This window comes from Xenopus tropicalis, chromosome 8 (genome assembly GCF_000004195.4).
Source record: "Xenopus tropicalis strain Nigerian chromosome 8, UCB_Xtro_10.0, whole genome shotgun sequence".
Lineage (NCBI taxonomy): Eukaryota > Metazoa > Chordata > Amphibia > Anura > Pipidae > Xenopus > Xenopus tropicalis.
This window is the reverse complement of record NC_030684.2, coordinates 108,637,907-109,214,622: the sequence shown is the minus strand read 5'-3', so window position 1 is coordinate 109,214,622 and position 576,716 is coordinate 108,637,907. Positions and strand designations below refer to the sequence as shown.

General features: G+C 39.2%; 6 protein-coding genes and 1 long non-coding RNA gene across 14 annotated transcripts; 4 read left to right on the top strand and 3 right to left on the bottom strand.

Annotated features, from left to right (window-relative positions):
* The first annotated feature begins 16,402 nt into the window (after positions 1–16,402).
* Positions 16,403–17,563, top strand: clec14a (C-type lectin domain family 14 member A). The gene has a single exon (XM_002935345.1). The coding sequence runs from the start codon at positions 16,403–16,405 to the stop codon at positions 17,561–17,563; it is 1,161 nt and encodes a 386-aa protein (XP_002935391.1).
* Positions 17,564–42,588: 25,025 nt separating this feature from the next.
* On the bottom strand, positions 42,589–45,212 carry sstr1 (somatostatin receptor 1). The gene has a single exon (XM_004917240.3). The coding sequence runs from the start codon at positions 44,639–44,641 to the stop codon at positions 43,532–43,534; it is 1,110 nt and encodes a 369-aa protein (XP_004917297.1). The 5' UTR covers positions 44,642–45,212; the 3' UTR covers positions 42,589–43,531.
* Positions 45,213–74,771: 29,559 nt separating this feature from the next.
* Positions 74,772–136,973, bottom strand: ttc6 (tetratricopeptide repeat domain 6). 4 transcript variants are annotated; one of them, XM_031891480.1, is made up of 33 exons: positions 136,840–136,973; positions 134,933–135,028; positions 133,346–134,443; positions 131,381–131,482; positions 130,667–130,834; positions 126,765–126,877; positions 115,356–115,565; positions 112,822–112,975; positions 110,988–111,092; positions 109,413–109,514; positions 106,536–106,616; positions 105,174–105,535; positions 104,348–104,825; positions 101,120–101,249; positions 100,232–100,407; positions 98,914–99,050; positions 97,643–97,812; positions 96,533–96,653; positions 95,029–95,179; positions 94,312–94,394; positions 93,716–93,792; positions 92,527–92,678; positions 91,678–91,812; positions 90,252–90,401; positions 88,988–89,128; positions 87,106–87,219; positions 86,072–86,191; positions 85,905–85,978; positions 85,481–85,691; positions 80,398–80,550; positions 78,047–78,217; positions 76,457–76,682; positions 74,772–75,713 (listed from the first exon to the last, which is right to left on the bottom strand). In XM_031891480.1, the coding sequence occupies exons 3-33, from the start codon at positions 134,426–134,428 to the stop codon at positions 75,580–75,582; spliced, it is 5,784 nt and encodes a 1,927-aa protein (XP_031747340.1). In that variant the 5' UTR covers positions 134,429–134,443; positions 134,933–135,028; positions 136,840–136,973; the 3' UTR covers positions 74,772–75,579. The 4 variants fall into 4 exon arrangements, with proteins under 4 accessions (XP_031747340.1, XP_031747341.1, XP_031747339.1 ...); XM_031891481.1 differs by having other exon boundaries at positions 134,933–135,025; XM_031891479.1 differs by lacking the exon at positions 134,933–135,028.
* A 10,094-nt stretch (positions 136,974–147,067) lies between these two features.
* Positions 147,068–151,773, top strand: LOC116407081. The gene is made up of 2 exons (XR_004220046.1): positions 147,068–147,404; positions 147,501–151,773. It is a non-coding gene; the product is annotated as an uncharacterized LOC116407081 (long non-coding RNA).
* Positions 151,774–153,201: 1,428 nt separating this feature from the next.
* foxa1 (forkhead box A1) lies at positions 153,202–157,367 on the top strand. Its single transcript, NM_204088.1, has 2 exons — positions 153,202–153,395; positions 156,015–157,367. The coding sequence occupies exons 1-2, from the start codon at positions 153,324–153,326 to the stop codon at positions 157,227–157,229; spliced, it is 1,287 nt and encodes a 428-aa protein (NP_989419.1). The 5' UTR covers positions 153,202–153,323; the 3' UTR covers positions 157,230–157,367.
* A 36,940-nt stretch (positions 157,368–194,307) lies between these two features.
* On the bottom strand, positions 194,308–370,739 carry mipol1 (mirror-image polydactyly 1). Of its 3 annotated transcripts, none has more exons than XM_031890865.1 (12): positions 370,474–370,737; positions 359,394–359,474; positions 332,869–333,039; positions 331,210–331,330; positions 319,942–320,047; positions 310,362–310,491; positions 308,103–308,136; positions 306,308–306,478; positions 273,070–273,168; positions 243,656–243,750; positions 216,169–216,399; positions 194,308–195,088 (listed from the first exon to the last, which is right to left on the bottom strand). In XM_031890865.1, exons 3-12 carry the CDS (start codon positions 333,027–333,029, stop codon positions 195,022–195,024), a joined length of 1,215 nt encoding a protein of 404 aa, XP_031746725.1. In that variant the 5' UTR covers positions 333,030–333,039; positions 359,394–359,474; positions 370,474–370,737; the 3' UTR covers positions 194,308–195,021. The 3 variants fall into 3 exon arrangements, with proteins under 3 accessions (XP_031746725.1, XP_002935382.1, XP_031746726.1); XM_002935336.5 differs by having other exon boundaries at positions 370,414–370,481; XM_031890866.1 differs by lacking the exon at positions 359,394–359,474 and having other exon boundaries at positions 370,474–370,739.
* A 106-nt stretch (positions 370,740–370,845) lies between these two features.
* slc25a21 (solute carrier family 25 (mitochondrial oxoadipate carrier), member 21) lies at positions 370,846–574,237 on the top strand. Of its 3 annotated transcripts, none has more exon segments than NM_001017069.2 (12): positions 370,882–370,950; positions 373,170–373,263; positions 385,641–385,802; positions 476,988–477,036; positions 503,272–503,355; positions 523,176–523,242; positions 528,416–528,475; positions 529,244–529,351; positions 533,090–533,254; positions 567,559–567,740; positions 569,470–569,522; positions 573,679–574,227. In NM_001017069.2, coding segments are annotated over 10 exon segments (900 nt in total). In that variant the 5' UTR covers positions 370,882–370,950; positions 373,170–373,263; positions 385,641–385,732; the 3' UTR covers positions 573,741–574,227.
* The last annotated feature ends 2,479 nt before the right edge of the window (positions 574,238–576,716 follow it).

The following is a 576,716-nucleotide window of genomic DNA, read 5'->3' as shown; positions in this document are numbered from 1 at the left end:
GGAAGGAAACAGCAATTTCTTGGCACTACTGAAAGGATTCACTATGCGTACAGAAATGGTTTAATGGGGGAAACATTTTCCTGGCCATACCTTTCTCTTGCCATACCTGTACATTTCCCTTCCTTTGTTTTTCTCTCCTATTCCACTTTGTGTCTTTTGCTCTATTTCTTTTCTTGTTCCTCCATGATTTTCTCTTTAACCCACCCCACCATGATTCTTTTCCTACATTTTCTTTCCTTCGTACTTCCATCCCTCTTCTTACTTTTTTCCCTATTTTGTCTTTTTTGTTTCCATATACAGTATATAAAAACCTGGCAAATTCTTATTCTATTTGCTTGTAATTTGTGTTATTTATTTTTTTATTTCCCAGTGGCAACATATATAGGTTGGGTGAGTATCAAGGGAATAAACACTGAATACAGATGACAGATGATGTTTATAGACAGGGAAAGTGAGGATAAAATGAGGAAAATGAGGATAAACAGCAAGGAAAGTTATTGGTTCTGAAAAAGGGCTGGGGAATGTACATGGGCATTGGTTACCCAACGGGTCTCTGGCAGAACCAGGGAATTTTATGTGGTTTGGGCCAAGATGTTTAGAAAAGAGCATGGGTACCAGGGAAAAACTGGCACTAATGGAAGGTGGTTTAGGTTGGTAGGAACCAGAGATCATGGTTTGTCAGGGAAAGAATTAATGACTTAACTAGGGATTTAACTAGGAGATGGGAATGAGTTGCTCTAAAAAGGACCATGAGCACTACAGAAGGGTGAGGTAGATATTGGTAGGATGGGACCAGGGATGAACACCAAGGAGATAAACATGGAAAATGAACACAAAACTGGTGACTGAATTTGAGGAGAGAATAAGGCCATGGAGAAAGCATAGGAAGGAGATGGTTTAGGAGAGAGAAATGCATCTCAGTGTAAACAAAGTTCATTCATAATGGGTTTCTGTTTATATGGGTACTGGTAATGGAATTATTTGCCTTGCAAGGACCAAACATGGAGGAGCTTCCCTGTCTGCCTGTTTCGCTCTAGAAATAACAATTACATTTTTTTTAAATTAAAACAATAGGCAAAAAGTATATTCAGCACAAGCCCTAATTATTGAATTCATGTTGATCAAAAAGGTATAGTGCCACTTCTTTTCATTTGGAAAATAATACAGATCAAAATTAAAATGGATATGTGCTCTTATTTGTTATTCTGAATGAAGCAATGATTAGCCAGGAACGCACTGCAAGCATTTAGCCCCATCATTTATACCGCAGTCATTTATTCCCATACACTAATACCTCACAAGCTGGTAAATGGATGTAAAGCCCTGGTTAGGCACGTTCTGTGAAACATCCTGGTAGTTCATTAGCAATGCGTGGTCTAGCGCGGCAGCCTCTGATGTTCAAACTATTCATATGCTAAATGTTATATGATGATTACATAGATTTTCTTATCCAGACAATTAAAACTGAACAAAGGCGAGTTCATATTTGTAGTTGTTACCAAATTAGAGATACGGGGCCCTTGATGGATGAGGATATAGTGCTCAGGAACAAATATTCATTATCCTTTCTGAAAGGTCACATAGACCTGTGAAAGGCTGAAAATGAATTTGGGAAGGAAGTTAACAGCGGCCGCATTTAATAGACCTTTTAAAATCATCTAACAAAGCCAGAAATAATAATTGCCGTAAGTTTTTGAATGTTTACTTACTCCTGTGCGCTGCGATCGCATCAGGACTGGGTATTGAAAGGGCCAATATAGTGCACTTTACTATTTATTTTATCTATATATGTTCACTAATATATATTTTTATTGCTTTTTTTACCATTTTTACTGGTTATGCTACATATGCTACGTTTTTCTTTTTTACATGGAGTCATTTGCAGATTACAAATATTGTATATCATTATACATATGATATTATTTAAAGGAAGGGCAACCAATGACTCAATTTCAACACAGAATCTTTATTAGCATTATTTACATAGCACCAACATATGCTGCAGTGTTTTTCAGAGATTATACATCATTCACATCAGCCACTGCTTAAGAAGCGCTTACAGTATAACAACCCTATCCATTTCACACATACTAAGTCCAGTTTTTATCAGGATCCAATTAGCCTTTCTAAGCTAGTAAAACAGAAGGATTATACTTTGAGCAGGGGTGTTTCGGACACTAATGCTGAGGCGACCTATGGAATACTGTCCCCCTCGCCCCTCTACACATAGGCGGAGGGTGGTTTTTATGCTTGGGGAGGATAAAGCTAATGTTGCATGCAGCAGTTTATTCACTATCAGAGAAAAAGCGGATTTGGGCCCCTACCATCCTGTTTATTTGGCACTGACAAAATTGTAATTTCGCCTGTCGCTGCACATACTGTACCAGTATCCAAACAGATAAAGAGTGTTATATGTTTTGGTTCACTGCAGATTTCTTGCAAAAGAAACCAAATTCATCTGCATTGAGCCTTAAGATTAACTCATTCACAAATGTGGACGTCTCTTGTTCCTTTATTTAATTAATATTCATTGGTTCTATGGTACTTATATGTTACAGTTGGCCATATCAAGGCAGGCACTACTTATTTTTAAGCTGTTTCACACATTTCTGCATTTTGATTAAAATTGCCTCACAACTAAGACCATTTGAATGCTTTAAAAGGGTAAATAAAGGTACATGTTTTACAATATACAATCAACACCATTAAGTATTACATCTTAAATATGCCACACATAAATGTAAACTAAGTTGTAAGGCAAAAGTCTTCACCTTCAGGGACGAATTTAGTTGTGTGCCCCTAGGCCACTCGTTCCCCCGGACCCCTGCTCACTTGCTCTCTCCTCCGGCCCCAGCCTGCTCGCTTCCTCTGTGCTCCCACCTGTTATGCACTCACTTCCCACATCTCCCTTATGGATTGGCTGCACAAATCTCATCCAGTCCCCAAAGCAGACGCAGCCAGCGGGCAGCATGCCACCCTTATATCCTTGCCGCCCTAAGCATAGCCTGCCCACAACTCTGGGCCTGTTCACTTTGTTCAATTCCTATGCAGACATTTAAGGGGACACTCGTTTGGGTTTAACTGAGCCCAAATCAGTAAAGATTTTTTTTTAAAGCCAGAAAGGTTTGGGGAGGCTCAGCCTCCATGCAACCATCCTTATGCTGATATACATTATATAGTACTTATCTCAGATTTCCAGTCTGCTGGCCCTGCCTTGCCTCCCTAGTTGCTACATTGCAGTCTTCTGGTGTATTAAAGGTATTAAATCAAGCAGTTTCTCTATATGAAGATTGGGGGGGTGTTGCCCTAACTACTTACCTAAATATGTCACAGGTTTGATTAATGTTGTTTTGCATTTGCTAAGGCTTTATCCAGAGGTTGTTTTATATTCTTGTTTGCTTAAATACAGTCCCTAGGTTCCCATAGCAATAATACAAACATTCCATTGTAGTTTATCTTTATTAAAACAATACAATCAGAGCAATAAAAAAAACAATAAAATCAATACGAAACAATTACAATTTAAAACATTTGGATTCCTGCAAGAGAAGAAAAGCCAAACCTGAAAAAATTACATTACAAAAAGCTTGCCCACTGCCTCAGCACATGTATGTATGTATAAATTTAGTGCTACAAGGATAGGCAGCGCTGTACAGTCTTATAATATACAAAATTACACAAGGGAGGACAAGTGTTATAATAAATACAATAAATAAGTATAAATACTGAGAGATTAATTGCCCTTTGGTATGAGACACAGTAGGAAGGAGGTCCCTGCCCCGTCAAATCCCCACATATTGTAGGGTAACAATCTGGATATTCATTCAACTAATTTGTTTAAGCAGAAAAACCTCCACATAGTTGTACCATTGCAGTTGGCTGGTCCTACAGTGGCTTACTGGTCAATGCTGCACTCCTTTAGTGATTTGACTAGGACACTAGGAGCCCATCATCATTTATCGCCAATAATGAATGAAGTTTCCTCCAGAAATGGTGAACACCTAATTTCAACTGGCTGGAAGAGAGCTAAAACATAACCCTTCATTTGTGTAATACATACAGTATATTGCTTTCTTTTCTTGTAATACATGCTCATTAAGTGGCTCTCATATCTGCAAATATTTAGCACTCATCATATTGCAGTTTGAAAATTGTATGTAGGTTGTGCTATTAGTTTTTGTTCTATAGAGTAGAACTTTATTTTGTTTTGGGGACATGGCATCTGGTTTCAGGCAGAGCACTGCAAGACGAAGAGGCATTTCAGCAAGGAATTATGGGCAGGCCTGGATTTGTGGGACAGCAACTGCAAACTAGTTCCGTTCCTCACCACCCCTTGCTTTCAGGATTAGTAGGAATAACGTTCCATCACTGGTATAAGTGTGTGTCTTAAATAGAAAGAGGGCAGAACTACAAGTCTATTGGTGGTTTGTGAGAGCCACAAGTGGAAACCATATTGAGGAAGATTAGCCAACATAAACCTAAGCTTAACCTGACCAGTTCACTGATGTAGTACTTAACCACCAGGTTATGACAGACCTTCTAGAGCAGTGCTGTCCAACTTCAGTGGTGCTGAGGGCCAGAATTTCTCATATATAGTGGAGGGCCACTAATGGAAGCCAGTTTTGACCACTTCCCCTTTTTAAACCACACGCACTTCAAACCACACCCATGTTATCACAAGACCATGCCCACATTAATGGTGGTAGCGCAGCAAAAACCCAAATGGTTGTTGCTCACTGCAGGGATATCAACCATCATTCATTTGTGAAAGAATTATATTATGTCATATTAAGACACACCCTTAAATCCATATGCCTCCACCTCCCCTGTGAATAGCACAGCAACCCCCAGCACATAATTACACACCTTAGGGACCATTTAATGGCTATTTCCAACTGCTAACAAACTCCACAACAAACCTCTTCCATTTTCACTTCCTACAGGCAGCATAGGGCAGGCAGAGTATGGTATACACAGGCAGCATAGGGCAGGCAGATTCCTGCCTGTGTGCCATACTCTGCCTGCCTATGCTGCCTGTGTGTGCCATACTCTGCCTGCCCTATGCTGCCTGTGTGTGCCATACTCTGCCTGCCCTATGCTGCCTGTTGTTGTGTATAGTGTAGATGTAGTATATTATTACAAATATACTGGATATTCCAATATTTACCACAACGAGGTAAAAGGAAACAACCACGGTTCTTTTCCAGAGATGAAGCTAATTTATTTCGATTATCCAGCCCAGAGACAGCAAATGATACAGAGTTCCATTAAATATGCCCACAGGATCTGTTCTATAGGGATCAGCCTTCAGGACTTCTCCCTAACCTTACTTCTGAAAAATCAGCAATCCAGCTCCCTGGTTATACTGTTTCTATCTCATTGACCAAAATGGGGAATGGTTCTGATTGGCTCACAACAAGTTTAAACGTGTATCTTAATCTCATTGTTTTAGTTGAACCAACTAATTTCTTTAGATGTTTCTTTACCAATAACAACTGTATAAACAATTCCACTTTGAAATACAAAAGACCCCTTCTACAGATTGTTTCTCGGGGTATCCTGCTGTTAGATCACCTTGAACATTAGCATATAAGTTAGGAATAATAGAAGCATCCTGTATAGACCTAACTTATTTTGCATTTGATTATAAGTGATTCTTTGAAGTAGGTAAAACTAGTATCTGGGTCATAAAATTACAGATAAACGTCTACTACTTGACTTGGAGTCTCTGATAATACTTTGAAGTAGTCAGGAACTACCAAGAATGTGTAAATTAATTATACAGCCCTTGTATTCAAATCCTGTGTGCAATATGTCTACCCCTAACACCTTTGTTTATCCCCATACATATTGCTACACCTGTGTGTTCTATATTCTGCCTGCCCTATGCTGCTGTGTGTGTCATACTCTGCCTGCCCTATGCTGCCTGTGTGTGCCATACTCTGCCTGCCCTATGCTGCCTGTGTGTGCCATACTCTGCCTGCCCTATGCTGCCTGTGTGTGCCATACTCTGTCTGCCCTATGCTGCCTGTGTGTGCCATACTCTGCCTGCCCTATGCTACCTGTGTGTGCCATACTCTGCCTGCCCTATGCTGCCTGTGTGTGCCATACACAGTACATACAGTGACACAATGCTGGCACAGCTCCTACAGTCTGTCTGAGGTGTGAAGAGGTGAACAATGTGGGTGATTACAGCCTGAGGTGTGAACAATACAGTGGATGAACAATGCAGAGATTAGGTAGTGGGAACAGTACAGGGGATTACATGTTAAAACAATACAGGGGAATTACAGCCTGAATTGGAGGTGTGAACCATGCAGGGGGCAGTTAATCTCAATACTGATACCATTTAAAGCTTACACAAAGGTAAGCGATCAAAACAGCCAGACACGTGGGGGGCCACAGAGGGGGGTCGCGGGCCGCCAGTTGGACAGCACTGTTCTAGAGTATTAGACGGTCTCACATTGGGCCCCAGTCAAGAACAATTCCCATTAACCATTTTATTTCTCCACCATAGGTCTATAAAATGTAGCAATGTCTGTATAATGCTTTCTTCTAAATTTGCCCTACTTACTCTCTTCTTTGACACAAAGCAAGTTCTGATCTTGAAGTGATTATAGATGCTGCAGTACCAGTGAAACAGATCATTCTCTTTGCAGAGAAGGGATAATGTACATCTCATGTGGAAAGATTAGAAAAGTTAAAAAAAGGAATGTAACAGAAATATTACAGCAGTGTGAAGGCAGTGTGTAAAGCATGGTGAGAATAATAGCTACTAAGTACCATAACCAGAATGCTTTTGTTGTAAGGGTATTACGCATGTTACTGCTGTAGGCAGGTACCTCCCTTGCCTCTCACACCAAAATGGACTGTACAGTTCTAGGGCTTCAGTAAGTCTCTGCAGTAAAGATGTTTACTGTATTTCATTGTACATCCCTGACCTCTTGCTTTTTGTTCACAGTGGTGTTTAAATTATATCTTTTTAATGACTTGAAATAACAATACAAGGATGTGTCTAGGGCTGCACTGTAATTGTGATCTGGAACGTGGATTGTGTAAGTTTCCACATTTCCAGCTTTTTAACATATGAGTCATGGAAGCCGGGAAGGAAGTATCAGCGTGGCTCAGTACAGGACTGGATAAAGCCTCCACAGCACAAACTTTAATCTGGCATTAGCTGAGCTGTTGAAGTCGCTATACACACCGATATTATCTTACAAAATTTCATTTTGTACAATAATTGGTAACTGTATGGCTGGAGACGAGGTGACCAATGTCAGCCTTGGATATTGGTTGTCTTGTTGATCAGGCTGGTTGGAAAATTTTAATCAGGTGCCTTTGAAGGCGCCTAAGCACTGGCAAACGTTTAGTACTGAATCACCACATAGGGGTAGAATGCTTTTGTTTCTACTATATCTGATGATTCAGCTCTAAATGTCAGTGTAGTCTACAAACAATCTTTCCTGCATCCATTGGACTATTGGTTGAATCTCTGGTTTGTATGTTCTCTTCATGCCTGTGTGGGTTTCCTCCCACACTCAAAAAAATATTTCTCTAAACTTACTCGACTCCAGTATGTGTTTATTAGGAATGTGTTGGAGACATTAGATTGTAGGCAGGTACTCATGTAAATGATGACTAATTGCTGTAGTAATAAAAAAAGAAGACGACACCAGGGGAGTCCCCCAGCATTATAGGGCCCGGAAAAACATTATATAGTTAGACAATGGGTGTAACATTGTGATTAATGGCATAAGCATCAGCATTAATAGTCCCCGGACCCATAGCTTAGGCATATAGGCATGAGGAACAAGCTCTCTCTAGTTTGGGGTCAATGTACTTGTACAATGTGATTGATTAGATACGTTTCTGTTGAGAAAATAAGATATTATGGTGGGACGAATGGTGAAATCTATTATAGATGCTATTGTACAGAATCCATAATACAGTGTGGCTTTGGATAAGAAGTGTAATATATTAATCTACTCTGGGGCAAATATGGCCTTCCTATTATTAACCTTGTTCCTTATAATAACATTGGCATCAAGCATCATTTTTAACAGCCAGGCCTGTAAAATTCCAGTCCAGCTGTCCCACTTGTTTAATAGTTTTTTTAAGACATAGAAGCATAGCTGTATAAGTTCACGTGGCACTAAGATTACTAGTATTATAGAAATCTAGATTCTCTTTTCTCATTTTTAGGAAAATGCATAAAATATCAGCTTATATTGTATACTGATCTATCATCCTGCTTAGCTCATATATACCATGTATTTGAAATTAATTACCATTGTGTTTTTATTATTATAGCTGACATTTCAGTCCTTGAATGGCCTGTGATTTCTATTTGTTTCAGTTTCAATATGAGCAGATAATGGTACTACCAGAGATTCATGTCTGACCTCAGCAGAGTAATAGCACTGTATTGCCATGAATGCATTTACGCAGGCTTCCACCTATTCAAGTGCAAATGAAAAGAGCCGGCAGCTAAATAAATATACTTTCCCTTTTGTGGTGCAGAGCTGTTTTCATTAATATTTGTTTTCTGTCAGCCCTCTGGCACGTGATTTATGCCCCTAATCAGCCCAATCTGAACGTTGCTTGTAGTTTCCCTGGAAATGATCCAACCCAGGAGAGACATTGGCAACCAGTTGAAAGGGATTTTTAATTATTGTCTACAGAATTAACACCAGGCAAAATTGTTAGTCCACTATGCAGGAAAGCAGAGGCACCCAGGACATCATAAGCAAAAATACACATAAAAGTAACATGGGGGGGGGGGCATTTCTCAACATTCCCATTTTAGTGGTTTTAGAAACCACAAATAAACTAATTTTCTCTAAAACCACAAATGCCAAGTGATTTATGAAAACAGCCTTTTAAAAAAGGCATGAATGAAAAAACATGAAACAAATGCTAACAACGCAAATTTTTGATTTTGTTGCACAAATGAAAAAGTATAAAACCCTGAAACCTCTAAAACCACAAAGCAAAGAAAGGTTAGCCAACTGAAAAAGGACAGCTGCCATTGGCTTCTACCTGACTTCGACAGCTTTTACTGTAGATGATGTATTTTTACTTTTGAATTTGTCACAGTTTTGCCACATAATAAATGGAGAAAAAAAAAATCACTATTTTCCACAAAAAGTTCTTAAGAAATTACAAATTGTGAAGAAAAGCACAACCTTTAGTTTCCATAAGGAAAAAAAATACAATTCCCATTTACAGCTTATGTTGATGCCGAATACTGCTTCTAAAGCACTAGGTGCAAAAATGGGTGTAGAATTGCCCCCATTAACATGCCATACACAGATTGTTTGCTTTAAGTTATGCTGTGTCCAGTTCTAGATGGGTTTCATGAATATCCAATCAGACAGATATTTAAAGGAACAGTAACACTAAAAAATGAAAGAGCTTTAAAGTAATAAAAATATAATGCACTGTTGCCCTGCACTGGTAAAACTGGTGTGTTTGCTACAGTAACACTACTATAATTTATATAATAAGCTGCTGTGTAGCCATGGGGGCAGCCATTCAAGCTGGAAAAAAGGAGAAAAGGCACAGGGTACATAGCAGATAACAGATAAGTTCTGTAGAAAACAATAGTGTTTTATCTGTTATCTGCTATGTGCCTGTGCCTTTTCTCCTTTGAATGGCTGCCTCCATGGCTACATAGCAGCTTATTTATATAAATTATAGTAGACTTTCTGAAGTAAACACACAACTTTTACCAGTGCAGGGCAGCAGCACATTATATTTTAGTTACTTTTATACACTTTCATTTTTTGGTGTTACTGTTCCTTTAAAGACACAAGACAGAAAGGCTCATTTACATCTGCAAGTGCGGTGAGCAAAGTGCAATTTCAAGTGCAGTCGCCATGTTTTTCCTCATAATGCAGTGTTTTATACCAGAATTCCAGCATTGTGGTGGTCACAAGGTGGAGTTGTACCAAAATGTGTCAAAATGACCACAATTGTGATTGCACTTTCTTGCAAATTGGACACACCGGTACTGAATAGTTTTGAAGTCAGTTTGGCGTCATTTACAGTATTTGGCATATGAATGATATATACACACTATACTTAAGATGCAGTTGTCCTGCACTAGCAATGATAACATTTTGACCAGGTGTAGATTCATTAAAAAGTTGCCACCAAAAAAACACTTATAGACTCCAATGTATTGTGGACAGAAAAATTTACAGCAAAAAAAAAAGTCATCCATAGACTCCAATTTGTTTCATGTGGAATTAGTCACCATTGAAAATCACTGCAATAAAGTCGCTGTAAAACAACGCCCACTGACTTCAATGTATTTTGCAACTGACTACGGGAAAGATTGTACAAACTCAACTGCTTTTATTTGATGGGATAGCAATAATATGAGGAGGGACAGTAAAAACTAGTGATGGGCGAAATGTTTTGCCAGGCATGGATTCGCCGCATCCAAAAATTTTGTTGCAACAAAAAAAATAGCCGCGCGACAAAAGAATAGCTGTCCGCCAATATTCGCTCATCAGTAGTAAAAACCCTTCTATGGCTTCTTTTATTTTATCTCTTAACCACTGATCCATTTTAAAGAAGATTATGGATATGTTTTATTTGAAAATGCACAAGAATGAATGCATTTATGATAAATGAATTTTTCATCAGGGAGACACATATAACACAAGTTTTAGTTAAAGTTCTATGTTACATTTTATTTTCATTATATTCTGCTGTAGTGGTTTTGGTTTATGAAACAGTTTGTTTTTTTCCAAAGTGTAAACAAGTTTGAGATTATAAAAGTCACACTTTTTCTTCTTTTCACTCAGCGCATTTAATGCGAAAGTGCGAAAGTTGCCTTTTTAATTATACATTGTAGGCTAAAATGTGAATATGTATAAGTAGAATAAGTACAAAAGAACCCTATGCAGAAGGCTTTTGTTTATTACAAAAGAAACAGCAGAGGTAGGGGTTGTTGGTGGCCCTATAAGATTGAAGGCCTGGTAGCAGGGCCGCTGCTGGCCAAATGGGTGCCCTAAGCAGAAATTCACTTTAGTGCCCCCTCCCCCAAATATTACGGACGTAAAAATAAAATAATAAAAAAAAAAACCACCTACTATAGGGGCCAAAATAGAACCAATTGCCCCCATAAACAGTACCCCCCATAAACAGTAGTCCCCACACAAAATGCCCCCAATTGCCTCATACACAGTACCCCCCATAAACAGTAGTCCCCACACAAAGTGCCCCCAATTGCCTCATACACAGTACCCCCCATAGACAGTAGACCCCACACACAGTGCCCCCATAGAAAGTACCCCCAATTGCCCCCATAAACAGTACCCTCCATAGACAGTAGCCCCCACACACAGTGCCCCCAATTGCCTCATACACAGTACCCCGCATAGACAGTATCCCCCATACACAGTGCCCCCAATTGCCCCCATAAACAGTACCCTCCATAGACAGTAGCCCCCACACACAGTGCCCCCAATTGCCTCATACACAGTACCCCGCATAGACAGTAGCCCCCATACACAGTGCCCCCACTTGCCCCCATAGAAAGTACCCCCAATTGCCCCCATAAACAGTACCCCCCATAGACAGTAGCCCCCACACAAAGTGCCCCCAATTGCCTCATACACAGTACCCCCCATAGACAGTAGCCCCGACACACAGTGCCCCCATACAAAGTACCCCCAATTGCCCCCATAAACAGTACCCCCAATTGCCTCATACACAGTACCCCCCATAGACAGTATCCCCCACACACAGTGCCCCCAATTGCCTCATACACAGTACCCCCCATAGACAGTAGCCCCCACACACAGTGCCCCCAATTGCCTCATACACAGTACCCCCCATAGACAGTAGCCCCCACACACAGTGCCCCCAATTGCCTCATACACAGTACCCCCCATAGACAGTAGCCCCCACACACAGTGCCCCCAATTGCCTCATACACAGTACCCCCCATAGACAGTAGCCCCCACACAAAGTGCCCCCAATTGCCTCATACACAGTACCCCCCATAGACAGTAGCCCCCACACACAGTGCCCCCATACGAAGTACCCCCAATTGCCCCCATAAACAGTGCCCCCATAAACAGTACCCCCAATTGCCTCATACACAGTACCCCCCATAGACAGTAGCCAGCCCCCAAGTGCCCCCAATTGCCCCCACAGAAAGTACCCCCAACAGACCAGTGATCGTCAGCCCCTCCTTCTCTCTTATGCCGCGGCAACAGGCACTACTATAAGGTTGCGCCTCGTCGCTGACGTGTGACGTCGTACGCACGGGCGCAACCTTATAAAAAGGCGTGTTGCCGCGGCATAAGAGAGAAGGAGCCGATGGCGAAGACTTGGTATGTTGTTGCGCAGAGTGCGCACTCTGCGTAGGGAGCGGCGGTACTCTTTGGGTGCCCCCCTGGGAGTTGGTGCCCTACGCAGAGTGCGTACTCTGCGTATAGGGAGCGGCGGTACTGCCTGGCAGGGTGTAATAGTTCATCCACCCATGGTTTAGGGGATAGGGGTACCCTAAAAATTTTTTTTGCAGTGCCAATAAAGTCTATTTATGCCACTGGAGGCCTTGTCATCATAATTATAAAAATGTTTGGTTTATAGACCTCTTAGGCCGGTCCAGGGCACACTGTAGGGGAATAGAAGGTAGAATGTAAATTAAGGGTTTGTGAAACAATTTAGATTTTTTTTTTTGTTCTTTCCTAAATGGTCACATGTTTCTCCACTTTATCATGCAGCAAATCCAGTAAATCATGTTCTGTATGTAAAACACAAATAATCCTGCACCTAAAATAATCTGTTACCAGAAGAGACAAGTTCAGAGTCCTGATTTATATAAAAATAGAAAGCAATAAGAAAGCAATTTCAGGATCAAGGTCAGTTTTGACAGATAATACCTTTTTTTGCAAACTTAAAGCATGATCTTCAAAAGTAGGCTACTATGGGCCAAGTCCACCGCATATTGAAGTTAGCACCCAATGATCGGCAATGGTGGAAACAATTTTCAGTAAAGGAGTGGAAGCAAAGGAATGTTTGTCTAATGGAGTTCATATGCCATCTGATCTTTAATGGATGTTTCACACACACACACACACACACACGCACACACACACTTATATTGATTTCTTCAACAATAAGGGTTGTTTGAAGACCTGATTCCCAAGTTGTACAGCACTTGGGTTGCTGAGCAGTGGCAATAGATCTTGGTGCATGTAGCCAAGCATTTTAGTCCCATTACAGCGTGCAAATTAATTAAATATATATACAACATCTATTGTGAATCTATTGCTTCCTAGCCATAATTTTCAAATGTGTATAATAATTGGGTTAGTCATGATTCATTTTCCCAAGCTTACTGTCAGAATTTAAATGTGCAAGTGCACCAGCACTAAAATGGATGCAAAACTGAGTGCACATAAGAGCGCAAGCACTGCATTGAGCCAGCCTTGTTCTTACTTGCCATAGAGCAGCCAGTAATTTTGTGACCCCAATGCTGCCTGCATTCACAACTACTGAATGACATGCAAGTTAGAAAATCAGTAGGCGGCGGAAGGGGGGACACCTACCATTCCCTACCCTTCCTAACCAACCCTAATGCATGCAGAGCTGCCAAATGCAGGAAATGCTGTATTCATGTGAGCAGGCAAATTTTATTACAGTAACAGGCATTGGTGCTAAGTGCAAAAAAAGGCAGCTTGCAGCCCTGTTTTTTGGACTTTGTCCCCTGCCTTCCACTTCTTCAATAACCTGTTGTGTCTGGTTTCCTGTGGATAATTAATAACTATTTAATAGCTATGCCTATAGTAGGAGGCAGAGGTGTCAGTTCAGAATATGCTCCTCTCCTATATTAGGCTGATACGTTTTTATTTTTAAGGCTGATACATTTTTTAGTTATTCGGCTGATAAGTTATTAGTTGTTTCACTAGTGCACTGTTAGCAATACATTGTTAAAAGAGCAGCTGTAAAGCAATTAATTGCTTTTGAACTGAGCTGCTCCTCATTGTAATAATCGTGTGCATCTGCTTTTATCCATAGAATCTTGTATGGCTGGTCTTTTCTCACAGCAGGTACAGAACAACAGGATCTCTGCTAAGCCAATTAGTTTGCCTCACTGAGCTCTTAACATGAGCAGAGCTTTCTAAAAAGTCAGTCATTACTATTTCTAAGGTCGCCAATGTACCCTACTAGTACCAAGCCAGATTAGCTAAATTCTCCACAGGGGTGGGGGGCGAGAGAGCGAAGAGTATGTTTCCTGAGAACTCACTAAGGGGACCAAAAAAGTTCAATTTGCCCTCAGAGAAAAACGCCAGCTTTCATGCAGAAGCCACTCATGAAAAAAAGACAGAAATAGAAGGTAGAAAATAAGTAACCATGGTTACTTACATATAAAGTAAGAAAGAAATGTCATTTGTTGTCCTTGGCATACAAAGCCTATTTTTTGCTTTTGTAAAACCATGCAGCCCTTTTAAATCCTTTACATACATTAGGGGAAATTCATATTATGTCAATGCCATCTTAGGGAGAAAAATAGGTTAAGTAAAACATTACACCGGCAGGATGGAAAAGCATAGCTAATCACTCTCAAACCATCATAAACCTGAAGAAAAGGTGCAAAGTGCAAGCAGGAGGTGAAAATGCCATGTTTTTGCCAAAAGTGCATGGTTTCCTAATGGAAGGAAGCGGCATATGAAAGGCTCGAGTATTTAGGTCCCTAGAAAAGTAGGCTTATTAGATCACTTTGAAATTCAGGGACATGTCGAGGAAATCCTGCTAGATGGGCTGTGATGATTACAATTTATTATAAATACAAACTGATGCGCCCCACCAGCATATGTGGTCCTAAATTTTCAAATAATCTGGTAACTTTACCTAGAATTGCAATTGTGCCTGCCATGCAAGGGGTGGCCAGAATATGGATGGCATTTTAGATGCCTTTTACCTGAGCACCATAAAGCAAACCCCACAGCCTTCATTTTGGAATAGCATAATTCACATAATTAAAATCCAGAAACAGGGATAAATGCGTTGTCAGCTGAGTGGTGTAAATGTTGCCCTTGCTGTAATTTGAAGTGATCATAATAGGTAGCAATGGGGTTGTTTTTAGGTGTGCTGACATATGTAGAAATGTGCTGCTAATATATATATATATAGATTGGCAGCTCAAATTTTACAATTCTCTAAAAAAAATTCTAGTACAATGTTATTAATGTGTCTCTCAAACAGTGTGAAGGCTCAGATCCATGAAACTGACCTCAGCAACTCTAACTGTTGGTGGAATATTCATTGTCCATTGAGGTGTAAGTTGCACAGCAAGCCAGGTGTGCCCCTAAGGCGATTCCTTATGTTTTATTGTAAAATGAGCAGAAGTTTGCTCAAAGCATAAAGAAGGGGTAAGGTGAAGGGCGCGTAGGGACATAGAATAAACAAAGACCTACAGCCAGAGAGTGTATCAGAGAGACAACAAGCTATAATAAAGATAGATGAAGGATAGACACAGGGTAATGGGCAATGCTTCGGAATAAAGGAAAGACACCAAGAAAATAATGAAGCTTTAATCGTAGAAAAGGGGATAAAGCAAAGAAAGGAAAGGTGATGATACAACTGCAAAATAGTGATGGGTGAAATGTTTCGCCAGGCATGGATTTGCTGCAAATTTCGCCAATTTCGCATTTCGCCATTGCCGTGCGCCCAAAAACCTTCGCAAAAATAATAAGAATAGTCGTGGGTGTCAAAAGAATAGTTGCGCGTCCAAATATTGGCGCGAGAAAAGTCGCTGGTGTGAAAAGAATAGTCGCGGGTCCAAGAATAGTTGTGGGCGTCGAAAGAATAGTCACGCATCAAAAATTGTCACAAGAATAGTCGTGGGCATCAAAAGAGTAGTCGCGCATTAGAAGAATAGTCACGGATGGAAATTTTTTTTTTGCCACGTGACATTTTCACCGTTTCGCGAATCTTTTGAAAGATTTGCGAATTTTCGGCAAAGCCAAACGGGACAGATCACTCATCACTACTGCAAACTTTATTTTAATTTGAATTCAATTTAAGTGTAATATTTATATTTGGGTGTTAAACAAAAATCTACCCTAATTTAAGGCATTGCTTTATTTATTTTCCAAGCATCAGGAAGGTCTCCAAAAAGTAGTCTGTGCCATTTATAAATGCCATGGAATTTGGATAACCAAGTCCATTGTATACTCGCCATCCCACACCCTGTAGGATTTAGTTACCTCATATTTCCTGTTTCTCAGAGCTGTGCTCTCAGGCCGGGTTATCATATCCTCACAAACTTCCGAATGCTGTGGATGTTGGTCATGCTTCAGTGTTAGTATGCGCCTGAGAAATGAAAGGTATGCGGTCTGCCTTTTTACTGCTTGTGGGGTGTCTGTGCATGGCACCCATGTTTCTCAAAGAAGATATCCACTGCTTTCACTCTGGCAATTGCTATAGGATCCTCACCAAGCAGCAGAAGTTTCAGGATGCAATCTCTTCATGTGGATCTAAAGGGATACTGGCTTCTATGAAGGATAAACAAGAAGAATGGGAAATTTTGCAACTCCTGAGTCCTTCTAATGGCATTCAAGATACATATTTCTTCTGGATTGGTCTTTCCAAGCCTACAGGGGAATGTGTAGTAGAACAAAAGATACTCAAGGGCTTTGTCTGGCTTTCAGGAGGAGAGAACTCATCTCTGGAGCACTGGGAAAGCATGCCTAAAAAGTCATGCACTAGTAAACGTTGTGTTGCTTTAAAGGTCGGGAATCACAGCTTGGTTTGGAAGGACTATCCTTGTAAAAAAACCTTTGCCTCGGTCTGTCGTTCCAAGGTTTCCTGGAAGGTTTCTTCTAAAGATCTAGCAGAACCCTTAAAAATGCTTCCCCCTTTCATTGACAAGGATGCACCTGATATATATTCAGAGGAGACAACAATTATTATACACTGCGGGGGATGTAAAGGCAATGTGTCTCTGGCATGTAAAGCTGAAAAGTCTCACTTTTTATGCACAAATTCTCAATGCTCTTGTGCTGGGCTGAATGGTAATAGAAGAGGGACAGAAAAATGTAGGGAAAGGAATGGGGTCAGTTGCTTGGAAGAGTGCTTGAACCCTGCCTATGTGCCCCCTCCTTGCACCCTGCCACCTTTTACATCTAACACTGTGATATATAACAGAAGTAAAAGTCCAGATATACAAGTAACTGCATGCCCTTGCCTAGATGGAGGCAGCCCGTGTCAGGGCAAATGTACATTTAATATCTCTTTTTCCCCAGTAAATGTGACATTTACAACTACTACATTGCCTGCCCAATCTAATGCCACAGGTCCATTGGTTGATGATGAAACTTTGTTTGAAAGATTAATTATTCCTTTGATCCTGGGCCTGGTGGCCTTAGGAATACTGGCAATGCTTTTGTGGGGTGGGATCCAAATGTGTGTAAGAAAAAAGAAACCACCAAGGAAAAAATCAATAGTCCCCATGGAACCCAAGGGCAGTGAAACTGACTCCACAGACCATTCATCGAGCGAAGATGAAGACACACAGGACAAGGCAGAAGTACCATGACTCTGAGTCTGAAAGAGAGACTGAATGCTTGTAAGTTTAAACATTTCTACTGAGGAAGAAGTTGGCTTTGGATACAAGCCTACAATAGAACTCATGTGACTACACCTGTAAAAAGAGATGGTCAAAAACTCTTACTAGAATGAAGGCAAAGTCAAAAGTCATGTTCAGGAAGCAATAATTGGTAGAGAAATGTATATATGTGTGTGTTCCCAGTATCTAATTCTGCTCCTTACCTACATTTCCTATGTATAGATACAATTTGGGATCGTTTCTACTGCGTATGGCATTTTATCCCCAAGTGTTTGGTGTCTAACTTAATGGAAACAAATTCAGACTATGAATGTTTAGTGATTACTTGCAATGGTTTCCATTAGCAAGTTTCTCCTATTTCTGTGCCCAAGTACCCCATTGCATGATTTATTGCTGTAGGCATGTATTGAAGGGACAACAATTCAAAGAAACTACCAAAAAATGTATACCAAAAAATGAAAGTGTATCAAAGTAATTAATATATTATGTACTATTGACCTGCACTGGTAAAAGTTGTGTGTATGCTTCATACTATAGTTTATACCTGTATAAGCAAAGCTGCTGTGTAGCCATGGGGGCAGCCATTCAAATTGAAAAAAGGAGATAAGACACAGATTACATAGCAGATAACAGGTAAGCAGTGTAGATTCCCATTGTATTCTATAGAGTGTATCTGTTATCTGCTATTTAACCTGTCTTTTGTCTCCTTTTTTCTAGCTTAAGGGCTCTGGTACACGGGGAGATTAGTCGCCCGCGGCAAAACTCCCTGCTCGCGGGCGACTAATCTCCCCGAGTTGCCTTCCCTCTGCCATCCCACCAGCGAACATGTAAGTCGCCGGCGGGATGGCAGACACGGCGGCGCGATTTTGCGCAAATCGCCGAAAAAGACTCGCGAGTCTTTTTCGGCGATTTCCCGAAATCGCTCCGCCGCGTCTGCCATCCCGCCGGCGACTTACATGTTCGCCGGTGGGATGGCAGAGGGAAGGCAACTCGGGGAGATTAGTCGCCCGCGAGCAGGGAGTTTTGCCGCGGGCGACTAATCTCCCCGTGTACCAGAGCCCTAAATGGCTGCCCCCGTGGCTACACTGCAGCTTTATGTATATAAACTATAGTAGGGTTTATAAAGAAAACACACAACTTTTATCAGTGCATGGCAACAGTACGTTATATTTTGATTACTTTTAAACATTTTCATTTTTTGGTGTTACTGTTGCTTTAACAAAGAGTCAAGCAACCTGTGCTGATCCCAGTTAGGCAGAACTACAGCTAATACCAAGTAGAGGATGGGTTCTGGGAGATGTAGTTTGGTAACACATGAAGTGCCTATGCCTTTGGTTATTCTAAAGGGGCACTTCACAACATATTATAGCTCCCAACATGAATTTTCAAACTTTCGTTAGGTTATTTTGAATACCATTTACCATAGATAGTATTAAGTTCAGTCTGTAAAGGACCCGTTAAAGCTCTGGCACAAACATTTTTCCAATATTTAGCATTAAGGCACATGACTTCTTCACTGCCAACTAGGTACAGCTTCATAAAAAATGTTATGCCCCAGATCTCCTCACTCACCATCTATGTGGGGTGATATAGTGTCTCCCTTAATATAATGTACCATTTTGAATCTGTGCATTAAACCTACATTACAGGGCAGCACATTACACAGCCACTGCCCATGGGGCAGAATTGAATAGGTGGAGGAGCCTGATTCAGAAGTAGGGTTATTACCTTTTGTGGCAAAGAACACCCTGTCTAAAATGGCTTCCCTATTAATAACATTGCCATCAAGAGGTATTTTTAACAGCCAAATGGCAACCCTACCCATAAGGTAAGTCAGGGGGAGACTGGCAACTTTTTGTAGGGTAGCTGTACCTTGGGATCTGTACAGCAGCTTGACCCAAAAGTATGCTGATAATTGTATTATTAGTGTAGAATGTTATAATGTGTTATTAGTAAGGCAAGGTAAATGGTTTGTACTACATTAGACAGTCAAAATGTAAAGTATAATACTTTGATATGAAACCTGACAAAGAAGGTGTGAAGGCAATGCAGTTGAATAGAAACATCAAAAATAAATGTTTTAAATGCAAATTCATCTCCTAATTTAAATTCTCTGTAATAGGGAACTGAATTGTCTTTATATCCCAAAACTTGCCTGCTTTGTGTACATTCATGAGGGTTATTAGTGGTGTAGTTCAGCAGCAGCTAACATCAGTAGCATTAGGAACCCTGTACTAAAGGAAGAATATATATGTCAGGCTGCCAAAACATGCATTTAGCCACTATCTAATAATAATAATAATAATAATAATAATGGGATTTGTGCCCCACCCTGGTTTTGTTTGAGTTGAAAATAAACATAGGATTGTGCAAGGACAACAGATTATAAGATCAGCCCCAGAGTTTGTTATGTTATACCAACAAGAACAGTGTTGGGTGCAAGAACCCCCATCTTGTTTATCCTGAGATGAGCCACAGCTACAAGCAATATGGATCCGTTAGGCCAGGCACAGACAACTGGTGGCTCTTCAGACATTGATGACAACTTCATGACCAACTGCCTGAAGAGCTGCAAGTTGCTCATCGCTCCCATAACCTCTTCTATATGTTTTTCCTGTACAGAAACCTCACAGTTATTTAAGGCAATGTGTGTATTGTATGTGTGGGGACCATTACTCAAAAATGAATATAGAAAAGATGTCAGCTGACCCTATGGTATTAGGAAGTTTATGATTCAGTCCTAGACTTTTTTCAAACCACTTCACTCTATTCATGTTAAATGAGAATATAAAATAAGGGTTTAAAAATGACTGGAGTGCATCACTATCGCCCTAACTTTGTTTGTGCGTATGTCTATTGTGACATTCTGACTGCCTGTGTAATTGGTGGGGGAATTAGCAATGGTAGGCAGGCATGCAGAGGATCAGGAGCATAAGAGACAGGCACACCACTTGTGACATCATGTTTTTCTCTCAAAAACATTAGTTTATTTAGGGCAAACTCCTCCCAACATAACATAACAGTTCACAGTTCATCAGCACACAGTTCATCAAACATGTTTATTATTTGTCCCTGCTTCAGGGCTCTTGCCTTCCAGGGTAACTCTCACACACTGGAACCTTTTTCCAGGGCTTCTCACCATCCCCAATGGCTTTCACACATCCACGGTGACTCCCACACTTATGAACACTCTGGGCTACTTACTCAGCCCTGCTGTCTCTCCCCTCCTGGGATACCAGCTCACCAGCTTCTCACCAAGCCTCAACGTTTCGGCACTCATACATGTGGTCACAGCTCCCTCTGCTCCTTGCAGTGGCAGGCAGCACCCCCAGCCCCGTGGGAGTTCCTAGGGCTTACCCCTGTGCCCCGCTCGGAGAGTGAACCCTACTCTGTGAGTCAACACCAACCCCAACACTCAACTCATCTCTAAACCCACTACTGTGTGTAGGGGTTTACCAAAAATGGGCCCTTAGGACAGGAACCCCTAGGACAGGCCACAGGGTGGTGCTGGGAAACAGGGACACTGGGATGACTGGGTTGTCAATAGTTAATGGGGTGTATACCTGCAGTTCGGGATTTGGCCACAGGGTGGTGCATAGGCCCATATAAGGGGATGCAGCCATGTGCTGGGGGCCAGACATTTTAGCCCAGGGGCTGCTCAGGTAGTGTGCTCCCCTGGCACAGTTTAGATAGAAGTTCTATAATAGGTCGCTCTAGGAGTGACATGTAGGACAACAGGAGTTTAGCATGGGCGGACATTGCCCCTCCAGGAGTGTAAGCGAGGTTAAGACCTCCCGGCATTACATCAGCCGGAGTGCAGGGCCATAAGTGGTTAGGTAGGTGGACACGGTCACCGCTAGCCCAGGAGGCTGTATCTGAGGGGACTTAGGCGTGAGTACCGGGGTGGGCTGCCTGTGGTGATGCTGCCTAGCGCGAGTACCGGGAAGGGCCCCAAGAGGGGGTGCCTTCTGGCGTGAGTACCGGGGAGATCACCTAGAAGGAGACACTTGGCGTGAGTACCGTGAGTTGCCCAACAGGAGAAAGCTCTCAATGAGTAGTAAGGAGGTAAAGCCCTGCATTGCTGTGTATCAATAACATGTACCACTCCTGGAGAGGTCCTGCCCTAATAAACTGGCTCAACTGATTCATTCTACTAAGTGTGTATTAGACTGTTTCCTGCACAAGGATCACCTACCTGCCGGTAAGCTACTACCCCAGGGAGGGGCAAGGTACTGGGGGCTGTGTGTGGATCCAAGGCAGAGGTAGTAGTGACTGTTAAGTTCCCAGGGGGTGGATTACAGTTCCACAAGACCATCCCTGGGTGGAGGCACGCCTTTAAGGGAGAAATCCTTATTAACCCCCATAGTAAGCGGGGGCTCAGGACTCCTGTAGCGCCAAGAATAAGTAATCAGCAGGTAGCAGCACAGAAAATACCAAAAGTGGGCTACATTTGGAGGCACTGCTGAGATCGGTTGGAGAACCGTTTAGAAGAAAGGGCCCTAAAGGAATTGAGGCCTAGCGTAACTACAGTACCCTATTTCCGACCAGGCTAGATTTGGGCAACCCCTGATCCGCATCCCAAGAGGGGAGTTGGCGCGAAAGAGGAGCAAGGGAAGGCTCCTGGCCAATAGGATTGCAGAGAGTTGGCGCCAAGAGGGCCTAGGAAGACTCGCAAGAAAGAGGCGGGCCAGGGGGTGGCGTGTAGTTGACGTGTAAAGTGACCGCCCCGTGAGGGACTGCGGCCAATAAGAGACAATTGAAAGTGCGCCAAGAGCTGAGCAGGGGCGTGACCATGAGCGTCAACGTCATGGCAGCCATCTTGGGAAATTCCCAGACAGCATCTAGTGAGAGACGCGTGTGGGACTGGCTGCTACACTACTTCCCAGCTATGTCTGCTAAGAGTGCAAGTGGTAGCGCGGGCCTAGAGTCCCTACCTGAACCGCAGTTTGCCTATGATGAGGGTTTCCGGTACGTGTGGCTGGGCCTGTTTGCTGAAAAGATCACTCCACAGGGTGACCCAACCATGGTACCGCTGTGTGGGGAATGCGGAGCAGAGGCATACCTAGCCCTCCACCGGCCCAAGGGGCGATGCGCGCAGTGCGGCTACCAATGCTGGCGTGGCCCACTGAGGGATGAAGTGATGAGCACAGGGCATGGAGTCATCATGGCTCTGATGGCAAAACTGAACGCGGGTAAACTGGCGGCCGCGCAACAGAGAGTGGCGGCGGAGTGTGTCAGTGCCCAAGAGGCGGCTATCCCAGCACTAGAGGAGCAGCCTGAGGAGGCGGCAGCACCTGCGCCACAGGTTGGCGAATGCTGCGCCATTTATGAAACCGTGAGTGGGGAGCCCCAGGGGGTGACGGTCCAGGGAGAGAGCCCAGGGGAGGTTTCAGCACCTATATCTCCCGCATCTTCCCTAGAGAAACCCGCGCTGCCCATAGAGGGGGTCCCACTACAAAGCAATCCCCAAGGGGAGAGTGACTGTGCTAAAGAGGTGGCCGAGGCTGCCATGCTCCCATACATGGAGGTGAGGGCTGAAGAGATATCAGCGCCCCCTTCATACAGCCAGGTCCTGAGGGAGGGAAGCCTTGCTGAGGCAAGAGCCCCTGGGTCTGCCACAAGTAGTACTCCTACTGGGGAGGAAGACTTGAGGGAAGCTGAGGAGGATGAGTACAGTCCTGCCTTGTTCAAACTACCTGATCTCTTCTATGCACCTAGAAAGATTCCCAAGGAGGAAGAGAAAGAGTTCTGGGTGCTGCCAGGGAAGGCAGATCCAGACATTTTCTGTAGAGTGTCACGCATACAGAGAGTGATAAATTACAAGATTTTTAGACTGTGGGGGTATTTTATGCCTTACGCACCAATATGGGTGTATGAAAAGATGGAAGAGATGCTGGATGAGTGGGTAGTGAATGAGATATCCACCAAGGAAAAGAGGGTTGGTCATGCCTTAACCCATCCTAATCAAAGCAAAAAGATGGCTGCGTGGAGGTTTGTCCGGGCCATAGAAAAAGAGTGGTGGTGGGGCCGCACAGTGCTGCGTCACACAGTCCACAGTTGTGGCAGGAAAAGTCCGGAGCCAAAACAGTTTTATTTGGAAGTGACTCTGCCAAATGGGAAGTCGGTAAGGAAACCTCATCCCAATTATTATGCTCCCTATGAGGACATAAAAATCCGGTTCAGTCAGATGGTGTGAGCAAGGCCCCGGAGAAAAGAGTTAGCCCCAGGAGGGGATTCTTCAGTTCAGGAGGCAGTACCAATGTTGGGTATCCTTCTCAAGGAGAGACTCACTTTCTCAAGGAGAGACTGTTGGTGGCTGAAGGAAGCCAAGACCGCAGCCAACCGGCTGGTTGGGAGTGAGGAGTCTGCAGTTTATCCCAGAGTGGGAAAGTTTTAAGTTAGCCCAGGAGGGCTCTTTGTGCTAAAAGTGCCACCGGCTGGTGGAGGAGAGCCCAAGGTGGGAGCACCTTGGGACCTGGACTCCCTCAAGGAGGAGGGGAGGGCCAGGAAAAGTTTGCCTTTATTTTCTTTGATGTAAAATAAAGAAATGTGTTTTGATTTTTGGGCATATAAATTGTCCTTTCTTTCCTTTTGAGTGTGAAATGTCTAAGGGACAGAGACTCTTATTGGGGACTTTCACAAAGACTTGGAGGGTGGGGATTTTGTTTTCTCTCACTTTTCCTTTCCAGTTCATCCATTGTACCCTGGCAGTCTCCTGGAGGAGCTGTGAAGCGTGATGTTAACAACATGGTAAATGTAATGTATTTGGTAGAATGTGTGTCAGCCAGGAGGTGACAATTTTCTTGTAGGGGGAGAATGTAGGGGTTTACCAAAAATGGGCCCTTAGGACAGGAACCCCTAGGACAGGCCACAGGGTGGTGCTGGGAAACAGGGACACTGGGATGACTGGGTTGTCAATAGTTAATGGGGTGTATACCTGCAGTTCGGGATTTGGCCACAGGGTGGTGCATAGGCCCATATAAGGGGATGCAGCCATGTGCTGGGGGCCAGACATTTTAGCCCAGGGGCTGCTCAGGTAGTGTGCTCCCCTGGCACAGTTTAGATAGAAGTTCTATAATAGGTCGCTCTAGGAGTGACATGTAGGACAACAGGAGTTTAGCATGGGCGGACATTGCCCCTCCAGGAGTGTAAGCGAGGTTAAGACCTCCCGGCATTACATCAGCCGGAGTGCAGGGCCATAAGTGGTTAGGTAGGTGGACACGGTCACCGCTAGCCCAGGAGGCTGTATCTGAGGGGACTTAGGCGTGAGTACCGGGGTGGGCTGCCTGTGGTGATGCTGCCTAGCGCGAGTACCGGGAAGGGCCCCAAGAGGGGGTGCCTTCTGGCGTGAGTACCGGGGAGATCACCTAGAAGGAGACACTTGGCGTGAGTACCGTGAGTTGCCCAACAGGAGAAAGCTCTCAATGAGTAGTAAGGAGGTAAAGCCCTGCATTGCTGTGTATCAATAACATGTACCACTCCTGGAGAGGTCCTGCCCTAATAAACTGGCTCAACTGATTCATTCTACTAAGTGTGTATTAGACTGTTTCCTGCACAAGGATCACCTACCTGCCGGTAAGCTACTACCCCAGGGAGGGGCAAGGTACTGGGGGCTGTGTGTGGATCCAAGGCAGAGGTAGTAGTGACTGTTAAGTTCCCAGGGGGTGGATTACAGTTCCACAAGACCATCCCTGGGTGGAGGCACGCCTTTAAGGGAGAAATCCTTATTAACCCCCATAGTAAGCGGGGGCTCAGGACTCCTGTAGCGCCAAGAATAAGTAATCAGCAGGTAGCAGCACAGAAAATACCAAAAGTGGGCTACATGTGTAATCCCACAGCCCTAATCAGGCAGCTACCTACAGCCGGCCAACTGAAAATGTTAACTGAAGTTCGGAATGGAATGTCTTTCTTACTCTCCCTCTATTTACTCCCAGAACTAACCTATCTGGCTTTTCCTAAGCCACTAACATGAATACAGCACTACTTGCTGCAAAACCAGACATTTACCCTGGTACTACGTGTATACCACCGGACAGTAATCTTATTTACTGTGTCTCTCACACCATATAATTCTAGATAAAGCTTAAAAAGCATTGGACACATAAATATACATAAATACAGACTGGCAATAAAATGTGTGAAATAAGTGGAATTTGCAATGTTTATTTTTCTAATGTATATCACAAATTTAGTGAAGACAGACCCACCTCACTATATTTGGAACACATTTGGTTACAGGGTACAGCATTATATAGTTGTGAAACTGATGCTTACATGCTGAGGTCTGATTAGCACCAAACCCTATTTGTTCTTAGGGTCCAGAAGAGTCAAATTTATTCAGTTAAGGCTAAATATTGCTGTAAATTACAAAACCTGCAGAGGCTCATGTCAACATGAAAGAGAATCCCAGGAAGATCAATGTTCATCACTCACTGCCAAGACTTCATTCAAAGAATTCAGGATCAATTCATCATTCATTTGGTTTTTATTAATGGATCACTAGGGAGAGCTTATAAGAATCATGTCATACAATTGTATTCTCATTCAATACATGTTACTGGAACATTTGGACTGCTGTGGAAAGGAGAAAAATACAATGGCAATTTGCAAGTGGAGGCAGTAACACCTTTCTAACATGAAATAGGTTAATAATCGGGTTATGTAATAAAAAGCACTAAGTTTGCCCTTAGTCTAGGGTTTGTCTCAGCCTCTCAGTTGGGCTGATATAGTTGCTTAAGTAAAAGTTCACATTACAGTAGCCTAAATCAGTTATTAACTGAAGCAAATGTTTGTGTGGTTGCTAGGGTTACTGCACTGTGTGACCTTCAGGTAAATAAGTCCCATGTTACAGCACAATACAAATTTCTTGCAACATTAAGAACCGCAGCATCCCGGCCCCTGACCAATTACCATAGTGCAGCAGCACTAATAAAAGAACTGCTCGCACTGTTTATTCCATTCTAAAAGTTAAAATTCAGTGACACAAGATCTGTTTCTCTGCTACTCACAATATATGTTTGAAGAATAAAACATCTAAAAAGAATGACCATCTTGCCAAACATTAATCTGATGCATTCAGTAGAAATATTATTCCGGCAGAGGAGCAAGAGATCAACACATAATATTAGCTAATGTTCCCCGACACTAGAGTTGCCGTCTGATCTTTACTCGATGCCGCCGACAGAAAGGAAGGGCAGGATTTATTCCAAAACAGGCAGTAACCGTCCCAAACAAGGAACCATGGGGTTTATGTAAGGAAGAATATAAAGTCCTGATATTAAACTGTTATTTATGGCTTTTCTGCCTCTAACCACTTATCCACAATTAATATACATTTTCACCATTCTCTGTAACATAGAATTCTTATAGATCCCTATGTATATTAATAATAATTGATTTAAAGCTTAGGAAGGTAAGTAAAGATAAAGGAATACTACAGCCATATATTGTTGGATGGTAATGTAAGTAGAAAGAGGGCAACTGAATCTTGAATTCTGTTTTGGGTTAGACTGGAAGTGGCAGATAAACCTATATACGCAGGGTACACTGCGTATACTGCTTATACTAGACCACTAGACCACCTTTTCTAGACCATACCCATTCATTTTGCATGAAACAAACTTTCTATTATATCTCCCCTTTAAACAAATCAGGTGGGAATCCTATCCACTTACCATGTTTACAAATTATTTAATTTGGGTAATATGAATGTGATCGTGGAGCAGCAGTTCCATGCAGCATTTAATTGTGAGAGATGCAGTTGGGTTTGCCTCTTGGAATATAAATTGCAGACTCTAAGGGGGGAACTGGCAGCACTGAATGTGGTTGCAAATGTAGGGGACACGTTATATGAAGATGTAGTGGGCATAGAAAGGAAAAATAAGTGGGAATTAGTCACATGATTGGGCAGTAAATATTAGAGGTTATACTTTTTTTTAGGGGCAACAGAAAAGGAGGAGGGGTGTGTGAGTTTGTTAAGCAGGATTTAAAGCCAATATAAAGGAGGAGGTGATAATGGTAAATGAGGGTGTTGAAGTCTTATTGGTTAAGCTTCTCACAGATAGTAAAGAATCCAGAAGATTAATGGTAGGCGTTTGCTATAGACCCCCTAATATAAGTGAAGAGGAGGAGGCCCAGCTCCTGTTGCAAATAGATAAGGCTGCAAGTTTGGGGCAAGTAGTAATAATAATGGTAGATTTTAATTACCCTGATATTGACTGGAGCAATAGTACTGCTAGGACAGTAAATGGGAACAAGTTGATAAACCTGTTGCACGACAACTTTATGTCACAGGTTGTTGAGGAGCCAACCAGAAACCATGCTGTGCTAGATCTAGTGATCTTTAATGACCCAGAACGTATAGCAAATGTTTAAGTGGTTGAACCCCTGGGTAATAGTGACCATAATGTTATACGGTTTAATGTTTGCAAAATACAAATATATATTGGAGCAACAAAGACCCTTAATTTCAGAAAAGCAAACTTTAACTCCTTAAGGGTTGTCCTTCAGAGCATAGATTGGGACATTATGTTACCTGCTTAAAACACAGGAATGGTTGATGTTTAAAATCATATTAAATAATTTCTGTTCTCAATTTATTCCATTAAGAAGTGAATGTAGAGGTGTTAAGAACAACCCTATGTGGCTTAATTCAGAAGTAAAGAAGTTAATAGGGAAAAAAGAAAAGCAGAAGCTGCATTTAGGGAACATAAACACTATAACAAGTGTTGTAACAAGGCAAAGATAGAAATGAGGAGCGCATTGCAGCAGAGGCTAAGATTAACCCCAAAAAGTTTTTTAAGTACATTAATGGAAAAAAGATGCAGGTTGAGAGTGTGGCTCCATTGAATTATGGTAATAAAAGCCTGTAACGGGGTTAAAAAAAAAATTATGTAGTGGAGAATGCCATTATGAGCAGTAATCAGCATGGCTTTGTGAAGGGCAGGTTGTGTCAGATCAATCTGATTGCTTTTTATGATGCGGTTAGTAAGCTGGACAGTGGGGATGCAGTAGGTGTAATCTATTAGGATTTTTCCAAAGCATTTGATACCGTTCCCCACAAATGACTGATTTCTAAACTAAGGTCTATTGGTCTCTGAGTTTTCTATCCATATGCAAACAACTTCACTAACACACAGGATGGGCCTTTGCTATGTGGAAGCACATATACAGATAGTAAAGTTAATGAACTGGCAGGTTAAATGCAGAGCAAGTAAAAATAAGGTTGCCCCACTGTTTAGAGTATCTTGGGTAGTAACAAAGTCCTTAGGGAGAACAAAGCTAAGCCTGATACTCGTGTCACTACTGCAATCCCTCCACAAAGGCAGCAGAGCCTGTAAAGGAGAATACTCCCCACTATCTCTCCTAGTTGAAGCAAATAAGCTGCTTTTACTAGCTACTTCCGATCTGAATCACTTTCCTAGAAAGTGCTATAACATATATCTATCCTGCACTAGCTAATCCATGTTCACTTCTCTAGAGATTATGACTTTTTCTAGGCTGAAAACTTCTGGGCCATGTGGATCCCAGGCTTCATAGGTCACATCCACACAGATGAACTGATGAACTGTGTGAGTGATTATGTGAATACCATCTGATGTGAGAAAGTATCTGAAGCATTTACTGATTTGAGATCTTCTACCATATTGGTAAGCACCCATCAAATGAAATTGTGTATCATCTGCTCAATTAAAGAACCACCGGCACCCAATTTATTGGAAATATCTGAATTGTGGCCGGATACAGTGTGGTAGCCTTCCTCCAGAAGTAAAGAGTAAAATACTTGAGAGAAGAATTGCATGTAACACATGCCCTACCAGGAGTTGAGCTCAATCCATTTAGGATTATTGGGATCCAAAGTAGCCCATGTCCAAAAACCTGTTACACATCAGTGTGTATGGATTTACGTGTAGAAAGTGGCAAGTTACTGATAACAAGCAACTATTACTGAAATTAAAGGAACAGTAAAACTAAAAAATGAAAGAGCTTTAAAGTAATATCAATATAATGCACTGTTGCCCTGCACTGGCAAAACTGGTGTGTTTGCTACAGTAACTCTACTATAGTTTATATAAATAAGCTGCTGTGTAGCCACGGGGGCAGCCATTCAAGCTGGAAAAAAGGAGAAAAGGCACAGGTTACATAGCAGATAACAGATAAGTTCTGTAGAATACAATGGTGTTTTATCTGTTATCTGCTATGTGCCTGTGCCTTTTCTCCTTTGAATGGCTGCCTCCATGGCTACATAGCAGCTTATTTATATAAATTATAGTAGACTTTCTGAAGTAAACACACAACTTTTACCAGTGCAGGGCAGCAGCACATTATATTTTAGTTACTTTTATACACTTTCATTTTTTGGTGTTACTGTTCCTTTAATCATTGATTAAAACAATTCTTTAAAGATGTCTAAATCTTGGCATCACACATAGAAGTCAATTCAGCAGTGAGCTTCTTTAGTTACTGTGAAGTGTGTGCAGTTGTCCTGCCCTTTACTGTGCAGCAAAAGAAATTATTCATACAGTGAGAATGAAATCATCATGCTCTTTTATGCTCATGCAAGATTAACAAGCCCGGCAGGCAACTGCATTCATCCCTTTAATCTCAGTTTTACAGGTAAGAAAGTGAATCTAAATGGAAATTAACAGAACGTGTTTCACGCATTTATTTTCACCAGAGGTACGTGTTGCCTTTGCTAAAAAATGTTGGCACCACATTATGCGCAGTTCATTTTTTGAGGCTTCAAGCTTTACTTTCCCCCCTTGAGGCCCCATATTTTGTGTTTGTGTACATAGCGGGGGTGGGAAGGCAGAGGTTACAGTGGCAGGTGTGCTTATATGTTTGGTGGGCCCCTGGGGAGTGACTCTTTGGTGGGCCCCAGGTACCCCAGGACATTGCCACCGTATAATAAACTGACCACTCAGGATGGGACTGGATGAAGCAGAAATACTCCTTATAGCTCTTTAGCTATCATCATTACTAGCAACTCATAGTAACTGACAGTTGAGAGGACATCAACTGAGACATACCACTATTTTCTAACAAGGACAGGGATTGCCTGCAAAAGAAAAAGAGGGATCTGGAAACTTGGCACCAGGCTATCTAAGCTAAGGGGAAATGAATGGGAAGCAGAGATATGTTGCAGACAGTTATTGATTTACACTCTCCTTGCCATTTACAGGAAACATGGATTCTGTTGGAAGGAGAGACTAATGCTTATTGTGCCTTATAACTTGGCTTTTCTGTCACAGTTGGTTATAGATTGTGTAATTTACAACAATAATGTTGCAATCTGATAAACTGGAAAGGCTACGGGCGACAGTAAGTAAGTGACATTCACTGACCGAGCAGCCCTGTTGTAACACCACTCTAGTGATATTTCTATCAGTGGCGCCTTATTTTCCCCTTTAAATGGCTTCTTCCAGAATATGTTTGAGTTTAGGATGAACCAAGGGCATGTCTGCTGTGTATGGGTATAACTGGTGTGTGGCCTACATCTTTAAGACTGACAAGTTGGGAGGTATAGTTATTGCTTATCTGGGTTCAGTTTGTTGCAATTAAGAAAAGAATGCAATGCTATGCTATAAGTGGCTACACTAGAAATCTGCACCTATGATAGTAATTGCACCCCTTTTTTACTATTTTACATGGTAACTTACTAAGTATGATATGTTAGTCAAATTGACACTTTTCTATATACAGCTGGAAATTCTAAGGAATGGATTTGATCCAGGAACAAGTTGGATTTTGGAAGTGGGAAGGAATTCTTGACAGACGCATCGTTGGGACTTGCTCCACCCCTTGCCAATCTAACACTATCTATCCCTCCAATCTCAGAAGAAATACACGGACACCAGATTTGGATGAAAAGGGGCCGCAGAACATTTATTAACAACTGAAGTTTAATTTAAAACATACAATAAACAAATAGCATAACGTAAACATATATAAACATATCAAACATAATATGAAAATATAATAAACATATCATGAACATATGATAACTTAAACGTTTGTATAACAAACAACCGCAACAAGCCAATAACTGCGCAACGCCACTAGCGCTGCCAGCTGCCATCCTAGCCCGGGACCACCTACTCCTCAACAAACTCACTTCCTGACACACCTCCTTACCCCTGAGGTGCCAGGCGTGCCAACCACCAATAACCATGCCACCATTGGTTCCCGGACTCAACCACTACGCCAGCCAAATATAAAACCAACTCACCTGTTTTGGGGAGGGAGGGTGGGCGTTCTCCTGTACTGCCTAAAATGGAACAGAGAGCGGGAAAGCACAGACCCACCTTTTATATCCCTTACTCACAGCCATTCAAACCCACCAATCCCCAAACTAGCTGGGAGTGGTGTGCAACCCCCCCCTTCGCTGTCATGCCTCTGCCACCCTACGCCCTACTACGGGTCACCGGTCACTTTCTTCTTGTAAGGTAATTGGGGTCGGCTTCTGATGGAGCCAAAGGTGCACAGTACAGGATGTTAGAATGCGAGGGATCCCTGGAATTAATACCTGCTTACAAGAAAGTGGTACTTCCAGGGTTCCCTTAGTGTTTTGCACAAAAACAAACAACTGCACCTACTAAATAATATGCTATTGGTTATTTCAATGCATACGCATAGGTGCACCAGAGGTGATTCCATATGTGACTAGGGAAAAAAATAGTGCTAGAATTTGTGGTGATTTGCAATTTATTGGTAAATTGTGGTGCACATTATTTTCTAGATGCTGTGGAGTTTTGGATGAAATAGATACAAAAAACATGCCAATTTATATGCAGTTTTACATGCACTTTGCATGTGATTGAATAAATATGCCCTTCAAAATGACAAAAGATGACACAAGAAATAGACCGCACATATACAGTAGTTCTGGAGAGGATCAAACCCTTATCTGCCAACATTGTGAATATACACACACCACAAAAGTGAATGGATATGTTTAGACCTACAGAATGATCCCCTGACCCACTTGCTACGACATCCAGTTCAAGGGGTCGGGAGAAGAACACAAAAAATATTAAACTGCATATTTACAGCAACAAGAAGTCTGATAGCTTCGCACTGGAAAGACCCTCTACCCCCCTCTCTTCAAGATCTAGCAAATAAAATTGAACAAGTAAGAAGTATGGAATATTTGACAGCCCTATCTCAAGGTACATCATTAAGAGGAAGATTGGTTCATGAGAAGTGCTTATTATGCTGAACTGCAGGACCATGAATAATAGAAATGATGGGAATTCACCCTATATCTGCATCCCCCTGGGTTGGCTTCAACATTTCTGATGAAGGGTGACAGTTGATAAACCCCAAGGGAAAACCAAGGGAAAGGTTTCGAGGAGAGGTAGCGAAAGGGGACTACGTATATACTATTTCTAGGAGATAATACCACGGTGCATTCTAAATATACAACCAAATCTGTATCACATATTGTTACTATTTTTTTTTTTTCAAATGGTGCGATAATTTTGGTTCTTCGTTTCTTACTTTCTGGATGCATTTGCTTTTACGTGCATGAAGGCACATTTGTGTTTTAAATGTGAAAAGAAATAAAATACAGTTGTTGAAAAAAAAATGTGAATGGATGACTTGTAAAGCACATAGAGGCAGAATATCAGCTGATGATTTCCATTCAGTGGTTGATACAACAATAGGAACAGTTCAGCTTCTTTTGTAATAGCACTCAACATGATTCCCAGTGGTGGACAAAGATAAGGAACAATTCAATAGCATTTTATCATTTATTAACTGAATAAGAAATACGGAAATATACACATAAATGTAGGTGGGAGGGCAGAAACATCAGACGATTCTCAGGAGATGATATTGCGAGCCTATCATATCTATTATGAAAAAGCTAAATGAAATAATGGCATGATGGGCCCAGATGCCAAAATTGACTTTTCAGCTAGCAGTGCATTTTAAATAAACACCATTTTCTATTTCATAAGTCCTGAGAGTGCGGTCTCACTTTATCAGTATATACATTATTTTCTGTTTCTGCACCCAGACATTTTAGCTTCATTTTATGAGTGTTGGCTCATGTCCAGTTTATATATATATATATATATATATATATTAAACAAAATGGAGTCTGCCGGCACTCACGAAACCGATGGTTAACGTTGCCTGGGTGCAAAGTTCAGAAAGAAATGTGCAAGGAAAAAATCACGGAAGTCGCACACACAGGACTTATACAAAACAAAAAATTCTTTTTTTATTGCCAGAGGAGTGAACTAACGTTTCGGCTGTTACACCAGCCTTTGACTTTGACAAACTTTGACAAAGGCTGGTGTAACAGCCGAAACGTTAGTTCACTCCTCTGGCAATAAAAAAATAATTTTTTGTTTTGTATAAGTCCTGTGTGTGCGACTTCCGTGATTTTTTCCTTATATATATATATATATATATATATATATAAAACAGTCCACACGACAGTACCACTCTCCAAAATCCGCTGCTCTGCAGCTGCCCCTGTGCACGGGATATCATATAAATATCATATAAGTTTCAAAAAGGCTCTTGTGTATTATAATTGCATGTACTGGTTATAATACACAAGAGACTTTTTGAAACACAAAGACCCTTGGTGCTGGCTGCTTTATTTTGATATATATATATATATATATATTTTTTTTTTTTTTTATTTTTTTTTTTTTTTTTTTTTTTTTTTTTTACCAAGCATTCAAGTTTATGATTCTGGAATGATGTTCCACCAGTAACAGATATGTATATACCTGTACAGGTATATATACATACACATACACATACTTTGTAAATCCAGATGCAGTCAATTATGTGATTCATTCTGCTTTCTGTGAATTGTATATACAATTTATATATTTATTGCAAGTTAAAGGCTTAAGTTGTGGCTGTCAATGCCCCAGCAACCCCCAGATATCCACTGTGTAGACAGCTTACCCTTGAGTCACATTTAAATGTAAAAAAAAATTGGAGAGCAACACAAGCATTTAAAAAGGTCTGGTGGTGTAAAATATGGGCTGTGACTGGCAATATGGTAGCCCCTATGTGAACTGTCAGACTACAGGAGGCTCTGCTTGGCAGTACTCATGGTTTTGATGCAAATAAAGCTTGCCTTCAAGCCGGGAATTGAAAAATAAGCACCTGTTTTGATGCACCTGGAAGCAACACTGAAGGGGTTGGTGAGCAACAAGTTGCTTGCGAGCCACTGGTTGGGGATCATTTCTATATTAGATAATAACTGGGTGTGATATTGGTATAGCAGAGACTAACCGACATATGTTTGTGTATTTAGTAACAGTTTTTTCATAGGCAGCTGTAGCTGTATTTGAGGCCCCAGATGCAGTGTTTTCCATTGAAACTATTTTGCTTTTTTCTGCTCCTAAAAGAAATTGAATCTGTATTAATTTTCCCTGCTACCTGAAATACTAATGGCAAGTGCTTCTGCTTTTTTCTCATCTGTAGACCTGTATAATTACTATGCCTACACATACTGTATGTACTGTAGGTACACAGAGAACACAGGAAGAATTGGAAAGGTTTCCAAGTACTTAATATGTGTATTGCAGTGTACCTCAGGAATTTAAGAACTGGGGCATAAGATTGGAACCTTTTCCTCCCAAATAATATCCCCTGTAGTTGTGTTACGTATAGTGCAACACATTCTCATGATTTATATTCAGACACATGGGTTTATGTTCTTTTCATGTAGGCAGTTCAGTCCAACCCTAGACAGATTACATGTTTTGCCATGACGTAAAATTGTATACTGGCGTATTTTAATAGTGAAAGAAGTCCTTTATAATGATTAATATATTGGAAGCCAAATAACAAAACAATGCAATGTTTCTGTCAGTGTCCTGTAATATATTATGCCTATATTTACTGAGCACTATTACTTGCAGACACAAGATAGATCCATGTATCAGTAAGGTGATCTGTGTGTGTATGTTTTAATGATCTTTTACAAGCTTTTTTCTAATATTTTTTCCAGTTCCTTAATAGTATATTTGTCAGTTTTCATTGTTATAATAATTCATATTTTCTGCTTTCCTGCAATGGCCAAAGCATTTGCAGTTGACTTGTTGGTCAAAAATCCTCTTCTTTGGCTTCCAAATTGGCAGCAGACTGGCAGTGAATAATATTTTATTGTACAGGCATGGGATCTTTTTTTCTGGAAACCTGTTATCCAGAAAGCTTCAAATTACAGGAATGCCATCTCCCATAGTAAGTTAAAAAAAAAAATACTTTTTCTTTGTCACAATAAAACAGTAGCTTGTACATGATGGCACCTAAGCAGCAAAAAAACATAAGTGACAGAACAGTCCTATTGGGTTTACAAAGTAAGGAAAATGAGAGAACAAGTTTCTAATACTTTAAAAAAAATGTGCACAATTATTGCAACCATAACTGTGTAGATTGGCCTTTCACCAACAAAAGTAGTCACATCTTAGAACCCACCAGAATAAGCACACGCAAACAATACAATATGGCACTAACTCTATTACTCCATCAAAAACTGAGCAACATCAAAGAGAGCCTATTTCATTATATTACAACCATTTTAATTACTATTGCTGGTGGTTCTTGCTTTACATGACATTGTCCTGTCACCGTATGTCACAGTATGGGAGTTTATCAATATGGCAAAATACTCCATCATTGCAGCATGTCATTTACACCACAGGGTGTCTTTGGTATATTTTCACAATTTGACTTTAGCAATATGATTCTATTTTTGCAATAATAAAATATCTGCACAGGGGGTGCATTTTTATCAAACAATTTAGTGTCCTGGAGTTTATTATATTTATATGTACAGTTCCACAGAAAGGGAGTGAGAGACACACAAAATGGACTGGCAGGAACCTGAATCTTTTAGTACACTAAAATACATAAAGCAGAATAACATGAATTTGTAGACTCAGTATGAGAAATAGATGGATATGATATTGACAATTCCTAATTCCTAGTATTATACAACTGTGTGGAGTATAGATGACTGAAATTAGTCAAAAGGTTCGGATTTACACCGAAATTCCACAATTATCTTAAAGTGATACTGACACTAAAAAACGACTCCTCAAAATATGAATGTACATAAAAAGTTACCTATAGGTCGTGTTGATTGATTTTCGCTGAGAGATTTGCTTTTGTAAGTAATTGTCACCTGAAGTTCCTAAACCTGACTGTTTTGCCAACCTGACTGTCCCTCCTCAGCCTGTCAGTTATAGCTTCTAATGCTAACGGTCTCCTGCTGGACAAATATGGCCGCCCCCTTATAGGGGAACATGGGGGATCAGACAGGTAATATAAAAGCATTGGGCAAATACTTTTATGGCAAAAATGAAGGTCATGCAAAGACAATGTTATGATAGATGTAAAAAAAGGTTTCATTTCTGGTGTCAGTATCTCTTTAAAGCCCCTGCAACATTTTTATGTGAAAAAACATGGTGACAAAATGCCTGGAAAAAGTTGCCACGAAAAGAAACCCAACAAAAAACTCAAGACTGAAAAAACACCATTGCCACTGATTCAGTTTCATTAATTTTTAGGTGAAACTGGATAGATTTGCTCATCGCTAGTTAAGAGTTAAGTGTAAAGCTTTATTGGCTATAAAGAACACAGGTGGTTTTAGGGCCAATTTCATTTTTTGAGTATGTGTATAAGTAGAAGTAATTAGGGATAAATATTACTCCAACCTATTCTTAAATACTGACCCTTTTCACCATTTGGCATATCCTAGTTCCTGCTGTCCTAATGCTGATCATCTCTTTCTGCATTTCATGTATCCCAACTGTCACTGACTTCTGTGACGTTGGGACACATGCTTTTATATATGTTATCTTTCCTTAGCTGATTTTATCAGGTTTGTGCAATAATGAGCCTTTCTATCTTTAGCCCAGAAGCACTACCATTTGACAGACCTATCAATAATACAACATTGCCTCTCTTCAGCAGGTGTGGCTGTTTAGCTGGCATAGATGGCTGGAAGACAAGCAGTTATCTTTAATAGATGCAACTCTGTCCATGCCACTAGTAGAAACAGCACAAGCTTTGCAGGGTGTAGAATATCTGTGTTTGTTGGGCTTGCTAGGCTCAGCTGTATAGCCTAACACTCTGAATTTCTAAATAGAATGCTAGCCAGGGCCGGATTTCTGTTTTGGGCGCCCCGAGGCCGCCCCTGTCGGTCGCCCCCTCCCCACCCATGCGCATGCGCGAAAGCGCCCCCAGTGCGCATGCGCGAAAGCGCGGCCCCCAGTGCGCATGCGCAAAAGCGCGCCCCCCGTGCGCATGCATGAAAGCGACCCCATCAGTGCGCATGCGTTCCTTAAAACGCCCATACGGAGCAGTGGGGAGAGGTCCCGACTGCTCCGTATGGGAGCCAAATTTAAATTTTTTTTTGCGGCGGGGCGGCATGCCTCCCCTAAACTTCTGCCGCCCTAGGCCCGGGCCTTTGTGGCCTCTCCACAAATCCGGGCCTGATGCTAGCTTAATATGGAACTTCAGTGGTGCATCAAGGTAAAGGCATGCAGTGCCCAAGTTATTATTGTAGCTAACTCACAATGTGCATTTGTTTATCTGTGGCACCAGAAGGAGGCAGAATTATTAGGGTTGTGTAACTAAATGTAATAAAAGGGCTCATTTTCATCCGCAATAGCATTTGTGGTCCTTGCATTTTCCCAGCAGTCAGTTGCATATAAAGCCACTTTTATTAAAAGGTACTTCTGCACAATGACGTCTAGTTATTCCTATGGGATTTTTAGAAGCTTATTTATAAAATGGTGAACTCTAATTTTCACCCATTGATAACTATGCTTTTAAAAATCCCATAGGAATGACTAGAAAGTAGGTGAATTTTACTGTGGTGATCTTTAAGCTCACATTTTTATAAATCTGCCCATACGTGTCCTGCATGAAGGGGTAAAGTGGTAACCCTACGCCTGGGTAGGAACTTGGTCCCCTGTATCTTTCTCTGAATCCTAGTTAGGTGAGTGGGGGATCCCGAGGTTCTTCTTTGCTTTAATAGAGTGTATCAATGTACATGAGCTGGACTCTGTTATAACTGCTATAACTGAATTTATTTTCATCTTACGTGCACTATGTTTCTTTTTTAAGGAGATCAAACCTAGCCCATAGGCATTCAGCTCAGCTTCAGCAACAGAATTATAGGCAACATTACTTCCAGTACACTGAAAGTAAGTAGCTATATTTCCTCCGAATGCGTCACTCAGAGATGCTTGCAGCAAGCAGTTTTTTGTGGTACAGGGAATTATAGCCTCTTGTTTAGCTAATGCGCTGAAAGCAACAACTGGCAGGAAAATGCTTTTCCTTGTTCAAATAATAAAGAAAATATACAGTGTTATATAACATACCTTAAATGCTGCGTGGCACTTACTTATATGGAATAATGAAAATGAAGCTTTTCTCTGTTATATTTTCCAGTTCTATCAGCTGAAAACTCTGACATTGCTGATCTGGTGGTTCTGTGTTTGCTTAGAAATATAGAATGTTGTTTTCTACCAGAAGACCCGAAAGTTAGTAAAGCGGGCCAGGAACATAAAGGGACACCACCATTTATATTTATATTTTTATTGTCATTTTATAATAATAAGATCTCAAAAGACATGTTTTGCCAAATAAAAGGTTACTTTGATAAATAATTCATCAATTCTTCAAAGACTCCTTATCTGTTGAATTAAAAACCATTACTGCATGTCCCACCCAGTATTGACCTTTTTGGAAATAGATGGCTTTGATGGTTTCATTCAATTTCTGCTCCCATGTATGTATTCATATCAGTCATCCTGAAAGTAATACAAGATCAGAGAGCAGGAATACGGTTATAGTAAGAAAATTGGACTCACCTGGCAGTTTAAGCTGGGGCCCAATTGGAAAGGGATTTGACAGGGAAACAAAACCACAAATTAGGCCAGTCTGCTGCTCTGCAGTTATTATAAGACAACTCCCAACACCCCATACTGACAGCTGGAGGGCTGCAAGTTGAACATCCCAACCTAACGCAATTACTTCACAGTATATTATATTAACTATAGTTCTATCTAGCTTTCTGTTCAAATGAGCCCCAGTGCAAATGCCTTTCTCCCCACCCTAAAGCTAACTCTGAGGATCACTGCCATTTATTCTAACTACAGTTAGTAGATAGCTTTCTATTTAACTTGTATAGGTCTGCAGGTATGGCAGCCAAATGGTGCTATGTATCTTGCATTACAAACATCCCCCTTGACCTTCATGTCTCTGACGTGTATTGATTAATTATATGTCCAGACAACCTGATGCAATCATATGCACACTGAGAGACCCACAGATGCACCATGGCTTGGCAGTAGCCACCAAACCATATTAGTGCATATTGTATTAAAGAGAAAATATACCCACCTTTTTTGAAATTAGCTCATTTAGTTAGGCTTATATAAAAAAGGGTTTTACAATCTAAATGTCAAAAAATAAATATATTTTTAACACAGAATGTACATGTTTCCACAGATTAAAAGTCATTATAACCAAACCATTTACCAGTATCCCTTAGGCTCCCTCACCTTGTCTCATTGTAAAGTGAGGGTGGTGCACAGATTCTCTGGCAAGCAAAGGAACTTCAAGTCCCAGAATCCATCACTTCTGCTAAGGCTTTTTGCTAGGGTTGCCACCTGGATGGTAAGATCCCTCCCAAAGCAAGAGCTGGTATTAAAATTTTACCAGTAATGTCAAAAGTGAAAGAGACATGGTAATCATCTAGCATCAGATGAGAAAGATTAACTTAAAAGCAGATTGCCATTTGGGCATGAGAGGCCAAACTGTGCACATGTTAAAGGAGAAGGAAAGTCAATTTGGCATTTTACTGCCAATAGATTAGTGCCACCTAGAACAATATATTTATTCTGCAGAAACCATTACCATACCTTATTTAACAGCTTTAGAAGATTTCTCCCTTTGCTTAAGATAGTAACTGCCATTTTAAGTGGCTTCCTACTTGCAGTCTAGCCGGTATAGCTGAGATCACACATTCCTAAGGGGGGGGGGAGGGATTTCTTAGCATTCTGGTGGGAGAGGGGAGCAGAAGAGGGGAGAGAGGAGAGAACTGCGCAGACTCTGGCCACAGGAAGTAAGGATGTTTCTGAGAGAGGAAGTCAGACACTGGAACATCATGTTTACAAAAAAAGAGACAAGAAATCATGTGTTTTTTTTGATAGAGGACTCAGTGCAGCATTACTGTAAGTGCTTATGGCTGTATTTACATAGACCTTTCAGGGGGCCAGGCTTAGGTAACTGTTCCAAACCATATTATTACATTAAAAATCACAAAAAGGCTGCATATGTTTTAATTGATGTACAGGTATATTGCATAATTGCTTGAAATTATATTTGCTCTTCACATAGCTTAGGTTTTGCTTGGGTGGAGTTCCCCTTTAATCCCAAAGGAATAAATTAGTGTGTGGCCACCTTAGAGTGAAATATACAGTAGTAGTATATGTGTGTTTTAAAGTTAAATGACCTAATAAAGGAGTACATTTACTATCAGGACTTACAAATAACCACACAAAAGAGAAATGAGGGACATGTTATATTAAAACTTTGAAAGAGGACAGCATAGAACTTCAGCAAAAGACAAAATACAGACACCAGACATGAGAGAAACACGTTGGCTATAAAGCAGTTTTCTACTTTGCAGCATATCCAAACAGATGGCGACAGTGACATACCATGAAAATCATTAGGAAAGCAAATGCTGAGAGAATGTACTTAGTCAGGACATAATGTTCATCACACCATGAACCAAAATTTATTTTTTTGGAAAATGTCCGTACAAAGATAAAATATAATTGTGCACGATAGTAGCATAGAGGACAATTCTCCTGAATATCTTAGAAGGTAGTTGGTTTTGGATTCCCCCTCCAGCTTTGTGATCTGGGTTTGGCCTCCACACTCAGATCATGTTCTCCGTCACTCGAATAAAAATGAACCATGAAATTAAAAAGGCTCTAAACCCTCCGACAATGAACTTATTTACAGGTTGCACTGGGCAAAGCTAGTAGGGTGACCAGAGCTATGACAAGGGGTGTATCAGGACACACCTAATAGTTTATGATAAAGCATAAAGCAAGCTGGATAATTATGAAAAAGTGATTGTTCTGCCTTGTGGATTAAACCTAAAAAAAAATTAAAGCAACAGGAGCATTCTCTGCCTGGTGTTTAGAAAAATTCCTGCTTTCTCTGCTCAGTGTTCCATGTAAAATATGGGGATTTAAGGACGTGAGAAGCACAAAGGTCCCAGTTAAAAGTCAGGTCACATCCTGATAGCCAGCTCATTCTGATAAGGAACTATCAAACAAGATTCCATGCTCCCACAAACACTGCTAATTCAACAGGTCAATCTTCAGCTCTTGCTGAACTATGACTTATGTTATGAGAACTTTCATTAAGCTCCAGACAGTCTCAGTAACTTTCCTGTCGCTGCTTTAGATTTATTAGACAAGACAGAGAAAAGCAATGTTTTATAAATACAGGTATCGGACCCCTTATCCGGAAACCCATTATCCAGAAAGCTCCGAATTACGGAAAGCCCATCTCCCATAGACTCCATTATAATCAAATAATTCAGAATTGTAAAACTGATTTCCTTTTTCTATGTAGAAATAAAACAATGCCTTGGAATTGATCCCAACTAAGATATAAATAATCCTTATTGGATGCAAAACAATCCTATTGGGTTTAATTAATGTTTTATTGATTTTTTAGTAGACTTAAGGTGTTGAGATCCAAATTACGGAAAGACCCCTTATCCGGAATACCCTTGGTCCCGAGCATTCTGGATAATGGGTCCTATACCTGTACTAGGTTCATCATTATCCCTGTTCATCTTTCCTCAAAAAGAAACAGTACATTAACAGTTATATAAACATATCAATTAATACTCTGCACCTTGAAAGTGACCCATATCCCAAATGCATTGTCAGTGAATGAACTAAAACAGAGAACACAGGTTGGGAACATAAAAGAAATATATTCATTTTATTCAGAGTATCCTCTGCAACATATAAAAAGCATATAATAAATGGGAATATAACTCAACTCCTAACCCCAAAATTATATTGCTGGGAGAACATGAACAGCAATTTGATCCACTGACAACATTTACCTTTAATTATACTACACATAGCATCTCAAGACACTGAATGCTGAGAGAGAACTGTGTGCATGTTTTACATGCACTGGGCAAATGAGTGGTGAGACCTGTACAAACACCCGATAAAGGTGTCGCTCTGTACAGACATAATACATAATGTCAATATAATTTCCCTATGGTACTTATGGTATGGTATTTACAAATGGGGTTTTGCCTAAAAAAAGTGGTCAAATTTATACAGTCATTCCTCATCATTAAATACAGCACAACAGTGATTGCCCATAGCCTCCAGGTGGGCACTAGAGATATGTGTACATCTTTTATTGAGTATTCGCAAATGTTAGTATACTAATCACGCACATTGTTAAGGGACTTTACTGTCTTTATAACAGAATTGTAGATGGAAATTAAGTAGCCAGGGAAAAGTTTGCCCCATTCTTGTAACTCACAACAAACGTTGTTTTCATTATATTCTAAAAGCATTTAGATCCCCATACAGTATATAGCCAGACATGAGACATATTGGCTTGTGTAAGGAACCAAAAATTAATTTCTGCCTGCTTATTATTTAATAACGTCTCAGGCAAAGCAATTCAAATCAGGCATTTTGTTGGCCATTGGTGCAGGTTAGTCGCTAACTGACTCTGTACTGCTGTGTGTAGGCCTTTAAAGGCTAGTTGGACATTACTGTTATTGGTTACTGTATTGAGGGAAACTTTGCCCTTGTTACTACATCATTACCAATGCATTGTGTTCTACTTAAAAGAAGATGGCAGTCCTTATGTGCACAGGTCAATGAATTAATGAGTTCTAGATGTACAAGTACCATTGCTATATATACCACCTGTGGTCAACATGCCATTCTGCAGCTCCTCGGCACTATATGCTCTACTTTTCAAAGCAGTAGCATAATAATCCACGGGTTCCTCGTTGGCATTCTCCATCCAGCTGAGGCAGAGTACCTTTTGGAAAGATCGTTTAAAATTGTCTGAGAGAAATCCATACAGGAATGGGTTGGCACAACTATTTGCATAACCAAGTGCAACTGAAAGCTGGCTAACTGTAGTGTCACCTTTCCTTGCAAAAACTCCCACTAGCTGAACCACGTAAAATGGCATCCAGCATACTACAAAAACAGTCACCACTACAGTCACCATAAGTGTGAGTTTACGTTCAGATCGACGCCTCTGTTGCCAACCAGCCTTAAGGGCTACTACTCTCATCTTTGTGATGATAAGGATGTAGCAAAGACAAATAGCAGCCATTGGTAGGAGGAAGCCCATCAAAAAAGTGTACAGGACAAATACAACAACCCAGCGTTGTGATGGTTCCGGCATTAACACATTACAAGCCACAGTGCCATCGCTGTTAGGTGCAGTGCTGGAGAAGACTACAATGGGAAGAATAATAAGGATTGAAAAGAGCCATACTCCAAGATTGACCATCTTGGCTACACTTGGCCGTCTGTATCGGGCAGCACTGATAGGATGTACCACAGCTACATAGCGATCCAAACTAAGCACAGCAAGGCAATAGACACTAGTAAACATATTCATAGCATCCAAGCTGAGGACCAGCCTACAGAGCAGAGAGCCAAACGGCCAGTGACGAAGAAGGGTAGAAGTCACCAAGAAAGGGACACTCAGCATAAGGAGTTCATCAGCAATTGCAAGGTTCAGAATGTAGATATTGGTGGCAGTTTTCATTTTGGCATAGCGCAGGATAACATAGATCACTACAGAATTGCCACATAATCCTACGATACACACTAAGGAGTATACAAAAGAGATAAAGATAGCAATTCCAGGCGAATCTGCAGAAGTGCCATTGAGAGTGTTATTACCCCAGATAAATTCTGGAGTATTGTCAAGCGATCCCATTACATTTGTGGAAGTATTATTTGGTAGCATGTTGTATCTTTAGTTTCGGAATAGTTTAGCGAACTAATTTGTCATCTTCCCAGCCCTGGAGCTCACAGCTGCTCACATCAGTTGCCAGTATAACGCTGGGAGTCATTGCTGCACAGCATCAGTAGATTAAAACTTACATCTGTTGTTGCTCCTTCCAACAGTGATGCTCGGTGGGACTTTAAATGTGTCATTTGTCTTATCTTTTCCTTGTATGAGAAAGTCAGCTAAGAATGGCTCCAGGTCATGTATTCTGCAGGACTGACCTAGTCATTATGTTGCTGAGTTACAAGCAAGACTCCAAATTCTTGCTCCATTTGAAAAAAAGAGAAAATGTGAGACAGGCAACTGTGTAGCTCTGCCAGAAGCACACAAGCCTCATTTCATCCCTCAGTAGCCTTGATGCTGCAGGTTTCAGTGCCGTCAGTCCCTGGGTAATAGGAGGAGGAGGAGGAGTTGTGCTTGTCAGTGATTCACAGATCTGAAAAGAAGAACCAGAAGCTGTTATTAAAGGATAAGGAAAGCTCCAAAAGCATTGCTGTGGCTCCAATGTCTGCAGACGAAGACGAGCCAGTATCAGTATGATGCTGAAGTAGAGAAGAACTGGGAGGTCCTACTCCTTGTGAGTTGGGAGGGGAAGATACTCCTCGCTCAATATGTTGCTCCATCCCCTTGGGACTCTAAATTTGTGTGTCTTTACTTTTCATGCTTTGTATTCATCCCAGTTCTTTCACTAGGAAAGACTTTATAGTGTATTACAGGCCTACCTTACAGCAAAAAGATTTGGGATGCTCACGCATTTGTTTTCTATTAGTACTCTCATCTGTCTCTTGCTGTGCTATCAGCTGGTTTTTATCTGATGTTCCCTCTCTTTTCTGTGGGATGTTTTTTTTTTCTCATTAACATTTCCATTTATTGATGTCATTGAGTTTGAACTGGGGTGAGTTGGAATCCTGACGCAATAATGTGTGTAATGTACACTGCACCTGGAGTGAGAGATATGAGCTATTGATATCTGACGTAGAGGAGACCTTACGGGTCACTAGGACAATTTGTGGTCTTAAAATTAACCCATTAGTCAGGGTTAGTTTTAGAATAGGACAGAAAGAACATTTGTCCTGGGCTGCCAGCATTGGAGGGGCCCTTTTTGGATGGAAGAAGAAAGATACAAGTACAAAAAAAATTATTAGATATCTTCAATATATAAGTATATATAACATATAATATGATATAAAAATATAATATTTTCACCACAGCTGCTGTTGGGTACAAATAAAGACATTGTTGAATGGAGTGGGCTTGTACAATGGACAAGATATACATAGATTTTTAGTGGCCTTATTAACTTACGCAAGTGCAGTGTGCAAAGTGTAATGTCGGATGTTACTATATTTTTACCCACAATTCAGCATTTCCCCCCAATCCAGCGTTATTGCTGACTAACAAGACTATAGTTACATTTCTGAGTTTTCATACCATGAATATTCATTCTAACATATAGCTTGCACAGAATGTTGCTCCCTACTGAGATGGTTTATGTGTTTCCAACTTTATAGTTCCCTTTACCACAAAAACAATTGTTCTAGCCATCTGTGTTGTGTTGGCCCACAGACGTTTTATGTAGTAAATAACTATGAGCACAGTCTCTGAGTAACATCCTAAGGAGATAATCCATTCAAGGCATTTTAAGATGTAATATCATTTTACCATCTAGTGGAAAGAGGAATTAAATTTAAAAAAAAGTCCAATACTGGATCCTTATCTCCCTTATGACTTGGGGCTGACTGACAGATAATTTTGGAAAGCAGAAACCTTATTCGACCTTATTACTTAATGTCCTACAAGTAGAATGTTAATATTAAACTGCTAGTGCTTAGAGACATTGTAGGGGACTTGCCTGCTGACTGTTTGTAGCATTGCTAGGAATAAGTTTGTAACGTGTATTAATTAGAATGCAGTGCTTGCCTCTTGTCAGGCACACAAAATATTCAGAAATTATAAATTTACATCTCATTTAGTCCCATTATTGTTACAGAACTGCAAATTAAATGTGCTTGATTATGAAAAGGCAGCTTGACTTGTAATTTCCATGTTTCTCTGATTTTTGAGAATTTAGCGTGCCTGTAGGACGCAAGGTGGCAGTGTGTCAGCAGATGGAGCATTACCTTCTCTCTTACCTGATAGTAAAGCTTTTAGCTGCAAGAAGATTATGCTGGCTTTTGTGTGTGTGCTACATTCCAAGATGATTGAAAGCTGCATGCCTTCCCTACTTAACCTAGAACTTAATGTAAGGAAGCTGAAGGCTTGGATAGGCTTTTTGTCCTCAACCAAAAGTATTTAGTGATTTTATTTTGCAAAATCTTTTTGTACTTAGGTTTCTACATTTCTCTCAATCTCTAAGCACTCACAAATATTGGATTTTAGTGAAGGATAATTTAATTAGGGGCTAAACCAATACTATGTATTTAATAAAATTCAGACCAGTAAATAGGTATCTTTGTCAATAAATTTGGGGTAGAAAGGTAATCTTATGACAACTACTGAGTTCAGAAGAATTATAACAGAGGTTTTTAATACATTTTTGCGCTCGAATGATAACTGTATGATTATGAATGCAGCACAATCTGCTAGGAGAGCTTTTGTATTATTATTATTATTAACATTTATTTATAAAGCGCCAACATATTCTGCAGCGCTGTACAATAAGTGGATGGTGCAATTCTCCTTGTTTTTTCCAACAATGTCTAATTCTTTCCCAAAGTCATTCCCAAAGTCATTACAGGGGCCTGCCATATTGTCCCAGGCACAAGTTGATGGGATATGCCAGAACAGTCACTAATTACCTTGTACCTTAGGCGGAAGTTGCAGCTAACATAGGGATTGCGGTGTCAATAACAATATTAGTATGCATTTCGCTTAGTGCAAGTCTGCGGCTGCTATTGACAGAACCCACTATGGAAATAGTGATGTGCAAGTCGAGGACAGTCGCCCCACCCTAACCCCTCCACACCCAAGGGGATTGAAAAAAGAGAAATATATCTGTATTCCATGTAATGGTTGAATGGCATAGACAAAACTGGGTTATGTAGAAAAAACTATACATGAAATCAGCAAGAAAACCTTTTTTGTTGCTTTTTAAAGACTCCCCGAAGAATAACATGGGAATTGCTGAGATGTTGCTGAAGAGCTTTTCAGAGAGTCTGTCAGGCAGGCTAAGTTGCTGGAACAAATGCAGGCTCTCGCCAACAGTTACAAGCATGACTGACGTGCACAGTCACATCTATTAGATTATTCTATAGGGGAGAACTGCTTTGTTGGGTATTTCCAATGTCACCTTCTTCAGTATTTTAAAACTGGGACCAAGGATGCCAAAATTGCCTGTTCTGTACCCCGTCATAAAACAAATCTGAGTAAAGCATTTATTACATTTGACATGTGCTGCTGCTGATAAAGCACAAGTGGTTGACAGCCTGATGTTTCATTTTAACCACTGTGATCAAAGCCCCCTCCCCCACAGGCAGCAGCTTGCCTTTCATGGCAACTAGAAATGCTCTATGACACATTTGTGCCAGTGGCACCAGTCTCATTTGAGATCAGCTCTGTGAGCCATGGGTCTGAGTGCCACTAGGTCTGCTCAAAACACTCCCTACTCCCTCAGTAATGCAATTCCTCATAACATTACTCTAAAGCTTCTCAGCTTCAACGTATGGCCTCTTGTTCCCATATCTCCTTCTGAAATATTTCCTTCAAAGATAAATAATTCATTCAAAGAGAGAAAAGAAGTTCAGAATAAACTCCACCCTTTTGTAAGCCTTAGCCATTGAGATAAAGAACACCTCATTATACCGAGGGCTTATCTGTGGACTGGAAATTAGTTTTATGAGTTTCTCTTCTGCTTGGTAAAACAGGGCTAAAGTGAAATTGGTTTAATTTTCTTGTTAAGTGCAAGAAATGTAAAAAATCATAGATATTTCTGTAACAACTGGCAAAAAAAAGGATGTTCAGCACAATAAATATCTGTCTTCCTTAAGAGACTGCTGGAGCGCAAACTCATTTACATTCAGTGTGCAATGCAAGATCCAACAGGTCAATGGCTGGCCTAATATACAGCGTCTCCTTGCACTCAGTGCCTTAATCACAGTAATATCTGTAATGAGAGCACGGGTGTTGGGCAACAATTATTGGCACTAGAGGAGCAGGTGTGCACCTAGTGGTTGTATCTATTTTAGTAAATAAGATTCAAAGTAATTTAAATCATGGCTGCTAGTGAAAGTAGTGCTTCTAATGTCTGAACGACACTGATCAGTGTGTGGGAGACAAGATGCTGCTCTCCATACTGGTGTGCGGAGTCACAACCCTCTAAAGAAATGAAAGTAAATGAAAGTAAATCTGCCCAGAATACTATAACCTCCAGAATAACGCAACTCTCGCAACATTTTAGCATTGTAAATAGCAACTCTCCAACAAAATCTCTGGTCTGGTGTCTGTTATTTCTAGGTTCAGTTAAAATATGGCTTGGGTCAACATCCATGCCTACTTATGCCATATAAAATGAAATAACAACTAGCAGTCAGATTATTGAGCAAAAGAGTAGAATGCTTGGCTTTAATTAGTACATTTTGCCTATTTATATCTCCCAGGAAAGAACTACAGCAAACTGAGAATAAAGAGATACAAATGCGAGTTCAGATAAAATCTTGTTTGTAATGGATTTCAAACAAATGTATATGATTGCTTTTGTATGAGCTGTTATATATTGCTAATGATTGTTAGTGCTATGCATTAGTAGAGTTATCAGAGAACAAACACTGGGACATTTAACCTTTTATTAAGCAAAGAATGCCATCTGGGAAAGTCATCACGTTTAGCAGACACATGCATTGAGTGGCATTTATATAATCTGACTGATCTTGTTCTTATTGCACGGGTGACAATCATTTTTTGTCTGAGGCTGAATGTAGGGATGCATTTTATTAACAACATCAGTAAATGGTGCCCTCAATGGACTTATTTCTTCTGCTGTTTGTTAGCTTGCTCAGGTTTAAATGTTCTGTTTCATATTCCCCAGGCTTTCTTTGCAGAACAGAATGGGGGCAGCTGGGAGCTGAGCAAACAAAGAGCTTAGATATCTTATCATTGTGCTATGAGATCTGTGTTGTTCTGTGCTGCTAATGACTTCCTATCTCTGCTACTGTTATTATTTGCTTTCTAATGTACAATTTGTGCCAGTAGCTGCAGCCATGTCTATGTACTGTAGTGTAGAATCCTTTCTATATCCATATAGTGTAATTCATTTTGTTTTTAAGGGTAACTAAAAGTTGAACATGTGTTTTTTATGACTGTGAGGCTGTGCTTTTAGGATTATGGCACATGGGGCATTTTGACTGTTGCTGCCCTTTGACAGAGAGCATCTCAAATCAAAATGCCCCAAAAAGTATACAGAGCTTAAGTAGGTGTGTTGGCACCAAGTTCTCCATGTCCCTTATTAGAAGCGCTGATAGGCGGCCAGAAGCTTTTGACAGTGACTGTTGATGTCTGATGGAGGGCAACAATGGTAAAAACACCCCGTGTTCCTTTGCCCTTAGGCTGATAGCCCATGGGGAGATTAGTCCATTAGCTACCATGGGCGACTAATCTCCCTGAATGTGTATCCACCGGCAATAAAGTAACTCACTGGTGGGAAGGCATACGCGTTGCTTCATTAACCAAAGGCAACTAATCTCCCTGTTGGTCATCACCCTTAGCCACATTATGAAGGTTGCCTGAGAAAAGGTGCATGGATTGACCTGGGGGGGGGGTTAAGTGGGCTGATCAGAACAAATTGCTGATATACCGTATATTCTCGAGTATAAGCCGATCCGAATATAAGCCGAGGTACCTAATTTTACCTAAGAAAACTGGAAAAACTTATTGACTCGAGTATAAGCCTAGGGTGGGAAATGCAGCAGCTACTGCTAAGTTTTAATAATCAAAATAAATACCAATAAAATTACATTAATTGAGGCATCAGTGGGGTATATGTTTTTCAATATTTATTTCAAAGAAAAACAGTAAACTAGCTCTGTAAGCGGAGAAGAGGGTCAACAAAAACAATATGAGTACTACCCCACGCTCATTGCACATTGGCAAACTGGCAGCAGACCCAGTCACGTAACGGGGAATAAGTATTGCTTGGGCCAGGGCACTGGAGGGTCTGGTTGCAGGTGGCCTAATTTGCACACAAAGGAGAGAGGGTGCTAGTCTAGAGGGACCCATGGCACCCGACTCAAGTATAAGCTGAGGGTGACTTTTTCAGCACATTTTGGGTGCTAAAAAACTAGGCTTATACTCGAGTATATACAGTAATTTAAAATTCTGGAATATAATAACCCACTAGTATAAATTCCCCCCAGCGCTGTTGAAAAGTTTCATGTTTTTGTGTGTTAAGTATAAACCATTTGAAATATGTAGTTTAATTGTGGCACTGTCCCAGTGTAAGTTGAAGAAATTCACTGCTGTGTTTTACAATAGGGGCCAGGAATAGCGAAGACAAAAACAAAAATATATAAATATATATAATGTCATGTATAAATATTTGAACGTTCCATGGGGATATGGTATTCTGCTCTGCAAATAATGATTTATTAATCAGTCCTGCATTTTGATCTGCCACATACTGTGAGGATCGTAAGGGGGGCATGCATGTTTGTATGTTAATGATCAGATTTTAATATTTAAAAAGACTGACCTGCTGTATTAGGTACTCTTCATTGGCATTTTATGACCTTTATGTTGACTTTTCTTTTACAGTACATAGAGTACTATATATAAATATGTGTGAATATATGTATGTATTTATATAGCACCACAAAGTGTAAATACGCAAATGGGGATATAATTGTAAATTAAATAATGGTAAGGAACACCTTAGTAAAAACAACAAATATTAAAGAGCAATATAGTGGGGTTCATTTCTTAACATTGGGCAAATTTGCCCATGGGCAGTAACCTATGGCTACCAATCAAATTGTTGCATTCATTGTTTTACATGCAGCTGGCTGAAAAAAGCCAATCATTGATTGGTTGCTATGGGTTACTGCCCATGGGCAAATTTGCCCGGTGTTGATAAATGAGCCCCAGTGTTTTTTGCTATTTTTTGGTGGGTTTTTTCATTTTTGTTTTGTAAGGAAGGTGCAGCAGTTTTCTCTTATTATAAATACTTAAGTGCTTGTTCTTTCAATACACAGTTGAGATGAGTTTCCTGCCCCAAAGAGCTTACAATCTATTAGAAAGAGAGGTGAGACAGATATAATAGGAAGTACATGAGAAAAGCAAGTGTATGGTTCAAGGATTTGTTGCTGTAGAGACTAACAGAGAATAAAAATTGCTAGTTTAGTGAATGAGTATGCACTATTTTGTTCTGCAGCAGTTGTTATATAGGCATTAATTCTCTTATCCTGAATGTATAGGACCCGAGGCTTACCAGATAAAGCACTGTTTTACTAATGAATGTTGATTTATGCAGTTTAGTTGAATCACATAAAAATTAACGTGCTTCCATAACAGTAAATACTGAAAGAATTAGTTGTTTAAATGGGACCATGGGAAATGGGAAAACTTTGTGGATAATAGATCCCATACCCGATCAGCAATTTTTAATTGGGCCAGTACCACTGCTTGATGGCCACTTAGGATTTCATATCACCTGTGCCAAAAGGCACCAACCCTTTCTTAATATTAATGTGTCACTAGTTGGTAGTGCTGCCATGCAGGACAGTATCTTTAAAGCATATATAGCAGATGCTGGCTACAGTAGGACCAGTCACTGGTTGCTATGTAGTTTTTTTTCTTTGTTGTTAAGCAGCTGGTTAAATAATGTGCTGAAATAAATTGATTAATAATGTTACTTCTGCTGCAGGAAAAGCTCTGTTTACTCAACTATTCAAGGAAAATAATGGCCCTGTAGTTGCTAAAATTTAAATAGCAATGACGTACGGAAACAAAACAATAAATGCAATTTGATATAATTTCTCACTGCTTCATTTTGTCCAGTTTCTTGTTAAAATGTCTATGCATGTTTTTAAAAAATAAAAATTTACATATATAATGAAAAAAATGTCCATCAAGTCCATCAAGTTCAACCCCTCCAAGTGAACCCAGCACATATAAACCTATCCTGAAATAACTATACGCTCACCAGACCAAGGACTGACCCCTGCGGTACTCCACTAACAACACTGGTCCAATTAGATGTTCCATTTACCACCACTCTATGTAATCTATCCTTCAGCCAGTTCTCTAGCTAAGTACAAATATTATGTTCCAGGCCAATATTCCTCAATTTTACCATTAACGTTTTGTGCAGTACTGTATCAAATGCTTAAGCAAAGTCCAAGTAGATGACATCAACTGCCATTCCAACATCAAGGTTCCTGCTCACCTTCTCATAAAAGGAAATTAAATTAGTCTGGCAAGATCTGTTATGCATAAAACCAAGCTGGCACAAACGTATGGTATTGTGACTTGAAATTTAATTACCCCTTCCAAAAGCTTTCCTACTACTGATGTCAGACTAACAGGCCTATAGTTTGCAGTCTGATAACAGGATCTCTTTTTGAATAATGTAACAGCAATTCACCAGTCTCTCGGCACCATGCCAGACCTTAATGAATCCTGAAAAATTAAGTGAAGAGGTTTAGTAATCACATCTCATTTAATACCCTGGGATGAATCCCATCTGGTTGTGGACCTTTGTTTACCTGTTCAAGTCTTTTTTGAATTTGTTCCAGAGTGACCCACGCATCAGTAGTTACTGTATATTAGTAGAACTGGGTCTATTAAAAGGGAAGCCTTCATTAGCTGGCTCCTCATCTCTGTAGACAGATAAAATATAAGAGTGTGTGCATTTGCTTCTGCTCATTCTGGTCACGTTCTTCTGATTATTCCATCACTGCCCATCATGTTGCCTCATTGATAAACTTCTTTTTCACTCTTTCTGGTCTTAAAAGAACAGAAATACTATACAGTGGTGTGAAAAACTATTTGCCCCCTTCCTGATTTCTTATTCTTTTGCATGTTTGTCACACTTAAATGTTTCTGCTCATCAAAAACCGTTAACTATTAGTCAAAGATAACATAATTGAACACAAAATGCGGTTTTTAAATGAAGGTTTACTTTATTAAGGGAGAAAAAAAACTCCAAATCTACATGGCCCTGTGTGAAAAAGTGATTGCCCCCCTTGTTAAAAATAACTTAACTGTGGTTTATCACACCTGAGTTCAATTTCTGTAGTCACCCCCAGGCCTGATTACTGCCACACCTGTTTCAATCAAGAAATCACTTAAATAGGAGCTACCTGACACAGAGAAGTAGACCAAAAGCACCTCAAAAGCTAGACATCATGCCAAGATCCAAAGAAATTCAGGAACAAATGAGAACAAAAGTAATTGAGATCTATCAGTCTGGTAAAGGTTATAAAGCCATTTCTAAAGCTTTGGGACTCCAGCGAACCACAGTGAGAGCCATTATCCACAAATGGCAAAAACATGGAACAGTGGTGAACCTTCCCAGGAGTGGCCGGCCGACCAAAATTACCCCAAGAGCGCAGAGACAACTCATCCGAGAGGCCACAAAAGATCTAAAGAACTGCAGGCCTCACTTGCCTCAATTAAGGTCAGTGTTCACGACTCCACCATAAGAAAGAGACTGGGCAAAAATGGCCTGCATGGCAGATTTCCAAGGTGCAAACCACTTTTAAGCAAAAAGAACATTATGGCTCGTCTCAATTTTGCTAAAAAACATCTCAATGATTGCCAAGACTTTTGGGAAAATACCTTGTGGACCGACGAGACAAAAGTTTAACTTTTTGGAAGGTGCGTGTCCCGTTACATCTGGCGTAAAAGTAACACAGCATTTCAGAAAAAGAACATCATACCAACAGTAAAATATGGTGGTGGTAGTGTGATGGTCTGGGGTTGTTTTGCTGCTTCAGGACCTGGAAGGCTTGCTGTGATAGATGGAACCATGAATTCTACGGTCTACCAAAAAATCCTGAAGGAGAATGTCCGGCCATCTGTTCGTCAACTCAAGCTGAAGCGATCTTGGGTGCTGCAGCAGGACAATGACCCAAAACACACCAGCAAATCCACCTCTGAATGGCTGAAGAAAAACAAAATGAAGACTTTGGAGTGGCCTAGTCAAAGTCCTGACCTGAATCCTATTGAGATGTTGTGGCATGACCTTAAAAAGGCGATTCATGCTAGAAAACCCTCAAATAAAGCTGAATTACAACAATTCTGCAAAGATGAGTCGGCCAAAATTCCTCCAGAGCGCTGTAAAAGACTCGTTGCAAGTTATCGCAAACACTTGATTGCAGTTATTGCTGCTAAGGGTGGCCCAGCCAGTTATTAGGTTCAGGGGGCAATTACTTTTTCACACAGGGCCATGTAGGTTTGGATTTTTTTTCTCCCTAAATAATAAAAACCCTCATTTAAAAACTGCATTTTGTGTTTACTTGTGTTATCTTTGACTAATAGTTAAATGTGTTTGATGATCAGAAACATTTTGTGTGACAAACATGCAAAAGAATAAGAAATCAGGAAGGGGGCAAATAGTTTTTCACACCACTGTATATGTTTTAATCTAAATCTAAAATCAAATCCTGGGCCAAGGTGATTATTTTTAGAGTTTTATTCATAAATACCAGCATAAAATCTCTTTTCAGGCTGAATGGTGAATTTATAATAGGGAGATCAGTCAATATTCTCTGCTTCCCTTCACGTTCCGTGCTTGGTCAGCCTGACGTCCTGTTTAAACATACTGTCTAACATTACATTGCCCATTTACATTGCAGACATTTACAGTACGGGAAGGTGTGTGTAGATCAATCACTCCCTCAGAGTAACAAGGGTTTGAGTGTATTGAATTCAGACACAAGATTTATGGCTTAACAGAAAATATGGCCGACTGCTGTATTTGGAATCCATGATAAAGTCTGGAGATAAATTCTATGCTGGTATTTATGAATAAAACAATGAACATTTTATGAAAATAATAACCATGATGCAAGCATTAGACACATGATTACCTTCCTGAATTTTCATTTGCTCACCCCTCACATATGTAGCTATTTTGTCCCCAAAGCCCTTTACCATTATCTTGATGTTTTTACTGCTGTCCAAACTGAGAGGAATGATCATGTTGCATAAGACAAATCTAAGACTTATCTAGCCCACTCAGCTAAATTGCTGCCATCTATTTCAAGATTAGATAGCATATGAGAGAAAATCAATTCTCTATCACAGAAATCAATCTTAAATTTTTCTCTTTCGAAGTGTCCTGTAAAGGACCGGAATCTATTTCTGACAAATAGGAATTAAATCATCTGGCCACAGAAGCTATAGACATGTTGCACTTAAGGGATATACTGTACAGTAGTTGAAGCCACAGTTTGGGGCCACATCGCTGCTTATTGTTTAGAATTAGAGAAAGTAGGGACCTTTTTATTTTGTGAATGACTTCTAAACACCCCCATGTGCCATTACATTAAAGATAACAGCTTTATACTGCAAAGAACATTGTGTCCATAATGACGTTAAAGCAAGAGTGAAGCAGAGGAAGAAATTGAATTTTTAATTGATATGAACATGGGTATGTTGAGGAAATTACCAGCGTTATGACTTCATTGGGTTCTTCAGTTAGACGTGATGCAATATCATTAATATATCTCTATTTCCCCTAATTCAGTATGCCTACACATGAGATGGTAATTATATATATATATATATATATATATATCAATCCAAATGGTGTCCACACTCCAAGGCTCAATATTCTGCAGGGTGCTAGCCAAAATTATGTCTGTATAGAAAATAATCATCTGTGGCCAGCACACCCTTCAATGTTTCATCAAAGATTTTTTATTGTAGATATATTGTTAAAACCAACGTTTCGGTCCTTATTAGGACCTTTCTCAAGCATCCTTGAGTCCAAATATCGGCACTCACCAAAATAGTAGCCAATGTCCGGGTGCTAACCATAAATTCATATACAGTCTCTAAGAAAGCACTCACGGAAGATATGAAAATAGAATAATTTATTAACCAAAAAAGTCTACGCGTTTCGATCCATATAGGATCCTGATGGTCGATCCTATATGGATCGAAACGCATAGACTTTTTTGGTTAATAAATTATTCTATTTTTATATCTTCCGTGAGTGCTTTCTTAGAGACTGTATATATATATATATATATATATATATATATCATACTATGTCAACCTTGCTTTATACTGTTTTGTCAGAAAGCAAATTAATTCCACACAACTGAATGCTGTTACCCACCTCTTACCTTTCTTATTACACCCTACTATACATAGGCCTCCATCTTCATCATGCTATACTTAGGGGTGGAAGCAAACACATTGCAGCCAGGGCAACACTCAATTTGGAGGGCAGTTTTTATGTTATTTGAGGTGGAAGATGGGCCTAAACAGTTGTTTCAAACTTGGGCCCTTTAAAGTTTTTTTTTAATCCTTGATATTTTCAAAGCATTCTATTTCACAGCAATGTAATTGCACCTTTAATTCTTTTCTCCATTCAGCGACCTGTCTGTGGGACTCGGCAATATCCTAGGCACCATACTTTCCAGACACTCCTAAAACAGCTCTTGCAGTACTCATAACTCTGTTTACTTAATGTTCCCGGCACTACCGCTTCTTGCTATTCTATTATGTGCTTAAATTGATACCTACTGTTTCTGTTTGTTGAGCCTATCGTTAATGCATTTGCCACAGTGATTATTTATATTTACTATGTATTATATTTGTGTAAATGGTTGCACACCCTGTGGTGTGTATAAATAAACTCATACATCCTCCAGACAAAACCCTGCTTAAAAATATCCATGTACTTGCAGAGCTCATTCAGTCAATGTGACAGAAAAGCAGAAACACTTAAGCAGAGCTGTTATTTGGCATCTGAATTCTGAGAATCAGACCTGGCAGTGGCTGGTGTAAATTGAACACAGTTTATAAAAAAAAAAAAAAAGACTATTGATGTGTGAGGTTAGGAAAGGAAACAAAATTAAACAAATTATAAAGGCCAGTTAAATGAAGATGATTTTGGGTACGTTTAGATTTGGGCAAATGTTTACTTTCACATTCGACCTCTAGTTTCTTGTTCATCTAATTATGCATATTGTTGCATTCGTCTTTGATGTCCTCAAAATGAATTTACTGCTGGTAATTATCGTTTGCAATTGGAAACAGGGTGTTTAACAGAGCAAATGAGTCAGGCGATTAGTCAGCCCTACAGTTGCGCAAGTGACAGTTACATGCCTGTCCTTTTGCTGAAAATAAGCAAAAAAACAAAGAAACTGAAATTAGTTCATTTGTAGCCAAGGCCTTTAATTATTTATATTTTATCAATCAATATCTTAAAGGAATACTGTCATGGGTAAAGATGTTTTTTCAAAATTTTGAAAGGTCACATGGGGCTAGCCATATTCTTCATTTGCCAGGGTGCCTTAACCAAGTGACTTGTGCTCTGATAAACTTCAGTCACACTTTACTGCAGAGCTGCAAGTTGAAGTGAAATAATAGGTTAGCTGAAAGCAGTTCTAATGTGTAGCGCTGGCTCCTTCTGAAAGCTCAGACTCAGGCACAATGCTGTGAGATGGCGCCTACACACCAATATTACAGCTAATAAAAATACATTTGTTGGTTCAAGAATAAAATTATAAAAAATGGTAATTATAAAATTATTTGCTATGTAATCAGTGTAATTTAGAAATAAACAGTATACCATAAAAATCATAACATTCTCCCTTTAAAGGACAAGGAAAGGCTAAGTCACTTAGGGGTGCCAAAATGTTAGGCACCCCCAGGTGACTTTAATCTCTTACCTTGTAACCCGGGCTGGTGCCCCTGTTAGGAGAAAACAGCACCAGCCCCGGGGTACCTGTAGCGAACGCTTCCTACTTCTGCCTTCGCTTTTGGAAGGACTAAGGACAGGCGCATGCGCAGTAGAGTGAAAAGGCGACTTCTCTGTTAAAGTTCAGCTTCTCACTTTACTGCGCATGCGCGCGACAGAAGATGGAAGGCGGAAGCGCTGCAGGTACCCCGGGCTGGTGCTGTTCTCTCCATACAGGGGCACCAGCCCGGGGTAAAAGGTAGGCGATTTAAGTCACTTGGGGGTGCCTAACATTTTGGCACCCCCAAGTGACTTTGCCTTCCCTTCTCCTTTAAAAGTCTACTCCTATGTTTTTTTATACTGTACCCCTCCCTGTGGTGAATTTAAATGTGTCTAAAAGGTACACCAACCTGGATGCCTAAATCCACATGTCTAGCCAACTCCATACCCAGCAGTGATGCTCCAGACAATGAGAACTGATGTTAGACCATGGGATAAGTAGACAATAAATGGACATCTGTGCCGTTGGTCAGGGGACAGAGAGTTAAGACATTAGGGGTTATTTACGTTAAAGAACGCAGTGTGCAAAGTGGAAACAAAGGCCACACAATCATTTGTTTACACTTCGCACACTATAGAAGAAGCAGGGCTCTAGACTGCTAAAGATCTAGGAAATATATTGGGCCAAGTGGGGAGCTAACTCATGTGTACTTTTAATTAATGAAAAAAGTCTTATTCCCGGTGTTTGGGTGGGAGGCAAAAATGATTTTGCTATACAGGTTTCTAAAGTGGAGTCATTTTACACTACGCCACACCTTGAAACAAGGTATCACTCTTTTAGGATGACTGGCTTACTTGTGATCTTTTTTTGATTTTCAGCAAACCACAACCACAAAGAATGCAAACATTTCATTTGCTGATAATATGACAACACTAAGAGACCACCAAGTAAGGCCCCACTGCATAGTGCCATAAATATTAATTTAGGTTACCATCTATTGACTAAGATGGACATAGCTTACAAATTTTCATGAACCCACTGTATGACCCCTTACACATTTGTAGATGGGACACTAATGTGGTTCCTTACTTCACTCGCAGAGGTTGGGCTCACCTGAAACCTTTAGAGCACTTGGATTGTCATTGCTAGTGTACAATAAGGGTTTATGCAGCTTTATTTCTCTGCAAGCTCCTGGCTCTCCTTTCTCAGGCCTGAAATCTAGGCTGCAGACCCAGATACAATGCTCCTATATTATTTGAGCCACACTGTGCAACAGCTCCCAAAACATCTTTGCATTATGTAAGAATTGAATAAATTGCAGTCCTTAACAATTGTATACATCAGATAACTATCCCTCTTCTTAAGATTAAAACTGAACAGCAACAAGAGTTGCTTGTATTTAGCCTTGAATAAGTAAAAAATGCATGCATGTCACAGTCAATATTAGCATCATAGTTGTCTCTGTATGATAGTGTCCATGCTGCTATTAAATCTATGCCATTGTACCTTGTAAATCCTTAGCAAGCTAAGTATGCTTTTGTCATTGCTGCTTCTTCCAGATGTGCCCCACTAGAGTCAGACATCTTTTCGATTCACAGGGGTCTTTTTTCAAGCAAAGAGATGTTTGCTATATAGGCTGGAGCTAGGGAGGCAGGTTCCAAATGCTTTGCACTTACTTGTTTCTAAGCAAAATCTGGCAGAGCAGGCAGTTGTGGGTACATTGCAGAACATCTCTACTCCCAGTTTGACATATTTGCAATATAGTTTGTTTTTAGACCAATCGGAGAACAATATCCTCAAGCCTTGGTAGCTATAATATTGGGAACCAGATCTACTTAGCATTAAATACATGATCCTAAATGATATATTAACTCAGGGGTCATATAAGTATTGTTGCATCAGTAGTTTTAAGCATACTTTGTATCTTTTGGTTAATTTAGTGTTATTTTGGCAGTTACCTTTGTAAACTAACTCTACTCATTTATGGCGCATCTATAGAATGGCTTTCTATAAGTGATGATAGCTTCAATCAATGAGACAACATTGGAACAAGAGGCGGCAGCCGCTACCAATTAAGGAAAACTATTACCCAGCTCCGCTGTTATAAAGCTATTTTCACTGCTCAAAAGTATGAATTACAGACTGCAATGTAAGCGCAAGCACTGAATAAATGAGATAATGAGATAATGATGTTGGCATTTAAAATGAAAGAAAACTCCATTTGATTTTGTACATAAGCATAAGGTTAAAAAAGATCACGGAACATGAAATGTGTGGAACTTGGGTATTAACACGATTTAATGATTTCCATGGCATTTCCATTGTGTGGCCACAACAAGTCTGGGAAGAGAGTCGGCTGCGAATGATGCACACAAAGCAAGGGAAGGGATCAGCATGACTCACTGACAGCCACAGACACTGCACTGCGGCACATTTAGCAGCCGGAGGTAACGGCAGCTGATATTTTGCATATTAATAGACATTACAGCCAAAAAGACATCAAGTCGTTTAACCCAAACTGGTAATGTTTGCATAGCTATGAATAAATTAAGGCCAGCCTACATTACAGGGAGTAACTATGACTGCCCAGAGCTTATAGATCAGCCCCTGGTATATAATCTGCCCATTGCAAGTTGGCACTACTTGCCCTCACCTCTCCTTTTAAAACACACTGGGAATGAAAGAAGCACAATCCCTAAACTCCAGACAAATAGTGATTCCATTCCATTTTTGATGACAGTCAAATTGCATTTGAGATAGAAGTCTGGTAATTACACAATCCATTACATTCTTGGCTCTCTGGTAAATAAAAAAACGCGTGCAACTGTGCACAATTTCAGTAACCAATGGCAACCAAACTACCTCAATCAGTCCAGTGCCCATAAGCTAAAGCTGCCTATTCATTGGCTGGGAAAACTTTCAAGCAAATTGTTGATTGATTTCATGACATGTGTAGCATGCCAAATTAGACTAATTTGATCATTCAGTTCTTGGAACCACGACAAGTCTGTTGCCGTTAACCACAGGGGCACATAATGAAAACAAGCATCTGATTGGCTGCTCTGGGTTACTGTAAAATTGTATCAGTGTTTTTGAGTTTTCCTCAAATGGTCCAGAACAGATACTCAGTTCTGTCACTACTAATGTCCTTTCAAACTGGCGGATTAGACCAATGGATGTTACCGAAGTATTGTTCTTCTGGTCATGCAGCTGGCATTTAAAAACACCAGAAAATTCCAATCTAATGTCTCCAAAGTGCAAATGTATATCAGGAAAAGTACTCACATTTCTGCTTAAGGGATAGTCTTAACACATTTCTTTGTATGTTTTGGGATATATAAAGTGTTTTTTTTCCTTTTCTAAGCACCAAGCAAGAAGCAGAGTCAAATAAATGTGTTTGGATGGTGTGATCAGAAGATTGCACCTACAGATTAATGCAGCTACAATGATCATTAGGAGCACAGCACGAGAAGGAAAAATATTCTCTGAGGCTCTGAACTGCCTCTGTAATTTCCATAAGTGAAATTAGCACTTTCCTTGGCACAGCTTTTTAGCACCTCCATCCCAGGTACTACGTAACTGTTCTCCTTCACAGATTGCATCAGCTCATTATTTGTGAGGCTGAAAAATAAAACAGTTGACAATGTTATGTACAATCTCAGTCTATAATGTTTTGGCCTCTAATGGTTTTGACTGCAGCAAAACCTTGACACAAATGTAAAATTACACCATTAAGCTGTCAAGGTCATGTAGAAGTGTAGAAGTCAGTGGGAGTTGCCCTAGGCAATTTGTAATTATGTTTAATTATCATTTTGCATTTTAATTTGTTTGTGCTTTTTATATTTGGATTTTTTAATAAATGACTAGACATTCAGGGTTTTAAATCACAATGTTGATAAATGGGCCTCCCTGGTCACGAAAGTGCTTCTTCAGCTATAGTTTATGAGACACTGATGGCGAAACTCTACACAAAGCTTTCATAAATAAGAAGTAGTGGAAAAAAAACTGCAAACAAAACACATGGTTCAGGAAAAGATGTAAAGCAAGAGAAATGGGGGGGAGGGATAAATCAGAGATGGGCCTGGGTACTGATCTACAATGGCTTATCAGACTTGGATTTCTGACAAATCCCCTTTTTAGAACAATCCTAGTTTATATTGCTGTTGTCACTCTGTCTCTTGCCAATAAAGTAATTTCTTAAAGGAACAGTAACACCAAACAAGGAAAGAGCTTTAAAGTAATAAAAATATAATGCACTGTTGCCCTGCACTGGTAAAACTGGTGTGTTTGCTACAGTAACACTACTATAATTTATATAATAAGCTGCTGTGTAGCCACGGGGGCAGCCATTCAAGCTGGAAAAAAGGAGAAAAGGCACAGGTTACATAGCAGATAACAGATAAGCTCTGTAGAATACAATAGTGTTTTATCTGTTATCTGCTATGTGCCTGTGCCTTTTCTCCTTTGAATGGCTGCCCCCATGGCTACATAGCAGCTTACTTATATAAATTATAGCAGACTTTCTGAAGTAAACACACAACTTTTACCAGTGCAGGGCAGCAGCACATTATATTTTAGTTACTTTTATACACTTTCATTTTTTGGTGTTACTGTTCCTTTAATGTGTTACTTGACATTGTCAGGGGACTTGTCATCCTCTTTGTATTACAGTTCACAATGGGTTGTGGGTTGATCCTGCAATCACAGCTTTCTTCCTTCAGTGGGACAGTAGTGTTGTGGGGAAAACTAAAACCCAAACAATGTAGGTCTATATACAAATATATTGTATTAACAAGCTCATATGTAAAACCCTGCTTCATCTAAATAATCCATTTTCATAAAAATATGCTTTTTTAGTAGTATGTGCCATTGGGTAATTCTAAATAGAAAATTGCCCCCTGGTATCATACAATTCATGATGCTTACAAGCAAACCATGGCGCACATACATGTTAGGCCCCATCAGCCAACGAATGAACAGAGTTCTGCCTTTTGCTCCCACACTACTTCCTGTTACAGTTAGAGCTGCATTATTTCTGGTCATGTGATCTCTGAGAGAGCACACAGCCCATCACTAAATGGTGACTCAAGGGAAAAGATGTAAAAGGGCAATATTTACTGATATATATATTTCAGTTTGGCAAGATAATTTTATAGGTCACTTAACATATTATTAACTATCTGTTGGTTAAGTATTCATTCTGGGGGTATAGTTTTTCTTTAAAGCACAAATTGCTTTTCCAAAAGCACATTTAATCAGTCATGGATATATGCAATATATAATGTCCTGAAATCACATAAGGACGTGATGTACACCCCTCAGCATCAGTGCTTACCTATTCAATGATGTATATAGCCGGAGCGCATATATAAACAAACGAAAAATATATACAGTAGTGCAACAACGTATGTGCAGGGAAAACCCTTATCACCAATCAAAAATAAGAAATATATGTGCTCATTAAGTTTACACTCACACCAAAGTGCAGTGCTGCTTACCAGATAGCAATGTTGTTGGAGCAAACAGATATAATGTGTTCAATTGCAGCATGTAGCTAGATGAACAAATGTTGCATACTTGATGTAACTCGCGACTGTATCCACGTGTAGAATCAGTCTCATGAATCTTATTGCAGTATGTGGCTGTATCCTCAGTGAGGCACAAAAAGAAGAACAGCAACTGGTGCAATATTATTTATTATAAGATCAATAACAAAAGAATAAAACTTACAAATTGCAATGTAACTCAGGATCTTAAAAAGCCAAACGCGTTTCGTGTACTTGGCGGTACACTTCCTCAGGAGCAAGGATCAAAAAACGTTTTGATCCTTGCTCCTGAGGAAGTGTACCGCCAAGTACACGATCCTGAGTTACATTGCAATTTCGTTTGTTTATATATGCGCTCCGGCTATATACATCATTGAATTCGTTTTTGGACCCAGCCAAAGGGGTTGATCTAAAGCGGAGCTGCAGAAAAGAAACGTTATACACACTTGATTTGATACACGATCTACACACGATTGGAGATCACATCACATCTAGAGCGCTGAGGACTTTTTGGTATTGTATATACCCCACTACAGAATCAGTGCTTACCTGTTGGCCAATGCTATCATCAAGAAGTTGCATTCAAACTAGCCCGTGGCTACCACGGAAAAAATCAATATATAAAAGAGCAATTTGGTTATATGGAAGGCCCAAATTGTTATTATGACACCATGGTAACATTATCAGTTCAGTGCTCAGAACTGCCAAGAGAGGTCTAAAAGAGATAAAAAAGGGATCAGCTTGGCTTGCACACCAGCCTGCATTTACGGAAACATTCCCAGTACATCAGAGGAAACCCATCCAGTAACTCGGAGCCCACAGCAATGCTCTTTGCAATTGCCATTTGATGACATGCCCCAGTCTAGTTCTACTGCTGGCAGTTCTTCACGCACTTAACTGCAGAAAAGATGTGACCACGAACTGCAGAACAAGAAGTAAGTAGCACACATGACATTCGGCAAAGCAACACAATTATCAAACTAAAAAGCAATAAGAACTCCTGGTGTATAAACAGGCCTTCAGAAGTAAATGTCATCAGCTGATTAAAATGATAGGGCTAGAACATGACAAAAGAGATCCTCTGCACTCACCCATAATCAATGCCCTCCCCTTTAGGGCTCTGGCACACAGGGAGATTAGTTGCCCGCGAACAGGGAGTTTTGTCGCGGGCGACTAATCTCCCCATGTGCCAGAGCCCTTAAACAAAACTGGGATTGTTTGTCCATATACTGCAATATATTTAAGATGGCCAACTACATCAAAGTCGTCCCCAGTCTGGCCAGTCCTACACTTACGTTCATCTGGTTCATTAAGCATTCTACTGCTTTATTATACATTATTCATAGGGACTGAGTTTTACCTGCAACTTGCTTGCTTTGAAGGTTAAAACTCCCGAATGATTGCCCTTTTTATTGCCACCACTGGGATCCCCTGACTGTAGCTGGGAAGGATGGGAGCTACAACATGGAGATGCATGTGAATTTTGTGCTTGTATCAGTATGCCTGTAACTTTTCCTACCTGTCGATAGGTTTGTGTGTGTCAGCATGTATTTGCATTGCCCATGTTAGTTCATTTAAGTGTGTATGTTTACGTGGTCAGACCCAGATTTAAGGAAATGCCACAAAGGCTTGGCCTAAGACAGTAAATTGTTAGGGGTGGCATGCTGCATTAAAGGAGAAGGAAAGGTAAAAACCAAGTAAGCTTTATCAGAAAGGTCTATGTAAATACAGCCATAAGCACTTACAGTAATGCTGCACTGAGTCGTCTATCAAAAGAAAAACATGATTTCTTGTTTCTTTTTTTGTAAACATGATGTTTCAGTGTCTGACTTCCTCTCTCAGAAACATCCTTAATTCCCGGGGCCAGAGTCTGCGCAGTTCTCTCCTCTCTCCCATATCCTGCTCCCTCCCCCCTTAGGAATGTGTGATCTGAGCTATAATGGCTAGACTGCAGGAAGGAAGCTTCTTAAAATGGCAGCTGCTATCTTAAGCAAACGGAGAAAGCTTCTAAAGCTGTTTACTCAGGTATGGTAATGGTTTCTGCAGAATAAATATATTGTTCTAGGTGGCACTAATGTGGCAAATGCCAAAATGACTTTCCTTCTCCTTAAAGTTTACACTCCCTTTTATATAGGTTTGTTATCATAGAACATGCAAGGCGTTGTTACAGTAGTACATGTAGTCAGAACCAGCAGCCCTGGTAATAGATGGATACTGTATATAGAAATTACATTTACAAACTACTTTAAAATGTATTAAAAAAAATTGCAGCCAAATCTCACCCTAACTGGACTGACTGTAATTCAAGCTGGACTCCCAGGACTGTGTATGAGCAGAAATAGCATTCTGCCCAAATGTTACACTAACTAGTCTGGATACCTTTAGTATCACTTCAGAACAAATAAATCTTTTGGTTATGAGCCTCTTGCTATATGCTGCTCCCACACTTAACTCCTTACTTTTCAGAGCCCCAAAGGTGCCTTTTTTGCAGATATGGCTCAGACCCCTTCTCCTCACCCACATAACAGTATGCTTCTAATTACCGGCTAAAGGTAAAGCACATTGGGCCCGATTCACTAAAGTCCGAAATAAGGAGTGCTATTTATAGCATGCGTTAAAAATCTTATCACTTCTTATTTTTTGCTCGATTCACTAAAAGGACACTTGTCATAATTAAGAAGCGATGTTCTTGGCGTTATTTATCTTGCGACGACATATTTTCAAGCAATATATTACGCAGCGCACAACATATTACGCAGCATGTTGCTTGAAAATATGTCGTCGCAAGATAAATAACGCCAAGAACATCGCTTCTTAATTATGACAAGTGTCCTTTTAGTGAATCGAGCAAAAAATAAGAAGTGATAAGATTTTTAAAGCATGCTATAAATAGCACTCCTTATTTCGGACTTTAGTGAATCGGGCCCATTGAGTCCTGGAAACACAATCTGCCATTGGGCAGGTCTTGGAGTCATTTTATATCATTAAAAGTGTAATTGTTTCCTCTAGCCAAACACATGGCCTAATCATGATATGGTGTAAGTGGGCACTGAAACTGAATCAAGCAAACACCGAATCTTCCTACTGGATACATTTCCACTTACTGGGTTCTATATTTACTGCTGGCATTTTATTTGTGTGCAAATCGTAGGGATTTCATAGTGCCCAACTGATAACTGCAAGAACAATGTTTTATACTGGCTTTAAATGCACTTAGGCTGACTTTTGTAATATCTAAGAAAAACATTTGCAGGCCAACTGATACCCTATGACATACATTTTCATTTTACATTTACAAATCTGATGCAAATATACCACAGTTAGAATGGTCACATTGCTCAGAAGCAGAGGGGAATATAAAGTATATAGACTATTGATTATATTACTGCAAAGGATACATAATGCACATACCAAACCAAGGACAAATAGAAGTATGGGATCTGTTATCCAGAAACCCCATTATCCAGACAGCTCCAAATTATGGAAAGGCCATCCCCCACAGACTCCATTTTAATAAAATAATTCAGATTTTTAAAAATGATTTCCTTTTTCTCTGTAATAATAAAACAGTACCTTGTACTTGATCCCAAGTAAGAAATAATGAATCCGTATTGAATGCAAAGTAATCCTGTTGGGTTTAATTCATCTTTTAATGATTTTTTTTAATAGACTTAAGGTATGAAGATTTAATTTCCAGAAATAACCTGGGTCTCGAGCATTCTGGATAACAGGTCCTATACCTGTATTTAAAGCTGAAATGTGTACTCATCATCCTATGTACATTCAGAGAGGAAAGCTTTCAGTCTCACAGAGATATAAAAAGATAGATATAAGCCGCTCAGAAGTACCTAGCAAAGCAGTAAGAATAATTACTGTTACGAGTGCAAATGTTATGCAAATGTATTGATCTTTTTTCAACTAGATTGAGAATTTGCTACTAATTACATGTAATCATTTGCATTAAGTGTCATTTCAGCCCTCCCCTGACGCATCCACTGAAGCAAAATCAATCGTCTTATGGAGTAGACTGTAATCGCTTATTTGACCATCCTGTCTAGGAAATTAATTTGTATGCAGCACTGGTTTAGACCCAAATAATGTATATTAACTCAGGGACAGGAAGGGTGTTTCTGTGCTTCCTATGCTTCTCCACTCCTTTAACATAACTAATTAAAAAAGTTTGCGCTTTTTTCTGGTTTCACATATATTGTATCTATGTAAATGTTTGTTGAAAAAAACAACAGTCCACTTATTTCTGGAAAGGGATTACTTTCATATACAATTGAATGGTTAATAGTATAATGCACAACTCACCAGCACACCATAGCCCATAGCACACAAAAAGTGCATCTACCGCACAGCATAAGGGATCTACACCCTCTGTATAGTACACTAAAGAAAGAATTACTGGCACAACAGGACAAATACTAGTCCTCCAAAAACTGAAAGCACTGTACTGGGACAAGTATTCTGCCCCTTCCTCCAACTTGGGACTTGGCTGAGTGGGGTTTGTGGCTTCTAGCCCCAAGCACTCACATTCAGAGAGGTTTAGCTGTATGAGTTACCTATGGAACATAAAATACAGGCAGTGTGCTTGTTTTGCAGCAGCCAAAGTAACAGCCATTCAAATTTATATGCACTCTTTTAATTTTGGGGTCTCAACAAAGTATTCAGAAGAGTCATATTTGTGATGTGTTTATCTTAGTACCCAGGCCCGGATTTGTGGAGAGGCCACAAAGGCCCGGGCCTAGGGCGGCAGAAGTTTAGGGGCGGCATGCCGCCCCGCCACGAGAAAATTTTTAAATTTGGCTCCCATACAGAGCAGTCGGGACCTCTCAACCTCTGCTCCATATGGGAGTTTAAAGGAGCGTTCGCACATGCGCACTGGGGAGAGGGCGCATTCGCGCATGCGCACGGGGGGGACACCCACAGGGGCGGCCTTGGGGCGCCTCAGAGAGAAATCCGGCCCTGTTAGTACCCAGGCATATGTGGGAGATAAGATGCAGTCAAATAGAAGATTTGATCTAATATAGAATTTTCATACAAATGACTGTATTTAGCAAAGCTTTGCAGTTTGCTAGTGAAATAGTTTTATTTAACCATCTGAAATTGTTGTAACAAGTACGTTGGTCATAGCATCAAGCTGCTGAAGCCTTGGAGCACTGAAATCCTTGGTTAAGTTCTGTCAAGGGCATTATCTGTTTTGGTTTGTTAGTTGTGAGTTTCCTGAGGGTACTCGGCATTGTTACACAATGGAAAAACCAGCATTTGAACAAATTCTACCTGTTACTGCCATTTAAGTCTGTGGCGGGCAGCATTAACTCCGACAGGCATTTCTCTGCCGGTGGAAATATCAGTGGTGAAACTTTTAACAAATCTAAATTCCCTGTGATTAGCCACATTTTGTGTCTCCACAATTCCTAGTAGAAATTCCTAATTTTGCCAAATACTTAATATAGACATTCCACCCACTCTGTAATGGACCACTTGTATGCTTTATTACCTTTCTCAGCATTTGTACTTTCCAATAACAGGCCCAATGGAATATTTCATTTTTTTAAGAATGCATTCCAGAGACCATACCTGCTACTTCCGTCACTACTGACTGTGTAGTGCAACTGGGCGAGCAGGGCAATCAGGGGAATCAGAAGAGAAAGTGGAATCAGTGCAGTGGCTAATTTGGCCAAAGTGAGTATATGTAATAAAAACTCTCAGTAAACCTATAAAAACCCCAGGAAACCAAAAATCTCTTATTCTGCTCACATTACAACTATGGCAAACGTATGTATATTTTTAAAAATCAAATAATAAATAGAAGTAAAAATAAGTTAATTTGCTTTTATTACATAAAGAAGAATTTTGCCAAAGTCCTGAAATAAGAAGACAGGCAGACAAGTTTCCAGCAAACACTTATACAATTAAGACAGCGAGGAATTGAGCACCCAATTAAATAAGAAACCTGTTGAATAAAACCAAGCAGTTAAGTATATCCACTTCAAAGTGGGCTTGAGTAGTGGACTTAAGTATAGTAGGTGCTATTGATATGATATTCAGTACCAGTTCCCATTATGGGGCAGCTGTGACTTGCTAGAGTTATAACTCTGTCTGTGATCCACGTGAATTTCAGTACATTTGTCTTTGACAATCACAGTCTATCCTTCTGCATATCAGATCTTTCAGCTGATCTTTAAATATTTTTACGTACAGGGTTTTGTGGATACCTTAGCTGACCCTATTGATACGCATTCAAGCACTGGGGCAAGGCTTACAGTGGTAGAAGAAACCAAAAAACCTTTAGGTATTGTATATGAATCAGTACTATAGTACTTAGTCTTATACCTAACTGCCAAACTGTGTAACAAACAATTTCTTTGTTACTCTGTATTAATAAAACAGTACTTTGTACTTGAGTGTAATTAAGCTTCATGAAAGCATATTGGTGGCAAAATAAATGTATTTGGTTTATTTAGTGTTTAAATGCTTATCTGAGATAGTAAGTATAGCAGCAGAGGTATTCCATATTGTAGCATAATAGTCTCTATAGAGGAACTGCTAATAACAGGAATAGTAGGAAGAAATGGTACCTTTAGCACAATAGTGGATTAATGTAATTAAAGTTGTAATGTATATAGGGATGTTTTTCAGGAGAATTAAATAAAAATCACTTTTTTACAGTACATTTTGTTTTCCAAAATAAAAATCAATTTTTAATGTTATAATGCAGAAGCTACGGTAGAGCCTAAAAAAAGACATAGATGTTTTTGGCCTATCCGCAACTTGTTCTGATGGGCGAACAAGGTAAGACCACTCACTTGTTTGATATTGTGTGATATTAAGTGAAGAATTTTCTAAAAATCACCAGGAATAGCGATGAGCTTTTAATCCACTTAGCCTTAATTATGTATTTAAACATATTTTAATTCAGAAACACCTGGACGTGCCTCCATCTGTGTATCTTACTCAATGTGCAGAGATGAAGCTTTCAGAAGCTTATATAGAGAATAAAGGTATAATTCAAAATTAAATCCTAAACAAAATTAATCTGAAAGAAATAGTGGAGTAACCCACAATAAACCAATATTGCTAAAGATACAGATGAAGATTCTGACCATGAAGAGGTCATAATGGAGGAAAAAGCAAAAGTATCTAGCAAATCAAAAGAATCAGTTACTATTACTGACCCAGCTCATGTAACTCCAAGCCCTGGAGCAATATTAATTATGGTGAAAGAAGCCAAGACACAACTAGGTATAGTACTGCATTAGTAGAATCAATGATCTCTGATGTCACTCATGGCAGTATTATGGGTAATGTGTCTCATATTACATATGTAATGTGCCACTTTGAGCCCCAATAGTTTGCTTTGCAATTGCTTTGGCAAATGAGCCTTTTTATCTCCACTCTCTAGTTGATTTTATTGCTTTCATATATACTAAATATATATCCAGCTGATTTATAACTACTGCCTGCTGTAATAGTCTTGCTAGCTATATTTCTATTTTCTAATGACAAAGCTAATGCATTATTATATTTCAAATTAATTTTACAGAATATATTCCAGAAGCTGCTTCCTTAACTGTTAGCTGTATAGTGCCAGTGGATGAGCAGGAACATCATAAGAAAAAGAGACATCAGCTGCTAATTTGACCAAAGTAAGTACATTAAAAAATAAAAAACACATATATTAATTTAAGACAAATTAAGACTGGAGCCCAGAAATCAGTCTAGGAAAATGTCCTATGATGGTGAGCAGTGGGAATAAGAGTACTTGTATAACTGAGAGTTTGCTACAAATACTCCAGATCAATAGCACCAAGCAGTGCAAATTCAAAAGACCAGCTAAATGGGCCTGGCTGACATATGGGATGTGCTGTGCATTTGCTATTACCTTTTGCTATCATTATTGCTCTCTACCAAATCATCTTCATGGGCATTCCAGACACTTCTCTTTGTTAATCACTATCTGCCATACTGTATATTCAATCATTTAGCCTATCTTTATTTATCTTTATAGGGTCTAAAGGTGGCCATACACGAGCAGATCCGCTCGCTTGGCGATGTCTCCAAGCGAGCGGATCTTCCCCCGATATCCCCACCTACGGGTGGGCGATATCGGGGAGCATTTAGGTAAAAAAAATAATAATCCGATCGTTTGGCCCTGGGGCCAGACGATCGGATTATGTGGGCGGCAATGGGGCAGTCGGATCGGGGACCGCATCAACGAGCCGATGCGGTCCCCGATCCGACCAGATTTTCTAACCTGGCCGATCGAGATCTGGCCAATTTCAGGCCAGATATCGGTCGGCCAGGCCGATCTGCTCTCCCCATACACAGGCCGATTAGCTGCCGAATCGGTCCAAGGGACCGATATCGGCAGCTATAGTCGGCCCGTGTATGGCCACCTTAAGCGATCCCATCAAAATTGATCCAAGTCCTGGAGTCATAATAGTCTTAATAGTGGCTCAAAAAGCCAAGGCAGCTTATGGTACAGTATTTGAAAATGTATGGGTTTGTGTTGTGCTTTGCTGCTCTACAGTGGTTAGGCAAACTATGTAACTACATACTTGAATATACCTTAAGCAGAGATGTGTAAATGCTGTGGGAATACCATTACTTATAAAAGCTAATAAAAACATCAGGCTTCACATGGAATACTTTCCATGTAGAACAATTGTTATCTGCTGTAAGATAGGTCCTTTTTAAAGGAAAAAAAACAATACTCATATTTGCAGAAAGCAAAGATTATACTCTGTTAATATATATTTTGTTTTTATGTTTGCAGATGGGGCTAAATCACCTGTATCGGCCAAAGCTTCGGAGTCTGTAAATATTCCATCATTGCAGACTCAGAATGAGCCAGAGGAATTAGATGCAACAGGCAGTAGAATGTCTCAGTAATACAGTCTGAGCTTCTGCCTGAAGTGTTAAACACAGTAAAAGAAAGTGCAGAAGCCTCAGCAATACGTATGGTTTTTATCTCTACAGAGTTCCAGGCTCAGCTTATTTGAAGAGAAGACACCTTCTGGTACAGTATTAGTATTAGATCAGCTGCCAGTATATAAGAGACTTCCTCCATACCAGTGACAGTGATACATCAATCGCAGCAATATTACAGACCACTGCACAGGTAACTGTGTGTGTGTACAGGCACATAGATTCGTGTATGTTGGATTCACAGACACCTCTCTATGTCTCTCAGTCAGAGCTGTCCTATAGACTGACTAGCCAGGCTTTCGAGCTTCTTGATTGGCCAGCTGAGTCTAATCAGGCCCACCTGGTCAGTCTGTAGCACTCTAATGCCACATGTAGCGTATGGAACGTATTTTCGGTAAGCCAAAAAGCCCCTACCTGTACCTGCACCCGAATGAATGAAGTACACTCGGGTGCAGGCACATGTAGCCGATATCTGCTGAAAATATGAAGTCTCGCATTTTTTGGTGGATATTGGCTACATGTGCCTGCACCCGAGCGTATTCCCTTCATTCAGGTGCAGACACAAGGTAGGCTGAGCGGGGCGTATTCTTGGCAAGCGTTTGTCAATGAGTGACATCTGATTGGCAGTTAGTGGCCCACTTTTTCTAACTAGGAACTGCAGTTACCCAATGACTAACTGCAAAGTTTAGGGACCCTAGGATTAATGGAACAGCAGCAGTTAAAATTTAAACCAATAAAAGTCAATAGGTGAATTGTGAAAATGGTGAAAAATTTGCAATATGCCTGTGCCTTTTTTTTTTTTTTACACAAATGCACCTTTTTTGAAAAGTTTTTTTGTGAAAAACAATTTGCCAATGGCAAAATGCGGAATTTCACTGCAAAAAATTTGCTCATCACTAGTGTTAATGTGATGTCAAATTGTGAGTTTTAGTTTAAATACTAATTACTTTATTTCAGTGTTTACCTGGAGAAAAGTATCTTAAAAATGGGGAGGGGGAAGCCCCTTTCTGGTGGGTTTAGTCTGTACTTTCCAGAGGGAACATAATGTGTTTGCATGATATTGCTTCAGTGACTACTGCACATGCAATCACAGCAATGCCATTTGTTTCTCCCCCCCCCCCATAAATTTTCTGAACCCTCCATAGAATTGTTCTGCTCATGTGTGACAAACCGCCCTTTAGTCCATGGTGTCACAAAAAGTTCCCTAAGTCCCATACATTGTTAAACCCATAATGAATTGCTTGTTACTTGACTTTATGCATTTCATATATTTATAGTTGAAACAACTTTTAGTATAAATGTTTCTGCAAATAAGGTAGTTACAGCTAGAGGCCAACCAAAAGGCATTCAAAAAAATACTGATAAAATCTACCACATCTACCACATAATGGTACAGGTATGGGACCTAAGAATTTCCGGATAAGGGGTCTTTCTGTAATTTGGATCTCCTACCTTTAGTCTACTGAAAAAATTATTTAAACAGTAATTAAACCAAATAGGATTGTTTTGGCTCCAATAAGGATTAATTATATCTTAGTTGGGATCGAGTACAAGGTTTTATTACTACAGAGAAAAAGGAAATCATTTTTAAAAATGTGAATTATTTGATTAAAATGGAGTCTATGGGAGATGACCTTTCCGTAATTCAGAACTTTCTGGATAATGGGTTTCCGCATAAAGGGTCCGATACCTGTATGAGCTAGAAACTGCAAGCAAAAAAGGAAATTAGCAATTTGAAAATGAAAATTTGAACAAGAAAAATGACTTGCAAATGTATTTATTCTCAAACTCAAAAAAGTTTGTTCAAAATGGGGTAAAGCAATCAAACTGTTAATGTTACATGTTTATTTGTTAATGTGCAGCGATCATGTATTATGATACCTTAACTGCAATGTCATTTCTCCTTCTCATTGGCTCCAATTCATTTGGCAGAATTTTGCTGTTTTGTGAATTTTCCCGCTGTTTCTCCTTCCCCAAACACTGCCCAGGAGCACTGCTGACATAGGGTAAGTTGAGAAACTCGCCTCAGGCAGCAGCGCCCCCAAAGTTACCAGGGGCAGCAAAAAGACCAATTTCCATTTTATTAAAACAGAAATTCACCTCTGCTACTGCAGAGAGCATAACTTTAAAGGCATCGCAGGAGCCACCAAAGGGGCCAGGCCCCTGACAATGCCTTTTATGCCATGTTACATGTCCTGTGAGAAATGATGGCAGCCCAGCAGAGACTGTCTGGCCTTATGATGGGCCACAGATTCAGTAGATACAACAGAGGCTACAGCATGTTAGGAGCCAGTACATTTTATGTCATGCTGTATCTTCAAACTGATAATCATATGGCACACATTTAGTACATATAAAATGTTTGATGAGAACCTCAGTTAGTGAGCTTAGGCTTTTGCATTTTATATGTTGTAACAGTTATGTTACTGGGGGGGTTGCCCGGTAAGTGAATTCTGAAGTCACTGGTTATCTAGCAGGGTGCGGAATGCAAAATCATTTTGGATACAGCTTGTGATGGTGGGCCTGAATTCCTCTGTTAGTGTGAAGCATGGGTTCTCTCAGAGAAGTATTACTGAGCAGACTGTCCTAGCAGGGTAATAGCATGCTCATAGTCCTCTATTGCTTCTTTGGTTAATCCAAGTTTTCCTCTGATATCAGCCCTCAGTTTATAGATGAGCGGGTCATCAGGTTGCAAATTTAGAGCTAAGAGATAAAAAAGGGGAAACAGTTAGCTTTGGGCTACCAGTAGTGAAACAAGTCATTGAAAATAAAAGGCTCCATATTAGGTGTATCCTTAGGAAAACTAAACTAAGTTTCTTGCACCTGCTTGCATAGGTTCTAGTTTTGCTAGTGCATGTACAGTAAGTATATTAAGCATTTGTTTAATGGCCAATTGGGGGTCAATTCCCCCCTCTGTGTTTGAGAACACTGCTGAAACAAGCCACCTTGTTATTGTTCAAGGCCTATCCAGGACTAAATGAACAGTGTCAGGCTGGGGTGTCAAGGGTCCACAGGGGATTACCACCTCGGGGGCTCCCCGACCCAACCGTGAATTTGTCCGCTGGCAACAGCCCCACCACCACCACCACCGTATGCTCACTGTGCATCGCATACCTTTTATCTCCAAAAGTTCCTTCTGGGGATTGGGACTGTGTTGGAGGTGCCCACCAGGGTTTTTCCCAGTGTCCCATGGGCCCAGTTCAACCCTGTACATGAATGCTATATACACATAAAATCTGCCCACAGTTTGAGAACTGATATTGTGAGGATTTTCTGCATCATATAACTGCGTTTAGCAAAGCCAACCTATGTGCAGTGATTTGAATCCTAGCTATGCAAGCTTTAGTAGGCACTACCAATAGATTTTTACCCCAACAATAAAACTGAAAAGTGCCCAAAATAATTTGATTAAATTCCACCTTGTAGAGTAAGTGTAAGAGGCCCACCTTGTGAAATGTCGCTCTCTGCCCACTGGTATTGCTGTAAAGTGTTATACAGGCTGGCACGGTTGAAGTAAGCGGCAGAGGAAACAGGACAGAGACTAAGGACAAGCTGGAAGTCGTGCAATGCGGCTTGCGCATCTTGCAACAGCATATTTGTAATGCCCCTGTTCAGAACTGCTGACTCATTCGCAGGGTCAAGTGCCACAGCTCTTGTGTAGTATTCTTTGGCCTGTTGAAAAACAAAATACATATTTTTATGTGTTCCTTTTAAAAGAAATATGGATTACCAAAACAAATACTGAAATTACTTTATAGGGAATGGTGATGTGATAAGATAACATTGTCTCCAAATAGAGTTCTAGTGTTTAAAAAGTTTTCCTTTGATTCAGAGGTTCCTCTTTGATTTATGCCATTTTTACTGGATACACGCAGTGTGGCAGGATCAAAGACCCTGTGGCAAGGCAAGTAATTAAATGAACATCATCCCAATTATTTAATATTATGTCTGTTCTCCCTAATTAAGTTCCAAACATTATCAATTTCAAAATCAGAATATTTGACCACTCCCCTAATGACCTGCTCAGGCCACCCATACTATGTCCCATCGTTCCAGGTGGCCACACCCCCTTTCCACTGCGGAAAGCTAATATGGCACACATCTGAGATGCAGTTAAGTAGGATTCCTTGTGCATAATAACCAATACGAGTATCATAGCTCTCAGCTGTTCCTGTTTAGGTTAGACAGTCCAGGATAACAAGAAATAAAGGTAACAGAGAGTGGGTAGGGACTAAAACAAATCAGGAATGTGGTAATGGAAGTATGACCAAGTGGATGAGGAAAAGTCATAAATTCTTATTTTTTACATTATTATTAAAAGTACATGGGTACATCTAGAAGCTGAGGGACTAGAGGCCATTATTTGTGAGTACATGCCATAAGGGTAGGGATGTTTGAGCCTGAGTTGGTATACAAGTAAACATGAACACCATCTAGACCCTTAAAAACACATAAAGGCTCATTAACATCCTCACGTGCAGTCAGCAAAGTGCAATCACCATGTATTTTACCACAATTCCTGCGTCCTCGCTGTCACAAAGGAATGGTCTCTTGATGCAACTGTGCTGTGATTACCACAATTGCATCTAATTCGCCAAAATGGATGCAACTGGGCATACGTATTGTTGCAAATGGGGCACAATTCCACTGAATATTTTTAAAGTCTGCCTGCCTTTATTTTCACTTTTTGCTGACATAATTTCCTCTGTTTCAGCGTGCAAGTGTTCGCCCCATTTCTTTTGGCTCAGCCCAACTGCAGCAATCAACAAAGGGCGCTGATGGAGTGGGAGTCGCTCCAGGGTTCCCCAGTGTTAATGGGGCAACACCTGATTCAGAACAGAAGGCAGGAGGGGCTGAACAGCACTGAGCCCAATTATAGGGAGGAGCAAGGAGCGCATTTTGAAGTAAATACCATTAATAAAAGTAGTTTTACGCACAACTGCCTGTGGGGAAATTGCAGGGTCCAGAACTGCACTTGCAAATATAAATGAGTCCTATAGTTATTAACAAAATAAGGTTTCTGAGAATTAATTTACCTGTGTGAACTGCCGATTATGGAGATACAAGTTTGCTGCATTGAAATAAGCCAGTGAATAGTCTTGGTCTGCTGTGATTGCTGCCTGGTAATCTCTCATTGCATTGGGTAACTTCCCCATGAACTGATGAATCACTCCACGGTTTGTGAGCAGTTGTGCTGAACCACAAAGCTGTGAATAAAATAGAGACTGAAAGGATCAGCACCATTTCTGTTTGGATATTCTTACAACTGCAACTTCAGCCGAACTTGCCTTGGCACCTGTACCCAACATGCACTGCAGAATGGCATAGCAAGGGAAGAGACAGTAGGAGATAAAAAAGTAGGAAATACAAATACTCCTTACACTAATACGAATGATTTCATGTCTTAAACGTGAGTGCATCTTGATTGTGCCTGTGTGTATGTACAATGGAAAGTATGTGCATTAGCAGTGTTTGTGTTTCCTGTTTTCCACATGAACTCCTATATATTTATAAATCGCTTAAACACTTCCATAAGTCCAGAGACAGGCCTTAACTGATTGAGCACCCTGGCCAACTCGCCACAGTAACCCCCCCCCCACATGAGCACATGCGTGCCTGTAGAAGCGCACATGTGCAGTGACTTCGCAGGGGAATGCCGCACATTGCCAAGCGGCGGGGACAAGGGATCGCAGACTAGAGGTAGGCAGAAGAGGAACCTGCCCCCCCATCATTGCACCTTAGGCAGGTGCCTTTTCTACAAACACAAGCAAACAAGAAGTGCGGGCTCTGCAGCCCTTTATTTTTGCTTGTGTTTATAGATTTTATTGGATTTGACCTTCCATTTGAAGTGGCAGCACCTCTGGTTAATTACTACATTCCAGGACTTTTATACATTATCTGCTGAAGGACACTGTCCACGAGCCTGGAACTAATGAACTATGGGACCTGTATATACAATACCATGAGCATTTAAAGTTTTTTTTTTCCTCTCTACCTGTTTTTGAGTGCCCCCATTTGTTATAGGTGCCTCTTCTGCCTACCTCTAGTTCTGGCCCTGCATAAGTTCTATGTACAACAAATCTTTGCAATCATTTCCTTTAGAAAGGGGCTGCTGTAAGATGCCATAGAAAGTCGCTATTTAGTGGGCCGGTGGGGGGCTGTTTGGGTCTCTGTTCACTTGAAATGGCAGGGCCTATTTTGATACCAGTCCAGGCCTGATTGCAGGGCCTAATTGGCAATCTCAGTGCACACATGCTTAGCCCTGGTATTGCTCATTGTATTCTAATACCTCTAATTAGCTTTTATTACTTAATATGAAATTATAAGAGAAGGGTGATTTCCTTTTTGTCCTCTTGTTTTTTCAAATAACAGGCTGCCAATTAGTGTAATCCAATGCGGTATTAGTGCATATAAATATTTGATAGCTACCAATAAAGATTTGTTATTGGAATGATCAGAGCGGGTGGAATATTTCAGGCCAATTATACAGGAAATTGTATCTGAAGGGAGAGGAGGCAAATACGCAATTAAAGTGAGAACTACTGACTGATCACTCATAGGTTGGAAAAACAGATGGGTTTATATGCTGAAATCCACAAGAAATACTGTTTATGGTTTCATGCGCCAACCACTGCAAGAAATACTTTGGATCAATCATCCCTTTCTTTTGAAATATTTGCTCAAATCTGGTTTGGTTAAAAATAGCACTTACTGTAGAGGTGTGCGTTCCTTTACTCACAGGCAGTGGCTTCAGTATGGTTTTAATAATTTGTACATTTCTATTGCAGTTTGTATTAGGATATAGCAAGTTTGTGTCTATGGCCCAAGATGTTTAAGGTCATCCAGCACATAATAATAAATATCTGACACCCCCCTGCCCTGCAGGATTTAATTCCCATGTTGGACAATCGTGTTTGTCACAGCGTATTAAGAACAATTTGTTTTTATGTGCCTCTTGAACGTCATCCAGTAATGTATTCTAATCCAGAGCATCATTCTGATTTATTATAGTCTGATGCCTCTTTCTGTATTTTAGGTCAGTTTATACATGTGCTCACACCAACAGCAGTATGTGTATAACAGGCAGTACGTGTATATACAGGGAAGGAAGAAGCACAGAAGATATAAACGATACCTTTTTTTACATGCAGAGATATTGAATACTTGGTATATTGTGTATGTTTTAATTGTTTTTTTTTCTTACACAATGTTGCTCTTGGCCTCAGCTCTGTGCAATAACTGACTAAATGAAAAGATTATTTCTAATTTACACTGGATTTGCTTTGCAGTGACATTGGCCTAATAACAATATAACTTTTGTACTGAAAAAGCCAACACTAAATGCATGTTTATGAAAGGATGACCACATTACCAGTGTCAGTATTACCTTTAAAGCAGCATTCATATCTTGAAGAGCAGCAAAGGTGTCTCCTATTTGCAGGCTGACAATGGCTCGGCCCTCAAATCCCAATATGCTTTGTGGATCAATATCAAGGGCTACTGTGAAATGATTCCAAGCTTGCTGAAAAAGCCCCTGAGCCTACACAGGGCAAACAGAAAGAAAGAAAGCAGTTGCTAAGCACAGGTCTTCTGAGCATTTAACTGATGTACTGAATACTGGTAATATTATCACTGTGTTTGTTGGACACTTATTCATGATTAGTCAGGGTGAAACCACAGAACTGATATTTTAGGTGACCAAATTAAGAATTGGTTGCTTCTCCCTGATTAGAAAAGGAGTTAGCAGAATCACCTGTGATAACCAGACAAAAACAGGAAGATGGGATTTCCAGTGATGGGTTGTGCCTACCTGGGGTGATTCCAACCTTAATGACCAAAGCAAAGTGCTATCACTTTTACCCTAATCATGACAGAGGAGGTAAATGAGCTCTGGTACCACCATTTTGCTGACATTTTAGAAAGACAAATCTCCTTGTACCACACCCTAGGCATACTGATACATTGTGTATTTATAATTAACTCATTTATCACAACATCAAGCCTGGTACATTTTAGAAAGACATACCTCCTTGTACCACACCCTAGGCATACTGAAGTATGATGCCCTTTCTCTGCTACTGGAGAAAACCTGTACTGGGCATGTGCTGAGCCGCTAGTAGGGATGGTCTGCAAGGTGCACACATCCTAGCTCCACCAGTGGCTTTATCCATGAGAAGTCTATATTATGGCCTTCAAGTTCTAGCTTCTTGGCAGCAGATTAAAATATGAGGGTAGGAGAAGGGGAACCCAATGATAGATGGGCAAGCTTTGGCTTCCAGATGTTGCATAATTAAAACAGCACCCCTACATCACTCAAGCCAATGAAATAATTCTGGTAGTTGCAGTTCCAAGCAAAATTCTGTTGCTGGTGTATATTTCTAAACTTTCTGTCAGAAGTGCTTATTCGGGGTCAGGAATGTAGATATTTACATGAGCCTTCCAGTTCAGAACCAAGTGGCATGTTCTTTGTCCTGTATTGGTTTGGGTCACCTGGATCAATGTAGCTATGGTTCTTAGTGAAGCAGTTTGAGCTATGGAAGGCTAGATTGTGGGCCTCAAAAGTGTCTAACAAATCACAATGTTAGCATTATATTGAATAGGGAACCTGACAGAGAGAGAAGGCACGGATAAGTCAAAATACTATACTACCCAAATGATAACTCCCCCCCTGAAAATGGGATCTCTTGTTAGAACTTAACCCCTTGAGATGAATCCATATTGCAAAACAATTATGAGTGGATTAATAACAATCAGACATGTACGTGGGTTCTGAGCAAAACATAGTCAGAACACCAGAACAAAGACATCACTGGGTTTTTATAGACTTTGTGACATGGTAGCATACAACATAATTATGTATGAGTATGGGTGTTACCAATTCGAACAAAAAACTGTTCTTATGCCAGAAAAAAGTGGAACAGCCGTCAAGGCCAAACCAAGGCTAGCTTGTAAACAGCATCCCTCCAAGTCAGGGGCACGGTACCTGCAACTGAACTCTAAACAATAACACAGTAAATAGGTGATAAGACCCGCTTCAGAGCTTCCATCAGTACCGGAATGAAGGGTAATATGAATTGCTTCACAATATCCTTCATGGACCACCGAAAGGGGGGCATAGGAAATTTGCCTACACAGAATTTATTCTTTATCAATATTAATATATGTTTTTACTGCCAAAGAAAAGAATTTAGAAGATATTTGGGGAGAAACTTTATTTGTTCTCCTAGATAAGAAGTAGAAGTAAATTAGGCTGAGATTTGGAGGCAAAAACTTATTTTATGGGGTAGATATTCTTGGACCTGATATGCCAGTGTTTTCCTACACCTTGTAACAAACCTTGGGGGCTGACCAAAGAGAAGGGCTCCAAGGCATAGGAGCTGTGCACCTTTTCTGGTGTTTTATTTTGGGGTTGGGGCATATTGACTGCAGGGCCATATATATATATGAGAGGTTATATTTGCTAAGGGCACCAACCATAACCCACACCAGGCAGCTCTAGGCTGGTGTTAAATACAAGGGCCCCCCTTCGGCTGTTTACTCATGGCTCTAAATCTGCCATGCAAAAGTTGTGATAGGATGTAAAATAAGCAACAGCAGGGGCTTGATTGACAGCATCTTAGTGGCTATTTGTTATTGGGTTTTTAATAAATGAACACCCTCATTTTTAGAACAAGAAATAAAGCAGCAGGTTATCCATTATAACATAATGCTTCAATGCCTGTGTTCCTAGGATAAAAGTGAGCATTCCAAGCAGACAAATGGCCCCTATCACACGTCACTGTTAGTTTGTTTCCAGAATTTATCACAGTAACTGTTCCGAAGGGTAATGAAATCTCTCAAGCAAAATATCATTTTAATGATGTGGAAATATTAAGCTGTTCAGTGGAAAATACCCAAGAGCTACTGAATGTTACATGATGAAAATGTCTGACTAACAATGTGCTGCATTTTATCTGGGTAATGTCATTTGTTGATAAAGAAGGTCTTATTCATGAACAATTATCAGACAATAAGTGAACTGATATAACTATAAAGGGGAGCGCACAAGCACGGGACAACAGTGCACAATCAGTGCCTGTAGATGTGTGGAACCATTTTGATGTGTAGTGTGATGGCAGCTGTCAAATGGAAAGTCTCAATAGCAAGATATGAGCTGGCTGAGGATGTGCAGAGGTGGCATTTTCAAGCCGTCTGATTTTATGGTAAATCTTAAAGGGATTCTGTCATGATTTTTATGGTATACTTTTTATTTCTAAGTTACACTGTTTACATAGCAAATAATTCACTCTACCATTTAAAATGTTATTCTTGAATCAACAAATGTATTCAGTTTAGCCATCTCAGTACATTGTGCCTGAGTCTGAGCTTTCAGAAGGAGCCAGCGCTACACATTAGAACTGCTTTCATGTAACCTATTGTTTCTCCTACTCCCATGTAACTGAAGGAGTCTCAAGCCAGACTTGGATTTCTTTCTATTGAGTACTATTCTGATATCTACTCGGAGCTGCTATCTTGCTCCCTTCCCACTGTTCTGTTGATTGGCTGCTGGGAGGGGGGTGATATCACTCCAACTTGCAGCTCAGCAGTAAAGTGTGACTAAAGTTCATCATAGCACAAGTCACATGACTGTAGCACCCTGGGAAATGAAGAATATGGCTATCCCCATGTGAAATTTCAAAATTAAAAAATCTGCCTGTGTTTTTGAAAAATGGTTATTAATGCAGGATTCTGATGGAGAAGCTCTGTTAACTGATGTGTTTTGAAAATAAAGTGTACCCATAATAGTATTCCTTTAAGGTGGCCATCTGACCGTGTATGGGACCCTCCAATGGCCCTACCTGGCAAAAAATCTGGCAGATGTCTATTGTGCAGGTTTGATTTTCCTGTCGGATTAAAGGACCCCACCCCCATTGTTGTGATAGAATTGTTTGGCCGTAAGGTCACTTTAGGTCGGTATATTAAGGAAAGGTCCACTTGTTTGGCCACCATTAAGTGGTTATTTCTAGTTTTGCATTTTTAAATTGGCTTGTTCAGCTTCTGTAATTTAGTACTGTGCAAATTCCAACCTTTGTATGCAAGAAATTACAGATAAACATGGTTTTGAGCTATTATATGTCAGTCTAGATTACATAATTTTGCTTTGATACCAGTTGACAACATGCTACATAAGCAATCTTGAAGGCAATAAATATAATTCACTTCAATCGTGAAATTAGAATATGATCATTAAAACAAAGGACCACACTGGACTCAGTGATATAACATATGTTGTAGTGTTTCTGCAGATATAAATATATATTTATGCATAGACTTAGTTTAAACATAAACATATTGTATTGTATTATATGAGTATTTTATTATTGTACAGAAAGTATGTCCAACTGGTAGCTAAACTAAAACTCCCATAATCCTAAACTACACTATTCTCTAATGAAATGTTTCATGACTGGCATCTAATACTTAATCATAAAATAATCTTAAATTACAATAGTTCTGTAGCACAGTGGATTGTTTATCCTTGTGACTTGTAACTGTTTGCCAATCTAGTATAAACACTTATTAATCACACTAATGTTATTGTTAAGCCTCAGATTTAGCTTTATTTATAATGAGTGCTAATATGAACTCAGTGCCAATGGTGCTTTCGCCCAATGCATTCAGGGGATGGAGGCTCCATTTAGAACCCTCCCACAGAAACAGAAAATTTCATTAATCATTCAAAATGATTAATGAAACTGTTATGTTAAGAGAACCATGAACTGATTTAAGTTCAGTATCCTATCTAGATACATTTGAATCTAATGCTAAAATTCTTGACACAATGGCGTTGCGCCTATTGATGTTGAGGTGGAAAGGGAACCCTGAAGCTACTGGCCAGGTAGTAGCTCCGGGGTTCCCCTGCACCAATAGGTGCAGCATCTTCGAGACAGAAGGCAGTAAGGACCGAGTGGCCTTGAGCACAACTATATTGAAGTGCAAAGAGCACATTTTCGAAAATACTTTTAATAAATGGTTTTTTTTGTGCAAATGACTGTGGGGAAAATTGAAGTTGTTAAAGACCCCTAATATTTGGTATAGTGGACCTTTAAAAGCTGTTTCCAGTGTAATTAATAACATGTATCAATTACACTAACCTAAGAAATTGTTCTTAGGTTAGTGTAATTGATACATGCTATTAATAAGTAACTGTGTAAATTAGGCATGTCTAGGTGATATATTTCTAGCTGTTCTTTAAAACTGCCAATTCCTTCTATGGCCAAAAATAAATTGTTGAAACTCATTCACATCTAAGGTGGACATCACTCACCTTACTATTATTAAAGGCTACCGAAATGCACTGGTCTAATGGAATAGATGTCCTGCTTGGAAAATAATTTGTTATCTGTAACATTTATATGGGCTTGTGTGGGTTATTATTCTCGAATTTGACAAAACAGCTCTATATCTCTGTAAGAAGAGGAAATACTTACTTGCAGAGTATACCCCAAGCAGATCCGGGCAGCCACGCAGCTGGGACTTAGATGAAGTGCCCTCAAAAAATCACGTTTAGCTTGTGCAGTACCACGTTGATGCCCATATTCTATATAGGCATTTCCACGGCCAATGCATGCCTCAGCAGACAAAGGAGTTATGTTCAACGCTTGATTAAATGCTTGCACAGCCTCTTCATATTGCTGTAGCCTAATAAAAGGGTAATGTAAATAAAAACATATGTTTTATAGTTCAAAGTTACCTTGGCAGCCCTGACCTAAAAAGACACACCAAAATGACAGTCCTCCAGTTCCCCAAGGATGCCGAGAAATATAGGTCATAAGACCTCAAAAGCCGTAAGCCTGACATGTTCTAAAGCAAAAGGAAAGTGATGCTGTCGCATTTTTCTGGTGTGACACTCACCTTTGATGGCAGTTTCCAATCACCAGATGAATCTTTATATCTCCTGGAGTCCTTAAAGCCACACATTTAAAATCCTTTACAAGAAGGAATCCAAACAGTTAGGTTATTATTAGCAACATCTTATCACCAAAAAATTGTTGTCTAAACTTCTGTGTACACATAGATACCTCAAGAGCATTAGCAAAATCCTGAAGTTCTAGGTAAAGTAACCCACGGTTTACAAGAACTTTGGAATCAACTTCCTTCCATCCACCAAGAAGCAGTACGATGCTATAGTCTTTAAGGGCCTAATTTATAAGATAAAACTGAAGTTAAACAAAGTATTATTTTAGGATAATCTCTTAAAGAGATACTGACACCAGAAAATAAACCTTTTTATCATCTATCATAACTTTGTACTCGCATGCTATTTATAATTTTGTCATAAAACTATTTGCCGGTGCTGTTACATTCCAAATCTGATCCCCCATGTCCCTCTATAAGGGGGCGGCCATATTTGTGTAGCAGGAGTCCATTAGCATTAGAAGCTATAACTGACAGGCTGAGAAGGGACAGTCAGGTTGGTAAAACAGTCAGGTTTAGGAATTATTTACAAAAGCTGCTCTATCAGTAAAACATGATCAACATGACCCATAGGTAACTCTTAATGTACATATATATTTAAGAGTCGTTTTTTTAGTGTCAGTATGACATTGAGAGGGTTTTAGAATGTTCACAAACTGCAATACAATAAAATGTCTATAAATGGTAATCAGCTTACAAACAATTTGCTTTCATATGTAAAATAGCAACTTAGAAAAGTTTTTAAAGATGCCTGGGAAAATCATGTCTACAGTGTAATAACTTTTATTAAAGAAGGAGGAGTAGGATGAGGAGGAGGAGGATGAGGACATTTAATATTAAGAAAACTAAATACTATTGTTTTACCAGACAAATATACTTATTCTGGATTTGTTAAAGGATAAAGAGTAAACGTCTACCCAAGTGTAGTGTTTCTCCTCTCTCACTGGTCACTTCTCTTGCATTTATAATGAGATTTTTGGTCAGTAGAATGCTCAGTGGTGAATTTTCTTGCATCAATAAATACATTTTTAGACAACTTTTATAGCAAAACTAAGGGGCGCAGTGGGGCAGTTTTATGAACCCCTTCAATGTTTACAACAACCTTTGCTCTTATAAGGACCATAAATAATTTCTCTACCTCATCATACATCTTAGTCTGATGATGGCACACTCCTCTGTTGTAATACACTAGTGAGCAGGTTGGATCCAACGTTGCCGCTTTACTGAAATCTTGAACTGCCAATTTGTACGCCTGCAGCAAACATTAAAATAAAATGAACATTCTAATTAACTAGAATTGTATTTTATCCCCTGATAAAATATGCATCAAATCCCTTTTTGAAACTACAGAACAAATTTACCAGTAGTACACTTGCTCATGCTGCAGTGCCAGTTCCATAGATTTTATTTTACCCATTCTTGTTCAATAAATGCAGGACCAAAATTGCCTGGCAACTCTTGGTTCGGTTTGCACACATCTAACAGGCACTGAAAGGGTTAAACGTAGCAAATAACCACACCTCCACCTGCTGCCTCCAACCACCTTGCTGATTCCACCCACCAACGGAAACCTGTGCCCAAAGTGCATACACCTGCTGCCTGACGGACCACTGGCATTTCTCCTGGTCTGAGTGGCCATGTCCAAATGAACTGCCAGGACTTAAGATACTGGGTTTGCGACTATAAGAGTGTATAGGAATGTTTGTGAGATGAAAGTGTTCCAATTCCAACTGTTTGCCACAGAAAAACATGGAGTTAAGGGAGAACAGTATTATTTCAGAACAGGTAACATACATAAATTCACCAAAAAAGTTCTGCAATCCAAAGGCTTTATTGTTAAAAACACATAGAAAAATACAGGCAACGTTCTAGAGCTTCACACTCCTTTCTCAAGCCATAAACATTGCAATGCATAGCTTTTTAAAACATTTTTTTAAGCACTTGATTGCATCTCTTCAGTTTCTGGTTATAGAGGTTGCGCCCACCTTTGAGAAGAGGGGCAACAGACTTCTGTATTTGCACAAACGGGAGAAATTTTGGATACACACTTTACAAACACCTGAATCTAGGGGCATAAAGCATGAGTATAATCTAATGGGAATTGTTTAAGGAGGTTCTGGTATTTCGGATGTTAAGGGCTCTGGCACACGGGGAGATTAGTCGCCCGCGATAAATCTCCCTGTTCGCGGGCGTCTAATCTCCCCGAAATCCAATCCCACCGACGAAAATGAAATGAAATCGTGGAAGTTGCCTTGAGAGGAAACGTCCGCGATGCGCTGCGTATGCCATGGGATGGCATTTCGGGGAGATTAGTCGCCCGCGAACAGGGAGATTTGTTGCGGGCAACTAATCTCCCCGTGTGCCAGAGCCCTAACTGGAGAATGTAGAGCAGTAATCTTTAATTGTGTGCTTTATTAAAAAATCTTTATATAAAGGGGTTAAGGTTGTGTATTCGATTAAGGGATGGGAGATGGGGTGGAACAAGATTCTTAATAAAGTGTGGCTATGTATTGCAATGTTTATGGCTTGAGAAAAGAGTTTTAAACTCTATGGGGCAGATTTATCAAGATGCGAGTTCAGAGTTTAATACATAAAAACTCACCCACATTCTATTCATTCCTATGGGGTTTTTAGAAGTGTATTTATCAAAAAGTGAATTCTAACTTTCACCCAGTGATAAATATACTTCTTAAAATCCCATAGGAATGAATAGAACATGGGTGAGTTTTTATGTATTAAGCTCTGAACTCACATCTTGATAAATCTGCCCATATATATATATATATATATATATATATATATATATATATATATATATATATATATACACATATACACAAGAAGGTAGGCACACACATAACTTGATTTCTTTGCCTGGATGCAGTTGAGGAAATGTTCACATGTCATCAGCGCAAGGATTCCGCACTCCACAGGGCTTATATTAGTTATAAAGAAAATTTTGGGGGAGATGTTTCAGCCCCTCTATATATACATACAATCAGGCTGAGTATCCTCCTCACCTTTATGTAGTATTTCAATGCCCCCCGGTAGAGGTAGGCTCTCACACTGTGTGGCTGGACCTTGATTGCAGCATTGCAGTTCATGATAGCTTTAGAGTATCTCTTCCTGAATCCATAGAAAGTGGCACGACACAATAAGGCCTACAGTAAAAGGTGCATCATTATGCTGGAAGAATACTTTGTGGCACTTAGCAGGCAGGAGCAGTCTGAAGCCAGCAACACAAAGCATAGATATAAGGTGGGAAGATATAAAATGGCACATGTAAGGGCAGCTCAGCCGATATGGCACCTGGTGTAGAAATGATTAAAGCTGTTTTCTACGGTGCATTAGCAAGAAGACGTGGAATTGAAATCTGCACACATTTTAAGGTAGATATGTTAGCATTCCCAGCACAGTAACATGTTCATAAGTATATGCTGTCCTGTTATTGTAAACACCGTTATTTCATAAATCTGCACAAAATGCTGACATTTGTGAATAAAACTGCTGTTTGAATTCTCCTCATAAGATCTTCTGGGCTACACAGATATTTTAGTCAAGCTAAAGCTGTGCTGTAACTACAAAAGGGTGAATCACTGTGCTATTTAGGTCAAGGGAACTCATTAATATGTCAAGTTATAAATCCTTTTACCATGGAATGATGTGGCAGGTTTGTATACCAGCTTCGGCACAATCTGAACAAATACATGCAAGATCACACCATTTAGTATGTGTATGGAATACATTTAAACAGGTCAGCAGTAGCATAGAATGGAGTGGGATATTATTGCTAAATAAAATACACGTACCTCCATATTTCTTTCTCTCGTCTTTACACATTAAGGTTTATTTATATCAGTATATTAGCTAAGTTACAAACATGCACAAGTGAAGTAACTCCAATCAGATACATGCTGATTAAACTCAAGGTGGCCATACACTGAAAGATCCACTCATTTGACAAGGCTGCCAAATGAGCAAATCTTTCCCCGATATTCACACCTCGATGTGGGTGATATCAGGTAGATTCAATCGTTTGGCCCTTGGGCCAAAGATCAAATCATAATTGCTGCTATGCCGGCCATCGTATCGAGGACAACATCAATTTGCAGATCCAGTCCTTAATTCAATGGGAAATTTTACCCAATCCATATGTGCCCAATGTTTGGCCAGATATCAGTTGGTTAGGCCTATCAGAGGGCCCCATACACAGCTGATAAGCTGCTTACTCTGATCTGTCAACAGCTTTATTGACCCGTGTATAGTGCACACTGCCCACCTTACCTGGAAGTAGTTAGGGTTGATTTCCAGTGCTTTGTTGAAATCATCCAAACATTTTGCTTGCTGGAGATGCATGCGACAAAGCCCACGCTGATAATATGCTTCATGAAATCTCGAGCGAACTTTAATGGCAGAGGTAAGAGCTTCAAGAGCCTGAAAGGTATTATATGAATATGATGCAGGAACCAAAGTGCAGAATGAGTAAGGATCTACAACATGGAATTTTAAGAGAAATATATCCTATTTGTAAGAGAAATAGTTTCTATGTTTTACCTCATAAACACAATGAAAAGTACAGTACAGTTCTGAAAAAATGTTATTCTTTTCATATTTGCTTTAGTGCTGACGAACAGAAGCTTCTATATTGATTCCCTCAACTAAGGTATTATCCATAGACAATGGGGCGATTCATTAAAGTCCAAATTACGAGTGCGCTTTGCGAAAATTCGCATTAAATCCGATTTTTGATGTGCGTTAAGTTTGCGAAAAGTCGTGTCGTGTTTGTACGAAAATATTGTGGTACAATCTGAAAGTTATGAAATTTTCGTATCCGAGCAATCATAAACGGTGTGAAAATCTTTCTGACTTTGAACCTTCAGTGCATGATTTTGGAAGCCTCCCATAGGACTCAATGGCACTCTGACCATGGAAAGTCACGATACCGAAGCTTGAATGAATCTGAAAATTTTGTACTCGTTGCAACAAATACAATATATCACAGTAAATACGCAAGGGTTGTAAACTTTAGAAAAAATACGAATCTTTTGTAATCGGACCTGTCGTACTTTTATGAATGCGCCCCTATGTGTGATCACAGACAATGCCTCACTATGCCCCTGTAAATAAATTAATCCGCATTTCTGTAGGCAGTTGAGTTTAAATCTGGTGCCATGTAACCAATAGCCAGAAATGCAGGACTCCAAGGATATATGATATATAAGATAAAGAACAAATGTGCAAGGCTGGTGCTTGTGGAACAGCCTGGATGTTTTCCTGCAATGTAACAGCATAAAAATAACAGCCAATTTACAAATTTACGGAAGCTTATGAATTTGTTGTTTATTCACCACACTAGAATACAGACCATTCCACATGGAACCACTACACCAGTGATCCCCAAACTTTTATATACCTGTGATCTTTGGAGAGCAACACAAGCATGAAAAAAGTGGTGCCAATGAGAGCTATAATGGTCTATTTGATAGGCGCTATGGTGACTGGAGCCTACAGAAGGCTCTGTCTGGCAATTACACTGGGTTTTTATGCAATCAAAACTTGCCTCCTAACAAGAAATTTAAAAATAAGCACCTGCTTTAAGCAACATCCAAAGGGTTGGCGAACAACGTGTTGCTCACAAGCCACTGGTTGGGGATCACTGCACTACACCCTTACCAGCCTGGTAGCCAAGATATGAAGTTGAGGAGCTCACCTTTTGGAAATCAAACTGTTCCATGTAACACAGACCCAAGTTAAAAAGGATTTCTGCTTTGTTTGAGGGTGATAAAATTAGATCATTTGATGATTTAAACATATCCAGGGCATCCCTGAAGGTTTTCACTGCATCCTGTCACATAAGGAAAACAAGAAGGCAAACATCTGCTCTTTAAAACACTAATAAGGAATTCTCAACAGATATCTTACTTATACTGACACCCCAACAGTTATCGATGAGAAAATAAATGGCAACTGTTCTCTTGCCTGTAAAAGTCTACACAATGTTGTAATAAGCAATGGACACCTTTATGGTGTCATCTGCTGTTTTAAAGGCAGCATAATACAAATGTTTCCTAACCTGGGATATTCCACCTTAAACCACCATTAAATATGTAGGTGTCCTGTTATTGTAAAGGAAAGAAAAGCTTATTGTAAGGGGATGCAAAGCTCAGACAGGCCTTAATATTATAAATCGGTTTACATTAATAAAGAGAATCAATTTGGGGCTGCTTTAGCCACCCTTTATATTTTTAATGGATAGATAGCTATTCTGAACCAAATATGCAGGCATATGCACACAGGTGGGATGTTCCATGAATGCACTCAGTGGCAAAATATGTGATATATCAGGATATTATCAGAAAGGCCCTTCTTGGCTGCATTTAGGATGGGATGAAAAGAATGGGTTGTTTGCATAGTTTTTGCTAGAGCCCACTATAGGATGTACAGCTATAGCAAGAGAAGCACAGGCTATAATAGATGGCACTTACAAATCACAGTACAAAAGACATCTGGAGCTACAACACAAAACATTGATATTGAATATTCTACACTTGTACTTTACCTTGCTGTTATTGGCCTTCATTTGTATTTTTCCCAGTAGGATCACCAAGGCTGGGGCTGGTTTGGCTTGGATAGCAGATACTAGGCACTCAATGGCATTGCTATATTGCTGGCGGAAGGATTGGACCAAAGCTTGTTGAGCTGCCGAGGAACCTGAAGACCAGGCAAAATAGTGAAGTTGTCAGTAACAAATAGGGGCTCATTTAAAATAGGGATCAGAAGGGAACTTCACAGCTCTATTTTCATCTGTATAGGCCTTTTAGGAGCATATTTTCAATGGTTTAACTCCTATTAACTCAATGGTTTATGCTCTTATTAATCCTATACAAGTGAACAGAGAGCTGTAAAATTTCCTTCGGTTAGATTGTGGAATGCTCATTGATAAATATACCCTTTAAATACAATAAAGAAACATGAACTGTACCAAACCATCTGAGGTTAAGGTCACTTAAGTTTTGACAGCTAAACTCTTTGAGGCTTTCTAGCTGCCAAACAACTGCAATTAATAACCAATTCCCATGGACTGTACATGTATGAGCATTATTATGAATGGCATTGGACACTTTATTCTTATCTACATATTGCTTGAATTTTCCAGATTGTATATTATAAAATCATCAAAAGTTTTTCATAACTTTCATTCCAGGGATTGGCACCAAAAGCAGGACCAGTAAGGAAAAGAAGTAGCAAGTTACAACTGCTGTGTGCTATGTGAATGTAGTTTAATTGTCAGGGCAGCAGCTCTGTACATGCAATGCCATAAAGGAATGCAACTTAGGTTAGGTTTCCAAATGAAAGCAGCACACATTCAAGGTATGTATCCCATTTATATATAGCGCAATGTACCTTGCTTAGATATGAATCTACAGAGCAACTAGGTATTATATTTTACTACTGTATTAGCGTGACTAGTTCTTAGCAACGGCAATTTAAGTATATAGCTTTCAATGAGGGGAGAGTCTTCTCAACCAAAACTATTTTCTCTACTTCCCTGGCTCTAAATATGCTGATCAGGAAACCATGCATTGGTGAAAAGTTAAATCTGAGTGTGAAAGTTAAATCTGAATAGGCTGTGCTTTAAAAATCAGTAGGTGAGGTTCAGTCCATGGAAATAAATCAGAATTTGTTCTGCATGCATACAAATGAGGGGAGGGTTTCCTTAACCAAAATGCAGTTTTGTAATTTTTAACCTTGAGTCATCTCAGCAGCATAGTTGATGCAGAAGCTGGCCAAGCTGTATTTCTTCATTTCATACAGATACTGACCCCTGCAGGACATAAAAAAATAAATTCACAGTGTGTTGGATCTTGAAACCATAAGGAGTAATTTGCCCCTGCCATAGGGCAGGTTATCTTTACAGAGCCCCACTGTAGAATACACCCACAGCATCTCCCTAACTTGCACATCATGTTAAAGACACAGAGAGGTGGGCACCTTGGGTTACCTCAGAACCGCTCCTTATGAATATAGCACTGCTGAACACAGGCAGAATTGTTTTCATGGGGGCCTAAACAGGTCCTTGTGCACCGTTTCGGAGCACAGAAATCTGAGATTATTATACTCTACAAGTACATTATAATATTATAACATAATATTATCCCTTAGTTAGCTGTGACTACAATCTACAGAGCATGTCTGTCATTATTAATGCCTCCATTTGTTTTCATAAAGCTAATATAGTATATAGCACCAGGTAAATGTGTATTATGGACAAGTGCATAAGCTCATATTATAGTCTGGTATCACTGTGCCACTGCCCATGCCTGTGCTGTTTATAACAACTTACCTAATGAGGTAGGGCTGCGGCGAGTCAGGGTGCAAGTGAATGGCCCGTGTTATATCTTTCATTGCGTTGTTCAAATCGTTTATCTGGGGAACACAATATTAAGCACCAATGAAAGTAACTCATTATAAATGGTAACAGCAGACACACATAAACAAATACAGTATATATACAAATGAAGATATATATATATATATATATATATATATATATGAATATATATATACAGTCCCAGCAGAGGTAGCACACCACATACAGAGGAATAAATGCCTGGGTGCTAATGCAAAAAATACAAATACAGGTGCAGTAGAGGCCAGCACTCACAGGACTTCAAAATAACATCATCAGAAAAAATAAAGGTTTTACAAAAGGTATTTCAGCATGGTTTTTTATTGGGACAATAAAAAACCATGCTGAAATACTTTTTGTAAAACCTTTATTTTTTCTGATGATGTTATTTTGAAGTCCTGTGAGTGCTGGCCTCTACTGCACCTGAATATATATATATATATATATATATATATATATATATATATATATATATATATATATATATATACTCTATATATATATATATATATATATACTCTATATATATATATATATATATATATATATATATATATATATATATATATATATATATATATATATATAAAGGACTAAAGGAATACAAATGAAAAAGAAAATCAGAGCACTCAGGCAATAACAGATATGTACCTGTTGGAAGGCTTGAGCCCTACACAGATAGGCTTTTATATAAACCGGATCAACATTAAGTGCAGCAGTAAAGTGCCGGATAGCTTGAGCATAATCTTTTCGATTCAGTAGCGAGATCAATCCAAGGTTCATGTGCGCCAAGACAACAGTCCTACAGGATGGGAAGAGGCAGAATGTATGTGAAATGCAATGTTAAAAATGAGGCTGACAGCACATAAAGTGTATATGTGATGCCGTGTTAAAGCAAACCTGTACATACATGCAATGAAAGATAATCTGAATAAAGAACAAGCCCATAACAAAAACAAATTGATAGACAGGAGATTTTACTAAGAACCTAATGAACAGACTTGCTCACTCTCCTCTATGAAAGACAGGATATATTCTTTCAAGTGTATGTTTTTGAAAGGTAATCTTTTTCATGTTAAATACACAGCTATTCTGCAGAAAAGCAGGCCACACTTCCAAGTGGTTGTAGCTCCCTTACACCCACACTTTAAAGGACATTTAAGTTAAATTCAATGGGGTGTGCCTAACATTGTGGCAGTAAAATACATAGCAACATATATACAGTACCTGTAGAATGCTGAAATAGATTGCCATATTTTTTCCTCTTGCTGCTGCTCCTTTTCAGAGAAAACAGCACTGGTTAGTGGTAAAACTGCTGGGTTCCTGGGTAAACTCTACTGAGCATGGCCAGTAGAATCTTCACTAGGGACACTTAGGATGCCAGGAAAAGGCTAAGAAAAATGCTAGTGCAGTGATCAGACAGTTTTTCCCACGGGTCAGTTTTTTCTCCAGACAGGAGCACCAGCCCAGGGGGAAAAATGTAGAGATTTATTTCATGCAAAACTGGCTTTACATGTCCTTTACTCGTGGTTTTGTGCCTTTAAAATGTGTCTTTGCGATCTCTTTTGTATAAAAAAAAACTCACAGCCGGAAAGGATGAGTCTACTGGATCAATTAGGGTTGCCACCAGGTTGGGGTGGACAGTGATGTCACTTGGAGGCTGGGAAATAGGCGGGCTAGGTAGGGGAATGGGCAAATGGGGCAGAGGAATAGGCAGGAAAATAGGTGGGCAGGTAGGGATAATGATTTTATATGGAAATCAATTATAAGATTTCGACCTTTATATCTACATCACCCTCTTCCCTTTACATCTCCATCTCCCATTTGGGTCTCATAGCAGCACTGATGGTTATGGAGTGTAAAGTGTTGTGTATTAGATATGTAAAAGAGGGTACGTTTGGAAGATGAGGCAAAAAGAGTAGGTAAGATTTGCAGGCTGGTATCTGGCACATATATCGAACATATAGCGAAGATGACAGTTAAGAAAGGTCATTGAAGACACAAGTATGGCGACTGGCCAGGAAGCTGAATCACTAGAAATGTACACTTATTGGAGGAATATGTCAGTGCAAAGGGTAGCTGATTGGTAAAGTAAAATAATACATCAGACCAACACAGAAAGGCAAATGGATTTATGCTCTTTTTTGTTGCATACCTATCCAGAGCAAGAACGCGTTCAAAGTCACATATAGCCTCGGCCCATAAGCCCATGTCTATATACAGAATCCCACGGTACAAGAATGCATTCAGGTTTTCAGAGCTGTCACAGAGAAGCACTGGAACAGAATGCAAACAAGAAAAATGTCCTCCAGTCAGATGTTAAACAAAGAGTGTAATCACATAACAACCTTTATTTTATAATCCACTTTCAAAATAGTGTGCTGTTTGCTGTCACATAAGAATTTGTTTTCTATGCTTTTATACAGCTAATGGCTTTATTTGCTCTAAATATTTGCTAAAATATTCTTACCCCCTACCCCCCAGCCACCAGTGCTATAACTATAAATGATCCTTTTAGCTCAAGGTTTACTGATCTTGACGTATGGGCTTATCAGTCTGCCTCAATGATTTTAAGTACATATGCAGAGTCACAATCCCAAAACAAGACAAAGCTGCTGCCATTTTTTATTAGAGAGGATGTAGAGGCTGTGATATAAGTATCCTGGAATACATACAGGCCATTATAAAAGGCTGTGCATAAAATGAAATAATATTAGTAATGGGTAATTTCATGATGAAGGTATGCCTGTTACTGGATTAAAAGGGGTGGTTCCTGTTAAGATAACTTTTAGTATGTTAGAGAATGTGCTATTTCTAGCATCTTTGCAATTGGTCTTTGTTATTCATGTGTTATAGTGTTTTAATTATTTGCCTTCTTCGTCTACATTTTTCCAGCTCTCAAATGAGGGTCACTGACCCCGCTAGCCAAAAAAACGATTGCTCTGTAAGGCTACAATTTTATTTTTATTTTTACGTTTTATTCCTAACCTTTCTATCTAGTCCCTCATGTATTCATACTCCAGTCTCATTCACACCGCTGCCTGGTTGCTAAGTTAAGCAAGACTCTAGCAACCAGATAGCTGCTAAAATTCCAAACTGGAGAGCTGGTAAACAAAAAGTAAAATTAATGAAAAACTACAAAAAATAAAAAATGACCAACTAATTGTCTCAGAATATCAATGTCTACATCATACTAAAAGATAATACAATAGATATTACTAAAAGATAATACAAAATTAAAGAGAAGCCTGTGATTCTCAATTACCAGAGATGCTAAAATCCTGCACAGCCTGCCAGGGAAGGCATTTACGCAGCAAACACCCTCGGTAATAGAAAGCCATCCAGTTGCTGGGGTTCAGATGAATGGCAGCTGAAAAATCCTCTGCTGCTTCTGTATAATTGGCCAGTTGGGTGTGTGCCCTTCCACGGAAAATTCTGCTCAGGGCAAAAAGATAAAGTATTATATACTAGAAAACATCCCAGCATCTATTTGTACAATTTAATTTTACAACAGGGGGATACTTATACAAAGATATCGCTCTTCAGTGCCCACTCGAATAGCCCTTACTTGTACACGGGGCTGTAAAGCATTAAGGGCCCCAAGAGCAGGAAGGAAGGCCAAAGCCCCAGTCTGAACTAAAAATAAATGATGACAATCAGAAATGGCCAAACTGCAGCTGTTGTCAAACTATAACTCACAGGATCCACCAATAGGCAGATACTATTATTCAATAGCTGGAAGGCTGCAGGTTGGACATCTCTGGTTTTTATACTGTAAGCATCCATCATTGCACAGTATATATATCGTTTGTAGTTTTTGCTTTTTTTTGTCCTAGGAGGACCTCTAGTGCTGGGTGCTCAGAGTAAATGCCCTCTTGTCCCTACCATATAACCAGCTCTGCATGCAGACATCAGACAAAGAAAGCTATTTGTTGATTACAGGATATTCATGCCTCTTTTTCCGTAATTTTTTCTTTATAAAATCTGTAATTACTAATGTTACAATATTTGCTTCATACTAATTGGTTTGTATGTAAAATGGGCATGTATTTCTAAAAGAAAAATGCTTGCATGCCAATTCATTGTTACTTTAATCCCGGGTTATATAACAGATAGAGATCTACATTCATTCTCTTATTATCGGACCGGTTGTTACTGTGTAGGATCCATTGATTCAGCTAATAAATGTAAATACAAGACACAGCCAGTTTGGATTTTTCATTTTGGTATCCAGATTCAGTTAGGAAACATCTCTACCACTGTAGCCTTTTATTTATACCTCCTTCCCTTAGTATACACCCAGTGCTGTTGTGGCTTAGCAAGTTTTCTGGAATACTAAGCAGATAACAGCAATATATTTCAATAGGGTTTTAGTTACCCATGTCCATTTTATATCTCATCTGCAATCTGTGATGTGCTTCTTTGGTTTGTTTTCTACCCCACCCCAGCGTTTATACATGGGAATATTTCATATTAATTTTACCCAACAACATACCATATCCATGAGCCCAATGGTCAAACTAATTTATGTCCTACCTGGCCTCAACATTATTGATATCCTGTTTGATGAGCGCAGTAAAATCTTGCACAGCAATATTCCAGTTGCAGTTCTCAAAGCAATACATTCCATGCTTTTGCAGGGCGTCGACACGACTTTGACTGAGTTGAAAGCACTACATGAAAGAGATGAATTATCACTGTCACATACGGTATTCAGTACCATGTGCATAGCTCCCACCATTTCTAAATGGAAAATGAGTATGCTTTAGGCCAGGGATCCCCAAACTTCCTAGACCACATCCAGAAAAGACCAAAATCTACCTGAAATCCCACCTTCTTCTTGGGTAGGCCCCATCACTTTTCCACCCTAGCAACTGAAGATTAAACAGAGTGCTTACAAAATGTTTAATTAAAGGCGTAATAAAAATGAAAGCTAGATACAAAATGGTCTTTAAAGAATAAGTAAACCTTTTTTTTCTATCAGTAAAATTACTCTAAACAGTCTCCAGAATTACCTACCTTTGTCCCAGCATTCTCTCTGACCTGGTTCCTCAGTTAGAAGTTAATCGTTTTTCTTTGCTTCCTTGTGCAGAGTGAAGTCCCGCCCCCTCTTCCTGTTTAGTTCTCTCTTCAATTCGACTACCTGTAGTCGACCTCGAGAGCCTTCTGGGCATGCCTGGAGGCAGCAGGAGCCAGGGTTTTTTTTTTTATGAGAGACCTGAACAGGAAGTGGGGGCGGGGCTTCACTCTGCACAAGGAAGCAAAGAAAAACAATTAACTTCTAATTGAGGAACCAGGTCAGAGAGAATGCTGGGACAAAGGTAGGTAATTCTAGGTTGAAAAAAAAATTACAAAAAATTACTGGGGTGCGATACTATTAGGCACTGCCAGTGATTCTAGTTGCCTACTACCTAACCTGGGCTCAGGGTTTTGGGTACTTTCTACTGATTGACACGTCCCCCAAATTCTTCTGCTTTCCCAGGCATTCCCTAAGTTGCCTTGGGTGAGTACAAATGCAATACAGAACTTCTGCACAGATTTCAGTACTGCCCATGCACCCAGCTTCAAATGTAGCAGAGGATGCCTGGAAACCACATAGAAAATAGTGGCTGAGAGCTCTGCTGGTACATTTTTTTACCCTAGCAGGGTAGCAATTAAAATCATTCAGAGGTGCCAAACAAATTGGCACCCCTTCCAGTGATTTCACCTTTAGTTTACCTTTAACTAATTGTACTATATCTTTAACTAGTAGTATTTTAACCATTTAGTGTTAACATACTTTTAAGATCAGTACAGTATCTGATATTCATGTATGGCTAAAATGCACTATTTGTACTATTGTAAAACTTTGTACCTTTGCATAGTCATCCATTGCAATTTTATATTCATCCTGGGCCTCGTACATCTGCGCTCGGCGGAAGTAGATTTCATCATCATCAGGGCGGCATTTGAGAGCCTGCGTGTAGCTCAGAATGGACATAGTATAATCCCCCTCTTGCTTATAAATTTCTGCTTTGGACAGGTAAGCATCTACAAAATTAACAAAACCATACAACCTGATGCTTTAAGATACTGAGAATATGCATCCAAGAACCAGAAAAACTCCAGGTGGGCCCAGGTGTCAGTGGGCCCTCCTGTTCACCCAGCCATTTGCCCTGTATCCCTATACCATAAATATTCTCCATTATTTATATGAGAACAAAAAGAAAAAATGGAGGGAAGGATAATATGTATGTTGTACATATTGTAAAGTGTTTTTACTGTGTTTACTGTTGTAAAGTAGAATTGAGAATAGAGAAACTGAATAAAGAGAGAGGGAAAAACTGTAGGAGAGTGGGCAGCTTTTCTGGTGGTTCCCTTGCACCCCAGTCCAACACTGGCATTTTCTTGTACATCATTCCTGGGACTCTTTTCTTTGTCTAGTCAGGTACAAAAGTACAGCAACAGATCACATCCCTAATAATATAAAGAGGTACCCAAGATATATAATAAGCACACTTATCCATGTACTCCCTTATTTACTAAGGGAAGTTTATGCAAGTTTTACTTTTTAAGCAGGGTGGGTTTAAGAGGAAGCTCTTACATGCTGTACATATGTAATATATGTATCATCTCTTACATCTCTATGCTCACTGCTTGTGGGACCATCTGTAAGCAATTACATGACTAACTACATGGATAGGGAATGCCCTTCACAAACTGCCAGGTGCCACTGATCCCAAAACATTATTACAAATGTTACCTGTGTACAATTTGTTCAGTTTTATAATCATATTCAGATCTTCCAATGCTGCCGTTGTCTTTCCTTGCAAACAGAAAATTAAATGGCGGTTCCAATAAGCATCCAGTAACTGTGGCTCCAGATTTATAGCCTGCAAAAGGGTAGATGAGGAGAGATGGCAACATTTCTAGTTATTCACAGGCCTACATTAATTACTATTTTATTAAATACATTAATAACTCACAGGCTCACATTAATGACTGCTGTATTGAATATGTTGAAGTTCTTGTGAGTGAATGAATTTAGTAAATCAATAGGATGCAATCATCACAACTTTAGGAGCACCTCAACTGCAGGGCAACATAAGGTAAAGTGCAATCGCTCAGTCAATAAACATGCAAGGGTTACAACAATACTTACAAGAAGGAGTTTCATTTCCTCACATAAAAAATGTATTTCTACTCAGCTTTCCAGTATACAGACATTAACATTTTCACAATGTGACTGCAATCAAAATCAGTGTTTCTTTATCCGTTTCTGTTTTCTGGTTCTGACTCCTGAAAGCAATGTTGCAGTCAGGCCAGAACTAGGGGTAAGCAGAAGGGACACGTGCCTAGGGCGCAACAGTGGGTAGTACTAGTCCAGTACCTCTTCCATTGCCTGACCCCAGTGCTGGCCCTTGTCCCCCACCCTGCCCACTGACAATTTTACATTCCCCACCAGTTGTGTTGCATACGTGTGCTCATTCATTTGCACAATCGCATGGATGGGAGGCTTGGGGACTAAGTTGCCGGCTTGGTTGCCTAGGCTGCCCGGAAGGCTTGACCCGGGACTGGTAGCATAATTCAGTTCTTTTACAGTCTGTTAATTAGCTGCCCCTGCTACATTGTTTCAGGAATCAGAAACAGGATTACAATAATATAAGCTGGTAGACCTACTACTTTTACAATGATTTCACAGCCACTGAAAAATAGGAATATAAAAAAAATTTAAATCATATTAGATTATAAATTAAATTGTATTATGTATACTGGAAAATTTCTTAGAACTGCATTTTCTTTTATTGTGCAAAATTATTTTTGGGTGCAGTATATCTTTAATTTAGACCACATACATACACTATATATATATCTTGAGAAAGGTCCTAATATGTGACCAAAACATTGATTTTTGTACATTAAAGAACCCTTTTGTTTTTTCATCAAGTCCTGTGAGTGATGAGTCTTCTGTTTCCTACATTTTCCAATTTCCTACCCGGCACCCAGGCATTTTACAACTTTGTGGAGAGTGCTCTCCCTCTACTATGTTATATATATATATATATATATATATATATATATATAAACTTGGAGGCAATGACAGCACGCACAGGAATTTTCACAAGGAGATAAAATATAATGTTAGGAATTCAGGTTTATATAGTCCAACTTTTACACAGGGACAGTTAGGAAAGTTCCAGTTAGGAAATAAAACGCTGGACTATATAAACCTGAATTCCTCACATTACCGTATATTTTATCTCCTTGTGAAAATTCTTGTGTGTGCTGTCACTGCCACCAAGTTTGTCTACTACGAAATTGCACTGGCACCTAGGTATTATCTTGTTCTAATGGAGTGTTGCTTATCTGCTATCTAGAGAAAGAGAGAAGGAGAAAGAGTAAGAGTATATATATATATTCTCGATATACTCTATATACTGCTCTACACTTAGCCAATCTAATGTGCTTATTAAAATGTACTTTGGAAATCCTCTTGTGAGTGTATTGCCAGGCTCTCAGATGCTCATGGCTACTTTCTGCTGTGTAGAGGCTCTACATTATTAATTTTAGAAGGTTGTTTTTATCCTGTCCATATAATCAAAGAGATAAAACCTAAGAGAAAACTACTATACTATGTCTGTCTTTTTCAGAAATGAAAAAAAAAGTCTGCTACTCAATAGATGGGGCTATAAAGAACCATGTTATTGGTTCCATCCATTATAGCTCTTTCTTTATTGTACTAGAATTAATTAGAGAAAAATTAGTAATAATTGATTTTCTGTGCACAGTGGATGTTAAATGGCCATCTAGGGAGCAATGTGTTTCAACTATTCTGGGTCCTTAATGAGCAGTAAAGTACAGATTATGTTCTAATTGGACAAGTCAAGTGTTTATATCTGATAGAGGAGGAGCAATACTGAAGGAATAGTTGAATGTAAAACTAAGAATACAAGCAAAAGTAATGGTCTTCTGGCTGGGCTGAGGACTAGAATAATTCCAAAACAGCACTATATGTTTGACAGACAGAGGTGCAAGAAAAGGACAATTTCACAAACTGCATGAAACCATTAATCCTGACAAACATATACAGGTATGGGATCCCTTATCCGGAAATCCGTTATCCAGAAAGCTCCAAATTACGGAAAGCCCATCTCCCATAGACTCCATTTTAATCAAATAATTTAGAATTTTAAAACTGATTTCCTTTTTCTCTGTAGTAATAAAACAGTACCTTGTAATTGATCCCAACTAAGATATAAATAAGATATAAATAATCCTTACTGAATGCAAAACAATCCTATTGGGTTTAATTAATTATTATTTTTAGTAGACTTAAGGTATGGAGATCCAAATTACAGAAAGACCCCTTATCCGTAATACCCTTGGTCCCGAGTATTCTGGATAACGGGTCCTATACTTGTATAGGCAAACATAGATAAAAGCACAAAGGAACAATATAAATGATGTATAATCTCTGTAAACCACTGAAGAATATGTTGGTATAAATAAAATGTTACTAATAATAATAAGACATTTTCTATTCTGTAACATGTGTTAGATATTCTCAGTGGATACATTAGAGATGTCCAAAGTGTTGTCTTCAAGCTGTTGTTGCAGGTCTAAAGTCTAAATGTCTTCTAAAGTCTAAATGTCAGTTCTAAATGTTAATTGGTTCCCCTATTCTCCTACTCACTCACCCTTTATCCCAGGCAATGCAAAAAAAATTGGGCTTTTGTTGAAAAGAACAATGTATGGTTGCTTTATATTTGATTATAACAGGTCATTTTAATGTAATGAAAGTCATTTCAACATAATTGTTCTGCACTGATTAATAAGAGATAGTATAAACCTAAGATATTTATTAAAACAAAAGGAAGAAGGTCAACACTGGTCTTTTATTCACATGTTGAAGACATGCCCTTTTAATTTGGTGGTCATAAAAGAAAATATGGTACCATATTTTTTCTGGAATAACATGTTCTTCTCTTACCAGATTTAGATCTTGAATCGCCAAACTTAGCTTTCCCAACTTTCTGTTCAGCGCACCTCTTCTGCAACAATGAAATGCGCAGGGCTTTTCTTTTTCATCTATGAGAACAGTCAGCCGAGCTATCTCACCCTCAAGATCTTCCACTGATGCTCCTGGGTCCTCAATAAGAACAGGTTGTACGGAATCTTGCAGCCAGAGAATGCCTTCCTTAGTTGCCCCCTCAGTTATTTCCTTAAGACTATAAGGCTGCTCTTGCTCATTATCAGATGACGCTCGGCTCGGTGGGAATACTTCATCAAACCATGTGTTCCAAATGTCTCGTACCCATTCACGAACTACTTGCTTATCACGTATCCCTCCATATTTTCTGACAAATGAGGAAAAGTCCAGCTTTGGTGGAAGGCTGGAGCTCCGTGAATAGCGCTTTTCTTTATAACTGTATGAAAGACTGGCTGGTATTAGTGTGAGAGATTCCGATCTACGAGAGAGAGAGGCACAACAGTAAGTATTCTTTAGACACATTGATATGGAAAAATAGTCATAGACAGGTGCAATGTGCACGCATACTGTTAAGCAGATAAATGCATAAAGTCCTTGTGTGACCGGAATTCTGGACAATTTGTTTTCACTTTCTTATCAAATGCGATTGCTTATAAGTGCACTCTTTTTTTTAAATGGCAGCTGCCTGGACACACATCTACATTTATGGGGCCAAGTAAATGACATTTGATTGGGTGACTAAACGTTTGGTGTATTCAAATTCCTGTACCATTCCCTGCAATAAAAGCACATTGATGCGAGTACAGGCAATGCTGCAGTAACTAACCTTTCCAGAGCTTGTGGGGGCTGGCTTAACTCATCATACACACATTGCAACTTCACTTTATCTAGTAATTTCTTCTTTTTTCTTGATCGCTTTTTCTTGAGAGAAGTAATATATGATAACTGTGTTTCCTCAGGGGCTGTTGTGGCATCCAGGCGCACAAGCCCAGCAAGGGCAACATCAGCACCATGACTAACAGCAAAATTGGAACTGGGCTTTGGATCATCTTTGGTAACCGCTATCGGCATGAAAGACTGATGTCTCCACATTTCCAGCTCTTTCATGCTTGTCCTGAAATCAGATGCCAGGTGAAAGGTGGATTCTGTGTGGTCAGATATATCTGGTGCAGATGTTGAAAGAGAAGTCTGAAAAAAATCATAATTCTTAAATTATTTGTTTTTTTTAAAAAAAAAACTGTTAGTAGGATATGAAAAGAATATGTGCTTGTGTGCTGGTGCCTGGTCTCTGCTTCTCTTTGTACAACTATACAACAGCATCCACTTTCTCACTTTATTACTTCCCTCTTGCTGCTGACCATTCTATACTAATTTTAGAGGTTGATGTATGCAGTGCATTCAAACCCACCAGAGATATTAATCAGAATTGTTCTGATCATTCCAAACAGTAGATTCAGGTGCCTCAATATTGCCTTATTGCTTTGTTGCAAGCCATGCAAGATTTTTTACTTGGTATATATATTCCTAGATAAAGCTAAGCCTCAAAAGGCAAATCTACTGTCTGTTTGGAATGGACAGAATATTGAATCTGCTGTGTGAATACAGGTGAGTTCATAGTGACACTGATCACCAGCCCCAGACTGGCAATCTGGTGATTCTGGCAAATACCAGAGGAGCTGCTGTAAGATGCCACAGACAGTGACTATTTATTGGGCCTGGTTGGGGCTGTTTGGGCCTTTGTGTAATTCAAATGCCAGGACCTATTTTGGATCCCAGTCCAGGCATGCTGGTCGCATTTGGGACACTGCTGGAATCCAAAACTGAGCATAACAACATGGTGTTTAAGTCAAGCTGTACCTTACTCTTAATTGGAACAACACAGCACAGGAAAAAGCTAGCATTTTATGGCTGTGCACTTTGCCACGTAGTTAATATTTTAGACAGAGAAGCCCACTGGCTGTTCACCAACAGCTGAACTGCAGAATCAACCTTCTGTCAGTCACTGAACTGAATCAATGTAATGGCACCAACTTTTAACACAGTTTGCTATTCTTGAAAGATGCTGCTGCTGAGACAGCAGTCAAGCATACAGTGAGCCTATACTAACCCATTTTCACATTTAGGTATCGGTTTCAGTGAATTTTCCCAATAAGAACAGGAATGGCTTGACACAAAGATTTACACATACCTGCAATGATCCACTGACTGTAAAGACTAATGAGACACTGATGTTCGGTAAGGAATTGGCCCTTGAAAACAATACTCTGTCCTGAAAATACCAAAACAAGCAAAAGATATAATGTAGTTGCACAAAGAATTAAGTCAGTTACATAGGACGCATTTGCCTTCTGGCATAAGAGCTAGCTGCGTGCCTTACTGCCCTAGTGGGCACAAATGTCAAGTGCATTTGTATTTGCAATTGCAACTCAGTTTTTGTATATCCCTTTCTGTTTTGTGGGTCTGCCTCTTTAAACACAGGAGTCAGTTATTCTCCACATCTGTAGTTGACTTGCAACATTGTTTTAGGAGCCTGAGCCAGCAGTGCAGAGAATGTAAGCAGCCAGACAGATACTGCTTTTAATAGCAATTGCATTTACAAATAACTTTAAAACCACTTAACATTTGTAATTAATGCATACCGCCCAACTGTCCCGCTTTCTGCGGGACAGTCCCGGTTTTGGCAGCGCGTCCCGCTGTCCCGGATAGTTCCATAAATGTCCCGCATTTCCGTAATGCGGGACATTCATGGAACTATCCCAACAGCGGGACGCGCTGGCTGCACGTTACTCCTCCTCTTCAGCGTCTCCTCTATATGCAGCTCCTTCGGCGGAGCCAGGCCTTTTATAAGGTTGCGCCCGTGCGTATGACGTCATACGCAGGCACGGGCGCAACCTTATAAAAGGCCTGGCTCCGCCGAACAAGGAGCCGCATATAGAGGAGACGCTGAAGAGGAGGAGTAACGTGCAGCCAGCAGCATGTATGGAGGCACTGTATGGAGGCACTGTATGGGGGGGGGGGCTACTCTGTATGGGGGCACCTGTGTATGGGGGGGGGCTACTCTGTATGGGGGGCACATGTGTATGGGGGGGGGCTACTCTGTATGGGGGCTACTGTGTATGGGGGGGGGCTACTCTGTATGGGGGGCACATGTGTATGGGGGGGCTACTCTGTATGGGGGCTACTGTATATGGGGGGGGATACTTTGTATGGGGGGCACCTGTGTATGGGGGGGATACTCTGTATGGGGGGCACCTGTGTATGGGGGGGATACTCTGTATGGGGGGGATACTCTGTATGGGGGGGCACCTGTGTATGGGGGGGGATACTCTGTATGGGGGCTACTGTGTATGGGGGGGGGATACTCTGTATGGGGGGCACCTGTGTATGGGGGGATACTCTGTATGGGGGGGCACCTGTGTATGGGGGGATACTCTGTATGGGGGCTACTCTGTATGGGGGCTACTGTGTATGGGGGGGATACTCTGTATGGGGGGCACCTGTGTATGGGGGGGATACTCTGTATGGGGGGGCACCTGTGTATGGGGGCTACTCTGTATGGGGGCTACTGTGTATGGGGGGGGATACTCTGTATGGGGGGCACCTGTGTATGGGGGGGATACTCTGTATGGGGGGGCACCTGTGTATGGGGGGGGATACTCTGTATGGGGGGCACCTGTGTATGGGGGGGGATACTCTGTATGGGGGGGATACTCTGTATGGGGGGGGATACTCTGTATGGGGGGGCACCTGTGTATGGGGGGGCTACTGTGTATGGGGGGCACCTGTGTATGGCGGGGCTAATGTGTGGGGGGGCACCTGTGTATGGGGGGGGGCAAAACTGGTACATAGTTATAACTCACGTATAACTTAGGTAGTACAGTATGAGGGTATAGCACATTTGCGTCTGATCCCGCCATTTCATCTATATAAAAGGAGTATTTTTTTTTTTTTTAAAAGGGTGTGGTAATTGGGGCGTGGTCAAAAAAAATTGCCGCGCTGCGCGCACGCCAAATCTTTTTGTCCCTCTTTTCATTTTTCGAATGTTGGGAGGTATGTTAATGTATAATGGAAAGTTGCTTAGAATTACATTTTCTTTCACTATGCATTTATAAAAACGCATATAAACACAATGTATGCAATGTATACGAAGATGGAAAGTTTTGTTTTCTAAATACTATACAATTTGTGCGGTGTAAATACATTAATTAGTAAAACAAGCTTATTGTAATTGTTAATATGTTTGTTCTTATAGTAGAGCTAGATGGATTCTCACCTGTGTGCGCGTGTGTTACCTGCTAAAATAAGCTAATCACAGGCAGTTTAAGCAGTGTTTCTGAACAGTTACCACCACCATTAAGTTATCAGAAGATGAGTAGCCAGTGTATATATTTGTTAAAGGGGATCTCAAACACAACTTGAGCTTTTTGAAATGTAAATGTAATTTCAAGCAACTTTGCAATAAACATCAATTAAAAAATATGCAGACTATGTAATATGGTTTGGAACAGTTACCTAACAGCCTGGCCCCTGTTGTTCTGCAGATCTAGCTGACTACTTTGAGACTCAAAACAAATGTAACAGTAGTTGGCTGTCCTCAGCCTGCCTTCAGCCTGCGTACTCCAAACCCCACAATTCCCTGCACATGTGACTTCAAATTAAAGGAATATCACAATGCAATGCATTGTAGGTTACAGAGTTCCTGCCTACTGTCTTTAAGCTGTGGATGTTACAATTTGTAACATGAATATTTTAGTCCCTTTCTCCTTGCCAGGATTTCAAATGATGCTGAAAGAGAATAACTGTTTTGCAGCTGGATTTCAGCATATAAAAATGGTATTTATTCATACATTTTGAAGGAACAGGTAAGGTTAATATGTATATTAGGGGTTTCTGTGTTAGTTTGGAAGCTGGAGCTCCCCTTTAATAGTTACAGTTTTCTTTAACCAGTATACTATAATTTCCCAACATATCCTCTCCAAAGAGAAGGTTCCCTGCAGATAGAGTTCATATTCCCATATTCCCAAGATATAGTATATAAGTTAGTTATACAGAGTTATTATTATACCCGGTGATCTTTGTCTTCTTGCTCATCATCAGAAACTGAGGATTCCCTTTGTTGTTGCACTGAGGAGAACTCTTCCATTCTATGCAGCTCCTCCACGCAGCTCTAAGACAGAGGAAACATGCTGATCAGGTTTTGAACACATGGCTTTGTATTAACTTCACAAAGTTTCTGTTGATTCCAATGGGTCTATACATCTATATTTCAAATGAATGATGGCTTATGAAACACACCAGCCTCTAGCACATTTTAGATATCAATTTATTTAGGTGTCAGGAGGTGAGTACCACGCCAGTGAAAACATTTACCTATACTAAACAAGCTTTAATTATTTCACGCATATATAAGCTCCAAGTATAACAAACAATCTTGACACTGTGGGGCAGATTCATTAAAGTGCAAATTACGAGTACGATGTGCAACAATTCGCATCAAATATGAAAATTTCTAACATGCGTTAAGTTTGCGAAAAGTTGCATTGTGTTTGTATGAAAATATCGCGGTACAATTCGAAAGTTTTCGTATCCGAACAATCATAAATGGAGCGAAAACCTTTCTGACTTTGATGCATGATTTTGGAAGCCTCCCATAGGACTCAATGGCACTCTGCAGCTCCAACCTGGCCAAAGGAAAGTCACAATACCGAAGCTTGAATGAATTCCAAAACTTTCGTACTTGTTGCGACAAATAAGATTTTGTCGCACAAATTGTCGCAAAGTACAAAGAAGTCACGGAAATTAACGAAAAAAACACAGAAAATATGCACAGTTCTAAAACTTAGAAAAAATACGATTTTTTTTGTATTCATTTATGATGAATGTGCCCCTGTGTGTTCATTATAGAATATTGTAATGGATATTTAACAGGATAATAAAGACCACTAAATTCTGAAGAAGGTTTTTAAGTTGGGAGCATGTAGCCATAGATTAGGATTACAGGATTTATAATATCTTACCATAAATAAAGAAGCCTAACATGGTTTTGCTGTACAACTCGGAACATTTCAAAGTAAAATAAACATGTTATTATACAAGTACATTGATTATGTTATGTTTTATTCCTGCTTGTTACAAATGACCAATGACTTAAAACATTAATGATTTTCTTTAAAGCATATAACACAGGTGACATCATGTGGACAATATCAGCACTGCATGCTCATGTGTGGAATAAACAAGCTACTAAGTATTTTTATAGTTCAAAAGAAAATAGGTTTTAGTATCAGAACCACAAAAAAACTGCCACAAAGAGTATAAGGCTTATTAAATCAATTAATCTGTAGAGTAAATTGAAAGTTACCTAAAAATCCTGGTTTTGTTATTTTGTGTATTTTACCAGTGGCTAATGCAGCATTGGCTGCTGTCATTATGTAAGAATCACCTGACTTGTTTGTCACCTGATTTTAAAGCACACCTAACAAGTCAATCTGGCCTCAGGTTTTGGGGAACAATGCCCTAACCTTTTTCCCCAAGATTAGCACTAAATTGCTGCTTTGGGTTACTGCAGTGGTGCCACCTTCATAAAACATGGGTGTTTTATTTTCTCTATTAGCAATGTTCGTGGGTTTTCATCATTTACCTCATACTTTGAAAACAGTTTGTTTTGAATCAGTGACAGTGGTGCTGAAAATTTTGGGGGAGCTGGAGCCCAGAACATCCTTTGGGTTTCAGAGTGCAGCTGTGCCTGCAAATAAAAAATAAGTACAAGATAGATTTCTTCAAAAAAATTCAAAATTCAGTTGTACAGGCTGAATAGATATGACTACAACTCCCTGTAGGGCCCTGCTGTGAGATCGCTCCCATACAGCCATTCACCCAGGACCATGGGGCACATTTACTAACCCACGAACGGGCCGAATGCGTCCGATTGCGTTTTTTTCGTAATGATCGGTAATTTTGCGATTTTTTTCGGCGTCTTTACGATTTTTGCGTAAAAACGCGAGTTTTTCGGCGTCTTTATGATTTTTGTGTAAAAACGCGAGTTTTTCAGCGTCTTTACGATTTTTGCGTAAAAACGCGAGTTTTTCGTATCCATTACGAAAGTTGCGCAAAGTCGCGATTTTTTCATAGCGTTAAAACTTGCGCGAAACGTCACGCCTTTTAAGTTTTAACGCTACTAAAAAGGCGAGACTTTGCGCGCAAGTGTTAACGCTACGAAAAAATCGCGACTTTGCGCAACTTTCGTAATGGCTACGAAAAACTCGCGTTTTTACGCAAAAATCGTAAAGACGCTGAAAAACTCGCGTTTTTACGCAAAAATCGTAAAGACGCCGAAAAACTCGCGTTTTTACGCAAAAATCGTAAACACGCCGAAAAACTCGCGTTTTTACGCAAAAATCGTAAAGACGCCGAAAAAGTCGCAAAATGTTCGTTTCCAATCTGAATTTTTCCAATTCAGATTCGAAATCGTGTCTTAGTAAATGAGCCCCCAAGTGTTGAAATGTCTATTGGCACAACCTGCAGTGGGAACCCTGGAATTACCACTATGTTCAGTGTGGCAGGAGCTCTAGGATTCCCCAGTGTCAATAGTTGCACTCGCACTATGCTGAAATGCAGGAGCATGTTTGAATATAAGTACCTTTAATGAACTGCATCTATATATGCACCCAATCATGTTAATATTAGTGTGACCACATTTGCACTTGTTAGCTACCTGCAACCCATTCCAAGCTCAGGCTGTCTTACACATTCCCAACCTGAGCTGTTTTAAAAATAAAGTGGGTAATGCAATAAAAGTATGATGACTGAACCAAGTCAAGTAACCCATAGCAATCAAATGTTTGCTTTAAACAGGTGATCAGAAAATGCTTCCTCTTTAGTGGATTTTATCTTACTAGTCCTGGTGTTAACCTAGTTAGTAGGCTTCAATACCCCTTTCCACTTTAGATGACAGAGAGATGATGGAAGGTGCAGATGCTAAGCAAGTAAAATGACTAAAGTTCCAAATCAAAATATATTTGGTATCCTAATAAATATTTCATACAGAAGCAATGGCCCTGTCATGTAGATTGCAAATTGAATGTGATCTTAAAATAACAGTAACACCAAAATAAAATGAAAGTGTATAAAGGTAACTAGAATATAATGCACTGCACTAGTAAAACTGTTGTGTTTATATTAATAAGCTGCTGTGTAGCCATGATGGCAGCTATTGAAGTTGAAATAGGGATAAATGGCACAGATTACATAGCAGAAACCAGCTCTGTAAGACACCATTGTATACTACAGAGCTTATCTGTAACCTGTGCCTTTTCTCCTTTTTTTCCAGCTTGAATGGTTACCTCTATTTTACCCTTTGGTACTCTACAAATTAATAGTTTTTATTAAATATCAATTTCAGAATACTGAATTTGACAGTGAGGTGCAACAAAATATATAATTTAATGGAAGAAAATAAACTCTTAGCTTTGTACCTGTTGCCCAACAAGCATCATTCGAGGTCCTTCTACATAATATTCTGCTATTTTCTGCCATTCCTCTAGGCTACGAGAACTGTGAGGCGGGTGTGTGATAAGACTGTCCTTCTGGTCTTGGGGGACTGACGCTGGAATTCCATGTTGCAGAATTCTGTAGCGACACCAAAGACATTCTACATAAAAGGCTGCGTTAGGAAAATGTAATATAGGTATGGGATCTGTTATCCAGAGAGTTTCAAATTACGGGAAGACTCCATTATAACCAAATGATTCAAAATTTTACAAATGATTTCTTTATTCTCTATAATGATAAAACAGTACCTTGTACTTGATCCCAAGTAAGATATAATTAATCCTTATTGGAGAAAAAACAATCCTGTTGGGTTTATCTAATGTTTAAATTTGTTAAGATTTATACCATCCCATAGATGGTACAACTTGCAAACTCCTGGACACTGGGCCTTATTTATCAACACTGGGAAAATTTGCACATGGCAGTAACCCACAGCCACCAATCAGTGATTAGATTTTTTTTAGATAGCTGCAGGTATAACAATGAATACAACTATTTGATTTGTTGGCATGGGTTACTGCTCATGGTCAAGTTTACACAGTGTTTATAAATGACCTCCACTGTGCAATGCCTTATAATGGCTTTAAGATTCCTACGCACAATATAATGATGGCATTGGAACTATCCTCCCTTATACACCATGCCCTAAATCTAACTCCAATTACTTCCTCACAGTGTTCTAAGGTCACTGGAGAGTGTGTCAGCACCCTCTGTACTATGCCAAAGATTACACTCTACACAGCATTCTCTGTGTTAAACCTCCTCTATACTATTTCCAAGACTACACTCTGCACAATGTGCTTTGGTCATGGCATAAGTCCTTTTAAAGCATGCATAAGACTGATAAATAAATAAAATCTTTGGGAGAATGTACCCGCCCTTCTAGATAATATCACCAATACCTCAATTGCACAGATATAAAAGTTAGGATTTGCTCTTAAAAACCACGCTGGGTGTATGGATCCTTACTGAAATGTTTAAAAACAAATCATAGCATACAATTAGAAGTGGTTTATAAGGTATCAGCCATTTATATTTATACAATTCTATGCCAGGTGTTCCTAAAATGGAGATGTGCAAAATTGTATTACATGAAGGTGAAAAACACTTAACTCCTGTTGTTTTGCATACAAAGGCAGCACAACTCTGGGTGACAGTTTGTGGTGTCCCCATTCTAAGTGTGCTTTGCATATAATAATTAGAAACCTGCTCTACACTAGGGATCTCCAAGAAGTGCAAAATGTGCTTAATACACACAATGGGTTTGAAGCAAAGTGATTTACTGCAAAGAATGCTTGCTGATTATCCCATAGGTGTTAAAATATAGTAAGGCTGCCCCTCTTTTGGTTTGGAAGATACTTGGAGTTCTATGTGGGATTAAATGGTTGGCGAAAGTAAACACATATCACTCACTTGAATAGTGACATGTGTGGGCCAGCTGCCTGAAGACTTATGGCAGTTCTTGACACAATGGGAATTGAGCATCCCCTGCACGTGCTTTCTGTGAGGGGCTCTTTGTGTGTGCAGGAGGGGCTGTTATGGATAAGTGCTTTCTTAAGAGAGGCCACATTCCTACAGGAGAGATAATCAGTGTTCAACTAATTACACCTGTCTTCAGCACTGCCTGATGGCACATTTGCTTTAGAGGCCTTTGATGGGTTTTATTCCTTTGCTACTAAAGAGTTGGGAATGACTGTGCGTCTATTGTAAGTCTGGCACTTCAAAAAAATGCAACAGAAATATTCAGTGTTAGAAAATAATGGGGGGTCCAATTTTAAACTAAGTTTGCTATCAAAACATTTTTGTATAAGATTTTACAATATTCTCTGTCTCTCTGAAGAGAAAAATGATGCATTTCCCCACAATTCAGCATTCTCCACACTAGAATTCGAGCCTGGGGGAAACTGTGCCAAAAACAGTTGTGGCCGATGCATGCTGCTGCACTACAGCTTGGGTGCAACTGTGCTGAGATTTTAGTGGCTGTAACTTCCACTTTACCTGCGCTTAGTGCCAAACGGTGATTTGGAAACCCTGGAGATACGGACTGGTTTGGAGATGGCAGTAGCTTCAGGGTTCTATAGGAACAGAAGCACTTGATGCAGAACAGAAGGCAGTAAGAAGGCTGTGGTATCAAGCACCAGTATATGGAAGTGCAAAAATTGCATGTTGATGATAATACCTTTAATGAATATGGTTTTATGTGCAACTGACTGTGGTGATTTTTGCAGGCATGCAAATTATAAATGACTCCTTATATACAACATACATATCCATGCAACCAGATCTTACAAAAATCAGCCTATGTGTGGTGACCCATAGGGACTATAATTTGCTTTTACTAAACGTACAGCAAAATGGTTGCGTTGCTTTATACCATGTTTCCAATACTGTTTCACAGCACATGACCATTTAATAAACACTATCTTATTTTACTTATTAGCAAACCTAATATCATTACCCCATTGTTTTCTGGATGTGTGAAAGATTGTGAGCATCAGCGGAACAGTCCTCTGTTGGTGTGCTGGGCAAGCCTTGGTTCACACTGAAGCTATTATGGCCTTTCCTGCCCACTGTGTGATGCACACGCAGAGCCATCTTAAGGGAACTCGGTAAAACATAGCTAGGTGACACTGTGCAGAAGTGATGGATTGTTTGATGTCCATTCTCCCTATAATGCAAAACAAAAAGAGATTGGATGTTTTTGTTAAATAATAAACTTATTGTGATATAAAAAGTATAAGTGCAGCAGGCTACTTTCCAGTGCCATATAAATAAGCCCTTGAACAACAAGCAGGGATCCCAGTTGCTGCTGCCAGTGTGTAACAATGCTAGTGAATTTCAGTACAGGTATTTTTTGTTATCCCCCATGTAGGTAGAAGTGACAGTCCCCAATTTCTACTGGATGCTGGCCAGACTGGATGGAAACAGTATTACAGCAGTATGAAGGAACTTATTCGTGGAAACTATCCAATGACATTAGCAGAGGCTTCCCAGGGGCTCACCTCCTGGAATGACTATAGTCCAAACATTAGGCTAAACCAACCCTTTTTATAGAGTAGGTAACAAATCAACCAAACCAGTTATACCACAGTCACACAGACTGACCTTTGTCACCCTAGGAAATCTGTACAAAAATGATCTTTGTACAATTCATGCACCGTTAAAATAATAATAAAGGAGGCCAACTGACAATATAGTGCTTCCCCCATGTGCCTTTTGATCGCAATGCAATGAAAAGGCTATTGCCTATAGCAGCTGCCGTACCTTGCTGTGTGCAGCCATATCTTGGATCAGAATGCAAATTCAGGGCCTGCATATATACATATGTCCTGAGGGGACAAACTAGGACAGGACTGATATGCTGGCTCCTAATTCAAATGTGTACACTATGACATGGCTTCACAGTAAGGAATTGCAGTTGGAAGTGCCCTTTGCTTTGGAAAGTTAATGATTTGGGGTAAGGCTAAAATGGGCGCAATAATATACTTTCATGACACATTTCTAAAAGGCATGGGGTGTCACCTTCCTCAAGGAGCAAGGGGAGCACAAACTATAACTGTTCTTTAACATTTCCAAAACATGTTAAGGTGACAATACACGGGCTGAAAAAAGCTGCTAATGGTCCGAGTCTGCAGCTTATGAGCCCCTCAGACAGGCCTACCCAACTGATTTCTGGCTGTATCCCATCAATGTGATCTGGGGAAAGATCCATTCATTTAAGTTGCTATTGTCTCTCAGATGGCTTGCTTTAACCGGTTGTGAATTGTGGTAATTGATTGTATGCAGAATGAAACACTCAGGCACAGGAACTAATGGTCACAGGAGTTCCAGGTTAGTAGAAAATTAAAATGGTACAGGATGAGATAACCCAAATGAGTGAATCGGATACCATTTCAGGAGTGGACACTACCCTATTGGAACAGTTACAAGACAGGGTACGCCAATATGAGTAACAGGTAAAAAGGATTAAGAAGGAGAAGTTTCAATGTGATAAGAGTGACTATGATAACTTTATGGTGCATATCTGGCAGGTATGTGATTTTCAGCCAAGTTCCCCACATTATGGATATGGTGACATATATATTGAAACCAGCAATATCAGTTCATTTTACAGATAAGGATGTTACTGCTTGTACCTCAAGTGGAAACTGTGATCTTTCCTCAGCCATTGTGGATCTTAAAGGAGAAGGAAAGGCCAAAATGTTAGGCACCCCCAAGTGACTTGAATCGCATACCTTTTACCCCGGGCTGGTGCCCCTGTTCAGAGAGAACAGCACCAGCCCCGGGGTACCTGCAGCGCTTCCTCCTTCCTGTATCGCTCGCACGCGCATGCGCAGTAGAGTGAAAAGCCGATCTTTAACAGAGAAGTCGGCTTTTCACTCTACTGCGCATGCGCCTATTGTGTTAGTCGCAGCGAAACGAAGTCGGAAGGAGGAAGCACATCGCTCCAGGTACCCCGGGCTGGTGCTGTTTTCTCCTAACAGGGGCACCAGCCCTGGGTAAAAGGTAAGCGATTAAAGTCACTTGGGGTTGCTTAACATTTTAGCACCCCCAAGTGACTTAGTCTTTCCTTCTCCTTTAAGACTGTTAACTTTAAATAGATATTATGCTAAAATTAAAAATAACAATATGAATGTTGTAGCAGATACATCTACTAGTTTCTAGAACAGGATACAATACCATCTTTTACATGATAGCCCTTTAAGGGCATCAACTTCAGGGGCAAGTGAAGTCATGGATATACTGGATGTCCGGTATGTAAGTACAATAAATGTGTTAAAAGATCTAAAATGGGAGTCCCTGGTTGATGATGACAATTGTACTAGGGTAAAACCTAAAAAATGCAAGGGGTGGGGCGGTGGTGGTTCTTGATGTGAAGATGTATGAAAATTAAGTCTTGAGACAGTTACAGGATGAGGAGACATACATTGCATTGCAATTAGACCCCATAAATCAGATCTAAAAGAACTGAGGGATTTACTTATGGCGGGGTATAAAAAAAGGGGTTATCACAGTTATAGCAAATGGTGTAGAGATCTTACCCTTGGTAAAGGTGGGTCTGGGTGCTCATGCTGAAAAATGCTGACAGGCACTCCGGTTTTCCACAAATGAACAAAAATGTCAAAAGCAGCTGATAGTAAATAAAAAAGTTTTAAAGTTTATTTAATCCATAAATAAAAAAAAAAAAGAAGCCTTATACGTTTCGTACCTAAAGGGTACTTAATCATAGGCTAAGTAGCCTATGATTAAGTACCCTTTAGGTACGAAAACCGAAGTGCTTGTCAGCATTTTTTCCTATTTTATAAAAAAAAGGGGATTTAATAAGAGCTTCAATTTGTTGACTGTTCTAGTCCAGGTATCCCCATTTTTCATATTCTTTGGAGAATATTAAGAGGTGCTACATTACAGGAATTGGGGCCCTAAATGAGGGTTTGTCCCAAGGTTATTAATACCACTAGTGGAGAGGCTACCTACTTATCTGAGGGATATCACCATGTGCTTTAAGAAATTAAAGAATGTACAATGGAAAGCATTTTATAGGTGGTTTTCAAAGGATGTGAAAGCTCTGTATTCCAACACAGACCATAATTTGGGTTTTGCAAGCTATTGAGTTTTGGGTTAGGAGTAATGGATTCTTCCCTGATGTACAAAGTGAATTTATCCTACAGTCTGTTTTTGTTTTGTACTCTATTTTTGTTTTGATGGTAGTTTCTGTCTCCAGAGATGTGGCATCACAATGGGTGATTCCTTTGCTCCTACCTATGCCATTCTATTTGTGCGGTGGTGGGAGAGGCTGTGTCTTTGGAGATAGTAACTTATTTATATCTAAGCTGATCAAATTTTATAGATACATTGATGACTGTATAAGGATATGGGAGGGTGAAGGTAGCTCACTCAAAGCCTTAGTGGATTATTGCAGGGCATGGATTTCTTTTGAAACCCATCCTATGGTTATATTGTTTCTTGACATTGTTTTCTTTTGTTTGTGAGAGATGATATAGACTACTCTTTACTGTAAGGCAATTACATGAAATACCTCACTACATGCTGATAGTGGTCATCCCAGTTCTTAAATGAGGGGCATCCAAGTGGGGCAGTTCTTGTTGGTACGGTGGATCTGCTCCACTTGGGATGCCTTTTTAACTGCAAGCCATGGAATGGTGAAACAGGTTCACAAAGCGCGGTTATGATATGTGTGATTTTAAGAATGCCTATGAAAAGTGATAGGCAGGTGTCATTGTGTCATAAGAATACCAACATGTTTCGCAACAGTTGTCCTAAACAAAAGTGCACTCTACCACTTTCAGTGGGGGTGCCTATACTATCAAGTGTAGTGTATGTAAATACTGGGGGGTGCTGTTACAGGACCTAGTTTCTGGACCAGACACACTCGCTTGTTTTCCGTAGAGGGCAGACTATTACGTTATGGGTGTCGAGGAGGCTGTGTTTCGAAATGACAACAAGAATACATCAGCGTGGTTAAGATACAATGGTACTTACCATTGTGGCAGAAGTAGATGTAAGGCTTATTCAGTAAAACATGTTTGCAGGACCTTCACCATCACATTTACGGGCAAGACTTACACCATCAACAGTATTTCAATTGTCTGTCTAAAGGAGTGGTATATGCGACCACATGTGAATGTAGTGCTCATATATGTAAGCAAGACTGCTCATTGTGCCAGCGTGAGGTTTCTGGAGCATCTATCGGCCATTGAACAAAATGATTATAGACTGGCTATAGCTAAGCATGTAGGGGATAAACATAGTAATAGGGCCACTGTTACATTTCAAATTATTGACAATTTAGAATATAATGAGAAATGGCGATGCAGAGAAAAGGCTTTTAGAGAGGGATTTATTACCCCAAGACAATAGATATAAGTGGGGGAATGAACTGTGAATGGGAGATTTCAAGTTATTCATGATTAAGGACTTTTGTGATTTTTTTCTATAAACAATTTTATTATTATGATTTGTATATTTACATATATATTTTTATGTATATGTAAGCATATATTTTAGAAATAGCATACTACTATGTGTGCTCTCTTTGGTTTACTTTGTATAGGCATATGGGAGGGTGAAGATGGCTCACTCGAGGCTTCTCTGGATAGAGACAGGAGGGGTTAATGTTTTTATGGGAGGGATTTGTTTGGGTTTAAACTTCTGTTGTATTTCATAACCATATTGCTTTTGGCAAAGTGGCTGGTAGCTACGAAATGCGTCAAGCAAGTGGTTAATAGGAAAAGCCTATGAGAGCTCCACGTTTTTAAAGCGATTAATAAGAACTTTCTTTTAAAAGATACCCACCCAGCTGATGCTCCATGCTATGTACTACGAATTTGCTTTAAAGGGGTGATTTTTATGGTTTACTTTTTATTTCTAAATTACATTGTTTACATAACAAATAATTCACTCCACCATTTAAAATGTTATTCTTGAACCTACAAATGTATTTTTTTAGCTGTAATATTGGTGTGTAGGTGCCATCTCAGTGCATTGTGCCTGAGTTTGAGCTTTCAGAAGGAGCCAGCACTACACATTAGAACTGCTGTCAGGTAACCTATTGTTTCTCCTACTCCCATGTAACTGGAGGAGTCTCAAGCTGGACTTGGATTCCTTACTATTGAGTGCTTTTCTGATATCTACTGGGAGCTGCTATTTTGCTACCTTCCCATTGTTCTGCTGATCAGCTGCTGGGAGGGGGGTGATATCACTCCAATTTGCAGCTGAGCAGTAAAAAGTTACTGACTTATAATCTCTTTAGAATTAGTCAAAAGGCTGCTTAGTGTAGTATTCCTAGGGGTGTGGTGTTATGTCTCTTTGAGCATTGAAAGCTGAATAGGGCCATACATGGACTCCCTAAGTTTACTCATAGCATGTACAGAGAAATACCCTATACTTTGCACAATTCAGCAGAAAATATGACTTTTTGGGGCCTAATGGTAAATATACGTGTTTCAGTGAGGTTTACTTTTGTATTTCTGTATATTTCATGTACTTGCCATTAAATAGAAAACTGCATTAGAAGGCAGGTGAAAAATTATAGAAAAGTACAGTAAATGAGTTTTTGGCAATAAAATATGGACTTACAGTGTTAATTATTCAAGTATGTGTCTTTTTACTCAATTTTACTCAAAATTAACACCTACTACAGGCAGGCGAAAAATGATAGAAAAGTACAGTAAATGAGTTTTTGCAATAAAATATGGACTTATAGTGTTATTTATTCAAGTATGTGTCTTTTTACTCAATTTTACTAAAGTCTTGGCATGTATGGAATTTCGCTACTAATATACAGTACTATAGCGGTAAAAATGTATTCGCCAAAATATACAGTACTATAGCGGTGAATATTTTGTCACGCAAAACACATTACTATGTATATTTTGGCGGGGTTTTTTTTTCGCGATTTTGTAATCTTGCGACTTGCGGACATTTTGTGGCGATTTTTTAATCTAGTGACATGTGCGACTTGGGGCCATTTTGTGTCAATGAGCCTGCAGCCACCAAACTGAGAGGACATGCCTGGGGTTTCGGACTTGCTACCAGGGGAGAGGCGCTATATTATCAGCGTGCTCCTGCGTGCAGGATATGACCACCCACCGCCGGGGGACTTAGGGGTCCACGAGAGGAAGAGGGCAATCCTGGCCGAGCTAAGAGATGGTTTGCTCGCCGGGTTTGCCCTTGATGTGGACCCCCGCCAGCTCCGGCGTCTGTGGTCCGACCTTAAGCGCAGGAGCCCAGAACTGGTCGCTGAAATTAGAGAAGGTAATTATTGTACTTTATTATGCTTTTACATTATACGTTCAGTAAAAGATTTAGCAAGTAATTTGAACTAACGGTACAAATGTAAGAAATGTCAGGGATGATGAAAGTAACATAGTAAGTTGGGTTGAAAAAAGACATACGTCCATCTCGTTCAACCATAATGCCAGTGAGGAACTGAAATGTTGCTCACAATAAACCTCTGAATATTATTTCACATTTTTGTGACTCCTTGTCAAAATCCTGTGTGTGCTGTCACCCCATGCCTGTCTAGATTTTGTTTTGCCACAGGCACCCAGGTATTATTGTTCCTTATGGTGTGCAGCTTCCCAGCACTTCGTATTGTATATATATATATTTTCAAATACATATGCATAAATAAGTTTAAAGCAGGGGGGAAGCAGCAGGGAGCGGCTCATAGTGTGAGTCATTTGGGGAAGGGCCACAAATGTTTTAGGGGGCCCTGGCTAACAATGTCTGTGTGTCCTTTGTATTGATGTGAGGGTTCACAGGGGGAGGGGCCATTGGGGGCGTGGGAGGAGGGGGGCCCAAAAAATGTTGTTGTGAGGGGCCCCGTTATTTATGATGGTGTATGAATGTATATATATATAATATATTACACAAAATAACATCTTGCAATACTATTTCACAGAACTTCAGCTGGCGCCTCCTCCCCAGGCCCAACCCCAGGCCCTCCAGCCTCTACTGGCCCAGCAGGCTCTACTGGCCCCAGCGGCCCTACCTGCGGCCCCCGAGGCCCATCCACCGGCCCCCGAGGCCCAACAATTGGCCCCAGAGGCCCCAGGACCCAGCCAGGCCCCAGAGGCCCCAGGACCCAGCCAGGCCCCAGAGGCCCCAGGACCCAGCCAGGCCCCAGGACCCAGCCAGGCCCCAGATGCCCCAGGACCCAGCCAGGCCCCAGACGCCCCAGGACCCAGCCAGGCCCCAGAGGCCCCAGGACCCAGCCAGGCCCCAGAGGCCCCAGGACCCAGCCAGGCCCCAGAGGCCCCAGGACCCAGCCAGGCCCCAGACTCTGACGAGGCCGAGGAGGCCATGGAGGCCCCAGACACCCCCCCCTTTACTCCTCCCCCAGTTTGAGCCCACTTTCCCCGGCCCTTGGGTTCCCCCCCCAGCCCCCCGGATGCCAGCCACCAGGTTCTCCTGCCGAGGAAGGCCCACAACATCGGTCCATGCAGGAGGACCTAGACAATGTGAGGGCTGAGCTGGCCCAGCTCCAGGGGGAAGTTGCTGAACTCAGGAGGGACTTTTAGGAACTCAAGGGCAGCAAGCCCTAAGTTTTCCCCCCCACCTTTTTTATTTTAAGTAAAAGTTTTTAGTTTTATACTTTTCAACTGAGTAATGTGTCATTATTTATCCTTCATTGATATGGTATTCTATACTTTCATGTAGTTTCCCCTACACTCTTACATTTATCAGTAACAGCATCAATATGCTATATGGGTTAAATGTTTGCAAATATTCTGCCAACAATTTTGCCTTTAGCCCATTTTGCTGAATAGTAAAACTTGCGTTAATTAGTACGTAGCGTATTTTCTGGCGAGTGTGATAACTGCCAATCCAATGTTTTGTTGCCAGAATAATTGCAATATTATATTTGTCCCCGTTTAATAAAGTGCCCATAACATATTTGCCATTTATTCTGTGTCTAAAATCTCTAACTTAATTTAAACCACTTTAGCAAACGGACCCCTAAGTATTTGGCTAAATATTCTTAAATGCCCCCCCCCCATTTTATTATTTCTAGCACTTCTTTTTTTTCTTACTTAGATTTTTATAATTTTTTGGGGGGTTTTTTGCAAATAAACTTTTATACAGCACCTCTCTAGCACTCTGTGCTCTCCCAGGGCAAAATGTCGCCATTTTTATGCTGCCGATTGTCGCGTATTTCATGCGATAGGTTTGTCGCGACAATTAGCGCATACGATAAATAGCCTGCATGCGAAAAATACAGCGCACGCTATTTACCGCATTGAAATACCGCGCGTAAAAAGGCGCGAGTATGCTTATAGTGAATTGTGCGATAAATCGCCAAAATTAAGACGCAGTAAAATTTATAGCGCACGCTATCAATAGCGCACATTTTATCGCACTTTAGTGAATCAGGCCCACAATCTCTTATATTAATTTAATATTAATTAATATTATTAATTTAATTGAAGGTAGAAAAAACATAGTATTGTATCTGTAAAGGCGACAAGCCTTTCGTATGTGAACACGACTATTGGAAAACATAGGAGTGTTTTTTAGCTGACATTTCAGTAAATCAAACCTACATTCTCTCCTGACTTTAGTCACTGAGGTCATCACATTGACCACTAAGAGATAAACCAGTTTGTGGAAAAATCAACTAAGCTATAAAACTCAATGGCTGAATAGGGTTTACAGCTGTAAAGCATTCCACAAATGTCTGCCGTTTTTTACTGGCCTACAAATCATGTACCTGACCTTTAGAGAGATGTCACCCTTGTCACCTTGCTCCTTTCTTTCAATGAAATTGCATGAAAACTTCAGAATTTAACATGACCAACCTGACAGCTGCCTCGGGAACTTTCCTCACTGGCAAACATTCCCAGGGGTCTATCAGCAGAAAAGAGTTGTTTTTGGCATGTTGCAGGTAAAAAGGTGCATGTTTTTATAGACTCACGTCTCCTTACTGCAGCTATTTATCATTCTTTGTGCTGGAAGACAGGAGAGTGTGGAGCACTGTGTGTGGCCGTTTTACCTGCCTAATGCATGGCAGAAACATGTTCTTTTGTGAGAGTGAGGGGAAAAGTAGAAAATGTCAGTTTGTTTCGGTGCCATTGATAATCTGACAGTAACTATTTATTGAGGGGAGGGGGCTGCTTTTGTCTCTAACTGCTATTTGTATTAATACATAATCTGGCTTAACTGAAGGTGGTTTAGGGGCTGCAGATAAGTAAGGACATGCAAAAGGTCAACAAAATGCCAAGGTACCTCATTAGAAAATGATGTGTGCTGAACAAGAAGATGTTCTACAGTCACCTAATATAAGCCTTACGCAATAATAACACACAGCTTTAGGCAAAGCACCAAGGAACACGGACTAAAAGTGACCGTTCATTAAAAAAACAAGTTTGCCAAACCAGTGTATCTTTCCCCAATATGCCCACCTTGAGATGGACGATATTGGATTGATATGATTGTCTGGCCCTAGAGCCACTGACAGAACACAGGCCGTCAGGACAAAGACTCCATTAACACGCCAATGTGCTCCCCACCCAACAGGATTTTTAAACCTGCCCGATTAACATCTGGCCAATTTACAGCCACATATCAGATGGGTAGGCTCTTCTGAGGGTCTGATACATTGGCAGATAAACTGGCGACTCAGACAATCTTCAGTTTTTATCAGCCATTGTATGGTCACTTTAACTTGTGGGCAACCACTCTACATACTTTATGCCAGGGCTGTGGAGTCAGAGTCGAGGAGTCGGAGGCAATTTTGAGTACCTGGAGTCGGAGTCGGAGTCGGCAAAAAATGAACCGACTCCGACTCCGACTCCTACTAAATTTAAATGGGAATAAAAAAAAAAAAATAAAGCAAGTTTAAATGTCCCAATTCACAAACAGTCATAATTAATTACTTCTCTGCTATAAGAATAAAGCCCAATGCACGCAGTGCATAAACGAACACGTTAAGTGACCATGAAGCATGCTTTTCATTCACTGTATGAATCTATAAAATACATTAGCATATTAAAAACAGAGGAGTCGGAGTCGTGGAGTCCGAAGTATCAGAAAATGAGGAGTCGGAGTCGGAGAATTTATCTACTGACTCCACAGCCCTGTTTTATGCAGCAGATAATAGTGCACAAGTTTCTGGGTGGTTCCCTTCCTTAGATCAGCTGTGAGCTTAGTTGAGTTGAGTTAGGCTAATGCCAGACGAGGCGTAGGGCGGATATTTTCGGCAAGTGGAAAAGCGATTGCTGAAAATACCGCCCTACGCCTCCTACATGTACCTGCACCCGAATGAATGGAATACGCTCGGGTGCAGGCACATGTAGCCGAAATACACATAAAAACGCGAGACTTCTAAACTCTCGCATTTTTATGCGTTTTTCCACTACATGTGCCTGCACCCCAGCGTATTCTATTCATTCGGGTGTAGGCACAAGTACGCCTTGTCCTGACATCAGGTGTAAAAAAGAGTTGGGGAACCACACAAGCATGAAAAAGTTGCCAAACAAGGACTGCAATTGGCTATTTGGATGCCCCATGTGAACAGCTGGCCTGCAGTATGCTTTGCTTGGAGTAAAATTGTGTATCTAAGCTTCCAAAACTTGGCTCCAAGTCAGAAATGTAAAAACCTACTTTAAGGTCCCTGGGAGAAACATCAAAGGGGGTTGCTCACAAGCCACTAGTTGGGGATCACTGATCTAAGGTGAGTAAAGTGCTGGATAACATGCATATTAAATTTAGACAAAACATCATTATTCCAAGCTATCTTAATTTTTGTAAGGCTGTGGTAGCTTCCAAATGTCAGGTAAATTAATATTGTGACTACCTATCTATATATATATATATCAGTCCTTGTAGTGTCTGCACGCCAAAGCTTAATACTTTTGCGGGGTGCACAGCCAAAATCCTTGACAAATGTCGGATTCTTTTTAACAATTTGTCTTGAATAAACTTTTGACAATTTTTAAGGGTGTGTCGGGCACGGAATATTTATTGCTATATATATATATAGTACATAGAAAGCACTCATGGCATAAGTATCAATAAAGCAAGTCCTTTATTCAGGCACAACGTCATTGACATTGTGTTTGAATAAAGGATTTGCTTTATTGATACTTATGCCGTGAGTGCTTTCTATGGACTGCATGTGATTTGTGGGTCAGCACCCGGCCTTTATTTTTTGGACTGGTTGGGAAACTATATATATATATATATATATATACACACATGTATATATGGATAATAAATATAATTAAATCTGGGAAACCATGAACAAAATACTTTAAGATACATTATCCAGGCCAGTAGCACAAGGGATGGGCATTCAAATATGTAGTAAATGGACTGGTGATGCTTAGCTGTTTGTGATAATTACTTGCTTCTTGGCTCCCAGGTGGCGAGGAACGATGGAGGAGGAATCTTTGGCGGCTCCCGTCTCGTCACTGGCGCTGCACTTCCTTTCACATGAATGATGTCTGAAAAGGTTACCTGAAGAGAAAAAAAACACAAAATACAAGACAAATGTTTCAGGAGTCAAAAAGAGAAAACAAGAGTTTTCCAAATCAGTAAAAACACAAACAGCTGTCCTGTCAACACCTGGTGATTTCTAACCTCAACCCCTCCTTAAAAACACAGCCAGGCAGTCGCCACTGATCACAAAAGCCCTTAGACCCTTAGCCCCAGCTTAACAAATACTCAAGTGAACATTTTGTGATACAATGGGATGGGGATAGTTCCTGCTGGATAAGATAAGATCCATATACTAATGGTCAGCAGGAGAGCTAGGTTTCACTTGGAAAGAGTGCACTGAACTGCCCAATCAACTCTATGTACCATAGGATTTTTGTGAGGACACTTAAACACAAAAAATGTGGTGCAGATGTGTTCATATACATAACAATTTGTTTAGTTAATTGCAGAGGGGAAATTAGACCTCTGGGTTTTTGACTAACCTATCTCCCAATATCCTCATTGAGTTACTAGTAAAAGCTATGCAAATCTGCACTAACACTTACTACTGATGGTACTGAATGCGTACTTCAAGTTTGAAATGTAAAGCTTACTACATGCTTTTCCTCATCAAAGAATTAAAGTGGGCAAAGATAAGTAGCAATCATCCCTCAAGAGAAGACAACATCTCTTTAAAGGTGTATAGTCATAACTTGGTTTTATTTTTACTTACTAAAGTGCTATTTCCAGAAGTTATTGCAAGAGAGATTGAACTGATTGTAACTAGATTCACTTGCAAAGCAATGTTTGCTACAACACGGTCAAACTATTAGAAAGCAAACTGTACTTTAGACAACTAAACATCTGTATGGTTGCTCCTAGGATAGTCTGAAAACATATAAGTACATAAACCTGTTTACCCCTGAACTAAGGGATACACCTAAGGGCCGTGACAGATTCCCCGACATGCCATCCCACCAGCTAGAATGTAAATCACCGATGGGATGGCATATGCGTCTGTCACGGCCCTAATAGTAGTCTAAAGGGTTTGATTTGAAGATCAGCAATAAAGTACAGTCTGGGTGGGAAGATAATCATGAAATTATTCTCTGTAACTGTTTATATCCTTTGTGTACAGCTTGATTGCTGTGTACAATTTCTTTGCCAAACCTAATAGAACAGAAGGATTTATTACATTAAATGTAGAATTATGTACTTACCGTTAAAGCCTTTTCTTTACAGTTGTAAGGGGGACACGGGGACCATGGGGTAAAGGGCCCCTCCCATCAGGAGGCAGGACACTGATGACATTCCTACTCTCCCTTTATCCCCTGCCACCTCCAATGATGCCAGTTTGTAACAAAGAAACAGACTTTAAACTTAAGAACAATCTCTCAACATAACTGAAAACACAAAGAGAACAAGGGTTCAGTGAGGGAATCCCTGTGTCTGCTAACGAATGGAGAGAAAAGGCTTTAACAGTAATTACAGAAATCTCCTTTTCTCTCACGTCTAGGAGGACACAGGGACCATGGGGAGGTACCAAAGCCACCCCTTTACAGGGAGATAAGAACTCTGATGACTTAGGAAATCATTGTCTGAAGAACCTTCAGGCCAAAGCCAGCCTCTGCAGACAGGTAAGTATTAAAGTGGTAAAATTTTGTGACAGTATATAAAGAGGATTGTGTGGCTGCTCTGCACACTTGCTCAGCTGTAGCTGCATTTCTGTGAGCCCAAGAAGCTTCAACAGCCCTAGTGGCGTAAGCTCTGAGTTTTATCGGTATCTTCCACACCAGATAGGAAAGTCTCACTGTCTCCTCCAGGGGCGGGCTAAACTGACCGGGCGCCCTAGGCAACCTGGTCGGCCACCTCGCCCCTGCACCTGCATGCGCAGATGGAACACGCGGGGAGGGGGGCAGCGATGTGCGATAAGAAGCAACGCGAAACAGATCGCAGACTAGGGGTAGGCAGGAGAGGCTCCTGCCTGGCGCCCCCCAGTCTTTGCACCCTAGGCAGCTGCCTCTTCTGCCTACCCCTAGTTCCAGCCCTGGTCTCCCCGATCCAGCTAGCGATTGTGGTTTTTTTGACTAGAAGACCCTTACGTGCCCCTGTAAGCAAAGGCCCTGGACGGAATGCCCCTGTAATTTTGCCCCCCATCCAATGAGGCTAGCATCCGTTGTAACTATCAGCCACAATGTTTTCAACAGGTCCAACCAGCTGGGTGTTAGCCACCAGTTTTGAGAGCTCTGGGTTTCTGGGTGTTATTCTCTGCTGTAGGGACGTCTGGTTCCATAGTTTCAGAATCACTGTCTGCAGGGGGTGGAGGTGAAGCACAGCTAATGGGACTGCTTCTACAGTAGACACCATCAGTCCCAACACCCTCATGCATGCCTGAACTGTTGGGTGCGCTGACGGATGGATTTCTGGATCTTGAGTTGCCTTTCTTGTGGAAGAAACACCTTCTGCAGTGCTTGTGTTGAACTGTAAGCCCAGAAATGGCATGACTTGGCTGAGAGATAGGGAAGACTTGCAGATGCTGATTGACCACCCAAACATCTGAAGGCTTTGGATAGACAACTGTATGTTCTGCTCTGCCAGAGTCTTGAATTTGATGCAGGAGCATGCTCTTGCCCCCAGTAGCCTGTAAAATGATCTTGTTCAACTCACCTCCCAACAATTTGGCTCCATGGATGTTGATGGATGTCAAGGAGTTTTTGGAGCTAAGGTCAGCAAACCAAAGCTTTAACCACAGCACTCTGCGCATGGCAACAGAAAGTGCAGAGGCCCATGCAATCACTCTTGCTGCATCAAAAGAGGTGTCTTTCAGAACTGGTTGGCTTCCTGGTTTTAAGAGGATAGTTAGATTTAAGAAGCTAGTTTCTGTGCGGCATGTAATAGGGAGCTGGACCACGTTTTAACTGCCCAACTGACATGGGTGGAGGCTAGTATGGGCCACAGTGCAGAGCAAGTTGAGAGGAAGTTGGCTTTTAGGAGACTTTCCAACCTCTTATCTGTTGGGTCCTTAAAGGCTAAAGCATCAGGGACTGGGAGTGCAGTGGCCTTGGACAGGCGGGATACCAGGGCATCAACTGCTGAAGGCGCTCCACTTGTGCATGGAGTCCTTGGGAAAGGGGTCCCCTTGCCTTCTGCCATGGTGAGAGAGTGTTCAGTGATACTGGCAAGTCCCTGCTGGTTTAAGGGAATGTAAAAGGTGAGGTTGTCAGGGAGAAGAAGAGCCAAAGCTTGTGTCAGAGAGAGTTGCACTGACTTCCCCTTCCAATTCGCAAGGAAGGGGCTTGGGCATCACTTCTGGCACATGGCAGAAAAGACAGCACACCAAGAAAAAGAGGCCTGTACACTGAGCATGCAGCAGATAGGATATGGGGAGGGAAATCAACCCCAGCCCCTATGAGTATAGTCTAGGAAATCCTGCGTTGGGGGCTTGCCTGCATCAAACAGAACGGGTCTGACGAGGCCTCACCCCGAGTGTCAGTACTACCTAGAGGCCGGTCCAATCTCCTGTACGAAGAACATGGAAAAACTGGCCCCCTTTGGAGGTGGCAGGAGATAAAGGGAGAGTAGGAGGGTCCTCAGCTCTGATGTCATTAGTGTCCTACCTCACAGTACCTGTGTCCCCCTAGACGTGAGAGAAATTAATCTGTGATTTAGCCAGACATCTTGTTACATTTATGTTAACTATGGCTGTAGGATGGCCACCTGTCCGGTTTTGCAATGGCAGCTTGGTTTTTCTTGGTGCTGTTCAATTTAACAGTTTAACACTGACTGTCCGACAATACACCCATCTCTGATGTCCACTATAGACAATACCTGTGCTGGTAACTTAAGGGTATGTATGGCTGTTTGTTCAGTCATGACTTCTTCTGACAAATGTGGCTTGAACTCCTTTTCTGCCAGAGTGGATGTTTCAGTGTGTAATTCTATCTCATTTTTCATTGATGCAGGGGATCGGATCCTTTCCAAACATAAATCAGAACTCTACAAAACAACACCACAACATAATTAAAAAATAAACATATAAAAATTTTAAAACCCAACTTTAGCATGTCAGCAGAATTATAATTCCAGCATCCTGAATTAAGTTCTGTAGTTATCCATGCTGAATAAATAAGCTTTAAGAAAAGGGAAACCAAGTTACAAATTGGACCTCAGTGTTACTGCTGGGCTATGGCTTAACTAATCATGCTCTAATTTTGGAAGCAATTCATACATTTTTATAAAAAAAAACTTGCACCCTCTCTTTTGCATTCCCTTCCAACAATAATAGTATGATAGCTTTGCACAAGCTTTCTAATCTTAGTCCCTTATGCTAACAGCACACAAGGATTTTGATGCAATCTGGCAGAAAATCTGCCTGTCGCTGCTCCCAATGCTACTGAATATAAAGCATTTGACTGGACACACAGAGAGAGGTGATTATGACATTTTGGTACCAAGTTACAAGAGCTTGAGCTCCAAGCTACTAATTGTAATAAAATTATCACATCAGGGTCTACCAGCTCACAATGTCACCACTAATGATACCTGGTCAGCAGGTTGGTGGGCAGACGGAGTTTCCTTATCAGCCAGCACCGGTTGATCAGTTTCCTGTATTTGAACCTCTTGTCTCTCTTTAATGAGTTCCTGCTGGTGACAGAACATTATTTTATGATATGGTTATAGAGAAACATTGGAATTAAAGGTGTTACATTTAAATTAATGTTATTGTACAAATAACTGTTATTTATTAATGATAATAACAATAACAACAAAAATGGTAGTGTGTTGGGGGCATCTTTAATGGAGAAGGATCTAGGGGTTTTTGTAGATCACAAGTTGTCTAATTCCAGGCAGTGTCATTCTGTGGCTACTACAGCAAATAAAGTGCTGTCTTGTATAAAAAAGGGCATTGACTCAAGGGATGAGAACATATTTTTGCCGCTTTATAGGTCCCTGGTAAGGCCTCACCTTGAGTATGCAGTGCAGTTTTGGGCTCCAGTCCTTAAGAAGGATATTAATGAGCTGGAGAGAGTGCAGAGACGTGCAACTAAACTGGTAAAGGGGATGGAAGATTTAAGCTATGAGGTTAGACTGTCGAGGTTGGGGTTGTTTTCTCTGGAAAAGAGGCGCTTGCGAGGGGACATGATTACTCTGTACAAGTACATTAGAGGGGATTATAGGCAGTTGGGGGATGTTCTTTTTTCCCATAAAAACAATCAACGCACCAGAGGTCACCCCTATAGATTAGAGGAACAGAGCTTCCATTTGAAGCAGCGTAGGTGGTTTTTCACGGTGAGGGCAGTGAGGCTGTGGAATGCCCTTCCTAGTGATGTGGTAATGGCAGACTCTGTTAATGCCTTTAAGAGGGGCCTGGATGAGTTTTTGAACAAGCAGAATATCCAAGGCTATTGTGATACTAATATCTACAGTTAGTATTACTGGTTGTATATATATAGTTTATGTATGTGAGTGTATAGATTGGTTAGTATAGGTTGTGTGCTGGGTTTACTCGGATGGGTTGAACTTGATGGACAATGGTCTTTTTTCAACCCTATGTAACTATGTAACTATGTAACTATGTAACAGTGAGTGACAGAAGTTTACACAGTTCTGTAATAATCTATGAAATAAAGCAGTTTTGGAAAAAACTGTTATCCTTTACTTCTGAAAAAAAAAATCCAAATATATTCTTAAAATCACGAATGGAGATTGTGATAACAGTATTCCTTTAAAATGCCACTGTAGCTCCATGTAGCAGGGGGAAGCTGTGGTTGTCAATGCAGCTACAGGGATGGATCTGCTTAGAATGGATCCACTTATCTTTCCCTGCAGGTTTCAGTCAGGTGGAGAGAAGTGGATCTGCAAACACTCCATTTGACCTGGGTCTTAGGCTAATGTCACGCAGACTACTTCTCAGCCTGCAGAAAAAACACAGGCCAAGAATCAACCATCTTCTTTGCCTGCACCCGGAGTGCACACTCAGGCAGGCACACTCAGCAGATATCAGCTCTGAAATGTGAACGCTTGCCTTTCCTTGTCGATATACACTGTGTGTGTCTGCAACAGGGCCAATGCAATGGTTCTGAGTGCAGGCAAAGTAGAAGGCTGATGCAAACTTAGGGGCTGATTTTTGGTCTGCATATTTCCTCAGGCCGAGAAACAGCCCATGTGGCGGCGCAAGTGGAAAAGTATATGAATGCTTGTGTTGATTTCTTCTGTTTCAATAAAGGGCTGAATTTTATTACAAAATACAATCAGGTCTGTAGATGAAAACGGTTTCCATTGTTTGGGAGAGATAACACTTCTATCTCCCACCTGCTCACCACCGATCACTGTGCTTGTTTAAGTTCATTGTAAGTGCTATCTGCTGCTGTTCACTAGTGTGCATCAATCTGACTGCATGACAACCATGAATTCGCATAGGATGATATTAACTACTGTAAACAGATGCATTAAAATATGTGTATCCATAGGGCCTTATTTAAAAGAGTAACTGCATAAATTACTTACCCCATAAGTGATGTCATAGTTTAAACCTACACTTTCCATTAACCGCTTTATCATTACATCTGAGGCACTAGGAGCGTAGGCAAAAGGAGACCGTAGAGAGGAAATAATTTCATCCACTGTTCTAACTGTGGGTGCTTTCAAAGAAGTAGAAATCTTTGACTCTGCTTTTTCTGAAGTATACTCTGTCTGTCCTTGTTCATCCCTTTTACCTTGTCCTTGGGTAAATGCTGCAGATGTAACAGGAGAAAGTTCTGTGAAAGGCATTGAGGGAGAAACTGGAGCAAAGGTAGAATTCTGTTTCTTTTTAGATACTTTCTTCCTCTTCTTTCTTCTATTTTCATTGTCACTACTGTCATCTGAATCCGAGTCTGAAGAGCTTCCACTAACAGTGCTGTCTGTAGTTGATGTAGAACATGATACTGCATCCTCATCCTTCTTATTATTTTTAGAGGACGAATGTTTTATTAGTTTTCTAACATTGATCTCCTTCTTTTGGGAAGTTTTTTTCTTTGCTGAAACAGCTGGTTTAGATGACACCTGAGAGATATATGTACGGGGTTTAGACGGAGGTTCTGGACGTGGAAACACCAAAACAGATTTTGTTGTTCCTAGCATTGATGCAATGGCTGGCCTCTTGGCACTGTTGTCCATTTCTGAGGATTTTGGCAGAATAAATTCATTCTGAGGCTCTTCATGTTGTGCAAAATCTTGCAGGATATCCTGATGAGGTTGATGTGGCAGGTTTGTTAATGGTTTAAGTTTCATATGTAGAGTTTTCTTTTTGTACTCAGAATTATTAGCTTCCTGAAGTCTACCATTCCCACACATGGACTGCACACATGGCTTGTAGGGCTTACTTGCAGTTTCAGATGTTGGACTGCTTAGACAATCAAACGATCCAGAATGGGGAGGAGGTGACTGTTCAGTAAAGGATAATGGCAAGTTACTCGCAGGACCAGATTCCACTGTGGTGTGTCTCATATCCTTCTGGGAGCGTTTTAGCAATTTTTCCAGCTCCTTTTTGATTCTGAACTCCTCGGCATAATTGAGTCTAAAATGCAAATGACCTCTGCTTTCTGACATCTTCTCTGTCACTGCCTGTATAATGAATTAACAAGCGCATTAGCTTTTTCCCCACCAGCACCGCTTTTCATTTTCAGAAGCGTGACTCGGTATTTGGAAATAATCTACTAGTGGATGCTTCTTAAATATGCAATTTAATGCACTGTTAAATCTAATTTCCTTGCAGTTACTGCTTATCATCTTGCTGAGAATCACCCTGATGGGATAATCCTGTTCATCCTACATTAATGCCAGTCACAGGTTTCTCAATTTAGCAGGTCAATCTTATTTCACTGTTTGTGAATTATTTCTAATAGCTTTATTCCGTAGAAGGAAGCTGGTTTTTATATGCTTACATCAGTATGAGGGTACTTTCAGTATACCCATAAACTAAATTCAGTTGGAATTTAGAATTCCAAGGACTGTTCATTCACACAAGCCTATTTATCTAGGGTCAGCACACCACCAAACACAATCAAATAAAATACATTAAAAAATGTTTTATATATATATATACATCCGTACCTTGAGGGGCTGCTACACCTCCTCCTAAAGTGTTTGCAAATAGGAATCATTTGAGCATTCCACTTCTTTTTGCCAGTCTGACTAAATTCAAATCTGCTGAAAAAGGTCCAATATCATATTAGAAAGGATCTTAGAAGTTAGTATGGAATACGTTATCCGGAAACCCGTTATCCAGAAAAGTAAATGATGTCAATATTTAAAAAAGTCTGTATTTCAAGGTCAGGGTCTATAATGTACTTGCCATGGAACCTAAAGCCACCCTCTGATTTAACTCTGGATTCTAGTACTGTGCATAGTTCTATGCACCAGTTATAATTAAGGGTTTACAGGAAATATTATATGTTTTTGCCAGTCCTACATTTCTCCCTTATCCATACAAATGGCCACTGCATGCAATGGCTGAGGAGATTTTGTTCAGCTGAGGGTTATCAGTAAGTCTCCAGAAGAAGACAAAATACATAATTTACTTACTAAACCACATTATGTGCAAAGTACAATTTTGGATGCAATCGTCATGTTTTTAACCCACAACATAGCATTTTTCCCCATAATTTCAGCATAAATGCAGTGGCAACGGCGTAATGCACCTGGCACCATTGCAGCCGAAGAATCAAAATTGACCAAGTAGAGTTTGCACTTCAACAGGAATTGGACTCATTGCTCAATTTTTTAGCCAAGTTGGTGTAATTTCCAGGCTGAAGCTTTGTTCCTATTTTTTGGATCTCTACAATTGTATTTGGTTGCAGCACAGAGCAACAACTAGGAGCTAAAGCGTTTTGTTTTTCAAAAGTATTTTATACAAAGTTCACCAACAATTTTTATTTTTCAATTTTTTGGCCACAAATGTATGTTTTGGTTATAACCACCAGTGTGGTGGCGGGGTGGCCCTGAAGATTTTTTGGCATGGGGCCTCGTGATTTCTTATGGCAGCCCTGCTTGCCCCAGCAAAAACCCTCTAAGGCTGATGCCACACGTGGCGTTTTTACGCTGCGTATTTTCTCAGCCTAAAAACGCCACACAAGCCACACAGCCCCTGACTATGGCGTTTTTCAGCCTAGTACTGGTGACGTAGCAAATCCTGTTTCCCATGGTGCTAATAGTGCGAAATAGTAAAAAACGCTGCTTATTTCTGCTAGGTCTGGAAGCTGCCTTTGTGTATACATAGGAATAGGTTGCTGTGCAAATAACGGCGTATTTCGGCAAACGCTTGAAAAATCCGCGGTAAGGCGTTTTCTAGCGTATTTACGAATTGTGTGGTTTCCTTCGAGTCTTTTCAAGTTATTTCTATGGATGATTATATTGTGCGTTTTTCAGCCACCTAGAGAATTAGAAAATACGCAGCGTAAAAACGCCACGTGTGGCATCAGCCTTACCCACCAGCCAGCCGCAGCACACCCTGCTTCCTTACTATCATTCAAACCACTGCCTGGTTGCTAGGGTAAATTGTACTCTAGCAACCAGATAGCTGCTGGAGCCTGCAAATGCAGGAGACCTGCTGAACAAAAACTAAGTAATTGAAAAGCAACACAAAAAACTGAAGCTCATTTGCAAAGTGTAAAAGAATAAATGTACATTTAAAGGTAAACCACCAGTTTAAACTTTTATTTCCAGCAACTACAGACAGAAGAACCGTGTCATCGTCTAGATACCTGGTGTAATGCGCATTATGGGATTACGAATGACATGAACTTGAATCTCTTCAACATCTCTTGGGTAAATGTGTAAGCATGTAACGTATATATATTAGGTATACTAGCGTGAGGTGACTGGGTGCAGCACAGCGTTGCTGGATACGGGAATCTTTGTGAATGTAGGTACCCTCTGAGGGGCGAGAAGGAGCTGCACCTGACTGCAAAGATTTCAAAAGCTAGACCGCCACCCCGAAATACTTCCCAACACCCACCTACCTCTCCAGCATAACTGCGGTCTCCGTCTATAGCGATACTCAAAGCGCAGCCATGCCGTTGCCTAGCAACAGCGCAGACGCCATGTTGGCCCAAACTCCATCACCTAGAGACAAGAGAACAGCACTTTAACAAGGACACGCCCCTCTTATCTCCGGACATCCGAAGCACAAAGTGAGTGAGCCGAGTCCCGCCCGCGTTACCAACGCAACAGAAAGCGCTTTCTCAAACAAGCTGTTGTTCTTGTTAGCTGAACTTAAACTTGTGTCAGGGTTAGTTGTGCATTCCCCATGTTCAGTAAACAGTTTCATTTTTCATAAGCAATAGCAGTTTTACCTCCGGTGAAACGCCTCTACTTTACCAGTCTCAGTAGCAAGGTAGCTTTCCGGAACTGCAGGGGTGCCACATACCAAGGTAGAGCTGGAGTGGGCCGCCAAAACAATGCAATATGGAGGGCCCCCTTACAAAAATTGGACATAGAACAAAAAACGTAATATAGACCAATGTTATATAGACCTATGGTGGAAATAGGGATGGCTAAAGGACGCTGTCTTTGCCTGGGGCCCACCAGGAAATCTTAAGGTACTATGCCAAGCCAGTCTGTGTGAAGAATATCAAACCTGCAGAGGTATGAAAATCATAAAGAGCTGGAAAATGGAAGGCCTATTAGCCATAGAGTCCATTAAGGATCAAATAGTTGCAATTCTTCACCTTTAAAGGTCCCCATACACTGGCTGATAGTAGCTGCCAATATCGGTCCCTTGGGGGCCTTAAGGCAGGGGTGGCCCAGACGTTGATCGCAGTCCACCAGACGATCCCCCATGGATTTCTGGTGCACCGCGAGGAAGCCGGGGGATGCTGAAGTCATTGGTCGATCGCTGATGGAAAAGTCTGGCCACCCTTGCTTTAAGGACTAAATTCTGTGGAACAGATTTTGTGGGTCAAATTTTATCAGAACTTGTCATACATCACCATGCAGCAGCACAGGATTTCGTAGGATCCTTCAAAATCTGATCTCCATAGCAGTGTCGACTTGCATCCCCCACCATGTGTGTACTGGCACATGTGCACACAAATGGCGGCAGGGTTACCGGGGCTGTAGTGGGGGAAAGGGTCGAGAACCAGTGGCAGGTGAAAGAAGATGTACCTGCCTGGCGCCCGCCAACTGTTGCACCCTAGGCAGGTGCCTCTTCTGCCTACCCCTAGTTCTGGCCTTGCTCCATAGGCTGTAATGTAAAGTCAGGTCAGATAAAGTTGCATGGTGTGTTTGGTTCCTGCATTTACATCTGACAGGCATTGTATTTGAATGAGAAAGTCAGTCAGACACCATCAGATTTTATCTCATCAGATGAAGGTGCAGTGTTCCCTTCTGACAGATATGTTGTGTCGAATGGCAAATTTTTAATGTAGTTTACACATAAGATTTTATCATTAGTTACATGACATTTTGATCCATGCAACTGCATCCGACTTGTAGGATGTGTTTTTTTGATCCAACACCATTCTACAAAATCTGTGGAGTTTAGCTCTAAGGGCTCTGGCACATGGGGAGATTAGTCGCCCGTGACAAATCTCCCTGTTTGCGGGCGATTAATCTCCCCGAAAATGTAAATCTCCGGTGGGATGGCATACGCGGCGCCGCGATTTCCCCGAAATCGCAGAAGTTGCCTTGAGAGGAAGCTGAAATCGCTGCGCCACGTATGCCATTCCACCGGCGATTTACATTTTCACTGGTGGGATGGCATTTCGGAGAGATTCGGAGTAGACCTCACTGTGGGCCCCTGTTCCTCTGTGAAATCACCTGTGGGTTCAGGTTCCATTTAAAGTTTGGGCCCATGGGCTTGAGTGGTGCAAGATTCCTTGGGACTGGTATGGTTTGAAGTTTTTGTGACCCACCCATCACTAGTGAGAAACCTTTTTTATTTTAAATGGGAAAATGTTGTCTTATGTTTTAGTCAAAATTTCTGTAAAGTTCTTGCAGCAACAATTACCTGAAGCTCCCATAAAATAAACAACAAAGCAAGAATGCCATATTTCCTTGCTTGTTGGCTTTATAGTGTTTTATGCATGTCCCTAGTAAAATGATGCTTTCAATAAAACGTCTCTCGTCAGTAATTAAACAGATGTTCAGTATAACTAAAGAACCTTTCAGCCTTATCAGATCTTGTCTGGTGGGGACCTGGCCATGAACCTACAGCTATTAAAAACAACTGTGATTTGTAATTGTTAAATGAGCCTTTTCTTAACCCAATTGTTACCTTGAACAGTAAATAAAACTGATCTCTAACTAGAAAGATAACAGGGAAAGCAAATAAATGGATAAGGGTATTCATTTGGAGTTTTTATGTAGCCCTAATTTTTGTTATCAATCTCTCTGAGAGATTTCATACCAGAATCTCATGTTATTTAGTACATCAATATTACCAAATCAAGCTTTTCTTACTATCGTTAAGGCTATTGTCACATTAGCAAGCAAGCTTTTTGTAGCTGTAAACTTTATCTGAAAAAGTAGCAACCAAACAAAACCCACAAACGACTGCTTTCTAAGCTAAGGTCTATTGGTCTTAGTGAAGTCGTTTGCACATGGATAGAAAACTGGCTACAGGATCGGGTACAGAGGGTGGTTGTTAATGGTACATTCTCTACTTGGAATAAGGTCCTCAGTGGGGTCCCTCAGGGTTCTGTACTGGGTCCACTTTTGTTTAATTTGTTCATAAATGACTTAGGGGAGGGTATAATGAGTAATGTATCAGTGTTTGCAGATGACACAAAACTCTGCAGACCAGTCAATTCTATCCAGGATGTGACATCCCTGCAGCAGGATCTTGACCAACTGGCAATCTGGGCAGCTAAGTGGCAGATGAGATTTAATGTGGATAAATGTAAGGTCATGCACCTGGGATGTAAAAATATGCAAGCCCCGTATACCCTTAATGGGACTGCACTAGGCAAATCCATAATGGAGAAGGACCTTGGAGTCCTTGTAGATAATAAACTTGGCTGTAGCAAGCAATGCCAGGCAGCAGCTGCAAGGGCAAACAAGGTTTTGAGCTGTATTAAAAGGGGTATAGATTCACGGGAGGAGGGGGTTATTCTTCCCCTTTACAGAGCGCTGGTAAGGCCCCATCTAGAATATGCTGTTCAGTTTTGGTCTCCAGTGCTCAAACGGGACATTATTGAGTTAGAGAGGGTCCAGAGAAGGGCAACTAAGCTGGTAAAGGGTATGGAAAGTCTCAGTTATGAAGAAAGACTGGCCAAGTTGGGTCTGTTTACACTGGAGAAGAGGCGCTTAAGAGGTGACATGATAACTATGTATAAATATATAAGGGGATCATATAATAACCTCTCTAATGTTTTATTTACCAGTAGGTCCTTCCAACGGACACGAGGGCACCCACTCCGTTTAGAAGAAGGGAGGTTCCATTTAAATATTCGGAAAGGATTTTTTACAGTGAGAGCTGTGAAGTTGTGGAATTCCCTCCCCGAATCAGTCGTGCTGGCTGATACATTATATAGCTTTAAAGGAACAGTAACACCAAAAAATGAAAGTGTATAAAAGTAATAAGAATAAAATATACTGCTGCCCTGCACTGGTACAACCAGTGTGTTTGCCCCAGAAATTTATATAAACAAAGCTGCTGTTTAGCCATGGGGGCAGCCATTCAAAGGAGAAAAGGCACAGGCACATAGGAGATAACAGATAAAACACTATTGTATTCTAGAGGTCATCTGTTATCTGCTATGTAACCTGTGCCTTTTCTCCTTTTTTCCAACTGTAATGGCTGCCCCCGGGGCTACACAGCAGCTTGTTTATATAAACTATAGTAGTATTACTGTAGCAAACACACAACTTTTACCAGTGCAGGGCAACAGTACATTATATTTTAATTGCTTTAAAAAACTTCTATTTTTTGGTGTTACTGTTCCTTTAAGAAGGGGCTGGATGGATTCTTAGCAAGTGAGGGAATACACGGTTATGGGAGATAGCTCTCAGTACAAGTGAGGGAATACAGGGTTTTGGGAGATAGCTCTTAGTACAAGTTGATCCAGGGACTGGTCCGATTGCCATCTTGGAGTCAGGAAGGAATTTTTTCCCCTCTGAGGCAAATTAGAGAGGTTTCAGATGGGGTTTTTTGCCTTCCTCTGGATCAACTTGTAGTTAGGCAGGTTAGGTATAGGCATTATGGTTGAACTTGATGGACGTATGTCTTTTTTCAACCCAACTTACTATGTTACTATGTTACTATGTTAAACCTGCAAAGTTGTCATCAACTTCAAAACAAATGTGGAGACCAAGGAACCCCTGCAGGACAGACAATTAAAAACATGACCATCCAGATTTTGAAGATACAGTTGTGAAGACACAGCTGCAGTGATTCAACTTGTCCACAAATGGAAGTTAATGGCAACAATTCCACAAGTTTTGATGCTGATATCTTTATAAAGAAAAGTCTGTGGCACAGTCCAGCTTTTCATTAAAAAACATGCAGTCCCAGATCACAGTACAATGATTTGGTAGATTGGTGGCACATAAATACTAGAACTGTTTGATGTAATGATTTGACTCTGAAAAGAGTCAGGGGCCTGACTGTGCAGTTTCTTTTTCTATACGCAAAACATATTATGGGTCATTTATTATTTGCAGGGCTGAGCTCCAAACTCAGATGCAGTCTACCATGTTTTTTGTACTTTGCAACCTGCCCTGCACCTAGAAGAATTTGGAAATAGGAATGCAGAGACCAGCATTCTCCCCTGATAAGTACATCACTATCTGCATTTGGCAGCACTGTATTCATCAGGATTGGTGGGGTAGAAATCCCATCCCCCGAATTGGTCTGAAGGACCCATATCTGCTTCTTAAATCTGCCTGTGTATGGCAACCTTAACTTGCATGTCAGTGGTACAGACCCCACTAAGGCCCTGTTATTATCACCAGTGCAATAGCAGGCAGTAAGGACAGGGCTGCTCAGGACTCACATTGACATATTATAACTGGAAAGTCAAGTAAATCCCATAAAAAAGTTATGGATGTTGTCCTACCAAAATTTTGGCACTGCTTACTTGTCTTCTGGGGACCCCAAAGTTTCTGATGGCAACCCTGTTTATATGTGTATTGCAAGATCACAATGGAACAGCCCGTGAGCAACTAACTTTCCTATGGGACACATAAGACAATAATTTGCTGTGAAGCAGGCAGTAACGGTACCACTCATCTATCAAGATTTGAATATTACAAAATACACTTCAACTGGATCAAACTTTTTTTTAAAAAATCTTTTTTTACTGTGTCTGTTTTTGGCTGCCCCTGAAGTATGTGTGTGCCAGGTTTTATCACTGATCTGTAAGTATGTAAATAGAGGGGTGTGGCTTTGCCAAGAATCACAGCAAACTGAATGTTTAAAATGGCCATACATGTACCAACAAAAATATAAGATTTTCAGTATGTATATAGTGTTCTGATATTCTTGACTTGTTCATTGATAAGGCATGTTTGAAAATAGAATCTGACAGTTCTCCACATCTGCCAGTTGATGGTGCATTGACAGATGAGTCAATGGTAAACCCTTTCATCCATTGATAAATATGCTTCTAAAAATCCCATAGGAATGAATAGAAAGTGGATGAGTTTTTTTTTTTTGTAGTAAGCTCTAATTTCACACAGCAAACTGAATGTAACGACATTCAAGTAGTGATATATTTTCTGAATGGAAAAATGGAGTGTTCATTTTAGTCAGTAAAAAGAATGTCTATTTGTCATATGAGATATAATTTAAGGAAACCAATTTGCCAAGGACTTCATGCCAGTCAGGGGGTTCACTTCCTATACCAGGGATGCTTTGTAGCTTTGCTTTAATTACAATAGCCTCTTCTAACAAGATACTGCGGGTTTTAGTTCAGAAATCTCTGTATGGTTGCCAGTATTCCTTTTTATATATACTCCTCTGACCCAAAGTATGTTCCTGCAAGTGCTGCATAGCTATTTTTTGTGAGTTCTCAGCAATATTTTTGTGAAATTGTGAAATCAGCAATATTTTACTTTATTACTGAAATATTCTCAGCACTGGGTAAAGGGGTAGTTCATTTTTAGATTGACTTTTAGTATGATGTTGATGGTGATATTCTAAGACAGTTTGCAGTTGGTCTTCATTATATATTCTTATTGTTTTTCCTATTACTTAGTCTTTTGTTCAGCTGCTCTTCATTCTGGAATTTCATCAGTTATTTGGTTGCTAATGACCAATTTACCCAAGCAACTAGACAGTTGTTTAAATGCAAGACCAGGAGATGAATAGGAGAGGGTCTAAACAAAAATATAATTAATAACAATTAACAATAAAATTGTATCCTAATTGAGCCATAGTGTTTTCCTGCAGCAATCAGTGACCTCTTTTTAAAAGCTGGTGGCTGAGGCAGAAGAAGAAAGAAATGAATATAAAACCTATAGAAAATAAAAAATGAAGACCAACTGAAACGTTGAATCTAAGAAGCCAATGTCCCATTTTGGCCCAATAAACTTTGGTGCAGTTACACAAGAGGAAGTTCAGCCCAAACATTCAATGCAGTTGAAGAGATCCACTTGGTATTGTATGAAAATTGTATGAAACACCTTTGCGCATGTGGATAACGTAAAAATTTGCTTTCAGTAAAAGTGAAAAAAAGCTAATTGATCATTGGTTGCTATTGGTGCCTGCACTCATGCAATTGAGCACTGATGGTAAAATGGCCCTATTATTTGCTAATAAAGACCGGGAGGATACAGTCCTGTCATAATAGTATTCATGGTAATATCACACAAAGTGGTAGGATCAGCAGTCCTCGGCTTTCATTGACTTAAGTGGGAACTGCTGTGAGCACTGCACTTCCAACCTGCACCTCCACACAATTCCCATAGAAGACAGTAGGAGCCATGAAAGGTAGCTAAAGGAATCCTGACATGATTTTTGGTATAGTTTTTATTACTATATTAAACTGTTCACATTGTAAATTATTCATTTTACCATTTAAAATGCATTTTTAGTTGTAATATTGGTGTGTAGGTGCCATCTCATGTGCATTGTGCCTGAGTCTGAGCTTTCAGAAGGAGCCAGCACTATACATTAGAACTGCTTTCAGCTAACCTATTGTTTCTCCTACTCCAGTGTAACTGGAGGAGTCATGACTTGGGTGAGCTGGACTTGGATTTTTACTATTGAGTGCTATTCTGATATCTACCACTAGGTAGGGCATGTGAGAATTTTTAGCAATATGGGTTTCAGGTAGTTGCTATCTTGCTACCATCCCAGCTAATCGGCTGCTGGGGGGGAAAACAGAGGGGGGTTATATCACACCAACTTTTAGTGCAGTAAAGAATGATCTAAAGGTCCCCATACACCTTCAGATCCGCTCGCTTGGCGACATCACCACCTATGGGTGGGCGATATCGGGAGAATCCAGGCTAAATACTCGAGTCAAAAAGATTGTATAGTCCCAGCGCCTCCTGCTGCTCAGCCATGATGTATAACGACGGTATAGGCAAAATCGGTCTGGGGACCACATCAACGAGCCGATGCGGTCCCCAATCCGACTAGATTTTTTAACCTGCCCGATCGATATCTGGCCAATTTCAGGCCAGATATCGGTCAGGCAGGCCTGTTGGTAGTGCCCATAAAGGCCCGATTTGCTGCCGAATTGGGACCTTAAGTGTATCAGAGCACAAGTCACATGGCTGAGAGCGCCTGGGAAATGAATATGTCAAAATTAAATTTAAAAAAATCTGTTTGTCCCTTTAAGGAGGATTCTTTAACAGAACAAAAAAGTCATTGGAGAATCCTCCCATGTTACATTAGCCTTAAGCTGGCCATACATGTACCAACAAAAATATAAGATTTTCAGTATGTATATAGTGTTCTGATATTCTTGACTTGTTCATTGATAAGGCATGTTTGAAAATAGAATCTGACAGTTCTCCACATCTGCCAGTTTATGGTGCATTGACAGATGAGTCAATGGTAAACTCTTTCATCCACTGATAAATATGCTTCTAAAAATTCCATAGGAACGAATAGAAAGTGGATGAGTTTTTTTTGTAACCCCAAGTATTTGGCCTGTGTGTTTCTGCCTTGAGGCTTGTCTGATAACTGTTTTAATGTAACAATTAACACTACTGACAAAACAGTTTCTCTGTCATTGTCTGTAAATCAGGGATGCACAACTTGCAGCCTTCCCATTGTGATTGAACTGCAGTGTCAAGCTGCCTTGGCTGCAGTGGGTTTCTGGGAGTTGTAGTCTAACTACACCAGAAAGGTCACAGCTTGCCCTTTACTACTGTGAGAGGGTCATATAAATGTTGTGTGGTGAAAGATGCCTATAAAAAAGTGTTTAAATCCAGCCTCTTTAGACATCGTGGCTGAGCAGCAGGAGGCGCTGGGACTATACAAGTTTTTTTGACTCGAGTATTTCTCCTGCCACAAAGAATCAACAAATCCTCAATGCCTTTGCAGCTGAAGTGAGAAAGGGGGGAACTGACAGCGATTTTGTAACCTTAGAGTCAGCAGTTGGTGTATGAGGGGCTGGGTTGGACTGGTTTGACCTAGAGTTTTTATAACTTTGGGGTGAGTGATCTGCTTATATTCCTGCCACTCAGTTAATTTTCTTTATTCATATCAGACCAGTGTATTCTGCAGTGCTTTACAGAGATTATATAGCATTTACATCAGTCCCTGTCCCAGTGGAATTTACAGTCTAAGGGTTTATTTAACCTGTTGTTGTTTTTGGCACGTGGGGGGAAGCATCGCCAGCCACATGTGCACAGTAGTGTTTAGCATTTATCTTTTTATCAGTCATCTAAATGTATGTGTGTGTCTATACCTGCCTTCTGTCCTTTCGGGTTATATGGCACATAGCATATTATCTGTTAGAATATTTCAGGCAGCAGAGAAGCGAAAGTAGTTTTTCTCAAAAAAGTGTCAGTTCTCTCACACATTATGAATGGGATGCAGTAGTAGCAGCACGTACTGTTTCTCTACCAGCTGGAACATGCTGCAAGAGAATCAACTTTGTCACAAATGCACTTAGCAAAAAAAAATGTGGTTTTTATGTTGATGGCCCATGGGGAGATTAAGGTGGTCATACACGTAGCAATTATGATCTTTCATTTCCCCCACTGACATTCAGGGCTAAATCATCAGATGTGGAGGTAAAAACAATAGGAATTCAACCTCCACCTGCCGATTCAGCCCTGAACGCAGATTTTGGGCCTTCAATGGCGCCCAAACAAAATCTGTTAACCTGGCTGATCAACAAGACGACTGATATCTGCAGCCTTTGCGATATCGTTCAATCCGCCATACACGCACCGAATATCATATGAAACAAGGTTTTGTATGATATCATCGGTCCGTGTATGGCTAGCTTTAGTTACCCTCAGTTAATCTCAACTACTGTGGGTGACTAATGTCCCCGAAATACCTTTCCACCGACAATAAAGTGAATAACCAGTGGGAAGGCATATGTGTTGCCTCATTTTCTGAATTTGTGCAGGAACTTTGCACAACTTCAAAAAAATGCCTTTCCACTGGTGATTCACTTTATTGCCAGTGGGAAGGTATTTCAGGGAGATTAGTAGTAGCAAAGATTAACTGCAGGTGACAAATCTCCCCATGGGCCATCACCAATAAATGTCCTACTATTTATTTTTTAGTTCTATCCAGAGTTTGTAATTTTTTTTCTTTGAAGCAGTGGCCCTGTTTTTATCACTGTATATTTGCTTATGTGCTCCAATGCCTGGAGGCAACTATTTAATGTGGTGCATAAATAACACCTAACCATTCTAGCTCTGGTACCACTGTTGTAAACTGAGCTTGAAATAATGCATTCATGACTTGACAGAATGTGATACAAAGTGAAAGTAATAACATTTTAAATGGGAATCCTGTGTTTTCCACAAATTATGCAGATTTATAATGGGTCCGACTGCCCGTGATTTTCTTGGAGAATCTTGTTGGCGATTACCACTGAACTCTTTAATGTATATATTCCCCTATGGGCATTTGGTGTTACTAGCTCCTTAAAGAAAGCTAAGTGAATGTTTATGTGCAACAAAGCACATACTACAGTTCTATGTTGTCTAATGTACCAAACTGAAAATGTTACAGCTATGCAATTTCCTAAAAACTTTTTTTTTGTCTCATTGCTGAAAGAGGGTTTGCAATACAAATAGTGTGTTTACAAAAACCGCCAAGGGATTTAAGCTCCTAGTGTTGGAAACAGCCAGAAAGTTAAGAATGTGTCCCTTTGCCACTGATGGGATTATGGTAGTAGCTAGCCAGGGGAACAAAATGATTGCATGCTTATAATCTAAAAATTAATTATCTTTATAATTGGTTCTATAGATGAACTGCAGTTTCCAGTGTGATATGGTTGCACTTCAGTCACGGGATGTAAATTGTATTTGAGACTCAGCTTTTTATTTTGGATATTGCCAAGAGAAAAATCTACAGCCAGCGCCAAAGGACTGCTCTGTCACTGCTTAGGTTTGCTCTCATAAACTTTGAAATACAACATTCACATTAGTTCCAGAAAACAGCAAAGTTAAGTGATGACTACTCTCAATGTCTAGCATTTAATAACCTCTAGGTTGTGCTGTTATTACATTTGGTTTTTTTTTTTTATTTTCTCCCATGCAGATCTCTTCACAGACGAGCAGATCAATGGTGAACATGGTCTTAAAGTGGCTGCAGGAAAGATCGCTCATACCCTCCACTAATGTTCAGAGCTGAATCGTCAGATATGGAGGTAGAAACAATTGGAATTCTACTCCTATCTGACTATTCAGCCTGAAATGCATGCCTTTGCATGCATTTATGTCCAGCCCGATCAACTGGACAACTGATATCCAAGGCTTTTGTGATATTGATGGCCTCGTCAATCCACCATACACGCACCAAATATTGGTGCGTTTATGGCCACCTTTACTCATTTTCTTAGTCTCAACCACTATTCCTTATGTGTACAGACACATTGGGAATCAGTTATCTCTTGTTTTGGTGTAAGGTGGCTGGTACTGCTATGTATATAGCCTTAAATATGCTGATGAAGACTCATGTAGTCAGTTCTGCATAGAGCATCAGTTGTGCCCCTACATTAAAAGAGCAGTTTAAAAACAATAGAAAAGAACATGGCATCACCAGTGTTTGCCAGCTTAACGTTTTACCAAGTATCATTGGGACTATTCAGCCTGCAGGGTTCACAAGGAATAGTTTCAGCAGGCTGTAGGCATGCATCAGTAGGAGGCAACCCCAAAATTTGCAGCTTTGTCCCTGTGTTTATATTGTACAAGAAAATTGTCTTTCTAGCCCCAGCTGGCCATACACGTTCCAATAAAACTGTATTTTTAGACCCTTTGTGGGCTCATAATTATCGTCCCGATTATTTATGTACCATGTCAATCGGCCAGGTTCGAAAAATTTGTGTCAGATAACGATAAAATCTGCGCATGTATTGTATATCAGACGATACCCTTGGGAGACCTACAGTGGAAGTCACTTTAGTACGATTGGTGTCTGCCAACTATTTCATGTTCAGAACATCCTCAGATTTGTATTTTTAGGGCTTTATCCTACAATTTCAGTCTGAATGTTAGTTTCAGATTGTTGCATTTAAACGTACAACGGATATCTGAATGTTCATGGGAAGAAGACTGAAATCTGAATGTGTATGGCCACCTTTACTCTGTATTGCTTCCTACTTTGTGAGATCCCTACTCCTGTTTAGATGCATGGATGGTGCATTTTTTTCACAGGGGAAAGAAAAAAATCTCATAAATATTTTCTTGCAAATGCTCCTGATTACAGGTAAAGTTGTATGAAGGATATCCTATGATGACTTAGATAACTGTGCCACTGGTATCTCTCTGAAAATGTAGCGGGTTACAAAGTGCTGCATGTTGGTATACAAAAGCCATACTAAGCAACCTAAAGGCAGACGTTACTAAGCATTCCTTCCTAAACACAGAGACCTGCTAAGCCTCCAACATATCAATACATGATCCCCAAATAAACATGTTTAGCATTCTCAAATGATGCAAAAGAATCACAGTTATTGAGCATTACTTGCCAAACAGGGGCAGAAACTGTGTCTTCCCTGTGCAAATATATTTCTTTCAGAGCATTTCTTCTAGCATATTGGAGAGTTACCAGACATTCTCTGTCCAAATGCACATGAATATCTGAGCATTTCTAACAAGACAGAGGGAATTTACTAATTCTTCTTACTCAGATACAAAAGGGTTACTAAGCATTCCTTATGCAAATGCATGGGAGTTACTAAGCATTCCTTTGCAAACACACAGTAGATCCCTAGCCTCCCCTGAGCAAATAAATGAGACTTACTATGTATAGTTTCCCTAATAAAGGAATGTTACTGCGCATTCCCTGCCTGAAAGTTCCTAAGACAGTGGTAGACAGGTGTTTAATAGTCATTTTCTCCCATACTTATGTTTATGCTTGTCACAAAGGAATTCATGTTCCTTGTAGACAAAAAAGCACATTCTCTGCATTTTTTAATGCATCTATAATATCCCTTCACCCACCCAACCATACATGAAAATACATTAATTCATAAAGACAGGGGCATGGTGCTTCTGTTTAAATCTTTGTAACTTCTCTACACAAACTCTTCCCAATCCCCTGTGCTGCTAAGTCTTTCTTTCTATATATAGTGCAAAACCAGGTGTCTTACTAAAACTTTCTTCAAAATATCTGTACAAAGCTACTAAGTATTAATTTCCAAAGTTTTTACAGAACTAGGATTGTTACTAAGTATTTATTCCCAGATTCTGTACAGAACCAGTGTTACTAAGTATTTGTTGCCAAATTCTGTACAGAGCTAGGAGATTTACTAGGTAGGCATTCCCAAATTCTGTACAGTCAGGAGTGCTAATAAGTATTTTGTTGCTAAATTCTTTAGAAAACATGGAGAAGTAATATATCCCACATTCTGTGCAGTGCAGTGAGTTACTAGGTATTCCCAAATACTGTGCAGAGGCATGTGAGTTACTAGCTATTCCTTCTCAAATATGTACAGAGTAGTTACAGGCTTCCCTTCTGATATGGGGTGGGGTTACTAAATATTCCTTCCCATACACTGTAAAGGGGAGTTACTAAATATTGTTTTAAATATATTGTACTTGAATGTATCAAGTATTCCTACCCATATAAAGGGAGCTGCTAAAATTATTTCTGGAATATTGTACAGAGGAGTTACCAAGCTTTCCTTCCCAAATGCTGTACATACTGTAATTTTTATTTCCAAATCCAGGGGAGTTACTAAATACTCTTTCCAAAATATTGTGCAGAGATATTTTTAAATAATGTGCAGGGAATGTTTCTACACATTTTTCAAAGTCAGATGCTATTTCTACTGCAGGGAATTTAGTAACTTACCTAAATGCAGGAATTCATCAAGTATCCCTTTCCTACTGTAATTCAGCCCAGTCAGTTACTATCCCTTTCCAAATATAGACAAGATACTCATCCTCTTCTGTCCAGATACAGAACAATTTACTATTAGTAATGGATAATATCCCTTAACTCTTCCTACCAACTGGAGCAGAATGAGTGCCCCAACTCTTAACAAAGGTTTATATGAATTAATGATTTTTTCATTTTATAACCATAACCCAGGGACTTATAGCTGCTATAAAATACCCTAACTGCTTGAGTCCCATGCTCAAGTATAGTAATAATATCACATAATATACCTTTACTTCCACTGTGCCCTGGGAATTAGGATAAATTACTTTGCGCCTGGAGACACTGCACAAAAACTGCCGGGAGTATTTAGTATAAGTATATTGCACTAACTCTGCTTCCATTTTTGCCCCTTGGAAAGATCCTAGAGAATGGGTTAATGGTTGATAGTTTCCTTCCAGTTAATATTTAACTGCTGTTTTTATCGGCTCCTCTGATGTACAAATCCAAATGACTCTCGAGAAGTCTAACAAGATTCTTCTCTCTTCTAGGCAGGATATTCATAAATTACTGAGATGTAGGGAGTGCTGTGGAAACTGTAACATTACTACTATATATATATATATATATATACCTTCCTCATATGCTGTATTACTGCTATGTACAATACGCACATATGGAATGGCAAGGATTTGAGCAAACATGTGAAACCTATTTACAGCAGATCTTTGGACTAAATACACAAAGATCTACACTCGATAATGCTGTATACTGTTAGCTTTCTGTGCCTGGTGTATTGCCTGGTCAGTTTACCAAGCAATACGTTGTGCCTAGGACTGGCACTGTGCATGCTATTGTATGTACCTGTGCATATCGCCTGACTGGCACTGTGCATGTTATTGTATGTATGTACCTGTGCATATCGCCTGACTGGCAGAATGTATGTTGCTGTATGTATCACCTTGCTGTATTGTTAGCAGTGTGTATGTTGCTGTGTGTATTACCTGACTGGCAGAGTTTATGTTACTGTATATACCTATGTGTCTGTTCAAACCTAATTGGCAGTGTGTATGATACTGTATGTACTTATGTTTATCACCTGACTGGCAGCGTGTATGTTATTTTGTGTATCTAGTTGTCATTTTCCTGCGTATACATGTCAGTCTTTATTTCCTGGCAGTGTAAGGCATTAAAGAAAACGATACAGTTTATTTCGGTGTTTTTATTTATTTGTTTTTTTGGGGGGTTATTTAAACTGGGGAAATAACCTCAACTTGACTTTTAATTGTGTATTTTCAAATGTTGCATTTATACGTTCATGTAAATTTACAGTCTGTTTCCACATTTCAAAATCTACATTATATTAATGGCGATAGGTTTACATACAGCTAGCACGAATATATGTAGTTATTCTATATGCCTTATGTATCTAGATACATGTTTATATATGTTTTCTTTTTTTAAATAAAATATTTATGTTTTAAATGGATGGGGAGCATATGTCTGAACTTCTGTATCAGGATAGCAGACGTCTATTTTTTTTAACACTGTTGGATATAACAGTTAACAGTACAGATCATCTGATAATGACAATCAGAAGGTCCAGTAACGGCTGCACTGAGTAGGAAAAAACAACATTTGCATTTGCCGCTGGAGTTTACATAAGTAATGTTGCAATTAGTGTCTAAACATGCAAAGCTGCTAATATTGCTCCCAAGCTTCCCACAGGATCCAACCTGCGATCTGCCCACTATTTGCATACACTGCCATTCCAAAAACGGGGAACAGTTTGGGCTTTGCATGGAGACACAACTAGATTATATTATACTAATGCAGTGTGTGCCCTCTGCAGTGGTACGAACTTTGCAACAATCCAATGGCCATTAAACCAGGAATATCTGTAGTGTCTTTTACAGTATACCTATTCCATAAGTGTGTATCTTCTCTCTGTCTTTATATATAAACGTATATATGTATATATATTACACAAAAGCCACGAATACATTCTAAAAAATATGCTTGTAAACTCGTTCTAATGATGTCATCAGTTGTAACTGGTTATTAGTGATGTCAATTAAAAAATATATTGTATAATACACATATAAATATACATATAGTATAATATACGTATAAATAAATAAATAAATATATATATATATATATATATATACACACACACACACACACACACACTAATGCTTATTTTCCATTAGGGGTGATGTTATAATGTTACAATAAATTAATATTGCCTGGTGATGTGACGCTGTTTTATGTATTTATTTCAATTAAAACTTAAGATATACAAAAGTATAGTGGGGTTAAGCAAAAAAAAAAAAACCGTTAAGAAGCTGAATTCTTGTGTTTGACACCACTGTGTTTTCTTGCCAAATATTTGGGCATTAGCAGACACGCAGGTAGATTGTATATACGACTCCATTCGATTTGCCTTTCATTGTTTTGCTTTTTTCCCTTTTCTATCACAATTTGTGTGTCTTTTTACTTGGGAGCTATTGCGCCAGTACTTAGTGCAGGTTATTGGGTGCCTTTTGCGCTCAGACAGATACAGTTCCTAAGAAACCCTCCGGGCGGTAGCGTGGCCCGCAAAGTGCCAGCAGTTAATTGCCCCTGGGGCCGATGGGAGGGGGCTTGCAGTGCTGTGCTCCCATAGGTGCGCTCTCCGGGGAAGGGCAGGGCCAGAGGGCCACTTGTATACCTGGAGCCGCCCTGCCCGGCCAGGCTGTTGCAGTGGGTGCATGTGTGGGTACGAGGCAGGTGTAGCTGGGAGTTTGCTGCCAGTAGCGAATGGAGGGAAGGAGTTGAGGAGGGAGGGAAGAAGAGGAGGAGAGTGGGGGGAAGGAGGGAAGTCCCTTCCCAGCCGCCAGATCCACATCAGCTCTGCCCTGGCATTGCACCTCCCGCTAGCGCTCCGGGACTCTCCTACTGAGCTGGCAGCGCCCCCCGCACGGTGCTGCCTCTTCTCTCCCTGCCACTCGAACTACTCGCTGGCTGAATGTTTCTCTCGGGCACTTGCGATCCAGGATGTTAGGAATAGTTAAAATGGAAGGACATGAGACGACAGATTGGAGCAACTATTACCAGGACACCCAGGAGGTAAGAGAAGGAATCCCTGCGCTATTTCCAATGTGCGGCGAGTAGGGGTAGGGGCTGCTCACCAGCTGTTACCCATGTGGGAAGTAGTCACCCAAGCAGGAAAGCAGTTTGGGCTAGTGACAGAAGCAAACTTCTGTTGGGTTAGTGCACCCTAAGGCTGGGGAGAAAGTGAGAGGTAGAACCAGTTCCACAAGGTAAGAATAACAGAGAGCAATTGAAAGTTTGTCCCCTAGAGGGTTCTCCAAGTTCTCTTAGTAGTAGGTCGAACCGCTGGCCATTTCCGTGCCAGTCTCCACTCTGGCACTCTAGGGCAGTCTGGAATGGTAAGAAAAAGGGACATTTGTTGCTTATAAAAGGCAGGAATGTCAGGGCAGTCCTTTCAGCCTCACTATAAACACACAGCCCAAGTCAGATCTGCCCTAGAGGATATATTTTCTCTTGTCTATAAAAGAACTGAAATAAGTTCTATAAAACATTGAAAATTTCCTGAACCCTCTGTAACCTGTTGTTCGCTCGGAAGAGGCAGTAACGCACAGTCACAGCCCCAGTCTCCCTGTCACAATCACTCGCACTTCCTTCTTTTCTGCATGAAGTTACACCATGTAATCCAATTATATTCACATTGTGCTCCATGGCTCTCCTTATTGTCAGGGTACTTCTCCGTTTGGTTCTACTGATACCTGAGATGCCTCCATAATACTCTTAACATTACTCAGGCTGATCTGTCTGCCCTTAGATCCTTCAGCTGGAAATTGTAACTCACTCTGGATTCAGCCACGGGCACCGGGGATGTTAAATGGGATCTATGCCCAAAATAAAACATTAAGCGAACGAAAATCTCTTTTTCTAAGCAACTTTGCAATATACGTGATAGAATTGTAATGTTTTTTAAATAGCCAAATATATGTGTGTATATATATATATATATATATATATATTAATGAATGAATATTGGAAAGTTGCAAAAAATGTTAAAATCTTTTATTAGGCAACATTTGATTTTTTGTTTTACATGCCCATTAAACACATCCATCTTCTAAACACATACAGTATAAAGTGTGTATGTTTATAATATTTGCACACCACAGTATTTATATACCTCCCTTTCCTTCTATTTTATAGAATAATGTTTGAAAACAAATAATACATGCTTGCAAACTCCCTATAGGAATACACAATATTATCAAAGATACCATTCATCTTGCCAATTGGAGTTAATAAGCCAAGGGGTACATCAAGCCTCTGAGGCAGAGTACAATCTGAAACTTGAATAGCGTTCTTATCAAGTGGAATACAATGGGAAATTCTAGATCCAAATTAACACTGAATTGAACAATTGCTATTAAACTTGCACATCTGCAGTTAAAGTGTCCCATTGTATTCTACAGAATGCCAGAACAATGAGGCGCGATGGCATTCTATGGCATTATATGGAGATATGGATTGTTCCACAGAGCTGGGGAAATTGGATACACAAGGAAACATTAGCGTCCTGCTGGCGGCTTTGTACCTGAAATCATATTTAGAGCATAGTGAGAAGCCCAGGGCTGCATGGGAAAATACCTTTTACACTAATGCAGTAAATGCCAATTTAATATAAAATGCACAAGTAAGGCAAAGCCCTGTATGCGTATCTATTTCGGTTACATTTATTCTTCAGAATCAGTTAGGCGGTTTGGAAATATGCCATGGTGTAAATTGGTTACACAAATAAGAATCCCATTTTATTTAGTTACCTTCAGTTTTGCCTTTTATAGAGTTTTATATCCTAATACAGAGGGTACCTCTCCTGAAAATGAACAAATTGTATTTTAGGAACAAGTGAAGCCCACTCCCCGAGAGTTACACGTTACCCAGTGCTTGTTAATGGCAACATGACACGGCTAATTAACTTGCCTTTTAAATATAGCTGCCCTATAGAATCAGTGCACTGCCATGAACCCGAACTAAATGCTTCCCAAATCACCCGAACCCCTGTCTGTATGTAAAGATCTCTATATAAATATAACGTGGGGCAGGATCTTTATAGAACTATCGTACGTACTTACTGTGCCTGCACTTTTACCCATTATCAGAATTTCATGTAAGCCAGAGTGGGGAAAGAAGAGGGTAAAATAGTCACAAATAAACTGACATGATTTGCTCGGCCGAGAGGAATTATGAATGAATTCGCAGCACTTTGGTTCAATAGTCATTTTCCTGGGAAGATACCCGGAGAAGGGCGTACAGAGGGGGGAAGAGGTTACTCAGTATAAACGGGGGCACCATTTGTATAACAGAAGCCTAATATCCGGAGAAGGCAGCTTTTATCCTAAGAGTGCAATCACTGCGCCACAATATAGACATTGGCTTAGATATTTATCATAGGAGGCGCAGTGCTTCCCAGGCTCAGGCTAATGCACTAAACACGTTAGCCCCATGAGACTTGGCCCAGACTCGGGATGGCACATGGTGAGGGCAATTCCAGCCCAGTATCAGGGGGTGCGCTAGGTCGGGGATACGCTACAGGAGCTGGGTATGGGGTTTAGCTGGGGGCCACTATAATCCTCTGTTTATTGATTGTTTGCTCTCCTCTCAGCTGGGGTCAGGCCCTGACTCTTTGTACTTTTCTGCTTGCAGGCCTATTCCTCAGTTCCGGTCAGCAACATGACCCAGGGGCTGGCATCCATGAATACCTACATGACTATGAACCCCATGAGCTCCAGCAGCAACATGACAGCAGGCTCCTTCAATATGTCCTATGCCAACTCAGGCTTGGGAGCGGGACTGAGCCCTAGTGGCATGTCTGGCATGGGAGCGGGATCCGCCAGTGCTATGAACGGTATGGGCTCTGGGGTGTCCTCCATGGGCACCGCTCTGAGCCCCTCCAGTATGAACGCAATGTCAGCGCAACAAGCCTCCATTAACAGCTTGTCCTATTCCGGCATGAACCCAGGAATGAGCCCCATGGCATACGGGCCATCCAACATGAACAGGACAAGGGACACGAAAACATTCCGGAGAAGTTACCCCCATGCCAAACCCCCTTACTCCTACATCTCACTGATCACCATGGCCATCCAACAGGCCCCCAGCAAAATGCTGACTCTCAGTGAGATCTATCAATGGATCATGGACCTTTTTCTATACTACAGACAGAACCAGCAGCGCTGGCAGAACTCCATCAGGCACTCCCTGTCCTTTAATGACTGCTTTGTTAAGGTGGCCAGGTCCCCAGACAAGCCAGGCAAAGGCTCTTACTGGACCTTGCACCCCGATTCCGGGAACATGTTTGAGAATGGCTGCTATCTTCGTAGGCAAAAGCGATTTAAGTGCGAGAAACAACAAGGGGGGAAAGGCAGCCAAGATGGCAGGAAAGATGTTTCTGGCCCTTCGTCCCCTTTGCACCGGGTACATGGCAAATCCAGCCAGATGGACAGCAGCTCCTCCATGTCCAACCCTTCCAGCAGCCCTCAGTCCTTGGAACACAATGGTTCTAATGGGGAGATGAAACCACAAGTAGCAGCTGGTCCTTCTCCCCTCTCTTCCCACCAGAACCACTCTACTCACTCCTTGGCCCATGAAACCCATATACACCTTAAGGGAGACCCCCATTATTCCTTCAACCATCCATTTTCCATCAACAACTTAATGTCATCTTCGGAGCAACAGCACAAACTGGACTTCAAAGCCTATGAGCAGGCTCTTCAGCAGTATTCCTCCTATAGTGGGGGACTCCCAGGGATGCCTTTGGGTAGCCCATCTATGGCTGGGAGAGGGAGCATTGAACCTTCCGCTCTGGAACCCACTTACTACCAAGGGGTGTATTCCAGGCCTGTGCTAAACACTTCCTAGGACCAGTAACATTCTCCTGGAAAATGTGGTGGGCTTTGCTTTCTTCAGATCGGGACTGTTACCTAAATAGTGTATCGATATAAAAAAGGGATTATACATATGTTATTTTAAACAGGAAAAGTGAAAACGTAAAAAAAACAAACATAAAAAAAAAAAACAATGGGCAAAAAATATTAACTACAGGTTTTGGGATGTAATATAAACCACGAGGTCAACTGAGCTGCAGTGGGATGTATTTAAACTGTTTTATCCTGTATATATTGCTAAATGTCTTATCATTTCCCCAAGGCACGTTTACAAGTGAGTTTTCTTGCAGTAAAACCAGACAGACAAAAAATGAAGAAATTCACAATATTTTTGCGTCATTAGACATATATAAATATATATATATGTGTGTGTGTTGAGTTCCAAGATTGTGAAGGACAATTGTGCTGTGAAACATTTCTTCCCTGTCTTCAAACGAAAAGTTTTCCCTTTGGTGACAGGGAGAGAATCCCCTCTCACTTACATTTATACAACTTTGTTACCGAACTTTTTTTTTTAGTTTAATTTTGTTTTTATAATTTTCATTTTTTTGGTGGGTCGGCAATGGTGGAGCAATTTTTAAGGCGGCTAAATAGATTAAGGGCCAAACAAGCGCCTACTCTGTTTTGCAGCAATAAAATCTGCATTATCCTATTTAGCTTTTTTTCTTTATGACAGAATAGTGTTAAGTGAGAAACATAGGTCATTTCAAAATCAAAGGTCGGATGAATGTCTGCTGGGGTCACACCCTAACTGGCTATTTCCCCTGTAGATTTAGGGGATACCCCTCAGGGATAAGCTAGGAAAAGGGTCTTTATGTGTTTTTATCTATTTTCTTTCTCTCATTTTTTTTCAACTGTATTTTGTTTCTCAAGTATCCGTAATTTATTGCATGGTTTCTACCCGGTTTGGTATCCGTGAAATTGTTTGGAAAATAATGGCTCAATAAATAACATAAATTGTTCGACTTAAGTTTTAATTTCTTAAATGTAATTAAAATATTTTGATTTTCAAAAAGTAAAAAACAGAAGTAATAAAAAAAATACACAAATGAAGTTTTGAGTGTTTTTGTGCAAAATATATTTTCAGTTCTGAGTAAAAAAAACTTTTGTTTTTTATTTTTCTAACATACACATATATATATCTATTTATTTAGGCTACTTGTATAGCGCTGTATTTTTCCAGTACATCATTAGTATAGAAAAGGGAACGAATAATGTAATAAAACACACAGTTATATTATCGATTAAGTGCCACCTGTTCATACACGTAAGAGGAATCCAAACTGTATAGATTTATGCGTACATGCACAGAGCATATATTTATATACAAACTTTTTTTAAAATCTTTATAACAGATACAGTAGAGAGGAAATTTCTGTATATAAGAAATATATAAATATATATATACTTAAACAACTGATACTGTAGTTACTGGCATGATGTCCTGGAATAAATGTTGCATGGTGCTGTTATTATAGCTACTAACCAAAGCCCAAAGCTTTCTCAGGAGACACCAGGGCATCCCTTGAGATCAGCAAAGAGGGGGTTGCACAAAGGGGGGGCTACTGGCAGTTAGTCACAAGGCTACTGGCAGTTATAGAGAGCTAAGCCAGGTATTCTTGTTATTGCCACTTTACAGCCAAACAGGAGATTTTAACCCCCTTGAAGCAAATTGGAGTTGGATCTACATGATATTTTCGTTTCTATGACAAACCCTAAAGTTAAATAGAAATTGTGTTAGCAAAGGGATCTTTCACGTCAAGGATATGTCTCTTGCTCAGACTACAAATTATACGCCAAATAGAAATCGCATTGTCTGTGGAAAACTTCATCTGTCTGTCCAATTAACTCTCTCTCTCTTTCAGTTACCTGTTAATATCCATCTATCTATCCATCATCTATCTATCTATCTATCTATCTATCATCTATCTATCTATCTATCTATCTATCTATCTATCTATCTATCTATCTATATCATCTATCATCTATCTATCTATCTATCTAATAATAATATATCTATATCTTTCTCCGTTCTCCCTTATTTATATCTCAGATGCTTATTTCTATAATTTGCAAATCTATTTAGATAATTCCTGATAATTTTTGAGTGTTAGTGCAATATTCCATTTTCTGCCTTTGATATATGCATATGTTTGAGTGAATATTTATTAAACTAAACAAATAACACGCTGATTCGTTAGGTGGCGGTGGGAAGAGCAGTGCTGGGATGCCAAAGGGTTGCACAGCCCGTACTGATGGGCGCAGATTTTCGTTAGTAGAGATAAAAACGAAACACGTCGGGCACATTTGTCATATTCGTCAGAGAAAGTGCAATTTATTACAGCCAGGGCTGTCCAACTGGAGGCCCGCGGGCCGAATATGGCAAAGGGTTTTGATTTTCTCCCGAAATCTCCGCTACCAACCGATTGAATTGAGAATCGCCTTTTACCGCTTGATAAAGAGTCACAGAGTGGGAGGCAAGGTTGGCATCACAGTGCTTTTTAAATATCATGGGGTATTCGTGTATATAAGCAAATATATACATCTGCCCCTGTATATGGGTACAATGTATGTCAAAAGTGGCTGTTGGTATCTAATTACCAGATGCGCAATGAGGTTCTGCTTTGTTTGCGCTTCTTAGCGCCAGGGCTTTGCATTGGGTGCGCTGTGTGAATTCTCTGATATGTGCGCCTGGAGGACTTCTGTGCGTTTGCTGAATTGCTCTATTTTGTTTGCGCATTTCATGTATTCCGGAATCCTTTTTTTGCCTTTGTACATTCGGCCTTTGAGGAGGCAGAGCGACTCCTGGGACTCCTTCACTAACACAAGGCACCCTTTCCCATGTGCAGTTACATGTAACAATCACTTAGTGATTAGCTTTTATCTTTATGCTGCAGGTAAATACTGAAAGCAATCCTCTGATTGGTTGCTATGGGTTACTGCACTGTGGCAAATTTTCCAACTGTTAGGAATGTACTCCCTGTGAGCAATTACTGATTTGGTGGTTGTACCCACTACATGCCATGGGGGCAAATTTATTAACACAGGAGAAAAATATCCAACTTGTTTCCATTTCCCTGCAAATAACATTTCCTGCTATTTACAATTATTAGCATATAATCTTATTGGCCACAAACATTCCCACTGCCATAGGCACCTGTTAAATTTAATTTTTCTGTGCCCCAAAGACATTTTTTTTTAGCAATTTTTGGAATCAATACAGTTTTGGGAAACTTGGAGTGTGCAGGAAGTAGCAGGGAAAAAAAATACATTGCAAAATATCTGCCAATTACACTTTGTATAGGAAAAAACAATTTGATTTCATTTAGAACAGAAGTAAAGTAAGTGAAGCTGCCCTTGTGTATTTGGCCGTGCATTATGCGCTCCCAGTGTTATCCCCCTGCAGTGGCTTATTTTATTGTGTGTGTGCACGGTTATGCGTGGGTGTGCAGGCTGCCTCCGTTGGCGTGTGTTTGCTCTGCAATATTTGTGCTATGCATGCCTGGGTGCAGGGTTGTTATGGTGAGGATCCTGTTATTATGCAGCACTAAGCTCTGGGCTACTGTGTGCGCCCAATAATATATTCCTGTCCTCTCAGCAAAGTCCTGAGGGAATCCCACTGAGTTTCATTTACTTGGTGAGTCTTACCCGTCTGCTTGATAGGCTTACACTACTGGGATTTATTTCTATCCCAGGTCTCTCCCTGAAATGCTCTGTATCTTTATTGACTGAGCATGGCACACTATCATTGTATTATTATTATGGGTAATTATAGGGAAATATACCCTGTGATTTGGGGTTAATCGCTTTTTCTTATACTTTATTCAGTACATCCTATTGGCTGAGGTCATTTTACACTGAGAAATGTACAGTAGGACACCACTAAACACAATGGGAGAATGTAATTTAATTTTGGATCTAAACGGAAAAAAGGTGTAAGTATAAAATCTGTAAAAACAAAAAAAAAACACAAATACAAGAGTATTGTAGAAATGATACCTATATTGGCTAACAATAAAAATGATGAAGGGGCCTTAGAGCTCCGAAAGCTTGCAATGTATTTTTATTGTTAGCCAATATAGGTATCATTTCTACAATACTCTTGTATTTGTGTTTTTTTTAATTATTTTTGACACTGGCTAACACGGTACTACAGTTTTTGTTTTGTGAATATAAAATCTGTGAATGCATTGTTATTTATTTGAAGATTTGCGCTGTATTTATTAATATAAGTGAGAGCTGCCACCCCACTTACTTTTAGTGTCATCCGTGCCCTAATTTAAATGGGATCCCTCCCCATAAAAACTCTTTTTTTTGCAAAATGAAAGGAAAATTCTAAGCAACTTCATGGAAAATCTGATTTTGAAGTTGTTGTTGAACTCAGTATGTGTCTGGCTGTTTCTGTTCTCTGCACTTCTGGTTCTGACTCCGGAAAATTTTAAAAGAAACCAGCGTTGGAAGAGAACTGACTTCTGCTACACTGTTAGACAACCAGAGAACAGAAAATCTGCTTACGATAGCAATTCGATTTGGAAAGACCTTAAGAAACTTTAATTTTCATTGTTTCATTATGTTTATTGGGAAATAACATTTTATTTTCACAAGACAAACATTTAGTTTGTGGGTAAAATATCCATTACAGTACAGTATTCACTACAAAGGGTAGCTCTAGACCTGTACAGAATTTTTAGGAGTTCATCCTGGTTTAATAATGTCTCTAACAATCCAGTACAAATGAATAGAGAGTTTTTTTTTTTCCAGCCAGTGATTAATATTCTCATTAAGGGAAGCATCAGTCATACACTTTTATTGTTTGAAAAAAGTTTTACCCTCCTCATTTTGTGATTGCTATTTACATAGAGTTAAACTCCCAGCAATATACTTGCCCTGGCTACTGTTACATATCAGTTAGACTACACAGTCTGCTGTACCCGGGGAAGGAAACAGTTGCCTTTCCCTATTCGCTCACACACTCAGGGAGAGTTTACAGACATGAACTTTGCTCAGATAAATGTCCCAGCCCTCTCTTTCCCGCTCTCTTTGTTGCCGAGCTGTATTAATGCAGTTCCTTAAATTTTTTATCTGTAGAACTGCTAAGCGGGCAAGTGATTCTGTGCTGGGTGTCAGAATCCCGCCGTGGGACGTGCAGTGCATTGTGCTTACATGGATAATGCAGATAGGGTATAGGGAACTAGCAAGCACAAGCAGAGATAGAAAGAGGAACACTGTAGCCTACAGATTAATTATACTCACACACACACATTTATTTATATGTATATATATTATATATACCTGTATATAGCTATGCAGTAGGTCAGGCAGATTTATTATTTAGTCCCAGGTTAAAGAAAGCAAAGAATATGTAAAACCATGTTTTGTGCATATACTGCTGGCTCTAATGCTAAACCTGTCCTACATTTATGATATTATCTATAATTAGTATTCCCTATGACATGTGTTGTACATGTACATATGCATTGACACTTAGGGGGGGATTTATCAACGTTCAAATTTGATTTTTTTCCCACAAATCAAATATATTTGCACTACACCTCCCAATATTTGAATTATGGATGAATAACTTGAATGTAAAACTTTGTCATCTTAAAGCTGGAGTTTTCCTAGGCAAGATTCAAGCCATTTGTTTCAATTTGAGATTTTTTTGAGTCTTTTTTTGAGCTAGTAAACTCATAAATTCAAGTTATTCAAGTTGTTTTTTTTTTTTTACACAATTTTATTCAATCTAGTCATTCGTATTCAGATTTTTTCATTAATAAACATTGAGGTTTTTTTTAATTGTGAGTTTATTCAAAGTAGAAAAAAAACCCACAAACTCGAAAATTGATAAATAAGCCCAATAATATTCTTCAAGGCTGTCGAGAACAGAAAAGGGCTCATTTATAGCAAGGGGCACAGCATACAAAGCCTTTGCACATCTGCATCCCCTCATAAATTTGCAGGTAAACTAACAAAAGTTTAGCCCAACTGTGTAGAGCTTGTAACTTGCCCACAAAGTGGCCCAATAATTTCAGTTTAGGCTGCACCCTGTAGCAGCTCGTGCTGGCACTGCAAACAGGAGCAGAGACAGAGGGCCAGGTGTTCCGCTGCTTTGTATGTGGCACCCCCATACACCACTGAGTGCGACATAATATACAATACTTCCCTAACTTTATGAACTATCAGTTGACCAAATAACTTGTGAATGAGCCAGAAAATATTAAAATCATGATGTCATACAAAGTAGTCTGTGGCATGCTTGGGCAGACAGTAACCAAACAATAGCAAAATAACTTCAAGGCTGAGGGGTAACAAGTGCTCAACTGGCACTAGAGCACAGAAAAAAAAGCAGTTCACCCATTTATAAACAGGTGGGCCCATTCTATATATGACATGGTTTTGAGGTTATTCATAATGTATATGCAGTCCTGGTTGTAAAACCCCTATATTGGGTTCCATTCTAGAAGGGCTGCACTGATTGTAATTCACTTATTCACTGATACCTGGGGCTCCTGTTAGCAAATAAACGCAGGCACAAACAGGCGAGTGATCCTCTTCCGTCTTCTTTTTTGACGCCGGCTGCACATGCTCAGTAGAGTGAAATGTTGCACAAAAAAAGTAGACTTTTTGACTCTACTTTGCATGCATGGACCCTGGATCGAAGCAAAAGTAGAAGGAAGGAAGAGGATTGCTCGCCTGCATGTACCCCGGGCTGGTGCAGTTTTCTGATAACAGGAGCACCAGCCCGGGGTTTCAGGTAAGCAATCTCTTTTAAATGCTGGGGGTGACTAACATTTGGCACCCCTCAGTGATTTTAACTTTCCCCCTCTTTTAATCCTTGTCATTTCAGGGGCCACTGCCAGCTTTTCCATGGTTATCATTTCAGCTTCACCTCAGCTAATTTATAACTAACACAGGCTTAACAATAATTGAACAAACAAGGGTTACAGAATAGAGTGGGATCAGAGGACCCTGCTCACAAGAGCTTACAATTTAAAGGCATTGCACTGGGGTGTGCTTTGTGGCCTTAGCCCAAGTCAATCTGTAGATTCTGGCAAATGCCAGAGGGGCTACTCTAAGATGCCATAGACAGTCACTATTTATTGGGCTTTTGGGGGTTGTTTGGGCCTCTGGGTACTTGAAATGCCAGTCCAGACCTGTTTGTAGCTATCACACAGCTCTAATAACATTGCTTCAGACTGAGAGGGAATGCCCCAAGGAATACAACGTATGAGCACAGGCTATTTTGCTTGCCTGAAGTGTGGCATTCATCGATAACCATATTAAAAGCACCATACTTGACCAGGGCTGCGTTTTCTATGTCAAAAATACATCTGCAGAGACAAGCAATATAGCAGAACGAATATGAGTGACTGCATGTACACTCCTATCAATATACATATATGGAAAAATACAAAGATAAGAAATATACACTACACAAACTATGACTTTTTAAGGGAAAATATAGAAATCATAAACCCTAGAACAGGCGTGGACTAGCATTTCAAGTACACAGAGGCCCTAACAGCCCCCTTTAGGCCCACTATATAGTGACTGTTTATGGCATCTTACAGCAGCCCCTCTGGCATTTGCCAGAATCCACAGATTGCCAGTCCAGGCCTGCCCTAGAAAAATATAAAATCTTTTCATATCTCATACTGGGCTGAACCTCAGTTCCCACTGTTGCAGTATAACAGCAGTAGAGCTGTTCCCAAGGTAAGCCATAAAGCAAAATATTGATGGAGAATCCCTCATAGCTGATTTCTTTCCTGTCTCAATGTAGCTGTTGTGGTCACACATATGGCCGCCTTCCTCCATGACTCTTTCATCTTTATTCTTTCTCATGTGTCTTTATCTGTCTTTACATTTCTCCTTCTCTCTCAGTCCTTTCGTCATTCATTCAAGTTTTAACTTTGCTCTTTTCATGGACCAAAACAATTGTGTTATTGGAGATAATGTATTCAATCCCTTTAGAGTGCTGTAGCGGGGGAGTTGTATCTAGAGTGGCTTTTCCTTCAGACTTCAAATAGAAGGCCGAGAAGCAACGTTGCCCTGATAACTGCTTTTGATGTGAAGGGGATAGTTATTGTCCCACAAATTCTATCCTTGGGGATAAGAAAAGGGGGCTTGATCGGTAACATCAGGAGACTTTAATAAGCTGAGCAACCAGACAAGATTAGTGTCCCTTACAGCATTCCATGCATGTTGATAGCGAGACATATTTAACACGCGGTATGTTGTAAGAAATAGTAAGGTACAATAGCCCTGTTTTGTTCAGCTCTTCTTACAGTACAAATTTACACTCCAAATTTAGTCTAGAAAGTCTGATATAGGCTAAAAGAGAAAAAAAGAGTATTAAATGCACTCTCATTTTCCTATGGAAAAATAAGGGCTAGCTTAAAGGAAAGTATCTACCAAGGCAAGTCCACATCACAAACTGTTACTTCCTTAGCAACAACACTTAACTAAAGTTGGCCATACACAGAAGATAGGGTTGCCGACCTTTTATCTTTCTATCCTATTAATAACATTGGCATTAAGCATCATTTTTACAGGTCAGGTTGCAACCCTAAGTGAAGAGCTGCTGGTTTTACTAAGCCTTCAGACAAGCAAATAGTTACCCTCTTTGGCCATCAGGTCACACCTACCTGGAAACAACCACATTCACAGCTATAAGCAGGGCTTGGATAGGGGTTGGATTCCCCAGTCAGCCTGAATGATATTTAGCAATACCCTAACCAGTTATTGATTGAAGGAACCAAAGCTGCCCACTTAGAGTTGCCAAGTCAGCAAGCAGTATTTGCCTGTATATAGCCAGCTTTAGCCATTAAAAAAAGAACCATACTTAATTTTAACTATAAAATGAATACTTAATATTATTTCTACATAATCTAAATATGATAGCTTCTTCAGTGGGTATGGGCCCATATAATCACAATAATGTCTCATTTTCTTTGACCAGATAAGCAGAGATTTATTGTCACACCAACAATCTTTATTCTGCTTCTCACCCCTCTCCTCTTGGTTCACATACCTCTATCTTATCTTATTAAAAGGGTATTACACTGACCGTAATTTGCTTGCAGGGCTTTTCTTGCTGTAAACAAAAAAAAACTCTGCAAATATATATTTTTATTTGTTTGTAAAGTCACCTAAGCATTTTACCATTTTCCATAAAGATTTACCCAACAGAGAACAGGTTGACTTTATTACTCATGTTGTGCTCATACAAACAAACACAAGCTGCTGGTTCACTGTGTACGATAACCCAATGCCGGTATGTTTACTGAACAATTACAGAAAATAAATCATATAAATATACTTTTAAATAGAGTATAAAACTGGATAGCTAAAATCAATGTCAAAAAGAGCCTCAATAGAATGTAAATAATATGTGTGTGTGTGCCGTAATCACTGTATTTTTTACTGTATTACATTGTATCATTGTATAATGGATATAAGAATGTTAACAAATAACAACTCTTTTTTAAATAAAAATTGTGTTTTTATTGCCTGAATGGGGCAGGCTTTTATGTTCTGTAAATGAGCAGTCTGTGAGTACAGCAGCTTTTGTCTGCACTCGACTGCCATAGAATCCTTCAGGTCATGTTGCGACATTAAAGGAAAACTATACCCCCAGAATAAATACTTAACCAACAGATATTGGGTAAATATTGCCCTTTTACATGTTTTACATTGAGCCACCATTTTTAATGGGCTGTGTGCTCCCTCAGAGATCACATGACAGGAAATAATGCAGCTCTAACTGTAACAGGAAGTAGTGTGAGAGCAAGAGACAGAACTTTGTCCATTAATTGGATGATGTGCCCTTACATGTATGTGTGCACCATGAATCATATGATCCCATGGGGGTCGTCCTTATTACTCAAAACAGCAATTTTCTATTTAGGATTACCTAATGGCAAATATTAAAAGAAAAGTATATTTTTATGAAAATTGTTAATTTCGATGAAGCAGCCACCATTTAGGGGAACATTTACTAATCCACGAACGTCAGAAAAGCGTCCGAATGCGTTTTTTTCATAATGATCTGTATTTTGCAATTTTTTCGGAAATTGTCGCGACTTTTTCGTAGCCCTTACGACTTTTTCGTAGCGTTACGACTTGTAGCCATCGCGCCAAGTATGAAAGTTTCGGATTCATTCAAGCTTCGGTATCGTGACTTTCCTTGGGCCAGGTTGGAGCTGCAGAGTGCCATTGAGCCCTATGGGAGACTTTCCTTGGGCCGGGTTGGAGTTGCAGAGTGCCATTGAGCCCTATGGGAGACTTTCCTTGGGCCGGGTTGGAGCTGCAGAGTGCCATTGAGCCCTATGGGAGACTTTCCTTGGGCCGGGTTGGAGCTGCAGAGTGCCATTGAGCCCTATGGGTGACTTTCCTTGGGCCGGGTTGGAGCTGCAGAGTGCCATTGAGCCCTATGGGAGACTTTCCTTGGGCCGGGTTGGAGCTGCAGAGTGCCATTGAGTCCTATGGGAGACTTTCCTTGGGCCGGGTTGGAGCTGCAGAGTGCCATTGAGCCCTATGGGAGACTTTCCTTGGGCCAGGTTGGAGCTGCAGAGTGCCATTGAGCCCTATGGGAGACTTTCCTTGGGCCAGGTTGGAGCTGCAGAGTGCCATTGAGCCCTATGGGAGACTTTCCTTGGGCCGGGTTGGAGCTGCAGAGTGCCATTGAGCCCTATGGGAGACTTTCCTTGGGCCAGGTTGGAGCTGCCGAGTGCCATTGAGCCCTATGGGAGACTTTCCTTGGGCCAGGTTGGAGCTGCCGAGTGCCATTGAGCCCTATGGGAGACTTTCCTTGGGCAAGGTTGGAGCTGCCGAGTGCCATTGAGCCCTATGGGAGACTTTCCTTGGGCCAGGTTGGAGCTGCAGAGTGCCATTGAGCCCTATGGGAGACTTTCCTTGGGCCAGGTTGGAGCTGCAGAGTGCCATTGAGCCCTATGGGAGACTTTCCTTGAGCCAGGTTGGAGCTGCAGAGTGCCATTGAGCCCTATGGGAGACTTTCCTTGGGCCGGGTTGGAGCTGCAGAGTGCCATTGAGCCCTATGGGAGACTTTCCTTGGGCCAGGTTGGAGCTGCAGAGTGCCATTGAGCCCTATGGGAGACTTTCCTTGGGCCAGGTTGGAGCTACAGAGTGCCATTGAGCCCTATGGGAGACTTTCCTTGGGCCAGGTTGGAGCTGCAGAGTGCCATTGAGCCCTATGGGAGACTTTCCTTGGGCCAGGTTGGAGCTGCAGAGTGCCATTGAGCCCTATGGGAGACTTTCCTTGGGCCGGGTTGGAGCTGCAGAGTGCCATTGAGCCCTATGGGAGACTTTCCTTGGGCCAGGTTGGAGCTGCAGAGTGCCATTGAGCCCTATGGGAGACTTTCCTTGGGCCGGGTTGGAGCTGCAGAGTGCCATTGAGCCCTATGGGAGACTTTCCTTGGGCCGGGTTGGAGCTGCAGAGTGCCATTGAGCCCTATGGGAGACTTTCCTTGGGCCGGGTTGGAGCTGCAGAGTGCCATTGAGCCCTATGGGAGACTTTCCTTGGGCCGGGTTGGAGCTGCAGAGTGCCATTGAGCCCTATGGGAGACTTTCCTTGGGCCAGGTTGGAGCTGCAGAGTGCCATTGAGCCCTATGGGAGACTTTCCTTGGGCCGGGTTGGAGCTGCAGAGTGCCATTGAGCCCTATGGGAGACTTTCCTTGGGCCGGGTTGGAGCTGCAGAGTGCCATTGAGCCCTATGGGAGACTTTCCTTGGGCCAGGTTGGAGCTGCAGAGTGCCATTGAGCCCTATGGGAGACTTTCCTTGGGCCAGGTTGGAGCTGCAGAGTGCCATTGAGCCCTATGGGAGACTTTCCTTGGGCCAGGTTGGAGCTGCAGAGTGCCATTGAGCCCTATGGGAGACTTTCCTTGGGCCAGGTTGGAGCTGCAGAGTGCCATTGAGCCCTATGGGAGGCTTTCCTTGGGCCAGGTTGGAGCTGCAGAGTGCCATTGAGTCCTATGAGAGGTTTCCAAAATCATGCAAAGTCTGAAAGTTTTGCCCGCCGTTTACGAGCGCTCAATACGAAAAAGTTGCAACAAGATACGAGCAAATCGTAACGGCTACGAAAAAGTCACGACAATTCGCGCAAGTCGTAATGGTTACGAAAAAGTCGCGTCAATTTACGAAAGAGTCATAACGGCGAAGAAAAAAATCGCAAAAAATACGAAAAAGTCGCAAAATGTTCGTTTTCCAATCGGAATTTTTCCCATTCGGATTCGTGGGTTAGTAAATCAGCCCCTTAGTGATGGGCTGTGTGCTGCCCCAGAGATCACCTGACAGGAAATAATGCAGCTCTGAATGTAACAAGAAGTAGTGTGGGGGTAAAAGACAGAACTTCACCCATTCATTGGCTGATGGGGCCTAGCATGTATGTGTGCCTAGTTTTCCTTTTTTTCTTCAACTTTGTTTTTATTTTTGTTTTTCAAAAATTTCACCATAGAATATTTATGAATACAGATAGATGGAATCTAGATAGAACGAAAAAGAGGTAAGGAAGGGGGAGAATAGGTGAAAGGGTTAAGAATGGACAGAAATAAGGAGAAAAGTAGTGTTGAGGTAGAATTGGAGTAAATGTACAAACAGTAACCAACTGTTGCTATGGATAGAATTGTTTTTATAAAGTGACATATTGGCCAGTTTTGAAATGTATCCTGTTCTGATCAAAATTTTCTTTAATCAGGTCCCACGTAGCTAATTTGCTGATAAACTTAGGTGTAGACCTGATGCCCTTTTGTGCCCAGCACTTGTACCCTAGGGTTACCAAGCCTGGAGGAAACTCAGGGTTGTTGTGAATAGGAATGAGAATGCTTGGAGCACCTTTTATTTGAGGTTTCAATTGGCAGTGAGAGTATGATAAACATAGGGGGAGATTGTGGAGCAGGGGCTGTGTTTTCTATGTAGTCAAGGGAGATCTCTTACTCCTATGGGTTGAGGTAAGGTGTTTTTAATGTCCACCCATCTGTCTGTCAGTTCATTCGAGTTCCATTGTCCTAGTTATGCCATAAAGAGGTAGTTCGCCATTAGGGAAATGACACATAGCTTTGTCGCCCTTAGGAAAGCAGCACAAGGCAACTGGTGTAATTGCTGGTAAATGTGGAGAAAGAAGGCATTTTTTTCAGTGTTTATACCAGATCGCTGCATTGTTATTATTACTTTTTGTTACTTAACTTTTTGTTCAGTTTCTGTCCTATTCATCTTCCAGTCTCCCCTTCATAACACTGCTTGGTTGCTAGGTTAATTTGTACCCTAGCAACTAGAAAGCTACTGAAACTGCAAAGCTGCTAAACAAAAGGCTAGATAATTCAAAAATCACAACAAATAAGAAATGAAGTCAATTTGCAAATGATCTCAGAAAATCACTCTCTACATCATACTAACAATGAACTCATAGGTGAAAAACCCCTTTTAAAGGTGCAGCATTGGCAAAAACTGATCACATAACAGGAAATAATGCAGGTTCTAACTGTAAAAGTAAGAAATGTAGACATAAGTGACCTCTAATTACTGACTGATTTAACCTAGCATGTATGTGCTAGATTATGTATGTATGTGTATGTTTTTTTTATATGGGAATCTCCAATATTGCTTATTAATAGAAACATGTATTGTTTTACACATAGGCTGTTATATGTAATGTATGTTATAGTGATCTGCAATGCTAATGCTTATATTTTCCATTTAATATTTACAGCACCGAGGGGCAATTCCAATTCCACTTGCCCTCACCTCCTTGAAACTGTACCTCTTTGTTTATATTGTTAAAAGCAAGCATTTTCTTTTGAATTGGTGGTAAATTGAGTAGGTCTGGCTGAAGGTAATGCAGCAAACCCCAAGTTTTCCATTTTATTTATACGGTTATCTTTCAACGGCATGGATGGAGTAGACTTTTAATAGAAAAGCATACTGCTAACCATTGAGAGAGGGGAATTTGATCAGCCTTGGAAAGGGACTGTGCCTTTAAACGATCCCATGCCCTCCTCCCAGACATCTCAAAGATGATAATTTCAAGGTTACTCCATTCAAAGGTTTTCTTCTTTTAGCCTCTGAATAGCTCCAGTTTGTTTGATCCTTGTTTTATTGCCTTGTCTGAGAAGAGAATATCCCAGATAGTGACTTAGACTTGCTCCCCACCTCTTACAAAATGACTGAACAGCTTGCCTTTAATATCTTCTGGATTTAAGGAAAGACTCCCACACCCAGGGGAGACCACAGGCAATAGAAGGTGGAGATCAGGATGTATATTACTGTGGGCAAGACTGTGATCAATTGGACTAGACTAGAGAAAAGATAATGCCAGAAAATACATTTATTAGCAATAATTAGAATGACAGTTAGTGTACCGTCGCTATCTGCAGATAAACCGCCATCCAAAGATATAGAATAATCCTGTATTTCTATAATATATATATATATATACATAAACAGGGCCTGTAACATTCACAGAAACCATCATATATATGCACATACATATAAGCTGCAATATCTCTTGGAGTAGACCCTATTATTACTGTATTTATTTTTATTATAAAAGCTAATATTAGCTTTAATGAATAATCATACCCAGTGGCTTAAAGGCAAACAGTATTTTACTAGGTTGCTATGCAACGGTCCCTGTGTGACCTGAGGAAAGCCAAAGTAAAATCTATTTAATCTTTGACAATATTCTAATGGTGTCATGGCCTATATACATGATTCAAACGTATACCCAAGCCGACGCATGCAACACAAACACGGATGCTGCCTTCCGATTTACATAGTCAGATCTTTTATTTCTTGTAAATTGCTCATAGTGTTTTTATAATGGTCTTTACATGAAGATGAAGCTTTATTTGGTGTTACATATTACACATTTACAGCAACATTAAAAAAAAAAATGCAGAAATATAATTGTATTGGATGCTACAGAAAATTTATAAGGATTTTTCGCTTAACTAATATATATGGATGTTCTCATTACCCAGAGTGCTATTTTAGAAATAAGCCCCCTAAAAAAATTGTCTAGATGTCTGAATGTTCCCATAGATGGTATAACGTAATTGTTTTTCTTATGACTTATTGTTTAACTGAATTAGAGGGGGGGTGAACCAAAACACAGCTCCATACATTAGATATTAAGTTTATTTCTATACATATGTATAGCTTTATTATTGACTGTAGATGACAAATACGTATTAAAAAATATCTCAGCAATCAAACAAAAAGTAAAAGTCCCTATCCATGAATATGTAATAGAGGAACTATCCTCAGGCAGATGTGCTTCTGAATTAACCTACCTGATATCTTACATATAGGAAAACACCTATGCGCCATAAGGGCTATGACACATGGAGCTACTTGTAGCCTTGGCAGGGTTCTTGGCTTCAAAACACCAGAACCCTGCCATACACAATACTGAGAATTGTCTGTGCTACAACACAAATAGAGACAATTACCATTATTGTCAATTTTGTAGCTGGCTACAAGTAGCTCCATGTGTCATTGCTATATGTGGTAGAATTGTCACCCAGCCAGTATTTTATTAGCCTAACCGGTAAAAAAGCAGTCAAGGCTGGGGCAGATACTACAAATTTACCAGAAATATAATGCTCAATTGTACCTTGTTTTGGCCCGATCCCCCAAAAATCCATTCTGCAACACTAGTCAACAGTCAACTCCGTAACTCCGCCCCTCATGTCATTGACCCACCCGCCTACATCATTGACATGCCCACCCATGTCACTGTCATTGGGAAGAGAAGAAAGGGGGGACGGGATTGAGATGCTCTGGCTGAAATGCAAAATAGTTAAAATGTTTTTAACTAACATGCAGAAACAAATACATAGTATATAGTGGCAACCCACACCCATACAGCATAATTGTACCACAGGCAGCCTAACTCCCTTGGAATTAAACTGGATAGAAGGGCCAGCTGTTCCAAGCACTTGTTATGGCTGCAGCTTTCTACGAAGAAAGCAGCTATAAAAAATGCCTCACATCTCGAGGGTCCATGTGACAAAAAAGAAAAATTCTCACACACCCACGGCTAAAAATATAATAGAACAAGTATCAGAATAGGTAATACATATAAAAATAACAAGCAGTCTCTAAAACGGGTGCAGTTATGTCACTTTCTGCCCCTAAAGTGAATGTGGCCAGGTGTCCCAAGTTTTTGGTATTCTAGTACATTATGCACATGAAAACAATCCAAATACAACAATTTCTTAAATGCACTGAACCTTACAGATAATAATGTTTGAGAAATAGCTGAGGCTTAAATGGTAATGGCTAGAAAGATGATGTAATGAGGGCAAACAAACGTGTTCCAATGGTGATGATATATGAACAATAATAATAATTTACAGGTTATTCTGCATTTCATGTTAAGCGAGGAGAGTAAGATGAGAGGATGCCTAAGAGGAAAACAAAGGCAATGTCTCATTCCGATTACATGAGTTAGCCACATGTATAGCATTACTACTGACATTGTACTCCAAGAGAGAAGCACTACAGCAAATTCCAACAGGGCTAGAGGGCCTGGGGTTGTTCCTGGTACATCTCTAAATCTTCCAGTTCCAGTGGCTGGAACCTGGTGATATGGACCTTGTCCACCCTAAACAGCCCATTGGTGAGCAGAGGTGTCCATGCTATTGTGCGACACTCTAAAGCTGGCCATACATGCACTGATATTATCTTCCAAACGAGTATTCGTGCGTGTATAGCGGATTGATGAGGCGACCAATATTGTGAAAGTTTTGGCTATCAGCCGTCTTGTCGATCAGTGGAACAAATGATTTTGATTGGGCGCCATTGAAGGCGCCTGAGCAAAAGCAGCATTTGGGGCTGAATCTTTAAGATAGGGGTAGAATTCCTATTGTTTCTACCTCCATATCGGACGATTCAGCCCTGAACGTTAGTGGAGGGTATGAACCAGCTTTCCTGCTATCAGTGGTCGCAGGAAAGATCGTAATTGCTACGTGTATGGCCCCCTTAACAATGAAATATAGGCTTTGAGTAGTGATGAGCAAATTTTTTCGCCAGGCATGGATTTGCAGTGAATTTCCGCATTTCACCATTGCCAAATTGTTTAGCAAAACCTCTGTGAAAAATTTGCTGCGGAAAAATTTGGTGCCCATAAAAAATTTAGTTGCACGTCAAATTGGGTATGGTCACGTCAAAAAGGGGCGCGATCGCATGTTGGTTGCGTCAAAAACGGGGAAAAAAAGACAGGTGACAAAAAAAGACGCAGAGGACAAAAAAAAAATCACTTGACAAATGCGTTTTGCAAATTTCTTGCTGTTTCGCGAATTTCATGGCGAAGTGAAACGGGACAGATTCGGTCATCGCTAGCTTTTTGATTACAAGTCAGAGATAGCAGAGGAAGCAGTCACACAGACTTTAGTGTCTGTCTTTTTTGTAGTTCTTAATATGCCCATTTTGGTCTTTCATCCCAGGCTTTATGTTTCAAGGGGTTTTTGCCTATTGGGGAGCAGAATTTGTCAAACTGAGTGTTTTAAATAGTGTTTATTTGAAACACAGACTTGGAGGGCCCAGTCTACTGTGAAGTCATTCTAAGCAACTTTTCATTCGTTACCGATTGTCTTTATTTTTGAAGCTATTTGTAAGTAAAACTGAAATATCTGTCTGCCCCATTCTGTTCTCTGCCAAGTGGGTTTTTAATTTTTTAAACAATGTAGCAAAAGCCAGAAGATTCACAGACCTGTCAAGAAGCGTGCAAGACTGACTTGTGCTACGGTGTTTCAAGACACATAACCAGTCCAGTAAATATATAAATGGACGAAAACTGCTTTCAATACCATTTACATTTATAGATCATTTTAAAACCACTGAACTTTTTTTAATGAATATAAATTCCTTTCAATTACAGATTCTTTCACTGGCAACATTTTATTTTTGGGTTTACATCCCCTTTAAAGGGAAAATATAAATTTTTGACACATTCAGTTGGGATTATGAAAAAAAGATGTGCATAAACACTATCTGAACTGCCAGATATTAATGTCAATGAATATTTTACACAGACAAAGGAAACCATGATAATCTATCCCTGAATTGTACAAACCATTTCCCAACCCACTTTAGATTAACGGTATCATGCAATGCCTTACTAACTTTGTTCCATTGTGAAATTATGGATTCTGGAACTTGAAAGCTCCCTACTTTCCATAGTGGGTGGTGCAAAGATTTTCTTGAAAGCAGAGACACTTCAAATCCCAGGATCCATTACAATAGAACAAGACAGGGGAGGGGTTGCATGATGTCATGAGCCTAAAGGGGGTGGGGAATTGGTCCCTGCGAGCACAGAGACATCATCATAGTTTCCTTTCAGTCTGTAGAATCAGATATGTCTGTGTTTATAGGAATAATATTTATATTTATTTCTTCAGAGAGTGTTTATGTATCTTCTCTACATAATCCCAACTGAATGAGCTCATGTCAAAAAGTGGGGTATATTTTCCCTTTAATACGCACACATCTTGTAGGCTGAAGATTCTTTACACTGATAGAAAGGAAGATAAATCATATAACACGAGCTGTTTTTAGCAAACTGGATCAGCAACCATCCTTGTATATTGAGATTCTTTGTCAGAAAGCTGAGCCCGCTGATTAAAGAGGAGCAATCAATCAACCCTATTTACCTTTGCTGAAGACTAAAATAATGCATTTTGCCAATTCGTGACTGAAAGGACTTTTTAGAAAGTTCTAAGTTTCTCATTATTTTGTCATTATGATTGATTAGCGCTAAAAGTGACGTAGGACACAAGGTCCTCAGAAAAAAGGCATAGGTTTTAAACCTTTTGTGCAAATAATGTGGGGTGACTGGAAGGGGGTGTCAGTACTCCATGGCATTATATAGTTGCACAGAGTGGGCTTGGCATTGCAGAACACCATAGAAGAGGTGGCAGACCTTCAAGTAATTACAGTATATGTTACATTAATATTATGCATTTCCAGAATTAGATATACTTTATTGCATTGTTTTTCTTCTTGGTTAAAAGGGTGCCATAAGCACAGTGTTTTTATTATCTATGATAATAATCCATAATAATTCATTGATTAGGGGCCTCAGGGCAAATCAGAGTTTATATATGGGTATTTCTGCCTTAAAGGGACATGTTGGGAAATACGGGGCAGGCCCAGACTGGCAATCTGTAGATTCTGGCAAATGCCAGAGGGGCTGCTGTAAGATGCCATAGACACTCACTATTTACTGGGCTGGTGGGGGGGGCTGGTTGGGCCTCTGTGTACTTGGGATGCCAGGGCCTATTTTGACTCCCAGTCCAGACCTGATAAGGAGCATATAAAAACACATGCTGCAGGACTATGCAAAAAAACAAAGCTGCTTAAATTCAGCCAGTTGTCAATCATGTGTTGCTTCTAATTGCATTTCATTGTATCCTTACTGTCACAAACTGGGCCACACCTACCATATACAGGTATGGGATGCGTTTTCCAGAAACCCATTATCCAGAAAGTTCCAAATTACAGAAAGACCATCTGTCCATTATAAATAAATAATTCAAATTAGTAAAAGTGATTTCCTTTTTCTTCTTAATAATAAAACAGTACCTTGTACTTGATACCAACTAAGATATAATATAACTTTTATTGGAGGCAAATCCTATTGGGTTTATTAAATGTTTAAATTAATTTTTTTGCAGATTTATGGTATGGAGATTTTTGTAAAACCCTAGGTCCTCAGCATTCAGGATAACAGGTCCCATACCTGTATAACATAGTTTATAGTTGTGGTTCTGACAGTGCATGGTTATGGAGAACTGATGGTGACAAGAGTATTGAAATTCATCGCTGCAATTGGTCACTTTTCAAAAACAGTTGCCAATTATGACATTCATGTAGAAAAGGGTGGACCTGCACCCACACCAGTGTAGTAGTTTTATTGTGCCATACCAAATGGAAAACAATTACACACATCACTTTGTCAGGGAGGTGTGTAGGTTGGACACCCTTTTGCTACCTGAACTTCACTAACTGGGAGTGGCACCACCTGAAGGAAAACTTACCATATACATCAGATGTGCTCCCAAATACAGAATTTTGTACACATATGACGTTCCCTGTTTGTTTTCTGGAACAGTTCTGTTTTTGTTGTATTGATTGGGACAGAACCAGTGCTGCTGCATTAGGCTTTCCGCATGTTTCTTTCATAGTATCAGGGACACGGGAGGTAAAAAAATAGTGTATATATGCCATGGATATATATATATATATACAGCTTCTTGTATATTGAGCTTTGGAGCTACAGTATATTGAATCAGGAGCAACGTTTGCTCTAATATAATAACCTATAACAATTAGAAGGCTAACTGTTGATGGTTGCTATGGGTTACCGGCCTAAAGCAGAACATTTGTAGTCACTATCTAACTGCCTTTGCCCTCTCTCTGGCCATCTCAGATATACAAACTCTGTCAGAGTAGCCCATTGCCCAAAAAAATGTCAACTTATTCTTGGAATAGAAGTTGTAAATAAATATCCAGATATACAGAAGTATCTGGAGAAATTGCTCCAACTGTACATGCATTTTTTGCCCAGAGAGTCTTTAATCCTTTGAAAAACTCCCTGTTTAATTCTGGCAGGAGGGGAGGAAAGGAATCAAACAAACCCAAAGTTAAACATGGGGTGTGGGGAAGAGATAGGGCTGAAAGTGAGATTGTATGGAGGATTGGGAAGAATAGAAATGAGACAAGCAGATAGAGAACTGTCCCAAGGATCAGTGACAAGACAGACAGGGGAAGTGAATTAGCAAGAAAAGGCAAGAAAGATTTGGTGTCGTTATGGCAACTCCCTCGCATAGTCCTTTTCAGCCAGGCTGCAAGAACACGACTTTAATTAAAGTGCAGAACATGGGGGTTTTGTATTCCGCTCAAGCCATTCGGCTTAAAAAGGGTTAATCAGGATCTGAACTCCTTTGATGCTTCAAAAACAGATTTTGGGCACAATGTGGGGATTTCCACATGGAGAACAGCAGAAGTTACCTCTCAATCAGATGTACCATAAAATCATTAGCATGGATTCCTTGTCTAGGCAGCCGGAGCTCACATCCCATAAAGCACTAATAATTACTAATGATTAATTAATGACCATACAGAAGAAGCTGCCCTCTTGCCCATTCTACCCTTGAGGCTGCAAAAATGCAAATCCCTCAGCATACAAAAACTGCTGACTAAATATCTAGTTGGATAATGTTTGGTTATCATTCTATTATCATTGTAGACACACTACTGGTTTAATAGAATAGAGCAGAATCACGTAGAGAAGCAGTGGTGTTACTTGCAAGGGTTATACTTGCTCTATAATTCCCATGTTTTCATAAAATGTCACTCCATGGGACATCTGGGGTCAAAAACAAGCACCTGTAGGAGTTAAAATGCAAGCAGTCATATCAGGAATGCACCGAATCCATCATTACTTGCATTCTGCCGAATAGCAAATCCTCAGTGGTGCAACCACCAGGGGGATAAGGGTTGCAACTGCACCAGGGCCAGCCTTCACTCCCATGGGGCGCAATGGGAGGAATGAAAAGAGGCCTTGGAATTCTGTTTCTCCCAATATCAGTAGGGGTGATGGGGGGAGGTGTGGGGAAGGGGGTCCTGGTGTTACCTTACTAAAAATCCTCTACAAAAATCCTGCCAAATATTAAAATACCAAACCAAATGTGCACCCTACTTTGCATATTAACACCTGATAAATATAAAACATTACAAACGTAACATAACGCAGTGTTATTACTAGGGCTGCACCTACTCCAATCAATATAGATTTGTTTGCCATATAAGACCCCATGCCACAATAAAGAATACGGAGTGTCCCAGGTAGAGGCAGGCCCAGGGCCAGTGACTGGGAAGGCACCCACAGCTGCCCCATGTCAAAAAAAGGACGTAAAAGAACCAAAAGATCCCTTCATTTTGCTCCTTCTGCTGGTGTGACCTGGGTCAATTCCCCTTTCCCCCATTTAGTAAAATGGCTGCCAGTTGCATATGAATATCAGTGATACAACTTGCCTAATCTGTGGCCATGCCATGTTCAGTTTATTTCAGTACTATCTGTATTTTATAAAGTAAAGAGTTAAAGGTAAATGAATGGAGGCACAGCTAAATGAGCCATCAGAGCAATGTCTTGCTGTGACTGACAGCAGCTAGGAAGGAAGCCAGTCTGTGCCTGCAGGCCATGGTTATTATAGCAGCACAAATATAATGAACATACAACTATTTGCAGCCACCGAAAGAGAGCAGAGGAGGTGAGTAAATGCAGATTATACCCCTGGGAGGCAATATTTTGGCCAATTTTAACTACTGTATTATATATCAGTATTACTGACACCAAGGCAGACAGGCTAATTCATTCAATGCCTAGTTTTGAGTCCCTCACCTGTTTTATACACATTGGGCCAGATTTAATTGCATTAGAAAAACTTATCTGCTAATTTAATTCCAAATTTCCCTTATAGACTTCCATTGAGTTTTTACCATGAGATGTGGTTTTTTTTCTCATGGAATTCTACCAGTGCCTGAGAATCGAAGATGTTTCCCATAACAACCCACTATCTAACATAATAGTCAAAAGGGGGTAGAAGGGCTCATTTTCTAACATTGTTGCTGCAGTTAGTTTGGACGAGTCTTCTATAAGAAAATGAAACCATACATCAGATTTGCGGCTACTTGAACTGAACTTATGCAATTTAGTGAAATACAGGTATGGGATCCCTTATCCGGAAATCCCATAGGGTAGTTTTGCCTCCAGTAAGGATAAAGTACAATGTACTGTTTCATTATTACAGAGAAAGGAAGTTATTTAAAAAAAAAAATGAATTATTTGATTAAAATGGAGTCTATGGGAAATGGCCTTCCTGTAATTTGGAGCTTTCTGGACAATGGTTTAACAGATCCCATACCTATATTAACTATACCACAGACATACCGGCATCTATTTATCCAGGGAGAATGGTTCATTGCAGGTAGCCTCATAGAATTCATTAATGCTTTTTCTTTGCTATTTGAGTCTATTTTGAATGAGTAAATGAGTGAATAAGAAAAGCAATAGGGATTACTGCCTATAGTGCTTGATATACATGAGGTCTGGCCATCACAAAAGCTGCTCCTTTAACAGTATCTATATCTCCTGGAATCCATTTGTAAATTGTGTTTTATCTGCTGATGTTCTGGGCTCCCCTTTCTCCGTCCCTTCTCCCAAGCTGGGCCATTTCACTCTCACATATATTAGCCGCCTGCCTTTTCTTATCCTTGGACAAGCAGATGGAACAATATGCTAGGGAGGCCACAGCGGGATTAGCTGCAGGCAATTTAGTGCAGAGAAGGAGCAGTGGATTTTCCAGAGTAGGACACCCAGGTTGTTTTGTGTGTGGGGCAGTGACTGGGGGTGGAACGGACAAGCATGTCACTGGTAATCTGCCCTTTAAGGCTGCCTCTCGCCTGCTTCAACATCCATTCAGTTGGCAGAGCATCTATTACATCTAACAGCAGGAGGTACAAGATGAGAACCTCTCTGTGCCCTAAAACCGCTATGATCCTTCATTTCAGGCAATCACTTTTTTTGTCTTTTTACAAGATAGATCAACAAATGAGAAAGCAGATCTTAAAGTACTATAAAAGGCATTCTATGCTACATAGTCTTACATAGGCCATGTTATTACAGGATTCTGCAGCTTAGTATGATTAGAAGACAAGATGGCTGGCAAAGCTCTACCTTTCTACATGAAATAAGGCAGAACATACCGACACACACACACACACAGTGCTAAGGCAGACCATACAGACACACACACACAGTGCTAAGGCAGACCATACTGACACACACACAGTGCTAAGGCAGACCATACCGACACACACACACACAGTGCTAAGGCAGACCATACAGACACACACACACAGTGCTAAGGCAGACCATACTGACACACACACAGTGCTAAGGCAGACCATACCGACACACACACACAGTGCTAAGGCAGACCATACAGACACACACACAGTGCTAAGGCAGAACATACCGACACACACAGTGCTATGGCAGACCATACCGACACACACACACACAGTGCTAAGGCAGACCATACCGACACACACAGTGCTATGGCAGACCATACCGACACACACACACACAGTGCTAAGGCAGACCATACCGACACACACAGTGCTATGGCAGACCATACCGACACACACACACACAGTGCTAAGGCAGACCATACAGACACACACACACACACAGTGCTAAGGCAGACCAAACCGACACACACACAGTGCTAAGGCAGACCATACCGACACACACAGTGCTATGGCAGACCATACCGACACACACACACACAGTGCTAAGGCAGACCATACAGACACACACACACAGTGCTAAGGCAGACCATACAGACACACACACACAGTGCTAAGGCAGACCATACCGACACACACACAGTGCTAAGGCAGACCATACCGACACACACAGTGCTAAGGCAGACCATACAGACACACACACACAGTGCTAAGGCAGACCATACAGACACACACACACAGTGCTAAGGCAGACCATACCGACACACACAGTGCTAAGGCAGACCATACCGACACACACAGTGCTAAGGCAGACCATACCGACACACACACACAGTGCTAAGGCAGACCATACCGACACACAAACACCATCAGCTTTAGGCTGATGTCAGACGATGCGTAGGGCGGATATTTTCGGCAAGCGGAAAATCGCTTGCTGAAAATACCGCCCTACGCCTCCTACATGTGCCTGCACCCGAATGAATGGAATATGCTCGGGTGCAGGCACATGTAGCCGAAATACGCATAAAAATGCAAGACTTTCAAACTCTCGCGTTTTTATGCGTATCTCCGCTACATGTGCCTGCACCCGAGCGTATTTCATTCATTCGGGTGCAGGCACATGTAGGAGGCGTAGGGTGGAATTTTCGGAAAGCGTTTTTCCGCTTGCCAAAAATTAACCACCCTACTCCTCGTCTGGCATCACCTTTAAGCAAATGATAGAAAGCGCTGAATTTCCACTATGTTTTTTTTGGGTAAACGCAGGCTGAGAATAAACCCCTATGCTGGAATCTGTCTTTCCCTCTGCCTCTACTCAGAGCAATTGCGTCAGCAGATTTTGGCACCAAAATGCATAATTGGGCATTTCAGCACCAAAATCTGCTCCATGTACCTGCACCCATGCTAATGCAATGGCCCTGGGAGCAGACACAGAGGAAGGCTTGCGTTTATCTGCAGTCCGTGTATCAGCGGTGTCTGGCATTAGCCACAATCAGCTTTCAGATCAGCTTTTTGGGCACATCTAAATGTTGGTCATGGTGTAGGGGCTAATTCTCTAACCGCATTTATGTGCAGGCTAAAGGTCCCCATACACGGGCCGACTATAGCTGCCGATATCGGTCCCTTGGACCGATTCGACAGCTAATCGGCCCGTTTATGGGCAGAACAGAGCGGCCTGGCCGACCGATATCTGGCCTGAAATTGGCCAGATCTTGATCGACCAGGTTAGAAAATCCGGTCGGATCGGGGACCGCATCGGCTCGTTGATGCAGTCCCCGAACCGACTGCCCCATAACCACAAATGTAATCCGATCGTTTGGCCCCAGCACTTTGTGGGTGTAGCCTAAGGGGCAATTATTTACACAAGGGAGACATTTACACCAGACATTATTAATATAAAAAACACACTGTCTACAATATATGGAAAAAGTCATCACCAAATTCTCCAACAGACACAAATGCAGCTCCACTCACAGACATGCAGAAAGCAATAATCTGTGTACAAACTGAACTAGTTTTATTAACCCAAATTGAAACCAGGGAATCCACTTTGCAACCCAATAATTGGCTAAGAATCAGTTAAGCTCCCTTTCATTCAGTTTTCTATTGCAGGATCAATTTTCACCCACCCCAAACAGAAGGGGACCTTTGGTCCTGACCTAAAGGCTAACAATTCTTGTTCTCAGTTATACTTTTATGTCTTATGCTAAAATGCCAGTGGTCCCATTGCTCTACAGATAGCTCTTGTGGCTGATGAAACGGGCAGTATAGTAGCATGTCAATGTTTGCTTTAATATTGTACTTTACACACTGTGTGTGTTCTGATACACATTTTAGAGGGACAATGGATATAATTTGTGTGCTTTGCCTATTTATTCAGTATATATTTGCATATAAATGTAAAGGAAGAGTTGGCATCCTGAAGAAAATTGTACACTTACTGGATGTGACTAACAAACTGTATTTTTACTGGACCTATTTTTGGAGTAAAGCCCTAGAACACTGTCTGTTTTGATGGATATAAATGATAGGAAACGTCTCATTAGAAATTGACTCTACATTTACTGTGGCCAGGTTCAATGAGCAAAGCTTAGGAGCCGTAGTTTAGAATGAGAAGCTATAATCATACAAACAATAGTAATTCTAGTCAACAAAAACCATTGTGCGTCTGCAATAAAAACTAACGGCTTTTGCTGTGTGCCGTTTGTAGAAGTGCTCATAAAGCTCATAAATGGCAACTGGGGCCTTTAGCCTTACAGGTACCCACTTAGCAGGTTATAAACTCCACTCCAGTGCACACCTGTTGTCCCCACACCATAAAGCAATTGGCACTGGCAGTCACATTTGTGTTTTTCAGTTTGGGCCAACTGGATGAAAGAGACTGAAGATTTTCCAGCAGCAGTGAAAGAGCAACATGCAAGTGAAATGAAAAGTAGAGGTTGGTCAGTAGCTGACCTGTGGCACTCGTGAACATGTTGTCTGAGCTCGGTGTTCTTAGATCTCTGCCAGGACTGAGAGCCACAGAGCTCAGATTAAAGCCAAAGATGCCTACTTAATACAAAGGGTCAGGGAGATTCTGTCAGTGAAATAGGTCTTGTTAGCAGGATTTGTTCTCCTCTTGTTCAAGTTATATTTAGGATGGCACCCTACATGCTACTCATCTCTTGAATTAGGTGCAGAAGCAAGCACTTCCCGAGGTTAGAGAACTATTTGTATGCTGTATGGCTCTCTTGGATTTAAGCTTGTTCCAGCTCAAAGGATGAGTATAGGATTACACAGGTGAAGCAAGGAAAGTTCTGCCACCCACACTGCTTCACTCCCCTTCTGGTTCTCTCCCATGTGGCCAGTGTAGCACACACGCATGAGCCCATTCACTTACCTACATGCCGTGTGCAAAGTGCAATTTCCAGTTTTTTTTTTTCTCTTCCAAGAATTCCGGCATCATTGCAGACACAAGTGGTCATTCTCTTGGCGCAATTGTTCTGTGCCTACCACAGTGCGTCTGATTCGCCAAAATGGATGCAACTGCACATCTGCTTTGTCACAAATTGGGCACAGTTGCACCAAATATTTTCTAATTCTGCCTGGCATCATTTCTAGTGTTTGGTGTGTTAATAACGTCTGTGCCTGATTCTTTAGGTGCAAGTGTGCTGCACCTATTGACCCTGAGGGAACCATGGAGCTTCCAGTTGGTCAGGAGGTGGTGGTAGTTCCACGCGTACCCTGGATTAATAGCCGCAGCAGCACTGGATTTGGAACAGAAGGCAGGTGGAACTGAGTGGTGCTGAGTGCAACTATAGGGAAGTGCAAAGAGCACATTTTGACACAAGTACCTTAAAGGAACAGTAACACCAAAAAATGAAAGTGTATAAAAATAATTAATATATTATGTACTATTGCCCTGCACTGGTAAAAGTTGTGTGTTTGCTTCATAAACACTACTACAGTTTATATAAATACGCTGCTGTGTAGCCATGGGGGCAGCCATTGAAATTGAAAAAAGGAGAAAAGGCACAGGTTACTAAGCAGATAACAGATAAGTAGCATAGATTCCCATTGTATTCTACACAGTTATCTGTTATCTTCTTATGTAACCTGTGCCTTTTCTCCTTTTTTCAATTTAAATGGCTGCCTCCATGGCTACACAACAGCTATTTCTGTTAACTACAGTAGTCTTTCTGAAGCAAACACACAACTTTTACCAGTGCAGAGCAACAGTACATTATATTTTAATTATTTTAAAACATTTTTATTTTTTAGTGTTACTGTTCCTTTAAGTAAAATTGTTGTACTGCAGGGAAAAGTGCAAGTTGCTCACTGCGCTTGCAGTCGAAATGCAAGGGGAATGCATTAAATGCAAAAAATATTTCAAATATATTATAAAAAAAATAATATAAAATAATGTACTCTCTTACATAAATTATTTAGGGAATAATGTACTGCCTGTTGTAAAGTAGGAGGATAATTGCATCTTTGCATTCCGTAACCTGCATAAAAACACTATGGAAACAGCCTTATACCTTTGTATGGTCAAGGAATACCTAGCCTCTAATATCTTTATAATGCACAAGATCCATGCATATCTGGAAAATGATATTTTAATGAACCGTGCTTAGTGATGTCCATCATTTATAATCATGCTTAGTGATGTAATTTATGTCACATGACTCACTGAAATTTTTGTATAACAATAAAATACCCCTTGCTGTAAAATATATGGATATTAGAAATCATCTAATTGCCATCATTGCCTTTAGCCTCGTGCCTTTATATGGTCAGAGAACTCCTTGGTGACTTATAATACCCTTATACAAAATAGGAACAAGTATACATTTTTACATATACGTTATTCTATATTATCTGTTTAACTACAGGCCCACGGATGGATGTGACCCTCACAGAGATTTCTTTGGCCCCCAAACTGCTCAAAAACTCCACTGACGTCTTTGGATGGCCTTAACATTTCATTATAATCTGGACCCCAAATATGTTGTATACTCAATAATAAACCTACTATATGGGCAAAATTGCATAGTACTGTTCTGAACTTATAGAAATAACTTCACCTTTAGTAATTATACTTCCAAAACATAATAACACTATTATTGTAATATATAGGGAAAAAGTACCCTCTTATTGGAAAATATAAGGATATTAGAAGTCACAGAGGAGTTCCATGATTATATATTTAATACAGGTCATAGAACTCCTCGTTGACTTCTGGTATCCTAACAACTGGTTCAGTGAGTCACGTATCACAAATGACATCAACAAGCACTGATTATAACTGGTGACATCACTAAGCTCAGTTTATAAGTTTACACGATAAGGCTGGCTTTTTTGTATTGTATATAATAAGTACTCAAGCAGAGCCCTCACTGAAGTAATAGGTAACTAAGGCAGTTTGAAGCAATATATTTTAATCATTTCTTTCCTGATCCCAAAATGTCAGATTTATCTAATAATACTCATGTAATGACTTTATAATATTACTTTATTAAAATCCCTGTGTTTGTAAGCAGGGCAGGGATCATAGCAAGGCAGTCTGTTTTCCAGTCTGAGTTACAGTTTTTTTTGTAATTCCTGCAATAAAGTTGAATCAGTTGGTGGTTACAACACATTAGAAGCTGCTCACCTAAGCAGTAACGTTTTGGGAAAGGTACATTATACGGCCAAAATTGTGTGGACATCTGCCTGGAAAACTGATCCTGTAACCAAGGACATAAATATGAAACAGGTCCTCCCTTTGCTGCTATAAAAGACTCTACACTTATGGGAAGGCTTTTTCACTAGATGTCGGAACATTCTTGGTGGCATTTGCTTCTATTTAGGGCCTGCCCCAAACTGTTGCCACAAAACAAAAAGCTTGGATTCATCAAGAATGTCCTTGTATACTGTAGACTTATGGTTTGATTTTACTGGAACCAGAAGCCCTAGCCGAGACCATTAGCCGCCCCCCACCAAACTCTGCATTTGGCATTCAGGTATTCAGGCTCCGCCAGATGGTGAAGCACCATTCATTATTCCACAGTCAGATGACAGCAAAATTTACCCTATTCTAGCCAACATTTATTATTTGCATAGTGGTGTAACCTCTTGTGTGGCTGCTCTGGATGGATAGTCCTTGTATTGATGTTGCTTCGAGAGACAATTTGCTTTGGCCCAACTGTTCACCAATGAAGGAATCAGCTATAGGCTTAGTGGGGGCACATAGTCCCATCCATAAGGTTGTGAGGTCAAGTTTGCTTTAGGGTTCCAGGAAAGAAACCATTCTTGGGCATATAACGTACCTACAAATCAGAAACCTGTGGTCTGGCAAGGAATAAATGAGCTGTCAGGGACTCCTTATCTCTTTCTTCTACTCAATGGTTATTAGTAAAATCTAAGCTTTACTAATAATGTTACCTCCCACCTCTATGATCTACTTCTACAGGATAGATGAATAAATATGAATAAAAACACAGGTTTTGCGACCCGGGCGCAGTGACCCTTACATTCAAGGTAACTATTACATGATGTCAACGTACCCATTTCCCAGCATGCAGAACATACTTGTGTAACAAGCTTGCAGATGTGTGGCTCAGTGTATCCCCAGCAGTGCCTTTGTGTGTGTATCACTGATTGCACAGAGTAACCTGAGATGGGATTTTAGAAAGGTGCTATTAGTTCAAATGTGCAAGCTTCAACTTAACAAATGTTTAAAATATTTGAGCTTTTTACACAGTGCCAAAATAAACCAACTCTTTTCTAAAGACGATGTATTATGTTCGTCTCTGGCAGTAAATATCTTTTAGCCATCTCAAATATTTCTCTCTTAACCTGCACAAAACACATGTTTAATTGACACCGACCCATTCAACATTACCTACCTAGAAGAAAAATCGTATTTAAAAAAAAAAAAGCCATCTTGGGACTCCCAACTCTGGTTAGGGGTATACCTACTTTCAGTTCTATAGAGTCAAACATTGATCATGTGAGTAATACAGATCTTGCTCATTTAAGATTTATGTTTAATACTTTCCAACTTGGCCACATATATGGCCAACTAAATAACTCTGTTCGTTAGGCTGATGGCCAGAGTGAGCATATCCGAACGCAAGTGAATGGAGGGTATGGCTGCTCTCACTTACTGATAAAAAGTCCTGCTTGTACTGAAGACTGCAATGGGTAAATTGAGCTCAGGAGAGGAGGTTAGAAGGCGTGTTTAGTAATCTGAGATGAGAAATACTGAGCAGTCTCACTAGCCAACAGCCAAAGTAAATTCCTTAGGAAGGGGGCCGAGTGCTTTAGAGGAGGAGAAGAATTAGCAAATAAGGGGGCAGATATTTAAAGATTTCAAAGAGGCTGTTCACGGATTCATTTTTTTGTGGGGGGTTTACATGTCCATTAAATAATCTGCTTATCCAAGAAAAAAATAGATGTCATCACTACAGACTTGTGGTCCCTGTGAAAATATGGGTTGACTGATGGACCCATACATTCACGTAGGGGTAATCTGTTCCAGATACATGGACTGAACATTGGCCCAGTGAGTTTTAAAAAATAAGTACTTAGCTGACATGTTTGTACCATAAACACTTTTACAGAAGCTAAGGAACCACTCCAAAGGATAATGACATAGTTATACATTCATACCTTCATTAGTCAATATAGTACAAGAATGTTTTGTGGGCTATTAACGTTTTCTCTTGGGGAGCTTTTGTATTTTTATTATATTGTTACATAAAACATGGATTTGGAAACAGAAAATTAAGAATAAATCATAAAATCTTTATTCATAGTATTCTACTGGCAACAAACAAAGAAAAAAAGGAACTTTCCAAAACAGCTTATTTGCTCCATCTAATTCTAGGCGGAATAGGAATGGGTGCAAGAGACAGTTGGAATAACAGAATGTTGAACAAAACAGGATACATGTGAGAGGCCTGGTGCAAGTAAATGATTTCTAGACGTGGGTGAGGTGGAGTGTGGTAATACTCTTAGTCACAACAAAAGATCATAAAAGAGCAGGTTACCAAAATCTGACCTGCACATGACTAGTTTTAGAGTGGCATTAGTCTTGTTTATTGTCTGAGTTTATGACTCTCTTAGCATAAGTGGAAATCACACAACTAAAGAGCCATCACCTGATATTAACCTGGAGCACTGCTGTCCCCCCATCAGAAACCAGATGTTGATAGCACCAGAATGCGGAAGGTACAGGAAGAACAGGCTGCAGTTTCATATGTACCACATGGCCAATGATGAAAAGGTGATAAAGACAATTAGAGCAATATTAGAGCATTAGATCTTGAAATATGTGGCAGTGAACACTGGATAAAAGGAGACTCCACACAATGGGCAGGACATCGATAAAGATGCATTCCACTATCTATTAGTCAGGGATGTGAATGTGCTGTATATGTATTTAAGTGGGTCCTGGCCCATAATTCTAAACACAAACAAATGAAAGTTCCACACATTTTTAATTAGATGTACATTATTCTTAAAAGGTAAAACATCATACCAAACCATACAGCAAAGGTGTAACAGTGCTCCATGGCTCTCCTAATGTGTTTCTCACCATCAGAAGAGGTCCAAAATTCCCCATAGTTAACCAGTGGGCAAGTTGGCTGCTAATTTCTAGCGTTCTATGACATTATGAAATTATGAAAGAAATCAGTTAAGGTGGAAGAAATCAACCAGGGTGACATACTTATCTCTGGGAAAATGTGAGGATTTCAACATACAGTGCCAGCCCACAGGATAGGATAGCAGGGTGACCAAAAGCCATGCTGCAAACCCAATAGCACATACTACTAAAAAAGTATGTTCTTATGAAAATGGCTTATTTAGATGAAGCAGGTTTCTGTTGTATTCAATATATTTTTATTGAAACCTGCATTGTTCGGGGGTGTAGTTTTTCTTTATGTGTTCCACTGGAGTAAACTACTCACAGCATTTAGGGTGATTTTGGACAAAGCAGGTCGCTGGATTTGGTGCATCCTCACTAGGCAATGTTTCACAATTGATAAAATCATTTTTTCTACAGTGGCTTAACTTTTAATTATTGGAAGTCCTTTATCTTATATATCCTATGTCTTATATCTTTATCAGTATTGGAACATAGAGGTCGAAGCTTCGGCATATAAGCTGATACTAAGGGCCAGGATATTTGTGATTTTGAACTATTGGTTCAACATTTTGTAAACACGGGCCATAAAACAGAATGCTAAGTTAGGAATGGCTCGTTAATCTTGGGCCCAGAGACTAAAAATATCCATATCTTTGCTCTTCAGACCTATGGCAGTGAAGCATTTTTATGGCGTTAGACTAACAATCAGGTGCTCTCTCTCCATAGAAAGCCGACTCTGGCATACAGGTAATCTAGGTATCAAAAGGTTAAAGGGTTAAGGTCAGTACCTAAGTAGCCATAAATCTGCTTAAGTGGAGGTTTAGGAGAAGAGATAATAAAAAGGTCAGCACCTCCCACAACACAAGGACAATGAGCAACCTAAAAGGAGTTGTTTGCACACTTAAAATGAGAACTTTTGTTTTATTGGTGTAGGGAACCTGCTTGTATTGCACAAGGCACAAATGACTTTTCCCAGACCTAAAGCTCTAGTGATATTATTAATATTACTTGGGAAATAAGGATGGAAGGTGGAAAAAAGCACAAAGTTTCTGGTCCATGGAATGAATATATGATGCTTTTAAGAAGAATTTATGAAAGGGAGAAGAACAATAGGAAGATATTTATACTTCCCCCAATTTTATAGCGACATCCCATATTTTATTTACACAATTTTTAAGCAGGGAAAATTGTTTTCATAAATTGTCTATTTGTTTCCTAGAGGTGTTAACATTTGGTAAAACGTTTTAGCTACTTTTAAAAATAAGGTTTCTAACAAAAATCTTCTCATAAGATAAAACTACCAAAAGGTACCAGATTGTTGAATGGGGTTTGCTGGGACAACAGCAAGTGGAAGGTTGGGCAGGGGGTGGATAGGAGAGGGAGAGACAAAGTTGGCATAGGGATGTGAGGGAGAGAATGGAGCACAAGGGAGAAGTGGGGGAGGAGCATACAAAATGGAGGTGCAGGGGAAAATGGCAGAGAAAGGAGAAGGAGTTTAGCAGTGAATCTATAGGGATAGCAATGGAGCAGAGATGCAGGGAAATAAATAATTGCAGGGCATCAGTATTAAAAACAACAGGGTACTTTGGGCAAGGTATTAAAAGCAAAGAAGGTAGCAGTGAAGAAGAAGCATTATGGATGTCATGTAGGGCAGAGAGTGGCAGGACTATGGGAGTGGGCACCGATGAAGAGAGATGAATCAGAGGCAGAAGGTGCTAGAGGTAAAGTAGAAGGAATATGACAGCAGGGCAGAGTGGCAAGAAGAAACACTGAACCACTGACATGTATGGAAAGTGCAGGGTGGAGACAGAGCGTGGAAGCTCATGGCCCAAGGGGAAGAGCAGACTGGGGAAAATGTGACACAGAGATGTGGGAAGCTGGAGGAATGAGAGTGCAGCAGGCTTGGGGGAGAAGCAGGCGGGTGGGTGTTTGTATCATTTATTAAATGTTTTTGTATGTTCAGCATTAAATTCACCTTAAGCTACACTAGCATATTCCCTTCCAGCAACCACTGAAGTTGGAGTGTTTAAGCACTGGGCCCACAATCAAGCATGAGGACCCTTGTATCAACAGCAGTTGCTGTATGCTTTTTACCTGAGGTTATCAGAACAAGATGTGAAAAACCAGACATGCGGGACACAGATCCATTGATACAGCAGACATCATATAGACTGGGCTGAATTCAATGGACTTGGACCCCTACAATAGATCATTTCCCTCTATCTAGTACAATAGGGAAACAGAAGAGAGAACCCAAGGGTGTGAATATCTAGTTATGTTGCCCCATGGCAAGTTGAAATTCTGCAGCAATTCTAGTTACACCAGGGAGATATCACAGGCAGCTCATATATGTGGCAGTTTAGTAGGTAAGACCGATTTTGTTGGATACTGGCAAATTGCAATACTGTTTTGGGGATATACTCTAAAGACAAGGTTTGGGTAGCTATGGGAAAAGCTAGTATTGGTGCTGGCATGCATTGCCGATATCCCAATAGGCTCATTGAGATTTTCTGCCCATTATGTAAAACTGGCCATACACAAAATTGTGTTGGGGCTATTTGGTCATTTGCCACTAACCTTTATCACTAGGTAACCTTAGGTAACATATTGTTGTGTAACATCACTGAGTATTAGTTGGTCTGGAAAAACTGACAATGAGATCTAGCAATGAATGTGGTTAGTATCTGTAGCAGGTCATTGGCCACTGCGTGGGAATTGGCACCTGTATCGCCAGGTTTGTGACCATAAAATCATTACAACTGACAATGTGGCTATGGAAGCTGCACAGTGCTGGCTGGGTCATACATCCGACTCTCAGAAGTTCAAAATAGGCCCCAGCATTTTAAGTATGCAGAGGCCCAAATAGCCTCCCACAGGCCCAATAGTGACTGGCCATTGCATCTGAGAGCAGCCCCCCTGGCATTTGCCAGAATCTCCGGGCTTGAGTGAAAGCATAGAGCAGTAACATGCAGTAAGGTGCTTCTTACTTCAGCTCCATCACTAATACTGCATGAAAACAAGGCTGAAGGCAAGAGAGGCTGCAAGCATGGAAAACTGCCCATGTGAACATAGCCTTAGGGGTTTTTACAACAGCTGAAAATCATGGGAATAGCAGGATAAACACAATGTGTAAACATATATTTTCTCTTATTTGGTAAAATGTTTTCCTTAGTTTAGTAACATACTTCTAAAGTGTGATTTCTCATAGATTTCTATTTAGCACACACACACACACACAAATATAATACAACACAAAAGCCATGAATATATCCTTATAACCTGCTTAGTGATTTCACAAGATTTGAAACTTTTGCATTGAAAAAAAAATGTACCTGTGCTTTAGAAAAATCACATTCACATAGTTCAATGACAAGTACATGTAAATGTCATAGACATTTAAGGTCATTTCTAAAGTCTTCACCAGGTCCGGACTGGAATCTGGCATTTCAAGTACGCAGAGGCCCAAACAGCCTCCCCCGCCAACCCAATAAATAGTGACTGTCTATGGCATCTTACAGCAGCCCCTCTGGCATTTGCCCGGGGTCGGACTGGGGGGTGCAGGGCCCACACTGGGGCTTCTGCTTCAGGGGACCCTGCACCCCCCAATGGCACCCGCCACCTTCACCCCCCCCCCCGCAGAGGCTCCCAACACCCTCCATTCCCCTCCCCTGAGCGCTCCTAAAAGAAACGTACCTGCGGCGCGTCGGGGTAGGGAGGCGGCGGACCGTGGGAGCGCCCTGGGGGGGGAGGGTATTGCATCTGGGCCGCCGGGGCCCACTGGGTTTTTTCTCAGTACCCCGGCGGCCCAGTCTGACCCTGCATTTGCCAGAATCCACAGTCTGGGCCTGGTTCATATATTTTAAAACATATTTATATTTCTTATAATCTATCCATTGAGTCATAAACCTTAGCAAGCATTGTTTATAACTGATGACCTCACTAAGCTATGTGTATAAGCATATACTGGTATGGGATCTATTATCTGAAAACCCATTATTATCCGGAAAGTTCCAAAATACTAGAATTAGGGCTGTATTTCGATCTGATGCCTCCCCCCTTAACCATTGATTAATGCATATGCAGAAGCATCTGCTGTTCCAAGCAAGCAGCAAATTGCAGAGGTTCTGGTACCCCCCCAGCTCTGCCTCCAAATGAACTGACAAGCATCCGGGGGCATAAGAGGAGAGTTTTTCCCCACACAATTTAATAACCATATAGGCTCCCCAGGACTGCCCCCTAGAGCTGCACTCCTAAATATGGGCCCTTGTGTAGAGCCCTATCCAAGAAAAAAAATCTTATTTTTCTAAATGGTTTTAAAAAAAAAAGTGTGAACCACCAGGGGGATGGCATACAGTTTTCCAAAGTTGCCCAAAGTGGCCTCACAAGAAAGCTTTGGGCGAATAGAGAAAAGTGAAGTGACACATATTTTATCCCACCGGTGATGCACATACTTGCCAGTGGGAAGGCATTTCGGGGAGATTACATGCCTGCTATAGCAAAGAGTTATCACTGGTGACTAATCTCCCCATGTGCCACCAGCCTAATGGTAACTAAGTAAGCACCAGTCCATGGTGGGCTATGGCACACACAACAGAACCCTAATTATTTTAAAATATTTTTTTAATAGGCTTAAGAGCTCCAGGAACCAAAAATTTTAAATAATAGACCATATACCTATTTTTATTGATTATTCATGGGTTTTGTGTATTATAACTACATAAATGTGCTATGCCAACCTGCAACATCCTGGCCTCCCTACCCTGTGAATATAGCCCTACTACAACAGCAGCCAGTAATGACACTTATATAAAAGCTGCAAAATGAAAGAAAATAAATAAACATATCCCAATAATATATGAGATTGCTAAATTGTTGGTTGAAGCACAAGTACATAAATGGGCAGTGTGGTTAAGAAGATACAGGTCAGGGCAGGGCAGTGGCATTTAGCCACACTATGTATATAAAAAGGTCCCGTATGAAGTACACACCTTACGAGAGGAATGTTATGGCTCCGTTTATGGCCACGAACAATATATGGACATTACAAAAAAGAAAAAAGGCTCTGCAGATAACACTGATCCATCAGAGCACTGAGCAGCTCACATAGACGAGGGACACAGTGGGGGGAAAGGGAGTGGGCAAACAGTAGGGAGCTGTTAAGGTCAGACAAAGTTCTGTTTAACCCCTCTCTTTGTATTCCCACCAATTACAGCTCTGTCTCCACCTGGGCCCTCGATTGTTTCAAGTGGTGCTGTTTGCTTGTCTCACAGAGAGCGCAGTGTCTGGCCAACAGATGTACGGTGGTTCTCTCCTAGTCGCGAAGTTCAAACCACAGTCCGGACATTTCCGCCTCCAACTTTTTTCCTCAGTACTTCCACCAGTCGTTCCAATCTGTAACAGAAAGGAATTTGTTAGAAAACCTGTCAGGAATCTACAGGGATACACAGAAAAGGCTAAACCATTGCACGATGGTTTGTATCCCCATACAGATCACTCACACATCTAAAGGGGAGGACTATTTAAAACACATAAATGTACAACAATGTTTATTATATATTTATCAGGTAAAGCGAGGATCTAGAAATATACAACAGCAGAACCACTTCAGGCTAACGTCAGACCAGGCGTATGGCGTATATTTTCGGCAAGCTGAAAAATACTTTCCGAAAATACCGCCATACGCCTCCTACCTGTGCCTGCACCCGAATGAATAGAATACGCTTGGGTGCAGGCACATGTACAGTAGCCGATATCCACATAAAAACGTGAGACTTTGCATTCTCTCGCGTTTTTATGCGAATATCGGCTACATGTGCCTGCGCCCTAGCTGAAAATATACGCCATACACCTGGTCTGATATTAACCTTAGGGACTAAAGATTTCACTGGTTGATACAGGGCAGAGTTCCTACCAACAGTCCCTGACCATCCAACCACAACAGATTTAGGACAATACCACCTTCACCCTAATAAATACACATGCATGTAAAGATACATGGGTTGACTACAGCTGCCAACTCTGCCCCTTCAGACCAAGATGGCAGCTTACTGGCCTATGTGCAGGGCACAATATCCGTCCAGAAATCGTCCAGATCCCATTAATATTATTATTACTGAGTAATGATAAAGCACCCATAAATTCAGCAGCATTTTATGATGTAGAATAAATGAATTTATTCATTAAATGTACGCAAAAATGTAGGATTCTATACATTATGTACGGCTGGATCAGAAGGCAAGGGTAAGTAACCGAAGGGTGGAAGTCGAGCTGAAGTTACCGTTGGTACAACTTGTTAGATAATGACCATCCCAAGTCATTTGTCACCATGTGTGATTTCTGAGTAAACACTCCATTAGAGCTGCATAGAGTTACTGCCAAGCTGAGAAACATTGATTGGTAAAGGCATCAGCATTATTTATGGCACATTCAGATGACATCAGCATTAAGCAAGAATGTCCTAATGGCTCTCCATTAATATCATTCTTTCCAATACTGCTCTTGTAGCCAGGGTAGGGTGCGGCATGGCTTAAGGTAGAACTGTCACCTTGCAAATTCAGCAACAAGCACCCTGTCATTTTTCTTCTGGGTAACTGCACAGAGTAGGATTTGCCTAGGAGTCAGGGGACAAGTTTCCTTTGAAACCGGTTCCGGCACTTTCAGTTCAGCGTGGTTAATGAAGTTGCATATCGCCTGAAGGCCTGCAAGGGAAGAAGTCCGGGTTCCTGGGAGGATGTATCCTTAGCCAGTGGCAGAACGCAGTTATTCATTTGCACATGATACTGGCTGGTAAAGCACATTCCACATTCTAAGCAAATTCAGCTTCACAAACAAGTGCACTTACATACATGCATCATATGGCCCTTATAGCGGCATTATAGCGGCATTATAGCAGTCTGAGCCGAGAGGTTAGGGCACAGCATTTCTTTCCATTCTGTCTACACATAAAAGTTTCTTTCAGGCACAAGGCCTGTGTTTATTGGAGTCAGTTTGCTATCAGTGCTGCTGTGTTCCATAAACTTCTCTTGTCTAAGTATTGTACTCAGAGGCCCAAATTTAAAAAAGTGTCCATAAAATCAGCATATTAATTTATACATGTATACTGACTATTTTCATGGTTTTTATTATGCATCTGGTTTGCCCAGTTTTTGGTTCTAAAGCAGCCCAAACCTCAAGGCCCAACCTCCTCAGTAGCACCAGAACTCCCTATAGAAGTGAGAAACAACATAGTTCCTAAAGCACCCATTAGTGTGTAAGGCCACACATTCTGGGCATCTGTATTGCTGAAATACGGCATTTCTAAACAAAAGTGTCATCTCCAGGTTATGGGGTTGTGGGGATGGTACCAGATGGGTTTGAAAAACATTAAAAACCATGTCAATATTCCTGAACCCTTGCTACTATCATAAGTACGGTTGCCACCTTACCCCTTTAATACTGGACATATATTAAATGCACATACTGCATGTCTAGTTATCAATTCTTTTAGATGCATGCTGCATGGCGGCACATACATTAGCTCAGACTGCAGCATGCATCTAAATTAACTGCTAATTAGCCATGTGGATTCAATATGTGACCAGTATTAAGGGGCTTGTGTATGTGCAGCTTTGGCCCCTGCAATTTCCCAGCAGTCACTTACATGTGAAATCACGTTTATTAACTGTACTTGCTGAAAAATTGTACTTCATATAGTTGTGCCCAATGCAGCTCAGTCCTTCCTGCCTCTTGTTCTGATTTAGCACTGTTGCACCTACTGACACTGGGGAACCCTGGAACTATCACCTGACCAGGCGTTCGCTCCAGAGTTCCCTTTGCACCGGGTCAGGCACAGAGCCCCCCAGAAATAACCAGGTGGATTTTAGTACAATTGCATCTGATGGTGTAAAAATGTGAAAGCAGGTGAATCAGACCCAATTGCAGTAGGTGCAGCGCAAATTTACCAAGTGCTTCGCACCCCTTGTGTCTGCAATGTTGCTGGAATTCTGGGAAAAATTATGGATTGTGGGAGAAAATTGGCCATTTAGCTTGAAATTGCAGTTTACTCGCTGCACTTACAGACATACATGTGCCTTGCAGGATGTTAGATATGATCCAGGGATGAAGAGTTGGAAGTAAAGATCATTGGAAAGGAGGGCAGAGGGTGCCTAAGACAAGGCTTGAGCACGTCTGTATAAAGACCCAACCAGTTTAAGCCTAGCATATAGCATTAAGGTATACTGGACCCTGACCAGAACATATAACATAACATGTACAAGTGAGTGAGGTGTAATCTCTGGATATTCCAGCCTCCCCTCACTTCCATGAATGGTCACAAACAAATATTCTTGCCACTACAGGTACTGGAACTACATGCCAGGCTCAGCTCTTTAACCAAGACACTACACTGCACGGCTGACTAGTACTCAGTGGTGAGCTCTTTGCCCCATTACTGTAACTACATGCCAGGCTCAGCTGTTTAACCAAGATACTACACTGCACAGCTGACTGTACTCAGTGGTGAGCTCTTTGCCCCATTACTGAACAGCACTGGTAGGTAAAAGAATATTTTCTGCAGATGTACAGTGTCTTTCAAACAGGAATACATCCCGGTCTCACTTTAATATCACATATGATAAAAGAAAGTCCCCTTTAACGTGGCACTATTCCCTTAGGCGCCAATAGTCACCCAACCTCAAACCAATTTAGAGGAAAAACGTTGCAGCAGCCCCTGGCAGCGACAGTTAAGAACAAACATTAAGAAAAGTGCAAATGACATGCAAATAATATGGCACCCGAGGGTTGAGGAGAGCAGCAATAAAGCCATATTCATGTCATGGACCCTGAAGGAAAAGAGCAGTCATTAGTTTTGCCCAATAGGGAAGTGACATCTTTAACGTATAACGACTTCACTTCCATCAGTATTTACATGTATTTCTCTTATTCCTGTAACAGGTGCAATCACACAGAACCGGCCCTCGTGCAAATGAAGCCTTTGAAGTTCTGACATGCAACATTTCCATACACTTTCTGCTTTCTTTGCACATATCTTATAATGATCAGGAGACTGAGCTTTACCATGGGGAACACAGCTGGGAATAAGGGGCCATTGCAAAATGGAAAATGATTTACATTGGAAAGGTGGTATATATATATATATATATATATATATATATATATATATATATATATATATATATATAAAACGAGAAAGGAGACTGCCGGCACTCACGAAACAACACACTTTAGTTGCCTGGGTGCAGTGTTCGATCAGCATGTACAGAAGAAATCCAGAAGCCGCACTCACAGGTCTTAAGTTGAAAAACGAAATCTTTATTGCCAGGAGAGTGAACTAACGTTTCGGCTGTTACACCAGCCTTTGTCAAAGTTAAAACTACCAGTACAAACAGCCATAAATACAGTGAGTGGCGGGAAATTGAACAAGACGTGAAAAAAACCCTGTGTGTGACGTGTGCATTATTCGTGACGTGTGCCTTGACGTGACCAACCCACAACAAAAACATATAATCTTTAAACATTACTAAAAATACAGATAAAAATAAAGATATGGTACTGACAGCAATATTGTGTCAGTACCATATCTTTATTTTTATCTGTATTTTTAGTAATGTTTAAAGATTATATGTTTTTGTTGTGGGTTGGTCACGTCAAGGCACACGTCACGAATAATGCACACGTCACACACGGGGTTTTTTTCACGTCTTGTTCAATTTCCCGCCACTCACTGTATTTATGGCTGTTTGTACTGGTAGTTTTAACTTTGACAAAGGCTGGTGTAACAGCCGAAACGTTAGTTCACTCTCCTGGCAATAAAGATTTCGTTTTTCAACTTAAGACCTGTGAGTGCGGCTTCTGGATTTCTTATATATATATATATATATATATATATATATATATATATTGGGATTCTCCTTCTGGGTGATTTCATCACGATTATAAAAGGGGGGGGGGCATACTTTTTGTTTTTACAGCTTGCTGAACAGGCTCCTACATGAGAAAAGCTAACAACATATGGAAACGTATATAGGCTCAGCTTCTATTACTTACTAGTGTTTTTGTAATTGAAAACAAAGTCTTTATGTAATAAAAAAAAACACAAGGATCAGCAGGAGCAGGGCTGCCATTAGGGGTACTATATTCAGAAGCCCTGTAGCAGAGGGTGGCTCCAAAAGCTGTGATTTAAGGATCTCAAAGGGGGTTGAGCTTGTGGGCAGATTGTGAGAGGGGTTTTGGTATATTATATATTGGCATACAGAAGGCTCTGGTTGGCATTATACTTGGTTTTTATGCAATCAAATCTTGTCTCCTTACCAGAAATTCAAAAATAAGCACCTGCTCTGAGGCCCCTGGGAGCAACATCCAAGGGGTTGGAGAGCAACATGTTGCTTGGGAGCCACTGGTTGGGGATCACTGCTTTAGGAAATATCAGATGTGACATTTCTCCAGAGATAAAAAAAAAAAATACCACCCCTAACTTGTGCCATTGGCTTCAATGGCATCTGACTGCTGCTGGGCACAAGGAGGATTTTTTTTTGGTAAATGCCAATTTGCAGGTGGAGAAAGTGCCATGTCTAACATAGTCCTAGCATAGCCTGAGAAGCCAGCTGCTCCTACATAGCAGGGATTTCAATGCAAGGGATTTGGCATTAGTGAAATGCAGGACAGAATTGCTCAATTTTGAGATAGACGACCTTCAGTTTTAATCACTGATAACGATTATAACATTACCTTGGGAAAGAAGTGTCCATATATAGAAAAATGTGATCTCATACATGAATAATTAACTAAACAATAGTCTTAATGGCAGGGAGGAACACAGTCTGTAGTTGAAGTCCACACAAGCACACCACCAAAAGTTGTGTAAGTTTTCACAACTAAAGGATGGACAGATTTAAGCTGCTGGTTTGGGTCCTTCACACCACCTTGGCAGCTTACTTGCCCTCCTACGGGCTTACCTGACCAACATCTGGCTGAAAATCAGGCAGGTTGGATTTTCCAGTTTAAATTGAAGTCTGCATCTGCTTGTTGATGTGGCCCTCACCCTGATAGGCTGTATCCCGGTTGTTATGATCTGATCACCTTAGGTGGGCATATTGAGGAAATATCTGCTTGTTTGGTGCCCTGACTAAACAAGCAGATCTTAGAATGTATGGCCAATTTTATACTCGCTCTGACCAATCCTCTGCCCCATGCAATGCACAGACCTTTCCAGAACACAATATCTAAAGCAAGAAGAACAAAGATGTTGCGAATTGCAGGCAACGTATATTAAAATGACTTCCAATGGCCCAGAAACATGTATTGAATGGTAATTTATACCAGCACTGACAGACTACTCGGGGGCAGATTTAGCAAAAGTGGACTGGGAATCCTGTAGGATTTTCAGCCATTCGATCAAAATTGTCTGAAAATATTGGATTGGGCCAAGGCTGACGTGGCCAGTCTGCATGTGGATCACTTAGGATCCGTCTTAAAGGAACAGTAACACCAAAAAATAAAAGAGCTTTAAAGTAATAAAAATATAATGCACTGTTGCCCTGCACTGTTTAAACTGGTGTGTTTGCTACAGTAACAATACTATAATTTATATAATAAGCTGCTGTGTAGCCACGGGGGCAGCCATTCAAGCTGGAAAAAAGGAGAAAAGGCACAGGTTACATAGCAGATAACAGATAAGTTCTGTAGAATACAATAGTGTTTTATCTGTTATCTGCTATGTGCCTGTGCCTTTTCACCTTTGAATGGCTGCCCCCATACTGCACAACAGCTTATTTATATAAATTATAGTAGACTTTCTAAAGTAAACACACAACTTTTACCAGTGCAGGGCAGCAGCACATTATATTTTAGTTACTTTTATACACTTTCATTTTTTGGTGTTACTGTTCCTTTAAATCTCTGTCTGAAATGAATATTTATAAAACGGTCTGAGCTGAATCCCATAGAAGGCTATGGGCAGTGTTAAATTTTTTTTAATATTTAATTCAGTCAGTACTGACAGTAATCAATACCGATTGAATTAAAGGCCCACTTTTCTTGGTGATCAATCAGTTGATTCATCCTGAAACAATTTAACACAGACCTATATAGTTATTTGCAATATAAATCTTTTAATCATAATGGATCACTCAGAATTGATAAACCTGTAATAATTATAGATACATCTGCCACTAAATCTTGGTTCTGTCATGGGGGAGACTGTACAGTTATAGGACCCGTTATCCAGACTGCCAAGGGTATTACGGATAAGGGGTCTTTTTGTAATTTGGATCTCCATACCTTAAGTCTACTAAAAAATCAATTAAACAATTATTAAACCCAATAGGCATCCAGTAAGGATTAATTATATCTTAGTTGGGATCAATTACAAAGTACTATTTTATTTCTACAGAAAAAAAAGGAAATTAATTTTAAAATTCTGAATTATTTAAGTAAAATAGAGTCTATGGGAGATGGGCTTTCTGTAATTCAGAGCTTTCTGGATAATGGATTTCTGGATAACTGATCCCACACCTGTACTACATTAATGGTTTTATTTCAAAGTTGAGTCAAATAACATGTTTCAGTTTCGAACACTTGCAATAAAAACCATGGGGCTGTTTAAACTCTATAGCTGCTTTCATTCACGTAACACAAGCCCATTAATTGAGATATATACTGGCACATTATGGCCTTTATTAGAGTGCCATACGCTCAGGGCAAAAAGGGGCATTAGCCCAGGGCCCACCAGGATAGGGAGCCCACTAGCACACCTTTCACCTGGGATAACTTTTCACATAACATCAATTATACAATGTGATTATTTTAATGTATTTGTCCTTTTTCTTGTGGCGTCACCATGTTGTGATGTTTAAGCTCCCAGGGCTGCTGTTCCAGGGGGCACACCTGGGCATCATGTCTGCTTCAGTAAGTGCCATGTCTCACTAAAGGATAAGTAGAGCCCGTGTGTCTTCACCCCAAAGTGGCCCTGCATACACGTGCCATGTCTCACTAAAGGATAAGTAGAGCCAAAATGTCAAAGGGCTTTATGTGCATTTAAACATAAGTTATGTAATGCTGTATTTCTGGTTTAAAGAAAGATGGAAATTCTGCTCTTGAACCAGGGGTTGGCTTTATGCAGCCCAAGGTAATGTCTCCACCTTGCCTCATAGCTACAACAGCACCGGCTGCCATTTACGTTCCAGTAGGACTGTAGGGCCTTTATTTGCATAACAGATATCAGGTAAGAAGTTCAGAATACAATGCTTTGTAAGGGGATAAACAAGGATCTGATGCCATTCATGGCTCTCTACAGAACTATACGTTTGAAAACCTTTCCCAACAAATCTGTTGCTGCCCAGAAATGTGCTGGACAGATATAACATATATTGCCTTTAGGGCTATGCCAGATGAGGAAATTAGTTGCCCATAATAAGTCTCTTCTACCACCAATGACTAATCTCCTGAATATGTTTTCCCACCAGCAATAATGTAAATTGCCAATGGGAAAACATACGTGTCATGTCGGCTTTGCAAAGTTGCCTCGCAGAGCAACTTAGCCCATTGATAATGGGTGAAGTTGCAAGTAATGGGTGAAGTTGCAAGTAATGGGTGAAGTTGAAGGTAAAACTTAGTCCCTATGTTAAATGTATATTGAAGCAGTAGAATTCCTGCAGTTAAAATCAGTTAAAAGTGAGTGTAGGACTGGCCAGACCGGGGATGACTGACATAGTTGGCCAGCTTGAATATATTGTAATCCAGTGCTGTCCAACTTCTGCGGTACCGAGGGCCGGAATTTCTTGCGCATACATGGTGGAGGGCCGCTAATGGAAGCCAGTTTTGACCACTCCCCCTTTTAAACCACACCCACTTCAAACCACACCCATTTTATCACAATGGTCCTCACTGCAGGGATATCAACCATCATTCATATGCGAAATAATTATATTATGTCATATTAAGACACACCCTAAAATCCATATGACTTCTCCTCCCCTGTGTGTAGCACAGCAACCCCCAGCATTTAATTACAGACCTTAGGGACCATTTAATGGCTATTTCCAACTGCTAACAAACTCCCAGAACAAACCCCTGTCAGGTTCTCCTCCCACAGGCAGCATAGTGTAGAAAGAGTATGGCACACACAGGCAGCACTCTGCCTGGCCTACGCTACCTGTGTGTGCCATACTCTGCCTGCCCTATGACGCCTGTGTCTGCCATATGCTGCCTGTGTGTGCCATACCCTCCCTGCCCTATGCTGCCTATGTGCCATACTCTGCCTACCTTATGCTGTCTACACACAGGCAGCATAGGCCAGGCAGTACATACAATGTCTGAGGTGTGAACAGACGAACAATGTGGGTGATTACAGCCCAAGCCTGAGGTGTGAACACTGCAGGGGGTGAACAATGTATAGATTAAAAGGTGTGAACAGTACAGGGGATTACATATTTAAACAATACAGGGGGATTACAGGCTGAATCTGAGGTGAGAACCATGCGGGGGGGGGGGCAGTTAATCTCAGTACTGATACCATTTAAAGCTTACACAAGGGTAAAACATCAAAGCAGCCAGACAGGTGGGGGGCCACAAAGAGGGGGGTCGAGGGCCGCATGTTGTAATCTATAGACAAACAATCCCTTGGGAGGGCATTTCTTCATATGCACAAAATGTCTTAGGGTGAAGACATTCACTACTAAAATAGACATTGTTGATCGTTTATGGATAATTGCCCCTTTGGGTGTTTTAGCAGAGGCAATTCTCAGTATTTTCTTGAGTTTAGTAGCTGTGACAAGTAACTGCTACTAAGTAGATTTGTGTATCTTTGCCCATAATATCCTGCTTATATTGATAATGGGTAGGTGAAAAGGACCTCTTGTCTTTGTAAGCCCAACATCAATGCCAGGGAGAGGCAGCAGGGAAAACTGAAACTGTGAAACATTAAAAAAAATCTCTATATGTACCATGAACCTGAATCTATACATATACATGCTCATACAGAGTGTTGCAAAATGGTCCTTCTGATTAACAGGCCGTCTATCTAAGCCACATTACATTATATCCCAGTGGGCTAAATCTATAGTTTTTTGCTTGTCACCTCTTTCCTAATAAATTTATAAACAGAACCATAGTAGATTTCACAGGGGGACCCCTTGGCACTTAGTATTAGGGCTCTGGCACACTAATCTCCCCGTGTAACAGAGCCCTTACACGTACTAAGTTTATCATAATTGATATGCCACATAAATGATTGCTATGGCTAAAACACACGCAGATACAATTATCACTAAATGATCAGCACTGTCTGTTTTAGAAGCCACAACAAGTAGCTATGTGTGTCTTCACCCTTAAGTTACTTGAATGGAGACCTAGAGCTTAAGGGCCATGGTAGATGGGGAGATTAGTCGCCCTCAACAAATCTCCATTGTTGCGGGCAACTAATCTCCCTGATGCCATCCCACCAGCTTGAATGTAAATCGCCGGTGGGATGGCATATGCGGCGACGCAATTTCCCGACTTGCCTTGAGAGGAAACTTCTGCAATTTTGGGAAATCGTGTCGCCGCATATGCCATCCCACCGGCAAATTAAATTCAAGCTGGTGGGATCGCATATTGGGGAGATTAGTCACCTGCAACAAGGAAGAATTGTCCCTGGCGACCAATCTCCCCATCTACCACGGCCCTTAAGAAGAAAACAGAGTGGAACCTCTGGCAGCCATGGCCGTGTACCGATGCAGCACCAATACACACAGGGGGATCATGCTATGTAACAGCTTTATCTCCAATAATCACAGTAGGGCTAGAAATGCATTTATATTCCACCTTCACTAAACAAACACAATGGAACTCTAATCTATTATTTTAAATAACTGCCACTGTGCTTATAATTGTGCAACTGTTATGTATTCCAGTAAGGGGGATGGGAACCCAGAATTGGAATGTTGCTTATTGAAAGACACGGTAATTCTAATTTTCCAATATATAGTCATTGTGTATTCAAATGTGCATATAATCTCTTTGTCCCTTTTAGTGATGAGCGAATTTGTCGCGAAGCTGATGAAAAATACCATACAATTTTTTTGATCAGACCACAAATTTTTCCTCACTTGGCAATTTTTTTTCGCAGTGAATTTTTGTGGCTGTTTTGAGAAAAAATTGACAATGGCAAAATCCGGAATTTGGCAGCAAATTCCTGCCTGCCGAAAAACTTTGCTCATTACTAGTCCCTTTCTCCACTGCTGGTTCTGTCTTTTGAAACAATGTAGCCGTGCCTGATGGTCTTCAACCATCAACCACAGTTCCAATAATATCTTGGATGGCAGAAAGGTGCAGACAAGTCTGTATGCATTTTTGTGGCAAAATACCCTCCATGTGTCTGCACCCAGGCCGATGCAATGTCTCTAGGTGCAGACACACCATTGTACAGATCAGAGCAGAGGGGCAGTTTCTCAGCCTGAATCTGCCCCAGTGGCAGTAGCCTAATTCTAAGGGGTGCTCTACTTGCTTAGGGGTGCTCTACTTGCTTTGACATGTTTGCACAGTTGTTAATATGCAGGGGAATGGAAATGAGGGCTATGATGCAGAGGGTGCTTTACCTTTGGGATGCTGGTGATAATCCTAGCAATGGGGATCTCAGCAGATTATATTCCATAGCAGGAACGGTACACATGCAGCCTATGGTGCGTAATTATTGCTTAAATCCTGAGTACTTTTAAGCAATAATCTCAGATCCAGATATTGCCCCTTTCCCTTTTTAGTCCATAGGAAGCAACCAATATGTTATTTCCCCAGGGAAAGCAGTAGCACTCCCCCTCCATGTGACGCAGCCCTTAGAGCTATAACTGAAGTCTGAGGCCCCATCACATCACCCTCAAACTGGGAGATGAAGCAATAAGGTGAGATTACGTTTCAGGAACAGAAGTTGTGCAGAGATCACAGCACCTCAGACTGCCACCTCGGCTCTGCCAAGTTCTGGAGAGAATGAACACACTTTTCTCCTACAAGGAGATTAGTTCTTTTAAAGTCAACTTTGCTTAGAAAGGCCAAGCGGGTGCTACACATGTCCCTGCCTGCCCCAGCGCTGCATGAAAACAAATACACATGCCAAGTACATCATATCCAAGTGCAGGACCTTCACATAGATTGCATACTCTATCCAAAAATATGGCTTTTCTTTTTTTTGTTTTAAATGCTTTTTTAATCTCAGTTACGCTTCACTGCAAATTTCATCATTTTTCCCCTGTCTTCATACAGACTAATCCATATTTTCAACACCTATGAGTTTTCTGATAAATTCTTTTGTTTCATTTATCTAAGTCTAATAAGAGCGGTATTGTCATACTAAGGACAGGGGTTTCTTTGGTATCTGTTTCATCATATACACAAGTTGAACTGGAAAGAAAAAATGCTTTCTGCAGAAAGCCATGTTAAAGGGCAAATCAATCTGTCATATTTCATAAAGGATAAATATTACTAGTTTGTTATTCCACAAAATGCATAAAGTATAAGTTGTACTAGAAAAAAACAGTTACTACTGATATAGCAATTACTGGTCACATCTTTAAAAGCAAACATCTCATTGGGTCCTATCGATTGGGGCAAACAGTGCCTTTTATTACCTAAAAGATGATTAATCCTTTTCTACTATTTTATCCAATTCTAATATTTTAACTACTGATGGCTGGTTGAGTCATGAGAAAGTTTCAGCTAGGACATGTGAAAGTAAACAAAGGTCCAGGACCTGAGGGTAATTATCCCAGGGTATTAAAAAAAACCTCAGCTCTGTGAATGCCAAATCTCTTTATTGAAATTTTCAGTGTTCTTTAATGTCAAAGTCAAAAATGGATCAGTCTGAAAACTATAGACCTGTAAGTCTGACATCAATTGTAGGAAATCTTTCAGAGAGGGGAATAAAGGTGGCCATGCACCATAGAATTCCCTCCTGATATTCCCACCTAAATGGAACACAACCAGAGATACAACATAGGAGCTGTCAGCATTGGCTCATTGGTCCAATGAATCAGCAGCTTAAATCTTCCTATGTATGGCTACCTTAAGGAATACGATACTGGAGTCTTATGGTCTTATATGCAATAAACTTGCCAGATAAATTTAATTGCCTTCTATGAGGAGGTGAGCAGGAAGTTCAACTCCGGGATGGCAGTAGATGTGGACTTTTTTTTGACCCAAGGTATCTTATTGAACACTAGAATTTAATGGATTCCTTAAAGTTAGGATGATTTCCCTTATATTAATACACAGGCCCAACAAGGATAAAAACCTCTACATGGTGCTTTAAACTTAAGGATAAATGCCAGGTTATGCAGTGTATAGAAGGGCACAGAGGGAAGCTGCCCTACATATAACCACAATGCCTAGCTAAATAGCTCTCCAAAGTCACAGGACAGGTTTGGGCATATGCTGGTTAGTTGCCAAATTCTTACAGGAAGACATATAAGCTGTAAAAACGTCTGTGCCGATGTCTATCACTTAACCTACAGCGCTTAAAGGGACCCAAGCTAAATAAACAGCTACTTACAGGAGAAAGTGCAAATGTATGGGGCGGCCCTGTACTATATAATACTTCAACATTGTCATACTACTGTTTTATAACTGGCTGAGATAGATAGGGCCGGTGTGTACAGCATATGGAAGTCAGTTGCAGGATATGGATGTCATATACAGTAGAACTATTTGGACAGTGTCATAATTACATGTTTCATTTGGATTGAAAAAAGACCAAAGTCCATCAAGTTCAGCCCCTCAAAACAAACCCCAGTGCACATACAGACACACACTTATACAGGCCTATCTATTAACTCACATATATAAACTATATATACCAATACCTATACTAACTGTAGATCTTAAGATCCTAATACTCTTGGATAAGTGAGTGAGTATATAATAATATACAGTAAATAGTGCACTGTGTACTTTAAGGGCTACTATCACCTTCAACAATAAAATATTAATGTTACAGCATTAGCAGGAATAAAACATATACTATATTTTGATGCTTGTATCCCTTTAAAAGGTTTCATAAATGGTGTATATATGGTGTAGGACCTGTTATCCAGAATGCTCAAGACAGAGTTTTCTGGATAAGGGGTCTTCCTGGTAATTAAGTTTTAAAAAAAAACCCCAAAAAAACCCATTTAAACAGTATATAAAAACACAATAGGACAATAGGACTGTTCTGCATCCAATAAGGATTTACTATATCTTAGTTGGAATCAAGTACAAGGTACTAGTTTATCATTAAGAAAATCATATTATTATTATATGTATATATATATATGTATATATATATATATATATATATATATATTATATAAATATAGGTACATTTTTGTAAATGCTGCAAAATTGCATCATATAAGATTCAGTTTGTATTTTGCTTACAATTTCCCTTTAAGTGTGTGTGAAGACCCAGAACTTACCTATTTACAAATGTCCCAACAACAGACTCATTTCTATAATAGAAATCTGTATTTTATCATGGGTTTACCTTCGGAGTAAGCCAAACAGATCATAAGCCAAGTGGATCAGGGGTGACAGCTTAGACCCATGCTTACAGTTTGCTTATAAGTCATTTACAGCTGCACAGTTTGCACATTCCAACACAGCGCTATTGATTTAGCAGCAGCAAAATATACGGAGTACACTTAGGTAAACGGAGAGCAGGAGCCCGGCGGGATGTGATTGTTGTGGAATATTTCAGACATAAAGCAACTGTCTGGCAGAGGGAAAAGCTGTAAAGTCAAGACTAATATTTAGTAAGATGGAAAGCACAAACAAATTAGTTCTAGCTATCGCAGAGTGCGTCCAGAATTAAAAAAGCATATTTACACAGTATTTCTAGGTATACAGCAGGCTCTTGATAGCACACTGCTCACTTATGGTTCTAAAAAGCGAATATGTATTCATGAAAAGCACAATCATCGCGGGGTTAAAGGAGCAAATATTTTGAATGTGTTAGCTAAGCAAATGTGGTAATGTTGGGTTTTAAACATGTATTAAAGTGATTGGCAGCCGGGCGCATTCCTGCTGTTTCACCCCCTGGCAACCAGTGGACAGTTACTGGGTGTAGGCCATTGTGTTAGGCTAAATATGTTGTGCCTGTCTCGCAATAGTGCCGGTTGTGATGGTTCCCAAACTGAGAGTTCAAATGGAATTGTGACATCTCTGGCATGGCTGTATTGGTATATTATTTTTTTAAATACCCCTGCCCATTGCTAGACTGCAACTAAGTCTGATGGTGGAGCTGGGTGTTCCACTGTTGTAGGTGATCAACCAATGCAAAGACTTTCTGTGCATGCACCAATTACAGAGCTGTTAACTTCCGGAGAACAAAATGGCAACTCACACCAACTGATCACTGCCTGCGCATGCATACATAGGTTCTTTGAGGTCACTGAATGCTTCTGCGTATGCATCTAATTGTGGGTATCAGCTAGTAAAATAGGGGGAGTTGACAGGTATGCAACTGGGTAGGGGAGGGGGCAGATGTGGGGCTGTAAGTCAAGCACCAATGTCTGTTGGATGCACTGACTGGAAACTGACTGCAGTAAAGTTACATGCGACCAGTACAGCCCTTCTAGTTGATTTTCTGTAAGGGTCCCCTGATTTTGCTAAGGACCTGGTAACCTTAGAACTTGTCCATGGCAACACTCTTCATGGATGCCAGGCCTGAACTGGAATTCAAAATAAGCCCTGGAATTTCAAATACATAGGCCCAAACAGCCCCTAATAGCCTAATAAATGGTGACTGTCTATGGCATCTTACAGCAGCCCCGCTGGTATTCGCCAGAATCCAGTTTGCCAGTCCGGGCCTTGCGGATGCTGTACTACAGCAAAATTGTTACTGCGTGTGAGTCCTACAGGGTATGTATCAGGATTGTGAGTGAATATGTATATGTCACAACGTGTGTTTTATTATACATTTGTGTAATGTATGAAGACCACATACTTAAGGTGATGGGTGTAAGGGTATTTTGCACCAGGATGGATGAGCCTCTTGTTAAATCACAGGGTGCAGGGTGGGGTATATATTTTTCAATATTTATTTCAAAGAAAAACAGTAAACTAGCTCTGTAAGCGGAGAAGAGGGTCAACAAAAACAATATGAGTACTACCCCACACTCATTGCACATTGGCAAACTGGCAGCAGACCCGGTCCCGGAGGAGATGTAAGGGCAAATAAATATTGCTAGTGGGAGCCTAGGCCAGGGCACTGGAGGGTCTGGTTGCGGGGGGCCTAATTTGAACACAAAGGAGAGAGGGTGCTAGCCTGGAGGGACCCATGGCACCCTACTCGAGTATAAGCCGAGGGTGACTTTTTCCAGCACACTTTGGGTGCTGAAAACTAGGCTTATACTCGAGTATATACAGTAGATAGTAAGCTTTACAGGCCAATGAGTTTGTTGCGAAGAATGGAAATACAATGACAATTGGCAGTAGGTACATCAGTGGAACAATCAGATTTTTACCAGCAGATACAGTGTCCAGTTTATAAGCCCATAATTCCATAGATTTCCATGTGGGCTCTGAATCCATATCTTCAGGCAACACTGCAATTCACTCATTGTGGTGCTGGTGTCTGAATACATGGGTTATGCACTTCTATGATAAACTGGGTTGAGCTGGCTAGCCTGGACACAGGGGCCTTCAATCAATCAGATGGCCCATCCATTTTTTCATTGTTCATTTCCTGGTAACTTGAGTTCAGTTTTGTGACACTGCAGAACACCAGTACCCCTGACTGAACCAGGCGCCACCATACCCCACCTGCAGCTTTAGGAGACAGGTCAATGACCAGTGGATCCTTGCACTTCTGCACAGGGGCCCTAATCTGAATGTGCCCAACCCTGCATCTGTGAGTTCAGCTACTGCACCATGAAGCATCATTCTTTAATCAGGGACCTGTATTCTCACTGAACATGGGGCATTCTTTGTGCCCTGTAGACAGATAACAAACAAGTGTATACAAATCCTTTGATGATAGGAATGTGTTTGATTAATATATCTGTAACCCCCCCCCAAAAAAAATACTGTCCTTTTGTATATTTTTATCTTTCTTCTTTATTAAGAACATTGGCCTAATTTTTACCATCCAGGCCAATAAATTAGCAGCCAGGTGGACCCTACCTGTTCCTTTAAACACTGATAATCTGATGCTCGGGCACACACTATCCCCTATATACTAGGAAGCACAGAAGGTATCTACAGAAGCTGAAAAGGAGTGTTGTGCATTCTTTCCGTGCCACTAGAAGTCCTAGGCCCGAGATGGTGTTAACGGGTCATCTTCTCTCACATCCCTGTGCAACATTCCCAAGGTTTTGCAATGGCTTCCTCCAGTGTTTCTTCTCATGAATGACAAGGAGCAGCAGCATACTTGTCACAGCTGTGTTAGGAAAAGGTAACCAAGTCTTAACCTTCCTCCCCCTCCTGATGGGCCCTTGCCAAGCTGTATTCACTTCACACTGAGCTGACGTGTCTCTGACTTTGTACTGCTCTCTTCTGCTCCCCACAAGTGCGCCCAACAGATGTTCCTGTGTTTGTGCATCCTGAGCCTTACGGCCGGGGCTGCCTATATAAAAGGCAACAAGATTTTTTTTTTTTTTTTATGTATCTTCTTGTGATTGTGCGAGTTTAACAGTGGGTGGCCTTTTGTTTTACTGTGTGTGTTTTCAGCCCTGTGTAAGCTTTGGTCGCAGCCAGAGTGATTGGTGTGATGGGTAAAGCTAACGTATGATGGCTGCCTGGAAACAAACATTAAGCCATTATATAGCAGCAAAGTGATGGGCTGGGGATGTGAAAGGTCCCTCTATATTGCGCAGGGGGCTGCTGCAGTGAAAGATGTTTTTATGACATGGTTTAAACCCATCAGAATATGTGAACGGGAAGAATAGCAGCCATTCAGCTACAAAATGTATGGGATAGAGCTGGTTTACTTTAGACACGGGAGGCTCTTCCAATACAAGCACGTACAAGTATTGTCTAACAATAATACACAGAATACCCCCTGCCATATACTATTATGTACTTCCCTCCCATACACACTTTATGATGAAAGACCCTTACAGTAACCCAATGACATCACAAGCAGACTGCAATAAAACATTTTATTAAGCTGCAATGCATCAACCTACTTCATCTCCATCTTAAATAAATAGAGTCATTCTCCCTATAAAGACATGGCTAACCCTCTTGCAATGAAAAGAAAGCTTCTGCACTTACCGGCTAGTGACCCAGCTGCTGTTACTGTTGGGTGCTATCAACCTTCACAGCTAATACTGTGCAACATGTGCATAAAGGCAAGCACTCCAGATTCCAACAGGGGACCAAACCCTTCCATTAAAATAATTTATTGCCTAATAAAAATAAATTTAGGGGTGAAAAATGTGAATGCCGATCTAAATTAAATTCCAGTTCCCCAAAACATTCTTGTAACCTACACACCTGGTTCTCAAGCTACTCCCCATTTAATCCACTTGTGCTTCAGAAGACACTTATGGAACTTTACTAAATTATAGGACTAGTTATAGATCTCCATACAGTAAATATACAAATGAAGGTGCCTCTGCGGCACAATAATGCAGTCCATGTGCCATTTTATTTTGGTTCTTCTAGTTTTTTGCAGAACAGCATATGACTGATGTTCAAAGCAAGTGTTATTAAGAGAGAAGAAAGGAAACAGAGAGAGGCAGGTATTTTTACAGAAAATGCCATAACCCGACTGGCCTATAGCTCCCAGCATGCCCGCTGCCCTGATAACAATCGTTGCTCTTTGCTTGGAGAGGAAGTTAGTAGCACGATGGCTCCTTTTCTCTCTAACTATCCTGCCATCTGCTTAGCAATGCAGAAGAGATCCTTCAGATAAAGGGCTGTCATATATGTCAGATATGCAGCTTCCTCACACACAGGTTTGTTAAAGGAACGGCAGTGAAAAACAATATGTACAGTATACATACAAGTGGCTGCGTTTAAATGTCATATCCATGTACAGGAGGGAGACCAAATAGTGGAAACTCCCAATGAACATAGACTTGTAAGTCAACTAAACAAAAGTCCAGAATAAAAAGGATTCAACACCTTAATTTTACAATAATTTCCCTACATGCCCCTATAACTGTTATTATGCCATGGATGAACTCTGTCTGAAGTAACTGTTTCTCCTCTTTCCTGATGCAGTTTTGCCTTTGTTCAACTTGACACATTTAATATTTGCCTTCTTTGTGACTGACAGGCCAAGCAATCAAGTACAAAAACATTCAGTCTATTGTATCTATCTATCTAAATTCTACTGTGTTTCTGCAGACTAACTATAAGGACACTCCCACTGCTCAGTTATTACACAGATAAGGACTATAGAGAATTTATGGAGAAAAAAATCCCTTAAGCTCAGTTTGGCACAGAATGGAATCTACAATTCTCCAACATACAGCGCTACCATCAGGGGCAACTCCTGTCAGGCACTCCATGGCACAGGGGGGCCCCAAATGATGAAAGTGTGATTTGCTGGTCACAAAAAGGTGGGGCCTACAGGGAGTAAGGGAGTGTGGGCAATTATAGGTGGGATTTGAGAATAAGGAGGTTTGCTGCTGATGAATATGGACCGTCTGTGAGTTCTGTATTTTCCATTGGCTCCCCACTGTAGTTTTTGTCAGGTCCACTGCCAAGGAAGCCAAGGTGACTGGTGGGCTGGGCTACAAATTGGGCCCCCCCGGGGGGCCTTCCTAACGTAGTTGTGTAGGACCCATGGCAGCCCTGCCAGCAAGTATTGGATGTTGTAAGCCTCACAAAGACAATAGCAACAGAAATAACCATAAAAATGTATAGCCTGGAGTCACGAAAAGACAGCCTGGCCATCTAAGAACAATGTCTTACAATACATTATTGCTTGCATGATAGTTCCCCTTTAAGGAGGCTGTGTAATGTAGAATGTGAAATAGAATTCTGGATCATTCATTGCATTATGGCACTATGAGTCCAAATAATAGTAGCAATGTTCCAAGCAGACTGAAATTGTGAAGTTTAAAATCAGCTGGCTCTTTATTTAGTTTATAAATACTCTGATTGCTATTTTATATTTCCTATACATCTTCCCACAAGCTTAAGTTTTGTACAGGGCATTAACAAGGCTCTCTCAGTTTTGGCAAATGATATATCCCGATATTATCTTCTTGACTGTGAATGTCTCCATGCATTGGCTGCAATGGGATTCTGATGACAATGCCTTGCTGGGGATGCTCATAGAAGCGCATATTGTTGGCAGGGAGGTCTAAATCAGATTGGTCACCTGACTGAAAGTCTCTATATATGGCCACATTTAGGCCGGCATCACCTACCCCTTGGGAGGAATACATATGTGCCTGATCTATACACATTAGTGAGCTAAGGGACATGCATATTACGTACCTTTCAACATTGTTGTTCATGTGTGTGCTCCATCGTGCTAACAGTTTACACTAAAAATAAGATGCCTTCTGACAAAATTAAATTACACCTGTCCAAAACACTACTTTGGACATAACTAAAGGTGGCCATACACGCACCGATATTATCGTACGAAACCTCGTTTCGTACGATAATCGGTGCATGTATGGCATGTCAGCGAGCCGACCGATATCGCAGGAAGCTGCTGATATCGGTCGACTCGCCGATCGGCCAGGTTAGAAAATTTTGATCGGGCGCCATAGAAGGCGCCTGACCAAAATTCTCCCTTCAGAGCTGAATCGGCAGAAGGAGGTAGAAATCCTATTGTTTCTACCTCCTTACCTGCCGATTCAGCCCTGAATGGTGTGTGGCGGATCTGACGATGTTTCGTGCGACCGACGGTCGTACGAAACATCGTGAGATCGCCACGTGTATGGCCAGCTTTATGCTTAGGCGTTTACACAAAATTAGAATAATAGATCAAGGATGTTAAAGAATGCATGCAACAAAAGTAGTACTTGGGCCTTAGACTGTAAGCTCTTGAGAGCATGGCCCTTCCCTAATTTATACAACTGTGACTGTATATGTAAACAGTTATGATTTGTATCCCTTTGCTTTCTAAAGGGCTGCAGCAACAATGCAGCTATAATAATAATAATAATACATAGGCCTTTACTGTAAATATAGGGGTAAACACTCTTTGGCCTTGACGAAAACCAAACTAGTGGGTGGGCTGGTGACATCTTGGGCTGGGCCTAGGACACTGGTGGAGTAAAGCAGTGACAGCTAGGGGAGGTCTTGTATATGTCATGACATGGTATGTATTATGTATGGGGTATATGGGGTGGGGCTGTGACATCAAAGGTGTTTAGATTTTTCTTTGGGTATCACAATACTGAATCCCAGATAGACAGCTTAAAACCAAGCAGACCGTAGTAAAAGCAAACTGTTCGGTTTAAAACAGGGTAGGCGGCAATCCTATATGAGTATGCACCAATCAATACAATGACAGTAACTGTAGTCCTGTTTGTACAGAAAAGAAGGAGGACTCTTACTTGTGAATTCTATCCTCTGATTCCTGTTGGCAGGCAGTTGCCCTTCGCATTGACCCCTGCAGTTCTGCACACTGGTTCTGCGCTTGTTGCAACTGATGGCACAGCTCCTGGTTTTGCCGCTGGGTAATGCCAAGCGCCTCCTCTCTGTTTCTTAAGGCTTCTTCATAAAGGGATACAGCCTTGGAGAACTGCTCTTTCAAACTGGCTTCTTGGGACAAGGATTGGTGGAGGCTGTAGAAACAAAATGCTCAACATGTCAGATCTTAGCAGGTGCCATATTGTCTGCTACTAGCAGAGAAAAGCCCATCAACCCAAGCACTTAATTAACAGTTATTTATCAGATTCTATAATCAATTGATGATAAATCTGCCACCAGTGAGGTCCATGTTTGTTGGGATTCTTGCAATTTCATGGTAAAACATAATAGTTGTAAATATCAGGAGCCAAGGGAAAATCAGGCCACTGAAAATGTGTACTTTTCTTGCTCAAGCTTCATTGAAATGTTACCCAATGAAAGGCTTGGGGATTGCAACACAGTTCAGTGTCCATGTCTACTGGCTTAATAATAAACCTGTAGTAGGTCTACTGTTATGTAGTGGGTCACATTACTCTCACTGGGGGAATCTGACATACGTTGCAATTACAGCACTTAAAGCAGGATGCAACACCAAGCACCTCAGGGGCTGACTCACGTGCGTTTGCACAAATTTATGGCCCAGAAAACGGAGATATAAAACTTGCACATAACTGACTTCTTTACATTTCTATGTACAGAGTCAAAAGCAGTCTCATCATTTATAAAAGTCACAGCCTTGTAGCTATCGCAATCCTCAAGATGAGTTGTTTCTCACATACATATATTGATGCACGGGTCAGAGCTGCAATCAGGTTCTTTACATTTCCTTGGCGACTTCCATGGACAGTATACTCTACAATATTCTTGCTGACCTGTGCTTTCCAGAGGGGAATATCTATTAGCAAAATTTTATGGTTATTATTCTGTCAAATGAAAAGAAAGTTCATTTGCTTAGTTACCTTAACGTTGTGCCACCTTCTGTGGTCCTGGCTTGCAATGTTGCCAAGCCACATACCACTGGCCTCTAGGTTGCAGGCCCCATTTAGCTTCCTCCTGTCAGTGTTTAAATAAGCCTAATAGGGCCTAGGAGAGAACCTCACATCCTGGGCCCACCCTTACATTGACTGAATGTAGGCAGTGCTAAGTGCCTGATCCCCCCAGGAGATCCTTTCATACTCTGGCAGGCCTGTCCAACCCCGCTTACAGTAGTACTGATCAACAAAAGGGCTCTGGGAAGACAGTGAAAATAGTCTTAAGCAAAGCAGAATCTTCAAAAGTCATTAATACATTTATAGAAGGAAAAAACAATGCTAATATTAACCAACTCATTAGTTGTGATATGGGCCTAGAAATGTGGAATATGCCTCCAAAAATAGGAGAGCATTTCTCTTTAATATGGGAAGCCCATATTCTCTCTTCCAGTGCTGTGATTATAGCTCAGACTTCCCTGTCAATATCTCGACGATTTTCAGCCACACACTGGTCGGGCTGGCCTGTCGGGCTGGCACCACACATGCGCCAATATGCTGCAAACTTGGGTTTTGAAATCAGCAGCTCTTATCGGTCTGTGTATGGCCACCTTTCCTTTAAAAAGAGCCAGGAAAATCTCAACCCTGCAGACTAGTCATTTGATGGCTGATAAGCAAAGATAAGAAACAATATCATATGATTATAGTATCCCTTAATCTTTTCTTATCTCTCAAGCCAGTAAAAATATTATTTTTACTTACCCCCTTAACAGCACCACCCTTGAAGGGTTTCTGTAGTGTACAGGTAGGTGGGATATACATGACATGTATAATAATCACACTTCATGCAAGCTACAGTCACGGTTTCTACCATTAACTATAACAGGGAGCGCTCTCTAACAACTCCCACCATGGCTGTCCCAGAGAAGGGGCAGGTACCAAAAGCCACAAAGCGTTTTGGCCTAAAGGCCAGAATTATCAACAATGAAACTTGACTTTTAGCAGCAGTTCAGGTTTTTTTTTTGCAGCAGCATGAATCTTTTTCCCAATTTTTAACATTTTATTAAGCACAAAAAGCTTGAGTATAAAAATGTGCTGAAAGGCTTCATGTAGAAGTCTGTGGGAATTGCAATTTCAAAATTTAAGCTAGTTTTAAATTTGAGTTTTTAATTCAAAATATTGGCAGACTTATTGAAAAGGAGTAGTAGAATGTGTTTTTTCATATCTTTTTGAAATGCTGAAATCTATGCACATAGTAAGGAAGTGAGTAAGGAAGGGCCTGTTAGGGACATATTTATCATGGGTTGAGGCCAGAGATTAGTATTTGATGAGGATAATGGTAGTAAATCACCCTTTCCCATTCATTTATAAATGATTTGCTGATTTCACAACACAGTTTAATCTCCCCTTCTTATATTTACCAAAATATCAGTGAAATCAACGTGATTGGTATATTCTAATTTTGATATATACATAATTGTTTTTTTGAAAACTTGAATTCAAGTTTGTTTAGAAGGGATAAATCATAAATCAGACTGGCAGGTGCAAGCTAATAATGAAAAATGTCATTAAACAAAAAATACTTTCTTTTCAGCAAGCGCAGCAATTTTAAATGAATTATTTTTGTGCACGCATCTTTATACTTTTTGCATGCTGTTTTCACTTATAAACATTTGAGACAGTGGCACAAACCATTATATTGTATAAAGCACTAAATTCACTCCGAAAAGTGGCAAAAACACAAACAAAAAACCTCACACACCAGCATTTAAATTCTTATAGACCTCTACTCAACTTTTTTTTAAATTTTTGCCAAAAAAAAGTTTGAATAAGTGCCAGGATCAAAGTTGTTTATTTGTGGCAACACTGATATTGATTTTGTGCTTAAGTGCCACAGACCCTTTCAGTCTATACAGCATAGTGAGTCCATGGGTATACTGTATATTTGCTATAAAACCAACCCCTACTCACAAATAAGATCATGAAAGGTTAATTCTTGTCCCACCTTAGCAAAGAGCATTTCAGAATATTTCTTTCTCCAACATATCATTGATCAGTTGCTAACTGACCCTAGGACATGGAGTGGGCGTCCAGTATCTGATTACCTTATCACTAGATGGAGTAAACAAGACTGGAGATCACCCTTCTCCCAGTACAAAGTCCCCACACTAGCCAAAAACAAACCTCATTTTCAGCACCTTATAATAATCGTCACATTTCGTTTGCTGTGACCCTATGCAGAATGAATGCACAAAAATTCATTTTAAAGGGCTAATTCATAACTAGTGAAGAGTGAATCTGTTACAGTCTGCCCCAGGGTAAATACCAAGATGGATGGAGCATAAATGTAAGCACAAGCATGCAGGCAGACTTGCATGGGTGCTGTATGCAGCTTAGCTGCTCCAGGGAATGTGCACCCACTGAACTGAACAGGTGCTGCTTGCAGTGGAACAAATGGCAGAACTGAAGAAATAAGCATTTTAACTTGTATGGATGTGATTGCAATTGATCACTAACCTGCTGCACTCATAGTAGTAGACCTTCTGTCTTGAGTGGGTACTGGTTGCAAGTACAGCTATGGGATACATTATCTGGAAACCCGTTATTCAGAAAGCTCTAATTTGCAGGAAGGCCATCTCTCATAGACTCAAATAACTACAATTTTCAGATATGATTTATTTTTTCTGTAATAAAACAGTACCTTGTACTTGATCCCAACTAAGATATAATTAATCCTTATCGGAGGCAAAACTATCCTGTTGGGTTAATTTAATATTTATTTTTTAGGAGACTTAAGATATGAAGATCCATATTACTGGAGACCCCGTATCCAGAAATCCCCAGATCTTGAGCATAATGGGTAACAGGTCCCACCCTTGTATATATCTGCTCCAGTGGAAGTCCACTTACTACCTTGGAAGGGACCTATTGCAGCTGAGCACACATCTGCTCCAATGAAAGGAAAGACTCTCAGATGGTAACTGAGCACTTCTGCACTGCAAAGAGTCCACCTATTGGCTTGGATGAGATTGCAAGTGACTACTCATCTGCTCCAGTGAAGGAACACAAACTGCCTTGGAGGGGTCTAACTGCAGCTGGGTACACACCTGCTCCAATGAAATGACACCCTTTGAAGTACATGGGTGCTGATTGTAGCAGAGCACACATATGCGCCAGTGAAAGTACACCCACTGCCTTGGATGGATGCTGCTTGCAGCTGTGTAAATACCTGCTCTCTTGTCAGTACCTTTGACTTGATCTGAAGCTCACACAACTACAAATGGCCCCAAAACCTAGGGGAAACCTTAAAGAACTAATGATTGTTTACACAGTGATTTAGTGTACCAGTTTCATCAGAAAGTACAATTTTCTGGGTAAACTCACACAAAGCACAGATGAATGACAAAGACATTTTATTTTGAAATAATATGCATTTAATTGATTACTATTATGGAGAAAGGAAATATTCACAGAAAACAGTAGTTCTAACAATGTGCCACTATTTATCTGTGTGTCTGTGGATTAATTAGTTGCTCAGCTGAGAAATAGTGGCCAGTGTTCCCTCACTTTTATATAAGTTAATCAGAGACTCTGCATCTCTATGCAACCTGTGTCAGTTTTTTCCATACACATAAATTACCAAGTTCCAAGATGGATTAATACAAATATAGTCACAATGAACAAAAGCTCCCTTTTTGCTGCCTTCTCTCTTTACCACACTTTCCAATTGACTCTATACCCTACCAACCATGACCTAGAGAGCATCAATTTCTGGCCTGCTTCATGTTCTTCAAGTTAAATAACAAAAGGCCACAGCAAGCCACTGGCTGCTATGGGCAACTGCAATGGTGCTTTTTTAGTGTCACTGTATTTCTTAGTCTGTATATATACATAATAATGTATACTACCAAAAATGTTCAATATCTAGAACACAAAGTTTATGATAGATAGATAGATTTGTCTCTATGACTCAATTATAAACAAAGAACCTAGCTGTCAAGATATATGAATCAGGATGGCATTTAGCACAACATAGATGGCCTAGGAAAACAAATCTTAAAATGTACTGATGTATTTATAAAAAGAAAGACCAAAGTTGGCCAGGCTGACAATGAAGATTATTGTTAACTTTGAATTTTAGTGTTGGAGAAGACTTAACCAAACCTGACCTTCCATTTAAAAGAAAAACAGCTGTATCCATTCTGCCTTATTTAATACATATTTATTAAAACAAAAATATCTTGGCCATATTATAATTCACTGGAATGGACATTTATTCTTGGAAGAGTAAAGAAGGAAGCAGACAACAAGCAACAGAAATGATGGATTCAATTACATGACCCTTGGGATGGAATTCACTTTTTTAATGTTAACCACAGTGTCCCTTCTTTAGTACAGTACAACTAGGTTTATTTGGTCCATCCCTAGTTAACAAAAAATACTACAGGTTAAAATAGGAGCCAAGATGGACCATATAGTGCTTACTCCTATCCTGGGTCCACCTGGATGACGAGACGACCGATATCCGTCGCTTTGGCAATATTGGTTGTCTCGTCGATCTGCCATACACGCACCGAATATTTTACAAAACTAGGTTTCATACAATATTATCAGTGTCACACAGTGAGAATATGAGACAAGGCTTAGTAATTGTTGTGACAAGAAGAAAAACATTCTTCTTAAGGAAAACAATGCACTTTTTTCAAGTCGAGACTATGAGAAAGGCTGTCTATGAAGATTCTCATTCATCCAGGTCATGATATACAGTATCTAGTAGAATTAAGTCTAAAACAACTGGACTTTTCTGAGTTTTTCTTGAAAACGTTTCACCACTCATCCGAGTGGCTTCTTCAGTTCAAATGACTGGTAGGGAATTCCCCGGTATTTAAACTCTTGATGGTAGTAGAGTCACAGACATCCAATCACAATGGTTCCATTGAACTTGTTCAGTTAGGTGTTAGCTGAAACTGACAGGTGTAAGAAGGTATGATCCAATCACAATGGTACCAAGAGTCTCATTGATGAAGGTGTTAATCCTTCAAAGTACATGACTGGAAGTGTGAACTGTTGTGAAACTGCCGGGGTAAGGATGTCAACGCGCCATTGTATGTTGGTGACAAGCGGTGTCTCAGGCCCCCTCCTCTGTTCAGGGATGGTTTTTTTCCAGGTTGGCATAAATGGCCTCTTTCACACCTCTTTCAAACCATCTGTCCTCTCGGTCCAAAATATGCACGTTACTGTCCTCAAAAGAGTGACCTTTTTCTTTGAGGTGTAGATAGACCGCTGAGTCTTGTCCTGAGGAGTATGCCCGCCTATGTTGGGCCATTCTCTTACAGAGAGGTTGTTTTGTCTCCCCAATGTATAAGTCTGAGCACTCTTCACTACACTGGACAGCATAGACCACATTACTTTTCATGTGCTTGGGTGTTGGGTCTTTCGGGTGCACCAGCTTCTGTCTCAGGGTGTTGCTGGGTTTGAAAAACACAGGAATGCGATGTTTGTTGAAAATTCTCCTAAGTTTTTCTGATGTTCCAGCAACATATGGAATGACTATGTTGTTTCGCCTGCTGTGTTCCTCCCTTCTGTTTGTAGGTCTGGTCTTTCTGTTGGTCTTTGATTTGGTTTTGATGAAGGCCCAGTCTGGGTACCCACAAGTTTTCAGAGCTCCTTTTAGATGTTTATATTCTTTCTCCTTGGCCTCTGCATTGGATGCCACAGTTTCAGCCCGATGATGTAGAGTCCTAATTACACCCAGTTTATGTTCCAAAGGGTGGTGGGAATCAAACAGCAAGTACTGGTCTGTGTGGGTGGGTTTCCTGTATACTTCAATATCCAGGTCCCTCCCCTCTTTGATAACTATAGCACAGTCCAAAAAAGCCAGTTTGCTGTCTTTCACATCTTCCCTTGTGAACGTGATGTTTTTGTCCACCGAGTTTATGTGTTTGGTGAAGGCTGGAACCTCGCGTTCTTTAATTTTGACCCAGGTGTCATCCACATATCTGAACCAATGACTTGGTGTTGTTCCCTTGAAGGTGTCCAGGGCTTTCTTTTCCACTTCTTCCATGTAAAGGTTCGCTACAATTGGAGACACAGGCGAACCCATGGCACAGCCATGTTTTTGTCTATAGAAAACGTCCTTGTGCTTGAAGTAAGTGGTATTGAGACATAGGTCCAGTAAGGAACAAACTTGTTCTGGGGTCAGCTTTGTTCTGCTGCTGAGGGTGGTGTCTTGTTTCAGCCGTTTCCTCACTGTATCAATTGCCTCGGCAGTGGGTATGCATGTGACCAGCCAAAACGTCAGTTCTTTTTTGCTTTTTTTATTTTTGAAACACTGGGGGTGTGATATTTGGATCTTGTCTATTTGCATGATTATTTATTGCACCCAGATATCCCTCTCTCTCTCCTACTGCTGGTGCCTCTTTTTCAAGTAGAATGTGGAGTTTCCTCTCTTTGTGTATACAAGTGACGACCAGGGTGTGATTGGACAGTCTCTAAATTGGGTGTCCCTCATTGCTGAGTATTTGTGACACTGTAGCAGGAAATGGAACTCATCCTCCACTGGCTACTAGTCACATAGCTGGTATAGTCTGCTCTTCCTGGGCTTATAGGTCTGTTGGTGCTGTCCCAGTTCAATCTCCAAGCTGTGTTCACTTAGTCTGTACAGGTTCAGGTTCTGTAGCCTTCCAGATATAGGGCCAGTCTGTATTCTCTCCCCAGTGAGAGAATAGTTGGTCAGTTGGTGAGAATCCTGGGTGGGCAGGGTGCATGCCCTGAGTCTCATTGTTCAGCAAGGCCTTATGATGGTAGGCCATGGAACTGCTGTACAGTAAGTGTGCCCAGTATTAGAGTACCCTCTTCTGTATGGCAAACAGTAGTGGAAATCTGCCCAGCTCAGCCCGAGGAGGTACTCTGATGGACCTGGAGGAGGTACTTTTGGGCTAGATTCCCATTTGGATTGGCCTGGGTAGGTGATGGGACACCACACTTCACTACTGTAGAAGGGTTTATATACACAGTTTCAAGCTGCAATGGTCTGTGCAAGTATGAAGCACTGCTGTATTAGGCTATGGCATCATTCTTTGAAACAAGCAAAAACTCTATCCAAATCACAGATGAAGCAATATAAACAGGAGACAAATTACAGAGTAAGATGTGGATAAGAGAAGATAAATGATATTGTCACTCCCATGGTAGCTAAATGGAAGACTAGCCCATGTTTCGATTCTCATGATATGACTATGTGTGTGACCTGGGATAGTACCTTTAAATATAGTGTGCAGTCCCCTCTGCATAAGCTGTATGTGTAGCAACAGTAAGCAGGGTTATTACTATCCATGCACCCAGCAATTACAGGCAGTAATGTATTCAGTGACATTCTGCAGGAATATTACTTTCTAATATTGTGTGCTGTTCTGCCTGTGTGCATATTAATCTCCCCCGGTGCTGGACGCAGCTGCTTCTGACATTTCATGATGATGGGTAAACGGCATGTTTCATTTCAGCGCTCAGGTCAAACTTTCTCTGTTAGTCAAGGTAAATATCCGGAATAAAAAGAAATAAAAGCCTGTACCAAATAAGTTAGCATTTATCACTTACCAATGACCATGGGTAGCAGCTATTCTATTAAAACGTATCTGCATATTATGTATATACTCATATTGCCCATCAATGGCTCTCACAAGTGTACAAAGGGATTTATCTAAATAAATCTTGATTAAATGTTATAAAAAGCAGCACACAGGGAATATTTATAAAGATATGTCAAATATTTCACTCCAAAAAAGGTGTCAAATAAATTGCGCTTACTGAATTAACGTCACACATTGTAAACAAAAAGATATAATTAGAGTATTTACATATTTCGTTTTCTAGGCCAGATAAACACTGAATATTCAAACATTGTTTTACACAACTCTAGACCTGGGGTCCCAATGGAGCCACTGGGTCAAATTCAGATGGGAAGTGTACAATCCTGTGTTAGTTTTTATACAGCTCAATATCTTGTAGTAGACTATGGGTATTATTATCACCCCTTGTGACCTTAAGAAAGATAGATCTTTTCTATCGCGGGCGACTAACTGCTCCGAAATGCACAACAGGAGTCGTCGGTGGAGAGGCCTCTGCATCGCCTCTGCTTTGTAAAGTCACGTGAAGTTGCCTACAGGAGGATCTTGCTGTTTTGTGATGATAAACATACATTATTGATCCAGCGGATTACAATATTTGCCCATGCTTATTAAAGAGTCATATCTGAATACTGCACTGTAAATAAAAGACAACAGGAGAAATAAAAAAAAAAAATAAAGGATAAACTTGATAAACTCATTCTCTGTGGAATAATAAGCCAGTAAGTGCTAACGCCACATGGGGTGGATTTTCAGCCTGCAGATAAGCGCAGGCTGAGAATCTGCCCCTATGCTTAAAAACTCTGATTGTTGTGCCTCCACCTGGAGCCATTGTGTTGACTGGGGTGAAGGCACACAAAGTCACGAGACTGCTCACGTATGCAGCTTTGTGCCATATTCAACTTATTGTGCCTGCATCCAGTTTGATGCAATGGTCCAGTGTTTGCTGATGGTTTGAAAAATCTCTAGCTGGTAATCAAAATATCCTTTTAAATGAAAATAAAAAAAGAAATAATCTTCATGCATGGAGGGTGTTTCTTATTTTCAGTGTATTATTGGAACAAAGCTTCTAGTGGTGTAAATGTTTACCAGCAGCGGGTAGAAAGGGTCATAAAACTCCAAATTGCTGAATATGATTCTTTCTTTGAAATTGCTTTTATGATTAGCTCTTGCTCTAGTACATAGTGTGCACCCAATTTAATTACTCCCCATGGAAGTTCTCCAAATTCTCAAGAGGCAATTGCTCTGAAATTAAATGGCAAGGTTCTAGTAGAGCATCAAAAAAAAGTAGAACAACAAAAGCTGGAGGGTTGGCCCACCAACTTCTTTCTGTTGTGTACAGCTTGCTACTATTCATATGCATTCATACCATAGAGAGGACTAAGGCTGAACTACACCTTACAGCAGTGATCCCCAACCAGTGGCTCGTGAGCAACATGTTGCCCACCAACCTTTGATATAGAGGAGAGCACCATACAGCAGAATTCTGCTAAACGCTATTTATTTCAGACCATATCACAACATGTTGTGATATGGTCTCAAATAAATAGCGTTTAGCAGAATTCTGCTGTATGGTGCTCTCCTCTATATCAAAGGATCGTGTTTAAAGGCTCAGCGGTGTGCCTTGCGAGGATTGATGCATCTGGCCTGACCTAGGGGCTGTGCGTTGAATACCTATTTTGTTGCCCACCAACCCCTTGGATGTTGCTCTCAGTGCCCCCAAAACAGGTGCTTATTTTTCAATTCCTGACTTGGTGGCAAGTTTAGCATAAAAACAAGATTTACTACCAAAGTCTCCTGTGAGTGTGCACAGAGGCTGCCTAATAGCCAATCTTAGCCCTTATTTGGCACCTCCATGAACTTTTAAGATGCTTGTGTTGCTCTCCCAAGTCTTTTTACATTTGACTGTGGCTCACGAGTAAGAAAGGTTGGGGACCCCCATCTTACAGTCTTCCTAGCCCTTCCTACTTCTGTGCCCATCACAGTTCTGCTTGTCCAGTAGAACAAAATTACAGTAGAACCCATATTTTTTGTTTCTCAGGGGTCCTTAAAAATGGCGTAGAAGATGTAGAATAAAAAATATTAAATTAAGAAAACTGTTTAATCCGCTTTTTTTCAGATTCGGCAGAAGCCCAAATCCCTTGTAAGAGATTCGGTCAAATACCACACCGAATCCTAATAGCATATGCTAATATGAAAAATTTTCAACTTCCGTCTTTATGTAACAAAAAGTCACGTGATTTTTAGGACTCGGATTTGGTTCAGCCAGGAGTGTGCTGATGTGGCCCTCCAAATGGCTTTCATGGCCGCCAGGCTGCTGAGAGGCTCCATAGACTTCACTATATGACATTATTTTAATTTAAATTGGCCCCCACCATGCTGTATTACATAGAATTGGCCCTTTACATGTAATAGGTGACACAGCTTTTCCAAGGTGTTAGATGCACAGCTTACCATAATGAGAAATTAGCAGAGGGCACAGGAGGTGCAGATGAACTAGAATTCTGTATTTATAGGAGACCCCCTAGTGAAAGATATGCAGCCGATTAATATTTTAAAACATTTAATTTCCCTAAAAACAGCATACACACAGGACAAACAGGTATTAAGAAGATCTGGCCAAATTTTGGTTTAAAATGTAAGAAAAGAAATGTAAAATCTGAGATATTCATTAAAAATACATTGGAGTCAGCAGGACTGTAAGAAGATATGTAAAATGTGTGTATTTAAAATCAGACCGTGCAGGATTTTCAGAAGAAAGAAAAATTGCTGTTTATAGTTGGTCAACTTTGGCCAAGTCACTTGTAAATAGGAAATATAGGTTGGTTCCCAAGGATATTAATAAAAAATTGGTCCTTCCTTTGCTGCTATAACAGTCTTTGCTCAGTTGTTCAGTTCAGCTGAGGTCAGGGCTACTGAATACCTTCCCATCCTCTCCTTAATTCTTTATCACTAAAAATAAACAATATATATATGCGTGTGTGTGTGTGTTAGTATACTGTGTTATGATTGTTGGTGTGTATGTACACATATTTAACAGGACTGTAAATAGTTATATTGAGCTAGATTTTGCATCATGTTTGCTGCTTTTAGTCATCTATCACCTTCTGTGCCCTGGAAAGATTCTGTCACACGCTGCCTCAAGGTGCACACAGCCAGCCAGGCTTATGTGTAGGCCTCAGTTTTGCATCTCTTTGCTTAGAGATCTGGTTCAGGGATACAGAGTGGAAATCAATCCCAGATTGGATACTGATGGCCTGGTCACAGTGTCACACTGTGTTCTATCTAATTAAATGTAAACACTGTACTGGGTTTCAAAGTCCAGCTGTCTGACAGGGCTGCTAAACATGAGATCCTACGTGTGCTCCACCTCCTTTATCGCTCCCTCCCAACACTTCCTCTCACTTGCTCAATCAGTTCCTGGTTTTACTATCCGTTTGTCACTCTCCTTATAGTAAATATCTTTAATCATTCATAAATTTCCCTAACAATCATATCTTATACTCTCCCATACACTTCTCTTAGGATGAAGACACACAGAGCTACTAGTAGCAGCTACTTGTCACGGCTACTAAAATAGACAATGCTGATCATTTACTGATAACTGTTTCTATGTGTGTTTTAGCAGAGGCAATTTTTTAGTATTGTCTATAGCAGGGTATTTTCTGGCGTTTAATAGCTGTGACAAGTAGCTGCTACTAAGTAGCTCCATGTGTCTTCACCCTTATAAGTCCTAATTTGGAACTGATTTTAGAAGGTACCAACTCTCCCTAATATATTTACTATGCCATAGTCACTTCTCAAAAACTATTAACCCCACTGCTCCAACTGCACTTGAGATAACAGTCACTGGGAATTGACTGCTTCATAGCAAACATACTAGAGAACGATGGTGCCCATAGAAGCAGTGGGATATTAGTCTCTGGTAAGGGGCTGTGGCTGTGGGATAGCAGGTATAGTAGGGAGAGATGGTGCCTATAGTAGCAGTGGGATATTAGTCTCTGGGAAGGGGCTGTGGCTGTGGGATAGCAGGTATAGTAGGGAGAGATGGTGCCTATAGTAGCAGTGGGGGGATAATAGCTTCTGGTAAGGGGCTGTGGCTGTGGGATAGCAGGTATAGTAGGGAGAGATGGTGCCTATAGTAGCAGTGGGATATTAGTCTCTGGGAAGGGGCTGTGGCTGTGGGATAGCAGGTATAGTAGGGAGAGATGGTGCCTATAGTAGCAGTGGGGGGATAATAGCTTCTGGGATGGGACTGTGGCTGTGGGATAGCAGGTATAGTAGGGAGAGATGGTGCCTATAGTAGCAGTGGGATAATAGCCTCTGGGAAGGGACTGTGGCTGTGGGATAGCAGGTATAGTAGGGATAGATGGTGCCTATAGTAGCAGTGGGGTTAATAGCCTCTGGAAAGGAACAGGTAGACACCAGGTATAACAAGATTACCATAGTAAAATAGTATATGAATGTTACCCATTTAACCTGTGTATTATAACAACAGCAACAACAGCTAAAAAGCTATTAGATGGTCATTTTTGTTTTATATAAATATAGTCTCTTTTGCCCCTGACCTCCTTTTGCCCCAACCCTTTAGCAGCAAATATAACGCACTATCCTTTCAAGACCATTCATTCTTCATCTTTACAATCTACAATTTTGTTCTCAATTATCCCCTAGCCACCACATCTTTAGCTCCCTAATCCTGCCTAATTTAACTTTTTGTTTAATCCACTATTCAAATATTTATCCATCTATAGTCATGTCATCTCTCATTTCTTCTGTAGTTGTTTCCTATCATTCCTCTGAATGTCTGCCCTTTCTTATCTTATTTCAAGCCACTCTCAATCTTCCTTGCCAATACAATCAGCTCCATCATCCCAGTCCCCTGAAGGAAACTACAGCAATAACAGAATGTCAAGTGACTGCATCAAACCAGGCAAAATCAATATACTTTGGCATAACAATGTGTTTATATGTGCATTTGTTTATTATTACCTGGCCTGGAATAGGGCAAGATTGTCGCTCATATACAAAATTGTGCATGCATAGAGATGGACAGTGCAACCCCGACCCAACTACCTCCCCGGTGCATGATAAAGTAGATGGAGTATATAATTTTGATAAAAGGACAAGTAGAACAAGCACACCCACATACTGCTAATGCACCTTGTAGCCATGGTTTTCCTTTAAATGGCCAATAACTGAATACAAAAAGCTATTTTGTGACTCAGCTTATTCACAGATATGTGCACTTGATAAACCTTTGTTACAATTAGGGAAGGGCTTTACCTTTGTGTTGCTCACTTCCTGGTAAGAAAGTCTGCAATTTGTTACAGCACCAAACAGCAGGAAGTGAAAATGGCATATGTACTGCCTCCTGTATTATTTTCCTTGATATTTGCACACAATATATTCTCTGTGGATGGTCTGAGATACCCATGGGGGCACATTGTTTGGCACTGAAGTCCCTTACAACCCCCTGCTGATTTTCCTTTCCCACCTGCAATTTAGGTAAAGAGCAAGACAACAGACACATGGAGCCCGTGCAGCTTAATTTCAGGTCATCTTCAGGGGAGATGTAAGTTAAAAGGAATGTGCGCCCAGGCAGGTTACACATTAACTCACTCCCTCTCTGATACCTTATCAATGGCTCCACACTCAGAACCAAGCAGCACCCGCCCTACAGCTAAGACTTGGTAAATATTTAATGGCAGTAAAGGTGTTTTACCTGTTATCAAACTGATATGCTAAAGAACTTTTTTTTTTTTAAGTGGCCTTATCTTTCTTCTCTCCTTGTGCGCCTGTTACGAAAAGATTCCAACTGCAAATCTACCAACTGCTGCGGCTACCCAACTCAAAATTAAGCCAGTCACGTAAAAATGATACGGTGGCGGTATCTCATATCTCTATGTAAAACTGTGAGTAATGCAAATGCCAGCCGAAGTATTTTTACACAAAGAGATGTATGAAAGACTACATTTTGTATTTTGAAACATACTTAATAATGTAGTGGGTCTGCCCCTGAATATCAGATTGAGTGGATTCCAAGATGCCTTCATCTCAGGCTGTGTTGGCTACTTATTCCCCATGTGAGTGTGACTGAATCTGCTACCAAATGTTGCCTGTAATCAATGCCAGCAACTGCGGGCAAGAAACACCAATATGACTATCGAGATTCTCCCTGAAACCAGCAGTCAAAAACAAATGTCCTAAGACCAACCACAGTGTTCTCAGAGTTACTTTTGGATATATAAAACATAATTCAGGGTGGCAGGCCATGATGGGTCTCTGTAGATAAAGGCAAATGCCAGAGGGGCTGCTGCAAGATGCCATAAACAGTCACCATTTATTGTGTTTTTTGAGGGGCTGTTTGGGGCTCCATGTACTATCTTGAAATCCAGTCCAGACCTCTATGGCAGGACAATGACTAGCATGGTAACCAGGGGCACCCTCCCCTTCAACAGAAAATACCTAAGTGTGTAGGGGCATCATCCCCTAGGCCGCCTCAGGGTCCTGGTTGCCCCTGGTGGCAACCAAAGAGCACTAGATCCTCAGTTAGTCAGCTTTTGTCTGTGTAGGTCCAACATTGTAGGGTTTCCTAGGGATGTTCATGTGGTTTTGCCCAGCACAATCCAGACACATACAGTTTCTCCTAGTGAAACTGACCCTAGTGTTTTTGTGTATGTGTTTGGGAACTTACACTGTGGCCTCCACTGGGGCAGGGTCTGATGCAAATTATTAACTTGCCTGTACACTGTTGTGGAAGTTGTTGGCACTACATAAATAGAAAGTATTTATAATGACGGTAGCAGCACCACAAACAAGATGGAATATCGAAAACAATACTGTTTAATTGGTTGAAATGATGGATCAGACAATGTCACTTACCTAGAGTGGTTTAAAGTAAACCTGCAGTGGAATGATTTGTATGGGGAAGTTAAACGATCAATAAAAATTTCATCCGGAAAGATTAAATCCTTTCAGGAATCATTTATATAACATAAATATGTAACAGCCAACTATGTTTTCCCCCCAAAACATTTTATACAGTGTCTCTTTAAATAGATTTAAAAAAACACTTCTCTTTCTTCTTGAATTCATAGTCACAGAAACAAAAATAAAGACAGTGCCTACAAATACACCAATACCTTTAGTAACCATATTTTTAATACAATTAATGTATGTAATAATAATGATATCATTTGGGTCAAATGAGTTAAAACTGGATCCATGATGCATGAAAGTTTGGCATTAATGGTGGCAAGAATCAGATAAAATAGCACAGTATGGGACCCATTATCTAGAATGCTCGGGACCTGGGGTTTTTCGGATAAGAGATCTTTCCGTAAGGAATCTCCATACATTAGGTCTAAAAGATTATTCAAACATTACATAAACCCAATAGGACTGTTTTGCCAGCAATAAGGATTAATTATATCTTAGTTGGTATCAAGTACAATGTACTGTTTTATTATTACAGAGAAAAAGGAAATCATTTTTATAAATTATAATTATTTGCTTATAATGGAGTCTATAGGAGATGGCCTTCCCATAATTCTGAACTTTCTAGATAAGGGGTTTCTGGATAACGGATCCCATACCTGTACACGGAAAAGATGACAAACTAAAGCAAAATGTGACGATAATAGTGACAGAAAATTCAGTGAACCTTATGCACATATTGGGGCTCTCATCATATGGGGCAAAGCCTTCCCAATGGGTTGTACCTGCTGCTGAGAATAGCACAGTGTCTCCCTTGCAATGGCACATAGGCAAACAGACTCAGCACATCACCAATCTATCTATTATGCACTCTGTCACAGGTACAGGAAGCAGAGTCAGACTGACAGGAGACACAGCCAATAAGCATTAAGTCTGCTGCCAGTACTATGCGTGACATCATATAAGGAAGTAAAAAAAGCAACTGTAGTGTTTATAGGGGTCACTGACCCCCCTGTGCAGAAGAGAAGGATCAGCAGAGGGATGATTCTGGGGTGTAGATCTTCTTAGCTGCGCATATTTTGTTGACTATCTATATGACAAAGATTGCTCTATTAATGTGAACTGTTAGATTTATGAATGTACAAAGTTGAACAACCCCTATAAACTGTTCCTAAGCACAAGAAAGCCTGTGATGATTTCGCTAAGCAATTTTGCACCCAATTGTGTACATAGTATCAGGCATTTGAAATCGAGTCCTGTGCTGTTTTAATTTAGCAAATTGTTATTTTTCTTTGTATAAGCACCTAACTTGTTACATGGATACTTCATGAGGAGTTTCTCTGGGTAAAGTGGTAAAGACTGCAGCTACAAAGTAGATAAGTGCAGCTCTATAGAGGCTCATAGAATAGCAGGAAGCAGGTGTAGCAGTGACGTCTCTCCCCGCGCAGTGCCCTTTCTGACGTACAGCCCGAAACCACTCTCAAAAGCAGATTATAAACTTGCCTTTATCACGGAGTTGGGAAACCAACTGGTTAACCCTTTACAGAATGCACACTTGCAACATGCGGCTCAGAGTACTTCACTGGAAAAATGCTATGTTATAAAGAATGTGGCATTACTGGATTTTTTTGATGCCAACTATTCAAATGTTGAAAGTGTATTCCATTGAGAAAAGATTTCTATAGAATAGTGTTAAGGTGGCTTTCTCCTTCCAAATAACTGCACACTTTTTGTGGCTATGAATGAAAGAGATAAAACAAATATTCTATAGAATGGCAAGCTAAGCAGCACGTCCAGCTGCAAAATACATAGGTGAATGGTGCCATTGTCCCTGCTTGCCCACAAGGGCCAAGATAAGTTGTCATTACATTGTTTACCCTTTGCTGCTCTTTTGTCATTGGCAACAAATCTAAATACTAAATAAATGTACCCAGTGGTGCCAGATTGTGCCCTCAGCTCAATCTTTATAACCAGAAACCGCTGCCTTAACCATGGGGCTCATGAACTGTTTTGCACAAATACCGAAACCAGACATTGGTCACAACCACCATGGGGCTGTCTCTCCCACTCTCTCCAAGAATCATGTTAGGTTCCTTTAAATAAATTCAACTACCGGTATAACAAGGGCTGATCCAAAGACCGAAAATGGTTTAAATGACATAAATTCTATATATAATCCCCACCATGAAAACATAAAAGTGGAGAACGAAACATGATATGGAAAACATTTTCCCAGTACACGCTGACAATTACAATGAACACTATTACACTATATTTACACTGCTGCCTAGAATTCAAATCAACTTAATTTATTTTATTAAAATCTATGTAATTGTCCAAAAATACATTGGGTGATGCAGTATGCAAACTGCAGTTTCACATCAATCACCATTTTTTCCACACAATGCAGTGTTTATCCCAGAATTCTGGCATCATTGCAGACAAAACGGGCAATTCTCTTGACCCAATTGCACTGCTCCAAAATTGATGCAACTATGCATTCGCTTCATTCGGGCACAGTTATGCCAAATATATTTCTGCCTGGTGTAACTTCCGGTGCCAAGTGCAACTATATAGAAGTGGAAAGAGCACATTTTAATGAAAGTAACTCTTCATTATTTATATATACTGACTATGGGGAAAAGTGCAAGTTGCATGCTGCGCTTGCAGACATAAACGAGCCATAGAGAAAAGCTGCCCTGTTTTTGTATTTGCAGTAACAAACCCCCTTGTGCACCCAGCTCACACCTGGTATTCAATGCAGGCCAGTTGGATGTAAGTCGAGTCACCCCAGATTACCCATCACTAGATTGTCACCAAAAGACGGACAGAGTGGTATTAGGGGGTGATAATCAGAGACAGGGGTGACCCACAGCACGTTCCATTTATGTCAGTGTGAGGGAACCTAACACTGCCCGAAGCCTAGTGATCTTTATTAACTTAGATTTGACATATAAAAGGTAGAAACACAACAAGAATTGTCACAGATTGGTATTATCATGAACGACCCAAGACTATGGCATGTGTATAACTGTCAAGGAATAATTTACCTATTAACATTTTCTGGTGACAATCCTACATACGTCATATTGTCAACAAATCATAAAGATTTGTCACTATGACTTCCCAAACAAAAATATCAGGACACAGGCCACATATAAGAGCCGCCTAGGGCAGAGGACAAAATCGTTTTGCTGCAGACCCCAGCAGCTTCTAGTTATACTACTGTTTTCAGGATATGATTTCTGGTGTTAGGGCACATATCATTCAGTCCATGGTCTGCCACAATAATGAGCAGCACTGACCAACAGTGGAAAACCAAAGTAGAGATGTAGCATCTGTATAACAGACTACTAAAACAGGAGAAAGCTGGAGATATCCTTTGTAAATGCCTGAATATGAAGCATGTGCCATGCATTATAAATGGGGGGAAACCTGAATTCATGTTCAACAGCATCTGTGTATAATTTGCATTTGTTCACCCTAAAAGAAATTGCCCCATGAACCTTTTGTTTCCTGCCAAGACAAATGTCACATCCAAGTGCTGAGAGTGAGCAGTACAGAATATACATTATGATAAGCTAAGGAAGTGGCATTGTGCAATGCAGGGAGCAGGAACCGGACAAACCTGATCTCCGGGTTACAGTTATATAGCAAAAAAAAAGATATAGACACATTCACTGGGTCAAGAGTAATAAACAGATGTTAGTAAAATACTGTGCTTATTGCTGAACTCTTTCTGACCCGCCGCTATACATGAACCGCTTCTGACTTTCTGAAACCTGAACTTGTATCTGACGGGCACAAACAGTTGGATTTATATAGACTAGAATGTGGAGGCATGAACGTGTGTCACATCTATGAAACAGGATCACAAGCCTACATCAAGATTTGATTCATCGGGGCTGATCAGGAAATAAGTAGCTGAAATAATGCGTTATTCATATAACTAGGAACATTCAAAGTGTGCAACACTGAGAATAATCCACCTTTTCATTATAATCCTAACAGCCATATTATTATTACTACACTTCACCTCAATTGACCACCTCCATTTCAAGACTGCTCTAACTGTGTAACCATCATTCAGTGCCAGGATTAATAGCTCTCCAACTTTATACCCTTACGTTCCTGCAGAATTGTACAGGGGAAAACATGTACTGCAGTGTTTCTTAACCTATTCTTTAGGGCCCCAGCAGTATAGGGATCCATATTTTGGCCTCAACCCACAGGCTAAGAATTGGCTAAGAAGTTTTTCTGTATCTGTGTTAGCAGCTATGACAAAACTACAAAGGCCGTTCCTTATATGAAGAGGTCTGTTTAGGTTCCTTTTAGCTAGCCATGACCCCAGTGACATCAAATAAATAAAAATAAAGGTGGCCCTTTAATTTCCTAGATGATCACTATTAAGTTTAAAGATCAGATCAGTGATTCTAAACCAATGGCACACAAGCAACATAATGCTCATCAGCCCCTTTGGTATTGTTAAGTTTTACATTCCTGGTTTGGAGACTTATTTTGGAGATAAAAAGTAACAGGTTTACTCCAAACAGAGCTTCCTGCAGGCTGTCAATCTATATGGGGCTACCAAACAGCCAATCGCAGCCATTACTTGGCAACCCAATTATTCTTGTTTTGGCCCTGGGGCCAAACAATCGAATTATAATGATGGCATAGGCAAAGCCAGTCCTGGGAACCGCATCAACGAGCCGATGCGGTCCCCTGTCCGACTAGATTTTCTAACCTGCCCGATCGAGATCTGCCCGATTTCAGGCCAGATATCGGTCGGGCAGGCCCGTTGGGAGTGCCCATACACGGGCCGATTAGCTGCCGAATCAGTCTAAGGGACCTTAAGCTGTGGAGAAGTTGTTACAATTTGTAACATCAATGTTTTAGTAATTTTGCAGAAAGAGAAGACCTGTTCCACAGCTGGATTTCAGCATATAAAATGGTATTTATTCATACCTTTTGAAGGAACAGATTACAGTGATATTAGGGGTTTCTGTGTTGTGTGGGAATGAATTTTGGTTCAGAAGTCAGAGTTCCCCTTGAAATGATTTAAAAACAATTAATGTTTTGGTTGTGTTTAATTCCTGAATAAAGAAAGGCATTCTCATGGCTGTATTATGTTTCATTCTACTTCTGCAAAACAAGCATTAAAGCTCCTGATTATATTAATAAATACAAATTAGTTAACACATAAGCAGAATATTATGTACCTATATGCTTTATAAAGCATTTTGGGGAAAATACAGCAAAAGGAATCCCCAGAGGAGCTTACAATCTAAGGACCCTATATAATTCACACACACACACACACTATGGTTCATTTTATCAGGAACTAATGAACTATATTTTTGGAGTGTAAGAGGCAACCAGAGTAATTGGAGAAAAAAACAAACAGGCCCGCTGATACAAGCTTCTTGCATATAGGGCAACACTGCTAACCATTGCTTGCAATAATGTACTGTAGGTTTTAGCAAATCATAATGTAACATAACTGCAAATATGGAAATCTATTTCATGTCTGAGGAATTGAAAGTATAGTATAATCTCAGATTTTCTCAAATGAGTATGTAATTGTGCCTGCTTTTATTATTTTATTTTTAACATCAAGGTCTAGAACTTATCCATGATAGTGCTCTCCTATTACAGTCTATGGAAGGGATTTGCTGGCAACAACAGGTGAAATGGGGTACAGCAGATGACACAGCAAATTCTGAACTACAACTATTTTTTAGACAAACATCCTACTTGAATGGTACGGTCCTCAGCCAATTAAAAGAGAGAGTAAATATCATCTCCTCTATTTGCATATTAGGCACTCTGATATCAGAGATGGATTTAAAGATGCGTTTGTTCTATTCTTTTCCCAACTTCAGCTCAGCACTGATGAGTTTTAAAGGGAACATTTTACTAAGCTGTAAAATAAATTCTCTAAATTTCCTCTTAGATTACTACTAACTTATTATAATCGAAAAAATGCAGCACATTTGAAGACTTTACAAAACTCTTACTACATTGTATGTTTTTCCATTCATGGGCTGTGAGGTAGCCCCATATGTCATAATGTCAAATATAAGTTGGTCATTTGATTCTACCCCCAGATACTACAGAAGTTTGGCAGCTCTTGGACCACAAATGTCTGCTTGGGAGGTGGAAATTACAAATAAGATACATGGTATTGTGTAAAATGCACTTCTATATAAAATAAATTTCATACATTCAGCTTTTAAATAACTATTTTCAAAAGATTACTCCATCATTAATATCCTATGGAAGTGCATTTACCATATAGTGCTTTCCTTAGGGGCTGATTTACTAACCCACGAATCCGACCCGAATTGGAAAAGTTCCGACTTGAAAACGAATATTTTGCGACTTTTTCGTATGTTTTGCGATTTTTTCGGATTCTGTACGAATTTTTCGGATCCAATACGATTTTTGCGTAAAAACGCGAGTTTTTCGTATCCATTACGAAAGTTGCGTAAAAAGTTGCGCATTTTGCGTAGCGTTAAAACTTACGCGAAAAATGCGCAACTTTTCGCGTAAGTTTTAACGCTACGCAAAATGCGCAACTTTTTACGCAACTTTCGTAATGGATAGGAAAACTCGCGTTTTTACGCAAAAATCGTATTGGATCCGAAAAATTCGTAAAGAATCCGAAAAAATCGCAAAACATACGAAAAAATCGCAAAGTACCGATCATTACGAAAAAAACGCAATCGGACTCCATTCGACCCGTTCGTGGGTAAGTAAATCAGCCCCCTAGTGTATTGTATTCTTTTTATTAATTCGTATGGTCCTCTGGCCTCACACTACATCTTTCAAATCATGAAAACGTAACCTCTCTACAAGAAACATACTTAGAAGACAAAGCCATGGTACAATGTAGCTTCACGTCTTGGTGCAAATGATGGATCAAATGACTTCAAGCAAGACTTTACTCCTTTAGGGACCACCCTAGTATTGTACCTGAACTAGATCCGAGATGAAAGTAAGTAGTTAGTTTGCTGGCCACTTTCCTGTCACTAAGGAATCACAAGAAATATGAATAATATGAACTATGACTGCAGGCAAAGTCAACCGAACTTAGAAAGGGTTTACATACATTGTCAAAAAATTTTTATTAAGAGACTATTGATTTTAAATAAATGATGAGGTTAAAAATGTATTTGTTGCTAGTATAGCTAGTACAGCGCTAGAACAGCCTTTCAATGAATTCCGTAAGAAATTCGGCAAAACAGATCTGCAGTGTTCCTCTGGGGCAGCCAGTTTGTTTTCCTCTGCTTGTGTAAATGATGCTATCCTATTACATGTTGCTGTATAACTGAAAATAACATTTGTTTTTCAGAGAGATGTAAGTCACATCAACCTTGGAACAGGTTGTGGTTATCTAGATGGGACTACAATTCCTGGGATGCCCAGAGACGTCAACCAAGCCAAGGTCATGAGGTTGATAGTGATCCACTTTGGGCCTTTTTGTGACCTTGTTACCAGTTAGGACTAGGGCTGAAAAAATCCTGGACTGGATTGGCTGATGTTTCTGGATGTCGCCATGTTGTACCCAGAAGGCTTAAAGATAAGCTGCATCAAAAGCTGATCACTTATCTGACTAGATGAGTGAAATCAAATGGTCTCCATGCCTTTAAATAATTGTCAAGGCTCATTTAGTAGTTGCTAGAAGGGAAATACATGATATTTCGCTGGACATTTTCCTAAAGATTAGCTGAACTCGAGTCCTTATTCATTGGGTGCCCTACAGTCAAACTGACAGGAACAGTACAATTTGTAAAGCTAAATTACATAGGGTTAATCTATATGCCTGTAATTTGGGCTTTGTGTGTTGCCTTTACGGCAATGGCACACTGGTCAGTCTTAGCCATTTTTGCACATTGAGTTATTTCCTTACTAAAAACATGGCACAGAAACAGGCTTGCTAGAGCACAGACACCTGTCAGACAATCACGTGAAAATGCCCCCTGCCATCTTTAGGACAATGACAAACAAAAAGGCAGGAAATTCCCCTCCCAGGAAACTCCCAGTTGTGGGAGAATCTGTGAAATTAAAACACTCAAACTGTATCATCACACAAAAACACATACAATGGCATTTTGTGCAATTGTGTAATTTGCGTTTTACCAGTGGCAATTCTTAGCACCCACAACAGCGGGAAATTTTCTGGTGTATTTTCTGGTGTTGTGGAGGCAAAATGCCACATGTGTCGTTGCCATTCGAGAGCCATACATTGGTTTCTGAAAAGGGGTCAATGAAGAACAGTGTAGTACAAGCTTCTGCATTTTATTGTTTACTTCAGTGAAATAAGATAATGTCAGTAGATGTGTATTTAACAGATAAGAATGACAAATACAAGCAAATCAAGGAGTAATAAATCAGTCAGAAACAAGTTATTATGCAAACTGCCACAATTAGAACATTAGATATTACACCAGCTAAAGTGGCTATATACACTGTTTTTAAGAGTTGTTTCCTTTTCATATTTACCCAGAAGTAAGCATGTATAGCTTCATAGAATATTGCATCTCTGGTTATTTTTGGCCGCCCACAGCCAACTATAGCAAAGGTGATATTTCCCCTTAACTGTGCAACACACAGCACAAAAAGCATTCAGCACAGTACCAGGGCTGCCACTAGTTTCCTATGTTTTGATTCCCACATTTCTTTTGAGATGATTATGCTAACTACTAATGCTCTGGGTCAGACTGCACTTATACTCATGCATCAGGCACTACTAGCAGAAGAGCCATGAACAGCAACGTCCGTTAGTTATAATACAAAATATAACAACCGCCACTATTATTTAGGGCTTGTGCACACCTGTGTTCAGCAGGTGCGTTAGACCTGACTAGCTGAACTTTGGCCAGTCATTCTGACTAGTTACATTCTCTCACTGCCTCGTCATTTTTATGGTATTTACGTGGATCCATGCAACACCATAAAGTCTGACTTTGGGTCCGATTAAACATGCCAAACCAAGAATCATAATTCCTGTTATCTCTAGTGTGGAAATGTGATGAAAAATTATTTAGATGCAACAAATCAGATCTGATTTTATAGCAGGAAGTGTGTGTTCCTTCATAAACAGAATTCATGTTGTCATTTTACATTATTTGTGATCCCAACAATTTAGAATGCATTGCAATTGGTACTTTTTCCTGATAGTACATTAACATTTTTCTTATGTTCTCTATAAATCTTATTATTAGTGAAAAAAAATGTTTAAAATACTAACCAGATGCATACTTTGCCATGGTTCTGCCTGTAAATTGTCAATTCCAATTAGTTTGTACCTCATATAGTCACGCACAAATCGCTTACTGACACGTAAGTTCCCAGTGTGTGGAATCAAAATATATGACACTGTGTTGTTTTCATTTGGTGGTGGAAGCAATTGGCTTTTAAGCTTCACCCTTGCATAAGGCTCATTCAGAACATAAGATAATCTAAGCATTGTTGATTCACTGCAGGTGTTAAATGTTTTTAATTTCATTTTTTAATTTCACATTTCTAAACCATCCTATAGTCTTATTATTTGCTGGGCAGTCTAAGTTTCCATGTTTAAAAAGGGAGCGTTCATGAGATTTCTGATAACTAACATAGTTAAGTTCAACCCCTCCAACCGAACCCCAGCACACATATATACATATTTATCAACTATATATACACCAATATCTCTACTAACTGTAGATATTAGTATCACAATAGCCTTGGATATTCTGCTTGTTCAAGAACTCATCCAGGCCCCTCTTAAAGGCATTAACAGAATCTGCCATTACCACATCACTAGGAAGGGTATTCCCCAACCTCACTGCCCGCACCATGAAAACCCCCCCCTACGCTGCTTCAAATGGAAGCTCCGTTCCTCTAATCTAAAGGGGTGGGCCTTTGGTGTGCTGGTTGTTATTTATCGGTCTATAATCCACTCTAGTTTACTTGTAAAGAGTAATCACATCCCTTTTTTTCCTCCAGAGAACACAACCCCAACCTTAACAGTCTAACCTCATAGCTTAAATCTTCCATCCCCTTTACCAGTTTAGTTGCAGTCTCTGCACTCTCTCCAGCTCATTAATATCCTTCTTAAGAACTGGAGCCCAAAACTGCCCCCCATACTCAAGGTGAGGCCTTACCAGGGACCTATAAAGAGCCAAAATTATGTTTTCATCCCTTGAGTCAATTCCCTTTGTTATGCAACTTATTTTAACATATTTCTTTTCAGTGGTATAGTAGCCACAGAATGACACTGCCTGGAATTAGACAGCTTGTTATATACAAAATTCCCCAGATCCTTTTCAATTAAGGATCCCCCAAGACACTACCATTTAGTGTATAACTTGCATTTATATAATTTCTAACAAAGTGCATAATCTTGCACTTATCAACAATAAACCTCTGCCCAGCTTTTCAATTTTGTCAAATCAGATCCTGCATGGAACTTATAGTTTTGCACAATTCAGTATGATCAGCAAAGATAGAAACATTATTTTCAATGCCCACCTCCAGATCAATAATAAACAGTTTAAAAAGCAAAGGGCCAAGGATAAACCCCTGCAGTACTCCACTAACAACACTGGTTCAATTACCTTCTGTGAGGTACTTTAGCAAAGTCTAAGTAGATGACATCCACTGCCATCCTAGAGTCGAGGCTCCCGCTCACCTTCTCATAAGGTTCTCACTTTCGCAATTAAATTAGTCTGGCAAGGTGGTTACGCATAAAACCATGCTGGCACAACTCATAGTACTGTGATTTTCAATGTATTCAAGTATCCTGTCCCTTATCACCCCTTCCAAAAGCAGGTTAAAAGTGCAGGTTACAAAAATTTTGCCTAGTTTTCAACCAAATGTAGTCTTAGACAGTACAGCGGTTAAAATGTAAACAGTCTAGAGAAATGGCACAAATTCTCAATCAACACTAGTGTATATGCTGCAACTTCAGATTTGTTGGGGTATAACTAGGCACTGGGGGTATATGGCTAAGTGTCTCCCCCTTTTCCTGCCTATCAATACAAGTCCGCCCTTACATAATATGGCCCAACATTTTTATATTCATTTTTTTTCATTATTTTGCCACTTAAGATAATTGGCCAGGAACCAAGTACAGCTTGATCAAGTACAGCAAGCACAAGAGATATAGGATACACAGGCTGTAGAGTCCACTGCAATCAGAAATCCACAAATGTTTCCCAGCTGAGTTCCAGGAACATAAAAAGGCATACATCAGGGCCAAAATGGACTTGTTTCATCACAGTACAGGATGTTTTTCAAGTTACATTTATTTATATTAGTAATTAAATAAATCAGTAATTTTAATTTATTTTGAACATGAATATGTCTTATTGACTTTCAGTCTGGTTCACGGGAAGGACAATGTTATTTTCAGAATTACAGTTGATTATCTTTAAGTCCACCAAATGCCCACTGCAGAAATATAGGCAGGGAAATTCCTTTTTACAGGTGTGGTACAAACCTGGTGCTGTATTTAAGTGTGCCACACTAGGCACTCCTGACTGATGACTACCCTGCATCTCTGCTAATGAATTAAACTGAACAAATTATATAAACTGTACCATGCTTGTGCCTGCTGGTTGCAGAAATGTTCTGCAAGGCACCCCCTTCCTCAACCCCCCACCAAGTATAGAGAGCAAAAATAATTTCCCCTTCAGCAACACCACCCCCTGAAATTGCCACCCTAGGCACTGGGTAAGGGTTGCTTATATGGCAAAGACATCTCTTTTTAGAGTGGAATTAAATTTCCATCATCCTCTGATGTAGGTATAGCCAGCAAGTGAAATGTTACAGGCCTACTAGAAATTCCCATAGTGACAATGGGCAATGCTGAGGTATATCTGGCAAGCAAGTACCTGTAATACACTCGCAGGGTCTCCAGCTCTTCCTCAAGCTTTTTATAGTTTTCATTCACCTTATCTTTATCTTGCTGGAGAAAGGTCAGTGAAACCTGATAAAGCAAAGAGAAAAATATTAGTGCCAGGAGCAGGGCAAATTTCTAACATGTATTTGAGAATGTGGGAAAAATGGCATTAACCAAACCTTATGGAGAGCCACCCTACTGGCATAAAAGTACTAAAGTACTAAAAGTAACTACTTTTAAAATATGAATAATACAAAAACGGTGCCCACTGGATGAATAGTGAGGATCTGCAATCTTTTTATTACTTACGGTACTTTTGAAAAAAGCAAACACTCTTAATGATAAAAACAATTAATCTTCAAAAAAAGAAAAAAATATATATATATTTATGGACACTTCAATGATTGGAAATAGTAGCCACTCTGATTCTAGCCACTCTGAGAGACTGCTGGTGCTGGGGATAGTGACAGAATGATGGGTTAGCTCTGAAAAGTGCTGGCTACAAGTGACAATGCATATACAGCCCTCTGCATTTGCCCAGCTATCAATTAATTTCTGCTGCAGAAATGTTGCATGTTGTGTTAACTAGAGATGGATCTACCGCAACGTAAATCCACCCTATACTGCCTTCAAGTCTTTACAGCAATTGTTACAATGCATTACATAAGGAGTCTGTTTTTCTGAAAAAAGCAAAAAGTAATGACAAAATCAAATAAGACTTTGGAGGACCTTAATTTTGTCTTAACAAGAACAGCTCAAGAACTTACAACCTGCAAGTGGCCGTTGGATTGCCACAAGTTTTCTATTGGTTTGAGATGTAGACTGTTATCCAATAAACAATATTATTTTGGTCTTTAAGCACTCCATTGCTTTTGTGTTTTGTCCTTGGGATCATCGTCTAACAGAAAGTGACTATTTTTACTCATCCCAGGTATTTATTAAAATAGAAAATAATGACTTTGTTTTTGACTTATTCCTATTTAATTGTTTTCCTTTTCTAAATGTACCCTTTATTCCTACTGTGACTCTATAGATTTCACAGAAAGGAAGGGGGTAATTATTGTTACATAAGCACTGTTAAATAATAGTAATGCTGCAAAACAAAAATCCTCACATTTTTCTTGAAATGTAATGGCCATTTACAGTACTGTATCCGTGTTGAGCAGAAGTCTAGCTATGCTGTTGCTACTTACTAAGAAGGAATGCAACTGGTTGTACAGTACATAGCCCGACAGGCAATAATTATTAAGATGTATGTGGACTTTTAAAGGAAAATTTTAAACTGAACACTTTTCATTGATGTTGACTTATGTCTAATGCATGCAGGCATTTCTCAGAAAGAATAATCTGACTGAACCCTCCTTGGCTTAGTTATGGAAAATTGAAAATGTGTCTTATGATCTTTTCAATTAAGCCTTGCCATGCTGTACATGCTTCCTGGCTGCACTTTAACTTGTGCCAAGGTAGCAGACTGAAAGAGAAAAAAATCATATCCCGTTAAGCCCCAATAGCAAACATTCGCCATATGTCAAAATGAAGGTCCTCATCTGGGCAAGCTTCCAGGAAAGTGCCTTGTAACCTATCTTTTATGGTTCCTGGTGCATCTTGCGCAAGGGTCATGCTATAACGCTTCTGTCTTAGTTCCCCAGCTGCCACCTCACCTCTCAGACACCTGTTAGTCCCAAGCTGCCAATAAAATAAATAACTGTGCACAAACGACACCTAACAACACTGTGAGATGATGCAACTTAAGAGGGAAGGGTTGGGTTACCTGCCTCATTTACAGAGGAGCCAAAGGTATGGTGTTCTCACAGTGAGGTATCACTGAAGCAAAGGGTAATCACCTGTTCTTGGCAACTACAAGTCCATTAGGAAGTATGTACTTTGACTACATGGCTTTTTTACAAATGTCACTGTGATAACCCAACTTTCTTCAATTCTCTACTAATGTTGAATTAATGCATTAAATTAATCTCTGCCAAGATATATAGAGTTATACGATAATTATATGGTAACAGAGAATAATGTCAGGCTCAGTAGCATCTTAATTCTTAAGTCTTAGCTATCCAAGCCTTTCTCTTTATTTTCCCAATTTCTTTATTTATTTTTGTGCCTGACTATAGACATAAAGTTACCACAAACAAATATCAAAAATCAGTTTATACAAATACTGGTATCTTATATAATTATTATAAATATTTATATACCTTCAAACTACTAGTTGGTTGGCTGGCAGGGCCATCTTCTGCAAACTTTCAGTGCGTAAGCGGACTTCCTGTACACATTGCACCTATCCAGGTTATATCATATAATATGAGTTGCATTGGAACCAGTCTTTCATGAAGGTTGAAGAGGTATCATGGAGGAATCACCAAGGAATTGAGTCATGTGACAGAAATGACATCACAAAGCAACAATTACAACTGATGATATCACTGTATCACTGTTTATAAGGATATCATTTACAGGATATTCATCGATCTTGGGTATTTATATATATATATATATATATATATATATATATAGCTGTAGAGAAAGTCCGCACTCTCAGGTCTTAATGAAGTATAAGCCGAAACGTTAGATGTTGATTTGAATAAACACCTTATACTTCATCAAGACCTGAGAGTGCGGACTTTCTCTACAGCCATTTTCTTCATTCCTTTGGTACTGCACCCAGGCGGCTTTGGACTTACCGATACATGAGTGCCTGTCTATATGCATTATACTATATATATATTATATATGAAAAAAATCTCTTATAAAGTAGAAGCTGTTAAGGCCATAATTTGCATTTAATTTTCATTTGTACAAGTAATTGCTACATAAAATATTACACAGTGTGCAGAAGCATATAAAGGGCAATATTTCCTTTGTAGCTCAATGCTACCCAAGCTCGTGCCCCCCTCGTCTACTAAAAGCAATGCTTTTACTCATCATTCAGCTACACAAATATTCTGAATGGTAATTCAGAGCCAGGTTTATAGACTAATGAAGTGTCAGAAGAAGTCATACTGAAAACCTTCCCTGTTGGAATTGGGACAGTGAGTGCCTTCTTATAACAGAAGGAATTCACATGCTTCACGTTACCCTAATGGCAAATATTTTAACCCTCATGTAAGGAATTACAGAAGGAGACTTCTTTATATCCTTATGGCCAACTGTGCATCCAGAGTGTATGGTTTAATATCACACATAGCTGCTTCAATCTCCTTAGATGCCATCAGAGCAAGATAATGGATTCTAATAAATTGTAAGCTCTTTGGGCAGGGATCTCATCCCAACTATGTATTTTTTCACAATGTCTAAGTTATAATAACTATACACCTGTTTGTTTTTATGCCTTGTAAAGTACTGCATACATCTGTGGTGCTACATATATAAATGAATTTATTGCAATACAAGAAAAGGTGGCTTTCACTTAGTGGTGTAACTACCAGGGGGACCGGGAATGCAAATAAACCCTGACCCACCTCCCCCAATGGGACCCGATGGTGGTGGTAATTCAGCATAGATAGGTGGGGAACAGTGGCAGATGGCAGGTAGCTCCTGCACAGTGGCAAATGTTGGACAGGCCTGGTGGCGTCCCAATAGTTCCAGTATCCCTTTTACTGTATTTAATGTTTAGGAGTGAGCTTTTTGGCTTTTTTTTAGCCAACCTCACCCTAACCTCTCTCACCCTAGAGACATTAGGGTGAGGCTGGCTAAAAGGAGCCTGGTCACCCTTCAAGTCTTAGCCCTCAGACAACTTGGTGCCAATATTTTGCAATGGTGAGATATAATAAGGTTTAAACAGCTTTCTGATAGTTTGGATTTATGGCTCTAAATGGTACTAGTAAAAAGCTTTTTTATGGGTATAGTTCTCTACGGCTCAGAAATTTGCATATCTCCACCCATAAATCCTCAAGTGACAGTTACATTTCTTAGTAAGGCAATGCTTAGTGAGTAGCACTATGAGGTATGTGGATACCTTCTTATTTAAGAAGGCTCTCACTGGATTTGAAGGGGAACGCCACAAAAACACAACTTAAGCTTTTTGAAAAGTCAACATAATTTCACCCCGAAAGACTCCAGAACACTGTTATATGTATAGCTCACATCAGCTGGAGGGCCTGAAGTTTATTATTAATGCTAGAAGTTACTTGGTCCAAATGAAAAATACTTTTAGGGCCTACTGTTTCTATTGAATGTGTTTCAATCTGGGCTCCCACTAAGCTATGTAAATTCCCAGCCCCTTAAGCAGCTATTGGGTCGGCTGTCACTTCTCTTGCACCCCTAGCCAGAACGTGCACCTACGTAGCCAATAAGAACCGTGCAATGAACTTCCCTTTAGCAGGAATGAACAAGCACTCAGTGTTGTGACAGTGAGTAACATTTATCTATGAGTCACTAGGCTCCAAATGCCAGTTTCTTCAGCTCTGAAACCTACTGTAGGACTGTAACGCGTGTTTGGGAATTTGGAATTTCTTTGACTTCCTCATTGGAAACTGACGTCAATGCATTTAGAGTAGAGGAATAGAGGGTGTTTTCTTCTGATGGTGGAATGAAAGAAGCTATTTGCTGCATTAAAAATTGATGATATGAGATCCTTTTTTTTAATTCAGTAACTTTGAGATATGACAGCTAGAATTTTAATTTATTTACCTGTTTAATTTGAAAATCTTTATAGCTCACAAGTATAATGAGTAAAAACATTGCGATACAAAGCACTATATGGTAAGAAGTTATATTTTTAAAATAACTTTCTGCCTGATAACTATATGTTTATAAATCTAATGACCAAAAGCCCCCTGTACAGGTACAGGATCTGTTATCTGGAATGCTTGGGACCTGAGGCTTTCCAGATAAGAGATAATTATACCCTAGGTCTGCTAAAAAATCATTTAAACATTAAATAAACCCAGTAGGATTGTTCTGTCACTGATGTGGACTCATGCAACTTAGTTACCATCAAGTACAAGGTATTGTTTTATTAAAGAGAAATAGGAAATCATTTTTAAAAATGATTTCATAAAATTTCATTTAAATGGAGTCTATGGGAGATGGTCCTCCTGTAATTTGGAGACAATAGGATTTCTACCTCCTTCTGCCGATTCAGCTCTGAAGGGAGAATTTTGGTCAGGCGCCTTCTATGGCGCCCGATCAAAATTTTCAAACTTGTCCGATCGGCGAGTCGTCCGATATCGGCAGCTTCCTGCGATATCGGTCGACTCGCCGACATGCCATACACGCACCGATTATCGTACGAAACGAGGTTTCGTACGATAATATCGGTGCGTGTATGGCCACCTTTACTCTCCAGGCAATCTTTCCTTATCTGTTTATTTACTAATCTCTTATCACTTCATTTTACATAGTATTCTTTATTTATTTATTTTTTCTATGAGTAATGGCCATGGTATTGTCATACAAAGAAAATGGTTGGGTTGAGCAGGAGGTGCTATTGACACCTGGGCCCACTGAGAGTTTTCCTGGTATCCTAGTCCGACACTGTATGAAATCCTCCAGTTATACGACTGCAAAAAAACCATTACAGACTTAAAAGCATCAATATGAACTGTTTGCTGTAGCTGTTATGTAAGAAGGCCAGTGAATGTGGATTCTTTTGCTCGTTTAGATCTATATTATTGTTGCAAGTGGGTGAAGGCATAACTCTGGTTTAATGTTTAAACTATATGAAGTTGATAAGAGGTGATTTTTATTATTGTTCGATTTCATGACTGAGCTGATTGATTTTAAGAAGAAAAATGTAATATTTCAATGGTTTTTTGATGACAAGAGGATATTTTCCCATGCAATACAATATATATGTATAACTTTATTTATATAGTGTTACTAGAATAGGCATTAATTAACTTTACTTTACCTGGGTTGCCTACACTTTATTCCTGTAGATTCATTTTGTACCACATCTGTGGTCTTAATAAATAAAGGTAAGGGACCTGTAATCCAGAATGCTCAAGAGATGGAGATGCCCTACCAAACTGAAATATATATATATCTGGAATGGCCCTGAATTGGTTAACATTATTGTTTTTGTTCTGTACCCAATTCCTATTTTGCCAGCCAGCCAGCTGCCAACAAAGCACACAGTGCAGGGCACATGAACAGAGCTGACATCCCCCTGCGCTTGGCACTATGTGGCATGTAGCAATGCAGCAGGGCCTGGAATACTATTTTGCCTATCCCTGGGGCAGAATGTCCTCATATAAGCTCTTTGGTGACAATGAGTCAATGCACTCAACAGCAGTTGATAATTTTTTTTGAAACATGGGAAAAAATACATTTTACTAATACAGGTATAGGATTCATTATCTAGAAACCAGTTACCCAGAAAGCTCCAAATTATTTGGAGCCCATCTCCCATAGACTCCATTTTGATCAAGTAATTCACATTTGTAAAAACTATTTCCTTTTTCTTTGTACAGGTATCGGACCCCTTATCCGGAAACCCATTATTCAGAAAGTTCAGAATTATGGAAAGGCCATCTCCCATAGACTCCATTTTAATCAAATAATTCACTTTTTTAAAAATGATTTCCTTTTTCTCTGTAATAATAAAACAGTACCTTGTACTTGATCCCAACTAAGATATAATTATCCTTATTGGAGCCAAAACAATCTTACCAGGTTTAATTACTGTTTAAAATTTTTTTTTAGCAGGTAGGAGATCCAAATAACAGAAAGACTCCTTATCCGGAAAACCTCAGGTCCCAAGCATTCTGGATAATGGGTCCCATACCTGTAGTAATTGGGTCCCATACCTGTAGTAATACATTGTATTTGCTCCCAACTAAGATATAATGAATCTGTATTTAGAACAAAACAATCATATTGGGTCTTTTGAATTTATAATTTTTTGTAGCAGACAAAGGGGTTATGTAATAAAAGGCACTAAGTGTACCCAGATACAGTAACCCATAGCAACCAATCAGCAGGTAGAATTTACTGGTCAGCTGTTTGAAAACAAACATCTTATTGGTTGCTTTGGGTTAATGCTACTGGGTAACCTTAGTGCCTTTTATTACATATGAGGGAAAGTAGAGAGATTGAAATTAGGGAAAGACCCCTTATCTGAAAAACCACAAGCATTCTGGATAATAGATCCCATACAATATTCAGTTTGAAATATAAAACTAAGCTTTAGGGATCAGTTTGCCATTAAATTCTATCATAGCACAAGAAAGAAATGTTGAAATGTTAGCACTCCTTTATATTTGCAGAGAAAATACAATTTTAAAACTGTGCAAAGTCAATCAATAAGAGATCCTAAATAGCTATCTATTTTATATTCCAGGTAATATTGTGGTCGAGTCATTCTGAGGAAGCCGTTCAGGGCACCGCTGAAAAGTTTAATTCATTCCGCCTGTAAAGACGGCCTTTCATTCTGAGGCTTACTTAATAAAGAGCAGCCTGAACCGAGCAAATGAAAGGGAACTCTACATAGGATATAGGAATTAATTCATAAATAAGGGAATGGGGACTCCGTGCTAGGCAAATAGATTCAAATACAACACCTCTACAAAAACATATGGCCAGCTAATTACTGAGGGAGTGCAACAGGTATTCCAGATCCTGGTGTGGCTGATAATTTCAGGAGATTAGAATAGAGAATATTTTGGGCTTCTGAGCTTTTGAATTTACAGGTGTCTGGAATGCATTTTAATGTCAATACACTGTATATTTTTAAACAAAAAGGATTTTTTTCTCCTTAACATATGCATACCATGTTAACCTTTCAGATTAAATAAAGATGTTCTTTGAGCTTATACTGCTTAGTACACATATTAGAAAGGCAGCAAATTGTAGAAGCGTGTACTTAAATAAACTGCTAAAGTGCTATGTCTATATAAACAGGATGCAGGGGACACCGCTAAGAAAATATAAATGAGAATGTACAGTTTGTGAACTGGATAAGGCAGAGCTTTCCCCCTGTTTAACACTCCCGCTGCTCAACTGCTATTCCCAGAATCGACAGCTTGTGGCTCCAGGGGGATGGAGGAAATTGTACCTCAACTGCTGAAAGATGCTGGGAGCTGGCATTCAACAGCAGAGGGAGTTCCACAATAAACAATGAGGACTTTAATTAGATATACTGTAGAACAAACACGTTAACCCCCAGGGGCAACCAGCAGAGGGCTCCAGTCCAAGAATATTTTTCAGAATCAAGTGAATGGGACCCCAACTAACTGCTCTAACAGTGAAAGTATCACTTATACAGTAGCTTGGCATAACTGGACCTTACAGAGAAGCTTTGGCAAACAAATACAGACCTTCACATGTAGAACTGCCACAATCAAGCCTAACCATTGCCATAACTCTACTTAGCGATACTGTTTCAGTACCAGCAGGGTATGGTTAAAATTCAAGATCACTTTTTATGATTTTTTTTTTTATGATGAGTTTTACTGAAGTTTTTTTTTTTTTTTTTTTTTTAAACATTCACATTTTTATAACGGTGTGATGTTTACTGCAACCAAGGTTTTTTTTTTCCTTCCAATAATGCAAGTTTTAATGCAAGAGCAAGTTTTTCTTATTTGAAGTTTTTTTGTAAAGATGCTAGTAATCAAAAGAAAAAATGTGATTATGAGAAGAAACTCTATTGAGTTTATTTGCATTTTTTTCTGACAATTGAGTTTTGAAAATGAATATTTGAAAATGAATAAGTTGGCCTCCCAGTGTCAAGACAATGGCAGTGAAATGAAAAGGGAAAGTCTGCTTCCTCTAGCTGCCGCACTAAGAAATGTGGAAAACAAAGCATCAATGTGCAGGTGTGTGCTGCTTGCCAGAGAACCCACAATGCTCAGATAACTCCTATTCTCTGCTACAACAAGTAACAAGCACATACATAGAAAGTCAGTCTGGCCCCCCAGCAGAACTGCTGACACTGCAAAATAAAAGCTGAGCTTTACTTTCCCTGAGCTGCCAGCGCCCTGTACTCACCTGTCTTCTGTATGTCTTTCTTTGTATTCTAAGCTATTTGCTGGGGCCCCTCTAGCCATCCAAAGTTGACTGTAGCATTTTAAACACCTGGGTGCCCTTTAGAAAGGGCTCTCTACAAGGATGTTACAATTGTCCCTTACAGTAGTGACAGTGATATATTAACTGAATGGAAGAAAGGATTAATAAAGGCACAGCTCTCCAACATTTTTGCATCCCAGGCCATATCTATTGCCCTCAAGCTGTGGGGCATCCACATAAGCAGCTAGAGTGGGAGGTTAGGAGTGGCTGTGCATAAACAACAAGGAAGCTGGGCTGCAGGTTCGGGTTGATTTTTATGAATGATGTTGTGCATAGTTAGATCTATTCATGCCCAAATGAGTTCATTTAATGTACACAGATATATTACCTAACTGAGGTCACATTGTACCCAATGTGTTCCAAGTAAGAAAGAGAAGCTTCTTGTACCCTATGGTAAATCATATACACAGTTCCATTCTAGCCCTGAAGTGCTGCCTGTGGTGTATAGAATACAAAGTGTTGTTCCTGGCCCAGCTCCCTGGTTGGCTCGACATTGGCATATACAAACTCCTTGCTTGCAAATTAAAAAGACTGTTTTACACAGAAGAAATATACCTGTGTAGAGGAGAGTACTGATATATATAAATGGTTTCTGTACAATCTATGAGCAAACCTATGGGGTTACTTCTGCTGATACTATCCCCAAGATCTCTGGCTGTTTCTGAATGGCCACATAGCATGCACCTTAGAGGATTTCTTGCAAGGAAATTATAAAAAGAGGGCTATTGAAGGTTACTGGGAAGGCTGTAGCCAGCCAGTCAGATATAATGGAAGCTTATCTAAGCCTTTTACTATAAACCGAACCATTAACACCTTTATAGAAAAATAGGAGCAAAATAATTACACATTCAAGTGAATATTTCCAGCACAGAAGCACATAAGAAAATAAAATAAGAAGCTATAATGGCTCTACAAATACTGCCAAAAACTACAAGGCCAAAGAGTAGAGTAAGCTAGTACCAGAAAGTAGTCATGTGACTGTTAAAATTAAGCTGAAATGTTTAAAAGGAATTCTGTGTATAGAATAAAAGGTATAGGCAGGATACTTGTTATCCAGGAACCTCATAAACAACAGATCTGAAAATCAGAAAATCTTTTGAACCATTCCTATTTTTCCTTATAAAAATAAGACAAGTTTTAATGGTAAAAGATTTATGGAAATAGCACAACAGTAAAATTTCACATTGGACTCTCTGTTCTGTTGGACCCCTGAGTATCATCTGGATATGCTCTCACTCTATTTTATAACACCCGTGCATATAACTAACTATCCAATGACAATGTTTATTTAGCTTTAGCTCTAGGCTTTATAGGCGTAAATGAATAAGATCATTTTATGTCAAGTAACGTAGAACTACATTTAGGAAAATATTTGGTGGTAATATGATTTCCAATGGATAATTTTGCATGCTTTTTCAGTTCTTTAGACATGTGACACACAAACATGGTACCTTCACAGAAAGTGTGGTTTGGGTCTCTTTCTAAAATGGATTAGTAAGAGTGCGCGTGTGTGTGTATTTATAGGTATGAAATATTTTGCTATGGGATTATTGTTTCAGCCATTCCATCCCTGCTGGGATATTTGTCAGGAAAAGTGGGGATAGAAAGCTGAATAACAAACCACCAACACAATATTAAGGAGAAGTAAGCCTTTTTTTTTATAGGGAAGGAGAGGACCCTGCACAAGCCATTGCCTAAACTGCATTGAACAACTCCTAAAATGACCCCCACTCTGTTTCCTGTTCCCAAAATGAAGTGCTGAGCAGTGGAGCTGGTGGGGCAGCCCTATGGAGGTGATTGCCAAGCTGGGGCATGCACATGTAAAGCCAACCTGGATTTCAGTGCACATCTTCATGGTCTCAACAGGCCCAGACTGCCAATCTGTGGATTCTGGCAAATGCCAGAGGGGCTGCTATAAGATGCCATAGACAGTCACTATTTATTGGGCCTGTGAGGGTCTGTTTGGGTTTTCATGTACTTTGAATGCCAGTCTGAACCTGGTCGGCAACCACTGATGACAGCCTCTGACAGAATGTGATGCAGCCAAACATGTTGGCCTCCAACTTTGCTGTACATGGCGAGTAGGGGCCCTTTAAAGGGTCTGATGATGCAGCTGGGGAGGGTGGCTGAATGCAATAATTAAAGTATAATTGCCTGGGTATGCACTGGCATGCACACTCTATACCTCTGTGTTGGCATGAACACCCACACACACATGGAGATATGATAGCGGTAAAATTTGAGGCAATATCTAAAAATTCTGCGATTCATTTGTTTTTATAGGGTATTAAGTTCATTCTTCAAAGGCCAGATCGGTCCCTTCTGTGTAACAGGAGCTTGAGGCGTTTAAATTAAATCTACCATGTAGAACAAGACAAAACAAAAAAAAGCTTGTGTACATGACATACAAAGCTCTATCCTATCCGTCATGGATTTTAAATTGTAGTGTTGTATAGCCCACTGTTCAAGCCAATGCAAGTGACAGCTTTCATGTTTATTTGTGCAGCAAATTACTCACCTGCAACCGTGGCTGTTTGGAAGCACAAAATAAACCACTGAGGGTACCAAACATGGCAGCAATTGTGTTTTCTCAATGGAGTGGAATATAAGGATAGTAGAAAGCAAAAGATATAGAATGTTTCTAATAAAGCTAAGGAGTAATTCTAATATGTCTTGAAGAGCTGAAGACATCATACCCTGACCTAAATGCCCGAACAACATGGCGCATGGTAGACACAGGGTTATCAAACTTTTTTTTTTTTTTTACTAGAGAGCTACATTCAAATGTAAAATGAGTTGGGGAGCAACAAAAGCATTAAATATTTAATGGATGGGTGGCCAAATTATGGATGTGATTGACTATTTGGTAGCACTCTGACTGCCAGCCTCCAGGATGCTCTCTTTGACAATGCTCTTTATGCCTCCAAACCTGTCCCTGAGCCAGGAGAGCACTTCATTTGCTTAGAGGCCACCGGGAGCAATATCATAGGGTGTGATGAGAAACATGTCATTCATGTCGTTCTGCTGGTTGGGAATCACTAAGCAAGGGGTCCCCAACCTTTTTTTTACCTTTGAGCAACATTTAAATATAAAAAGATCGGAGAGCAGCACAAGGTTACTTGTTGGGGATCACTGACTTAGAGCATGACAAGAGTCACAGAACAGGTAAGTTGTTGTTATACACCAACCAATAGATTGCCAAGCCTCTTTTAAGTGAGGCCTATCCTTCCTAAACTTTCTTACACCTCATAAAAATTACAGAATTTAATTCAAGCAGTCCATATAGCTGCATCCTGCAGCTGACCAATAGCTGGGTGAAAGAGAGACTACTGTTTTGCAAGGGAAGCTGATGGAACACTAGGCAACTTAAGATGGCCATACACAGTAAGATCCACTTACTTGGCAAGGTTGCTAAACAAGTGGATCTTCTCCCAATATGGCCACCTATGGTGGGCGATATCGGGCTAATTCAGTTGTTTGGCCCGAGGGCCAAACGATCAAATTAAAATGGCGAGTATATGGGCCTCTGGACCGCATCAACAAGCCAATGTGGTCCCCAATCAAACCTGTCGGTTGGGTAGGCCCATCCAGGGTGCCCATACACGGCAGATAAACTGCTGAATCGGTCTGAAGAACCCAAATCGGCCCGTGTATGGCCACCTTTACAGCTAGTGGTATGCAATATGTGGGTGGGTGTGTGCATGTAATGTATGTTAAAATAATAACATGTACTCTATTTATGTTGTATTACTTTGTGGTGTAATACACAGCCTATACTTGTCAAAGTGTGATTATAAATGGAATAAATTTGAACATGTAACATTGGCAAATAACGAAGCCGGCAGCATACCAAGCCAGTGATCCATAAAGTTTTAGAATAAGTGGATGGGTGGCAGACTGACAAGGACTACCAGACAAGAGAAGGATTCATGACTGACCTTGTCCTAAAAGCCCAAAACAAAGAGGCAGACAAACAAACACACACAGCTTGACAAATTTCAGATTTCCCTGAGCAAACCAAGGAGCTAAGATATATAAACGAACACTTGAATATTGTAGGATGAAGTACAGTGGTGTGAAAAACTATTTGCCCCCTTCCTGATTTCTTATTCTTTTGCATGTTTGTCACACTTAAATGTTTCTGCTCATCAAAAACCGTTAACTATTAGTCAAAGATAACATAATTGAACACAAAATGCAGTTTTTAAATGAAGGTTTACGTTATTAAGGGAGAAAAAAAACTCCAAATCTACATGGCCCTGTGTGAAAAAGTGATTGCCCCCCTTGTTAAAAAATAACTTAACTGCGGTTTATCAATTTAAATTTTCAATTTCAATATCAATTTCTGTAGTCACCCCCAGGCCTGATTACTGCCACACCTGTTTCAATCAAGAAATCACTTAAATAGGAGCTACCTGACACAGAGAATTAGACCAAATGCACCTCAAAAGCTAGACATCATGCCAAGATCCAAAGAAATTCAGGAACAAATGAGAACAAAAGTAATTGAGATCTATCAGTCTGGTAAAGGTTATAAAGCCATTTCTAAAGCTTTGGGACTCCAGCGAACCACAGTGAGAGCCATTATCCACAAATGGCAAAAACATGGAACAGTGGTGAACCTTCCCAGGAGTGGCCGGCCGACCAAAATTACCCCAAGAGCGCAGAGACAACTCATCCGAGAGGCCACAAAAGACCCCAGGACAACATCTAAAGAACTGCAGGCCTCACTTGCCTCAATTAAGGTCAGTGTTCACGACTCCACCATAAGAAAGAGACTGGGCAAAAACGGCCTGCATGGCAGATTTCCAAGGCGCAAACCACTTTTAAGCAAAAAGAACATTAAGGCTCGTCTCGATTTTGCTAAAAAACATCTCAATGATTGCCAAGACTTTTGGGAAAATACCTTGTGGACCGACGAGACAAAAGTTGAACTTTTTGGAAGGTGCGTGTCCCGTTACATCTGGCGTAAAAGTAACACAGCATTTCAGAAAAACAACATCATACCAACAGTAAAATATGGTGGTGGTAGTGTGATGGTCTGGGGTTGTTTTGCTGCTTCAGGACCTGGAAGGCTTGCTGTGATAGATGGAACCATGAATTCTACTGTCTACCAAAAAATCCTGAAGGAGAATGTCCGGCCATCTGTTCGTCAACTCAAGCTGAAGCGATCTTGGGTGCTGCAGCAGGACAATGACCCAAAACAAACCAGCAAATCCACCTCTGAATGGCTGAAGAAAAACAAAATGAAGACTTTGGAGTGGCCTAGTCAAAGTCCTGACCTGAATCCTATTGAGATGTTGTGGCATGACCTTAAAACGGCGGTTCATGCTAGAAAACCCTCAAATAAAGCTGAATTACAACAATTCTGCAAAGATGAGTGGGCCAAAATTCCTCCAGAGCGCTGTAAAAGACTCGTTGCAAGTTATTGCAAACACTTGATTGCAGTTATTGCTGCTAAGGGTGGCCCAACCAGTTATTAGGTTCAGGGGGCAATTACTTTTTCACACAGGGCCATGTAGGTCTGGATTTTTTTTCTCCCTAAATAATAAAAACCCTCATTTAAAAACTGCATTTTGTGTTTACTTGTGTTATCTTTGACTAATAGTTAAATGTGTTTGATGATCAGAAACATTTTGTGTGACAAACATGCAAAAGAATAAGAAATCAGGAAGGGGGCAAATAGTTTTTCACACCACTGTATATTTCCCAAACTGTCTTTTCTCAGTGATGAATGCCTACAAACAGTCACAAAATGTGGCAACATCCTAACCTCCACATCAGGGGTGGAATGTGTCAATCTGCATAGTTAGTACTCAGTGGGGCTCATTTACTAATACAAGGCAAATCAGCTCCAATGCAGTAACAAATCAGAAATTAGCTTTGATTAGGCTCCTGCAGATACAATGATGACATAGCATTGTCTCCAGACTGGCAATCTGTGGATTCTGGGAAATGCCAGAGACGCTGCTGTAAGATGCCACAAACAGTCACTTTTTATTGGGCTGGTGGGGGATGTTTGGGCGTCTGTGTACTTGGAACGTAAGGGCCTGTTTTGAACTCTAGTACAGAGCTGATTGTCGCTATGGTTTCTATGGGTGTAAATATGACTAATAATAGGTTACTCCCAGGGCCCCTATAAAGGATATCAATATTCCTTATGAGGCAGGGATTACAGATACTATACTTCCACAAGTCATTTCACTGAGTGCTTTTCTCATTTTGTTTTAACATCCAATGTCTATAACGCTATTTGACATCCGTTGACCCAGCGCTGCAATTTCCTAACTTCAGCCTCCGTTTTCGTCCAGCAGCTTTTAACAATGGGAGAAAGGGCTTTCTTTAACAGGAAGACTTTATTGCAATGCAGTGATAGAGCACAGAACAATGGCACTGAGATTCCAATACACAGGACTCTGTATGGAGGGAGTTAAGACAGACAGCAATTGGGCTCTGTTTAATTAGCAGCTAAAAGAACAGATGTGTTGACTGTCCTTCTTACTAAGCAGCTGGCACAGAAGAACAATTGATGCATCCTAAAGCCCCTGCCCAGCTGCTGAGCTGTAATTACCTGCTGCACAAGGATGCCAGGTGATGCTACGATAGAGTCATAATACAGATTTTGGCTTACTGCACAAATGTTCTATAGCAAAAAGGTAGCCTCAACCAAGACAGTATGCAAGCCACTCAAAGCATAGTATATAAAAGAAGAAACTGCCTTGTCATTTACATTTTTATATCCTTAATATAGATGACTATATGCTTGCACCTGTTTAGAAAAATCTCGAGAGCAGCTGCCAGTTCTAATCATCCCCTGAAATGCTAAGTCCTTTATTTGCACCTCGATAATAGGTACCAAAGTTTTATGACATGGCATGGAATATACTGTGCAGAGATAAGTGTAGAAAATTCAAAGTAAAAATGATATTTAGAGCAACAGCAGGAGGTGTGTGGATCATAGGTAACATCTCAAGCAACTGGAAAACTCCAACTGGAACTTCTGCCAACTTTTTCCACAGTGAATGGGAATCATGCTTCCTACAGCCCTCGGCAGTTTAATGGAAAATATGCATTGGGCAGCAGCATTCTCGCAATACCTATGCACAATCTCATAATCTATCATGGAACACAATTCATAGCAGTTCCACAGAGGTTTTCCTGTCAAGAGACCACGGAGCAAAAAACTTGGTGTGACATTCCCTATATAGGACATTTCTAGCAGGAAACTGGCAGTTAAAAAGAAAATGTGGCATGGCTGGATATTCTCAAATTCTCACTTTAAATACTGATCCCATCCTAGCACGACCTGGCCATTCTCAAAAACAACCCCCAATCTACCCTAACCCCACCCTTTTGAGCTCAAAATGGGTCACGGAACACAGGTTTAAACCTATGAGAGCCACACGCACTGCCAAGCAAATTTTAAACATTTTTTGATGCCTTTAAAGTTAACCTAAAAGTTTCCTGGTGGGAAAATTAATGTTAACTAGCAAAACTAGTTTGTACATATGCCTGCCATTATGTTAGTCTACTTCTATGCCACAATATATAGGTTTTTATATAATTTTATAAAGATTACTGACTTGTTTAAATCTAAATCCCACAGGAGTAAAAAAACAAAAAACAAAAAAACAACAACAATTTTTACAGTAACACATCAGAAGAAGGGCACTTTAGGCAACAAGCCTGAAATGGTAAATTCCACAATATGCTCCAACAAACTTTTTACACATTTACACAAACTTTTTACACACACACAAAAAAAATCAAAATTAGTAAATATGTGTTTGCACACAAAAACAGCATCTTTTCTCCCAGTAGTTCTTAGGTACCAAGACAAATTGTTCTAAATAAAATTTTCAAATAATTCTAACGTTATGGAGATACCCCAAACTGAGTGGCATCTAGAGGCACCAAAATCAATTTAGTACATGTATTTGGTCTCAAAAGATTTTTCTCCTACTAAACCTTGACAACTTGAGACAAAATGTTTTCTAACTATAGGGTTGATTCACTAAAGTGCGTTAAAACGTGTGCTATTTATAGCATGCGTTAAAAATGTTATCGCGTCTTAACGCACGATTCACTAAAAGCATACTTGCGTTAATTTAGACACGATGCTGCTTGCGTTATTTAAGTTGCGAAGACTATTTGACGGAACGTGCGTTAATCAACACATCGTGCACAAATAGTCGCCGTGTGTGAAAAAACGCATGCCATATAAGCCATACTTGGCATTACTTTCGTAAAACTACTTAAAATTAACGCATGCGGTTGCGTGTAAATGACCGCATGCGATATGCGGCTTAACGCATGCGATAATACTTTAGCGAATTGCGTGGTTTTTTTTGCGTCAATTTTATGCAAACAAAACGTGCGATAAAACTTATCGACCTTTAGTGAATCAACCCTCATGAATGTACCGCACAGATAGGGCACCAAAATGTGGTTTCTAGGAAATAACCAAGGCATACAAAAGCACATTACAAAGTATAAGTATATACCCAATTGGATTGTTTTGCCACCAATATGGATTCATGCAGCTTAGTTACCATCAAGTACAGGGTACTGTTATATTATTACACAGATAAAGGATATTATCTTAAATAAATAATTATTTTCTTAATATATCCCCAGAGCAAATACGTAACCAATAGATAGTTTATATCACATTAAGTGATCTCTTATAGTTTCTTACCAAACTGAAAAATAAACATCAATAATTACTGCCCTTTTACATCTTTTCCACTGAGCCACCATTTTGTGAGGGCTGTGTGCTCCCTTTAGAGATCACCTGACAGGAAATAATGCAGCTCTAACTGTAACAGGAAGTAGTGTGGGAGCAAAAGACAGAACTTTTCCATTAATTGGCTGATGGGGCCTAGCATGTATGTGTGCCCTTGGTTTGTGCGCACCATTAGTCGTATGATCCCGGAGGAAGACCCTTAGTACTTAAAGGACAAGGCAACGCAAAATATAATTTTTTGCCTAATAAAAGAAAACAAAATTCTAAGCAGCTTTGCAATATACATTTATTACAAATTTGTAATGATTTTTGAGTTATTTGTATATATAATTGCTATTAGAAGCAGTGTCTGTCTGTCCTTTTCTATTCTCTACCCTGGTGGCTCTGACTGTTGAAACATTGTAACACGAGGCAGCAGACTGACAGACTTGTGTTGCTGGCACTTGCAACATTGTTTAAAAAGTAACAACCAGGAGTTCAGCGAATGCTGCTTTCAATAGCAATTGCATTTACAAATAATGTTTAAAGTGCTACACATTTTTAATTATTTCATATTGGAAAGTTGCTTAGAATTATGTTTTCTTTTATTATGCAAAAAATTATTTTTGGGGTTGACATGCCCTTTAAAATTACAGTTTTCTATTTAGAATTACCCAATGGCATATACTGCTAAAAAAGTATATTTTTAAGAAAATGGTTTATTTAGCTGAAGCAGGGTTTTACATATGAGCTCTTTTATACAACATATTTTTATAGAGACCTACATTGTTTGGGGGGTATAGTTTCCTTTAAAATGGACTATGAAAAATTGCCTTCCCATTTCTGGATAATGGGTTCTGGAAATGTTATCCTATGACGTATATACTCGAGTATAAGCCGATCCGAATATAAGCCGAGGTACTTAATTTTACCTAAGAAAACTGGAAAAACTTATTGACTTGAGTATAAGCCTAGGGTGGGAAATGCAGCGGCTACTGCTAAGTTTCAATAATCAAAATAAATACCAATAAAATAACATTAATTAAGGCATCAGTTGGGTATATGTTTTTCAATATTTATTTCAAAGAAAAACAGTAAACTAGCTCTGTAAGCGGAGAAGAGGGTCAACAAAAACAATATGAGTACTACCCCACGCTCATTGCACATTGGCAAACTGGCAGCAGACCCAGTCCCGGAGGGATGTAAGGGGGAATAAGTATTGCTAGTGGGAGCCTAGGCCAGGGCACTGGAGGGTCTGGTTGCGGGGGGCCTAATTTGCACACAAAGGAGAGAGGGTGCTAGTCTGGAGGGACCTTTGGCACCCGACTCGAGTATAAACCGACGGTGACTTTTTCCAGCACATTTTGGGTGCTGAAAAACTAGGCTTATACTCGAGTATATACAGTAATTGTATTCCATTCTGTAACCATTGTTTCTTAATTATTGTTAATCATTATTAATTTATTGATTACTAATTTATTATAACTTGCTGGAGTTGTATAAACAGATGATGATGATGATGAATAGGGTTACTACTAGGGATGGCCGAAATAATTTGGGCTGCAAAATAATGTGTGCAGCGACAATATCATTTGCTGGGCATCGCTTTTTCTTTGGCGCATGCGTTAGCTTTTGATAGGGTTTTTTTATGTGCACGTCAAAGCAATGATGCACGCAAATTTTTTCACCGTACTAATTATTTTGCCCATCTCTAGTTATAACAGTTAAACTGTTTAAATACATTTAAAAGAGACATATTGGATAAATGGGAAAAACCCTGATCTTGTAGATAATTATGAATAATATATGGTGCTGGTTTTGCTTTGGACTAAAAATTAATCCTATCTGTAAAAATGGCCTCTTAATTGGATATAGATCCTGTCTGTGTTTGAAATAAGGGGTTGGCTTGTCCCAATGGTTCCAGCCAGAAGTACAGTTGGAGGGTGAGAGCCAATCACAGCCTTGTGCTCACACAAGCAAAGACAGGCTTCAGTTCCCTATCAGGTCAGCCTAGCTGTTGATTGGTTCCAATCCTACAGTGCAGTGTGCTGAGAGCCGCTAGCTCCCCTGTACCCCTGCACATCCAGAGAATTCAGCCAGCAGGAAGTGGAACAGATGGGCAGGGCTAGTAGGGTTTTGGGGGAATTTTTTTGGGGGGGGGAATAAATCAGTCTGAAACACAACTTTTTTTAAGCACAATCCTTTTATATCTAGAGGAGTATAATTCACTAGTACATTCATAATTTTTATAGGATATGTCTCCTTTAAAACTGGAGATGTGGTGCTTACCAGTTGTGGGAAGTCAACTAAAGGAACAGTAAGAAGAGAGTCTTATGAGAAACATTTGCCCATGAACCCTGCTGGAAGAGCTTCAACAGCTTTATTGGAATTAAAAGCTGCCAGGTTATTATTTCCTATGTGATGCAATATATAAGTAATGATACTGGGTCACACTTGCTGCAATGAGAACAATCAGAAATGCTGCACTCCATACTAATTCGAAAGGTCAAGGCTTATAAGGCTTTTTATTAAAAGAAAACATTAGTAGGTTTTATGTTGTGTATCCTGCTAAATATGTATGTATGTGTATATAATATTTTTTCCACTGAATTTGAACTTCTTTATTTTGCAAAACAGACAGATCAGTCTCCCGTATTAGTGCTTAACCCACTGTTGGACTTGAAAGAAATCTGACAACACCAGATACATAAACAGCATTAACAACAGAGTGCACTGTACTGCTAATAAATACTGACAACTGGTGTTCACAGGATGTACATGAGATGAAAAGCTGATATAGGGATGTACAAGGAAACAAAAAGTCAAACAAAAATACCTTTGTTTTTCATAACACTGAACAATAAGTGCGAAACGGCAGGTAAACCCATAATCCTGCAGTGAATGCTTGGTACGTTAAAAAAAAAAAAAGTAACAACAAAAATTTGTACATGGTACTATTTACTGAAAGTGCTCTGAGTCCAACAGTACACAGCTATTTATAGTTAGAGGGAAATGCAGGGATACAATAGGGAAAATACTATGAGTATATGTAGATGATTTAGACTGAATTTATGCTATGTGTTTACAGGATAAGCAAAGTCATTTGGAAATCATAAAGAAGCATGCAAGGGAAGAGGGTTTGGTGGCTGCTATATCTAGCATTGTCACCTAAAAATAAAATAGCTTTTGCTGTATTTATTTCACCTTTTGTTTGAGCAAACAGCAGTAATACACTCTGTAGGGGAAACAAATACAGTAGCGTCAGTATAGTCAACGGGTTTTCTAGGTGGGAATTTTAGCGTGGAATTCCAATGTATTACAATGCATGTATTACTCACATCTGTGATTGGGTACGGATTGGTGTCACTGTGTATTAGCATTATAAGAAGCCACTGGCTTACTGGATGCATATTCTTCTATTGCTATAGTGGACACATTTGGGCTAGGGACACTGCTGAAGACTTTAATAGTGAAGACAATATCATAACTGCAGACAGACAAATCTATAGCTGAGACAAACTGTAAACTGAAATTTTTTTATTAAAATGTTTAAACAATGGCAGAACACACATTTGTTGTCTTCAGTTGTTCAGTGACCGATCACTGCAGTTTTAGACAAACCCTGAAATAAGTTAAAAAGGCAAAACCAGCCTTTACTTTTCTGGGAAGTCTACATGTTAAAGCATTGGTGGTGGAATTTGCTTCAAATTTGTCATGAGCGCTCTGGTGTGCTCTCTTTGGTGCCTTATCCAAGATGCTGCCGCCAATGGCCACAACGTCACATCAGCATCACATAACTATACCATTGCATATTGGTCTGCTTCTTCCTTGGTCCTGACGTTCAAGTTCAACCCTTCCAAGTGAACCCAGCACACACAAACCTATACTGACCCATCTATACACTGACATACATAAGCCATATATACCAATAGCCTTGGATATTCTGCTTGTTCAAGAACTCATCCAGGCCCCTCTTAAAGGCATTAACAGAGTCTGCCATTACCACATCACTAGGAAGGGCATTCCACAACCTCACTGCCCTCACCGTGAAAAACCCCCTACGCTGCTTCAAATGGAAGCTCCGTTCCTCTAATCTAAAGGGGTGGCCTCTGGTGCGCTGATTTATTTTTTTTTAATGGGGAAAAAAGAATATCCCCCATCTGCCTATAATCCCCTCTAATGTACTTGTACAGAGTAATCATGTCCCCTCGCAAGCACCTTTTTTCCAGAGAAAACCCCAACCCTCACAGTCTAACCTCATAGTTATTATCTACAAAAAAACCCCAGATCCTTCTCAATTAAGGATCCCCCAAAACACTACCATTTAGTGTATAACTTGCATTTATATTATTTCTACAAAAGTGCATAACTTTGCCCTTTTAAACATTGAATATTGAAGGGCCATTTGGGCCTTGACAGACAGACCATCAGGCCCAGCTCCAATGTTCCTCCTAATCCATTTTTGGTTATGTGCACCAAATTCATTTGTGCGCGCATTTTAAACTTTTTTAAACTCAGGCCATAATAAATACAAGATTTTTTGTTTTCAAAATTCTTTGTATGCACTACAATTTGTTGTGTGCGCGTGTACGAATGCACAGCTTAGAGGTGCCCAGGGTGGCACCGGACCTAAATACAGCACTGATGTAGAGGCACCAGTGAAGGAAATTGCTAAAACAGACAACTCCAATAGTTAGAAGAGTTGTACACATAGTTATGCTTATATAGATTAAGGGCTGAAAAATCAGAATATACTATTTTACATATACTAGATTCTCAGTAGATTTTACCCCATACTTAAGAACCATATTTATAAATATGAGCCAACGGCCCAAATCATAATAGCAACCTGCTGGACTTTTACTAAGGCCAGTACAAATTGGCAAACAAATTCTGGGAAAGAGTGAATTGTCTGGGCCCATAATCATGTATTTTCTAACCAAAGGAATGATTTATGTGCTTTCTGTTGGTGATGCAAGAAAAAAAAAAAACAGCCGGAGCCATCCTGGAATGTTTCATGTAGATCCTTTCTGCATAAAAATTCCCACACAGACGGCTGTGGGCTGTACGTTGTGCTGACAGCCATTGCCTTGCAGAAGTGATGCAGTTTCAAGCACTTCAACCCGCAGTTCGCGTCTACAACAAAACAAGAGCACGTAAAGCGGGCAACGCAGAGAGTAAATATTGATCAGTAAACACAGAAGAGGCTGGGTAACAGGAGCTGCTCACACCATGTTACCGGAGGCTTTTGTAATCAGCTTGGGAGTTTAGAAGGCTCAATGACAGACAGCCCTGAGCACACACCGTTTACAATATTAAAGGTTCACCCACGTTTGCAAGAAAAAAAAATACAGTTACGCTTTGCTGCCATGCTGGCCTGCAGTTTCCCACAGATGCAAAATATCAATCTGGAAATTATTAAAAACAAAACAAAAAAAAACAAGGTGCAGGGAGGCACTTTCTTCCAACTGTTTGTGAATGGGCTTTTAGGGATTCTAATCTAATTCTAATCACAGCCAGTCCTTAAATACAATTTTCTATAATCATCTAAAACTATATTTAAGGGTTAACTGTAGTTGTGATCTAAATCTTGTATTGTAAAGTTGATTGCTAGGCGATATGATGCTAATTTTACAAGGGTGCAAATACATATATGATGTACTAAGGCCATCATTTGGTTATAAATACTACATACATACAATGATGGTCTTGTGTTCCACTTACACTTATATGGTAGAATACAGCATCATGTGGGGGGGGGGAGGTTTGGTGCAATGTTAAAAGTGTTGTCAAGCTGCTCAATAAGGTCATATATGGCTTGGATGGGGATTGCCCAAAACATGTAGCCTTAATAACAATGCCTTGTGTGTAAAGAAATATGAGCTGCACTGATTTTATTTTCAACATGACTTCTGCTGGTGAAAAAAGTGCCTGGCCGTATTTGTATGTGCTTGTGTATTTATGTATGTGTATATACACAAACAGTCAAACAATACACACGTGCAAATAAGCAAACTACAAAATCATATCAATCCTACCAGATGTATCTTTATTTAGGAGGGTGCGAACAGCAGTGACTAATGCATTTGCTATGCAGAAGCAGTTGTAGGAAGAATGTGGCACTATAGGTATAGTAGGGTGAGATGTTAGGTTTACTGGCATCAAGCAAACTTGCCCTAGCACAGTTAACCATGGCCCCTTCATATCAGCTGGCTTTGATCTGTCGACTGCAGGTGGCAGTTAGTGTTTAAAGAAAATTATTGCAGTAGCCTTAGTATTTGTTATTGGTTTCACATACAGTATAGCCCAAAACTGGACATCACTTAATCCCCAAAACCTCAGATTCTGCTTAGATTGCCTGTACTCAGAAATCTGTCACTTGTTGCTGATATTCCTACAGACAGACAGACACATGAGAGATGGACTGCATATGTAACAAAATGAGGGCAGAATAAAAATTTAAAAAATGGTTTTATTATTACAGGATATCTTCAGACTCACCATTTAATAAATTTTTAAAGCTGGCAACTTTTCAAGTCAGCATTGAAACCATGAATGGCAAATTCATTATGAGACATCATTTAAACTGACACTGCAATTCAGATAAATATGTATGCAAATAAAATCACTTTTGTAAATAACCCCTCAGCTAAACGTGCAGGAAACAGCATTCAGGGCAAATATCCATTAATGACGAGGGTTTATTGTTAATACATGGTAGTGTTTGACAGGAGGTACCCACACATGCAATTAAATAATCCTGTAACTGACTTACTATACAAAAGAATACAGAATAAAAAACCTTTTGCTGAACTCATTTGCTGACAGCTGTACATTAAAGACTCAGAATCAGCAGAAAAGAAGATGGGGAGATACTGGGGGGCATATACCTTCCCTGCTAAAGGGCTGTAGTTGCCTTGGGCTGGTACAGAACCCCAAAACATAATGCACTACATTTAGTCTACTTCTTCAGCTAGGATTTAGTTCTCCTTTAAGTTACATGAATCATATTTGTCTGTAAGTTAACAGACATGCTAAAATACCTGCTTGCTAATTTAAGGATATAATAAACACAGCAGGTCATTCTGGGGGAAAAAAGTCAACCTACATGAATTACTTTTGAGTGACCCTTTCCCTCACACCCCCATAACAACCCAGTCTCCCACTCCCTGTAATTTGCACCCAAATTAATTTTAACCCCCACTATTGAAAAGGCCTTAATCACACCCAAATATCTCAGAAACAGGTAGCATTGGGCAGAGCTGAGAAAGTGACTGGTGGTGTGGGCAGTGGTACAAGAGGTTGGAGTAAAGACCCAAACTATATAACAGGCAGGTTGGTGTATCAGCACTGTATCCATACTGCCATGCAGTCTTCTTTCCATCAATTACCCAAGGGCTCAGAGACTACTACGTGACACACTTACTCAGGTGTAATTGTTGCAATCTGCACTGCATCATGGCCATTGCTTTGCATTACTTTTAATTGTTGCTTTTTTTATTAAATACCCCATATATTTTATTTAAACCATTCAACCACTGTGTCCATTTGGTATGCATGTGTGTTCATCACAGCCACACCAAAATTATCTGTAATGTAATCTGAGTAATTTGGACCACTTCCTTACCAGCCCACAGGTTTCAATGATGTGTAGGCCCTTCCACTCATTAGACTTAGATTCCCATACACTAACTTCTCTCACATCCCACCATGCTTAAACTCACAAACATGCTTTCTTTTACGCAGCGCTTCCTCCTCTCAGTTTCCATGCAGGAAGTGGCACACTAGCGCTGACTTTCCTGTGAATTCCTCCCGTTCTCTTTCAACACTGCTCCTTCTTATGCCAAACACTAGTACCTCTCACTAATAAATTCCCCAGCCCGCACTGTCTCTGCCAGCTCTTCTCCGTCTTTGGCTCTTTTTCGAGCTTTCCTTGCTGTCACCCCATATTTTAGGAGGAACATTAATAACAGTACTTTGTATTTATCCCTGTGTTACTCATTTTAATAATCAGGACAGCCTGTTAGGCCTTAATATAAGAAAGCGAAGACACACATTTTCAACAAGTAAAAAAAAAAAAAGAAAATTTAAATGAATTGCTAATTTCTAGTGCCTTTGAAATAACACTTGAAACATTACGGTTTTGTTTGCAAAACGACACATTCATCTTGTTCAGCCTTAAATATTTTCCTTAGCTTCCAAACAATTCAGAGAAAGCCAAAAATGAAGCATCTCATGCAGCAGCAGATTGGAACTAGCTTATTAACATGGGTGCTCATGTGTAACAACCAATCATATCATTGATTTTATTTTGTAATAGCAATAGACTATTTAAAAACAGAATGCTGTTGGCAACTACATTGTTAAGCTAATTTAGTGATAAAGTAACCCTTAGTGCAATTTGACCAATTATTGAATGTATTAATACCAGTAACCTTGTATTTTGTTCAGCTACAATATGTACAGTATATGGCATAGAAGTCGAAAAGACTCTTGTGGTCAATAAAAGGTTCAAAATTAGCTCCTGGTCTAATTACCTATAGAAACAGGAAGCACTTATTGGTCACTTACTGCCGCCCGTTCAAAAACAAACATCTTATTGGTTGCTATTGGCAATTGAACCTGGGCAAACATAGTGTCTATTATTACATATGTATTACTGTGTTTAAGGTGTCTGCCAATCAATCTGTTTTAGCCCAACCACCCAAAAATGTGTGTACTGGATATAACTTAAGGCTGCCTGAGGCCCACTTTAATCTCCTTTCTTATATGCATACTTTTCTAGTATATTATAGTCTACCATTAAATGGAAAGATTTAAGTATACATGAATACATATATACTGGCATTACAACTTAAATGTTAAGGTCATGGAGCATTTTGATAACCACCAAACTTCTCCAAATGCCACAGAAATCCATGTGAAGGGGATAAGGTTTTCAATAAAAAATTGTGCTTAACCAGAAGCCAATCCATGAAATGATCTTCCAAGTGCCCTCAGAGAAGGACATCCCAGATATCAGATGGGACTGAGGCTACTGGGATGCAACCCAGCTATGATTATGAGATAAATTAGTGTTTTGGTCCATGCCATGAAAGTCCAAGATTCATCACTAAAGCTAATTTTTAGACTGTGGGCATCAAAAAAAACTTGGAAGATCCCCATCCCATTGCATTTCAGTTGGGAAGCCTTGTTATATAGAAGCCCATTGAGATAAAGGCAAAAAAAATGTAAAGGCTACATGATATATTGGTAGGGGAGGTATTTCATTAATAAAAAAAAAGTCCCAATATAATTTTTTCAAGCAGTTGGCATAGAATTGTTTATGATGACCCAATCTTACAATCAGTCACATCATTGTATTCTATCACTTTCCCTATTTAATTCTCTTTCATCTATTTCAGTTTCCCAGCCCCAATCTACCCTGGCTGATTGCGAAAATGCAAAGCAAACACAGGTGTTTTTACTTCAGTCACGGACCAACACAACTCCTCCCGGACTGTACGTTAGTGCCCCACCCTGTGACCAGGCTAAGCCAAGTGCCCGAGAAGAAACGTCAAAAGCTTCCACTTCACGCACCAAATGAATTGCAGGTTGGAGGAATTTTCCACAGATCTTTTTGCGTGCATATATCTTCCCACAAAGAGGGATGGAAAGAAGGTAATTACTGAAGGTGGACCTCCACCTTTGTTACCTTCTCTGGCAACTGTTCCACTCGGTTCAAAATGTAAAAGTTACAGTCTATTGCAAAGCTATCATACTCTTAATCCTCCAGTTGTTGTTTGGGTCTACAAGTCTAGGGTATTCCATTATGTTTGAAAGCAGAAAGGCCACGTGTTGGTGTACAGATAAACTGCGGCCCTATTTATATGTTCTTGAAAAATCTAACATGCTTTATGAGTAAAGGTCCCCAATACACGGGCTGATTCTAGCTGCTGATATTGGTCCCTTAGACCGATTCGGCAGCTAATTGGCCCGTGTATGGGCACTACCGACGGGCCTACCCGACCAATATCTGGCCTGAAATCGGCCAGATATCGATCGGGCAGGTTAAAAAATCTAGTCGGATCGGGGACTGCATCGGCTCGTTGATGCGGTCCCTGGACCGACTTTACCTACACCCATCGTTATAATTTGATCGGATTCTCCCGATATTGCCCACCCGTAGGCGATGTTGCCAAGTGAGCGGATCTGATGGTGTATGGGCACCTTAAGAGATGAAAAGGAGGCATTATGGGATATAATGATTTCATATATTTGGATTTAGATGTACTTGATTTTTAATATTGTTTTAAATGGTATGCAGCCATACAAAGCATCCAGGTAAATGCATATTGCCCTATGTTATTTGTATGATGTATATAGCAAGATTAAGTAGCCATTTGGTGTTGTTAGGTCTTCACTCGCCAAATAAATACATTCTTCAATACAAACACAATAAAGAGACCTCAATTAGTAACAGTACTGATCATAGGGATCCATATGGATCACAAATGCTCCTGTACCATAAACATAATGAGGAAAACAAAATAATTTGGAATGCACAAAAAGGGTCAATCTAAGCCCTTGCTTTGCCCTGTGGCAAAAGTACAGCATTACCAGGTCTGCCATAGAAGCAGCATTAAGCTTGTGCATAGACAACTTCAATGTGACAGCGTCCCGTGTCCTATGGATTTCTAAAGGATAGAAATGACAGCTAAGCCTTATGGTAATTTGGTTAAAGAGGTGCATAGGAGCCAGAGTAAAATGTGCAATAAATGACATGAATGTGTCAGTATCACTAATAAGGAAGGACTGTTTTTTTTCTAAATATTCCCTCTCTTTATGACTCAGTCCAGCAATCCTTACAACGCAACACTACGACCAAGTTTAACTTTGCAAAGCAGATTGGCAAGGATGTCAACCACACTGGTCTAGGGGCAACACAGCCTTTCAATGGGCTGGAATAATGTTTGCATTGGAAATCCAGCATATGAAAGGACTGTAATGCCCCCAGTGTGTCATGAGTTGTGAGTAACATTGAACTAGTGTTAGTTTAGGATGAGATTATTTCAGAAAATAATATTCTTCTGACAATAATACAGACATCTTCCTATTAAATACATGAATGAGTCAGTATCAGTTTATCAGTGTCAGTTATTTTTTCTGGTGTAGGAATGTGCTACAGGGAGGCATTTGGGGTGGGGTATGGAGAGCAGACTGTTGCATTCATAAGTACCCCAATTAAACAACACTGAAAATGGCATTACTGATTCCACACATTACTAAATGGCTGGATTGGCACATAGTGAACTGATTTCAAACTCTTTCTCAACCAATGACAAAGTATTTGCTACTAGTCTACATGAAGAGAATATAGATGTCAACAATGACCTAACTGGCAGCTACACTGTCCCATATAAACATCTTTAAGGATCTTCCGAAGCTTCGGAAAGATAATATGCTTCCATAACTATGTATAAGACTTTGGATGTCAGTTTGGTACTTCAGTCAGAAGGGATGGTTTTAAAGGGAGACCATATCAAAAGTGAAATAGACCCATATATTTATTCAGAATTATAAGTGTATGTACTGCAAAAATATAATTCATGTACATCATCATTTCTAAGAAAGGGCTGTGCGAGGGACACAACAAAGGTGTAAGGCCCAGCATATGCATTTACCTTGGAAGAAGGTTCTATGCTCTTCTCTGCAGTTACAAAATCCATGGAGGTCTGTTTACTCTCTTGCAGCAGATGAAGCTCCTTCTCAAGCTGTTTGCACTAGGGATAGGAAATCATAACATGAATATTTGCTTTATTTTATATGTACATACTGAAAAGCATGAACCCCTTTTCCCACTTTCACAAATTTACAAATTACAGACAAAAACAAAAATAAATGAATAGATGACAAAACAAAAACTGACATAGGTCAGCCTATGAATTGCAATGTATTTAACAATCCCAGCAGCGCTCTTACCTCTGTTACCCAAACCAGTGAAATTAACTGAAAAGTAATCTGTTACACATTCATTTTCCCATTGTATCTGACAAACTGAACTATTGAGAAGTGGACATAAGTATTCCTTTTTTCTTGTCTTCCAAGAAACTGTAAATAGCACACTGAAGGACAGTTTTTTTTTAGCTAAAACTCTATTTGTTTGTGTAAAAAAATAAATAAAACACATTTTTGTGATTTATTAAGTCTAAAAAGAAAAAAACACTAATAAAGAACTCACCATCTAAAAGCTGTCGAGGTCATGTTGAAATCAACGGGAGCTGTCCTAGGCAAATTGTAACAATGCTTATTTAATTTGTGCTTTTAGAGGTTTTCAGTTTTGTGGGTTTTTTTTTTTTTGAAAGTTTGAAAGTCCATGAAGATTCATGGAAAAACATAAAAACCACAAAAAAAATTTGTGGTTGTTGCGTTCTTTTCGTTCTCCTTGCACATTTTAATTTGTTTGTGCTTTTTCAATTCGGATCTTTTAATAATTGACTAGACATTCGTGGTTTTAGTGGAAATGAGTTTAGTCGTGGTTTCAAAAAGCACGAAGAGAAGCAATCCATGTTGGTAGAAAAGATTAAAATGCACCAAGTGCCAAAGACTAGAGGTTTCAGACTTCAGTTCAATCCTCCCTTCGACTTTCAAAATTTGCTCGGGTCACCCTCCTATTAGCTTAACTAAATTGTGAAAGCGCGGATGGAAAGTGCTCTCAGCAATTTGTTGGCAAAGATTAAAAGGCATCATATGTACTATAGCCCATAGGTTTTCAAACATTTTCAAGACACCCTTTGACATCCTATATTTGCCCAGGGCCCCCTTTAGCTCTTAACTAAATTGTGAAAGTACAAGTGCATGGGTAATTTAGCCATAGTCCACAAAGATGCTGGACATCAAACAAGCATTCATCCCCAATCTCACCCTAAATTAGCCTCAAAACAAACACACATTCTCATCCAAAATAACTTTTATGCCAGGCTCCAAAAACTGTTCTGTGCCCCTAAATGGGGTCAGCCCCATGGCCTGGCCAAAGCCTTCCTAATAACAACCTTCAAACTGTGCTATAATCACTATAACATTAATCAGCAGCACATGGTCTAATTGTCAAGAACATATAACGGTATAATGTCATTGAGGTTTACATGTAATGGATATTATTAAGAGTCTCTTAATTATCAATAAACTTCATATTTTGAAGTAGTATATAGTTACCTAAATAAGATGCAGAGTCCAGTGACTAAACAAGAGCTAATTTACTGTACACGATTAATGCTACACTATTGTGTTATTGTTTTATTATTTCAATTGTATCTAATTTAAAACAAATATGTTAGACAAGCTAAACCAGAGCAAGAGGGGCAGAAAAATCAAATAAATATGTTTTTTTCCCACACAAAACATATCCTATTTTCTGTGCTGTTTGTCTTCGTTCATCCTGTGATTTGGGTAAAGCAAAAATATATATTATTTTGTTCTTTTCTGTTGTAAATTACTAATAGATCACTCTTTCATTTAACCCTTACTGGTTTAAATACTACTTTTGTTTACTTGTTTAAAATTAGATACTTAGTTCCATATAAATAAGCCCATTGTTTTCCCTATTCTGCAGTCTGTATCTCAGTTTAACAGAGATGGAGGAGTTTATCAGAATGTTCCAAATAAAAGCACTTCATAATTGTTTATTAAAAAAAAAAAAACACAGGAGAAATGTCGTTTTGAACAAGTCTTATTCATTGATATTATACTGAATGAAAGAGTACACGGTATATAACCCATAGGGTTGATAAGTTGCTAAATTATATTGCATATATACTCTTATTTCATTTCAATTTTCTATCCTTGTATTTCACGGAAACTTGGGATATTCTACCAGTTACAAGCCATTAACGTGTTCTGGCAGTTCTTGAGAAAAACAAACACAGAGCAGAGAGGAATGTATATTATATGAAGAGACCCAACCCACACTCTAGTAATAGAAAGCTGCAGTGCTTAGTATTATGCATGTGAAGTTTTGCTCAGTTTATTGGGAAGCAAGACCAATATGCTCTGCTGCACTCTTGTGTCCATGCACCTTGGTTGTAAGAGTTTGCTCAGACATGTACAGAAAAAACTGGTTAAATTTAAAAAAAAATAATAAAACCAATAAAATATCCTTTCATGTAGGCTACAAAACAGGACACACCAGTTCATAAAAGTGTAAATTTCACAGTAACATTATAAATGGAATGGAAAACATGTATTTTTGCTCACTTTATAAGGGAAGTGACATGGTGCTGCTGCCCAGTAGCGAATAAGCCTTTGGCTCACCAGAAGTAGAAAAAGAGAGCTTTAAGGAAGACAGAGATGGGACTGAGAACCATAGAGCGCACACCAGCAAGTCTTGGGTACGTTCTCCTATTAACATCCCAGTCAGGCATCACTGAGCGGAGCATCTGGGCTCCTTCCTCTAAACACTGCCAGACTTTGCTTTTCTTAACTAAAATAACCAAACTTCCTTGGCCACAGACATTCGGCTTCTTTCATCCTTAAGTTAGCCGTACGCTAGACACTGAGCTGCTTATGTTCAGCCATGCCAAAGATCCCGCTGTCACTGATTCCCAGTCAGCTCCAGTGCAAATACTACTTTTTTTTTTTTTAAGGACACGTGTTTTCATTGGTTGCTTTCCTTCTGTCCTTCTGCCCATAACCACATGTCAGGAGCAGGGCTTCCTTCTTAAAACAGGTTGATAAAAATAGTTATTGAAGCTGGTAGAAAAACTAAGTGTTAGCATAGAAAGGGAAAGTTTTGCCTCCATGGGCCCATAAAGGCAGGTTCGTTTCCTTACCCTGCACACCTAAAGAAAAACAAGCTTTAGACCCTTCTGAGCCTCACTTTTAAACACAATAAAAGTAGATTTTCCACTTGATCCCGCTGTACCATGGAGGAAGGTATAAACAATCCCAAACTTAGACCTGTTTACAGTTGAATGCACAGTGGGATTGCTGGCAGGCCCCAAGTACATTTATGATAATTTCGTTCTTCTGCCTCATGATTCCACAGCTGTCAGCAGCACAAGGGAGAGAGCTTGTTCCTGGAGTTTGTAGGCTGATACTGCAGACTCACAGAAGCAAATACAATGTCACACATGTTTAAAGGGCATATACAGCTTGTTCTGAGGGAGCTCAAGGCCCAGCTCTTACCGACTTATGCTGAGATTGTCCTTTTCGGTCACAAGGACAATTCTGTTTTTTCTGCACAATAACCACTCAACAAATAATATGAATAGCTCAATAATAATGCAGCAGACATGCAAATAATTAAAGGTTTTATGGAACCCTGCTGTTAAATTAAAGAATATCAAGAGATTTTTGTGACCAGTATTGCAGGAAAAGGGCTTGTAGGTCATGGAACTTCAAGGTGACTTGTGCCTTAATCCTGAATTTATATAGTTTGTGTGTGGGGGGGGTTAATTATTGGATGGTGGTGGAGATATGAGGAGCTTATAGATTGCCCCATTTATATACCTGGAAGGTGCACCTTCACTAACCTTACACAGGTCTGGGACCTGGGATTTTCCAGATAACAGGTCCTACTGTAATTTGGATCTCCATACTTTAACACTAGTAGAAAAAATAATTTAAACATTATTAAACTCAATAGGATTATTTGGCCACCAATAAGGATTAATTATATCTGAGTTTTGTTATTACAAAGAAAAGAAAATTAGACACATTTCCTTCTAATGAAGTATTTGGTAGATGACCTTTCTGTAATTCAGAACATTCTGGATAATGGGTTTCAGGATTTGGTGGCAGGCTGTCACTTTTCTTGCCAACAATGTAGCACATATGTAATTGGAAAGCATAAGATTAAAGGTAACCACAAACTTGGTCTAATTTTCTAATAGGTAGTAGACATTTTATTAGTCACTCAAACATCAGATATTAAAAAAACTAAGAAACTGTGGAATTGAAAGTGTGTGCAAGTATGATCAACAAAATGCTAAAATGCAGCAATACGCGCCTGAATGATGAGTAAGACAAATATAATGAAAATAAAGAGCACTCTGATCATGAGAACATCATGGGGGGAATTTTACAGTTGGACTGGCCTGCCAAAATGCCTCGGTTAGACCATGTCCTTGTGGGTCCCAGCCAAGTACAGTTCCTATTATCCCTTTCTTTTCGCCACCATAAAACATTATAACACCAAGAAAATGTAACACAATCTATATCTAATTGTTACATGACTATTCCCTTGGGGCTGATTTAACAATTCGGTGCTACATTTTTCTCTGATCGCATTTTTGGCTCAGTTGTGTTTACACCCCCACAAATGTGTTTAAAAAAAAAAATACAAGAGTCAGAAGAAAAAAAAATCAATCCTGACAAAAGCAAAAAAAAAACCCACCAAGATTTGCATCAAAAAACAAACATGAGTGTTAATAAATCAGCCCCACAGCATCAAGGTCTTTTGATAGTGGGTCCCAGTCGGACATGAGACTGCTGCTATGAACTCTTCTGCTACTTCAGAGGATGTAGAATGTAAAATGCAGCTGCTTATTACATTCCAATCTGTCGATGATATACAATATACAAGCTGGGGGCATTTATACAATTCTCCTACTGCATAGAATAAGTGCATGGAGACAAAAATGACCGCACTTCCTACAAGTAGACTTCACAGAAAATGCTTTTTTATGTCTCTGCGTCTACTCTTTTTAATGGTATAGCTCCCACTTAAGCTGGCCATACACGCACCGATAACATCATACAAACCCAGTCTTGCAGTATTTTGGGACATGTATTGTGGCCTGTCAATCCCAACCAATATTCTTGTGCTATGGATATCAGTTGGTCAAGTGCTTCATTTAGGAGATGTAGGAAAATCCAAATGAACAAATGATGAGGACATGAAGCTCCTTTTTCACTTCCTGCTCTTCAGATCATTTGGGCTGCTTTCCCAAAAAGAACAATGAAAATGTAATCATATTCTATGATATCTATATGACCGGCCCATGGTCCAAATAGTGACTGGCCAGTAAATGACCAAAAGTGCTCATACACTCACAAGTACAAAGAATGCAATATATGGTACTGAACAAATAAAACTAACAAGAATGAAAAGGTCTTGGTAGGTACTTATATACAACAGAAAAAAAAATAAAACAAATGAAAAATTAGTCAAAACTGTCACTGGGAGCCATATATTAGTATTTCCTATAAAATAGGCCTGCAAAACAAGGGCAACATTATTTAACTTGTTTGCCACTTGTCGGGGTCTCTCACTGAAGCAATAAATATGTGTTATAGGTCACTTTAGAAAAGTCCAATATCTTAATGGGGAATAAACTATGAAATGCCACTGCTTATCTGTGCTTAACAAACTACTAACATAGGGGAAGATCCTGTTGTGCTTTCCCTAATATTTTCATGCTCTTCCCTATATGTCTGGTCCAGCCCAAATGATGTCAAACCATGTCTCTTCAGCTGCCTACATGCTAGCTGCACGAGAAAGATCAGTCTGACAGAAAAAGACAAAGTGACTATAGCCCTACTGGGATACCGAAATAAAGCCTACAGGAATATACATCTATCTTACTATGAACATTAATATAATCAATATAAATATGTTTAAAATTCCTTTGAAAATAACTCCTTCTACCCCTTGCAGTTTAGCTATACATAAAAAAAAAATAAGTCATGTCATAAAACACAACAAAAAATAAAACAGACAGTACTGACAGAGAAATAATATTTAAGCCAAAATCAAGTGTGGCTTAGAATGAGATCTCTCACAGGCTTAAGAAAGATGCAGACATTTATATAGGTTACCTATACCAATCTATACCAATGTTTTTATATGTTTGCCATCATTCATAAAGAGATTGAAAAGAAGGACAAGGCAAGGATATGATATGAAGCTCTGGCACTGGAATTATAGGTTGATCCTGGAACTTAGTTGGTATAATGCAACGTGGGGTATGTGTAGGTTTGTTTCAGAATGGTTCAGTATCTGCTTAATAAAGTAGATTTAGTGCTTGATATAATGACATAGCTTTATATATAATAATATTAAGCACTAGTCCATACCTTTAGGTGTTTGAAAAGGCAGCAATCAGCTTCAGCTGTGTTATATGTGCAAATAATATTAATGCAGATGTAAATGGATTTATGCCCTACTTACATGTATTTTTCCATGGAGGGAAACACAATATGAGCATTTTTAATTTTTTTCTTTGTTAACCTTTTTGTTGTTTTCATGCTTCTTACTTCTGTTTGTAGACTGCACAACACTCAGTCAGCAATAACATATCTAACCTTGGTTACCTATTTCATTCTTTTACTTCTATTTTTCATGGAAAATGTTTTCTAAATCTCTGAATTGTTTCATGTAATCAAGTGTTCCACGTACAGTGGTATGATCTCTTACCCTGAAACCAGGTATCGAAAATCATAGAGCGCATCTTAAGCAAATAAATCAAATGTATTTTTTTCTGTAATAATAAAACAGCTTGTACTTGATGATAACCAAGCATCAAGCCATATTGGTGGCAAAACAATCCTATTTCATATTTAAATGTTTTTAAATATGGTGATCAAAATTATTTTAAAACCCCTTATCTTGAAAACCCTAGGTCCCGAACATTCTGGATACTCGACCCCATACCTGTACAAACATACACCTGTTCAGTCCATGATAAACTGTGATCAAATAGATTTAGAAAACATATATTCTGGGTCTAAAAGCTCTACAAACTTTAAATGTTTTTAATACAGATTTAGTACTTTGTAAAAAAAAAAAAAAAAAACACATGCAGAATTTGTGAATATGTTATAATATTATAATATGTTATAATAAAATAAATTTACTGACTTTTTAAACTTGAAATGGTTTTAAAAGCGGACATGGTCGTCTTTATCGATAATGACAGCAGCATACTGTAACCATACACCTGAAGATGAAGCTTGCTACATTCATTTGCTTCTAAATTCCCATTCATATCTGTCATCAGTGCCTGTCACTGTTTCTTCATAGGAACATTACCAAAACACCATAATAAAGCTTTGAATATGTGATGAGAGAAATGTGGGAAAGCAAACACGTAACTTAGACAAACAGTCCTTAATATCATATTCCCCTTGCAGCTACAAACATGTGATACTCCCATTTACATATTTAGGGCCCTTCACATCCCTATGGTCCACCAAAATACACCACCTTCACACTTCCATACGATTCACTTAAACATATAAAAGCCAGTCCTGGTTTATGAATTAGTTGAGTCCAATGGTAGGATGAGAGTAAATAATGGAACCTATAATTGTTGGCCGTAATTAAGATTTACCAGCTTTAGAAAGCATTACAGGATTAAAAAAAAGCATCACAGTATAATCCCCTATCAAGAATATGGACTGAAATGCATAAAAAGAGTCTCAGTTTAACATACAAAAGGTAATATACGGATACTGCAGAATATATTTACATATTTTATAATTTACTGTAAGCATTTACTTTAAGAATTGATTGATCTATGTAGCGCTAATTATAAAAAGTAAAGTATATTTTCTTTTGTAAACAAAAATCTTCCTTCTAGCTATAAAATCTTGAATATATTTTCCGCTGCTAATAAGCATTCATCAACAGGAATACTTAACGGAGTACAGGCATATAACCCATTATCCAGAATGCTTGGGACCAAGGGTATTCCGGATAAGGGGTCTTTCCATTATTTGGATTTTCATACCTTAAATCTACTAAAAATTCAATAAAACATTAATTAAACCAATAGGATTATTTTGCCTCCAATAAGGATTCATTATATCTTAGTTGGGATCAAATACAAGATACTGTTTTATTATTACAGAGAAAAAGGAAATCAGTTTTAAAAATCTATATTATTTAATTAAAATGGAGTCAATTGGAGACAGGCTTTCTGTAATTTGGAGCTTTCTGGATAACGGGTTTCCGGATAACGGATCCCATACCTGTACCACAATGACAAGGAAAGTTGATCCAACTCTGGGTACAAACTAGGTCTTTCAAAGTCAACAGCATCCGCACTCAGCCATTTCCTTCATTCCATATATTAAACATAACACAAGAGGCCATTTGAAAAACTTAAGCAACAAGAGTCACAGGGACATTTCTTGGTAACGGTACTCTCCTCCAAAGCAGTTCAAAATAAGCAACCAGGAGCAAAGGTATTTGTGTTGGCCTACATAAGTGTACTGGCACTGCCATGGGTTAAAAGACAAGATGCTCTGAGGGAAGGTAGCAGAGATGGCATGAATGGATGAACACTGTGAGCAAATCTGGCCAGGCGACTCATACTCCAATGCCGTGGTCGCTTGCTGGCCCGTGGAAAAATGTGTTTCTTGCTTTTCCTTCTGGAACAGAGGTCTCGTTGTGCTGAGACCGGCAGTGCTGCTGAGAGAAAAATGTCTCCCTTCGGATGCTGCAGACAAAGAATAACACTGCTCCCTCCAGACCAAACATAGAGCCTTTGGTGTCAGACAGAGCTGTGTGTTGTTCAGGGGTGATGTTTAGACACTCTTGGATGATGAGAGGAAACCGTCTCCTCGTTTCAAGGTATAAACATGACAGAATTAGCATTCTTAATTACCCAGTCTCTGCTCAGCAGCTGGACCAGGGGACCTTCAGCAGCACATTTCTATATAAGATATCTGAATATACCACTGATCTTTGCCACAATAGAACATTTCTCAATATGGATTCATGTAGTTCCCTGTAGATAAGTCTTATTGGTGGAGGGGGACATACAAAGGCAAAAAAAAGGCCAATCAGTAAAAACTATTAAATCAAGTAGAGTACATAAAACCAGATGGGAAGGGCAAGTCCACAAAGCAAAATAGAAATAATGCATCAATTAAAAAAAAAAGCACAGGCATGGGACCTATTATCAAGAATGCTCAAAGCCTTGAGTTTTCCGGATAAGGGATCTTTCCATAATTTGGATCTCCGTATTTTCAGTATACTAAAAAATAATCCAAAGATTCATTTAACCCAATAGGATTGTTTTGATTTTAGTTGGGATCAAGTACAAGGAAAAAGGAAATCATTTTTGAAATATTAGACTATGGGAGATAGGCTTCCAGTAATTCTGAACCTTCTGGATAACGGGTTTCCACATAACAGATGCCATACCTGTACTATGATTGAATTCTTTTGACTTTCATTATAAGCAGTGAAAATGTTTTTCAAGGTGAGGTTGTGATAGTAGATTCTACTGTGCATTGGGGTTCAGTTGGAAGGGTTGCACTCTTTTTTCAACCCAAATTAACTATGTACCTATGTAACTATGCTATAACTAACTTAAAATGCACTTTTTTTCAACAAAAGTGTGCATTGACCCTGTGAATACTAGGTTTGCTTTTTATTAAAGGAAAACTATACCCCCAAACAATGTAGGTCTCTATAAAAATATATTGCATAAACAAGTTCATACGTAAAACCCTGCTTCATCTAAACCATTTTCATATAATAGTAGTATGAGCTATTGGGTAATTCTAAACAGAATATTGCCATTTTAAGATTTAAGGGCCACGCTCTGGGATCATAGGACTCACAGTGCACACAAACAAGCCAAGGCACACATACATGCTAGGCCACATCAGCCAATGAATGGAGTTCTGTCTTTTGCTTCCACACCACTTCCTGTTACATTTAAAGCTGCATTACTTCCTGTCAGCTGATCTCTGTTAAGTATACATTCTGGGGGTATAGTTTGCCTTTAAGTGCTCTTGATTTCCTTGTGACTGATTAAAATTTTTTTTTTAAAAATTCCAGATCCAAGTTAGTAAGATAACTAATAATATTTACATGGATGCCTCCTTTATAGCTCAGAAGATCATTTGGTTGGGCTTATGTAATAAAAAATATATTTGTATTTATTTTTTACACTGACATCGACTGAGAGGAAACCATGCTAGTCTGCCTCTAACTGACAGGGGCCATTTCTAACACACACTTGGGCTGCAGGCCCGGATTTGTGGAGAGGCCACAAAGGCCCGAACCTAGGGCGGCAGAAGTTTAGGGGCGGCATGCCGCCCCGCCGCAAGAACATTTTTAAATTTTGCTCCCATACGGAGCAGTCGGGACCTCTCCCCACTGCTCCGTATGGGAGTTAAAAGGAGCATTTGCGCATGCGCACGGGGGACACCCACAGGGGCGGCCTCGGGGCGCACGGGATAGAAATCCGGCCCTGTTGGGCTGGCAGAGTCATTCAACCCCTCCCTTATCGTGTTTTATGTTAAATTGTTGGATTCTGGGATTCCCCTGCTTTCCATGATGGGCAGTACACAGCAGAAAGACTTCCCCCAGAATGCATCACTTTAACATGGTGTTTTAGAACTTCTGTTTAAGGGGGTTGGGAAATGGTTAGTGTGAGTCAGAGGCAAGACTGTTATGATTTCCCCTCAAACTAAGGAATCATGTATGTCTGTGTATATATTTATTCGTCAGTTGAGACAGTGTTTGTGCACCTTTTTACATGAGCTCAACTGAATGAGCTCATGTGAAAAAGGGTGGTATTTTCCCTTTAAACGGTATATTAGATTGCATAGCTTTCACTCACAAATAATGCCACCCATTTGCAGCTCTAAAAACTCACAGGCCTTTCTCTTCAGATTTATTTACTTGATGAGAAGACAGATGATCTTTTGGTTCTTCCCTAGGACTGCCTCAGCAGTCAGTACATAGATAGCAATGGGAAATGTGTGCGTTTTACTATGGCTGTCTATATAATATGGGCAAGGGCAAGCAATATTGCAGCTCTTGCTCTTATAAATAAATGAAAATATAAAAATAGAAGCTGCTTTGTGCACACCATAAAGGTGAGTAAATGCAATATCGTATAAAAGAAGGCTGCTGTGCCAGTGGAAGGAAAATATGGGGCAGAGCTTATTACAGGATGTTTTCTCAAGAGGAATTTCTCTCACAAATAAGTCAGCATTTGTAATGCTTCTCTCGGCGCCGACCCATTTAGGAAAAAGTGCAGGCTCTTGCAAACGCTAAATGTTTTCATATTCCGTTTATGTTTTTTTCTTTTTTTTGAGCCTTTAAATTTAGACTTTTAAATTTTGCGGTGATAACGATAATAAACATATTAACATATCTTTCTCCTTAGCCTAGCATGGAGATGGTGAATGTTCCACACCAGAAGCAGCTTGATGCTGAGGTAATACATTAAAGGGCCTAGCGGGAAGTCGTACGGTATCCTAAAACTGGCACATTATGACTTGGTAAATATTATGGCCAGGTGAGCAACAGACAGGAAGAAAGGGATTCAAATTGAATTTCCCCCTAAAATAAACTGCTTACAAGTCCTTTTTGAGACTTGGATTTCATGATATTTAATTTAGAATATATCATTTGGAAAGCTTGTCTTTGCAAAGCCTATTTCATGCTGCGTGTGTGCTCTCTTTATAATACCTGAATGATTACTCCATCCTCATTGGAGCAATATGGTGCCGTAAGGTCACATCAGGAGAATAACATTACCATGTGTCCATTAAGCCCACAAATGTAGATTTCCGTCTCTTAGGATATCATGTAGACAGTATACAGTTCAATTTATTTAAGCATTCATTTATCAATCTATCACTCACTTTATTTTGATGAAAGACCTACTATTTGACTAATTACATTAAGGGGTATATTTATCATGCTGTGTAAAAAGGGGAGTGAAGCGTTACCGGTCATGTTGCCCAGGGCAACCAATCAGCAATTAGATTTGAACAGTTAAAAAATCAAAGCAAAGCATCTAATTGGCTGCTATGAGCAACTTCACCAGTAATGTTTCACTCCACTTTATACACAGCATGATAAATATACCCCTTAATGTAAGAGAATCCTGGATGGACAGTTAGCAGTTACAGTCAAGTAAAAAAGTAAGTAAACATCATGGCAATTTCTGCGTTTTATTAACATTCATTAGTATTTATTTGATCATTTCAACAATACTCATACACAATTTACATTTTTTAGTCCATTGTGTAATTTAAATAAATATTAATGCAAAATCCGCATTTGGAAAAAGTAAGGAATATTTTTTTTCATCAGCTGAAATATCTAAAATTAGAATCAGGTGCAGCAGATCAGGTGCAAAACGAATCAAACATCATTAGTGAGGATTTTAAAGAAACCTATTTTGCGTAAACCTTGTGATATTAATGGGGCCATTTACTAACAGTCAGATTTTTATTTAGTTTGGATTTTTTTAGCTAAAAGTCGCTGAAAAAAGGTTGTGACTTTTCCAAGATTTACTATGCGACAAAACAGCAAAATTCCAAATCTTAACATATTTCATCTAAAACTTGTCAAGATCATGTAGAACTCAATGACAGGTGCCCCCTTACAATTGGAAAATCTTTCTTTGCTACAAATCCTAAGGTTTTTGGATTTTTGATGCTGGCTTTTGCACAACAAAACAAAAAAGTCACGGTTTTCGCAACTTTTCTGCAATTTTTTTCTGCATGTGCTTTTCCAGTTCAGGTTTTTTGTTAAACGTGGAAACAAGTTAATTCGAATTTTTTTAGTAAATCTTTAGTTTTAGTAAATCTGCCTCTAAGTTTGGTTTGCTTTTTGTGGTTGAAGTGTGTGGTTAACATGCCTAGACTAAAAGCGCACTCTGAGGCCTTAAGAAAGAAAGCTATAGGCCAGGCTGAATCAGCAAGTTCAGCCCTAAAGTAGAATGCAAGATGCTGAAAGAAGTACCCTCAGAATTTAATCACAGGGCTTACGAAAATGGCATGATTCTTCCATTACAATGAGGCAAATGAGAACAAATTAGATCAACATAGAAGGTGTGCCAGGTAGAAAATGATGCAGCTCAGAAAGAAAATCAGGGCAAAGTTTGCCCATACACATCTAGGCAAAGATCAGGACTTCTAGAACAATGTGCTCTGGATAGACAAGGCAAAGATATCAGTTATTTTGCCACAGTACTAAAAGACAGAATTTCAGCAGCAGAACCTATGGTTTAAAAAAGTTATGGTTTAGGAATGCTTTGCTGCATTTGGGTCTGAGTAGCTCACCATCATACAATCCATGATAAATTCTTTGTTGTAGTGGAGGATGTGTGAGGATCATGATTTGCGGAGGAATGGCTGAAAAAATTAAATAAAGGGTTCTAGAGTCAAAGCTAAAATCTAAATCCCATCAAGATGCAGTGAGGATATTCGAATTGGGCTGTGCATGCGAAATCCCTGTAAAAATTCTGCATGGAGGTAAAAAAAACAAATATAATATCAAGAATACTTACAGCAAATTGCGTTAGAATAAAGCTGTCACACTAGAAGTAAGAAAGAATGTCTAACCATTCTTACTCAGTGTTACAAGAAAGGGAACCCCAGCAAAGTTTAGCAACTGTTTCCCCTGCACTGAAACCAACCTTGTATAAACCTGAATAGTGAAACAGGGTATACACCACAATGCACACACCCCAGTTACAAGGTAATTGGGTTTACAATCATCAATTCTCTAAAAGAAAGTAAGAAAATCCAGTCCAAGAATAAAGCTCTGAAGACTGAGATATAACAGAGGGTGAAAGCCTAAAACCATCAATCACTGCGCTGTGGACTAAAGGCAAAGCTATTGTTGCGCACAACAAGTACATTTTTCAGAGAACATGATAAACTGCCAAAAGATTCTTTTACAGGGTAGAGATTTTTGTGTGGAGTGCACCGACACATCTAAGATGCAATAGATCTTGTCTCTGGCATGCTAGTATTAGTGCAGGAAAGATCAAAATGTGTTGGCTTTATAAAGGTATCACACAGGATCAACAGTTCCTAAGGAAATATTTAAACAGTACCTGACAGCAATAACAGGTAGGGTGACAAAAGGAGAGTTAAATAAATTAGTCTGTGCAACGGTCAAATGAGATGGAGCAAACAGAGTGATCAGGAAGGAAAGTTTAGGTTTGCGTGTGAATGGAAAGGGAACAGTGTTAGGAACATGAAAGGCAAAGTGTCCGTGCGCAGTAAGGTCTGATGGGCATTATTCTAGAAGCCATTATTACTGACTTAAGTAGAACCCTATGGAACACACATGTGATATGAGATATTTGCTCATGAACTCAGCCAAGAACTTTTCCCTTAACAACCTCCCGAAGTTATCAGTCTCTGGGATAATTGGGATCACTGCAGGTGAGCAATGATGCAGAGCCAACCCCCAAAAATCATTGGTCCTTCTGGAGCTTGTAGGTCAGCTAATCATTCCTTGTAATTTACATTTGGCCCAAATCTATCTTTTGCTAAACTAGATACCTACAGGCAGAACTACCCACCTGAACAAGATCACGCTTGGCCATTAGCCATTCAGGTAATCATTTTGCAGAATGCATGTGCTGACATGTCTGATGGAAATATGCACTATTCCATGGTCCTCTGTACAAACAGGCATTGCAAACAGTTCCTTGTAAATGTAGTTGGCAAAAATTGAAAGTTTGTGATCAATCTGTGCTTTACTGCAAATCCATAAAATAAGGAGACCCAGACATCACCATTGTGTGGTTTACTTTTGGTTAAAGGACATGTAAAGCCTACATTTTACTACAGTGTATAGATGTTGGGCACATCACCCCCACACAAATGGCATCATGTGTATTGCATATATCCCCCTCTGTTTGCCAGCAGCATCACATTTTCCTATAACAAATAGCAGCTTTTACCTGGTGGCCATTTTCCCTTTGACACATCATCAGTTACATTTAAATCTGCAAACAGCATACCTGCACAAAAAAACCCTATTTAGTGTACATTTTATCAAGTATGCAAGCTCACACGGGCAGAACTTACTTTGATAAAAAGTTCTGCTTGGATTGAGCACTGTTACACTGTTAAACTGAGCACAGGAGAGGAGGTTAGGAGAAAAAAATAGGAGCAGACATCTAGAGCAGAGTTTCTACGGGAACCAGCAATGCCACGTCTTCACTGGCTGTTAAACTGGTGGGTGTGTTTAGTAATCTGAGCTGGGAAGAACTGAGTATGCCCAGGAGCCAACAGCCAAAGTAAATTCCTAAGGGAGGGGGCAGAGTGGGTTACAGGAGGAGAAGGAAATCTAAGTGATTAAGAGGATGCTACAGCCTTACTACTAACCTTTAAACAACCAGTGTGGCAGGTATTGAAACATTTCAAATAGGCTGTTCACTGTCCTTTAAGCTACAGCACCAGATCCTGCTGCCTAGTGTTTCACTGCCAAGCAATATGCCATTTTATTTTAAATCTGAATAATGGGAAGTACCCATAGGGGAAGCTGGTTTCTGGAGAATCCTGGGCTTCGGTGATCTACTATCACATGCTTATCTACCTTTTGGCCACCCCCGCTTTAGCTGTATGTATCCATATATGGTTCTTTATAGAATAATGTTTTTGAGATTAGAAATATGGTAAGATTCTGTTAACAGAAACATATGATTCTTACAGTAAGCTACAATGTTGCTTGACGAGAAAACTTTCTAATGAAACGTAAAGGGAACATACTGTGTAAAAGAATGTGCCAGAGGAAAATACTCTGTTAAATATAGACGGATCATGCTTAAAAAAAAATGTTTTGTTCTAATTTATTAAAAATGTGTTCAACAACCTACTAGTTCTGCCCAACTGTTCCACGTTCTGCTGCCCCTTTCCCAGGCTGTGCTGGACAGCTGGCAGCTCTCAGCATTGTAGAATAGAAGCCAATCAGCAGCTGGGAGGACCTGATAGGGGACTAAAGCCTGCTTGTGTGACTGCAGGGCTGTGATTGTTTATCCCCTCCTACTGTGCTTCTGGCAGGGACAGACAATGCAGTGAAGCTTGAAAGGGGCAGGAGGGGGGGAAACTCCACTGACCCCCAATGAATTAAAAAACTTGAGGAAAATTCCACTGCCCCCAATAAACTGACTGACTTATTAGCACATTGATTATCACTTTAACTATTTATATGAATTGCTTATTATAGCATAATGTCAGCTGTTTATATTGGGATCTATGAACTGAATTATATGAGTGTCTTCTTCATGAACTTTGCAGCAGGGGAATAACTGGTTATTGGGCCCCACAGCAACATCATTGGCCCCCTTTGCTTATGCAATTTACGTAACATATGCAAAACCTTACATCACTTTCAAAGAAATTAAAACACTGATTCAGCACATTAATTATTTTTACTATTTTTATGAACTACTACTGAATAGTTAGTTATTGGGTCCCACAGCAAGTAACTTAAGCAATGAGAGCGCAGAGCAGGGGCAGAAAGGAGTTTAGGGTTTAAACTAAGGGCAAACTCTACTGCCCTCCCCCCCAATGAACTGACCATTAATTAGCACATTAATTAATGGAACTCTTGATATGCACTGCTTATTATAGAGTAACATCAGCTATTTATATATTTACACAGGGGGTGTGGACAAAATATTTATACTGCGTGCTTGTGTTAATGGGGGACCCATATAAATAACTTGTATGGGGCCCCAGAGTTTCTGATGGTGGCCCTGATTAAGCTATTAGGGTTGTGCTGCTTTCTACTGCCAGTTGTATTATACCACTTAAGATAAAGGCTGCATTGTCTTGTTGTTCCAATCATGAGGCAAACATAAATTTCAAAGTGAGGGACCGACTCTCTGCCTTTACTCATTAAGATCTTTGCAAACAGTTGTATCACAACAGCAAAAATCTATTACTCCAGTAAAATACTTCCACTATGATCAATCATGCCCTTTGCATCAGTGAGGCATTTATGAGGTTAAACATTTTTTTTGCTAAACCAAAACAATTCTGAATATTGCCTAGGTATTGTGTTTATTTGTTTAGTTCTCTATATGTACATAGTACTTACACAGAACAAATATACCTGAAGGTAGACATCGTTACAGACTAGGACAAACAGGACAGTTACCTACATATACTCTAGTAAACTGCTCTCATTGCATGGCAACATTTTAACACCACAACTTTTCTACTCATGTCAATAAAAAAAATTCTATGCTTTTGTGCATTCTGTACATGCCCCTTCCAACACTCTTGTTATCTAGCATTTAGCTTTGCTTCTTTCCTCAATATTCTAATATCTTATTGGTCTTCTACTTACACTTTCTGTCACTGCATCTGCATTTTATTCTAAAGCCTACTACTTTCTTATTATCTTTTCCATCAGGGGGGCAGTCTTATTCCCACTACTATTTACTGTGCATCAATTCTAGCCACTATAAACCACCACTGTTCCTGTAGTTTGGACAATAATTGCCCCGATTCACTTAACCATTCCCATTCATTCCAATACCACCCTCTTGAGGTAATGTAAAAGTCATTAATGGAAAAATATGGGCAATGCATATAATGTTTCCCTTATGAGAATTTAATATAGCTTTTCCAAACCTGCAAAACTATTTAACAACCCATCTGCCAAAAGACTGCCCATTTTAGTGCAGTGAATTTAAGAAAACTTTTTTTTGAAAGTTTTTCTTTAATTGCACCATGCGCATCAAAAATGAACTATTTAAATTATTAACCTACGAACTGCCCAATGAAGAACTTTACTTGGGATGCACCAAAAGGCAAAAATTCTGCCTTCTTTGGCACGTGACTTTGTTTAATTATCTCTTTAAATTTCTCTGTACTCACTTCAAGTTTTTTCTTCTTCTGGATTTACTACCCCACTACTATATTTCTGACCTCTTTTCTTCACTCAGAATGTTCAAATATTACTCCTACCTTTAGTTAACATGATACCTAAATCAGTTGTGTTTTCAATCTCCTAAAGGCATCCAAAGGAAACCCAATATATATAAATTGTGCATCTACAACCAAGCTATATGATCATGATTATCAGTATGCGTGTCCGTGGCTCCCTAAGCAGTTATCTGGTTGACAAAATGTCACCTCCAATTGTACAACAAGAAAACTGAACTAATTCTGCATATTTATGGAGTTACTGGCTTGTAGAAATTCTGGTGTATTATTCTGTAGCATGGCCACAAAGCTGGATGACCTAACTGCAATTCACTTGTGGACTGATTGGTTAGTAATGGTTTTAGAAGATGTGCCATGTGTGGATTTCTCTACTATCCATTTCATCATACACAAACAAGGACATTAACAGATAAACCCGCTCACTAACCTGCTCCAGCTCTGCCAGAAGCCAACACAATAATCTGCAAACATATTGCCTGTAAATTCTGTTCATTATGGTTGCATTACAGAAAAGACTTTTACTGGTGGCAGTTCCAGTGATATTTGTGTTGTCATCTGCCAAGATAAAAGTGACAGAGATAAATCTCCATGTGTCATAAGACAACCATAATTGATAACTAGAAAATGTTCACTGCAAGTGCTAAAATGAACATCTATATTTGAGCTGTTAAGACAACAGGTATTATACAAGACACCTCTGTTGTCTACACAGCGGTGTCCTGAAACAGATACCGAGAAAGGGCATACAAACAGGTTTCATTGGAGTACTTGCACAGTAAATTGATAAGCATTCCCTATTCTATTTCTACTGTACACTGCCAGGCCCTTCTTTCAGGCAGCCTTTTAAAAGCCTTCCATGGGATTTTCTTTAAATCCATTTATAAACAGAACTTAAGTCTAAATATTCTATGTTGACAGTTAACGAACAAAAGGACTTTATAGAAGGACGCAATGCTGCCCTGCCTTTTACTGAAATTCAGTGACATTAGATAAAAGGAGAACCTTTGGAAGTCAGAGTATGGGGTTTCTTGCCCACGCGAAAGGAGGGGAGGCTTGAAAGACGTAGCAGGAACATTGAAATTAAAATCAACTGGATGATTAAGTGGGAGGTTATATTTAGAAAAAAACACCGTCAGTGGGCAACAGGCCAAGAAAGTGTTAATTTTCAGATAAAAAAAAAGAGGACATGAATGTGCTTCTTATTTCAACCAGAGTAAAGAAAATGGAAGCTTTCTAAGCGCCCAGCACAATTTATTAGCTTCACTTTACTCTTTCAGGATTTGGTATAGACCTCAATGCAGAGATTGCCAAGACATTGCTACTTGTGGCGAGGGGACTTTTTTAATTGGTTGTTAAAAATGTTTACAAATTGAAATTGCTCCAAAATGAGCAAAAAAATAACATTAATGATGAATTGTTAATATTAGAAATTCAGTTACATTTTTATGGTTGCGGCTGATGAATCCCAGAGCTAAACTTTTATAAGTAATCTGTATTAGGAGCTGAAAGTATTAATACCTGGAAAGAAGCCAGTGAAAAACGTTTACCACGAAGCAGCTGGAAATCTGACAAATTCCCTTTGAAAGACCCAAAATGTACTCAATATGCTTTTGACAGAACGTTGACATCAGACAACAATATCCCAAATATTAAGATGGCTTTATCTTTATAATTCATTTTATTCTGTGATCAGTTAAAACAAAAGGTGTCTAACTGTGGAGGAACACCACTCTTGCAACAAAGGCTTTTGAAGTCTTTTTTAACGTTTTAGTTGGGGCAACAGGATGGACGGAATCAAATTCTCTGAACCTCCTGCACTTAATACTGATGAATGATTAGAACCCGCTCTGGTGTACAATGGGACAAGTCGCATGAACTTTACTGCACAAAAACAGGAATAGGAGGTTCCAAATACAGTACCCCTATACTAGTTGCAACTTTTAATTTAAAAGAAATCAAAATCCTTATTGAAAGAGATTTCCACTATTTTAGTAAGGGGGAAAAAATCTGTAGCTGTGGAGAAGCAAATGTGACAAATGGGGATATCTTTGAGCTAGAACCACAATGACCACAATGCTGTCCCTGCCTCACTTTGTATACACAAAACACACACTTGATGTGCCTGCCAGATGCATGTTTCGCTCTATTTTGGGAGCTTTAGCACAGGCTTTTCGTATTAAAGACAAACAAGGGAAGAGGGTTTTGATAATATGGTGTCAATAAATTATGTGGGTAGGAGTCTGTGAAATGGGGCAGTAATGTTGTTGTTGTTGTCCTAGCTTAATATATTTTTGTCACAGTGGGTTCTCCACAGCTACGATTTTTATCTCCCTTTATTGATAATCATTTTCACTATATTTAATTAAGCTATTGGTTACTTTAAATGGAATAATTCAAAGTTATGGTGGTGCAACCAGCACAGGGGTACAGTAATTTCAAACATGCCTGATACCCAAAACCCACCACTACCCACACTACATGGATAATGGTCAGAATTGTTGAGTCACCATACAAGTACTGAAAATTGTACAAACCAGCTTTACCATTACAGTATTGTGACTGGTCACATATTGATCCATGCTTAGTCCATTTCCATGTTTTCTACACACAAACACACAATGTATACTGTAGGCATTCAAACTTCAATTCTTTTATTGCAACCTCCATTTATTGTCAGGTTTTCTTATTTGTATAGAACTCTAGATCCACATAAGCTATGTGACAATAATGCTTCTTAGGTATACTACACTTATACACAAAATTAGTCTATTCTTGTCTATGTACTGATGGTATTAAACCTATTTTTGTACAGCAAACTGCATGTTTTTGATACAGGCAAGGATAACAAATAAACACTGAGTATGCCATAAGAACTTATCTGATTAGACTGTATCAAAGTATAAACATGATTTTAATCAACATAAAATTAAGCCATTTCTTTGAGAATAATCACAGGTATTTAATTACAGCTTTCCCGATGAAGAAAAATAAATGAAATTACATGTTTTCACTTCTCACCTAATTTCTATTAGAGATTAAATTGTTGGGAAACTCTCCCGGTATGGAACAGTCTTTATAACCATTTTCCTTGCCTGCTGATAACATTAAATATAGCTGAAAACAATGACACATAGAGAAGCTGATATTAAGAAAGAATGCAAGTAAATGTTTCACACAATCCAACATAATGGGTGTGTCAAGGAATTCACCTGTTCCGAATGACTAATATGTTGATCAGTTGTATTGAGTTGAGTCATATGGCTGTCATACCTCTATGGTGCTATATACCTACACTTAGGGGCCCATTTACTTACTCACGAACGGGCCGAATGCGTCCGATTGCGTTTTTTTCGTAATGATCGGTATTTTGCGATTTTTTCGGAAAATTATTGCGACTTTTTCGTTACCAATACAATTTTTGCGGAAAAACGCGAGTTTTTCGTAGCCATTCCGAAAGTTGCGATTTTTTCGTAGCGTTAAAACTTGCGCGAAAAGTTGCGCTTTTTTCATAGCGTTAAAACTTAAAAGGCGCGACGTTTTGCGAAAGTTTTAACACTACGAAAAAATCGCAACTTTTTGCGCAAGTTTTAACGCTACGAAAAAATCGCAACTTTCGGAATGGCTACGAAAAACTCGCGTTTTTTCGCGCAAATCGTATTGGTAACGAAAAAGTCGCGATAATTTCCGAAGAGTCGTAAAGGCGCCGAAAAAATCGCAAAAAATACGAAAAAGTCGCAAAATGTTCGTTTTCCAATCGGAATTTTTCCAATTCGGATTCGAATTCGTGGGTTAGTAAATCAGCCCCTTAGAAAACTTTTCAGCAGAAAATTGCAAAGACTATAGGGGTACTTTGCCATTGGCACAGGCACAAGAGCATTAAAAGCCCCATTATATCACCACTTAAGGGCAATGCACGTACCAGCTGTGTATGAACCAATGGTTTATGCAGTCTGTAGCACTGTACCAGATATAAAATACAGTGCAAGTTGCAGAGCATAGTAGTGCTGGCCACAAAGCAGCCCTGTACTATGCACAGGCATATGGTAGGTACCACAATCTCCTTTACCTTGTGGCCAATGGTGCACCCTAGCTTGTCTCTCTAAGGGTGAAGACACACAGAGCTACTAGTAGCAGCTACTTGTAGTGGCTACTAAAACAGACAATGCTGATAATTTACTGATAACAGTCTCAACATGTGTTTTAGTGGAGGCAATTCTCAGTATTGTCTATGGTGGGTATTTTTTGGTGGTTAGTAGCCATGAAAAAGTAGCTGCTACTAGTAGCTCCATGTGTCTTCATCCTAAGGGCGAAGACACACAGAGCTACTTAATAGCAGCCAGTGACACTTGTCACGGCTACTAAACACCAGAAAATAACCTGCCATAGACAATAATAAAAATTGCCTCTGCTAAAATACACACAGAGAGAGTTATCTGTAAATAATCAGCATTGTCTATTTTAGTAGGCGTGACAAGTAGCTGTTACTAGTAGCTCTGTGTGTTTTCACACCTAATGGCATGTAAGCTACATGGCATCCATGGTACAGCAACGTAATATAATGCCCACTCACTATGAAAGGTGGATGCATATGTTTTTGAATGATCATTAGGTCCCTCCTTACAGAGATATTAAAAATCAATATATACACAGGACAGCACACTGTTTATTAAATAGGTCAAGACTGGCAATCTGTGGATTCTGGCAAATGCCAGAGGGGCTGCTGGAAGATGCCATAGTCACTCACTATTAAGTGGGCAGGCGGGGGCTGTTTGTGCCTCTGTGTACTGGAAATGCCAGGGCCTATGTTGAATCCCAGTCTGGACTAGGTGCTAAAAAAAAACAATAAATAAAAATGATCTTTTATGAAAAACTGAGGTTTGCTGTAAAAGGGGTCTTTTCATAAAATGGGAATACCATGGCTTAAAACTATAGAAAAAAGAATTATTCTATCAGCATGGATTTATGTTGCACAGTTAACATCAAGTACAAGGTACAATTCTACCACAGACAAAAGTAAATCAGTCAAAAATGAATAATTGTTTACATAAAACACTATGGGAAAAAAAACTGTAACACTTCAGAGCTTACTATACAAAAGGTTTCCAGATAATAGACCCCAGTAGACCCTACAACTCATTGAGCGTAGACATTGGAGTGTGGAACTGTTCAATATTAATATTCCATATATTTCAGGTCCTATAATGTTGAAATTTATAGGCAGAAACTCAGGTGGTACAATGGATGAATACTTGACAGGGCCAGCGTGCTTTTCTGTTTTCTAGAACAGAAATTGTGGAAGACCATACTACTAAAGCTTCTGTTATAGAAGACCATAATACTAGAGCTCTGCTGCAATATGATATGGTCTGCAGAGGGCAATCAATTAGTAAGAATGTGGTAATGAATATATGGTATGCTAGTATTGGTTATACTGGTCTACTGTGATACTTTTGCATCTCAAGAAAAGTGCCATTGGATTCTGCAGTGTTCAGTTGATAACAAAGGATAGACCTATATAAACTAGCAAGACAAAGATAATCCAGCAGGAATGTAAATTGTAAGGTCAATCTTTTCTGCAAGATGATAATATTTGGCACTTAGATGAAAACACAATTAAATGATGTAAACGATGAGAGGTGTTGAAATCTGAATTTCCCAATACACAATAGCAGGCAACACAGAATGAACCTACAGCGCAGAAATGCTCTCACTATAGAGAGGAGGAGTATGTACATACATGGTTTAAGAATGGGGAAGAGGGGTGAGCAACCAAATGGGGATATGAAACTAGAGACAAAGAAATGCACACCTATCTCTTTCTCAGATTTCACCAGTTTTGTTTTTGAAAAGGTCATCAACCAGTATACAGGTATTATGCACCCAGATTCACAGGGCACAGTTAAAAATACCAATGATATTAAACAAGATTATTTTGCTTGCATAATTACCACATTTTGTGAGTAATGTAATGGTGTGGGGGGCAGTTAGAATGCTGAGGTGCCACTAACAGAACAACAAAATAAAAAGGCTAAATGAGACACAAAAAATAAATATTTATCTCAAAATCACATCTTCATAAAGAGGGAGGTTGAAAAATTGGAATAGAAAGTTACCAACAATTTACAAAGGAACTAAAGCCCCTATGCAACACTTGCCTCATTTGCGGTGTGATGAATAAGGCTGCTATACCTTTTCCCATGTAGCACAGGCATTTGCCAACTTAGAAAATGTCATTAAAAGGATGATTTTTATGGTGTACTTTTTATTTTTAAATTACACTGTTTACAAAGCAAATAATTCACTCTATCATTTAACATTTTATTCTTGATTCAACAAATGTATTTTTTAGTTGTAATATTGGTGTGTAGGCACCATCTCAGTGCATTGTGCCTGAGTCTGAGCTTTCAGAAGGAGCCAGTGCTACACATTAGAACTGCTTTCAGGTAACCTATTGTTTCTCCTAATCCCATGTAAATGGAGGAGTCCCAAGCCAGACTTGGATTTCTTACTATTGAGTACTATTCTGATATCTACTGGGAGCTGCTATCTTGCTCCATTCCCATTGTTCTGATGATCGGCTGCTGGGAGGGGGGTGATATCACTCCAACTTGCAGCTCAGCAGTAAAGTGTGACTGAAGTTTATCAGAGCACAGGTCACATAGCTGTGGCACTGTGGGAAATGAAGAATATGGCTATCCCCATGTGAAATTTAAAAATTGAATATAAAAAAAATCTGTTTGTGCTTTAAAAAAAAAAAAATAAAAAAAAATCAATGCAGGATTTTGCTGGAGAAGCTCAATTAACTGATGAATGTCTCATAGACTTTTAGGAGAATAATGAATTAGAACAGGTGTAACAATAGTTTTCCCTAGAATAAAGGGATACTATATTACTTCCCAGAGCAGTAACGGTACATAAAGTAAAAGATAGGAACAGCACACGCAAAGGGTGTGTAACTCTTTTATAAAGCCATGAATAATGAGAAAGAGCTCAATCCTCCCTCCTAACACATGGATTTTTTGTCACTATCAGTGACTTAATGAAAAATTTGCACACTCATTAACACTTTTTCAGTGTGTGCTGTCCCTATCTTTTGCTGTTTGTATGATTAATGCCTTACTAGTTTGGATAACAGTAACCCAAGTTTTAGGCATATATACATGGCACCTATTGTATGATTGTTGAAATACTTGAAATGTTGTTGAAATACTTTGCTGGAATATAAATTATGACATTGGTGCCACTTAATTCAAACTTGTTTTAAATCCCTTTTCAGTTGTGTATTAGAATGTGGTTTGACAGAGAGTAGCTAGTGTGACAGCAGCCGCTCTGTGCTGTTTTTCCCTGTACTGGCAAACCATACAGGGCTGTTCAGCTGGAGAAAGCCAGTTACTGCCTGGGGCTGTCAGAAGGTAGTTCCTGCACAGCAGGATGCAAAACCAGACACACTTCTGCCAAATCCGTTACTCTTTGCTAAATGCTGTGAATTTAACCAGCCTCGCACCAATGGATTTTAAACAAACAGCATTGGTAAAATGTTATTTTTCCTTCCTTCATAAAGACACGTGTGATCTTTAAATGTAAATTATACCTCCTCCTATGTAAGATATTTTATTTCAAGATGTCACCAAGCTTCCAAAATGGACAGGAATATTCCCATTAAAAAGCCCATAACGGTACATCCATTTTGATCTGTAAATTATAATAATTATGAATAATGATAATTGTTTTTTCCTTTTAGACCCTTACTATTTAATGTAAAATGATTATTCCACCAATGAGCGTGATGTACAAGACAAAGTAAATGCCCTATGTAGGGCTCTGCTGGTTGCTCTGTTTTCTTACAAACTGTTGCTTAGTGCAAGGGAATACCTCCACTGCTCTGTATAGTCTATGAGTGGTGGTTCCTGCTATGGCAGGGGTCCCCAACCTTTCTTACTCGTGATCCACAGTCAAATGTAAAAAGACTTGGAGAGCAACACAAGCATCATAAAAGTTCATGGAGGTGCCAAATAAGGGCTAAAATTGGCTATTAGACTAAGGCGTTGCACACAGTCACGTTCATTTAACAGTTGATATATGCTACAATTGTTTATTTTGAACTGTATAATGTTTAATTTTTAATGTTAATATTTTAAATAATTTTCCCCTTTTTTTTATTTCTGAAATAATTTAATGACTGTGTCGCTATTTTTGCAATTTAAATGATGGAAGGTGTGATTTAGAAGATAAAGCTATACACTCTTCAACACCTTTAATATATTTGTTGCCAGAAGGGTTTTTCTGCATGAATTTGGGCATTTTAGTGTTTTTCTACCAGTCTGCTACTTGGTCACCACTATTTTTATAAATAGGTAAAGATACTAGGTGGTTACCACCAATTGGCTAGATTCCATTTACATGAATGTGTCCAGATAAGTCTCTGGGTGCCAGTTTTATTGTTTGTTACTACCCAGGTCTACAAATAAAAGACAGATTAGCCTGACAGGCTCCCTCCTTAACTGCATCCTAAACATTAATTTATGAACCCATGAAATATTAACTCAATTGGTATAGGGTCATCAGTCATTCTGAGCAAAGTGGCCTCATAAAACATACAGATCATTGACCAGAGCTAGGGGGAATTACAACAACAAAAAAAGCCAGTCGTATGCAAAGGTGGAATACAAGGAGGGAGACACCAGTAAAACTCCATACCCTCGCCCAAGTTTCCTATGCACCGAAGGAACCAGGTGATATTTTAACCTTAAATGCGATGACCGAAGTTTTTTAATGTAAGTGCAATACGTTTAAAAATAGGCACAGGAACTGTTACATGTGTGTTTGTAGCACATCAAGAAATAGTTGTTTTACAACAGGTTTTATCGGCAAATAATTAACATTATTGCACAAGATTGGTTTTTTTCATTGTTGTTATCCCCCTAGCCCTGGGTGCTTGTCTGTGCTATTTCTGCAAGTTGAAGATCCAGACTGAGGAACTGTGGAAACTGATGAGCAAAAAATGGGACTTATTACAGGCAGTGTATTTCTCCATTTTAGGTTTATTTAATGGTCTGCCTCATAATCTGTAAAATTTTTAAATCTTGGACTTTATGGATTATTGCATTTTTTCAACTGAAATTAAACCACGTAACTATATTTAACTATATGCGTCTGCCAATGGCTGCAGATTCAGCGAGCCTAGAATTCAATTTTAGAATTCTGCAATATCAAAGTTCTTAAACTTTGCCAAGGATAAACAGAAAGAACTTTCCCTTTGAAAATTAACTGCAGTGGTTCCAGCATAAGAAACAGTCCAATTAAATAAAATGGGAAAGTCTTGGGAACCAAATGCAGAAGAAAGGCATTATACAATTTCTTTTGGTGCAAACTAACCCCTGCTAGGAAATCTGTACCCCCTCAAGAGCGATGCAGGAAATGAATGCATAATTGCACTCTGAAGTGGAAATCCTTCAGCCAGTTTGCCAAGACCTGCCCTTACGCATGATCTTCTCAGAATCCCGTTATATCACAGCAGTGATTACAAATATACACACACACTTTGGCAGAAGGAGACCTGGATTGAGCTTTTTCTTTCCCTTTCTAAGGACGAGTGTCAATATTTATCCGTCCTGTAGTAATTTGTTTTTTTATTCGTCTGAAAATATGTGCTCAGAAGGAGCATCAAATATTTGAGTTTATACCTCTGTATTTGTTGATACACTGACATGGTTTAGTTTGCATATTTGTATAGTCTTTGGCTATGACAGATCTCGGCTGAGCACTTCCAGTTTATCACTACCAGCAACAAGCCTTAATAAACAGGGATAAGTAGTTATTAGCACTTCTACAAGTTGAATTGTTAGAAAATGATTGTACAGTAGTTCAGTTCTTAAAGGAAACAATGTGTCAAAACAACATTTTCCAACCGAAACAATAAAAGATTTTAGGGCCCAATAATAGGAAAAATTATCATCAGGAATTGGGAAAGTCAGTAACTTTATCTTTACAGCCTTAGTGGGAACATTTGCCCCTCTAGATGCTGCAAAACTAAAATTCTTAGAATTCCACTAACTCCAATGCAATAAGTGGTTGATGGAATTTGTAGTGAGCTGTGCGCTTCTCCTACACACATCGGATAACTATTCAACAAACACTTAAGGTGCCCATACACCTTCAGATCTGTTAGCTTGGCGATGTCCCCAAGCGAGCGGATCTTTTCCCGATATCCCCCACCTACGGGTGGCCGATATCGGGAGAATCCAGGCTAATTCTAACGTTTGGGCCTGGGGCCCAAATTCTAACGATGGGTATAGGCAAAGATGGTCCCCGATCCGACTAGATTTTTTAACCTGCCTGATCGATATCTGGCCAATATCGGGCAGGCCCATCGGTAGTGCCCATACACAGACCGATTAGCTGCCGAATCGGTCTAAGGGACAGATATCGGCAGCTAGAATCAGCCCGTGTATGGGGACCTTAAGAAAGTACGGTACATGAGCAAAGTATAGAGTTCAACTTAATCCGACTAGATTTTTTAACCTGCCTGATTGACATCTGGCCAATTTCAGGGCAGATATTGGTCGGGCCGGCCCATTGGTAGTGCCCATACACGGACCGATTAGCTGCCCAATCGGTCTAAAGGACCAATATGGGCAGCTAGAATTGGCCCGTGTATGAGGACCTTTAGAAAGTACGATACATGAGCAAAGTATATAGGTCAACTTAATCTACTGCCAACTGCAGTCACAAGTAAAACTTGACATATACTTAAGGATCTGCTTGTTTGGCAAGATCACCAAACAGCCATATCTTTCTCTGATATGCCCACCTGGAGCTTGGCGATATCAGGTTCATCTGATCATTTAGTGCTTGGGCCAAAGACCAGATCATAATGCCTACCAATGCTGACCATCAGGAGGAGGCTGCATCACTATGCCAATGCGGTCCTCAAACATCTCTGACTCATAAGTAAGCAGTAAGCTGCCGACTCAGTTAAGAATGACCAAGCTGGCAGCTTTTAATAGCCCGTTTGTGGCCACCTTAGACATTCTGATAATATCCACATGCTGTCTTATCCTATTAACTTTTACAATACAACTACTAGACTCCAGAGGCGCCATATAGCCATAAAGCTAAATACTTTTACTCTTTTAATAGCTAATGTACTACTATTGGTTTATGTAATGTAAACCATTAGATGACATCCATTCAATGGCATTGAAATCCAATGGCACCTGAGGAAGGGGTTGTTCCCCGAAAGTTTGTGCCACATCTTTCTGCAATAAATTACAGTGGCTTGCAAAAGTATTCGGCCCCCTTGAACTTTTCCACATTTTGTCACATTACAGCCACAAACATGAATCAATTTTATTGGAATTCCACGTGAAAGACCAATACAAAGTGTTGTACACGTGAGAAGTGGAACGAAAATCATACATGATTCCAAACATTTTTTACAAATAAATAACTGCAAAGTGGGGTGTGCGTAATTATTCAGCCCCCTGAGTCAATACTTTGTAGAACCACCTTTTGCTACAATTACAGCTGCCAGTCTTTTAGGGTATGTCTCTACCAGCTTTGCACATCTACAGACTGAAATCCTTGCCCATTCTTTTTTGCAAAACAACTCCAGCTCAGTCAGATTAGATGGACAGCGTTTGTGAACAGCAGTTTTCAGATCTTGCCACAGATTCTCGATTGGATTTAGATCTGGACTTTGACTGGGCCATTCTTACACATGGATATGTTTTGTTTTAAACCATTCCATTGTTGCCCTGGCTTTATGTTTAGGGTCGTTGTCCTGCTGGAAGGTGAACCTCCGCCCCAGTCTCAAGTCTTTTGCAGACTCCAAGAGGTTTTCTTCCAAGATTGCCCTGTATTTGGCTCCATCCATCTTCCCATCAACTCTGACCAGCTTCCCTGTCCCTGCTGAAGAGAAGCACCCCCAGAGCATGATGCTGCCACCACCATATTTGACAGTGGGGATGGTGTGTTCAGAGTGATGTGCAGTGTTAGTTTTCCGCCACACATAGCGTTTTGCATTTTGGCCAAAAAGTTCCATTTTGGTCTCATCTGACCAGAGCACCTTCTTCCACATGTTTGCTGTGTCCCCCACATGGCTTGTGGCAAACTGCAAACGGGACTTCTTATAAAGGCCAACTTTGTGCAGTGCACGACTAATAGTTGTCCTATGGACAGATTCCCCCACCTGAGCTGTAGATCTCTGCAGCTCGTCCAGAGTCACCATGGGCCTCTTGGCTGCATTTCTGATCAGCGCTTTCCTTGTTCGGCCTGTGAGTTTAGGTGGATGGCCTTGTCTTGGTAGGTTTACAGTTGTGCCATACTCCTTCCATTTCTGAATGATCGCTTGAACAGTGCTCCGTGGGATGTTCAAGGCTTTGGAAATCTTTTTGTAGCCAAAGCCTGCTTTAAATTTCTCAATAACTTTATCCCTGACCTGTCTGGTGTGTTCTTTGGACTTCATGGTGTTGTTGCTCCCAATATTCTCTTAGACAACCTCTGAGGCTGTCACAGAGCAGCTGTATTTGTACCGACATTAGATTACACACAGGTGCACTCTATTTAGTCATTAGCACTCATCAGGCAATGGTCTATGGGCAACTGACTGCACTCAGACCAAAGGGGGCTGAATAATTACGCACACCCCACTTTGCAGTTATTTATTTGTAAAAAATGTTTGGAATCATGTATGATTTTCGTTCCACTTCTCACGTGTACACCACTTTGTATTGGTCTTTCACGTGGAATTCCAATAAAATTGATTCATGTTTGTGGCTGTAATGTGACAAAATGTGGAAAAGTTCAAGGGGGCCGAATACTTTTGCAAGCCACTGTAGTTAAAGGCATTTGCCGGCATATGTTAGTGTGCTTTTTAAGACAAGGCCATAATGCCTGAAGCTACAGGTGCCACTGTGTATGCTAGAAACCATTTTCAGCCTGAAAAAGCTCTTTATTGTACAAAAAGCACTCTAGAGTGAGTGTGCGGTGTGTATAGATTAGATAGCTTGTATATATATATATATATATACATACACACTATATAGTATATACTGTATATAGCATATATATAGAGAACAAAAGCATATGTGTAACAGCTGGTATAATAGAATGATTTGATTAAGTTATATTAAAAACACACTCAGTATATTTTATGAGCTACTGGGTGGATACCCATTACTGCAGGTGTGGGATGACGCTGGACGAAAACACGCCAAAAGGGGTGGGCATATCACAGTTCTTACAAAGACCCACAACTGCTAACTCTCACTTTCTTTCAGAGTGATACCCACATCTGTATTTTTACCGTAAATACCATACATATACTACGCATCATTATTATGCACTCACCAATTGACATTTCCACAATCAGAATAAAGTGCTTATTTTGAGAAGTCAGTTACATCTTATGTAAGGGGAAAAAAATATATTTCTCCTGTTAGTCTGCTACGCAAAAGTGGGCTTTTTACGACTTGCTACAGACCAGCTCGGTAATTCTGCCTCTTTTTGACGACATTCTACCTTATTTAAGCTGCTTTGCTACTGGAATTATGGAATTTGGCAGGGTTTACAGGAAGACAAGTGAATGTTTATACTGCGTTAGGAAGGGAAATCAGTTAGCTGCTAGCTGGCAACCTTTGACTACAAATTCTAAGGTTGCTTTGTACCTGCAAAAGCATCTGCAGCCTGAGAAAGCAACGAGGCACTGTGAGCCCCAGCGCATTCAACAGCACAGGAATACGAGATATTTTGGGAGACTGGCCCAAAAGACATTCTTTTAACCTCTTATTTACCTATGGATTTACAAATGACTTTTATAGTTTGGGGCCTAATATAAAAATGTGTCATGAAAAACAAACTTTAACAAAACCAGGAATTACAAAATAAACAGAAATTAATACACTGGGGCAATTTAGCAGATTAGCAAATTGTAATTTTACCAGACAGTGAAGATAGTTACCTCTCAGCAACACATTACCAGTCATTTGCTATTTTACAATTTCCTGTCCCTGCTGGAAAATAAATGTTTAAATCATTCATATTGCACCAGTGATAAATGAATTGAATGGATATCAATGTTTAGCACTGCTGCCTACATCATAGGAAGTGAACATTCTCAAAGAAGTCAAAAACATTCAATCCGACACCTTTCAGATTTAATAAATGCTCAGTTCTTTAAAAAAAATTATTTGGATAAAACCTAAAAACAGTGAACTGCCAGAAATCTTTCTGCATTCCCCTTTCAATCTTTCATTAATCTACCCCTGAAATAAATACATACCCCCATATGTAATAAAAGGCATTAAGTTACCCAGTAACAATAACCCATAACAACCAATAAGGTGTTTGCCTTTAAACAGCTGACTAGTAAATTCTACCTGCTGATTGGTTGCTATGAGTTACTGCTCCTTGGCAAATTTAATGCCTTTTATTACCTACCCCTATTGTGTTCCTAGCTTGTTCATACACAGTTTACAGGTGCCCATACACAGGCTGACCTTTCCCATTCATTTGGGCTGAGAACCCAAACATGTGGATCTTTAGGAAAGTAAGTTGAATGTGGGTTAGGGTTGCCACCTTTTTTGGATAAAAATACCAGCCTTCTTATATTTTTGCCTTTTTTCGCTATTAATAACATTGGCATCAAGCATCATTTTTACCAGTCAGATGGCAACCCTAAACGTGGGGCATTTCCAAATAAAAGTTTAGTTTGGACTGACCATAATCCAGTAGGACTGAGGAACAGCCTGTTGAATCTTCCCTCTCTCCCTCATGTGCCTAACTGCTTGATTAAATTCTCAGCATGTTTGCATGCTATAAAGCCTCCCTACTACCATGAAATGAAAAATTGCTCATGTACCCAAAAAGACAATTGACTGTATGGCTGTCTACACAAGTCAATATGTGCAGTGCTATGGTCAGAAAGTTGGCTTTATTTCCACCATGCTAACTGCCCATCAGGGCATATATGCTTTCTCAGTGGGGTTTGGCCTAACCTTTAGTGTATGTAGGGGCCTATTTATCATACTTTGAAAAAAAAACAAAAAAAAAAAAACAAATACACCAAAAAGAAGTGTATTAAGATGTATTAATTATCAGCAATCACGTAAAAGTAAGCAGCACACACAATTGCCTTAAGAGCACCACCTTTGTTCAACTACAATGGCATTAGAATTCAGGGGAAAAAAACATGGTGACTGCACTTGTGGATATAACTCCCCCATATATTTATGTCTGGTTCCTCACCTTAGCACGAGCAGCATCCCTTTCCTGGATGACGGCTCCCATTTCTTCAGCTGTGATATGTTCTCTTCTCTCTTGACTTTGTCGAATCCGCTCTAATATTAGTGCTCCATTTTCCTGAATGGCAGCACCCCCTTCTGCTTCTCCCAACTGGGCCAATAGCTGCTGCAGTGTCTGTAGGCCATACAAAATGAAATTGAGTGACTGGACGTGGGATAACCTGCAGAAAAGCTTTTGGAAAAAACCTAATTAACTTACATTTAAATCATTTATAGTACTTAGAATAATCAAGCTATAATTTAAGACAAAATATTAATCTAAGTATCTAAATATATATTTAAAAAAGTGTGTGCTGCCTCATTGCTTGTCTCAACTGAATCATTCTCCATAGACTTCAGAACAACATTGCCATCTAGTGGGCAGATTAGGCAATTTCTATGGCAGAAAGAACTCAATTGTGTATATTTGTGTGTGCATGAGTAAAGGTGCCCACAATAAGCTATCCTCACAATGTCTATTTCAGGGAAATCAAATGGAAGGTAGACAGGAAATAAACGATATGCATATTTAGAAATAGTGCTACATTTTTTAATGTAGCACCCGTGGACCAGAGCAACTGGTATTAACAGTACATATGTGTGTGTACAATTTATAAAACACTCTAAAGTATATTATGTGGAAGATACATTTAAAATGCATAAAAAAAAAAATAAAAATTTATATATATATATATGTTGTGGCTGAACAGGAAAGGGCAGTCAGACTTAAGGTGGATGCACAAAATAAGATCCTCCAAATGAGGGGATATTGGCCCAATTTGGGCACCAAAGCACTGGGCCAAGTCGAGCCTGGGCCAATGATTGGATAGTACAGAGGGCCTAAGAAGCCCTGTTGGATGAGGACTGCATCAACACACCAAAGTGGTCCTCTACTGATGGGTTTTTCAAACCTGCCAGATATTGGCTGGGCATGCAGGTCAGTGGGCCTCATACGCGTGCTAATAAGCTGCTGACCACATTAGCCCCACAGTGGTTCAAGATCTTCACTGCAAGATTTTGTAACATGAGCAGGACTGGACAAGTGACTAAGAACACTTAGCAAGGCAGAGAAAACCCCTCAAAGCAGCTTTAAAATGTTAATGTATGAAAACAGAACCGAAATCCTTCTGTTGGAACAGACACTAGTGAAGTATCTGGCCACTGAAATGAATGGTGTTCTTTGTGTGCTTTGCTGTCCAATATGCATCCCTGTTTTTAACACAGGCTATAACCAATTAAAATTGCGCTATGATTAAAAAGTTTTAACGACCACTTTTTAACATATATCTTCTAGTACCCAAAATAGCACACTGCTTTTACAGCAGCTCACTGCTTCCAGACTCCAGTCAAGAGGGAAGAGAGAGGAATGATTTGGCCCTACCCCTTATACATGAACTTTTTTCTCTTTAACCCCACCTTATAATAACACAATGCAACTATTTTGGAAAGCTATCAGACTTCATTTTCTGTATATAGTGCCACTTTGCAATAATAATACAACAAAGAGGGGTGAGTATCACATGAAAAACAAGGATAAAACAGGATGATCCTGCTCACAAGGTTTTGCAGTCTAAAAGCAATTATTTCAAATAAATCTTTTTAAATAAAGGACAAATGTGTTTAATAGGGATGTGCTCTTTATTTTGTACAATCTGATACATTGCTCAGGAAGTGCAAGCCATGCCCGTATAATGAAAAATGTAATAAAATAGTTTTTTAAAAAAGCCATTGAGGAAATGTTTCCTTGGAAGGAAGCTTACCATGTCGGTTTCTTCAGGGTTTAGATCTTCCAGCCTAGGAAGGAAAGTAGTGAGAGAAAGTGAGCGAGCGAGTTAAGGGAGTGGATAAATCACTAGTGGAGTGCTAAGTGCTTCTTCATTCAGAAGCAAAATGAATTCTCTTTCCAAATCTTTGGGAGCTGAAGTAATTTCCCTCTGAGTGTCTTCAGGGGACGCCCTGCACTCCTACAGCATTACGGAGCCAGCTGTTCTGCTGTATCTTTCAATAAAGCCGAGCTCATCTCTCCTCGGCTGCAGCCTGTTAACTTATTAATGTTTGCCGCAATATACAGCTACAGGGATCAGTTCTTCATATGTGCTGAAATGACAGCATAAATCAGGCGATTCACATGTTTTTATTGATCAATTCTTTTTAATTAGGGTTCCTGCTGCCTCATCTTTTACTGCTAAAATTAAAACCCCAGGATAAATATTTTACAATATTCTTTTATTGGGAGTAGCTAGCTTTCTACGACTTGTTGTTTTTCCATTAACCCTGATATGATTAGATGGGAGACAGCAGTTTAAAAATAAAATAAGCTATTTTGCCAACATGACAACCTCACCTTTAGGGTTTAGTAACACACTACCTCTCCTTTATCTTTTTACCTTTGTGAGGTTGAGCCAGTAAGGGCTATTCATTAACCAAGTGGAAATCCAAAGTTTGCACTTAGAGGGCTGCAGCGTCTAAAAATGTGGCACCACAAATAGAGGTGAAAATTAATAATTCTATTAAGAGAAAGCAATGTACGATGCAATTTTAATAGACAGGCAGGTAATGTGAAAGTTTCTAAAACAAAAGTTGGCACATTAATAAAGAGGCAGAATAAGGAAAGTCAGGGAGCTATGGTGGCAATATAAATTAAACAGAAAGCTCCTGTTTGGGTGCATAAACCTGTAATTAGAAAATGTAAATAGAGGTTCATGGTCTTTCTCTCACATTCTGATTAGTGATGTGCAAATCTGTCCTGTTTCACCAAAAACTTTGCAAAACAGCAAAAATGCTTTGAAGTCAATTGGCATTTCTTTGTGGATACCACTTAACTTCTTTTTTGCAGCCATTGGAGTCTATGGACATTTTTTTACAGCAAAACTTGGCATAAAATGTCACTCATCACTAATTTTTATACAACATCATAAGGTTGTCAGATAAAACTGGTCCAGGCAAAGAATCCATGTGGTTTAATTTTTTTTTTTTAATTAACTGTATGCCAATTTTCACTTAACTCCAATAATGCATTATTTTATACTAATAAATGTGTGTTTGATACTTATGATAGGTTAGCAATTTTATTTATTATGCCCACATTTAGGAGTTTAGTATACCAAAATTATGCCCACCCAACTGTTGAACTAAGGGCACCTACAGACCATTCTTTTGTGATTTCACTAGTGTATAATAATGGATCAGTACTATGCACTCAGGTCTAACAGACAGTAGTGGCAATTGGTATGAAGGCAATTAGTATGAAAATGCAGGTCTGGATAAGCCAGAGGCCTGTATACTGCAGGCAATGACAAAGGAATACTTAATAGATTCCCAAACCACTTATATCTACAAGTGATGTGGAGTTTATACATTTATCAGTTATTTTGGTGTTTCTCTTAGTTGAGGTAATAACATACATCCATTGTCTAATGTGAGTGAAATAAAAATATTACTAGGTACCTGTCTCACAAAGCAATCCTTTAATTTGATTTGGTTGTATTTTACAAGTCATTGTTCTTACCAGATACTTAATAAGATTTCATCAAACTTGGTGAAGCCTTAAATATTATGTAGTCTAATATAGCAACATTTTGCCCAGAGTGGAGACCTGCAGCGAGTCGGGTACCTGTGGAATACTCATGAAGGTTTTGGGTAGGAAGTCCCCAATTCACTAACCAGATGGGCAATTCGCAGGTACCCTACCTTGGTAGCTGGAAAAAATGTGGCTCTTAGCCTCACCTTCCACCCTCGATGATCAAGCAATTTTTTTCTCTCTTCTGCTGGTTGATCCACTGTGTTACTTCTGGTCCACAGTGAGTTTTTTGTGGGTTCCAGGTCAGATGGTTATTAAACCCACTGCAGGTGGGTAGCGGGGCCAGGGTCATCTGGTCTGGGTTGTTCAAGTGTCTACCTGTCTGGACCCACGAAGGACTCAAGTCCTCAAGTAGACTCAAGTAGAACCAATATAAAACTTTAGAAGGGACACTTTTAAAGAAATGTATACAGAATCTTTTAAAGGGAAGAAATCTCACTCTTTGAGGTACAATTGAAAATTCTGAACTCGTAGCAGAGCTTCATCCCGTTCCTCATTGGCCAATCGGAGTCGAGCCATTAGCGCCTCATCTCTCTCACGCTGTGCCCGGTACACCTCTTCTACCAGAACTGCAGAAGTAAAAAACGAGAGATGTGAATGATGAACAATCTCTGTAAGATATTGTGTGATACAGGTGCTAAAGGAAAGGAAAATTATATAAATAAGACATTAAGACAGCTGCAAAAGATTATAAATACATTGATTTACCTGATGGTGTCTGCTTGTGCCACTATTTACATTTTGCATTATACGTAGGATATATTTACTCAAAATTAAATACTGCTTTACAAAGTGACATTTCAATGAGCCAGAAAGCTAGAAAAAAATGTTGGTTTTGGGGTACATGGGAAGAAACGTCAACCCCCCCCTTTTTTTTAGTTACCCAAATCAGGTTTTTAGGATAACGGAGTAACAGTGATGGAAACTTTAAAATAAAAAAGAGTAAATAAATATTAACACTTTACCACCCCAGCTTACCAGTCCCTTACACCAATGGTGTTGGAACTGCTTAGCCTACTGCATACCGTCTACTGAGCAGTTAGGCAGCCAACTAATAAACAATAGGCATTTCTGTCAATGCAGAATGTTCAGCAAGGATTAAAGATCAACAGCAGCTTATGGGTATTACCTTGGACACGACTATGGAAAAATAGAAGATATCTCAGTCTAAACTGACCAACTGCTTTTTATTTTGGTCTTTCAATCACTGCTAATATAAATACAAGTCTTGTCAGGCTGAACTTCCACTTCACTACTACTATTACGTTACTACCATATGATCAAGGGCTCAAGCCAGTAAGTGCACACAAAAACATGCAACCAAACATAATCAAGCTAGTAAAACTAAGCACATACAACAACTTTAACTGGGATTTCTTTGCTTTTCATTGCTTAGCTATTTATTCCAATATTTGCTCAGTGAAGGTTCAGAGCATTCATATTACATGCACAAATATTATCACCCTCTGTGTAAGCTGGTTTGGGAACCCTCCCAATGCTGATGTAGAGGGGATGTTTACCAACATATTTGGATACTTCCATCTTTAAACAAGCTTATGAAATATCTAGGAATTCTTGAACAAATGAAACCAATGACCTTGCATTTATTTATTTTTGACAAATACACTAAATTAGCAGCCTGATTTTTATAATATGAACAAAGTAAATGCTACCAATAAAAAGAAATAAGGAAGTTATTTTAGGACTAATATAATGGAGGCAAAGTGGGGCTTCTTTTTTTAAAAAAACTGAAATGTTCCACTGAACACAAATGTTGATGATTATAACTCTGGATAGAAAATAACTCTGGGTGTGGGAAGGCATGAGTATATCAATGAGCAGATGGAAGGAGGAGGAGGAGGATATGGATTGCACTGATGTCGTGGGCAGGGTAGAACTGTGGACAGAATTTGGCCTGCCCATGACCCACTAAAAGAGTAATGTTCTGGCCCAAAATGGCCAGACTCCCATGTCATGCAGGTTTTGGTATGGTCCAAACAACACTGCCAAGAAGGTTAGGGAAAGAAGGTCTAAAAGAGGCTAATAGTTCCCCACTTTGCATTAAATACATTAAAATGTATGTATTGCATATTGAAGGACTTTTTGGCTCCTTTTAGTCTTCCCCGCGCTAACCACATTGGCTCTTCCATTTGGTTGCTCTCCAGTACCCCTTTTTCCAATATCTTGAGAGATGAGGACTAGGGTTGTCTGCAAGTTTTGATTAACTGTTCTGAATTGTAAGTCTGTATCTGTGCTAATAAACCAAACCATAATAAATTAAACCGCTTCACTCACAAAAGGGTTCAAAGCTTTCATTATAGATTTTAATACAGTGCTATGTGAATACCTTGTGATTAAGAAGGATTTCGCTTTACTGGTATGGGTTATCCAGGAACCTTCAAATTATGGGAAGGCCATCTCCCATAGACTCTGCTGAAGTTAAATAATTTACATTTTAAAAGTGATTTCCTTTTTTTCTGTAATAACAAGTGCATTGTACGTGATTCCCAACGAAAGGTCCCCATACACGGGCCGACTATAGCTGCCGATATCGGCCCCTTGGACCGATTCGGCAGCTAAGCGCCCCGTGTATGGGCAGAACAGAGCGGCCTGGCCGACCGATATCTGGCCTGAAATTGGCCAGATCTCGATCGGGCAGGTTAGAAAATCCAGTCGGATCGGGGACCGCATCCACTAACGGGCCGAAAGCGTCCGAACGCGTTTTTTTCGTAACGATCGGTATTTTTGTGACTTTTTCGGCGCCGTTACGACTTTATCGTATATTTTCCGCGATTTTCTCATCGCCGTCGCAAAAAAATCAGATTGTTTTTTCCGCTCAATACGAAAAAATCGCGATGGCAACGAAAAAGTTGCGCAAAATACGATAAAGTCATGACAGTAAATATGCCCCTTAGGGTATCTAGATCCAAATAATAACTGGTCCCACACCTGTAATATTTTCTCAAAACAAAGCCATCCCACACATAGTAACATAGTAAGTTGGGTTGAAAAAAGACATACGTCCATCAAGTTCAACCATAATGCCTATATATAACCTGCCTAACTACTAGTTGATCCAGAGGAAGGCAAAAAAACCCCATCTGAAGCCTCTCTAATTTGCCGCAGAGGGGAAAAAATTCCTTCCAGACTCCAAGATGGCAATCGGACCAGTCCCTGGATCAACTTGTACTAAGAGCTATCTCCCATAACCCTGTATTCCCTCACTTGCTAAGAATCCATCCAGCCCCTTCTTAAAGCTATATAATGTATCAGCCAGCACGACTGATTCGGGGAGGGAATTACACAACTTCACAGCTCTCACAGTAAAAAATCCTTTCCGAATATTTAAATGGAACCTCCCTTCTTCTAAACGGAGTGGGTGCCCTCGTGTCCATTGGAAGGACCTACTGGTAAATAAAACATTAGAAAGGTTATTATATGATCCCCTTATATATTTATACATAGTTATCATTTCACCTCTTAAGCGCCTCTTCTCCAGTGTAAACAGACCCAACTTGGCCAGTCTTTCTTCATAACGGAGACTTTCCATACCCTTTACCAGCTTAGTTGCCCTTCTCTGGACCCTCTCTAACTCAATAATGTCCCGTTTGAGCACCAAAACTGAACAGCATATTCTAGATGGGGCCTTACCAGTGCTCTGTAAAGGGGAAGAATAACCCCCTCCTCCCGTGAATCTATACCCCTTTTAATATAGCTCAAAACCTTGTTTGCCCTTGCAGCTGCTGCCTGGCATTGCTTGCTACAGCCAAGTTTATTATCTACAAGGACTCCAAGGTCCTTCTCCATTATGGATTTGCCTAGTGCAGTCCCATTAAGGGTAGGCTTGCATATTTTTACATCCCAGATGCATGACCTTACATTTATCCACATTAAATCTCATCTGCCACTTAGCTGCCCAGATTGCCAGTTGGTCAAGATCCTGCTGCAGGGATGTCACATCCTGGATAGAATTGACTGGTCTGCAGAGTTTTGTGTCATCTGCAAACACTGATACATCTCCCCTAAGTCATTTATGAACAAATTAAACAAAAGTGGACCCAGTACAGAACCCTGAGGGACCCCACTGAGAACCTTACTCCAAGTAGAGAATGTACCATTAACAACCACCCTCTGTACCCGATCCTGTAGCCAGTTTTCTATCCATGTGCAAACGACTTCACTAAGACCAATAGACCTTAGCTTAGAAAGCAGTCGTTTGTGGGGAACGGTATCAAATGCTTTGGCAAAATCCAAATAGATTATATCTACTGCATCCCTACTGTCCAGCTTCTTACTTACCTCATCATAAAAAGCAATTAAATTGGTCTGACATGACCTGTCCTTCATAAAGCCATGCTGATTACTGCTCATAATGGAGTTCTCCAGTACATAATTTTGAATGTGATCCCTTAACAAGCCTTCAAATAACTTGCCCACCACGGATGTCAAACTTACAGGCCTATAATTGCCAGGCTGAGATCTTACTCCCTTTTTAAATATGGGAATGACATTCGCCTTCTTCCAATCCCTAGGTACCATACCTGATGAAAGCGAGTCTGAGAATATCAGAAACAAGGGCCACTGTAATTCTGCCCCTAGCTCTCTCAGTACCCGAGGGTGTATTCCATCTGGCCCAGGTGCCTTGTTTACATTTATCGTGTGTAACCCTTTAAGCACCATATCCTGTGCCAACCACTGTGTAGTTGGAGCTGAGGCAACAGTGAAGCATACATACATGTTCATCATCCAAATCTTTAAAGGAGAACTAAACCCTAAAAATGAATATGGCTAGACATGCCATATTTTTCATATAATAAACTTATTAAACCAGCCTAAATGTTCAACATCTCTATGGTAGTAAAATACAGTCCTTTACAGTTGTCACAGGGGTTGACCACACTGGACACTTCTGTTAGAAATGTCTACAATACTCACATGCTCAGTGGACTCTGTTGAGAAGCTAAGCTTAGGGGTTGTCAGAAATTATCAAGCAAAGAAAATGTTTGTCTGCCATATAAGCTGATCCTAATGGGCTGCTGAATAAAGTCAGATGCTAACTGCACTGGTTTCAGAGCTACCATGCTCTGTTAATTACTAATCAGCCTTTCAATGTGACATTTATATCCTATATATTACAGTATATTGTGAGCGGGTCCCTAAACTCAGTAAGTGACAGAAGCACAGAGCATGTGCAGTGACACAGAGCATGTGCAGTGAATCAACAGAAAAGAAGATGGGGAGCTACCGGGGCATCTTTGGGGGCACAGATCTTCATTGCTAAAGGGCTGGGGTTGCCTTGGGCTGGTACAGAAGCACAAAACATAATTTACAACATTTCTAGCCTACGTCTTTATTTAAGCTTTAGTTCTTCTTTGGCAGAAAAATCTTATAGGCATAAAAATGTCATAGTTTTTAAAAAATTGTAAAAGTAAAAATTGTATGTAAATGGTTTTAGGGCACTTTAATTTCCTATGTTATCCACCTTTTAGTGTCCTGTCAAAAGTGCCATTTTCTCCAGAAGTCCAGAACCCCCCCCCCCCCCCCAAAAAAAAAAACTCAGCTGTTCTATCTGCTATTGACCATAATGGGAATCCACCCAATATTGTTGGTTCAGGATGGTGTACAAAAACACAGTCTGCATCATACTAAAGATTAACTACAGAATACAGAAGAGTATTGCTTGGTTGCATGAACCCCAGGCCGGTGCAGTTTTCTGCTAACAGGAGCACCGGCCAGGTAAGTGATTACAATCACTGGGCACACTGCAGTGACTGAGACTTTCCTTCTCCTTTAATTGGACCCTGATAAAATAGGTCCTACTGTGTTTGAATGTGGCAGGGACCTCAGGCTGCAAGATCCACTGGGGCAGGGATTGATGTGAATGACGTATAATCCGTTTAAATCGTTGAGCAAATGTGTCGGTATTATATAAATAATAGAATGCAAATAAATGTATGTCCTCCCTGTGCGCACAGTGCTGCATATCCTAGTAGTGATTTATAAATAACAATACACATACATACATCATGAAAATGGTAAGGAGATGCAAAGTAGGAGAGAGGTCCGCAAACAGTACCAAAGCCCATTTGACACACCTTTTATAAGGCATGCAGGAATAAAATAATATTGAACAGAGGAGTAACCAAATCTGAGCAAATCCTCTGCACTGAATATCTTTAAGTAGAAAGAAGATTTGTTCTAAAATGTGTTCATTTGAATATAAAATGTGTGCTCTGTGCACACAATATAGTACACCTTAATATATTTATTTAACGCAAAGAAACTAGTTGCCATCTAAAATCCGACATTTATTACATAAAAACTACCTCTGATCAATTATGTGTCTGTTCTTTGCAGTGAAAGTTGGGATCCTGGCAAATACCATGATTATATTCTCAAGAACCAGGAAACTGGCAGCCTCATAGACTAATTTCAAAACAAAAGTGACTGTCGCTTTCCTGCAGAATAGCTGCAACATTAGCACAAGGTGTTGTACAGTGAATAACAATAACACAAGCTTTGCAAGAACAACAAACTTAGAAAAGAAAAAGTATTAGGTACATAAGGTTTATATGTTGCAAGGTGTTAGCAATGAGTTGTGTAACTCTCTTGGATGAACTAGCTAGCTAACACCAACAATGCTGTATTGTGTGATGTGCAAAGGCAGATGCTGAAATTTTATTTTTAGACAGAGAATATATAGGATTCTTAGAAGAAGGTTCCTTTACTGGCAGCGCTTGTTCTTCTACTTAATAAAGATCACATCTTTTCATATGGACCACTGACTGGCTATTCTAAAATTACAAAAATGTAAAGCTCAATAATGAATAAGGCTTGAAATGTTTCACAGTATGTTTTTGGCTTCTGTATCAGCCCAAGCCACCACATTTCTATCGGTAATCACTTGTGGAGGGCTGTGTAAAGGACTTTGGGGGCTCTGGGGAAAACCACAGTTCAACAAGGTATTGAAGTAGCTGTGCACATACAGTAGGGCCACTGAAGGTGCAGAAAAGGATAGTGATGGAATGAGAAATACAGAGGGTGTTTGGTGTATGTTCCAAAGGGTCACTAAGGTTTACATAATATGCCATGGTCATTAATATTTAATAAGAGCACAAATGGTGGGGGCAGTGCAAGACTAGAAGACTATAAATCGCCAGTACCTAAAATGACGATACTACTTTAAATTGCTTATTGCTCCGAATTGCTATGAGACCCTTTTTCGGTTGATTTTTACAAAGAAAGCATTGTCATTTAAAACTACTGGAATCTCTGAAGGTAAAGACCACTGAGCGTGAAGTCACTGCGATTTCCCCATGGCACTGAATGTAACTGTGGGTGGGGAATATGACGCACTTTTTAAATATCGCAGCGACTAAATCTCCCCGTGGAACATTAGCCTTAAGAAACATTGTTTTATGCAATATTGTGTCATACAAAGCGGGATACAAATTTGGGTTGGGACATTATATGCTAATGTAAATAATGTACCATTTAATGCAAGAGTAACAGAATAAAATTTATTAGAAAACTACACAGAGCATTTTTTTCAATAGGTAAATACTGCCTTACATAATGTACTTATCTGTACTTGCCTATCAAAAAAACCCAGTGTATTTTATTTGTATACATGGTATAATGTAAGCGGCTCCCCAGTCACAGTATTATCATAGGGTTTATTAGCAACATTTACCCTATAGGACAAAGTTTATCTGGGCTATGTAGAAACAGATGCAGCCTCTCCCAAAGCAGGGGCTCACTTCACATGTGTTGTAGAGATAACAGAATTCAATATGAGAATCATTGTATTAAAGTATTATCAGTTATAATAGTGCTGGAAATTAGGCACATTACCTTATTACTGCACAGATGGCCAACGGGAAATCTACAAGATGTCATTCATCAATCTGCTCTTTTGCTTCTATTACTCTGCTGTACCTTTCCTTTGTTTTATGGATTCCCTGAGTCACCTTTGATCCCTATGGTTTTACTTGTCTTTATCATATATTTCAGTTTCTAGCTCATGAACAGCTCAAAGCTACTGAAAAGGTTATTTGACAAATGTTAACTTATATGCAGCTTACTTGCAAAGGATGAACTACAATATAAAATCTAAACTGTTTGGCCTTAGAGAACTAACCCCATCTTGAAAGCATTTAGTCTTTGCACAAGTCACCCTTCCACAACCAAACAAAACAGACTCCACTAAACTGACCTACTCCACTGTACCTAACTTGAAAAAGCAGAAATGCATAGTGAGGTTAGCATTCACCATCCGTGGCCAAACAGGAGCACAAAATTGTTCCTGGCCTCCATCGTGCATGCTTCTGATAGGGTGATGGCACATGGGGAGATTAGTCAACCACAATAATCTGCACTATGGCAGGCAACTTAACTCCCTGAAAAGCTTTCCCATGAGTGGTAATGGAAACTGCCGGTGGGAAACATACATAGATTTATCATGATAAGTCTCCTCATGTGCCATGGCCCATAGGCAATCGGTACCAAAAATCTAGGGACAGGAAGCAGTCTAGCAAAATATTGTCCAACCCTGCTGCATAGTTCTGATTTTTCTGGTCATGGGTCATCTGGCTGGGGACAGGGGTTTATGCAGAGGCCTTACACTTACTAGAGTTGAGTTCCCCTTCAGTAGAGACAAATGGAAAAAATTAACAATTGATCTGAATGACTGAACATTTATTGCAAAGTACTACTTTGTATAACATAATGCTGAGAACTTCAGCTCTTTAGCTTATACAGGAGTAGCAACCTTTTTCATTTAACTTGCCTTGTTTCCCAGTGGGGTCCATTATAAAGGGTTAAAGCCTGGGGAGTTTTTAAATTAGTATAACAGATTGACTGGCACAACAGGACTTATGCAGTGTGGCACTTCACCTGGACTTACAAGTAAGCACCAAGTTTTTGAAATAGAACAACTGTGTAAAACTTCCAACAGAATAAAAATGTAAATGTCTGTAATTTATTGACCAAACCAGGGGTGACTTTCAAGCTGCTGGCCCTCTACATTGCAAGTAATGGAACATTCAGTCTCAGTTTTGATAACACTGATTTATCAAGGAAATTGTTTAGTTGTTATAGGACAATGTTGTCCAAGACTTTCCGTGGTATGGGCAAAATATCCACCATTTAATATGTTTACCAATTATGATGATGGTATAGAGATCTAGAGCATGCTTGGGGCCATGAATAAGTCTGGGAGGGTCACATCTCTTTTATAGAAAACTACATAATATTTCTAGCTATCTAGCTAAGGTAAGAGCAGAATGTTTGAAAAAAAGTCTGTTTACAAACAAAGGAGTTGCCCATTTGTTATCATTATTGTTATATTTATATAGCAATGTTACCAGAGCACACCATAAGTTCAATTTAATCAGGAGTTAATTAACCGCCTGTATGTTTTTAGAGTGTGGGATGAAAAAGGAGTACCCAAAGGAATCCCACATAGACATAAAGAGAAAATGAAAACACTTTGCAGGCAGTACTCAATTCTGAAGTGAAGTCAGGTTACCAGCTCTGAAAGTAATATTATATATACATATTATCTTATAGTAAAATATTTGAGTAACCTCTATTAGGCTTCATATCCCTTTAATGGATCAGGACAACAGTTTTGCTTGAAGGCAGCCAGGGATGATGAGAAAAGCATTTAAAGTGGAGAACAGATTCTTGGCTTGTTATGCCTCCTCTGCACCCCCCTCCTCCTCTCTCCCTCTCTGTTTGTTCAAGACCTTTCCAACTAAACAAACACACTCTTTGTGATTGGATTGACATGGTGCTAACAAACCGTTTAATGCCCAAATCAGTTTGAATGCAGGTAGAGTCCTTGCTAATACCGGTACCAGGATCTGAAATGCAAAGTCACACAAGCAGCTCCAAACCGCCAACAAAAAGTCCAGAAAAATAAGTCATTCCCCTCCCTGAGTAAATACAGCTTTTATTAAGTGAGCCACGTCATTCTAGCAAACACATGGGCTACCTACGTAAGGGTGGTGCATTACCTGCAGTCTTCTCAGCAATCATGGCCTGGGCTGCCTGTTCCCGTATCTCCGTATCTAGCCTTAGCGTCTCCAGCTCTTTTTCTCTGCTCATCAGTGTGTCCTGCAGCTGAGAACCAAAGGAATATCTGATCAAAATTCTAATCATGATAACAGGCCATTTTGCAGCCTATCATTATATAGCTGGTCTACAAGAACACAGGTACTAAAAAAAGACAATCTAATTTAGTCTTGCACAGATAACTCCCATTGGACCTAGGTTCAGTTCCCATGTTTCTATTGTTTTGTAAATTTTCTCTCTTGCTACAAAAACATATAGGCGGTTTAACTGGCTCCTGAAAAAATTAGTGTGTAAATCTGGGGGTGCCGGTCAGGGTATAAGGCGCAAAACAATAGTATATTTCAGTGCAAGTTATGGTAACCAAAACAGCCTTCATTCCTCTAATACAGAGATCCCCAACCAGTGGTTCATGAGAATATTTTAATGTTGGTCCACTGGCCTCAAAGCAGGTGCTTCTATTTGAATTCCTGGCTTAAAGGCAAGCTTTAGTTGCAAAAAAACCCCTATGCGTGCTGTCAAACAAAGCCTCCTGTAGGCTGCCAGGGGCTTCCAATAGCCAATCACAACCCATATTTGGCACCCTGGAAAATGTGTGCATGCTCATGTTGCTTCCCAAAGGTTTTTATATTGAAATGTGGCTCATGAGGAAAAAAAAAAAGGTTGGGGACCCCCACTCTAATAACTGCAGTGCCTCTTACAAGGGGCTATATTTACAGAAATATGCAGATACCTATAAATATAAAACCAATATTGAGGTAATGTTTGTTCACTGTTTTCAAACCCTATCAAGCTGTATAATAGCACAAAGAAAATTGGTTGAAAGATTTCAAATAATAAAAAAAATCTATTAAAGGGGAACTATCGCAAACAAGGAAATAAGAAACTTTTTTAAATATAAAAATTATATAAAAATTCTGTAGCTTCTGAAATAATCAATCTAATTTTTACTTTCCTACCCACAGCAATCTCTTTCTTCATGCAAAAGTCAGATCTTGATTGACAGGTTTAATACAGTGATCCGCAACCAGTTGCTTGCCAGCACATGTTGCTCACCAACCCCTTGGATGTTGCTCCCAGTGGCCTCAAAGCAGGTGCTTATTTTTAAATTCTTGGCTTGGAAGCAAGTTTTGGTTGCACAGAAAGAGGTGTACTGCCAAGCAGAACATCCTCTAGGCTGCCAGTCAACATAGGGGCTACCATATAGCCAATCATCGCCCCAATCCATCCACAGAGAACTTTTTTCATGCTTGTGTTGCCCCCCAAACACTTTTTACATTTCAATGTGGTTTACATGTCAAAAAATTTGGGGACCCCGGGGTATAATACTTCATTGTTTTCCTTTGTCCACCAAAATATGTATTAAACCTAACTATCAAAATCTTATTTTGACTCCTACATGAAGAGAGAATGAATTCCAAAAGAGAGAGAGAGAGCGAAGAGAATAAACAGTACAAAATATTTAATTGCTTATATTTAGAAAGTTTTTTTATTTTTATGATAAGAAGCTCACACACATATTCTCTGCCAACAGCAGTAGATGTATTCAGCTGAATCATGACAGTTGTCCTCTTAGGCTAATGCCAAACAAAGCGTGTGGTGCATATTTTTTGCAAGCCGAAAACCGTTTTCAGAGAATATGCGCCATACGCTTAAAACTCCCCCTAACTGTGTCTGCACTCGAATTAATTGAATACGCTCGGGTGCAGGCACATGGAGCTGAGACTTCGCATTTTTTAGCGTTTTTATGCAGATATCGGCTACATGTGCCTGCACCCAAGCGTATGGCACATTCTTGGCAAACGATTTTCGGCTTGCCAAAAATATGCGCCATACACTTTCATGCGGCATTAGCCGTACCTGCTTCAGGAGGGTGTATACATGTTACACAGAAATATCAGAAAGTGCATATATTTCTTTTATGGATATTCTCTAGGTGAAGAGGCCCCAAAGTAATAGACTAAGGGGCTGATTTACTTACCCACGAACGGGTCGAATGGAGTCCGATTGCGTTTTTTTCGTAATGATCGGTACTTTGCGATTTTTTCGTATGTTTTGCGATTTTTTCGGATTCTTTACGAATTTTTCGGATCCAATACGATTTTTGCGTAAAAACGCGAGTTTTCCTATCCTTTACGAAAGTTGCGTAAAAAGTTGCGCATTTTGCGTAGCGTTAAAACTTACGCGAAAAATGCGCAACTTTTCGCGTAAGTTTTAACGCTACGCAAAATGCGCAACTTTTTACGCAACTTTCGTAATGGATACGAAAAACTCGCATTTTTACGCAAAAATCGTATTGGTAACGAAAAATTCGTACAGAATCCGAAAAAATCGCAAAACATACGAAAAAGTCGCAAAATGTTCGTTTTCAAGTCGGAACTTTTCCAATTCGGGTCGGATTCGTGGGTTAGTAAATCAGCCCCTAAGTGGACAATAGATTCTATAATATTATTTCAACAAAGAATTCATAAAAATACAGTCAGAAGACTGAAGTTCTTTACCTTCTTCAATGATAGTAGCATAAAACATTTTTAGAAATCAATTCGAAGTGCAACCAATGTTTTTTAATGAGAGTCAGTTGTGTATTTAACCCATTACTAAAGGTTGTGGTAGTTTGTTCTGGCTCTAAAATGCCGTTTGGACAGTTATTTGCAGACAAAAAGACGAGGTCATTTCCTAATGATTTTAGCATCACTGCAGACACAAAAAGGATTTTCTGTTAAGGTTTTTTCAGCTTTTCTAGCAAATCTGCCATGGCTGCTCCAAAGTAAATGGACAACAACAGGCAATAAGCTAAAGATTCCAACTGATGGATTACAAATCCATTCATGCTCCATCATAGTTGTTTCAGTTGCAAACCAGTGAAAGCTGATTAAACAGAGAATGTATTTGCCAATATCTTGTATTCCATTTTAACAAAAGTCCTTCAAGCCTAATAGAAATATATAACCCACTCTATGGGCAGATTGATCAAAGTATGATTTTCGGATTGGAAAAAATTCGGAGCAACCACGATAATTCTGGATGTGGGTAAATTGCGCGAAAATTCGCATTGTGGTTGTGCAAAAATATTGTGGTTGTGATCCGAAAGTAACAACATTTTCGTATCCGAACAATCGTAAACGGTGCAAAACCTTTCTGCCTTTGAAATTTCAATGCATGATTTTGGAAGCCTTCCATAGGACTCAATGGCACTCTACAGCTCCAACCTGGCCAAAAGAAAGTCCCGATACTAAAGCTTGAATGAATTCCGAAATGTTTGTAGTCGATTTTGTTGCGGAAATTGAGGCAAAGCATGAAAAAGTTGGGAAATTAACGAAAATATTGTGGAAATAACGCACAGTTCAAAAAATTTGAAAAATACTAATAAGTACTCTACTCGGGTATAGTAAAGCTTTCTGCTGAATATAGTATTCTAGGTGGCACTAATATGGCAAATCTATTGGCAGTAACATGCCTAAATGACTTTCCTTCTCATTTAAGGAAATTCCTTTTCAAGTCAATAGAGGCCATAGGATGCAATGGCATACACTTTTCAGAGGTATAGGCAAAAAATCTGTTGAACACTAGGTGCCCTAAAGTTTGTTATTTAGAAAAGGCTGTGTGTGTGGTGGTTCAAGATAACAGAAAGCAAGGTAATTATCCTGTTCTGCTTCTGTAGAATTCATACACCTATCCTTAACCTGTCACTATAATCACCAGAAACTGCAATATACAAGGCAATTAAGACATTATGATGTTTATTTAGATTGTGCACAATTGTAGATGGCTTTCTCCAACAGTTCTACTTTATTTCCTTTTGTAGGTAATAGACAAAAGCTGTAACAGAAGAAGCATACCCACAACCACTTGAAGGGGGTAGGGTTATTGGGGCTCTGGAGATAGATGACCCAATGGAGCCCAAACTGATCTGTAAAATAAAGTGTCAATATGTCTATAACAAGTCATCCTCTAAAAGGTCGGGGTTTTTTAAAAGATGTTTCTGTAGGTTGCATTCATTTCTAATCAAGCCCCTGTAAGGAGCCCATAAATGAACGCTGCACTTGAGGAGAATGCTAGCACACTAGTGGTAAACCGTCAATATACTATAACCTGTGGTCTATTCATAACACTTTTTCCTACATAGCTTATTATTTGCTTTTCCCACTGTCTTACTACATGACATTCAGGACTTTCAAGTATTCTAAGATAAATCCTTGGTCCCTTTGTTGCAGATGACCGCAATATACTACTCAAGTCTATATCCTACATTTGATTTTGTGTCATGTTTGCATGATTTGGAACTCATTTACCATAAAGGGATACTGTCATCACATAACGACTGCTTTTGTTCATCACTGCATTAAATGTTTCACAGAGGCCCTTAATGGGCTGTGCTATTTTCCTTCATAAAATAACGCAATTTTAAAACATATCTATTTAAAAGGTTTGTGGTTTTGTTTTCTTTGTTTCAGTTAAAGTGTTCGTTTACCTTAAAATTAACTTAGATAATAGACTATTTGTTATCGGTCTTCATTTTTTACATTTTTTTTGTGAGTTTGGTTTTTTAGCTACAAAGAAAAAATATATTGAAATGTAAACCACAGTATTATAGTCGAAAAGGTGCACGGAAAAACTGTATACTCGAACCACAAAAAAAGGGCAGTTGGGCACTCTAAAAACACCAAGGTCACCAAAAAATAAATGAAAAAACTTTATTTGAACAACATCTTCACTGCCTATATATTTTGTGCTCTGTAAACAGTTAATCATAGGTTCATGGTTAATCAGAGCCTCAGAGAGTGCTATTATCTATATTTTATTCCCTTTACCCCTTCCAGCTTAATGGTGGTCAGCAGGTCATGGATCGGTTGCGGATAGGGCAAATGCAGGTCATGTAGCGGATCAAAGCAAGTATAAATGCAGGTTGCAGGTCCAGGTAGGATCCGGGACCCAAAAATTGGTTTTGTGCAGAACTCTAGCCTATGATTAAGTGCTCATAGAGCACAAAATGTGTAAGGCGGTAAAGATGTTCAAATAAAGTTTTTTATTTTAAACTTATTTTTTGGTGACATTTATGGTTTTAGAATGCCCATATCCCCCTTTCTGTTGTGGGAGTATTTCGTTTTCTAGCTTTCCAGTTTGGAACTTTCTATCTAGTTGACCGTTTACCGTTACCCTGATAACCAGCCACTGGATAGAATAAAATAATAGGGTAAAGACTCTATAGAAAGATACAAAATGTACAATAAAGTACAATAAAGATAAAGCCGCATAGTGAACCTTTGGATTGCTGATATTAATGACCCCCAAAACACAGATACCATTTTAAAACTATGAGTACTGAAAATGAACTGAAATTTATTTGGGAGTTTTGGAACTTAAGACTGCCTAAAACAATACACTGTGTTTATGATGAATGGACTGTGGGTGCCAAAAGAAATACATTCAAAGTATCTATAGTAGTAGTTGCTTTCCTACAGCCAAGGCAGTGATGAAGTTATTATTATCTTTTATTTATATAGAAAAATAAAACCTGTCCCTCAGTGTTTTACAATAATTATTTTTCAATCATGTTAACCCTTGCCCCATGGGTGTACAAAAATTGACACAGTTGTTGTCACAGATGTGAATTGATGCCATTCATGAAAAGGAGTAAAAAGAATCCAAAATTATTTTTTAATTATGTGAATAGTAAAAAAATGAAGCAAGAAGGGGTGGGAACTTTATTATCACGGGGGGGGGGTACGTTGGTTGATGAGAACAGGGAAAAAGCAGAAATTTTGAACTCTTATTTTTCATCTGTCTATACATCTGAGGAGCCAGATAATGAAGGCTTCCCTTTTAATATACCCAGTGCTAGTAATTTAGCTACTGACGCGTGGGTCACTCAGGAGGAAATTCAAAAGAGACTTGAACATGTAAAGGTAAACAAAGGTCCAGGACCGGATGGGATTCATCCCAGGGTATTAAATGAGCTGAGCGCTGTGATTGCCAAGCCTCTTCACTTAATTTTTCAGGATTCGTTGAGGTTTGGCATGGTGCCGAGAGACTGGCGGATTGCTAATGTGGTGCCATTATTTAAAAAGGGATCTCGTTCTCAGCCTGAAAACTATAGGCCTGTTAGTCTGACATCAGTAGTAGGAAAGCTTCTGGAAGGGGTAATAAGGGATAGGATAGATGAATACATTGCAGTTCACAATACTATTAGTTTGTGCCAGCATGGTTTTATGCGTAACAGATCTTGCCAGACTAATTTAGTTGCCTTTTATGAGGAGGTGAGCAGGAACCTTGATGCTGGAATGGCAGTTGATGTCATCTACTTAGATTTTGCTAAAGCGTTTGATACAGTACCTCACAGAAGGTTAATGATGAAATTGAGGAATATTGGCCTAGAACATAATATTTGTAATTGGATAGAAAACTGGCTGAAGGATAGAGTACAAAGAGTGGTGGTAAATGGAACATTTTCTAATTGGGCCAGTGTGGTTAGTGGAGTACCGCAGGGGTCAGTCCTTGGTCCTTTGCTTTTTAACTTGTTTATTAATGACCTGGAGGTGGGCATAGAGAGTACTGTTTCTATTTTTGCTGATGACACTAAATTGTGCAAAACTATAAGTTCCATGCAGGATGCTGCCGCTTTGCAGAGCGATTTGACAAAATTGGAAAACTGGGCAGCAAACTGGAAAATGAGGTTCAATGTTGACAAGTGCAAAGTTATGCACTTTGGTAGGAATAATATAAATGCGAACTATCTACTGAATGGTAGTGTGTTGGGGGTTTCCTTAATGGAGAAGGATCTAGGGGTTTTTGTAGATCACAAGTTGTCCAATTCCAGGCAGTGTCATTCTGTGGCTACTAAAGCAAATAAAGTGCTGTCTTGTATAAAAAAGGGCATTGACTCAAGGGATGAGAACATATTTTTGCCGCTTTATAGGTCCCTGGTAAGGCCTCACCTTGAGTATGCAGTGCAGTTTTGGGCTCCAGTCCTTAAGAAGGATATTAATGAGCTGGAGAGAGTGCAGAGACGTGCAACTAAACTGGTAAAGGGGATGGAAGATTTAAGCTATGAGGTTAGACTGTCGAGGTTGGGGTTGTTTTCTCTGGAAAAGAGGCGCTTGCGAGGGGACATGATTACTCTGTACAAGTACATTAGAGGGGATTATAGGCAGTTGGGGGATGTTCTTTTTTCCCATAAAAACAATCAGCGCACCAGAGGTCACCCCTATAGATTAGAGGAACAGAGCTTCCATTTGAAGCAGCGTAGGTGGTTTTTCACAGTGAAGGCAGTGAGGTTGGGGAATGCCCTTCCTAGTGATGTTGTAATGGCAGATTCTGTTAATGCCTTTAAGAGGGGCCTGGATGAGTTTTTGAACAAGCAGAATATCCAAGGCTATTGTGATACTAATATCTACAGTTAGTATTACTGGTTGTATATATATAGTTTATGTATGTGAGTGTATAGATTGGTTAGTATAGGTTGTGTGCTGGGTTTACTCGGATGGGTTGAACTTGATGGACAATGGTCTTTTTTCAACCCTATGTAACTATGTAACTATCTTGCATCCAAAACCGCTCCTTGCACTTGGCTGATTTTTCATCAATTGTGTTAAAAAGTGTAATTTCATATGTTAAAAGTATCAGGCTGGACTAAAAAAAACAACAAAAACCTACATTTTGGGTAAAAAAAATGTTAACTTGTATCAGAAAATTGCACTGCACTTGTGGTTGTAAATGACCCCAATACTATTGCCGGTTTTATCAGGAGCCAATTAAGACTGTGTGAGGAAAACCTGAGTGAAGCTGGTCATAGATGTGGAGATCCACTCATTGGACTAGGTAGTCAAAATAGGTGTATCACTGCCCAATTTGACCACCTGTGTGTTTCAGGCAGATGCAGTTGTTGGCCCTTCAGATCATACTGTGAGTGCAGAGACTCATAGGGAGAGGATAGCATCAACTTGCCAATGTAGTCCTCGGTCTGCAAAGGCTTAGATGGCAGCTTTAAGCACATGTATCGTCAGCTTGAACCAGAGAACCACTCTGAGAGCTTACAGATGTCTTGGAGACTGTGCTGCACAGCTATGATAGCCATGTTTAGTATCACTGGGTATTGTATACTAATAGAATTTGTTACTGTCCCTTGGAAATATTTAACAATGACTAATAATAACACATGAAGGTAGCTGAAACCTCTAAGCTTTCAACAGAGCAACAAAGCAATCAGAGCAAAGGTTCCTAGACAGTGAGTGACTCCTGGGTATTTGTTCATCTGCCACACAACAGCTTGCCCATGAGAGCAGTGCTTGGAGCTGTGGCAGCTGACACATGAAGGATAGATAAGGACACACCTTATACCTAATCAGACTGTTAGGGTACAGAAGATAACCAGCACTGTGCAATGCCTGGCAGTAGAAGCCCATAAACCTCCAGAGAAAGGGTTCAGGAGTGAGTCACTGCATATGAGCATTACCAATAACAAAATACAGAGCTATAAACACTGAGCTGTCTTATTTATTTTACTTTACAGATAATGGAATTTGTTAACATGCTGAGAGCTCCTGGTCTTGTCAAGTACAACTGCAAATTACTGACTTGTGAAATCCAGTCTAGCAGTAGCTGTTATTATTTTATGAGTCAGATAAAGCTAGGAAGCAGCCTCATTCAGAGGAGATTTGCCAAGAAGAGCATTACCAACAGGAGGCTCTCCAGCTGGTTCCAAACTGTAACTCTCACCATTCTTCTAAGGTTGACCGTTGGCAGTAACTTGAAAACCAAGAATTCAAATGTATATTTTCAGAGTAGACAAAGCCATGTGTAATATCTATAGGAAAAAATCATATGAAATCCTGTATGAGTCTGCCTGTCCTTAAAGGGCTATTCTGCCTGTGCTTAAAGGGCTTTTATACTAAGTAGAGAAGGTTTTTTCTTTTGCTTTTTTCCTAGCTTCAATAAAAATGTAGCTTATACTCAAGGGAGGAATCCAGTTCAAAATTATATTTGGGACCCTGTTTCACAAAAAATAGTGGAAATCAATCAACATTTCCATATTTAAAACTCAACAGACCCTTAAAGGAGATTCGCCACCTGGAACAATATATTTATTCTGCAGAAAGCATTACCATACCTGAGTATAGAGTCCTAAAAGCTTTTTCCATTTGTTTAAGGCAGCAGCTGACATTTTTAGTAGCTTCCTGTTTTAAGTCTAGCTGTTGTAGCTCAGATCACACATTCCTAAGGGAGGGGGGAGTGAGTTTTATGAAATCTTATGGGAGGGGGGAGCAGGAGAGGGGAGAGAGCTGTGAAGACCCTGAAATGAAGGATTTTTTCTGAGAGAGGAAGTAAAAAGGAGAAAAGAAATCCTGTGTTTCTTTTGATAGAGGCTACTTTGCTGCACCCAGCAGGTTTTGGAAGGGTTAAATTTTGGCGTTTGCAAAACGCATGGCAAAAGATTTTCAGTTTACGTGTTTACGTGACGAAGTCTTTAGGATTCCTGCGAAAAAGGCAGAATCTTGGTCGAATCCCGAACCGAATCCTGGATTTGGTGCATCCCTAGTGGCCATACACGGGCAGATTTAAACTGCCGATTCATGTCTTTTTAAATGATTTGGCAGCTTACATGCCCATGTATGGCCATCACATAAAATCACGGCTAAAATTATTCAGATCTCAATTGGGCAGGTTTTATTTTCTGTCGGATCAGGGACCAAATTGGCTTGTTGATGTGGTCCTCAGTCCAAAAGCGCCTATTGCCTGTTGTTTTAATTTGATCATTTGGCCCTAGGGTCAAACGCTCGAAATAGCCTGATATCGCCCACTTTAGGCAGGCATACTGGGAGAAGATCTGCTCTTTTCAACCTCGCTAAACTAGCAGATCACAGCACGTACAGCCACCTCTAGAACAGCGGCATTATGGGGGCCTGATTGGTCAAGTACAATATATATATGCAGATGCTACAGGATTTACTATTCTACTATGCAAATTACAATGGTTTCTGAGCTGCCATGCACTGAGAATCTTAACTAATTAATAATCAACCTTGTACGGTGACATTTATATTCAATATATGCTGTATATTGTAAATCACTAAAATTGCTAGGCTCTGGTAACTGACACCAGTATAGGGAAAAGCAGCAAGTGTGTGAAATCCAGAAAAGAAGATAGGGAGCTATTGGGGGCATCTTCCCTGCAAAAAAGTTGCCTTGGGCTGGAACTAGGGTTGCCACTTCATAGCCTGGGCTTTCTTATTATTTTTCACTAAGAAAATGTGTTGCTACTTCCTAATGCGGAAGTATTTGTTATGCAGGTGTTTTCAATGTCCACCCTGTCCTTATCAGAAAGCCAGTAAAGGGAGTGACAAAGAAAGAAGGCTGTGGTTGCACATATAAAGTCGGATCTGTAACCAATTCAGTTACACACACATATATGTACGTGACTCATGGACAGTTGTGGTGAACAAAATGCTCAAATTGCACCAGCAAAGTAACTGTAAGGCCAGGTACTTGGTTGCAACAACAAATCTCCATGTGTGACATCATAATATATTATATATATATATATATATATCCTTGTAATTTGAGATTATTTCCCATTTACAATGGCCAGTTACAAGGTACTGTTTTAAAATTTTTAATTATTTTATTAAAATTAAGTGGAGATGGCCTTCCCATAATTCCGAATTTTATCTTTTATATTTGCTTTGCAGGAACAAGGCCTCTATCAAATCCACAGTGCACAGAACTGAAGAAGAACAGAGCGAAGACACCACTATTAAGGAGGTTCTAGGAAGGGGCCAGACAACCTTTGACACTCAAGATTCTGCTGGGATTCTGTGAGATCTGTCTGTCAGAACCTTAGGACTGCTGAGTTTCAATACCAAGAAATGTTTAGGCTGCCCCAGGGTGCCCAGAGTCTCCCAAAGACCCACAGATTCATTTAAAATACATCTAAACTTCAGTATAACTTGGTCTCTAGAAATGGACATCCAACCCACTACTGTACTACTCAATGGTTTCATCTCAATAACTATTTTTGTGCTAAATTACATGTACTAGCACTATCAACAAACTCTGCTGTGTTAAAGGCTTGTGGAATAGTAATTAACAACAAAATAGCCATGTTGGTGTAGCAGAACAGAGCATCAACTTTCTGCTTTTAATTTTCAGCCACAAAATAAATCACCACCAACACTGGACACACTGTTAGACTGAAATGCTGAGTCTGTGACTGGTACCTTTTTATTGGTTTGTCTCACATAATCAAGCTCCTTTGCCAGGGATGATATGTTCTGTTCCCCTGCTTCAGGGATGCATGATGTCTGATGGGCAGAGGTACTGGGGGTAGCAGGACTGTCACTGAAAAGGAACAAAGAAAAAACATTTTTACAGCATGAGCCAATCACAGCGCCACAGGCTTCCACTTATCCCTAGCAGTCATGTTTTGTCATGTCCAGAACGCTTGCTCTGCATATTAACAAGGCAGCTTGGAGACCATTCTATTAATACATGAGAGAAAATGAAAATCTAACCTCATTAGAATCTGTCTCCTTTACATTTTTTTAACTACCCATGTCTGTGTAAAACACCTAGCGGGGGGTCTACAAACTGTCACAAGACTGTCAAGGAATAACAATACAACGACCAAGCTACTAATGTCACCTATATAAATATATATAAAATAAACTTCTGGGCTCAGGCCTAACAAACTGAAGACTCATTTGATAGACTTAAAGATTTTTAGAGGAAATTAACAAATGTCATATTTGTCTTTTATAAACATTTATAATCCTATTAAGGGTTATATATTTGTACAAATGTCCACACATGCCCACTACTTCAAACATATGGTGTGATATACTAATTGCCATATGGACAACCCTATAGTGTTGCATAAACAAGCACATTACAAAGCAAGATCATTTGAAATGCTTCTAATGTAGACGTATGCAGTCATCAGCAAACCTTTTCTGTGGGATACATATTTGGAATTGGGAAACACAACATACCATGGGCCAATTTCATGGCCCAAGGCTGATGCAGTTTTCTTTTAACAGGAGCACCAGCCAAGGGTATAAGGTAAGTGATTACAATAACTGGGGAAGCTTAATATTTTGGCACTCCCCAGTGATTTTACCTTTCCTTCGCCTTTAAATGGAACACTAGAATTCAAATGCAAACAGATGGAGCTCTCTGCTAAACAAATATACTAGTGGTGTATTTCTACATTGCTAATGACTTAAGGGCCGTGGCAGACGGGGAGATTAGTCGCCGCGCGACAAAGCTACCTTGTTGCGGGCGACTAATCTCCCCGAAATGCCATCCCAACGGCTAGAATGTAAATCGCCGGTGGGATGGCATATGCGGCACCAAAATCGCCTTAGTTTCCTCTCAAGGCAACTTTGGCGATTTCGGAAAATCGCCAAGCCACTTTGTAGTTACTATGCAATAGTATTTTATAAAAGTGCAAAAATATGACTGCAAACTTGTTAATGCTCATCACAAACAACACAAGTTGATATATGGGATGCTAAGTTGGTGAATTAATTCATAGGAAAGGCAGACATTAATACCGTGTACCCATCTTTTTTGTGTGCACTGTAAAGAATTTTTGTTTGTACATTTCTTAGAATTCATTTTCACAAGTCATAAATGTGCATATGTTACTGCTAAATGCTTAACATGCTTGTCTATTGCTTTACAATTTGTTTTAATAATCTAGCAGCACTGAGAGACATTGCAAAAATATAACAACTTTAACTGCCATAACATAAAAGTATCATGGCTATAGGTTGAGGTCACATTCTCATTACATCCCCACTTTACATTTTAACATTTTTGGTGGTGAGCACAACTTTTGTTTTGCTTCAGTCTATATTAACAGACAGAATACACACCTAAATTCTTGTAGGGTAACTGGGCAGTCATACTGATCAAGGCGTTTTCCTTTCAACCCAGACAAATTCCTTGGGGTGGGTATAGGAAAGCTATTAAGATCATGATCCTTGGATCTCATTGGCCCGGAAGAATGTATTAGATGGGAAAGTTCTGGATCCATGTGTACAAACCTATAAAATAAAGATAATGGGTAAATAACAAACAACTCTGTATCAAGGCCTCAATAGGCAACATGTTTATATTAATTCACGTATATATATCTCATTTGTGTGTTTTAACAAAATCAGATATATCAAGCACTGCAACCATGGACCATTTTCACTATAGTAAAAAGGCGATCTAAAACAAAATAAGTGTTACAAATCACTTCCTACAATGATCAGTAGACATTACCTGTGATTATAACACAAAGATATGAAACCATTAGCACAAAGGTGTTCAAGAATTAATCACAGCTGTGTATCATAATTACAATTATGGGTTTGAAAAACCAAAATAAATCTCATTGTTTGATATAGAATTATAAGGAGAAATATATTTTTGTCAACTTTTTTCCACTGCTGCTTCAGATGACGGAATAGCAAGTGAGAATGTTGCATGAGTGCATGGGTGGGTAGCGCTGACTAACTATATGTATGGGTGAGTGCTCATACTTTCTGTATGAACAGGTATGACAGCAATAAGAATGAACACATATGAGCTCATTCACTTCAACTGATTAAAACAACCTCTGCAGAACACTGATTAATTAGGAAACTAGGAACAAAAGCTTCAAAGGAAAAATAAATAATGGAAACTGGCACTGGCAGGTAGAACATCCAGTTACTGACATAGATATTATAACAAATGAATGACCTTTGTACCACAGAAATATCCAACAATGAGCCCCACAAGTTGTGATACTTCCCTGGACATCTTTTTGCCAAACAAATTTATAGATTACTAAAAACTCAATTTCTTATCAGAAAGGGAAAGCATGCACCTTCCAGTTGATCGTGGTGGACGCTTTGCAAAAGAAACTGCAACCTAAGTGTCTGCTATCAGCAAAGTTTTAACAAACTTGCACCTATGTACCTATTGTATCTAGTTGTATTAGATATACTGTATATATACATATCGTGTAAATTCAATTTTGTATAAAAATTAACCAACTATTTTTGAGATGCAATTGTGGCATTGGAAGTACTTATAAACTATGTTAATTGGTCTTCATGTAATACTTTCATAGTATCCCCCCAATTAAACTGGCTTGAATGCATAAATAATATGATAATAATCCTTAGCAGTTTGTATATTCAGATAATATGTGGTGTGTGAGTTATTTTAGTTTTGTGTATAAATACAAAGGAGATTAGTTTGTTTATCTTGTCACACACAAAAAGGTCAATTTCATGAGGATAAGATCAATCTGCCTGTATGTTGATTGTGGGAGAAAATTCATGCAGACACACTGAGAACATACAAACTTCATGCAGATACAGAAAAAGTCAATAACCTACTGTTGATTAGCAGTGGTTAGAACTAGGTTGCAGCCATAAAGTTCTTTTAAGACACAAAACTGAGCACTGGGAGTTTAATATTAAATGGTACCATAGTTAAATGGTGTGTATGGTGATCAAACCAAGTTTGGTTTCAGTTGTGACTATTGGCCATTACATATGCAAATCGTACACGGGGCATGTGCTGGAGATAATGTATTCCTGGTGGGTGGTGGCTCTTTTTTAAAAGATAATATTTTTTAGTCTTCATGGAAACAACTACAATAAAGAAAGCTCAAAGCCACCTTTTAGCACTGGAAGGCATACAGTCAGAGGACATTTTGGAAGGTGTTTAGTTATAGCAGGGTCACAATAGGTATACTGCCAAGGTATACCGATGTAGCATGTCAGGCTTATAGTATACAATCAACTACTGAAAACATTAGTGATTTTAATGTAATGGATAAAGAATCCCTTACAGACAGGGAAACATTCCCTTCCATATATGTCCCAAATGAAGGATGTTGTGGGAACCTGGGAGTTTTGAGCAACAGCTGGGAGCTACAATATGAAGATTTCTGCATTAGATGCTTCTGCTCAGTACAGCTGAGGCAATATCCAGGTGGTTCTGCTAAGAGCTTAAAGGTGTTTAAGCAGAGGCTGAAAGTATATTTATGCAGAGAGTGAATAAATTTACATATCATAACCGCAAGTCCTGGGAGCTGGGTAAATATTCTGACAGTCTCCCACTGCAATACAGGAAGAGCCCTAGAAGAAATGTGTTTTGCTAGCTATTTTGTATCCAGCTATAATTTATGATGATAATTCAACTAAAAATTGATAGCTAACATATAAGATCTATGGGAAACCTTCTTTATTTATATATTCCTTTTTTTATCCTTTTTTTCCATAACAATCACAGAGCTGATGGGAAGGTACTTAATATTAAGTAGAAGAAAAATAACCAGCCTGTAAAATGCAGCCAGGGTTAAACAGGACAAACATACAAGTATTTTCTTTGGAATTAGCATTCTAACATTTTCACAGTTATAAACAAATAAATAAAAACCTCATTTTCAAATGTAAACAAAATAGTGGAAGCAATATTGTACAGCAGTGGATCCCCAACCAGTGGCTCGGGGGCAACATGTTGCTCACCAACCCCTTGGATGTTGCTCCCAGTGCCCCCAAACCAGGGAGTTATTTTTGAATTCCTGACTTGGGGGCAAGTTTTGGTTGAATAAAAACAAGACTTGCTACCAAATAAAGCCCCTGTAAGCTGATAGTGTGCATAGAGGCTGCCTAATAGCCAATCTTAGCCCTTATTTGGCACCTCCATGAACTTTTATGGTGCTTGTGTTGCTCTCCAAGTCTTTTTACATTTGACTGTGGCTCACGAGTAAGAAAGGTTGGGGACCCCTGTTGTACAGTCTATGGGGCCCATGCTTGAGGAGCAGCAGTAACAGTAGCCTTAGCATAGGGGGAAGAAGTGATGAAGACAGAGCTAGATAGGCTGAATTTCACATTATCAGACCCTATAGCTAATCAATTGACTACTGCATAATTTGGCCCAACAGCTTAATTATGTGAAGGGACAGATCTCGATAGTTCTCTCTTATGCTGGAACACCCAATCACACTTTTAATTTTGGTTAATCAAAGTTGGTGCAATCACAAAGCTTGATTGCTAGAAGTAACAAAGCAAACATCAACAATTATATACACTAGTAAGAAATGACTACATAAAAACAATAGGTCCCACTATGGCCACTTTATACAACAAGATGATGGGAAAAGACAAATAGTAATAGATATACTGACTGAGCATTATTGGGAGGAAATGATGTTGTCATGCACATGACCCCAAATAACCAATGCATCAACATAAATAAAAACACCAACTACCAAGTACACTGGTTAAGAAAAACACACAGGACACTTTGAAAATGCAGTATCAATGCAATATATATGCCACTGGAACTCACTGGGTTGGCTCACTTGCTTTGTTTCACTTACAGTGTCATTTCACACATTCCATGTATTCTTTTACAGGATTATTTTTGGCTACAGTGTATGTCTGGGTCAAGGCAAACATCTGAGCACTTCTCAACTATGTGAATCCCCCCTGGGTGGCCACAAGGCTGTGATCTCATCACATATAGGCGACAAATTAGAGAAGAACAAACACTAATTGTCTGAGGGCTTACCAGCTACAAGAAATCCTCCCTCTCATGTCTATGGTGTAGGACAGCCCAGGATGCAGGAATGTGTCAGGATAAGAAAAATTAAATATCCCAGATGTGAGCTTTCACAATGATCAACCAGACCCTTTCTTTAAAAAAAGGAGAAGCAAAATGTGGCTTAACGTAGTTAATTACAACTGACAGCTTTAGTCGTTGTTAGGCAAACATTCAGATATCGATCGCACATTTTAATGCAATAATCTAAAACTAACATTCAGTTTTAAACTGTAGGACTAAAGTTGGTAAAACAACAAATCGGAAGATATTCTCTAGTAAGCAATGGCTTTTAAAGCATAAAACTTTCTAACTTGTCCAATCGTCTAAAAGACTAATGGTCCTAAAATTACAGGGATGATTATTCGGAGCCCACATACGATCTGAAAATCATACAAAACATTGTTTCGTACAATTATAGCAGCGCATGCATGGGCAACTTTACAGGTTCTTTAAAGAGTTAGTACTTTTGTGTGTTAGCTCAGACATCTTTACTGCCACTGGCATTCGTTGTCCTCAGTCTGTTGAGTATAACATGCCCTAACCATCCAGCATGCCGATATTTAATTTCTAAAAACAGAATCTGAAGTTGGACCTATTAAAGTAGTATCTTTTTCTAATGCAAATGTAATGTTAAAGAATCCCCATAAAAAGGCCTACAGTAAAGTCGTTTTGATAAGTTTATTGTGTAGTCAAAGTTAGCAGACTTTCTTCCTTAATTCTCTTCGAATGTAATAATCATGAATGTGGCTCAATACAAGGGTGAGATCAGCCCCCTCAATTTGCTGACTGTTAAGCCCTCCTCATGGAGCAGGTGCACCCAAATTTAGTTATAAATAATAACTGGCTTTGAATCAAGCACCGGGGAAGATCATTTTGCACAAGAACAGGGAAGGATTTATATTTTGTTGCAGTTCATAGATACCCAGCATAAATCAAACCAAAGGTTGAGAATAACTGAAATAATAAATCAGATTTTTCAAAATTTTTATTCTAAATGACTTTATTATTACAGAGCACTCCAGTAAGGTGTAGCCTTGGGATCTGTACCAGACAACTTCTATCATTCCCAGCTGAGAAAGTAAGGAGAACAACCAAATCTGCTCAGTTGTGACCACTTATTTAAAGCCAGAGGTCTGAACTGGGATTCAAAATAGGCCCTGGAATTCCAAGTACACAGAAGCCCAAACAGCCCCCAACCAGCCCACTAGGATAATGACTGTCTGGGGCGTCTTACAGGAACCCCTCTGGTATCTGTCAGAATCCACAGATTGCCAGTCTAGGCCTGCAAAGCCACAACACAATCTATCCCAAATCAGTTCAGTTGCCTCTGGACTGCTGTACCTTAAAAGAATCAATAGTTTGTATGAGACAACAATATGGCACATCAGCACTATAAATGCTCCATTCATGCTCGGTGAATTTATGCAGCAGACTGTGCAGACCCCCAAAAAGATAAAGCGATTTGGCAGTATCTGTATCACATTTATTAGCCAGTTAGCAGGTAGAATGTACTGGTCAGCAAGCATTGTTACCAGCCCTGATAAATGATTTCATATTTTCCTTGTACTGTATGGTTCACCCAATACAAGTATAGGACCCGTTATCCAGAATGCTCGGGACCAAGGGTATTCCGGATAAGGGGTCTTTCCATAATTTGGATCTTCATACCTTAAGTCTATTAAAAAATCAATAAAACATTAATCAAACTCAATAGGATTATTTTGCATCCTGTAAGGATTAATTATAACTTAGTTTGGATCAAATACAAAGCACTGTTTTATTTTTATAGAGAAAAAGGAAATCAATTTTAAAAATCTGAATTATTTGATTAAAATGGAGTCTATGGGAGACAGGCTTTCCGTAATTCAGAGCTTTCTGGATATCGGGTTTCCGGATAAGGGATCCCATACCTGTACTTGCACAATTTTGTGAGCTACACACATATAAAAGCAAATACAGCTATAGGATCTCTTATCTAGAATACTTGGGACCTGGGGTTTTCCAGCTAAGGGATATTTCTGTAATTTGAATTTCTATACTTTAAGTCTGCTAATAATAATCTAACTACAAAATAAACTCAATAGGATTGTTTTGCCACCAGTATGGATTCATGCAGCTTAGTTACCTAGAAGTACAGTACAAGGCATTGTTTTACTATTACAGAAAAGGAGAAAATTATTTTTAAGAATTTGCTTAAAATGGACTCTATGGGAGATGGCCTCCCCGTAATTTGGAACTTTCTAGATAACAGGACCCCGAATAAAGGATCCCATACCTTTACTGAAAGATAAGAATACTAGAAAAGGATTTCTGGGGGTCTCTTATAAAGATTCACTCTAAACTGTATGCCAGAAAAAAATACAACTCTGGTTTTGGCAAAGTTTATTTAAATCAATAAGACCTGTGTGTGAAAAGCACAAGTTTTCCAACAATGCTTTCTAACACAAGATTTTTGCTCCTTTTTTTAAAACTTGTGGTGGCTACATCACTGTGAAATTCATTAAAAAACTTAAGGTCATATTTTTTCCAATGTGAATTGTGGTATAAAAAGAAGCAATTAAATTTAAAAATAGGCCTCATAATGTAAATCTATTACGGTGTATGCAATGATTAATCTTTCTCCTGGCAATGCTGTTTTTTTTCTAAGTAACAATTACAGTAAAGCTAGAATATACATAAATTCCTCTAATACAGCTCTGTCTGACCCTTTCCATAGAGTGGGATGATTATCTTATAAAAACACATTCAAGTGCTGGATTAGAATGAAATAACAATAGCATAAAAGAAGCCTATGGAGTATATAGTTAGACTGAGGGCCTTACAAATCTTTTGCGAGGCTGAACACACCCTTCAATCCTCTCAATCAACAGTTCTAATAAAAGTATATATCCCAACATAAACAGAGGTCAACTGAAATGACTTTTTTTTGGAGAACAACAACCATGGAAAACTCAAAAGCAATTTTTGTTGCGGCTCTCAATATACTAACACAACTGCAAGGTAAAAATATTTAACCAGTTTAATACAGCACTTTCATTTAGTTCTAGCTGTGTCGTTCTATGGTTAGACCTTCTCTAACATAATATAGTTACTATGAATATCATATTAGGTTTGGCCTGGGAAAGAAAAAAATAAGAGGTAGTTGAAAACAGAACGAAGGCCATAATCTGTGAAGAAAGGAATGTGTGTATATTTGGCATTTTAATGTAGAATTGATACAATCAGCTCCTATGCCCCTCTATATAGCAATGGCAGGTGCATGTATCCTTAATGGCCACAATCCATTCCAGTAATCAAGTGAAGAACAGCATACAGCACCTGTGTATCATAAAATGCCTTTATTGGATACACATGGCTGCACCTCGGATAAAGCGATGTTTCAGGCCTCACTTGGCCTATATTCAAGCTTGAAATATATGGCATTTTAATAAAATGTACAGTGTTCATCAATGTGTGTGCCCACGTTACAACCCTATCATAAGTGTTCTTTTGTATATAATGTACATATTGAACGAAAGGTTGTGGTGTTAACTAGTATTATCAGTGACTACAATTGGCAGATGGACAATTTTGTCCTAAATTTCCTGATATCAGTGTGTAGTACCCCTGGCCTATCATCTGAAGCAAGCATTGTGCAACTTTCAACTGCAGCATGGAAATACTACCTCTATCAGTACATGTAAGTCAGTAAGAAAAAGGAAGCAACCCCCATCTGTTTTGGTTTGATCAAAACTCACAACTATTTTTAATGTAAAGGAAATATGCTGTTTGAATATATTTGTAGAACCACCTTTTGCCAGCATTAACAGCTTGGGGGGGAATATATTTTATTATGATCATTAGAACGGCTCTTTAATATATATATATATATATATATATATATATATATATATATATATATATAATGTATTTATAAAGCTAGATCTTGGCAAAAACAACTCAGTGTACCCAGGGCCAGGATTCTCATTCCATTCAGCACTGTAGCCATGAATGTAACATAATTGAGTTCTACATCTCTCTGCTGACAGTCTGAAATTCTTTTGCAAACTGCTCCAGTTCTCCCGGGTTTGAACAATGCTTTCTGAATGTTAGTTTTAGATAGTTGCATTTAAATGTGGTTGATGGAGGTTCTCTTACCCCAATTCAAGCAATTCATCTCTGCAATCTTTCAGGGAGCTTTCTCTTGAGTCCACATGCAGGAAGACTGACCACATGCCTCATATGGATTAGCAATATTGGGTATAGAAGAGACAAGGTCTCTGAAGATGGGACTTGAGGCCTTGAGATTGTCCATTCCTATAATTTTCTTTCTTTATTTAAAAAAATCCCCTAAAGGTCGCCAGAAAAACCACTGCAAGCAAAAGCTGGTGAGGTTCAATAGAACTCAATAAGAATTGTCTCTAACGCCTTTATTTATTTTTAGTTATTAAAATATTCAAGTTTTTTAACCTCATTGAAAATGGATGAAACCCCAAAACTACCATGGATTTACAGCCATACCAACCTACCCATGGGCAACCTAACATCTCCCTTTCATATGCAAAATACCACCCTTAATCTCCAAAAAGATTTTCACTCTATTGGCAACAGATGTTTGAACTGGCACTTTCACCAATACTTCTTATGTCAAATAAAGCTTGCTCTGGTTAAATAAATGTAAAATGACACAATGAAACACACCTAGGCTTTGCACTTATTCAACAAGGTGAATTTACAAGACAAATGGTATCGAAACTATTTAGATTAGGACAACAAACCGCAGTGAGATATAACAAATAGGGCTAATTTATGGGCCTATGAAAAGAGGGCCATGCTACCCTTTTAACTTTAGGTTTATAGACTTACTTTGAAGCTCATCCAGGCTAAAAGCTGGACTTGCAAAAGATTTAAATTCCAGGTTGGGTTTATCTGAATACTGATCTAGGAGTATACTCAAATATTACCACCCTTTTCATGGGAGCAAAAGTCTTTCCTTTGTGTGGCTACATGCACTGCTAGAGACATCGCTGACCCGCCTATGTAAACAGGTGGCTTTATCAGTTTGGTCTTTTCTTTAGAAAGGGACATTAGATACAGTAAATTGGATAAGGGACACGGGTTCAAGTTTGTTGGGGTAACAGATCAGTTATTTCGCAGGTGCAAAACTGTTGGAGGAAAAAAAAACAGCGTGAGACTTTGCAACATGGTTACTCCCCATTGATGTTAAGATAACATTGTTTTGTCAGCAGCAATAACACATGTCAAGGGAAATTTAGGTGCTGGTAAATATTTTTTATATGATGTTGCCCAATGTTAATTAATTCTATTTTGGGGTCGGAGTAGGGTTCTCTATCAACTGTTCGTATCAAAGCTCTGCAGTTGTTTTGGATTCAGACCTCCTCAAGTACTTGAACATTTAGTCATGCCACCGCACAGAAAAAATGGTCACAGATATATGAAAATATAGTGGTAATAATCATTCTTATATAGTTTCAGGGGCATTCATGCTCAAACTTCATCCTAACTACCTTTTAGGCTATGCAGCGCTTTGGGTCCTCCTTGGGGTCCAGCCCTACAGTCTAGATTCAGGGAGTATTAGAAGATAAAGGCAGCCTGGGTGTTTTTTCAGGTGTAAATCTTTAGATTTCCAGCAAGAACAGCACCGGCTGTAAGACCTGATTAGATACTTAAAGCAAGAATGTATCTGTGATGTATTCAGTTCAAAATGAAGAGATTAGAAACTCAGCATAAAAATAGGGTATATTTTCACTTAAAAACAAAGCCAGTAACAAGCGATTAAAGTCTTACCCACATATGTAAAAAAAAAAAAAAAAAAAAGAGGTTTGCCGGGCGCAGTAACCCATAGCAACCAATAAGTGTGCTTTTAAAGGAGACATATCATATAAAAATTAAGTATGTAAATATCAGCAGGTAGGCTGACCTGATAGGGAACTGAAGCCTGTCTATGCTTGTGTGACTGCAGGGCTGTGATTGGCTATCCCCCTCCTGCTGTGCTTCGGGCAGGGACCATTAGGACAAACCCACCCTTCATTTGAAACACCGACAGAGAACTGATAGGCTCTATAGGGAGCTCCAATAAAGGGGCCATTTTTACAGATAGGATTCATTTTTAGCCCAAAGGGAAACCAGCACCGTATATTATTCATAACTGCCTACAAAATTAGGGTTTTTCCATTTATCCAATATGTCTCCTTTAAACAGGTGACAAGTAAATTCTACCTTCTGATTGGTTGCTATGGGCAAACTTTGGGCCAGGCCAGGTATGGATTTGCCGTGCGACATCTGCATTTTGCTAATTTTTTTGTTGTATTGCGCATTATTCAGTGAAGCAAAATGGGGCCGATTCGATCATCACCAATTGTAACTACTCTGGTTAGAGCAATCCCCAGGGTGCATGCATGCACAGTTGAGTTAAAAAGCTGGCGTTTTTTTTGCTAAATACGGCTTTTCATTCTACTGCGCATGTGTGAAGACCAAAGGAGAAAGAGGAACACTTGCTCATGTACCCCGGCCAATGCAGGAGCACTAGCTGGGGGTTTCAGGTAAGCGATTACAAGCACTGGGGGTGTCTAACATTTTTGCACCCCCCCCCCCCCCCCAATGATTGTAACTTTTCTTCTCCTTTAATAAAGTTACCGCAGTACAAGCTAGGGGAAACTGATGTAAAATATAATTGAAACTACTAACTGCACATTCTAATTAAGTTACAGATGTGCACAGTCTATATAATGGTTACAATTTAATATTTAGCCTAGTTAATCCATGTATGCCTTTTTTCTGTGATGTGATGAGATTCTTTACCCAAGAATAGCATTTTGTTAAAATTTAAGGAACAGGTTAAAAATGAAAAACAAAAAAAAAACCCTTTTGGATTCGATATCTGCCTGAAATGTTGTTTAGCATGTAGCCAGGAAAAAATTAGTGTTGCTACTCTATGTACCTCCTAACCTTGCTGATGTTACATCAGAGACAATTCTGGCCAGAGTCCATTTGTGATGCGGATTCCAGCTAAATCCTGCAAGCCCTGTGAAAATGTGACCGCAACAGTGTATATGTGGTGCATGGGTTCCTTGGAAAACACGTGGCATTCACATTTTTCTATTGTTTCCTTATAAAAAGCTTGTGTGTGGCTTTTCTAACTGGAAATTTCTTGATCTTAATGCGGAGAACCAAAATATCTTTCTCTCTTTTCATCTGGATATTAGCCATTTTTGAGACAGCATTTTGACTTTACATTGCCTATGTTCCCAATAAATTCTGCTAGGATTTATGGGGATATCATTTTTTGCCTAATAAGTAAAAGCAACTTAGCAATATACATTCATTACAAATTTGTAATAGTTTTAAGTTGTACATATAACTGCTATTAAAAGCAGTGTTACCCAGTCCTTTTCTATTCTCTGCCCTGGGGGTTCGGATTCTTGAAACAATGTAACACAAACCAGCAGATTAACAGACCTGTCTTGATGGAGGAGACTGACCTTTGCAACATTGTTTAAAAAGTAACAACCAGAAGTTCAGCAAATGCTGATTTCAATAGCAATTGCGTTTGAAAATAACTTTTTAAGCACTGAAAATGTTTAATAAATTCCTATTGGAAAGTTGCTTATTTTTGGGGTTGACATGTCCATTAAAAAAATTCCTCTTCTACTTTATATGTTTTGTATCCCAAAGAGATTGCATCTCTTTAAAGGCATGGTGTTGTTACAGAGTTAGCCCACTTTCCACATATGATTGCAGAGTTATTTTCTGTGCACTTATCCCTTTAAGTCTCATAGCCAAAGCAGATAAAACCTAGCCAGGCAGCAGATCCTGCTCTGTGTCTTGTAAGACAAGTGTTCCAATCTGAGTGCAATATATAACTAGATCTCCTTAAAGCAGAACTAAACCCTAAAAATGAATATGGCTAGAAATGCCATATTTTATATTATAAACTCACTGCACTGGCTAAAAGTTTCAGCATCTCTACAGTAGTAATGATATAGGTCATTACAATTGCCACAGGAGCTCACCATCTTGGATTGTAGGGTTCGATATCAGCAAAAAAAATGCATCAGTTAATAGCACTGCTCCTGCAGAAATCCGCACTGAAATCCATTTTTTAAAAGAGCAAACATCATTTTATATTAAATTTTGAAATCTGACATGAGGATAGATATATTCTTAGTTTCCCAGGTGCCTACAGCCATGTGACTTGTGCTCAGATAAACTACGCAGCAAATTGGAGTGATATCACCCCCTCCCTTTCCCCCCAGCAGCTGATCAACAGAACAATGGGAAGGTAGCAAGATAACAGGTAGTGTCGGTCTGGGATGCCAGAGGCCCACCAGAAAACCTTTGACCATGGGCCCACTCTGCAAAATATTTTTTTAATCAACTTTTTACCTATTTATTTGGTTTGTTCCCATAGAAAAATAAGTAATGACTATGAATTAGGCCAAACGGCTAAAAGCAGGAGGGCCAACTGACACCTGGGCCCACTGGTAATTATCCTGGTATCCCTGTGGGCCAGTCTGATACTGATAACAACTCCTTGACACCTGTGCTGCTAAAAATGCTCCCCTGCCCCACATAGAGGAAGATTCGAAAATAGCATTCAATAGCAAAAATCCAAGACTCCAATCCAATCCAATGACTCCTATTACATTAAGTAGGAGAAACAATAGCTTATCTGAAAGCAGTTCTATTGTGTTGTAGAGATTCTTTCTGAATGCTCAGAATGACGCACAATGCACTGAGATGGCGCCTACATATCAATATTACAGCTAAAAAAATACATATGTTGGTTCAAGAATAACATTTTAAGGGGTATATTTATCATGCTGTGTAAAAAGTGGAGTAAAACATTACTGGTGACGTTGCTCTTAGTAGCCAATCAGATGCTTTGCTTTGCTTTTTTAACTGTTGCGATGTAACTGATGATTGGTTGCCCTGGGCAACATCACCGGTACTGATTCACTCCACTTTTTAGACAGCATGATAAATATACCCCTAAATGTTAGAATGAATTATATGCAATGTAAAAATAGTGTCTCTCTTTTATTTTATGGGTATTACTGATTACGGTCGTGTAAGCCTCTATATTTCACGGACCATCTGATCATAATCCAAATCTTGATTGAACTGAATTAGCTGATCGGAAAATAACTTGTTTAGTCAGGAGCGCACTGCAATTTGCTGGCTCATGCTAGAGTCAGCCACTTAGAGCATGAGTCTGTTGGGTGCAGCTGGAAAAAAAATTTGAGGAGCTCACAAATTGTCACATACATAAGAAAAGAGAGGAACAGATTAATTGAACATCCGCTGCCATTAAGTGCATTTTTATCATAGTGCCAGTTCTCCTTTTACATAAACACAAAGGGACAACATTTGTAATGTAAGGTAATGTTTGATCAGAGGTACTTCTTTTAAAACCAAAAATGTTTTTTACATTTTAACATATAGGTGATTTTTATTACGATAATCATTGATTTCTAAGTCTGTTATTTTAGCTATTATGGATTTTTATGGTCTTTTCCCCAGGCTGGTGCTCCTGTTCAACAAAAACATATCCCTAGTGACTACACTTTTCCTACCGATTTAAGGAATCCAAATTGGTGACACCCTTAAGCTGGCCATACACTATAAGATCTGGTCATTTGGCAAGGCTGCCAAAGAAACTGATCTTTTCCTGCATATGCCTACCTAAGGCCCTATGGCCAAACAATCGGTTACAACGGGGATAAAAGCTGTTGGAGCAAGGACTGCATCAATGAGCCAATGTGGTCCTTGATCTGAAGGGAAAAGTCACACCTGCCCGATCGACATCTGGCCTATTTTTGGCCAGATGTCAGTTGAAGGGCCCAATACACAATCAGATAAGCTGCTGAATAGGTCTGAAGGGCTCAAATCTGCCCGTGTGTGGTCACCTTTAGTTGTCCACCACTGGTCTGGAGAGTTCAAGTGAGTTCTTTGTTAATGGCCACAAATCTAAAGGACAATAGGTTAGATGTTATATAACAGTTAACCAGTAAGAATAAATTATTAAGAATCACCACTAGCTTTTGCTAAACAGTCTGCAGCTTGGGCTGTCCAGAGTTTTTCCTTGCCTAGCCTTGGCCTAGTGTAAAGGTGGCCATACACGAGGCGATTTCTCTCGTTGTGCGATGAGCGATTATATCGACAAACGATCGTATGGCGATCGAGTTCCCATACGATATGCCATCCACGGGCAACGATAATTCGGGAAAGATTTCGTCGCATCATTATCGTAAAATACGCACGATCGTACATCTACGTACGATCGAATGTCGTTGACTTCCGCTGCTGGCAATCGTGACATGCGCAGAGAACAATCGTTGAAAGACAAATGTCTGACACTCACACCAACTGGCAGATTTTATCGTTAAACGACCAAAATTTTTAAACCTGGCCGATCGATTTTGGGGACGATAATGTCGGCTCGTTTAGTGGGCCGACGATCGTTCGTACACCACCAACTATACGATAACTTAACGATAGCATCGGATTGTTCGGGAATCGGTCGTTTGTAAGTAAAAAATCGGTCCGTGTATGGCCACCTTAAGAGCCAGTGTAAGATCTGAAATCAATACTAAATCCTACTTATTTAATTTGTATCTGCCTATGTGTTTAACTGCACACTGGTGTTTTAAGCAAACACACAGCAGCCAAAGACGCCACTATCAGCATTCTATCCCTCCGTAGCGCACTATCTCCCTCGCCATTTACTCAGCTAATGAATGGCAGCAATTAGTAAAATGTAATCCTATCGCACAATCGTTTTAATGCTTTTAGCACTCAGAAAAGTAAACATCAAATTAATACTGCTCAAGCCATCCCAGATCCTCGTTAGCAGCAAGCAATTATAGTTCAGCTCCTCAGGTGTAATTAAATGATTGCTATGATTTAGTTCTATAAATGCAAGTTAATTCATAAGCAAGCAACAAATACTCTGGGAGTTATTACCGGAAAAGACGCAGCATAAGCTTCTGTGTACCTGGAAAAGCGAGGCGGTGCCCCCTCCTGCCCAAACAGGGGAAAGAGAACAGGGGCCTTCTGTATTCCTTCAAATAAGCCCCATGGCAGGGACCTTAAACATTAACCACTTCAATATCCTCGGAAAATGTCATAAATGTATAAGTTCTTATTGAAATTGCTGGAACTTCCAAACTGAAAGACCTGAAGAGATTTCAAGGAAGTGATTCAGTTTGGATGTATGTAGGGAAGCCCCTTTCTCACCAAAAAAAGAAAAAAATCTGCTGACTTAGCATAGCAAAAGCTATCCCTTGTTTTGTTAGCTAATATTATTTTGATAATCAGTTTCAAAAAACTAAAGTTGTACAAAAAGTATCACTACAAGTAATCGTATCTGTTATGCCAATTTTTAAATGAGGACATAGGGCCCAATTTTATGCTAGATATATATATGAGAATGCATTGTGTTAAAAAAAACAGTGCCAAAGGGATGGGTAGGAAAAAGAAAATAATAGCTGACTTCATTAAAATACAAGAACTTCTATAAGGTTACCAAGCTCTGCTGCATATTGATTATAATAAGGCAAAATAAAAAAAAGTTGGAGCTTGATGGAAAGTCTAGAATCTAAATTATCAGTGGCATGGGCTGTAGTGTATTTTATTCCAACACTAAAATGACTTTGCTTTGTGCTGCATTTGGTTATGAAGGTTAAATTACCTAATTTATGTACTGTGGTTGCTTAAAAAAAAACAAAAAACCAAAAGTGTTTTTGCAAACGAAGACATCATTTAACTCCTTTGGGTCCCTTTGAACACATAATATGATCATATAAGACCCTGGAATTAGAGAGACTATGGCATTGGCAGGTTCTACAGCACATGGCACAAACAGGGTTAACTAGGGATGGGAGAATAATACATATAGTTAAATAGAATGTGTTACTTCATTTGGTCAATATGTGACTGGAAAAGAGGCAATGCATTATTTGATTTTTAACTGATCACAGCTAAGTTTGTCTCAGGCAAAGTGATAGTAGTACTGTGAAAGTGAGGCACTACAGCATCATTCCCTGTACCACTAACCTGCTAGGTCCAGAAAGATGTTTTAGGGCTCTGGCACACGAGGGAGATTAGTCGCCCATGACAAATCTCCCCGATATGACATCCCACCAGCGAAAATGTAAATCGCCGGTAGGATGGCATACCGCAAATCGCGCTGCCACGTATGCCATCCCACCGGCGATTTACATTTTCACCAGTGGGATGTCATATCGGGGACATTAGTCGCAGGCGACTAATCTCCCTGTGTACCAGAGCCCTTAGAGGGCAGATGAATTATTTTTTAAAACAGCATTAAGTAAAAAAAATTTTCCTCATTTGCAGCACACGTTTATTAAAAATCTGGAATGGATTCATCACAAATACAGTCTAAAATCAAGTTTTTCCCCCTGATTTTCTTGGGAAAAAAAAAAAGAGATCTATAACAGTGAGAAGTTCAAAGTTGTGGAATCATCTATATAAAGCAGATGTACTGGAAGATAGATTAGAAAGTACAAAGAAAGTATTGTAGCAAGTGAAATGCATATTATTAGTGGCATTGGTATTATACTCCTAATATAAAGCTTATCCATCATTGGGTCACAAAGGAAATGTTTCCTCTCTTGAGGTAGATCTGAGAATATTACTTCTTTTTGTCCATGAAGGTTTTCATTCAACCAGGTCATGGTATATCTAGTAGAAGTAAATCTATAGCAACTTGGAGACATTTCACTACTCATTCGAGCAGCTTTTTCAGTTTCACGGACTGGTATGGGAAGTCGGTATAAAAAATTTTTTTTGCACTAATCCAATCACAATGGTTCATTGTCCACTTCACAGAGGTGACTTGTGGGGTTACTGTGATAGGAGTACCAAGGTGTGATGCAACTCATAGGGACAGGTGTTACTTGCGAGAGTTGCATGAATGGGATTGTGAATTGTTGAAACTGCCAGGGTACAGATGTTACAATAGTGTTAAAGGTCCCTGTCTCTGCTTACGAATGAATCCATTTGTATACCTCTTCTTTAACATGGATCGCCTCCGTTATGCCTTATTCAAACCAGCAGTCTTCCCTGTCCAAAATGTGGACATTTCTATCTTCATAGGAGTGTCCCTTGTCTTGTAGGTACAGAAAGGTGTAAAAAGACAGCAGCGTTTTTTTTTTTAACCTTCACTACAAATAACTTGTACTACATATATACAGATATGGGATCAATTATCCAGAAACCTGTTATCCAGAAAGATCCAAAACCTTTTCTCATAGACTCCATTTGAATGAAATAATTCATCTTTTTTGATAAGGGATTGCCTTTTTCTCTGTAATAATTAAAAAGAAACTTTTACTTGATCTTAATAAATAATGAATCCCATTCAAATTACAGAAAGATCCCTTAACCAGAAAACCCTAGGTTATGAGAAGTCTGGATAATAGGTCCTATACATATAGCAGTTATGCAGGTTTCCTTTAGACAAAAAGGTAGTCCAAGATGGACATGTGTCTTTTTTGCTAAGTAATGAAAAAAAAAAACTAAAACTAAAACTTAATTTGGTTCAGCAGCTTTATGACAGTAATAAACTTGATCTTTGCTTTCAAAGTTATTCACAGCAGCTCCCCATTGTCTATCATCGTTTGGGTGTCAGTGAAACTGCACATGCTCATTGGGTTCCGAGCAACTGTTCAGAAGCTAAACTTAGGGTGTGTCAGAAATCATCAAGCAGAAAATGAGGTTTGTCTGTTAGAAAAGCTGATGCTACAAGAAATATTATTCCATTCTGATGGATAAATTACTAATTAGCCCTGTATTTTGACTTTTTTCTTTGTAAATGTACTTCATATTATGAATCGGTTCCTAAGCTCTGAGAATATTCTGGAAATCATGGATGGGGCTCTATTGCATACGTCAACTCCCCATTTTTGTTGGCAGTTACACAATTTCAACCACCGGCCTTCAGTCACCTTACATTATTCCCCCCGGGTTAACAGTTTCACTGGCAAGTTCACTATGCGTATGCACAGTTGGCATTCAGGGATGTTATTGAAAGCTTGTGTGCATGAGCAGTGATCAGTCAGTGGCTTCAAAAACTGTGTGCTCGTGCACCGCAACATCACTTCTGGGCGCAGTAACATCCTGATCTCTGACAAAACTGTTTGGTGCCAAACTTTCTCCCGATGAGCACCTCCCCCAGGCCGACATCTCTGCTACTAGGGGCACACTTGGAAGCACAGATCTTCACTGCTAAAGGGCTGTGTTTGCTAGTTTGGCTGTGACCAAATGAGAGGATCTTTGCCGATTTGGTTTCCCAAGTGGTTCATTTAATAATTGTTTGGACCATCAGACCAAATACTGGAACATCCATTTTGAAAGAGAACTAAACCAAAGTGCCATATTATATATATTAAACATACTGAACCAACCTTTAGGTATAGCATCTCTATATTAGTTGTCACAGGGAGTCACCATACTGAAAGGTACTAGAGGTACCAAAACCTGAGTATATGTTTAATTTAATATGGCCTGTCATACAAGTCCAAACATGATTGACTTTGGGTACTCGGTTTGTCAGTAGGAATATCTGGGCAGGAGCAGGTCACACAGTAGTGATGTTTAGTCTGTATGGAAACGGTGGGATCATTTAGAATTGATGAATCTAATTCCATCTTTCTATTATGTTCCTACAAATAGTTATGGGCATTATATTAGTGGTCCAGGCCATACACTCAGGAGGTCATAAAACTCAGTGTCCTGTTAATTATGACACCCCTTGCATTCCTGAGGGAGGGGGGAGTGTCCAGTTACCTGATGCTCCTGAAAACTGGGATTAATTGTCAGCTCATTTGACTACAAGTTGGATTTAAATTTGGAGGACCTATTTCGATTGGAGGTTTATCCCGTGTTTTCCCCTTGCCTCCAGGACTAGAAGGACTTTGCTTGGTACAGTATTGAACTTCTATGTTTTTCCCTTTTATTTTACAAAACTGTTTGTACTTATTTTATCATATGTCCTTTTTGTAAAATTTTGTACATATGCACGGTTATAACTTTTATAATATTAAATATAAAATTTAATAAGTTTGTTGTTGATGCTCTAAAGCGAACTTAACCTCCAAGTGTGTAACTGTGTTGTGTGCCTTAGCCCTCTGCATGCTGATTAACCCTTGGACTGCTGGTAGGATGAGTGTGTATGTCAGTTCCTTACATTAACCCTTTTACTACTAGAGTGCTTGTCATCTCTCATCGCCAGTGTGAGATGTATGAGAGTGGTGTCAGCAAGTTTTGTATGAGTTTGAGAGTGTTGGTTGGTCTTTGGGGTGCTGTGACGCTAGTCTGACCTGTGTGCAAGGTGTGCGAGACTGAGCAGGTGACCCCCTAGACAGCCACGCCTAAAGTGGCGTAATCATGACAAAGACATTTTAAATAAGGGTACAGAACAACAAGCCTGTAGTCCATTATGGCTATCTCAGAATACAAAATCTGAAGCCTTAAATAAACACAGGTTAACATAAATGTAGGATATGGCCTGTACTTGTTTTTCATGCCCAGAAATGCCATGCCACTTAAGTTACAGCCAACCACACCAACTTATCTATGCTTCCTCTGCTTTCTTGAAGGTACAAGCTGTACATACTTGCATAGTGGTGCCTTGTTCTCTTGGGTGGCACACATGTGCATGTGCTATATAGCAAGTAAAGAGCAGCGCACCATGCTTTAATAACACTGCCTATACAGCTATTATATGGGCGGTGGCTACAAAACTCACATTTTAAAAGAGGATAATACAAATTGCAATCTGTCATAACTGTCTCACAAAGTAATAAATCAACCAACATAACACATTGCAGCCCCTCTCATTAGCTTTAATGATTAACTGCTTCATTCAACAGAATTATGGTCAGTGACAGGCATTTTGACCCAGTGTAGGGGCTAGCCTGCCAATCACCCTGGGCAACCCAGCTGGCCACCTCACCCATGATATTACTACATGCTGGTGGACAAGGACTAGTAATGAGCCGAGGGTGGAGGTGAGAACACGGAGAAGGGGAAGGCAGACAGAAAGGGTACTTGCCTAGCGCCCCCTCCAGCATTGGGCCCTATGCAAGTGGCCCTTCTTCCTTCGCCTAGTTCTGACCCTGTTTTAACCACCACTGTTCTCCACCATTGATCAGTAACAGGTAAAATGCCTAATGTGCCATTAACCTTATTATAAAGAAGAGACACACAGTAACATGCTGCAAGTTCTCTCTTCTCTGGGAAAGTCACCCTATTCCTTGCAGCTTTCTGTGTCACATTCTTGTTATCTTATTCATACCTTGTACACTGTAAGTTTAATTACTTTTGCAAGCTGCTTATTATTCATGCTGAAAAAGTGGTGTGTTGATGCATGTAAATCCTGTTAAATGACCGCCCAGATCCCACATTACTCACACTGTACTTCTTCATAACTTCCTAAATTCCATTAATTTTTTAAGATGCATTTATTAATGCCACCCAGTTATAGGGAGGGGGTACAAGGAGTTATCTGTGGTCCATGCGAGTCCCTGCTGGCTTTATGAATATTAATAACAGTGTAATACTGATTAAAGAGGCTTGAGCAGAAATCTCTATGAATCCCATAGCTCAACATGACCAGATCGCAGTTCCTTTATGAATTTGGATTCAGACATTAAACTGTGGGAGGGGAACGGAGGGGGGGCGAAAGACTGAGCAAAAAAAAAAAAATGGAATTAATGACAGCTTTGCTTCCTAAGGAAAAAAAAATAGATAGGCTAATGAATGGGACAATTAATACTGCCCGGTCTTGAATCAACACATCTGTCTGTAGAGCTAGCTACCTTGATGAATGCTTGAGTAGGAGGAAGGATTACCAAGTGTATTACAATGATCCCAGGACAGCTGCTTACAATGATCAGGGACATTTGGCAAGATACAGAAGAGATGAGTTATTGTCAAATAATAATTAATGCAGTTATGAATTGAAAGCTTTCTAATGAAGCATTTCTTAGAATTATTGATTCAGGGACCGGCTGGCTACTTTACAAAACAAATGCCAACTGGTTCCATCATCCAAGCCATCTTATGCCTGTGAAAGAATGTGAGCAAGAGGGCGACCAGAGGCATGGAGAGGTAATGAGAAAATGGCTACTAATCTTTTTTTTTTTTTTGGATTGGATTTTAAAATAAAGGTGCTGGGGTACAACTACTCAAGTACTATATGGCACTGCAAACAGGATTCTATTACATGGTGATTATGAATTTATTTATAGCTTTTCACAAAACATGTGCTTTAAATTCAAGTAAATCAAAAGCATAAAACCACCCATTTAAATATAAAGGGATCATAGCTCCCCCTGTTGACCAGTAACATCCATTGGTACACGGCAGTTTCTGCTAAATACTAGCCCACCCTAGCCACTGGCAGAACCAAGAAAAATGGAAACCTGCACCTGCTCTTAACGATAAGCCTTCATCATATTTATTGTTTTTTCTAAAATTTGAATACGCAAATGAGGATTTGGCTTTTGTTCAGTATTCAGCTGAATCATTATTGGAAAAATGTGCCTAAATCCCAAAATGATGGATTTGGTGCACCATTATATTTGTTGTCCACCATTGGACCATGTTGTGTTGGACCATGTTATCCAAAAAGAAGCTTACCACCACTACACATACTTAAATTCAGGTGTAACCAGTCCACAGATAACCCTTCTGTATAATGATATGCTTAGCTGTTCCTTAGCTCAAAGTCCAACAGCTGGGGGAAGGATGTGTTTTGTTTAAACAGAGGCTTCTCAGTGGACTGCCAATTTGTTTTGTGAATATATTTTTTACTAGAGTTTTCCCTTGTTTGGTGCAAGGAATTATTAAAAAAATCCTTTAATTAAAACTAAAGTTCTTTTAAATCTGGTAAGCTTGTCCTGCTTAGAAAGAAGTCAAATGCAAAGTGTGAAAACTGTTTGAATTAGGGTTGCCACCTGCCTGGTTTTGACCCGGAAAGCCCGGTTTTTGGAAGGGCTGCCCGGGTCAAAACCTTCTGCCTGGTTTCCCAAACTAGGAAAACCGAGCAGGACTCAGTAACATTGATGCAGGTCAATCACCAATCGCTACATCATAGCCCTGCCTCCATGATTGCCTCACCTCCTCCCAGCCATGCCACAGCCCCGCTTCCTCCCTGCCCATGACGTCACCCCTGCCCCCTGCCCGGCTAGGAAAGCCGACAGAGGTGGCAACCCTATTTTGAATCCCTAATCACTGAATATAATGTCCCAGGCTTAATATTACTCACAGATGACAATATGATCTTAAGAATACATGCTCCATTTGTATTTACCAGTGTCACTAGGCTGAACTCACTAGGTTATCTCGCACACATTACAACAATGCTGCACAGCTAATTTGTGTTTGCAGAGATGGGATATGTATACCAATGTGGTTGAACATACCTACAGATTTGAGTTTTTCTGTTTTAACAGTAAAAACACCATGATAAATATCAGTGTAGCTTCACGAGCTTGATGAATAACTGGCACACACTCTGCTTAGCCAAAGATCATGTAAGGATAGGCTTTATACCTAGTAGGGCACTAGACCTATATAACACGTGCTTTAGAAATTAGCTAAGGAAAAACAAATCTTTAAGCAATAAACACTTTCAACTTTTGCCCAATAAATTCTGTATATTCTGAGGCTTTTTGCCTGGAAATTTTTCCAAAGCATTGGGAATAGAAATTGACAAGTGTAATGTTATGTTCTACTTCTGTTGCTGCAGTTTCAAACTGTGGCCCTAATGTAGCTGTAATAAGATGCATGTTGAAAATACAACCTTAAATTAATTCTGTTGTGATTTTTATGGTGTAGTTTTAATTTCTAAATGAAAATGTTTACATTGCAATTAATTCACTTCTTGAACCAACCAATCTATTTTTTAGCTGTAGTATTGGTGTGTAGGCAGTTATGTTAGAGCATTATGCCTGATTCTGAGCTTTCAGTAGGAGTCAGCACTACACAACAAAACTGCTTTCAGATTATTTTCAGATTGTTTCTCCTACTCTATGAGGACAGAAGTCACAAAAAGTGACTGGTTTCACCAGCCTAATTTTGAGATTGCTTTGATCAATAAAATGTTGAAATCTCCTATAGCCTTTAGGTAACCTGTTTTTTGGAAGGGCAAAGGGGTCTGTGGTGTCAGAAATCATTGCTTCTCACTGTATTTAAGGCTAAAGTTCCTACTGCCTCTCACTGTAGTTAATGTATTTGGAACTAAAGTTAATACTGTCTCTCACTGTAGTTAATGTATTTGGGGCTAAAGATCCTACTGCCTTTCATTGTATTTAATGTATTTTGGGTGCCACTACATTTGCCTCTCCCTGCATAATGCATTTAGGATCTGGAATAATTGTTAACTGAAGTAGTTAGCTCAAAGCAGAGCAGTGGCATCAGCACAGAAATATTGAGGCACTATCAGTTCAAGCAACTGAATCCTTGAGCAGAAGTGCCAGGAAGCTTTTATCTTGCTACCTTCACATTGTTCTGCTAATTGGCGACTGGAGGGGAAAGGGAGGGGGTGAAATTACTTAAATCTGCAGAGAAGTTTATCAGAACATAAGTCACATGACTGTGGGCACCAGTGAAAAGAATTGGCTAGCCCCATTTCAAATTTATATATAAAAATATGTTTGCTCCTTTGTAAAAAGGATTTAATGTAGGATTCTGCAGGAGGAGCACTATTAACTGATGCATTTTGAAAAAAAAAAAGGCAGAATCCCTTCAAGCACTCAAAGAAAAAAGACCTGAAAAGTAGGTTAATTCACAAAATCCAGGATTCAACCGAATCACCACAAGTTGTACAGGATTTAGATTCAGTTGGTTAAATGTAGGGATGCACCAAATCCCGCACTCGGTTCAGGATTCGGGCCAAATCCAGCCTTTTTTTGACGGATTCCGTTTCACCTGAATCCAAGGTCCCGGCCGAACCAAGTACGTATCTTAATTAGCATATGCTAATTAGCATTCACAAGGGTTAAATGATGTGGAGGGGGGAATTCACCGCGTGCACGCCAATTTTTAACCCGATCCTAATTAGCATATGCATATTAGGATTCGGTTCGGGATTCGGCAGAATCCGTCAGGGTGGGTTCGGCGCATCCCTAGTTAAATGAAATCTGAATCCTAAAGGACTGAATAATTCATTTAAAAAAAAAAAAATAGAACAAAAATTAAAATCTGGGTATTGGAATTCTGGGGTTGACATGACAGACATTTTTAAATATTTTTTTTTTTTTTACAGATGATACAAATTTATCAAATGTTACAATGCAAATTAAGTTGCCAATACACATTCAGATTTTAGTCTTTTTCCGATGAACATTCAGATGTCGATTGTATGTTTAAATGCTAACATTTAGATTGAAATTGTAGGATTAAAGCCCTAAAATAATTCGGAGGATATTCTGACCGTAAATACACAATACATGCACAGATTTTATTGTGACGAAATTTTTCGAACCTGTGCGATCACATAAATGGCCAACCGCCATGATACGAAATGCATTGGGGATGATATTTCGGAACACACACGGTCCAAAAATCAGACAAAACTACATTTTGTAACATTATATCAGTGCGTGTATGGCCAGCTTTAGGGTTTCAATTTAGAGTTCAGCCAAATCCTTTGTTGAGAATTTGGTATTCGGTTAAATCCAAGATTTGTTTATCTGGTGCATCCCTACTAAATACCACTAAACCCTCAAGCGGCACAATGATATAACCATGGCTCATGCTATATTTAAACAGATGAGGATGATAAGATCATCTCTGCCAATGTTGGGAGGATGGGGAATCCTAAAAAGATTTAACTGTGGAGAGCAGTATCTTCTAGTTACGCCACTGATTCCAAAGGTTAATATGGCAGATTTATATTAGACAAAAAAAATCTCTGAACTAAAGGCAATGAACTTTTTTGTCCCCAAGTATGCATTAATAATACTAATGTGTGAAAGTTCTTTTTGGATGTATGACTAATTTAGAAAAATATATAACGTCTATCCCTTGTGCCGATGAATGGAAGGTGTTCAGATGGCACCGGATACCATGATCTTTCAAAATATCCTGAAATCTGTGGCTCTTGGCCAACTTCACTAATTCCCCTTAATCTGAAAGGGCACAGCCTATGAAAACAATGTTAGCTCATAGTACAGTTTCCCCAGGGAACAAACAGCTTGTTATTGTAGTGTTAGAGGACAGCCATGCCAAGTCTGACGCGAGCCCAGTAGAGATTCTATTTCCAGTGTATACCACCTACTGTCATGTGAATTTTGAATAAGTAGACTGTGTGCGTACAGGTATCATTCATCACAAGCAAAGCACGTGTGCATATATTGCCCAACCTGTGCCAGAAGAATCTATGAAATGGTTTACATTCTCATCAATTAAACTTGGCAAGATTTTTTTTTATTACCTCTAAACGTTTGAGGTAAAAAATAAAGGTCAGAAGTTGCTAAACTTATTTGTATGAGGCAATTTTTTTTTTCTTTACAGAAAAAAGGCATTACTTTCTAAACTACTTTCTGTACCCAACACATAGCTGCCTGGAGCCAGGACGGCCTCAATAAATAGGTAAAAGGGGCATTTTACCGATTCTGATGGCCCACCATGGCTGTACAAACGTTCCCAAGTTTTTTGCACCTGTCCGTCCAGCCCCAGCAGTGCTAACTTCATAGGGATGAAACTAGAACCAAAAAGGCTATAAACGTATGGTACTGGTGGGTGTTACAAGATATAAAAACTTCTTGCATATTCCCAAGAGAATAGCCCCAAAATCCTTTCTATTTATTTACAGTAGCCTTTCATGCACAGACAGGGTTATGTTCTTTACAGGAACCCAAGGGCACATGCTCAGAAAGGCACTATTAGTGGGCTATATATTTTTTCTACATGGAAAACAAATCTACAGTTTTAATTTTTGAAACCCCCCTGCCCACCATCTGATAACCACAGTTAATCTGGTTGTACAGCTGGGGTGGGGGTAAGGGGGTTACCCTTTTCCTAGGGTAGGGATGGGTGTGGTCAGGGCCATGCCTAGTGCATAGTGGATATAAATCCTATGTGTCCATGAAGACTTTGTTTTAAAAGGTCCTTATATACCCTTTAGCAGATAGTGCAATCTGCATGCTTTACACCTATTTTAGGAGTTACCTCTTACTGACCTTTATATGCTTTTATTGCTTTGTTTCAATAAACTAATCTCCAAATGTGTCACCAAGACATTCCGTGAATATACCGTGAAATCTGTACATCAGCCCATATTATGCAACCATACCTTTAATAGACCTTCTGTCCTCATGTGACCCGGCATGCAGCCAAAGGAAAAACTGGTGATTGCTGATTATTCATTCATTTCATTATGTTTCATAATTTAATTTATGTGTCTCCTTTAAAACATTCCATAATGCAAAATGACTTCAGTGTAACCCTACAGAGGGTAAACATTGCACCTTCTCAGAAAGAAGGAAATTTACTTTTGCTCTTACTCTAATGAATGAATTTAGGAATTGTGCCACTTTGTGGACTCATTTAGCTCTGTGAATACTGAGAACACACTCTGTGATAAACATGGCTGAATTACTATTAATATGGCCTAGGGGCCATCCAAGGGCTGCTGTGGAGGAGAAGGGCTAGTGTCATATACAGATTTATCAATGACCTCTAAAAGTCAACATGGCCAAAATTGTAGTTACAAAATCTCAACGGAATAAACTTCTGATGATAACTATAGTGTGGAATTGTTTTAGCCACCTACCTGAACCAAGCTATATAGAGAGTTGGATTAGACACATGACTGGAAGGAAGTATCCAAGTGAGTACAAAGTAAAACACTCCCCTGTGAAAGAATAAAAAAAAATCTGGTTAAAATGTTTTCAAACGGATTTCCCCCCTTTCATTAGAGCACTAGTGACAGTATCCACAGAATAGGACCATGGAGGATATAATATATGTCAGAAATGAACTGCCTGTGGCCCCCCAGCTTTTGTTAAGCTAAATTCCAGCTTCCCTTGACATGCTGAGGCTGGCGCAGGAAGATAAAGTTAAACAACTGAAGACCAAAATCATCATCATTTATTGTACATTAAGGTAACTGAATAAAACCATCAAATTCATTTCCCTACTGTTATTTTCAATATTTCTAATTTGCCATGCCAGTCTGGGGCACTCGTCTGTTCCTGGATAACCCAAGTTATTATACAAATAGGTAATTTTTGTTGTTATATTGTGCAGTTGTTTTCTAAATGACTCTGAAAAGGCTAATGGCACACTTGTCAGCAGATGCATTCCTTTCGCACAACTGGGCAAAACACCCCAAATAATTGCAACTAAATGTAATCAACAATTATTTCCACAACAATGTCTTTTTTTGGGGAAAATATAAGAAAAAAAAATTATTGCAAACAAAAAAAAAAATTTGATAATTTTGTTTAAAAAGCGGAGGCCTATTTATTAAAATTCATATGTGTAGTTTTTAAAAAAGCACTAATGTCTCCTCATTTATCAAAAATATGGATTATAAATTAAAAACACGAAACCTCTAAACCCTCTAATTAGATTTTACAGTTTGCAAAGGACAGCCCCCACTGACATCTACATGACCTGGCCAGCTTTTAGATGCCGAAGTTTTGTATACAAGGTTTTTGTGGGTTTTACACTTCATGAATAACGAAAAATTAAATTTTACAAGTAAAAAGGTCAATTTAGGGAGATGAAAATAATATAAACGCTAATAAATAGGGCCCTACATTATACTTACCATTGACTTGCATAGAATCTCGGTTTAAAGTGGCAAGATTTTTTTTTTTTTAGATATTTGATTGGATAAAACAGCAACAAAGAAATACTACTGCAGAAAATAAAAAACGTTTTTTTTCCTGTAGTGTTTGCTACACAACAATATGCAATAATCATGCTTTGGGAAAAATACCAAATACACCACACGTCTGGTCACTAGGCATTACCATTTAAAATACTTTGGCAAAGCAAATGTGTGCCACCGGGCCTTAACACAATTAAGATAAAGTAGCATTGTCTTAACAGGAGGGCCACGGGCTGGATATGGCCCTTAAAAGGATACTGTCGTGATTTTTATGGTGTACTTTTATTTTAAAATTACACTGCCTGTTGCCCCGCTATTCTTGCTCTTCAATTAAAGGAAACAAAGATGGTCATGTGTTACACCGTGGAATGCACGGCCATCTTTAATTTTTCTGCAGGTGTTTCAGCCGTACAAGGCAGAGCAAGGAAGTAAGAGAGCACTGGGAAACAGAAGTGTGTGGCAACCTGCTTCTTCATGTGTGGGTGTTAATGCTTTAATTTCAGTTTTCTGAAGTAATCTTACTGGCGTGTCTGTCAGGGGTTAAAATGTTATTGTCTATGTGTTTGTCTGTTTTTTGCAGCTATCTTGTCAGCATGCCTAGGGATAATATGTTGATGTCCCTTTTCTGCAGTGATCTTGCTGGCATGTGGGTGTTAATATGCTCATTGTCCACTTTTGCAGTAATCATACTGGTATGTGTCAGGTTAATGTGCTTATAATCCATTTCTGCAGTGATGGTTAAGATGCAGGTGTGTATGCAGTGCTCATCCACTTCTGCAGTCATCTTTCTGGCATGTCTAGGACTAATATGTTCATTATCCATTTTCTGTGGAGATCTAACTGGCAAATCTGTATAAATATGGCTAAAGGGGCGAAGAGTTTTTGGAATCGTGCCAGACACCATCCATTTTGGATGGTCCAAAGCTTCACTTTCACCTTCACCACATATTTTGTTGAGACAGGCCCGCTTGACTATGTACAGGGGTAGGGTGGGAAGGTGGTGGTATGTATATCTGTTTGGATGCCCCCTGGGGGTGAGGTTCTCTGTTGGGCCCCAGGTACCCCAGTCTGACACTGGGGGAAAAGGAAAGGGTGACATCACTTCAACTTGCATCGCAGAAGTGACTGAAGTTTATCAGAACACAAGTCACATGGCTGAGGGTACCTGGGAAACTAACAATATGTCTATCCTCATGTCATATTTCAAAATTAAATAAAAAAGAGCAATGTTTGTCCAGTGCAGTCCAGTGCAGAGTTCTGCTGAAGCAGCACTACTAACCAATATATTTTGATAAAAGACATGTTTCCCTGAGATAGAATCCCTTTTAGTTTTTTTATGGCTTTTAGTTTGCTCAATGGCTCTATAGATTTCTTTGTTTTAGACCTTTAAACTTGCAGTATAAGAAATATTCAGTACCCTACATATAAAATGTTAAACAGATCATTAAGAGCACAGTGTCCAAGGATCCTGTTATACAGAATTGGCTCACTAAAGGCCCTTGTTCTTCATAAATAAATGTATTTTTGGTACTTTAAAGAGAAAAAAACCCCACAAAGGGCAAAGAAGAAAATTAAAGAGGCAAAAAGCAAGTATGCCCTAGCCCCACAGGTGCGGGTCAGAGGGTGGGCCCATTGGCTGTGCCACCCAGAGGGAACCCCACACACTAAGTAGTAACATGATAAATTGTTGCACCTGGGAAGCGCAGCAGGGTGGAGCTGAGAAAAATGTCTAAGGTCATAAAGCGGTCAGACATTGCTGTGCCTTTTGTTGATAATGTTTATTTTATATAAATAGCTAATCTGCCTCCACATAAAAGGCTCCATGCCTCCTATGCACGGGAACTCTACGGTTTCCAAGGCGGCCGAACAGGCGCAGGCATGCTCCCCCCGTAACTCACACTGTTCACATTTTAAATGAATTCCTTATGACTTCATTATGTTACAAGCACATAAAACTTACTTTATAAACATTACTGCGCTCATCAATAAAAAAAACAAAACAAAAAACCTTGGCAATTCCACCCCCCCTCCAAATTTGCTCACAACCTATTAAACCTTAGGCAGATTCAAGACCCGACTGCAAATTTCTCTCCTTCCTTCACTGTGATGAATCAGGATTACCACTGTTAATATCATGAATGTGTAACACAGTGCCCTATGTAGTTCTGTCGTGCCGGTGGGTGAGCAGAATGGCAGAATGGCAGGAAGCATCTTCTGAAGCTTCTCTGCTCAGTTCTTTTGTTTAAGTAACAGGAGGAGCAGAGCTAAAAAGAGAAGCAACAATAGGGGAACTTATCTTAAAACTCAACATTTAAGATAAACTTTATCACATAGACATAAGGAACTTTCTAAATATAATCAATTAAAAATGATATACCATTTCTGCAATAATAATGTTGCGCTTTACTAAAGCCCTCTCAGAATCGGTTTTACTCTTTATCAATTTTGATTGACAAGTCAAACACGCTGGTATGTGTTCCCTTTGCATGTATTAAAGCTAACTGTCTTTTGAAATAATCGACTCTTTCACAAAGTTTGTATATACTGCAGAGTGACAGACTGCCAAGAGGGAAATAGTGAAGAATAATTAGTTCAGAAACGATAACGAATATTGTTTAGGAAGTTTGTTATTTCCTTGAGATGAAACTTATTTTGAATACTCATTTTCAAGATAGGTTCCCTTAAAAAGGGTTGTTCACTTGTAAATTAAATGTTATTATAACATTATGGTTTTCATTTTTTTTGTGTGCGTTTTTTCAGTTATTTAGCTTTTTTGTTCAGCAGCTATCTATTTATCTTATGTTTATCTTAGTAACCAGAGCGAGGTTTGAATAGAAATATGAAGAGGAGAAGTGACTGAATAGAAAGATAAAAATGAAAAAGTAACATTAAGGGGGGATTTATCAATGGTCGAGTTTTTTGCGCTTATAAAATTTGAATTTCAGTTATGGTTTGAAAACAAGAATGTCTGGTAAGTGCAAAAACTCCAAAAACTCGAATGTAAGAACGCGCCATCTAAAAGCTTGCGAGTTTCTATAAAAGTCAATGGGAGTTATCATAGGCAAAGTCAAGCCATATTCTCTCATATAAACTCAAATTTTTTCAATGTTTTCTGAGTTTTTAGATCTCGTAAACTTGGAAAATTTGAGACATATTCGAATTTTTAATTTGAACGGGTTTTCCTTATTAATAAACAAATGACCATTCGACATATGAGTTTCTTCGATTTAGAAAATCAAACTAAAAAATTAATAGATAAACCGGAGTCAGTGACTCACATTTGAAAGCTGAAAAGACACAGAAGCATAAGGCAAAACATGCAAAAACTTTAAAAAATAATGAAGTCTAATTGCAAAGTTGCTTGGCATAGGACATTCTATAACATACTAAATGCTACCTTAAAGGTGAACAACCTCTTTAAGCTTTTGCTGCTGTCCGTTGCTGCCAGGAACAGAACCGTAGGGAGTGTTCCTGTTAGCTGTGTCAAGCTTTTGAATACAAAAATATAAAGAAATAAATATAAATTGCAGAAGTACTTAAAAGAGCAATTTTACATTAATTTGTTGTATTTATTGTGGTATTCTTTTCATATTACTTTTATCAGAACACACAGCATGTTTTTGTCATGCATTCATCTTCAGAAAAAGAACCCAAGCTCAATATACACTGAAATTTCACATATTTAAAAAACAAAACAAAAAAAAAAAACTGGCAGCAGAATGTTCCTAATATGCAGCTGAGTGGGTGCTGAGAAAGAGTGGCGGATCGCTGGATAGAGTTTCTGTCTGGTTCTGCTTTTTATCATTATTGTCTTTTAAAACGGTTGGGTTATATTTCATCTGCTGTATAATCCTTTCATATTTTAATCCACACACTACAATATGTTGAAACTCAATGTACTTGTGTTTTTTGTTGGAGGTTTGAACCGGTACAAAGTTTGCTGGGAAATTACAGCATTTCTTCCTTAAAACTTGTTTTTGAGTCTCAGTTAAAATAAAATTCATATACAGGTATAGGATCCATTATCCGAAAACCCATTATCCAGACAGTTTTGAATTACTGGAGGGCCATCTCCCATAGACTCCATTATAATCAAATAACTGGAATTTTTAAATATGATTTCCTTTTTTTCCTGTAATAATAAAATAGAACCTTGTGTTTGATCCCAACTAAGATATCATTAATCCTTATTGGGTGCAAAACCATCATATTGGTGTTCTTTAATGTTTAAATGAGTTTTAGTAGAATTATAGTACGGAGATCCAAATTATGGAAAGATCCAGGTCCCGAGCATCCCAGGTCCCAAGCATTCTGGATAATAGATCCCATAGCTGTAATAGTTTCATTTTCCTTTTTACATTCATTCGTCATGTGATGACTTCTCTGTACAACAAAAACAAATATAATGAGCTGCTAAGGGCTTAATAATTCAGGTTTATGATTTACAACATTGTATCTTTGGGAATGTATTTGTTCTTTGCTAGCGTTAAAATCAAGGGTAGGATGCACCAAACAGAACAAAAATTCATCCAAAATATCCCTGATTAATGCTGGAGATAGTAGAAAAAGAATCACAGGGCTTTACCCACATAACTAATGTATATGTTTTAAAGGGGACGTATCCTTAATTCTTCTAAAACTTTTGACAAGTTCCATTTTTTACTCCTTTTAGTTTTTATGATATTCGCAGTTAAGAATGTTAATATCATAAATCTGTAACAGAAGCACACCCTGCTGTTTTGTCCTGCCAGCTTGAACCTTAAAGGGGGCACCCTACCCCACTGTTCAACATCAGTGCAATGAATAGGATTTGGTCTGATCAAACTTTCTTCCTGTTTTAATCATAAAAATCTTTTTTTTTGTTATTTCTTAAGCTTTATTTCTTACCAGTACACAAATTTCCCTTCAAAATGGACCCCTGCTAACAAACCAGTCACAAGGAAGGGGGAAGGAATGGATTTGTATACTGGTAATCTAATTATCTACCTCACAAGGACCAAACATGGAGTAGCTTCAGTTTCCCCGTTTGCCATTTTAACTTAAGAAATAACAAAAACCATAGATTTTCTCCTACATGCTAAAGTGGGAAAAGATCACCTCCACGACCCTCCCCTTGGATGAATGGGTAGATATCTGGGACAATGCAAGGAGAACTGTGACATGAGTCAGGCAAAAGGAAAATATATACGAAACCATGTTCTTCTGGTATGATACACCTGTTCAACTTAGCTGTATATTCCCAGGCAGCTCCCCACTATGCTGGAGAAACTGTGGTCAAACTGGGGCTCTTCAGCATATACTGTGACACTGTCCCATGATCTTAATGCTATGGAAGGAAGTGGAGGGCCTGCTCTCCCACAACATGTTCAAAGACATCTAACTGGATATCTACACTGCTCTAGTGGGTAGGCCAATTCTGGACAATACAGCTGCGGATCAGAGACTCCCAAACTTTATTTTCAACAGCTACTAGACTTGAAATTACTAAAAAGTGTTAGAATCTTCTACCCCCTAAGCTTGCGGATATACTTTCAAGGGTGAGAGATATGAGGGAGATGGAGTACATGAGGGCCAACACTTGCGACCGCTGCAAACAATGGGAGATGGTCTGGTCTAGTTGGGACAAATACGTAGCTAATATTAGGATATAGAATAAATATACTCTACTAAAGATTAACCTTTTACTTGACCTATAACCATGGCACATCACTTTCCTCCCAAGGGACTTATTTTTTTTCCCTTTAATATTGGTATTTGACACACTTTTTGTTGTTATTCCAAGAACATCTATTCAATCAGATTAATGATGAATGTTGATGTCGTGTACCCTGAGATACGGTCAACTTGGCTAAACTACTCTATTGTATTACTATATTTTTACTATTGACACTTTTAATGTCCGTTATAAACTGCTAAAAAAAATTATGTTACAAAAAAAAAAAAACCATAGATTTTTTTGTGCTTAAAACAATTGGTAAAAAGTATATTCATTCCAAGTCCCGTTTATTGCATTAACCTTGACCAAAATGCAAACTGCCCCTTTACGTTACTTATGAAGAAAGTGTCTCCTGCTGCTTTTTTGCTTAGTTAAGTCACTACCAAGCAATGCTACATTGTATCAAAAAGCAAGCAACTGTAACCTTAAGGGCTCTGGCACACGGGGAGATTAGTCGCCAGTGAAATCGCGCTGCCTCGTATGCCATAGCCCTTAAAGACATGCCAGAGAAACAGAGAGGCTTTACAATCAGCTCCACAAACTCACATATAACTCCTTAGGAACAGGAAAACAAAATAAAGAGCCAGAGAAGTGGGTTAAACACCCACCATTTTATAGCAAAAGCCATATGATTAAAAGAGATGGGAAAGACCTGACCTCTATTATGCTGTTCCAACTGTCAGAACCAGAGAACAGAAAGAGATAAACAAATGCTTTCCATTATATTTACAAACAACTTTATAACTAGTCAAAGTGTGTAATTAATGTATATTGGAAAGTCACTTAGAATGACATTTTTTGTTACTGTGCAAAAATCAGTTTTTGGAGTAGAGTTTCCCTTTAAATCAAGTGCTGCTCATTAAGTATAAATTATATTGAATTCCTCCAACTGACACACTAGTGTTACTGTGGGGGGAATAAATCTCTCCAAAGATTACATCATGATTTGAACTCTATTCTTGTACCCACATCTTTCCAAAAATGCAACTAAAATACCTAATTATGGGAGCATTTCTATGGTAACCACAGGAGTTAATATGACCACTTTCTTTGTTTATATTCTGAGAGGGAAGTGAAAGTTTTATAGATGTGTGATAAGCAGGGCCTTGCCTGCAAGCACTAAGAACTAGAAGAGAAGGTGTGTTTAAGACAAGGCTTTGCTATGCACACTGATTTTACAAGATAAGGAATCAGCTGCTAGGTGTTTCCCTCAAAATAGGGGTTTCTAAGGAACATTTAAAACACAAATGCAGGAAAACAAAATGTAGTCCAATAAATAGATGTAGAGGAGAGTAGGGCATCACAGGGCACTTAATTCAAATGAAGTTTATCACTATACACGCAAAGTTTCAAAGCAAAAGATGGATCCTTGGAAAAGGGAAGGGACATCTGCCATAGACTTTTACATGATCTTGGTCAGTTTTAGCTGGCAAATTGTTCGATTCTCATTTATTTGCAATTTTGATGTATAGTAAATCTTAAAAAAAAAAAATTACATTTCATTCATTCTGAAATTAAATCAGCAACTTATCCTACTCATCAGATTAGTTGCCCTGCTTCATATGACACCACACATACCTTAATGTACTACATAACCCTCTTCTCTTGGAAAATGCGGAGACAATCTAGAACTAGGATTGGTCTTCAAACCACATATTCTACCTGGGTCCCCTTCCTGGGTAATCCTGATCTTTCAATGCTGGGACCAAGGCGGCATAAACCCTGTGGGTCTCTTACTTTCCGCAGTCAGAAAATGGTCATTAAACATAAGAGACTATTGCTTTGTTTCTTACATAAATACACAAAGTTTTTATTATTCTCAGGCCAAAAATGTTAGTTTTTAAAGTGGGTTGTGCCCTTGTAGACTGTGACAATGGCTTAGATCAGTGCTGTCCAACACATTACAAATAGTGGGCCAGTTATATCTCATACAACATTTTGGAGGGCCAGATGAATTAAAATGAAGATGTCATACAGTGAAGTCTATGGAGCAGAGTAGGGACCATAAAAATTCCTTAAAGGGCCACATCTGTCCCACAGGCCTATAGGTGGACAGCCTTGGCTTAGATGACTTCCACCTTTCGGCACATCACAGGAGCTTATGCATTAATTAGTTATACTTGACCACATTTATATCTCCATGGGTTTATTACAATGGCAAACTTTTGGCTTGATAAATCACAAATCTGCCCCTAAATGTTTGCTCAGCCTGCCCAAAATGCACAACAGGAGATCTGTTCCACTGCTTATGAGATCAGCCACATATAAAAACCTTCTAGATATGTGTTAGAGGCTACTACTGCTCTTGTATAACTCGTACACTAAACGTACATTGATACCTTGCCATTAGATCTTAAAATACAAATCCACATTTGCTTTTAAACCATGGTATGAAAGTAGACCAGTGTTGCAAGATCCACCTATCCATCTGGCTATGCCTTAAGAAGGGGTATGTACCAAGGGGATCGAATTCAGGTTCTTTTTTAACCATCCTATTTTTTTCTTTGCTTCTCTGTATTCTTCCCTTTTTCTTCTCTAATTCCTTTTCTAATCTTGCATCCCCCTTTGCCTGCTCAAGTGTAGATTTCTAATGGTACATTATTAACTTGCAGTTTTTCCCATGGTGTAATGTACTAGATTTACACTGTTAGGTGTCTCTATTCGCTTATTGCATGGACTGTGTTTGTTCCTTATTGTACCTGAAATAAAAAGAAATTTAAAAAAGAAGAAAAAAAGGTTTCAGAACTAGATTTCCCCCCAACCCTTTACTATCAACTGCACACAGGGGATGACTATCTGCCAGATCCATAGAAGGGTGGGCCTGTGTAGTTCAAAGTTAGTTAAAGCATCTGTTATGCAATTGTTTCCTTTTGGGTACATTCATTTTAAAGTGTTTGTATCCCTGGCAGCAAATGAGCACTCACCGGTGTGCAAACAGTTATTGGTGCATTGGTGCAAGTGGTATACTAGAAGTTACTGCTTGATCATTTTACGACCCCTTTCCTAAACTTTCAATGTAAAACATTTTTCACCAGTCGAACAGTCTTCTTACTCTATAATTACACCCCTGGTCAGCACCCACGTGCTGGGCCAAATCAGATCTCAGTCTGCAGTTGGCCACAAAAAATTATCCCATTTTTACTGTTATCTACAGCAGTCAGAATAGGGAATAGTCTCCTCACTGATTGTCATCTAATTTAATTTAGGATCTGGGAATGTTGATACCTGCTTAAACCAATCATATAAAAGTGGTGACAAAAGTGATGTGATTAAAAAGATATAGCAGATGGCACACTTGAACATAAAGTATGTGAGATATGCCTATGGATGCCTTTTCCCTGGTTTGCCTGATCTGATGGTCATTATTACTTCATAAAACATATTCAATATACAGTGCATGTCTTTAGATAAAAATCATGAGGGAAACACTGACACCTATTGGTGGCCTACAGAAATACAGTTTGTAGGTAAATAATATGATTGAATTTGAATTGTATAAATGTAATTCAATGAAACATGTTTAGAACAGGGGAAAAGTCACGCTATAACTAATGATATAGACTTATATTATCATTTCATGTGGATGTGAATGTGGTGTTGCAAGCTGCATGGTATGTATGTATGTATATCTTTATTTATAAAGTGCTACTTATGTACGCAGCGCTGTACAGTAGAATACATTAATACAAACAGGGGGTTAATAAGATAATAGATAAATACAAAGTATAAAAATAAATACAAATAAATACAAGATACAGTTACAGTTGCAATAAGTTAAGAGTCGAGGACACAAGAGGATGGAGGTCCCTGCCCCGTAGAGCTTACAATCTATATATGCATGGTGCAGGTAAGCAGCTCAGACAGTAGAAGTATCAGCAGCACATCTCAGTGGATTTGCAGCCACTTCCAGCACACACTGAGCGGCATTTTAACTTTAGCTGCAAACCAGTTTTGAAGAACAAGTGAACAGATACCAAGGTTATGTATTAGAAGCTTTAGGTTTGCAACAGGTCTAGTCACCTACAGCAACCATGCAGCAGGTAACATTTAATGGTCACCTGTTTAAAAGCAAACATATGATTGGCTGCTATAGGTTCCTGCACCAGGGCAAACTTTGTGCCTTTTAAGGGGAGCAGTATCCTCCACCCAGGACTGGCTTCTGTTAGCTCACCTCACCGCACGGTTATCCATTCCCTATAAAAACAAATAAAAACCCTTTCCCACTGCCCATACATTTACCGTTCCCCGCAGTGCTCAGGTCTCCGCAAATATATGCTTAGACAAAAAAGCAGCACTCACCTAAATGATGCACCAATCCACTCTTCCAAACCGGAAAACAAGAAGCAGGAAGTCGAAGCAAAACCAGAGTGGAACGCAAGAAACCTTTCTGTGTGATAGAATGCTGCCTACGGATCAAAGAGGCAACTTGCACTTTAGCGAAATAAAATAAGAGATAAGCACAAATCGACTGCGGAGTAACACATCAGATACATGTAAATCACAAACGTGATATACTTTGGTCTTTACGTCTTCCGCTTTTCTCAATAAAGTTTTTTTTTTAATTCCACTAAGTTGTCGTTTCCGCATTTGCTCACTAGATGGCGCTTTGATAGCAGAGAGGCTTTTCTTTGCGTTCAAGCGTGGTTTCCCTCTAATTTCCTGCTTGTTCCTGCTTCCCTCTAATTTCCTACTTGTATTCCGGTGTGGCTGCATGGGCACAGGGTGGGCGGGGGATGCTTGTGCCTAGCTCCCACTGGGTTTAAAGACGGCGTACCTGTGAGTGCTATTTACTCTATTTCTGTATGTAGCTCAGTAACAATCAGAGAGAAACAGCTTATGGGTAATAATATATGTATTTCTCATTAACTCTATATATCTCCAGTATGACTAATCTAATAACGAAAGCTGATAGCCACCCCATAATTAGCTGAGCCACATTGATATTTATATACGTTTTAATTAATAGACATGTTTTGTGATATTATCATGGCATCTTCATGCAGGCCAGGGTGCTGCCCATCAGGGGATGATGGGAGTTATAATGAAGCTGGAAAGCCACACAGGAGTACTGTTTTATTAGCACGTCTTGTTGAGAATAATTCAAGATAACACAAGCCATTATAATTAGGAGCATAACTTCAATCTCCTGGGGCCCTGCAGAAAAATGTTTGGGGTGCCCCCCTCCCCCATTGCTATGACACTATCCTTTCTGCACCCATGAACTAATGGATTTGACAGCATGGTTGGATGGTGCCAGGGGATGTAGATCTTTTCTGGGACCCTTGGTTGCAGAGTTTGCTGGTAACTTACTAGTCACTGCTTATAAGCCGCTAGCTACCCAGACACACAAAGCAAATGTTGGGACCCATAGGGTTAAATGGTCCCCATGGCTTTAAATCCCTACAGGTTTAGTTCCCTTAGTTGCTGGGCAGAAGGGAATGTATCTAAGTGAGTTCATTAATATGTGTGCTATTGGTTAGAAGGTATAGTGACCACATCCTGCGTGACTTTGGTATAGTGTTGGGAGAGGAGTGGCACCTTCCTGTTGTTTGCTTCCACCTTAGGGACAAGGTGGATGTGTGCTGAGAGCCCAGGGCATGGGCCCAGGCCCAGTAATGTCGGGGGAACAGGACCTCGTGAATGAGGCATTAGATAGTGGCAGGTGTAGCTCCCTTTATAGTACACTCTAGGAGTGTAAGGCAGTTAGGGTTGAGCTAGAATGAGCAGCATTGAGCTCCTGCATAGGATTTGCAGTTTTTCTGGAGATATTTCTCCCAGGCCACATTGCCTGTAGTGTAGGGATCCAAGTGAATAGGGAATCAGGATAGAGAATTCCCTGAGGGATCCACTACAGGGTGTGTCGCAGAGGTGAAGGGAGATTCCTGCCAGTCTGCCCGCAGGAGAGTGTGAGTCTGAATATACACTCGGTATGTGTTGCATGTACCAATGGCCTCTGAAGCTGTATTGTGAGTAAACCCTGTGGATGTTCAATAAACACTTATTACTTTGTTATTTGCAAGAACCTCTGGCGCCCTCTGGTTTCATTTTTCTGCATAGCAGCAAGAGAGGTGTAGTTGCACAACACCCTCACCTTCCTCTTCCACTTAGCGAAGGCCCATTCTGGGTAAGAGAGTACAGTGTAACCCATGTTCTACTGGTACTAGTCCGGGAAAGCAGCTATTGAGCTGAAATAGAGGTTACACAAACATATGGACATATGGTACACTCAGGGGCACTGGGTAACAAATGGTTAATAAAAGATGACATTTCGGTGCAGCTATTTATTGGTGCTTGCATGAAGAATAAGGCACGCTGTAATGAAGCGGGCAGGGACAGCTCTGAGCATGAATACAAACGATGCCCCGGAGACTTGGGTCTGGTGACTGGTGGATTCTGTGACATGGAAGCCTGACGTTTACTGCAAACAGGATCTTAACTAGGATCCACAGCTAGAAACTGCTCAGAGTCACTACGTCCTTCTATTGCATATTGATGCTATTCAAACAAAGCATTGCATTATAGGAACATGCCTGCTCAAACCTACTCACATGCTGTTGGCTAATGAAAAAGCTCATTTCTTCTTGCGTCTTTGCCCCAACTAAACCTTAAATATGTGAAACTGCTGTGCAAGGGTTAACCCTGTGATTGCCAAAGCAGGCATTACAGGTACAGTTTCTTAACAGTTTTATTTTTGGTTTGCATCCCCTTTAAATTATAGCTAGTGGTGTTTGGAGCTTACTGAGCCTTAAGAAACTCATCTTATAATGTAACTTAGGCACATTTCATTATAAGATGTGTTTTTAAGGCCCAGCAAGCCCCCCAAAACAGCTAAACAGTATGTAAACTCCTGAATAAAACTCTGCCAAGTGAAAGTAAATTGAATTCTAAGTAACTTTTTAGTATTCATTTATTACACATTTAAAATGGTTTTAAAGGTTCTTGTACATGTAATTGCTATTAAAAGCTTCGAGTCAGCCTTGCATTATTCTTCACAGGTCTGTTGATCAACTGGCTACTGCTCCATTGTTTTATAATTCAGAACAATCAGGGTAGAGAATAGAAAGATCACTGAAGATTTTTAATCAAAAGGTTAGTGCACCTTTCAGTTTAATTTTAGTATTTTATAAAAGAGCATATTCTTTTTAGTTCTTTATTTTTGTGATGTTTGAATTATTTTCCTTTCTCGTCTGCTTTTTCCTGCTTGGAATTTAACATGCTGCCCGGTCGTCAGAGACTACACAACCTGCCAGTTAGTAAACTATCACTCATATTGTTACTTTGTTAGTTTTCTTTCTATGTAGGCCTCTCATAGTCATATTCCAGTCTCTCATTCACACCACAGGCTGGTTGCCAGGGTAAATTCAGCCATGCCTCCTTTTTTTTTTACAGGTCAGCTTCTAAACAAAAGGGAAATCATTTTTGGCTTTACATCTCATTTAATCTTACACAATTTAGGCACCAATCTGGTGGGATGACTGAGAAGATTTCAGCTTTCTGGTAACCATGTTTGGACTGCAGAATATATAACACATAACAAGCCAATTCCCAACACACAATTGTCTGCATTTTACTTTAATATTTTTTCCTCTTTAGTTTTGTAGTTTTTACACTAATAATATCATTATTGTGTAACATGAGCACCCCCTGCTGTTCAGCTGTTAATGTGACAGGAGGGACAGAAGTAAGCATCATTAATCATTTTTATACACAGATTGAACAGAAACCATGATACCCACAAACCATTTCCCAACCCACTTAGGCTCAACTCTCCCTTAAAGTGTTTCTTTGTAAAGTGATGGGTTCTGGCACTTGAAGTCTGTCTGCTTTCCAGAGAATCTGTGCACAACCCACTTTGGAATGCAGACCTAGAATTCATCAGTTTACAATGAAACAAGGTGAGGTGGGGGTTGGATCACCTTGTGAAACTAAAGGGGGTGGGGTACTGGTTTCTGCAGCACAGGAACACTGTCATGGTTTCCTTTAAAGGGGTTATTCACCTTAAAATGAACTTTTAAAATGATGTAGACAATTATATTGTGTTTTTTAGTCATTTAGCTTTTTGTTTAGCAGCTCTCCTGTTTTTAAGTTTTGGCAGCTATCTGGTTGCTAGGGTCTTGTTTACCTTAGCAACTAGGCAGTGGTTTGCATGAGAGAAAGGAATAAGAATAGGAGAGGGCCTGAATAGAAAGATAATAAGGAATAAAAAGAGGCAGTAATTGAAATGCGCCCCCCACCCCACAAAAAGAAAATTTTCTTAATTAAAAATGACCCATTGGGCAAAAAAGGTTGGGGACCGCTGAAAGACTTAATTACATTCAAGGGAACTATGTCAAGCCACTGGTTAAGGTATGTAGATGACACTTGGGTTAAAATCAGATCCAATGAATGGCAGCCTTTTCAGAACACATTAACTCAGTGGACAATAACATCAAGTGTTAGAAAAGTATTTCTCCTCAATGAAATACTTATTTCCCATCTCTGATAAGTATACATGAAACCCACTATACGGATCAATATCTGTTGTTCAATACCCACCATCCACTGGAACACAAACTGGGTGTCATTAGAACTCTACACCACAGGGCAGAAAGTGTGACAACTGATACAGAGTCCAAGGACAAGGAACACAAACATCTTAGAGGAGAACTGAAAGCTTGTGGCTAACCAGACTGGGCCTTTGCCAAAACAACAGCAACTAAGCCAAACAGAAACTCTGAGACACAGAGTAGGCACAATATAGTCATCCCATATGTAGCAGGAGTGTCAGAGAAACTCAGGAGAATTTTCAACAAACACCATATCTCTGTGTTTTTCAAATCTAGCAACACACTGAGACAAGGAAAGACACAGCGATGTGGTATACGCGGTCCAGTGTAGCGAGGAGTGCACAAACCTATACAATGGGGAGACAAAGCAACTGACAAGGGACACTCCTTTAAGAATAGCAACGTCGAAATTTTGGACAAACAAGACCACTGGTTTGAAAGAAGTGTAAAAGGGGCTATTCAAAGGGGGCTGTTCATGTTAAACAGAGGCAAGGGCCTTCGACACCATCTGTCTGCTACATACAGTGCTGTTCTAACATTGTGATTGGATTAGTGGAAGAGTTCTTATGCTGAGGACTTCCCATACCAGGCAGTTGAACTACTCAGATGAGTAGTGAAACGTCTTCAGTGATTTACTTTTACTAGATATGCATTCACCAGAAATTTCCCACAGTTGACTTGTACTGTACAGCAGGGGTCCCCAACTGCCGGGCCGCGGACCGCTTTCTAGTGGGCCGCCTCTGTTCCCCGGAGAGGCGTACACAGAGTGCCGCCAGAAGAAAGGCACGTATAAAAACGGCGCGCTGCGCATATAGAGGCTCAGAGGAAAGCGCCGCAGGTATAAAGGTGCAGATGGACGTGCCACGCATATAAAGGCACAGATGAAAGCGAATTCATCCAAAAAAGGTTGGGGACCAATGCTGTACAGCATGTGGTCACTGACCTGACTGTTCAGATTTGATACATTATATCATTCATAGAGACAAATACAAGCAACTAATGTATCATTTTTATAAGTTACTCTGTTACAGACTTTGGGAAATCTCAGGAAGCATACCTAGTAGTACAGGTATGGGACCTGTTTTCCAGAATGCTCAGGACCTGGGGTTTTCCGGATGAGGGATCTTTCTGTAATTTGGATCTCCATAACTTAAGTTTGCTAAAAATCACTTCAATATTGAATAAACCCAATAGGCTTGTTTTTCCCCCAGTAAGGATTTATTTGACCCTAGTTGGGATCAAGTACAAGGTACTGTTTTATTATTACAGAGAAAAAGGAAATCATTTTTAAAAATTAGAATTATTTGCTTATAATGAAGTCTATGGGAGATGGCCTTTCCGTAATTTGGAACTTTCTGGATAACGGGTATCCGGATAAGGGATCCCATACCTGTACAACTTTAATGCTTCAGAGAGCTAGCAACTAAACTAAACTGCTGCTTGCAAACAGGATGGAAATACCATGATATATGAAAAATGGTAAAGAAAAGAAAGCAATTGAAAAACAATAGTTTTTTGTGTACTATTTGAAATGCTAAGTTTTGTAAAGGTTTATCTCCCCTTTATAAAAGTCTGCACTAATGCTTTCCCTAAGAATGCTGTCTCCATGCAATCTTTCTCTTGTCCTTTTGTTTGTAATTCTTTTGTACGAACTGAATGTGGTTTTAGTAGGCAGCTGGCCCATGTTTCAAGAAAAATTGCATAAACTATTAGAAATTAATATAAATGTAGTTTTATTTTTACACAGATATGCCTAATTCTGCAGATTTAAAGGAAACCATGATACTCCACCAGCAGGACTCCTGTGTTCAGCACAATGCCTATTTATTTAACTCATGTTAAAAATGGACTATACTGCCCCTATAATATAATATTATTTTTGGTTTTCTTTCAGCTTGAGCCTATTTTGGTCTTAGAAAGTATAAAATAGAATAATATGAAATTACGTACAGAGTATTGTGAGCTGACTATACTTATATTAAATACAGTTGCTGGGAGCTAATATTGCAGGAAAAAAAATGTAAGGGTAATCAAACATGATAATTCCTGTGGCTATAATATAATTAAGATATTTATTGCCTCAAAATGCCGATGATGATTGGTTAAACTGTTCACAGGAAGGGTCTGCCGAATAAGCAACAAAAGCGTTACTAAAGTGTATTGGCAGAGGGAATTGATATATTGATCAGTAATTGATGATTACACAGGTAATACTCAGCTCAGCAACTTGTGAGAAGGATAAAACAGAGCACATTTCCCACTGTGGAAAACCAAGAGCAAAAAAATGGTGAAAGGAAGAGGAAACAAGAAAACAACCGAGTGCAGTAATACAACTGCATAAAGCGTTGAAAACACACATTAACAAAATGCACAATGCCACCCTGTGACCGTTTTGAAAAGCACACAGAGTTTAAGCATGAATATTGTTACTCATATTCCAACAGAGTGCACGGCTGATTTAATCCTGAAGATTCAGCCTGACTGCCTAGTAACTGGCTCTGTAGTTTATATAGTAACATGTATGATATGTACTGTATGTAGATATAACCATTTACCGTGGGAGGCAGAGACAAACAGCCTGAGAGCCAAACTGGATTGTTTGTGGTACTGGATAAGATGGCACAACTTAAGTGCCCAACCTGTGCAATGGCAAGTAAGCAGCCAGCCTCAGTTGTAGCTGTATATGCCATGGGACTTTTGCAAATGCAATATTACAATAAAAACATTATAGTACAACAGACTTCCCCATGATTTGGTATTGTTGCACTAAGGAAAACAAATCTTCCATGGCATAATATTCAATGCGTTTGAAGGGCAGCCTTGATTTTTCCAAATCACTGCAAGCCATTCATGTCTTTCACCTTGTGACAAAGTAAGAAGATTAACACAGTTGTTGTTTGCACAGGGTATAAAGCAGTGTAATTATCTTACTGAGCACAAGAATAAGATAAGGTGGTGTTGGAGCTATACGCTTTTGTCCTGTGTGTACATTAACAGATAAGCTATACCTTGCCCAAGATCTAGCCACCTGGCAACCTCTCCATTAAAACAACGCTAACTGCCCCTTTCTGTTATTGCTATACAAAAAGATCAAAGGGAAACTATTAGGAAAAGAACTGGAATCAGCTATGTCCGTGTGTGTGTGTGTGTGTGTATTTAGTCATAAAAGGAAACTCTTTCATAGAATTTGATCATTTTCAGCATAAAGGTATTATAATGGTCTCTCATCTGTCTGTGTGTCAGCACACAAAGCTTAGTGCACACTGGGTTACTCTGACCTGTTCTCAGATTGGTTAGATATTTTTTATGTTTGGCACTGCCTTTTTTTCTGCCGTAGTCCTTTTTGTCTTAACCTTGGTTTCCCAGATGTTGCAACTCCCAGCATTCTTCAACATATAATCAAGGGTTAAAGAATTCAGGGAGTAAAGTTGCTTAGTGTGACTTAAGCTATAAAGGAGAACAAAACCCCTATACAAAGCCTTGGTCTGCTATGGAGCTTTCCATTATGAAATTGCACCACCCATGCCCAGTGTGGCCCAGCTCCCTTGGTACCCCATGATAACAGATAGAGCAGTGCAGTGGGGTTGTCAATGGCCACGACAAGCTGCTTGGCTTCCTCTCCCATCCCCTGTGGTGCATTGCCAACCAGGAGCTTGTGCATTTGAAACCAGGAGTAGATTGACTCCTGGTCAACAATTACCCCCACAGAGCACGGGAAAGCAAATAGGGTGGCCGGACATAGCATCCACCAACTTTTTGTTGCCTGTTTTCCTGTGGTACAGGGGAGAGGGGCCCTATATAATTCAGTTATGGAGGGTGCTCTCTGCAGTCAACTGAGTTTGTATAAAAGGGTATCATTCTCCTTTAAGACGTGGAAAGTCTTTATCATTTAGTAAGCACATAATACTTGGCTTGAGAGTAAAGCAAGCTATTGCTGTAGTTATATCTTTCTCCAGCTTGTTTGCTGATTGTCCACCGTGAAGGTTAGAAGGGAGACATTGGCTCTCTCTGCAACCATTGCTATTGAAGACTTTTGAACTGCAAGACTTAGTGAATATACATAGAGTATACACTGGGATGGTACTTACAGCAATAGCAAAATATGCTTGATAAAATAGACACAATTATTCCAAAATTTAAAAAGTCACAATTTATTACTAGGGATGAATAGGGTATCTAACAAGGAAAGGCTTAATAAGTTAAGAATTTGTGCAGTTACCTTTTATACACTATTCACTTTGTAGTTATTCTGTCACTGTACTATCGGGGGGTTCTGGTGCCATTTTCATTTTCTCATTTTTTGTAGAACAAGAGGGGTATGGGTGCTGTTCACCCAGTAAAAATATGATGGTGTGTAATTTTTTGGGTGGTGGTTTTATAGAAGGTGGCTCCCATATGTGCACATGTGTAAGCTCTGTTTGCCACTCTGGCAAGCATCAAGTACAAGGGTACTTATCATTTACCTTTAGCATATTATGTGATATAACTATAAAAGGTCAGTTTCCTATTAGTTTCTTTTTCACAAGATGTTATTGCTCTTGCATTTATGCTGTGTATTTCCCTTCTACCAAAAGGTGTAGTTATCAGCAATGTAAGTCTTTAAAATAGGTAGCTAGGTAAAGTTTATAAACACTTCCTAGCATTAAGGATACAGTTCATTAGGTTGGACTTAACATCATATTCTCTTCCTGACATCCAAAGGTAGAGTCTATGACAACATGAAGCCAGGTAAACATTAAATACTTTTCACTCTCACCTACTACCTTTTTCTCCTGTGCCCTTTGCCTGTTTTAGAACAACATCAGCATATGGCAGTTTGAGGGTTATATTATAACATCCTACCAGAAGATACATCAGATACAAGAGACTGGAGACAACCCCATTAGTCAAGGAACCTGCTGTACATAATTCTATCCTGCTCCATACTAGCTAATACAAAATACTTCTGGTAAAAATAAGCTCAAGTTCTAATCTTTCCTCAAATATTTCCTTCTTTCAATTAATTAAATTCAGAGCAAAGCATAAATGCCATAGGAAGTTGACTCCAGTTTGTCCCAGAAGGTGTAATTCTTTTATTATTCCAAGGGGATGAGAGGCCATGGATATGGAGGGGAAGGTGCAGACAGAGGACATAGATATGGAATGGTGTGTTGAGGAGGGCAGAGATGGTATGGAGAACAGGGAAGGAGGTGGAGAGGCCACAGTGATTTTCCTTTCTGCCCCTTCCCCAAAGAGATAAGGGACGTAACAGAGAGGAGGCAAGGAAAGCATGGAGTTTGGAAAGTTACAGGCAGGAGCCAGGATGGGGAATAGAACTGGGAAAAGAGGGCATGCAGATGGGGGAGTAGTGGGAAGGCATGATGAACTGTTTTTGGATATTTATGTTGAAGGCTGCCAGATAAACTTGAGGAAGATATTGGTTAGATAAGAATATATTTATTGTGTGGGAACTACTTTTAATAAATAAAGCTAGTTTTAACTATAGGAGTTCACTTGTCTGGATTTAATATATTAGAATTAATTGATCTGTAAGGTGGAAGTTCATCTGGGAAGAGCATAGTGGATGTACATAGTGCAATTTTTTTTTTATTGTTATTATCATCAACGTTTATCTTCACTTTTTATCTTCAGTGATATATTCCAGATAACTCATCTTACTTATTGCAATTGCATTACTTAGCATTCCTTGCCTTACACCTGGAAGACTGGTCAAGTCCATAGACTAGAATTAAATGACTCTCTTAGCATTCTTTCCACTGCATATATTGTAGCTAATTATACAAGTCACATCTACACATTTATATTCCAATCTGCATCTCAGTATCACCTACAGTGACATGGCTTATTTGTACTTCACATCTAATTTTTGCACAGCATGCTGGGCAGACAATTCTCCCACAATCCTCTCTTCCACTGAGCAGACTATTTGGCATTATTCATATTAAAATAACTGTAATAATATCAAATTATTAATTATGTAATAATTTGATCACTGTTGGTTATTACAGTGATTTTATCAAACCAAGTCTGGAGACTATTTTTCAAAAAGTGCAAAAGAGCGCTGTGGCTTAATGTTTGGCCCTGTTGCCCTGCAGTTCTAGGGACCTAGGCTCGCTTACAGCCAGGGAACAATCTGCAGGGATGTTCTCTCTTTGCTTTGTGAGTTTCCTCCTCCACTCCACAAAAATACAGGCAGGTTATTGGCACCTCATAAAAATTGATCTTTCTGTGTGTGTGAAATTGATAAAGACCTTGTATGTATGTATGTATGTATATCTTTATTTATAAAGCGCTACTTATGTATGCAGCGCTGTACAGTAGAATACATTAATACAAACAGGGTGTTAATAAGATAATAGATAAATACAAAGTATAATAATAAATACAGATAAATACAAGATAAATACAGCAGCAATAAGTTAAGAGTCGAGGACACAAGAGGAAGGAGGTCGCTGCCCCGTAGAGCTTACAATTAGATTGTAAACTCCACCAGGGCAGAGACTGATGTGAATAATATATAATCTCTGTAACAGTGCTGCGGCACTATTTAAATATAAGAATAATAGCAAATTTCTTTAATGTTTAAAAGCTATAAGGAGTAATGGAGGCCATGCTCAATATTCATATATATACTTAATTCCATATTCTTGCATATTGAATAGATTGATTCTTATGGGAAGAAATATACCTACACATTATTTCTGAAAAGTTTTTATGTCACATTATTGCATCATTGATGAATGAAAAAAAATCTCTTAGATTGGAAGTTGTCATCCAGGATGGTTGGATAGGTTTTGCAGTTCTGCTGTGTAGTGAGGTAACAAATAGAGACTGGTGCTTGTTAAACAATAGCACCAAATGTTACTGCTGAGCTGAAACTGCACTTGTGCCCTTATCTAATGGCTCTCAGACTGGATGCAGTTTTCAAGTCACCAAACATTGTAATAATAAAGTAATTTTCACCCAACAGATGAATGGAGACACAGTTGCCCATCATAGTGTTATGAATGGACCAGAGTTCCAGTAAAATGTATTTCCTTTCAACCATGAAAATCAGGAAGGATCTGATTGCAGGCTGTGAATAGAACCATTCAACCCTCATAAATATATATTAGAGCAGCTGAGAATGAAGTAGTTATTATTTTTATTATCTGATATTTATATAGCACCCACACACTTTTGCAGCACTTTAACAAAGATTATGCATCAGTCAAATCAGTCTCTGCCCCAGTGGATCTTACAGTCAAAGGTCCTTATCAAATTCATATACACTATGGTCAGTTTTATTAGGATCCAGTTAATCTGCCTGTATGTTATGTATTGTGGTAGGAAATACCCAGAGGAAACCCATGCAGACACAGGGAGATCATACAGACTTGCAGAAGTGCTACTCACTGAGCCCCTCATAGGATAATGTAGTATTACAAAGACATTTAGGCCAAATTAAGTGGATTGCATATAGCCTATAGCAGTGCATGAGACATCTACATATTATAATTTGTGGCTGTTTTTGGCATGTACTGCTATAATAGAGATTCCAACAGTAAAAAATACAAATGAGTTCATTTCTCTACTAGGAATTATGCAGTCACAGCTCTGAATAGGGTGCTCACCACTGTGATTACTCTCTATTAACATTGCACCATTAGTACATCCATTAATATACAAACTTGTGCTTCAATACAGCCATAAGATAAAAAAAGCTTGGTTTTTAAATTCTGTTATATTTAGGTGAGCAAGGAGCCCTGTAAAAGAGTTCAAGACAGGCATTTAGTTTAGTACTAGAGCCCCATCTAGTGGCACTGCCGCACTTAAAAAGAAGAAATTAACATGCCACTTTATAGCTCTTTTCTTGTATTTAATGGTAATGGCTCAAAAGGTGATCGCGTAGTGCCAGACTAAGACACCCAGGATTCCCCAGACAAAGTGGGGTATGATGAGTAGGTGGTGGGGAGCAGGTGGCACAGTGAATATGTGCAGGATTTGACTGCCCTGCTTGGGGTAGACAAACAGAAGGGGTACACCCAGCATTGCACCTGCCTCTTTTGCCTACCCCTAGTTTCAGCCCTGTGTTTGTTAGTGTTTTTGCCTGGGCACTTTTAGCTGTGTGGGAGAGAGAGGCAAATGCTCATTCTTATTCACCAGTGACTTCTGTACATTGCATTATCCATCTTTTCTTGAAAGCTTAACATATAATGCTGCTCAGTGGAGTAACTACCATACAGGGATTTGGGGGGGGGGGGGGTGGACAGTCATGAGATTTGCTGTATGGTTATAGCTCCCATTCATCAGTGTTAAGTGGCAGCAAGGGTTATTTACCTTATACAATTATGACGAATTTAAAACAAAATATATGTGCATGTGTCTAACTACATCTTGTGGGCCTATAATATCCTGCATTTTTGTTTATTGACAAAAAGGATTCATATTAAAGAAGATCTATATGAAAAACAACGTGTAATGTTCATTACTGCCTTTAATACATACAGTGGCTTAGCTGGTAACATTCTGCCTTGCAGCGTTGGGGTCCTGAGTTTGATTCCAGCTTGGGCACTCTCTGGAAGGAGTTGTATGTTTTTCCTGTGTCAGGGTAGGTTTCTTTGGGGTACTCTTGGTTCCTCCCACACTCTAAAAACATACAAGCAGGATAATTGGCTCATTATTAAATTAAACATACTACATGTGAATGTGGATCAGACCTTAGATTGTAAGCTTCACTGGGGCAGGCACTGATGTGAATGATGTATAATCTCTGCACTGTAGAAATGTGTTGGGTGCCATTTAATTACTAGGAAATAACTACTGTACCTGAAAATTATGTAAATATTGACCTGTTATCATGAGTGACCCATCAACATGTAGGGTATTTGCACAGTATCTCCTACTGGCTTATTGAATGCACCAGAATTAGGGGAATAACGTAGTACACAGTGAAATCTCTGAGCCCATAGGGAAAAAAATCTAGTTGGATCCAAAACAGTTCCTAGATCTGAAGGGTGCACAATTTAGGGGTCGAGAGAGGTGGTGCTTATAGGCCTCCCACCCATCATGAATACAGACATGAATTGTTCATAGCATAGAATAACTTTTTCATTCATATATAGTAGTAAGTAGTAGTGAGCATTGTGTACAAACTTGTTTGTACACACATACAGTGGTGTGAAAAACTATTTGCCCCCTTCCTGATTTCTTATTCTTTTGCATGTTTGTCACACTTAAATGTTTCTGCTCATCAAAAACCGTTAACTATTAGTCAAAGATAACATAATTGAACACAAAATGCAGTTTTTTAATGAAGGTTTACATTATTAAGGGAGAAAAAAAACTCCAAATCTACATGGCCCTGTGTGAAAAAGTTATTGCCCCCCTTGTTAAAAAATAACTTAACTGTGGTTTATCAATTTAAATTTTCAATTTCAATATCAATTTCTGTAGTCACCCCCAGGCCTGATTACTGCCACACCTGTTTCAATCAAGAAATCACTTAAATAGGAGCTACTTGACACAGAGAAGTAGACCAAAAGCACCTCAAAAGCTAGACATCATGCCAAGATCCAAAGAAATTCAGGAACAAATGAGAACAAAAGTAATTGAGATCTATCAGTCTGGTAAAGGTTATAAAGCCATTTCTAAAGCTTTGGGACTCCAGCGAACCACAGTGAGAGCCATTATCCACAAATGGCAAAAACATGGAACAGTGGTGAACCTTCCCAGGAGTGGCCGGCCGACCAAAATTACCCCAAGAGCGCAGAGACAACTCATCCGAGAGGCCACAAAAGACCCCAGGACAACATCTAAAGAACTGCAGGCCTCACTTGCCTCAATTAAGGTCAGTGTTCACGACTCCACCATAAGAAAGAGACTGAGCAAAAACGGCCTGCATGGCAGATTTCCAAGGCGCAAACCACTTTTAAGCAAAAAGAACATTATGGCTCGTCTCAATTTTGCTAAAAAACATCTCAATTGCCAAGACTTTTGGGAAAATATCTTGTGGACCGACGAGACAAAAGTTGAACTTTTTGGAAGGTGCGTGTCCCGTTACATCTGGCGTAAAAGTAACACAGCATTTCAGAAAAAGAACATCATACCAACAGTAAAATGTGGTGGTAGTGTGATGGTCTGGGGTTGTTTTGCTGCTTCAGGACCTGGAAGGCTTGCTGTGATAGATGGAACCATGAAGTCTACTGTCTACCAAAAAATCCTGAAGGAGAATGTCCGGCCATCTGTTCGTCAACTCAAGCTGAAGCGATCTTGGGCGCTGCAGCAGGACAATGACCCAAAACACACCAGCAAATCCACCTCTGAATGGCTGAAGAAAAACAAAATGAAGACTTTGGAGTGGCCTAGTCAAAGTCCTGACCTGAATCCTATTGAGATGTTGTGGCATGACCTTAAAAAGGCGGTTCATGCTAGAAAACCCTCAAATAAAGCTGAATTACAACAATTCTGCAAAGATGAGTGGGCCAAAATTCCTCCAGAGCGCTGTAAAAGACTCGTTGCAAGTTATCGCAAACGCTTGATTGCAGTTATTGCTGCTAAGGGTGGCCCCACCAGTTATTAGGTTCAGGGGGCAATTACTTTTTCACACAGGGCCATGTAGGTTTGGATTTTTTTTCTCCCTAAATAATAAAAACCCTCAAATAGTTTTTCACACCACTGTATATCACAAAATATCATTATGATAGTGTATGGGAGGAGACTGTATTGTATTGTGATATTAAAAATTGATCAAACCAGGTAATTACAACCTTTCTAACATATATGGTATAAAACAAAAGTGAAATATCTCAGTGAGATATTGCCATTTGCAAAGACAGTGCTGATATACAGTATTAGAAAGTATCATTTTATGTCATTTGAGGTAAGAAGGCATTTTAAATTAACTGGTCTCTCTTTTGTATTTTGACCCTCCCTTTGTAGGCTAAATGCGTGCACTTTGGTCTTAAAAAGAATTCCAGTGAGCTAACCTGCTTAATAAGCATTTTGCTGTGACTGCTGGCTCTTAATTCACCATGCCTTCTCCTACCCATGCCAGTTTTTGGACTGAAGCGTCTCAACAGGTCCTGGCAGGGGGATCTGCAGGTAAGAAAAGCTGAAAAAATTCTGTAATTTAGCACAACTGTGTTCATCAGTATTTACACTCTGGTTTATTTTCAAGGCAAAAGTATCTTTTCTTTAGCATTGGAAGAAATTAAAGCCCAGATCAAAATAGTTTGGTGGCTTGCTTCTTTCTTTTATAAACTTGCTTCCGCCCCTCTGGTGAAATCAGACATGGGTGGGTCAGGCACAGGATTATAAAGGGTGTTGGCATGGTGGGTTGGGAATGGGTGGGTTTGGGTCAGGATCACTAATGCATATATATTTTGTTCATTTGCAGTAGAGTTCTGTTTGAAATGTAATTGTTTTCCAACCAAAGAAGATGATTCTGTGACTTAAAGTGGATATTTAACCAAAAAAAAAAAAAGTTTTGAAATTTAATTTTCAGCAACTTTCCAACATGACTTGAATTATTTTTTTTCATTGATTTTAAATATATTTGTAACCACAACTGAAATCATCACTTTAGGTTCTGACTCCTGGAACTATGTTACAAAAGACAGCCGTTAAGCAGACCTGCAGGAAATCTGCCTTTTCCTACATTGTTTCAGTAGTCAGAACCAGACGTGGAAAGAATATCCATACAAATACTGGCTGCAACAATCGCATTCGCAAATAGCTTTAATTGATTATTTTTATGAAATGTGTATTAGAAAGCTTCTTAGAGTTAGAAAAAGCTGTTAATTAGTAACTGTCCATGGAGCATTAAGTTTAATTCACATGAGGCTTAGAAAAACAAAAAGACTGTCTCTGCAAATATATCGGAAGTGAGAGTAGAACAGAAATTAGATTTTATACATTAATATTTTAGTGGATATTCTCCTTGCAAACCATTCTGTTTTACAGTACATCGGACATTTCCATGCACATATTTGCACAAGGGCACAGGGCAAATCTTATAATAGGGAAAGGCTTGCCGAGTGAGGGAAATGTTTGTTTTTTTGTAGTAAATCGGACTTTGGAATTTGCAGGCCTATAAAGTGTTTTATGTATCCTCCTCTGTCTCTGAGCAGATGTTTAACCTTTTCTCTAAGAGGATCCGTTAGCTTTCTGATTTTCTTTAAATCTGCTATCTTTAGAAAGAGCATCTCAATTTATTCCTGTAGTCTCAGCCATTACCAGGGATACACAAGTTTTAGTAGAATGGCGTGATAAGTACATGCTTATAGCAGCTGTTCCATGATGACTGGACTATGGGGGTCTTTACTATTTTTGCTCTGCAGCTTTACATGGGTTGTTATACAGTGGGGAGCCTGTTATTCACAACAGACACATAGGAGATTTGTGTGAGAGCTACAAAAGGGAACAGCCTCCTTTGCCATCAAAGTATTTGAATATGTTGATATTGGTGGTTTAGATTTATTCTATAAACACTCACATATTAACACAGGCAGATTTTCAATAAGGCTAGAGGAGGCTAAGCCTCCCCAAACCTGCTTGGAACCCTCGCTCCGTTTCTACACTGTCCTGGAAATCTTCTCCTGTTCTTTCAAGCTCCGGTTCTGCTGTAATCAGCTGTGCTCTGATTGGATCTTTCTTCTTGTGGATTCTCCAATCAGAGCACAGCTTTCTTGACAGACAGTAAAATTGACCAATCAGACTGAAGGCAGTGCAGAAATGTAAACTGAAATCTGCAGGCTGTAAACTTTACCTAAGAACCAACTTTGAACTTTTGCTGCAGTTTTCATCCCACAGGTACTATACTGTATATTTTCTAAAGGCTGAATCACTATCTGAAATTAAATTGTTTTTTATCCCCTATCCTAACACATGGATGGTAAGTCAACTCTTTTCCCCCTGAAAAAGCCCATTGTGCTTATATATATTTGTTAGTGTTTTTTTGCACTTTCTATTTTTTTTTTTTTTTTTTACTTTTGTCATTGTTTTGTTCATTTCTAGTTAGTTACAGTGGAGCCAATGTATCAGTGCCAGTGATAGTGCCAGTGCCTGAATATCTGCCATCTCTACCCACTGCTTCTCATGGCATATAATGTTCTGGTTTTGGAAATACAGCTTGCATCTCACTGTATATAATGTGCCCGGGGTGTCAGTACCCACTGCCTTTCTCTCTATAAAACTAATTTTACACATCTAATGTAGGGATGCACTGAATCCCAGTTTTTTTTTAAGGGTTCAGTTTCGGCCGAATCTGCGGTCCCGGCGAACCGAATCCAAATCCTAATTAGCATAAATTAGCATATGCTAATTAGAATTCGGGAAGGGTTAAATGGGCAGTGAAAATTTTTTTTAACCCCTTTCGATCCTAATCAGCATATGCTGATTCGGTTCGGGATTCAGCCGAATCCTTCTGGGTGGGTTCGGGGTTCGGTGCATCCCTAATCTAAAGTGAAGGTTCACTTTTCAGTTAACTTTTAGTATGTTATAGAATGGCAATTGGTCTTCCTAATTAATTTTTTGAATAATTTGCCTTTCCCTTCTAGCTCTTTCCAGCTTTCAAATGAGGGTCACTGACCCCGGCAGCCAAAAAGTATTGCTCTGTAAGGCTACGGTTTTATTTTTCCATGCAGGCCCCTTAACTATTCATATTCCCATCTCTTGTTTAAACCACTACCTGGTTGCTAGGGTAAATAAGACCCTAGCAACCAGATAGCTGCTGAAATACCAAATGGAGAGCTGCTGAACAAAAAGCTAAAACTGAAAAACCATTTAAAATAAAAGAGGACCAATTGCAAATTGTCTCAGAATATCAATGTCTACATCATATTAAAAGTTAATCTAAAGGTGAACTACCCCTTTAAGCTAACTGATCACAAACACAAATGTATGGAGAACACCACAGAAGTGCCTGTATGAATACTTTTACATCCTAAGCATTTTAGGGTTAAAAAAAGCACCCCCGCCCACACTTTTGCACAGTAGTCAGTGGGAACCACCAGAGGTAGTTGGGAAGTTAATTTATTACACCAGCGGTGAATCCACTAAGTCTCACATTAGCTGTAGGTCAGTCTGTGTATGGCCCATATTTAGCCTACAAAACAGTCACCCTCCTCCTATGCATATTAGCTATTATCAAAGAACAAAGATTTAGAACAGAACAACTGAAATTGGAGGATGATTTTAGAGATCAAGGCTAAAGGTCATTCAATTTGCTAGGGTCTTAAAATCTTTCTACAGAACAAGGAATAAATCTGTTGTCTCCTGACACAAGTATTCCTAGTGCAAGGCCAAGAAAGTCACAGATAGTCTCAGGAACACCAACTGCACAAATACCATTCTGCACACTGTGCTGTCATAGCTAATTCTCTATTTTAACAGAAAGATACATTTTTGGGCTATTGGGACAGTTAAGCCTTTCCTAAAGATAAACAGGGAGAGAGAGAGTTATGCCTAAACAAGGTTTACCGGATTATTGGATGCCATGGCAGCCCCAATTAGGAAGAAATGGTTAAATGACAAGGTGCTGTATTATTAAATGTCCCCCACATCCTCACAAACTTTCAGGACGTGTGAGCTATTATTTAATACACTGTATTGTAATACTCTAGTGTATTAGTGTATGCCTCAAATAAAGCTATCTGGTTATTATCCTGAGTGCACCTGAATGGTTCTAGTCAGGCCCAGGGGGAACTTTGGGGCGGTCCCTCATATGTCAGCTCATAGCAAATAGTTCTGCTGGACAATTTAGGAACCCTGATATTGAGTGAGGAATCAATGCATTTGTATATCACTATTAGCCTTCCTTCTTAAAGGACATGTAAACGCCACACACAAAAATGGAATCAGTTAACGGTCTCTTTGAAATATTTAAATGCCTGGCAATCTAGTTGTTCAAAGGTTAATAGTAAGGCTGCAGCATCCCCTTAATCACTTAGATTTCCTTCTACTCCTGTAACCCATTCAGCCCTATCCCTCAGGAATTTGCTTTGGCTGTTGGCTCCTGGGCATGCTCAGTTCTTCCCAGCTCAGATAACTGAACACACCCTCCAGTCTAGCAGCCAATGAAGAGATGGCATTGTTGGTTCCCATAGAAACACTGCTCCTATTTCTTTCTCCTAACCTCCACTCCTGAGCTTAGCTTAACCATTACAGTGCTCAATCCAAGCAGAACTTTTTGTCAGTTGTGATGTCTTTGCTGCTAGAAAGGCAGACCTCAGCAACTATTACCCATACAATACCTTGCAGAGGTATTCTGACCCCTGGCTACTTTTAACTAAAAAACAGATTCTACACTGAAAAAAATGTTCAATGGGATACTTATCACAAAATACTGAAAATTCACATTTCATTAGAAAAAAAAGCCTAAAAAAGTATGCTGTGTATACTTATTCCCCACAAAGTCTCCTCTTACAGAAACAACTGCTTTAAGGACAAGGGCACACATAGCAGATTGTCCACTTTCCTCTGCCTGCATTTTGTACACAAGCGCAGGAAAGCAGATGTGCTTTTATTCACTCTCCCCTGTAGCTCCATTGACATGCCCGGTGGCAGCCTGTGTGGAGCTACACAAAGTGGAAACAGCTGAAAAAATGCCTGCTTTCAAATTTTTGTGGATCACTTTATTGTTACCTTGGCTTTGTGTTTAAATTCATTGTCCTTACAAAGATGACATTTCACAAATCAGTTTTTATTTTTAAAGCAGGCTGAAGCCGGTTGTTTTGCTGAGTTTTTCAGTACGATGTACCTTCCATTCTTCCTTCTGTTGTAACAAGATGCCCAGTCCCTGCTGATTAAGGGCTGCCCCATAGCACAATGCTACGAAAGCTGTCACTACATGTTGTAGATCTGCTTGATTTGGCCACCCATGAGCTGGGCCAAATCCTGTTAATTTGGTCATTTCCCTCTGAACCCTAATACGGACCTTATGCAGGCCCATCAAGAAAGGATTGCATCAGGGTTTCATCATTTGCTGTTTTGCCCAAAAGATATGTGCCTAATTTTTAACTGACTCGGTGTTGGTAACTTTTATTAGCCTGTGTATGGCTAGCATAAATCATTAGAACTCTTGTTATACTGTTATCCACAAAGCTCTAAATTACAGGAAGGCCACCTCCCATAGACTCCATTTTATCAAATAATTCTGATTGTTAAAAATAATTTCCTTTTACCCTGTAATAATAAAACAGAACCTTGAACTTGATCCCAATTCTTACTGGAGGTAAAACATTATTTAATGTTTACAAAAAACCAACTTAAGAAACTCCCTAACGGGTGTTCCACAACAGACTTCAATTAACTGCACCGTTATTTAGTTGCCTAATTGGACTCACTTAATTAACACAGAGTTTTAGTAGATCTACTAAAACTCTGTGTTAATTAAGTGAGTCCAATTAGGCAACTAAATAACGGTGCAGTTAATTGAAGTCTGTTGTGGAACACCCGTTAGGGAGTTTCTTAAGTTGGTTTTTTGTAAACATTAAATAATGTTTTACCTCCAGTAAGAATTGGGATCAAGTTCATTTGCACGTTTTTTGGAGATTTTTTTCTCCATATCTATCTCCTTTATAGAATCTGGTTTAGTTTGATACTTAATTGTGGAGGGTGCAGCTATTCTCTTCTCTCTATATAATATTATTTAATGTTTACATGATTTTTTAGCACACTTAAGGTATGGTGATCCAAATTATTGAAAGATCTGGAAGACCCCTAGGCCCCAAGCAGTCTGGATAACAGGTCCTATACCTTCACTGTATTGCAATTTTCTGCCCATTTTTTTTACCAAAGATACCTAAGTTCCTTAGGTTATAACACCAGAGTTATTGTTATGACACAATATAATAATTATTTAAATTAATAATGCTTGTTCTTGTGTTTTGTAGTGTGTTTTTCCTAGCTTCATTGATTTTTGAATAATGCCACCTGCTAGAAAGTATAATATAGTAAATTGTACATGTTGCAGAATTGTTACATTTACACAAGATGGCGCCCTAAATCCACTGATAGAAACTGTTCAGGTACTGCTTAACTCTCCTGCTGCCAAAAAGTTCCACATAGATGTGTGCTGCTGTGTATCTGTCAGCAAGAGAGAACGATAGCCAACCCCTTTATTTACCATGCAGCATTACCAGTAGCACAGAGTTGTGAAAGATTAGAATAACAAGTAAAATGAATGCTCTTACTAATAATCCCTAACTTCCATTCCACAAGAGGTTTTGGCAAAACAGAGGATTACATGGAAGTTCTAACCCTTATCCCCTAATGCTTATTATAAAGAATGCTTATTTATAATAAGTTTTTCCCCTTCTTGGACATAGTATATTCCCAAGGAAGTTATAAAGGTTCTGCAACATAGAAGTAATTATTGGGGAAGTAGAAATGATGTAATATGACCAGAATGAGGGTCTGAACTGATACCTATTGTGTTTCTCGTCAAACCTTATAGGGAATGATATACAGGTATGGGAGTTGTTATCCAGAATGCTCAGGACCTTGGGTTTTACAGAAAAAGGGTCTTTTCATAATTTGGATCTCAATACCTTAAGTCTGCTCAAAAATCATTTAAACATTAATTAAACCCAATAGAATTGTTTTGACTCCAATAAGAATTAATTATCCATTAGTAGGGATCAAGTGCACTGTTTTATTATTGCAAAGAAAAGAAAAATTATTTAAAAAAATTAGAATTATTATAAGTAATATTTTTAATGGAGTCTATGGGAGATGGCTTTCCCATAATTCTGAGTTTTCTAGATAACGGATCCCATACCTGTATAAGTAAGTAAGATAATGTTATCTTCATGGGAATTTTTATTTTACCAATATTATTTATAAGCACTGATTTGCATGAGAATGATGCAGAAACTGAATAAGATTATTAAAACATATATTACATATATATTAGTGATCAAATTATATTACTGCATGCCCATTACCCATTTACCTTACCATTAAAGGGGTAGTTCATATTAAAGTAAAATTTTTGCAATTAGCTTTAACCTTCGCATGTTTTTTTACAGATTATTTACATTTTTGTTATGTAGCTCTCAGTTGGCATTTCAACTTCCGTCTGGTGGCCAGGGCTTGTTTTGCCTAGTAACCAAGCAGCAATGTTAGAATGGAAGACGAACAGATAGATAAAAAATAAGAATAATAATCATATGGAGCCCTCCCCGTCCATATGTTTTTCATAGTTGCTGCCCCATGACAACCAGATAGTTATTTCAGTCTGGAAATAGACAGAACAGAAACACTTATAATTCAAAAAGCAAACAAAATAATGAAGACCACTTGAAAGTTTTTCAGAATAGGTTACTTGAATAAATAGTTAAAGGGTGAACTTTCAATTTAAAGAGATACTGACACCAGAAATTAAACTATATGATAACATTGTCTTTGCATGAGCTTTATAATAGTGCTTTAAACATATTTGCCCAAATCTTTTACATTCCCTATCTGATCCCCCATGTTCCCCTGTGAGGGGGCTGCCATATTTTTGCAGCAGGAGTCCGTTAGCATTAGAAGCTATAACTGACAGGCTGAGAAGGGACAGTCAGGTTGGCAAAACAGTCATGTTTAGAAACTTCAAGTAACAGTTAAAAGCAAATTCTCAACACACCCTATAGGGAACTTTCTATGTATATTAATATTTTGAAAAGTAGTTTTTCGTGTCAGTATCACTTTAAGAATTTATGGGTACAAGAAACCATATTCTTTCTACCTATATAAAGCAACGTAGAAGGCACGACATCTAAATTATACAAATCACAATGATGGCATTCTGTATGTGAACATTACTTGCATAAGCAACATTTCATATACAGTTGTGGAACTTATTATCCAATATGCTGGGGGCCTAACATTTTCTGGATAAAGGGTTTTTCTGTTAGAGAAGGGACTTAACAATAACACACAAAATATAGGAATGGGACCTGTTATCCAGAATGCTTGGGACCTGAAGTTTCCAGATAAGATTCTGTAATGTGGATCTCCATGCTTTTAGTCTACTAAGAAATCATTTAAAAATTAAATATCCCAGTAGGGTTGTTTTGCCACCAATATGGATTGAGTACAAGCTACTGTTTTATTATTACTTAGAAAATGGAAATCATTTTTAAAAATTCAAATTATTTAAATAAAATGGACTCTATGGGAGATGGTCTTCCTGTATTTATTACCCCTTTAGTTCCTTTTGCATTGTGGTGAAAACTATATCAACACCATGGCCTTTCTGGAAATCTGGTAACATAAATTACACAGCAGAAACAAACAGCCAACATAGTAGTTTGACAGCACCTGCTTTTTAGCCTGTATGACCCTGGCTGTAACTGTGTCACACTGCTGGATCCCTATATAGCGCTCACTAAAACCTGGAAAGAGAGCTGCAGTTTGCTTAGAAAAATATTGTTTTTTGCCAGAGGGTGAAATATGAACTTTATACCAAGACCAAATTAATTCAGCGTATCGGCCGTGATACACAGATACAGTTCTATGTTTTTGCTGTTCTCACTAACTAGCTGAATCAAGATCAGACCTGTCAGCCTGGAATTTGCACAGTGTTTGTGGGTTTGGTGAGCAAGGGTTGTACGGTACATGTGTTTATGTGCAAGGGATCAGGGTTAGTGCAAGAGGGAGCACACATGTAATAGAACTAAGGCTGAAATTAAACTTGCAAACCATGGATCCTACTAATACATCAAATATTTGGTTATGGTTCTTATATTTTTCTGTTTACTTAACAGTAGACAACATAAAGGCTATAAACAGCAATCCTAGAGCGGCACAGCTAATGCAGATGAATGGATTTGTAGTTCTGTTCTGGATGTTGAAGGTTTCCTGTCATTGCCCTAAAACAAACATGGAAATACCTGTAGCCCCTGTGTTTTAGTGAACTAAGCCTCCAAATGCTGCATTATTCAAACTACCCCCATTATAGCTGGGTTACTGTGCATAGTCATTAGTGCTAATGGGCATATGCAGCTCTTTCTCAGACTGTGGTTTGGGGCCATCACTCGGGGTTACCATTTAAAAATCTCTAGACTACTTTTATGCTCTTATATTACTTCATATAATAAAATAAGGGTGAAGTTCATATTTTCATTTTTGTAAGTGGCTGATAAAAATAGTCTTGAGAATTTGTATTCTGTTTTTGTGCGTGTGTTTTTTTTTTTTTTAATTATTCTCTTTTTCACCCCCTAAAGGCAAAGTCAAAGGGAAAGTCAAAGGGACATTTGCCAGAATAAAGTGTTTATTATCACCTGTAAATAGTGTAACTTTGTGTAAAGTAGGGTGCTTGCAAAGGAAAATCCATTTTCTATTTCTAGATCATTAATATTTACTGTGTTGTTTCTAGGCATTTCATGTAGCTGAACAATGCATGAGAAAGACCTAGGAAAGCCATGCTGAGGCAGGGCAAACAAAAGTAGTAATCTTTAAAAGAAAAAAAAGAAAGGTACAATCACTGGTGCTCTTGTTAGCAGAAAACTGCACCAGTTTGAGTGAAAAAGTTGGCTTTTTTGTCAAAGTTCCACTTTTCTCTCTATTGTGCATGTACAATATGTGTGAAGAATAAAGAGTTTGAGTAAAAAAAGTTGGCTCCACTTTTCTCTCTATTGTGCATGTACAATATGTGTGAAGAAGAAAGAGCTCCTGTTAGCAGAAAACTGCACCGGCCCAGGGAACCTGCAAATGAGCGATCCTCTTCCCTTCTCCTTTAAGGGGTGACCCCTGTCACTGCTCCTGGTTGATGCACATAGTACGGTGGCAGGCAGAGAGTGGCAATTAGACCAAATGCCATGTTGCTGAGGCTAAAGAGCTGAAGGTTAAAACTATTACATGTCTGAAAGATCATAAAATAGTAAGAAGCAAACAACATTGTTATTATATCAAATAAGTGTCAGTTGTAGATTACACTTCCCCTTTGGGAAAAGGCAGTGCTGTTAGAAAGCACAGTGTTTTTGGCATGATTTTGCCTCTTAATTTCACCCTCTTTATGTTTTGGGGGAGTTGTGGTGTCATAGGCACCAAAATAGTTTGATAAGCCTAAACTGAAACGGGGGAGGATGTATTAATCCAAATACAAATATAGTCTAATGATTATTTTGCTACAGTCACATGCATTGAAAAGGTCTTTACGTTGAATAAATATATATAGTGTCCCTAAGTAGCAGACATGTCCATTATCCTGATTTCGATTGATTTCAATGGGAGTTATCCGATGTGACCCGCCTCCTGTTATCTAATGTCATTCCTCCGTCTCACCACAGTGTTATGTGTATTGCAGTTCCCCTCTATGTAGGGTTACCACATATCCCTTTAATACCAGTGCCATATTGAATCCACATTCTGCATGGCTAATTAGCAGCTAAGTTAGATGCATGCTGCAGACTGAACTGATTCATATGCAGCCATGCATCATGCATGTAAATTAATTGCTAACTATCCATCCAGGATGTGGATTCAATATGTGGCTGGTATTAAAGAAATGCGGGGTCAGGCCTACCCTGGGTTGAAGCCTCTGAAGTAGGATGACACAATATGTATATATAATATCCCTAAGTAGGGTGACTGGTGGGTCAGAATCAATAGCGATTGTGCTAGGATTGGAAACTGAGGCTCAACACTGAAGCGCTCTGCAGTTCTAGTAAACAACACATATATTTCTGTATTCAAGTGGAGAAACAGCTGCCATGCCTCTTTACTCACATGCAAGGCATTTGTAATTCAGTTGCTGAAATTTAGCAGAAGCTGCTGAAAAGTTGTATGTGGAAAGTTTCAGGTGCCCCAGAGGGGTTATGTGTATCAGACCACATACTGGGATTTACCTTAACCACCTTATTCCTTTACCAAGGACTCTGCAATGCTTTGCAGTCAGAGGACAACTGTATCGGCCATATTTTTACATTTAAAAGGCTAGTTCCTTTTGATAATTTTTTTGCATTGTGGTTTTCTAATGTATAAGCCTGCAAAATATTTTATTATTTGTTTATTCTATGCAAGTGCATTCAAAGAGGTGCAAAGAATGAATTACTAGTAGAACATATTTCAGTGTACTCAGCTTATCCATTTTTTGTGTGTTTGCAGCAATTTTAGCCAGGTCACTAGCACTTCCACTATACTTTATTTATACTTCTATTTGCCTCATGAGTTCATGTAAACCACCCCTATGTTTTTGAAATATTAACCTTTTTTTGCAGGTTTGCATGTCCCAGTATGATAAATAACAACATAAAAATATAACATCAGGATTAATCTGCTTTCTGGTTGCCAAGGCCAGTTATCATGGCGACTAGATAGTGTTAAAACCACGAATGCCTAGTCCGTTATTTATAGATCCGAATTGGAAAAGCACCAATGAATGAAAATGTGAAACAAAAATGAAAAGAATACTAAAATCTTAATTTTTTGTGGTTTTTACAGTTTCCTACAACTCATCATGGACTTACAAATGAAAAAAATTTAGAAAACCTTGAATTATATAAAGATTGTTAGAATTTGCCCGGGTTAGCTCCCATTGACTTCTAAGACCTTGACAGCTTTTAGATTGTGACTTTTTTATGCTTAATAAATTACAAAAAAATGATGTTTTCTTTACAAGAAAAATTTGTGATTTAGCTTAAAAAACCTCAAATCATGAAAAAGACGGAAAAGAAGAAATACAAATGTTAGTAAATGCCTCCCATTGTGCTGCCAAATGCATGTAGAATTGTATTTTTCAATGCAGATTGTGGCCATTTTTTTCCCACATACCGGAGGTGTAATATTTTATACTTAATTTACATTCTTCACAGGAATTCACTGAAAACCCAGTACAATGATGTGTTACAGTTCTCTCTTTCTGCTGGTGTTTAGGATTCTTTATAATGGAGATACAGGAATAGAGTGTCAGCTTTAATGCAGTATTTTTTTAATAGAAATACATTTTGAATGATATCTACAGCCATTTATTTAAACCTAAATTTGAGGTCCATGATAAATGTTAGATAGCCTTATAGCCTTGTAATAACAGTCTACATCATAGCAAAAATGAGTTTATTGTATGCAGGAATGTAACTCACCTAAAATTTAATTAATATAAAATAGAATGATAGGATGCATGAATTAATATAACATAGTGACAGGATGTATGAAATCTAATGACTGCCTGTACAGAGATAAGATCCACTATCCAGAACCTGTTATCCTTAAAGCCTCAGATTATGGGAAGGCCATCTCCAGTTTTAAGCAAATAACTCTAATTTTTAAAAATAAATTCATTTTTCCTCTGTAATAATAAAACAGTATATTGTACTTGGTCCCAACTATAATTAATTTGCAAAAAAAGAAAAGAACACCACTCGTGTGATCTTAATAGGACTCCAATTATCTGCACCATTCCCTCAAACATAAACCAGGTAAGTCAGTGCCCAGAGACAAAATAAATAAAACTTTTATTTACAAAATAAAAATCTACATATTGACTCCATTGGTATTAAAAACCTTTGTACTTCTCTCCATTAATTATTATGTTATTCCATTTTTATAAATAATCTCCATAGCCTTTTAGGCTTCTTTTTCTTTTCTGTATTATATTAATTTTCTTTTGTATTCCCACTATGTACTTGTAATGTCTGAGATAGTGCCCCCTATCCTCTGTATTAAATGTTTCCTACATTCGCTGGAGGGCAATTGATACCGATAAGGAGAAGTCTGGGTTCCAGCATTACGTAATGTGGGTGTGGACGGATTGGTAGGATATCGTGCCAATGAAAAGCGGAGTATTGATTTAAAAGAAGGGGACCGGTGGGGCACGTAAGCCTTTGATAAAGCTTCAGATAAAGTTGCGGAGCCAAATGCATGTCAGGCAATTTGTGTAGGGGGGAGGTTAAAGGGTGTTGGGTTTTTTAAGTGCGAGGGTGGATTAATAGTGGGGTCTGAGGTTGGGGATAAGGGGACTTTGTCTAATGGGATTCTTACATATTAATCAGGGGGTTCGGTTGGGGGGTGACATCTAACTGAAACATAATCGGTGATACCAGGATGGGTATGCGTGCCATTACTGGATTGAGATAGGTGAAACAGTCTGACCTAGGCTTTCCCATTTGAGAGATGAATTAGTAACATTTATTAACCTCTATACTGAGATGTGATGAGTTGGACACAATTATTACCAAGATTTTTTTGGGATAACTTTAGCATCTGTTCCCTGAATACCTCTGATCACCCCTAAATGATGAAAACAATCTTTTTACCTTACGTTTTTCTTAAAGGAGTCAATATGTGGATTTTTATTCTGTAAATAAAAGTTAAGTTTTATTTATTTTGTCTCTGGGCACTGACTAACCTAGTTTATGTTTGAGGAAATGGTGCAGAGTCCTATTAAGATCACACGAGTGGTATTCTTTTCTTTTTTTGCATATACTTATCTAATACTCCGTATGTACATTACCCTTCTATCCTCATTGGACTTGACACCTTCTTTTGTGAAGGGTGCAACCATATCAATAGACGTGATATTCCTATGTGTAAGGTGCAACCATTTTCTCTTTTTATCTTACACACCCAACTATAATTAATCCTTTTTGGAGGCAAATCAATCCTATCTATTTTCTTTCTTATACTTAAATGGTACATCCTGCTCTAACCACTACTTTTGTAATTTCAGGCACTTCTGTGGCTGTTGCAGTGCTCTGCCATGATGTGCATCTCCCGTCTGCTTCCATCACCTGTTCCCATCTCTCCTTGACTTCAGCTTGTTCATGGATGTATTTGCCTCCTCATCAGCCTCTTTGTAGTCATTACCAATTGCCTTAACAAATCTGATGATACATTGTAGAGAGGGACTGGTGCCTTTATTTATAGAAGTACAGTATACTTCTGCATGGACAAATGATACGGCTGCGAGGCCTCTGTTCATGTTTCATGATTCATTCAGATTTTTGTGGTTTGATAGGTTTTAACTCATTTCCACAAATGGCAACCATTTATCAAAATATCCGAACTGAAAAAGCACAAGTGAAAAAAAGTCAGAAAAGTCATGAAAACTGTGACTGTGCACAAAAACTGCATTTTTCAGATAGTTGGACAAAAGCCAGCTTAAAAAAACCTGAAAACCTCTAGAACCACAAAAGATCTTCCAACTGTAAAAGGGACATCTGCAATTGACTTCTAATTGATTTTGACAAGTTCTAGCTGGTGTATTTTAGCATTTGAAATTGTTCTTTTTTCCCAGCAACAAAATTGAGTTTTCAATGACAAAAAGCCCAACGCGAAAAAATTGTGCCTTAGTAAATGCCCCCCTAAGCATGAAGTTGGAACTGGACTCTTGTGAATTCTTATTGTTCTTCCTCTTTCATTCATCCCTACTTCCGCTGCATACAAACATGATACCCTATGCAAGTACACGTCTCTCAGGTGTTCCTTTTGCAGTGACCTGTGACCCACTTGGATTTTCCTATTCTTACCCATGAAATTCACTACAAATTTCCCTTTCCAAGTAGGAGACAGAGAATGATTGAAGCCCAGGCAACAGAAGTGGGATCGGATGCACTGTGGCTGCAGGCATTTAGTAAATTGAAAAAATGTTTCATGACTTGCTGTTTGTTTCCCACAGGGTGACCACAAACGTAGAGGTTTTTCTTCTGATGCATCGGTTAGACTCTCATCTATAAATACATTTATTTAAAAAGGTTAAATATGCCAAGCAAGGTTCTATTAAAGTGTGGCATAGCATAGAAATACAATATATGCAGCATATATATACATTCATATAACGGTTTCTGGGAGCTGGACTTAAGGATTTAGAAAATTCCATGCAGTCTGAGCTACTACGCCAATTCCAGATACAGGTATGGGATCCGTTATCTGTAAACCAGAAAGCTCCTATAGTCTTGATTTTAATCAAATAATTCATGTTTTTAAAAATTATTTCTTTTCTCTGTAATAATAAAACAGTACCTTGCACATGATCCTAGCTAAGGTACAATTAATCCTTATTGGTGGCAAAACAATCCTATTGGGTTTATTTAATGTTTAAATTATTTTTTAGTAGCTTTAAAAAATGGAGATCCAAGGTCCAGAGCACACAGTAAAATTCATTTTAAATTCACCCAGGCAATGGTCTAACAAGTAAAAAGAAACATTTGAGGGGGCATTTACTAAACCACAACTTTGTCGACTTTTTTCGAGATTTATTAGGGTCAAAACTGCAACAATTCCAAATCCGATAACACACCATCTAAAATCTGTCAAGATCACGTAGAAATCAGTGGCAGGTGTCCCGTATACATATTTTCTTTCTTTGCTTTGTGGTTTGTGAGGTTTTTGGGTTTTTTAACACTGACTTTTGTGCAACAATACGAAAAAGTTGTGTTTTTTTCCAGCAACTTTTTTCATTCATGCTTTTTCAGCTTAGATCTTGATAAATGACTGCCCTTTCTGGAAAAAAGTTTTTATCATGGTTTTAAACAAATATAAATTCGAAAAAAACAAGTTTTAGTTAATCCCCCCTTAGGGGCAGATTTATCAAAATGTGAGATATATCACCACAGAAATTTACTCACTTTCTATTAATTTTTATGGGATTTTTATAAGTGTATTTATTAAATGGTGGACTCTCACCCTCACCCATATGGGCGGATTAATGAAAATGTGAGATTAGAGCTCCATTCCTCTGGAATTTTCAGAATCATATTTATCAGTGGGTAAAAGTTAGATTTGATAAATCCGCATCTCAAAATCCCATAGGAATGAATCGAAATTTTTTTGTGGTGAGCTCTAATCTTGCATTTTAATAACCTGCCCCTTTAACTCTTTTACTGCCAAGCACGTATGGCATACGTGCTGGCAGTAAAAGGGCTTAAACGCCAACGACGTGTCTCATACGTCGTTGGCGTTTAAGCGCTGCCCTCTGCAGCGGCGGCATGTGCCGCCGCTGCAGAGGGCTTCTAACAATGACAGCCCCCCTGGGCAATGTGCCAGGGGGGCTGTCATCAGGGTCCTGCGAGCCGATCGCTCGCAGGACCCTCCAGGAAGCAGCAGATGCGATCGCATCGCATCTGCTGCTTCCTGCTTCCTCCCTCTCCCCCAGCGCCGGCCCAAATGACGAAGGAGGCGATCGGTCTTCAGGAACAGGTAAGGACTTTTTTTTTTTATTGCATTTACACACTTTTACACACTTATACACACATTTACATACATTTATACACACTTACATACATTTACACACACTTACAGCACACATTTTAGCATTTTTTTATTTTATTTATTTATTTTTTTTTCATTTTTCACACTTTTATACACTTATTTACACTCATATACACACTTACACACTATCACACAACTTTTACACATGTACACACATGTATACACAAACACTTTGGTTTTTTTTTGTTTTGCTTTTTTTTTTTTTTTTTTTCATATTACCACTTTGTTTTTATTTTCTTTTACCTAAAAACTGTTTATTTTGACAGCGTAACTATTGGATCAGATATTCTGGCCACTAATTACACTGTCATGTAACTTATTTTGTTGTTTCACTGATTTGCACAATTTTTGTGGTTTTATCACATTTTATCCCTATATAAGTGTTCCTGATCTGTTTTTAGCGTAGCTTTGCCAGGTGTAACTTTGGTGTACAAAAATAACTTTACCTATTTTGAATTCATCAGAATGTGTACTTTCCAAAAATATATGGTTTTCTGGGGGTCACTGTATAGTTAGGGGGGGGTTACTGCACATAATACACTGACGGGGCTCTGTGTGCAAAAGCTGAGCTGGCAGGCGAGAAATCCTTATGCGCTATTTTCATTTTGGGTTCAGTACATACCGCAGACTTTGGTATATCTATGCATATTGGGCATCAAACTGTTCAGTAGGCCTCTGGTGTTCCTATTTGGGGTGACTTGCCTTTGTACGCAAGAAATTGTGTGAGATAAATGCGGCAAATTGCAACATTTTTAGGCGATTTTCTGAAATCTCATAAAAACCGATAACTTTAGGAAAGCTTTGCGGCTTGGTACTTTGGTGTAGAAAGGACTCTTTACCCTTGTTGGATTTGTCAGAATGTGTACTTTCCAAAAATATATGGTTTTGTGGGGGTCTCTGTATAGTTAGGGGAAGTTTTGGCACATAATACACTGACAGGGGGCTCTGTGTGCAAAAGCTGAGCTGGCAGGCGAGAAATCCTTATGCGCTATTTTCATTTAGGGTTCAGTACATACTGCAGACTTTGGTATATCTATGCATATTGGGCATCAAACTGTTCAGTAGGCCTCTGGTGTTCCTATTTGGGGTGACTTGCCTTTGTACGCAAGAAATTGTGTGAGATAAATACGACAAATTGCAACATTTTTAGGCAATTTTCTGAAATGTCATAAAAACCAATAACTTTAGGAAAGCTCTGCAGATTGGTACTTTGGTGTAGAAAGGACTCTTTACCCTTGTTGGATTTGTCAGAATGTGTACTTTCCAAAAATATATGGTTTTGTGGGGGATCTGTATAGTTAGGGGAAGTTTTGGCACATAATACACTGACAGGGGGCTCTGTGTGCAAAAGCTGAGCTGGCAGGCGAGAAATCCTTATGCGCTATTTTCATTTAGGGTTCAGTACATACCGCAGACTTTGGTATATCTATGCATATTGGGCATCAAACTGTTCAGTAGGCCTCTGGTGTTCCTATTTGGGGTGACTTGCCTTTGTACGCAAGAAATTGTGTGAGATAAATGCGACAAATTGCAACATTTTTAGGCGATTTTCTGAAATGTCATAAAAACCAATAACTTTAGGAAAGCTCTGCAGATTGGTACTTTGGTGTAGAAAGGACTCTTTACCCTTGTTGGATTTGTCAGAATGTGTACTTTCCAAAAATATATGGTTTTGTGGGGGTCACTGTATGGTTAGGGGAAGTTTTGGCACATAATACACTGACAGGGGGCTCTGTGTGCAAAAGCTGAGCTGGCAGGCGAGAAATCCTTATGCGCTATTTTCATTTTGGGTTCAGTACATACCGCAGACTTTGGTATATCTATGCATATTGGGCATCAAACTGTTCAGTAGACCTCCGGTGTTCCTTTTTGGGGTGATTTGTCTTTATCTGATCTTTATCAAGAAATTGTGAGAGATAAATGCGGCAAATTGCAACATTTTTATGCGATTTTCGAAAATGTCATATAAATCTGCAAACTTAGGAAAGCTTTACAGCTTGGTACTTTGTAGCAATAAGAAATATTTACCCATTATAGATTCGGGGGGATGTGTATTTTCCAAAAATATATGGCTTTCTGGGGTGAATGTACTTTTTTTGTAGCATTATCCCACATAAAGGATGTAAATGTGTTGATTTTGCAGGAGCTGAAATGATAGATCATATGGGGGTATGTTCCCATTGGGGCCCCTACATGCCACATACTTAGGTAAACCTATACATATTGGGCATCAAACTGTTCAGTGGACCCCTGGCGTTCAAATTTAGGGTGTTTTATCTTGGTACCTAACACTATGTGGGAGATAAGATGCTGCAAAGTGGAAGCTTTGAGGGGATTTTTGGAAATGTCATCAAAATTGCTAACTTTAGAAAAGCTGTGCGGCTTGGTACTTTGGAGTAGAAAGACATGGGTACCCATTTTAGATTCGGGGGAATGTGTACTTTCCAAAAATATATGACTTTCTGGGGTGAGCGTACTTTTTTGTAGCTTTATCCCACATATAATGATGTAAATGTGTTGATTTTGCATGAGCTGAAATGACAGTATATATGGGGGTATGTTCACATTGGGGCCCCTACATGCCACATACTTAGGTAAACCTATACATATTGGGCATCAAACTGTTCAGTGGACCCCTGGCGTTCAAATTCAGGGTGTTTTATCTTGGTACCTAATGCTATGTGGGAGATAAGATGCTTCAAAATGGAAGCTTTGAGGGGATTTTTGGAAATGTCATCAAAATTGCTAACTTTAGAAAAGCTGTGCGGCTTGGTACTTTGGAGTAGAAAGACATGGGTACCCATTTTAGATTCGGGGGAATGTGTACTTTCCAAAAATATATGGCTTTCTGGGGTGAGCGTACTTTTTTGTAGCTTTATCTCACATATAATGATGTAAATGTGTTGATTTTGCAGGAGCTGAAATGACAGAAATGACAGTATATATGGGGGTATGTTCACATTGGGGCCCCTACATGCCACATACTTAGGTAAACCTATACATATTGGGCATCAAACTGTTCAGTGGACCCCTGGCGTTCAAATTCAGGGTGTTTTATCTTGGTACCTAATGCTATGTGGGAGATAAGATGCTTCAAAATGGAAGCTTTGAGGGGATTTTTGGAAATGTCATCAAAATTGCTAACTTTAGAAAAGCTGTGCGGCTTGGTACTTTGGAGTAGAAAGACATGGGTACCCATTTTAGATTCGGGGGAATGTGTACTTTCCAAAAATATATGGCTTTCTGGGGTGAGCGTACTTTTTTGTAGCTTTATCTCACATATAATGATGTAAATGTGTTGATTTTGCAGGAGCTGAAATGACAGAAATGACAGTATATATGGGGGTATGTTCACATTCGGGCCCCTACATGCCACATACTTGGGTAAACCTATACATATTGGGCATCAAACTGTTCAGTGGACCCCTGGTGTTCAAATTCAGGGTGTTTTATCTTGGTACCTAATGCTATGTGGGAGATAAGATGCTTCAAAGTGGAAGCTTTGAGGGGATTTTTGGAAATGTCATCAAAATTGCTAACTTTAGAAAAGCTGTGCGGCTTGGTACTTTGGAGTAGAAAGACATGGGTACCCATTTTAGATTCGGGGGAATGTGTACTTTCCAAAAATATATGACTTTCTGGGGTGAGCGTACTTTTTTGTAGCTTTATCCCACATATAATAATGTAAATGTGTTGATTTTGCAGGAGCTGAAATGACAGAAATGACAGTTCATATGGGGGTATGTTCACATTGGGGCCCCTACATGCCACATACTTAGGTAAACCTATACATATTGGGCATCAAACTGTTTAGTGGAACCCTGGCGTTCAAATTCAGGGTGTTTTATCTTGGTACCTAATGCTATGTGGGAGATAAGATGCTTCAAAGTGGAAGCTTTGAGGGGATTTTTGGAAATGTCATCAAAATTGCTAACTTTAGAAAAGCTGTGCGGCTTGGTACTTTGGAGTAGAAAGACATAGGTACCCATTTTAGATTCGGGGGAATGTGTACTTTCCAAAAATATATGACTTTCTGGGGTGAGCATACTTTTTACTAGCTTTATCCCACATATAATGATGTAAATGTGTTGATTTTGCAGAAGCTGAAATGACAGAAATGACAGTATATATGGGGGTATGTTCACATTCGGGCCCCTACATGCCACATACTTGGGTAAACCTATACATATTGGGCATCAAACTGTTCAGTGGACCCCTGGTGTTCAAATTCAGGGTGTTTTATCTTGGTACCTAATGCTATGTGGGAGATAAGATGCTTCAAAGTGGAAGCTTTGAGGGGATTTTTGGAAATGTCATCAAAATTGCTAACTTTAGAAAAGCTGTGCGGCTTGGTACTTTGGAGTAGAAAGACATGGGTACCCATTTTAGATTCGGGGGAATGTGTACTTTCCAAAAATATATGACTTTCTGGGGTGAGCGTACTTTTTACTAGCTTCATCCCACATATAATGATGTAAATGTGTTGATTTTGCAGAAGCTGAAATGACAGTTCATATGGGGTATGTTCACATTGGGGCCCCTACATGCCACATACTTAGGTAAACCTATACATATTGGGCATCAAACTGTTCAGTGGACCCCAGGCATTCATATTTAGGGTGTTTTATTTGGTTACTTTATGACCTGTAGGAGATAAGATACTATAGACTAGAAGCTTTGAAGCGATTTTTAAAAAAAATCACAAATTTTGATAAAAACCAATAACTTTAGGAAAGCATTGCGACTTGATAGTTTGGAGTAGACAGACAGTTGTGCCTATTCTGTATTCCCCAGAATCTGTTCTTTCCAAAAATGTACAATTTTCTGGGATAAACCTTCTGTTAGTGGAATTTTGGCCTTGAAATCCAAAGTATGCAGTTTTTTTGGAGCAGTGCTTTGGGAATTTGGTAGTGTACTGCTGGGAGTTTTTGACCTATACAAGTGAGAAATCTCCATAAAACTATATATATTTGGTATTGGCACGTTCAGGAGACATGGGACTTTCCAAATCAGTTGTATATTCGTGCATAAAATAATTTTTGTTTCTAGTATGTGTGATTATATTATGGAAAATTTGATTTTTTTTGCATTTTTAGACATTTAGAAGCCTATATCTTGTTACAGAATTGGAATTACACAAAAATTCTACCATATTTTGAAAGCTTAGGTTGTTCTGAAAAAAACGATATATTGTTTTCCTTGGTAAACTAAAAGTCCCCCCGAGGAAAGGCCCCTAAAGTGAAACAGTGCAAAATGTTCAAAAACTGTCTGGCAATACAAGTTCCGCTTTGACCAAAATGGCTGGCAGTAAAAGGGTTAATCTCCTTACCTTCAACCGAAAGTGTTGAGCAGTTGAAACAATGTATAATATTATTATATTATAACATTGTTTGGCACTCCTTTATTTCCAGTTAATATAGGTTACTGGTTTGCGTATTTATTTTATCTCTTGTATTGAAAAGGCTCAGAAGAAACACAGAAGCAAATAGAAACCAGCCAACACATAGACTTCAGTTAAATCCATAATTCACTCCTACTATAAGGCCTTGAAGATTTCTCTTATCTTTTTGTATGGTTGTATGTTTTTCAACTTTTCCGACCCCAGAAAAATTAACCATGAAGACCAGGTTTGTATGAATTTCCTGTGATTATTGTGTAGACCGGATATTAATTCCTCCACCCGCATCAGATTACCCAATCCATTCCAGTATATCTAGGGGGGGAGGTAGACCTCCAGTGTCGCAGCCCCCCCCAGAATGAAACCGATTAGACATTTCTTGTATATAACGAGCAGGCCCTGGGATCACTGACAGCAGCTCTATGGGTGGGTCTTTATATCTTGTTCAGTTCTTAATGCACTTCAGATTAGTGCTGGGCAGTTTTCTGTATTCATTTTCATAAAGTTGTTTTGATTAGGGGAAGAAAACAAAATTCTCTTTGCCACAGATCACTTCCAATTGACTGAAATGCCCAGGCAGCACAACCCACAGTGCTTCCCATTTATCAACTGGGAACTCGGCAGTGTATGCTTTCAGCAATAATCATCTGTGCAGGGTGGCGCTTCCCATTCTGGTCCAAGGGAAGTGATCAGGTAGCAGCATTTTGACCTCCCTCTACAAGTAGAAGCAATCAGGACACCTTGTGTGCCACTGCCTTAAGCTTAAAATCTTTTCAATTTGTTAGAGAAAGGAAAGCAGTTTAACCACTTAATGACATTTCTCTCTGCAAGCCCACTTTTCTAAGCAGATATTTTCTTTACAACTAGCAATTTTTGGTGAACATTACACACAGTACAAATACAACTTTTATTGTTTGATGACAGACTCCCTTGAAAATCCTTGTAATTTTTTGTTTTGTTTATCTCTATAGAATCACCAAGACCTTACTCTTGAGAGTTAGACACGGTTTTCAAGTCACATAATGTTAAGATCCTGTTTTGGCAGGGTGCCTTGGTAGCAGAGTAATACAATTTTCTGTTTTTACAAATACCTGACAAGTTAAATGTATATAATATAACCATGAAAGTAAGTGGAGGATTTGTCTGTGTTGTTCCCTCCTATGACGGAAATTGGATTAAATTAAGGCAAAATACATCTTTAGCCTATTCATTGAAATGTATCCACGTGTTGTCCCTTTGTGTGAGTGTAGTACACAAGGACAGTATAACACACTGTACAAAACGCCATTCATTATTCTAGCTATTAATTTTAATGACACTTTAAATTTTTAAGCAGGAGGATTATTATCGACCTGTCATTTCATAGTATCCATTCTACACAGCAGCATCTCTAAAAGTGGGTAGGACTTCAGAGTCATCAAAGGCGGGCCAAGCTGCCTGGTCACCCTAGATGACCCAGCTGGTCCACCTCACCCCTCCCCCGAGCGTGCACGAACGCAAACATGCGTGCCATTGAGGGGGGAGAGCAACACTAAAGCACACAGATGGCATGCAGAGGGGGGAGCAACCAGGAAATCAGCGGTGGGGGTAAGAGATCCTGGACAAGGGGTGGGCAACAGAGGTACCTGCCTAGCACCCCCTAGGCAGGTGCCTCTTCTGCCTAACCCTAGTTCCAGCCCTGCTTGTCATGTTATTGTATGCATGGCTGAGAGTGATTGACTCCTCTACCTGCATACTACATCGCCCAATCACTTCCAAGCAGTTTGCCGATTTCACAGGACATATTATCTTATCACTAGGCCTGAGAAAAAGGAAATATGATTAGATGATATGAAGTCGATAAAGGTAAAGTAGGTTGCATTACTACTGTAATAAATTATTTTTAAGATAGGAACTGAGCACAAAATCCTAAAAATAAACAGAATAAAACAAAAAAATAGAATTAATTTTTATAATGGTTTGTTTGTCTACTCAAGAACATGCAGAAGATGCTATATATTTTAAGTATGGGATCTGGAAACCTATTATCCAGAAAGTTCTGAAAGGCCATCTCCCATAGACTCCATTTTAATCAAATAATTCACATTTTTAAAATGTATTTCCCTTTTCTCTGTAATAACGAAACAGTGTCTTGTACTTGACCCCAACTAAGATGTTATTAATCCTTACTGGAGGCAAAACAATCCTATTGGGTTTAATAAATGTTTATATGGTTTTTTAGTAGACTTAAGCTATGGAGATCCAAATTAGAAAGACCTGTTATCCATAAAACCCCAGGTCTTAAAACATTCTGGACAATAGGTACCATACCTGTAGATGATTTTTACAAATCCTGTACAATCATCTTGTTATTGTAATCTATAATTATACATTATTAATTGATTAGAAGACATATTTACCCAATCTAAATTGTTCAGAATGCAGAATATTCAGCTTAAAGGTGAAGGAAAGGTAAAATCTCCAGGGGGATGTTAGGTATCCCCCCCCCCCCCCCCTAGTGATTGTAATCACTTACCTTATACGTGGGCTGGTGCTCCTTTTAGGAGAAAACTGCACCAGCCTGGGGCAGCTGTGAGAGAGCGATCCTCTTCCGTTTGTCTTCATTCTTCCAAATCCCAAGGCCGTTGCATGCACAGTAGGATGAAAAATGCCAACTTTTTTCTTAAAGTTCATCTTTTCACTCTACTGTGCATGCACAGTAAACTTATTTGTTTATTAGTTAGAATTATTTGTTTAAAATGGACTCTATGGGAGATGGGCTTTCTGTGCTTTCTAGATAACAGGCTTCCGGATAATAAATTCCTTACCTGTGTTATTTAGTCCTGCCAAAAATACAAATAGATATCTATAACTTTACATGATGTAAGGAAAAATAAAAACCATCCAATGGGGCTTCCAATGGGGTTAGGATGCATTTTTGATGATGAAAGTTAGATTTTATTGTTAGCTTATCCTGAACATCTATGCTAGACTTTTATACTGAACAGCTACATTGTACATTAGATTTTATTATTAGCCTATACTGAAACCTTACATTCCCCTTACAACTCCCAAACAGTTGCCCTTTTTATTGGGGTCACCCGACTGTAGCTTCAGAATGGAGCTGACCACTGCTCTTGTATAAATTATACAAAAAAGGGAAAGTTGTGCTCACCACTAAATGTTAAACTATTAGCTGGGAGATCAAAGAATTTTGTCGTCACAGCTTCATTGAACCCCCTTTATGGTTTCAAATTCGTGGTGAGCACAACTTTCCCTTATTATTATTTTTTTTTTTTTGCTATAGCCATTACTGAATGCCTGCTTTAGATTTTATTGGTACCCTATACTGAATATCTACATTAGATTATATTGGTAGCATATACAAAACACCCATTTTAGATTTTATTGGTCGCCAATACTGAGCACTTACATTAGATTTTATTGGTAGCCTATACTGAATGCCTATGTTAGTTTGCACCTATTTTAGATGTTATTGTTAGCTTTCTCTGAACCCCTGCGTTAGCCTATACATGCTTACACCTATCTTCAAAGTGTTTTCCCCATGCAAGGTGCTGTCTAATAGAGGCTGCACTCCAGTTATATAAATTGCATTATATAAATTGCACTCCAAAATAAAATTTTGCACCCTCACAGTGTGGTTGCCTTAGGGCTCACAGGGGGCATTTAAAAAAACAAACAAAAAACTTCTGTTCCCCCAGCCGATGTGTGGGCTCTATTAGGCCACACCTCCAGTGGGGGAAACACATTTTTTCTTAAATTTTCTTTTAAGAACATTAGTGGGCAATATAAGACCAAAATCAAGGATGTCTGAATGGTAGATTATAATGTAACTTTTTATCTTGAGCTTGTGACTAGCAAATCACAGCAACATGGCAAAGTCCTCAAATATCTTTACCAAATGATGTTCCTCTCAAAGATTTACCAGAATAGGTGTTATTTATTTATATACAACTCTGTCTGTTTTCCCTTGATGTAATGCAAGGATGTTACATATTTTATGACAGTGTAAGGCATCTCTGGGTTCTGTTCTTTTCTTTTATTCCATGCTTTGTAAAGTTTGGTTCACAGTGGAATGTAGAGTTATGGAAGGGGTTAAGAAATTATGCCAGGCTCAATAATTGGGCACACCTGGCTGTATTAGTTAACAGGTTGACCCCACCCTCTCTTGGACACCCCCCCCCTCCACCCTGTCATTCCCTCTCCATTGCTCAGTTTTAAGAATACAGCACAGAGGGTAGGAGGCGGAGGGGACTGACAGCGCTGACGGAAACCTGTCAGAAGTCTGCTGATTACAAATTTGCTCGTTAACCCAGGCTGGAACATGTGTCTTTAATTTCGGAGGCTTGGCTCCACAGATGCCCTAAAGCAGAATATTGCCTGCGAGGCCGGGATAATGCGAGTTAGTAGCAGGGTGATGTTTGTTAGGTTAGAGCTGACAGTTTGTTTATATTCTTACAGTGGTATGATGAATGGCGGACCAGTTGATGCTAATTGGCCTAAATTGTTTCCCTGAGAACACCAGGCCAGCGTTGCTCTAACTCTTTTGAGCTTGCCCTCCCTAAGCCTTTTAGCAGGGTGGATAGTTCTTTATTTCTTTGCAACTCTGCACAGCTTTGTGTACTAAGAATGTGTTGCAGACCTTGATCACCTGTCAAAGTACAAATTATTCATTCCTGGGATTAGATCAGACTGTGCAAAAAATAAAATTGTCTCTCCAGCAATCACTCATGTTTTAAGAAAAAAAAATCACAAATTAAAGCACCAGGAAAGCAAGGAAAAACTCTTAGTGATCTCTAAAATCTTAAGCGAATAAACATTTCCCTTATAAGATATCAATGAGTAATGTTGGAGTGGGATCAAGGCTGCTAGACAGGGGGAAATAAAAATGGGCCTATGGGCTTAAGGTGCACATCATGTGACAATTATAGCAGTAGGAATAATGGAGTCTTCCTGTAAAGGAGAAAATATACATGAGAGGTGGAGGAATCATTGGCTTATGCCCAGGGCACTTAGATTGAGTCTAATATTAAGGGCACATTTATCAAAAAAATTCAGTCGGTAAAAAAGTCACCTATGTAATGAAAATGGGCAACCAAAACTACATAAAGTAGCAAAATAATTGTTGTAACCTTTATGAATTATGAATCTCAGTGTAATATAATTAGAGAGACACTATGCTATTCTATGAAGTTATTACTGGCTCATCTTGCAGTTTTTGACTTTCCTAAGATACCATTGTCTTACTTGCTGGCTCACAACAGGCACCTTTATTACCTCCTTTTGTTCTTAGAAACAAAAGTGTTTTTGGCTGCTGGTTTCATTTCCCCCATTTGAAAGTTGCAAAAAGTTAGAAGAAGCCAAATAATTAAAAAACTATACAAAAATAATGAAGACCAATTGAGAAGTTGATTAGAATTGGCTATTTTATTACATACTAAAAGTTGTCTTTTTCTATTTTTGACTGTTGTCTATGAATTCTGACTCGAGCCCCCTGCCCTGACCCATTGGCGTGAATGTGAATTCTAATGGCAGCCACCTGCCCTGGCCTTTTGGCCTGGATATAGACTTTCTGCTGTCTGACCTGTTTGTTGCCTGGTTCTCTCTTGGCTCTAAGCTGTGTTGCTCTTCTAGTTACACGAGGGGAGCCAGATTTCTGTGATGCAACAGGTCCATGGCCCCAAAAGGTGTTTGGTGAACGCTGACATCTGTGGAGATCTATCTGTTTTACAGCAGAGCCAGAATAAGCTAGCCTCTACCAATGCTTACAACCAGTCTGAAATAAATTAAATAAACAGCTTTAGAATAAAAATGGCAATGTCTGTGTAGCAGATTTTTTGTTAATGTTTTGTTTCATTTAATTTTTCCTCTCTGCAAAATGCATTAATATATACATTTGGGAGCCACTTTATTACTTCAGTCATTCTTTACAGATATAGAATAATTCATTACTGACCAGCAGGAGTGCATTTCTATGGCTGTATATGGTGAATATCTTTACCAATGTGTCTAAATACAAATACGCACAGAGCTGCTCTTCTCACAAAGCATAGTTTTGCGACACTATATCATACCCATATGCTTTACTGTTTGTGGAATAAAAATGTAACTCCTAATTCCTAATGGGAAATATCACTTGTCTCATAAAGGCATTTCTTGACTGACCTTCTGTCTGACACTGGGTTCCATATTGCACTCCAAAATGCCTTGGTAATGTGATTTCATGATGCCATGCACATAATCAAGGCTCCCAGTTCAAGGGGCAGAAAAGCAAACATGAGCAAACCTCCTTCATATTTAACTGTAGGGACAGTGTTCTTTTCCTTGAAGGCTCATAGATTTTTTTACATTGGATTGAATGTGTTCTTCTTATATTACAGGCACCGTAGGCAACTTATTTTACAAAATAAAGAAGAATCACTTTCTTTAAATCCAAATGTTTCTGGGTGGGCTATTCCTAGTTTAGGACAGAGAGATTGCCCAAATTATGAAGGAGCATCTACCTATATGAGAAGCCCAGTTTCAGATCTTTGTGTTATAATGAAACAATAACCTCAAAGAAGTTTGGAATTCACCAAGGAGGTAAAATTATTTGTGTATGTAGAAGTAAGAATTATGAATGGAAATAATTGATTCTGTAGATACATTTAAGAACTTTGAATTGTGCAAGATGTTCAAGCTATTTACCTACAGATAAGACCTAGGATCTACTAACCTAGGACAAATCTGAGATTTTTTTTTACAAGCAATAACATTACTATCCATTTCTTGGATGTTATTTAAAACACTCTTTACAGCTTCTCCATAAAGGAGCACATAAAAAAAACAAACCCTTGACTGGCAAAAAGATCAAAGTTACCAGGTCACTTGAAAATTCCGGGGCATCTCTAATAAATGCGTGTTGCAGGGCTGCATTGATTGCATTTAATTTGCAATTGGTGATATCCTTTTTCTAGACATGTCTCTAGTGGAAGGACTGTGTGTCGCCATTTTCTCGCACAAAAAAATCTTTGGAGGGTCATGGCACACATAGCCACCACCACTTTCCCCCCATACCCTACCTACCCCCTACCCACTTGCGTCGCCTCCTACCTGTCTACTCTCAGGTAGGAGAGTGGCTAAGGAGGGGGGATTTCTATAAAACTATTGAGGAAGCAGACCCCGTGGTCCAGGCCCTCCTGTGACCGGGGTCATTTTCCTTTATAGTTATGCCACTACTCTAGAACATATTATATCTCCCCAAAATATTTATATTCTTCCACCAAGGCTCTTCTGTTTGCCTTAGTGTGGCTTTTTATTTCTCTACCAGTGAGTGTCATGGGGCATGGCCTAGTGGGGAAGAAAAATGTTCAAACAGTTATCTAAAAATGATATGAGACTTGTATAGATCATGGTCCAGTAGTTGAATGATATATGAGATGAAAAAGTTGCTCATAAAGGCAAAATACACTATACCATGACTGATCATTTTAAATCTAGTCAATGAAGCACTTCCCGTTCATCTGATTTCATACGAATCCAGCCACAGCAATTTTCGGATCTTCTAAAAATGTATTGCAAAGATGTCATTTTTGTTTAGTTTGCATCACCAATGAAAATATTTGGTGGTTTTAGCAAAAAGCCACTTTGTAAACAGATTAACAGATAAAACACATATAACAGGGCATGCAGCCAAGGATACATCAATACGTAACTGGTGGAGCTTGTTGCAGATCCTAATCACAGAATGGTTTTATGTTTCAGTAAGAGCATTGCATGTATTTCAAAGGGTTAATTGCGTCTGTCACTCTCTAGGCTGTTGAATCTTCTAACCTCACAGAGAGAGGATGTTGGATGATAATTACATTATGTAATATTTGTTAGAATGGTTTATTTCCTTCCTGATCTCCTCCTGCTCAGCTAAAGAGAATTGAAAATGGGCTGCAAAGCATGAAGGCTGGAGTCACTTCAGATTTATCATTTGCCCTTTGGACCTATAACATGGACACTAACACGGACACTTGTGTCTTGAGAAATTTCCATCAAATCTGATCTTAATGAGCATATAGCTAGAGAACATAAAAATATATAAATACACATTCGAACTGTGTAGCCATTGTCTGGAATCATGTATATAATAAATGAACCCCAGATATGCTAAAAAGAAAACCAGTCCACTAGTAGAAATACTGTTTTTTGGTGCCAAGCCCCCAAAGGTTCAGCCAAGGGGTGCAGAACATTGTACTAAGGTGGGCTAGAATTACTAAAAAACTCAAATAGGCCAAAGTGTACAAGTATACAAAAAAGGAGGTTGTGGAAGCACTCCAAGGCTTAATAGTGTATACAAATGCAATGGAAGTGCGACTGATCTGGCCAAAGTAACTACAAACATACAAAAAAAGAGAGGGGGATTGATCAATGCACATTCGCTGGTCCCCTGTTTCATAAGTAAATTATCTATGCTAGTGCATGTGTTATAGTTAGTTAATTTAGTTAGTTTAGTTAAAATTATGATCAAAAGATTGGTAAGCCACCATACCACGTCAAGGTAAACCCCGTATGGTGGTCCTATCTATTTACCTCTGGTCATATTTTTCAAAGGCTGCCACTCCCGTGCACTGTTGCCATTCTTGACCTTGGGGCTGGTTTGAGTCAGAGGGCTTAGTCCACAAGCCCTTAGTGTACAAGTACAAAAGTTTTTATTCAGTTAACAAATCTATAAAAAGCATTACGTGATCGTGCTGTAGAGCACTTAATTGGCATGCCAGGCGATTTTTGTACTTAAGTATTCATTGTATAGCAATCATAAAATGCTTATTGGCATCCCCCAATTGTAAAACAACACTTTTTTTTTGTTTTTAGTTTTTGAGATTTATAGCTGTACCATAACACTCCTGTGGTGAAATGAAACTGCTGTCCTCTGTGCCCCTGCAATAACAATATTAGATTTAAGCTCAGGCACTGGGAATAATAACCCAGCACCAAGATACACCGCTACTTTTAGTTGTTATTACTTGTGAAAATGCACCAGCAATTTTGGGTGACAGTATTAAGGTGGGCATATACTCACATATATCATTGTTTGAAACTAAGTTGTATGATAATCGGTGCGTGTATGGTGGGAGACGAGGAGACCTTTATCGTTAAAAGCCTAAGGCGCCTTTAAAGGTGCCCGAGCATCGTAACGTTAATGCTAAATTGTCAGATGGGGTAAAGAATTCCTTTGTTTTTACCTGCATATCTGATGATTCAACTCTTAGGGGCACATTTACTAACCCACGAACGGGTTGAAATGAGTCCGATTGCGTTTTTTTCGTAAAGATCGGTATTTTGCGATTTTTTGCGATTTTTTTCGGCGTCTTTACGAATTTTTCGTTACCAATACGATTTTTGCGTAAAAACGCGAGTTTTTCGTAGCCATTACGAAAGTTGCGTAAAATCTTGCGATTTTTCGTAGCGTTAAAACTTGCGCTTTTTTCGTAGCGTTAAAACTTACGCAAAACTTCGCACCTTTTAAGTTTTAACGCTACGAAAAAGGCGCAACTTTTCGCGTAAGTTTTAACGCTATGGAAAAATCGCAAGATTTTGCGCAAATTTCGTAAAGGCTACGAAAAACTCGCGTTTTTACGCAAAAATCGTATTGGTAACGAAAAATTCGTAAAGACGCCGAAAAAATCGCAAAACATACGAAAAAGTCGCAAAATGTTCATTTTCAAGTCGGAACTTTTCCAATTCGGGTCGGATTCGTGGGTTAGTAAATCAGCCCCTTAATGTTAGTAGAGAGGACGAACAATCTTTACTATGACCAGTTGTAGTGGGAAAGATTGTTATTGTATCGTGTATGGCCACCTTTAAACTGCTTAACAAAAATATGTGTCCTTTAACGCATATATTCAAATCGCCTATATGCAAGGAACGCACATCTGGTTAATCTATTTGCTTAGTTTGTTGGTTTTAGCGGCATACAGTGTGTCACAAATATATAAATATACCATATTACCTTGTATTAAGGTACAAGGTTAAAAAGCTGCTGCACAACCTCCTTTAGTAGTTGGTGCACATAGTCAAAATACATACCACAGTAGTACAATATCAAAAAAAGAAAAACATTGACTCAGCACTCAAAATTTGTATATGCAAAAATGTCTGTTAAAACATCACATAGCTTGTTGAGTAATTCAGTGTGAATTGTTGCCCTATATATATCTCAATAAAGGTATGTGATTCTGACCGAAACTTCAATTCAACCTTAATTATTTTTTTTTAATTTTTGGAAGACCTGTGAATGCTGTGACTAATATCTGCATATATACAGTGGTGTGAAAAACTATTTCCTGATTTCTTATTCTTTTGCATGTTTGTCACACAAAATGTTTCTGCTCATCAAAAACCGTTAACTATTAGTCAAAGATAACATAATTGAACACAAAATGCAGTTTTTAAATGAAGGTTTACGTTATTAAGGGAGAAAAAAAACTCCAAATCTACATGGCCCTGTGTGAAAAAGTGATTGCCCCCCTTGTTAAAAAATAACTTAACTGTGGTTTATCACACCCCCAGTTCAATTTCTGTAGTCACCCCCAGGCCTGATTACTGCCACACCTGTTTCAATCAAGAAATCACTTAAATAGGAGCTACCTGACACAGAGAAGTAGCCCAAAAGCACCTCAAAAGCTAGACATCATGCCAAGATCCAAAGAAATTCAGGAACAAATGAGAACAAAAGTAATTGAGATCTATCAGTCTGGTAAAGGTTATAAAGCCATTTCTAAAGCTTTGGGACTCCAGCGAACCACAGTGAGAGCCAAACATGGAACAGTGGTGAACCTTCCCAGGAGTGGCCGGCCGACCAAAATTACCCCAAGAGCGCAGAGACAACTCATCCGAGAGGCCACAAAAGACCCCAGGACAACATCTAAAGAACTGCAGGCCTCACTTGCCTCAATTAAGGTCAGTGTTAACGACTCCACCATAAGAAAGAGACTGGGCAAAAACGGCCTGCATGGCAGATTTCCAAGGCGCAAACCACTTTTAAGCAAAAAGAACATTATGGCTTGTCTCAATTTTGCTAAAAAACATCTCAATGATTGCCAAGACTTTTGGGAAAATACCTTGTGGACCGAAGAGACAAAAGTTGAACTTTTTGGAAGGTGCGTGTCCCGTTACATCTGGCTTAAAAGTAACACAGCATTTCAGAAAAAGAACATCATACCAACAGTAAAATATGGTGGTGGTAGTGTGATGGTCTGGGGTTGTTTTGCTGCTTCAGGACCTGGAAGGCTTGCTGTGATAGATGGAACCATGAATTCTACTGTCTACCAAAAAATCCTGAAGGAGAATGTCCGGCCATCTGTTCGTCAACTCAAGCTGAAGCGATCTTGGGTGCTGCAGCAGGAAAATGACCCAAAACACACCAGCAAATCCACCTCTGAATGGCTGAAGAAAAACAAAATGAAGACTTTGGAGTGGCCTAGTCAAAGTCCTGACCTGAATCCTATTGAGATGTTGTGGCATGACCTTAAAAAGGCAGTTCATGCTAGAAAACCCTCAAATAAAGCTGAATTACAACAATTCTGCAAAGATGAGTGGGCCAAAATTCCTCCAGAGCGCTGTAAAAGACTCGTTGCAAGTTATCGCAAACGCTTGATTGCAGTTATTGCTGCTAAGGGTGGCCCAACCAGTTATTAGGTTCAGGGGGCAATTTCTTTTTAACACAGGGCCATGTAGGTTTGGATTTTTTTTCTCCCTTAATAATAAAAACCCTCATTTAAAAACTGCATTTTGTGTTTACTTGTGTTATCTTTGACTAATAGTTAAATGTGTTTTATGAGCAGAAACATTTAAGTGTGACAAACATGCAAAAGAATAAGAAATCAGGAAGGGGGCAGATAGTTTTTCACACCACTGTATATATATATATATATATATATATATATATATATATAATACATCAAAGAAAGAAAAATAGGGCAGTGTAGATAGATAGAAAGTATAGTATACAGTAGATGTCAGCAGACCTTTATATCCAAGGACAGAACCCAAATGTGTGTCCATGGAAATTTCCAACTTTTCTAAGTAATGAACTATATATACAGGTATGGGACCTGTTATCCAGAATGCTTGGGACCTTGGGATGTTCTTGATCATTTTCAGGGAGAACCACACTGTTTAAAATATCATTCTCTGCCAGTAGCTGATAGGATGGGAATTTTACCTAACTGCATTAAATGGGCTGACCCGTGCTGTTATTGTACTTTACCAAGTGAGTGGGATAGATGCAGCAAGTATCCTCTTTATCGTGGAAAGCGGGGGCCAGAAAATAAGGTGATATAAAAAGGCCTGTGTGTGCCATTTTTTGTTATTGTATTACACTGTGTCCGCTTTTAGATTGTTTTCTCTGCAGTTTTATAATGATTTTAAATATAAGACCCCCTAGCTGATGACAGAGAAAGTGATTTATATCTCATAAAGGATTATATTATATCATAATAGTGACAGTATAATGTAATAAATAAATGTAAATAAAAGCCTCAGTGTAGTATAGTAATTGCTGGCAATACAGATAATCAGCCTGGCATGGAAATAGTTATGTGTTTTATCCTCCTAGTGCTGCATTGGATCTGCAGTAGCTTTGTCCCATGGAAATGAAATGGTGCTGTGCATGCTTTGAGTACAAATCGCCACGTCTGAAAGCATTGCTGCCGCTCCGTAATGTTTATCATGTTTATTTAGTTAGAAAATCCAGGATTGTGTGTGGCTAAAAAAAAGAAAATTTTCTTTTCTTTCCATTGTAATACATTTAAAATCACTTTTCTATATACATCCTGATCGTGACTTAAAACTAAAATCTTAAAAAAGCTGTGAAAGTATATGACTTATTTTACAGGTTACGTGATGTCAGTAGTTTTCATCCCAATGAATCTGTGTGCCAGAACGATTACTGTATGAAACTAACAAGCAGAGTCTTATATAAAAGAAGTATAACCCTTCTAATAATTAGCATCTCCTTTATATGATTCTGTAAACAAGCTGTATATTTAGAGTCTGAAGGTTCTTGTATTATATTTGCCTTTTTATATCTTAGAATAGGCTGTTGAGACATAACAGGCATGGGATCTAATTATCCAAAATGCTTGGGACCTGGGGTTTTCTGGATAAGGGATTTTTCTTATTTTGGATCACCAAACCTTAAGTCTGCTAAAAATGATTTAAATATGAAATAAACCCAGTAGGATTATTTTGTCCTTAATATGGATTCATGCAGCTTAGTTACCATCAAGTAACTATTTTATTTTACATAATATATTGAGTTCTCATGTGCATGTCTATATATATATATATATATATATATATATATATATATATATACATATAGACGAAAGCTCCTGTGTGGAGCTGAAACGTTGGTCACAATAAACCTCTAGCCTGTATACTCATTTTTTGCACAGGCACCCAGGTATCAATACTACCTCATGGTGTGCAGCTCTTCCAGCATTTTTGTATATATATATATACAGTCCATATACCTCCTGCACTTCGTTTACTCCATGCTCTATTCACTTAGGGACTCAGGTGCTACCAAATATGCTGTAAATCCATTCCACAAAAAAAGGTACACTCTGGGGACTAAAAATTAATCACTTTATTCTATTAGAAAACAGGCATATATATATATATATATATATATATATATATATATATATATATATATATATATATATATATATATATATAAAACCAATGCTAGCAGATTGTCTCCACAATAAAAAACTAGTTGTCACCATAAGCCATGAGAGCGTGGGTTCCTTCTGCTGTGGATGTGTGGATTTATTCTCAACTGCCAGTAGGACTCCTGTGACATGAGCGCTGAGTTACATGCCGGGTGCTATTCCTAGAATAAATACTTAAGTGGTACAAAGCACTCACGGAAATTATATGTAAAAAAAATAATAACAAATCTTTATTCCTCCATACTCATATCAACGTGTTTCAATCCACAGGGGATCATATATATACATATATATCCTCTCCTTAACTTATTTCAGTTTACCAGTTAAATGCTACAGTTCTGTAAACAGTAGCAGGATAGGGCTGCCGCTACTTTTAAGAGAAAGGAAACACTGCTAAATGAGTAACAGGAAATAGATTCCTCCATTCATCAAACAAGTAACTTTGCTCTAAATTCAAGTTAATCACTGTTTCACTAATAACACTTCTGAACTTTTTATAAACATTAAACATTACTGTAAGAGACACAAGGACAAGTACAAAAACATAAGTTTTTAATATATTGTCCCTTTAAAGGTGCAGTCTAACTTCTCAAAATGTATTGTTGTCATAGCACACAACATAAATTATAATGTGCAGTTTTTAAGAACTAAGGGTATCTTACCCCAATCCGCAAAAAAAGAAGAAACTAAACAATTTTAAAGAGGGATCTAACCTCCAAACAATGAACAGTTTACATACATTTATATATATTTTTTGTTTCAGTGATACTAGCAATTTTACACTGCTACTATCAAGTTTTTCCACGTCAGATCTGAGCTGGTATGCAGAAGGTTTAATGACCAATATAAATGTAACATTTACATGAGAGAAAATGCAAAGCTACTAGTTTCATAACATGCACAATAAAATAAATGGAAACTGCAAAAATGTTTTTGGGGTGGGGTTAGATCTCTTTATAAATGAATTTGTTTCTTTTTTCTCCTTTCAAAGTAAGATACGAATTCCTAAAATGTTCCAATTTGATACATTTCATACTGAGCATGCTCTCTGAGGTTTACTACTCTGAGCTTTAATTTAAGAGTAGTATTTCAGTTATATTAGCAGTTTTATTTTGCTTTTACAGTTTCATGCATGAGTTGCTGGTATTTCTCTAAAGCTGCTGATAATTGTATCAAGTAATGTATTGACTTATAGTACCATTTAGTGATTTGTAATCATTTTTTGAAAAGTAGCGAAAATGACCAATGCGCTAACATTCCATAAACTTGGCTTGTTTGTATGTACTTGTATGATACTTGCACAAGTAATTACTTAAAGGAAAAGTATACCCCCAAAGAATACAAGTCTAAAAAAATATAGTGCATACAACAACATATAATAAATATATAAAACCCTGCTTCATCTAAATCAATGTTGCCCAACCAGTGGCTCATGAGCAACATGTTGCTCCCCAACCCCTGGGATGTTGCTCCCAGTGGCCTTGGTTGCATAAAAACCTAAGTATAATGCCAAACAGAGCCTTCTGTAGGCTGCCAGTCCACATAGGGGGTATGAAGTAGCCAATCATAGTTCTTATTGGCACCTCCAGGAACCTTTTCCATGCTTGTGTTGCTCCCCAACACTTTTTCCATTTGAATGTGGCTCACAGGTCTAAAAGGTTGGGGATCCCTGATCTAAATAAACCATTATCAAACAGATAAACCTTTCTGGCAGAATGTGCCATTGGGTAATCCTAAATAGAAAATTGCCATTTAAAGAATTAAGGGCCGCCTCTTGGGATCATAGGATTCACAGTGCACACAAACAAGCCAAGGCACACATACATGCTAGGCCCCATCAGCCAATTACTGGACAGAGTTCTGCCTTTTGCTTCCACACTACTTCCTGTTACAGTTAGAGCTGCATTATTTCCTGTCAGGTGATCTCTGAGTGGGCACACAGCCCATCACTAAATGGTGACTCAAGGGAAAGGATGTAAAAGGGCAATATTTACTGATATAGATATTCCAATTTGGCAAGGTCCTTTAACGGGCCACTTAATTATGATATAAACTGTATAAACGATCTGTTGGGTAGCTGTAAGTCAACTCTGATTTCACACCCAAGAAATGCCATGTATAAACTGAAGGATGGTATATGCATGATCTGTTTTTTTAGGGTATTTTTTATTTACTGCAGCTGAATGTGCTGTCTCATTAAATGAAGCCTACACTGGCATGGCAGGATTTCTGTATGCACAGTGGGTTATTTGGCTGTAGTGTTGTCAGACTATGTTTTTATCCCTAGACTAGGCCTCAGGCGCAAGTCGTTACTTTGTGTAGGAGTATCACTTTATTTATTGGACTTTCAATAGGAGAAGATATGGATGATATAAGAAGAGGACAAGGAGTATGGCAAAACACTTTTATGGATGCATGGTAACCTTTCTGCCTCCTGCTCAGTCCATTCACCCATCTTTTTTCCTCCACCCACCTAGTTCCACACCCACCCTCGCCCAAACCCTGGGTGTTGTTTTTTTTATTCTCTTGTGCATTACCATTGCCGCACCTTTTTAAAACCTGCCCACCCAGCTGCCCAACCTCTCACATAAACACATTGAGTTTGGACCATTGGCCCTTATTACACTGTGCATAGTGTCCAGTTGTCTTGTACAGTAAGCCATTCTAAAAAATCTGCACCGCTTCTGTGTATTCAGTTTGTGCTTTGAGAAGCCACTCTTTGATAACTGGTAGATACTGGAGCTGCCCATACAATTTGCGGTTACTTCTGATTGAAAAAGACTTTGAGACAGAGTTCAAGTATCCAATCCCAAATTAGGCTTACTTTAAATTAATGACTGTAATATAGTTGAAAGGATTTTATTGCTGTAATTTAAATCAGGGTCCCCAGAGGAAATCTCTGCCGTGAGAAAAGAATCTCCAGTGAGCCAATATCTGTCAGATGTAAGGGGGGTCTGTTTTAGGAGGTCCCATATCATTGCAGAAAATATGTCTGACCCATGTTTATGGACTGAGGTGCTTGCTCTGAACCGCATAAACAAGAAACAAAAGCGTCTTTTCTCAGTTTTGGGGGTGGAGTTACAAATATTCTTCTAAAAAGACCATAAGTAACAGCAGCTTTTCTATAGTAATGTATGCACTATAGGGTGGTCATGTAATAAAAGTTGTTCTGTTTCCAGAAGGTCAGGCAATTAAAGTCTACTTGTTAGCACAGAGCCGTCATTAGAAATAATATGGCCTCATACTAATTAGCAAACAGCACCCAACCCCACCCCAGGCACTCTGGGCTAGTAGCCCTCTGTCATAGCCCTTTGTCATTCTCGGCAGTGGGCCATACCAAATAAACAGGATGGGTAATGAAAATAATAATACTCACATTGAACATGCCCTCAGTCAGCCCTGTTACTGCCAACATTGCAAACCCACTCATGGTGCAGTCTGCTGGAAAGAATTCCCACCTGTCTCCTCTAATCGTGGCCATGCACATACTGTCCACTTATTTAAAAGTAAATGCCTGATTGGTCATTTGGTCAGGTTACTAGACCTAAAGCAAACTTTGTGGCTTTTATTACATTACCCCCTTAGGCCCTTGGCACACAAACATTTGTCACCTCCTCTTATCCCCCTTGAAGAGAACCACAGCAATCTAATTATCCATTTCTGTTTGAAGACACGCCTCCTGTAATTGTCAGTAGTGCCATCAGTGATTTAGTGACCATTTAGAAGGATGCCAGTACTTGCCAATGCCATTTTTACTCAAACATTCCTCACTATTTATCTTCCAGACAAGAGCTGAGCCTGACTATATTATGTGTGGGTGTTAATGGCATTTTCATGCCGAAATCCTCCCTGTGTGTCTGCACCCAAATTAATGCAGTAGCTCTTGGTGCAGACACAGGAGGAAGCAGTACAGAGTTATGTTCTCATCCAGGACTGTCCCACAGTACCCTAGGAAATCATCTACATGCCACACATTGTTGTTAGAGCCCCACTGACCCTAGCAACCATGCCGTTGTTTGAATAACACTAGAAGAAAAATATAAGACTGGAAGATAAAATGGAGAGGAGATAATCAAATTTGTAAATATATAAACCACTTAGGGCACAGGTGGTATGCCCGCCATTCAACAACTAGACTGGCAGGTGAATTAAGCATCTGCAGTCTTTAAAGGACAAGTCAGCCCAAAATATTGTTGGCCCCAAATATATGTTTTTTGCCAATAAAAGAAAACATAATTCTAAGCAACATTGCAGTATACATTCATTGCAAACTTGCAATGGTTTTTTTTTACTTATTTGTATATATAATTGCTATAAGAATTAGTGTTTGCCAGTCCTTTTCTATTCTCTACCCTGGTAGTTCTGGCATTTTAAACAATGTAACACAGGGCAGCAGACTGACAGACCTGTTTGCTGGAGGAGACTGACCTTTGCAACATTGTTTAAAAAGTAACAACCAGGAGTTCAGCAAATGCTGCTTTCAATAGCAATTACATTTACAATTTACTTTTAAAGAACTAAACATTTTCAGTAAATTCACATTGGAAAGTTGCTTGGAATTATGTTTTCTTTTATTAAGCAAAAAATATTTTTTGCGGTTGACATGTCCTTTAATAGAAAAATGCTGAATACAGGGTTTCAAAAGCATTTAATAGTGCAAGACACAGTCGGTGTCAAGTAAGACACTTGCGCTCATACTGCTCATCCTGACTGTCCCTTCTCAGCCTGTCAGTTATACAGTTCTAATGCTAACAGATGCTAACAGACAACTTCTGCACAAATATGGCAGCCCCCTCATAGAGGAACACAGGGGATCAGATAAGTAATGTAAAAGCATTGGGCAAATACTTTTAAGGCAAAATTATAAATAGCATGCATAGACCTTGTTATGATAGATGTAACATAAGGGTTATTTTCTGGTGTCAGTACAGGTATAGGACCCATTCTCCAGAATGCTCGGGACCTAGGGTATTACGGATAAGGGGTATTTCCGTAATTTGGATCTCCATACCCTAAGTCTACTAAAAAATCAATAAAACATTAATTAAACCCAATAGGATTGTTTTGCATCCAATAAGGATTATTTATATCTTAATTTGGATCAAGTACAAGGTACTGTTTTATTATTACAGAGAAAAAGGAAATCAGTTTTAAAATTCTGAATGATTGGATTAAAATGGAGTCTATGGGAGACGGGCTTTCCGTAATTCTGAGCTTTCTGGATAACGTGTTTCCGGATAAGGGATACCATACCTGTATCTCTTTAAATGACTTTCCTATATAGGAATCAGATTTCCCACATTGGATTCATATCTTGCAGTAACAGCAGTAATGAGATCCTCTCTATTCGAAAAAGCATCAACCTCTTTTCATAAAGGCATCTTATTTATGTCCAAATATTTTATCCTTGTTCAAAAGAGAAAAAAAAAAGAAAAGAAAACACAAGTTGCTGTTACATTGCATGGCATGTTGTAAGATTTTCCTTCTGTAACATTTCCTGCCTGAGTTTTGAGGGTAATTAGTATAACTAAAAATATATAATTGTCTGGGATCATGAACTAAATGCTTGCTCTGTTTTTTGACAAAATAAAAATGAGTCCCTGCCAGTATATGTGGTCTGGAAGATGTGTGGGCCAATTAAAGGCACTCAGTATGTTAATTCTGCAAATTTGGTTATTTGGGTATCCTTTAAGCAAACAGAAAAAAAAGAAAATGATGTGCTGCACATATATTCCATTCATCACTTATTAGAAAATCATCGAAGTGGGTGAGAGGATTGGTGAATATGCACGTATGGCTAAAGATGCCCATTCATGCGTAGATTTGGTAAGAGAGTTGGTGATCACATTCATACCATCCTGCTGTACAGTCTAGAATAATCCCTTGGGATGGGACAACCATCTTGTGATCCTATTTGATTGCTGGCAGTCTGTCCAGTAGAAATGTTTATCTACAGATACTGCTTCCCGCCATGTGGATGGGACATTGGCAGAAGTTATAGGAGTTGCACCTCGCTTTCTCTTTTTGACCATCAGCTATTTGGCCATACGTGTGCCAGCCACTTGAAATGGGGTAAAATGATTTTTTGCTTTACCAAGCAAAAGTTTATGAATGAAGAATATCTCAAATATATATAATTCAGGCTGGGGCTAGAATTACCCCAAGAATGCAATAAAGCCATTATAACTTAACTTTCCTATGCTGCAGCCACATGGGACTGGGGAGGACCGGTCGGGCAGGGGAGTGCCGACAAGGGTCGGGTCTGTCCGACAAGGGTGGCCCAGTCCGACCCTGCCTGTTACCCAGAATGCCCAGACCTGTGGTATGCCAGATAAAAAATAATGTAAACATTAAATAAACCCAATATAATTGTTTTGCCTCCAATAAGGATTAATTATATCTTAGGTGGGATCAAGTACAAGGCACTTATTTATTATTTATCAATTATTGTTTATTACAATATTTTTTTAAAATGAGAATTGTTTGATTAAAATTTACTCTATGGGAGATGGCCTTCCACTAATTTGGAACTTTCTGGATAACCTGTATTGCTGAAACAGGAAAGGGGTTTCCTCAAACTGTCACCATAAAGAAGGAAACACAGAATTGTCACAAATGTATTATGTAAGGGAACCATAGTCGGCAGTGATGGATTTCATTGTTCAAGTCACATGGGATACTAAAAATATGCTACTTAATATTATTTCAAAAGAAAGCAATGAAAGCTCCTATGCACCACTGCTTCATCGTATGAGTTAATCATTCCCAAACAATACTCTTGCAATACATTGAAGCACCCCACTACACCACTTTCTAGGCTTACACGCAAGCCGCTCTTTACAGTATATTTATCTTTGCGGGTTTACCCAGCACAAAGTAACGCTATTTATTGAAACAACCCAAATAAAAGACGATTTTACTCTCACAGGGACCAGCAGACCGTGTTGTGCTCAATGTAAAGAGAAGCAGATGTTGCAAAGTTTAGAAAATCAGGACCTTATTTTCCTGTTTGTGTTCGATTTTTCTAAACACATTAAAAGCACACTTTGATGTTTCTCAGCTATTGCTCCCCCCAAGCTCAGTCCATTTCCCTGATGGTATCTTCACTTGGGACATTATTATCTACCCATGTTTAGCTTCCAGAAAAGCAGATGTATCTCTGTATGGATACAGCCTTGTGTGCAGTGCTGCACTGAGCAAGGGCTGGGCATCTCTGTCCTCCTCTCTCTACTGGGGGTCAATTATCAACACTGGGCAAATTTGCCTGTGGGCAGTAACCCGTGGCAACCAATTGATTTTTTTGTATTCCTTGTTGTACCTGCAGCTGGCTGAAAAAGGTCGCTCACTGATGGTTTCTATGGGTTACTGCCTATGGGCAAATTTGCACAATGTTAATAAATAAGCTCCAGTGTGTACTAAGTATCCCCAGAGCTTACATTCTATTAACTAAATACATGAGTTGTCCTGTCACTGGCCCTGATGGATTGTACTATCATCTACATTAGGAATTGTCAAACATTTTAAGCTTTGAACCCCTAAAATGTATTTATATTTACTAATATCCTAGGAAAGACAATTAATTATAGTAACTAATTAATTATATTAACTAATAAAATATTTATTTTATTTTGCTGCTCCCATAACATAATACATATTCAGGACTTACGGGAAGGTTTACTAAGTGTTTTAAAGCTATTCTCCTTATTGGGGGAATGTGTTAGACTGATACCAGCAATTGTAGAAGGTGTTGTTCACCCATGAACAACTCTTTGCACCTGCTTTAATCTCCAAGTTCCCCAGTATAGTCCCCTGTACTTAGGTCCAAGCCTTCTGCTAATGATGCATGGCACCATGAGTATATAGGATAATACATATCATTGTAAGTGTAATTGTATGTTGGATAACTTCACATGATTATTATTCATATATAGCAGCAACATATTCTGTAAATCTTTACAAAAAATTTACATCGTTTCCCTTAGTCCCTGCTCCAGTGAAGCTTACAATCAAATGTCCATTTTGCATTCACACACTATGGTCAGTTCTATCAGGAACCAATTAACCTGCCTGAATGGGAAGAAACCAAGTTGCTGGGAGGAACCCCTTGCAAGGACAGGTAGATGGGGAATTCAAAGTGTAATTTGACATGGTGTGACCCAGGTTTAATTTTACATGGATACAATTAAATAGAGGCAAGCACTCCAAATTTTGACTGGGGAACAAACAATACAAGTATGCATAAAGAACATGCAGGTTTTTTTTTTAATATAAATATCATTTATTCATGTGTTATTCAGGTACCTGGACCCAAATGTTGAGCACTACTATGCTTTTTGCTGTATGTGTGGACAGATAACATAAATGTTGAGAGCTATATAGTGTCAAAGCCTTTCTGAAAGATTCAGGGAAAGGCTGCCTTATTACCTAAAACAGGGGTCCCCAACCTTTCTTACTCATGAGCCACAATCAAATGTAAAAAGACTTGGAGAGCAACACAAGCATCATAAAAGTTAATGGAGGTGCCAAATAAGGGCTAAAATTGACTATTAGGCAGCCTCTATGCACACTATCAGCTTACAGGGGGCTTTATTTGGTAGTAAATCTTGTTTTTATTCAACCAAAACTTGCCACCAAGTCAAAAATTCAAAAATAACTACCTGCTTTGGGGGCACTGAGAGCAACATCAGGGGTTGGTGAGCAACATGTTGCTCATGAGCCACTGGTTGGGGATCACTGGCCTAAAACATTGGAGATTTTACTCACTAGTCTATAAAAGGCACTCCGAAGGTACAGTTCAATGTGAGGGTTATACAATTCCAGTTAGGTACTAGATATCCAGACACTCTAAACCATGCAATGCAGGTATTAAAGTTAAAAAAGCTGGTGCACCAGATGATTGCTATCCAGAAGCTCTGCTCACAGATAATGAAACATATATTGCCATGATGAGAAATATTCTCCACTATGACATTTTTCTTCAGTTAGCTGTGTGCCTGACTGCATTTTATAGGGGACCAGGAAAAAAAGTCTAATTGTGAAAAATGTAAAATCAGGGAAATACATTATCTTTGTGGGACCACAAAACAACTATATAAAATACAGAAAAAGTTCGATTTGGGGTATGCAAAGTTGAAGTTTCAGTGTATTTTGGCATTTGTGCCTTAAACTCTGCAGTGTATGAAAGTCAGATGTATCTTTTTATTTTAGAAAAGCTGCTTGTGGCATACCGCCCTTCTGTGGCTTTTAAACCTGAAGTGTGATGGTCATTTTTGTTGGGATGCATATTGTATGCAGTTAGGTATAAAGCCTAGGCAGCCTAAAATGTGTTTTAGCCTTCAATATTGCCCACTTCCTCTTGTACAATGGCTTTAAACAGATTGAGAATATTTTGGAGGGCCAAAATGAAAGGAGCACTGATTGCGATTTCAAATAAATGATTTGTACTTATGGAACATAGCAGTTTACATCTAATCAGTGATACAAGACTTTGGTGTTTAGGCTGAATATTGTATTACAGTACTGAGCTTCATGTTTTTGTTTCATCTATAAATTGTTGTACTAAATGCTGCTATCTAAGCAAATATATATATATGTACTTCTAAGAGTTTGCAGGCCTCCTACAGTGGTGAGTGTCCATTGTGTGTTTAGTAGCAGATTGTGAATTAAGTCTTGAATTAAAGGAAAATGATACCTCCTGAATGAATATTTAACCAACGGATAGTTTATATTATGTTAAGTGACCTATTAAAGAATCTCGCCAAACTGGAATATTTATATCAATAAATATTGCCCTTTTACATCCTTTCCCTTGAGCCACCATTTAGTGATGGGCTGGGTGCTCCCTCAGAGATCAGCTGACAGGAAATAATGCAGCTCTAACTGTAACAAGAAGTAGTGTGGGAGCAAAAGGCAGAACTCTGTCCATTAATTGGCTGATGGGGCCTAGCATGTACTGTATGTGTGCCTTGTTTGCACTGTGAATCCTATAATTCACAGAGGCGGCCCTTAATTCTTAAAATGGCAGTTTTCTATTTTGGATTATCTAATAGCACTACTACTAAAAAAGTATATTTTTATGAAAATGGTTTATTTTATTTTACATATGAGCTTGTTTATGCAATATATTTTTATAGAGACCTATATTGTTTGGGGGTATAGTTTTCCTTTAATTATTTCCTGGGATGAACGGTTACCATTCATCCTTTGCTTTGTGTCCCACTGAATATTTCCTTATGTCATTATTAGTAGCAAGACCAGCTGGTCATTACAGAGGTGTCAACCTCCTGGAGGCACTGTCAGGGAGAATTTGGCCACATCCAGTTATGTGCCAATCAGACTCTGTAATGGTCCGACCATGCTCCAACCACGCACCATGCTTATCTCTTATAGCATGCACAGGGGTCTTGAAAAAATGTAGGAGAATTGACAGACCTTTTATTACTTTGTGTAGAGTTCTGTTATAGAGTTCACATCATATAAAACCTGGAACTATTTGCATTTACCCCTAACCTTTAGCAGTTTAGTGAATCCCAACTGACACCATTACTCACAAGATAGAGCTTCTCTGTACCACTTTCTCCAGGGTTGACCCCCTTTAAAAGATTAAGTAAATGGAACCTGGTCCTTAGGAAAAGCCAACTTTTTTCCCAAATGTAGTGATCTCTATAGGCTATGAGAAGAAATGCAAGCAATCTAATGGAGCAAAAGCTCCCTCACATGGTCATATATATTATCATCGGGTTGAAGTAATTGGATCTGCCCTGAGCTTCTCCATTCTCCCCCACTGATACTAGGAAAGAGGTTGGCTTAGAGAAGGAAGCACAACAATAAGGGGGGTGGAGTTGTTCTTAACACAACTGATGGAGTTTTTTTTTCCCCAAAGAGTTGGCAAAGAGAGCCTCACTGTGCACTCTGAGAGAGCCCCAAGACTTAGGTTAGGTATTTGAATTTAGAAAGGATCACACAACTGATTTTGGATACACTGCCAAGCAAAGTTGCAGAGGTACATACTGTATGTATGTATTGCTGTAAAATGGCAAATTGTGTTCAACACTACAGTTATTAATTAAAGTGAGAGTGTGCCCATTAGTCTGCCCATTAGTTTCTTGTGCCCAAGAAACAAAGATTCTCTGTGCAGTTACCAGTATAAAAGGGGGTACAAAGCATCAGTTTTTTGCTTGTATCGTGGTCACTCCTTCACTACACTTACACTGCATTTAATAATATTTCTAGTAGTGAACACATCAACCCCCCTTTTTGCTGTCCGTTTACATCCAGCTGTCATTTTCTAAACAGATTGGCCTCCTCCTCCCTAAGGTAGCAATACATTGAATCAATGATTGTTGGATTCAGAAGCCATTAAAATTGAATGGCAACATAAATCAGAACCCTTATTTATCTATGTAAATTATACCTTCTCTTTGCAGAAATGTACTGTTTTTAGTAGAGTATCATATAGTGTTTGGATTTGGCCAAACTGACTCATAAAGATATTATATCACCAATTAAACAGGGCTCAAATCTGGTTTCTAATAGTTACTTGAGTGTTGAAAACGCATGAAAATCTGATGAAAATCAATTTTCATCATTGGTGTAACTATAGATGAGACAGGCTCCGTGGTCGGGGGGGGGGGGGGCAGTTGAACTACAGGGTCTGCTTCCTTTATAGCTTTAGAGGAGCACTCCCCATTACTCTCCTACCTGAGAGATAGTGGGTGGGAAGGGGGAATGTAAGGGGCAGGTGGGTGGTGAATGGAAGGGGTGGGCAGGGCTATTGGGAAGAGGGGATGGGAAAGGCATGCAGGTAGTGTTTGCATCATGTGCCGGCTCCTTCCAAAGATTTTAGCTGGTGAGGGGGGCCGGCACAGTCTTGGTACGCCACTGATTTTCATGATGTGATCTTACAGTGGAAAATATTTACCTGTAAAAATGACATCTCGCAGAGCCAAATTGTCAGTTTTAATTGGCAAATAATTTATGTAGGCTTTGAAATGCAGAGAACAGAATCTTTCTTGCTAATTTAAATGGTGGCTCCAAGCCTAAATGCCAGCCCACACACTTTCAAAAATGATATAATTTGATTTACATTTTCATAAGCATATTGTGTACAAATCTAGTTAAATGGGAGAACTAGCTGAATGAATGTACAGGTATGGGACTTGTTATCCAGAATGCTTGGGACATGGGGTTTTCTGATAAGAGATCTACATTAAATCCAAGTAAAAATAATTAAACATCAAGGGGGTGATTTATCAATGCATGAATTGTAATGTTTTCCATGATTCACATTAGTTGTGTGCTAAAACTCCAAATACTCAAATTATGGTTCAATATTTATTAAGTAAAAAAAAATAATAATCAGAAAATCCAAATGTAAAACTTCAGCATCTAAAAACTTGCAAGTTCATTTAAAAATCAATTCAAGCGAGTTTTTTAATTCGAGATTTTCAGGTTTATTTGATCACAAATTTGAGGAGATTTTTATCATAATTTTATTATTATTATTATTATTATTATTATTATTATTATTATTTAACATTCAAGTTTTTTTAAGTTGTGAGTTTATTTGAAGTAAAGAAAAACAACAAAATTCACAAATTAAAATTTATAAATAAGCCCAAAACAGTATGTTTTGCCACCAATATGGAATGATGCAGCTTAGTTACCATCAGATACAAGCTATTGTTTTATTTTTGCAGAGAAAAAGAAAATAATTTTTAAATATTAGAATTAGTTGACTTTAGGAGACTTCCTGTAATTCAGAGCTTTCTGGATAACAGGTTTCCAGATAATGGCTTTGGCTGTATTCTTTACACATCTAGACTAGACACAACCCAGTAGTTAGGTAGCCATGGTTCCTTAGGTCTTCCCTCTGTCATAATTTATGGATTAAGTTTAAACAGAAACTCCTCATTAAAGGTATTTAATGTGTTGATCGGGCTCCTGCAGTAATCTGCCATACTTCTATTTAGATATACACATTTGCACGTATAATACCCCCACCCTCAGGGCTTTTAAAAAGACGTTGCAAATGTATTTTAAATAATCACAAATATGGCCAAAATTTTTATCTCCAAATACATTTTTATAATGTCTTTCTATGTGAATATAGATATTTTTTTAACAGAAAAAAATGCCTGCAGTCCTAAAGATTCCTTATATTTTCTCAAAGAAAAAAAGAATTTATCAGAGTTTGAAGGGTCAATGTGGGGGGTAGTGATATTTATCAAGTCTTGAGTTTGAGGGAAAAAATGACAAAACATTACTTTTTTTTTTTTTTTTTTTACTCAACTGCACTTTTTTTAATCTTGAGCTCCAGCTTATTTAAGAAAAAAAATTGGTCTGAAAAAACACTGGAGAAGAGTTGGAGCAAATGAGAATCACATTGTTCATTTTTAATGAGGCTGAAAGTTTTAAATGTTTTAATATCTGGGAAAAATACAACTGCTTGTGAAAATTTCCAATGACTTCTATAGAAACTTGGCAGCTTTTACATTTATGAGAGTTTATTTACATGACTTTTCAAGTTATTTTTCTTTGATAATTCGACTTTTGCTAAATCTTCCCCTAAGGGTATACAGTATATCTCTATTTGGGCTGCATTTGTTACTATATCATGGCTGGTGTGTGCTGGACCTGCAGTTATCTGCTTTTTCTATGCAATGATGTCTGACATTATATAACATGTGCACAAAGGGGCCCTTTGCAGAGCCATTCCATTGAGGTGGCAAATTGGATGATATATAGACGGAGAATCAAAATGTTGCTTTCCTGAAAGGTCGATCTGTGCAAAGTTTCTGAGTATAAAATAAAGTAACTGCTCATTACTTGATGTAATGAAAGAAAGGATCAGTTTGGAAGCCCTGCGTTTTGTATAGTAGTGTGTGTCCTTTCCAAACCCAAGAACCTCCCCAACATGCAGCAAACTCATAAGCCCTCGTTGCTAATTTTCTGGAGGGCTTATGGATTGTTTATTCCTATTAAATATTTGTTGTTCAGTCCCTGTTATAGGAGACCTTACAAATAATATTTTAGGTTCACTGGTTTTGGATGCAGGCATTCAGTGAAAATGCGGGAAAACTCAACTAAATTGTGTATATGTCCAGATATTATTTACATCCTGTGCCTTCTTGGTAGTTCTCCACTCACTTATTTGTTTGGCTGGCTTTTTTTTTTTTTAATTCTATTTTTTTCCCCTGATGCTTGGCAAGCGTGCGGTGGGCTAAACATGCATTTCCGCATTGTGTTGATTTTGAGTGATTGGAGGGTAACGCAATTAGCTTCTCCAAGCAACTGGCTGAGTGTGTTCTACAGTCAAACGATGCTCTGTAGGTGCATTTCTTAGATATTACGTTTCCTGTTCCCTGAATTTCCCCCCTCCTTTTCCTATCTGTGTGCAGTGGAATGTTTGATGTTACAGTAAATTAAAAACTTGGATGATATTTGTCTGCTCTCTGGTTTCAGTAAATGCAGAGCAATAATTAGCAAACAGAATCAGGCGTTGCTGCCAGGACGTCTGTTTCTACTTTTCTGTTCAAGATCCGTTTGATTTCTCCTACCCTCAGCCTCCTGTCGTGGCTGGTGAAAATGAATGTGTTCGTCTTATTTAAAGGTGCTCCACTTTTAACCCTGCAGCTCCTTCTAGCCGCAGTGTTTCCTCTAGAGAAAGTATTTACTGGAGGCAAGGGAGAGCTATGCACAATTGGTCTTCATTTGCTTCTTACTTTAACCCTAAATGGAAGGAATATCACTATTACAAATACTGTTTGGGGGAGAATTAAAAAAAAGTATTTATGTCCTTGTAGGTGGGACCGCAGATGTGGCTGTGTCTGGCCGCCTTAAAGAGATACTGACATCCAAAAATAAGCCTTATTTTACATCTATCATAACATTGTCTCTGCGTGCTATTTATAATTTTGCCTTGCCTGATGCTTATACATTACTAGTGATGAGAACATTTTTTTGCCTGGTCTTGCTGCAAAAAAAAGGCCCATAAATTCCAATGGCCACAAAAAAAAAGGCAAAAAAAGTTTAAAAAGGTAAAAAAAAATTGCACAGAATGGAAAAAGTCACAGCACAAATTGCCCATTGACTTTATTTTGTGAATTCTTGGCGCTTCTCAGATTTTTTAGTGAAGTGAAACAGAACAGATTTCCAGATTAAAAAAGAAGGAGAAAGATTGATAGGGTTTAGTTAGCCTTTAAAAATAATTTTTACACAAAATGAGGTGTAAGTACCACAATTTTGCCAAAATATGCAAGCTCACGTGCCACATCAAGGTCCCTCATTGTATGTGAGTCCTACACTACCTAGTAGCATTCTAAGTCCACCAGCACAAAATGTGACTGAGTAGTAAGTAAGATTATTACCCTTAAGTAGGGAGCTTTATAAATAAACACCTGTAAAGAGTTCCTTGTTCTAAATGCTGAATGGCAGCTAGAAGCAATATTTGGCTACAATTTGCACACAAAACACAGAAAGAAATCACCAGCGCTTTGTCTTACCCACGCTGTGGCATTCACCAGCTGCTAGAAACACCCTTGTGCCAGCTCTCGACTAACCACATTCTGGAGCTGACCGGCAGCCATTATTTGTACACAAAAAGAAGGAGAAAGATTGTCAGCGTTTACTTTTCATTTAGACAGAAGCTGGTGCACCCGAAAGACCCAACACCCAAGCACATGAAAAGTAATGTGGTCTATGCTGTCCAGTGTAGTGAAGAGTGCTCAGACTTATACATTGGGGAGACAAAACAACCTCTCTGTAAGAGAATGGCCCAACATAGGCGGGCAAACTCCTCAGGACAAGACTCAGCAGTCTATCTACACCTCAAAGAAAAAGGTCACTCTTTTGAGGACAGTAACGTGCATATTTTGGACCGAGAGGACAGATGGTTTGAAAGAGGTGTGAAAGAGGCCATTTATGCCAACCTGGAAAAACCATCCCTGAACAGAGGAGGGGGCCTGAGACACCGCTTGTCACCAACATACAATGGCGCGTTGACATCCTTACCCCGGCAGTTTCACAACAGTTCACACTTCCAGTCATGTACTTTGAAGGATTAACACCTTCATCAATGAGAATCTTGGTACCATTGTGATTGGATCATACCTTCCTACACCTGTCAGTTTCAGCTAACACCTAACTGAACAAGTTCAATGGAACCATTGTGATTGGATGTCTGTGACTCTACTACCATCAAGAGTTTAAATACCGGGGAATTCCCTACCAGTCATTTGAACTGAAGAAGCCACTCGGATGAGTGGTGAAACGTTTTCAAGAAAAAACTCAGAAAAGTCCAGTTGTTTTAGACTTAATTCTACTAGATACTGTATATCATGACCTGGATGAATGAGAATCTTCATAGACATTTTTCATTTAAAAATAACCTTTACAAAGAATTAGGTGTTAGTACCACACTTTGTCCAAAACATGCAAGCTCACGTGCCACGTCAAGGCCTCTCAATGTACATGAGTGATACACTGCCTAGTAGCATTCTAACCCCCCTGATGTAATAAAAAGGCGCTAAGTTTGCCCAGGAGCAGTAACCCATAGCAACCAATAAAAAAACAGTAAATTCTTCCTTCTGATTAGTTGCTATGGGTTGCTTTTATGTGCATTTTATTACATAACCCCTTAACAGTGTAACTGACTGTCATTACATTTCCTATCTGATCACCCATGTTCCTGCCATATTTGTGCAGCAGGCTGTTAGCATTAGAAGCTATAACTGACAGGTTGGGAAGGGACAGTCAGGTTGGCAAAACAGTCAGTTTTAGGGACTTCAAGTAACAATTACTTACAGAAGCAGCCCTATCAGTGAAAAATGATCAACATGACCTATAGGTAAAACATTAATATTCTGAAGAGTAGTTTTTAGTGCTAGCATCAGTCCTAGGAAACATCATGCAGATATTACATCATTTCTTCTGGAATTTTCGCGAGTCTCCTGGATTTTGCCTCCACTTACCTGGTCACAGGTAGTATCAGACAGGCGTCCAGCTGTGGTTGGGTCATGGCTGAGGCGTAACTGGCCAGGGTGTGGTAAAAAAATTCCTGGAAACCCAGTTCCTGGAGATTGACGTCTCTGAGCATGTACAGTGAAATTTTGCTAGTTTACCTTTGTGCAGTCTGTATCCAATGTGTGACGTGATAAATGGCTCTGTTAAAATAACACAACACAGTATTGTGGAATGGATTTATTTTTGTTGTGCACATTATTGTAAGTTTTTGAAGTCAATAAAGGGAATGGAAAGTCATACATTTGCCTTTGCACGGAAAATAAATATATGCTTCCATGTCATTTTAAGAGCTTATTCTGCAGATATTTGGCTTTCAACTATAATCGAGTGATTCTAATAGGGCCCCTTTTGGCTGGCATGACCATTTCTCTTTTATTTTATAGACCCAGTCAAACAGACCCATAGACTGTTTTTTAGATCTGTTATTTCCTGTGTTGCCATGTGGCACACAAAATACTACGGCATGACAAATGTAGGTACAAAAACCATTACCCCCATGTGTAAGAAAAGTCAGTGAGTTTGCCCAGGTGCAGTATTCTATAGAAAACTATAAAATGTTTGCTTTTTAACCAGTGACCAGTAAAGGCTTTGAACTTGGGCTGTAACCCATAACAACCAATAAAGCGTACCTGTCAACTGCCCACTCAGAAGTTACCCAGGTTTAAACGCCTCTCCCCCCATTCCTGTTACCATATGCAGTCACCTGGTTTTACAGTTTTGCACACCATTTAAACTGTATGCACGTGCAGTGAGCATTCAATTACATGAGAAAGGCCCTCTCAGTAGTCCATACCCACATTTTTTGTATAGTCAGTGAGAGTAAAATATTTGGACTATAGCATCACATTTGGGAAAATCATCCCAAAACTGACAGGAGCACTACTACCCTCCTGCTTTTGTTATTGCAGGACCAAACAATTCCATGTGATTGTCCGTATGTGGACACATTATACATTTTATAGATTTGATATATAGATACATAATCCTGCAGTTCTTGTTATTAGGAGTTAGACAGAATTCACTTGGACAGAAGGATATAAACTGGGGTTGCCACCTGTCCAGTTTTGAGCCGGACAGCGCAGTTTTTGGAAGGGCTGTCCAGGTCAAAACTGCCTGCATGAAACAGCTCATATGTAAACCTTGATTCATCTAAATCAATCCTTTTCATGAAAATAAACTTTTTTAGTAATGGACAAAGTTCTGAGCTGCAATATTTCCTGTCAGATGATCTTTGAGGATGTAAAAGAACAATATATACCGATATATATAGTGCACAAAAAGGAGCACACCCTATACAAGTCCAAATGCCCTTGGTGCAGGTCAAAAACAAAAATATAATAGAAAGAGTGCCACACACACAGAAAAAGTGTTTTTATTGAAAAAATTCCAAAGTTTTGAGCACAATCAGTGCTCTTCCGCAGGGACACACCAACAGACCATATACCAACACCCACAATAAATACCCCCACCACATAAAATGGCACCACAGTAACCATGGCAACCAGTGTATACAAGCCCCACACCCACCAGAGCAGGATAAATTCAAATATATACAGGCAAATGGCAAATGGTATGGGAGTGCAGTGCTAGAAAACAAGGTTAAAGTTTAAAATCATGTAGCTAGTAAGCAACATGTTGCAAAAGATATATATATATATATATTCCGATATATATATACCGATATATATATATATTCCAGTTTAGGAAGATTCTTTAATAGGCCACTAATATATCATAAACTATCTGTTGGTTAAGTATTTATTCTGGAGGTATAGTTTTCCTTCAAAGAATACTTTACTTTAGCACTTTTCTGCATAGCATTAATGAGTTAGAAGATATTCATATGCATTATTTCTCTCAGTTGCACCCCCTCTAATAACAAACTTTTAATTTCTCAACCAAAGTAGCATTTGTGGGAAGGTCAGTAGCAGTTATACTATAATGGATTTTCCTTTTTTAATTAAAAAAAAGTTTGTTCTGTTTTTATTGAAAATAATTGGCATTTTCAGCAGAATGCCTCTTAATTGATGTTAAAAAAACAAGTATATTGCCCCTGTGTACTGCATTGGATGATGTACATGGTAAATAGTACAGCAGCTCTAAACACTAGTACAAACAAACCAATCTACAGGGATTCTAGTAGCAGTTATACAGCCCCAAAGCAAAATGGTTTCATCAACTTCCAGAATGTAAAGGTTACTTTTTGTCAAGCATACACACATAACGACATAAAGCAACAGATGCCATATGTTTTCTGATGAAGGAAAAACATACCGAGTCCTTCTTACACAGTGACCCCCTTCACATTTCAATATAAGAACAATACTACACATTTTCATACTTTTTTTTTTAGACCTGCCTAGTGTTTTTGTGAAAATTAGTTAGCTTGACCTTTGCCCATACACAAAGATTACAAATGGAAGGAGCCAGCAGTGACATCATGAAGATGTTTGGTAGTGATGTAAGCTTACATTGTGCATGGGAAGGAATGTTGGCATGGCTGGGGGGGGTGCAGTAACAAAGTACAGCAACACATTTGTGAGCTTAGATCAGCAGGTAAGGATATGGAGATAAATTAAAATAATTATAGTGTAACACTGTGAACTGAATGTTTTTCTGAATGCATCATTTAAAGCCACTTATGTTGTGGTTTAAAAGATTATAGTTAGGGGGAATCTCCAACCACTGGTGTTTAGTTGCTGTTGAACTACTGAAGATCGTATGCAAACTTTTATAAAAGATGATTTAATGATATATTGCATGTACGGCAATATGTTTGGGGTTTCAGGCTACATGAGCTTTTGAAACAATGGTTTCTTTTTCTATGGCCTTCTGGATCTGCCTTTGCTGTGCACAGAAATAATGTCTTTCAAGCTTGCCACAATCTGTGGCAAATGCCAGAGGGGCTGCTGTAAATGGCCATAGACAGTCACTATTTACTAGGCTGATAGGGAGCTGTTTGGGCCTATGCATACTTGAAATGCCAGGGCCTACTTGATTCTCTAATTAACTGGTGCCATTGCTGCTTTTTAATCAAATCCTGCAATCTTTAAATATAAGCATTTTTCTTATTTCCATAATCACTGACATGTAGATATGACTTTTCCACAATCTAAACTATGCCCCATCAGTTTAGAAAGATAAATAGCATGAAGATAGATGTGCAACGGCAGAATCCATGTTAAGCTGATATGTTTTTATATGCGCACACACACACTGAGCAGCACATGGGGCTGTGTGCTTTGCATAGCCTCTGTGGGAGTCAGCGAATGTTCCCTATTCCTACATATTTCAGATAACGCCTTATTAAAGAAGCCTGGTGGCACTACAACACTTCCCTCAAGCAGTGTTTTTGAGTTTAATAGATTTTTTAAATAGAATTTTCTCTGCTGCCAAATTGTTGTCACAGGGTTGACAACAAAATGTGTAACGCCACTCTAAAATATTGCCATTTTTGCTGAATGAATTGAGCATGATGAGCAGGACTTGGGATCAGTCAGTTCTGCAGTTTACATGTGTCTGTAACAGTGACCTGACTGGCCAACATGATTAACAGTTACTTGGTTAATGAGGTTACTTAGCTCACCTTGAAAGTCTATAATCTACTGCCCACCCAGTGTGAGAGCAGCTGTAAAAGCGTGACTGTCACATTAATTTCATTTAGACAGATACTTCTCTCCTATAACACTTAAAGGAATGTCCTCTGTATTGAGATATTACTGCAAACACTGCAGGGCCCATTCATCAAAGTACAATGACCACCATTGCGAAAAATTCTTATTTTTTCTAAAGTTTAGAACTTTTCCTAATGACCATGATAATATCGTTAAACTTACACGACTTTTTCACATTTTGCGTAAATTTGCACAAAAAAATCTTATTTTTCGCAAGGACTACAAACATTTCGGAATTCATTGAAGCTTTGGTGTCGTGATCTTTTGGCCGGGTTGGAGCTGCTGAGTGCCGTTAAGTCCTATGGAAGGCCTCCAAAATCATGCATTGAAGTTTCAAAGTCAGAAAGGTTTTCACGCTATTTACGATCGTTCGGATATGAAAAATTCGTAACTTCCGGACCGCAACCACAATATTTTTGTACGCCCACGACACGAATTGTTGCACAATTTGCGCACATCAGAAATTATCTTGATTTGTGCTTTTATGAATGGGCCCCTATATCTTCATCAATGGTGTTCTGTTAAGGTGGCCATACACGGGCCGACTATAGCTGCCGATATCGGTCCCTTGGACCGATTCGGCAGCTAATCGGCCCGTGTATGGGCAGGGCAGAGCGGCCTGGCCGACCGATATCTGGCCTGAAATTGGCCAGATCTCGATCGGCCAGGTTAGAAAATCCGGTCGGATCGGGGACCGCATCAACGAGCCGATGCGGTCCCCGATCCGACCGGATTTTCTAACCTGGCCGATCCGACTGCCCCATTGCCGCCCACATAATCCGATCGGATTATTTTTTTTTTTACCTAAATGCTCCCCGATATCGCCCACCCGTAGGTGGGGATATCGGGGGAAGATCCGCTCGCGAGCGGATCTGCTGGTGTATGGCCACCTTTAGTCCAGGTAACTTTAACTGATAACTGTAACTTTACCCAGCAACGGTGTGCAAGATTGTTACATGCTAGTAATTTTCATACACTTCATAGATCTGGTGATGGCATTTGCTGGACTTGTCTTGTATCGCAAATTGACTAGTCTCCCTTATAAGAAAACTATACCACTGGCCTTTATAAAGATATATCACACAAAAAACTCATATATGTAAAACCCTGCTTCATATAAATAAACAGCTTTCATAGAAATAGACTATTTTTGTAGTATGTGCCATTGGCTAATCCTAAATAGAATTGATTCACAGTGCACACAAGCAAACCAAAGGCACACATAAATGCTAGGCCACACCAGCCAATGAATGGACAAAGTTCTGCCTTTTGCTTCCACTTTACTTCCTGTTACAGTTAGAGCTGCATTATTTCCTGTCAGCTGATCTCTGAGGGAGCACACAGCCCATCACTAAATGGTGACTCAAGGGAAAACATGTAAAAGGGCAATATTTAATGATGAATATACTCCAGTTTGGTTAGATTCTTTAATGGGCCACTTAATATGGTATAAATTATCATTTGGTTAAGTATTGATTCTGGGCATATCATTTTCCTTTAATAGAGAGCTTGCTTAGCTTTTCCATGATTGTGTACCTTTAAGTAACTATTAGGCTTTGTGTCCTTGGTCTCTATAGAAATATGACATTTGGGTCACACAGTGACCTACTAGATAGAAATACTCAACTGATTTTTTAGGAAAGGCAATTTTTTTAGACTGAGTAAACTAACACCTATATCCTTATAATAAGGGCTGAAAATCAATACAGTTTTTTTGGTATTTTGCCTAATGATCCCTAGAGCACATTGTAGTAAAGAACCGATAGAAGAACATTACTTCCTGTACTAAAATAATAATTTTCCTTATTTTTAATCTTTCGTGTACATAAATAAAACCCAACAACTGGAGAGATATAAACATACATAATTACTGGATAGAGCCACTAGTACTAAGATATTGTAATGAGGAGGTGGAAGTGGAAGGTGTAATAAAACAATCATTTAAAAAATGAATGAAAGTAAAAAAACAGGAGCGCTATTAAAGATATTTCTGATTCGCTTATAATAATGATTATATACCTGTATTAATGAAAGTAGGGACTTGCCATTTTTATTCAGTATTTACTGGACAGCCTCCCAATCAAGAGGAATGAAAATACAGCGATGGTAAATAATAATCCTATAAACTATAAGAATAATATAATAATAACCTTCACAGAGTGGAAAATAAGTAGAAGCTCTTCCTTTAGATTCCTAGGAGAGATTCAAATCTAATCACTATTGTCATCAGAAGCGTAAAGTTATTTTCAAGTTATATATTTAATTAAAGGGTTTCATATCTGGAAACTGAAAATCAAATAATACCACTATATAAGTAGCAAATTACAATAAAAGAAATTTTATTAAAGGGCAACAAATAGTTATCTTCTCATGAATGATTTATTTTTTCCTATTCTTCATCATAATTGGATCCTATTTATAATGCTGACGGTATTAAAGCCACATAAGGAGCGCTTGTGTAAACTATTAAAGGCCATATATATAGCTACATATTTAGTGGCAAAAGGGAAGGTTTATAGGGATAATTAACCATGTGTGTATATTAAAAGGAACCTTTGAAGCTTAGCACTTTGCTTCAATTTATAGTTTTCTCTTAATCATGAGCTTTAGATTTAAGCGTGTGGGTGCGCAGGGTGAGCCCGCTAAACAGGGCCCTTGTCAAGTGTCCCTTCTGAGGATATGTATGAGTTTTATTACAAACAAGCAATGTTTAAACCTATGAAATCTGAAGCTGTTCCTGAAGTGGAGATGGAAATCCTAGCAGTTGGGCTGTTTAGATCAGCTGCGCTTATGGGCTTTGACTCTCTTCATAGCAGGCTGGGGGGTAACAGTGATTACATTCCAGCTAATTGCGGTTGCGTATTCCATGGTGCAATTACAAATCACAGCCTCTCCTATTAGTTCACCAATCAAAGAAACGTTTTTGCAGGATATTCTAATCCCTCTCATCTTCACTAAGGCTGCTCTTATTCATTGGAATGTGATCAGAGCCCAGTTTGGATTGGCCCATTACGGTGCTGTATGGGTGGGGGCTTGAGGGACACAGATGTTTTTCAATGAACATCTGCAACAAACTAGAATCTGCCCTCCCTCCTTCTACAACTCTATCCTGTAGCTGGTTGTTACAGATTCATACCCCCCCCCCAACCTGTTGAGAAGCAATCAGAGTAGTAAGATCATCTCAGATGATGTAAGCCCCCTCTTCGTTGCGGCCTACGGACCACCTCTGTTGCTGAGCGTGTCTCATCCTCGTGGTTATGAGATCAGGGGCTAATGAGAAATCCAGAGCTGCCCACACACAAACAGACACGTGTGTTGCAGGGGCACCAACAGACCAACTTTAAAGAAATGCTTTTTTTAACCCATTTTAGCATAGAAATAAGAAAGTGCATTGAAATAATCTTTAAAATTGTAATGATTGAATGATTTTGGATGAACTAATATTTGATTCCTAAACCACATTACAGAAGTAGAAGTGATTTCCTGATGTTAATGCTAAATAAGCCATAATATTATATTTAATTTGTTAACAGATATCCCCATCCTATATGACTTTTTGAGCAGCTATATCTGTTTGCTCAGCATTAGCACCAACACTTCCCAGCCAGCTGTAACCTAATGACAATCTACTACACATTTTCAGTTGCCATTTGGATATGGGAGGCAGTAGGGGGTGATTACAGGTGTGTTTCTATGCACTAAAAATGTGATTAAAAAATGCCTGGAATCCATCCATCCATCTATAGGCTTTAGTTTATCCTACTTTTTTATGTTTTCACTTGGAGATGTCATGTCTTCTTTATCTCTCCCCCCCCCCCTTCCTTCCCAAATGGCTCTGTTCTGTAAAAGTTATAGACAGCAAAGTGATTAAAGGACTGGCTTTATTTAACTAGGGAGGTGGCCAGAAGTAGCAGAGACAATTTATAGAAAAGACAAACTCCCCTGTTAGTTCTAGTACAACACAGAGAAATCATATAACACAGTTAGCATATGCAGCCCCTTATTTTGACAAAACTGAATAATAAAATAAATACATATTTTAGGGTTGTGGGGACAAACAGTTGCCATGTATATACCTTATCTTTCTACACATTGTGACTAGAACAAACCAGTGAAATGCATACCACTTGTGTTGGATTGTCCGTATTTAATTTGAATTTTTCTATTCATCCATCAATCAAAAAAAAAAATTGGTTGGTGCATAGAAACTGAAAGTACACCAAAGCATTGCTCATTATTTTGTATCTTTTCTTGAGTACTTTTGGGCTTACCTAGAAATGAGTTTGGCTTCACATTTACTGGGACACTCTCGCGCTATAGCCAAGGAAGATAGCAGCATGGGCTAAAGTGTTTTTATTTTCCACTCAGCCTGCTGTTCAGTATAAGAATATTAGAAACCACCAAGGAGCTCTGTTACCATTTTAGAGATATCAGGCTGGCTAATGATGAATCTGGGGGATCTAAGAAAAGAAAAGAAATTAAAAGGGTGTGATCTATTGTGACATGGCCTGGTCGAGGCTTATAATGACATAGAAAAATTGCATACGTGCCAGGTGTATTTCTTTATCTGTCGCCCCTGCGGAGATCCAGCTGTCTGCACACTTGGACAGATTTCAGATGAGTGCTGAGAGGTATACTGCAATGATAACTGAAGGGTTGGGCAAGTCAGTCACTTCCCAAAGGCCATTATTCCTATCCATACAGTGAGTGCTGCTACTGCAGTTCCCATAAAAGGAATACATTCAGTAAGAATATTACTGTTTATTGCCTGGTGATTCACTAAGGGCTAAAATGTGTTTCCCCCTTGCCTGGTGGCACAAAGTTAAGGTCCATGTCTTTTATCATCTTTTGTACTTGAATTAGTGCTAATCATTGGTTTTAGACTTCTTCTGTTCAGTATCTTTTCTAGTTTGCAAAAAATTGTCTAAAAATGTAGGAGTATCCCTGCACCTTTTTGCCCATGTCCCTAATTTGTCTACAATCCTGCTTACTTTCTGATTAGTACCCAAACTTTTTTGTGTTCAGTATTATATGTGTTCTTGAATGATTTGATTTTTGTAACTTGTTTACAACCTTAATCTCTTACATTCTGGAATCCTTGGCTCAGTAAATCACCAACAGAAATCCTTAGTTAGATGCTAAAAAATATGAATTCTTTGTTCATCTCAGAATTTTAAGTAGCATTTAAATCCATGCAAAAAAAAACCACTGAGCCTTTCAGGAAGGCTTGGTGCTAAAAAGGAATTGCCTCTAGTCATTGTGCTATGGTAGTGGGGTACATGTAGCGGCATACAGGCTGACATTCCAATTAAATAAAAACAAACTGCCTCCACCCCAGCCTCTTACTGGCAAGTTGGTGAGGTATTAGATGTGGGGTAGTAACCACCTTTTTCTGGGGGTCAAGCTTAATAGTCTGGTCCTTGGTTAATTGTTTTAGATGTCTGTTCTGCCTAATTAGTAAAAAAGGAAAAACTTTTTTTATTTTCTAAATAAACAACCTAAGCCCATTGTTACAATTTCTATCAGTGTTATTCCGGCTGCTTTTAAACTAATTGTAATTAGTGGCATAACGATAAAGAAAGTGGTGGGGGGCCCGGACTGCAGGGTCTGCTTCCTCTCTTGCTCCCTAGCCACTCTTCTTAGAGCTGGCAGGAAGTGGGGAACACGAGGGGCAGGTGGGGGTGGAGCCAGGTAAGAGTGGATGTGCACGCTGGGCCGCTGATTGTAATATTAATTATATATATATATATATATATATATATGTGTGTGTGTGTGTATAAATAAATGCTGATGCACACCAGGAAAATGTTATCAAAAAAACTAATTTTATTTGTTTTATTTGCATCAATATATATATATATATATATATATATATATATATTTATATATAATAACATGGAGTATCATTCACCACAGCATGCCTGGGTGCAGGTAATAAACATAAACAAATCCAAAAATGTACTGCACTTATTTCAGTCTCACTAATTAAAAAAACTGACTTTATTAGGCAAACAAAAAGAAAAAAAATCCAACATTTCAATCACATAACTGTGAAACTTGTTGCAAAACCTGTTATCCAGAAATTTGGCGAAGGCCATCTTCCAGAGAGTCCATTCTAAGCAAATAATTAAAACAGTACCTCTTAGTTGATCCCAACTAAGATATAATAATTCTTATTGGATGCAAAACAAACCTATAGGATTTATTTAATGTGTAAATGATTTTAGCAAGGATTTAGAAAGGAATGGTGATCCAAATTACAGAAAGACCCCTTATCCAGAAAACCTGCAAGTTTTTGCAGTTTGGAATTTAGTGACTGAGTTTTATATATCATATGTTGCATCCTTAGAGAAAATAACATAGAGGGTAAGGGGGGACAGAGACAAACAACAGTAACAAGACCCAAATTAACACAGTGTAGCTAATAGATCTCTCTGCCTCTGACACTTATATGTGTAAATACATATATGCAGGCAAAACATGCTCTGCAGCAACACAAGCTGCAATTACATTTATTAATCAGGATTCATATTGAGGCAACAATGTTTGAAAAGCCTGGATTGCTACAATGATCTATAATACATTACGCCCCTGGAATTCAGGAGTCCAAAATGGAAACCGAAAGATCATGCTGTACTCCTTCCCAGACAAGGCACATGCGACACACACTAAACTAATAAATGCAAGGGCCACAAACAAGCATCAGCATAGACTCTCATGAAATTAACAACATAAATGTCATTAAATGTAATTTTAAATGAAAAAAGAGTCACAGTGTGTACTGTTGTTATCCAGAAAATCTATTTTAATTGGAACACTTTTTTTTTTTGCTTTGTTTTAGCTTTTATCCAGTCCTTATGAAAATGATAGAGGACAAGTCATAATCACTTTGTTAGGAACTCATCATTGAATTGAAATGCTTTTTACCCTGAGCTGGCACTTCCAGAAACACCAAGCAGAGGGGAATTTCTATGGAGCATCACACTGCCATCATTTACCTGGGATTTCTTCTACTACCCTGGGTCATTGCATTCACACTATAGCAAACTTCATGACTTTACTGTAGGTGCCAGCGACCACCCAGTGCATTGCAAGGAATCCCTAGGAAACTGAGTCAAGGTGGCATTGTGACCCTCTTATAGAAAGTAACCTGTTTTGAAATATTGGACCAAGGTAAAAGATAAGCTATTTGAAATCCACCCCCCAGTGAAAATGACTTTTCTTATCCATGTATAAGGAATGGTTTCAAAACTCTCTGAGGCTGGCACTAAATGCAAAACAAAAGGCTCAGAAGGCAGAAAGGACCAAAGCAGAGTCCTGCAGTGGGTCTTGTACTTATCGGTACCTGTGGCATACTCGTAAAGCGGTCAGGACTCAGTAGGAATCTACTGGATGTCCCCACCATGGGGGTACCCTTTAGCTTCAATGGGGTGGCCATTTAAGGGGATAACAAATGAAAATCTACTTTTTACAGTGTAAAAAAAATTGGCATGTGACGTCACTTCTGGTCAGCACAGCACTTACTGTGGGAGTAGTAGGGTGGGCTTGCATGGGCATAAGAAAGCAGAAAAGTGGGTAAGCAGGTGCGGGTTAGGCTTAAGGTAAGCATGTATGGGTTGGGCGTGGGTCTCTAGGCTAGAACACAGCAGCTTTATGTGTACTGCATGCTAATAGACATAGTGCTTGTGACTTGTACTGGTAAATAACCCATAAATCCCTTTCTTGGAAAATCTGAAAGACTGCACACTTTGTCATGATATTTGGTGTAATAGTATCTTATATTTCAGTAGTTTGCCCCAACGTAGATTGGGGCCAAGCAGTTACATTCTTGTTTATAGTCTATCTATTTCTAATATCGATTTTCTAAACAAAAACCATTCCCAAAGCCACACTGTAATGCAATATAGAGAGAATTTCTATCATACTCTGTACCAATTGTGTCCAATAAACTTTCCAAACAGTTCTATTCTCCAGATAGATTGACTTTCTCTGCAGTTTGGCTTCAAAAGTCATCGTCTAATTACGTTAAGAAAATATGCTTTCCTTAATGAAGTTCTGTCGATGGGTTGAAAACCAACAGTTACTTTTTTTCTTTCTCGCTATATCCCCTTATCATCAATCACTCCTGACAGCATCCTCCTGCTCTTTGTTTATCAACAAGGGGTTAACGTGCCCTCTCGATCCCGTGCACGTGAACATGCCTAAGAGAGTGCATAGGGGAAGGATTGAGATCAAGACCCGTTAATTTTATGTCCAATCTGGGGCAGAGAGGGAAAGGCGCTGTTGGAACCAGTAATGGGATAATTGGAACCTTGATTAAGCAGAATAGGAAACGCTACGAATTAGCCAAAGGAAGTAGAATCTTACAAAGAGAAAGCACCCCCGCCCTTATTTTGCTGAATGGGGGATGCTATGGAGGTTGAGAAAGGAGAATAACAGACAAGGTTACTTAGATTGCTAATATATTTATTGATAAATTGAAAGGGTAAGTCTTAAAACTGAGTACTCTATTATAGAGAAAGCTTGGAGATCCAGTTCTGTTGGTTAGGTAGCTTCCCCATTTTGTGGAGAATTTCACGATTAATACAGTGAACAGGACAGAGATAAAAATACAAAGAGCTTACATTGTGAGTAATGTGTTGGAAGACTTGCGGGTACATTTAAGAAGGGTTCATTAGTAATGAAAGCAATAATAGCCCGGCTCCATTAATTGTCCTAATGGTCGCTTTCACCCTGCCACCCTATGAAATGTATTTTCTGGTGCGGCAATAAATTATAACTCAAACTGTATGTAACAAGAAGAAGCAACCCATAATACACGGATCTCGGTGAATGTATAAATTGTGCTTTCAGCATTTTATCCAAGCAGATCATTTTTCTAATGCCTGGGATGTATTAAGTCAGAATGTTTGCTGGTTGTAATTCCGATGACAAGCACATAATTGATAGCCTGCTCATTGGGTGGATTTCACATGACAAGCCCATAATAATGTTTTTTAGGAAAAGGCAAATTGCTGTATACAAGGCAAGGATATGCCCTGGACTGCCTCACTTCTGGGCCGAGTAATTGTGACACTTTGCAATTAAGTTTAGGTTTTTTTTTCCACCTTGTTGTGTACATTGTGTTTGAGAATATATAATAGAGGTAGACGCTTGCTGTTATAATGTTTGTTTTATAGTAAATTACAGTAGTAAAAAAAAATAGCATCTGGTTGTAAATAGAAAATTGGAATAAGAATGATACATTAGAAGAGCAGAATGGCAGCCATGCATTGCTAACTCTCGTCTTGGTGTGGAATTGATCCAGGGACTGGGTATTCTACATGAAGCTCTGTAAACTGGAATAAATAAGTATGTGGTTATGGAAAATAGAAATATGAATACGATGCTCCTGTTGCAGGGTTTTCATTATCGTCTATAAAGTTTAATATTCCCAATCCAGCTGTAAACTACAGTGTCAGTTGTCGGCACCCAGGCTCAATTCGTTTTAGTTAAATTTCTTTTTTTAATATATTTCACATTAAATCCTTTATTTTAATTTCACTACTGATGTTTCAAGTTGCTGAAGACTGCGTGTTGGCTTTAATAAGTATCTTGGGCTTTGGTAATAAATAAATAATAAATACATAGGGAACTAGGGGAACTCCACCCAAACACAACTTAAGCTTTTTGAAAAGTAAATATAATTTCAAGCTAGTTTGCAATATGCATCAATTTAAAAATATGCAGCCTTTTCATGATTTTTAATGTTATAATATGGTTTGGAACAGTTACCTAAGCCTATCCCCATGTTTTCCTGCATTGTGCAATGCATTGTGGGTCATGTAGAAACTGTATGTTGCGGAGAAGTTGTTACAGTTTTTAATATCAATGTTTAAGTCCCTCCACCCCTGACAGGATTTCAAATGATGCAGAAAGATATGAATTGTTTTGCAGCTTCACCATATAAAAATAATATTTATTTAAACTTTTTGAAGGAACAGATTACAGTGATAGATATATTATGATATTTTGTGTTTACCAAATTTTAATTTGGAAGCTGAAGTTCAAATTATATATAGGTAGACGGGACATACGTGTTTTTATTTAAACCATTTTTACAATAAAGAAACCCAGATAAATGCCAATCATACATGTACTGGCACACAGATAATCTTTAGAACAGTAAGGCTTCAGTGTGGTGGTCCTTGTACGCCCCCAGAGCAACTCGCAAACTTTGAAATGATTCTGTCCAAGTTGTCCAATAACAAAGCAGACATAGACATATTTGCAAATAAGTGATCCTTTAATGGTTGTGCAAAAAAACCAGTTTGCTTGTTAATTGAATACAGTTACCCGCTGGGCAAATATTGCTATTAAAAAGAATTTCCACTTTCTGGGTTTGATAAGAGTATGTGGTGTATGGCTCTGTCTATATTCCATATCATTGTATACATACAGTAGCTCTCAAGAAGCTGTGCCAAATGAATATTTCTCCTTGAATGCTGAAGCTACATTGTAAGTAACATATACTGTATACAAGTACAGGTATGGGATCTGTTATCCGGAAACCTGTTATCCGGAAACCTGTTATCCAGAAAGTTCCGAATTGCGAAAAGGCCATCGCCCATAGACTCCATTATAAGCAAATAATTTTAATTTTTAACAATGATTTCCTTTTTCTCTGTAATAATAAAACAGCACCTTGTACCAAACTAAGATGTTATTAATCCTTTTGGAGGCAAAACAATCCTGTTGGGTATATTTCATGTTTAAATGTTTTTTTAGTAGACTTAAGGTATTAGGTAGAGACCCCTTATCCAAAAACCCCAGGTCCCAAGCATTTTGGATAACAGGTCCCATACCTGCATAGGATCTGTTATCCGTAATGCTTGGGACCTAGGGGTTTTCCAAATAAGGGATTTTTTCCATAATTTTGATCACCATACCTTAAGTCTGCTTAAAATTATTAAACCATGGAATAAACCCAATAGGATTGTTTTGCTTTCAATATTGAATTATAATGCTTAGTTACCATCAAGTACAAAGTACTGCTTTATTATCACAGAGAGAAAGGAAATTTGAAGTATTGGTTTAAAGGGACTCTATGGGAGATGGCCATCCCATTATTTAGGATAACAGATTTTCAGATAAGGGATCCTAGTTTTCTTTACATGAATATTTGACCAAATATATTTCCCAATTGTACAATTTTAACAAAATTGCTATGCTTCTGTGTTTACTCCCTTTTTTATCTTTCAATTTTTACTTCCTCGCCTGATTTATTTCACCGCACTCTGGCTTCTTCCTGATTGTGACTTTTGCCTCCTGCCCCCTGCCCTGTTTGTTTAGCCTGCTTGTTGTACAGCCCCAGGGGCAGGAGGGGACCACTCCCTCAGGAGCTCTTAGATCCGCTTTTATAATTTAGTAATTGCTCTTTGAATATGGCATATGACAAATTGACTAATGAGGTTTGTGCTGTGAACTGCCGGGCCTCTGCCTACAACATATCCCGGTATATCTCAAAGTTTGCCATGACTGAGGGCTGGCATATACTTATACATGTGTCATTACTAAAAGCAGGGGCAGCAGACCATCCAATTGCTGGGGCTGGGGTGGGGGTTGGTATGGACATGGAGTATAGTAGGCTAGTGTAATGTGTAGGTTCAGTAAAGGTTTGTGAAACCAGACGCCTTTCCAGAATCTCAGGGAGCCCTAAAATATTTTAGCGGTTTTTTTTAATATTTACCTGACTATGTTGAGGGTTAGAACTTTTAATGGAAGTTGTTTGCATTAAGTAATAATGTAATTCTGGCTATTTTCATACCAGGCATAACTTTTAGTGTGGGATCTGATATTTGGAAACCCATTATAAAGCAAGCTCCCAAACTGCAGAAATGAAATTTCAGTAGTTCTATTCTTATGATTTTTTAACAGTTTCCTTTTTCTCTTAAATAATGAAAAAAAAACACCTGCGCTTGATGGTAACTAAAGCTGCATGGATCCATATTGGGGCAAAACAATCCTATTATCTAATGTTTAATGTTTTTAGTAGACTTAAGGGATCCACCTCATGGAAAGACCACTTATCCCAGGTCCCAAGCATTGTAGATAATAGTTCCCATCACTGTATACTTACATTGTAAAAGGAATACACATTTGTCTGTGTTAATTGTTTGATTACTTGATGATTAGGAATAGTTACCTTTCCCACTGGTAACTGCATGACCTCGGAGTTTAATATCCTGCTTGCTTTTACTTTAGTCATTTAACCAGAAACAAGGAAGAGAACAGGAAATGTAGTTGAACTATTAAAAGAGTTTCATGGAAAGGTGGGGGAAAGCTTTTATTATAGTACTTGTTTCCTTTTATATCTATGCAGCTTAGTTACCATCAAGCGCAAAGTACTTTTTTCAGTTATATTATTACTTAGAAAAAGGAAATCATTTTTAAAAATCAGAATTATTTGAATAAAATGGAGTCTATGGAAGATGGCCTTCCTGTAATTCATCGCTTTCTGGATAACGAGTTTCCTATACTTGCATCACGTTTTATCTATTATGGTAACTTTATATGAAAATCTGCTATTAAATTTAAAAGCACCGAAAAAACCCAATAGGATTGTTTTGCCTCCAATAAGTATTAATTACATCTTATACTGTATGAAAGGAAGAAATTGAGGTCTCCGCACTCCAAGGCTTAAGTTAAAAATAGATCTTGATCTATTGAAGCAAGATAAAAACAAGCAGCAGCATCAGATACCTGATGTGTTTCGGGCTTATCTGCCCTTAATCATAGGCATTAATTATATCTTACTTAGGATCAAGAGTACAAGGCACAGAGTCTATGGGAAATAGCCCTCCCGTTACTCAGAATTTTCTGGATTGCAGGTTTCCAGATAACTGATCCCATGCCTGTGCTATGTTGTTCTAAAGAAAGTGATAGGATTTGGGGTATCACTGCTCGTTAGACCAATAAAGAAGTTGCCAAGTATCTTTTCATTGCCAGGAATATAATTTTTGTCCATGGAAACATCCCAAGATTTCTTTTACCAACCCGCTCCTAGTAATCTTAATGAAAGTAATTCTTAAGCATACAATAGATTATAGTAGCCATCACAAGCCATCAGGCTTCTGAACTGCTGACATTCTACCCAAACCAACACACACTCCCCATAACTACTGGACTCTTCACAGTGTCACTTTAAGCAAAGCCACTTTAAATCCTCACTGCACAATTTCAAATATTGCATTGCATTTTATTATTGTAAATACTTGTACCTTTATTGCACACTTTTATTATATTTAATATTTGTATTTTTTTTTTGTTTTTTGTTTTTTTTTTTGTTTTGTTTGTCTATGTAAAGTTGGGAGGAACACGGGTCAAAAAAATTTTATTACAGTAATGATGCTTCATTGTTATTTGTATATGACAATAAACTTGAAACTTGAAACTTGAATTAATACTGCATGCTATGTATGATTGTTTTTTTGAGGATGGTTTAACTTTAAATGAATTATTAGTATGACATAGACAGTGATTTGCAATTATCCTTAATTTTTAAAATGATTTAGCTTTAGCTAATAAAATAGAACACATTTATAAACCCTTTATGTTTGACTATATACCTGTATATAGAAGTGCGTACTGCTACAACAGTGTTTAGTACCAGAAAACCAGTGACACAGACCCACAGAGTTTAGGCAATACAATACAAAGACCAACAATAAGAATCCTGAGCATATGACACTGCCCCAAACCTGTAGCCACGCTCTACAGCATGTTTTTGTCCTGCACAGCTGTCTACTTCTTCTGATATTCTCCAGACGCTGCTTTCCGACTTTTTATTTTGTCTTAACTAATTAGCAGTTTGTTGGGTGTGTGACACTGATTTGAAATTAGAACTCACGCATGTTTATAGAAATGAGTGTGCACCCATTATCACCTTCAGAATCGTTCATTGTCAGGGATTTTACTGGGCTCTTTTGACAGCAAAAGAATCTAAGATCAGCCCTTAGCGGTAATGTTTTCTGGTGATGGTTCTGCGTTCTGTGGTGGTAAGGATCATGGGCAGAGGTTGTCTCACATTGGCTCAGCATAAGGGGATACTGTTGAGTAGAGAGCATATAATCATCCTCACTTAATAATACCCTTAGTTGAGAAGACGTATGTTATAAACCCTGATGGTGATCACTTGCCAAAATATGAGTTCTTGGCTACCAATACACCAAATGTTGGCCCAAGCAGAAGTAAATAAAAAATTTAAGTTCTACATGTTGTGCTCTTCAAATGCCTTCTGCATATTCCAAGGCCCAGTGCTATATTGTATTTGCATTGCCAAAGCTGATTTATATTCCAGGTCACAGCTCTGTTTATATATGTATAGCTCTAAAAAAGATTCTGTGCTAAAATGGTGAGTCCGTTCATTGCATATAATATTATGTTTCTATATCTCAGATTTTGCATTTTACTAATGGATATATTACAGTGGGACATTTGTGCTTGCAACTGAAACAAATTGCAGTGTAAACTCTTTGGGTTAGGATTCTGCTTCTGTTTTCCCTTTCTAAATAGTTTTCCTTTAGCGTAAAGACACACAGAGCTACCAGTATCAGATACTTGTCACAGCTACAAAAATAGGCAATGCTGATAATTACTGATAATTGTCTATGTGTGTTTTAACTGAGGCAATTCCCAGTTTTGTCTAGTGTTTAGAAGCCGTGACAAGTAGCTGCTACTAAGTAGCACCATGTGTCTTGACCCTTAAACTGCTAAATGATACACCTGCATTTGTACTGTACTTATACTGTTTTCAGTGTTAGTGGGTAATCAGCTTGAAAAAGGAACTAAAATGTTCTGAAAACTTGCTATGATCATCTTAGTTAGCCAATAAAGGTATCACCTTTATACCACTTTTGTTATTTTTTATTTCAAAAGGGTTACCCTGTAAACACCCTTATCACTGTATATAAAATATGCATACATAATAATGTCACAAAGTAAGACAGCAAGGACCATTCAAATGATTAAAGGGGCAATATACACCTTGTTCAACATCGGTACAATGAATGAGGCTTGTGCTGAACATACTTTTTGCTACTGTTTTTATCTATGGGTTTTGTTATTTCTTTAGCTAAACAGGAAAACTGAGTGCTTTTCTAAACACTTGTCCCATTTTTATTTTCATTCAAAACTAATAAGCTAATGTAATGCATTTTGTAATAACAGCTCCATCTATTAGTAAGTTCTTTCAACTATAGAGAGTTGTTTTGATTTGTCTCTGCTCAGGTGGGGGAGATAGGAATGGTCACCTTGGTTCCTGAATCTCTTTCCTGAACGGAGCAACATTAGAACAGTTCTCTGTTTTTCTTCTGAACAAATTCTGGACTGTAAAGTCTGAAGAACTGACCACATGGTGGCGATGTTGTTATAAAATGTATTATAATAGTAGTTAATAAACCACTTAATAGTTTTGAAACGAAAACAAAACATTTATGTTAATTGCAAAAGTGCTTAGAAGTGCACCCTGAGAAACATTACATTATTTTTTTTCTCTTTACATATCCTTCAGTACATTCTGATAATAATGCTTTATATTGTGTATGTGCAAAGTATGGTTTGTTGTATTTTATTGTCACAAATGGGGTTGCGCTTTTTTTTTTTTTTTTTAATTTTTGACACATAGCATAGCAGTGCTTCAATACATCAAATAAAAACATCATTAGCATTACCAGTGAAATATAGAAAGAAATTTTGACAACATAATTTTGCTACTTTACACTTTAGTCATCAGTACCAGTTTTGTATTTTACAGGCGAATCTGCCTAAGGCACTTTTACTCTTGAATCTTCCTAGTGATGGTAGGAGGATAGGAGGCTATTAATGTGTTTTGTTTCCTAGCATACGTATAATAACCAAATAGACTGTTAATTCATCTGTGGCAATGTGTTAATTCATCTGTGGCAATGAGGGAAAATAAGACAATATCCATATGCTCCATACAATACAATATCCATATGATTCATACGACTCTATGACATCTTTTTTATGCTCATTGAGATGCAAAGATAGGGTTGGATTGGGACACCAGGAAAAACCCTGTGGGCCCCGCCTACCCAGACCTGCTCTCTACCAGTCAATGTAGACAATCCCCCCCCAATCAACATCATAAGGGAAACGTGCACAGTACTTTTGGGGGGGGGTGTGCCATCGGCATGTAGAGGACCTCACAACTAGGGCAGGGGGGCCCCAGTAATGTGTGAGGGACCCTAAGGTGGCAGCCTCAATGGACCCAGACAGCCCAGTCTAATGGCGTGGAAAGATATATGTTCTTGGCACCTTATGGTTTCTGTAGCCATCCAGAACTTCAGTAATATCAGAAAAGTATTTCTAGCTAAAAACTATCAATTTTAGGGTAGAAATATGTTAAATGCTATGTTTCAGGAGAAAAAGTAGAACTTTAAGGGGATTTATTAGTACTACAGGGTATCAGTCATAGCATTGTTTGGTTGACTAATCCATATGCAAAACTGCCATTGGTAATCTTAGGGGCTGCAGTATCACATGTATATGTTAGCTTAAAGGAGAAGGAAAGGTAAAAACTAAGTAAGCTTTATCAGAAAGGTCTATGTAAATACAGCCATAAGCACTCACAGTAATGCTGCACTGACTTCTCTGTGAAAAGATTTCTTGTGTCTGTAATTCCTGTGCCAGAGACATGCAGCTCTCTGCTGTCTCCTCTCTCCTGCTCCCCCCTCCCTCAAGAATGCTTAGAACTCACTCCCCCCTTAGGAATGTGGATCTGAGCCAATCAGCAGGAAGCTGACTCATAGGGGCAGATTTACTAATCCACGAATCCAAATCCGAATCCCGAAAGGGGAAAAAATCGTATTGGAAACGAAAATTTGGGATTTTTTTCGTCGCCATCCCAATTTTTGGTATTTGTCGCGACTTTTTCACCGCCGTCGCGACTTTATCATATTTTGCGCGACTATTTTGTTGCCATCGCAATTTTTTCATATTGAGCAACAGTAAATGGTGGAAAAACCAATCCGATTTTTTCGCGACGGCGTCGAAAAAGTTGCGAAAGATATAAGAAAAAGTCGCGACGGCGATGAAAAAATCGCCGGACATACGAAAAAGTCGCGACGGCGACGAAAAAGTTGCAAAATACCGATCATTACGAAAAAACGCATTCGGACGCCTTCAGACCGTTCGTGGATTAGTAAATCTCCCCCATAGTCTAACTAACTGAGCATGTTCAATTGGTCTGGGTGTCTGTGCAGGAGTGAGGCATTATGGGAACTTTCTTTACACAGCTTTTTTTTCCTGTTTGGCTTCTGATCATCTGAACAGGTGAAATATGGGGAGACTTAAGGGCACTATTGAGAGAACTGAAGGTATGCCTGCAGCTTGAGATTAACTCTTTACTAGCCTTTCCTTCTCCTTTAAACATTTTGGTTTGAACATGTATTCATATTCCTTATTGTTTTGTGCTGTCATGTGATTGTGCAAGATTGTGCCCAAAAAAATAAGATGGTTTTCATCAAAATTTTTGGAAATGTTTCAAAAACCACAATATAATATTTTATGGAATATTTTCCTGAAGTTTTTTAGAATGTCAGGCAAAGCCAGATTTAAATAGCAATGTTTAATTTATGGGTTTTCCTGACATTTTTACGATGTAAGTTGTTTTCCCTTTGAACCAAAGATCACATATCGTAGGCTAACCAAGTTATAAAGCCAATTTCTGTGCTGATGCTAGTATGTATGGTGTGAGCATGTCATTTTATCATATGATTTTCTTATCCAGTGATATGTTGGTCACCACAAAGAATATACAGACTTTTCAGTTTTAGATGTGTGGAGCTTTGTTCTATTTTATGATGCTTGCATTCTGAAAAGCATATGCAATGTATGGAAAGCTTGTTATCAGACTAAAAAGGGAAATTTCCCACAGTAAATGTTCAATTAGCTGCAAGTTTCTAACTTTCAAAGATTCTCTCCTAACCATATACAGGTATGGGACTTGTTATCCAGAATACTCCAGGCCTGGGGTTTTCTGGATAAGGTGTCTGTTATTTGGAGTCCCCTACCTAAAGTATGCTAAATAAAATTATTTAAACATTAATTAAACCCAATAGGAGTGTTTTGCCTGCAATAAGGATTAATTATATCTTAGTTGGGGTCAAGTACAAGGTACAGGTATTGGACCTGTTATCCAGAATGCTCGGGACCAAGGGTATTCCTGATAAGGGGTCTAAATGTAATTTGGATCTCCATACCTTATGGGGCAGATTTACTAATCCACAAATCCGAATTCCGAAAGGGAAAAAATCGTATTGGGAATGAAAATTTTGCGACTTTTTCGTCGCCGGCGCGATTTTTCGTATTTCTTGCAACTTTTTCGTCGCCGTCGTGACTTTATCGTATTTTGCACAACTTTTTTCGTCGCCGTCACGATTTTTTCGTATTTAGCGATAGTAAATGGCGGAAAAACCAATCCGATTTTTTCGTGACGGTGATGAAAAAGTCACGGAAAATATACGGAAAAGTCGCGACGGCAGCGAAAAAATCAGAGGAAATAAGAAAAATCGTGACACAGACGAAAAAGTCAGCATTCGGACGCTTTCGGTACGTTCGTGGATTAGTAAATCTCCCCCTATGTCTGCTAAAAAATCAATAAAACATTAATTAAACCCAATAGGATTGCTTTGCATCCAATAAGGATTATTTTCTATCTTAGTTGGGATCAATTACAAGGTACTGTTTTATTATTACAGAGAAAAAGGAAATCAGTTTTAAAATTCTAAATTATTTGATTAAAATGGAGTCTATGGGACTTTCTGGATAACGGGTTTCCGGATAAGGGATCCCGTACCTGTATTGTTTTATTATTACAGCGATAAAGGAATCATTTTTAAAAATGTGAATTATTTGCTTTTAATGGAGTCTAGGGGAGATGGCCTTCACGTTAATTCAGGGCTTTCTGGATAATGGATCTCATACCTGTATAGACAAGCTGTATAAACAAAAAAAGGATTAAGAATGAATCTGCATATTTAAGTATGAAATGCATTTGTAAGGGGATCCCAGTAGTAAATAATAATTATATAATAAATATAACAGACAACTTTAGATGTTATGATTTAAAATAAACATATTTTTAGCTATAAGGGTCACTTTAAAAGATTTTAAGATTATAACATGTTATTATTTTAAATAGTAAAGTTGTGAGCACAGGTTCTCCTGCTGTTATAATAAATGGATGAGCACAGATTACCTTCTTGGTATGCCTCCAGCTTCATTATTGTTGTATCCATGCCAATGGGGTACCTTTAGAAAAAAAAAAAGCTTTAAAATTACGCAAGAAAAAAATGAATGCACATTTTATTGCACTTTGCTCACTGCCTTCCTTGTACAAAGAATTGCTTCAGGCCTCCGAGAGTGGCTAGTCCCATGAATACAGTGCTACCTACGTTTGTCAGTGCTGTATTCATGGGTGGTGGCTGGGGAAGACAAGTAGAGCCCAACGCCTCCCTTTAGCTGCCGCTAACTTGTGTGTCAGTCAGATGTACAAGTTACAGAGACTGCAGGCTGCAATGGAGTGCTGTGCTTAGAGGCTTATTTATCAATATTCGTATTTATGTAATTTTCATATTTTTTTCTTAAGTCAAATAACCATCGAAATTTTAAAAAAATGAAAGTCACATTATTTATTCAAAAATTTGAATTAAAAAAACCCAAGCAAATCAAACCATAAGAAAGAATCAATTTTGCCTAGGGCAGCTCTCATTGACTTCTACATGATCTTGCAAGCTTTCAGGTGCCGAAGTTATATATAACAGTTTTTTTTTTAATAAATGTCAAAAATCTGCAGTTTTTTAAACCATTAATCAAATTCATGATTACTAGCTCAATTTCTATCAATATGGCTTAGTTATCATCATAGTTCATTTCTTATTATTACAGAAAGGAAAAGCAAATCATTAAAAAATGAGGAATTATTTTTCCGAATTAGAATTGCTGTATTTAAGATCTGCCTGAATCACTAGTTTCTGTGTAATAAATCCCATACGTTTAATTAAAGAATTGGACTTGCTCATCAGGCTGAATAAAGATAGAGTTCCTGTTGCCACCAGTGCAGATTTGAACTGGATATCCTAGTTTTGCAAAGGGCTGTTTGGTTTAAAACAATGAGGAAACTGGACAGAAATCCAGCCAATTGCATCAAGTCATACAATACCCCCACCCTGGCATCATTACCCTTCCCAACATCATGGCTACCCCCAGCGTCACTGCTACACCCCTGAGACCCTCAGCCCCGCTCCCCCTTTTCTGGTTTAGCCACTTGCACGTCCCTGGTCTGAGTAATGGCCCTTATATCGGTATAGGATCTATTATACAGAATGCTTGATTTTCCAGATAAAGGATCATTCCGTAATTTGTATCCCCATACCTCAAGTCTATTAAAAATCACTTAAAATTAAATAAACCCAGTATAATTGTTTTTACATTAAAATGGGTCATGCATTAAATAATTTTTTAAATTATATTTAAATTTAAATTATAAACCCTACATCTCTGGACTCATCTCTAGGTACCATCCAACCCGCTTGTTACGCTCCTCTACTGACCTGCTCCTCAACTCCTCTCTCATTCCCTCCTCACACGCTCGCATTCAAGACTTTGCAAGGGCTGCCCCCCTTCTCTGGAATTCGCTCCCACAAACTGTCAGACTTTCTCCCAATCTCTCTGCCTTCAAGAGATCTCTAAAAACACATTTATTTAGAGAAGCTTACCCTAATCTAGTTTAGCAATACCCTGTGCCCCACCTCTCACAACTCTGGTCATGCCCATTCCCACACCTTGTGTCTCAACCCTTTCTCCTTGTAGATTGTAAGCTCTTTTGGGCAGGGCTCTCTTCACCTCTTGTGTCGGTTATTGATTGCTTTATATGTTACTCTGTATGTCCAATGTATGAAACCCACTTATTGTACAGCGCTGCGGAATATGTTGGCACTTTATTAATAAATGTTAATAATAATAATAAATTGTAATTATTTGATTAAAATGGACTCTATGGCAGATGGCCTTCCCATAATTCTGAGCTTTCTGGATAATAGGTGCTCATGCATGCTCTCATCCTATCCCGACTTGACTACTGCAACCTGCTATTAAGCGGCCTCCCTAACTCCCATCTTTCCCCCCTACAGTCTATATTAAACACTGCTGCCAGAATTCTCCTCCTCTCATCCAGGAGAGTTCAGGCCCTTCCCCTGCTAAAGTCCTTATCGTGGCTTCCTATTAAACAAAGAATAGTTTACAAACTCCTTCTCTTAACCTTCAAAGCCCTCCATTCCTCTGCCCCTCACTACATCTCTTCCCTTGTGTCTCCGTACGTTCCCGGCCGACTCCTTCGTTCCTCGCAGAGCAATCGTTTGGTTGCGCCCCCCACTACTACTGCTGTTTCCCGCCTTAAACCTTTCTGCCTTGCTGCCCCTTACATTTGGAATTCCCTCCCCGATTTCCTCCGGAGAGAATCCTCTCTCAGTCTTTTTAAAACTAAACTAAAAGACTACCTTTTGGAGCACTCACCCAGCACCTGATCTGGGAAATAGCACTTATATTGTAATGTCCCCCACTGTGACCTACAGCATTTATATTTGCCTATTTGTGTCTGTAAGTTACCCTCCCATATAGATTGTAAGCTCTACTTACTAACCTTACTAACTCTACTTATCTTATTAACCCCCTGTTTGTATTAATGTATTCTACTGTACAGCGCTGCGTACATAAGTAGCGCTTTATAAATAAAAATATACATACATACATACATACATACATACATAGGTTTTTGGATAATGGATCCCATACCTACAGTATATGTTGCTTTTATTTTACCTGCAGCCAGTAATCATATGAAAGTGTTAGCGAGCCTTCTATAGCTAATAAGTTGGCCTTTGTACCACATTGTGCTTGGGTATCATTGGAGCAAAAAGGCACATGTTGGGAATTTTTAACACCGCACCATGGCCTATTTATTTGTCAGAATGATACCTTTACTATGTGGTTTTTCAGTGTGCTTCCTTTACAAAAACCATGCCTATTGCTCAAGGTTTAAGCTATTTTACGATCTCACTATAATTAGTTCATTCAAAAAACCCCATTTACTCACATTTGTTTGTAACATACAGCTGCGTGACATTTAATATGCGCGCCTGTAGAGAAGAAAATAAACCAACGAATATCTGTAACACTTAAACTTTGCTTCCTTCAACCATGAATACAATTAAATTCATTAAATTGGTAACTGAAGTCTGGCAATATATTAGTGAATGGCACCAACACCTTCCTTCTAACCATGTGCCCGCAATTGGTGTCCTCTAATACTTTGTCCACTTCTGACTTCTTTATTGTATGTTTTGCCAACAAAGAATATGATGAGCTGAGTGCCTTGGCTGAGTTTAAGAAAGAACTGATTTATACAGTAGACTGCTTTGTGCACTGGTGCCACATCTTTCCAACTTTAGTCCACAAGGACTGATATATGCTTTGGGTTGTCCTATTAAAGGGAAACTCCAGCTTCCATACCAAAATCTGTTTAAGAGCCCCACAAAACACAGAAACCCCTAATATAGCTATCACTGTAATCTGTGCATTCAAAAAGTATGAATAAATACAATTTTTATATGCTGAAATCCAGCTGTAAAACAGTTCTCTTTCTGCATCATTTGAAATTCTGGCAGGGGAGGAGGGACTAAAGCATTGATGTTACAATCATAACTTATCCACGGCTTACAGACAGGAACTACATAACCCACAATGCAATGCACTGTTATGTTCCTTTCCTTATTGACATCACGTGTGCAGGGAATTGGAGGCTACTGTTACATTTTTTTTTGAGTCTCAAAGTAGTTGGCCAGATCAGCAGGAGAACAGGGGGGCAGGTTTAGGGAACTGTTCCAAACCATGCTATTACATTAAAAATCATGAAAAGGCTGCATATTTTTTAATATCTTGCAAAGTTGCTTGAAATTATGTTTACTTTTCAAAAAGCTCAAGTTGTGTTTGGGTAGAGTTCACCTTTAAGAAGAACAGATATCAATGCGCCACCTTCAACCAGCAGATAGCGGTGTCTGGCAGCTCTGCTTGGCACACTCAGTTAGCCAGTCTATATTGGGCGTTCCATGATAGATAAGAGCAGCTATGTATTTTGAATATGTGCAGTTTATGTGGAATATTATATATATATATAGAGAGAGAGAGAGAGAGAGAGAAAGAGAAAGAGAGAGAGAGAGAATTTGCAGGGTGAAATCCAGCTATGAAAATACACTGTATGCTTGTAGAGATGTCCTGCTTGCCGTGGGCTTTAATAGTATTATTATTATAATTATTATTATATTGCAGCAGTGAGAAGAGGATATCATTTATAATTTTATAATGATGAAGATTTATGGAGGCCAGATACATACGGCTACCTGGGTCATGCAGTGAAAGCACCTTGCAGCCAGCTCAAACCACTGAATGCTCGGCACCTATGACCTGTTGCTCTCTTTGTTGCTCCCTGTTTTACTCACCCCCTATTACTCATGTGGCCTTCCTACGGTTGTTTAAACATTTTTTACAGCAAGGTCTTACAGCCCTCTTTTATTATTATTACTTCTTAAATAGGCAGACCCACCACATGCAGCCTCTCACAGTGAATATTGCACATGTGGCCCTTTATTATTTTCTTTCTCGTCATTACAGATACTTTCTCTTTCCTTCCTCTCATCCTTCACTGAAATCCATCAAAAACACACATGGCTTTTCTCCTTGCTGCAGTCACTTTATCATCAGAAGCCAACATCCAAACAAGCTCTGAGCGGGACCTCACACACACGCTCTCCCTGCTGCCTGCTCTCTCCTCCCGTCATACACATAACCCCTCTCTTCTCTATGTTTTTGCACCCTCCATGTGTGTTGTTGGAGTGATCCGTTTTTGACTCTGGGACAGGACAGAAGCTGCTCCACGTGTGTTTATTGAACCTAAAAGAAAAACACTGGAAGTTGAGAAATTGACTGTGCTTGACCTCCCACCTCTCTAACCCTTGCACTTCCCATTCAGGGGAAAGTGTTTCAGTATCTGGGCTTCTGTTACAGATGCTTCTACTGTGCTGGGGAATCTCTGACAGGGGGGTCGTGGTTAACAGTGTGCTGAAAATTCCATAATCCTTATTAAATAATAATGACTTACCCATATATTCCACAATAATTCTTCCAGTAAAACAGTATGTATTAAACCAAATAACTAAACAATTATTACAAATATCAATATAATGGATGATGGTGGCATTATTGAATATAAATTGATGGCTCCGCAACAGCAATTAGTGTCACAAATCATGGAATAAGTTGTATGTTGCAGTTTAACTCTGCAGGTTTCTGTCTCCCAAATTTTTAGTTAATGGATTTGGCCAGATATTGGCCAGGGAAGCCCCTCAGAGGGCCCCATATGCAGCCTGTCAGCAGCTTTTATCTGCCCATGTATGACCACCTTAAAGAGATACTGACACCAGAAATTAAACCATTTTTTACATCTATTATAACACTGTCTTTGCTTGCTGTTTTTAATTTTGCCTTAAAAGTATTTGCCTGATGCTTTTACATTCCCTATCTGATCCCCCATGTTCTTCTAAGAAGGGACAGTCAAGTTGGCAAAACAGTCAGGTTTAGGTACTTCCAAGTAACAATTAATTCCAAAAGCAGAGCTATCAGTGAAAAATGCTCAACACAACCTATAGTTAACTTTTAATGTACATTCATATTTTGAAGAGTGTTTTTTTCATGTCAGTATCACTTTAAGTCTCTCACAATTTTTGACCAGAGCCAAAAGGTTAAGCTTTTTTCTGCATTGCATTCTTTATCTACCAATCCTTCAATGGAATTTTATGCACACAATAACAATAAAAAATACACATTTAACAATAAAAATATAACACAACAGTGTTCAGCGACACAGCCACAGTAATAGACAAGCATTTCTCCAATTCTTCCTTCTATGCATTTAAACACCGTACAGCCCTGTTATTAGAATGAGGGGTGCAATCTAGAGAGATTGAAAAAGCATGGAGGTATATCAAACAGAATAGGAACATCAAACAGGGCCCTTAATATAGAGGAGGAGGCATTTATAACAGAAAAAACAGAAATATTTTATATCCAGCGTGCTTTATGTAAACCTTGCACATTAGCTGTAACAATTTAACTATGGGGGAAACTTCTCCAAAAGAATCCTATGGTTTAATTGCAGTAGGAATGTGAAAATTGTACAAGAAGCTAAAATTGTTTCCATATAATATGGTCTTTGAGATGCCTCTCAGTATTATAAGTGATTTTAGCTAAAACCTGATAGGATGTGCTTCCCTTATCCATTACATGTGATGCGTTGAATATGATTGCCTGTGGATTGTATGATGTGTAGATTGTGGTTGGATATGAGTTAATTATAGTGTAAGTTGTGTTTTGATATAGATTGCTTTCTCATAAAACTGCATGTAAATATCCTGCTTGGCCAAAATCCAATGGAACTAACCAGGAATAGCAGTGCTGAGATATGCACCATTATTATGCCATTAGACAAGTAAGAAAGTGCACTGAAGTCACTGATTATTTTAATTGAGCACACGGAGACACTGCCATCTGCCATTTTATTGTGTCCTCTGGCTCTCTTTTAAACATTTTAACAGCATCCTATTTTACCAGACTGGAAAGCGGGATAAGAGTTATAAAAGAAAAGGGAGAATGCACATAAAAACACTGTGATGCCCTGTTAAACTGCCAATGGATCACTGTAAGAGTGAATGTAGTCTGTTTAATATGGGTATCAGCTGATCCTTGAGAAACCGGTCCAATTAACTGCTCGTTAACAAGTGTGTTTATTAAAATCTAGTCTGCCTTCTACGTTGTAACATGGGTCCCTAATACATTCACAGGGCACCCGTGACATCACTTTTTGTGATGTCATCTCAGAACCTTGTCCCATACCTTGGGGCCGCTAGGGTAATGTTGCTTTCCTGTGCCATGCAATGGATGCTGCTGGGAAAATATCATGGTATATCAGTATATCCAGTGCTTAATTTCCTTATGGCCACAGGCAGTATTGCAACTGCAGTTCCACCACAAGAAAGAAGTGAGAACATGACTTTGGCAACCCATAGGTTTCTAGAAGAAAAAAAAGGCAATGGGGAAAGCTGTGTTTTTTTCCCCGGATTTTACAGTTTCCATTAATTTATGCCATTTAGAAATTAAAATCAAAGTTCTACTGTATGTACTATATTTTCCTATAAGTGGAACACTGCCAGTAAGGTGCCAAAATCAAGCTGAGATAGAGGTTTAGCGGAACTGGTGGAAAACATGAGGTGATTGTGTAGTTTGCTGGTGGATGAGGCAGCCCATATGTTGTTTCTCCTGCACACTGACCTGTGTTCTATTTCTGCTTAGGTACATACTTTAGTGATATATTAACTGATGTAATTTTCATACTCTAGACACATAAATGCTTAAGTACTAATATTTTGCAGACCGCCCAGCCGTGTGGCAGCTTGAGCAGTAGTATACTTCTAAGCCCCCAGTCATCCAAGCAACTAAGCACTAATGTTTCCCAAAGCCCCAATCATCCAACGGCATGAGAAGTAGAACTTCCTAGAGACCCTAGCCATCCAGCATCATAAGTGCTAGTATATCCCAGACTCATTAGCCATCCAAGAACTTGAGCACTAGTAGCCATTCAAAAACTTGAGTGCTAGGATTTCCCAGAGCCCCCAGCCATTCAACAACCTGCGTACTAGTTTTTCCTAGGGACCACCAACAGCCTAAAAGCTTGTAATTCCCAAAGCCCTTAGCCATCCAACAGCTTGAGTGCTAGTATTTCCCAAAGCAAGTTTATTATACAGGCATTGTAAATTTTGAATTGTAGAGTTTACATGTTTAAAGTGGCAGCTCAGCATAAAATTAACTTTTAGGCTACACGGCTCTGATTCTTGGTCTGCGGAAAAACGCATTTTCTCTGCACGGGTGCAGGCAGACACAGTAGATAATGGCTGGAAATGTGAAGTCTTACTTTTTTTTGGCTGATATCTGCTACGTCTGCCTGCACTCAGACGCAGACAATGCTTCCGGGTAGGCAAGGTAGCAGACTGGTGCCAACCTAGGGGCTGATTCTCATATTGCATTTTTATTTTTTATAGTTTTTTAATTATTTGCCGCCTTATTCCTTCTCTTTTCAGCTTTTAAATGGGAGCGGCTGCCCCCAGAAGCCAAAAAACGAAAGCTCTGTGAGCCTACGATTTGATTGTTTTTGCTATACTTTATTATTATTATATTCAGGCCTCTCCTATTCATATGCCAATGTCTTACTCACACCACTGCTTAGTTGCTAGGGTAATTTGGGCACTAGCAACCAGATAGCTGCTAAAATTCCAAACTGGAGATCTGCTAACAAAAAGCTTAATAATTGAAAAACCACACATACTAAAAAATAAAGACTACTTGCAAATTGTCTCAGAATATCACTCTCTATATAATACAAAAAGTTACTTTAAAGGTGAACATTTTTTTCCATCATAACTGGAAACTGATGTAAATGTAAACATGCTTATTTTAAAAAAATATTTCTATTTGGCTATCTATTCACTTGTACACACTATTCACACTAGTCCTTAAGGATATCCTATGTTATCCTGTATTTGAATGTAATCCCTGTGGGAGGAGGCATATCAGTGTGCGGAAATCTTCTTTATAGAAACAGCCAAGATTCATAGTGGAAACTTGGAATACCTGGCATTTCTCGCAAGTGGCTGTTGTTGTCTATCCTTTCCTTATTAGAAAAGCAGCACCAAGTGTCCCTGACAGGGACTGCTAAAATTGTTTTCTAGTAAATGAGCAGATAATTATCACTACAGTGTGAATATCCTCATTTATCCACCAGAGGCTGCTGCTGCTCCACACCATATAACAGACAATACAACAGGTACTGGTGGCCAAGTCCTTGTCTGTGTCACTGAACTCACTGCTGTCATTCTTTGAGTCACAACTGCTTGACAAATACAATCATAATTTTTCTGAGCACACTCCCTCCTGTATGGATTCTTATAAAATAAATGTTTATTCTTTTAACCAAAAGTGTCAATTAATGGGCTGTAAAAAGAGATGACATCTTTTATATAACTAAAAAATCTGTACTGTGTATGTGACTATATATGCTTTACCATAAGATCTTCCAAAATTGCTTACTAAACATTGGCACCATGTTTAGCTATATAAAAATAGGCAAAATACTATTAATATGGTAATACAGGTATAGAATCCATTATTTGGAAACCTGTTATACAGAAAGCTCTGAATTACAGAAAGACCATCTCCCTTGGGCCCCATTTTAATCAAATGGTTCTAATTTTTTAAAAAGTATTTCCTTTTTCTCTGTAATAAACCAGGACCTTGTACTTGATCCTAACTAAGCTATATTTAATCCTTATTGGAGGCAAATCCTGTTGGGCTTCTCTAATGTTTCTCTAATGTTTAAATGAAGGTATGGAGATCCAAAGTATAGAAAAATACCTTATCTAGAAAACACTAGGTCCCATACCTGTATTAGAATCTAAACCACATAGACTTAAATATACCGAATCCTTTCAAATAACCTGTTATTCAAAAACTTTAAAGATACCATCAAGGTACCATTGCTGTTTCGGTAGATGCTTGGTGTCGCTCCTGCTGTTCTCCAGCTGTTGATAAACTACTGTACTGACTGTACTGACAACCTGTGCTTCTCAGTGAATGCTGAGAGTTGAAGTTTATCAGCAGCTGGGGAGTCATAGGTTGGAGATTGTTCCTTCATGTTGGCACTTAATACTTGTTAATAAATATTTAACTATGTGGTTAATTCTGTACATAGGTTCCAGCCAGCTACATACATAGATGCAAGTATATATATATGTATGTATGTATATATACTAAACAAAAGTCTAGTCTTTCTGGTAATTAGGAAAGATGCTGGAAGAAAACATTTACTGGGAACTGACTGAAGTGCTGATAGATTTGGGAGAGGTGGTTTGTTTATGGAAAGGGGAGGAGGTACCTTTAGAATAGGAATACAAATAGGATGTACCTCTCCATATCACAGGCGGTTTTATGACAACTGTAGACAGCAATCCAAATTGTTTTAAAGGAGAAGAAAGGTTATATAATCACTGTGGGTAGTGCCAAAGTTTAGGCTCCCCCATTGATTATAGTCAATACCTGCTAACAGGGGCATTTACCAGGGTTTACCACAAAATGTTTGGGGTTTGGGAGCAGACTGTGGCAGGATTTTGTTTTAAAGTGATAGTAATTATCATACCAGATTTTAAACAAGTGAACTTCTTCCATTTTAACTACACAGCAGGACAGGATTTTGACATAGCATAATTGCTTTTTTTTAATAACACAATTAGTAGTTTAGGTATTTCTTTGTTAATAAGTTCATTGCATCTGATTACATTGCATCTGATTCACATTCATTGTTACATGAGCACTTCCACTCACAGTGCAGTAAATACATAAAGAGTGGATCCTACTTTGTGTTATACTGACACTGAGTATATGTCTAGACCTCTTGCCATCAAGCAAGAATGGGCTACTTTTATTGCATGAAAGAGTTCTGGCAAATGGATTCCTCCCTGCAGGCATAAGGAGTGGTGGCAATAACTTTTTTTTAAAAGTAAGCCAATGCATTTTTCCAAAAAATATACTACTGCCCATTGGTTTCAGGCAACAGTAAAGAGCATTTGGTTTGATGATGTCACCCCCCATAAAAAAATAAGCCCTAGCCTACTGATTTTTTTGTATACGAATCTAACACCTAAGTCTGGCCATGACTCCTTCAGTTACATGGAGTAAGAGAAACAATTGCTTGTCTGAAAGCAGGTCCATTAAGTAGTGCAAGAATAAATTTCTAAATAGTAAAATCAATTATTTGTAATGAACAGTAATTTAGTAATAAAAATTATACCAAGTATTTATTACAGAATCCCTAGTGAATATGTACTAGCATAAAGCATGCAGACTGAGTCTCCCAGCTCAGGTTTTCTTTTATTTAGACATCCCCAAGTAAAGGCCTTGTAGCTTCACTTAGCATTAATCCATTGTACAATACCTCTACAATTAGTTCCAGTTTGGTCATATCTGGTCCAGTAAACCTATATCTCCACCTACCAAGTAGCATTTCCAAGGCATTTCTTGGGTTATAAATATACTAGCTCGATGTTGCCAGAATGTTTTGTTTCAGTATTTTATATACCATGACGTTAAACATATGTAATGGCTTACATTGCTCTAGCTCTGCCTGTATATTTTTATTGGCATTGTCTATCAGTTTCCACAGACTTTCACATATCTGCTAAGCAGAACAATACAAATAAGCATTTCAAGCGATGTGTAAATAGCACAAAATATACAGAAAAAAAGAAAATATTGTGTTAAGTGCACACAGTTGATAGTGCTAATATAATGCTTAGCAGAATCAATAGATGGGCACTAAGAAAAAAGTGTTGGCTTGTGTGGTGCCCTAGTTGTGGCCCTGGCAGCACTTGAAGAGGTAAGATCTGTGTCAGTGCAATAAATACGCAATGATTTATTGGCTGGCATTCTTCTTCTGTTATTTCTACCTCACCTTTTGTATCCCGGCCAGAAAGCCTATTAATAAATGATTAAAGCGGATTGTTAAGGAAACTGATCTGAAATATTTGGCTTGGCTGAAATCCAGCTCATTACAAGCTGCCTGTTTGCATCTGTCACTGCAGCCTCACCTGGCTGTGGGGGATGCTGTCAGTGCTGCTGACCCTTGGCTACCGGCACAAAGAAATAACACTGGCAAAACATGTACAGCCAAAGCCAGAAACAGAAATGTAAAGCTGCACATTGCTATACATGATTAATAGGCAAAGCCGAGTTCAGGCAGCAGATCACTATTAGAATGAGTAGCTTAGCACTTAGTTGTCTTCTTAAAGTCATCCCAGTAATGTAGCCTTAAAGGGATACTATCATGATTTGTATGGTATGCTTTTTATTTCTAAATTACACAGTTTACATAGTAAATAATTCACTCAACATTTAACATTTTAGTCTTGAAACAACAAATGTATTTTTTTTAGCTGTAATATTGGTGTGTAGGCGCCATCTCAGTGCATTGTGCCTGAGTCTGAGCTTTCAGAAGGAGCCAGCGCTACACATTAGAACTGCTTTCAGCTAACCTATTGTTTCTCCTACTCCCATGTAACTGGGGGAGTCCCAAGCCTGACTTGGATTTCTTAATATTGGGTGCTATTTTGATACTTACTGGGAGCTGCTATTTTGCTACCTTCCCATTGTTCTGCTGATTGGCTGCTGGGAGGGGGGTAATATCACTCCAACTTGCAGCGCTGCAGTGTGACTGAAGTTTATCAGAGCACAAGTCACATGGTTGAGGCACCCTGGGAAATTTCAAAATTAAATATAGAAAAAATCTGTTTCCGCTTTTTATAAAATAGATTTCAATGCAGGATTGCCAGGCTGTTAGGTAACTATTCCAAACCATATTATTACATTACAAGACTGCATATATTTTTTATTGATGTATTAGCAAAGTTGCTTGAAATTCTGTTTACTTTTCAAAAAGCTTAAGTAGTGTTTGGGTGGAGTTCCCCTTTAATATATACTTTTTTTTTTGTTTTTACAAACTGTGTACAGATATTATGTTAGGTTTAACTGCAGGTCCTAATTCAATTCCAGATCGTCCACCTTAAGGGTACAGTGCATTTTTCATATGCTAAGCCATGAGATAAGTTTTGCTTATCAAATCAAATCAAATCTGCTCCATAAATCTGAATGTTTATTGGCAAATATGTATAATATTCCAACCTATTTATAGATACTTTATAGTTATTGTATGTACAAGTAGCACACCCCTTACAATAAGTAACGTTGATGTGGACCCTACTGGTAAAACTAACATTGTTGTAGTTCAGAGAGACTGTATAAAGACTTCTATATTTTCTTTTTGTGATTATCTAATTAAAGACTAAGAAAATTATTTTCAACCCCCCCCCCCTTTTTACATCTCAGCTAATTTCTGATTAGCAGGTAATGGATGTGGTCATCTCCTCAAAGGTCTCATGTGATACATACTTTGGCCTCATGAGGGCTAAATCAAGCACTCATCTGAAAAACATACCAAGTAGCAGATACAAACAGTCTGTGGCTATCTTTAAGACTGCACTGGGATGGGGCAATATAATTTAGGTCAGTGCCACTGATGCATTTTTCATATTGTGATTCTCATAAAGCTGTTGAGCTACTGGAGGCCCTGCCAATTGCATATTTGAAATATTACATTTAAAGGAAAAGGAAAGAGTTAATCCCTATCTAGAGGCATACCTCCAGTGCTGTCATCGGTGCCCTGAAGCCTCGTCATATTAAGCCTGTTTTCCAGATCAGAAACCACATATGAAAAAAACCCCCACCAAGTTCTTTAATGGAAATACCCATAATACCATATTCCTGCACCATGACCAAGACTGGCGTACATGTGCACTTGAGAAGACCAGTTGGTAGTGTAGACGCATTAGAGAGTAGTGATGAGCTAATTTTTTCACTAGGCATGGATTCACAGCGGATTTCCGCATTTCGCCATTGGCGGATTGTTTCGCGAAACTTCTGTGAAAATTTGTTGTGCGGAAATGGTTTTTTCCATGCGTCAGATTGGGCGCGGTCGCGACTAAATGGGAGTGACCTCGCCAAAATGGGCGTGGCTATGTCATGGCGGTTGCGTACAAAAAAACGCAGGCTACAAAAAAAGTAGCCGACAAAAAATAGATGTGTGCGACAAAAAATTAGCCGAGGGCGACAAAAAAATAGCCGAGGGTGACATAAAAATCACACAACAAATGCGCTTCGCAAATTTTTCTGCCGTTTCGCAAATTTTGTAGCAAAACAAAATGCCCAAGAGTTTTTAACATGCGTGCATCTAGGGGAGGCTGAAACTTTGCCCAGGCACATTTATTTACCCTGTGCCATCTTTACTACATTTACATATCCAAAATGGTGGCTGCAAAGGAGAAGAAGCATAGAAATCTTTAAAAGCAAACTGCGGGAGATACAAACACTATTAAGAAAAAAAAAAGGCAAGGGAGGTCTTTCTAATGATGAGGTCTAAAGTTGATTCCTTTCCTTCTCCTTTAAATTGTTGGAAATGCAATAACCATTGATAGCAGTATTTGCTTCTGCTCTCTGGTTCTGACGTAGAGCATTGTAACAGGAATCAGTTCTTCTCCAGGTTTTTTTAACCCGAGTCCCAGAAGTGAGGTTTATCATAGTGCTGGGAAAGTGGGAACTTGAAAAACTCAGAGGTGGAAGGGAAGAGGCATGCATTGTATCTGCGCTGCTCTGACTTGCTATTGCTATTAACTTTTAGTATGTTATAGTATTTCCTGTTCCTAGCAACCTTGCAGTTGTTCTCCATTATTGATTTTAATAGATTTAAAATTATTTGCCTTCCTTTTCTACCTTTTTCAAACTTTCATATGGGGCTTAACTGGCCTCAGCAGCTTTAAAGGAGAAGTAAAGGTAAAAACTAAGTAAGCTTTATCAGTAAATACAGCCATAAGCACTCACAGAAATGCTGCAGAGTTCTCTGTCAGAGGAAACACAGAATTTCTTGTCTCCTTTTTTGTAAACATGTTCTTCGGGTATCTGACTTCCTCTCTCAGAAAACCTTAATTCCGGGGGGCTAAAGTCTGTGCAGCACTATCCTCTCTCCCCTCTCCTGCTCCCCCTTCCCACAAGAATGCTAAGAACTCCCTCCCCCCTCCCTTAGGAATGTGTGATCTGGGCTATAACGGCTAGAGGCTGCAGGAGGAAGCTATGAAAACCAAGCTAAAATGGCAGCTGCAATCTTAAGCAAACAGAGAAGGCTCTTTACTGCCTTTCCTTCTCCTTAACTTGTACTTAATTCCAACTAAGATATAATTAATCCTATTTGGTTTAATTACAGTTTAAATAATTTTATTAGCAGACTTAAGGTAGGAGATGGAGAATTGAAAAGAAAACATAATTTCAAGCAACTTTGAAATAAACATCAAAATATGCAGCCTTTTCGTGATTTGGAACAGTTCCCTAAGCCTGGCCCCCTGTTCTGCTGCTGATCAGACTGACTACTTTGAGACTCAAATAAAATATAAGAGTAGTCGGTTGTCCTCAGCCTGCCTTCAGCCTGCATCCTCCCAATCCCCCAATTCCCTGCACTCGTGATGTCAATAAGGAAAGGAACATCCCAGTACAATGCATTTTGGGTTATGTAGTTCCTGCATGCTGTCTGTAAGCTGTGGAGAATAATAATAATAATTTGTAAAATCAATATTTTAGTCCCTCCTCCCCTGCCAGGATTTCAATAATGTAGAAAGAGAATTATTTTGCAGCTGGATTTCAGCATAGATCAGAGCAGCGGCGCCAGGAGCATCATCAGAAACTTCTGTTTCTGCTACTGCACTATAGATAAACTAGAGATTTTTTTAAAAAAAACGTGCAAGATCTTGGCAACACATGTGAATTAACAGAGCATTGCTCACATCTCCTGCATGGTGCGTGTTCATTTTAGAGAGTAAGCGTGCTCCTGTGCAGGGAGAGGAGATGAGAGATCTGGCTGCGGGTGGGGACTGCAGCTTCTTCTGGAGAATTTGAAAGATGGTGCCTGTGGCAGAAAAAAGCCAGGGGCAGCACTGTACATTGTAACTAACATATGTTGGAAAGCTGCTTAAAATTACAATTTTTTTTTTATTACATTTTGTTTCATTATGAAAAAGATCAGTTTTTGGGTGAAACTTGGCTTTAAAATAGTGTCCTTTCATTTAGAAAATGTTCCCCTTTCTAGACTATAATAGATTTAAGTTTGTTTTTGTGCTGGGAAACATATATTTAGTTAATGTATTTACAAATCTGAGCTAGTGCAGTGACACGCAACAGCCAATCAGACCTTTAACTGTACAACCAACTGTTGAATAGTTGCTGTGGGTTACAGGGCTGGTGAATATTTACATCTATGTTAGTAAATGACCTTATACGTTTTCATGTAGACAGATATAGTACAGAATTTGTGTATCTCTAACAAGAAAAGAGCAGGCTGTATTAAGCTTCACAAACCACTGCTCTACAAGTTGAGTTCAGTGCTCATTCCTGTCATGTGTGGAAGGGAACGAGTAATGTCTCGTGCTGGTGAATACGTTATTAATACATTTATTTCTCTCTTTCCCTCTGACAGGTCTGGTAGAAATTTGCCTGATGCACCCTCTGGATGTGGTGAAAACTCGGTAGGTCTCTGCTGGAACATGTTGTGTTGTTTTTGGCTGTGAGCCCAACCCATGGGCTGGCGGTGAGTTGGTGTCAGAGCATGTCCCCCCAATATAATAAACCAATCACTGTGAGCACAGCTCTGTCCTGACAGCTTCTACTGAAGTGCCATTCCAGGTGAGAGTTCAGAGAACAGTGTGAGATGAATTTTTGTTTACAGCCTCTAACTAAGAGGGGTATAATCTCAGAACAAAAAGGCCCAAGGCTACTGGTTTTCCTGCTTAGTGCATCAGAATTGGAAGACAGGTAATACATATTAGGTATGGGGTGCCATTTGTCCCAAGTACATTTTGTATACAAAAAACAATCCTCAGTACACAGAATGAATGTGTAGCCATACACTCTGTAAATATACAAAAGACATATTTCTAAAGAAGAATGAGAACAAAATCAAGTTTGCAAACAGAACGATATCATCTTATTATAAACACAATTCTGTAAATTTTAACAAGCATTCTGTCTCACAAATGTATAAAATGCACCATCCCTAGTGCCTTGGGTACTATCTGGCTGGCTATAGAGGGTGCCCTCTAATGTTCACTGGGATGCATAGCAATAAACATGAACACAAAACAGCCAGATACTCTTAAAAGGGCGTGTTGTTAAAAATTACAATCTCTTAATTGGAAACGTGTGTGTATGCCAACAGTTGAAGGGGGATGCAATTGTTTTACCTTTTCATTGCCTTCTTAGAAACAAACCTAAATGTACAGTATTGACAAAAAAGGCCCATTGTGCCTGCACCAAACATTCTGAGTTTCCATGTTTTACTTTTATCTGTGTCAGACAGTGTGGCAATGAAGCTGTTAAAAACATGTAAAGGGATTCGCACGTATCAAAAATTGTTTACGTTGCACATATTTTTACTTTTAGCTTTTATTACATTCACCCATTAAAGCTCTATTTATAAAGCACTGAAATTAACTGAAGTCTATTCAGAAAGATTTGCCTATTTATATAGCATCCACATCAAAGGAAATTGCCATATCCTTCCTATAGTAAAATACGTCGAAATAGTGCACCATCACTGAAATCTCATTATTTTTGTACTCTTTTAAGGCTTTTGATAACATTTTTGGCAAGCAGCAAAATGTTGATGTTTTTTCACCTTCTTTTTGCCAAAAACAAACTTGTTAGATTCCCTCAGGAGCAAATGTTTTTCACCATTAAACAGGAAAATGTGGTCAAATTCAAAATATATATTTTTAAATGTCAAGACAGGGAGCCGCACACACAGGGACTTTGCAAAAAAATAATGCGTTTATTTAGAAAAAAGGTCCAACGTTTCGAGCACCAACTGTGCTCTTCCTCAGGGACAAACCAGAATTAATTGTATAAAGTGAGAGGTGAGAAGGTGTTTTATTACCCAGCTCATTACTTAAGCCAATACATATAGTGATATGGTAAAATGCATGTCCCATAGTGAGACTGCTGGCTGATCTCACTTCATGACAGGAGACTTTTGAGACTTTTTGAGCAGTAAACAGAAATTGAAACATACATACCTCTACACTCTCACAAATAAAAAGATATATATATACAAATATACGTATACTAAACTGACTATAGATCTCAAAATCACAGTGGCCTTGGATACCATGCTTTATGAAGTAGACATCCAAGCCACTCTTAATGGCATTAACAGAATCTGCCATCGCTGCCGGCAGGGCATTCGCCAACCTCCCTGTCCTCACTGTGAAGAAGCATTTCACTTTTTCAAGTGAAAGTCTAGTTCCTAAATGAGTGGCCTCTGGTTATTTTCAACATGAAAAAAACAGTGGCTGTGAAAGAGGGGATATTTAAGTGCTGCGTTTAAAGGTAATCTTGTGCCAGAATGGCAGTGCCAAGCATGTCACACACCTGACATTTCAGTATGGCAGTATTCTCTGTGTAACACAAGGCTAACCTGACACAACTCTGCAATTATTATATAATTCTAATTCAGTTGTATGAGACAAGTTAAAGTCCTCAAATTGAGATTCATTTTATATATTCTAGACCAGACAATACTTTATGGACTCTGTGCAACTGTGGGGTGAATATATTAAGCTGGAAAGCCACAAATTAGTCTCATATTAATGGCAAGGGAGTGAATGGAGAAACTGACAAATATCAGGTACCCAACCTGTTTCCTTTCATAGGGACTTTTTGGCCACTTGTCAGGTAACTGTGGAAGACCATGTCCCAAGCCAAGGGCTCAAGTAACCGTTTGAGCTAAGTGTAAACTAAGTGAGTATAGTGGGTCAGCAGCTGCAATCCATCTGCTACTTATGATTATCAGAGATTAGAAATGGTTGGAACATATAAAATACAGAACGTGTTGCTTGTAGTTGGCCCTTGGTGTGTTCTGTGCTAGTTACCCTTCTTACATACGGTGTCACATTTGGAAATCATACTCCAGCCTGGTCCTGTGCTGCCAGACCGTCGCAATTCTGTGTGTCTATCAGCTCTGTTCTACATGTGAGCAGTGTCCTTGGAGGTTTTGTATCTGCATTAGTCGGCCCAGCAAGAAAAATTTTTAGCATTATATGGGCATAAACTGTTTATGTAACTGTCATAGAATTATGTATTTATGTAAGGGGTCGTATTACTTAAATGTTACAAATGATTAATGGCTCACTGTAAAAAAATGTTATGGCAACACTGATTTTAATATATGCGAACCGGTTTCATTTAGATTTTCAGAGCTCTAATTCCTTTTTGGATTAAAGTTTTATTCTTTTCTACTTCCCTATGTAAATTGAAGTTTTTCCCCGTATGAATGCTAGCTCCGATCATCCTATAAGCTGTTTTGGGAAATAAAGGATTTAGGGAATATTTAGGGCCTTTTTATGTTAGGCTGATGCCACATGTGGCGTTTTTACGCTGCGTATTTCGTAATTCTCTCAGCAGCTGAAAAACGCCAATCACACAATGCGGAAATACGCTAGAAAACGCCTTAGCACGGATTTTTCAAGCGTTGGCCGAAATACGCCAGTATTTGCACAGCAAGCTATTCCTATGTATACACAAAGGCAGCTGCCAGACCTAGTGGAAATACGCAGCGTTTTTTACTATTTTACACTATTAGCACCATGGAAACGGGATTTGCTACGTCACCAGTACTAGGCTGAAAAATGCCATAGTCAGGGGCTGTGTAGCTTGTGCTGCATTTTTAGGCTGAGAAAAAATGCAGCGTAAAAACGCCACGTGTGGCATCAGCCTTAAATCCCTAGCAGGAACCCTAAAGGTGGTCTTGTAATAATGTCCCTTACATGATAATATAGATCAAGTGCTACTGTTCTATCACAAGCCAGCAGGGGAACGTATTGGGCTGTAAGCACTAGACTTAGGGGCCCATTCATTAAAGCACAAATTTGGGATTGTTAAAAGAACGATTGGAAAATTTCGTAGTAACCACGATAATTTCTGATGTGCGTAACTTGAATTTGTGTCGTGGTTGTACGAAAATATTGTGGTTGCGATCTGAAAGTTACAAAATTTTCATATCCAAACATTTGTAAATGGCGCGAAAACCTTTCTGACTTCTGAATCTTCAATGTATGATTTTGGAAGCCTCCCATAGGACTCAATGGCACTCTGCAGCTCCAACCCGGCCCAAGGAAAGTCTCCCATAGGGCTCAATGGCACTCTGCAGCTCCAACCCGGCCCAAGGAAAGCCTCCCATAGGGCTCAATGGCACTCTGCAGCTCCAACCCGGCCCAAGGAAAGCCTCCCATAGGGCTCAATGGCACTCTGCAGCTCCAACCCGACCCAAGGAAAGTCTCCCATAGGGCTCAATGGCACTCTGCAGCTCCAACCCGGCCCAAGGAAAGTCTCCCATAGGGCTCAATGGCACTCTGCAGCTCCAACCCGGCCCAAGGAAAGCCTCCCATAGGGCTCAATGGCACTCTGCAGCTCCAACCCTGCCCAAGGAAAGTCTCCCATAGGGCTCAATGGCACTCTGCAGCTCCAACCCGGCCCAAGGAAAGTCTCCCATAGGGCTCAATGGCACTCTGCAGCTCCAACCCGGCCCAAGGAAAGCCTCCCATAGGGCTCAATGGCACTCTGCAGCTCCAACCTGGCCCAAGGAAAGTCTCCCATAGGGCTCAATGGCACTCTGCAGCTCCAACCCGGCCCAAGGAAAGTCTCCCATAGGGCTCAATGGCACTCTGCAGCTCCAACCCGGCCCAAGGAAAGCCTCCCATAGGGCTCAATGGCACTCTGCAGCTCCAACCTGGCCCAAGGAAAGTCTCCCATAGGGCTCAATGGCACTCTGCAGCTCCAACCTGGCCCAAGGAAAGTCTCCCATAGGGCTCAATGGCACTCTGCAGCTCCAACCTGGCCCAAGGAAAGTCTCCCATAGGGCTCAATGGCACTCTGCAGCTCCAACCTGGCCCAAGGAAAGTCTCCCATAGGACTCAATGGCACTCTGCAGCTCCAACCTGGCCAAAAGATAGTCACGATACCGAAACTTGAATGAATTCCAAAATGTCATTGTGAAAAATATGACTTTTTTGTGCAAATTTACACCAATTTATGATGCATAGGGATTTCACGTCTGCAATTTCAGTACACTTAGGGACAAACTGATAATTTAGAGTCACAACAGTAAATTCCCCTACTCTATTTATTCCTATGAAATGTTTAGGGCCAGATTTATGAATAAGTGAAAGTTACAATTCACCGTTTGATAAACACGCCTCTAGAAATCCCATAGGAATGACTAAATAGTGGGGCAATTTTGCTATGGTGAGCTCTAATGTCACACTGATAAATCTGCCCCTTAGAGAAAGTCAAATGGCAGAAAGTTGTTGAGAGAAAAGGTGGTGATACTCTACACACTGTCAGTGTAAAAGCTAATCACCGGTGGTAGAAAATAAATACCATTAGAGATCCTCCAATGAATAACCTTCTACTGACCAGCTCCCCATTCCTCCTATTAGTCCTACCATTTTGCTCCCAATCACAACCACATGCTCCTGATTTCTCCTGACTCTGCCCAACTTTTTATCACCTTTCTCTCCCAATTGATCCCACCCATCTTCTCCTCATTCCCCTTTCCAATCCTGACCACCTGCTTCTGATACCTCATCCCCCTGACCCCCTCTTGACTTTCTCTTAAGTGAATTATCCAACAATGGTTATGTGTTTTCTTTTGCCGAGAATACAACAAGCCTGTTCAGAATTGTATATTATATATATCTACACTCTCTTTGTGGTTTTGTAAACAAGAAAAAAGTCTATTTTTGATAGGATTAACAGAAGCAAATAAAAAGTAAGTTACCAGTTCTGACTCACAGTCTAAGTCTCTGGAATTACTCATTACTCACAACAAAAATGTCATGTCTTATTCTTCTTTACTAGAGGACAACCCACTTGAAATGTTGATGAATTAGTTATGATGTGAGAGAAAGTTCAGTTGAATATGTCTTTACAATGGAATAGAAAGGCAAAATTACTGAGTAAGCAATATATGATAATATATAAATTACTTGATGCAACACAACATAGTGGTATAATAAAGAGATTGCCCTTCCATTTGCCAATAGGGTGTAACTGTAAAGTCAATGTATAAATAGAAATGTGTACACCTAGTTGCTGGGTATTCAGTATAGTATTAGTCTGTATGTACTCTCTACCATTTACTTACTAGTGATCATTTATTTGTGTTGTGGATTTTTCCGAAGAAGGTAGTGAAAGAGAGAGAGAAAAGCCTTGGGGTACACAAGGATATCCGTCTCTAGGTGACATCATAAAGGGTCAGAATTTTCCATAATAATATACTGTAGGTATTAGATCATTTTGCCTAGCTCCTATTGGCTTTTATTTGTCATGTCTAGAGGCAGTTTTATTATCATTTCTTCTTGGTTCCCACATAACTTTGTTGTATGGTGCAAAAGTTAGAGGTGCAGTGACAGGTTCACATGGGAAAGTGTGGTCCAAAAACATATAAAGACTCTTTACCCTTCCAAACCTATACATCACCACCCCATAGTTTTTCTGATCTTTTTTTTCTGGGGATTACTATGTCACTAATCTTACCCAGCTGCAACCTCTTTTAAGCAACTTCAGTGTCCATTTATTTAGGTTTGTTAAAATTGACTTGTTGCTAATGCTAACTTATTGCTAATGAACTTAAAAAAAATATATAAATATAAATTTTACATACATAGATTTTACCCATGGATTATTACATTAATTATGCCCATTTTATAACAGTTAGAAATGATTTTACATTTATGTTAATTAAAATTATTATACAGGTATAGGACCCGTTATCCAGAATGCTCGGGACCAAGGGTATTCCGGATAAGAGGTCTTTCCGTAATTTGGATCTCCATACCTTAAGTCTACTAAAAAATCAATAAAACATTAAATAAACCCAATAGGATTGTTTTGCCTCCAATAAGGATTAATTATATCTTACTTGGGCTTAACTACAAGTTACTGTTTTATTACTACAGAGAAAAAGGAAATCAGTTTTAAAATTCTGAATTATTTGATTATAATGGAGTCTATGGGAGACAGGCTTTCCGTAATTCGGAGCTTTCTGGATAACGGGTTTCCGGATAAGGGATCCCATACCTGTACTTTAATTTATTAATAATAAATTCAAGGAAAAAAACTCAGAAAAATCCAGTTGTTTTAGATTTAATCCTACTAGATACTGTCAGTGTTAAAATTCTTCACATTTCATTTTTCATTACAAATGAGCAGATATTAGTACAGGTATAGGACCTGTTATCCAGAATGCTCTGGACCAAGGGTATTCCGGGTAAGGGGTCTTTCCATAATATGGATCTCCATACCTTAAAAATATTAATAAAACACAATAGGAATGTTTTGCCTCCAATAAGGATTAATTATATCTTAGTTGGGATCAATTACAAGGTGATGTTTTATTACTACAGAGAAAAAGGAAATCAGTTTTAAAATTCTGAATTATTTGATTAAAATGGACTCTATGGGAGACAGGCTTTCCGTATAAGCTTTCTGGATAACGGGTTTCCAGACAAGGGGTCCGATACCTGTAACCCTGTGGGTAACAAGCATTTCACTGTGGTCATTAAAACTGTATTATCACTGAAAACACAGGACGGTTGTAAGATTGTGATTATTTTCCTTATAATGTATCTTAATTTATAAATACATATCTTTGCCCAAGATGTTTTTTATTTTATAAACCCAATAAAAATCTAAAGTCAGTAACAAATGTGGGTAAATTCTCTCAAATAATGTCAGTGAGCAAAGATCACACCTATTTCCAGTTAAGAATTCCAGAAGCACGGTGAAGGATTCTAAATATCATCAATGTATTAGCCAGGGCATTACATAGATAGGCCTGAAGCCAGTCTTAGAGTCTATAACAATGCCCAGCATTGTTCTCCATAACAGCTCATTGGAATATGGAAAATAAACATTAGGACTGCTGAGTGAAGTTCCCCAGGCAAATTAGGTCTCTAGTTTGTGTAGAACTTTCTTTTTTCCTGTTTGGTTTCTGTGAGTAAACAGCCTCTTCCAGGCCTGCAATGAATTCTGTTACTTGCGTGACAGGACCATAGGCCTATGCCATGGGAGAAAAGCAGTTCACAATGTTCTCTGTCCTTCTTGCTAGTGTCAACCGGGATACCTAAGGCTCACCAGAGAACATATTCCCAAAGGATGCAAGTCATTTTTGCACTGGGAGAAGCGGGATAGGTCAGAGAGGGAATAGAAATTGGTAAAGACAGGGAGAGGGCACGTAGATCAAAGAAGGACTAGGAATGGAGGTAGCAAGAGACCATGGAGATTTGAGGAAAAGTACAAAGTGCTAAGAGGGCATGGAGACTGGAGATGAAATAGGCACAGAGAACACAAAGGGAGCAGGGAGTAGGTGAAGAGGATTAAGAGATTAGGGAAGCAGCAAAGAGTAAGGGCACATGTTACTAAGGCAAACCAAGGTTTCAGGAAGGGACTGGCTCCACCCAGTTTGTGTCATACAGCAATAGAAATGCACTCTATATTTAAATACAACCACAACACAAGCCTGTTAGTGTGTGACTTTACCTGAGCAAAACAAATACCTTTCAAACTTAAAACCAATATGCTGTTTGTGTGAATGTCACTTTTAATACTTTCAGTTTCTTTCGCCTCTAGCCTGCTATTATTGCACTTTTTTCTCTATGAGAGATATTCAGCCTGTAACTCACCATCTTTTGCTTTCAGTAGAGCCTGGGAATTCAAAATCAATAACAGTTTGAGGACCACAGATTCAAGAAACATCGTTCAGAGGCTCTGACCTGAATGTTTGGAAGGAGAAACCACAAGAATTCATTCTAAAAACATAGGGGGAACTACCTTTTTATTTAACCTTTAATTATAGATAAACCATGGTGCCCAATCATGATCAGCTCAAATGTAAACAAGTTGACTGATTACCTAAGGTGGGAGAGATTGGGCTAATTCGATCGCTTGTCCCTAGGACCAAACGATCAAATTAAAATGGAGGGCATAGGCACCTTTGGACCAAGGACCACATCAATGAGCCCAATCCGACGGAAAATCAAACCTGCCCGATTGAGATCTGGTCAATTTTAGGCCAGATGTCGGTTGGGTAGGCCAGTCAAGGGAGCCCATGCAGGGAAAGATAAGAATCTGAACTGGTCTGAAGGACCCCAGTCAGCAGCTAAAATCTGCCTGTGTATGGCCAACTTACAATGATTTTCCTCTCTCTAAACCCCCCTGAATCAAAGGGTGACTATACTCCTTTACAAAATTATGCTAACTAAAGAGAAACAACTACACTGGATTCAGCCCACCGAATGACATTTTATCACTGCCATTTTGCTGACAGGCTGTACCCCCTTCCAGTCTCCTTTGCAGATTATTATATAATAGAGGGTAATAAGTAAGAGTGTAGTCAGTCAGCCTGACTACAAACTGAACTCCAACACATTCAGAGAGGTAATGGGGATAAAAAGCAATGGTATAATAATTATACAACCAGTTTTTCTTAGTTACATAATTACAATGTCAAATTTTGTAGAAAATATCTTATTCTGTACAGGCTGACTTTGTGAAAAGTTGTATTTCACTTAAGCGCGTATGGGAGCCTTCACAAAACCTGCTCTTGTTTTGTTCCTCTGTAGTAGGAATGCCATTGTAAATAAACACATGTAAATGTGATTTCAAGCACACAGGAAAATATGCCATAGATCATTGCTGACCTGAAGTGATTACATAATGCTGAATATTATGAGATCATGCAGTTGTGCACAGTCTATAATTCATGGACGCATTTATACCCATATCATCCACACCGTACCTTGTTTAGATTAACTACAACATTAAACTTTATAGGAATTTAAATCGATCAGCCTGAAAATACTGGCCTATAAGTGGTCAATATAGAGGCTTATATTGCATATTTCTTGTGTTTTCCCCTGTCAACATTCTATCAAGAAAGTGATATAAGTCAGTACACAAGTGTTATATAGGATATCATTGGAATCCATGTCCTGCATGCTACAGTATGTGACCTGTTATCCGGAATGCTCGGGACCTGGGGCTTTCTGGATAAGGGTTCTTTCTGTAATTTGGATCCCCATACCTCAAGTCTACAAAAAATTGTTTAAACATTAATGCCTCCAGTAAGGATTAATTATATCTTAGTTGGGATCAAGTACAAGGTACTGTTTTATTATTACAGAGAAAAAGGAAATCATTTTTAAAAATGTTAAATATTTGATTAAAATAAAGTGTATGGGAGCTGGCCTTCCCTTAATTTGGAGCTTTCTGGATAATGGATCCTGTACCTGTACCAGTTTTAATGCAGGCATTGCAATGTTTCATTTGAACTGGAAGTAGGACTTCATTTTGTTATTGTGCTTAAATAAAGTTATGTTATATTGAATCGTATTCACAAAATGTCTTTAAGGGTTTTACATCAACCTACATTTTTATATTCAATTATTTGTGTGTTACAAATGTGTGCATTTATTTACTATTATTATTTTTGCTTAGTGCCCCCGCAAAAGCCTTCCTTTATCTTTGATACACACACAAACTGCTTAGTTAGGCCACTTACTGGTGTGAATCCATTATCCAGAAACCCATTATTACAGGAAGGCCATCTTTCATAAACTCCATTTTAAGCAAATATAAAAAAAAACAGTACCTTGAATTTGATCCCAACTAAGATATAATTAATCCTTATTGTAGGCAGAATTATCCTATTAGTTTTATTTCATTTTTAAATTAATTTTTAGTAGGCTTATAGTATTAAAGATTCAAATTACAGAAAGTCCCCTTATCCAGAAAACCCCAGGTCCTGAGCATTCTGGATAACAGGTCCCATACCTCTATAATTAATCTTTATTGGAGGCAAAACTATCCTATTGAATTTATTAATGTTTAAATGATTTTTAGAAGCGTTAAGGTATGGAGATCCAAATTACATAAAGACCCCTTATCTAAAAAAACCTCATGTTCCAAGAATTCTGAATAACAGGGCCCTTACCTGTATATATACATTACACAACTAAAGACAAAATGAATACTGGCCACAATTATATGTTAGTTTAAGAAATATATTGAAAATATTTCCTTACAAACTTAGGATCTCCATTAACCAGTTCAAATAAGGAGAATATAAGAAAAATCAGAAGGCCTCAGCATGAATATATATATATATATATTTTTTTTTTTATTTTTTTAATTGTTTATTATTTTTTTATTGTTTTTTATTAGCCATATTAAGACTGGAGTTCACAGCCAATACTAAGTCGCTATGTAGTAATCTATCAGCTGACACCAGAAATAATGTGTGTATATAAAGAAAGACAAATATTTTTTCTCCCTTTGACCTCTGACAATAATCATTTCTGCTTTTGTCCCTGCATTTTGTCTATGCAAATTTCTTTGTATTGAATTTGTTTTCGTGTTAGGCAGTGTGACGTATCATTCCTGTTCTATAGCTATTCCAGCTTGTGTATTTTTATGCAAAAAGTTGGTTTTGTATGGAAGAAATCAGAATTGAATTCACATTGGCCCTTGGATGTATCTTCATTCCCATTCTTTTAGAAAGACACGTAAGTGTGAAACCACTGATGTTTTACTTCTTTGAAAATCAAATCTGACAGAGTCATGTCAAAAGCATGCAATATCACTCATCAAGCGCTATCTGATTTTCACACTGATGAATTGGTCCCACCCAGTAAAGTTTGTAGTGTGAATGACATGACATACTTTTTTTCTTTTATCTGTTCAAAGTTGCCAGGGATATAAATACTGTAGTGTAAAGTGCTCATACACAGGGCACCAAATGAGTCAGTCTTTGCCCAAGTTGTTTACCAAAGCAGTGGGCTAAAGGTGGCCCAAATCAGCAGATTTATGTTGACAATGTGGGTCCTTTTAACTGATTCAGCAGTTTATCTGCCCAGAGGACCGCATTGGATTATTGATACAGTCCTCGCTCCAATGGCTCTTATTCCCGTTGTTGTAATTTAATTGTTTGGCCTTAGGGCAAAATCATCAAATTAACCAGATATCGCTCCCCTTAGGTGGGAAAAAGATCCACTGGTTTGGTAACCTCACCAAATCTTATGGTGTATGGCCACCCCAATTCAGACAGATATCAGATTACATAGGAGCCTTAAGTGGACAAACAAGCACCAGCTTGCACATTCTCCATTGTGCTGGGTTTTTTTTTCTTCTACTAGGGTGCCAAACCCTATCTGACCAAGCACCTAGACCAGTGTGCAGTCACACTTTCACTTTTTATGAAAGTTTTCTCCAACACAGTAGAGATAAGATGCGTTGGCAGCTGATCTTTATTTTAAGTTTGTCACACAAAAATTTAAACGGCATACACTTTTTATGGGTTTATTAAAGATTATTTTATTTTTAAAACTGTGTACAGTTTATTGCTTTGTTAAAGATATATAAAGGAGGTGTGTACCATAAAAATGCATTTGTTGCAGAATCATGCAGGATTATATTAATCTCCAACAGTTGACTCTGTCTAGCAACAGTCAGGTTGGGACTGTACAGTAGTTAGCCCGCAGGCTTGATATGGCCCTTCAAGGCATTTATTTGACACCCAATCTGTGTATAGATTCTGTATAGCCTTTTTTGTTCAATATTATGACTGTAATGTAATTTGGCCCTCATCCATGAACCATGCAGTTACTGGCCCAATAAATGTAAAATTTGAACTTCAGAATCAGGTGATAGCTCATTAGGCTGTTGTTGGTGCCACTTCCATGTGGATGTTATCTGCCTTCAACCAAATTTTAATAAAACCTTATCCTGTAGATTAGTGGGAAATTCAGGCCATTGGGGCAAGGAGTGCATCAACCAGCCAATGTGCTCCTCCTTCCCAATCAACATCTACATCAGTCCGGTAGGCCCATCCGAGGGCCCCATACATGGCCTTATAAGCTGCCAATGCTGTCCGTCTGCAGCTTTTATTGGCCTGTGTATGGTCGCCTTTAGTTTGTGGTGGTATTGTGTGATTGGCACATATCTTTATACAGCAGGCTTATTCAAAAGTAGACATGAAGTATAAAATCTTATCTTTTCCCTCCCTTTAATGATGTAGTGTAAGCAGAGTGCTGTTTATAGGCAGTGCTGACAGTGTAAGCAAAGTTTACCCCGTTGACAGTCCTTCTTGAGACAGGCCCTAAGTGTGCGCTGCATATCGCTACAGTAAATTCACACAGCCGCATGTAATGCTGACAACATGTGTATATATGACTGACAAAACTTTGTTTATGTGTATATGGTGCTGGAAGTGCAATCATTATGTGGATATATAGTTCTGACAGCGCACGCCGTCCGGTATTTTTATGTGTGCTGCAATGGCAGTAAAGATAATAAACACGGCAACAGCACATTGTAATTAAGTTAAACAAATATATTGTTATTAATGAACATTCTGCGAGAAACATGAAAAGAAAGATCGGACGCCCTCTGTTTGGAAAGAAAACCTCAGATCTTTCTTTTCATGTCCCTTCTGTAACAGAATGATGTATTTGGCCAATACAGGGGGATGATGTATCAAACAGATTGCTTCCAAATTGCAAGGAGTTCATTTAGCCTGATAATTAATCACCATCGCCTCCTGGAACCCGTGCGTCACATTGAGTGGATGAAGTTTTCTTAAGGCTTGATATATTTGATGGAATCAACTTCGATGGCAGCTTAAATCCTGACAATTTGAAACCAATAGCCGCAATTACACAATGGAGAGGAAATATTAGTGTAAACAACATGCCATAAAGAAAACCCTGAGCCGTGGGAGCAAGATGTGTGCTTGCTGGGCTGGTCATGCTGGATATATGGATTAATTACACATTGGGATTCCAAAAAAAAGCAAAAAAACAAAAATAAAATCCTTTAGACAGAATATGTTTTTCTACATATCTCATTGTTTTATTTGAATCTATAGTCACAGGCATTTGAATACTTTGGCTGGGGCAATATGAATCTGTTTGGTTATGGAGCATAGTTATTTAGATGCATATACTGTATAAGTGTTTTGTTTATGAGAAAACATATATTTTTATAGGTTTACTGGTATCTGCTACTTCTTTGACATGATATTACACTGAGTAATCATTAAAGCATATTGTTATGCTTTACTCCAGGCATTCCCAAGTTGTGGAAATCCAACTCTTGTTATATTTGCTGATTTGGTTCAAAAAGATATACAAAGTAGGCTGTTGGGAGCTATTATTGAGGTATTTTGCCCCTAGTGGTGAGATCTAGCCTTCCTGCTCTTTTGCGGGCTCCTCCATTTGCAGCTTAGTAGCCCCGTCCTTCTCTGTTTGAATATGGAATACAGGGTAGAAGGGGTTATCTGCAATAGTTCTTTTTGCAGCAGGGAAAGTCTATAGACCCATAATAAACATAAATGCCCCAGGTAAGGTTAAAACGTATTTTTCTGTTTGGTTAGATGAATTGCATCTTGCGTTCCTTAAAACCCTTAGGGCTTAATTAATCAAAAGTTAAAAAAAAAACCTTTTCTGATTTTTTTCTCACTTGCAAGAGAAAAATGTTGAGTGCCTTTTCTTGCATTTTGTCACTCTTGCACGTATTCTTTTTTTCTTAAGATAGAGAGATGTCATTTTGTGCACTACATGCACCACAGCAATTTCTTTTGTCATGCTGACAAAAATTAGGTGCACCAACTTGCAACTCATTCACTTCTAAAGTAATTGGGGTTGCCACTTGTCTAGTATTTTGCCAGCCAAGGCAGGGGCCAGTTTTGAAAACATTTACCAGTGATGCATGTGCCTCCTCTGTCCTGCCCCAGTCTGCCCCAATTTCCTCTCCTAGCTCCCTGCCTATCCCCACCAGCTGCTTTATAATCCTGCCCTACCCTACAATTTCACCCCTACCCAATCTGCCACACTTATTGCCCCACCACCTCACATCCCTGCCACTGCCTTTTATGTCACCACCCCAATATCAGTGACAAAAGGTGACAACCCTAAAAGGCATGTACAATAGTTAGCTAACATCAATTATGCCTACATGCATTCCCCTATTGCCCCTCATAAATACAAGGTTGCAAAACCTAGGCAGCACTAGATTCTATGGGGGAGATATAATGGAGACTTCATTATTTGGGAGAGACGAAAACATAAAATTCTTACTAAATTGTTTCATAGGTAACTACCATTCTGTAAATGTCTTACTCCCTACAATGACGGTCAGAAATATATATATATATATTTTTTAAATCCCCATCCCTTTCCCAGCCGCTCCCCATCACAAGCCTGGAAATTACAGCTCAATAGGAGACAGTTGAGCTACTCACTCAAACCCCTAGACCTTGCTGCTGGGAAATGCAAATACCAGCATCGCTCACAAGCAAATAGACCTCATTGCTGAAACACAGTCAAATACAGAATGTTACGTTGTCACTGATCCCTTTTGTTTTATTTTCTTTATTTGCCTGTCTGTACTTTTCATTATGATACTTATGTGATCCATAATATAGATGTGTTCCGTTGACCAGACTGAAGTACCAGTCTAACAGTGCGAGAGTGGAAACACTTGTTTTTGAACATGCTCTATTTTTAAAATTTAGTATATACCATGTCAGCTGTGAATTCTGCTACAGTCTCTCTCTCTCACTCGATATATATATATATAGAATATAGTACAGGAAGTGCAATAAACATAATGCAGGATTAGAAAAAAATAGAATTTTACATTCTGTAAAGTATTTTTTTTTTACTGTAATAAATAAATAAACAGGAACCATTACAGCAACCCAACAACATTTGACCTAATTATTTTGTGTATGGGTAACTGCATTGTTTTAGTGCATGTACACTTTGGGGTCACTTTGTACACCAAAACTCTAAATGCCCGTCTGTATGGCCACCTGTATGCCCACGACCTGCTGTGTAACTTGGTAACATGGTACATCAGCACCTGCAGTGGCAGGGAGGCAGTGCTCTTGTCAGTAGAGGGCAGCCTATTGTTTCTTTTCATACCAGCCTTACAGTTGTATTTACCAGCCACGATTCTTTCTCTTTTTACTGATTACACAATTACAGTAAATACCTTGGAAACGCTGATTCTGGAAATTATGAAGGAATTTAACAAGTGTCAACTACCATTGTTCACATTGCCTTTCTTATTGTACTTGTAAATGTAAATAGTAAGTGATGTGTAAACTGCAGCGATTCCTGGAAGGGAGATACTAAACAAAGCACAATCTTTTTTTCCCTTTCATAGTTGCATGCAATTACTTAAGCCTTTTACTGTTCAGACCCAATACCTGCTGGATCAAACCACTCTGCAATTCCCCCCAATATTGCAGGCTGCGGTGTGCATCCGCTCATGGGATTTTTTTTTTTTGCCTGACACTTGTTGGCTGAAAGTGAACAAGTGGAAGGGCATTATAAACAGGTATGTTATACGGAAGCCCATAACCCATAGACTCCATTTTAATCAAATAATTCACATTTTTAAAATTGATTTTCTTTTTCTCAGTAATATTAAACAGAACCTTGTACTTGATCCCAAGTAAGATATAATCATTCCTTATTGGAAGCAAAACAATACTATTGGGTTTAATTATTTTTTTTAGTAGCCTTAAGGTAGGAGATGCAAATTACAGAAAGCTCCCTTATCTGTAAAGGCTCCGTCCCAAGCCTTCTGGATAACAGGTCCCATACTATTATAATTAATTCTTATTGGAGACAAAACAATCCTGTTGGGTTTATTTAACTGATTTTTAGTAGATTTAAGGTATGAAGATCCAAATAATGTAACAACCCCTTATCCAGAAAACCCAAGGTCCTGAGAATTTTGGATAACAAGTCCCATACCTGCAGTTGTACAGGTATTGGAACCCTTATCCAGAAACCCATTATCCAGAGAGTTCTGAATTACGGAAAGCCCATCTCCCATAGATTCCATTTTAACCAAATTTTTTATTGTATGGCTCAGAAATAAAAAAATGAAAAAGAAATATTACAATACAGGTATGGGACCTGTTATCCAGAATGCTCGGGACCTGGGGTTTTCCAGATAAGGGGTTTCTCCTACCCTAAGGGGCTGATTTACTAACCCATGAATCCGAATGGGAAAAATTCCGATTGTAAAACGAACATTTTGCGACTTTTTCGTATTTTTTGCGATTTTTCCATAGCCGTTACGACTTTTTCGTAAATTGTTGCGACTTTTTCGTAACCATTACGAATTGCGCAAATTGTCGCAACTTTTTCGTAGCCGTTACGATTTGCTCGTATCGTGTCGCGACTTTTTTGTATTGAGCGCTCGTAAACTGCGGGCAAAACTTTCAGACTTAGCATGATTTTGGAAGCCTCCCATAGGACTCAATGGGTTGGAGCTGCAGAGTGCCATTGAGCCCTATGGGAGACTTTCCTTGGGCCAGGTTGGAGCTGCAGAGTGCCATTGAGCCCTATGGGAGACTTTCCTTGGGCCAGGTTGCAGCTGCAGAGTGCCATTGAGCCCTATGGGAGACTTTCCTTGGGCCGGTTGGAGCTGCAGAGTGCCATTGAGCCCTATAGGAGACTTTCCTTGGGCCAGGTTGGAGCTGCAGAGTGCCATTGAGCCCTATGGGAGACTTTCCTTGGGCCGGGTTGGAGCTGCAGAGTGCCATTGAGCCCTATGGGAGACTTTCCTTGAGCCAGGTTGGAGCTGCAGAGTGCCATTGAGTCCTATGGGAGGCTTCCAAAATCATGCTAAGTCTGAAAGTTTTGCCCGCAGTTTACGAGCGCTCAATACAAAAAAGTCGCGACACGATACGAGCAAATCGTAACGGCTACGAAAAAGTTGCGACAATTTGCGCAATTCGTAATGGTTACGAAAAAGTCGCGACAATTTACGAAAAAGTCGTAACGGCTACGGAAAAATCGCAAAAAATACGAAAAAGTCGCAAAATGTTCGTTTTACAATCGGAATTTTTCCCATTCGGATTCATGGGTTAGTAAATCAGCCCCTTAGGGTAGGAGAAACCCCTTATCTGGAAAACCCCAGGTCCCGAGCATTCTGGATAACAGGTCCCATACCTGTATTGTAATATTTCTTTTTCATTTTTTTATTTCTGAGCCATACAATAAGTGAATATTATTTTGCAATAAATAAATAATTGCCAACTTAACCCCTGAATGATATATAAGAAATCCAATTCTGAATCCGTTATGGAACAGAATGGAAGGTGCTAGCCGCCGCTCAGGTGGGACCAGACTTTATTCCATGTAAAATGGATATCATATTGGAGAACTGCCGGTTACATCTGGAGACCTTATGGAGCAGGAGAAAGAGGGAAGCTGTTTGTAGGCTTCTGGGGGTCGATACGGCTCATTAACCCTGCGAACTCTGATTTACATGGGGTCAGAGGTTACTCTATGCTCACTTGGAGGCAAAAGAAAGTATTAGAGGACCTTAAAAAACCATAATCATCCCCTGGTTAACCCTCTGTTTCTGCAATGAACTACAAAACTAGACCACTCCTTATGGCTTAAACAAGTTCTCCTATAGAACCGTATGAGACCTAATTCCCAGGCAGAGTGTTATTGTGCAGATAACCCTATTAAAGCAGCACAATGGAGAGGAACACTGGCTTTCATACGCTCTAAGTTGGTGGACTGTTAGTTACTAAGTAATATATGAATTACTTTTGCCATTTTATAACATATATCTTCTACCTTTCGTTACCCTTTAGATCATAATCATTTCAGACCAATACCATATACTGATTGGTGAAATTAGATAGAAGGCTTGAGAATAAATTGATAGTAATAGAGTATGTGAAACAGCACAATGTTTAATGTTTCCAGTAATGTATCCTGCAGTGATGTATAACTGATGAGATTTGCAGAATGTATTTGCATATATAGAGGTGGAATCATCAGGGCCTTGTGTATTAATGTCAAATGATGGTTAGGAACATTCTGACTCTTTGGGGTTAAATGAGTGACCCTCCTGCTGCTGATTTGCTTGGGAGGCAGATGTGGACGCCATGTGCATGTAGGCACTAGTATCCTTTTTTTATTTGAACTTGTAAGCATATACCCGTGCGGTTATTTGATTGTGATTTATAGACTGTATCACATGTTCCAGCAGACAGCATTGCTAAATAGACTGTCTGTCCCCAGCAAGCAGAAACTCAGCATTGAATGTGAATGGCTTGTAATTTGATCGTCTATCAGTGTAACATACCTGACTGCTGGCTGTCTCCCTCGTGCCATATAAAAACCTCCTCTAGTTACAAGGGAACATCTTTAACACATCAGTTTATGTTTCTCCCTGGGCACTCGTAGATCAAGAATGAGTTGAAGTTCCCAGTTTATAGAGCAGGGATGTCAAATTCATCCAGCTGGCTCTGAACTACAACTCCCATCATCCTTTCCCGTTACTTGCTCTGCAGATTGAGATTGAGCTTTATTATTAGTGCCAATTGGCTTCTACAGACAGCGTGATTTTATTCTGTATGAACAACGAAATCAGCATTTTCGCTAGAATTTAGCCATGTATATCTACTGTACAGCGCTGCGTACATAAGTAGCGCTTTATAAATAAAGATATACATACATACATACATGTGTTTTGGTTCACTGGAAAAAAAACATTAATTTGTGCAGGAAAAAAATGTCGACCCCCCCATATTTTACCCAGTTTGGCCCGCCTCCCCCGAGCCTCCCATCACCTTCAGTCTCCCGAATTTTTACAATTTCTCCCTTGTACTTGTGTGGAAAGCCATAAGTGACGTGATGCGTGACAAACAATCATTGGCTTCAGAGCAGTAAATGTACGCGGTAATATCACTTCCGGACGCAAGCAGCCTTGGTGATGTCTCTTGCTTCTTGAAAATCTGTTCCCCCAGATCATTTGGGTTGATAGCTCAGCCATGGCAGTACAGGTATAGGACCTGTTATCCAGAATGCTCGGGACCAAGGGTATTCCGGATAAGGGGTCTTTCCGTTATTTGGATCTCCATACTTTAAGTCTACTAAAAAATCAATAAAACATTAATCAAACCCAATTGGATTGTTTTGCATCCAATAAGGATTAATTATATCTTAGTTGGGATCAATTACAAGGTACTGTTTTATTACTAAAAAAAGTAAATCATTTTTAAAATTCTGAATTATTTGATTAAAATGGAGTCTATGGGAGACAGGCTTTCTGGATAACGGCTTTGGCATGCATTTTGTTTCAACAACAAAAAAAAAATGCTTTACAGGCATGGGATCCCTTATCCGGAAACCAGTTATCCAGAAAGTTCTGAATTACGGAAAGGCCATCTCCCATAGACTCCATTATAAGCAAATAATTCTAGTTTTTAAAAATGGTTTCCTTTTTCTCTGTAATAATAAAACAGTACCTTGTGTTTGATCCCAACTAAGATATAATTAATCCTTATTGGAGCCAAAATAATCCTGTTGGGTTTATTCAATATTTAAATGATTTTTAGTAGAGTAGGTTATGGAGATCCAAATTATGGAAAGACCCCTTATCTTCAGGTCCCGAGCATTCTGGATAACAGGTCCCATACCTGTATTTTGCTATAGAGTAATAGGTTAATGGCTGTATTAGATTTTTTCTGTGAATTTGTGTTCGCTGAAAAAAAAAATTTTTTTGAATGCTAAAAAAAAATTCCCATTGCCTCCAATGCATTTGCACTTATTGACTTCAATGCATTAGACAACATTTTGACAACACAGTTTTGCTAAATTTTTAGCAGTTTCTCAAATTTCTCAGCAAAATGAAATGGGGCAGTTTCACTCTTCACAAATTGCGACTCTAAGGGGCACATTTACTAAGCCACGAACGGGCCGAATGCGTTTTTTTCGTAATGATCAGTATTTTGCGATTTTTTTTGGAAAAATGTTGTGACTTTTTCGTTACTAATACAAAAGTTGCGCTTTTTTCGTAGCGTTAAAACTTGCGCGAAACGTCGCACCTTTTAAGTTTTAACGCTACGAAAAAGGCGCAACTTTTCGCGCAAGTTTTAACGCTACGAAAAAAGCGGCAGATTTTGCGCAACTTTCGGAATGGCTACGAAATCGTATTGGTAACGAAAAAGTCGTAAAGACGCCGAAAAAGTCGCAAAATGTTCGTTTTCAAATCGGAATTTTTCCAATTCGGTTGAGATTCGTGTCTTAGTAAATGTGCCCCTAAGGTTTATTATTGTTTTCAAGTTATTGTTCAATAGTTATACATTTTACAGGACTAAAAGAAAAAGCTGTGTTCTTGGGTCCTTTATTATGAAGCCAAAATCCTGGGGGTTCTTTTGTCATATTTTATTTGCTCTTTACAGATATATTTGCCTACTCACCCTTGGACCCTTTGTTTTCAATGAAAGTCATGACTTGGGTCCCAAAAACTTTTTAAGTGAAACTAAAAGTTCTTCTAAATAAAGATACTTGGTTGTCAGGATTTTAAAAAATGATTTGGTGCTAAAATTTGCTATTGGTATATTCTAGAATGGGAAGCCTTTGCATTTGATCATTTGTGCATGTTCTAAGATACATTTGATTATGTTCTACCTATCTCCTCCTACATTTTTATGTGTTATATATTATTTTTTCTGCTTTCTGCCCTTTGCTCTCCTTCCTCCCATCTGTAGTTCAGACTAATAACTGGAATCAGATAGCATCTTAAAGTCCAATTTGAAGTTTGTAAGTTGATGTTTAATGTGGATTTGAGGTCCTCGTGCTATAGAACTTTCTAACCTTCCTGATCTATATCTTTTTCATACCCAGATATTATTTGGATATTTCATCATTTTGGACCCATACATCAAACGACATAAGCCGACAATTTGGCCAGACTTAGTCAGTAACTAATATTGGGCTGTGTATGACCAATGTAAGATCTGAGAATGATGCATAAGGTGAATACTGTAATGGCAAAATATGTTTTTTTCAAAACACATCAGTTAATAGAGCTTCATCAGCAGAATCCTGCATCGAAATCCATTTTCTAAATGCTCAGTCATGTGACCATGTGACTCCAGTCACCCTTTACTGCTGAGCTGCAAGTTGGAGTGATATCACCCTCCTCCCAGCAGCCGATCAGCACAATAGCAGCTCCCAGTATATATCAAGATAGCACTCAATAGTAAGAAATCCAAGTCCAGCTTGGGACTCCTCCAGTTACATGGGAGTAGGAGAAACAATAGGTTATCTGAAAGCAGTTCTAATGTGTAGCACTGGCTCCTTCTGAAAGCTCAGAATCAGACACAAAGCACTGAGATGGCTGCCTACACAAAATCAAATCATAAAATATTTCTATTGGTACGATAAAATCATACCTAACATGTAGATAAAGTTTCTTCAGATACTCAGAAATGAATCCATCTCTACCAATCACAGTGGCATAAAGATATTCTGCATTGAGCAGACACTGATGGTACAGCTTTGGCTTTGGCTAAGCTTTATGTCACTTCTAGAGTCTGTCACAGACATAGTTTTTTACATGCTTTACTTTAAGGAGTGGTGACAGGTGAGTAAGGCTGTGCTCCCTGAGAGCACCATGGAAGTAAAAATGCTCATGAACCATATGTCTCAGAGAACCTGAAGAAGAGCTGGTATTTTCTTAGAAGGAAAGATAAATCTTCTATTTTCCATGCCATAACCTATAGAACTGGTTTTCAAACTGTGGGGTTGCCCCCCCTTGGGGACAAGAATCATGGGGTGGGGTTTTGACAATGGCCTTTGCTGTTATTGGAACAGCACTTTGGAGCAATGAATGTGCTTGCTTAGCTTTTCTTATCTCCCCTTAGCTTTTCTCCTGATGCCTAAGCATCATGATCTGTATCTGTAATATTTCTTTACTATTTATTCCTCCTGCATTACATTCAGAATAAAAATGTTGTTCAATATACATTTCTGTGAAAGTGGCATCATTTCATCAAATCAGTGATGATTGCACCAGATTCAACCAAATAGTCTGTACCTCTACCCTAAATATTGTTGCTTGTAGAATTTTGTAATTTAGTTTTTATGGTTCTTCATTAGAGCTATAGCCAGTGTGGCCTTCTGGTTACTTCCTAACCCTTATATATTAACCAATCCAATCACTCACTAGCAAAAGCTTTGGTTTTCTGTTCCTCCCCCTTACTCAATAGTCTAAGCCTAAGCATTCGTGCATAGATTTTTTTTTTTTAGTGGTAATAAATCAGATATTTTGCTGGCGTTTTGTCATTTGTATATTTGTATTTCTTAAAGTATCTCTGTCCCATGAATGTATGATGAATAGCAAGTGTCTTAATGACAGTGGTTTTGAGATATTTAAATAAGGGGTTTCAAAACGGAGTGAAGAAATCTTTTTCTGGTATATGTGATCTATAACATTTTTGAGCTTGTGATGTATAGACGTTACAAATCAGTTGATTTAAATCATTTTGTAACTATGCTGGAATTTATTAAACCACATAATTAAAGGAGACATATTTTGTAAAATATGTCTCTCTCAGTATAAAGCAATGTTCCAAAAAATTTGTGTTTTGGAAAATTTATTGAAAATTTCTCCAAAAACTCTTCTAGTCTCGCAGGAACTTCCACCTTCTGCTGCTCCTTTCCCAGGCTGTGCAGCACTCAGCACACTCCACTGTAGGATAGGAACCAATCAGCAGCTAGGCTTACCTGGTAGGGAACTGAAGCCTGTCTTTGCTTGTGAGAGTGCAGGGCTGTGATTGGCTATCCCCCTCCTATTGTGCTAGCCGCAGGGACCATTAGGACACGCCCACCCCTCATTTGAAACAATGATCATAGCAGAGCTCCAATTCAGGAATGACATTTGTATGTATATCTTTATTTATAAAGCGCTACTTATATACACAGCGCTGTACAGTAGCATACCTTAATACAAACAGGGGGTTATTAAGATAATAATAGATAAATACAAAGTATAACAATAAACACAAATAAATAAAAGATACAGTTGCAATAAGATAAGAGTCAAAGACACGAGGATGGAGGTCCCTGCCCCGTAGAGCTTACAATCTATATGGGAAGGTAATTTTAAAGATAATGATAATTTTTAGCCCAGTGTAAAACCAGCACCATATATTATTCATTACTGCCTACAAGATTGGGGGGATTTTCAATCCGATTGAATTAAAATTTGTCACAGTTGATCCAATTCTGGATTTTCCGCTAGGAATGTGCTCTCTGGCTTTAGCTTGAATATTTTTTTCATTGGCATATAAAGAGTTCAAACTAATATCTGTATATTTTTAAAAGAGAAGTTTTTTTTTTACTTTTGAATATGGCTTTCATGACCCCTGAACATAACAACCAATTTTCTCAAAAGGCCATAAGTGTAAATATTGTATTCTGTAAGCATTCTGGAAATAAAACCAAGCAATGTATTTATTTCTAGTTTGCTGTTGTATATAACTTAATTGCGTTACCAGTCTATAGCAAGGTACACGGCACCATTGTTTGGTTACAATGTTGGTTTTTTGCTTTAAAATAAATGTCATTGTTGATTTCACAGTGAAAGAGAATGAAAATGATTTAATGCTGATTGCCGTAGGTGCAGCTTTTGTTGAAGTTGCTAATGGATGTGCCCTTAATAGGTCGGGATACAACAGTTATTAACGTTCTGTAATACATGTGTATCGGAGCTGTAAAATTAAAAACAAAAACATGTATTCCACTTAAAGGCCATTAAAAAGTTTGTTCAAAGGCTAAAACAACAGAAAAAAATGTGGACTGCACCTTTCTGCTTGTGTAAATCCCTCTACGACCATTAAACACAAAATGAGAAAGTCCCTGCTGCTAAATTGGAGCCCAGAGATGTCGGAGGCAACAGGATCTGAGAGAAAGAATTCCAGACCTAGCAATGTGAGACCGGCCACTAACTGAGTTCATCCTGTCCCTCATCTACACTTTGCAGGGGAAACAGTGGGACAAGCGTGCAGTGCAGGGGTGGGAGGGAGATGGGCGGCTGGAACAATAACATGTCTGTGCTGGCACATTGTTGGTAGCCTTAGGTGTGACGTGTTAATTATTACCGGAGTTGTGTACCTAGAGTGCTAGAACTTGAATTGTTCATTTTCAGAGAATAAGAGACCTAGGTGTGTATATTATTGTAGAACCAATAAACAGCTGCTTCTTTAAGGGTAAGGAAATCCCACTACATTGAGTTTCTGGCTGCTAGATCATTTGATTCAGTATAAGGCATGAATGAAGGAGGCAGGTAAGTGACACCCATTGGCACATATGGGAGTCCATCCACCAAACTGGAAATATCAGGGGTACTCTTCTGCATTCTTCCAATGCCATCCTGTTTATTGCCACAAAGGCTGGCTGAACCAATGCAATTCAGCAATCCAACCTGTGGGCCACTATTTTTTAAAAACACATATAACTTTGTCCAGCTGACATCAGCTTAAAATTTAACAAATACACAGGTTAGAAACACATTATCACGCTGTGCTTTATGCCCCTTTCTAGGCCAAGGCAACCACAACCCTTTAGCAGGGAAGATCTGTGCCCCCAAAGATGCCCCAGTAGCTCCCCATCTTCTTTTCTGCTGATTCCCTGCACATGCTCTGTGCTTCTGTCAGTTACCTGAGCTCAGGGATCGACTCATTACATTACATTAACATTTATTTATAAAGCGCCAACATATTCCGCAGCGCTGTACAATAAGTGGGTTACATACATTGGACATACAGAGTAACATATAAAGCAATCAGTAACCGATACAAGAGGTGAAGAGGGCCCTGCCCAAAAGAGCTTACAATCTACAAGGAGAAAGGGCTGAGACACAAGGTGTGGGACTCACAATATACTGTATAAATATAACAGTCACAATACAAAGGCAATAGGTATTTAATTCAGATTTAAATGACATGGCAGCTTAAAAAACCACTGCAATTGGCATCAGAATGTAATATTCATTCCTGTAGCATCAGCATTTATGACAGACAAAACTAATTTTATGGATGATGTTTTTCATTGACCGCTAAATTAAGCTCCCAGAGCACACTGAGCATGTGCAGTCTCACTGACACACCAGGATCAAAGATGGCAACCTCTCATGGACTACTTTGAGACCTGGCTCATTACTGGTATAGGGTTGCTGAATCTCTGGACAGGTACAGTAAGTTTAATATATAAAGTACAGGATTTGCTAGCCATATTTATTTTTAGGCTTTAGTTCTCCTTTATGGTTGCTGTGTTGTCTGGTATAATCCATATTTCCTATGGTCAAAGCCACCATGCAAAATGTGTTTGAGTCAATGGTGTTTTTCCTTCCGCATTTTTTTCCCCTCCTTTTTTGGCAAAACAAAGCACAAAGTGTGTTTATCAGAGAATTGCTCACGTGGCAGTAGCCTAAGTGTGAAGGCCATTAAGAGTAAAATCTGTAAACACTTCCCTAATCCTCTTGCATCCTCTTGGTTGATTGGCTGATACTCCAATGTTTTGATACATACGTAGGCTTTTATTAACTTACTATGGCCCTTGACCAAAGGTTAGATCCCCAAAAGGGGGACTTGAACTAGAAAAGTCCAGCAGCTCCTGTGCTAAATGGATAGTGCTGACCATGTTTTGGACTGCAAAGAGGACTCCACCACAAAGTTTGAAAACATCTGGTCTATAATGTAATACACCAAAACTTACATGCGCTTGAACTACTTTTAACTACATCAAGAATAAACGTGAAAAAATTATATAAAATCAACATATATAGAAATATATTTAATGTTATTATTTGTTTTCTTTTAGGTTTCAGATTCAGAGAAGCAAGTCAGATCCAACAAGTTATAGGAGCTTGGGTGATTGCTTCAGGAAGATTTATCGTTCTGAAGGGTAAGGTTTGATAATATGTTGCCAGATTGCATTTGAAGAGTGGGGATCAAAAGTGAGGAAGAATAAAAGAAAAGTGCACAATGTATATTGTTTGGGGATGCATGGGAAAGAGAATGGAGCAGAGGGCATAATCTTAAAAAGGCTAGGAAAGGGAACTTATACTTCATGTGGCACATTTATTTACCTGGACACTGTGAGCAAAGTGCAATTTCTAGTGCAATCTCCATGTTTTTTTACCCATGATGCACTGTTTTTCATTGGGTCAATGTGGACACAAATGGCCAATTCTCCTGATGCAATTTCACTGTGCCTACTGCAGTTGCTTCCTGTTTGCCGCAATGGATACAACTACATGTGCACTTTGTGCGGGCAGTCATGATAAATACTTTCTAAGCCTGCCTGGTGTTATTTCCAGAGTTCAGCATGCAAGTGATGTGTGTGCCTAATTCCTTTGGCACATATGTGCTGTGCCTATTGACACAGGGAGGGAGGGAACCCTGGAGCTGCTGCCTGGGCAGGAGGTGGTGGTGGTTCCAGGGTTCATGTGCATTAATAGGCGCAGCCCATAATCAGGGCTATTCTTATTCAAGGACTGAATTAATCTGTGATACTCAAACACTTATGAAAGTTTTGCATCCTTATAATATAAACTGAGTGTTGTGTTTAGCACCAGTGAGTAATTTAAAAGGCCAAAGTAAAACTTTAGGGTCAGCAGCACATTCATACAGTAGCTTGATACAAAGCTTTGCCCTTATGGCTGCTCTTTACTGAGCATTTAATACCACAGGACTCATTTATGTCCCCAAGTTCAGTTGCGGTCCCCGCTGCAGGCAGTTGTACGTAGGTATTTCGCATCAAAATGTGCTCCTTGCACTTTTGTATAGTTGTGCTCCACGCTGCTCAGTCTTTCCTGCCTTTTGTTCCGAATTAAGCGCTGCACCAATTGATGCAGGTGAACCCTGGATCTAGCACCACCTCTGCACCAGGCAATAAATCTAGGGTTCTCTCAGCACTCTGCATCAATAGCAGCAGCACACTTGCGCCAACAGAACACACACGTCACTCACACACTGCAAATGACACAAATTAAGGCTGGAATTTTGCTGAATCAGACGTAACTGTGGAACATGCAATGCTATTGTGTCGAGAGAATTGTGTCCACAATGATGGCAGAATTCTGTGAAAACCAGTGTATTGTGGGAAAAAACACAGTTATTGCACTATAATTTGCACTCTGTTCGCTGCACTTGTGGATGTAAATGGAAATGTTTATGTGGCAAAGCATTATATTTAAATGACATAAAACTACTGCCCATAACAATGTACGATTTCTTCATAGGGAATTGTGGGTATGAAAACGAATTGCTTATATTATGTTATTTGTCCAAATTTTAGAGGAAATATTTTTTTCTCTGCCCTTTATTAGTTTCTAGCTTGTCATTATATTATTGGCAGTTTTGTGTGCCATGATCAGTGGTTAGAGGGTAGGTAGATTATGTGAGAGTAAATAATGTGTAGAGTAGAGGGTAGGCAGCATATATGTATAGCGTATATATTAGAAATCTGCAGCTTTCTGCCTCTTGGTTCTTGTTATTCCATTATTTCCAGTGGATCATTCCATCTCACCCTGTGCCCATCACTATTTTTAACCACAATTACCACAAGCCATTATGTACATATTTTAAAGTTGCAAATTGTTGTTATTCATAGCAACCAATCAGCAATTCATTCTGATCCTCTTAAAATGAACCAGTGTTGGTAAATCAGCCCCATTAGATCCCTTAACCCCAATGATGATGTTCTCAGGGTGCAAAATCACCACAACGCCCCTTTATGTAAGATTTCTCAGCTTTAGAAAATATGGTCATTTTTTAATGCTTGTTCTGCAAGAATTTGCACATAATAATGTTATTTCTGCACATAATCATATGTTATAAGTAGAATAACAGTGTGCATGTTTCTAGAGAAGCTGCCCACTATAATATTACAGTATTATAATGCCATATTAGAATGCATGCAGTGCCAAGCTAGCTGGTTTTGTGTCCTTGCTGTTGAAATCAGTGGTTGGCAGTGCTAGTAGGTGTAGTGGGGAAAGCCAGAAAACGATTCTTGCTTTTGCGTGCGTGAGTTTATTTATAAGGGAGGGGCCCCTCCAGGATTTCTCTTTCTTTAGGCTGCAGTAGTTTTAGGGTCCGGGTTTGCACTGACAGCCCTTGGAAGGTTAAGCTACTCAAGGCAGTCTGTTTATGAACGGCTGACAGCTTTATGGCTAGCATTAACAGATTGAATGTTTATTGGGGCAAATGTTTGTACGGAGGATTAGTCTAGAAACGTGGGCTCCGGCCTTTAGACATTTGCAAATACTCCCAGGGATCAGATGGTGTTAAAATTTTCCTTTCTAAGTTTCCATTAATTTGGCCTCTCCTTGTCAGAAGTACCCTGCTCTCGAGTTGTGTGCCTAGCCCTGACATTGCTGCATGATTGATTATTCTGCTGGCTGGGAAATTAGAATATCCCTTCTGTGCACTAACTTCTCTTGTGGTGTGTCTGCCTGGGGTTGTTCTTTGCATGTTGGAAGTTTCCCTTTCCCTTCAATGCTAGGGGGTTTTAGATACTTCCCTCTCTCCACAGTTTTATACAGAGTCAGTAGGAGAAGTAGGGTGCGGTGAAACAAAGCACCTGGTCTGTTATCAAGAATGCTTGGGACCTGGGGTGTTCTGGATAAGGGACCAATACGGATTCATGCAGATTAGTTACAATAAAGTACAAGGTACTGTTTTATTATAACAGAGAAAAGGTAAATCATTTTTAAAAATAAAATTATTTGATTCAAATTGATAGGTTTCCTGTAATTCAGAGCTTTTTCTATAACGGGTTTCTACACACATTACTAGATACTTCCATATTCACACAGGGATAGGGCATGGAGCATTTATAGGCTCTTAGGCTGATGGCACACAACAAGATTTGTTGCCTACAATAAATCTGTCCTACCACAAGCTTTCACTTACCTTCTGATCTAGCTTAAACACATAAGAAATTGCCTTCTTTTGCATTTACCCACAATTAAGCTGGATCTTTGTGAGTAATGTGTTTTACTTGCGGTTATCCAATGGTAATTGAAGAGGAAGGCATTGTAGGGAGATTTGTCGCCTACGGTATAGACAACAAATCTCTGCATCTGCCATTGCTTTTAAATGTTATTCAATTTCTCACTTGCACCCTCTGGCGGAGGAACTACTGCCCTGGGTGAGTAAAGGTTGCTATACACTGGCCAACTCTTCTCTGTATCCAACCAATTGACCTAAAGGCAGACTGGATCGATACCATATAACTGGCCAATTGCTTGTATGGTCACATACTATTGTTTTGTTTGACTGGGTCATTAACCTGAGCTGTGGCTCTTTTCACTTTATAATTTTCTGATGTACTATGCACCCACTGACAAGGTGCACTGGCATTATTTAAGTTTAAACAGGTCAACTATGAGCTGACAGGCAGGGATATATTTTGGTCTGGTGTCGCCCTAGATACTGGACATTAGCCCACCCCCTCAGCCCTCGACCAATGCATGGGCAGATGGACTTGCTGTACTGTATATGTGTTGATGGGAAGTTGGTGTACTTCCGTCCTTTTTCTGCAGCTTGATGTAGGCACCCCCCTAAAGCTGCCACCCTAGACATGGGCCTTTAAGTGGTAAACACAGCCCTATTGTCAGGATCGGCAAAATTGCCCAGATCTCTGCCAAAGAAAGTTGATGTGATTTTTTGTTAGATAGTGTCGAGATTTTCTCGACCCGCACCCGACTCTAACCCGCCTGCTTCCGACCTGACTTCCTGCCTTTATTTATAGACCCGCCCTGCTCCACAATGATGTCACAAAAGGGGCGGGGTTACCAGGGGTGCGTCTATAAATAGAGAAACTGGAAAAGAGCTGCCAGTAATGTAATGTTGCAGACGAGGAGGGCATGCGCCCTCAGCCCGAATCCGCCCACAACCCGCAGGTGATGTGCCAAATCGACCCAAACCCATCCAACCCGTGGGTATTGGGCCAGCCTGCACATCACTAGTGTGTTACATTTGTTTTTGGTCATTATTTCCATATAGCTGGGTTGTTTATTTTACTGGAAATATAATTTGCAGATTTGTAGAAAATAAAAGTTTTAACTTCTTCTTTGACTGTAGTTTCCAAAAGGTAATAGAAAACGTCCCAATGTAGTTACTGCTGTAGCAGAATGTGTACTTATTTAACTGTAGAATAATAGCTGTGCTTAGACTGGTAGAACTAACACGGGAAGCATAGCAGGAGTACAGTGACGTCCTGGGGAGAACTGGCCTTTCAGAAAGGAGGATAGCTGCCATCTATTGGCATATGATGAAAATCTTTAGAACTAGTTTAGCTCTCATAGTGGGCAGTTTGGGGCTGTGCAAGGGATACAAAGTCATGAATAGTCTTGCTTTCTCTGAGAGTTTAACATTTTGCCTTGTAAGGTATTTATAAGCAGAAAATGAACACAATTTGGCTGTGACTGCTTCAACACGTGCTTCACGAGGAAGACAATAATTTAAAAGCCTTCATAGATCTTTGGCAACCAGCCCATATAGTGTTTTTCTATATCCTGAATGCTAGGAAAAAGTTAAAGCATTTTTGTTTATCCTTTTCCACTCCCTGCATGTTAAGCTGTAATGGTTCACCTCTCAAATTCAGATGATAAACTTTGTGTAGAAAATACCAGCATAAAGAAAGTTTGCTGCTTCATACAATTGTTAAAGCCGATCTCAGAATTTACACACTGTTTATTTGGTTTTTAAACTGAGCCCTAGGAGCAAATTGCAGCATAAATAATGCTTTAGAAACCCCCAAGGACTTGCAGTTCCTAAAGCAGAGGCAGAATGCAGACTGGTCTTCTTGCATGCTGTAATAGGCGCCATTTATTAAATCATCCCAGAGAAAAAGTATTGTAAAAAGAAAATAATAAAGGGCACAGCAGAATCAAAACTGCTGAAGTGAAACTGGGCTTCACTAAGCACCATGAAACTAAATAGCAATACAATAGCAATACTATGGATCCCTACACTTATAATGACATAAATATGCAACTGAAATCCCTAATTGTGTATTATAGCATACAGGAGATATCTCAAAGTATTTAAAAAAAAAAAAAAAACAGGCGATACAAGTATACAAATATATTTTACATATACAAGTTCTTTCCCACAACCTCCTAGTACAGGTATGTGATCTCTTATCCGGAAACCCGTTATCCAGAAAGTTCCGAATTACGGAAAGCATGTCTCCCATAGACTCCATTTTAATCAAATAATTCAGAATTTTAAAAACGATTTCCTTTTTTTCTGTAATAATAAAACAGTACCTTGTAACTGATCCCAACTAAGATATAAATAATCCTTATTGGATGCAAAACAATCCTATTGGGTTTAATTAATGTTTTATTGATTTTTTAGTAGACTTAAGGTATGGAGATCCTAATTATGGAAAGACCCCTTATCCAGAATAGCCTTGGTCCAGAACCAGTTGCATTCTACTAAGAAGCAACTACTAAGAGGAAATTTAGATGGTTGCAGATCAAGCAAAATATTGGAATGGGAACCTTAGTCTGGAGTCCATGTGTTTACCTCCTTCAGGCCTCCACTGTCACGTTCCTCTGCTGTATACAGTAATATACTAAAACTGTTCTTAGGCTGATGGCGCATAGAATGGAAAACAGTGGTGGTAAATAAAAATGTCTGCCTGTCACCACTTAAAATGTTATGTAATAAAAACTGCCCTGACTGAGTGGTGCTCAAGAAAGCTGTAATCCCAGTGCTCCATAGAACCTTGCATCCTATTGCAGTCCGGGCCCTTGAGGGTTCTGAATAACATGGGCACAGCCATTTGTTTGTGAAGATAGATGTTGTTTAGTGAACACCCTCCGGTAGAAACATTGGGTTTAGATGCCAAGCCCCAAACCTACAGCTAGAGGAAGCGGACTAAACCAATTTTAACAAAATATGAGCAGGCAGTGCCCATACACCCACCATGTGGGTGCTGCTTGCTCATATTTTCTTAGAATTGGTTCAGTCCACTCCCTCTGGCTGTAGGTTTGGGCCACGTCTTGTCTATGGACACTAGTACTGTACCCAGTTCCAGAGGAAGAAATATGCAATGTGCTAAAAAAACATGGAGCTTTGTACCCGATTGATGCACTTTGCACCTTGGCCCTTCTCTGTAAATGAACCCATATCCTTATGATTCATTTATTGCTGCAATTGATTGTAATATAAAGGTATGCATGTGGTGTATTTCACATAGTAATTTAATTGCAGCTGCAATCAAATGAACAATGAAGTTCTATTTAACTTCTCTCCTGTGAGATATTTTTTCCAGACCTTGTTCATGTGGGCAAGTAAAAATGTTAATTTCACTTTACGTAACATTGAATATACACATGCAGAAGGATTAATTTGGCATATCGCTTCTCAGAACATGCTAATAAGCTTTAAAAGCCACAGCCTCATATGCTTATTAATTTTTTTTGTTTGTTTTTTTGGCATCCCTTTCTGTTTGGAAGGATCTGATATTGTCTCTGCCAGCTTTTCACAGAAGCATTTGACCTTTCCTTGGGAAGGCAAGTAAATATATTTAAGGTAAAACACATTATGATTGTGCTTTAAAGCAACAGCATACCCCCTTGCTCAACATGAGTGCAATGAATAGGGCTTGTGCTAAACGTACTTTTTGCATATTGTCTTAATCACACAAAAGTCTAAGTTTTTTTATTATTTCTTGAGTTAAACGGGACAAACAGGAAAACTAAAACTACTCCATGTTTGGTTCTTGTGAGCTAGATAATTAGGTTCCCAGTGCACAGATAAGCTCCCTGCATAATGGACTCCTACTAACAAAACAAGGGGGAAGCAAAGGAGTTGTACACTGGTCTAATTACAAGGACCAAACATGGAGTAGCTTTGGTTTCCCTGTTTGCTCTGTTTAGTAAAGAAATAACAAAAACCATAGATTTTTCCTGAATAAAATAATAGGCAAAAAGTATGTTTATTGCATGTCCCATTAATTACACTCATGTTGAACAAGGGGGTATACTGCCCCTTTAAAAGATCCACTTATTGTACAGCGCTGCGGAATATGTTGGCGCTTTATAAATAAATGTTAATAATAATAATAGTGTGTTAAATAGTGGTTTTAAATGTGCAAGTAAATAGGGGTATTTACTTGCCCAGATATATTTACCTATTCTGATTAAGTATAGGGATTAACTGCTGTACCTAGTTCCTGGATCCATTCTGATCAAGGAACATGCAACCTTTAGAGGTTCTGCTTACCTTGTAGGCATCTAAGTGCCATTATTATTGCCAAACCAGGCTTCAACATTGGCATGGGCAGCAGGACACCTCACTGAGCTACCAGGTTCAAGCAGAAGAAAAAAGATGATTTGAATTTAAATCAGGTTACATAACTCTTAAATAGTATAGCTGTTGTGCCTTCACATCTAATCACTGCTATGTGTTCTTTACTTGCCCTTATAATCTTGTGCAGCCTGCAAGTATGGGGAGCTAGATGACATGGAAGAGAGTACATGGCTTATGTTGTGCCTTACTGTATTTCCAAAATGTTGCACTGTGCTCTAGAGATTGTCTCCATGACTTCATCTTCACAACAGTGGTGAAACTATAGTTCTTCACCCTCAGTACTTTGCTTGTCAGTAGATTTAGTGGGTGTTAGAATGTTAGGGGAATGATGAACAATCTCTGTAAAGCTCCATGTAAAACAGTTACATCAAAAGATGTCATAGAGAGAAGTCACTTTTGTTGTGCAGAGCAGCCCAGAACATTTATTGGAAACCCCCTTTCTCTATTAAACCTGGAAGTCCCCCAAATCTACTTTGTTAACCATTAATGACCTAGGAAACTTGTATTCCCATATCTCTTTATCTTTTAAGAAGTGTTAAAATATGGTGGTTCTTCAAGACCTCGAACTTCCCATACATTAGGGAAAGCGTGCATTGTGTGTACAGAAGGAATGTCTTGAATCCTTATATAACTATCTGACTTATGGAGTGTGGAAGTAATAAAATAAACATTCCTGTCCGTGGTGAGGTTTGTTGTAAAACTATTCATGCTTGTATTTCACTTTTATTTACTTATTGGCTTTATAGGGGTGGGGAATGACATTTGACCTCCGCCTTCTCTAAAAAACAGTGGTGGAGAACTGAGTTGGGTATTAGTTGAGTTAAGTTTGGCACTATTCCTTCACCCCTGTGCCAGGACTGGAGATGGGAGTCTAAAATAGATTTAAAAAGAATATACTACCCAAGTATTCCCTCAATAAATAGTATTCAGTGAGTTAACGTTTCTGTCATTTTAAGGTTACAGTAATAAAGTACCAGGCTCTTATTTGATTTGTATTATTTAATCCTTGCTGATCATGCCGGCTACTTTACTCTATACAAAGAATGCTTCAGACTAAGCTTTCTAGTATTGATCTGTATGTTCTTTGTTAAAGAATGCATGGTAGCTCTGTCATGACATATTGCAGGAATGCTGTTTTTTGACAAGAAGGAAGTAGATAAAAGCCGTATGACTTTGAAAAATTAAACTTTTCTGTGTAGAAGAAAAGTAACTTTTTAATTAATCAACATTTTTTTTACAGCACTCCACTACTATCTCACTAGTATAATATGTTTTTAATCATACCTGTGAACCAGTAATAAGGCTTTCTATACAAAAATAAACACTGAATGTCCTGTAGGAGCAGATTTAATTTGCTATAGGCTGCAGTATGCATTGGGTAAGGCCAGGCCCACATTGGGGTAGTAGTGGACATGCGTCTTCATGTTGCCTTCAGTGTGTAATCTTGAGGCATCTTTGTAGGCCAGGAGGTATTGCACACCTTCTTATCTCCATCGAAGGAAGGGAGCATGATCATCTGCTTCTGACCACCATTCTGCTAATTCTTATTCAAGATATAAAGGCCCTAAGCATGTTACTCCCCAATGTTTAAAATTTCCTACATATGTGTAAACATGTCCATCCTAAAGAGCACGTATTTGTCTGCAGGAATTGCAGAATTAGAAATTAGGGGGTGTTAAGTAAAGGTGGCCATACGCTGGAAGATTCACTTGTTTTGACATTGTCGTGGCCGCTCTTTGAATATCTGCCAGAATGCCTTGTCAGTGTAAGGGAGAAATGTCAGTCTCCAGTAAATAATTAGCAGTGAGATAGCATGCAAGGTGTTACAAAATAGTATGACTTGGCATTTTGCTCTTGGCCAGAACGGAAGTAAAATTCAATGAAAAAAACAACCACTAAATATTTGCTGACTGTTGTATTAAATCTAAATGCAAATGTGCATAGTTTAATATCTGTGAACAAACATTTGTTTTCTTATGTTGTCTAGTGCATTAATGTCTCCTGCCATAAAGGGTTTTTTTTGTTTTATGTCACTATGGTAGGCATTAAGATACCAGCCAGGGTTGTAATGCCTAATGTTCTGCCTCTGGCCCGCCCAAATCCCACTCCTTCCTGCCCCCACTCCCCCCTCCATTCTGCACATTACCTTGTCTACCCTGCAGCTCTCATTCCCAACAGTATAGCAGCTCTGCCCCTCCCCCTTGGTGCCATAGCCCTGCCCATTTTTTGGCCCTGTCCGTGCCCCTGTAAGGGGCCACAAAAAAAGGTGCCAATCCTATATATCACATTGCAAACCAAATCCTGGAAGATGTTTGAATATATCCATATCATCCTTGTGATTTGTCTCTGTGTGGACCTTCATACCTTCAAGTATGTTTAAGGGGATTCCTTGCTTACATACGGACCTTTGGAACCTGGGAAATCTCAGAAGGCACTAATCATGCATTCCAGCAAAACATTGTGGGTTCAGTGCATGCTTGTTACAGTGTTTACTAAAGTGGCCAATTATAATCGGTGAGTAGATGGTCAGTCCAGCTTCCCTCTTTGTGGTGGCGCCTTTGTGCTAACAAGCAATGCAAAGGCTGCCGTGGCTGAAAGGCCAGTTGCATATGTTGCAACTGGAGCATCTCCAATTTGACTTTAATGGATGATACAGCCTTGTTAACAGGAGTTTGATGAATATCGTCCGTTAAAGGTTGAATTCCCTGCAGCTTCATTAGATAAAGAAGGCAAGTTCCATGACTCACATATGGGATGCATCAAATTGCCTATATGTATACAATGCTTTCCTCCCTCTAATCTGTGCCACATTTAAGATGGAGCGAGTCCTGTGTCGAGTTTATTAGCAAAATCCTTACAATCAGTGCCAGTGAGATTTATCCTAATTATTAGCAGACACTTGCACTGTTATATTCTGCACTGCTGATGTTTTCTGTACTTTTTAATAAAAAGAAAAAAAATGACTAATAACATGCCTTCAAATCATGACCAACAGCCGAATATTGAGAGTAACATTTATAATAAATACTAATATAATTTGTTGGGCATACCATAGCTAATTAGGAATACAAGTCTGCAAGCTGACACATTAGAAGCCAAAGTATAATGTTTGTTTTAGCATCATTTTAATTCTCTAACGTCAACAGGAAAATCATGGCTTCATGAAGGAACAACATAAAACAAATACAGGGACTCCGTAAGTACAATTAAACACAGTTAGGAAATGGGTGAAGGTTCATTATAAGGCTGGGAATACTGGAACCATTTTCCTGCCTAAAGAGCTCACAGTCTGTTGAATGGGTACACTTTATACTGAAGTTATGTTGTAATGTATTGACCTTGTCATAAAAAAGTTAAAGGGGATGTGTCATCTCTCAGAAATAGCAGGCCCCTCCATTAAATTATTGGCATGGCACTCGGGCATATTAGTTTTAAATTGGAAATGTGATAAAGTAACCACTTTATATTATTGGGATAGGCAGGAATATGATACCTAGGTTTGTTTTGCCTTTACTTTTTTATTCAGAATGATAACTGCATTGTTAAGTTCATCAAGTTCAACCCCTTTTACACAGACTACCAGTTATGGCCAGGGCCAGGATTACAAATTAACTGGCAATATACTTGCTGATACATTTGTAATAACTAGTTAATCAGCCCACTGGCCCACCTCTTATCCACCCCTTTCTCCCCTGCTATACTCACCAAATCTGCAACTGATCCATCCTTCACGACAGGACTCTGCCCTCTGGACATCATGACTCTGCCCCATGACATCATAGCTCTGCCCACTTACATAATGGCACGCCCCCTTGTGTCAGGGTGGCAACGCTCTATACACATACTAAAAAAAGACCTATCTATACACTAACATATATAAACTATATATACCAATAACTATACCAGCTAACTTACTGTAGATCTTTATTTGAATTTCAATTTAAATAAGAACTAGTGATCTCCTTAGGGGATTCATAAACACCTCAAATGGGACTCTTTCAAGTTTTAGCAGGCAGCAAAACTTTACATTAATATGTTATGTTTTCTAATGTATAAAAACAGTTTTCAAACCATTTCTGGGTCCTGGGAGTCTGGTAATTGGGTTCCTTAATAACAGACATTCCCTAAAAATGACATCATAAATTAAAATAGCGCACACATTAAAAAAAAATCTTCCATTAATAAAAGTTTCCATATGGTTCCCTATGTCATGTAACTGCCAGCAGTTATTTCAAATTAATAAAATGTATTTTTTTTTTTAAACGATGAAAATGGTGCATTCAGTCAATTCCTAACCTTGGTTCTGCCAGATGTTCAAAGAACTGTTGTCCTAAGATTAACAGAAAGATTATAGTACCTCCTAAACAAGATGCCTTAGCTGGTAACATACTTAGGTTGGGCTGAAAAAAGACTTAAGTCCACCAAGTTGATCCCTTCCGCGCACACCCATACTGACCTATCTATATACTCACATACATTAACTGTATATACCAATGTCAATACTAATTGTAGAGTTTAGGATCACAATAACCTTGGATACTATGTTTGTTCAAGAAATCATCCAAACCCCTCTTAATGGCATCAGTAGAACTTGCAATTACACTATTACTCGGTATGACTTTCCACAACTCACTACCTTCACCATAAAAAAAACATACACTGCGTTCCTCTAATCTAAAGGGGTGGCCTTTGATGCGCTGGTCATTTTCATAGGAAAAATAAACACCCTCTATCTTTGCAACCCCAACCTTGACCATCTAACCTGATTAAGGGAAAAGTAACACAAAATTTTAACTAAAAAATCTATTCTACCCTCCCCCAATAATTGCCCTATCCTGAAAACCATTTGTTATTTTGAATGCTTTAGTAGAAAATACCTGTAAAAAACTTGGCTTCCGGTCATTTGAACAAAGGCGATACAGCGATGCAGGGGAATTTCAGGGGAAGCGCCCACTATGCATCGATCGATTGATCGAGCCTAGCCTTCCTTCTGTATAGCAAGGAGTCAGGCTAGGCTCGATCAATCGATCGCCGCATAGTTGATGCTTCCCCTGATACTTTCCCCTGCATCGCTGTATCGCCTTTGTTCAAATGACCGGAAGCCGAGTTTAACAGGTATTTTCTTCTAAAGCATTCAAAATAACAAATGGTTTTCAGGATAGGGCAATTATTGGGGGAGGGTAGAATAGATTTTTTAGTTAAAAATTTTTAGTGTTACTTTTCCTTTACATCTTCCATCCCCTTTACCAGTTTAGTTGCAGTCTCTGCACTCTCTCCAGCTCATTAATATCCTTATTAAGGACTGGAGCCTAATACTGCACTGCATACTCAAGGTGAGGCCTTACCAAAGACATATAAAGAGGCAAAACTATGTCAATGCCCTTTTTTATACAAGACAGCACTTTATTTGCTTTAGTAGCCACAGAATGACACTGCCTGGAATTAGACAATTTGTTATCTACAAAAAAACCTAGATCCTTCTCCATTAAGGATACCCCCAACACACTACCATTTAGTGTATAACTTGCATTTATATTATTTCTACCAAAGTGCATAACTTTGCACTTGTCCACATTGAACCTCATTTTCCATTTTGCTGCCCAGTTTTCAAATTTAATCAAATCGCTCTGCAAAGTGGCAGCATCTTGCCTGGTACTTATAGTTTTGCACAATTTATTAATAATCTGCAAAAATAGAAAGTGCATTTAATGCCAACTTTCATTATGAAAGTTGAAAAGCAAAGGACTCCACTAACAGCACTTGTCCAATTAGAAAACGTTCCATTTACCACCACTCTTTGTAATCTATCCTTCAGCCAGTTTCTGTTCAGCAAAGTTCTGTTTTCATATATGAGATTAAATATAAGCATATTAAGGAACATGGGTTTGGATCACCTAGTAGGCATTTACCGTATTGTCACCATAGATAGTAAAGGAGCAGTATTATGGTTTATTCTCATTTCTCATTCTTCCAGTAGAGAACGATTCCAACTTAGAAAATACTAATAATGGGATAATCTATAATTAATAATCTAACTTCACTGTTTATCAATATTAGTAATGTATTTATAAAGCACCAACATGTTCTGCAGTATACTAAAACACAATCTGTTCCCTTTCTGGTTTATAGTTTTACTGCCCAGAATAATAGTTTTTAAAAAAAAAGTGAAAACAAACTAACAGAAAGACTAAATGGGGAGTTGGTTATGTCTACAAGATACTTAATGTTAGTTCTTATGTGATTTAACTCTCATATTGAGGCACAGCTAAAACAGACATCAAGCAGGCAAATTAATGCAAGGCCTTAATTACTGTGGCAAACATTTTAATGAGACAGACCAAGATGGATCTATGTAATTAAAAAAGTATAATAGGCATCATAAAACTGTGGATAGCTGAATCTAAATCTGGCAGTGTAGAACACAACAAGCTCTCTAGTTGCTTTCTTTCAGTGGAAGGGATGTAATAGTGTGAATGTAATGCACTACACATTTAGCTGGGAAAGCTTGCTCAAGACCCCTTCCCCCAGTGCATGGGGGTGGGCATGGCTGCCAGGGGCCAAACCTTGGTTTTATCTAGTTTTAATTCCATTGACGTCTAGGTGGTGGGGAGAACAGCAATTTCCCAATGCCACTATCTTTCTTGGAGATACTTCTTTTCCTCACTTGGCCATGGATGAGCTCAAGGAAGGCAGCTTCCCTCGCTCCCCCTAGGAGGCAGCTGATATGTTAATGTTTCTCCCTACTAAATAATATATGCTCATGTTTGTGTTCATGTGAGTCCTTTGATTTTTTCTTTTCTTATTGTGTCACAGTTGTGAGGGTCTTTAGCTCTGCCAGTGGTATTTGTTGGATTTAAATTTGGTAAGTTAAGCCACTGGGGTCAGTAGCCTACAGCTTGCCCTCAATTGCATCAGAAGACTCCTGTTTTTCATGTTTTCTACTTTGTGCCTTCTGACTTGCTGGCATAATGTGTAAAGTTATAGTTGAAAAATTAATAATTTAAAAATGCTGTGGCCTTTATTTTCTCCAGCACAGTGTCAAAGTGTCTCATTTAGTAAAAGAACTGGCCGCAGCTGTTTAGTGCCAGGGTTGGCAGCCATGTGGGCAAAGTACGAATATGCATATCTGCAGTCTTATACATTTATTTTACAGTCACGTGTTTTAAAGGTTCTCTTTTATCAGTGATGTTAATATTTTCCATCTGGAGGGCCTGCTTTGATGCAATAAAATAAAATGAAACTAAATAAAATAAATTGATGATGTCATTGAAAAACATCAGTGGATCCCCTGTGCCCAGTGCAAGCCAAGAAAATGCCTTGGGAGGACTATATCAAACTTAAAGGTCTTCAGTTAGACATTGAAAGCTTACTGAAATTGTAGGCTTCCTAGCTTGGTCTTGTGCTTTGTAATGTTTTACAATAGAGGTCAACCCTTGTGATCAGACTCGAGTATAAGCCCAGGGTGGGAAATGCAGCAGCTACTGCTAAATTTCAATAATTAAAATAAATACCAATAAAATTACATTAAATGAGGCATCAGTTGGGTATACGTTTTTAAATATTAATTTCAAAGAAAAACAGTAAACTAGCTCTGTAAGTGGAGAAGAGGGTCAACAAAAGCAATATGGTATCAACAATGATACCTTAAGAGTACTACCCCCTTAGCTCAATCAGCAACCAAGCTAAAACACAAACAGTTAAAATCCTTCAAAACTATATATAGTTTATATAGAATATAAAGAGCAACGTCTAGTGCAGAATGGGACAGGTGAGGATGGTAGATGAATTTGGGAGCGGGCCAGGGCACTGGGAGGGTCTGGTTGCGAGTGGCCTCATTTGCACACATAGGACAGAGGGTGCTAGTCTGGAGGGACCCATGGTACCCGACTAGGCTTATACTCGAGTATATACAGTAAATAGCAAGATGCTTATCATATAAGATGGCTCTTTAGAATACTTTTATAAATGTAAAATACTAGGAGGCACATTTACTAAAATCTGATTTTTTGGGGCTTTCAACACGATATGGTAAAAATTTGGCGTAACCACAATAATTTCTGATGTTCTAAAATGTCACGATAATGCTTAAATTGTTCGTATGAAAATTTCAAATTTATATCCCGAAAATCCCTAATATTTTGAGTTGAAAGCATTGTAAACTTGAAAAATTCGAGTTTAAACGTACATTCGTTTCCATGAATCCTTTTCATTTTTCCCAAACAGAAATTGCTGTCACTGACTATTCTATTCCTCCATAGGACTCAATGGTACTCGACAGATCAAACCTGTCTAATTTTTATTTTACAAAAAAAAAGTTAACTAAACATTAATAAATCACAAATTATGGGAGTTATTTTTGAAAAAATAATTTTTCTGGGAAAAATAACAAAAAAATTGAGTTCTGGTGAAAACCCACTTGTAAATATCGAAATTATCTAGAAGTAAGAAAAAAATCAGACTTTTTCTCATAATGGCTTAGTAAATGTGTGCATTTTTTCGTAATGATCGGTATTTTTGCGACTTTTCCGTCGCCGTCGCAACTTTTCCGTATGTCCCGCAAAATAGTTGTGCAAAATACGATAAAGTCGCTCGAAAAAGTCGCGACAAATACGAAAAATTTCGGCGGCGACAAAAAAGTCGCAAAATGTTCATTTCCAATACAATTTTTTCCCTTTCGGGATTCGGATTCATGGATTAGTAAATCTGCTAGGTGTTGTGTACAAGTGAAGTGTATTTTACTGAGCTTAGATACATTAGACAAAACCGTTAATGGTTTACAAATGCAAACTAACCTACCCATAGACCAAAGGGACCAGGAATCGATGACCCTTTCCATGAATAAACTAAACTGTGTGTTTGGATACTTAAAGGGTATCATGGATATATTTCAGACACAGCTGTTTCCATCTCCTACTTATGTTGAATGCTGATTGGATGAGTAATTAGTGCGACAGGAGGTTCAGTTTAGTCCTAAATTGTCCAAAACACAACACATTCCTATAGGAAGAGGAGCGCACAGATTGTACTGTTCCACTGCTCTCCATGAACTTGCCCAAATAAAGGTTTGGTGATCCAAATTACGGAAAGATCTATTAACCAGAAGACCACAGGCCCCAAGTATCGTGGATAAGAGATTCTATACCTGTACAAAGAAATGCATAAAGAAAAATATAAGTAATTAAAAAAATAGCTTTTAAACTAGTGTATGTTCTAAATTACAAAAAGTTTCAGGAATTCTACAATAACTTATTAGGAATAGCACAAAAAGCAAGCACAGATATGATAAAAGCCTTGCTAATAAGCAGAGACAGAAGTGACACAATTTCAAAAAAGGTTTGGCTGACTAGAACCTGAATGGAGGATGAAAGAATTGTGGTTATAGATTTAAGTTACTATACCACCGAACAATGTAGGTCTCTATAAAATATATATCACATAAAAACAGCTCATATGTCAAACCCTGCTTCAGCTATATAAGCCATTTTCATGTAAATATACTTTTTTAGTAGTACAGGTATCGGACCCCTTATCCGGAAACCCATTATCCAGAAAGCTCCGAATTAAGGAAAGCCTGTCTCCCATAGACTCCATTTTAACCAAATAATTCACAATTTTAAAACTGATTTCCTTTTTCTCTGTAATAATAAAACAGTACCTTGTAATTGTTCCCAACTAAGATATAAATAATCCTTATTAGATGCAAAACAATCCTATTGGGGTTAATTAATGTTTTATTGATTTTTTAGTAGACTTTAGGTATGGAGATCCAAATTACGGAAAGACCCCTTATCCGGAATACCCTTGGTCCCGAGCGTTCTGGATAACGGGTCCTATACCTGTATGTGCCAATGGATAATCCTTTTAAGTCCCCTGGGATCATACAATTCACGGTGCACACAAGCCAAGGCACACATACATGCTAGGCCCCATCAGCCAATTAATGGGGCAGAGCTCTGTCTTTTGCTTCCACTACTTCCTGTTACAGTTAGAGCTGCATTTTTTCTTGTCATGTGATCTCTGAGGGAGCATACAGGCCAAAATGGTGGATCAAGGGAAAGGATTTACTAGGGCAATATTTATTGATATATATATTCCAGTTTGGCAAAATTCTTTAATAGGCCACTTAATATGATTGAAACTATCTGTTGGTTAAGTATTCATTCTGGGGGTATAATGTTTAAGTCTCAGAGCCACCTTGTCAGTAGTACTTGGAACCCACTATCTTTGCTGGTGCAATTGACCATTCCTCTATGTAATTACTATTGGTAACAGAGCTCATTTGATATAAATCTGGCTGTCTTATGCAAAAATTACATGCTTTGACCTACATTTTTTTAACAATTTCAGGTGTCTTATTTTGTATTAGTGTGTCAACAATGAAACAAACTGGCAATTTTGTTTTTAGAGTAGAAAAAACATAAAAACATAAAGTATTTTTTTTTAAACAGAAAGGAGTTCTAAAGCAGAACAACCTGGAGTATGATATTGTTGAACCTGATCTGTGCAGCTGCCAGAGTGAGGGATTTAATTTATTTCTCAGTTGCCCTGCTCCGATGACAGATAAATGAAGGGACTGGGGAGATTGGAAGGGGGCAGGGTGCTCTTCCCAGGTGTGCTGTTTGCACTGAAATGCTCTGGTGCCTATCCTTTCTCAGATCCCTTCCTTAATGGGCCTTTTCCATTTTCCTGCTGATGTTTGCACTGTCTCAGGTTACTCTTACCTAATTCTAACATGTCCGTATCCTTCACACCTTTCCTATGTTCAATAGGCAGCAGGATGCTTTTAGGGATGTATAGGGGGATCATATATTTGGTTGTCATGTCCAAGGGCAGGGAAGATATTATTTTGTTACATACTGGCATAGGAGTGCTTTAGGTCAACAGATAAATTAAGAAGGATAGCAGTTTTGTATTGAAACCCTAGCTGAACAAGGGAGGTTTGCTGAAAATAAATCTGCTGACAAGTTGTTTCTATGAGATCCCATTTCTAACTATGCATTTGTGTATCTCTTTATAAGAAAAAATACAGTTAGGGCTTAGTTGTCCTTAGTGCATGTTTTCTAATTCCCTTCAATTCATCCTACATTCATGAGCCTCCCACAGTCCATTGTTTTTCATGCAACTCTGTGCACTGGAAATAAATCTATTTAAGTCTATTGAAACTGAAATTTCTGTTCTGTTTATGTTAAATGTAATTTTGAGGGTATATGCACCCCTGTATATAAAGTAGCTTTCAAGGGTTTCCTCTATCTAATGAGGAGTAGTAGGAATAAAAAAAACATTCCTTTTAGACACAGTATTGCCGATCTCTCTAACATCAACCAGGCGGGAGTTAGGGTGGAGTTCATAATGCTTTGTGTATCATAGTTCATGATTCATTACAAGCAGAAGTGCTCTCCATTAGTGTTAAATAAATGTTGATGATTTAATACAATTAATAATATGGAAATAATAAATGAACATGTTATTCAAGTTTAATAATTTAAATTACATGCAATACAATATTTATAAATAAGATAAGAAGGATTATGAGAAGGGAAATATAGTATGGGTGGACAAAGTAGTCTAACTTAGTTATATAAGTCTTAGCTAACCCTTGTTTTAACAGAGGGGCAGAAGGCTGACTTCCCTGGGCTGCAGTCTCAATATTTAACTGATCTTGCTATCATTTAGAAAGCTACTATCTAAAGGACTGCAAACAAATGTAAAAGAGCTAAGTGATTGTGCTTGAGGATTGAACCAGTATACTTGCTAAAACATCTATACTCGTTGAAAAGGGTAAATGCAGCTATTATTAGGCACCTGTGATAGCAGAATCATTATACCCCAGTTGTAACAGTAATAACGCATTATAAATATAACAGCTAAAAAGTATGATACTATTGTGCGTAGGGGTTTTTAAAAGCCTGAAAACCGAGCAGGGCTGTCTCCTGATTAAAGCAAAATGGGGCCAATCAGAGGTTGCCATGTCATAGCCTGCCCCTAAATGTAATGGCCCCTTTCCCCAAGAGGTCATTAACACACCCCCAGTGCCATCAATACTGCCCCCTGACATAACCAAGCTTGCCCCCATCCGGATCACATTGAAGGAAAAGGTGGCAACCCTACATGTGCACCTACAATACCCTTCATCAACACCAGTTTTATTAATGTACTGTATACTTTATGATATATGCTGTATGTAGTAAAAAGGACTCAAAATTATAAAAGTGGGGTGTGCCCAAAATGAGGAAGACATATGTCTTACACATGTTTCACATTTAGTTTTGTCAAACACAAATGCCTTCTCATTTTAGGTATACACTACTTTTATATATTTGAGTCATTTTTATAATTGTTTTGTTATATTTTTGTGTTACAGTGCCTTTATATTTTTTTTCCTTATGTTTATAGGTTGTTTGGATTCTATAAAGGAATACTGCCTCCCATCCTAGCCGAGACACCTAAACGTGCTGTAAAGGTAGGCCCTTACTCTGTATTGTGTTTTCAGTTTCTACATCTTGTACACATTTTAGTACAGGCATAGAATAAAACCAGTTATCCACAAAACTTCAAATTATGGGAAGGCCATCTCCCCTACAGTCCATTTTAAGCAAATAGTTGTAATTCTTAAAAACGATTTTCTTTTTCTCTGTAATAAAAAAATAGTACCTTGTACTTGATGGTAACTAAGCTAAAAGCTGGCAAAACAATCCTGTTGGGTTTATTTATTGTTTAAATGGTGATCCAAATTACAGAAAGACCCCTTATCCCTTAACCTTGCAGGTTGCAAGCATTCCAGATAATGCTTGGTGTGAAGTTAAGGTGGCATCAGAAATTAATTCAAACTGAAGATCCAAGCAATCATTTAAGAGGAAAATATTTTCATCCCCTCTTTTAAACAAGTAGTGACATAGCACAGTGCTAACCACAAGAGAAGTAGGATTTGGGGCTCATAGTGCAAATCGTGTTTGTGCCAAATACTGTACACAGTGCAACTTACCCCAAATTTGTAAATACTAGTGCAAAACTTTGGTAAGTTGATAAATCAGGTACAAGCTGTGGTGGCAGCCTTGCGGTGGGCTTTCATTAGCAAGAGTAGTGTCAGCAATGGCATTTATCAAGATTACACAGGCACAAGTGGGGGTAACATGAAAAAGAAACCATAGAATTACCTCTTGCTCTGTTCCCAGAATATTGGCCTATACATAAGATGCAGGCTGCTCTGGCATAGAACTTGGCAAAAATTCAGTCTGAGCTCTTTACCACAAACAAAACATTTGTGTTCATGAAGGTTTTTTTTTTTTTGTTTTTTTTTAAATAAAAAAATAGGCTTTCAGAGAACCTGACCCCGGCACTAGAGACCAATTTTAAATAACAAGGAAACTAGAAAATTGTCTCCTGTTCTGTAAAACAAATTATTTATTTGCATGCCTTGCAAATCTGTTCTTTACCTGCTCTATTTACATAACGTTGTCATTATCCCAATAAGCAAAACAAATCAGTGCTCAGCAGAGCATGTGTATCTGGCGCTCTGTCCTTTGCCTCGAATTAAATTAACCCATTACATTTATTTCAGTCAACAGGGAACTGGATGTAATTATCACTTTTTATGCCTTTCACATGGTTACATTAGAATGCAGTTGCACGTCCTTCCTTTATTATTGTTTGAGTCAGTGACAGGCCTTACTTTGCACTTCAGGTTTTGCAGAACTTGATTTCTCAGCTTCTTCAGCAAGTAGATGCAACACCAAAAGTGGCCTATCCCAAGCACAGGCCATAGATACAGTATAGAAGTAGTTACAGTGGCCAAGTAAGCTTATAATACACATCAGTCCATGTGAGAGGAATTCGGAGTATCCAGGTGAATCCTACACAGACATGGAATAATAATACAAACCTTTTGCAGATGTTTCTAAGACCAGAAGCAAACTCAGCAACCCCACATTGCAAGACAGAAGTTCTAACCACATTGTTATAAACTGGAGATGCCTTTATCTACAGACAAAATAATATATACTAAATACCTTGTGTCTCAACTCTTTCTCCTTGTAGATTGTAAGCTCTTTTGGGCAGGGCCCTCTTCACCTCTTGTATCGGTTATTGATTGCTTTATATGTTACTCTGTATGTCCAATGTATGAAACCCACTTATTGTACAGCGCTGCGGAATATGTTGGCGCTTTATAAATAAATGTTAATAATAATAATATATCTACAATAGTTCAACATTTCTCATATTAATTAAGCTAAGGAAAACATTTTATGTAGAAACTAAAGTGTCAATATTGACTGCCAGTTCAGACACACTTGACCTGAGTTGGCAGCCTACTGGCCCGTGCATAGAGCCTACCCAGTAGCAATAGAAAATCCTACTGGAAAAAAAGCACATCAAGCCATGGAAGTAGCCCCTCTTACAAATAGTCTGAAATTGTTCCCCATGTGATCTAATAATTGGTCTGGGTTGCAAAAATAATAACAGTACAATTAGGCCCATCCCTTGGGTGGGTGTCCATTTTGGTCAAAGACTCAATGGCCTGGTGACTTTGTGAAATAAATTACTCTTCATGAAGTAAGGAAATTTGATTTACTGTATATACTCGAGTATAAGCCTAGTTTTTCAGCACCCAAAATGTGCTGAAAAAAGTCACCCTCGGCTTGGCTAATACTCGAGTCGGGTGCCATGGGTCCCTCTAGACTAGCACCCTCTCTCCTTTGTGTGCAAATTAGGCCACCTGCAACCAGACCCCCCAGTGCCCTGGCCTAGGCTCCCACTAGCAATACTTATTTCCCCTTACATCCCTGCGGGACTGGGTCTGCTGCCAGTTTGCCAATGTGCAATGAGCGTGGGGTAGTACTCATATTGTTTTTGTTGACCCTCTTCTCCGCTTACAGAGCTAGTTTACTGTTTTTCTTTGAAATAAATATTGAAAAACAAATACCCCACTGATGCCTTAATTAATGTAATTTTATTGGTATTTATTTTGATTATTAAAACTTAGCAGTAGCGGCTGCATTTCCCACCCTCGGCTTATACTCGAGTCAATAAGTTTTTCCAGTTTTCTTAGGTAAAATTAGGTACCTCGGCTTATATTCGGATCGGCTTATACTCGAGTGGTATATATAAGTGTTTATTCTCAAAAATACAATTCTTAGATGAAGGTTTTCTGAAATTTTAAGTACTCTGAAGAACAATAGTAGCCCTAATACAAGCAGTATATTGACTCATCCATATAAGCCATCACTACATACACGCCATCATTATTCCTGCTGACCATATGACTATGAACATTAAGGCTGAAAAGTTCTACATTATACCACCCTATTAGATTTGTGTACTGGGAGGAATTGAACTGAAATTTGCATTTGAAATGTGCTGGATATTATTGGAATTATTCCACAGTAACACAGTCAAAATATATATTGATTCCACTGGTCATGGGAAAAAGTGACTCCACTGAGGATAATTTCTTTTTACCTTTTAATTTTTAATATTTGTGAGGGGGACACCTCTCCTAATACATATTCACTTGGGGATCTAGTATTATCTTATAGTGGAGAGTAATTAATTTCAATAAAATAAATAGGTATCCGCCTTTTCTAATCTATTGTCTGTGTTAGTGTGCCTATCACAACCCCTTTCTATTTTGTGATTAGAGACCTTTTATTAAACTTGTATTTTCTCTTGTATTATTCTTTTGAAATAAGGGGGTGTTTGGAAGCTACAAGCAGGATAAATCATTGCCTACAGTATGTGAAACATATCCTATGAGACATATCCTGTTTGGTGTCCTCATTGCATTGAAGTAGATTAGAGATTGAGGGGCACAGAGCAAACCCAAGTTTGTTTCAAGTGTCAACCTGACCTCTGAAATGTTTCCCATGCTGGAAAAACCGCAGAAGTATAATTTTTACGTGCATAATGTTTACATTCTGGTGTCTCTAGAATTTCTCTTGTATGAGTATCTCAGCACTTGCATATACACGTGACCACAAATCACTCATCGCAGCGAATTACAGAACAGCCAAACAAGCTCTAAGTGTACACTCTCTGCTAAAGGAAGCTTTAGATGAAGGCTTTTTTGAAGTGCTCACTGGAGAATTCCTATGTAGCTCTTATATTTGCATATGTGTGTTTTTAAAAGTCCATTAAACATACAGTACTTCGGAAAATTGCTAGATAGAAAATTGGCATTTTGAATGGGGCTTAATTTATATACAGTGTTTTACAAATTACAGACACCCACTGAAGAATTCAAAGGCTCAAACAAGCTTTCTACATTATTGAATAAAAGAATTCCACCCAAACACAACTTGAGCTTTTTGCAACTTTGCAAAGATCATGATTTCATGATGTGTTCATGCATTCATGTAATAATATGGTTTGTAACAGTTACCTAACAGCCTGGCCCCCTGTTCTGCTGCTGATCTGACTGACTACTTTGACACTCAAAAAAAAATGTAACAGTAGTTGACTGTCCTCAACCTGCCTTCAGCCTGCATCATTCAAATCCCACAATTCCCTGCACACGTGATGTCAATAAGGAAAGGAACATCACAGTACAGTGCATTGTGGGTTATCTAGTTCCTGCATGCTGTCTCTAAGCTGTGGAGAAGTTGTTAGAATTTGTAACATCAATGTTTTAGTCTCTTCTCCCCTTCCAGGATTTCGAATAATGCACACAGATTTCAGCATTACAAAAAATGGTATTCAAACTTTTTGAAACAGATTACAGTGATAAGTATATTTGGGGTTTCTGTGTTGTGTAGGGCTTTTTAACAAATTTTGGTTCAAAATTGGTTTCAAAACCATCAGCAGAAAATACGTTCTGTCTGTAGCTGAATATAAGTCTTGACCTACCAAAAATCTGTATTTCAGGATTGTTTCATTTATAGAGCCACTCTACCTTCTCATTTTCCTGGAGAATTGTACAGCTGAAGAACATCAACACTGGCATTGTATTTTGTCATCTGTCAGTAAAGCTAGGGAATTGTCTGAGCTATGGAGAGTTCAGTTTATGGTCTTCTTTTTTCTCTTTCCAACTTTCAAATGGGGGTCAGTGATCCCATCAGCCAAAAACTATTGCTCCATGAGAATATAATGTTATTGTTATGCTACATTTATTACTTATTGTTCTATTCAGATCCCTCCTATTCATTTTCCTGTCTTTCATTTAAACCACACTCTGGTTGCTAAGGTGGTCTACACCCTAACAACCAGATAACTGCTTAAATTCCAAACTGTAGAATTGCTGAACAAAAAGTAAAAAAATTAAAATAACAAAAAACTAAATAATGGCCACTTCTACATCATACTAAAAGTTAAAGGTGAACAACCCCTTTAAGAAATTATGATACAAGAGCTATTTATATAGTAGCCCATTAATCTATTAGGTTATGTTAAGAGATTATTTATTTTAATCAGGGTCAACCTAGTTCCCTTAATCAGGGTCAAGCCCATTAGACCATTAACTTAATTTTTCTATTGTCAATTTAAAGGACACATTGGAGTACTTACAATCAGATAACTGGAAGATGAGCTGCAATTCTAGTTACTGTATATTGCCAATGATATCAGAGCTGCTACTTATCATCACTATTTCCATGTTTAATCTGCCTTATTTACACTTTCATGATTTAATTGTTTATTTTCAGTTCTTTACATTTGAGCAGTACAAGAAGCTTTTGGTTCCACTGTCTCTGCCACCTGCATGGGTAAGTCTCAATCGTCCATGTGTAATTTTGTTTGTTTCATCAAAAGGGACAATAAATATTACCTTTATCGTTGGCCTTTTACAGAATTAAAACCGGTTAAATAGAATTTTTTAAAATTTGAGGAAAAGGCAGATCACCTTTACACAATGTAGCAGTCAGTCAAGAATTCTTGTGTTTTTTGACTTACCGCTATGTGTTTCAATACAGTTCATTCCTCCATTTTTATCAGCCCTGTGTATAAAATACTATTGCAACCCAACACACCTCCCCAACACAACTCATCTTCTATTGTTAGTAAGCCATACTCCATGCCTAATTTTGGAATGAAAAATAAACAAAAAACTCCTCTTAAATGTGTTTCTGACTCTTTCACATGTGATCATCTATTTGTCTTTAACTTTTATCTTTAAAAATCATTATGACAAAACCATGCCAATATCTAGTAGAATTAAGTCTAAAACAACTGGACTTTTCTGAATTTTCTCTTGAAAACTTTTCACCATGAGAATCTTCATAGACAACCATGCCAATGGCTTTAGGTTTAGATTGCCATGATGTTTCCTAATTCTGTAGATGATATTATGTGCCTGGAAAAATATACTAATCACAACAAAGTGCCCTAAAGCCTTAGCACGTTATTCCCAAGAAACCAGTGTTTATGTACTGTTGGGCAGTGCAGAGAAAAGTCTTGCAAACATGAATTTCTGTCAGTAAGTGGTAAATATTTTTTGTTCTATTTTCTTCACCTATTGTATGTTTTATTCCTAGGTGTTTGCAATTGCTGGCTTAGGATCAGGACTTACTGAAGCCATTGTGGTCAATCCATTTGAGGTAGTCAAAGTTGGACTGCAAGCTAACCGTAATGCTTACGCCCAGGTAATAAGCACCTTTTTGTCAGATGCAAGAAAATGTACAAGTTTCCTATAGAGAATGTGGTGAAATAAATCAGTTAATTGTATAGTGCAATTAGTTAGCCATAATATTTACATTTTTGTGAATATTAGAGGTATATTCCTATCCAGGTTCATAAAAGGCACTAGGGCATTGACCAAATAAGTACATTATATCCAAAAAGTGTCCTCCCTGTGTACAGCCTTCCCACAGAGGCAAGCTATATCTGGGTCATTTTGGATAAATGTAGCCTTATGGAAACAGTCCAGTAACTTTATATGGGTTAAATGAATTCTGTAAGTCACCACTTAAGCAGTAAAGTAATTGCCTTCTAGTTGGCTTTGTGATTTTTCTACTTCCCAGCTACCGACAAAAAATGTGTGGCAAAAAAACTCCTAAATTGTGGGAATGCTTCACCAGGTAGGCTTGGGAAGGCAAGTAAGGATAAGATTGCTAATTTGATGAAACATTTATTTGCTGTCCTAGATATTCCTTTGATAGGGGCTTGAACCCAACAAGCGTGAAATCCACTGCTGTAGAGCAAGGATCACGCCACGCCAGCAAGCTAAGAAAAGTCTACAGCTATATAATTTGATGATGCAGTTGCCTGACTGTAGAATATGTTGCTTAGGCCTCAGGGATGCAAAATGGGCCCTGGAATTTCAAGGACTGAAAGGCCCAAACAGCCCCCCACCAACCCACTAAATAGTGATTGTCTATGGCATCTTACAACAGCCCCTCTGGCATTTGCCAGAATCCACAGATTGCCAGTCCGGGCCAGCATGCATGTCTCCCTTTTAGGTGATTGTTAATGACCATGGCCAGATCTTGGTTGGCAAGACGTTATGAACTGCGAGATCTAAAACTTATCTAGAACATATGAATGGGAAATTGCAGGCAACTTAATTGTCCCAGTAAGAAAGACTTGCCTTAAGCTGGCCATACACACAAAAATTTTTTGACCTCAGGTTGGCGATATCATGCTATTAGATCATTTTGCCCTAGGGCATAGGAGCTGTCAGACCAAGGACAGCATCGGTGAGCCAATTCTGTCTCTGACGATGGGGGAATCAAACCTGCCTGAACCTGGACAATATTCGGGCAAATATTGATTGGGGATGCCAATCACTGGTCACAATACACAGGCAGACTAGCTGCCGAATGGGTCTGAAGGACTTGCATTGGCAACTTTAATCTGCCCATGTATGGCCGCCTTAAGGCATATGTTTATTTGGTTCATATTATCCACTTATTTATATACCGAACTGAATGGATGAGTAAGCATCAGGTTAATAATTAGCTACAATACCAGTCATGCCACTGTCAGTGCCAAGTTTGTCGCTGCAATAGGATGCCATATGTGCTGCTGCACCAGGCTTTCTTGGCTGACGCAGATCTTCCTGAAAAGTCCTAGGCCAGCTGCTATATGCAAACTTTGCTACTGACAATGGCAATGTTTATTCCATAATACAGTGCAAATTTACAAAACCCAACAAATTCTGGCAACATGGAATGTTCTGTTTGTGGTGGTTTTGAGCTCCACTCATATGCTCATTTCTGGAACCTTCTCTGGTTGTAAAATAGAAACTACAGGAGGGATAAATTCTTCTCTATAGAAATATTCTTTTAGCCATTCTGTATTTACTTCCATCTCTGAGGTTTATATTCCCATATCCAGTGTCCGACTGAGATGGCAGGGGAATGCTCTCAAAACTTTAATTCCTCCTCTCCTCCTTCAAACTCTTTATTATCCTAGTCTCTTTTCTCTACATACGATACTTTATTCTTCCATCTATCAAGCTTCCATGTTCCCATACAGAAATAGGGAATGACCATGAAATAGGCTAAATAGATAGAAGCAAGAGGGTCCGCTGACACCTGGGCCCAACGGGAGTTTTCCTGGTATCCTGGTGGGCCGGTCTGACACTGCCCATATCCTTGCAGTGATTTTTTCCACAATGAACGCACCTTTACCCTACAAACACATGCCTTGATGCTTAGGGCAAAGTTTTACTCTGGCCTTTGGGCTTTCCAGTTTTCTCCCACACCTTAAAAACATACTAGCATACTAGTTAATTGGCTCCTCAAAACATGATCTCTGTAAACTGCTGTCTAGAAGTCTCATTTGCACAGAATACATTGTAACTATATTATTAATGATGATGATAATAATAAGAGAGTATTTATATTAACTTTTAGTATTTTATAGATGGACCTATTTTGAGCAGCTTTTCAATATTCTGATCAGCAACTGACCATAATAGCCAAAAAAGTGACAGTTTACTTATGTGACAGTGACAGTTCATTAATATTTTTATTTTGAATTGCTTATCTTTCTTTTTAGGCCCACTCCCTTTGATCTTCCATTTTGACCATCAAACTGCTACCTTGTTGCTAGGATAAGTAAGCCCTAGGATCCAGATAGCAGTTGCAAATTCCAAGCCTGAGTGAAAACCACAAATGTTACTATTTAAAAAACATTACACAAAATGAATTAAAACTTTTAGATATACAAGACAAATACAAATGGCAATATAATATCATATGGGTGGACCATTGACCTTTGCCGAAGCTTCTATCCCAGGCCATGTGACTTAAACTTGCTTTGATTATTGTAAACATTTCTGATGTGAATTTAAGCTTCCTAGAGCAAATGCAGAATAGGGGAAGGAACTCATTTTGGGGGCAGGTGAAAAAGGTATGATTTGCATTGGAATACTGTGTTACAGTTTTGGACTTATCATATTACATAAAATCTAGTATTATAGCTGACTTCCACGTGTGTTCTTATCAGTACAAAAATATGTTGCTCATGTTGTCCCGTCGTGCAGCAAAGGCTCTGTGTTCTCACCTACTGGAACACGTCACAGCTTTACTGTCAGGATGAGACTTAAAGGCCAGGGAAAGGGCAGCTCTCTCATGTCATGCAGGGTTTGCATGTTAATATATCCTTCATATTTTCCCCATCTTATTTTTTCCTTAATTGTATTCTCTCAGCATTTCACTTGTTTTTTTTTTTGTTTTTTTTTACATTTTTCATGAAAAATCATGTTATAGTAATACCATTTGTACTGACCTGTTACATTTAACTTTAACCACGAATTATTTTTGTTTTGAGTATGTTTTTTCTTTCAGGTTGCAGGTATGATGATGGGGCAGCCATAGTGCCCTCATACACCAACCTGTATCAGTTTGAGCAAAACATGATTATACCTATGTATGGAGAGAAATGACTCTGTTGCTACATGGATGACATGTTTATGGAGCACAGAGCAGGAGTTCTGTATGATGGCAGAACTTAATGTTCTTGACAGTCCAGTAAAATTTACATATGAGATACATAGGGAACTTTTAAATTTTTTAGATGTTCCAAAAACATTGACCTTTTTAACAAATATGGAATAAAGATTGTGATTTTTTTTTTTTTTTAATTTTTAAAGGTTCCTGGTGTGCACCTTGATTTCTAAGATTTTTGTATGCAGCATCAATAGGTAGCACCTGGGTCATATTTACACGTGGGGTGTTTTATAAAGGGGTAGTTTGCCAGTTCACCTTAAAATTAAATGTTAGTTTATTATATACATCAGTATTCTAAGGCAATTTGGTTATTGAAATAGTTAGGGGGAGCTAGGGTAAACTAAACTCAACTTTAAGAAGGTTTTGGTTTTTATATTTCAATATTAAAAAGGAGCAGGGCTGATAACACATATATCTCTTTTACAGCAACCATCCACCTTTGCTCAAGCCCGACACATAATAAAAACAGAAGGGCTTGGCCTTCGGGGAATTAATAAAGGACTGAGTGCCACACTAGGGCGCCATGGTGTGTTTAATATGGTCTACTTTGGATTCTATTTCAATGTGAAGAATGCAGTGCCATCAAATAAGGTGAGAGTATTACCCTGTGCCCAAAGATAACTGTAACCTCAACCCATACCCTTTCTATTTATGAAATTCATCTATTCAATGAATGGTAGGACTGATGAATCAATAAAGTGTACTCTGCCTGCACCTTAGAACTAGTGCTTTATCTTGAGTATTAACCTATGGCAAATAGTTGTGGTTTAACATAATATGAGCAGCAAAGATGACTGTGCTTGTTAGATGGTGAGCAATACAACTGTTTTCATGTTAATATTTGTATTTTCAAAATAATTATTCTTATGAGAAAATGCAGAAACAAATCTCCTTGTATGACATTTAGGTGGAGGCCGGATAAGTTTTCCCATGCTGGGAACGTGATAGCGGACACCAGAATTCATATGCTTATGTCAAGTTTTATATATGTACAGTATACTTAAGGTGGCCACACATGTGGCGATTTTCGATCGTTCCAATCGCCCACTAACGTTTAGGGCTGAAACGGCAGATATGGAGGTAAAAACAATTGGATTTCTACTCCTTCTGTCGATTCAGCTCTGAAGGCAGATTTTGCTCAGGTGCCTTCTATGGCGCCCAATCAAAATCTTTTAACCCACCCGATTGGCGAGTCAGCAGCCTCCTGCGATATCGGTCACCTCACCGACTTGCCATACACGCACCGAATATCGTACGAAACGAGGTGTATCTGAAATAGTTCATTGGAGGAAGATAACTGAAAGCATGAAGCACAATTACTGCCTGCTCAGTTGTGTAACTGACTTGTCCTAAAATGTTGAAAATCTAAATTTTTGAGTATAAAATATATATTAGTGTCTATTTATATTTTTTTCTTAGGGGCACTGATTTGCCTTTTCTATTATAATTATTATAGATTTTCTTTTTAGATTACACATTTTTGTGGCAATTACTTTGTGGCACATTTTTCTATAAACTTTTAGTACAAATATGGGATCTATTATCTGTAAATCCGTTATTCATAAAGCTCTGAATTACAAGAAGTCTATCTCCAATAGACTCCATTTTAGTAAAAAATGTAAAAATTGTTTCTTGTAATAATAAAACAGTACCTTGTACTTGTTCCCAACTGAGATGTAATTAATCCTTAATGAAGTCCCGAGCATTCGGGATAACAGAATCCATACCTTTACTGTGGTTTTTCATATTTTATAGGTCGGTATGTCTATTGCAGTTTATCCTTTTGTGCCCTAGACATGCAGGCCTAACACTATAATATCTGTAGCCTGACTGGACTACATCTCTTCTTTAACCCCCATATCACCTGCCCAATTGTTACTTGCTGGTTGCATTGTCAGGGTTCCACTCTTTACAGGATCTGCTGCACTGTGTTTAATCAGCATTATCTGGTAAGCCAAATAGCTTAGCTACTGAATACGCCAAGAGAAGCAAGCTGAATGCGCCAGAGATACGACAGTTCCCATTTTTGGTGCTTAATATGGCAGTGCAATATATAGCACTCTACATAATTCCAATGAACTCTTTTAGTGGCAATGTTTCAGAGTTCTCTGACATCTTTCTAAAACTTGGTCATTTTATACCCCTTGTTGCCACATGGATTAATAGAGAAATACAGCAGTTAATACACAGGACATAAAAATCACTGGTCGGGTTGTCAACTTCTCTACCAAAACTAAAAAATAACAGCTTTTTTATTTTTACCAGGCTGGTAAAATACTGGTCAGATGGCAGTGCTACTTACAATCAAACTTTCTCAAAGATATATAGTAAGTAATATACAGAACTGTCAAGAGGTTGAGGCAACCACTGACATCTCACACACAGTTTCTGTAGTAAACCTATCATTTACTGAAAGGCAAGCTGAGAGAAAACAAAAATTGGAAAGCAGCGCACACGTTATCCTGTACTTATAGTAACACATATCGATTATAGTTCCTTTTTAACCCATTAGGAACTAAATTATTTAAGGGCGTTATCAGCCATACTTCCCTCTTTCTTAGTAATAATTCACTGTCAACCCATTGCCTAACAGGGAGGACATTTTTCGAAAATCATGAACCTTAAGTCTGAGTACTTAAGTCCTTTTTCCATAAAACATCAAAGCCAACGACTTAATATGCCTTACCTTGTAGTGAACCCATGTTGTGATGTAGGTATACTCCAAGGACCTGTTTTATATATATATATATATTTATATTTATATATATATATTGCTGAGTTTGCTACACTGGCTACAATATTTGCCAGTTTATGGTTAAGCATTTAATGTCTTTGTTTCCTTTTTTCTTTTCTCTATTTTCCTGTACCATCTATGGTTACATTTTCTGCATTATTTGTCAGTAGATAAGTATGAACTTTTTTAACTTGGTATTTCTTGCACTACATGCTCCCTTATGCATAACAATGACTTTGTTATGCTTTAGCATACAGGGTTAACTATTCAGTCATGTGACTGGGATGGGAGTGTGGGGCTTGGGGGAGTGTCTAGAGGTTTTATCTATTTATTTGCTGATTTTAACTGTGTATGTGGTCTTGATAATGGTCTTAGGAGGAGACCGAAACGTTGGCCTGTTTTAACAGCATGTTTAAATAAAAGTAACGTTTTAATTTTTTAAAAATATCCTGGTGTGCACCCAATTCTTGGACTTCTGGATAATTAGACACATGGAGGTAGCACCCAGGTAATTTATATTACGGGTTTGGTGTGCTGAAAATTTTGTGGACTGTATATATATATATATATATATATATATATATATATATATATATATATATATATATACACACATATATATATATATATATATATTTATATATGTTAGATGTAAAAAAATCAACACAACTTGCTTTTTAAAACTGAAAGTAACAGAAATAATGCTTCAGTCATATACTTGTAAGGCTCTGCTGGGGATTGATCCCAGGACCTAGTGGTTCGTGGCTGCTCTCCCTAACTGTTGAGCCAGGAGAGCAGCTGGTGAGAGAGGATTGCTTTGTAATCCCTTTCACCAGTGTCCCAGCAGCCTTATTGGCTAGGTGGGGTCAGCCAATCAGGGCTGACTCTGCCCTATATAAGCCCAGCCCTCCTCACAATCAGGGCCTGAACATTGATTACATTCAGCACTGTGGCCTGACCCTAGCTGGTGTTTCCCGTTTTGGCTCCTTTGTCTTGTTTCTTCTTTTCTCTGCTCCTTAGCCTTGCTTCCTTGTCCCTACTCCCTTTATCTTGTTCCTCTTTTCGCTCCTTGCTCCTCTCTCCTCAGTCCTTACTTTTGCCTTGTCTAGCCTTGCCTGTTCTGTTCTCTCTGGTCCTGCCTGATCTTGCCTTGTTCCACTCCGTCCCGTCCTGTGTCGTCTAGTCTATGCCCGCTCCGTCCCGTCCTGTTCCCGTCTGATCTACGCCCGCTCCGTCCCTTGCTGTTCCCATCTGATCTACGCCCGCTCTGTCCCTTGCTGTTCCCATCTGATCTACGCCTGCTCCGTCCTTTGCTGTTCCCATCTGATCAACGCCCGCTCCGTCCCTTGCTGTTCCCATCTGATCTACGCCCGCTCCGTCCTTTGCTGTTCCCATCTGATCTACGCCCGCTCCGTCCCTTGCTGTTCCCATCTGATCTATACCCGCTCCGTCTCTTGCGGTCTCATCTTGTCTACGCCCACTATGTCCTGTCCACGCCTCCTCCATCTTAGAACAGCCCCTGCCTGAAGGACTCGCCTTCCCTTCTCCCACTCACCACAGTATAATCCTGACAATAATGTCCTCAGGGCCAAGTAAAATGGTCACAATATGGTCACGAAATGTTGTTTTTGTGTGTGTGTGTGACAGGAGTATAGATTTAAGATATTGTCTTGGTTTCTTTATTTCCTTGTTGCTCACTGCAATGATACAGAACAGCCTGCCGACCAGGAAATGACAATGGCATTAACTAAATTCTCCAGGCAGTATTTTATCTGTAACCTTCTGTAAGGGTAAGCAAGCTTTGAACATTGTTGTTGAGGACCAGACGGGAGAGTTTAAATGCCACAAGGAAGTCCCAAAAGGTTTCCTTTCTATATCCAAATTAACAAATGCACACAAAATGTAGACAAGCCAGCCCCTTCATTTCCCCCTTTACACTGTATTCATACTATTCTGCTAAAGGAGATGTCTTTGCTGATTTGACCACACAGGGGGTGGTCCACAAAGGGCTGACCCCACTGTTTAACAACAGAGCCAAGCTTCTTATAAAAAAAAGGGGCTCTTAAAAATCTGTTTTAAGAGATAGATATTCTATTCAAACAGATTCGGAACTGTGGCCAAGTTGGCAGACATAGTCGGCCCCTGTAAGGCCAGTTTTGTTGTCATTTTTGCAAAAATGTCACTAGGGGATAGGCAACTCATCCCATAACCAGTTTAACCTGGCTGTGAGTATGACTGTTGAGTCAGGCTGCACTATGCTAGTATGGTGTACTTTATACTTTCCAGGGCTATCACTTAAGCCATCTGTAGTTTAATTTGTGTGCTACATATAATATACCGGTATATTATGGTACTAATTACATCATTCATAATATTCTTGGCAAGTACATTTGCAAGTAGTTTTCCGAGTAGTTTTCCTTGCAAGCCAACAGGCACTTTGAGACATTTTACAACTCCTCTGCAAAGCCTATAGTTATATTTCATATATAACCCTATAGCTATTGCTAGAAAACATTTTGGGGGGGGAGTTCGGATGTCCTTTTAAAGAAAAATGTATGCTAAACATGACACTGATTCACTCTGCAATATTGACTGATGGGGACTCTGGTGGGATAGTAAGATTTGAAATATTACAACTTAAAAAACTGACAAAAAAACCTCAATGCATACATGGTGATATATACAAACAAATACCTATAATGTACTACTTGACATTACTATTTTGCTGTTACCCATGTCTTACACAACCTCACTAACCCACCACGCTATATTTAATGGACAAATCAACTACTTCTGCTGCTTCATTAATTTAATTCTCTTAAGCATCCTCAGGGGTTTGATTATGAAGCTAATTTATCAAAAGAGGGGAGCTAAAAGGTGCATGTCACAATAGTAACAGTACAGGAATAAGATGAACTGTGCAATGTTTAGGCATTGTGTGGTGTTTGTCCTGTATTCTGTATTATGTTTTAGGTGAATTCCAGGATTGTTGTAATTAAATCTTAAGGTCTGTTTTTATGTAGCGTTTTTGGTTATTGATGCTTGATTTGAAAATTGCATTAATACATTCATATATTAATGAATGTAAAAGTATAGGATACCTTATCGAGAAACCCGTTATCCAAAATGCTGACTTATGGGATGGCACTCTCCCATAGACTCCATTTTTAGAAAACAATTCTAATGTTTAAAAATGATTTCTGTATTCCCTTTAATAATAAAACAGTAGCTTGTACTTGATCCTAACTAAGCTGCATGAATCCATATTGATGACAAAATAATCCTGTTGGGTTTATATAGTTCCTAAATGTTTTTTTGCAGACTTAAATTACGGTAATCCAAATTATGGAAAGATCCCTTGTCTGGAAAACCTCACGTCCCAAGAATTCTGCATAATGGATCCTATATCTGTAGTAAAAAGTGCAATGTTTGCTCCAGGTCAAGTAAAGAATGGCAGACATTCAACAGGTAGCATTTACTGGTCTATTGCAATCAGACTGTAAAACAAACCCCGGTTTTCACATGTTAAGGCACTCCCCACTGAGATGTTTTGGCAGGGCATTCATTTCATAACTATTTTATGGATAGTGAGTGCTATTTTCAGCTTCCTGTAGATTTGTGTTTGTGGTACTGAAATAGAACTTAATGTCCAGTTTAGCCAGCTAAGCAACCATGGCATTGAAAGAAATACAGACATGCATAATAAGCCGAGTAGGACATTTGCACAGCTTGTATAAAACACCTTGCAGGGGTAGATGAGGAAGTGAAGCAACTGTTTGTAGCTGAAACAATTCAAGAACATTTAATCCTATGGACAATATTTTTCTTTCCTGAGCTAACAAGAACTGGCCATTCTGTATTGTCAACGTCTTTCTTTTCTGTTGGCACCAGTGAGGAACCAGCCTGGGAGTCTCATTATCACAAACGCTGGATTCGTTTACAGATGTAGAATCCTGCACTAATGCTAAAATGAACTCACAACTTCATAACCTGAAAGGAATACTGAAAAATTGTGATTACAAATATGTGCTTGTAAACATACCTCAAATAGGGCATCCTTAACCTTTTGTATGCACAGCCCTTATAGACATGTCACGATTGGCTGTGGCTGTCACTTTGAAAGGTCACCGGAGCCATCAATCAAATATTCTGCCGACTGTATGTACTGTGTATAAGTGAATGCCCCAATTACTGTTAAATATAAATACATAAAGAGGTCTGTGACCTATATAAAAATATTTGGCTTGCAGCTACATGCTTTAAAGGGGAACTGCACCCAAACACAACTTTTTGAAAAGTAAACATAATTTCAAGCAACTTTGCAATATATATCAATAAAAAATATGCAGCCTTTTCATGATTTTTAATGTAATAATATGATTTGGAACAGTTCCCTAAGCCCCGCCCCCTGTTCTCCTGCTGATTTGGCTGACTACTTTGATACTCAAAAAAAAAATATAACAGTAGTTGACTGTCCTCAACCCCATCCTCCAAATCCCACAATTCCCTGCACATACGATATCAATAAGGAAAGGAACATCATACTGCAGTGCATTGTGGGTTATGTAGTTCCTGCATGCTGTCTGTAAGCTGTGGAGAAGTTGGCACAATTTTATTCATACTTTTTGAATAACCAGATAACAGTAATAGGTATATTAGGGGTTTCTGTGTTGTGTGGAGCTATTTAACAAATTATGGTATAAAAGCCAGAGTTTAGGCCCCTATACACGGGCCGTTAGAAGCTGCCGATATCCGTCCCTTGGACCGACTCGGCAGCTTATCTGCCCGTGTAGGGGCAGAAACGAGCAGGCTGGCCGACCAATATCTGGCCTGAAATTGGCCAGATATCGATCGGCCAGGTTAGAAAATCCAGTCGGATTGGGGACCGAATCGGCTCAGGGCCAAACAATCGGATAATTTTTTTTGTAACTTCAAGCTCCCCGATATCGCCCACCCGTAGGTGGGGATATCGGGGGAAGATCCGCTCGCTTGGCGATCTCGTGTATGGGAACCTTTTCCCTTTAATATTATTCCAGATTTCCATGGTGACATCCTTCTTAACAGAAGGAGGTAAGTTATCCCTCATCTATTCTCTGCCATCTATGAAAGTTGCAGCACAAAGGGAGCCACCTCTTTTTTAGAGCATGTATTGTCACAGTGACTGACCAGTAATTGACTACTCTGTAGTTTATCTATGGTAGAAGACTAAATTGATCTGAAACATGCCATGCTTTGGCCTGACTGTATGCCATGAGTATATTTAGGAGTCGGGTTCATCTCATTTTTAATATTTTCTGTGCTGTAGCAGCTCCTTTTCATAGAATAATGACTAGATTTTTCAATAAAAGCCAGGTTATAATGTTCATATAGCATATTGTGTAATGGTAATTCCATGGAATACTTACATTTGGATTTGCTAGTTTAGTTGAGTAATAATACAAATAGGCACATAAAGGCTACTGTGATACGTGATAAGTGATACTGACACGAAAAAACAACTTTTTAAAATATAAATCTACATAAAAAGTTGCCTATAGGTCGTGTTGATAATTTTTTATGGATAGGGCTGCTTTTGTAAGTAATTGTTACTTGAAATCCCAAAACCTGACTCTTTTGCCAACCTGACTGTCTCTTCTCAGTCTGTCAGTTACAGCTTCTAATGCTAACGGCCTCCTGCTGCACAAATATGGCCGCCCCCTCATAGAGGGACATGGGGATCAGATAGGGAATGTAAAAGCATTGGGCAAATACTTTTATGGCCAAATTATAAATAGCATGTAAAGACAATGTTATGACAGATGTAAAAATAATTTCATTTCTGGTGTCAGTATCTCTTTAAGAACTGTTATATGCTCATGGAAAGCGGGTGGTTGGTCATTGTTTGATGTGAGTTTGGTGGGTAGTCAGTCAGTCAATAATAGGTACTTAAATGCACTAGTGAAGGTGTATTTTTATAGTCGATTTCAGAATTGAATACAAAGACTGCTGTTGTGTTGCTAGGTGCACACAGCAGTATAAATATTAAGATTACTGAACTTGGAGTGAATATGAGGTTACAGTCAGTAATTCTTCATTGAACTTTCTACCTTCTGGGAGTGTCATCTACCATCTGCAGTGCTTACAGGCAATTGTTCTACCTCTGCCAACAAGAGGCTGAGCCAAACCAAATGTTGCATAATCAAACACAGGTCTGTTAGAGCAATGTACATATACTGGCTTTTTATAACTTTCTTAAGTTTACTGCATTATCTAAGAGGTTTCCTGAGGTTTCTCGCCTTGGTTTAGTAATGCATGTATCAAGTGATGTAATTTAGTATAGTAGCACAACGGATCATTTTGTGCTACTTACCTTAATGTTACTAAAGATTATGTTCAGTATGATGCTTATACGCTGCTTTTTTGCCCTTGCAGCATGTGTGAATGCAAGGAGCAGGTGACTGGGTAGTGAGTGTGTTGGCAGGTGCATAGCATCAGCAGTGAATACTAGGGATGTAGCGAACCTCAAAAAAAAAGTTCGCGAACCTGTTCGCGAACTTCCGCCGAAAATTGCGAATATTCGCGAACTTTGCGAACCCCATAGACTTCAATGGGAAGGCGAACTTTAAAACCTAGAAAAGTCATTTCTGCCCAGAAAACTGATTTTAAAGTTGTTTAAAGGGTGCCACGACCTGGACAGTGGCATGCAGGAGGGGGATCAAGGGCAAAAACTGACACACGTCGTTTTTCGAAATGATCGGTAATTTTGCGACTTTTTCGTATTTTCCGGCGCTTTCGTAAAGTTATCGTAAGTTTTGCGACTTTTTCGGAGCTTTCGTAACGTTATCGTAAGTTTTGCGACTTTTTCGGATCATTCATAACGTTATCGTAAGTTTTGCGACTTTTTCGGATCATTCGTAACGTTATCGTAAGTTTTGCGACTTTTTCGGATCATTCGTAACGTTATCGTAAGTTTTGCGACTTTTTCGGAGCATTCGTAACGTTATCGTAAGTTTTGCGACTTTTTCGGAGCATTCGTACCGTTATCGTAAGTTTTGCGATTTTTTTCGGTGCCGGCGAACCCAAATTGCGAACATCACGAAAAGTTCGCGAATTTGCGGACTTGCGAACACCCGATGTTCGCGCGAATTAGTTCGCCGGCGAACAGTTCGCTACATCTCTAGTGAATACATGTTTGTATAGATGTGCCAACTGCCCTGTTCTGAATGAACAACCAGACACGTGATACATCAGGATGTTGTCCTGGGTATCTCAATGAGTACCAAAATAATGTACAAATTTATTTTGTATTCTATCTGAGCACTTGGTTTCCTGTTTCCTAGGCGAGATCAAAGTTGTCCCATTGACCCACTGAACTTTTGGGCCAGCATTTAGAAATTACCTGACCTGCTTGCCAAATTGCAATTTTCTAGCAAGGCATGAGCATTGCTAACAATTTTATTAGAGGAGGAACAAGCCGGGACATTGATTCAAAATAGACGCTGTTATTTCAAGTACATAGGCCCAACCAACCCCCCCACCAGCCCAATAAAGTAACTGTCTATGGCATCTTACAGCAGCCCCTCTGGCATTTGCCAGAATCCACAGATTGCCAGTGCTGGCCTAAGGAGCACTGGTGGATAAGGAGATTATATAGAATGTGCAATGACCAGTCAAAATTAAATGGCAAGGCAACAGTAAATTCTAAAAGAGAAGGGAGAAGCAGAGGTAAATAAAAGGTAAATAGCAAAAGATAACATGATAATGAAAGGTAGAAGAAGAAGAAAAGACTGGAGAGAGAATGTATGGCTATTAAAGGAGAAGGAAAGGCTAGTAAAGAGTTAATCTCAAAATGCAGGCACACCTTCAGTTGTCTCAATAGTGCCCTTAAGTCTCCCCATATTTATCCCATTCAGAAGATCTGAAGCCAAACAGTTAGAAAAAACGCTGAGCTGGGTAGAGAAGATTCCCATAATGCCTCGCTCCTGCCCAGACTTGGCGACTTGGGACTGTAGGCGGCGCATGCGCACCCCCCCTAGAGTCAAGTTGCCATGGCGTGTATGCAGCCAAGTCTATGCATGCGTGTATGCAGCGGCACAGAAGAAGAACAGACAGCCGGCAAGCAGGTGCTGGTGGGGGGAGAGGCAAGGTGGGGAGAGGCAAGCGGCGTGGGGGGTGCTGACAAAACAAAGCGAGTGGGTGGTGTGTGGCAGCCGGCAAGCAGGTGCTGGTGGGTGGAGAGGCAATGGGGGAGCGGACCGGAGAGAGCGATCGGACGGGGGGGGGTAGGGTGCTGACAAAACGAAGCGAGCGGGTGGTGTGTTCAGCCGGCAAGCAGGTGCTGGTGGGGAGAGAGGCAAGGAGGGAGCAGACCGGAGAGAGAGATCGAGCGGGGGGGTTTGCTGACAAAATGGCTGCGCCGTTCACTGAAACAAGTATGTAGAATGTAGCAGGTGTTACTATTTAATAGTGTGCTTCATAGATTTTGACTTTCCTTGTCCTTTAAGAAGAGCAAAACTTATGTAAAGCACAGGGAGTAAAAAAGATAGGGAAAGAATAAGAGTTGATAATAAAGGGGAAAGAATACAGATGGCAAGGGAAAGGCAAGGGAAAAGCAGTGGACAAAGACAGAATGCAAGGAGGTGGAAAAGAGACAAAAGAAGGAAAATAGAAGAAAGAACTGAAGAATGAAAAGGTAGAAGGTAAGGGAAAAATAAGAAAGGTGGAATAGAAAACAATGATGGGATTGACTTCCCCTTGAAAATGTGTGACAGAAAACAGTAATGGTGTTAACTACCTCTTGAAACTGTGTGAAATTAAAAACTATGATTAACTTCCCCTTGAAAATGTGTAAATGCTGATTTAGGAATTTAGGACTTCAAAAATTACAAGTGGGAAAAAATTGTATTAGATATGAAAATTTCGGATCGTATCGTGGTCATACAAAAAAAAATAAAATATTGTGGTACATTCCGATTTTGTATCTGAATGATCATAAAAGGCGCGAAAAAATTTCTGACTTAAAACCTTCTGTGCATGATTTTGGAAGCCTCCCATAGTGGTAATCTGCAGCTCCAACCCGGCCCAAGGAAAGTCTCCCATAGGGCTCAATGGCACTCTGCAGCTCCAACCCGGCCCAAGGAAAGTCTCCCATAGGGCTCAATGGCACTCTGCAGCTCCAACCTGGCCCAAGGAAAGTCTCCCATAGGGCTCAATGGCACTCTGCAGCTCCAACCCGGCCCAAGGAAAGTCTCCCATAGGGCTCAATGGCACTCTGCAGCTCCAACCTGGCCCAAGGAAAGCCTCCCATAGGGCTCAATGGCACTCTGCAGCTCCAACCTGGCCCAAGGAAAGTCTCCCATAGGGCTCAATGGCACTCTGCAGCTCCAACCTGGCCCAAGGAAAGTCTCCCATAGGGCTCAATGGCACTCTGCAGCTCCAACCCGGCCCAAGGAAAGTCACGATACCGAAGCTTGAATGAATAATGAAAATTTTGTACTTGTTGCGACAACATGATTTTGTTGCACAAATTGTCGCAAAGTACGAAAAAGTCCTGGAAATTAATGAAACAATCGCAGAAAATACACTTTTTTTTTTTTATCGTACCCAATTGTACATTGATAAATGGGCCCCTTAGTCTGCCCGACTGAACAGCCTTGGGGCTAACCATTTAGATATTGTACTGTATGGCCAAACAAATGGATTTGCCATCCATCTTAATGGGAGGTTTCTGGGGGCCAGTATATTAAATCACTACAGATCAATATGATCCTAACTTAAGGTTAGTTACTGACAACAAATGGAGGTATAAGCCTTTGGCGTGTGTCTGTTGGAAACCCCCAGTCAGTGAGCCCATATACGGATTAATATTTGCCAATTCTCATGCACTGCGCTGATTTACCATTTTTTGAAATATCTGTATAATATCTGGGTTATCTGGCTTATGTTGGTACAAGGTCTCATTCTAAGGGGCTGATTTACTAAGACACGATTTCGAATCCGAATTGGAAAAATTCCGATTGGAAACGAACATTTTGCGACTTTTTCGTATTTTTTGCGATTTTTTCTGCGTCTTTACGATTTTTGCGTAAAAACGCGAGTTTTTCGGCGTCTTTACGATTTTTCCGTAAAAACGCGAGTTTTTCGGCGTCTTTACGATTTTTGCGTAAAAACGCGAGTTTTTCGTAGCCATTACGAAAGTTGCGCAAAGTCGCGATTTTTTTCGTATTGTTAACACTTGCGCGCCTTTTTCGTAGCGTTAAAACTTAAAAGGCGCGACGTTTCGCGCAAGTTTTAATGTTATGAAAAAAACGCGACTTTGCGCAACTTTCGTAATGGCTACGAAAAACTCGCGTTTTTACGCAAAAATCGTAAAGACGCCAAAAAACGCGCGTTTTTACGCAAAAATCGTAAAGACGTCGAAAAAATCGCAAAATTACCGATCATTACGAAAAAAACGCAATCGGACGCATTCGGCCCGTTCGTGGGTTAGTAAATGTGCCCCTAAGTGTGACAGCACCTAACTAGTATTCAAAGAAAGTACTCGTCAACAGGTAACAGGCCCCGTGCTGGCTGTACAACTTTCAAATTCAATCCAAATAACCTGGAGAGTACACATGTTCTTCAGTGCAGCAGTGTAATTTATTGAGATATCACTGCACCTAACTAGTAATGCAGATATTAATTTAAATAAATCGAGTACACTTTCCCTTAATATAACTCAGAAATTGATTTGTGCAAAAATCTGTCAGGTTAAAGCAATGCTTGATGCTTAAATCTAATTTCAGGTTTAAGTAATACTTCTGCTTACTTCTAATTGTTTTCTTATGTCTTAACCATTCAGTATTTGATTCTTCTCCACATCTTCCCACTCACTATTATGCGTGGGAACCACCCTTGGATCCCACACCTGCCTATGGTGGCCATACAGGATCCTGCCTGAGTCAATCACTCATTCTTTTTCACCAACCTGGGATAAGCAAACTTTACAGGAAAAATAACTATACCTTATGAGCACAAAATCAATATTTGTTTCTTTTCTTTCTCATTTTTCTGTTAAAGCCAGTTATAAAGCATGTTTAAAACCTGTATTTCTCTCATTTAAACTTCCCCTTGCTGCTTTGCTTTTATTTATCTACACCAAGTGCACATTTAAGCATCAATGTAGAATTTCTGAATAACTTAATTCTATACTTAAAATGTGCCTGTCACATACAATTAGTTTCACCCGCAGCAGCAGCATACCTTTTTAGCAGGTTGAGGGTTCAAAATTCTGTTTAAAAAATGGAATTTTGGTTTTTCAAGTTACCAAAAAAAGTTTTTTGCTCCTGTCGTAGGCACCCCCCAGTGATTAAAATCATCCGCCTGATACCTTGGGTGGTGCTCCTGTTTGTTGTCTTCTCATTCTGGTCTAGGCAGATGCGTGCGCAGAAGAGTAAAAGCCAAAAGTAGGAATTAAAAGGCGTCTAACTGGTGTCTAACTTTTGGCACCCCCCCAAATTTAATGTTTCCTTCTTCTTTAAGCCAGGGCCAATGTGCAAAGGGCAAAAGATCAGGTGCAATAATAAATCAGTTTGCTTCAGTTCAAGTAACCCAAAATCTTTACTGAAGCAGATTCAGTATAAAAGCATGATATCCTTTGCTGGGTGGAACACCATCAATGTAGAAAATTTAGAAAATAAAGGGGAAGTTTAATTTACGAATTATGTTTTAGTAAAATTAGCTTATTCTAGTTGTTTTTCCAGAATGCATCTGAAAATTTGTTTTAGTTATCAGGGTCACTGACCCCATCGACCTAAAGCATTGACTGTGTGGCTTCAAGTTTACTGCTATTATTATTTTTGTTGCTTGCCTTTTTTTATAGGCCTTCTCCTATTCATCTCATTTTGATCTCATAACTGCTCCCTAGTTGCAGGCTACATTCCAAACATGAGTGCTGCAGAATAAAAAAGGTATGACAATAATAATCATTTTGAAGGATAACTTAAAAAAAACAAACAAAAAACTGAATATGAAGTATAGACCAGTTGCAAGCAGTTTTAGAATTTGTGCCCATAATATCTACCACACAAATACTGCAGTATGTAACTAAAGAATGTTCCTGTTCCAATAGTTATTGGTGGTAAGAGTAGCTGGTAAATAGAGATCAGAATGAATGTTTCCGGGGCCTCGATGATGTAACTAGGTTTTATAGGTTCTATTTGTTCTGCTTCTTCATTTCATTCTTCTGATGAAAAATCCAGGCACTTTATCCTCAACTGGTGCTCCTTAACTTGCACTGATGCAGAAGGTAGAAAGTGAAAGATGGTACAAGCTATGTAAGCTTTGCTATGGGAACTGTTTCAAACGCCGCATCCTTAGTGTAGCTTAGTGTCTGAAGCTGCATGCTGTAAGAATAACAAAAAAAGCCTTTTGGCGTCCATGTTGGATTGCATCATAGTTGATGTTGGGAGCTGCTCTGTCAGCAGTGTCCATAGTAATGCGGCGTGACTGTCACATTAAATTATAAATGGCACACTATTACATCAGAAGACACTTTTACTACAAACTTTTTTTTTACTACAAAAGTTTTGCTACAAACTTTTTCAGGGGACATGGAATCCACTGGTTCCTCCCCAACTGCCTCTTATTTCAAGTTGGTCAGCAATATCTCCATGGAGCAAAATTCCTCAAGTCTTTTATATTACTTTTACTCTTTTTCTCTTTGTTTTACCAGTGTAGTTCTGCCCTATAAGATATTTTATTGGTATCGCTTTTCTCCTAACCCTTTAAATAGTGTCAATGCATATAACCTTTGCACTCATTCACAGAACACTGCATTGCTTGAGAAGGGTGCGTGATTATGAACACATTATATATATGTGGATGCAATGTGAGGACCATATGGACTTCAGGGAATCAAAACAGTGTTTACATGAGAGTAGACACACCACAAGTTGTAGCATACAAGGTTTTCTTGGTTCATTCTCTGTGTTTTCCCAAGATTGCAGCTTTAGGCCTGGGAAAGGATGTGTAAAAGCCAGTGGGGACCCATTTAAATACAGCTGTTTTTCCATCCTGGGCTCCATGGCTTGACTTGGTCTTTGCCTTTGCAATCAATCAATCTGTGAATATGATGGCTTCTCACCTGAAAAAATATAGCAATATTTTCTGATGCACAGGGAACTGTCTGTTTTGCAACCGCGCCAGTGAAAGAGGGGGAAAGAGCTCAGATTTTAAGGATACGCCAAAATGCCACAATGCTAGCTATTGTAAAGCTGGAAACCTGGCCATCGTAACCTACGTGTGTAATTCTTTCCTTCTGATGGGATGAATAGGATTCTTTTGGAATTTAATAGGGACATTGAGGCCTTCTCTTTTGGTAACGGGCACTTGTATGCTTCAGGTTAAATGTAATGTTTCCATGTCTAGAAGAAACAGGATATACATAATGCTTTGCTTGGTATTGCTCAGTATTGGGAGGGATAATTCTTTTTAACTTGCCATTTTACTAAAGTGCAGAAGATCCATTGGGCTAGTGCTTTCTATGTTTTTTTTCATATAGTGGGCATATTATTCACCATGCAAAATGTTTGTGGACCAGGCACCTACCATCACAGGGGCCGTTTCTGTAGAAATGTTGGTAAAATGGACAAGTTTCAGGGAAACATATTTGTAGTGTATATTCCAAAAGCTGCTAATCATAGCATTCCATTCATGGAGGGTCACTATTTCCCCTTAGATTAGACTGCCTGCAATGCCAGGGCCCCATGTAGCTTCAGGACAGACCATCCTACTTATAGGTTTTCAAAGTCTCTCTAATTTTACCATATTAATATAACAAACAATAACGACAGAACGCTGGATATCTTTTATTAGCACATGAATATGCATTTTATAAACAGGCAGTTTCTTCTCATTTCCATGGGATGCCTTGTATAATATATTTACATAGGGTGTCATTTTTCCCCAGCGCTGGCCTTAACTGAAACTGCTGAAAGTAGCTGTGAACCTGATGAAACTGAATCTACTAGAAAGGGTATAATATTTGTAAACGCAACCCTATGTTGGTCTGTTTTCATTAGTCCTTAAGCCATATATTCACCTGAGGCGCCTTGCTTTTCCTTGTACAAGGTGCTGCTATTGCCACCGAAATGCTTGAGAGCCGCAGTGCAGTTAGTTCCCAAGCAGCATTCCTTGGCTATTTCTCACTACAGCTGGCACTCGCAAGTTATTTATACACCCAAGGGAGTCGCTCCAGTTTGGCTTAATCCAAATGTTCCAGTATCCATTTGTGTTATAGTTTAGAAGGCCACATGTAGGCTTTGCATCTAGGAACAGAAATGGTGATATAATGATGTATTTAAAGCCCTTGTAAACAAATCAGAAAGGATCAACATTCCCTGTGTATAAAATATATTAACACCCTTAAAAAACCATTGAAAGATATATCTGCAAACATTGCAACATGTGCTTTAAATTTGTTGTAACTATTGTATTTTTGGTAAGTTCTGTTTGGTTACTATTCTTATCTCTGCTAGTTTATGAATCCATTTTAAAGGGTAAATATGCCATGGTTTATACTGTAAGAAGGGCGTGCATTTATCCCTTTGTGCTAGGCTTATATGGAAACATGAGCTTTAGATAGCCCAGGTTAATGGTACAAATCAAGCTGATCCCCTGGTCAATGACCACAACTTGTGTTTAGGGTCTACTAATAGTTCCCTGCTCTCCTGCTTCTCTGTCTGTTTATGTTAAATTAATGGTTTATAAACACTGTTTACTAAATGAGTATATTTCCTCTTTTAACTCCTTATGCTTGGGTGGAATTAATTGTCACAGTAAGTACCTGTACCTGGAAATGTTAGATTTTCTTATATTTTCATTGATAGATTCAATTTTTGTTTGACCCCCTGTATACAGGTAAACTATATGCCCAATATGCTGGATGTTGAGGGAATACATTAGGGACTAATAAAGCTGAATCAAAGGTGCCAGTGACTAACATTTGTGAGATTACAATTTAGGGGCTATAAAATGCATTGATACATCTCTAATACTGGGAGAGGTGGCAATCAGTTACATTTGCTGCAAAAGGGATATTAGTGGATACTCGGATACAACTTCTGGATTTCCTGGTGGCCACAAAATTGTTGTTCTGGTTCTATTAATATTTGTTGTCTTCTGTTGTGACAAGCAGTTATTTGTTTACTCTATTCTGCACTGTTTAGTGGGCATAGTTTACTCAATTTTCCTTTACATTTAATTAGCAATCCATAGGTTATATTTGAGATCACACTGTTTCTATGTTCCCCCAGTTGTGAGTTTGGTCTGTTCCCCAGACATTGCTAACTGTCTGCCACTGGCCTGTTTTCTAGATTTGGCTTATTGTCTGCTACCTGTCCTGGCCACTGTGCTCCTCAGTGGATCATCATTACAAAACACATGAGCTCCAGCCTACTCATCCGCAACCCAGTGCTTTCTGACATAGTGCCTGTAAGGTACCCAGACTCACTGGCAGTTGGCCCTATAAATAAAAACATTAATGCATAATACAAAGCCAATGTTATCAGCTGTCTGGCTTATAAGGAGAGTAAATGACAAACAGGCACGTTTCTGAAAGAAAAAGTGAGGATCCTTTTCACAGAGGTTTACAGTCCATGAGCTTACAGAACATGAATTTGGCAGAAGTTTGCCTCCATTTAAAAGTGATCACTGCCCAACCAGTACAGGTGTGGGATCCATGATCTGGAAACATGAAGGCTATCTCTTATAGACTCATTTTAAAGGAAAACTATACCACATACAATGTTGGCTTCCTTAAAAATATTTTGCATAAAAACACAAATGTAAAACCCTACTTCATCTAAATAAACCATTTTCAGAAATTTTTTTTAGTAATATGTGCCATTGGGTAATCCTAAATATAAAATGAATAAGCCGGATAACAGACCCCATACCTGTATTTGATACAAAGATATAATTAATCCTTATTGTAGGTAAAACAGTCAAATTTACTTTAGTTAACATTTTAAACATTTCATAGTATAGTGATTTAAATTATGGAAAGACCCCTTATCCAGAAGACCTCAGGTCCCGAACATTCTGAACAATAGGTTCCATAAATGTATGTCAGGTTTGCACCTTGTGTATCTGAGGTGATGGGTGGGGGAATGGTGAACTAAAGAAGAAGATCCCTATAATAACTAAGCCTCATATTTTCTTTTCAGGAGATAAGTCAGTTTGACTGGGCACCAATGCAAGCTTGCCAGTTCTGCCAAAAGGTGCATTACCTTAAATATTCAAACTTTCATATAAAGTTTGAATGGGATTGTTTATTTCCTGTTACCCATGCATCTGTGCCTCCTTTATTACCCTGAAAAAGCAGCAGTTGTGTTGTGATCCCATGAGTGTAGGGGGCCCAAGTGAGATGCACAATAGGTCTTCTTCCCCAAAGTCTCAGGGTCAATCTATCTTTATTATGCCACTGCATGTACAGTTGATTGAAACCACTTAAAATGCCACTACTATTGCCATAACAGTCTGACAAAGCAGCTCACAATAACAAGCATGTTCCCTTTTACCATTCCCAGCCAGACAAGCAAATCAAACTATTGACCTGTTAATGTGAAATCAATAATCTCCTTTGCTGTGCATACAAATAAATGGGGGTGTTACACAGTGTGTATTATAGATAGTATAGATGTATATTCTTGCATCAACATCAGCCTAAAGAAAATAGTATTACAAGCCACAAGACTCATTGCTATGGGCAAACCACATTGTGCTGCTTATTGTATCACTGTGACACAAGAGCTTGCTATATGGCTTAGCTGTAAGTTTGACAAATCGTCAAACTGTCACATTTAACTGAATCATGCCCAAAGGATTAAAATGCCATATCCATATTGATGACTTATTGTGTGGCTAATGAACCTGTAAGAACTGAGAGTATCTGACTTGCAGCCTGAATGGCCCTCAGATTGCTGCTGTGTGTTTATTTGATAAATGACTGTACTGAGGCATGGGTACTTTAGGGTGTCACATTGCACAGTGTGTACTTACTTTAGGCAATGTGTCCCTGTTTCTCTGCAATATGTTTGCTATGCAGTTATCAGCACATCTCAGAATAACAATATGAGTGTTCCTCTAGCACTATATAGCACTATATAAATTCCTGTGGTACCTTTTTCAGCACTGCTGCATGCAATTCCCTACCTCATCTGGGCCCTTGCAGAACTACTAGAGGAAGGGACTCCAGTAGTGTTGTCACCTGGCTGGTATTTCACTGGCCTAGCCAGTAAAATACAGGTATGGGACCTGTTATCCAGAATGCTCGGGACCTGGGGTTTTCCATAATTTGGAATTAATTAAAGTAAAAAAAAAAAATTTAAACATCAAATAAACCAAAATGTTTTTAATCCAATAAGGATTCATTATTGCTTATCTGGGATCAAGTACAAGGTACTGTTTTATTATTACAGTGAAAAAGGAAATCAATTTTAAAAATTGGAATTATTCAATTAAAATAGCGATGCCCTCCTGTAATTTAGAGCTTTCTGGATAACAGGATTTCCGGATAACGGATCCCATTACTGTACCAGCCAAGGTCGGTATTGCAAATTTACCAGCAATGTAGCTACTGGTAAATTTGTAATCCCTACTATTAAGCCCCTTGCCTGCCTCTGAACTGCCCCAATCCCCTTGCTTCCCTCCTGTGTATGCCCCCAAACTTGCCCGACTCACAGAATTTGGTCCATCCCCACTACTGCGACATTAATACTCCACTGCCACTCCTACCCTATACATCTTTGGCAAATAAAGGCCTGAAGAAAAACTGGCAACCCTAGTCTCCAGGATAAACTATAACTCTAACCAGTTCATTCACATTATATTACAGTGAGTTGCACTATGTTTTACCCATTTGAGCCACTACAATCAAATCCACACTACTGGGCAAATTTATCAGAATGTGAGATTAAAGTTTACCACAGAAAAATTCACCCATTTATCAATGAGTGAGAGTTCACCATTTAATCAATATAATGAATAAAAGGTTTTTTCTGTGGTAAACTCTAATCTCACATTTTGAGCGTAAAATTTCTCCCCAAATTTACTAAGGCTTTGGTTACCATAGGGCAAACTCTTCTTTAGTCCTCAGGCCTTTCTCCACCAAAGGCCATTACTGAGTCCTCCAGCCAGACTCTCTTTGCATCTTACTACGCTTATCTATGTAGTAAAAGGTGCAATGTTTTCCCTGATGTAGTAACCCATACCAACCAATTTGTTTTAAATACTAGCCAGTACATGGAATAGTCATTTACAACATACACAAGTAGCAAACTTTGCACATTGTATTATAAATGCCTTGTGCTGCCAGACACACAGCTTCTAAATCTGCATCAGTAATTGTACATTCCCATTCATCTCATTCAAACATTGGTCATTCTACTGATTAATGATTCCATTTACAGGAACATAAGATGTGCCATTTACTAAATTGTGTGTTATTTGAATACTTGTTTATGTATGCAGCACCAATGGCACACTACAAACATGATTTTCTTGGTTGAAATAAGACATAACCCAAAACCAACTAAATGCATGTTAGGCAACTTGGCCAGATGGCATACTTCCACATGTTATTTTTGCTCCATTTTTGAGGGAACCTTTATTTTTAGTCTTTTCAGACTCTCTTGCTGCTTGCCTTGTAGAGTTTTACTGAATTGGAGTAAGCAATAATATACATCTGGTATTTCATGCAAGTTATAGTCCTGCTTCTGACATTGCTGGAACAATACGTATAGTTGTATTGAGGAGTCAAATGATAACAGAAGTAGATGATGTATGTATGTATGATGGTGTATGGTTTTATTAGAGACTTAGAGATTATATGCACTACATATAATGATGCCGGGCCCTGTTTTAAGTGAGTAGTTGCATGGAATTTGATTTGCTATTGATTTCAACATTTCAAAATTACAGAGGGTGCAATTTTTTTTTAGCTATTGGTATAGAATTTTTAAATGTGCCGACTTAGGTTTAAGGCGCATTAAACATTAATGAATTATTGAACTGAACATTAATGAATTAAAGAATACATATAGACTTATTAGAACTAATTGTTCTTATTCAAGAGATTTTAGATATAAGAAATTATTGAAAAAAACTCTTATTGTTGCCTGTAGTGTTCCATGGGACTTGACCAGTTGTTCTTTTGGCTAGTGCAGGTTACCAAAGTCCTGAAGTTTCAGATAATGATAAATAATAATATTGTTCAGTAAAGTTAATTGATGGTCCAATTGGGTTGATTTCTAAAAATTCTATCAAAGATCAAAGGGTTCTTTATGGGTACAGAACTGAACCTCCCACAAATACTCAATCCAGCTACCTGCATACTGGGCCTCTTAGACTCACTGGTACACAGAAGGAATACCAAACTACTACTATTCTATGCCAAAAAAAACATCGCTTTACACTAGATGGGCCCATCACCTCCATCACTCCGCAAATGGATTACCCATGTCAACTCGCAGCTGGATCTATATAAACTTACCTATCTTGCCAGAGGATGTCTGATGAAATTTGAAAATATTTGGTCTCCTTGGACTGATTCACCAGCCACAATAGTGTAATAACTGTTTACTCTCCAACTCTCTCTCTCTCTTTCCTTACCTTACCTTTCCTTCCTCTTCCTTTCTCCCCTTTCTATTGTTGTTAAAAAAAAAAAAAATCAATAAAAATCAACCTTTAAAAAAAAAAGATCAAAGGGTTCATGTATGTCCACAAGTGCAGTTACGGCCCCAGCAATTTTCCAGCAGTCAGTTGCACCTAAAACCGCTTTCTTTAATGGTACTTGTGTCAAAATATTCCCCTTGCACATCCATATAGTTGTGCTTGGTGCTGCTCTGTCCAGGATGGCCTTCCATTCTGAATTGAGCACTGCTGTACCTATTGATGCAGTGCAATTTCCTCAGTTTAGTTGCACTAAAACAGTGATCCCCAACCAGTGGCTCGAGGGCAACATGTTGCTCACCAACCCCTTGGATGTTGAATAAAAACAAGATTTCCTACCAAATAAAGCCTCCTGTAAGCTGATAGTGTGCATAGAGGCTGCTAATAGCCAATCTTAGCCCTTATTTGGCTCCTCCATGAACTTTTATGGTGCTTGTGTTGCTCTCCAAGTCTTTTTACATTTGACTGTGGCTCACAAGTAAGAAAGGTTGGGGATCCCTGCACTAAAAGAATACAGTGCACACTCCACTCGCATGCTGAACACCATTAATGATGCAAGCAAACAACAGAAATGACACTAGGCAGACATTGGAACAATTGCACCTAGTTTGCAAAGTAGCACACATACAGTTGTGTCAGACGCAGTGCAATTGCATTGCCCACTTCTGACCACAGATTTTGCTCTCCAGTTGTAGTTAAAGGACCAGTATAATGTATGTATATATATATATACAGTATATATATATATATATATATTATATGACGTTCTGAATGTGTATATGTAAAAAATGTAAAAATCAGTTGCTCAAATAAAATTAAAATATTGTTTTTTTTTTTCAGATATTTTATAGGATTTTTAAGTGTGCAGACTTAGTAAAAATGCATGTCGAGTTCTTTAAAAATCTCTAACGTTTGTAACGCTCTCCTTTGATTTTGCTACACTACTCCAAGCTACTCTAATTATTATAGTTTAAAGAACATGAAATGTATGGAAACATACATACACTGTAGCACTGTGTTTCTTTAATGGATTCCTTAGTGCTCAAGTGGGAAACATATTTCACAGAGAGATGGGTGGGCTAGACAAGAGGTCATGTTCTGTAATCAGAGAAGACTTACTGGTAACATTATAATGCAATGAATTACAGCAAGGGTGCAGGACAGATGGAACAGCTTATCAGAAGTGGCAGTGGCTTGCACAGTGAAGGAATTCCACAATCTGCCTCCTTCTGTACATGGTTATTCTGAGCGTGGATGGATGCCAAAGTGCCCACATCGTTAATTAACCAGGACAATAGGTAGAATTTGAATGCCAGTTGATTGTTAGCTCCATTATAGTCGTCGAGAGCTTGTGTAAATATAAGGGCGGATGCTTATGTCATTCGCAGCCCCCTAGTGACCAGTCCCTTGGATTAAATTGCAAGAGTAAATCTTTCAGTGTAATATTCTCTGATAAACAGAAGCTATTGAGAGGTTGCCCCGGCCCATGTTCCTCTGTGGCCTTCTCACTTTTGCCGATTTACATAAGAGTGATTGAAAAAGAAATTGTAGCTGTGATTCAAGTTTCCCCCTATATAAATAGCATATTGGAACAGTCACAAATAATAGTTAGATGTTTCACTGGCCGTTAAGCAGGTGCTTGAGTGCTCTTCTGAGACATACATGAGGGCTGTCCAACTGGAGGCCCATGTACGAGTCCTCCGAGCTATTTTATTGGCTCCCCAGTTTGCCCAAGGGCTCAATAGATTTCTTTGGGTGACATCATCAGTGTAATATAATCCATCCAGTGAACATGTGGTATTTGGGAGAAGTCCGTCAGCAGTCTGTTCTCTGCTATATTCCTGGGTGGCAAAAATTCCCTCAGTGTTGTTCAACTCTTTCTTTAACTGCCAACCAAATTGTTGGGAATTCCTTAATGTAAATGTCTGCAAAGAAGACTTAAAGATAAGTATTTTAAGCCATTTTTTGTAATATATATTATGTAATATATATTAGTTATTTGTACATGTAATTGCAATTGAAAGCAGAATTTGTTAATCCTGTTCTGCAATGCTTGTTTTGCTTTTCTGCAGCAGAACTTGTGGCCTTCATTACTTGTCTGCTACATTGTTTCAAGTGTCAGAGCTAGCAGTGCAGAGAATATAACAGATACCACTAGCAGTTACATGTACTCTATAAAAATATTGAAAATGTTTTCTTGATGTATAATGAAAAATCTGATGACTTCTGCCCCTAAGTTTGCCCGAATTATATCTTTGGGTTACTAGCTGCCCAACTAATATCTGTCTTAATACTCAGCCAGATATCTATTGGGCAAGTTTGCAAGTCCTATGAGCTGATGGACCACAATGGCGTGTTGATGTAGTCTTGCCCAGCAGTTTCTAGACTCCCGCAGTGTGGGCAGCGATTTGATCTGCCTATTTGACTCAACATGCAGGTCAGGCAAAAATCCACTCATATGGCAGATCTCCATGTGTCCCGGTCCAGCTTTATGGTAGATTTGCTTTGTCTGCCTTGTGAAGTGGCCTTCAAATCTTCCAGAACTTGTCCAGGGAGAGCTTCATTATGGCAACATGGTGTAGATTGTCACACATTGTGATTATTCACCATTACTTCTTCTCCTGCATACTTGGCTAATCAGTGATATACCCTCTAACAACAAATAAAACTCTGTTTATTGAACATTGCTACTCTTAAGTTTAAAAACAAAATTGTTTTTTATTGGTGACGTTCTCCAACCTCCAACCAGTGTCAGACTTAGATGGCAGGGGCCCACCAGAAAACCCTGGACAATGAGCCAGCTCTCAAAATTTTAATTCCTCCTCTCCTCCCTCAAAATCTTTATTATCCTAGTTTCTTTTCTCTACATACTATACTCTATTCTTCCATCAATCAAGCTTCCATGTTCCCCATACAGAAATAGGGAATGACCATGAAATAGGCAAGAGGGCCCGCTGACACCTGGGCCCATCAGGAGTTTTCCCAGTATCCTGTTAGGCCAGTCTGACACTGCCTCCAAACTCCAGCCTCTACTAGAAGATATATAAGGGGCTGCTATAAATGAAAATTGGAAGTAACATTATCAGCAATGGTTGTACAAATGACATATACATAGTCTAGACTCTAGACCAGTGGTTGTCAGACCTTTTCAGTTCAAAAAGGTCCAACCTTTGATCAGGTTCCCCCCCCCCCCCCCCTTTGCTCCTAACAAGGTTACAGGTATAAAAAAAATTAGTGCAAATACATTTTCACCCCAAATATCACGCAGATTTGCCTTCCAACGGAGCTTTTACGGTATAGGCGATAAAACAGACGTTCTCCCCATATCTTAACTTAGTGACAATAGGGTATGACCTTCCTGGTGGAGGAAAAACTCAAAACAATGATTTTCTGCACCGGTGCAAACTCTCCCAGAGTTTTTAAATAAGCACCAGCATGTTTTCAACTGCAAAAAACAACATTTTTCTTTTTTTTGTGTTATAATAAAATACAATGTGTGTTCATGTCTATTGAAATTCAACTCCATATCGAAGAAAACATTCACCTATAAAGCACAATTTGTGGTTCCTTTGAAAAAGAAATTGCATTATTTTGTGTGTAGCTTAGTACAAGCGATTGATATCGAGCTTTAAGATGTGCAGGCTTGGACTGTTACATTCCATAATATGGGGGGAAAAACTCTTATAGCTTGGTAGTAGGGTTGTTAATGGCACTCTTCCATATCTGTGCAACAGTTTAACTATAATAGTTTATTTGTGCCAGAACCATATAATAAATAAGACCTAAAATAGTATGCGTCATAAAGGCATCTGATACCATATTACCAAGACCTGTGTGCTTTTGATCAGTGCATGATTGTGGGTTCCAGGCTTAATGTTGTGCCTATGTGAATAATACAAATATATATAAATATGAAGCACTTGGACTGATAGTAGAGCATAGGTTTATATGCACTCTGCGTTTTACTGGATTATTATTCCTGGCTAGACTACCATACATTTTAGATGCAGCATTACTTTTTATTATGTGTGTGATAGCTTTTTGTTTAGTCTTGGCATAAATAGATTTTTACACTGAAGTGCAGATATAAATAAGTGCAGCTAGCAACCGTCTCTTCTACCCAGGAAAATACATTTATATTATTGTGAGTAATATAGTCTTTGTCATGACAGCAGGAGATGAAACAGTGGCAATAATGCTTACATACAATATAGCACTTTACAATATAGCATACAATAACACAACCATAGCACCTATTCAAAGGAGTAGATCACCTTTACGTTAACTTTTAGTATGTTATAGCTTGGCCTAATTCAAGCAACTTTTTTTTATTAAAAAAGGTCACTCACCCCGGTAGCCATAAAACGATTGCTCTGTGAGGCTGCAATTGTATTGTTATTGTTACTTTCTTTCTGTCTAGGCTCCTCTGTTCCCCATCTTCCAGTGTTTCAGTCAAGCCCCTCCCTTGTTGCTAGAGTATATTGGACCCTGGCAACCAGGTCACTGCTAACATTTTCAAATTGGATAGCTGCTGACCAAAAAGCTAAATAATTTAGAAACCATAAAAAAATAAAGACAACTTGCAAATTGTCCATACCTACATCCTACTAAAAGTTTATTTAAAGGTGAACTACCCTTATAATCTGCTTGCCGACTGGGCCAAAGGTTGCCTCTTCCTGCAATGCCACATCTGGTTTCAGTTTAAAAGTACTAAAGGTCATTCAGTTTCCCTCACTGTTATGCTGTATTCCTTACATGCAGTCAATGGCATTGCTAATCTATATTTTAAGGTGTTTTTTTCCCCTTTAAACATAATTTGAATACGTGTTTCTCAACATAACACCCCCCAGCCTTTAACTCTCAGGAGGTCAAGTACAAAGTATGTTGTTTCCAAGAAGTGCGTGCAGACACATACATCTAAGGATCTTCTTGCTTCACACTTTGTGGCTGTCGTATCACGAGCAGCGTAAAGTTCCAGATGGCGAAAGGACCGTGTTAGCATCAAGCTGTCAGCAGCTTTAAACTGGGCATTAAATTTGCATCCCAATTAAAGCTGTTTGCAGGTCATTTTTGCCAAAAACAATAAAAGTCTTTGAGCCGGGGGGTGGCAATGATGGGATCGGCATGTGTTACTTGGAAGCCAGCAGATTCTGAATGGTTTTTCATATGCTCGGTCGGCCTCAGTAGACCATAGAGCAGCTAAACCCTAGGCTCTATTTACCATACAGCCTGCAGCCTCTTAAAGACTATAAAACACCAGCACTGACCGCCCATCTGTCTCCGCAATCAGCGCCGTCTTTCCGAGTAATTAGCATTTTTAACCCTAAATCTTTGCCACCCCACCCAAAAATGTTGTTTTAGCATAACATAGAAAAGTAATGTTAAGCAACTTTGCAATATATCTTAATTGGGCCTTTTTAATGAGTTTAAAATTACTGTAAATGTAATTGCAGCTGAGAGCCATATTTGTTTGTCTCCTACTGCACCTTTGTTTCTGACTCTCGAGACTATGTAGCCAAAACAAGTTCTTCTCCAGCTCTGTTTATGAGCTGGCTTCTGCTACATTGCTTCAAGTCATAACCAACAGTGCAGAAAATAGAAAGGGACAGAAAAATACTGCTTTCAGTGGCACTTACATAATAAATATTGTTTTAATGAATGTATATTGGAGAGTTGCTTATAATTACATTTTCTTTTATTATGCACAAAACATTTTGTGGAAACACATTATCCAGATTGCTCCAAATTACAGAAAGAAAATCTCCCAAATATTCAATTTTAATCAAATAATTAAAAATTCTCAGAATAATTTCCCATTTCTTTGTAATGATAAAACAGTACATTGTACTTGATCCCAATTAAGATATAATTAATCCTTATTAGAGACAACACATTCCTATAGAGTTTAATTACTGTTTACAGAATTTTGTAGCAGTCTTAAGGTATATACTGTAGATCCAAATTATGGAAACACCCCTTATCCAGAAAGCCCCATGTCGCAAGCATTCTGGATAATAGGTCCCATACTTTAAATTATGATTACAATGCTCCTTTTGTTCATCCTGTATTTGCTTATTGATCAAACATTTATGGTGTTGGAAGCACGAAGAAGCTTAACTAGGACTCTGAGGCCATGCAAGCTTATTACATAATATGTAAATATAATGATTCAACCACCTAAGCAAAGCATTACAAAAACCAGGCCCCCAATATGTTCACATATTACAGACATCGTTTTACATGCAATGTAGTCCCCCTCTTTTTCTGTCCCCTTATTTTTAAGGCTTAGGGTGTAATTTAAAATTTGAATTTAATAAATGAGATAGTAATAAATATAGTATACAAATATTTAGGCTTTCCATATAAATGATGACGTTTGTCCTCAACCAAAATGCTTTTCTAATGTATAGGATATTTGAAGTACATTTAATTATACGTGTACTTGCTATGTTTGTAGTATCTGAACACTGTTTCCTGACGATGAGAAGAATATTGATACACTACTTGGAATATGGAATAAATGAGAAATAAATGCACACACTTGTAAAGATATATTAAAAAAAAAAGCTTTAAATTCTAAAATACTGTGTTCTATGCAAGAGGTAGACTTGTTCTACAGAAAATTGTCTAAAAGATAGACCAGAGAACCCATTTTACTGCACTGATCGCCAAACTTTGTGTTTGCCTTAATACAAGTAAATTAACTGAAGTGCATATAATTACTACAAATAAGAATTCATGATAAGAATATGAATGGGGGATAGTAGCTCAGAACACAGAGGCAGCAAGACAGTGGGCTTATTTTTATTATTACTGGCCTTATATTGGTATATTGGCGGTTCTCACACTTTTGGTCTGGCCCCTATAGGAGGGCTCAAAGCAGAAGATGGGGGCCCAGCTCAAAGATCATTTGCAGGATAGTGCATGTTAACTGTTTCGAATTATAAGCTCATTTGGGCAGAGCCCTCTTTACCTCTTGTACTGATTATTATTGGTTGTTTTCTTGCATTTTATAAAGCCATTTATTGTACAATACTGCAAAATATGTTGGTGTTTTATAAATACATGTTAATAACAATAATATACTTGAAATTATAGGACTGTGACTGTTACAGCCATGTTTTTATTGACTAAGGGGGTCTGCTTGCCATTTTACTGGCCTGTACTAGTTCTTGGGAATAGGACAGGGTACCTACTAGCCCGTGCTGACAAAGGGAATTTGCATGGTGCAGATTGCATGGCACCTGTGTCAGACTGTTCATGCTTCAGAGTAGAGAAAAATAAAGTGGCATAGTATGAAAACAATCCATTAAAGTTTTTAGTGCTGTGCCGCCTTTTTAGATGACACCCATTAGGGCTCAGTTACAAGCAGAATGGCACACATTAAAATGCCATAACCAAATGTGCTTGTGCTTACTTGTGCTCATCAATATTACTGTTGTGTGCCAGTTTGCCTATAGTGACGTTTTCTTTTTTGCTGTTTACCACTCTTTTCTTTTTTAATTCCATTAAACACAACCCCCTTCTGCCATTGTTTTTCTTTTCTACTGCAGGCAGTAAGAATTAGTGATCTTTCCATATAATCTGTTGCACAGAGATGTACAGTTACTGCTCATTACCTGTGGAACTATATCCTGCTCTGTGTAGCCTGCTGAAAACAGTATTGCGTATGTTCTGTTGAGTCAGAGAAATGTTTTCATGTGTTAGTGACTATAGCAACCAACTCTAATAAAAGGGCACTGTCCATCCCAGAATTGCTCCTATACCCCCCTTAATATGCCAGAATAACTTCAGTTGGAACAGTAAATGAGGCAGAAATTGCAGCACTCCTGATTATGAGAGGAGCGGAAATTGGATCAAGAAGGATTCAAAGCTTTTATGGTAAAGCATGGTCACTAAGATCTGTATTCAGTGGGGGGAAAGCAGTCCTTGCTTAATTTATTTAGGTATAGTATTAATGGGCCACATCCCGTCTACTCTGCTTTGCCCTTTATTGCCTTAAACTATCCTTCTTGCATGCACATATAAATTGGTGTCTGCTCCCCTAGGATTGTATAGCTAGGATGCCAAACCTGCACCCCTACAACTGCTGTTGAACAAGATACTCCCTGTGTTCCCTCATCAGCTAAAGGCCACCAGGAGTTGTTGGAAGTTATTCATAAATAGCTAAAGTACTGTTACATTATTGCGTCTTTAAATACAAAACTTGAGGTTTTCTGGATAAGGGATCTTTCTGGAATTAGACCTCTATACTTTGTATATTAAAAAAATAATGTTTCAAATGAGGGGTGGACGTGTCCTAATGGTCCCTGCCAGAAGCAAGGTAGGAGGGGGATAGGCTATCACAGACCTGCATTCACACAAGTAAAGAAAGGCTTCAGTTCCCTATCAGGTCAGTCTAGTTGCTGATTGGTTCCTATCCTACACTCCAGTGTGCTAAGTGCCATCAGCTCCTCTGCACAGCCTGGGAAAGGAGCAGCAGGAAGTGAAACAAATGGGCAGGACTAATAGAGTTTTTGGAGAAAGTTTAAAAAGCAGCCTACAACACTACTTTTTAAAGCACCTTCCTTATATATTTAGATGAGTACAATTTATTGGCACAATATTGATTGCTTATATTGATTTAAATATATAAACATACTTACAGGGATGTTGTGAACTTTCACTGTCAATGATATTTCAATGTAAAATTAATATGTGGCCTAATGAAAAGACATGGAAATGCTTTCTCAATTGTTGCTGAATTTTCACATATTGCTCTCTTTTTGTAGCAACTTACTTTTGTTGGAACCTATTGTTGGTGTGTTCAGCCAGGTTGTGTTAGTTGTCCCAATGGTGGACATGGGTCACAGATTAAGTATGGAAGAGTCTAGATCATTAGAGTAGAATAAAACATCTCAGCAGAAGGGGGCAGGTCCCTGCCATTGAAAGTAGTGCTTGGAAAATGCAAGAGGTAGGAAGGTTCAGCTTTGTTTTGGCTACCTACTTGCCGACATTTAGAAAGGTTTTGTAGGTCATTACAGATGGAAGGCATTGAAACACTGTGCACCCACAATACTGGGGCATGGCAAGCAGCTGGTGGCCAGTTCAGTTATTTGGGCACATGTACTGTTGCCAGAGACTTGGGTATTAGTCAGATGAATGTTAATGTTGTCGATGTGTTATTTAATATAGATGGTGGTTGTTATTCATATTTTGCTGCTTTTGTTAACAAAGAATATTACTAGCATGTAATTAATAAGCCTATGGCAAACATAATCTTCCATTGGAAATTTTATTTTGTAGTCAGTTATTTCTAGGCCAATAGTTGGGGAAGGACAGGTATGTGTTTCTGCCTTTGTCATGCCATATTGTTTACTCTGCAAAAGTTGTCATAGCAACCCCTCCAGTGGTTAGGTACTTCCTGTATAAATCTCTGGGGTGGCACCCATTGGACAGATTCTGTGCACACACTGAGCTATACAATTATACTTCTCTGTAAAAGTAAATGTAAAAATGTAGTTATGAAAAGGGCACAATGTGCTATGTGATATACATATTTATTAATATATAGGCACTGGGGTATAGTGGGGCTAACACAGTTCTGTAGTCCCTGTTTATTTTGGGCTAATTATTGTAATTGCACAAGTGTTTTTTTATAACCTTCTAAATTTCTGTAAAGCACACCATGTACATAACATTTGTCTCATGCTGAATAAATGGCCCAACTAAGCCTTCTCACTCATTTTTCATAATTTGATGTGTGTCTGTTCCTTTAAGTGAAGGTGTCCCAACTCCTGCAGTCGGTAAAAGCTCTTTAATTCAAGGGCACGGCCGGCGGTGCATTACCACAGCGAGCTTGTTAGTTTAGTAGCGGGAGAACATTTCCTGCTGACAGATCTGCGACATCTGAGGAGAAATGTGGAAAAAACCTGCAGGCCAGCAGCAGCCATGTGTGTGTGTGTGTGTGCGCTTGCTTTTTCATGACTCTTTTATTTCGTTTAACATTTAGGGGTCTTAGGGACACATTCACATTTTAGTGAGCTTCCTGGTTCAGGGTTTGCTGTCATTTGTAAAATATTCTGGCCAATTAGCTAATAGAGTGCTCAGGTTTCTTGTGTTTTGATACAGTAATACTAAGTACATTGTAAAGGCCAATTACACAAATCATCCCCATATGTCGAAACCAGAGTCTCGTTATGGACTGTATTTATGAATCCTGTGTGAGGAAACGTGCCCGCAGGCGATTTGGACCATGTGCGAAAACAGAGCCAATGGGATTGTCAGGGAAGAAACGTTGCAACCCAAGGAAATCCTCCCTCATCTCTCTGCAAGGAGCCCATTGTGCTGGGTGCCAGGTTGCTGATTAAAGGCACATTACCCAGAATCCTCCTAAACCCACATATCAAGCTCAGAGCAAATAACATCTCCCCCACCGACTCAGCCAGGAAAGCACAGTATTAGCAAAACACCTAGCGCAGACACAAAAGTTCTTAGTAGCCCTATTGCTCCCAGTGGGAAGGGAATGCTGCAGCAATGGGAAGTGTATTTTCTCTAAGAAGGTCAGGATTATTGCTGGGCTAGAGGCGTGCTAAGCTTTCAGCTGTTGTTCTTACATTAGGCAAATATTCCGTTGTAGGATACAGGTGTAGCCAAAAAATAGATATTCCCATAACAGGTCAGATTTTTATTGATTGCCCTGGGCAAAACCTTTTATCTGTCAATAGGTTATCCATCTGTAAAAGTAATAGCTTTTTCCCATTGCTGAGTATAAAAACAAGAGGTTTCAGTACTTGCTATTTCTCCCTGGGTACATTATCTAAGGTTTTTTCCAGGTTTGTTCCTACAGAATTGTTACTAGTTCTTTTGCAAATTCAGCACAATTTTGTACATTACCCTGAAACACCTCAAAGAGGGCCAATCGTTCTATTTACTTGTTTGGTGAGTGACCTCTAAGGCCAGTCTTGTAACAGCCTATAATGATGGACGGCCATTGTTGTGGCACATACCCAACCTAATGCTTAGAGCTGTTACTATAGTAAATAAAGTAATAGAAGGCAAAGCTTAAAATAAATGTTCATTTTAACCCTTTGGTTAAATAATTCCTTAGAAGGCTAAAGTGTAATGGCCACATGTAAGTGTAATGGCCTCATGTAAGTGTAATGGCCTCATGTAAGTGTAATGGCCTCATTTATTTTAAGATGGGGAAAAATACAAGAAACAGCCATTCTATACTTTTCACATTGTCCCACTTCAAAGAGCTGCACTTCACTCTAAATGCATTTGGCAGCTTTACCTCTGTAAGGGATGACCCCTAGTTTGTACATCATTGTGGAGGCACCAAGGTGCTGGAGAGCTATGTGGTTGTTGCCTTCCAACGGCAGGCCTCCCTCATACCCAACAGTGTTGCTCTCTGCATTTTGCTCCAGATTTTTAATCTGGGACAAGGTGTAGAGTGAAACTTGTCCCACCAAATTCATGGGCACATGTGCTCCATGGATGGACGCCATGGGGTGAGGTAACCTTCACTAATATAGAGCTAACTGCATCAGTACTGTATTACTGAGGGGCAGGCAGGGGGAGGCATGTAGGCATCCACACTCCCACCCTGTACTTTGCACCTCATTCAGGGCTTAGCTGTGCTTCTCAATACCGGTCTCTGCACAGAGCACTAGATTTTTGCCTGACATCTTTTTTATGGTCTTGCATCTCCGGTCAGGATTTTGACTGAACCATTGTGATTGATTTACTTGTGAGTTGGTTATCATTGCCTTGCTGTATGGCCACATGACCAATCGGCATCAGGACTGACATTCCCATTTCAAATTATACAAAGAGGAATTCAATGCTCTTTAAATAATAACAAGGCACCCAGGTCTCGTGGCAGCAAAATATTGGACTTCTATTGGGAAACCAATATAGAAAAAAGCATCTACATTTTATTTATAGATATTTGGCCAAATTTTATGTTAAAAATTGTGTTTTAACCCTTTACAGCAATATAGATCCTCCATTTTTGAATTTCATTAAAATTAATGGAAAATATGCATTGGTAGGCAAATTATTGGTGCCAGAACTGTCCCATGAACCATTTCTTAAAGAGATACTGACACCAGAAATGTAATATATTTTACATCTATCATAACATTTCCCTGATGCTTTTACATTACCCATCTGATCCCCCATGTTCCTCTATGTGGCGGCTGCCATATTTGTGCAGTTGGCCCTTAGCTTTAGAAGCTATAACTGACAGGCTGAGAAGGGACAGTCAGGTTGGCAAAACAGTCAGGTTTAGGGACTTCAAGTAACAATTATTTACAAAAGCAGCCCTATCAGCGAAAAACAATTAACATGAGCTATAGGTAACTTTTTATGTACATTCATATTTTTAAAAGCATCAGTATCATAATATGACACTATTTGATCTGTTTTAGCAGCATGGTAGCCTTCTATTTCTTTACACACTATCTCCTATGTTTTATTAAATTCACAGGATGCAACCCTGGAGTTCCTCAGAAAGTTTATGATTGGCTTGGCCTCAGGGACCCTGGCCTCCATTATTAACATCCCATTTGATGTGGCAAAAAGTCGGATTCAAGGGCCACAACCGGAACCTGGTATTATTAAATATCGCAGCTGCTGGAAGACTATTATGACAGTGTATAAGGAAGAAGGGTAAATTTAAATCTTTTACTATCTGATATATATATATATAGGACTGACTAAAAGGCCACTTTCCCATCATGCTGAATCTCATTGTCTGAGGGTGACTGGAAAATGGAATAATAGCTTAACAGTAGGTTTAAACCAGTCACCACCTTTTTAATCTAGAAGCTGTTTTGCAGTATCTAAACCAGGGCATGCATCTAAAACAGTGTCAGACTGGCCCACATGGATACCAGGAACATTCCCGGTGGGCCCAGGTGTCAGTGGGCCCTCCTGCTTTTAGCCATTTGGCCTAATTCATGGTCATTACTTATTTTTCTATGGGAACAAAGCAACTAAATGTATAGAAAAATAGATTATAGCATGTAAGGATAAAAAAAACTAGGAAACTATAGAGACTGAGTAAGAAGTAGATGAAAAGTAGTTTGCAGAGTGGATCCATGGTCTACGGTTTTCTGGTGGGCCCCTGGCATACCAGTCCTACACTGATGTAAAATTATTATTGTATAGGATAGATGGTTTGTATTGGAGCCATTACAATGATTAACTACACCATGTCCCAGTGATTAGAACAAAATGTTTTATTTGCAGGAATATGATACATTTGAAAAGTAAATTGTATAGAAATAATACAATGCAAGCCTTCAGTACGCTCTAGAGTGATCAGAACAACCGCCCCTATTACTATGCTTTTAGAACTGCTACATTGTCCACTTAATACAGTTACAGAGGCTATGTGCATATAAAACGGCTTTGGCTGTCAAATTAAATGCACAATAAATATGTGTTTGCATTGTACATTTCTCTACTAGGTGTGATAGCAAATTTCCTGATTCAGAGAAGAGAATATATAATTTCACACTCTGAGAACATCAGCGATTCATGATCTGTGATGCTGCAGCTGTTAAGTTACAGTAACCAACCTGTAGCGTTGTTAGGTGGTTGCTAGGATTGTAGATCAACACCTGCCTAGTTATAGGTTGTGCATTCCCATGTAAGAAAATATCTAAAATATCCCAGAACTGAGGTCTTCACCTGTGCAGATGCTCTAGCTTTTATCCTAAAATATTATGTAATCATTTATAAATATCTGATAGGATTTTGTACAGTGAGCTTTTAGAATGCTCAGACAAGCCAGGGCATAGAATAACGCGATGCAGATCTAATCCAAAAGAACATATAATGAAGAAAAGGATGTTTCAAACTGGGAGATCAAGACTTGGCTTGTATATACTGTTTCTTACTAAGCAGAGAATCTTCTGCCTGATATCATTGTACAGGATCTTACAAACTACCACTGCCAATAACAGCAGAAGGAGACTTCACCTTATTGCTAAGACCCATTCTGCATAATTCTTTGTGAGACATGTCTTCTTTAGGGGGGCATCTTTTAAAAAAAAAAAAAAAAAAAAAAAAAACCACACACAAGTGGCTTTTTTTTTTTCTATTCCAAGCTTTATTTAGGCATTAACATCATAGAAAGATACAAGTGGCTTTTTATCTGTTTCAAGATCTGCCTACACTGGGTCTGTACATAATGTTTGCCACAATTGATTTACTTATGTGATCATTTTAAAATAATTTGTAAATGTAATTGTATCGAAAGCAGTATTATAAATAAATATATATTTATTTATATATATATATATATATATACAAGAACTGCATGTTCTAATTTTTTTGATGGATAGCTCATATTTTACTCTAAATAACCCTTTCTTTGATATTTTCTTTTCAGGTTCCTAGCTCTTTATAAGGGTCTTCTTCCCAAGATAATGCGACTTGGGCCTGGTAAATATTTCTATAATTTTCCTTCCTTACAGTTATTTTTTATCCATGCCTTTATAAGCCAGGTTGTTTAATAATAATTAGGGTATTAGCAAAACTAGATGGGACCTAAAGGGAACACATGGTAAAAACTGATCAGGACTTGGTGGCTCATCTCAGGTCACTCACATTAATATAACTACAGACGGATTAAAGGTATTTATTAAAATGAAGTGCAAGAAACCACAGCTCACAGTGGTGGCCCAATATTATTTAGTACATATTCACTTGTTGACCCACTGCAGGTTGTCAGTGACTTATGTCCCTCTGGAGTTCTGGGCCCTGCTGCCACCAAACATTACTTTATTATAATCTACCACTGTATAAAATTCTATTAGTTGTCATTATCCAAGTCTGTGTTAGCAGCAGCAGTCATGTTAAGTTCTGTGGCCAGTGCATGATATTCTGTGTGTCCACATAACTGCTCGTGACTTATTTCATCTATTTTATTAAGAATAAACTTCTAAAATGAGGGATAAATTGATACCAGAAACACCAGTCCTCTTTAGACTATCATGGTGGTGGGCTGGGAGTAATGCTCATGACTTGTTTCATCTATTTTATTAAGAATAAACTTCTAAAAAGAGGGATAAATTGATACCAGAAACACCAGTCCTCTTTAGACTTTCATGGTGGTAGGCTGGGAGTAATGCAAGGGTCTCATAGGCTGCTGCAATATCATGTAAACAGCCTATCAGAGCCTTCTACTATGGCTTTGGGAAAGATAAAGAGACAACATTTATTTTGGAGTGTGCCAAAATCACTTTAGAGGACAATCCCAAGTGATATTTACTTGGGAGTTCATTATGCTTATTGTTCTTCATATTTTCTCTCATTATGTGTCCCTATTTAGGGTTTTAATATTGTGCCCTACATTTCTGATGTTAGTGCCCTGGCTCCGCCTGCTATTCTATGCACATTGCCACTGTTTCTGGCTTTTTAGATGCACAAACATGGCAAGTTAGGTAGCATCTAAACTTCTAAAATGAATATCTTGGTTCCTATGAGTAATTATGAGGACATCTGTACATAGTTTCTATACATTTTCACCAACTGTAATAACTTTCCCCTACCATCTTTCCTCTGTATAAGGATATCCACCCCTGCTGTCATCCCTGTTAACGTCAGGTTGTTATATACCACAGATATTTTTAAGAATTAATGTCTTATATTTATCAAGGGAAAAAAATCGGAAAACTCGAATGTAAAGCTTTGGCAGTTTATGTAGAAGTCAATGGTAGTTGTCCTAGGCGAAGTCAAGCCATATTTTCAATTTGAGAGTTAGTAGACGCAGATTTGAGTTTTTCAAGCTTATTCAAACAAGTTTTCCTTATTAATGAATAAGCAAGCATTCGAAATGCAAACAATCAGAGTTGCAGAAATAAGGCTCTTACGCTAGTTATTTCTAATTTTGCATTTTTGTTTTAAGATAAACTCCCCTAAATCTTCTGCTATATTTCTTGCAACCAAAGCGCCTGTAAGGCAGCAACGTGTCAGCTGTTTCAGATAAATGTATTTATGGGCTTGACGTTGTAAAATTGTCACTAAACATCAACATACATCACTTCATCTACAAAGAAGATGGAAGACCTTGTTAATAAAATAACCCTTTGCAGGAAGAAATATCCAAATGCCAGTTTTATATTTAGTAAACTGATATCCTTCAACTCATATGTTGTAAACCTGTTGCCCTGTGATAACTGCTAAAAGCCCCCAGAATGTCTGTTACTTAATAGCCAAAGCTTTGCCCACATTCAGCATTAACTGTTTCCTTGGGGGCAGTGTGAAAACTGCTATTCTCTAGAAAGTCTTCTCTAAAATTAGAGCCCCGAACTTTCCTTACCCAGCCAGCAATAAGATTCTTGGAGCTCAAAGAGGCAGAACTAAAGCACTAAAATAAAATTCACTGCCAGGCATACTGTCAGTTCTCATGCTTATATATTTTTATTGCATAAACGTTGTGGCCCTTTAATGTTTTACATGATTAGGAGCTCATGGAAAATGATCTAGCCATATATTAGTCCATACTCTACTGGCTTTAAGAATAATTCCTCAGCATTGTCTGGCTTTCCATTTCTTTTTTATTAATGATAAACCCTACATCAGAGCTAGAAAAATTGATAAATTGGATTATGAACTTGAGCATTTGTTTTTTTAAGTTGCTGCTTTTAAATATGTCCTTTTTAAATTTAAATATGTCCTTTTTAGATTTTTTTAAATAGGGATTAAATTTACAGATGCTTTTGCTATTTTACTATGAGCAGGGGCACAATTAATGAAGAGCTAAGGGGGTGCCCCTAGAGTGCATACACTTTCTATGTTCACCTCTGCTTATGGTCAGTGCTGCTATGCTCTGCACATGTCCTGGGTGTAGTGATGATTGGCTCAAGGAAGCCCTGCCTCATTTAACTAGTATGTACTGGCTCCCTACTGTGCACACTGAAAGATGCATAAGATAGCATGCCAGGGTATGACCATCACATAAATTCTGGGAGTGCAAAGAGTTGTGCCTAGGGGAACCAAATGCAAATCCTAAGGGATAGGGTTAATTCGTAAATGAATTCGTAGCCAGAATTTAAATGTTAAATTCTATGTTACATTTAGAATAACAGCTGTTGCACCATTTAAGGTATCCCGTACAGAATTCTGTTATATTGATGAAGCCTGTTGAACAAAAGTATTTGGAATGGGATACTGAACCAAACTGAAATTCAAGTGGGAGAGTAGTTTCCAACTGCAGTATTAAATAGCTGCTAGTTATGTTTGTAAGTCAGTTGCCTAGTTATTTTTATAAACTCAAATATGGTTGAAGAAACCTAATAAAAACATGATTTTTCTTGGAAATATTCTGAAGCACAGAGAAAGAATGCTTTTAAGTGCCTTATTGGATGTTTTTTTTTCTGTTAATAAGTATTTCCCTTCTTGCATTGAGGCATTCATACCATTTAATAAAATGACCCGAACCTTGAAATTGCCAGCAGTATTTATACAGTTTTACTTTCAGTAACCTGGAAACCTCTTCTGGAATATGGCAGTGCTATTTCTTATACCCTTCTTTTTAAATATACAGTTCTAAACCAACTGAATTGCTATTTCTCTTTAATAGCAAATCAGTAGCTTGTTATTGTTGGTAACTAACCTACAATAATTCACGTTGATGGTAAAACAATCTTTTTAATGTTTTAGTAGCCGTAAAGTAGTGTTTGTAAAGCTTTTTAGCTTAGTTACTCATTGGAAGACATTTGCCCAAACCCACCTAGCTTATAACAGGGAAACATAGTTGTTCGAGCCATTCAGAGCCATAGTTCTAAGAATATCTAGTAATGCACATAAGTGTTTATAATGAATCTTATCCTATCTGACCCTCAAGCTGGGTACAAAAAGACACCTGTAAAAACCCATGTCCCAAGCATTCTGGTCATCATGCCCCATACCTGCACTAGTTTTATCTATATAAAACACTGTTAACCCTTGCTACTCACACTGTATGTATGTATATTATATACATATATGTGCATGTGTGTGATTTGCAGTGATTACTGCACTGCAATTAATCCAAGGTAATTATATAGTATACCATAAGAGCAAACCATGAGTGTGAAAAAGGGATATCATTTTTGGTATACCTTCACACATACATAAACTACAGGGCTAGCAAAGTGTATGCCAATATCATCATATGCATGATTTGAAAGACTTAACTGACAGAAACAAAAATGTAACAACCTGTCGATATGCAACCCTGCCGTTAGTAGGTTGCACTGGGCATGTTTTGGGGACTTGTGGACTAAACAATCCGTTTTCAAGTGAGCTTTGTGCTGTGTTGGCCAGTGACCCTACAAGCATTTGGTTTGGTTCAACTCTAATATGATCAAAATGATTCATGCAAACATTAACAAACAGTTGGCCAATTTGCTCAAATAATTTCTGTAGAGATCTTCCATTTTGCTGCCTGCTTTAGATGCAAGAAGAATAAGGGAAGCAACAAGAAAGGCTCATTAACTATATTTTATAAGCTCTAGATATATAAAGAAGCCGTCTTATTGTAATCATTTTCTCTGCATTATCCAAGTTTGTACTGGCCTGACTATTGATCTAACCCAACACTATATTCTTACAGGAGGAGCAGTAATGTTGTTGGTGTATGAATATTCCTATGCTTGGCTTCAGAAACACTGGTGACCAAAGATGACGCAACTGGATTCTACATGTAGAAAGCTATATCCAGGGGCACAAGCAACAAATGTGAATTTGGTATAAAGTACATTTTTTTACACAAAGAATATTTTAATCATGTGAATTATTCCCATGCACGCTGCACATTTAGTTAAACAAAAAGAAAAATCGTGATGGCTGAGTTCTTGTCCTGCTGGATTCAGCGGAATGTCTCCTCTGGAGTTCCAGACAATATTCATCCACTCTAGATGTGGTGACAGCAAGATCCTGCGACTCCTCCACAACGAAGTATGTGGCCATAAGGCCGAACAGTATTAGAAAGTATTACTCTTCAGCATCCATCTATGTATATATTTCTGGTGCACATTGTGTGCCCTTTTGACCAGTGCGGTACCAGAGCAGTCAGAGGCTGGATATCTAGATTTTTTTTCAACCCCCCCAATTTACATGATGTAGAAATATTTTCTTAATAAAAATACCAGTTGTTGCTAAATTTTAATTTATTATTTTTTTCTACTTGTATTTCTCTTCTGAATTGATCTTTGGCCTGGTAGACACATTTTTTACCCCTTAAATGTAGTTTGTTACTGCACAGAAGGTCAATAAAAGTTTAGTTAGATTGTCTGAATGATTAATGTGTGCGGATGTCTGTCACGCGAGAAGAGAATGTTTGTATTCATTTAGCCCCCATCTGTTTTACTCACACCCGTATCTTCCACACCTCACACTCACTGGCTAAGCAGAGACGTGGAATGAATGCTGTAAACTTGAGATTCCTTATGTGACCTAAATATTCCCAGAATATGCTGTGTTGTCAGGTTGTCCCTGCGAAAAATGTTGTTCTAAACTACTGCTGGGCACATTGTTCAGGATACGGAGGCAGATGGTGGTAGCAATATTTATATGTATATTTACAGTAGGCCGAAGTCACTAGGTTCCTATGTGCACAGGCCATTCCTTCTCTGGCTCTCTACTCTCCATAGACATGAACAGAATTTCAAGATAATAATGAGTTACTTCAAAGAATGCCTTAAATGGTACATGCTTTCTACCCATTCATATAAAGATGCTTTATACAAGCAATAAGGTATGCTCTCATATTAGGGATACACTGAATCCAGGATTCGGCCAAAATTCAACCTTTTTCAGCAGGACTCGGATTCGGCTGAATCCACGCTCCTGGCCAAACCGAATCTGAATCCTTACTATCACGTGACTTTTTGTCACATAAACACGGAAGCTGAAAAATCTTCGCAGCGCTCTCGTATTCGCAACCCTCCCGTATCCTAATTTACATTCGGACGAATCTATTACAAAGGATTCAGGGTTCGGCCGAATCCAACAATAGTGGATTTGATGCATCCCTACCTCATATGTGGCTATTATATTAAACTTGGGGTATAATTCCATTTAAAAGAGAAGGAAAATGTGAAGATCAGTACCATCATACTGATTATATTCTGAAGTAAAGACTCAGAAGCCAATGTTACTTTATTTTATTTGTAAATTAGAGTCATGTGATTTAGATTCCTGCAGAGGGTTGGGTGCCTGTGGGTTACCTGCAAAAAGAGTACTATAGATGTGGGTCAGTAAGTTTGAGGGTCATGGGTCACAATATATGCTTTTTTTACTATTTTATATGATTTTTACTTTGGGTAGTTGGTATTGTATTGGACCACATACAGTATGGCCAAAAATTAGCCAGATATTTATTGGACAGGTTTAAATTGTCCCATTGAGCCAAAGATCAGATCCTGCGCAGTCCTGCTGAATCTTTATAGGATCGGCTTATGTTGGCCAATTGGGTGGGTGGCAACTCATGCAAAGATCTGTTCATTTAACAACCACTCAGAACCACGGTCCATACTTTAGCAGTGAAAATCTGTTCCTCTGAAGATGCTGCCAATTGCTCCCAGTCTTCTTTTCTCTTGATTCACACAGTACATGATCTGGGCTTATGCACATAAGTCACCATTTACATATATACATTCAGATTCAAATTGATTTGCAGCATAGAAATCAGTACATTCCACGTCAGAATTAATTAAAGGGGTTGTTTACCTTTAATATACTTTTAACATGTTATAGAGAGTGACAACTAAGACAATTTGCAAATGGTTTTAATTTTTTACTATTTGTGGTTTTTGAGTTGTGTTTTTTATTCAACACTTCTCCAGTTTGGAATTTCAGCAACTCCCTGGTTGGTACGGTCCAAACTAGTCTTGCAACCGGGCATTGTTTTGAATAAGAGACTGGAATATGAATAGGAGTGGGCCTGAATAGAAAGATGAGTAAACAAGTTGCAATAACAGTGAAATTGTAGCCTCACAGCATTTGTCTTTTAGATGTCAGGGTCAGTGACCCCCATTTGAAAGCTGGAAAGAGACATGCAAGTCATTCAAAAACTAAAGAAACAAATAGAAAAAATAAAGGTAAATTGAAAAGTTGCCATTCTGTAAAATACTAAAATTTAACCTGAAGCTGAACCACCCCTTTAATAATCAACCCTGTAGCATCAGCTTTAATGATAGATGTAACATTTCCTAATGCTAATGATCTGATGATTATTGTTGACCCCCCCCCCCCAAGCTTAGCTCTGTAACAACAGACCAGAACATTCAGAGGTTGTGCCGTGTTACTGGCCTAACCATAGCATTGTCAGCCACTCTTTACTATTATAGGGCTATTGAATTTCTAGGCTGGTACAGTAAGCTCAGTATGTATAAAATACAGCATTTCTAGCATTATTTATTTTTAGGTTGTAGCTCTCTTTAAAGAGAACAACCTCCACACCCGCTTACATGTATTGTAACTTATGAAATAGAAAATTCCGCAAATACTTAACATTTGTTGTATTAATAATAAATGTCAGTTGAATACACCTGCACCGCACAGCACTTCTGGCTCATGTAAAAGTAGACAAACTGCATTTCAAAGTGCAGGGCACAAAGAACTCTGCAGTCATTTGTAAGAAAAAAAAGA

Bases quoted from the DNA above. Each gene is read 5' to 3' on its own strand.
- ttc6 (XM_031891480.1), bottom strand. From the start codon at position 134,428: ATGTCAGAAAGCAGAGGTCATTTGCATTTTAGACTCAATTATGCCGAG. The intron at 109,515-110,987 runs GTAAATGATGAA...CCTCTGTCTTAG, and splicing joins AACTGTTTTCAAAGTATGAG to AGCTGCGTGGAGGAGCTGCA. The intron at 90,402-91,677 runs GTGAGCTCCTCA...AATACCTTTCAG, and splicing joins AACAGTTTGATTTCCAAAAG to GCTCTTGAAGCTCTTACCTC.
- foxa1 (NM_204088.1), top strand. From the start codon at position 153,324: ATGTTAGGAATAGTTAAAATGGAAGGACATGAGACGACAGATTGGAGC. The intron at 153,396-156,014 runs GTAAGAGAAGGA...TTCTGCTTGCAG, and splicing joins ATTACCAGGACACCCAGGAG to GCCTATTCCTCAGTTCCGGT.
- slc25a21 (XM_012968463.3), top strand. From the start codon at position 385,733: ATGCCTTCTCCTACCCATGCCAGTTTTTGGACTGAAGCGTCTCAACAG. The intron at 523,243-528,415 runs GTAGGCCCTTAC...GTTTATTTTCAG, and splicing joins CACCTAAACGTGCTGTAAAG to TTCTTTACATTTGAGCAGTA. The intron at 529,352-533,089 runs GTAATAAGCACC...TCTCTTTTACAG, and splicing joins ACCGTAATGCTTACGCCCAG to CAACCATCCACCTTTGCTCA.
- mipol1 (XM_031890866.1), bottom strand. From the start codon at position 333,029: ATGGATCCAGAACTTTCCCATCTAATACATTCTTCCGGGCCAATGAGA. The intron at 308,137-310,361 runs GTGAGATTTCTT...TTTCCTTCCTAG, and splicing joins TTTCAATTGTACCTCAAAGA to GCTGGAAGATCTAAACCCTG. The intron at 195,089-216,168 runs GTAAGAGTCCTC...TTTCTGTTACAG, and splicing joins TCAGAGGATAGAATTCACAA to ATTGGAACGACTGGTGGAAG.
- clec14a (XM_002935345.1), top strand. From the start codon at position 16,403: ATGTTTCTCAAAGAAGATATCCACTGCTTTCACTCTGGCAATTGCTAT.
- sstr1 (XM_004917240.3), bottom strand. From the start codon at position 44,641: ATGCTACCAAATAATACTTCCACAAATGTAATGGGATCGCTTGACAAT.